At 47.0% G+C, this 576,716-nt stretch overlaps 4 protein-coding genes and 1 long non-coding RNA gene across 11 annotated transcripts; 4 read left to right on the top strand and 1 right to left on the bottom strand.

Moving 5' to 3' along the window:
- The first annotated feature begins 40,860 nt into the window (after positions 1 to 40,860).
- On the top strand, positions 40,861 to 153,448 carry LOC144944459 (glutamate receptor ionotropic, NMDA 2C-like). Of its 4 annotated transcripts, XR_013639595.1 has the most exons (13): positions 40,861 to 41,373; positions 59,296 to 59,894; positions 76,001 to 76,115; positions 87,607 to 87,815; positions 110,528 to 110,696; positions 116,356 to 116,509; positions 120,458 to 120,583; positions 126,876 to 127,105; positions 129,084 to 129,244; positions 131,506 to 131,771; positions 134,342 to 134,580; positions 149,182 to 150,723; positions 152,332 to 153,448. XR_013639595.1 is itself a non-coding variant. In XM_078872614.1 (12 exons), the coding sequence occupies exons 1-12, from the start codon at positions 40,918 to 40,920 to the stop codon at positions 150,652 to 150,654; spliced, it is 4,188 nt and encodes a 1,395-aa protein (XP_078728740.1). In that variant the 5' UTR covers positions 40,861 to 40,917; the 3' UTR covers positions 150,655 to 153,448. The 4 variants fall into 4 exon arrangements, 3 of the variants coding, with proteins under 3 accessions (XP_078728740.1, XP_078728741.1, XP_078728739.1); XM_078872614.1 differs by having other exon boundaries at positions 110,528 to 110,687; positions 149,182 to 153,448; XM_078872615.1 differs by having other exon boundaries at positions 131,506 to 131,693; positions 149,182 to 153,448.
- A 60,138-nt stretch (positions 153,449 to 213,586) lies between these two features.
- Positions 213,587 to 219,416, top strand: LOC144944458 (uncharacterized). Of its 2 annotated transcripts, XR_013639594.1 has the most exons (4): positions 213,587 to 213,880; positions 214,909 to 215,039; positions 219,001 to 219,073; positions 219,361 to 219,398. It is a non-coding gene; the product is annotated as an uncharacterized LOC144944458 (long non-coding RNA). The 2 variants fall into 2 exon arrangements; XR_013639593.1 differs by lacking the exon at positions 219,001 to 219,073 and having other exon boundaries at positions 219,361 to 219,416.
- A 36,686-nt stretch (positions 219,417 to 256,102) lies between these two features.
- Positions 256,103 to 504,154, bottom strand: SLC38A12 (solute carrier family 38 member 12). 2 transcript variants are annotated; one of them, XM_078872611.1, is made up of 11 exons: positions 503,927 to 504,154; positions 499,957 to 500,108; positions 496,110 to 496,231; positions 493,432 to 493,516; positions 453,455 to 453,593; positions 451,650 to 451,742; positions 446,960 to 447,059; positions 425,975 to 426,071; positions 362,372 to 362,465; positions 267,201 to 267,622; positions 256,103 to 258,211 (listed from the first exon to the last, which is right to left on the bottom strand). In XM_078872611.1, exons 2-11 carry the CDS (start codon positions 499,999 to 500,001, stop codon positions 257,873 to 257,875), a joined length of 1,536 nt encoding a protein of 511 aa, XP_078728737.1. In that variant the 5' UTR covers positions 500,002 to 500,108; positions 503,927 to 504,154; the 3' UTR covers positions 256,103 to 257,872. The 2 variants fall into 2 exon arrangements, with proteins under 2 accessions (XP_078728737.1, XP_078728736.1); XM_078872610.1 differs by having other exon boundaries at positions 499,957 to 500,031.
- A 365-nt stretch (positions 504,155 to 504,519) lies between these two features.
- Positions 504,520 to 513,486, top strand: NAT9 (N-acetyltransferase 9). 2 transcript variants are annotated; one of them, XM_078872609.1, is made up of 6 exons: positions 504,520 to 504,828; positions 506,631 to 506,740; positions 508,649 to 508,720; positions 511,035 to 511,094; positions 511,730 to 511,824; positions 512,605 to 513,486. In XM_078872609.1, the coding sequence occupies exons 1-6, from the start codon at positions 504,752 to 504,754 to the stop codon at positions 512,737 to 512,739; spliced, it is 549 nt and encodes a 182-aa protein (XP_078728735.1). In that variant the 5' UTR covers positions 504,520 to 504,751; the 3' UTR covers positions 512,740 to 513,486. The 2 variants fall into 2 exon arrangements, with proteins under 2 accessions (XP_078728735.1, XP_078728734.1); XM_078872608.1 differs by having other exon boundaries at positions 508,649 to 508,789; positions 512,605 to 513,478.
- Positions 513,487 to 518,641: 5,155 nt separating this feature from the next.
- Positions 518,642 to 559,353, top strand: LOC144944643 (putative flavin-containing monoamine oxidase A). The gene is made up of 13 exons (XM_078872996.1): positions 518,642 to 518,723; positions 522,947 to 523,128; positions 524,569 to 524,656; positions 525,566 to 525,746; positions 528,337 to 528,451; positions 529,433 to 529,590; positions 538,908 to 538,997; positions 542,922 to 543,009; positions 545,742 to 545,842; positions 548,440 to 548,598; positions 550,881 to 550,967; positions 552,511 to 552,611; positions 558,746 to 559,353. The coding sequence occupies exons 2-13, from the start codon at positions 522,981 to 522,983 to the stop codon at positions 559,125 to 559,127; spliced, it is 1,698 nt and encodes a 565-aa protein (XP_078729122.1). The 5' UTR covers positions 518,642 to 518,723; positions 522,947 to 522,980; the 3' UTR covers positions 559,128 to 559,353.
- The last annotated feature ends 17,363 nt before the right edge of the window (positions 559,354 to 576,716 follow it).

The raw sequence follows: 576,716 nt of genomic DNA, 5'->3' as shown, positions 1-576,716 counted from the left end.
CTCAAGTACAGAAAGTATATGGCACAAAGTCAAAGATCCCCCCATGCAGCCTGAACAGGCGGCTGAGGGAAGTGCTGTTAGCGAGCAGCACCTATGAAGGCCGAACAGCACACGAGGGGGTGGGTGGCCAGCACGGGGCCAGGCTGCCTTCGTCTCCCCAGTGGCGATGATTTACACATCGCACTCGGGCTGAGTCGACCTAGGGGAGGCCCACGACTGATTCAGACAATCGTCACTGGTGTTGGCCGTGAGCGCGAATCGAACTCGGGTCTCACCATCATGTAACAATTGTTTTGTCCTTTAAAGTTTGAAAAAAAGAACGCAATTTCGAGATCGACAAATTGTCGTTTGATCGGCAGGCGACAGCACCACGCGCTCTGTGCGGGGCGCGGTGGCTGCTCTCATCTGGAGCGCGACCCGGGCGGGCGGTGTTCTGACAGTCGCGTTCCTGCTCACAATCAACACCGCCCTGTGAGTGCACAGGATCCGTCACGCGCAGCCATTGACAACAACAACAACGATACGTACATCGCATCCTAAACGTATTGAGCGAACAAATTGTAAATGTGCACAATGTCATCTTCAACAAGACGCACACGATGGACAACTTCGTGCCCGGCGCCTTACTGAGAATGTCGAGCTGGGCTCCACCTCGCAAGGCTTGTTGGGTCTCACCGTGAGAACACGGCCCTTGCATGCATTTGTTGTCCAATAGGAATGTTTGCTATCAATCTGAGACCTTTTACGTGAAACAAAGAAGTAAACACCCGCCGCTTATTTGAACCAAAATAAGTTTGACTGTCACCGCTGCATCGAGATCCGATCGCGGGCTGGCGCTCCACGTAGATTGTCGGCACGTCGCACGGTCGTGAGATTTGGTGGGTTACATGGAAAGGGGGGCCTTCATCCAGCAGTGGATTTTACCGAGGCTGCGACTGCTGCTGCTGCTGATGATGAAGAAGTCTCAAGAACCCATATTCGTGCGATGCCTGTTCCTGGTGTTGGCGATGCTGTAGCAGCACAACGTGAGAAAGATCCCCTCTTCGATCGCGGGACATTCACACAATTCGGCACGGCCGATGTGTCGTCACTGCGATAGTCGGCAACGTCAGCACGTCGCTGTGTTGTTCCAACGGCGGCTTGGAGTGGTTGGGGTGGAGGGAGAGACCCCCCCCCCACCAACTGGAAGCACGTGTTTTGTTGGCGTGCACAGCGCGCGTTACAAAGTAAACAAGCAAACAAGCCTTGATTTAATTGGCGTGTTCTCTCCCTTCGGTGTGCGTGCAGCTGAAACCGTGATTAGTGATTGATTGCGCGCAAAGTCTGCACGTGCGTGGAATTCCACGCCGGTTGGAATTCATTCTCAAGTCGTCGTCGTTGCCGTTGTTGTGTTCATTCAACGCGTCCCAGGTCTCTCAAAATCCAATTCCTTGTGCCAATTAAGGCCGATGTGGTGCCATTGGTGGCACAATTCTCCTGCCGATGCGAGTGGCTCGCCGGTTCGGTACCATCCTCGAGCAGAGCAGTCACAACACACGGCTGTGGACGTTTCTCAAGTCCCTTCGGCAGCCCGTGTGTCCACGCAGCAGGATGAGCAGCAGCAGCAGGTTGAGCGGGAACACCACGGCGAGTTGACCCGCAGCGGTGGGGTCAAGTGTGGGTACTCTCACGCGTCGCAGAGCGCCTGGCAAACGTGGAAGAGTAGACCAAATACTGGCTCGGGCTCCCCCTAGTGGGTGCCCTTCTGACAGCAGTGGCGCCAGTGAGCCATCACAGGGCTGCGCCTTCGCCTGTATGTTAAATAGAAGTAATTTGACAAGTCAATCGATGGCAAACGAATTCAGACGTCCTTACAAACCCACAATAAACCTACTCGGGAATACGATACACGTGTTTACGCTTCTTCTCATATTTATCCTCATAAACAACTTAGATGCAGGGAAACAAATGTTTCTTTGAAATTAAATGGATTCAAACCGATTGTAATAATAGTAATATATAATTATAAATCACAGCCCTATGTCAATCCACTGCTGGATGAAAGGCACTCCCTGGGGGTTGTTTGACCATACTTCACTTTTCTGGTCAGTTAAAGTTGGCAAATAGGTTTGCCGTGACGAGTTCTCATCGAACTGATCGAACTCATCGATCTCGCCATTGATATCAGCTGTGGCCTGGATTCGAACTCAAGTTCCGCTTACCACCGTGCCACCACTTCTGTAATCAGGACGCTACTTGAAGGACAATGCGTGAACCATCGTTCACGGCACAGCGCGTGGCTGTTACAGATACACCGCAACGATTTGGATACAGCAATGAAAGTTACTCAACTTACACGACCACGTATACTCGAATAAGCAATATTATTTTGCCCGTGACAAGGTGATTAAGCCGGCAAGATGGAATAAATGATGGGAACGGTACACGGATTGTGTCAAGACGACGTTGAAGACCGCATCGATGTTGTGTGGGAGGGGGAGCGGTGGCGCAGCTGTTGGCACACTCCTCTGCGAACCCGGTCGGCTCCCCAATCGGGTCAACGTCAGTGGCGAGGAGTGATGCCTGGACCAGTCCCGGGTTCCCCTTCACCAACCCGCATTGACCTGCGTGGTGAAGTATGGTCAAACAACTCCCATGACAAAGTCAAAAGTCGAATTGATTTCCAGCTGAGTCCGTGCTGGATATTCCACATTCCTATGCCAGGGGTGATTGTATCCATGACATGACAACCAATATGACCACTGTTGACTTCCACACAATGGTACCCAGTTTATCGATCCGGGAGGGACGATGGGGTGATGGGCTGAGCCAACCACAACCCACAATTTGAACTCGGCAATCTTAATGTCGCGAGTCGCGCGCTCGACCGCTGAGCCACCAGGCCTGACAGCACGAACACAGGCCTGCACATTAGTACCAGTACTATTACCAGTAGTATTACTATTACTAGTATCAGTACTATTACTATTATTGAACAAACCGTGTGGTGTTTGTCACGTGAGTGGGCCCTTGTGTGCCGGGTGACCTGGCCCAAAGTTGTAGGCCCGACCTCAGATACTACATCTCGACATTCTGTCCACGTGGGTGCCTAACGATGCCAATTAGCCCCCTCTGCTCAGCTGGGAGAAATTCCCCGCTTTAAAGAGATGCAGCCCAATTCTTAGTACGTCCATGCTGGTGATGACGTTTCAACAACCATTTTACCAGAAAGTGAGGCTTCAAATTAAACACCTACCCCATCCTTGCTGTGCAAGCGGCAGCAGCAGCAGCACTGTTGTGAGAAATGGACTTCAACTTCACACAGGAGTGTAACAGGGATTCGCTTGACGCCTTCTGCTCCCCTCGCCCAACAGCTCTATTCCCTGGCACGAGTGTTTGGTAGCGCAGGATGGGAATTCGTACCATCGACTCTGCCGGCTGTTTTCACGCCGCCTGCATCCGCAGGGGACGCTTCAACGATGGCCACGTGTGACAGAGAGCTGCAGAATTGTAACCGTATGATGGAATGTACTCATTCTTCTAAAATTACCTACCATTACATTTTGTATCATTTATTGTTCTTTTTCAAAATGTTATGAGAACTGTGCCATCAGCAACATATCACATGCATCCATGTTTATATTCTTAGGGTTTTTCGGTAAAGTCACGTAGGTAAAAAATTTAAATTAATAAAAGTAAAATAAAAATACAATAAAAATCACGACGTTTCGGAGGCAACACAAGCTTCCGTCTTCAGGTGGAACCGTCACAGCACGATAGCTGTATCAAGTGAGAGAAATTCCAAGAAACAGTATTTGTATATATACTGGTTGAGGGTGGGAGGATCCATGTTTGCCAAATTTTGAAATAACCTGCAAATTACTCAATTGTGATCACACAATCGCCTCCTACAGGCAGCCTAAAGCCCAAGGCGACTCTCGCAAATGAGACGCATCCTGGTCTCTTGAGTTCTCACCACGTGGTGAAACGGTTCGCAGAAGTACATGTCATAGAAGTGCTGCTGAAATTCCTTTCATTGCTTCTGTTAACATTGCCTCTGTTAAACACTGATTAGGGCGCCCACTTCCATTGCCTCTGTTAACATTGCCTCTGTTAACATTGCCTCTGTTAACATTGCCTCTGTTAACATTGCCTCTGTTAAACACTGATTAGGGCGCCCACTTCCATTGCCTCTGTTAACATTGCCTCTGTTAACATTGCCTCTGTTAACATTGCCTCTGTTAACATTACCTCTGTTAACATTGCCTCTGTTAACATTGCCTCTGTTAACATTGCCTCTGTTAACATTGCCTCTGTTAACATTGCCTCTGTTAACATTGCCTCTGTTAACATTGCCTCGCCTCTGTTAACATTGCCTCTGTTAACATTGCCTCTGTTAACATTGCCTCTGTTAACATTGCCTCTGTTAACATTGCCTCTGTAAACATTGCCTCTGTTAACATTGCCTCTGTTAACATTGCCTCTGTTAACATTGCCTCGCCTCTGTTAACATTGCCTCTGTTAACATTGCCTCTGTTAACATTGCCTCTGTTAACATTGCCTCTGTTAACATTGCCTCTGTTAACATTGCCTCTGTTAACATTGCCTCTGTTAACATTGCCTCTGTTAACATTGCCTCGCCTCTGTTAACATTGCCTCTGTTAACATTGCCTCTGTTAACATTGCCTCTGTTAACATTGCCTCTGTTAACATTGCCTCTGTTAAACACTGATTAGGGCGCGCACTTTCATTGCCTCTGTTAAACACTGATTAGGGCGCCCACTTTCCCACCAACTCTGCTACAGAGAGAAATGTTTATCGAATGGCGGTCAAACCACTATTGCAATTGTCACAGCTGGTATTTAACCATATTTTAATAAAAAAAAGTGGTGGTGGCGGAGGTGGTGGTGGAGGTGGTGGTGGTGGAGGTGGTGAAGGTGGTGGAGGTGGTGGTGGTGGAGGTGGTGGTGGTGGTGGTGGAGGTGGTGGTGGTGGAGGTGGTGAAGGTGGTGGTGGTGAAGGTGGTGGAGGTGGTGGTGGTGGAGGTGGTGGTGGTGGTGGAGGTGGTGGTGGTGGAGGTGGTGGTGGAGATGGTGGTGGTGGTGGTGGTGGTGGAGGTGGTGGTGGTGGTGGAGGTGGTGGTGGTGGTGGAGGTGGTGGTGGTGGAGGTGGTGGTGGTGGAGGTGGTGGTGGTGGAGGTGGTGGTGGTGGTGGTGGTGGAGGTGGTGGTGGTGGAGGTGGTGGTGGTGGTGGTGGTGGAGGTGGTGGAGGTGGAGGAGGCTGAATGGCGACGGATAACGAGAAAGGACGGACAGTGACGCTGTCACAGCGACCTGAGTGTGGCTTCAGGCGACGGTATCTCTACAGTTTTTCGTTCACTCAATTTGTCTGCATTTAATATTGGCACACAATCTGCACTCAGTTTTCCATAAATCTTAACACGACGCAATTCTAACACCATTCTACACGTGTACAGTTAATGTAAAAATTCGTTTGAATTAATTAAGTGATGAAATTCCTGGTAATGTCTTTCAATGTCATATTCTCCATTGACTGCCACGCACATATAAAGTGCACGTGCGACTGCTTGAACACCATTATTTACAAACAACAGATAATGAACATCGCCATTTGCTGGATTAATTTAAATTTAGGCAACTGAAAGACCGATTGGGAAGTGGGCCCACATCATTTACGTCCAGCGGATTGATTTCACATCTCCCGACGAGCGGACGCCCTTGCTTTGTTAAATCTCGAGCGGATGTGATGGAACGTTCGAAAAATGTATGTCTTGTCAGCGACATTGGCGACAAAATAAACACACCGTGAGCCCAAAGCGAATGAGCTTCCGCTACCCGTGTTTTTGCGCACTCGGTACGAGGTCACATCGATCACGGGCAAGGCGCACGACGCAACGGAATTGACATTCAATTATCGACTTAACAGAACGACTTTAAAAATCAGACGGGGCAATTACGCGACGCGATAGGATCTAGCCCGTCATACGCGCGCAATGTCAGCTTGAAGTGGGCCGCAGTCGACGTGGGGAGGAGGAGGGGGGTGAGGGGGCCACGGGTTGGAACAACTCGAAAACTTCGCCGGCGCGTCTCTGTCAAAGTCTGAGAAGGGCGTTCGTCAGCCGGGATAGCGTCCTCGCATCCTTCACGCTCTTGCAGCAGCAGCGGCGGCCGCCGCCGTCTCTCTTGAGCGGCGCATTTGCGTGGACGCTTAAAAATAGCCGCGTTAGCAATGCCCGAAAATGAACTGCACTCGCCCGCGGTGATTCCCGCGGCCAGATGATAATCTTTGTGTGAACTGTCCACTGCCCTGGCACCGGATCCGCCCGTGACTCGCGCTGCCGCCGTTTGAGCAGCGAGGCACCGCTGGATGGACACCTGCCCCGTGGTGCCGTCGCCATCCCTCGCGATTCCTGAAAATCCACCGTGCATCTCGCTGCTGCTGCTGCTGCCGCTGCTGCCAATGGTCTTGCTCCGTCTCCAGAGCGCACGCGCACTCTCAGACACGTCTTACGTCCTTTGCATGTTGTCTTTGTGCACGATATTACCTCTGGCATCATTACCAATTACTGAATAGTACTATGGAATGTGATCATAAGTGCATGGATATATATCAAATATATTATTAGAAAAAATACATTTGTTCCAATTGGAAGAGCCAACGGGGGTTTAAGGGCTTGGGTTTATGCCGTACGAACATGAACGGTATTTGACTGAGAAGCCCAGGTTTGTGAAGGTGATGCTGCCGGATTGATAGAGCTGAACTCCAACACGTGGGTCAAGAGTTCATTTTTGGGCGATCACGTGCGCGGACTGAGCAAGGAATGAAGAGCTGGAGAAAGTCACGCTCGCAATCACGCAGGGAGCGAAAGACGAAAGCACCGATCGGAGAGCGCACACAAGTTAGGGACGTGAAGCGGGTGCAGGCATGAATGATCAAATAGAGCAAGTCCAGATCTATAAGTATCTTGGGGTCATATTTGATTCAAAACTGAATTTTTTAAATCACGTTGATTATATTGGCATGAAGACAAAATAAAAAAAATGTTTTTTTCTATCCATACTCTTTGGTTCTTTCGGTAGAGTCACGTAGGTACGAAATACAATAAATCACGACGTTTCGGGCGCAACAGAAGCATCCGTCATCAGGTGGAAAAGTATGGTCTGCTGCTGAGGCAGACTGCTTTTAAAAGGTTTGAAATGGGTGTAGCCCAAGGGTCATAAAGAAGTGGCCGGGGCTCGTGACCCTTGGGCTACACCCATTTCAAACCTTTTACAACAGTCTGCCTCAGCAGCAGACCACGCCTTCCCGCCTGATGACGGACGCTGGTGTTGCGCACGAAACGTCGTGATTTATTTATTTCATACCTACGTGACTTTACCGAAAGAACCAAAGAGTATGGTTTCCTGCAGTCACGAAAGCTTCAAATCAAGATTTCTGTATCGACACAAGCATTGCTTCCCCACTTTGTTTCGTTTGGAATTGATACAAGCTCCATACTTCCTCTACTTGATTACTGTAACATCGTAGAAAATCAGCCCCCAGTACTGGGGGGGAGAGAGGCTGGGTGGAGAGATGGTGGTGGGGGTGGGGAGAGGCTGGGTGTAGGGGTGGTGAGAGAGGCTGGGTATAGGGGTGGTGGGGGGGGGGGCTGGGCGTAGGGGTGGTGGGGGTGGGGGGGAGAGGCTGGGTGTAGGGGTGGTGGTGGTGGGGGGAGAGGCTGGGTGTTGGGGTGGTGGTGGGGGAGAGGCTGGGTGTAAGGGTGGTGGGGTGGGGGGAGAGGGGCTGGGTGTAGGGGTGGTGGGGGGAGAGGTTGGGTGTAGGGGTGGTGGGGTGGGGGTAGTGAGGTGGGATCTGTCAGGCTGCGGGGTACAAGGAAGACTGCCCACGGACTCGAGCTCGAGACGACCTCCAGACTGCAGCTGCTGGCGAAGTCTGCTGTGACGTTCGGCCTCGTAGGCCATCAGTCCTGGCAGGGCCCTCCATTAAAGATCAGTCAAGGGAAGTGAGAGGCCACGCGTCATCCGATGGTCAATTAATAATGTGGATGAGTGCGTGCAATGTGGACGCGCTCCTGAACAGTGGCACAAGGAAGAGCCTCTCCGCGTGCGATCGCGCCGAGCTGAGTGGGTGCCTCGGGCTTTTTGCTGGAAAAATTATCTGGCGAGGAATTCTTTAATGATGAGGCGATGTCACAAGTCAGCTAGGGGTGGCCTGAGACAACAGAAGCGTTCACGTCCGATTGTTTAATCGGGTCGCAACCGCGTGTGATGTGGAGCGAAACGTCGGACATCGTGCCGAGCAGCACGCGGCACGGCCCCAATCACATGGGAGGGCCGTGCAGGCAGAGAGGTTCCCCTCCGTGACATTGCCACGGGCAGCCTCTCAGCATCGCAGAGCCGCAGCAGAGGGGCGCGTGGATGCTGCGCGCCTGTTTCAGCAGCCGTGCCCCGATCGGCATTTGCGTTGCAACGAAGTCGAAGGGCACCTCGAAGTGTCTCTCGTGTCCAGCCAGGCGCTGTGTGTTGTCTCCAACGTTGGCAGCACTCAGCCCAGCGCTGGCAAACCCACGTTGTGATGGCAGAGGCCAGTCTCTCCATCCGCTCGTCAGCGTTCGTAGAGAACAAGTTCACATCAAAGGTCAGTTTGGTCTAAGTGCAAGCGGCACCGCGGTATTTATTCGGCGTGTCTCCCTCGTCAAGAAAGGTGGCCAAATGAGTTCTGTCTCGTTTTTAGTCCTAATTGGTTGACAGTCGGTGCAATGCCAAAGTGAAAAAAGACCACTTCAGAATCACGCTAATGCATTATTACCCACACATCTTGGATGCCGCCATGGAGTAATGGTGAGCACACGTGACTTGGAATTCAGACGGCTTCGTCGGCGGTTCGATTCGTTAAAAGGGGAAATTCGCCGCGGGGCCTTGCGCAAGAGAGAGAGAGAGCTCCCCCACACGCGGCGCTTGGATGGTGGAATTGAAATCAGGGAGGAGGGGGGGGCATTGTGCTCCAGGCCTCCAGGAGCCTTTGCTGCTCGCTGGGCAGGTGGCAATTGAGTTATTAAGAGGGGTCCTCTCCTCGCTACGTGCTCCTACGAGAGCTCGCGCTGTACTTCAGAGTTATCAGGAGCATCACCGCCTGCATTTGTAATCACCCCGTGCAATTACAGCTGTCTCCCCCCTTCTCCAGAGGAAAACAACAACAACAATGCAATGCTCGTGCACTTGGCGATAGAGTCACGTGATGAGGACCCTTTAATGTTCACCAACTCCAGACTGGAGTTGTACTGGTAGGAACCTCCTGGTTACACCAGCCCACAGGGGATTATTGTGTCCGTCCGTCGTGCAGGGAGAGGTTGGGTGGGCTGGGTGGGGAGGGTGGGGCCTGGTGGGGAGGGGCTGGGTGGGGAGGGACTGGGTGGGGAGGGTGGGGCTGGGTGGGGGGTGGGAGGGGTGGGGCTGGGTGGGGAGGGGCTGGTCACCCCGTGGTGCCCTTATAAAACTCAACGTTTAACCTACTCACGCCGGCTTGTGCCCGCCCTCACAGTCGGGCATATTTGCGGAATACATCACGCCGCCGTTGACCCTGGCCATTGACCGAGCAACCCAACGTTCCCACCAGCTCCCTCCGCAGGAATGTGTTTATTTTCTGGTTGCCTCAATCCAGTTCTGTGAGTCGTATTCCATTCCATTGATTCAGACGGATGTTAGATTACGCTCACACACAATAATAATCACAATATTTTAATGTGGAAAGAGTTTGGAAAAGAATATGACTTTCTTATCCACGTTTAATATATGTCTACATGTATTTTTATAACGTTCCCCGACCCGCGGGCTTACGGAAATGAGCTGCAGATTACATATGGAACGATTTAGCTTCACATTCGCCTATCATATTCCGAGCAATACAATATAAAATATGCATGTCTCTTAAAGTTAAGTAATGGCTTTCAATTTACTTAACGCGGTTCAGTCTGACCTTCACTTCGACCTCAGAATTGTCGTTTGGTTAAAATTTATTAAAGCTGCTCAATACAATCAGAGAAGTTAAGTCCATTTGAAAGTTAAACATTCAGAACACTCATGAACTGAATTGATCAGTATGTTTTACTACTTCCCACTGCTCACCGTTCGTAGGTTATCACCACCATCAAGCACATCTGTCTGCACAAACAAACCTGTGTACTTACGCTTCAGAAGTGTCACCCTGCGTGAAGAGCGACACTTGAGTGGCGAGGCTCGTTGACCACATTGCGGCTTGGGTTGGTGGTCTCGTCGATACTATAGAAAAATAAACTTTTTTTAATTTACCAGGTAAGGCCCATTGAGCTATGTAGCTCTTTTTCAGACGTGACCTGCTCATCACAAATGATAGCTCAACGAATGTGGCGTATCGTGTGGTAATTTATAGCAGCCAAATATTCTAAACGCACGTTGATTTTAAACGTTGAGATAAAAAACCGGAGGACCCGGAGAAAAATCCACTGGACCATTGGGAAAATATGCGAACTCCAAATATACAGCAGGCGTCAGGGTCAGGATCAGGATCGATCCCACGACGTCCTGCATACCAGGCGAGGTAGTTAACATCTCTCCACCACGGTGCCCAATCCAGGCTTCCTGTGAAGCATCGCTTGGAGCAAGAGTAACGGGCACGTGACGGGAACAACGTCTGAGCGACGGAGAGAGAACGACAGAACCAGACAGCGGAGAGCCACGGGAGAAGTAGCAGCAGCAGTGGGAGATGGCGGGAGGGCCGGCCCGGCACGGCGAGACGACATCACGGCAGAGTTCGGAGGTCACTACTGGGCAGGAGCGGCCAAGGAATTGTGGGAAATGGTGCAGACTTTAGCCAGCAGTCAGACGTTAGAGGCTGACAGCAGCGAATTGTATGAATCATGATAATGTATGCGTATCTGTGTATGTTGAACTTCTATCGCACCGTACGTAGCCAAACGTTCTAATCGGAGGTGCGGTACGTATCATATTACACCTACGCCTGAATATGTAAGTCTCACAAAGATACATTTAACAAAAAAACAGCTGGGGTTCAGATACACACACACACACAAACCTACGATGCTTAAGGACAGAGCTGCATCAGATGATATACGGTCTGCAGATGCAACCAGCAATTATTAATGCCACGGTTGTGAGGAGCGGCGTTCAGAGGATGGTGGGGTGGGGGGTGGTGGTGGGGGGATGGTGGAGAGGGGGGATGGTGGGGAGGGGGGGGGACATGTTTGCATTTAAGCAGCAGAGAGATGCAGGGTCGCGTTTGGTCGCCTGCGTGCGCAGTGCAAACAGGAGCCCTCTCCCTCCCGCAAGAAGCCCCGGCGTATTTCCCCTGTGTGCCTGTCGGTTAGTAGCAAAACGCCGTGTGAAACATTGCAGGTCCCGTGGGCTCATTTTGGCGCAGGAGGACGCGCACCCCTCACTTCCCACGCGAACAGCGGCGACATCCAAGAGGGGACCTCGACTTTACCGCTGCTGACAACAATGGCAGGACACTTCACCGCTGACCGGCTTCGTAAAATCAGCACCCGCACTGACACCTTGAGAGGGGGATAATGCCCCACAGAAGAAATGAACAGCAGTAAAAACAGAATTATGCTGTATGCAAGACAGGTCATCTCCCTGTCAAAACCAACTGTACGCACGCATGCCTAGTCTGCTACAAAAACCACGCATTATTGATGTATTGTGCCAGGTAAGGATTACTGAGTTGTGGAGCTCTTTTTCAGAAGCGACCTGGCCACAAATGATAGCTCGGCCAAGTGGCTTGTCACGTGGACAATTACAGCAGTAACCGAACACTCTTAGCGAAATTTTCAATTAAATTTTCAATATTCAACTCCAAAGGCTCCATTTAGTCCAGGATGTTAGTTTCACTCCGAGTGTGTCAGCTGCGCTTTAGAAGAAGCGAGACGATGGTCGTAGCTTAGTACAGTTGTAAAAATTAACCCGTAAAAACAAAGTTTTTCACTATAAATCCTTTATATGCGTGGCGGCTAGAGTCCTCTCGTCCTCTGGATTGAGATGGCTGCCACCTATGGGTCAGATGATTGCCTGCCACCATTAAACAATTGGTAATTAAATCTAATTTATTTTTTCCTAAAAAGTGTAAAATTTTGGGACAACGAGTCTGTGTGCAAAATGTCAGCTCGATTGGATCACGGGAAGTGGGTTAAAAAACGACCGAAAGATTTGCACGGTCGTAAGCGCGCAAGCAAGCAAGCAAGTGAACTTAATATAAAGGATTTAAAAATACTTGACTTCACCAAACTGCACCTTCATAGCCCTCTAAGTCACTTTAACGCATAGGCTTTCGCGACCAATATTATCCATAGTAGAGGTTTTTGTAGGTTAGATCCCGTAATTATAAATGTGTCGTTAAACCCACCACCACCCGACACAGACAATTATTAAGGTTTGTCACGTAGACAAAACATGCCAACGAATTGCCATGTTATATTTACGCGATGTAACCCAAAACAACTATATTATGGAGCCCTTTAACTACTAAGACATTTGTGATATCTATGCGTAGGCATCGGCGTAGGAGTACAAATGAAAATAAAACGCAATTTTTCCTTTTGTAATGCGGGCGTAAGCGACCTTCCGGATGTGACGTCACGGGGGGTGGAGTCATGTGACGTGGGGGGAAGGTTCGGGTCCTTCAGCGGGTAAACCGGAAGGGGAAGGCAGTCGGGGTGTGAGCGGAAAAGAGTGAGGCCACGCGGGCGAGTGTGGAGAGGGGGGGGCGCCGACGGCCATCGGGAGCCAACCCCGAAGATAAGAGGAAGCTGCGGAGTGGTGTGCAGCTGCAGAGGAGACAGCCAGAAGGGCTGCGTGTTAGAGGCAGCGGTGTGGCTGCCAGGAGGAGCTGCGGAGAGAGAGAGAGAGAGGGCTGCGTGTTAGAGGCAGCGGTGTGGCTGCCAGGAGGAGCTGCGGAGAGAGAGAGAGACAGCAAGAGGCTGTCAGAGCTGCGGAGGGAGAGGAGTTGCAGCGAGTACAGCCAAGGGGGGCTGTGTGAGAGAAACAGCAGCGGAGCTGCTGTTGTGGATCGGGCCGACATTGGAGTCAGCACCGTGGAGAAGCTACAGAGTAAAGACAGCCGTGTGGGTGTACAGCACGAACCGAATAAAGGACACTGAGCCAGACATCGTGGTCCAGTCGTTTATTACACTGGTGTCGGAAGTGCAACGGCATGTCGAAACAAGTGAGGAAGAAAGTTAATCCGGCGCCTGCATCGGCTTCTTCGTCCGACGACGACGAACTCCCTCCAACCTCGGATCCTGTTGGGGTGGTGGAGGAGAGCCCGGCTGAGGCGACCACGGGAACGGGAGTGGAGGATGTTGGCGCGGTGGCGGGTCCGTCAACATCATCAGACGCGGATCGACGATGGCAAGCGATGGCGGTACAACTGGAGGCACTTAAGGACGTCCTGGCGCATCTATGCCATCTCGTCGCGCCAGGGACGATGGATGATGCAATTGGTGCTCCGCGGGCCGCCACGTTGCCTGTCCTGCCGCCGCCATTGCCCACGCGGCAAGAGGCCGCCATTTTGCGCGCTCCGTGGCGCCAAACCGCCATCTTGGCCACGCCGCGGGCCGACGCCATTTTGAATTTGCCATCACAACCACCACCATTGGAAGACGGCGGGAAGAGGAGTCGGAGTCGCCACCTTACAACGGTTAAAGAATTTTCCGTCGGTGGGGACTGGAGCGCGTTCGCCTGCCGCTTCTTGGCGGCGGTACGCACAGCAAGATGGACCGATGCGGAGGCTTTGGAGGTGTTGCCGACTCTCCTGGACGACGAATCTGTCCGATTCTTCCGTTCCATAACGACCGATAAGAAGGCAACTTTACGTGGTGTTTTTCAAGAAATGGCCGATGCTTATGAGCCACCAGATGATGCGCATCGGCGATTCGCTCAACGACAACGAGCACCAGAGGAGTCGCCCGTGGCGTTCAGGGGTGCGGTGCTGGAGCTGGCCATGGCAGCTTATCCGGAGACGCCACAGGACCTGCTCGAGCCTCTCATATTAGGGAAAATGTTGGAGCTGTCTCGGGATCTAGGGATCCCCATGCCTGTGTGTGGGCATGAGAAGCTAACTTCCCGGACGGCTGCTAAGTGTCTCGATGCGCAATTCAACCTCCGTTGCTGGAAACAAGTGACGGCGTGGACGGGGGGGCCCGTCAAAGAAGGGGATGCGCTGGGGTGGAACCCTGCGCAGGCTGTCTATGTTCCGGATGACCGGGGCCCTCAACAACTGACGGCCGCCTCCGCTCCATGGACGGGACGCGGCGGGCCGAGACCGCGCGCGGCGCTACCAGAACGGGGCCGTCAGGAGGCGAGGCCTGCGCTTCGGCGCAACGAGGCCGAATGTTTCCGCTGCGGGCGTAGGGACCACTACGCCAGAGACTGCTGGGCCCGCTTCCCGGCTCCGCCGCAGCAGGAGGCCTCGGCACCGGTCAAGTCGGCTAAAGATCCTCCGAAACAGGCATGTCGGCACGCACCAGACACTCGGCAAGGCTTTACACCTCACCCATCACCGTCGTTGCGCCATCCTAACGTTGTGGTTAAAGCATGCCCTTCGACGGGGCCTTGTCGCTCGGTCACGCAATGGCGCAAGTTGGCACGGAGAGTCGTCGCGGCCGCTACGGGCTCGTCCACTGTACCGGGGTCTATACAAGGGGTGGACGTACGCATTTTGGTCGACTCCGGCGCGTCTGCGACTATTATTTCGGATGTCATTTTTCATCTGTTGGGCATCCCGCCGGGGGCTGTGCGTCCGGTTTATGGGTCGTGCGTCGCCGCGAACGGGGGTAGCATGGGTATCGTGGGTCAGGTGGATGCTAAGATATCTATTGGGGATGTGTCGGCCTCGGGTGTTGTGTTGATATCGAGATCTTTGGCGGTTCCTTGTTTGTTAGGCACCGATTTTTTGGCTAAGATGCCCATTTTGATCAAAATCAATGAGAATTGTATTGAACTGCCGGGGGGCCGTCAAATCTCGTTTCTGCCGTCGCCCTGGGGGCGACCTGCTTCGGCCGTACAAGTGCAGGCGCTGTCCGTCGCATCTGTGGACATCCCACCTGGTACACAGATGCTTATACCCTTGCGGTATCGGAAGCCCCTGCCTGATCGGCTAGGAGCAGTAGGGGTCTTGTTGTCACCGTCCGCCGCGATAACAACCGGGTTGGCGTTAGTGGGGGCACAGACCATCGTCCGGCCGGATCAATTACCGTTTTTACAGGTGCTTAATGCGGGGGGAGAAAACGTCCGTGTCCCGGCCGGTACGGTTGTGGCACATGCCACTACGGCGTTTGCGACCCATGATTGTCCACATAGCCGGGGAGTTGTTGCTGGGGTTTCCGAGCCAAGGAGTTCGGATGATCGTTGGGTTGCTCATTTATGTGACGAAAATTCTTCCCTGTCCATGGAGCAACGTGGTGCGCTGCGTAAATTGTTGTTGACATATTCCGATGTGTTCAGCTCCGATGATTTGGATTTGGGCCGCACTTCGTTGCTTTACCATCACATTGAGACGGGCGATGCTGCCCCTATTCGATTAAATTCGCATCGGATGAGTCCTGCGGAGCGAGAACACGTACGGGGGGCAGTGGAAGACATGTTGGCTGCGGACATTATATCGCCATCTAACAGCCCATGGGGCGCTCCAGTCGTCTTGGTTAAGAAGAAGGATGGCAAATTGCGATTTTGTGTTGATTTCCGCAAATTGAATAAGATATCGGTGGCAGATGCGTACCCCCTGCCGCGTATGGATGACTCCCTCGACGCATTGTCGGGGGCTAAGTTCTTTTCCACACTGGACCTCTCTTCGGGATTTTGGCAGCTTCCCCTTGACGAGTCCTCACGGGAGAAAACCGCATTCCGTACGCCGCAGGGGTTATTTCAATTCAACTGTCTCCCGATGGGATTGAATGCGGCCCCTGCTACATTTCAAAGATTGATGGAGCTCGTTTTGACGGGGTTGCAGTGGGAGACATGTCTTATATATTTGGACGATATCATTGTCTTCAGCCGCACATTTGATGAACATTTGACGCGGCTGGAGACAGTGTTCACGAGGATGCGTTCTGCCAAATTGAAATTCAAACCAAAGAAATGTCACCTACTGCAACGGTCCATCCGCTATTTGGGGCACATTGTGAGTGCTGAGGGAGTGTCCACGGATCCGGAAAAGACGGCGTGTGTCCGGGATTGGCCGACTCCGGCCACCGTGGGGGATGTTCGGCGGTTTTTGGGATTTGCCTCGTATTACCGAAGATTTGTGCCGGGTTTTGCGACGATTGCGAGGCCCTTGCATCTCCTTACGGGTAAAGGACGGAAGTTTGTTTGGGGACAGCCGGAGGAGGCGGCCTTTCGGAGTCTGCGTGATCTATTGGCCACGGCCCCAACATTGGATTATCCCGATTTCGATCACCCATTCATTCTTGATACGGACGCGAGTGACACAGGTATTGGGGCGGTGTTATCACAGTCTAAAGGGGGTGTAGAGCGTGTCGTGGCGTATGGTAGCCGAGTCTTGTCTCCTGCGGAAACCCGCTACTGTGTCACTCGCAGAGAACTATTGGCGGTTGTTTTTTTCCTACGGCAATTTCGACCATACCTCTACGGTCGTTCTTTTATTGTGCGTACGGATCATGCGGCCTTGCAATATGCCCTTAAAATTGACCAGCCATCCGGACAGTTGGCACGTTGGTTGGACACGCTACAGGAATTTTCCTTCCAAATTCAACATCGGAAGGGAGTGCGCCATGCGAACGCTGACGCACTTTCCAGATTACCGCGGCGCGCCCCTTGTAAATGTGAGTCGGGGACGCATAGGTGTTCGCCGATTCCAAACCCCCCTCAGCCGCTTACGTTGGCCGTCGAGAAGTCGGACACTCCGATGGAACCGGGACCGGCTGACGGGGTTTTGAATCTGCCGCGGTCTGTCTGGATCCGGGAACAGATGATGGATGAGTCATTGGTGTCCTTGCGGAAGCGGTCTGCTAAGGACAATGGGAGTCCGAGTACGGCTGTGGGGCCGCAAACCACTCTCCGAGATGGTCTGCTTATGTGGCGGGAGGGGTTCCAGGAACGTTGGCGCCTGGTGGTACCAACGTCCTTGCGATTCGAGTTGATTAGAACCCTCCATTGTGACACTCTCTTACATTTAGGGGTGCAGAAGACCTTGTTGACGTTGCAACGTCATTATTTTTGGCACGGCATGGCGACAGATGTCGTAGGGCACGTGCGCGCGTGCCCTGCGTGTGCACGACGTAAGCCGCCGAAACATCCTTACGTGCCGCCTCTCCAGTCGATTCAGGTGTCTCGAGTCAATGAATTGGTGGCACTGGACATATTGGGACCTTTTCCACCATCGGCGAGGGGTAATAAATATTTGCTGGTAGGGGTTGAGTACCTCTCCCGTTGGCCGATGGCCTGGCCGTTGCCCGATCAGTCGGCCGCGGCCATTACCGACGCCTTTTTGTTTGGGTATATTATGGATAAGGGGGCGCCTGAGAGACTCCTCACGGACCAGGGCAGGAATTTCTCTTCTAAATTATTGGCGGAAGTGTGCGCGGGCCTTGGGACTAAGAAAGTACGGACATCCCCATACCATCCGCAGACGGATGGTATGGTTGAACGGCTGAACAGGACATTGTCTGCCATGCTTTGCCATACCGTGAGTGAACAACAATGAGATTGGGATCTGCACATCCCCGGGGTGCTTTCGGCGTACAGGATGACGCCGCATGCGGCTACAGGATATTCGCCGTTTTACCTTATGTATGGTCGGGAAAACGTGCCGCCGGTGGATGTGCAATTGGGAACTGGGGTGAAGGGACCTCGTAAACCACTTCCTGAATACATTCAGGACACGGTTCGCCGAGTCACGGAGGCGCGGGAGAATGCCCGCGTGGCTACGGCCAAAGCCCAGGCCCGGAACGAGCGATATGCGCGACGGTCTGAGGGGGAGTGCCCTTGGAAGGTTGGGGACCTAGCCTGGCTTCATTGTCCACAGGTACGTCCGGGGACCTCGCCGAAATTGCACAAACCCTGGCATGGTCCCGTACGCCTCATTGCGGTTCCCAACCCACAGTCAGCACGCGTCCAGATTGGGTCTCGTCGCTGGGTTGTGCATACGTCGCGCTTGAAACCATATGTTGCTCCCTTACATGATGCGTCATCCCCCAATGTTGCCTTGCCGGGGTCTGTTGCTGCTGACTCTCCCCTGCCTGCGTCCATTGATCTTGCTAGAGCGCCTGTCGTACCTGTTCCAGACAGGCCGGCCGTGACATTGCGGGGAACGAGGGGCCCTGCTCGGAGGACGCCTGCCAGGTCTGCGGGACCTTCGCGCCCTGCAGCCCTTCCGACCCAGCTGCGGGCACGGTCACAGGACAAGCCCAAGACTAACTCTTTAGAGACACGGGACGGCGGTGGACTTCCAGCTGCGACAGGGGGATTACCCCCTGTCATTCCTCGACTTTCATCGCGTTCCTGTTCTGCGAGTGGGCCGCCGACCGTCCGGGACGGGCCGGCGACCCGCACACGTTCCAAATCGCTTACGTTTCGTTGATTGTTGTTGTCTTGTTATTTTTTTCTTACAGTTGTATTTATTGCATGCTTTTTGTACGTTCGTTGATGTTAATTGCGTTCTTGTTGTTGTTCTTGCTGTTACATTGTATGCTTAGTGTCCTTTAGGGGGGGAAGCTCGGTTCGCCGCATTACGATTTGCTATTGGTCAGCCGAGGTCGGCTGGGATTTTTCTACGGGGGAGGGTGGTGTAATGCGGGCGTAAGCGACCTTCCGGATGTGACGTCACGGGGGGTGGAGTCATGTGACGTGGGGGGAAGGTTCGGGTCCTTAAGCGGGTAAACCGGAAGGGGAAGGCAGTCGGGGTGTGAGCGGAAAAGAGTGAGGCCACGCGGGCGAGTGTGGAGAGGGGGGGGCGCCGACGGCCATCGGGAGCCAACCCCGAAGATAAGAGGAAGCTGCGGAGTGGTGTGCAGCTGCAGAGGAGACAGCCAGAAGGGCTGCGTGTTAGAGGCAGCGGTGTGGCTGCCAGGAGGAGCTGCGGAGAGAGAGAGAGAGAGGGCTGCGTGTTAGAGGCAGCGGTGTGGCTGCCAGGAGGAGCTGCGGAGAGAGAGAGAGACAGCAAGAGGCTGTCAGAGCTGCGGAGGGAGAGGAGTTGCAGCGAGTACAGCCAAGGGGGGCTGTGTGAGAGAAACAGCAGCGGAGCTGCTGTTGTGGATCGGGCCGACATTGGAGTCAGCACCGTGGAGAAGCTACAGAGTAAAGACAGCCGTGTGGGTGTACAGCACGAACCGAATAAAGGACACTGAGCCAGACATCGTGGTCCAGTCGTTTATTACACTGGTGTCGGAAGTGCAACGGCATGTCGAAACAAGTGAGGAAGAAAGTTAATCCGGCGCCTGCATCGGCTTCTTCGTCCGACGACGACGAACTCCCTCCAACCTCGGATCCTGTTGGGGTGGTGGAGGAGAGCCCGGCTGAGGCGACCACGGGAACGGGAGTGGAGGATGTTGGCGCGGTGGCGGGTCCGTCAACATCATCAGACGCGGATCGACGATGGCAAGCGATGGCGGTACAACTGGAGGCACTTAAGGACGTCCTGGCGCATCTATGCCATCTCGTCGCGCCAGGGACGATGGATGATGCAATTGGTGCTCCGCGGGCCGCCACGTTGCCTGTCCTGCCGCCGCCATTGCCCACGCGGCAAGAGGCCGCCATTTTGCGCGCTCCGTGGCGCCAAACCGCCATCTTGGCCACGCCGCGGGCCGACGCCATTTTGAATTTGCCATCACAACCACCACCATTGGAAGACGGCGGGAAGAGGAGTCGGAGTCGCCACCTTACAACGGTTAAAGAATTTTCCGTCGGTGGGGACTGGAGCGCGTTCGCCTGCCGCTTCTTGGCGGCGGTACGCACAGCAAGATGGACCGATGCGGAGGCTTTGGAGGTGTTGCCGACTCTCCTGGACGACGAATCTGTCCGATTCTTCCGTTCCATAACGACCGATAAGAAGGCAACTTTACGTGGTGTTTTTCAAGAAATGGCCGATGCTTATGAGCCACCAGATGATGCGCATCGGCGATTCGCTCAACGACAACGAGCACCAGAGGAGTCGCCCGTGGCGTTCAGGGGTGCGGTGCTGGAGCTGGCCATGGCAGCTTATCCGGAGACGCCACAGGACCTGCTCGAGCCTCTCATATTAGGGAAAATGTTGGAGCTGTCTCGGGATCTAGGGATCCCCATGCCTGTGTGTGGGCATGAGAAGCTAACTTCCCGGACGGCTGCTAAGTGTCTCGATGCGCAATTCAACCTCCGTCGCTGGAAACAAGTGACGGCGTGGACGGGGGGGCCCGTCAAAGAAGGGGATGCGCTGGGGTGGAACCCTGCGCAGGCTGTCTATGTTCCGGATGACCGGGGCCCTCAACAACTGACGGCCGCCTCCGCTCCATGGACGGGACGCGGCGGGCCGAGACCGCGCGCGGCGCTACCAGAACGGGGCCGTCAGGAGGCGAGGCCTGCGCTTCGGCGCAACGAGGCCGAATGTTTCCGCTGCGGGCGTAGGGACCACTACGCCAGAGACTGCTGGGCCCGCTTCCCGGCTCCGCCGCAGCAGGAGGCCTCGGCACCGGTCAAGTCGGCTAAAGATCCTCCGAAACAGGCATGTCGGCACGCACCAGACACTCGGCAAGGCTTTACACCTCACCCATCACCGTCGTTGCGCCATCCTAACGTTGTGGTTAAAGCATGCCCTTCGACGGGGCCTTGTCGCTCGGTCACGCAATGGCGCAAGTTGGCACGGAGAGTCGTCGCGGCCGCTACGGGCTCGTCCACTGTACCGGGGTCTATACAAGGGGTGGACGTACGCATTTTGGTCGACTCCGGCGCGTCTGCGACTATTATTTCGGATGTCATTTTTCATCTGTTGGGCATCCCGCCGGGGGCTGTGCGTCCGGTTTATGGGTCGTGCGTCGCCGCGAACGGGGGTAGCATGGGTATCGTGGGTCAGGTGGATGCTAAGATATCTATTGGGGATGTGTCGGCCTCGGGTGTTGTGTTGATATCGAGATCTTTGGCGGTTCCTTGTTTGTTAGGCACCGATTTTTTGGCTAAGATGCCCATTTTGATCAAAATCAATGAGAATTGTATTGAACTGCCGGGGGGCCGTCAAATCTCGTTTCTGCCGTCGCCCTGGGGGCGACCTGCTTCGGCCGTACAAGTGCAGGCGCTGTCCGTCGCATCTGTGGACATCCCACCTGGTACACAGATGCTTATACCCTTGCGGTATCGGAAGCCCCTGCCTGATCGGCTAGGAGCAGTAGGGGTCTTGTTGTCACCGTCCGCCGCGATAACAACCGGGTTGGCGTTAGTGGGGGCACAGACCATCGTCCGGCCGGATCAATTACCGTTTTTACAGGTGCTTAATGCGGGGGGAGAAAACGTCCGTGTCCCGGCCGGTACGGTTGTGGCACATGCCACTACGGCGTTTGCGACCCATGATTGTCCACATAGCCGGGGAGTTGTTGCTGGGGTTTCCGAGCCAAGGAGTTCGGATGATCGTTGGGTTGCTCATTTATGTGACGAAAATTCTTCCCTGTCCATGGAGCAACGTGGTGCGCTGCGTAAATTGTTGTTGACATATTCCGATGTGTTCAGCTCCGATGATTTGGATTTGGGCCGCACTTCGTTGCTTTACCATCACATTGAGACGGGCGATGCTGCCCCTATTCGATTAAATTCGCATCGGATGAGTCCTGCGGAGCGAGAACACGTACGGGGGGCAGTGGAAGACATGTTGGCTGCGGACATTATATCGCCATCTAACAGCCCATGGGGCGCTCCAGTCGTCTTGGTTAAGAAGAAGGATGGCAAATTGCGATTTTGTGTTGATTTCCGCAAATTGAATAAGATATCGGTGGCAGATGCGTACCCCCTGCCGCGTATGGATGACTCCCTCGACGCATTGTCGGGGGCTAAGTTCTTTTCCACACTGGACCTCTCTTCGGGATTTTGGCAGCTTCCCCTTGACGAGTCCTCACGGGAGAAAACCGCATTCCGTACGCCGCAGGGGTTATTTCAATTCAACTGTCTCCCGATGGGATTGAATGCGGCCCCTGCTACATTTCAAAGATTGATGGAGCTCGTTTTGACGGGGTTGCAGTGGGAGACATGTCTTATATATTTGGACGATATCATTGTCTTCAGCCGCACATTTGATGAACATTTGACGCGGCTGGAGACAGTGTTCACGAGGATGCGTTCTGCCAAATTGAAATTCAAACCAAAGAAATGTCACCTACTGCAACGGTCCATCCGCTATTTGGGGCACATTGTGAGTGCTGAGGGAGTGTCCACGGATCCGGAAAAGACGGCGTGTGTCCGGGATTGGCCGACTCCGGCCACCGTGGGGGATGTTCGGCGGTTTTTGGGATTTGCCTCGTATTACCGAAGATTTGTGCCGGGTTTTGCGACGATTGCGAGGCCCTTGCATCTCCTTACGGGTAAAGGACGGAAGTTTGTTTGGGGACAGCCGGAGGAGGCGGCCTTTCGGAGTCTGCGTGATCTATTGGCCACGGCCCCAACATTGGATTATCCCGATTTCGATCACCCATTCATTCTTGATACGGACGCGAGTGACACAGGTATTGGGGCGGTGTTATCACAGTCTAAAGGGGGTGTAGAGCGTGTCGTGGCGTATGGTAGCCGAGTCTTGTCTCCTGCGGAAACCCGCTACTGTGTCACTCGCAGAGAACTATTGGCGGTTGTTTTTTTCCTACGGCAATTTTGACCATACCTCTACGGTCGTTCTTTTATTGTGCGTACGGATCATGCGGCCTTGCAATATGCCCTTAAAATTGACCAGCCATCCGGACAGTTGGCACGTTGGTTGGACACGCTACAGGAATTTTCCTTCCAAATTCAACATCGGAAGGGAGTGCGCCATGCGAACGCTGACGCACTTTCCAGATTACCGCGGCGCGCCCCTTGTAAATGTGAGTCGGGGACGCATAGGTGTTCGCCGATTCCAAACCCCCCTCAGCCGCTTACGTTGGCCGTCGAGAAGTCGGACACTCCGATGGAACCGGGACCGGCTGACGGGGTTTTGAATCTGCCGCGGTCTGTCTGGATCCGGGAACAGATGATGGATGAGTCATTGGTGTCCTTGCGGAAGCGGTCTGCTAAGGACAATGGGAGTCCGAGTACGGCTGTGGGGCCGCAAACCGCTCTCCGAGATGGTCTGCTTATGTGGCGGGAGGGGTTCCAGGAACGTTGGCGCCTGGTGGTACCAACGTCCTTGCGATTCGAGTTGATTAGAACCCTCCATTGTGACACTCTCTTACATTTAGGGGTGCAGAAGACCTTGTTGACGTTGCAACGTCATTATTTTTGGCACGGCATGGCGACAGATGTCGTAGGGCACGTGCGCGCGTGCCCTGCGTGTGCACGACGTAAGCCGCCGAAACATCCTTACGTGCCGCCTCTCCAGTCGATTCAGGTGTCTCGAGTCAATGAATTGGTGGCACTGGACATATTGGGACCTTTTCCACCATCGGCGAGGGGTAATAAATATTTGCTGGTAGGGGTTGAGTACCTCTCCCGTTGGCCGATGGCCTGGCCGTTGCCCGATCAGTCGGCCGCGGCCATTACCGACGCCTTTTTGTTTGGGTATATTATGGATAAGGGGGCGCCTGAGAGACTCCTCACGGACCAGGGCAGGAATTTCTCTTCTAAATTATTGGCGGAAGTGTGCGCGGGCCTTGGGACTAAGAAAGTACGGACATCCCCATTCCATCCGCAGACGGATGGTATGGTTGAACGGCTGAACAGGACATTGTCTGCCATGCTTTGCCATACCGTGAGTGAACAACAATCAGATTGGGATCTGCACATCCCCGGGGTGCTTTCGGCGTACAGGATGACGCCGCATGCGGCTACAGGATATTCGCCGTTTTACCTTATGTATGGTCGGGAAAACGTGCCGCCGGTGGATGTGCAATTGGGAACTGGGGTGAAGGGACCTCGTAAACCACTTCCTGAATACATTCAGGACACGGTTCGCCGAGTCACGGAGGCGCGGGAGAATGCCCGCGTGGCTACGGCCAAAGCCCAGGCCCGGAACGAGCGATATGCGCGACGGTCTGAGGGGGAGTGCCCTTGGAAGGTTGGGGACCTAGCCTGGCTTCATTGTCCACAGGTACGTCCGGGGACCTCGCCGAAATTGCACAAACCCTGGCATGGTCCCGTACGCCTCATTGCGGTTCCCAACCCACAGTCAGCACGCGTCCAGATTGGGTCTCGTCGCTGGGTTGTGCATACGTCGCGCTTGAAACCATATGTTGCTCCCTTACATGATGCGTCATCCCCCAATGTTGCCTTGCCGGGGTCTGTTGCTGCTGACTCTCCCCTGCCTGCGTCCATTGATCTTGCTAGAGCGCCTGTCGTACCTGTTCCAGACAGGCCGGCCGTGACATTGCGGGGAACGAGGGGCCCTGCTCGGAGGACGCCTGCCAGGTCTGCGGGACCTTCGCGCCCTGCAGCCCTTCCGACCCAGCTGCGGGCACGGTCACAGGACAAGCCCAAGACTAACTCTTTAGAGACACGGGACGGCGGTGGACTTCCAGCTGCGACAGGGGGATTACCCCCTGTCATTCCTCGACTTTCATCGCGTTCCTGTTCTGCGAGTGGGCCGCCGACCGTCCGGGACGGGCCGGCGACCCGCACACGTTCCAAATCGCTTACGTTTCGTTGATTGTTGTTGTCTTGTTATTTTTTTCTTACAGTTGTATTTATTGCATGCTTTTTGTACGTTCGTTGATGTTAATTGCGTTCTTGTTGTTGTTCTTGCTGTTACATTGTATGCTTAGTGTCCTTTAGGGGGGGAAGCTCGGTTCGCCGCATTACGATTTGCTATTGGTCAGCCGAGGTCGGCTGGGATTTTTCTACGGGGGAGGGTGGTGTAATGCGGGCGTAAGCGACCTTCCGGATGTGACGTCACGGGGGGTGGAGTCATGTGACGTGGGGGGAAGGTTCGGGTCCTTAAGCGGGTAAACCGGAAGGGGAAGGCAGTCGGGGTGTGAGCGGAAAAGAGTGAGGCCACGCGGGCGAGTGTGGAGAGGGGGGGGCGCCGACGGCCATCGGGAGCCAACCCCGAAGATAAGAGGAAGCTGCGGAGTGGTGTGCAGCTGCAGAGGAGACAGCCAGAAGGGCTGCGTGTTAGAGGCAGCGGTGTGGCTGCCAGGAGGAGCTGCGGAGAGAGAGAGAGAGAGGGCTGCGTGTTAGAGGCAGCGGTGTGGCTGCCAGGAGGAGCTGCGGAGAGAGAGAGAGACAGCAAGAGGCTGTCAGAGCTGCGGAGGGAGAGGAGTTGCAGCGAGTACAGCCAAGGGGGGCTGTGTGAGAGAAACAGCAGCGGAGCTGCTGTTGTGGATCGGGCCGACATTGGAGTCAGCACCGTGGAGAAGCTACAGAGTAAAGACAGCCGTGTGGGTGTACAGCACGAACCGAATAAAGGACACTGAGCCAGACATCGTGGTCCAGTCGTTTATTACACTTTGATACTTAAAGTAATTTTCTCAAGCGGCAGGGCATTTTTAATAAAAAAAAATGTCAGGGCCACTGTTGAATATAAAATAAATGAAGGTGATACATTCAGAAACGAGTGGCCATGACTTTTTCTGCAGGTTCAAATGTGTTTCGACACATGATGAATTAGAATAATTCTTCAACGGGGCACGGCCTTGTCGGGGCGAAGGGGTTTGAGGGCTTTGAAGACCCGAGAGACACGTGGTCGCATGGAGTGTCTCCAGCTACGGGATAGAAGCACCCACATCACCAACGCGCACTCACCAGCCTGGTGAGGGATGGGTCAACCCCTCTGCTATGACCGGCTCACTTGAACCAGAGCCCCCCCCCCCAACCAGTCCCGCGTGGGGCTGGAGCCACCGGCCGTGGGTGCAGGCTCTGGTTGGTGAAGAAGCAGAGTCAGCTGACGGGTGGCTGGGTACGAACAGGGCGCATCGTGGATCTGAGCACCGCTACGTACACCACACGCGGACTCTGCCCAGCCAATAGAACCCCGGTCGATTTGGAGACGGAATGGGCGGAAATAAATTGTGACGTCGTTGGGATCAGTGAGGTGAGAAGGAAAGGGGAGAACCCACGAGCTCTGAACAATTGCCACCTACCCCGTTGTAGAGGGAGACTGGATCGCAGTTATGCGGGGAGCGAGATTCTCCATCTGTCAGGGAATCGGACGCAGAGTTTTTTCGGTTCGAGAATTCATTTGACAATTGCCCAGCTCATTCAGATTTGTGTTTTAATATTAAAGCATTGTTTATACAAGCTACAGATTACACTGTGTCACCAAAAAAAATGTTCATGGGTAGTAAGCGTTATTTCTTAATTGGTTGGGCCTCAAAAGTAAACAAAAAATGGCGATTATTCCCCACAAACTTTGCGTTTGTGACCAGGACAGTGACATTTAGACATTTACCTATTTTGAATGAGAAAACGCGGTGTGCATTTGTGTCATTCCTTTGCGTAAAGTCCTGGTCACAAAAACAGAGTTTGTGGGGAATAATAGCCATTTTCTATACTTTTTATGCATAACAAATAAAAAAGAATAACACTACCCAGGGACAAAAATCGTGTTACATAGTGTGATAGTTTTATTTAAGCGTATGCTCCAACAGCAGGAAGCCATGATGAGGAAGAATGAAACCTAACGCATGAGGAAATTACCCAACCGCTGAACGAAAATGTAGCGAGATATGACATCGTAATGGGGCGGCCTTAGTGCACAGGAATGTTAAAGGTGCAGAAAAGAGAAGGAGATTGTAATGTTGGCATCGAAGTGAACAACGAGAGAGGTGAACACCTACTTCGATAAGGGGTCTTTTTTGCCAGTATCAAAATATAAGAAGAGATTTTACTCTTTCTGGCAAAAAAACAGGAGTTGTGTCAAGATGTTCAAACACCAAACAGAAACCTTTTGCAAGAAATCATGTCACTGAATTAACCACAGATACTTGTGGTGAACATGCAAACAAAAAGCACGCTCTAGTAGTATGTGATGATGCAATGTCTTTGACACGGATTGGTCCACACCAGAGACAGCTTTATTTAGAGCCTCGTCTCAAACAGTGTTAGACCAGAGGACGCCAAAAGGCGACCAGCACAGAGACAATGCCACTGTCAGGGCATTGAGAGCTCGGGGCGAGCAGCTAGATCATGGGATACCTTGTTTTGCCAGTATAAAAGTGTAACAAATAATAATCGGTTTTACCCATTAAATGATGCATGCCTAAACATGATTTAATATACATATATCTTGATGTAAAGATAATGGTTTAATACCGGAAACAAGGTATCCCACGATGTCGCTGCTCCCCCCGAGAGCTCTCAATGCCTTGGCAGTGGCGTGGTCTCTGTGCTGGTCGCCTTTTGGCGTCCTCTGGTCTAACACCGCTTGAGACGAGGCTCTCAAGAAAGCTGCCTCTGGTGTGGATCACTCAGTGTCAAAGACAATGCATCATCACATACTACTAGAGCGTGCTTTTGTTTGCATGTTCACCACAAGTATGAGTGGTTAGAGCAGACATGACTCCTTGCAAAAGGTTTATGTTTGGTGTTTTAACATCTTAACACAACTGTTTTATTTCCCGAAAGGGTAAAATCCATTCTTATACCTATTTCGAATTCGCAGCAAGCGCAGATATTAAGACAATGAAGACAATTTATTAAAAGAATAACTCGAGAAAATGGTTATGGAGAAGCCCATACGGTGAGAATAACGAGTGCCTTGATTCTAAGACAGACCCCACGTTGTCTGTGGTGTTTCTGTTCTCAACCACTACACTACCGCTCCCCACAGCACACACAGATACACACAGTACACACAGATACACACAGATACACACATGGGGAGCGGTAGTGCAGCGTTTAGCGTGCTGCGCTATGAACCCGGAGACACGGGTTCGATTCCTGCTTATGGCCAACACCAGTGACGATTATCTGAACCGGTCCTGGGCATCCCCTAGGTCGACTCAGCCTGAAATGAGTCTTTGTGTGCGCGTGTGTGGTAGTGGGCCCAGGTAAAACCACGTGGCAGACAGTCGGAGCCATTCCCTGTACACTTTGGAGATGTCCTCCGGCTCCCATATTATTTAACATCTATTTCGACCACGTAGTTCGTGAAGTCTTCAATAGCTGTACCGGAGGGAAATTTCCATCTGGTACAAATACAATGGGAGGCTGATCGATGCCCGAGTGCGGTCAAGGAATGGCTCCCTATTGCTCAACCATGGCCACCCACCCACTCGTGTGCCGTTCTGGCCTTCATAGGTACTCGCTGACAGCACTTGCCCCAAAAGTCTGTTCAGGCTATATAGGGGGCCTTCGTCTTTGTGTGTGTCTCGTAAGCGCTACACTGCGCTACGAGTCCGGCATCCCGAGTTCGATTGCCGCTCACGGCCACCGACATCAATGACGATTATCTGAACCGGTCCTAGGCCTCCCCTAGGTTGACTCAGCCTTAAATGAGTACCTGGTGCGATGTGAAAATATCGTCACTGCGGGAGACAAAGGCGACCGTGTCGTGCTTCATCGGTGCTCGCTTACAGAACTTGCCCCAACAGTCTGTTAAGGCTACACGGGGGATCTTTGTCTTTGCGTGTGAAGGGGCAGCGAAGCCATCGGCGTGGAGTCGTGGCGTGTTAGAGACTTGGGTCATTTGTATGCGCCGTGTCGCGCAAGATTGTGGAGCAATTGGACAAGGGGGGCGGAGTGCGGGGGGCGGGGTGGTGGAGGTGGTGGGGGTGGTGGTGGTAGCTGTGGTGGTGGTGGTGTTGGCTGTGGTGGTGGTGGTCGTGGCTGTGGTGGTGGTGGTCGTGGTGGTGGTTGTGGTGGCTGTGGTGGTGGCGGTGGTTGTGGTGGTGGTTGTGGCTGTGGTGGTGGTTGTGGCGGTGGTGGTGGTGGTTGTGGTGGTTGTTGTGAAGGTGGTTGTTGTAGTGGTGGTTGTTGTGGTGGTGGCTGTGGTGGTGGTGGTTGTGGTGGTGCTCCGTGTGTATCCTCTGTGTGGCCTCGCTGCTCGCTCCCGCGTTGCGTGCGTACGGGCGGCGTCACAGACAATGACAAATAGCCCCCGAATAGCCTTAGCAGACTGTTGGGGCAAGTGCTGTCAGGGAGCATCGATGGAGGCCGGAAACGGCGCACGAGAGCGTGTACACACACACACACGTGTACACACACACACACGTGTACACACACACACACGTGTACACACACACACGTGTATACACACGTGTACACACACACACGTGTACACACACACACGTGTATACACACACGTGTACACACACACACACGTGTACACACACACACACGTGTACACACACACACGTGTATACACACGTGTACACACACACACGTGTACACACACACACGTGTATACACACACGTGTACACACACACACACACGTGTACACACACACACACACGTGTACACACACACACGTGTATACACACGTGTACACACACACACACACGTGTACACACACACACGTGTATACACACACGTGTACACACACACACGTGTACACACCCCCACACGTGTACACACACACAACACGTGTACACACACACATACACGTGTACACACACACACGTGTACACACACACACACGTGTGCACACGTGTACACACACACAACACGTGTACACACACACATACACGTGTACACACACACACGAGTACACACACACACGTGTACACACACGTGTGCACACACACGTGTACGCACGCGCGCTCGGCCACGTGATGAGAGCGACTGAGTGCCCATTCCCCTCGGCGTGAGTTCACGGCAGTTCACAGAGCACCGCTGCGATCCGCCGCGATGGGGACGCACGTGCATGAGGGATGGTGCGGGTCAACGACACCACGTGCACAGTGAGTGAAGTAAGTGGACATGGGCAAGACTCGTTAGCACGATCGGCTACGTGCGGTGCGAAAGAAGTTCAACGTACATACACACACACAATGGCCGATGGTCAAGAATAACGATGGAGTGGCAGCCGAGGAATGGAACGTATCCGACCTGGCGTACAATGTGGAGATGGAGCAATGAACCAGTTCTTGTGCAGGAGCTAGGTGGACTACTAGCTCGCAGGGCCGTGAGAAGTGGCAGCAGCGGGTCAGGGAGGCCTCCATCCAGCAGTGGATCGACCGTGGCTGATGATGACGACGACGATCCCAAACTCGAGCCGCCAAAATCGCGACTCTGATCCCTGCGCAGGATGCTTCAAGGCATTTGCATTCGAATCGCGTGGACGAGGCCGCCTTTGTGCCGCCCGCTGGAACTATCTTCCCGTGATGGACATCGCCACGACAGAACCTCCGATTCCCGACCTGTTAGGATGCACACAGACCGGACGTCTCGTGCCCGCCGTGTCGTCTGTCCATGCCCTGCCGACATCAACATGTCGAGTGTCCCGCAGAGCTCTGCAATCCACAACGAGTGGAACATTCGAGAGAAGTAGCAAGCGCTTACATTGAACGCAATGTAAACTCGGGCCTCTATGACAAATGCACATGTTCGTTTGCGAGATCACTTGTTTAGTAAAGGTACCAGGTGAAGGTGCAGCCCTGCAATAGCTTGTTTATTTCCACCGCTGTCAGAAGGGTCTCCACTAACCATCGAACAAAGGCGGTGGTCACCACATCGCGTTCCAGATGCCGTCTGGAACGTTCTTCCTTCCGATATGAAGAAGCCACCTGCAGCTCTGTACGATGGAAAACTCATTTCTTTAGAACTGCTTCTTGTGTTTAGTTGGTTGTCCTTCCTCTGGAGGAAACGGACCCCTGTAAAATCCCACGTTAGTCACATACCTTGAAAGAGTTATATAAAACCGTGATTGTGAATCTCAATGTGTCAGAGTAGGAGAGAGAGGGGATCATTGCCCGTGATATCTGGCAGTTTGCCAACATTGATTCAAGCAAACTCGACTCTGTCGTGGGGCTGTATTTACTGTACTTTAATTCTCCACAACGATGTTAATGATTGTTTCGTGAATCTCAAGGGGCCTTTGATCTGGTTAGTGCACGAGACACTTTACACGTGTCGTGTGTAGGTAGATGTGGGGAGCTGTAGCGTGCTGATTATCGCACTGTTACGATCACACATCAATTGTTAACCATACACAACATCGATGCCAATTGGTATGCCAATTGGCATCTTATCCTGAAACAAGCCGAGCCTACGTTGATTCAGCACAAAGTAAATATTTGGCATTGCGTTGCCAACACGAGCGTTGGCGAGACGAAGGTGGCCAGGTGTGTGTGTGCAGTGTTGCTGTTCACACATAGCGCGTGTCGTGATGGCTCTCAATAGGTGCTCGCTAACATGACTTGTCCCAGCAGTCTATGAGGCTGAAGCGAGGAGTCTTTGCTCCGTGTGTGTAACACGAGGTGTCCTAAACTCGAGTTCATGGGCGCCACGGTCGCGATATGTGAACTATACGGGAGGTCGTGGGTTCGATCCCGACCCTGACGCCTGCTGTATGTTTATGATCTGCATGTTCTCCCCGTGGTCGAGTGGATTTTCTCCGGGTCCTCGGATGTTTTTCTCCACATGTAGAAACATGCATCTAGAGCATGTCTGCTATGAATGTCCACGTGATAAGCCATTTCGTTAAGCTTTCATTTGTTACCAGGTCGCTTCTAAAAAAGAGGTATTTAAAACACGCATTTCCACATCTAAATGTATTCTCCGTTCCAATACAAAGTAAATCACAACAGGCGTCTCGTGATTGCTACACAACAACAAACAACAACCGCCTTTTCGCCACGAAGTGTCGGGGATGTCACCACGGCGCTTGTGCCGGGCGAGGTGGACCTTGGGACCACGTGGAGTGTCGAAATCTCGCTGGGCAGGAGGTCACGGGATAGAGCCTGGTGCCCATGTCTGACTGATAGAGGTCACTGTCACATTGCTAGGCACGTCTCTCACACACAGGATCTTTACATTTGAATCGGCACTCTCAATGTTGCACGTAGTGGCTTACAATGATGTCGTGTCTTTCCGACAGCTCTGTTCTTCACCTGAGGACGGCTGCTTGCGTTGTGGCCGAAACGTCGTGATAATTTAATTGTATTATGTTTTATTTTATTTGTATTATTTTATTATTATTTCCCTTCTACGTGACTTTACCGAAAGAACCAAGAAAATGATGTCGTCTGTACCACATTTGACCTGACAACGAGGAGGGGGGGAAGGCATAGTGGGGGGTGGGCGATGCTGAGTTGACCCGCCTCCACTGGAAGTCTGATTTTCACAAAGAGCTTCATAGCTCATCAGATTCGTCCACTATAAATATTCTGCTTCTGACTGCTGCTGATGTGCAGGAATAACGTCGTCCGCGTGCTCCACGTGGGGGCGCTGTGGCGCGTGGGTTCGAGCTCGTGGCTGGTGCCGTGGCGTGGAGCTCCACGCTGGGGCCTCTCGAGAGGTGACGAAGACTCACGGAACCAGCAGCGCGAGTCGCGGCCACGAGTCACTTCACCTGGCTCAGCAATAAGACAAAAACGAAGGAAATAAATGAAAAATAAAAGCGCAGTGACGACACAAAGAGGGAAATCAAAACAAAAATAACTGTCAAAAGATAATTAAAACAACATTGAACAAACACAAATAAACGATTTACGTTATATTTTAAATGGTAAACCTTTAGCGTAAATGGGCTCAGGAAGATTATTTTCAGCTGCTCATAGTACATTTAGCAGATCAAGTTAAACAACCATACTGCAGTTCCCACTGACAAGAGTGACCTTGGAGATGATTGGTCTGTTCGTAGAGGCGATGATTGCTCCGTATAATCTCCAATCGCAAAGAACGTGGGTTCGAACCCCTGCTTAAGGGATGCTGATTGTAATATCAGTCGTAGATAATGCGTGCTGTACGTACCGATATATGAATGCAACGGGAAAAAGTAGCTGTTGATAATGCAAACTAAGTCAGTTGCATTTCTAAAATTTTTATTCCATGTCCATGGTGACTTAGCTGTGTGTTGGGAGTTGCTGGAGATATTGAATACCTCGCCTGGTATACAGGAGGTCGTGGGTTCGATCCCGTCCCTGACGCCTGCTGCTGTATATTTGGAGTTTGCGTGTTCTCCCCGTGGTCGCGTGGATTTTTCCCCACCACATTTCAGAATCAACATCGCACGTTTCGAATATTTGGCTGCTCTACATTTCCAGGTGACGACGAGCCACTTTGTTGCCAGGCCGCTTCTGGAAAAGAGCGATATAGCTCAATGCGCCCTACCTGATAAAATACAATTTTTAAAAAAAAGTTAAGTTTAGTAATGTCCTTGCCCGATATGCTAAGCGTGGCAGGGTGGGGGAGACTTCACCCCAACGCTGCCCCCACCAACACCATGGGTGCCGCCTTTGGTGACGCGGCCTTCACTCTGTATACGTTCCACTCAAATTCTTCTCAACCAGTGTCTCTCCGCTTTGGAGCTCCGCGGGATACCCCCGTCCTCCGTGTCTGTGCGGTCCGCGTGAGGACGTATGTATGTTGCACTTCTTTCGCACCGTACGCAGCCAACCGCGCTAATCGGAGGTGCGGGGGAATGACAACTAAGCAGTTCTAAATAAATGCGTGTTCCATAGAGATGATTTAAAAGGGCGTAGCTCCAGTGGCTTCCTAATATCGGGAGGGAGAGAGTTCCAGACGGCGGCAGAAGCGCTTCTGAAAGCGCCACGCGATGCAGTGGCCACCTTTGTTCGATGGCAGCAGACGAAAGCCGCTTCTGCTGCGAGGATGACTGTGCACGGTGCGGACCTCCGATGTTTTCCCGCACCTCCGATTAGCGCGGTGGGATACGTACGGTGCGAAAGAAGTTCAACACACATACATGCACGCAATGTGCACGCGCTGTTCCGCATCTGAGCTGTCACCGCTCCCACAGGGAGCGGGAGCTGCTCTGCGCACCGCATGCTGATGACTCGCTGTAGCCTTTAAACACACGCGGTCTCTCCTCCCCAGCCCTCTCTCCCCCTGGAATACAAAGACAAATAACCGAGCCGTATGCATAGCCTCACGTCGACTGTCGGGGCGATTGCTGTTAGCGAGCGGCTATTACGGCGAGGAATGGTGCACGAGAGCGCTGACAGGTGACCACCACGCCCGGGCAGCCCACCTTTAACCCCCCGCCCCCCCCCCCCAAAAGTTGCTGTTTTACCCAGCACACCAGGTACTATTTTAAGGGCTGAGTCGACCTAGGGGAGGCACAGCATCTGTTGCGATACCACTTGAAGCTGCAGTTGTTTTAGTTGTGTTTCTAATGCGGTGTGTGTCTATGTATGTAGCGATGTGATTTAGAAAACTTTGTCAATCCACTGCTGGATGACGACCTCTCATGCGCCACATCAGTGGGCCTCACCTCGTGAAGTGAATAAATAGTCAAGACTAAAATGGGTGTTATTGAACCATACTTCCGCTCACGGCAACATCAGCGACAATTGTCTGAACCGATCCTGGGCCTCCCCTTCGTCGACTCAATCTCAATTGAGTACCTGGTGCGGTGTGTAGTAATGATCATCGCCACGAGGAAGACAAAGGCAGCCGGGCGTAGTGCTGGCGACCCACCCCATCGCGAGCTGTTAGCCGTGCCGGCTCGCGGCACTTGTCCCAACAATCTGTGCAGGCTATAAGGGGAATCTGTATCTTTGTCATAGGGGTGATCAGTTCAGATATCAGTCGCCACCAATTCTATCCGTGGCCGGTAATCGGACTCAGGTCGTTGGTATTTACATCGCAGTGCGCTCACCACTACGCCACTGCTTCCCCACCACACACACAGCGATCATACCGAGCAAGGGAAGGAAGTCTCTCTCGTGCTGTCGTTCACATTTCGTTCCCCAGCCCCACTCTGCCCCTCGCTGTCTCTCTCCTGGCCGCGTGTCATTTTCATTCCCGGACCTCGCGCCCGCTGCCTCCCTCCCTCTCTCTCTCCGGCCTTATCGTCACAGCTGCTATTCGTTCTCTCTTCCCCAAGAAACGCGGTGGTGGCACGAATAAATTACCGGCGGCACTAATTCCAAGCGGCGCCGTGGACTGCAGTCAATAAACACGCCACAAGTGGCGATAAATCGCGTGTATACTTGGCGGTTTCTGCACGAGGAGACAAATGAAAGGAAACGTCACCCGGATGACAGAACCCGAGGATGAGCACGCGGCACCTCCGCATGCCGAGTAATTTTATATTGGGAGGGCAGCTTCAATTGTGTGTGTGTAAATGATCCAGATCGAGTGGGTCTCATTTGCCATTGGCTGTGGTGGTGCGCGCACGTGTGTGTCAATCCCCACTCGCGGCCAACACCACTGATGATTATATTCCCTGAAGCGGGTCCTGGGCCTCCCTTCAGGTCGACTCAGACTCATATGAGTACGACGCCTGCTGCGATGTGTAAACATCGCCACGCGGGAGACAGAGGCTACGCGGGAGGTTTAATCCGCAGCTCCTCTGTCCACCCAGCGCTGGACGAAGACTTCCCCACGCTGCGTCGCTCGTCCATCCACGCGGGGGGCTGAGTGCAGCCACGCTGGACAGCGCGGGTTCGCGATGTGAGCGGCAGAGACCGCTTCAGATATCACTCACCGCGAGTCTGAGCAGCCGTGGCCGGGAATCGAACTCCGGCCACACCAGGTGGACCGGGTAGAGCGCAGTGCGCTCACCGGCGCCCCACCGCTCTCGAGAGGTGCCCGTGACTGATGACGTCCTTCTGGCTCGCACCGCACAGAGCTGCAAAGCGAGTCGGAGACTGTTTTTCTGACATACATTTTTAATAATTAACGTAGAGTTATTTGTCAATCGATTTGTGGATGGAGACCTATTATTATTTTGTTTAAACCAGGTAAGGCCCACTGAGCTATGCTGCTCGTTAAAGAAGCCACCTGGCCACAAATGATAGCTCGACGAAGTGGCTTATCACGTGGAAGTGTATGGCGGCCAAAGACTCTAAACGCGTGGCGATGTTGATTCTAAATGTGGAGGGAAAAACCCGGAGGTCCCGGAGAAAAATCCACGCCACCACGGGGAGAGAGACACGCGCAGACTCCAAATATAACGGCGTTGGTGATGGTGATCGAACCCACAGCCTACTGTATGCCAGGCGAGGAAGTTAACATCTCATGGCCACCGTGGCGACCCCACGGGGAGCGGTCGCCCATACTTGACCACAGCTGGTCACTGCGCGCTTATCAAGGGAGATTGGGAGGTGGGGGGAGATCAGCGCCGGTTCGTCCAACGACTCGCCACTGATGTTGGCCGTGGCCTGGCATCGAACTCAGCCCGTGTGATTCATCTCGCGGTTGTTTCAGCAGAGTTTAATTAATTTTGCGTCCATGCAGCAAACACGCGAGGTTTCTAACCATCATGTTACGGAGAGGAACCTAGCGATTTGACGTTTCGGTTCAGTGGCCTTTGTAAGGAACAATCCACACGTGCCGTAGCCATAGCACACGCTCGATCGCATTCGGCAGCATATCTACACTGTCACACACAGGCACCCCAGTACACAAGGCATGCACAGCACTCACGCCTCAGTCTGGCTCAACTTGCGTGTCCCTGTTATGATACAGTATACATCCATATACTGTCGGCGCTTGGAGAGCGTCAAGCTGAGCCGAATTGAGCTGCTCTGGAGAGAGTCTGCTGTCAGTCCATCCCGCACCTGTCTGCCTGTGTGTGTCTGCCTGTGTGTGAATGCCTGTGTGTGTCTGCCCGTGTGTGAATGCCTGTGTGTGTCTGCCTGTGTGTCTGCCCGTGTGTGGCTGCCTGTGTGTGTATGCCTGTGTGTGGCTGCCTGTGTGTGTCTGCCTGTGTGTGTCTGCATGTGTGTGTCTGCCTGTAAGTCTGCCTGCGCGTGTCTGCCTGTGTGTGTCTGCCTGTAGGAGGAGCGGTAGCGTCGTGGTTAGCGCACCGCGCTACGAACCCGGCGCCCTGAGTTCGACTGAGCCTCACAAGAGTAGCTGGTGTGGTGCCTAAACATTAGCACTGGGGAGACAAAGGCGGCCAGGCGTGGTTCTAGCCACCCATCCTCTCGTATGCAGTTCCCGCCTAAATAGGTGCTCGCTAATAGCACTTGCCCCAACAATCTGTTAATGGCATTCGGGGAAGCTGAATCTGTGTCTTTATGTGTGTCCTGCACACGGCAGGTGTGCAGGACACGTGTCTGCCCGTACACGTGTCCTGCCTATACACGTGTCTGCCTGTACACGTGTCTGCCTGTACACGTATCTGCCTGTACACGTGTCTGCCCGTACACGTGTCTGTCTGTACACGTGTCTGTCTGTACACGTGTCTGCCTGTACACGTGTCTGCCTGTACACGTGTCTGCCCGTACACGTGTCTGTCCGTACACGTGTCTGTCTGTACACGTGTTTGCCTGTACACGTGTCTGCCCGTACACGTGTCTGCCTGTACACGTGTCTGCCTGTACACGTGTCTGCCCGTACACGTATCTGCCTGTACACGTGGCTGGCTGTACACGTGTCTGTCTGGACACGTGTCTGTCTGTACACGTGTCTGCCTGTACACGTGTCTGCCTGTACACGTGTCTGTCTGGACACGTGTCTGCCTGTACACATGTCTGCCCGTACACGTGTCTGCCCGTACACGTGTCTGCCTGTACACGTGTCTGCCTGTACACGTGTCTGCCTGTACACGTGTCTGCCTATTCGACATTCGTTCGCTCCACGAGGCAGTGCGGAGCGTGTCTGTTTATGCGTGTCCGAGCTCAAGCTGAGCGGGTTGTTTTACATGCACCGGCAGCAGCATAAACATTTAAATCATTCAGGCCGACCACGTCCATCTATCCATCCACCCAGCCATCCATGTAGCCGTACACCCATCCAGCTATACATGACATCCGTATAGACAACAATCCATTTGACTCAGCTGTCCATCCATCCAGTTATCCAGAAAGATATCCAGCTATCCATCCGTTCGTACAGCCATCCGGCCTTTAATCCATCTATTTAGCAAGCTATCCAGCCATCCATCAAGACTATCTAGTCAGCTATCCAGCCAGTCATTCATCCGTAGAGCTATCAAGCCATTGCATCTATCCATCTCGCTATCCAGTCAGCTGTCCATCCCTCCGTCCGTCTGTCCAGGCATCCATCCATCCATCCCATCCTTCCAGCTATTCATCCGTCAAGCTGGCTGGCCATCCAGCCCCACTCAAGTCTACCGCACAGAGGCCACCTCCTGCAAAAACCCAGGGAGGGCGTTCCGAACATCCCCGCGTGTCGGCGCCCTGAGCCTGCGTGGATCGCGGAGCGAATTTGCGCGGAGCAGCGACTGCAGCATCAGCAGCAGCAGAGCTCCCAGCCACGCGCGCGCACGCACGCCGCGTGTGCGTGCCGCCAGTCTGTCTCGCTCCGTGTCTATCTCCCCGTCCGTCTGTCTCCCTGTCTGTCTCCCTGTCTGTCTGTCTGCTCGCCCGCGCCGCGAGCTGGGGCCTAGGGGGGTGGGGAGCGAAGGAAGCTGCCAAGGAAGGATGCCGGGACGGCTTGTGAGCTGGCTAGAGACGTGATCCTGCTGTGTTTGGGTTCGTCTCGCCGGAGCCGGGAGGAGGAAGTGGGGGAGCTGCTTGCGCGTCTTTGCGAGGTTGGAAATCGTCGCTCTGTGCCTGGAGACGGAGTCGCGAGCGAAGTTGGATTAGCGAGGGGTGAGACGCGCTCGGGACTTGTTAGAATCGGGTCCGGTAAGACGCACGGAGTGTGCCCCACGTCGTGCCTTGCGGAGCGCGCGCGCGTTGTCATCAGTTGAGCGCAATCTTTGCTTCGCATTGACCAACGTCGCGTCGTTGTGTGAGTGTGTGTGTCATTCATCGGCTTCCCATCATTAATATCACGGCCGCTGTGTAAATAGGCAAAGCTATAAATATAGGATTCGGTATTGACACATCTATATATTTTTTTTAAAGATACAAGAAGCACGCCTCTCTTTCTCTCGCCTAGCGGTTGCTTCCTTGCGCACACGAAACGTCTATTTTTTGAAAACGTCGGTCGCGTCTAAGCGCACGCCCACACGCGAGTCGGTGCGAAGCTTCGCCACCACGAGTCGCGATCGCTTGGATGCACCCCGCATCGCATCCGAGCCACGGCACCACCGCTCTACCCAGGCCACGCTCGGCGCGCTCCGGTTTGGCGCAAAGCGGATTTGCCGCATTACTGAGAACCGATTTACAAATAATTCTCCAGCCTCGCGCAAGGAACAGCGCTCGTGGGTGGGGGAGCCGCGGGCTTGCTTGTGCGAGGCGAGACGACGCGCCACAAATAGCGATGCCCCTGCTCATGATGCTCATGATGCTGATGATGCTGATGATGCTGATGAGGATGAAAGCGTTGCGCTCTTTAGAATGGCACCGGGAAGCCGGCGTGCAGCAATCCGTAATCGCCACAACTTATTAATGTGCGCAGGACACTTCATGATTTTGCGTCAAAGTTGGCACCGTCCAAATGCGCCACCGTTTATTTATCGGAAGTAAACATAAAAAAACATACTGATATACACAAGCACATATGTATATATTGATACGTCCTAAATCAGCGAGTGCGTCCACCCTCATGTGGCAAAGGTGGGACACACGCGCACACATCCGTGTACCGCTGTAAGGGAATATCAAGAGTAGGAGGCATGCGAGAGGAGGGGGTGGCGTGCGTGCGAGGAGGAGGAGGAGGTGTCGCGGGGAGTAGAATCTGTGCGCGGCGGTGCCGTGCAAGCGCCGCTCTGTGAGTGCGTGACGCTCGCTACGGGAGGCCGTGGTAGCGCACATGAGACGAGGGAGGTGGGGAGGCTGGTGAGCTGTGGGGGGGGGGTGGACCACGTCTGTAGGGAGACCAACAGCGGCCGCGGCGGCCGGGGTCGGAGCGCAAACCAAGCCCGTGCGCGAGCGCGCCATGCGGCACGCGACTCGACGCTGCTGCACGAGTTGTCGGCAGTGCGTCGCGGCAGCCTCGGCGACGCTTAGTCCGGCTCGCGGCTCGCAACGGCTTCGCCGCCACCAACGCGGCTACCACCATCACCACCAACAGCAGCACCACCAGCAGCAGTACCACCGCCAGCAGCATCAGCGGTGTTACCGGCTCGCGAAGAGCGAAGAAGACTCTTTAATCATCATCATCACCGCGCCAGCTGCTTGCCACGTCGTCTAGACGAGTCGCGTGGCGCAAACCCGCCTCGTCAGCATCGCCATCGTCTCCTCCTCCTCGTCAGAGGAGGAGAGGAGGGCACAGAAGGACAGCCGGTGGCGGCGGCGGCGGTGGTGGTGGTGGCTGCGCAGGGCTGGGTGACAAGACCCGGGCTGGCTCGTGGGATTCTTGAAGTCGAGTGCGGTTACATCTACAGCTGCTACTGCTACAGCAGCTACATCTACAGCTGCTACAACTGCTACAGCAGCTTTAGCTGCTGCTGCTGCGCCGGTGGTGGTAGTGAAGTAGCTGGCAGGGCTGGTGGGGCCGCGTGCTGGTGATGGAACGGACTGGGTAGGTGGTTGAGGTTGGGAGAGGACCGAGGTTGGTGGTGGAAGAGGTCGTGGTGGGTGTTCGGGGTTTTGCTACGGGTGGTGGTGGAAGAGGAGGTGGTGGTGGAGGAGGAGGTGGTGGTGGTGGGGCCGAGTGAAGGGGGTGTGGGGGTGAGAGAGGTGGGGGAGGAGTGGAGGTTTGGGGGTCGGGGTGGAGGCGGGTGGGCGGCCTGCGGGTTCGGTGGTGGTGGTGGGGGGGTGGTGGGGGGTGGTGGGTGGTGGTGGGGAGGGGGCGAACCGGAGTGACGTTACCGAATTATGCCGCTCGCCAACGCGGACTAAAATGTGGGGGCTCGTGGTTGCTCACTGGCTCCGACTCTGCCTGCTCACGGCGGTCCACCTTGGCCGGTGCGCCGCGGCACCCGGAGACCGGCACCAGCACCAGCAGCAGCAGCAGCACGCCGCCTCCTCCTCCTATCCGATGCTCAACATCGGCGTGGTGTACCAGGGCACGTCGAGCCAGCTGGCCGAGATGAAGGGCGTGCTGAGCAACCCGCGCTTCCTCGGCTACCCCATCGACGTGAACGTGGTGGTGACCACGGGCATCGGAGACACGAACCCCCGGGACGTGCTCACACAGGTGTGCGACGTGCTGTCCAGCCTCAAGACGCACGGGGTCGTCTTCGGCGACGAGACGGGCGCCGCCGCACTCGCGCACATCCTCGACTTCATCTCGTCGCAGACGCGGGTGCCCATCATCGGGATCCGCGGCGGCTCGGCGGTCGTGATGACCAAGAAGGTGGGTTGGGTTGGGGGGCGCTGACGCTGTGCGAGTGTGGGGGGTGCTCGCGGAGGGAGATTTGAGAGGAGCGGGAAGCGCGCTCCGTGACTCCGCTACGAACCCCCCGGCGACCAACACGAGCCGCCGTTGTCTGGACCGGTCCTGGGACTCCCCCCAAGGTCGACTCGGCCTCAAATGAGTAGCTGGTGCGGTGTGTAGTAAACATCGCCGCTAGGGAGACAAAGGCGGCCGGGCGTGGTGCTGCCCACGCAAACCCCTAGTGTGCCGTGCCGGCCTTCATAGGTGCTACTCGCTAACAGCACTTGCCCAACAGTCTGTTAAAGGCTACACGGGGGATCTTTGTCCTTGCTCGCACATGTCTCACTCGGGATGATGATGATGCTGATGACACATACACTGCCCCTGCTGCTGCTGTTGCTGCGGGGATGTTATGATTGTAGTACTGGTAAGACTGCTATTATCGCTGACTGCTACAGGAGTGTGATGTAATTCTGCCGATACAGGACTGGTGCATTGCTATGCAAGCTAGCATCAATACGGTTGCCACTTTACAATGTGATGTTCACGCGAGTACCGTAGTGCTACTTGCAGGAAGAGTGCTGCTGGTAACGACAGGGCGAGCGCGTTGCTTCCTTAGTCCTGCTACTGACACAACACTCGAGCTATCGCGACAACTGGGCGACGCTATCACTGTGATCGTGTCGCCATTCCTAGTTGCTGTCGTAGTTCTTAGGACGTAGCGGTGCCGAGATGTTAACTACCTCGCCCGCTACACAGGAGCCTGTGGGTTCAATCCCGACGCCTCGATGTTTGGAGATGAAGTGCCTCTCTCTCTTTCCCCGTGGCCGCGTGGATTTGTATCGGAGTTCTCCGGTTTCCCCCTCCACATTTAGAATCAACGTCACGCGTTTAGAGCATTTGCCTGCTGCTGCTGTCAATGTCCGCGTGATAATCCACTCGGCTGGACTATCGTTGAGCCCGGGATGCTTCTGAAAAGGAGCTGTACAGCCCGATGGCCCTGAACTGGTAAAATAAAATATATATTTAGAGTTGTTTATATATATATACAATTACTGCCAATGGGATCATTGCTATGTGTTACTAATACGAGACTGCTCACGACAGCAGCAAGTGTATGAGTATTACGACCACACTTCCTGCCACTGCTGCGTCTACCACGCCGCTACTGCCGATCTCGACCAGTGCACGACGAGGTTTAATGCGAATTGACTGCGGCCCTCAGTGATTGCCATGACCACAATGACATCGTGATGCTACTGCTGAAGAACTACTACCACAGGACTACGATATGACTAGTCCTAGTACAGTAATATCACTACAGTAGTAGCACGATAGTTCGCTACGACTGCGACTGTATGTGTAGCAGAGGTGCTCCTGCTGCTACAGGCCCTGTGCTACAGCTGATGAACTCCTACTATCATAGGGCTCTATACTACTTCTAGCCGAGCGCAATACTATTACTACGCTACGCTCCCAAATCAGTATGACTTCCATAATAGTACTATTTGTCTATGACAGTGCTGCTATCGCCAAAGCAAGAGGTTCTACTTTTTAACTACGACTATCATAACATCAATACCACCACAGTAATAATACCATACTACTCCTAGCATAGTACCAGTTGCTTGCTGAAGCACGGTACAACTAGTACGTACACTACAACTACCACTACTACTATTACTTAATACTCTATCGCAGCTCCTACAGTATGATAGGTATGACTACAACCACGTGGTATGGTCACTCAGAGTCAGGTGACAAAGGGGAGTTTACGAGTTCACATCCCTGGCAGTGGCCAACTCGGCTTCATCATCCTCTCTGGGGGTCGATAAAATAGGTACCATTATGCGTGCCGTCAACAGTGGCTGTCCTCTGGCTAGGCGAGAGCTTCACCACCACCACCACCACAGCGATTCGACAAGAATATCACCAATCGACGAATGGGTGCAGGGTCGTTGCACCTTCGGAGTGAATGGGCCACCGGGTGTGGCCACGTGCACCGGGGGCTTCGCTCTCGGGGCTGCGCGAGCGCCGCGTGTGACGTTGCGGCCCCTCGATTGATTTCATTCACGGACGAACTGTCACCGGGCACGCCAGAGACAATATATAAGAACGTAGAATAACAATAATAGCCGTGATAACAAAGCACCTGACGTGATATCATTCCCAACAGGAGTCTCCCAACAGGAGCTCTCATGGAGGCTGTCTTGCCCTTGGCAATCGATGTAAATCATTCACAGAGCGCCGCTCAGTGAACCGATGCATTGCGAGTGCGAGAGAGAAATCCGATCTGGAAATAAGTTTCTTTTTTTTTATATAAAGAAATTTAATTCATGAGCTAACACCAAGACACCAGACGTGGAATAAATAAATGTTACTCATACAACCATCACACACCTGAAACTACCTACTGCGTCCCTAGCACTGTGCCACAGAGCAGCGAGCGTGCTACGCGTGGTGCATGATGAGTAGCTGTCTCTGTTGCACACGCAGACTGGAGGCTTGATGAGTGTGTCCCGGACTCAGAATCCCATTGCGGTACGGACACTTGCTTCGTCTTTCCTAATCTCGCAGTGTAAATCAAATGCAGCTTCGTAAAGCAAGGCGCGTGTGTCTGTGTGTGTGTCTGTCTGTGTGTGTCTGTATGTGTGTCTGTCTATGTGTGTCTGTGTGTGTGTGTCTGTGTGTGTCTGTGTGTGTGTCTGTGTGTGTGTGTCTGTCTATGTGTGTGTGTCTGTGTGTGTGTCTGTGTGTGTGTCTGTGTGTGTGTCTGTGTGTGTCTGTGTGTGTGTCTGTCTATGTGTGTCTGTGTGTGTGTATGTGTGTCTGTGTCTGTGTGTGCGCGCGGCACAATGAGACGGACCACCTCAGGAAGTGAGCTTCTTCTCCAGTGTATGGCCGCGTGTGCAAGCAGCCGCCTCGCCTGCAGCCATTTGTAAATCCACTGCTGGACTGAGTCCCACTCGGTGTGCGTGTGGGTTGGGGAGCTGGTGGGGGTTGCTTCACCGCGTATTCACCACGCGGTTCAGTCACCGCAGGTTACTAAAGGCGTACGGAGCCCCCCCCCCATCACTTGCCACTAAAAGTTCGCAGTGGTCACAAGTCAAACTCAGGCCGCTGGGTATCAACCCATCATGGGCCCTATTTAAGGGTGTGTTGTGCTGTCACTGGCGGTAAGAGAGAAATTGAATTCAAATCAGCCACCGAGTCAGGGCCCAGTGGCTTTTCTCCCACTGGGGCATTCAATTAAAGCTGCTTGACCAGCTCCAAGAACGTGGCAATTTCCTGCACGACGTCCCTCTACGAGCGCATATCAACACATCTCACGCCACCTTCATTAACGCCACCTTTCTACAAGCTATACACAGCGCACAGAGCTTCCCTACAAGTGCCATCGCCTCGAACGTGAGCCCATTGTACAGATACATCGTTGCCTGCTGTCATTATAGCAGATGCCGAGGAGGCAAACCCGTATTAGGAAATAAATCAATCAATAATCACCCACCGGGTCTCACACCTCGTCGTGAGTTCGAACGGCGCTCCCGGCTCTCGTGGGCGAGGAGCGGTCGCAGCGGGAGCCGACGCAGGGGGCAGCGATCCGAGTTAAAGGCGGCGGGACAAACGGGAGCGGATTATCGTCATCGATTAAACGGGAACGAGGAGTCGGTTGCGAGGTCGTTAGTTTGTCTGTCTGTATGCTGAACTTAATTCGCACCGGACGCAGCCAACCGTGCTGATCGGAGGTGCAAATGAATAGGATTGGCGGAGAGTCGTGGAAAGTTCCAGAAAGGATGGGGAAGAGAATAGACGACGGAGTCATTCCCCGACGTGTGACGATCTGTGCGGAAGACGTAAGAAAGGAAGAGCAAGTTGAAGACTCGCCCGAGCTGGAGCTCCTCAACGTGTATTCGCATGGCCAGGGGAGGTTGGCGCCTCGCGCTACGGACCCAGCCACCAGAGTGTGAGGCCCGGCCACGGTTCACACCAGAGGCGAGTGGCACTCAAACTCGCCCTGCGTGACCCCCCTACACCAACCATCGACCCGTGTGGCCGGACAACCACTGTGACCGACACAGCATGGGGGAGACCCTCACTCAGCAGTGGAATGATAAACGTGTTGAAAATTACGAAGTATTCCATGATTGTTCTTATTAAGAGGAGCCACTGAGAAATGGTTGCAGCAGGGACTCAGTGCATCCTTTTATCCACATTGTCTGTGGATAAGAGTAACCCGGAAGCATTTAAATTCGTCCAATTGTTCACATTTTCACAGATCAGAGAAGACATTTGGCAAATGCATCCTATGTATGTGTATCTGTGGATAGCTGTGTGTAAGAGGAGTTTTTTCTATTTTCAATCGTGCCCTGTATGAATGTGGGGCACTTAGGTCAGTGTCAAGATCCCCATCTCCAAATGTGTGCGAGTCATAGGTGGCCCGGAGATCAGAGGGCTGAGTCGGCAATGCTGAGATCCCGAGTTTAAATCTGGACAGCGCACGTGATAGAACTGGATTGCCAAGTGCAGCGAGTTGACAGTTGCAACCAGTACACAAATTATTGATGGCCAAGAGAAAAAAATCCGGTGTTGCACTTTATTTAGATAAGCTCCAGCTCTGAGAACGAACATCATTCACTTGACTGTCATGGGATGAAAATGACTCAGTAACAGAGCATGTGGGGGAGGTGCTGCCCCCTAGTGTGCAGACGATGTCACTTGAAAGGGATCTCAGAAGTAGTTCTGCAAAATCTGCTTCCACGGACTGTTCTTTAACACAGAGGGGTTAGTTTGTGCTTTGAGAGTTCCGAGTGGCTTCTTCTCAGTCGCAATAGAATAAGGGAACAAGACAACCCGAAGTGTCACAAGGCCCAGGGATCACACCTCCATCGTGGAAGGATCAAGGCTCTGGAGCACCCGAGCGATGGACGTGCATCTTGCTGCTACTCTATAGGGCGTTGGGAGACAATGCAAGGCATTTCTGTTCACACAAGTTGTCGATTAAAGGGTGAGTGGGAAATTAGTGTTGTTATTATATAGTTTACTTTACCTACTCTAAGGCTCATGAGGATATAAGTGCCATAAAAAATTGAACTTTAAAAAGGTAATTTCCATTCCAATTTCCTTTCTACAGCAATGCCCGATTGCATAAACCACCAGAAGTTAGATTTTCTCCTTAAATTACAATGCTCTTAATAACCAACTGAGGATAAGTTGCACTTGAGGTGTTATTTTTTTCAGCTGCCCACAGATGAGTAATTGGTTCTCCATTCACAACTATGCATCGTTTAAATAAACAAAAAATGAACCAGGAAAAACAAACGCATAGGACAAAAACTATGGTCTGCCGAACAACGTAATAATACATAATTTTAATCCATCCATTCGCCGTACCATCGAACGTTTTCCAGCAGCATTCGTTTAATGAGGCAACCCTGGTTAGGTGTGGTTTTAATGAGTCACATAAGCAGAGTGTGTGGCCTGTCACAACCATTCCGCTGGGTTTTTTGCCGGATTTTAAGAGGCCTCCATGAGCAGACAGACACAGCAGCCGCCGTCGCCTTTCACGGCACGCTCACCGCCGCTCTCCGCCAATCACCGCACTCGCTGCCGTGCCAGCCAGCACTGAGGCAGATTACACTATGTAGCACGATGTTTGTCCCTGGGTAGTGTTATTTTTTAACTGCTCATGCCTAAAAGTATAGAAACAACGGCTATTGTTGTTCCCCACAAACTTTGCTTTTGTGACCAGGACTTTATGTGAAAGAATTACACAAATGCACACCACGTTTTCTCAAACTATTGCATAGTGTTATTAATGGAGTGGATTATTAACATGGCTTTTGTGTCCTAGTCACAAAAGCAAAGTTTGTGGGGAATAAGAATAGCCGTTTTCTGTACTTTTGTGGCATAGGCAATAAGAAAATAACCCTTACTACCCGGGGACAATTTTGTTGTTTTGTTACACAGTGTTACGAGTGGATGAAGTGAATCGAGCATGATGACTACCCACCAAAGGCTAAAGAGGGACTGACCATGACGTAACAAAATGTACCATTTTGAATGAAGACTTATTTATATAAGTCTTATTTATATAAGGCTTCATTTAGTATCGTTATCGGAGACTTGCATTGTGCTGAGGAAGACCAAGCATGACAATTTAAAAATTTACCGAGTCCACTTAGAATACCAATATGTTGTGTTTGCTGTCAACTAAACCAAGATAATATACGAATGAAATCCACAGACTAAGACTTGACTAAAGTTTCACAGGTCGCCATTGTCGACTAGACGACTATCCTAACATTAAAACTAAATGCTGACTGAAGTATTTGATTGTGCCCAGCCACCTATATATGTCTGCAAACACAAACACGTGTTTGTGGGAACTTAAGCGAACAACACGAATGGTTGTCGGTTTCCTCGAAGTTAACATGCTTACAGGTGGCCGTGATGTACGTTCAGTTCTGCTCGTCCATTATCTTGCATTGGGATCTGTGGATGAAATGTGCCTTACAAATGTGAATGATCTTTTAATTTAAAGTATAACATTACACTGGTTGTAGGCTATTAAACTATTTAAATTAAATAAACTATGTTTTTTATTTCACCAGGTAAGACCGACTAAGCAATAAGCTCTCTTTAGAAAGCGATCTGGCCACAAAGGATAGCTCAACAAAGTGGCTTATCATGTGGACATTTATAGCAGCCAACTAATCTAAACGCATGTTTCTAAATGTGTGTGTGGGGGGGGGTGCAGAGAAAAATCAACTCAAACACGGGGATAGAGAGACACGCAAATTCCAAATATACAACAGGCGTCAGGGTCAGGATTGAACTGACGACCTCCTGTATACCAGGCGAGGTAGTAAACATCCTTGCCACCGTAGCGAGATATTAATTGCTGTCGTCATGTTAAGGTGTTGTCACAGAATCTGTGCGGATCTAAAGTGTCAACACGTATCCAGGCGTGGCTGGGTTGTAGAGCACTTGTCTCCCGAGTTCACACCAAATACTTGCTATCCATTGTTTTTTATGTTTTCAGCTAATTAGTAATAAGTGTTTATACAAGTGGGGGGAAACCAAAGCACATGGAGTAGAAAGCCCGTGCACGCAAGGGGCACCACTACATCCCCGTAGAGATGGAAACAGATGGCGATTAGTCCACTTGCTGCAGTGACTCCTCCTGGCAAGCCGGGGTATGGCACGTAATGGAGAGACTGGTCCCTGTCACAGGAATTTGGAATGTTGTACCTCTGGAACATGGCACTGCCCCATTTCTAGTTGAGCAATGGCAATGGCTGGTCAACTCAGAGACACGTATTCCTATAATGATTGCTGTCTGCCCGTATATTTCATTGCACCGCATGCGACCATACAAATTAAATAAGGTAGCATCATTATTTACTGCCATTTATTCATCCACTGTTGGATGAAGGCCTCCCCGTGCCATATCTGTTGTCATGGAGGGTTGTTTGACCATACGTCACCATGCTGGTCGGTGCCGGATGGTGACTCAAGTGGACTACAACACGGTTCAGACATCAGTTGCCACTGCTGTGAGTCGTGGTCGGGAATCGCACTCGGGTGGACGTGCACACAGCGCAGCGCATCGACCACTGCGCCATTGCTTCAAATCACCATACAAATTGCAGGGTAAATAAACACCCCCAACGTTAGAGGCACCGGTCGTAGCAATCGAATTGGCGATTAAATGCACAGTCCTCACTGCCCATTGGAACACTCTGTGCATTTCATCCCTTTGGATTTTTTGGTATCACTCTGGCAAGCACATTGGGCAGCCTGTAGCCTTTAATGGGTTGTAGCGGCTAAATATGATATAAACCTTGAAATGCTGTACCCAGCATCAACTCCATGCCGAATTCCAATAAGCTTTCAGCTGTGTGGTGTGGTGTGAAGGTGGATATCGTGGGAGAGGAGTGGGGGAACTGCGGGCGCTGGGGGAGGGGAGGGGGTGGGGGTGTTGCTGGGGTTCAACGTGGACCGTCAGAGCCCTTCCTTGCTCATCGAGTCAATAAAGATAAAGATCCCCCGTGTAGCCTTAACAGACTGCTGAGACAAGTGCTGTTAGCGAGCACATAAGAAGGCCGGCACGACACATGAGGGGGTGGGTGGCCAGCACCACGTCCGGCCGCCTTTGTCTTCCCAGTGACGATGCTCACACGGAACAAACGCACGTGTGCACATGCGCAGACACCCACGCGTACACTAAGGCGCGCGTGGGTGCACGCACGGTCAGTCGCACTCCATGTGCACATGAGCACCCACGTGACAGCACATGTCCCCGCAGCTACACGTGCATACGTGATTGCGCAACACACGCGTGCGTGCACACAAACACATGCAGGTGTGTACATTCATTTGTACACGTTCCATGCGCACGCATTTATATATTCCCGTCTATGGACATGCATTCTTGCACACACACACACACATGCACGCCTTCACACCCGCACACAAACATGTGTGTACGTACGTGCACATCAACATACATAAAGACAAAGATCCCCCGTATAGGCTTCATACAACTATTGGGAAAATATATGTTTGCGAGCACATGTGAAAGCCAGCAGGGGACACGAGGGGTGGGTGACCAACACCACGCCCGGCCGCCTTTGTCTCGCGAGTGGCGATGTTTACACGCCTCACCAGGTACTAATTTGAGGCTGAGTCGACCTAGCGGAGGCCCAGGACCGGTTCAGATAATGGTCACTGCTATTGGCCATGAGCAGGAATCGAATTTGGGTCGACGGGATTCACAGCGCGCTCCATGCACACAGAGACACATTCTCGGCACGTGCACGCGCACACACGAGAGGGGGGCCAGCAGCTGGTCCGTGCTGGTGCCACTGGCGCTGCATGCCGTGTGTCAGACAGAGCACCTGCCTGTGTTGTCACCCCCCCCCCGAGCCACGACTTGAGTCATTTATCCCCGCGGAGGCTCGCGGTGACCGCATGCAAAGCGCCACAGGTCTCCACAATGCGCTCGCCTCCCGTAATTTGCTTGGTTATTTTTTTTTTCCGAAATTTAATTTAAATATTCATTAGTAGTTGCATATGAGATAATTATTCCATGAATCAGTTTACCGTGTGCATATCAATTATGCTCCAAGCACGCACGCACACACGTGCATATGCATGCACACACGCGAGCTTGCACGCCCATGCCCCTTGCAGTATAATGCAAGCATTGTGAGTCCATGGGTGATTTTTCTCAATCTGAATAGAATCTCTCTGCCCTCTCTCTCTTGTCGAGTGCGCAGTAGATACAGATAGCCACTGCGCAAAAAACATTCCCATTTTCCTACCACATTAGCGGAGCGTGAAATGTTATTACGCAGACCATTATACGATTAGATACACCTTGAAATGCATAACTTTCATACCATTTGATTCAGCTCCAATAACGATGTATACGCTCCAATTAGAGCGTACGCAGCAGTAGTATATTCATATTATTACCTGGTTGTCAATGAAACTGTGAGGCAGTAGATGAAACTCTATATTCCTATGGTAGGAATCCGGCTTGTATCCGTGGCATAACTTCCAGTGACTTCCCACAGATTTGTACTTCATTTGCACACCAAAGAGACGTGATGTGCTGAATTGAGCCACATCCGTGATTTGAATACACGAGTGGTCGTACGAATGTTGGCGTGGAATAATGGTGAGCAAATTGTACTTGTGATACAGAGGTTTCCGGTTCGATCTCCCAGCATTGAAATCACCATCTCTTCCGAGAAGTGGAAGAGTAGGCCAAAACCCCTCTCGAGGGGCTCCCCAAAGCTTCCCTGCAGTGGAGGCCCTTCAGCTAAGAAGCTCTTGAAACCCGATTGAAGAGTTTCTTAGCCCACAGGGCAATTCTAAATACACTGTTTAAACTCTTTGGTTCTTTCGGTAAAGTCACGTAGAAAATCAAATCAAATAATAATAGAATACGACGTTTCGGTTGCAAGCAACCATCATCAGGTAAGAATGAATGATGAAACACAGACACAGAAACAACATAGGCAGACACACATGCAGAGAGAGGCTCACAAAAAGGTTTGTCTCGCTCGGTGTGTCCTTGTGTGTGTCTCTCTCTGCATGTGTGTCTGTCTATGTTGTTTCCGTGTCTGTTTCATCAAACTTACCTGATGATGGTTGCTTGTGTTGCAACCGAAACGTCGTATTCTATTATTATTTGATTTGATTTTCTACGTGACTTTACCGAAAGAACCAAAGAGTAATTCCTGCCGTCACGAAAGCTTCGAATCTAATTTTGTTGAAACTCGTGAAACTGTTCTGCCAGTTGTGGCAGTAGCAAGCAATTGCAGGGCTGACCATTTACCTGTTTACCTTGTGGCACTCGCGGGCACGCCGCCGTCGAGCCCGAGTGAATGGACTCTCGCCTGATTAAACACGGGACGTCAATCGATTGATTTGCTATTCCGCCATCGCGGCCACCGTTAGGTGCGCAAGAGCGCGCGTGCTGGGGAAGGCGCGAGGCGCAGCCGCTTGGCCAGCCCATCTCGCCGTCGCCACCCCCCCCCCCCCCCAACAGGTTGCGGCAGCCTCCGCAGCTCATTATATGAATGCGAAGCGCCTCCGTACGTTGACCCTCGGCGCAGGGTCACCTGCTGTCGCGCGGACCCGCAGCGTTGCGACTGCCGCCGTCGGCTGTCCCGCATTCATCAGCGGCCCGTCCCGCGCGTGGCGGAAGGGAGCAAAGCGCGGCGCATTGCAGCGCTCGATTCGCGGTCGGATCGACGTGTCGGGCTCCGAGTCCAAATCCCCGGTCGGCGGCCCGGCTGGCCCATCTCACCTCCTCTGGCGTGAGTGAGACGAGCGTCGCCTTGAGCGCGTTTCACCGTTCTGGCTGTCGCCGTGCAGAGGAATGTGCCACCTGTAGCACGGGCTCAGGGCCTCCGCTGGAGTTGAGCGGCACCCCAATGCTGATATTACGTGAGCAGGAAGACACTGACTTTGCGCAATTGTAGTGTGTGTGTGTGATGTGTATTCATATATAACCTCAACACGGCGTTTGGGGCAAGTTATGTTAGCGAGCACCCATTATGGTCAGCACGGCAAACGAGGGAGTGGGTGGCCAGCACCACGCCTACTCACTGCACCAGGTCATATGCAAAGACAAAGGTCCCCCGTATAGCATCATCAAACCGTTGGGGCAAGTGCTGTTAGCGAGCACCGATGGAATATGCACACACTATCACATACACACATGTTCATAGCTAATGCATTTAGTGGGAAGCAATGGTGCAGTGGTTGGCACACAGTGCCATGAGCACAATTTCTGGTCAGGGCTAATATCGGTGGCCAGCCAGATCTGAACCGGTCCTGGGCGCCCACTTCAGCGGCCCATGGTGGAGCATGTTGAAACAGGCCCCATCACTGAGCAGCACATTGAGAATGGGTTGTTCATTATTTTATTAGAAATTCTTATGCATACAGGCAATCAGGGCTCACTTACTCATATACATTGTAATGGTGGAGGGGTAGATAGCCTGGTATACAGACGGTCGTGGGTTCGATCCCGACCCTGACGCCTGCTGTATATTTGGAGTTTGCGTGTCTCTCTACCTATGGTGGCGTGGTAAAGTAAAACATAAAATGTAGCATAAACATCGTCGACGGCATGTTAATAACGACACAACATTCTAAACATTCACATTTTAAACAACGGGCCCCGAATGTGTGTGGCTTGGAGGTTCATTTAATTAAATCAATGGACTGACGGTCTTCAGTGTAGACTACAGCCTTCAGTCTCACGCGGAATACTTCAGAGAAGGATATGACCCCCAACATCAGTGAACCGAGTCATTCGCCTCCCGTGGAGATAAAACGTCCACTGCGGGTCACTAACGAGATGCGTGCATGATTCTAAACACGACACTGCGATACTGCGCGTGCACGCCATGCTATTGTAGTTTGTAAACATGGGAAAAGACAGAGAAACACATTTAGCAGTCTAGTGACTTCTGGGCCAATCATTGTTTGTGAGGCCCTATTAGGTGTGGCACAAGATCGAGGCGTTGACTGTGTGCCAGATCCAATAAGCATCCACAATTGTATCCATAGCGAGGCTGTTCAATAAAATATAGAGTATTACACCAGTAACTTATTTTAGGCCGAGTAAATCTAGGGGATGCCCGGTCACTGGGATGATCTGACGTACTCGCTAATGAACTACTGCTCACCTCAGGCCTACAGCGCTAATACACAATCGGTTCTGCATTGTAACTGAGATGACTTTGTATCTTTATGAACTTTTGCTCATTTTACAGGATATCTGCCATGATTCTGTGTCAGCACTAATTGAGTTGACAAACATGAATGTAAAGTAACGCTGCCTTTGCAGCATGGTACCTCACCGCGTTTGGACACGCTAATGATGAGTCCCCATAGTGTAAAGGTAATCCCTCTCCATATATTAGGCACACAGAGGCACATGGCAGGAACATTTACTGAAGAGTCCTCTTTAGCACAAACCGGTGTCCAGCTTGTACCACTTCTTCCAGCGCACGGCGAGTAGGCGTCAGCTGTACGTGAGACTTCAGTGTGTGAGCCGCGTAGTAATAGCTGGGGGAGTAGCGCGACTAACGCCGCCCAGTCCCCCGCGATGCGCACTCGTTGGCGACGTCCTCCGTCGTGTGGCCGGGGCGGCTGCAGGCCCTGCACCGTGCGCCAACTTCAGTGCCCCACGTGTGGGAGAGGCGAGCGCAGCGGTGGTGGCGGTGGTGGCGAGCGAGCGAGCGGTCGCCCTTCTAAAGCGGTCGGTGGAGCCACCGGCACCGCCAGAGTGAACTTGACAGGACGAGGCGGAGCAGCAGCGGCGAGGCCCTCTACGAGGCTGCGGTGGTCAGGGACCTCGGCACAACTCCCCGGCGCTCCCCAGTTGACCCCCGGTTCATCCAGTTGTCTCGCGCGGCGGTCCCAGGTTGGTTTCCAGGATCTCACACGAATCCGTGGAGGGTCGATAAGCTGGTCGTGGTCTAACGAGAGGTCCTATGCTTCCGCGGGTTATTCCCAGTTGGCTTGACATTGCTGCATCACGCCAGAAGGTTTGCTGCCGTGATGTTGGCCACAGAACGTGCAGCCACTCAGTGGGAGTGCATGTAAGTGGACTCGCTGTTGCTCGGAGGACGCTGTCGATCTGGACGTCCAATTTCTAAGGGTGGCTTGCTTGATGCCCAGACTGGCGCGAAGTACTCATGGCTGGAGAACACGAGCGGGAGACTTTCTGGTGGCGGCCCCTCAAAGTTGTGACAGCCAGATGTTGAATTAGGTGCCCCTCTGCTTTCTGGGCGGTTTTGATTTCCCATCGCAGCCCCTTCGGTTGGCAAAATTCTCACAACGTTGTGCACGTGGTCTAAAATGACCAAATCGCCGCACGTAAGCCGTTCCCTTTCGAGCTGGCGGCCTGGAAACGGCCCGAGAGCTTTCCCACGACGCCGCGGGCGCGTTGTGGAATCCACGCGACCCCCACCCCCCAGTGGCAGTAGCAGCAGCAGCGTGGAGCTGCGTGGAGCTGCCGGGTCGCGATGGGCCACACGGAGGCGCTGCGGTCGCCATGAGCAAGATGGCCGGAGTGGACTTGTCTGCCTGAGCCTCCACAGCCCTGATTAATGACAACAATTTCGAGGGGACGAGGCACCGGAACGATCTCGAGACTCACCGACAGATCACGCGCCGCTGTGTGAGAACAGCTGCCACGTCAGTCAGCTACAATTCTGACTTGCCAAACCACTGCCTCCACTCTCCTCTGTACATTTGCCGAGATTCCAGCCATGCTCCGGCTGCCGCCCGCAGCCTCAGCGGCGGTGTCTCCTTCCACTCCCACCCGGCAGTCGCCTGACCCACTTCCCGGCATCGCATTCGAACGCTCTCCGGTTGTCCCCGTGCGCAGGATGCAATCTGCCATAAATCTGGGTAGCCTTAACGCCCACTCGCCAGAAACGTAATCGCAGCTCTCTGCTAGAAACAGCGCTCCCACCTCTTGTGTTTAACTGTGCACGCGGAGATGCGCACTGCCTACGCGAAAGCGCTCCGCCTTTATCCAGACCAGCAAGCTCCAAAGTGACTGAACGTGTGGCCGTTTTTGTCCTTGAGGCCACAAACTCGAGAGAGGTCAAACGTGGCCGTCCCTCCAGCATGCCCCGGTGACGCAGAGACACAAACCGTCCCTCACATCTGTAAGATGACGAGGAAGAAAGGGTCCCCACAAGGCGCGCATCAGCCACCTTGGTTCCCGACGTAGCGCTGAACGATTTGGGGGAAATTTCAAATTGCGATTTCTCTGACAGATATTGCGATTGCGATTTGATTTGCGATTCAAATTTTTAAGTGAAGCTTCAGTTCAATATTCACTGTGTAATAGATTTAAAACATGTGATGGAGCATTACCACATGATACCATCAAAATATGAACTGCTCTATATATTCTAATGCAAGGATGAGAACTTCAAAGATATGAATTGCTTCCAACATGCATTTTTTTTATTTTAAATATTGAAATAGAACAATCAAACATAGACTAATTGTTAAGTTAAATAAATTAAGTTATATTCATAAAAAATATATAAAAATCCAATTACAAAGTAATAGGACTTTTCAAATCGCAAAAAAATCGCAGCCTTTGCGATTTGCTAATCGCATTGCGATTTCGATTTGAAATCGATAAATCGTGCAGCCCTCGGGCGTAGGGCGCGAGCGGCGTCCAGAGCGGTGCAGGTCGCGCGGCACAAGAGGCGCCTGTGGGGAGGGGAGTCTCCACTCGCGTGTTGCCGCGTAACAGACGGCTTCATCATCAACAACATCAACAACATCGACAATTGTTATTGTTAGCGCTCTCGGGCAGGCCCTCGTGCGTGCACACCTGCCTGGACACCCGCGTCTCGAGTCTTGGTGAAGACGCCAAGGCCCCTCTTGTCAACCCTCTGCCGGGTTGAAGATCGTCCCACGCCGTGCGCTCGTGTCGGATTAATTTGACGTTTTATTTATTTGTCGCCATCGCTTCCGATGTTTGACGAGAACGAACACAGCACCACCTCCGTGACTTGCTCGACGGTCATTGCAGTGAGTCCTTATTCACATGTATGTTGTACTGGTGATCTTTAATTGGGCGTTCAAGTAACAACAAGCAGCGCCTTCTCGGGCCTTCATCAATGGGCATTGCAGAAAAGATAAATAGCGTAATGAGCAAAGTCAATCTGTTTGTGTTTAGTCAACACAGTTTAGTTTGCGTCTTTCTGGGGGATTGAATGAAGAGAGGGAGGCATCACTTCTTAAAAAGTCAGTTCCAAGAGAGCGAATCTGTTTGCTATTGTACGTGCCCTAGGGTTTGCTATTATACGTGCCCTAGGGTTTGCTATTGTACGTGCCGTAGGGTTTGCTATTGTACGTGCCATAAGGTTTGCTATTGTACGTGCAGTAGGCCATGTATTCTTACATATAACTTGCAGGCCTTATGTCAGTCCACTGCTGGATGAAGTCGTTCGTACGCCGTGTCTGTCATTGAGGTTGTTTGACCATACTTCACCATACTGGTCAGTCTGGGTGGGTTAGCGAGTGGGGAGGGGGGGGGCAACGCAGGTCCAAATATCACTGCTGATGTGAGCCGTGGCTGGGACTCAGACTCAGGTGAGCGGGGTTATCGCGCAGTGCACCAACCTGTGCCACTCCTCAAGCAGTCACACAAACACTCGCGTGGGTGAAGTGCACGATTTGACATAAACGCCGCTCCTTACCCTGCTATACGCAATACAGCAGTTTTGTGCAGCACAGTACACATTTCATAATTTACACTCTCAAACATAAACCATTCGTTTTTCAAACATTGCCGTGTTGTTTAAGCGATTATAATGAATACAGCTTGCATGGTGGGGACAACGGCAGTGGTGGTGGTGATGGTGCTGACGGAATCGATGGAATGATAGTGCGTGGCAGCTGTAGCAGCGTCACCGTTCATATCGCACGACCTACTGTGCTCGACTCCTATTCGGCAGGACGTGAGTTCACATCCCGGATGGGGGTTGACGAAGGGTCATCATCCCTCCAGAGTCGATGATATCTCTTCCACTTTGTGAGACGTCAACGAATGTAGTCCCCCCCCCCCCCGTCATGACCACGTGGAAATTCCAACATTGGCTCACGTCCGTCAATGGAACGTGAGCGGGTTGGTCACCTTCACATTCTCAACAGTCGTATTAAAAATAACAATGCGTATTCAAACATTATTTCAGTCATCGCATCCGCTTGATTGCTGCTCTTATCCCATCGTGCATTCCTGTGCCATCAGCCTTCGCTTCCACCCTCCCAAGCGTGGGCAGCGTATTATCAACGAGCCCATCGCCACGACAGGATCCAGCTCCGTGTGTCGCTCCGACGGAGCAGAATGGAACTCATTAAATATCCCAGACCCGCATCGCTACAGCGCCGTTGGTGCCGGTGCACGGACATTTCATTTAAACTTCCAATTTCGCGAAGGGGCATTGGTGGGGTTTTTTTTCCTCCTATTTTCTTCCCAGAGCCCTCGTACACACCACTCGGCCTCCCCCACCCCGCCTCGACGAGACGCCCGCTGCAGTGAGAGGCAGGGCTGGCATAAAGCTCCTGTCAAATCCAGCCCCAACGGGGGGGCCTTGGTCGTAAGGTGAGGGCCCCCCAGAGGCATTAGGCTTTCAGGGTGATAAGCAGCGTTGCTATTATTATCGATTAGGAGTGCAGAACCTGAGGTGTATTGTCAGCAATATATATATAATGCCATATCACCTATTGCAAGCGAGCATGTTTAATATGCTATAGGAAACAGTACTTTAGTAAGATTCTATTTCGTGTGACGGCCACATCACAGTTGAGGCATGTTTATGTGACTGGTGTTCGTGACCCAAAACAAAGTTTGTAATCCTTTTAAATTACCAGAGTAGTACTAATGGCAGAGGTTTTGGAAAGTTATTCTTGTTGGCGGCAGACCAGAGTATTGATTTTGTGCTGTTATAAAAAAAGTCTGAATAATGCTCGAGCTTATACAAATGATTATCATCTCAGTTGAGGTTCCTCAGCTAGTAGCAGTAATTCCGCAATATTATGATGAGGACCAGTGTAGCCACATGGCAACTATCATTGACTTTTTACAAAATGACACTACATATTTTTTTTATAAACTCTGCAGAGATGCTGATGACGAGCTGAGTTGGCTTCTGGCCAGGATTGGAAGTCACAGCCTCCAACATAACAATGAGGCGCTTTGCTACAGATCTCCAAAGATGGAAATAACAATAATAAAGAGGTCATCGTGGCTAATGCAATTGATGCTGCTTTGTCTTGCAACCACTTCTTTCTGATAGATCTTGCAGTTGTTGCAAAGTTGATCTTCGACTCCCAAGATTCTGCTCATAGTTTCCCATGATCTGGCTTCAGGTCTTCCCCTTGGCTGTGGTTCACCACCCTCTGGGTGCTTTTCCACTGCCTCCCTTTGTAAATTATATTCCTAGAGTCATAACAAGCCAATGATGTTGCGGCAGTGGGTGTAATGGTCGGCACGCTGGGCTTGCAATCCAGAGCTCACCGGTTCCTTTGGCGCTCCTGGTGCGGCAGCTGAATCGATGGGGCAACTCCCTTAAATCCTCCACCGCCTCCATCCACCGAGCGATATAGATGGGTACATAGCAGTTTGTCGAATGGCAGTTCACATGTGGCGTTGAAAAGTCTGGGTGCTCCCAACGTTCCCAAGACATCTGGTCAGCATGGAAGAGTATGCCAAACATCCTCTTGAGCTCCCTGTAGCAGAGTTCCTTCCACCAGCAGTGGCACGGGCAAGCAGTTGCAGATCTGCACCTTTACCAGCATCTAATAATAAGACTCACCCCACCCCTCTGTGCCTGGCAGGAGGAGGAGTCCATCTTCCTGCAGTTCGGCGCCACGGTGCAGCAGCAGTCGCGCGTCATCATGCGCATCATGGAGGAGTACGACTGGAACAGCTTCTCCATCATCACGACGCACTACGCGGGCTACCAGGACTTCATCCACCACCTGCACGTCACGGTGGAGAACAGCTTCGTGGGCTGGGAGCTCGAGTCCATCCTCACGCTGGACATGTCCGAGGACGACAGCGACATCAAGACCAAGGCGCTGCTGCGCAAGGTGCAGACGCAGGTCATCGTGCTCTACTGCAGCAAGGCGGAGGCCGTGCACCTGTTCGGCCTCGCCGAGAACGTGGCCCTCACGGGCTTCGGCTACGTGTGGATCGTGCCGGGCCTGCGTCCCAGCGCCTCCAGCGAGGTGCCGACGCAGTTCCCCGTGGGCCTGCTCACCATCACGTACGACGGCTGGCAGAGCAACCTGCCGCACCGCGCCATGGAGGGGGTGGCCGTGATCGCCATGGCCGCGTTCAACATGTTCACCGACCTGGGATACGTCCCCGACAGCAAGCTGACGTGTGACGACACCACGGTGGTCAACGCCAGCGTGTGGGAGACGTACTACGCGTGAGTACGCGCGAGCGCTCGGCGTGGCGACAGTGACGCCTGTTGCCGCGGTGGAAAGGTCGCGAAGCTTCGCGGGAAATAGTTATAGAAGGGTCCTGCCACTGAATATCATGTAAATTAAAACTATTAAACGATAAACTATTTTTTATTTACCAGGTAAGGCCCACTGAGCTGTATCGCTTTTTTCAGAAGCGACCTGGCCACAAATGATAGCTCAACAAAGTGGCTTATCACGTGTAAATGTATAGCTGCCAAATACTCTTAATGCATGCTTCTAAATGTGGAGGGAAAAACTGGAGGACCCAGAGAAAAACCCACGCGACCACGGGGAGAACATGCAAACTCAAATTTACAGGCTTGAGGGTCGGGCTCCAACCCACGCCTCCTGTATACCAGGCGAGGTAGTGAACATCTCATCATCGCAGCGCCCTGTGATTGGCGTGTCGTTTTCTATCGTGGACAAATACAAGGAGTTGGCCAACTCTGATCGAGCTGACAATGTGATATTTGCTCGACCTAGTGGGCAATTGCGACAGCAACTTCCAATCAGATTGTAAGCAGAGGTCGCACGGCTACCCGTGGTTGTGTGCTCTGTTGACCAATCATATTTCACCAAACACTTTCATTTTAAGCAAATTATGTTTCCATTGGCTATACATAATTCCATCACTGTAATTTGCTCTACAAAAATATTCGCAGTTGCTCACAGTGATTACTTTGCCCGTGACGATTTCCCTAAGCCCTATGCTAATATGCTAAAATTCAAGTTCTTGTTTCATCCTTTATGCACCTGGGAAATTCAGTGATTGGTGAAGATTGTAAAAGAACGACAGTACTTTTAGAAGTCTTGATGGTTGTATTCCTACAGACACCTGCTCATCTCTCCTCTCTCTGGTGTGACCGCTGCACGTCCTGTGAGAGGTGGCGTGAATGTTGAAGAGCCTGTGCAGTCGCTGATAGGCAATATATGTTTGGTAATTTTGTAATCTAAATCATACAGTTTTAAATCATACGCCAACAATTTCGAATATGCATCAATGTATGTTGAACTTCTTTTGCACAGTACGTAGCCAACCGTGCTAATTGGAGGGGCAGGGAAGGACAACAAAAGGAATGAATAGGAGTATTGTATTGTCTTCTGTCGGTCCACTGCGAGAATGACAATGTCCCCATGCTGTGTCAGTCAAAGGGGTTGGTTGACCATACTTGAGCACAATAGTGAGGGAGGCGGGATGGGGCAGGACGACTGGTAAAGATGTCACTCGCCACCGCTGTTAGCCTTGGCTCGAAGTTCAACTCAGGTGGCCGGGAACGCAGCACACTGCACTCACCACTGTTGCACCACGTCAACCCAGTGATATGATACCTGTCCTGATGCACAAAGGGTACTCATATTGTCTGTGGCCTAGCGCAGAAGCAAATTAAAGCACCACTCCTTTAAAAAGCCAACCTTGGACTTTGTGATCTCTCTCCAGCTTACGAGAGTCCTGGTTCATCCTTGCCTTGGAAACATACAGAATGAATCTCAGTAGACGTTTGCTTTGTCAAATTAAGTGCATTGGGATTAATTCAAAGGAATCTATTTTTTTTGTTCGGTGATTTTTTTTCCTATCACGACAAACAGTGCCCTCTAAGCGAACGATGCCATTTGAGGAAGCGCTCTCAACAATGCCGACGGTGCCGACAAACACCGCTGCATGTGATACCGTTTACATACACCAGTCGACTCCAGCCAAGGGAGCCCTGTTAATTGTTCGCATGATAGCCGTCGAGACACGGCAATCAGTTACACGTGCAATATGATTCACAATAAAGGTTTTTTTTTGGGGTTCTATCGCATAAATATAAATGTGTGTTTAACCCACCACCGCCCGGCACAGCCAATTGGTAAGGATTATTGCGACTCAAAATATGTAGGACAACTGCTGGGAGACCCAGACTTAGCTAAATACTCGGGATTAGCTGAATACTCGTGATTAGCTAAGGCGGCTCGCAGCGCATCCGCGGATTTCTCCTGGCCGTGACTCAACGCCGGGCGCGCTCACGAGGGGGGAGGGGCATTGGAGGTGCAGCACCGTCACCCGGCCACCGTGCTCTCAATGCAATCACTGTATTTGGTGAAAGGCGTGGGGGGTTGAATGGTGGCTGTCGGGGCGTGCTTGTACGAGAGGCATGGAGGCAGCGGCGGGTTTTTGTTACCGCAGCACCACGCCACTTGATCTGCATGCTGCACGCCGTTGTGAAGCTCCAAGCGTAGTCACCCTCATCATCCGCATCATTGTTCATCGCCATCACGATGGAATTTCTCATGGAATATTTTCGGGGTCGCCCAACCCTACTGACCCCCTCCCTCCACCGCTTTCCACCCATGAAAAGAAGGGAAGTGTTTTCCGGAGCTCAGCCCCCGGATAGCTCCAGTGGAGATTAAGCCCTGCTCATAGGCGTCGTCTTCATCATCATCATGATCACGATCCATCACAGGGAGGCACTCATCCAGCACGAGTTCGTGACACCAGGCGTGGGTCGCATCACAGCTGATTCGCAATCAGCGGCGTCTCGCGGTGTTTTTTCTCGACCCCCCCCCGATCCACCATTTAAATCGAGGTGCGGCAAATCATAGCGCGCGTGCACGTGTGGATGCATCACGCGGCACGGTCGCCTGGATACTGCGTCGGCGTGAGGAGCATGCACAAGTGGCACTTGAAGTGCCGACCACTGCGCGTCACGCCACCGTCTTGCGGTGGTTTTCATTTTGTTCCCTCCGCACGACTTACTGATGCTGCTCGCTTCTGCATTATAATGCTCAAATGTGATTCCGTCCAGTGCATATTAAGCATTTGCAGCGAACTGCCGGGATCCAGACACCATACACACAGATAGTTTTCTGCCTTTCTCAATCCGCTAATGGATGCAGGCCGCCCCATACAATGTCGGCTCGTGGCATGGGTGGCGTTTCGCCATACTTCACCACGCCGGTCGCCGTGCATTGGTGAATGGGGGAGGGCAGGACGAGTTCTACTATCACTGGCCACTGATGTGAGTTGTGGCCAGGCATTGAACTCAAGGTCGTTGGGTTCACAGAGCAGCACGCTAACGCTAACCAATGTTGCTACCGTCTCACCCGTAGATGTACGGGGGGGGGGGGATACTCACAGGCATGGCGTGGACGATGGTCGAATTTGGACAGCAGCATCTTTTGTCGTGCTTTTCTCGTACATTTCCCTCTCGCTAAGATTTTCTCACGATGTTCGGCAAAGCAAATGCTACGTAATGAAATGACCCCAATTGCCCATGGGGCAATTAAGCAAAGTCGCACGTCGCTTTAAGCATGATGTCACGAGCGTGGTGATTGTTCTGTTAAATATGCCGCAGTTGGTTCAGGAGACGTTGCCGAATGTCGATGCACAGCAGGCCCACAACAAAGCTCGTGCTTTGGAAGACGGCTGAATGTGCCGACAAAGCACCGTTCTCTTCGCTTGCCACTGCGTGCCCCACCGACTCGAGTGGCCTGGAAATGAGGGCATCTCAAGTATGCCCAACACCTTATTTAACGGCCTAGGATTGACGGCAATTGTGCATTAACATTTCAAGATTTATGGTGTGAAGAATAAAACTCACATTTCACACAGCTAGTCTCGGTGGAGTTGGAGACATGTTGACTCGATAGATTCAGATGCCCCTCCATCGTTTTTATTGCACTTATTGTATTTTTTCTCGCTTTGCAATTATTTAAATAACGGAGGAAAGCAAGACTTACCTTGATGATGATGAACGAATGACATCTGGGTAGTTCACTGCACACCTGGCATCAGTCGAAATTGCTTTTCAATGCTGCAAGTGCTGTCGATAAATCATGAATACAGGTATTTAAATAGCGTCAATGTTTCTAAAGCAGCACGGTTGTTCAAATCTCACTCCAAACGTATCATTTCCTTGAGCTACAAAATAATTTACTTTACATATGAAATAGCAAATATACTGTATATTCATAGCAGGAAGCAGTGGCACAGTCGCTACATCACTCGGCTATAAGCCTCTAGCAAACTCAGCATGGTTCCAGGCCAGGTCTAAGATATGGCAAGTGAGATCTCAACCACCACTTCACTGACCAGGGTAGTGAAGTATTGTCTAACAACCCCGTGACCTTTACCCAGCAATGTATTGACACAGGGCTGGGAAGTATTATAATAACTATTATTATTATTATTGTGTACACGTAGACCCTCAATTGAAAGATTGTGAGTTCGAGTCCCATTCAGGATTCACTCAGCCCGTCGCACCTCTCATCATCATCGTCATCGCCATCATCAGTCCCTTACCCACAGGGGTCATTGTGGTACAAGTCAGGCTTTGGCAATCAAATTCTCTCCCCCGCTCGCGGTCGTTTGCAATCTGCCCAGCATCTGAAGCTGGTCTCCCCTTGCACTGATGAAATAAATATAACCTTGTTGGAAGTCAACAGTGATTTCCAATGGAGAGGCTGGCCGCTCACCATAGGAAAGTGGAATTTCCACTCCTGACTCAGGGCCATTAATGGAAGATGCGCCATCGTCACGACGCTTATTGAAGCGGGGGGGGGGGGGGGCGACATAACTAGAGTACAGTGTTAATTTATGATAAATTATCTCGAAACGTAACAAGGGTGGTGGTGATGGTGGTGGTGCACGGTTTAAATCGCTCAGTTCTCGACGGCTTGAAAGTACAGGTGAAGTTAATTATACAAACGGCATTGTTCAATGTATTCTCTTGCTACAAATATTTTAGTAATCACGTGGGTGCTGTAACGCCTTAATGCTCGAAGCGTAGTGTTCTTGAGGACGAGAACTGGTAATTATGAGAGTCGATTGCTAAACAAATCAACATGAATGTATTTTTAAAAAGTCTCTGCCCCACCAGAGACGTGGACTGACTTGGCTCCTTCCCCAAGATCAGGGAGCGGTGCTCGGCCTAAGCAAACGAAGCAGAGGCTTAGGCCCCAGATTCATAAACACTGAGGGATCTGCCAAATATCAGTTCAAATATAATCAAAAAACAATTCACAGAAATGCATAGTTCATCTTTCTGATCTCTATCATGGGACCTTTATTGCCAGATCAAAAATATAATAATTGGTATTACCCCCTTCTGGCAATAAAACAGTATTCTTGGGGTCTTTCGTTAAAGCCACGTAGATAGGGTCAAAGAAAATAACAAAAACTACGGTCGACCACTTGTGTTGCGATCGAAACGTCGACGTTTTTTGTTATTTTCTTTGAACCCATCTACGTGACTTTACCGAAAGACCCAAAGAATATGAATTCCTGCAGTCACGAATGCTTTAAGTCAAGAATAAAACAGCTGTGTTAAGATGTTACAACACCAAACAGAAACCTTTTCCAAGGATTCATGTCATGTCCAGGAATCAGACACGATTCCTTGCAAACTGGTTTCTGCTTGGCGTTTTAACATCTTGACACCAGTTTTATTGCCAGGAAGGGTAAACCAATTCTTATACTCTGATCTCTATCTGTTCTTTATATCTCTTCTCATCTCAGCACACACCGGTCTTGTCGACGGTTCTCTCGTTTCGCTACATCACTCGACTCATCCCAAATCCTTCTCTTCTCCGCCTGTCTCTCATTTGACGACATCTCCGTCTCATCTTTTTCTCTCTTCTCTCATCGTATTGCACCTTGTCCACAACTATGTCCTCACCATACCCCCCACGAGTTCATCAATTGAAAGTGGGGCACGCCCAACAATAATTCTACGTGTGTATGTTGAACTTCTTTCGCACCATACGTAGCCAACCCTGCCAATCAGAGGTGCCGGGAATGAACAACAAACTAAACGCAAACATCGCTTCTAAAGAAATAGGTTTTTAAAAATCAAAATTAAAAGTGCATAGCACCACTGGATTCGTAATATGGGAAGGAAGAGCATTGCAGACGGCCACAGGAGCGCATTCCCCAATGGGGCCCACAGGACCGCTGCCCACACATGACGGCAATTGTTGGGTCACGTGTGCCCATCAGCCCCGAGCCCACAGTGCGAATCGCTGGCCGCTGTCTAAGCGCACATACTCCGTTTATTATACATGCACTGAATTATCCCACTGGTGCGCATTCAAGATTTGAAAAATGGGCAGCTGTCACTCCTGGGATTTCGAACCAGCAGTCATAATGAAATGGCTGCCATCCACTCTGGAATATTGCGGTGCAGTATTCCCAAGCATCATATGAAACGATGCTATATTCATATATATTTTTTTGCGCGCGAAATATATTACGTAATTTTTTGAAACTTATTCTGTCCACTCGTGGCTTAAAGCCAGGGAGAGAGGAAAGAGTTTTGTCTAGCAGTCGAGCAGAATGTTGTTAATGACTGTGATGAATCTCCGAAGCTTTCTTCAGGGACTCTTGTTTTAAATGCCGGGTATAAACATACACAGCGGTCTGCTGAATGTGCAATACGGGCCGCTTTGTTGTTTCAGCACTGCGGTAGAATCGGTCCTTCTTTGGCTTTCAAGGTGCGTGCCTTGGTGGTGCAAACCCAATGAGGTCAAAGTGAAAGTGATGTTCGGCTCAACGAGCATCGAGGCATTGGTGCTCATCTCTTGTTTACAGCTCGAAGTCAGCAGTGGTAATTCCACATTCATATGGCGGGGGGGGGGGCAGTCTCCTTCTCCCTCTTCCTATTGGCTGATGATGTCGATGCAGAGCAACAACGACAATGTCGCGTTCAGGTGGTCGAGCCGGATAACCGCGTCGGGAGTCGTGCATCGCTGCGGTGTCTCCTTCGTAGTTGCGGATCGATCATTGCGTCCTTAGACATTGGACAGTCTGTTTTGGAATGTAGGTTTTTTTTGGGTGCGATCGCGTAAGTATATAAATGTGTCGTTAAACCCGCCACCACCCGACACAGCCAACTAGTAAGGGTTGTCACGTAAACAGATCGTGCCAATTCGTTACTAGTACAGCACACCGGTGTGTCGGAGAGCGAATCTACAACATTTACAATCTGATGACCAGAGTCGCTCACTGGAGAGGTTTATATTTGTGCATCAGGTATCCGCATCTGCCATGATTTGTGCAGCGGATGCGGTTTAGGGTGGACCGTGAGCTTCGGGGAAGATCACACCCCGGGATGTTCTGCGTTGGGTCTTTCACAACGTGGCGGTGTTTGTCTTTGAGTTTTTTTTAACTCCGTTCAGCTTTCCCAGCTTCGTTCGGGGTTGAACTCGCGTTGTTGAAGGTTATGCGAATGGGTCCAAGAAGGGCTTTCTTGACTTCACTGTTGACTTCCCCGCAAGATGGTACATATTTTATTGACCCCCAGAGGGATGATGGCCAAGTCTGTAACCCAGTGATGAATGCTTATAGAGTATGTATGTGCCTGCCATAAGCCGTTGTTGACAGATCACGTGGAGATGAAACCATTGTGTGTGAGACTCCCGTTGGAAGGGTGCAGCACAGCAAGAAGGTTTCTGACGTGTGCATGTGGAGTCGGAGTGTTTGCCATGCTCTTGTCTTCCCACAATTATTATGGATCCTGGAGGGATGATGGTCTTCGCCAAAGCTCAACTGGGGATTGAACTTGCGAGCTTCTGATTGGTAGTCGAGTCGTGTGCTCTGACCACGGTGCCACCACTCACGATGAAGCGTGGCGATTTGCCATGCGGGTAATTACTCAGCGAGCAAACACAAGCACATGACAATGAGAGACTTGGTCAAGCAGCGTCGGCAGTGTTGGGCAGGACACATGATGGCTCAGAAGGATGATGTCTGATGGATGAGACTGGTGATGGAACGGAAGCCGGACATCATATGGGTTGTGGCATCACGAGACCATGCGGGATGGTGACGGCAGTGGAGAAGCCTTCATTGAGCAGTGGATAGAACATGGCCACTGATGATGATGTTTGTATTGAAGTAAAATTGCTCTTCTCTGGGAAACCGAGCATTTGCTGGGAGTCAGTCGTATTCTCGACGGTTCACTCCCATCCCACTCAGAACACGTGCACTGTCCTGCAATGGGTGATGCTGAGAAACGACATCACATTTGAATCGCAGCTGATTGGGCGATGGTAGATGCACCATTGTGAGCGGCTTTAGAGGATCACCGCACAATCTCCAGCAGCAGCAGCAGCGCTCGGGCCCTATTTACATCACGCCAACATGGGCAGATGCTTGTTCACAAGAGTCCGAACGTGACGACAACAACAAAAAATACAAAAAACCCGATGGGAGTGCAAAGTATTCGAAAAGCAAGCAAAAAAAGTCACTTCCAAAAAAAGGCTTCGTCATTCTCAGCAGGTGCGGGCGACGCGGAGCCTCTCACCGTGCGCGACTCAATCCCGAGCCGCGCCGAGCCGGCCCGGTCGCTTTCCCGGGAATTTGGCGAACTAAAACCGGCGGCAAATACGGACGCACGCCGGCTAACCGTCTCTCGCAGGACGGTCGTGACCATGAACATTTTTTTTTCCGACAAAACAGACCCGCCACCTTATTTGCGTTTTCGGCACGTGACAAATGCGCTGCGCGATGACCTAAATAACCACCCGTGTTTTGCCGCATTCCTTTCACGGCAGTGAAGGGGGGCTGGCCGAGGCTTCCTTTTCATACGGGGCACGATTTAACCTTGCAGAGTGGGGGCTCTGCACGACAGTGCAACACAATGCAACACAATTGCATGACAATGCAACACAATGCGGATTCACAGAGCGACTCATTTGATCATTTACATTATTTTGCTGCTCCATATTTTCACATGATGAGCCATTTCGTTGAGTCCCTTGGGAACAATAAGCTACTTGCTCACTGGTGAGATAAAAAAAAAACATTGTTTAGTTTCAATTGCATATTTTCCCTATACTTTGCACACCTATTGTGTTGTTGTGTCGTTTGTTGTTGTAACGTCCTGACCCGGTGCCCCTTTCTGGACAATCTGTGAGAAAAAGAGCTTCATAGCTCATCGGATTCCTGCTGCAGTGTGAATAAAGACCCCGCTGCTGCTGATTGGCTCGCATACGAGGCGGGCTCTTGGCACGGCGCCGGCCGCTCGCGAGGGCGCCGCCGGGAGCGCTCCATCGCCCCCCCCCCGATGTCCGTGCACGCGTCAAGTTTGCGGCACATTGATTGGTGGCGCGGGCAAGAGCGAGAGGAAATAAAGAAAGACCCCCCCCTCCCACAGGGTTTGCCGCGTCAAACCCGATAAATACGTGCGCGATAAATAATGTGACCGTTGTTCTTTTTGGGGAGGCCTATAATTGATACCCGCTGTGGCTATGATCAGTGACTTGTGGACATGGGGCTTTGTTAGGCCACGCGAGGTGGGCGAGGGCTTCTGGTATTTGTATCGCGATGCCAGACGCGCTGGTCGGGCCCCTGGCGGTGGCCTCGGATCAGGGTGGTCACGGGAAGATTTGAACCGCGGGACACATTTATTGCACAAGGTCGTGAAAATCGGTCAAACTTGTGGCGATGTAATCCAATATGAGATGAGGCGCTGGGGTCAAACCCCCTGGCCAGCTCTGCATAATGCCTCGTTACGCCGCGCAACTGAGTGCCCATTAAACAACGCGTCGGCTCTGTCGGCATTCGACCGACTGACGGATATTAAGGTCGCCGCCGATTTAGTGGAAATCTGCGCGAGTGAAAATGCACTCGGGATTTCATAGCTGTGGTTTAGGGGGTTCACACGTACACACACACACACAGGGGGTTCACACACACACAGGGGGTTCACACGCACACACACACAGGGGGTTCACACGCACACACACACAGGGGGTTCACACGCACACACACATGGGACAACCTCCGAGTGTGTTCGTGTGTTCCTCTACCCTCCCAGCTCGCTCTCCAGACTTCCGCTGCCTGACGCCGCTGCCAAACGCTTTGCTGGTACCAGATTTAGAGAGCGGCGAGGTAATGGACTTCTTAATGGTTGTGTTACTGGGTTATCATTATAATCATCCTGTCATTAATATATCGCTACGGATAAAAATGGAGCTGAAGAGAGTCGCATGGGTCAAAGTGTCATGTATGATCGCTGTCTTCGGCGTGTTGCTTGTGCTGCTGCTTGGAGGCCATGAGTGTGAGCATGCAGATGATGAGGATGGTGGTAATTATGTCGCTGCTGCTGCTTCTGATTATGATGAAGATTCCACTGCGAGTGCTGCTGATGATGTTGATGCTGTTGATTGCGGTAATAATGCTGCTGCTGCTTCTTTTAATGTTGCCGCTGATGATTGAAGCATGTTCTACGAGGACCTGGTGGTTATTAAGCTGCTGCCGATGATGATGAAAAGGGGTTTTATTCGACCATTATCTCTGGTTATTACAGTTAGCGGCAAAGCGTGTTAATGCCAAGTCGAAGCCATGCATCACACGTTGTGAAATGTGAATTATCTGTGGGTCCCGTTTGAAATAACTGACCGGTCACTGCAGTAAAATTGCACGTCACATAATGACATTTAAAATGACTGCGTTTGATCAGTCAAACGCAAGGACAATAAGTGAGGTAATTACAGTTCCTGTGCTGGTTGTGCCGGTGTACCGACAGAGCCGGATCACATTCATGTGTAAGGAGAATGTGTTGAGGTTTTGTGTTTTGTTTTGTTTGAGGAGCGTTTCTTGCCTGGCACAGGTCACGGCATGCGGACGTCAGTTCAGTGCGTTTCATGGTTCGGAATGCCAGGCCCGAACCACCTCCGCGTTTAATCGTTCATTGACGAGAGAACGCATTTGTATCTTTGTTTATTTCGAGAAAAAAACAACCGAGTCTTTTCGACGAGATGACCGACACCGGGTGAAGCGGTGGTACCGTGGGTAGCCGGCTGAGCGGTGGACCTGGCGACCACGAGTTCGATCCCTGGCTATGACGAACATTCACGGCAAGTGATGTATGAGTAGGTCCTGGTCATCACATAGAATTAGAATATATATTGATATTGGATGAATCCGATGAGCTATGATGCTCTTTTTCACAGATGTCCAGTAGGGACACGGGGTAAGAATGTTACAACAACAAACAGCACAACAACACGATAGGAGTACAAAGTACAATGAAGGTAAACAAATCACCCAAACGAATAAAAAGTTAACTAAACCATCCCCATCCTACCAGGCAAAGCCCACTGAGGTATTACATTATTTTTCAGAAGCGACCTGGCCACAAATGATAGCTCAACAAAGTGTCTTATCATTGCATCAGTCTGGTAAAGTATGGTCAAACAACCCCTGTGACTGGCATAGCATGGGAGGCATTGATCCAGATTGACAGATGCTTGTAAGTTGTTATTATGGCTACTGCATCTTAGCGGATGGTCCTCTTGGCAGAGTTCTCAACTCAAAATCATGAAGTTGTAAGTTTAATTCTTGGTGCTATTGTCCAACGGACAGACTGGATACCAGTTCCTCGAAAAGTCGAATTTTTTTACCGCTGACCAGAACTGCCAATGGATATGTGTGCTTCTGCAGTGCTCGTTGGAGCAGGGCGTCAGTGGGTTTGAAGTGTGTGGTGAAGCGACGACATTCTTCCAGGGGAGTTATTCAGGAGTGCCTTGAGATGTCGCCGGGTCGTCTTACCGGTGCTTCTATCACTTTGAACTGACAGTCATTTTCACCTAATACATCAGTTGGTTCGAAGTAGGGTATCATTTTTAAGACCATGAAGCCATCTCAAACACCCATTTGCTCTGGCACCGTGAGACGTACTGCATGGGAGGCGAGGTATACGTAATGATAATGACGATAATGATGACTACGTCAGTGTAAAATGAGGAACTAAATCGCCATTGAGGGTTCTATCCAATTGGCCAGAGCTTGGTGCACTAAGCGGCTAAGCAATGTCATTGCCAAGCACTGTAGCTGCGTTTGCAGACGAATGCTGCTTGCCAGCGTTTCGAGCGGTACTGCCGAACGCAGACTGCTACGGCTCTTGTATGTTTACGGTACGAATGCTGCTTGCCAGCGTTTCGAGCGGTACTGCCGAACGCAGACTACTACGGCTCTTGTATGTTCACGGTGCGAATGCTGCTTGCCAGCGTTTCGAGCGGTACTGCCGAACGCTGACTACTACGGCTCTTGTATGTTCACGGTGCGAATGTTGAGCCGTCTCTTGTTGCTGGGTTGGCCTGCACCGTACAATCGCCCTGTCGCCCGCCATGTGGCCACGTGGCAGAGTGACTGAACATCCATCAGAGGGCTGCGCGCTAAGATTCTGGTAGTGGAATGACTCGGCCCACACATCCCTCCTGGTTCAGTGAAATGATTCGGACAATTTGGGACGTTAATTGTGATGGTCTAAAAGAGAAACTGGATCCCGGCCATGGGAACGTGAAATGTCCAGCACTGGGTCAGCGACACCAATGCAGATGAACCTGGCCCCAATAGGCAGTTGAAAAGAGAGGCCCTTACCTTTGTAAGAGTACGTCTCTTGGTGAGAGAGTACAACACAATACCTTTATACACAAAATGCACAGAAAGTCTATCGGGTCAATTGAAAGAACGCTCTGCGATTGAAATGGGCCACGTCCTTGTTTTGAGCGTAGAATTGTTTCCATTTGGCAGCCTTTAAAACGGCAATTGCAGATTTTAACCAAACGTCTGAATTTATTTCATTATTTAGAATGTTATGAAGGCAGGAATAACAGTAGCGAAATGAGAACTCTCCATCAAGCCGCGACATCAGCGGAGCAATCTCTCAAAGGCCGAAGACGATGATGAACAGTTATTAAAGCTCATCTGTCACTCAGGAGAGATGTACATCGCAATCACCGTTTAGCGCATTCCAATATCACCGACGCCGCTGATCAGGACTGAATGTGCAGATGCACGCAACCGCAGCGCAGAAAAAGCACCTGGCAGGCATTGTTGTATTTCCGGCTCTAAGAAATTGCAGGAACACTTTACGCGACCATTAACATTGAGATGAGCGAAATCAATAACGTCGCATGTCCCCCCGCCGTCGGCAACACGTTTCATGGCCATCCACCGCTCACAAAGGGTTGCTGACACTACAAATGCTGCCTTTCAAAGCTCGCGGGCGTCTTGTTCTTGCTGGGGACACCTTAGTGATGTCACTCTTAATGCTGAGGCAGCAGCAGCAGCAGGAGCAACATATATATAATTATATATACACAGGAAAAAACAATGCCAAACCTCTCAAAGTGATTGCGTGGTGTTCTCTTGAAGCCACCTTGTGAGCCCCGCTCGGAGCGCTGACTCCGCGTCTGCAGAGCGGCGTCAGCGCTCAAAGTGGCCGCCGCGTTGGTCTCTTGCCGAGGCGCCGGGATGGCACCACGAGTTCTGTCGCAATCCGGCGCTCTGCTGCTGCTGCTGCTGGTGGTGGGGGTCACACAGACACATTGCAGGGCTTACGTATAAGGCTGCTATGTAAAATCAATCAATTAATTGGCAGCAATGCGTTCATGCATTGCTGCCAATGTCGCTGTCTGCTGGCCACGAGAGAGTCTCAGGACAGATATTCTTAGGTTTTTTCGGTAAAGTCACGTAGGTAAAAAACATTAAAAAGTAAAATAAAATAAAAAATAAAAAATCACGACGTTTTGGAGGCAACACAAGCTTCCGTCTTCAGGTGGTACCGTCACAGCCACGACAGCTGTATCAAGTAAATGAGAGATTGCAGTAGCTACCACTCCGTTTATATAATGGTTGGAGAAGATCGTGGTGCAAGGGGCGCATACTTATTATTAATATGGTAAGGTGAGGCTTGAGACTAAGAATAGACTGCATAACAAAGGCTGAGCCTTTGTTGTGGAGAGGTGCGGTTTGTGACTCAACCTGTGGCAGGGATACCACCACTAAACATGGTAAAACTGTAATAGTTGTCTGTCAAATAAGATTGGCAAATAAGTGTAGTTAAATCTGTTTTGCATGGTTAATCACATACTTCCAATGATTACCTAGTTTGTAACCGTCATCACGGTTGAAATTATGTCTGTGTTTGTATATTTGTATGGCTTCGTGCACAAACCTTTGATGGTAGCCAGAAGGCTTGCAGAGAACCTTGGTCTCGGAAAATACAATTTCATGAGAGCCCACCGAGTTGTAGCAATGATCGGCAACGGCCGAAGAATCAGTTCTGCCGTGTTTCAGATCTGACTTGTGCTCGCGGACACGATCAGAAACATGACGTTTCGTTTCTCCAATGTAGCAATCACCACAAATGCAACTCAATTGTAGACTCCAGGATACTGTAAGTCAGGAACGACATCCTTCACAGACAGAGTTTGTGCAGTTTTGCTACTGACTTATCCTCCATCGAAGAATCGCAGACTACAATAGGTTCACTCTATGGCCCACGGTTTGGGCTGCACGGCCAGTCAGAGGCCAGTAGCTGTGTCTCTACTTCATGAGGGACATGTGCGCAGCGGCCTCCTGTCGATGTTCCGATGCGGCTGATGGTTGCACCATCACCACCACCAGCGGTGTCTTCGAGGAGGAATGTCGAGGCCAGGAGGTTGCGACGTGCAGGTCTCGGATGAGGCGTTTTTTTCTGAACGTTTACGTTCCACTGTCCGGCAGAATTCTTCCGGATCTGGGTTATTTAAATATATCAATTAACCAATCAGTTACTTAATTGATTGGTTTAAGGGGTGTGGTGGCACGAGGGCTAGCAAGGGTGAGCAACTGGTCCTGGTGACGTCACAACCGGTCCTGGAGACGTCACAACTGGTCCAGGTGACGTCACAACCGGTCCTGGTGATGCCACAACTGGTCCTGGTGACGTCACAACTGGTCCTGGTGACGTCAAAACTGGTTCTGGTGACGTCACAACTGGTCCTGGTGATGTCTCAACCGCTACTCCTGCTGCCTCCCCCCCCCTACTCCTCACTCCCCAACTCACACTGACCGGTGTGGTGAAGTATGGTTAAACAACCTCCATAGAAAGCAAGTGGGAGCCTTGGTCCAGCAGTGGTCAAAGGACTATGGATGCGGCTTTGGTTTCCTTGAAAAAGCGAATGATGTCCATCACGGAATTGGACTTCCCTAACTGAGGCCCTGTGAGGCTTTCCTGGATAAATAACGGATTCGTGTGTTTTTCTACTCAGGGTCAAAGTCTCCCAGCTTTGTAATGTGAATATCTGCAGTCATCTCCATCTGAGACATTTAAAACATGTGTTGACCCTTGTGTGTGGAATTTGTTTATTTCCACTAACGGTAGACAGTAGAGTTATGCTTTATTCAATTATTGTTGCTGCATTCAACAATTGATGTATTAATCAATTATGTCAATGGCCGTCAGTTGTAGCTCTCATATGCAGCTTAGCATCTGTGCCCATATTTAAAGTTGGACTCAAGACATGTTGCTGTTGTGAATGTTACTTAACCTGACGTGTTTTTGCATGAGATTCAAATCACATTGCCTCCCAGCCCAAAATGTGTCTCGCAGAACAAAATGACTGGACTGTTTATCCGAGCCAGAGGTGGAAATTCCACATTTCTTTGATGGGGACGAGTCGCTTTGTTTTGGTAATCACTATTGACTCATCATATATAAGGAGCACGTGATTTGCTGATCCTGTGGTGGCCGTGGTACACGAGCACAACCAATGTGCCATGAAGAAGGGCCATTGCCAGAAACTTTGCCTATTCCATATTTTCCCTTCTAAGGCCACCGTGCTGTTGACAATCGTGGCACATTTTTTAATATGCTACGTGGAAAGGTAGAGGCGCAGCCCTGAAATTGCTGACGGTGGAAGTGCCTCCACGAAAGGGATCTTCCGATCTTCCGAGCTCCCCTCTAGGATGGCATTCCGCCGATTTGTCCACGCTGGCCAGACGTCTTGGAAGAGGTGGGAGTGCCGAAACGTCCCCCACCACACGTGACCTGCCGGTCGACAAACGGCGGCAACCCATGGATACAGCACTCCGCTTGCCAGGCAGAGGACGGGGTGATTTACCGGGAGCGCTTTAGGAAACTTGCACCGTAGTTTAAAACTGCCACGCCGGGAGATCGAATCGAAGTGGCAGCCTCCAGAATTGCGAGCGCAGTGCGGCGCTAACCATCACACGCCACGGGCCACATCCCACTCGTCTATGCGTAGCGCCAAACAAAAAGAATGCCATTAACAGTGCCGTGCCGCCGTGTCGTTGCAGATACCTCCACAACATCACGTGGAAAGGCAGGGACCTCTCCTTCAACAGCGACGGCTACCTGCAGAAGCCTTCGATGACGGTCATGGTGCTCAACAACGGCCGCGTGTGGGAGAAGGTAGCGACTGCACGGGGCCAGCGGGCCACCGGGGGACATTTCTCGATTTCACTTCGTTTAACTTTTAAAGTAATTTTGCGATAGAATGCCTTCGCCATCTGTGTTGTGGCTTTCTGCTGGAGAGTCCCGGCTTTGGTGCCAGCGTTGTCAGTGTCCCAGGGCTGACAGATGGCTATTCAATGCCTTGGCTTCTCTGAAGCGCATGTTTACCAACTTAGCCTTGCCCACGCAACGATCTGTTTCTGATATTGTGTGTGTGTGGCAGAGAGAGATGAGGTAAATAAGTTTTGGGAAGATAATGCTGTGAAATAAAAGGAAAAACTGATTCCAAAGTTAAGCCGATTTTGATCATACTGAGGGCTTGGCCTGTGTGCTGTGTGGATTGTATTTTCTTGCAATTTCTGTATAGCTCAGTGGGGGTTACCTGGTCAAATAAACATCGTTTAGTTTCTCATATGACTGTTCATGTTAGTCAATCATGGTTGATGTGTGTTAGTGGCCATTAATCATGTTGTACGGGGATGCACGCTGGAGAGATGCTCATTTGAAGCGGTGGGAACTGACTACTCCATTTTGCGAGCCATCATTCAGCCAGAGCTGCATCGGAAGCACTCCCATGGAGGAGCGAAGCACAAAACACAGACAGACTCTTTGGTTCTTTCGGTAAAGTCACGTAAGTCACGTACGTGACTTTACCGAAAGAACCAAAGAGTATGGATTCCTGCAGTCACGAACGCTTAAAATCAAGATCACAAAACACAGGTCGTCCACTCACTGCTGTGCTCATTCACCGCGCTCTTGGGCCACGCGGCTGCTGCAGTCAGGTGGCTGCTTGGCTCACGGAGTGCAATCGCCGATAAGCTCCTGGCAGTCGGGATTTTACCGAAGCAATTAGAAGAGAAGCTTCTGGCCTTTGGACACAGGTAGCACGGCGGATGCTCAGCATTTCGCTGCAGGACAGTGTAAGCGACGTCGTGGGAGTTATAAATGAAACGTGGCCGGAAAGTGTCTTGTATTTAAATCAGGAAGATGAGGGTCATGTGATTTGTGGGTCACATGTTCAGGATGGAGGAGGTCGGGTCAAAGAAACGGGCGTGGTAGTGGAACCCATCGGTCGTCAGCCAAAGGGAAGGCCAAAAGCCAGATGGTGGTGTTGGTGATATCACACCTTGACGGGCAGGTTTCAACTGTACTGTAGCATTGGGATCTAGCAGGAGAGAGGAACGACGGCGAGGTGTGGTGGCGTCAGCAACTCTGTCCGTGATGACCTCTCGATCTCAAACATCCTCGTGGCACTAGTTAACAGTTCCACTGGCAGCCTCGTCTTGAATAGCTTGTCCCGTGCACAGCAGGGTAGGCCAATAACATTGTGCATTCTCCTTGAGATAATGTGCTCTCAGTTGAAAAAACAGCAGGAAACTGAAACTTTCGACCTCTAGGTTATCGTGCTGTCTGCGGGCTAATGGCGAGCCCTTGTTCCGTTTTCTCACAGCAGACAGCAGAAAAGAGCACGGTAATGGAAATGTAATCGAATATGAGAAGTGGGAACGTGGCGCACGGAGGAAGGACTGAAACACGTTAGAGGAAATTCACATTCAGCTGGCAAAGGCCCACGGTTGGTTGCGTAACATATCTCAAGTGAGCTGTTCCCTTAGCTTTGCAATGCAGAACCAGCGGGAATTCAGGGAAAACATTCACTCGATAAATTTCTACGCAAACTCGCCACTGGCGTCCAAATAGTTGAAAAATCTACGGAAGCAATGAAGTCAGCATTTTTCATGGAAATCTATTTGTGTAAATTAAGAAACTTAATTCGGAAATTAACGAACAAATTAGGAAGATAATTTTAGAAAGACAAAAGTTGCACGCATCTCTTTCTCCAATGTTGAAAATCTTACAAAGAAAGGTGAATCAGAATTAGTTTGACATTTAGGGGCAGCTTTCTCACCAGCTTCTGCCCTCTGCTGCAGTGGCCACTGCCTGTGAGGCGAGAAGCCTGAACGTCCCGTGTTCACGCTCAGAGACGAGCGTCTGAATGGGCACGCGCCACGTCGCCTGTCCTTGGGCCGTCAGCAGACTCACGATGTGGAGCGACGCTCTCGAGCTCGGCACTCGGCGCTGCGTGCTCCCCCAGTGGGCCCCATCTTTACACCGGCTGTTGTGCGGCCTGTGGCCACATCGTGCCGAGCGGCTTCCACATTGCACCCCCTCTGCTTCCTGCGAATGGCGATGTCTCGCTTGCGAACAACACGAAGCTACTCAAACCGTACATTGGGGGAGGGGAGGGGCAGTCGGCTATAGAATAACAACGGCATTGTTTTAATATTTTCGCAACAAAGACATTCGAACCGATGGTAGTCATTCAATGCCTATTGTAGTCATTCCTACTGGACGTCAGTGACCTACCGGACATCTGTGAGAAAGAGCTTCACAGCTCATCGGATTCCTCCTGCTGTCTAAATAAAGATTCAGATTCAATGACAACTTCCTTTTAGAGATTTCCTTGAAATGCAAAGGCAGTGAACTCCATTGATTGAATAACAAACAAAAACCCCCACAAGGGACGCTTGATAGGGGCTGTGGCATGGAGAGGACCCTTTGGAAGCCTGCGTCTGCCGCGGTGTCCACGAGAATCCGACAACAGCCCCTGCACAGCGTCTCTGCGAGAGTGCAGCCTGCGACGTGAACGCCGACAGTGCACGCATCCAGCACGCATCCAGCACGCATCCAGCACGCATCCAGCTCGCATCCAGCACGCATCCAGCTCGCATCCAGCACGCATCCAGCTCACATCCAGCTCGCATCCAGCTCGCATCCAGCTCACATCCAGCTCACATCCAGCACTCGCATCCAGCACGCATCCAGCTCGCATCCAGCACGCATCCAGCTCGCATCCAGCACGCATCCAGCTCGCATCCAGCACGCATCCAGCTCGCATCCAGCACGCATCCAGCTCGCATCCAGCTCACATCCAGCTCACATCCAGCTCGCATCCAGCTCACATCCAGCACGCATCCAGCTCGCATCCAGCACGCATCCAGCTCGCATCCAGCATGCATCCAGCTCGCATCCAGCACGCATCCAGCTCGCATCCAGCTCACATCCAGCTCACATCCAGCTCGCATCCAGCTCGCATCCAGCACGCATCCAGCTCGCATCCAGCACGCATCCAGCTCGCATCCAGCACGCATCCAGCTCGCATCCAGCTCGCATCCAGCACGCATCCAGCACGCATCCAGCACGCATCCAGCACGCATCCAGCTCGCATCCAGCTCACATCCAGCTCGCATCCAGCACGCATCCAGCACGCATCCAGCTCACATCCAGCTCACATCCAGCTCGCATCCAGCTCGCATCCAGCACGCATCCAGCTCGCATCCAGCACGCATCCAGCTCACATCCAGCTCGCATCCAGCTCGCATCCAGCACGCATCCAGCTCGCATCCAGCTCGCATCCAGCTCGCATCCAGCACGCATCCAGCATGCATCCAGCTCACATCCAGCTCACATCCAGCTCGCATCCAGCTCGCATCCAGCACGCATCCAGCTCGCATCCAGCTCGCATCCAGCACGCATCCAGCACGCATCCAGCTCGCATCCAGCTCGCATCCAGCTCGCATCCAGCACGCATCCAGCTCACATCCAGCTCGCATCCAGCTCACATCCAGCTCGCATCCAGCACGCATCCAGCACGCATCCAGCTCGCATCCAGCTCGCATCCAGCTCGCATCCAGCACGCATCCAGCTCGCATCCAGCTCGCATCCAGCTCGCATCCAGCACGCATCCAGCACGCATCCAGCACGCATCCAGCTCTCATCCAGCTCGCATCCAGCACGCATCCAGCACGCATCCAGCTCGCATCCAGCACGCATCCAGCACGCATCCAGCTCGCATCCAGCTCGCATCCAGCTCGCATCCAGCATGCATCCAGCTCACATCCAGCACGCATCCAGCTCGCATCCAGCTCGCATCCAGCTCGCATCCAGCACGCATCCAGCTCGCATCCAGCTCGCATCCAGCTCGCATCCAGCACTCGCATCCAGCACGCATCCAGCACGCATCCAGCTCGCATCCAGCTCGCATCCAGCCCGCATCCAGCTCGCATCCAGCTCGCATCCAGCACTCGCATCCAGCACTCGCATCCAGCACTCGCATCCAGCACGCATCCAGCACGCATCCAGCTCGCATCCAGCACTCGCATCCAGCACTCGCATCCAGCTCGCATCCAGCACGCATCCAGCACTCGCATCCAGCACTCGCATCCAGCCCGCATCCAGCTCGCATCCAGCTCGCATCCAGCACTCGCATCCAGCTCGCATCCAGCTCGCATCCAGCACTCGCATCCAGCACTCGCATCCAGCTCGCATCCAGCACTCGCATCCAGCACTCGCATCCAGCTCGCATCCAGCTCGCATCCAGCACTCGCATCCAGCTCGCATCCAGCTCGCATCCAGCACTCGCATCCAGCACTCGCATCCAGCTCGCATCCAGCACGCATCCAGCACTCGCATCCAGCACTCGCATCCAGCCCGCATCCAGCTCGCATCCAGCACTCGCATCCAGCTCGCATCCAGCACGCATCCAGCACTCGCATCCAGCACTCGCATCCAGCACTCGCATCCAGCTCGCATCCAGCACGCATCCAGCACTCGCATCCAGCACTCGCATCCAGCCCGCATCCAGCTCGCATCCAGCTCGCATCCAGCACTCGCATCCAGCACTCGCATCCAGCTCGCATCCAGCTCGCATCCAGCTCGCATCCAGCACTCGCATCCAGCACTCGCATCCAGCTCGCATCCAGCTCGCATCCAGCTCGCATCCAGCACTCGCATCCAGCACTCGCATCCAGCTCGCATCCAGCACGCATCCAGCACTCGCATCCAGCACTCGCATCCAGCTCGCATCCAGCACGCATCCAGCACTCGCATCCAGCACTCGCATCCAACCCGCATCCAGCTCGCATCCAGCACTCGCATCCAGCACTCGCATCCAGCACTCGCATCCAGCTCGCATCCAGCACGCATCCAGCACTCGCATCCAGCACTCGCATCCAGCTCGCATCCAGCACGCATCCAGCACTCGCATCCAGCACTCGCATCCAGCCCGCATCCAGCTCGCATCCAGCACTCGCATCCAGCACGCATCCAGCTCGCATCCAGCACTCGCATCCAGCACTCGCATCCAGCTCGCATCCAGCTCGCATCCAGCACTCGCATCCAGCACTCGCATCCAGCCCGCATCCAGCTCGCATCCAGCTCGCATCCAGCACTCGCATCCAGCCCGCATCCAGCTCGCATCCAGCACTCGCATCCAGCACTCGCATCCAGCTCGCATCCAGCTCGCATCCAGCACTCGCATCCAGCACTCGCATCCAGCCGGACGGCAGGAGGGTGGCCCGCTCGCCTCGTCCCCGACACGAGGATTTCGGATACCCGTTAAGAGTTTTTTGGGGAATGTCCCAGACTCGTGGCGTGGCTTGTGTTGCCCTGTGTCAGGAGCGTGCTGCCTATGGCAGATGAATCATTGTACGGGGGGGACTGTAGTCAAGGCCCAATGTCTCACTGCGTTATTTTCCAGCTTAGCTTGGAGTCGGGTTTGTCGGCGTAGAGCACTACCACTACAGCACAAGGTATCCCTAGCCAGAATAATCCTTCATTATTATTATTGTACCATTATATTCCTATCGGTGTCTAAGTATAACGAGGACAAATTACGGTGAGATGGATACGGCGGGTTAAAATCATTCCTGGGACGTGTTCCGGACTGTTCTGACTGAAAATAAGTAATGAATGCTGATAGGACACAGAAGGTCAAAACCGGTCCAGATTGCTTGCTTATACAGATTCTGCTGCGTAATATTATTCGTCCTCAAAGACATTCGACCGATCGACTAAAATATATTTATATTCATGAGGAGACAGATTTGAATCTTGCTCTATATGTGTTGCTTCATGTATATAGGTTCGGTAAAGCAACAAACCTGATGCATATATTTTTAAAAAGTGCAGCCTCTTTGCCTCGGCACTTGATGTAGAAATGATGTGTAGATGTGGTGAGTGAAGGCGCCTACAGAGGAATGGACCCGTCAGATGTGGCAGAGCACGGCTTTGGAAGTCGCGGCAGTAGTTTTGTGCAGACTGCAGCTTGTGTACAAAGTTCAATCGTAATATTCCACGTGAGAAACTTTAGTTTGGGTTTTTTTTCCATACAATTCACAGCAAGGTCAAGTTTTGGGTCTAGGGAATTCATCACTGACGCATCTCTGGAATATGTGGTAGGAAACAGTGAGGTCTGAACCATGACACTAAACCGAGGAAGAATAAACTTCTGAGCGCATCATACATGTTTATATAAATACTAGCCTTTTTTTGCCCGTCCAAGGACGGGCGTATTTCAGTAGATCTGAAACTTGCAAGCGAAAATCAGACCGCGACGTGATATTCATTGCATCAATTCGTGTGCACAAACCTATTTCATTTTAAGGTTATAATCCCTTGTTCATCACGACGTCCTTTTAACTTTGATGTCTTAACAGCGTGACAGAGATCACGTGACGTGAGGGTTCTGCCTTTGTAGTGAGGTTTGTAAGTTGACGCCGAGGAGGGGCGCCTCGCCCCCGCCCCCCCATGTGGAGTGACGTCACCTGCTAATTATTATTATGGGGGGGGGGGGGTGTCCATTTGGAAGACGTCATCTCTTCATGATTATTAATGTGGGGGGCTGTTCGATGTGGAGTGACGTCACCTGTTCATGATTATTAATGTGGGGGGCTGTTCGATGTGGAGTGACGTCACCTGTTCATGAGTATTAATGAGGGAGGGCTGGCCGACGTGGAGTGATGTCATGCACGGGACACACAGACATTATTGATAGTAGTAAATGTATTATTTCTATTTGTCCAAAAATAATAATAAAATAACAGCAACCTAACTCATACAACAGAGGTTTGTTTTTACGTGATACTGCTTTGGCAGTGGTGCGCAAGCATAAAAAAAACATTCGTTAAATAACATTGCCCGAAAATAAAATATATAAAATAGGAGAAATTGTGGGAAAAGGCCCTTCTTCATAGCAGACAGCTCGGAAATATACAATAAATACGTGAAACGCACACCATGTGGACACAGCCAGCAACATGAAATGTAAAATTAGCGGGATGTCCATGAATTTAGTTTCAGGCATTGATAATATCACAAAATCCACTCAGAGCCCCGGACGCCATGGAGTGTGAGAGGGAAACCGAGGCAAGAGATTGCATCAAGAGCGATCGAGTGAAATGTGAATATGGCCAGAGCAGGCGAGGGGTGCACGGAGAAAGGTGGACGCCTTTCTAATGAACAGAGGTGGGACAAAGTCATTGTTATGCAAGTCCAAGTCGAGTCGCAAGTCATCAAATTCATGACTCGAGTCTGACTCGAGTCCAAGTCACATGACTCGAGTCCACATCTCATAGGTGGGACAAAGTCATTGTTATGCAAGTCCAAGTCGAGTCGCAAGTCATCAAATTCATGACTCGAGTCTGACTCGAGTCCAAGTCACATGACTCGAGTCCACACCTCTGCTAATGAATGATCAACGACAGGCCTTTGCCAGTCGACACACCGGTTAGAGACAGACGCAGGCCTCTCTGCTCCGCAGGAGAGTGCCGCTGGGAGGGCCCCGCTGAGTGGACGGTGCTCCGAACCTTTGTCAGTCAAGAAGGAGCATGAGGCAATCCACGAATAAACATTACTTCTATTTCGATTTAAAGGTTCTTTCGTGACTGCAGGGATTCATATTCTTGGTTCTTTCGGTGAAGTCACGTAGAAGAGAAATAATAAAATAATATTAATATTAAACAATAAATATAAAACATTTTTTTTCAAAAAAAAATTATGTGGATTTCACACCTGATGATGATTGCTTGTGTTGCAGTCAAAAGAACCAAGAATATGAACATCACTTCGTTAATGAAACTCCTAGGCTTTATTGTAGGCAAGGTGTGTCAATATGGCATCTTGGGGACTGCGATGGCTCAGCCATGCGGTCTGATGCATCAATGCAGTGACATCACTGCAAGGATATGACCGAGTGCTCTGCAGGAATTTAGAGTCTGTCAGAGAGCTGTGACTCGTCCTCGGCGTGCATCCACAAGTGAATAGCTATGTAGTTTAGGAATGAACCTTACTTTAATGAGGGATATTGCAAAACCCGAAATCCATCAATGGCCTTTGCAAAATACACGCAATAAATGATGGTCATTTGAATGCCATGCCCCGTCTCTTCAAATACAAGACAAACATTACCGAGTGCACAAAAGTCATAAAAGAGCAATCGCATAAAGAATGTCAGATAACCTTCCATGAAATTACCTGAACATCTGCAAGAACATTAAGAAAAAAAAGAAAAAACAAGAGAGGCCACTGCCGATTGAACCGACACGTGGACTGCCAAGGGGTTCGCGAGACACATTCCAGAAATTATCGCCCTCATTCACAAGTCAATATGCTTAGCCTCCAGAACGGGAATAGCAACCGTGCGGAAGGGGCTGGGAGACTTGGCGTGACTCGAAGCCAAGCCGTTAGCCACGACGACCGGACACCCATCGCTGTTTAGCAGGCGGCACGTGCGCTCACGACGCCGCGCGGGCGGCGTGGACTGCCGGGCGAGCAGCCTGGTCCCCGGGAATGTGGCGACTCTCGCTCGGTGCCTTGCTGGCTGGCGGGAGGAGGATGTGTCCTCCTGTGTCACAGAGGCATCGTCTGTCGTGGATGCAATTTCAGGGACCGCGTGTCAGTTGTCAGTCGCGCATGAGCACAAGCTAAACATTATTGACGTGTTATGTTAACGCCGTCTTATGAGATGTTAACTTAGTTGTGAACGTGTTGGGCAATGGCCATCCGTGGCACTAAAGAAGGCCCAATGTCTCAAATACGGCTCCCCATAAAATCAAGGCGACAGTACAAAATTGCTATCCTGTGGCACGGGGCTCTCTTTCAAGGTCTTCCCACCGATGATGACTTTTCACGGTGTAGCCTCACGCTGTTCGTCCTCCCAAAGGGAATGCCCTCGGAAAAGCGATGGACGATCATGCTTTGGCCGCGGTGGAGGGAGCGAGGGGATGGGGTGGCTTTTAGCGCATCACCGCAAAGCAGAACAAATCCCACGCGGGGCGCTGTCGACGGAACAGCGACGTCATTGTCCGAGCACTGACTTTTTACGACTCGTTCATTTAGTGCGAATGGGTTACATTTAAAAAGTAAGTCATCTGAAGTTTACAAGGGTTTCACGGTTTTGAAAGTCAATGCCATTGAACAGCAATGCCGGCTGATTTTGATCAGACAGATATTTGCTTTTTTCGCATGCAATGTTTTGTTTGTAAGGGGTGGTAGATTATTATTTTTCTTGTTAATGGGCATCCAGTGCACTCCTGGAAGCATCTGTCCAACTGGTGTCACAACTCGAGCAACTTGGGAAGTCAGGGAAATGCCGCTCTTTTCACCAACTCCCAGTTGTCCACCATCACGTGAGGCTGGGTCAACCCTAGGTGTAGATACCATAAAGGGGTTGTTAACCCATCGCTCTCCGATGTGTTCTGGTTGTGCCCCCCGTTGCTTTCGGCATGATGTCCGATGTCAGGCATCAATGCCACGTGGCTGGCACGAAACGTCGGACGTCGTGCCAGCAACACGCGGAGAGCTGCACAGCGCTACCGCGAAAACCTCCGCAGTGGTTAAGTCATCGTTGCTACATCGATTCACAATGGTTCATGTGTCCATATCGCTCCTACCACGGGCGCTGTTCCCGTGAACTTCACTCGTGAATTGCTCCACCCCACTCTGAGCACTCCATCTACAACGCCGCCTTAGTCCCACCGTGCTCAACCACCGCACCGCAGGTCACGACGCAGCTGCTTACATTTCCTAACGCTCTCCCATCGCCTCTTTTCCAAATGTCTCTACAACAACCTCGCTCAATTCGAGAAATGTGTTACACTCTGATCTCTTACAACGTTAAAAATGCCGTTGGTTTCTGGCCGCTTCACGTGTTGGGCTTGTGGGCCTCTGCTCAGCGACTGGATCGTTTTTTTGTTTAAACTGCCAATGTACATCATGTCCCACGTTATTCTGAAGTTGATGACAATGTGACTGGCGGTCGGAGTAATTCCTTTGTCACTTGTGCCTCACTGTGAAATGCAGTTCCTTAATATTTTAATGAAACATTTTGGCCGCCACCTCTCACCTCTCTTTCGTTCATCCTCCTACAAATGCCGTTTGAAAATGAGGAGGTAAGGAGGGGGGAATCAAGGCACGAGGGGCGAGGGGGTGGCGGTGGCGGTGGTCACAACGCGCGCGTGGAGTCACTGCCACCTGACGTACACGTAGGCACGCCGGCGAAAAGGCTGCGCGCGGAGATGCGTTTTTTGCTGTTTGCAATTAAGTGGCTTCCAGCGCGGCTTGCAGGAGAATAACAAGGAGTGCTGTTAACAGTGGGGCATCAGCTCGCTTGCGGGGCATCACAAATCCTCCGTGCCACTGCTGCGAGTCCACCGCCGGCAGCGGCAATGAAACAGTCGCTTTGAAGTTCCTGTGCTGGGCTCCTTCTGCGGCATCGCAGGTTTTCTGGCCACTGCCCACGTGACCTGCCGTGCGGTCGTCTGCAGGCTCACGGCGCCGCCGGCTGCCTGTGCGCTGTGAAATGTGAGCGCGTCCTCGGCGAGCGTTCGGCAACGATCGACTCGAGCCACAATGTGCGCTCGGTCAAAACGTCGGGGGTGGAACTCTTTTCTGTTCGTGGCCCTGAGCCGGTGATGGGACTTTAGCACTCCTGCGGCATAGCTCAGCTGCTGTTGATTTGTGTTTTAACGTTCGTGGGAACGTGTTTCAGTATCAGTGAAGGGACGATCGCCACTTCAACTTGCCCTGCCGCAGCACCACGCGAGCATTCACCTTCATTTGTGAACATTCCGAACTTACTCCCAAGTGTGGTTTCTCCCGTCACGTATTTTAATGCTTCCTGTCAATCATAAACGAGTCTCAAACAATGTCACATTGAAGTTGAACCACCCAACGTCTTTCGTAATGCGCACTAATTTGATAGTGGAGTGGTGGCCCAATGTCTAGCATACTGCACTAATAACCCGGTGATTAGAGTTTGATTCCCAACCTACCTCGAACCGGTCGTGTGACCCACGCTGACAGCGCAGTGTGGTCAGTAACCCCCATGTAGCGGTACGCATGGTGGGTCGCCCATCTCGTGAGCACTGTCCAGGCTCAACCTTAGCGAGCTTCCAAAATCTTATGAGATGGGGCTCCCGTGACCATCGACAACGGACTTCGAGAACGTTGCAGAGTATCTTCAGTTCAGCACCGCTGCCACCGCGTACGTGGGAAGGCAACACTGGCGCCTCGCTCTCGCACAACTTTCGGTTCTCGACTTAAAGGTGGAGTGGGCAGACACTCGATGTGCACGTGCGCCACTGACGCTTCGACGCTTTGGCCAACGCCGCAGGTCGGGAAGTGGGAGGGCGACGCGCTCACGCTCAAGTACTCCATCTGGCCGCGCTACGGCACGCGGCCGCCCCCCGGCGTGGAGGACCGCCACCTGAGCGTCGTGACGCTCGAGGAGAAGCCCTTCGTCATCGTGGAGGACGTGGACCCCATGGCCGGCACGTGTCTGCGCAACACCGTGCCCTGTCGCCAGCAGATCATCACCCTGGGGTAAGGAGGAAGCTCTGTGCGCCGCTCGCCGTGGGTCTCCGCGGTCGCCGCGGGCACGGGTTGCGCCGTGCGGTGTTCGGCACGGTGTCCGACGGTTTGCTCCACGTGCCGGAAGCTTCTTCCAGGAACATGGTGCGTGGAACAAAATACGCAGTCCAACGCACGAACACATCGGACAACGGTACAAATATTTTGTGTTCAGCCAGCGGCAATACCGTGGCTACGGTTCGGGGAGGTCGCATTCCCCTGCCTTGGGTTTACCGGTCTCGGCTAATGCATGCAGGTTGATTAATACATAGAGGAGGTGAAATGCAGAGGCACTTTGTAGGAAAATACGAGCGCTGGGCTCCGACTAGATCAGCTGATCACTTCAGTAAAAATGTCCTTGCTGTGGTTGTCACCCGTGATGATGATTGCTTGTATTGCAATCGAAACGTCGTGATTTATTTATTTCTATTTTATTTATTTATTTATTATTTGTTCACCTACGTGACTTTACCGAAAGAACCAAAGAGTATAGATCAGCTGTCCGAGGAGCTACAGGGACTGCGGTGCGCCCGTGTTCTGTTAGAGAAAGCGCTGACGATGAAGCTGCCGCGGCCGTCACATCGCAGTGACTCCACGTTCACTCCACGTTGACTCCACGCGTAGCCCGAGACTGGCACACCCAGCAGGGTGACGTTCTGAGCCTCCTCAACGTGAGCAGTCACGAGGCAGCGCACACACTCACATCCTCGTTGGTGCACAGCGGTGGCACGATGGCTTTGCACACTGCGCTATGAACCTGGCAGGCTGAGTTGGACTCCCGTTGGCGAGTGATATATGAGCAAGTGGAGTAAAAACTAAATCCCGGTAGTTTAACACGTAGGCTTTCGCGACCAATATTGTTCATAATCAACGATTTTTGGGTTTAGATCGCGTTATTTATAAATGTGTCGTAACCCTCCACCACCCGACATGGCCAATCAGTAAAAAAAGTGTCACGTTGACAAAAGACAAATAGTTCACTGCTTTAGCCCACCGGTGTGTTGTGTTAAATCCCGGTAACTAGCATGTCCGTGGGGAGACACACATCCAGCAGTGGATTGACAAAGGGCTGTTGTTGGGCGAGATGCAGCATTGGTGGAGCGTTGCTCGCGAGAGCGATAGTAACCGCAGTGCTGTCCTGTGATGTGTGTCACAATCTGTTATTGAGATTGCCCTTGGCATACAGCTCCGCTGTGTAAGCAGAGAGCGATGTATTGATTCAGCGATTACGGTTGATTGTTTACACTCACGATGCAGGCATTAAATCGCAAGCGTGAAAATAGTTTAGTTTGTATTTGTACGTGTTGTATGAAGGGGGCAGCGAGCGGCAGTGGATGTGGTGAGCACATTGTACCGTCGACCCAGCATTCTGAGTTTGATTTCCGGCCATAGCTTACAAGCGTTGTATATAATCGGGCGATGTAAAACTGCTCTTCATGCATCCCAAAAATCTTGAGTCAATTAACAGCTCCCAATTTGTGACAATTCCTTAATAAAGTGCGAGGTGAGGAGCGAATCGAACGAGTGCATTCCGCAGTGCAAATTTTCACGAGCGCTGAGCTCAGTGATATCAGGGCCTCCTGCTGAAGGGCGTGCCCTGCAGACGACTAATGAGCCACTCATTTTCCAGGCGGAATTTTCTTTAAACCCCCGTCGACATCGCATACCGCCACCACCTGCACCACCTCCCACGGTCCACTCTCCCCCGCCCGGCGTCGCTTGCCATGACCGCCACGGCGACCAGGCGGGCGGTACGGGGTGCCGGGGGAAGGACGAGTCACCCGCTGAGTTATCACCCACGTGGGACCCACGTGGGGCTCTGGTGGACGGTGAGCAGCAGCAGCAGCAGCAGCTGGACTGGGTGCGGGCGGCGGACAGATGCTGCTCGATTCGCGTTCATCAACAAGCATAACGCCCGCCTCATCCGGGTTTTGAACAAGCCGCAACCGCCATCCCACTACCGCGCCGATTAATTCCGTGGCTAATTGCCCGCTATCTGCGCAGCGTGACGCTGTTGGGCATCTGTCGGCCCCGTGTGAACAGCGGCGCGGAGAACGCCCGGCCGGCCGGGCAGAACGTGGCATGGCCTGGGACGCTCTCCGACGTTCCATGCCGGAACCGCCGAGCAGCACAAACAAAAGCGGCGATCGCAGCCGCCGCGGTGTCCGCGGCACATCTGCGACGCCGCTTCGGGAAGCTAATAAGCGTGACCGCAGACGGTGTGCGGCAGCATGGCACTGGTTTTACCTTGACGATTCTTCTTTGTTTTGCCGTACAAGCAACTTTCATATTCCTACCCCGGTGAAGGACTCGTATCACAATGACGTCCGACGCGCACTGATCTGCAATAGGCTCCCCGCCGTGGGCTCATTTCAGGCTCAGTAAACCTAGGGGAGTTCCTAATCGGCTACTTGGATTAAGTGAAATGAACGTGGGGGCGGGCAGCTGACTGTGTGGTCATTGTATGGCGAGTACACCGAGCGCAGGCCCCGCAGGGCAGAGGTCACCGGGGACATCGATTTCTCGGTGGCGGCAGTTGAAAATATGGCAGGCACCTCGACGATTTCCCTTCGCCTCTGTCCACCCAGGAGTATTAATGGGTACGCCAGAGTTAGTCAATCACAAGACGTGTGTGGCAGAGTAAAGTGTGTGGTGTATTTCCACCCCTTCCAAGACGTCTGGCCAGCAATGGAAGAGTAGACCAAATACCCTCTCTCGATCTCCCCCTGTTGGAGCGGGGGTCAACTGGAGACCACTGGCGAACGCCGGGGAGTTGTGTCGAGGTCCCTGACCACCGCAGCCTCGTAGAGGGCCTCGCCGCTGCTGCTCCGCCTCGTCCTGTCAAGTTCACTCTGGCGGTGCCGGTGGCTCCACCGACCGCTTCAGAAGAGCGACCGCTCACTCGCTCGCTCGCCACCGCCGCCATCGCCGCCGCTGCGCTCGCCTTTCCCACACGTGGGGCACTGAAGTTGGCGCACGGTGCAGGGCCTGCAGCCGCCCCGGCCACACGACGGAGGACGTCGCCAACAAGCGCCCTCTTCTTCTCCGCCTGCTCCCCAGGGGACTGGACAGCGTTAGAAGACGAGTCAATAAGACAGGTGTTAAGATCTTCAAACATCTTTTCATCACCTTGATACTGCAAAAAAGAGTCCCATGGATGGACAGTATTGGTCGCGCTACTCCCGAAGCTATCACATGGCTCACAAACTTAAACCTGAATGCATAATTTACAGCTACTTCCATACGATAGAAGAAGAAATCCATGATTCAATAGATGTATTCTAAGCATCAGAATCTAGTTTAACCTATAAATCCATGCATCATTACATGCCTACAACACGTGATTAAATCGTGGCTTCCTACCCTCGCAGCCCATCAGTATTCGGCGTAGCCATGTCACTGGACACATATTTGGTCGCCCATTATGCACACAACCTGTTCTTGAAATGCTGGACTATCACCTGATGTAAAATTACATTACAGGATAGAATGCATTATGGAATGTGGAAATTCTCCCAATGTTTATTTTAGAAGGGAGATTAAATTGATTTGTCTTGAATGCTAAACAAAAAATCCACAAGCACATCATCATCAGCCAATCCACTGCTGGATGAAGGCCTCACCCAACGCTACGCCATTTCTCGCGATGCCGCGATGCAACAGTCGATCTCTCTCCTGCACACGAGCCGATTTCATCGCTGCCCTCTTCACGATGGACGTATGTCCCTTGCTCGTTCGCCGCTGCCCTGGCTTGCCACACGCCATGAGTCTCCACCACCGGCCGTCATTCCTTCCAGCAAAGGCAGCCTTCCCGTGCCCACTTTACCTAATCGTCAATACGATGTCTCTAGCTTGCATTTGTTCTACAATCCACGACGTCTCTCTTGCTTCCCGTCAATGCAATTCCAAGCGTGCACATCTCCGCGCTTCTCTGTTGCACTCTCTGTCGACTAGTATAGCATTTTATTTGCCAGTGACCCTGTTTCTGTTGCATGCGTTGTTGACTTTTCATTTTGATCTACTTCACTTTTCATCCAAAAGCACTCCAGCCCCGCTCTTTCATCCGCCTCTTTATTTCCATATTCTCATCCCAGTCCGCCTTCAAATAACTCGACTCGGTATACTCTTGCTGCTGTTGTTGTTGTTGCTGTCAGCCAGTAACTTCCCACTGCTGTCCAAGTCTCCCCCATGCTCTAGAAACATCCCCTCATTAATTTCCCACGGCTGCTCAAAATTCCGCAGAACCACCACGGCGAGCCGGAATGACGGTGAGGGGAGGGGAATGCCGCGGTTTGACGAGGCAATATGCAGATCCAGAGTCGCATGCGGCCCTTCAAGGACTGACTCGTGACGATATTCATCAAGCACCACCATCTCGTATGCACCACACAGCGTATTGTGGCTCTGGAAATATTACGTTTTTTTTTACAGATTTAGAAAAAAATGTCTCTTTTTGTTATTTTGGTTGCCAACTCCTGGACGAGCTGAAATGTCTGAATAGCCACGATTTAATAAATATATAAACAATACAAGACACGTGTGTGTTGTGGAGAAAAGTGACACCTTGAGACGTCTCCTCGCGTTAGCCCTGGTCTCAGAACCGTAGCGTTCTTAAATTTGAGAGAACGCTTGCAACTCCATCGGGCGTTTCCCACTGCAGAGGCATCTTGCTGTGATATTTCCATCACTGCACACACGTGTGCTATACAGTTTGTGGACGTATATATGTAATGTACACGTGTGAGTGTGCAGACCAGCAAGATGTGTCTTCATTTTCTTTCTTTTTTACCAAGTGCGGATTGCTGCGGTGTGGCCGGATATGCCAGGCTTTATTGTTTTGCATTGTCTGGCCAGATAGGCCAGGAAAGGCCAGGTTTTATTGTATTGTATTGTCTGACAAGATAGGCCAGGTTTTATTATATTGTCTATCCGTACAGGCCAGGATAGGCCAGGAAAGGCCAGGTTTTATTGTCTAGTACTGTACTCTACGAGTTATTCCTCCTAACCCCCCACAGCCCCCACAAACTAAACTTTGTATATTACCAGGTGAGGCCCACTGAGCTACATAGCTCTTTTTTCAGAAGTGACCTGGCCATAGATGATAACAGCTCAACGAAGTGGCTTATCATCACATGGAAATGTATAGCAGCCAAATATCCTAAACGCGTGACGTTGATTCTAAATGTGGAGGGGAAAACCCGGAGGACCCCAAGACAAATCCACGCGACCACGGGGAGAAAGACGCAAACTCCAAATACAGTATAGAGGCTTCAGGGTTGGGATCGAACACACAACCTCCTGCATAGCAGGCGAGGCAGTTAACATCTCACCACCGTGGCACCCCATGCCCCCACCCTCCATGCCCCCACCCCCTCTCCCCCATGCCCCCACCCCCCTCTCCACCTTGCCCCCACCCTCCATGCCCCCACCCCCTCTCCCCCATGCCCCCACCCTCCATGCCCCCACCCTTGTCTCCACCTTGCCCCCACCCTCCATGCCCCCACCCTCCATGCCCCCACCCTCCATGCCCCCACCCCCTCTCCACCCTGTCCCCACCCTCCATGCCCCCACCCCCTCGCCCCCATGCCCCCACCCCCCTCTCCACCTTGCCCCCACCCTCCATGCCCCCACCCCCTCTCCCCCATGCCCCCACCCTCCATGCCCCCACCCTTGTCTCCACCTTGCCCCCACCCTCCATGCCCCCACCCTCCATGCCCCCACCCTCCATGCCCCCACCCCCTCTCCCCCATGCCCCCACCCTCCATGCCCCCACCCCCTCTCCACCCTGTCCCCACCCTCCATGCCCCCACCCCCTCTCCCCCATGCCCCCACCCTCCATGCCCCCACCCCCTCTCCCCCATGCCCCCACCCTCCATGCCCCCACCCCCTCTCCACCCTGTCCGTCCTCAGAAAAAAACGCGACGTTGCCCCATTTAGCCCCCAGATTGAATGGGCTCGCGCACTCAGCGCTGCCAACCGGAGGTGCTCTCTCATCCCACCTACTTTGTTTAATTATCTACTGCGGCGCATCACTCCCAATACACTTACTCCGTGGCCTCTAGCAAAAATAATGATGGGATGGTGCGAGCGGGATAGTGTTCCACAGGGCCCAATAAGGCCCATCTGGCCACACGGTTTGCTGCCAGATAAGGAACCGATGCGGGAAATCCACGTGCAGAGTCGACGACGCTCATCATTCTTTTCTGTTATGTCTTACATCATTTATCGTCAAACTGGTACCGATATCTTAAAGAGATGGTCCTTGCCCATAACATCTGGCAGTTAACCGGCATTGCTTCATGTAAGCCTGACAGTTTGCTTGTACTGAATAATGCTGCTGAAATGATGCACTCCCAGAAGGCAGCGGGAGGAACGGGTTGTGTAAAAAAACTGTTTTTACGTGGAGGAGACCTTTTGTCTGTTTATCTATTTTTTGTTCTCGGCATTAACGATGTCAATTATTACTTTGTGTCATGCAGAGGCACACATCGCCCGTTTAGCCTTGCACACTGCTCTGGTGAGAGCTGTTAGTGGGCACCGAATACAGGGACGATGGCACCGACTACCAGGGCGTGGTGCAATAGAACCGCCTCCAGCCACCTTCGTCTCCCCCGTGATACCGTGGACACGGTGCATGAAGTATGAATTTAAGTCTGAGTTGACATAAAGGAAGCCCAGACCAGGTTTACATATAATTTAGAACATAATCCCATACAAATCTTGATTTTTTTTATCTTCTAAATGTGACCTATTTCAAGATGCTGTGGTTAAGAGGGGGACAAAATGTTGATGGGAATGTGTTTTGTGAGAGATAGGACTAAGTAGTAGAATGCTATCAGACAAGGAAGGAAATAAGACCGCATTGTAAAGATGCCAATGAAAGCATTTCATGGAAAAAGAGACGCAGAGTCGTTGGCAGAAGAGGAAGAAGAGGAGAGGACAACCCTAAGCCTGGAATTGAGAATGCAAATTGTCCCAGCCGCGCAGACAGCCAGACGAAAGTAGTTGCCGACATTGAGGGCAGCTACAGAGAAGGAATGAGCTCCAATTGAGTGGCGGTCGACTGGGGTTTTTTACAGAAGGCCTCGGTTATTGGAATAGAACAGGCGTAAAGGGGAGTAGAGTGAGTCGAAAGAGATGAGGCTGGCAGGGATGAGTCCATTGAGGGTTCAGAATGTAAGGTAAAGTGAACATATTTTGCACCGTGCATAGGCAAGCGTGCTAATCGGAGGTGTGGGAGAAGGACAACAAACTAAACCAGTGGTTCTTAACCTTCACTGCAGCCTGCACGCCAGGTGAATAACCACTGAACTAAATACACACGCACACACACGCACGCGTCGAACACTCGCCACTCTGATCCTTGCAACTCGCCAAGTTGATTCCGACTTGCCTCCTGCGGGGTCCCCGAATGATGATGATCTTGTAGTTGATGCAGGATTGACTTGGGGATCAGGGTGATGGGGTCTCACACACAGGTGTGTTGAACGTCTTTCACACCAACCGTGAGATGTCAGGCGGTGACGTTCTGGATGAGGGGTCTGGTGGTGACGTTTGCCTCCTCAGTGATGATGTTTATGCCCCACACCAGGTACTCGTTTGAGGCTGAGTCGACCTAGCGGATGCCCAGGACTGGTTCAGATAATCTTCACTGGTTAGCGGGAATCAAACTCGGGTTGTCGGGTTCGTAGCACAGTGAAGGGAGCGGTAGTGGAGTGGTGGCCATCTTGCGGTATAAGCCGGGCGAGAGTCCAGTCCCGGGCCCATGGTCGAGTGGTATATCACAACTGGTCCTGGGCCTCGCCTGTCCGAATGTCTGCTTCGGGGTTTAAAATCAGCATTTGGCGTGGCACTGCCCACACAACCCTCTTGTGTGCCAGGTATAATCGGTGTTCTTAAACAGCAGTTGCCCCAACAGTCAATAAATATGTATGGGGGCTCGTTGCCCTTTGTTTTGTTGCATAGGGGTGTCAATAACAACCATTGCATAGAAACCTTTTTTCATAAAGATGGCACATTACCTTTATCGTACAATAGAGCCCCATAATCTCATTGTTCTTTTTTTATTATTTCAAGAGCATTGGTGGCACGTTACCTCAGGCATGGAAGTGCGGACAACTAAAACACCGAGGCTGCTCCTATAAAAGCCTCGCATGGGATCTTGAAAATCCACAAGCAGATGGCCCACTGGCTTAACATCCCCCTCAGAGGACGGAACATCATTTTTGAAAATCTGCCCGACATAATACAGCGACGGCAGGCGGGCGGGCGGGCGGGCGGGCGGGGAGAAAAGTCTAGGCAGAGGCACAAATTGGCAGCGGTTGACGTCACGTGGAGCAAGCGAGGCACCTTTGAGTTGGGCCTTTCATACCCGGCACCTTGGCCCCGTGACATTCGCACCGCGACCCCTCTACTGACCCGGCGTTGAACCTTAAAGCCGAGGCGCTTGCGCTGTGCGGCGACGAGCAGCGGTGTAAAGGCTGTGGCGGACACGTAATTGGATTGAATAATCAATTTATTTTCCCTATGCGTATTGGCAGGCCATGGATCTTCTCGGGCAAAATCGCGCGCGTGTTATTCGGCGACACGACGGCAGTGAGCCGGACGAGAGGCGGCGCGGCCGCCCGGGTCGTGGTGCGCTCCCGTGAACCCTGAGCCGGACGGTTTTTTTTCTTCCGCTTTCCAAAACTTAATTTCAGGCCCCAGTGCCATCAGTCACTGTTTCTGCACTGTGGGGCAATGGGTTGGGTTTTTTTGGTGGCGCTATAGGATTCTCTCGTGTGCAGCTGCCTTGGTGGTGGTGTCAATGGGTAGTACACTGGACCTGCGCTCCAAAGGTCTCCGGCTTGATTCCGTTTCTCCCAACATGGCAGCTGAAACAATGGGGCATCCAATCCAGAGCCCGCCCGCCTCTATCCACCCAGCAGTCTTAATGGGTACATTACAGTGAGTCGATCACCGGATGGCGTGTGGTGGGGTAAGCTTTAGGAACTCTCAGACTTTACCCCCACGTCTGGCAAACGTTGAAGAGTAGGCCAAACAAAACACGCTCTAGAAGGACTCTCCAGTGAGGCCCTTCAACCAGCAGTGGAGTGAGCATTGCACTTGCAGGGCTGCATCACACCCACCCCAGGGATTCTATGCACAAACAGTGCTGGGAAGCACCCAGAGAGAACGCGCCGGGTGGTATGCGTCAGGGAGGGAAGACCCAAGAGCTGATTCCCGTACCAACGGAGGGATCTGGCGAGTCTGCATGCAGCAGTCAGGCTCCCAGGAGTACTGTATTAGTGGCTTTTGCAATAATGCCCTTTGATGGCATGCATGCGAAACACTGAAACATTTTCAGAGATTGGGGATCAGGCCAAGGTTGGACTGACATCACTGCCTACGAAGGAATGTTACGGTTGAGAATTTTGTTTTATAAAAAATATACTCGTGGAAAGAGCACTTTGTTATATTCAGCTCCTGAAGAAGCAACCCACCACGTGGAGCGTAACGTAGGCCATCAAACTGAACGATGCACCGTCGAGCCGGGAAACACGTCGGGTAACTTTTGTTTTTATCGTGGTGTTAGATTGGGAGAGAAGCAACTTAATTCCTCGTTATGAAATTGCAAACAAATGGACGAGTTTTACCAAAACGGAGAAAGAAAACGTTGAATTCTGAGAGTTTCCACTTACAATGTAGCAATGGTCATTGTTCCCTGGGGTGGAGCAGCGGCGTGCTGCTTTGCTCTTGACGCGACGAAGCCAGCGACGTGAACTTTGAGTTTTCTCCACGACCCACATCAGCGACGAGTGACGCATGAACTGTCCCAAGCTGCCCCTCGGTGTCATGAAGTGCAGTTCCAACAACCCTCGCCAACGATTTCTCGTGAGGGAAGCCTTTAGCCAGCCAGTATATTGACAAAAGGTTTAAGTTAATTTTGATTTGTTACGTGGACGGTCCCAATTAGCGAGTTTGCTGGCGACTCTGTGAGCGTGGTCGATGGTGCGTGAGCGTCAACAGAACCAAGGCCTCAACATCGCAGAGAGCGAGTTGCAGGCTCCTTCATGAATATGGCACAACTAGCACACGGTTGGAGATTATATATGCATCAAATGTGTGTAGATGCCCACTTTAATTGAAATGTTGTACGTTACAGCAGCCAGGTTTATTTATCTGCAATGTTGGAAAACCATCATTCGCCTTGGCCAGGTCGCCAGATGACGTAAGCGTAGCATCCAAATACCTGACCTATAAGACCGCGTCCCCACACTTGCTTTAAACAATGTACAACACGTTTTCTTCTCATATTTAAACGAATTATTTACGTTGGCAATGGTGCATAAGCACAATTCACACAAAATAATAATATTTATAAATGGCATTGTGTCGCCTGAGAAGATAAAATATAAATGATAGGTAACGTTTCGGGCAATATCCCTCATTCACAGCGAATAGAGAAGCCAGAGAGAGAGAGAAAGTGGATAATCGGAGTTGGAGTCTGCACTCGTTTACACCATGGGACCTGATAATAATTAAATGTCTTTCAAATGTGTTTTTTTATGATGAACAGTTTAAAAAAAAAATATGCGTATGAATAGTGTCCAATTGGTAGCAGTTTAGTAACAGACAAACGCTTTCAATAATCACAAAGTAGAATTACTAAATAAACGAATTAATATTAAAATCGAACTAATAAAATGTCGCTGGCACATTGCATTGTGGGAATATTTGTTCTTGTGAGAAACAGACACAATACCCCATAGCAATTAATATTTTGGCCCAATAACCATTTCAACATAGAGGTTTATATAAGAGGTTTCTTTTCTCTCCAATGATGGTATGCCATGCGGCAGGGGTTGGGCTGTCGAGTGCATAACAATCAATGTTGCAGTTTTCTAATTTTTTTCTCTTTAACCTCAGGTATTCATTTATAATCGCCCCCTGGGAGCCCGTCCATGTATAATATTGTTATTGATAAAGTGGTGAAATTTGGCTCAGTCAATGATCGGATGTCACACGATCACATCTCCGAGCAAAACTGGAATCCCAATTTTTCTCAGGAAACATGCAATATTCTTTAAAAGGGCATTGCACACAAACTTTAAACCCAATTTCATCAGGAATTCATCCAACAATGCATCGTTTGGTGCTCTCGGGATCACGCCATATCGCAAGGCATTAATATAATGAAGTCGTCGAATTTTTCTGAGACAGGATATTACTGGCTTTTTAGATAGAAAATATGCCTCCTTCCCATATTAGTATCTTCACATTTAAAAAATAAATTTTACACATCCTATCAGCCACACGGCCTTCTGGGAATACATTTTTTCAGCAGCATTGGTTTGATTCTAGCAAACAAAGACCTTTATTTTTTATGTTGAGAGATGAATGTATGCAGGAGATATATCGTCTGCTTATTTATTTGGAAGAGTGACCCTGGAGCATTTGCAACGTCGGCACACTATGGCCTGCTCTTGCGAATTACATTAGGCGGCCTTTAACATCCACTTTGAAGCGGGTAGTATATTTTTTTATTATGGTTGCTATGCCCACAGTAATAATTGGGGCGACCGCTCGATTCGAACCATAAACCAATGTAGAAATTGGCGAATGCGCTACGGCTGGATCATGTCACCACCAGGGTAAGCTAGCATGTATTTATCTTCAAGGAAATTGTGGCTCCGTGGAGAATTGATGATTTTCTCAGAAAACTAAAGGGTCTATGATTATTACTTGCACCTATAATCAACTCGGCTTACGGGAGGATAGATACGTGCTCGATAATTATCGATGGACTCTACCACTTACCTTGGAGGGGGTGTGTTGGTGACTTCAAAAGGGCCCTTCCGTGACTCACACTGATGGATGGGCCGTGTAGGTTAGCAGCAAGACAGACATCTGCCAAAGCTGATTTCCCTGTTGCTCTAAATTCACGCTCAAAAGCGTCTCTCTGCACACGTAGCAGGAGCAGCACATGAAAATAATGTGATTTGTGAAGTGTTCTTTATTGCCATGTAATGAAGGCCTCTTGGCAGAAAGGCTTGCGAGGTTATTGCCAATAAAAGGGAATGACGTGGCAATCGCAAGAGTAATGAAGGCGGCCCTGTGACTGTCCTGAGTAGGATTTCTTGTGCCTCTGTCTTCTAGAAGAGTGTCCACTCGGAAACATGTGAATCACTGCCCTCATAACCACTGCAGTGGCGAATGCGCTATAGAACTGGCGGCCCGAGTTTGAGTCCCATCACAGCTAAGGTCAGTAACAAATGAAATCCAGATCAGTCCTAGGCCTCACCCCCACCACCGACCAGTATGGTAAAATAAACCACGTGACTGACACGGCGTGTGGAAGTCTTCATCTAGGAGTGGATGGATAAATTGCTGTCAAATATTATTATTATTTATTGAATTAGTGTATGGTTATCAAAGCATGAGCAATTATTAATTAGTCCTGCTTTCCTCACCTCATATCCGTCATTGCAATACCTTGTTTGGCAATTCAATAACACTAAAACGAGGACAGGAGGGAGGCTCATCACGGACAGTGCTGTTGATGCCACCATCACACACCGCCATCGTTTCCTTCCTTCTGCCAGATCCCATCGCTGTTGTGAAGTCAATACTCAACCGCAAACGTCGGTTCTGACACTATTCCATCGTCTGGCTATATAATGAAAAAACATTTTAAGATATGCTGTGCAATGTTGAAGAGTTTTGTCGTGTTTAACAAATACAAAATACAAATTACGAATTTGTATCTGTTAAACAAAACAGCCTACGATATACTTGTACACAGACACACACGTGGTTACTTTCCTCGGCCAGGTTGCTCAACGCATTTGTCAATGCCATTGAACTTGAAAAGAAAAGTATAAAATGAGGTGATTTTCCGACAATGCTCGTTCTTCATAGCACACATGAAGGAGGGCTACTGCCCGAAACGTCAACCATTATATATTTATAATTTTAAGGCCACAGTCTTGTTGACAAATATGTTGTGTTTTTTGTGTGTTATTTGTGCTTGTGCACCACTGCCAACGCAGTCGCGCAATCACCAACATAATTTGTCTGTCAGCTTGATATGAACGTATAATAACGTCAAAAAATGTCTTCCGTCATCCATTGTATCGTCACTGCCGGGCGAAGGCCACCCCACGCCACAGATCGGCAGTGCCAGTCGGTCTCTCTCCGCACGCCCACTCATCACACTCTCCTGGACGGTCAATGTGACGTCTCTGATTTGCATTCTTTCCATGATTCCCTGTCTCTCAGCGTAATGGTGAGGGGTGCCATCGCGACACGCTTCTTTGTGCATTTGTCAACTTTTGCCAGGTATGACGTATGGACTATAACAACAGCAAGAAATTGACGGCTGGAAGGGAAATTTAAATCTAAAGAGCACACAAACCGAATTGAACTACTACTCAATTCGGAAGAGGAATCATTCGACGAAATAGTTAATATTTTATATTAATGTGAAAGTAAATGTATCAACTGAATTATTGGCAGCAAGCTCTGAGGTTAAGCCATGTCCATGTTGTGTTGCAGTCCATGTAATGTGCGCGTGTGTGCGTGTGGATTACGCTCTTCCCAGACTATTGAACTGCATTGTGATGAGGGTCACTCATGACAAACGTCTGCGTCGGATTATGAATGCGTGTCTGCGCTTGCACCTTTGACAAATTAATTAATGAGCCTGCAAAACTGAAATGACATTACAACGCCCCCATATCAAACCACTGGGATACATACTAATAAAGCTTGCACCACCAAGTTCATTCGACTGGACCAAACCGGAGGATGAGCCAGCGACCGCAGCGAGGGTTAATAACGTGCGTTTGTATTAACCGCATGCTGCCGCAGTTACATAATGGATATTACCTCGTCTGGTCAACATGGAAGAGTAGGCCAAATACCCTGAACAAGGGCTCTGCAAGCTCCGTCTTGTGGAGGCCCTTCCGCCAACCGTGGCGTGAGCAAGGAGTTGCCCGGCTGCGGCTTTACCTTCTCTTATTACAGGTCACGTGGGCCGATGTCAAGCGGCCCATGTGACTTGAATGAAGTGATCTTTGGCGCTGCTGCTGATATTTATACATTTTGTTACTGACATCCACAACGGAGTGACTGATTATTTGGCGCTGCGCTCAGCACTTCACTTGTAAACACCGGCGCATCGGCAAATCCAGTCCCGGGCCCTCGCACCGTGAGGTCTCCATCGCCACTGCTCAATGATCGGAGAAGGCACCACTTTCACCGGATCCGATGAGGTTCTGCGTCCCGATTGTATTTCTCTTGAAACCGCCATCTCCACCCTCCTTTGTTGCACGCGGCAAATGGCTCTCAGGGCGAAGTGATGGCGTGACGGGGGTGACCAGAAGCGCGTGACCCTGCCGTGGCCCCTTGTCCGCAAGGAGGCACGTGGCATGGGAGCTCCCCGGTATGCCTTGGGTGCCATCGCCGAAATTCGATTCTCTACATGAGACGGCTACATTTGTCTAACAGACTTCAGGGTGAAGGTCAAGATGTCATCCTGGTTGATGCCATTGATGCCACGAAAGCTCACCGTAACTTCCTTCTGGCAGATCCCGCAACTGTTGAATCATTTGACACGTGACCTTTAAGGTCCGCTCCCATAGAGTCTGGCCAGTTGGCTCGGCGGTTCGAGCGAGTGACTCGCAATCATCAGGTTGCGTGTTCAAATACTGGTTGTGGGTTTACTCAGCCTATCATACCTCCGAGGTCAATAACATGAGTACCACTGCGTGGGCAAGTCAACAGTGCTTGTCCTAAAAAATGACTCACCCCTGCAAAAGGGATGTGTCAGCTCCCCCACTGGGGTTATGAACAGAATGTGAGCAGCGCTTCAATGCGCATTTGAAAGTGAACCACTTGGTTTGAACGAACGGACCAAGCACCGCCACGACACGGCTTTAGGTCTTCCATTTGTTCCGTAGGACCACTCAAACTTGCTGTCTTGTGAGAATGCCCTCCTCCACCATGCACACCATAAACTATAAAACTCATTTTACTTTACCAGGTAAGGCCCACTGTGCTATATAGATCCTTTTCAGAAGCGACCTGGCCACAAATGACAGCTCAACAAAAGCGGCTTATCATGTGGACATTTATAGCAGCCAAATACTCTAAAAGCATGTTTTTAAATTTGGAGGGAAAAACTGGAGGACCTGGAGAAAGATGCACGTGACCATGGGGAGAAAATGCAAACTCAAATAAGCAGGCGTCTGTGTCGGGATCGAACCATGACCTCCTGCATACCAGTCAAGGGAATTAACATCTCCTAGCCATCGCAGCTTCTCATGTTAACCATGGCTGGGAATCGAACTCTGGGAGTGTGCTGTCCTGGTTACAAAGCAAAGTTTGTGGGGAATAATAGGTATTTTATGTACTTTTGAGGCATAAGCAATTAGGAAATAACACTTACTACCCAGGAACAAAAAAACATTTGTTGCACAGTGTATAATAAATTAGTGCTCCTCTTCCAGGTAATTACGTAGCTAATCCAATGTGCCCCTGCTGGGGCTACGTGTGTATGTAGATTACACCAGTAAATAGTCACAATTAAACCAGGCGAAGTTTGCACACGAGTAAAATACCAAATCTGATCGCGTCCACGTTCATATGTGCTCATCTATTTGTGATAGTGAATATGTACACAGCGTATGCCACATTATCTTGTGAAAAACACAGAAGGAAGACGTTTTAATACAAGAATTATAGGCTGTACAATTTAAGAGGGCTTGTGTCTAAATATATACATGTATATGATTAGCTTACGCCTTGTGTCTACATATATATTGTTACATATATGGTTATCTAAGCAGACACGTTTCATCGTGATGTTGATTGGGACAATTAGGAAAAGTTGAACGCAATTCAATCTCAGTGACAGCTGAAAAATATTCCTCGTCTTGAGAATAATTCTCTCCCCCGACTCTCCGATACAAATACATCCACAATCGCCTCCTGGAATAATCCCTCTTCATTAAACACTTGCGTGGGTGCCTCCCTTGCAGTGATGAAAACCCCTTCAACAGTTTGTGGATATTTAAACAACAACAACAACAAAACTATGATAATATGATGCGCCAAATAGAAGCTACTTAGTTGTGTAACTTTATGTCAAATGATGAAAGGTAGTTCTGGATAGCATTTGTCTGCGTAAACCACGTGTTCCACCTCCATGTGGCGATGGCTCTTTCCGAGCTCTCTCCGAGCTTACATTGACATGCTAATCTCTAACATTGACATGCTAATCTCTAACATTGACATGCTCATCTCTCACAATGCAACGGCCACCCCCACAGCTTCGTTTCTCAAGATTTACCCGACCTTACATTTACATGCAAATTTCATCTCTAGCCCCGCCCACTGCACCCATCCCAAACCTTTATAGCTCCTTACCTTAGCAGCGCTCCAGCCATATATTAGTTTTCCTGCTTCAGCAGCTCTCACCTGATGACGATTGTTTGTGTTGCAACACGTCGATGGACTAAACATTTTAAGAATACATATTTAATACAAGTAAGGTGTTTATGCTTTCCATACCAAAGTGACTTTAATTCAAAATACATCTATGATCTTAACAAAATTCAAGCGTGACATTGTTTAGGCAGCTTGTTGATGCCTCACTGAGTCTCAGTGGGACTCTCCTCAGTATATATACACACACACACAAAACAAACGTATGCATTTAAAATGAGATGTGCATACGCAAGACGACGGGCTGCCTTGAACACGAACGGGAAGAAGTAAAAGCGTCCTCTGTGCAGAGTGGAACGAGAGGCGCCGACTCCCACACCGAAGTGGCACATTGTATCCGTCTGGACGGATGTGGCAAACCTGCCACTGCGCCTGCCCTGCCAGGGCACGGCGTGATTCCAGCAAATGAATGCCGACGAAACACAGCAGCTTGAGCTGCAAGCGCTACGTGGTGGTCACGTCCACTTGACGTGACCCAGCCCTCCCCCTTCCCCCCACAGACAGAGATTCAACTGGGGAGCGATCCGCGTGCCGCAGTTTGAATCAATTCTCTGACGTCTAACTTGACCGTTGTTTGTATTTGGATTGTCAGCCAACACCGGTTACAACTCCAAGTGCACCTATTGTTCTCTTTTAGCCCCGCCCCCCCCCAACACGTTCCATTCATTGGCTACCACATTCAGATAAGCCCCTCCCCCCCTCCCCCTTAACTTGTATTTAAGAGCTTGTCTCTTGGAATTTTGTCTCACTTGATACAGTAAATGTAGCTGTGACGGTCCCACCTGATGACGGAGACATGTGTTGCCTCCGAAACGTCGTAATTTATCATTTTATTTCTATTATTATTTCTATTATTTATTTTTACCTACTTGACTTTACCAAAAAACCTAAGAGTATGAATCGTTGCAGTCACGAAAGCTTCAAATCTAGAATCACATTCCTCTCTTTCAATGCTACCGTTGTGTCCGTCCCAATCGCCTAAAATGTGTTGTTTGCCTGACGTTTGTCCACGTCAGTAATAGATTCGTACGCGCAGTCTGATGCATGTACCGTGAGCGTGATGAGTTATTTCAACCAATCGATGCAGCGATTGTGATCAAGTCCGGGATCAGGCGTGAGTCACTCCACTCCTGCTGAAGAAGGCCCTTGCCACTTCCATGCGGCCTGTGGACGTAATTTGGACCACGCTTCTGTGGGTTTGTGAAGTTGGGGGGAGCATAGACACTAGGGCATACAAGTACAGTACAACAAGTGGTTAGCGCAGTGCGCTGTGACCCCAGCCAATTCGCAGACACAGCTGACATCAGTGGTGACCGCTGAACCGATCCGGGTCACCTGCTACTCCAACCCGCAGTGACCAGCACGGTGAATTATGGACCCAACAACTCCCATAACATGACATGGGGGTGCATCCATCCAGCAGTGGATTGACGACGAGCCGCACGTTATTTCAATTTCATGATGAAACCAACTGAAGTGCGGCAATGTCAACAATCCCAAGTGCAGCTCTCCGGGCTGGGCTCCGTGTTGATCATTTCTTCTCTCAAGCTGTCGCCACGCACGACTGACTGCGCGGTGATGGGGGTGCATTGAAGCGGTGGCGACCACAAACGACACCCGGGGTTGTGTTTGGTGGCCATTCGTGGGAGGGCCCAGCGTGTTTTGACACGCTGGGCGGCAGTGGAGGTGGCCGCAGAGCTTCACGCTCACCGCTGCCCTTTGTGAAAGACTCAACGCAGGAGATCCCTGGGTTTAGATCTTCCACGAAGCTCATGGTCCACTCAAAACGGCATCCTTACAAACCATGGCAGTAGATGCGCATAGCTGATGCACAAATGGAGAAGTAAAACCTCTCCAGTAGTACTGTGCGACGGCGGTCATCCAGAACAGACTTTACAACACGTACCGAGCAAATGCCCGATCCACAAATACGAAGGAGACATCACGGTGAACGACTGCGCTACTCCTGACGCTGCTGCCCGGCTCGGCCACCTGAACGCGGAGCTCGCAGTTTGTTGCTCTGCATCGACATCAGCAGCCGTACGCTGCTCCTAGACACAGCAGCAACGCATTCCCGTACGCTGCTCCTAGACACAGCAGCAACGCATTCCCGTACGCTGCTCCTAGACACAGCAGCAACGCATTCCCGTACGCTGGTCCTAGACACAGCAGCAACGCATTCCCGTACGCTGCTCCTAGACACAGCAGCAACGCATTCCCGTACGCTGCTCCTAGACACAGCAGTAACGCATTCCCGTACGCTGGTCCTAGACACAGCAGCATTCCCGGGTGAAGAGCAGCCGAGGCAGCTGCTCGCAGGGAGCCACTGAGCAACGTCGCTACCCGCCTACGGACTCAAGGAAGCCCCCAAGTGCGGCCGCATGTCTCCCTCTCGTCTGTCCCAGCGGCGTGCGTTCGACCGTGGCGCGCACACGCGGGGAGTGAAAACAAACGCGCTCCGCCCGGCCTCTCGCGCTCTCGAGGTGCTAAGTGATGAATATTGATTGGCGGCCGAATAACTTTACCGAGACTTGTGACACGCCGCTCCGTTTGTTTTTGTCGTCGCTCTTTTATGCGCGCCTACAGTTTGTTTATATGTCCTGACGCATTCGTGATTCACGTTCAACCTTGATTCGTCACATGGGAAATATGAAATGTAGACTGCTTCTCCAATTGCCTTTTACCTGCAAGGCACAGAGAAGAGATGTTATACTCTATGGTTCTTTCGGTAAAGTCACGTAAATAGAAAAAATAATTAAACACAACACAAGCAGCCGTCTTCAGGTGAGAATCATTATCTGCTGTTGTGGCTTTATATCGAGACTCCATCAGGTGTGCCTTCTTGTCTCGCAGTCTGTTTAACGATCTCACAGTTGTGTGGAAGCCCTCCCCGTAGAGGTGGTTCAATCTTGATTTGAAGCTTTCGTGACTGCAGGAATCCATACTCTGTTGTTCTTTCAGTAAAGTCACGTAGATGTTATAACCTGCTCCATGAAAGCACAACCAAAGTATGTTGTAAGTTTGTGTACGGCTCTTTTCAATTCACTCGTCATCGGTAGCCGCGAGCCTTGACAACTTTATATCGGCGTCACTGATGCGGCAGCGGTGTAGCGATCGTGGGGGGCAGGCAGGGGGTGCCTTGCCCCCCCCCCCTCCCGGGTGGCCAAAGCTGCGAGTTGGGGCCCCGTTGACAACCACCGTGAGATTTGTTTTCAACACCAGTGCGAGGAAGTTCTACACAACACAATTGTGTTCAAGGGGTTTGCCTTGGCAAGTCCCCGCAGGAACTTCTTCGCGTGTGCAGCCCGACGTGTATGACGCTCAGCACGACGTGTATGACGCTCAGCATGACGTGTATGACGCTCAGCATGACGTGTATGACGCTCAGCATGACGTGTATGACGCTCAGCACGACGTGTATGACGCTCAGCACGACGTGTATGACGCTCAGCATGACGTGTATGACGCTCAGCATGACGTGTATGACGCTCAGCATGACGTGTATGACGCTCAGCATGACGTGTATGACGCTCAACACGACGTGTATGACGCTCAGCATGACGTGTATGACGCTCAACACGACGTGTATGACGCTCAGCATGACGTGTATGACGCTCAGCATGACGTGTATGACGCTCAGCATGACGTGTATGACGCTCAACACGACGTGTATGACGCTCAGCATGACGTGTATGACGCTCAGCATGACGTGTATGACGCTCAGCATGACGTGTATGACGCTCAGCATGACGTGTATGACGCTCAGCACGACGTGTATGACGCTCAGCATGACGTGTATGACGCTCAGCATGACGTGTATGACGCTCAACACGACGTGTATGACGCTCAGCATGACGTGTATGACGCTCAGCATGACGTGTATGACGCTCAGCATGACGTGTATGACGCTCAGCATGACGTGTATGACGCTCAGCATGACGTGTATGACGCTCAGCACGACGTGTATGACGCTCAACACGACGTGTATGACGCTCAACACGACGTGTATGACGCTCAGCATGACGTGTATGACGCTCAGCATGACGTGTATGACGCTCAGCATGACGTGTATGACGCTCAACACGACGTGTATGACGCTCAGCATGACGTGTATGACGCTCAGCATGACGTGTATGACGCTCAGCATGACGTGTATGACGCTCAGCATTACGTGTATGACGCTCAACACGACGTGTATGACGCTCAGCGCGACGTGTATGACGCTCAGCATGACGTGTATGACGCTCAGCATGACGTGTATGACGCTCAGCACGACGTGTATGACGCTCAGCACGACGTGTATGACGCTCAGCATGACGTGTATGACGCTCAGCATGACGTGTATGACGCTCAGCACGACGTGTATGATGCTCAGCACGACGTGTATGACGCTCAGCATGACGTGTATGACGCTCAGCATGACGTGTATGACGCTCAGCATGACGTGTATGACGCTCAACACGACGTGTATGACGCTCAGCATGACGTGTATGACGCTCAACATGACGTGTATGACGCTCAGCACGACGTGTATGACGCTCAGCATGACGTGTATGACGCTCAGCCCGACGTGTATGACGCTCAGCACGACGTGTATGACGCTCAGCATGACGTGTATGACGCTCAGCATGACGTGTATGACGCTCAGCACGACGTGTATGACGCTCAGCACGACGTGTATGACGCTCAGCATGACGTGTATGACGCTCAGCATGACGTGTATGACGCTCAGCACGACGTGTATGACGCTCAGCATGACGTGTATGACGCTCAGCATGACGTGTATGACGCTCAGCATGACGTGTATGACGCTCAGCACGACGTGTATGACGCTCAGCATGACGTGTATGACGCTCAGCCCGACGTGTATGACGCTCAGCACGACGTGTATGACGCTCAGCATGACGTGTATGACGCTCAGCATGACGTGTATGACGCTGAGCATGACGTGTATGACGCTGAGCATGACGTGTATGACGCTCAGCACGACGTGTATGACGCTCAGCATGACGTGTATGACGCTCAGCACGACGTGTATGACGCTGAGCATGACGTGTATGACGCTGAGCATGACGTGTATGACGCTCAGCACGACGTGTATGACGCTCAGCACGACGTGTATGACGCTCAGCACGACGTATATGACGCTGAGCATGACGTGTATGACGCTGAGCATGACGTGTATGACGCTCAGCACGACGTGTATGACGCTCAGCACGACGTGTATGACGCTCAACACGACGTGTATGACGCTCAGCACGACGTGTATGACGCTCAGCACGACGTGTATGACGCTGAGCATGACGTGTATGACGCTCAGCACGACGTGTATGACGCTCAGCGCGACGTGTATGACGCTCAGCATGACGTGTATGACGCTCAGCGCAACGTGTATGACGCTCAGCATGACGTGTATGACGCTGAGCATGACGTGTATGACGCTCAGCACAACGTGTATGACGCTCAGCACGACGTGTATGACGCTGAGCATGACGTGTATGACGCTCAGCACGACGTGTATGACGCTCAACACGACGTGTATGACGCTCAGCACAACGTGTATGACGCTCAACACGACGTGTATGACGCTCAGCACAACGTGTATGACGCTCAGCGCGACGTGTATGACGCGCAGCACGACGTGTATGACGCGCAGCACGACGTGTATGACGCTCAGCACAACGTGTATGACGCTCAGCGCGACGTGTATGACGCGCAGCACGACGTGTATGACGCGCAGCACAACGTGTATGACGCTCAGCGCGACGTGTATGACGCTCAGCGCGACGTGTATGACGCGCAGCACGACGTGTATGACGCTCAGCACAACGTGTATGACGCTCAGCGCGACGTGTATGACGCGCAGCACGACGTGTATGACGCGCAGCACAACGTGTATGACGCTCAGCGCGACGTGTATGACGCTCAGCGCGACGTGTATGACGCGCAGCACGACGTGTATGACGCTCAGCCTGAACGTGCTTTGTATTTCTACTCGGGATTGCTTCTCGGGGCTCAAAGAAATATTCTGTGACTCGAGTGCATAAAACCCTTAAGAATTATACGAGCATTCTGGAGCGTGTAATTGTGCGTACGCTGCAGGCATAATTTAAATGTAAATGTGGCACGAGTCGTTTTTTACCTTCCCTTACTTCTGCATTTTCTGGTCTCCCCCCCCTCCTCTCTTCTCTTTGCAGGAATCATTCTGAGAGCAACTCATTTGTGAAAAAATGCTGCAAGGGATTCTGCATCGACATTCTGAAAAAACTGTCAAAAACTATTAAATTTACCTTCGATCTTTACCTCGTGACAAATGGGAAGCACGGGAAGAAAGTTCGAGGTGTGTGGAATGGAATGGTAGGCGAGGTAATGTTTGACGGAGAACATCTCTCTTTGGCCTCATTGTCCTGACCCCCTCCCCGCCTGTCCCACGCTTCCTCTTGTGCCGTGCCACGAAGGGGTTCGTCTCCCCCCCACCCACACGACCGCGATGGGACAGATCTGTCCATTCACAAATCTACCATTCACAAATCTGCCATTCACAAATCTGCCATTCACAAATCTGCCATTCACAAATCTGTCAATTCACAAATGTATGCACGTGTATGCGTGTTGAACTTCCTTTGCACCGTACGTAGCCAACCATGCTAATGGAGGTGTAAAATGTATCCCCACACCTGATTACTCCACGGAGAACGTGGAGAATGCACTAACACAGCAAAGAGACCAATACCCCACGTATAGCCCACATGGCCTGTTGGCGAAAGTGATGTTAGCGAGCACCTATGAGGACCGCCATAGCGGATTTGAGGGTGGTGTGGCCAGCACCACGCCTGGCCACCTTTGTCTCCAGGGAGCTGACGTTTACACGCTCTACCAGATACTCAATTAAGGCCGTGTCTGCCTAGGAGAGGCCCAGGACCGGATAAGATATTTGCCAATATTCGTGAGCAGTGATCAAACTCAGTTTGTCAGGTTCATAGTACAGTGTGTGAACCACAATGCCACCACTCCCCTTATACACGCACACGCGCGAGCATGCACATAGCCACACACACACGAACAAAGACGTAGATCCCCCATCTAGTCGAATGGACTCTAAGCACAAGCGAGCACATACTGAGGCCACCATGGCATATGAGGACACTGTCTGGTCAGCACAACACTCTTCCGCATTTGTCGCTCCAGTACTGATGTTCAAACTGCACCAGGTATATATTCAAGGCTGAGTCCACCTAGGGGAGGCTTAGTAGAGGTTCAGATAGTCGCAGTTGCCAGCGGTGTTCCGTATTGCCAGGAATTGAGGCATGGTCACAATCATGGTCGCACGATGCGTGAACCATTGCTGCACCACACAACACAGACAAAGATCCCCCATGTAGCCTTGACAGACTTTTGGGTCAAGTGCTGTTAGTGACCACCTATGAAGGCCGGCATGGCACACGTGGGGGTGGGTGGCCAGCACCACACCCGGCTGAACTTTGTCTCCCAGTGACGATGTTTACTACACACCGCACCAGGAACTCATTTGATGCTGAATCGATCTAGGGGAGGCCCAGGACCAGTTCAGAGAATCGTCACTGCTGTTGGCCGTGAGCGGGAATCGACCTCAGTCGCCGGGTTCGTAGCGCAGCGCACTAACCGCTCCACTACCGCTCCCCACACACACGCGCACACACAAGCACCTATACATAATTATAATTACACAAGCCCATGCACATACACACACACACATCCACCTATAACTGTGTATGTACGTAGACGAATATACACTTAAACTAAAAACACTTCAATGAGGTGAAAGTGCAATTGTGGGGCGTACTTAGCTCCAGAATGTCCTTATTGGCAAGTGATTGTTTCAAGTGGCAGGTGGCTATTAAAGAGGCACACGAAGGTTGGGGCTAAACACCGCTATAGAGTGAAACGCAGGCAGAAAATTACCTCGTTGTGTTATTTAATGCTCTCCGGGCAATGGCACAAGTGTATAATCAAAAAGCCCTTCGATGAATGATTCTATCATGCAGAATAATCACATCCTTGTTTGGACATCCCTTGCCATCTTCCCCATAGGTTTATTTTAATTACTCAATTGGGATTACACGGAGCAATCATCGTTCCCGCCCCAACTGGCAGACTGATGACCACTTGCAGGCTGATGTCCTGTGCTGCGTAGGGACAGCTGCCATTTGGCGGGCCCCTGGCCAAACAAAAAAACATCTCATTTGGTTATGGGTGCAATGCATATGCAAGTCTCATTAGCAGTATATTTTAATGAACACCTCATTCGAGAACCAACAATCACACCTCCTGGATTTGCCATTCCTCCTCGAAGACACGGGTGGTGTCACCATCGACCACATCGGAACATTGGCGGCAGGCCCATGCGCACATCTCCTTCGTTCATGAAAGAATACAGCCACAGCAGTGCGACTGTGGCCATGCAACCCGAACTATGGATCATGTCGTAATACACAGTGGCCTGAGCTCCTTCAACAGACGAGAAATGGCAAAACTCCACAAACCCTCTGCTGAAGCCCTCGTGCCGTGGCTCACAGACCTCGACACTGACATTTAGCTCCTGAATCATACTGCTGTCATCATGCGCAAGAATAGAATAGTATAATTTAAATATGCGATGCATGATTCACAGCGAAAGGTAGATTTTGCCATGCGCGCAGGCTAACTCATGGTGGTGCCATGTGGCGTCCAAGTGCCGCTGTGGTGGGCGGGAGTGCTGGCTGCGTCAAGTATTTTTGCACCTCCTGCGTGTGTCGCCTCAATTGCCGGTGAACTGCCACCAATTACGCCCCCTCATCATTGGCGGCTCCTTCTTGTCTTCGATGAATTGTTCAAAATTCACAGAAGGGAAACTGGTGCCTTGCAAGGCGATGGACCGCAGGCCGAGCGGTCAACGCGCCAGTTCCATGATGGCACGCAACAAAGAGTGGCCGGGGACACAGAAGTGCCGGCGTCAATACCCCAACACGTTGTCATCGCTAATCATACACCGTGTAACGAAAACGTTCTTTTTTTTGTTCCTGTGTAGTAAGTGCTATTTCCTAATTGTTTATGCCTCAAACGTATAGAAAATGGCTATGATTCCCCACAAACTTTGCTTTGTGACCAGGACAGTGATATTTTGAAATGTACTTATTTTCAATGAAAAAAACGTGGTGTGCATTTGTGTCTTTCGTTCACATAAAGTCCTGGTCACAAAAGCAAAGTTCGTGGGGGAATCATATCTATTTTCTATACTTTTGAGGCATAAGCAATTAGAAAATAACACTTAGTACCCAGGAACAAAACTCGTGTTACATCGTGTTATGATTCATCACCTTCCAGTAGAGGGGTTTTCTCTACGACAGCTGACCGCACAGCCGGCTTGGATTATAATCCCCCGCATGACATGCTGCGTTCTGAATTAAACATCCCACATCTCCAGTATGCAACTGTACAACACACGCGAGCCGTCGCGTGAGACTGCTGGTAGCTTAGTATTTGGCTTAGAGTATACTACGCGGCTCCGTTGGCGTAGGGAGAGTTAATTGAACTCCACTGGCTTTCACTGCAGCTCGGAGCGCTGTGTGGATGTGCGTAATGCCACTCTGCATTCGAGACTTTGTTCGTCGTCGGCAGCAGCAGCAGCTACCATGCTCAATCCACTAGCAGGTGAAGGCTGTCGCAATCCCTCTCCACGGCCCCGCAACCTAACACATCCGTCTTGCCCCTGCACACGAGCAGTGGCTAGGAGATGTTAACTACCTCGCCTGGTATGCAGGAGGTCGTGGGTTCAATCCCAACCCTGTATATTTGGAATTTGCATTTTGTCCCCGTGGACGTGTGGATTTCTCTCCAGGTCCTCCGGTTTTTCCCTCCACATTAAAATAAGAGTATTTTACTGCTATAAATTGCCACATGATTGTCCACTTCATTGAGCTATAATTTGTGATAGCCAGGTCGCTTTTAAAAAAGAGCTACATAGCTCAGTGGACCTTACCTGGTAAAATAAAAAAAGTAGTTTCGTTTTTCACTTTACTGATTTTTTTGGTTTGCTTCTGGAAAACCTTTTTTTTACAGTTTTAGAAACAGGCACTCTGTGAATGGCAATTAGCGCGACGAAACACGCTGCAGGCGTTGGACAATCTGCACTTTGAGAACAAACAATCGCTCAAACATTCTTAAAGGGACATATTTAAAGCTGCTCGATTGTATTCGGTGGATGTATGTACATAGACGCGTTAACATCGTTGCAGTCTGTGCAAGGCAAATTGCATTCGTGTGCCCGAGAACAATCTGCAAAGACATTTGAGCAGCACTGCACACGTGCACTACATCAAGGTGCTGATGGAAGAGCAGTCCTGCCTTCTGGCTTTATCGCCCTGTCAAGTCTTCTGTATGCGAGTCGTTTAAGATTTAGAAGTAATAACAAAAACCATCAAACACCCGTGACCTTCCACAGTGCAGGACTAAGATGCAGAGTTTTAAAAGTAGACCATTAAAGCACATTTAGCACTTGATTAATGCCGCGAGAAAAACTAGACATGCTTTGCTTTTTGGGCCAAATCTATCATGACGATAACTTACACTGTAACATTACTATTGGAGCCAATTTGTTTATTTAATTGTAAGAACTAAATATTTGCCGAGTTGCTGAAACTGTATGGATCGTTAACAAAATTGGCCTATATTTATAAAATATAACATTGGTATCATTTATTATGAACGATGAACGTACATCATTTACAGATCTGTGTCGGTCTGCACCTGGATGAACGCCTGCTCACGTTGTGTCAGTCGTGATGGTTGTGAAGATGGAGGGGTCCCAGGACCAGTTTGTATATAAATCACAGTCGCTGAGCACAGGCACCAAAAGTCCCAAAATGCCAAGCGCCCAGCAACAATCAGCGGGTTGTAATGGATGAGAGTGGATAATATGTTTCTTGACTTGAGAAACGTCATGAAACTTGGCAGAAGAGATGATGGGAAGGGAATTCCAAGGTCGAGCAGCGAGTGGGTAGGTGAGTGGGTGGTTAGGTGAGTGGGTGGTTAGGTGGGTGCGTGGTTAGGTGAGTGGGTGGTTAGGTGAGTGGGTGGTTAGGTGAGTGGGTGGTGAGGTGAGTGGGTGGTGAGGTGAGTGGGTGGGTGGGTGAGTGGGTGGGTGGGTGAGTGGGTGGTTATGTGAGTGGGTGGGTGGGTGAGTGGGTGGTTATGTGAGTGGGTGGTTATGTGAGTGGGTGGGTGGGTGAGTGGGTGGTTAGGTGAATGGGTGTTTAGGTGAGTGAAGGAGTAAGTGTTGTCGTGATGTTGGCGTACTGGTTAGCGCGCTACGCTACAAACCCGGCAACCCGGGTTCGATTCCCCGCCCATGGTCAACACCGGTGACAATTAACTGAACCGGTCCTGGGCCTCCCCTCGATCGACTCAGCCTCAACTGAGTACCGCGTACGGTGTGTAAACATCGCCACTGGGGAGACAAAGGTGATCGTGTGCAGTGCCGGCCTTCATAGGTACTCGCTGTAACAGCCCGTTAAGCTTACACGGGGGATCTTTGTCTTTCATTGAGACCTGCGCTCTGGTGGGTGAACTTCAGTGTGGATGAGACGACGCACTCAGTGTGGTCGACCGAGTGCTTAGCATGCGTAGAGGTCGTTCACGGGAAGAGAGGAACCGTGGCAGGGAATTGCGCTCAGGTCACTGGGCTCCTGATGCAGTGTGTTCACCACCGCCACGCCACTTTATCCCTCGTAGTATTGCCAGATTCGTATGCACATTAACATCTGAACTCGTCTGCAGTTATGTTAACACATTTCTCCTGTACGCCACACCTTCCTTCAAGGAATTGGTCATACATCCCAATGCAGCAAGAGCCTTGAGAGTAACTGAGCCTTTTCTTTGTTTGGCTACATGAAGGGCATTATTTATTAACGTTATAATCAAGTGGCCTTACCTAACCACCACTGGGCCTGCGTGTGTGTGTGTGTGTAACGCACGTGAAGCGATTTGCTGTTTACTTTTCTCTTCCCAGGTGGTGTACAAGCGCGCAGACCTGGCCATGGGCTCGCTGACCATAAATGAGGAACGCTTGGAGGTGATCGATTTCTCCGTGCCCTTCGTGGAGACGGGCATCAGTGTGATGGTGTCCAAAGGGAATGGGACCGTCTCCCTCTCCGCCTTCCTGGGTAAGGCGCTCGGCAGACAATCCCCGCGCTTACACCACCGGCATCAGATCAGAACACGGTTTAACCCCCCCCTACCCACGTGACTTGTCACGGAGCCTCTCTCCGGGTTCGTTCATCCCTTCGGTCCAAATGTAAATGTTCATTACACTCCGCACGTGCCTGATGATTGGTAAACATGCAAGAATCATAACCTTACACCATTGGAACCTCATTTGGCAGTAAAAAAAATTATGATAATAGTTTTTTTACCCTTTTATCTGGCAACAAAACTGACACCTTTTTTTACAAGGAGTCATGTTTGCATAGACCACAATACCTGCAGTCATAATGCAAATAAAAAATATAACTCTGATAATGTATGCACTGTCCTTGAAGTTGATTGGTCCACACCCGAGACAGCTTTCCTTAGAGCCTAGTCTCACATGGTGTTGGACCAGATGCGCCTTTTGGCGTCATCAATCACGTGACCACCCCTAGCCCCCTCTTGGGGCCCCTCTGTCAACTTAACCGGTCACGGGTCAAGCAGAGTGCCATGGCCTCACATAACCTCATCCTTCGGCCGGCACCCACAAACCCTGTCCTGTAGGGGCTGGCACTGCACGCCAAGCGTGTCGCCATCCAGCGCTGTCACTCAGCGCTCACCGGGCCCCTCTAGGGCCGGCACTGCACCCAACATTTTTCGATGCAAAGCTTTCGTGACTGCAGGGATTCATCTTCTTGGTTCTTTCGGTAAAGTCAAGTTACGTGACTTTACCGAAAGAACCAAGAAGATGCACCCAGCATGTTAACATCCAGCGACGTCACTACGCAAACATAACGCCACGCCGCAGTAGTCCCTCAATACAATGGGACATTGACGTTGAACTGTCAACACTCATGTTGCGCTAGAGATCTTCTGCACGTGTGTCCTCGAAGTGACCGCGAACAGCACTTAACGCAACAGTCGAGTAAAGGCTACACGGGCATCTCTGTCTTTGTCCCAAGTAACATAGAGACAAAGAGAGCATCGATTCAAAATTAGGCAGCGATGTGTTGTCCTCTGAGGCCAGCAGCTATATTCACAACTTGAACATCGATTTATCGTTTCTACTCAATATCCGTATGAATGGCGATGTCTCGATTTATATTTGAGAGGAAGATCTTGATTTCACACTCGTACGTCGAGCGTGTCATGATGTGGATTTGTGAGAGGTGGCCACTCTGTGTTCCTCCAGCACTTGTGCCAGCACACAGCGTGTGCATGTACGTGTCTATGTACGTAGAACTTCTTTCGCACCGTACGTAGTCAACCGTGAAGAATGGATGTGTGGGGTAAGGACAACAAACTCAACACAAAAAGCAGTTTTAAAGAAATTAGTTTTCAATCCAGATTTAAAATTGCATCGCTCCAGTGGCTTCCTAATATCGGACGGAAGAGCATTCCAGACGGCCGCAGAGGCGCATCTGAAAGCCCGCGAGGCGGTCACCGCCGTTGTTCGACGTTTAGCCAAAAGCCGCCGCTGCGAGAACGACCGAAGCTTGCGTGGTTTATGCTCCTTGATAAGAGAGCGTGCACCTGGGCGCAGCAAGGGGGCGCGGTAGGGTAGCGGTTAGAGCGCTGCGTTACAAACCCAACGACCGGAGTTCGATTCCCGCTTACGGCCAACACCGCTGATGATTATTTAGAACCGGTCCTGGGCCTCCCCGTTGGTCGACTCGCCACGAGTGAGACAAAGGCGGCCGGGCGTGATGGTGGCCTTCCTGTGTGCCATGCCGGCCTTCATAGGTGGTTGCAAACAGCACTCACCTCAACAGTGTTGTCAGGCTGTCTTTGCTGTCAGCAAGCGGTACAAGTTTCAAGCACACACCACTGGTGACAATGAAGGTGACACGTGTGGTGATGTGAAATTGAAGCGGCTGATCGTGGTGGTGGCGGCACAGTAATCACATTCACGGTGACTGTTGGGCATCTTTGATTAGGCTGGTCACTGCTGATACGACCTCTGACTCATCTGTTGCTTATGACGATGTGCATTGGATTGTAGAAGTCAAATAATTGATACACTTGAAAATGTAGCTGCTGAAAATGGTGGCAGTAAAATCAATTATTAGATATCTTTATATTTATGATGTTGGGAATAATTTCGCTGTTGTTGATGCTGCTGCTATCGATGCTAACGCTGAAGATGTGGTAGACGTGAGTTCACCTTGCAATAGATTGATAAACAGAAGCGATGATGATGCTGCTGCTGATGATGATGACATTGGTGGCAAGTACACTGAGACTGCCAGTAGCAACGAGTCGCTGCACCTTGCCAAAATAAACTACTGAATGAATAATCTTTAACATCTTTAACATGTTTGAGCCCAGTGATTGCCATGTTACTCTGATCCTGGGGGACAAACAGACATCTATAAAATGTTAAAAACACATCACGGACAGACGTACGTACTCTAGCCGTGTTTCACAAAATATATACACTTTGAATCCCATAAAAAATGTAGTTTAATTTAAGTCCACCGAATGCACAGCACTTTTTGACATTGCGGGAGCATTGTGAACATCTCCCCACGCATCAGCACGTGCGGCTGAGCACGTCCTTAAACTCGAGTGGTCTACAAGAGCGCACACGTCCGTGACTCGATTAAAGTTGTCATCAGCCACGCTTCATCCACTGCCCGACGAACGCCTCCCTCCCCAAGTCGTTGCCAACCACCGTAATCCTGCGATATCGCAATCCACCTCACTCTGCACATTCACCGATGTCATCACTCCGTCTCCACAGTGGTGGTCAGCTGTTGTGGTTCTGTCCTCGCCTTTGGCTGCTGATCTGTCGCCAGTCTTGTCCATCGTGCACGAATGTGACTGATTGAAAACTCAGTCCCCCGCACCTCCAATTAGCATGGTTGGCTATGTACGGTGCGAAAGAAGTTCAAGGTATATGCTGAATGAACACCTCCCCATGCTGTGGGGTTCTTGGGGTTTACTGACCATACTTCACTGCGCTGGTCAGTGCGGGTTGGTTAGCCGTGGCCAGGTACAATTATTAGCGTGAAGCACTGCGTTCTACCCCTCAGGACCTTGATCAATATTCATGGAAATGTCATTGCTTAGTTGAGATATATATATTCTCTAATCTGCTAAATTGGTCCAGTACATTTAATAAGCCAATGTCCTTGTCCACCATTGCCTGGTTTTAATTGCAAAACTATATCGATGCAAATCAAAAGAACTCACCTAATGGAAATTAATCAGCGATGTATATGCACATATTAACATGGATATGCTTTGTATGAGCCCTATGTAATGCTGCTAGTCGGATTATTTATAACTAATTTGGTGCCGTACGATACACACGGTGACTCTGTAATTCCTTCTAAGCAGTCCTAAACCTCTTTGCCCCCTTAGTTAAGATTTGATGAAAATAAAAATCCCATGCGCACAGCGGAATTCCATTACACTCGAGTGTGAAGAAGAACGTGCCCTAAATGATTTCTATTGAACCATATTTCAATTAGGATAATTGTGTACAGTATACTGCTCAGATTTCCCATCATTATTCCAAAGGAGTAGTTTCGGAAGCCGCCTGGCGCATATATTATTGTTACGTCACGTGCTTCGTGCGCGCACATCATCGTTACGTTAAGATTTACACAACAATACTTGCAAAAAGAACACGAGCTTGGATCGTATTTGGTGTCGTGGATGAACATGCGGAACAAGAAGTAGCGGGAGTTTGCAGAATCGACGACAACTGAAGCAACAGAATAGGGCGGTGACAGAACTGGCTGCAATTAAACACAATTATAATAATAGCAGCTCTAATATAGCCTAGCCGTGGAATGGATGAAAAAACTGTGGCATGACTAAACCTGCATTTCGCTTTCACCGGCGGTATTTCTGTCCGTTGTCCTCCTGAGCCAATTAACCTCACAGCGCCCCGCATTCATCTGCGCCTTGCCTTGCAGAGCCGTACAGTGCCGCCGTCTGGGTGATGATGTTCGTCCTCTGTCTATCCGTGGTGGCCATCGCTGTGTTCGTCTTCGAGTACATCAGCCCCAAGGGCTACAACCGCAACCTGGCCACCGGATCAGGTACGCGACGTGTGGATGGACTCTTTATCGCTTAATTGTGTCTGCTCCGACTGCTGCGAACATTTCCAAGTGTGAACTTTCAACGCACTTTGATGTCACGAAGGAATTGCCCGGGCCATGGCGAGTGTAGATGCACGGCAGTGAATAAAGACACACTTCCCCGCACGACGTCTTTGCTCTCCCCGTGCTCGCAGGCGTTGAGTCACGTCGCGTGCGAGCAGTGGCGGATATTCTCTAGATGGCCGCTGGGGCCACGTGATCAAAATGAAGAAAACAAAAAACCCTTGACGGGAACTCACCTGCACATTATTTTACAGATTACTTGGTGACGCTGCTTTGGCAGTGGTGCACAAGCACAATTAACAACAAAAACTCAACACATTCGTGAATAACATTGCCTCGAAATAAATACTATATATAAATAGGTGACATTTCAGGCAATGGCCCTTCGTAGCAAATAAATAGAGAGGCCAGATTTAAATGAATAATCAGAGTTGACGACTGAACTTGTTCACACCATGGGGCTTGACGAGAACTAAATTTCTTTAAAAACATCTGATGACCAGTTTTTGACAATGGCCCTTTTCATAGCTCATAATAAACATTATAAACTATACTAACCTCCACCCCCACCTCACCCTGCAGGCCTCCGTGCCGCACAAATATACCGGAGCTTCTCTGAGAAAAGAGTTTCACGGCTCGTCGGATTCCTCCACTCTAAATAAAGGCCAAGATTCCGATTGTGGTATATTTACCAGCCGGCCGCCGCTGAGCGTGAGTCTGGCGCCGAGAAGTGGAATGCGGATCCACGCTCGGCACATCAGAAGTGGGCACACAGCAGTGGGTACACAGCAGTGGGCGCACAGCAGTGGGCACATTGAAGTGGGCACAGCAGCAGCAGTGGGTACACAGCAGTGGGTACATTGAAGTGGGCACATCAGCAGTGTGCACACAGCAGTGGGCACATTGAAGTGGGCACAGCAGCAGCAGTGGCCACACATCAGCAGTGGGTACACAGCAGTGGGCACATCAGCAGCAGTGGGCACAGCAGTGGGCACATCAGCAGCAGTGGCCACACATCAGCAGTGGGTACACAGCAGTGGGTACACAGCAGTGGGTACATTGAAGTGGGTACATTGAAGTGGGCACACGAGAGATTTTGCTTCCCCGATGAAAATCGCGTTTTCTACCGCCGGCTCGGGTCGATTTCCCGAGTCGAGCTTCGCGTGTTATCTGCGGCGTGACTTCGAGAGTTTTGCGCCAGTTACGTGCAAAGTTACATTCCTCTCTTCTTGTTCCACCTCCGGTTAAAGCCAAGCAGCAGCAGCTGTAATGATCATTGCATTTACTGCACGCTTCCTCCGACTAAAGTTGTGAGCAGATTTTCTCCTGCCACTCGATACATTCTGGTGGACGGCTTAACGGCCGGTTCTTGTTTCCTCCCCGTGCTATGCAAATGAGCTACTGTGCATTTGGCAGATTCAGACATTGTGCCTGGCGGGAAAGTAGAATTTTTTCTGATCCTTTCTTTAATTTGGCCATTTGGGGTGGGCGTAGGGGGGGTGTGCGTGACTCAGGCCGGCCTTGAGCTGACTTGGCTGACCTGGCTGGCTGGAGCTGACTTCTTGTAACGTCACAGCATCAGGGGGCCCGCTGCCGTGGTGTAAATGGGTCAGCACGCTGCACTCGCGATTCAGACGGCACCAGTTTGACGCTCTCTTCCGGCGGGGCAGTTGAAGCGATTCCCGAGGCCACGTGTCACACCGAGCTGGATTCGTGAGAGCGCCGCAGTCAGTCGATGGGCAGGTCACGTGCGTTGGGGTCAAGTGTGAGTCAACATGGAAGAGTAGACCTAGTTCTCTCTGTAGATTTCGCCATTGTGGAGGCCTATCTGCCAACAGTGAGCAGGCAATTTGCCGGGCTGTACCTTTACATTTTATGACGAGGGTATTTGTGTGAAGAGGAACACGCGGACGCATGGGTCCAGGCAATGTGCACATCTGGTAGCACTGCTGCCAAGTGCTCGACTCACGTCCACATGGTCGTCAGTACACAACCCCATCAGGGATAGACTCGATGCATCGTCTCTTTGGAATCGGTGAAATTAGTGTCGTGTGTCCTCTGCAAACTGGCCGCTGTCGATCTGTGGGCTGCGTGTAGCGGGGCAAAGCGTGGGGACTCCCTCTTCTTACACTACGCCTGGCCAGTAGCAGAAGGGCGTTAGAGCAGCTCACAACTTCTTGCTTGCACCGTGTGTGGCAAACGACGGCTTAATCAGGCTCTGCTGTAAGCACTTGCGAATGCAAATCGGCCGGCCCACAAGCCGATTAATGGAGCCTCTCGGCCGTTAATAAACGCTGGTGTGCATGCGAGGCATGGTCGAATAATTGCAAGTACGATGGATAAAAGTAGGCACGGAGACAAGGTGATTATTTTACTTCTCAATACGGTGACGAGTAACGGTGGCGCACTAATTATAGCCCTCTATGTCAGTGTGCGATGACGATCAGGGCTTCAAAGTAATTCACTCCGAGCCACCTCATTAAGAAACTATGCAATGCAATGTAAAATCTCGACATGGAACTCACGTGGTTCACGCAAGGATCCTCGAGCAATTATTTTTCAACTACGAAGAAGGGTCATTCCGAAAATCCTGTCCCCGAATTTGTAGGAGATTGTATTCTAGAGACTTTTATCCCAAATTGTATCCAGGTTGCACCACTGACATCGTATTATGAGATGGAGGCACCCATTCAGCAATCCCGCAGAGCAAACAGAGCATCACCCTGTGTGAGAGACACCTCATTAAGGATGATGCACATTTTTTTCTTTAACCAGGTATAGGCCCACTGAGTTATACAGCTCTTTTCAGAAGCTACCTGGCCACGAACAATATCTCAGTGCAGTGGCTTGTCATCACGTGGAAACTATTTCTGGCAGGCAAATACTCTAAACGCGTGGTGACGTTGATTCTCAATGTGGAGGGGGGCACCGGAGGACCCCAAGAAACATCCACGCGACAACGCGGAGAGACACGCAAACTACACATTTACAGCAGGGTTCGAGATCGAACCTCAGCGCTCCTGCATACCAGGAGAGGTAGTGAACATCTCGCCACCGTGGCAGGTTTTGTGCAATCATTGGTGGCGAGACTGAGACGATCAACTCTCAAGTGACGTGAGTTGAGACCATCAACTGCACTGGAGAATCCGCTTGCACCGTAGGCAGTTGCCCTGTTTCGAATCCAGGTGCTCAGCGGTGCTACCTAAGTGCGCTGACCTCTTGAGCCGCGGCAGTCATTTCGTGATTGACATTATTACTATGATTTGTCATATGAAGAGTAAGCATCAGCAAGTGGGGGGGGGGGTTGGTGAGATACACTGGTTTTGTAGCTTGCGACGACAGTCCACAGTCCTCGCGTGCTGAAAAACAGCCCATCACGAGCGGTGCAATTCACACGTAACGCGCCCTGAGGAATTCATAACGGGAAGAAAAAACGCCTCTTAAGAATATGTCTGCAGTGTTCATACCCCCTTCCCGAACGATCTCTGTCCTGAGCAAATCGCTCTCTCCACTCGCGTTGGTTTCATCAACCCCAGGGCGCTCTGGCCCAATGTCCTGCGTCGCCTCGGCCCTCGTGAATTTCCCCGAATCACCGATCGCCCTCAGTCACCGCCTGAGCCAGCCGTACGTTACGTCAGTCAAGCTGAAGGCTTCAATCAAAACGATTAATTATCATTACGGGGACATTTTACCCTGTCATGTGTTAATGTGTTTTTAACCAGGCCCACTGCCTTTTTCCTGAGGAATATACATGATTTAAAAGCGATTAAACAGTTTCAGATAAGTAATATTGGTCAAAACGTGTTTTCCCACACGATTACACTTATTACATTTATCACATTTTTTACTTTCTTAAGAAAAACTTGTGATGCATTAATACATTCTTTCTTCCATTAAACACAGCAGGACCGCACAAACTCAATACGAGAAGTCAAATGCAGCCTACAAACTCGCACGGCTTTTTTTCATCATGAAAAATATTAAAAGTAATTTTTACTCTTCATTTTTTTAAAACACGTTATGGATTACTTTTCCTTCTTTTGAGCGCTGCACTTTGGAACGGTACTCCATAAAGCAGTGGTCACACAGGAGGCCAGCGCTCACAAAATTCCCATTTCTTTCTAGCTTTGACGACAACATAAATTGCAGAATCGTAGAATAACAACTGACTCATTTTTCATAACGTGCTGATTGATGTACAAGTGCTTCGGGGTGGTACGTACAATACTCAACGACTACGCTTTCCTTTTCATCAATTTCACTGTAATCCCCGTGGTTTGTCTCCCTGCACATTCCAAAAATGGCCATTTAAAGCAGCGATACATATTTTACCTAATGATACAGCCATAAATATACACAAACGTCGATTCCACTTCTACAATGGAACGCTCTTCAATAGCGATCCACACAATTTATGGACACGAGTAAATATTGACGAAGATATCTGAAGAGTCCATCTCAAAAGAGCCCAGGTGTTAAGCAGCAGGCACTGTGCGCGGTGTTTCATTGCTATAAAAGCCCTTGTAGCCTTTGTGACATTTGGCACATACGTTACCCACACAAGTAATCATTGCAATGGCCGGTAAAGAAAGAGTCACACGCAATCCACGGGAAAGAGGTTTGATTCACAGCTAAGGGGGTTGAAACGGAAGAGTAAGCAACCTCATCGACCCTTGCCTCTCTCCACATGTCAGTGACACAGGAAGCCTTACATAAATACATACTTAGATTGGTAGAGGACAGGTAAAGGTGCAGCCCTGCAATAGCTTGCTCACAGCACTGCTGGCAGAAGCGCTTCTACCAGAGGGACCTTGAGAGGGTACGTGGCCTACTCTTCCACGCTCATCAGATGTCTTGGAAGAGGTGGGGGCACCCACACCTCTACCCCACCACACGCAACCTGCGGCGAGTTTCACGTTGCCGACAAGAGGGTGGGGGAACCTAAGGAGCTGGCACCGTTGGTTCAACTGCCGCCCCTGGAGATCAAATCGAACCAAGTGACCTCTGGATTGCAAGTCCAGCGTGCTGACCGTTACACCACGGAGGCAATCCAAATTATGGGTACAGCCCAACCGATGGAATGCATTGCAGTGTGCGAGGCAGCCGGGGTTAGCGAGCACGTGAGCGCTGTGTAAGGCGCGGCTTTGTGGACGTCGTCCAACCATTGAGCCGGCACGGATTGTAGCAATTCTTTTGACCCTCACTCTCAGATATCACTCGTCACTGCCGTCAGCCTTGGTCGGGAATCGAAGGTTGCCGGGCTTGTAGCGTGGGGTGCTAACCACTGGGCCACACCGCTCAACCCCCTCGCACAATAAACGAAGCCTTAAATTTCATCAATGGCAGTTTTTTAATTGAAAAAACATTGCTGCAGTGACTCATATTCGCGCTATTACTGCTTGTGTTTATCTTTTTCCACAGGGAAAGACTGCTACCGTCAATTGTGCCTCAATGTACTCGAGTCTGTATATCGATTGGTTCATTAACTGCAAGGCCCACTGCTATGCATACATATCCTCAGGGCAGATGATATGAACTCGTCGTAACTTCATGGCAAATACAATCTATTAGCTTTTAAAAAATATCCACTTAAATCACTATCCGCGTAAAGTTATTCGCAAACAGTGGCTGGCGGGATGCTGCCTGCGGCTTCACGGTTTATCGGCGCGCTGGACTTTGTGATCCAGAGCTCGCTGATTTCCATTCGTTCTCCCGGCGCGGCAGGTGAAACACAACGGCAAAAGCCTCTGCAACAGCAATGCCTCTGTCCAGCCAGCAGAAGCAACGGCTGCGCCACCATCGTGGTCCATTGCCAAGTGGCACGTGGCGGTCTTTGAGGCTGGGTCTACATTCACTGCAGAGGCAATCTCTAGCTCTTATAGCAGAGGCCCTTCTTCCAGCATTGGCATGAGCAGGGAATTGCAGGGCTGCACCTCTAAATATGTTTGTACCTTTCATAGACAGGGTTAGCTGGTAAAAATAAAAAGCATGATCTTGTATGCACTGCATGAATGAACTTAAGCTGACACTGAGAGCTGGATTCACGGACTGGTGAAGAACGTTCCTTTCACCGACTCTTCTGGCATTTTAGCCGTATTGTAAAAAACACGTGAATCTGGTCCACGGTCACAAATAATGAGAGAGAAAGAGCTCCCAGTAAATACGTGAAGTTGCTGCCAAACAACCATTACAATGTCGCCTTCTCGCCGTGTGCTCTTTGTTTTCGTAGCGCCTGACGGACCGACTTTTACGATCGGAAAATGCATCTGGCTGCTGTGGGCTCTGGTGTTCAACAACTCGGTGCCGGTCGAAAACCCACGGGGAACCTCGAGCAAAATCATGGTGCTCGTCTGGGCCTTCTTTGCCGTGATCTTCCTGGCGAGCTACACAGCCAACCTAGCAGCCTTCATGATCCAGGAGGAGTACATAGACCAGGTGTCCGGCCTGAGCGACAAGAAGGTGACAGCCCTCCCCTCCTCCCCCAGCAGCAGCAGCAGCAGGCCGCTCGCCTAGCGGGGGCCCTGCACACACAGACACAACACACACAACACACACAACACACACACACAAGACACACAACCCACACACAACACACACAACACACAGACACAGACACAACACACACACACACAACACACACACAACACACACACAACACACAGACACAACACACACAACACACAGACACACACAACACACACACACACAACACACACACAACACACAGACACAACACACACAACACACACAACACACAGACACAACACACAGACACAACACACACACAACACACAGACACAACACCCACAACACACAAAAACAACACACAGACACAACACACACAACACACAGACACAACAGACACAACACACACAGACACAACACACACAACACACACAACACACAGACACAACACACACAACACACACAACACACACAACACACAGACACAACACGTAGACACAACACACACAACACACAGACACAACACGTAGACACAATACACAGACACAACACGTAGACACAACACACACAACACACAGACACAACACGTAGACACAACACAGCACATGCCCACCCGAACTGTTCCTCGTAGTCTCTCCTCTTGCTTCTCTTCTCGCTCTGCCCGACTTTATAATTCCATCCCATCGTCACGTCGCCCAAGGTCGTATAACTTTGCTCAATTCAATGAACCTATGAACTCTTACCTGTTAGACTTCCAAGAGTGCCGTGTGTCACTGTTGCGACGAGACTATCTCGGCGTCTTCAGTTCTCACCCCGATTCCACAAAAATGAACGCGACATTTGCAACGTTCTGGATGCTTTGCCGTTGGGCCGACGTTCAGCAGCGGTGATAAAAAATTTTTATAAAAATAATAATGACAGATGTGGGATGTCATACGCATACCACCTCCTTCACATGTAACACTCGCAATCCAGTGAAGAGCAAATTTCAAATTTGTGCTAAAAGATTAACGGAAAGGCGAGAGTGGCAGCGCGAAATGATGTGGCAACAAAAGCTCCCGTCGGCACGACGGGAGTAATCCACTGTGAGCGGTGACACCTGGTAAAACACGGGTGTTTAAATGTTTTAACGGGTATGAACAAGCAGCTGGTGAAACGTGTGTAGGATATGTGGTTTTATTCCTGTTAACAAGCGTGTCCTTCGGCACAATGTCTGACATCTTCGACGTGGTTCAGTTCCTGAAGTAGAGAAACGTCAGGCATCGTGCCGACGCGAGGACACGCGGCACGACCAGGAAACACCTCCGAGAGAGGCGTACGGCACAGCCGCACACCCCAGCCAGTAGCGTGTCAATGTTGTCAGATGTTTCGTAGCGGAAACGTCGGCGGGTCTCAGCACGAACGCCACGCTTTGACGCATCACTGAGAACAATCGTGTGCTAACTAAGGAACTCTTTCAATATATATTTTTTATCCATGTTTAATTTTAATTGCAAATGCACGTAGCTTGTCACCTGCAAATGGTCTGCCAGTGTCGTTGAAGAGATTACACGACGTACGGAGAAAGTGCAAATGCGTGTTTCCTCTGGGACGAATGTCGAATTGAATGACCCCTCCGACGTGTCTCCGCCTCGTACGCCTGAACGGGCTCCTGGCTGAGCCGGGAGCCCGTTCAGGAAGCGAAACGTCTGACATGGTGCCGAACTGAGCACGGTACAACCCGGAAACAGACGGAGGATGCGCACAGCGCTGCAACCGTGAAAACATCCCGAATATTGTTGTGTTAATTCGTTAAACATAACACCATCAGTTGTTTTGCTTATTGCGACAAAATAACCTAATTACCACACCAACACATTAACTAATGTTACGATTGTATGTTGCTTGTTTGTGTATTATGAATTGTGGATCTCTGCGTGTGCTCTATTCACGTATCTGTGTCTTTGTTGTTTCTTGTTGGGTGTGGGATTAGTTCCAGAAGCCCAATGAGCAAAACACACCGCTTCGCTTTGGAACCGTTCCCAATGGAAGCACCGAGAGGAATATTCGGAACAATTATCCAGAAATGCACAACTACATGTCCCGCTACAACCAAAAATCAGTGGAGGATGCACTTGAGAGTCTCAAGACAGGGTAAGGCATAATCTGGGTTCTCTAATCCCTTATTCAATTGCAAAGGGGGGATTTAGCCAAATAAAATATTTATTTTCACCTTAACGCAGTGCTCTTTATTTGTTAATTGTATTCATTTGCAGCTCGCTTTTTTCTTTCAAAAAATCCATATGCTTGCTGAAAACTATTACATTCACTGAAGAGGCAGGCTTATTCACGACGCGTTGCTTTAGAATCTAATTGGAATCAAACAGTTTTTTTTGTACGAGCCGATTATAAAAAAAAAACGTTCTGCCCATTTGCTATCGTTGCCCTGCACCAGTGTCCACGTGCAAAGAGGGGGGACGGTGAACGCGTAGCGGCGAGTGGCCACGCAGTCACCGTGGCTGCTGCCGCTGCTGCTGCTGCTGCCGCCGCTGCGGCCGCCGCTGCCGCCGCCGCCGCCGCCGCTGCCGCCGCTGCCGCCGCTGCTGCTGCCGCCGCTGCTGCCGCCGCTGCTGCCGCCGCTGCTGCCGCCGCCGCTGCCGCCGCCGCTCCCGCCGCCGCTGCCGCCGCCGCCGCCGCCGCCGCCGCCGCCGCTGCTGCCGCTGCCGCCGCTGCGGCCGCCGCTGCCGCCGCTGCTGCCGCCGCTGCCGCCGCTGCTGCCGCCGCCGCCGCCGCCGCCGCTGCCGCTGCTGCTGCTGCCGCTGCTGCTGCTGCTGCTGCTGCCGCCGCCGCTGCTGCTGCTGCTGCTGCCGCTGCACCATGGGCCTTTGACGAGGCAGAATGCCGAGCAAATGCAGCCAGCACTTCCACAGTTTTAATCGCCATAGCCACCCAACTTAAATAACACAGATGAGTCAGACTAATTATGTATATTGTAATTGTTCCTGCTGCAGCCGATATTTAGAGGTTAGTTAATTTGTAGCAGCAATTACATTATTTTCTGTGTCCCAATATATACTATCACATTGTTGACGTTTTGGCCAGCTTTTTTACACGATTCCTTTAAATGTCAATACTTCATTGGAGGGCCATCTTTAGTTAACTGTGCAATCTCAATTCTCCCCTCGTCGGTGAGAATTTCATGAAATATTTGTTGTATTTCTGATTCCAAATGGATAAAAACCTCCACGATCTCTCACTGCTCAAATGCCTCGTTCAAGCGTCGGCCAGTTGCTCGCCTTCAGCCCCCCAGTTCACGATTTGAGCTCGCAGCGCTCAGCTGCTCGCTTGCGAGACGCTTTGACTTTGGAAAGGAGAAAAGAGACATTCAATGGAGCCTCCTCGCAAGTGGACGGTGTCTCACCCAGTCCTGAGCTTAGCCTGAGGGCCCACACGTACATTTGAAACGGAGGTTTTATTATAGAATAGTTTTAGAATAAAGTCGAGGGACACCGAAAAACACTGCACTGGGTAATGAAATTAATCAGATATTTATAACAACAAAAAATTCATAGGACTAAGATTAATAGCAAACAGTTTTAAATTTGGCATCTTTCATGGAATCCTATGAATGCATTATATCAGTCATGGCAAAAATAAGCCGACATTATCTTGCCAAAATATGAATTGTTTTTCTGTTCATTACATCGATAATAACTTCATAAAACGGTGACCCATCTGCGGTAATTGTTTTAATTAGTGCAATGCTTTCAAGGAATTGTCCTCTCCTATTACTTGTAGTTGCTGGTAGCTGAGTGCTCTCTGAATTAGGATTTGTTTTGGATGGTCGATTATCACACTGGGTGCTATATTGGCTAATGCACCAGACTTGCAATCCAGCAGTTGGGCAGAATTCTTACTAAGTGGGCACGCCAGTAAAGTAGATCGACAGGTCGCGTGCGGTGGGGTCAAGAGTCGGTACTTCCACCTCTCCCAAGACGTCTGTCCAGTGTGGTGGAAGAGTAGACCAAAATACCCTCGACAGGGGCAATCTAGAGCCCACTCGAGTGGAGACCCTTCTGCCAGCAGTGGCATTAGCCAAAAATTGCAGGACCGCGGCTTTACCTCTTTACCAAAGCGGTATTTACGTGGCAAGTCAGAGCGTGCCCTTTCTTGAATCAATATCGAGTCTTACGCTCAGGGCACATCAATGGGTACTCCCTCTAGTGGAGACCCATCCGCCAGCCGTGGCCAGAGCAAGCAGTTGCAGGACCGCCCCTTCGTCTTCATTGCTTCTCAACTCTGATCGCCGATCTCGATCGAGTGAGGGATCTCCTTTTCGGGCGGTGTCCTGACGCCGCGTCTCTCATCGCCCCCCCTCCCCCCGTCTCCTTCACTCGGCCGCGGCTGCGGGCCAGGAAACTGGACGCATTCATCTACGACGCCGCCGTACTCAACTACATGGCGGGCAAGGACGAGGGCTGCAAGCTGGTGACCATCGGCAGCGGCAAGGTGTTCGCCACCTCGGGCTACGGCATCGGGCTGCAGAAGGCGTCCAAGTGGAAGAAGCACATTGACCTGGCCCTGCTTCAGTTCATGGGCGACGGTAACACAAGCGCAGTGCGGCAACGGCACATAGGGTTGCCACCTGGCCCGGTTTTCCCAGGATCGTCCTCTTGTCGAGGTAGATGTCCTGTGGAATCTGTCATTCTTCCTGGGACACTAACAGTCCCGGGTTTTTTTGCCATTTGCATAATAATAATAATAATAATACTACACCACACAAGATGATACATTTGCCTGTAGTTCTTCCCTCTTCCAGTTTTGTGAGATATTCCTCTTCTTCTTCCCATGATATGTCCGTTCTTTTAGAACCTCAGAGGTGGCAACCCTAATGGCTCATGGCACGTGACAGTGTCTCTTTGGATTCTGTCTCATTCAGAATTAGACCAATGTTTCTTATACAATGGAAGCCACGGTCGATTCCAGAAAAGGCGCGTTGAAGAAAACGTCATCGCAGATGATAAACTTGCATTGAGAGGGATATTCATCCTCCTTCATCTGCAGCAGACCAGTGCCAATTCTTGGTTAGCGGCTGAGAAAGGCAACAAAGTCTGCCTCGGGGTTTCCAGTCTCAGGTGCTCACGCGTTGCAGCTGGATTACTTGAAAATTGGAACACCAAGGCAACGCGTGGTGCTTGCGGCAGTGGTCACAATGATGCTCCTGCTGCTGCTGCTGCACTGGTGCTGGGATACCAGAGCAGCAGATGGGCTGTGAGTGCTCGTCTGGTGGAGACAGCGCTGAGGGCAAAGCCACTGCCAGCACATTCCAGTTTCTCTCAGTGGGCCTCTTTGCGAGTTTATGATGCTCTGTGCGAGTTAGTGGGTCTCTATGGGAGGCTATGAGTCTGTGCAAGTTAGTGGGTCTCTATGCAAGTCTATCATTCTCTATGCAAGTTAGTGGGTCTCTATGCAAGTCTATCATTCTCTATGCAAGTTAGTGGGTCACTATGCAAGTCTATGATTTTCTGTGCGAGTTAGTGGGTCTCTATGCAAGTCTATCATTCTCTGTGCAAGTTAGTGGGTCTCTATGCAAGTCTATCATTCTCTGTGCAAGTTAGTGGGTCTCTATGCAAGTCTATGATTTTCTGTGCGAGTTAGTGGGTCTCTATGCAAGTCTATCATTCTCTATGCAAGTTAGTGGGTCTCTATGCAAGTCTATGATTTTCTGTGCGAGTTAGTGGGTCTCTATGCAAGTCTATCATTCTCTATGCAAGTTAGTGGGTCTCTATGCAAGTCTATGATTTTCTGTGCGAGTTAGTGGGTCTCTATGCAAGTCTATCATTCTCTGTGCAAGTTAGTGCTATGGGTCTCGCTTATGAAAAGAGCAATGGTGACGAAGCCCACGACCAGCACATTCAAGTTTCTCAATGAATCCACCTGCACACTTTGTCACCTGAGACTAGAAAACCCAAAGCGAATTTGCTGCCTCCTCAACCTGGCAGAGATGTTGCAAATAAATCAACAAGGAAATGAATTCTTAGCATTCGAACTCACGAAATCCATCTCTATGCGAGTCACCCAAAGGCAGCAGCACCTGTTCGCAGGATGACCCACCACGGTAGCACACGTGTGATAGACACGGGGGTTAGCAGTGCTGCAGCGGTCACTGCTCTGCACCATGAACCCGAGTTTGAATCCCGGCCACAGCCAGCATCATTGGCGAGTGATATCTGAACCGGCCCTGGGCCGCCATGTCCCCGCACCTTCACCAACCAACGCCGACTCGTGCGGTGAAGTATGGTCAAACAATTTCTTCATCGTTGGCCATACATGGGACATAAGAGCTTTAAATGATTATGTTATGTGTGTGTAGATACGGAGTGCACCGCTAACACTGCGGGAGCTCTATGAGTGCCACTCACGTGTGCGATGAACAACTGGGAAATTAATTAGGGATAATAATGCGCAGTCTAACAGCACGGTTCCAACCCTTGGAACAGACCCACAAGTGGCCCTCGTGCTGCGGAGTTCACGCGGCTCTTTCTTCGTGGGTGCGCATGCTCTTGCAATCAATTAGGTATTCGTCGCGCGTTACATTCGTTAACACCACGAGGGTGGGTCCTTTATTAATGCCGCCTTCGACAAGGCCGGGGGTCTCGTGAATCATACTGCGTGTGCCAAGGGTTGTTCGGCGGACAATATAACGTTTAACCCCGTTGTTAACTTCTTGAACTAAAGAGAGATTTCAGATGTTAATGATGTAGATGCGAACAAATACATAACGATGACGTTGGAAGAACAGGCATCGCTGTGAACACTTTTTAGCAAAAAAATCCAAATATATACAAAATGGCTGTGGTTTAGTCCGTTTTGACACCAAATATTCACAGAATTTGCCCTTCCACCAGTGCCTAAATCCGACTGAATGTGCTTATTCGTAGGTTGTACACAGCTCGTAATCAATACCAAAGTTCTGAAGTTCTGTGGCTGACTGATTAGCTGACTCACTATTGTAATCATGTAAATTATTGTAACATTGATGGTCCGAGAGTGTGCCTGCCGGAGGAAGTCGAGCGACGGAATTAGCTCGTGTGCAGGCGCCAAGTGGATCGTGGTGGCGGCTTGGGAAGGGGCCTTCATCCAGCAGTGGATTTATCATGCCTGACGACGATGATTATGAGCGTGACGATAACGGTGATGAAACGGACCGATGGGCTCCATGCACGTTTGCGCTTTGCTCCGGTCGCGCAGACGAAATCGACGAGCTGGAGAACATCTGGCTGGCCGGCATCTGCAAGAAGGAGAAGAACGAGGTGATGAGCAGCAAGCTGGACGTGGACAACATGGCGGGCGTCTTCTACATGCTGGTGGTGGCCGTGGGCCTCAGCCTACTGGTGTTTGGGGCCGAGCATCTGTTCTACCGCCGCTTTGGCCGCTCAAAGGCGCGAGCCTCCTTCGAGACGCCACGCTTCCTGCTGGCCATCAGCCGGGTAAGGGGCACGACTTTTTAAACACCTTCTCCTCGGCTGACTGGGCGCGAGCGTTCCGAGCGTGGCAGAATCCGCGTGATCGGTGCGCAAGCTTCCTCCTCACGCGACGTCGTTGTCCGTGCCCGCCAAGCGAAACGTTTCCCATGGCTCGGACAATTTACTCGGAGTACTGCGGCGGTGAAGGCAGATGATCTCCCTTGCTCGAGCGAGCCATGGGACGGCACTCATCTCCATCGGCGGCCCCAAAGTCCGCGTGGGAAGTGTTACATTCCCGTGGTGTCGACCGATTTGTCTCGGCAGGAAAGCCACTATGGTGTCGAAGCGCTGCCAGCTGACTTGGATGTCAGACTGCTGAGCTCGTACCACTGAGATCCTGACTAACAATCCAGGGAGGCAATTGCTATTAAATCCGGTTCTCAAGTGTGGCGAGTTTATAGTCTCGTCGCAGTCACCAAAGGCTGCACAAAAATAAGCCTTACATTAAATTGTTTTTGCACTTATTATTGGCTAAATACCAGCTCTTAGAATTAAAATATCGATGTTATTGTCACGTGACGAAGATTACTCTCTGTGGGTGGGTGGGAAAGCGCTGCCCACGACCGCGTGGACCAGAGGTGACTTGAAGGGATCTCAGAGGTCGCGTTGCGATATCCACTCTGGTGGAGAGCTCTCTCACAGCATGGGCTGCACCGCTACATGTTTGTTTCGTGGCATGATGCCAACAGCACAATCCAGATACAATTAGGGATACAAATTATATGAATAATAACATATTTAAATAAGATGGAATCTATTTGGACTGCAGCATGGGAAATATCCACGAAGAGAGGGCCTTCCATTGTTCGTGTTCCCAAGATGCTGTGGGCATGTCAACATGCCTCACCTTTACATGTATAATTTCACAACGTTCATGCAGCTGCAGCACCTAACCTACTGAATTTTAAATGCTGGCAGGATGCTACTATGCATTTAAAGTGCCTGTTTTAGCACACGTGACTTCTCTATCATTTGGATGTGTGATGCGATGAGTGATATAGTATATATATTTATATTTACAAGCCTGTCATTGGTCAAACCAACACTTTTTTTTCTGCCTCTGGTCCAAAGACTTAACAGACTGTTGGGGCAAATTCTGTTAGTGAACACCTATGAAGGCTGGCACAACACACACCCGGCCGCCTTTGTCTTCCCATTGCTGATGTTTACACATTGCACCAGGTACTCATTTAAGGCTCGGTCGACCTAGGGAAGGCCCTGGACCGGTTTAGATATTTGTCACTTTTGTTGGTCGTAAGCGGGAATCAAACTCGAGTTTCGGAGTTCTGAGCGCAGCGTGCTAACAGCCACGCGACCGCTTTCTACTTCACCCCCCCCCCACATACTCCCCGACAACAGCAAGCCGTCATTCACCACTAAGTGGCGGTGACATCACCACGGCGCTTGTGCCAGGCTAGGTGCACTCCGAGGCCACGTAAAGTGTCGAAAGCACGCTGGCAGGTCACGGAACAGACCCAGATGCCATGGGTTGGCTGACGTAGATGACTGGGAGATGCACCAGCGAGTGTACACACTCCCCACGCACACACGCACACACACACACGTGCTCGGACTGCCACAGCTGCGCATGTCTGTGGTGGGGCGTTGGCAGATTGTCGCCAGTGTTCGATATTGGGAAGCCACTGTAGCTACAGTGTATGTAGCTACACTGTATGTAGCTACAGTGTATGTAGTTGTAAATGTGGATTGAAAACTAATTTCTTCGTTACTGCTTTTTATGTTCAGTTTGTTGTCCTTCCCCCGCATCTCCAATTAGCACGGTCGGCCACGTACGGTGCGGAAGAAGTTCAGCATACGTTGTTGAACCTCACATCCTCTGCGTGTATTTTCCGATATCGTGCTGTCGCTCCAATTGGAGTTTGTTTGTGGGAAAGGGGTTTGTGATGTCGGGTCTCTTCAGCGTCACAATACCTCAACTCAAAGCAGCACTGGGGCTGCACTTGCGGAGGTGCTGGGCTTACTCGGCAACACATCGCTGTGCTGAACTAGTAGCGAATTGGCACGTTTTGTTCACGTGACAAACCCCTGACTAATTGGCTGCGTCGGGTTAGTGGCAGGTTTAACGACACATTTCTACTTACACGATCTCACCCAAAAACATCGATTAAGGGCTGTGCTCGTCTCACATTCGAGGCCCCCCGGAGCCAGTGGTGGAAATTCCACATTCCTATGGCGGTTTTCTCCATAAGGTTGAGTGCCCCCCCCGCTCGATTGCGAGATGAACTTTGCACCTCGTTGTTACCTGGTGACAAGCATGGAACCTCATGGACGAGCTCTGTACAGGCACATGTGGAGGTCTAAGCAGGATACACAGAAGGCTTTTGTTGTTGAGAATATTGAAACTGCATTCCTTGCTTTGCCCGTAGGCTATGACAACAACAACAACAACAAACGTTACATTTTCAGAAGGCTGCAGAAAAGGAGGACAAGAAGCAGCATGAATAGTGTATCACTGTGATGCTTAACGATGTCACTTCTGAAATCAAAGCATCTTCCATCACCTTCAACTGCCATCACCACCTCATAGCCGTGGCAGCTCCAGTCTCGAGGTGGCTGGTAGGTGCATCGGCAGAATGCTGGTTCAGCCGCAAATTATCTGCAGCTGGATCGTGTGGGCCTGAGGGTACCATCGAGATTCCGCTCCCAAGAGACGTGGTTTGAGGCACGTCATGTCCAGCGGTTTCTCTCCAAGGCTCAAGGTGATGAAAGGAAAGGACACGATGAGGTGTCAGTCTGACTCGGGGGGAGCAATCTTCGGCCGTGTAAAATCCTACTGGGTCAGTGACACTGACAGACCGGCAATGAATCCACGGTTCTAACCCGGGATTAGACCAGGTTTTCAAGTGCAGCAAGTTGATGGTTTCAACCTGGTAGCCAAAAGCTGCGCCAAGGCACCCACAGTAGACATGCGATTTTTATTCGGGCCGGCCCTGAAGGATGAATTTCCATGGAATAAAGCAGAATGAAGGGCACATAAAGCATCTTAAGGTCACCCTGGTCTATGAGGTAATGCCGCCACACCTTCCGTCTGCTCGATCCCATCGGTGAAAAGTTGGCACTTAACCTTCAAAGCATGCTTATCGAGCCTCCCACCATCTGGCATCAGCCCTTCTCCTTAGTCACCAACCTCTGGGTGCTGATTCCAATTGCATGTCTCAGTAACACACGTGTGCCACCCCACACACGCGTGTGCCACCCCACACACGCGTGTGCCACCCCACACACACGTGTGCCACCCCACACACGCGTGTGCCACCCAATGTAACCTGCTCTTCCTGATCACACTCCCTCGCCACGTTCCATTACAAACTTCCAATTTGCTTACCCGATCTTTTGCATGAGAGGTACCTGAAGTCACCTACTCTGAGGCGTGACGTGCACGCCTTCCAGTCGCGATGCACGGGACGATCATCTCGCTCCGTGCAGAGGCTTCGATGCCGCGGCTCGGCATCCAGCGAAAATGAAATTTATAAATAAATCAAGGATCCATCACCGTTACACGCTGTCACCATCCTTGCCAAGTTGCGCTTTACTCTCTCATTAAAGAGGCAGGCTGTTGCCGGCCGTGGCTCGCGATCCAGACTGCGGCCCACACCGCAACGAGAACTTTTATCTGTTTACGTCAAGTCAGCACTTTAAATCCCAAGGCAGTAATGCCTGGCGCATTCTAAAACGTTCTTTATTGATTTCAATTACGTTGTTTCTCTCCGCAAATTACTTTCAAGGTATAAAACATTTATTGGGGGTTAAGAAAAAGAGAATCCATGTCTTTTTATGGGTGGTGTTTCGAAAGTAATCGTAGGTTTTAGAAAGAAAAAAAAAGATTATGAATGTGTGGTGCAATATATCGAAAAAGTTAGATAACGTTCTAATAATAATCCATGTACAATGTGTACATAAACTATTCTGCCAGGACGTAGAATGTATCAGTCGCGGCCACTAGGCTATGAATTAACATCACAGTCAGGGGGCGACTCTGCCCATCACCCCCCACAAGATTCATCAAACGAGTACTGATTAGTGACAGATCACTTGGCGCATCAGCAGTGGTGCACGAGCACAAAGAACAACAAACACGCGCAGACATGCGGCAGCAACAACAACACTGTGGCCTGACAAGGGAAGACAAGAAATCGGCAACGTTCCAGCCAATGGACCTTCCTCTAATTGCGATGAAGTCAACGATAGTAGTCCTTATCAGAGGGTATCTCTCCACTCTGGGAATATAAAACTTCCACTGCTAAGCGCGAGACGACACCTACCTCTTGTTCATGTGAGCAGTGGGACACTTACGAATAATAGTACCAACTCTCTACGGACGTGATAAACAGTGAAAGCATCTAGGAGTCTCAAGACTATATTTGAAGGTAATATTTGGGCCAACACTACTTGAGCATATTGGCACAAGGGGGAAAGTGCCAACAAGTGACGAAATGTTCAGTGGACACCTACGGCCGATCTGCCCATGGATCGTGATGATGATGTTTGGTGGAAATTCCGAGCGTTTGGCTTCATGTGGGAAGGAAACCAGAAAACCCGGAGAAGACCAACCATGCATGTGCGGGGGCAACACTCGACGCTGGCTATTCCTGGCCACCTCACAGCCCCACAAGTGGCATGCCACGGCCGTCTCCCATCCAAATACGAACCAGACTCAGCCTGCTTAGCTTATGCAGATACGACAAGATTGGGTGAATTGTGGGTGATCTGATTGGAGGCTTAGATTTGAAACTTGAGAGGCTGACTCTCAAAACTGGTGTCATTTGTGCACGGATTTTGACTGAGTATGGATTTGGGCCGAGCGCTCCGCAAATTGGTTAATTTCCTTCAAGTTGACAATTCGTTTCGCAAACGATTCGATACATTTCGCGACGCTGTATCGCGAAGAAGCAGCCCCGTCGCTAACCCACCGCATCGTTCATTGTATCCGTCCCCTCTGCCCTGCAAGCGCACGCGTCGAGGTGGCTGCTGGGAAGCGAGCGGCACTTCGGTGGCGGCTCGAAGTGCTCACTCCGTGTGACGCGGCTCGCGTTGGCACGGCGTGAGCGCTTCGTGCACCCTCCTTGTCACAGCGGCACCGCGACTTCTCTCCCCACCCCCTCCCCCCCCAGTAATGTTGTTGTGAGCGTAATTAATTCATCGACGGCGCTGACTGACTTGTACCTAAACAGCGCTCTCTCATCGTGACAGACTGCCTCGTGTTTTTATCGTGCCTTGCGTCGCCTGGCGTGTGGCGCTTTGTTTTGACGGGTAATTGAGAGTGCACAATAGGGCCGTTATGTGGCTGCATGTATTGCAAATGACTGCAGGAAGCCTCATGACATCCTACGTCGTGAGCAGACAACAACAACAACAACGACGACGGCTTTAATCACGCCGGCGATACCATACTTGTGTTCACTCCCCATCCGGCCTGCCTTGCCCAGTTAAACGATCGTGTTTGTTACATACAATGTAATACATTCTTCAATCATTTAATTTATATCTGGATTCACAGAGGGGAAAACCTGCTGAGCTGCGGCCATCTCCTTCGCAGGCGATACCCGCGTAATTACGGACAAAAACAAGGGGCTATCAGGAATAATTTCCTCTGTAATTTGGTTTCACTTTCTTTTAAATTGTGGGATTTGAGTAAACATGCTTTCACAGAAGCGACGGTGCAGTTGTGAAGGTCCCCTTGTTTTACCGGCCAGTGGTTCAGCAATCATGTTGCGATCTTCGCCAGGACCCGGGACCCCCTCCCCCCCTGCCCCCCCCCCCACCTCGGGAAAGCGAATGATCCAAGAAACGATGGCCGAATTCTGAGCTCACTTTCTACAAATCCCAGTCTCAAATGCACATGCTCAATAAATAAAATAACTGGTCAGTGCTGGGATCGTGTCTGATGGACCCATGCACGCCAGCTGCTGCTGCTGCTGTGTGAGCGGCAGTGCGGTGGTGGTGTGCCCACCGCGCTCTGAAGCTGGCGGGCCGAGTTCAATTCCCGTGCATGATCAACAACAATGGTGCTAGGCCTCCTCTCAGCCTTCAATGAGTTCAATCAGTTCCTGGTGCGGCGTGTACACATCAGGGCTTAAGGGACACAGGCGGCCGGGCGTGGTGTTGGCCACCAACCCTATCGTGTGCCATGCAAGGTCTTCATAGATGCTACTCACTAACAGCACTTGCCCCAACAGTCTGTTGAGGCTATACTGGGATCTTTGTCTGTGTCTTTGCACGTCAAATTGTTATATGGGCGATTTTTTGTTATAGAATACATGGAGAAGTGTTTATTTTTGTTTTGGATAGCTGAAACTAAGCGATAACTTTACCTCCAATAGACATTGGCTTCAGATGTATCCATCGCATTAGCATCTCACATTAAATATGCAATTCCTGTTGCGTAATTCAACTGCTCGAAGAAACAGAAGTACAAAGGAAAGGCTTCGACAATGAAGTATAAATTAGAAAGATGGCAACAGTTAAAAAAACATCAAAAATGTTCTTTCAAAACTTTAACTTTTTTTACATTTTGGTTCTTGTAAATATAAAAGTAAAAATAATATACTAATTTTAAAGTAATTTTCGAGCATTAAGGAGTATACTTTTAGACCTTCTGAGTGACCAGACTTCAAAACGTTTTACTGGTAGGAACCTCCTGGTTACACCAGCCCACAGGGGATTATTGTGTCCGTCGTGCGGGGAGGGGCTGGGTGGGGAGGAAGGGGCTGGGTGTGGAGGGGAGGGTGGGGAGGGGCTGGGTGGGGAGGGTGGGGAGGGGCTGGGTGGGGAGGGGAGGGTGAGGAGGGGCTGGGTGGGGAGGGGCTGGTCACCCCGTGGTGCCCTTATAAAACTCAACGTTTAAGCTACTCACGCCGGCTTGTGCCCGCCCTCACAGTCGGGCATATTTGCGGAATACACCACGCCGCCGTTGACCCTGGCCATTGACCGAGCAACCCAACGTTCCTACCAGCTCCCTCCGCAGGAATGTGTCAATTAACAACGGTATGAAAGTAACATGAACAATGGACAAGTCCTTGTCAATCCACTGCTGGATGAAATGCTCACCATACCGTGTGGGCCATGTGGGCTGTGCGCGACCGTGCTGGTTGGTGAAGGGGTGAGCAGCAGCAGGAGGAGGACTGATGCAGATATCACGTGTCACTGATGTTAGCCGTGGCCAGGGAACCAGACTCACATTGCCGGCTGCATGGCATGGTGTGCTAACCACGGCACTACCACTCCACGCCATAACTGGGATAAAACATATACTATCATTTTTCACAGCATTAAAAACGATTAAATAATTGTAATATCCTTTCCCTCAGATTGGCAGCAAAATGGGCAACTTTGCCTCATTTCACGTTGCGCGCATGTTTAACCTGCTGTCATTCTGATTGCTATCACATTCCCGCGTCACTTTTAATATCTGGGATTTATAGCCACTGTTGGAAAGCTTTAAATAAGTTTCACCTCACCTTTTAAGCCGAGGATATTACAGCACAATTAATCTACCATCTGTCAAACGTCGATCAATGAAACGCAACAGGGTTCCGAGCGTTAATCCATCCCGGAATGGGTCTTTCTGCCTCTGCGACAATTATTTTTAAATGATGTATGAAGTACTGGCGATTCATGGCTGCGGGCTTAGGAAGTAATAAAGTCCGCCTCGGGTTTTCGCCGTCTCAGGTGCTAAGGTGCGCAGGTGAACTCATTGATAGTTGGAGCACAGAGGCAGTCCTCCCACTGGGAGTCTGCGTCAGCTGCGAGCGCCCGCCTGGTGGAGGAACCGTCGATGATGAAGCCGCAGCCAGCGCATTCATGGTTCATGGACTCACCTTGCATGCGTCACCTGGAACACCCGAGGTGGCCTCTGCAGCCTTTTCAACCTGGAGCCACCAAGAAGCGCTGGTATCAAGGGACACCTTCGTATGGACCAAAGTATCATGTCTGAATGATGGGGCAGTGGCACAGTGGTTTGAATTACTGTGCTATGCGCCCGCGTGGCCCGAGTTCCATTCCTGGCCATGGCGAACGTAAAGAAGTGATACCTGAACTGGTCCAAATGCTGGGGATTTCTTCAGGAACTGAATTGGTGTGAAACGTCGGACATCATTCCGAAGAACACGCGGTGTGACTCGCAGACACTGCGGAGGGCTGTACGACGCAGCACAAAAATTAGCTCATTATTCATTGCATTCAATCAATTCTCAATGATCAAATCATTACGTTTCATGGGTGTGTATGTATCACGATGTACACAACAATGGTGCCAGATCTCTGTTGGCTCACGAGAGTGAAGTAAAAGTTACGCACAGATCGAATCCGGGCGGTTGTCGACATTTAGTTTTGCTTGTCCCCGATGAGAACGTCACGTTTGGTGGCGTTGCCGTAGAGGCAGAGAAAATTGAGCTGTCAAATGGAAATGTTTTATTAGGCAATAATTACTGAGGACAACCAAATTATTGGTGTAGAAGGCAGATAAAACAGCGAGGATATATATATTATGGAGGATATATATGTTTAAAATTAAATACTAGGTGTGTAGTGGAGATAAATATAACAAATCAAAAAACTTTGAGCCGTGCACTGAAAAAAGTTGTTTAATTTTCCCATGCAACTAACATGCAGCATGTATGAATGCTAATGCTGAAATGTAAACCTTATTAACAAAGGAATACATTCGCAACACGTCTGCCGCAATGCAAAATACTGCAAATAACACCCTCCCATTGGCTGTCGTCACACAGTGGTGTAACGGTCAGCACCCTCCCTCCCATTGGCTGTCGTCTCAGTGGTGCAGCGGTCAGCACCCTCCCATTGGCTGTCGTGGCAGTGGTGAGCACCCTCCCATTGGCTGTCGTCACAGTGGTGTAGCGGTCAGCACCCTCCCATTGGCTGTCGTCTCAGTGGTGTAGCGGTCAGCACCCTCCCATTGGCTGTCGTCACAGTGGTGTAGCGGTCAGCACTCCGCACTCGCAACCCCGAGGTCGCCGGTTCGAGCCCCTGGTGTGGCGGTTGCAACAACCGACAATTTTGTTACCCCCCAACTCCCCCCGCATCTGTCCACAGTTAGTCGATCGGCAGGTCTCATGCAATCTGTGCCAGCATGGATGAGTAGGCCAAAATCCCCTCAAGAAGGGGGGCCCTCTCTAACCCTTTAGTGGAGGCCCTTCCACTATCAGTGGTGTGAGCAGGAAATTGGAGGGCTGCACCTTTGCCACCATGCCAACAACCGCTGAGGAAGATCGGATGGAGAAGCAAGCGTATTAATTGGGCAGGGTATGACTACAATGATTGCAGATGAAGAAAGTAAAGAAACGTTATAACACAATCGTTAAACTATCATTAGAAGTGAAATTTATTTATAGTTCAACGTGGCACATGATATGAATTCAAATGTATAATCACGAAGTCAATATCTCAATTAAAAAGTTTCGATTGAAAATGTCAAGCTCTATATATCTTGCCCATAGCTTGGGAAGGTCTTTATTCAGCAGTGGATAGATCATGGCTGCTGGTGGCGGTGATCGCATGAAGGTATCTGATGCACTTTAAATAACTGCAATGGTGCAAAATTTGCTTAAGTTTTAAGCATTTTTTTAATTCAGTTTTACATATAAATTGTCTCCCATGTATAAATGCTAAAGTTTTGAGGATACGTTTGGTTTACTGAAAATGGGAATTTCGCGTTTGTTTTGTAGGTATGTGAGCTCTTCAAAAATGTATTTAAATGAGCAGCTGAAGCGTTCAAAAGATATAGTTCTTGTCTGTAGTCTGCATTTGCATTACAAAACAGTCCGTGCACTTTGCGTAATAACTCTGCTATGGTACGCAATTAACAGTGGTCTAAAATGGCTGCTGTACCGTAAACAATATTTGTTAATGATTTTACAATCTGATTATTATATTATTTTACTTTGGCGTATAATTCAGAGGGGAATAACGAGATGAACATTTTACAAATTCATTTCAACTTCCTTCAGATCCAAGATAAACATTATGCATGAATAAACAAAATATCAGCGGCGGTGTTAATAGTGGTGCATAAGCAAACGTGAGCATATGCAAAATACAAATCATTCTCAGCTCTTTGCTGATGCATTGCTTGATGATGGTCTCCCCACACCGTGCCAGTCGTGGGAGTTGCCTGGACCATACTTCATCTTGCTGGTCTTAGCAGAACCAGTTACGATAAAACACCACTAACGTTTGCCATGTTCAGGAATCAAACTCAGGCCACCAAGATCACATCGCGGTGTGCTAATCACTTGTGCCACTTATCCTGCCTGTCAAGTCCATGATTTGTTGACCGTTATGTTCCACATTTGATATTGTTAAAAGATACGTAACACCGGCGTTATCTGAATTACGTTCATCAATGTCAAGGGAATTAGGAGGTTATGGAATAATAGGATACACCTTATGACTGCAGATTAAACATTTTTGTGTGAATTTTAAGTCGGCTTAACAAAAGCAATTGCAGCTAGCAATGTACCACTGTGTCAGAGAACAGTCCCAGAACATGACATCACGGAACTATTGTTGATGTTACATCAGTAGACCTCTTCATCCACGCTTAGGACACATGGTAATGCCCCTTAGAGATATTTGCAAACAAGCACTGTCAAGCGATAAACCGCTTGCTTTCATGAGCCTCATTGAGGCAGGCTTTGAGCGTCAGCTCAGAAAAGCAAGGCCGTTCATCGACACCTCCTCAGCATAAGATACCATACGGCGAGAAGGTCTCCTGCAAAAGCTTGCGACAGCTGTGCCTTGCTGTCCGATAACAGACTCGTCGCAGAAACGACGGGCAACCGATGGTTCAGCGATCACGTTGGTGAAGCTGCCAGAAGCCCACGAAGATTGAACAATGAACTAGCCAGCATCCAACGTGAGGCTGCGACGACCCGGGAGTACGGAAATATTATGGACAACATCGCTTGGCTGCACCAACAACACCTAAAAGAACCCCCACGCCATCGGCTGAAATCCAGGAAACCTTTCTGGATGCGCGCCTCCGATCTAGCAGCCGGAAAAAAATAACCATCGGCACTCGCTGGACAGGATCGTGGGCGGCCATGAATGTAGCAACAACGCAACCTTCACTGAGCAGCCGACTGTGAAGGCAGCGGGCCTCTCTTCACTGAGCAGCCGACTGTGAAGGCAGCGGGCCTCTCTTCACTGAGCAGCCGACTGTGAAGGCAGCGGGCCTCTCTTCACTGAGCAGCCGACTGTGAAGGCAGCGGGCCTCTCTTCACTGAGCAGCCGACTGTGAAGGCAGCGGGCCTCTCTTCACTGAGCAGCCGACTGTGAAGGCAGCGGGCCTCTCTTCACTGAGCAGCCGACTGTGAAGGCAGCGGGCCTCTCTTCACTGAGCAGCCGACTGTGAAGGCAGCGGGCCTCTCTTCACTGAGCAGCCGACTGTGAAGGCAGCGGGCCTCTCTTCACTGAGCAGCCGACTGTGAAGGCAGCGGCCCTCTCTTCACTGAGCAGCCGACTGTGAAGGCAGCGGGCCTCTCTTCACTGAGCAGCCGACTGTGAAGGCAGCGGGCCTCTCTTCACTGAGCACCCGACTGTGAAGGCAGCGGGCCTCTCTTCACTGAGCAGCCGACTGTGAAGGCAGCGGGCCTCTCTTCACTGAGCAGCCGACTGTGAAGGCAGCGGGCCTCTCTTCACTGAGCAGCCGACTGTGAAGGCAGCGGGCCTCTCTTCACTGAGCAGCCGACTGTGAAGGCAGCGGCCCTCTCTTCACTGAGCAGCCGACTGTGAAGGCAGCGGGCCTCTCTTCACTGAGCAGCCGACTGTGAAGGCAGCGGGCCTCTCTTCACTGAGCAGCCGACTGTGAAGGCAGCGGGCCTCTCTTCACTGAGCAGCCGACTGTGAAGGCAGCGGGCCTCTCTTCACTGAGCAGCCGACTGTGAAGGCAGCGGGCCTCTCTTCACTGAGCAGCCGACTGTGAAGGCAGCGGGCCTCTCTTCACTGAGCAGCCGACTGTGAAGGCAGCGGGCCTCTCTTCACTGAGCAGCCGACTGTGAAGGCAGCGGGCCTCTCTTCACTGAGCAGCCGACTGTGAAGGCAGCGGGCCTCTCTTCACTGAGCAGCCGACTGTGAAGGCAGCGGGCCTCTCTTCACTGAGCAGCCGACTGTGAAGGCAGCAGGCCTCTCTTCACTGAGCAGCCGACTGTGAAGGCAGCGGGCCTCTCTCTTCCACCAACACCGCGGAGCTCGCTGACCCGTGCTGCTCGAACGCAACATGGGAGAAGCATGTCCACCTTTCACAAAGGGAAGGTCAAATAATTCCCAAGCCATGACGAGTGAATTTTGAACCTCCAAACGCACCACCGACGAATGCCCCATCCATGCACATCCTGGCGCTGTCGCTGCGATCCACACGGGTCCACAGCCTCCTCGGATGAGTTGAACAAACTTAGTATTCAACTCGAACACGCTTCGACACTGCCATACGAAATAAGAAGTGAAACCCCAAATTGAATGTAATGGGTTTTTGTCGTCATGTGTGACCGCATCTATCTTTATCCCTGAAGAGCAAGAGGGCACCAAGGAAACTGATTGACAACATCAATGAGTGGAGCAATCTCGAAACAGAAGAATTATTTGGAAGCGCAGAGGACAGAAAACTCGGGGAATCCATCACTGCTGACCACTTACCAAGAATAGCCATTGCGATTAATCTAAAACTGGGCTTCGACACGTGGAATCGCTTCACTTGAGCACGTGTTTTAATCGCGGCAGCTGAAACTGGTTTTGAACCCAGAACCTGAGCACTGCCGACTGACTACTCTGATCTCTGAGCCAGCCGGCCAACTCCACGATTACGATTATTTTACATTCACGAATACATGCAGCAAGTTGTGAGCATTGCAACGTCAGTTCACATCTGGTCGTACAACCAAACAATGTATCTCGTGACGATCGTGAACGCGTGCACGCTTGACGACAAGTGCAACATATTTGGCGTGGCAAAGGGCAGTCTATAATAAAGGGGCGATCCAAATGAAAACAGCACTTACGGTAATGCCCCTGCAGCTGCGATACAGACAGAATTGCTTCTGGGCCCAGTCGCAGAGCGTTATCACTGACGATATCAGATGAACTTAAAAAAAAAGTTATTCATTCACATTTTTCTCAAATGTGCAGTTTTGAAGGCTGCCGCCTTTTTTATTATCCAAATTTAACCCGAGAGATAAATAATCAGGGCGGCAATCGACACTTTGTGATCTGCCACTATAATGCCAACCCTAAGTGCTCCTCCATAGGTTATCTCGACTCGTTCAATCCCTCCTCCGCCTCGGGGTGCCGCCAGAATCGCTGGGGGAGCCCGCAGACGGCACGCGAGCAAATAAAACACACGGCACGCGGTTTGATTCGTATCAGTGTGATCTTGCACGGGGGGGGGGTGGAAGTAGCTGTGGGATCATAGCGCGCCTACCCAGGCTCTGCCAAAGCGATTCAAGGTTTGGGTACAAAGAAAGGAAGGCGTTGGACTGTCATGAGAGCAATCTGAAGGGCATTTAATCCTCCAACAAGCAGATGAGGGTTTGTCTGGAACGAGCTATGATGTTTGGATTCATTCGTAGTTTTCTACAGAAGACATTTTCCACTTCCAGTTTGGATCACCCTTTGTTTGTATTGGTGTGGGGACCGGGTGGCTCTGGTTGTCACGCCCCTTTGTCAACGGTTTTACTTCACGTGACTCCTGTGTTTGTCGTGGTCAAATCTTGTCATCAACATTTAGTCAACTTCCCATTGTCCAATCAATTCCACATTTTGCACACGAACTCAGATCCGGTGACAATGCATGCCGGTATCAAACTCGGAATCAATTAATTCGCTACTTTAAAGCAATTCACATTTTGTATGGACGCTTTATTATTTATATATATTTGTGGAGGTCAAAAGCGCCGCGGTCCCTAAACTCTCGAATCGCCTGCTCCGCGTGAACCAATTACGGAAGTAATCAATTAATTCAAGTAAGCGTTGATGTGGGAGCAGGCGCAGCATCATTGACGTACTTCTCGACCGTGAGTTAAACGAAGTTGTTAATAAAACCGTTGTTTTTTTTTTACTTTTTTTAAGGAGTTTATTTAATGTCAGTTCAACGTGGCTCTCTTTACCCAAGAAAAGCCTCACTGTGTCTCGTGACTCTCTTTCACGAGAGTTCTGCCCTGCCATATTTGGCAGTGAGAGGCCATGTCATCCTAAAACAGGAAGTTGTAGGTAATTTTACAAATGTGACAAATTTGGACCATGATGCCTCTCCTGCCATCTCCACATAGCCAACTTCCACAGGTTTGGGACTTTCACAAAACCTCGTGATCCGCCAACTGAACGTGGTTCACCGCTTTGTTCATCTGACACGATCCACCACCCCTCGCCGCCCCGGGGAAGCGGCGGTAGCAGAGTAGACGAGTCTTTGTTCACACATCAGTTTCTCCCACCCTCCGCACAGACCACCTCAACTCCAACCCGAGACTCGCCCCCCTCGTGCGTGACCTCACCACCCGCTGCCCGCCTCACCGAATGTCTCTTCTCCACCTCCAGGGCATCTACAGCTGCCTCTACGGCGTGGAGATGGTGGAGGAGCGGCGCTACTACCTGCCCCCGCCCCAGGGCGCGCGCCCGGAGGAGCCCCGCGCGCGGCGCCTGTTCGGGGCGGCGCGCGGCGTCTTCCGCGGCAGGCGCGAGCGCGGCGGGGGCCAGGGGGGGGCCCCCGACGCCGACCGGGGCCCCCCGTCGTGCGCGCAGAACCCCCTGCTGCACCCGGCGGCGACGGACGCCGCCCAGCGGCAGGTCGTGAGCTTCGCCGAGGCGGCCCGCGGCGACGCGGTGAGCGCCGTGTGCGCCGGGGCGCCGCGGGGGCGGCCGCGGTTCGCCGCGCCGCTCCCCCCCGTCGGCCGCCCGTACTTCTTCTCCACCGGCCAGCCCGCGGTCGCCGCCGCGGCCGCCACGGCCGGCGCCGCGGCCGACGCGCTGCCCTACGGGCTGGGCTCCGGCGTGCGCCAGCAGCTCAGCTGGGAGACGGACGGGGAGAGCTGGCTCTACGCGAGCGAAAAGAGCGGGGAGGGATGCGCGGGCGGTGCTCCCGCGATACCCGGTTGCGGCGGAGAAGGCGGCGGGGCCGTGGCCACCGGCGCGACCTCGCCGAGCGGCGGCGGCGGCGGTAGCTGCCAGAGCACCCCGTGGAGGTGCGCGCTGCACAGCACGTACGACATGCTGCCCCCGCAGGCCCACAAGTCCAAGAGGGCAGCCCCGAGCCGCGCGGCGTCGCCGTCCCCGCCGCCCGCGCGGCCGCCGCTGGGCCCGCCGCGCTACGCGGGGCCCGGCAGCGCCGACGTGGACCTCATCCCGCACGAGAGTGGCGGCGGCGGTAGCCAGGAGACGCCGCCCTCGTGCTGCTCCGGCGTCCCGCCGCCCGCCCCGCCGCCGCCGCGCCGCCCGGGACACTGCCGCCGACCTCTCGGCCGCACGAGGGGCATGACGATCGACGACGACGACCCAGCCGGCGCGGACGAAGACGACGACGGGGACGACGGGGGCGGAGGGGGGTGCGGCGACGACGACGACGAAGCCACCTCCGAGCGGGGCTCCTGCGCCGCCGCCGCCTCGGACGACCGCTTCGGAGGCTCCCCCGGCGCCGGCGGGAGGAGAGGCGGCTTCCACGACGGGGGGCGGGAGGAGGCGCACGCCGAGCGGTGCCCCTACTGGGCGCAGGCGGCCGCTCGCCTCGGCGGGCAGAAGGCCGCGTCGCGCTCCATGGTGTGCCTGGAGCGCTGCCGCGGGCGCTCCGCGGAGACGGGCAGCTTCGGGTCGTCGGGGCCGCCCGTGTGTCCCCGCACGCCCGAGGCCAAAGGCTCGGCCAGAAGTCAGGGGGGCCCGGCGAAGGGCCGCCGGAGGGACGGCAAGGGCTCCGCCCTGTCCACGAAGCACCACACGCTGCCCATGTCGTTTCTGTCCAAGAGGTCGGACTTCAAGTACGCGCACGCGCACCTCTCGGGCTACGAGTCAGAGGTGTGAGCGCCGAGGGCGCCAGTGGCCGTCGGCAGCTCGAGGAGGAAGAAGAAGAAGGAGCAGCAGCACGTGACTGTGAGGGACGATGAGATCTATTTTTTAAATGTAGCTGACGAGGCGTCCATGTGCCAGCTACAAAGTCTTATAATCTCGGTTTAGTTGCAATCGCAGTTTTCTACTTCTGGCAATTAGAGATTTTTTGCTATGCAAACAAATAGTGTAAATATTTACGGCTTAAAACTGCTCGAAGCGCGATCGTCAAGCGAAGGGCCGTGGACTCTGGAGAGCCGTGCAGTCGCTGTGCCAATTCAACGAGAGATGGATTGCTTCTCTTTGATATGATGTATTTTGTTCGGTCCACGTAGGTAACACATTGCTTTAATCCCACCGGTACCGATGAGTCATGAAGAGTGATGCAAAAAACGTTGTAAAAAACATCCTCTCATAGGGAAAAAAAAGAAATTGAGGTTTTCTGTAGATGCATCAACACACGTGGCTTCATAAAGAGTTTGACGGTGTAAGTCATGTTGAAAAATAACACTTTGGAGACCTTTATATTCAGTAAAATCCCATAATGGCAAATCTGGATACAGTGTCCTGTTATATGTCCTGTTATAACGAGCACCACGAGCCAGAAATGTGCATTGCTGAATATAGCGCGTGTCCGCAAAGGTATCGTCTGTTATTAAAGAATTACAGACAGCGGGTTGAACCGTGTGGTTGAAATGCTGGCTCCGTATTCGCTGTACACACTCGTGGGTTTTTGTTATACCAAACACTTTGAGTGATCTTGTTTATCATTACATTAGAAAACGTCACGGCTCAGACGTTGGCAAACGCCCTGGGAACTCTCTCTGACCCCGACGTGATGCCCGGCGGCCACGTGGAGGTTTAGAGGGGCCAGAATCTTACGATGAAATCTTCAAACGAGCAGCTGTCTAATTGTAAATTCTTTAATAGCAAAGGAATGCTACAGAATGGACACCCGTCGCCCCCATACACAGAGGCAATGGGACTTCACCTCTCCTTATCTTTCACCCTTTATAAGTATGCGTTGTCTTAGACACATGCACGCACACACGTACATATATATACACGCGCTTTGCAATTTCCAGATCACCTAACCACCTCAAATCCATGACCTAAACCAGCCCAGGACCGTGCCAGCCAAGGGCATGCGGACGTGTACAAGCGCTGCCACAGCATTTACACTCGCGGTGGTGTTTCAATATGCCTCGGTAAAGAAGAAGAAGCATTTGCCGTTATAACAGGACCTCACTCATGTTCCTGACACTGGGACAATTCGGACACCGTTACTCACTCAAAGCCTTCCTTTCCTCTGTCCAGCCGTTATAATGAGGTTCTACTGTGTGTATGTATGCATATTTGTGTATGTACGTATATTATATATACTTATGTACAGTGACATATTTCCGCCCTCCCCATCCCCCCATGGTTAGCACCTGTTTTTTGCATAAAGTTACCACGTTATAATTACAGGAAGTAAATCATATCAGGTTGCACTCCTCTTTATGTGGCAAAAATAAACGAAACCAACTTGAGGGGCAGCGGTGACGCTGTCGCCCGATGTGCAGCGGAAAGGATGTAACCAAATCTAGCCAAAGGTCACCAAAGGTAGCCACCGTCAAATGATGAACGAATTGCTGCTAATTGTCATTTCAGCCTCGCCAAACGCCACTCGTGAGCGCCGACTGACTGCGCGACGCTGCGAGCGAACGCGCCGCCATGCTTGGCTCCGCAAACCGAGTGCCACTGGAGCGCTGTGAGCCCGATGTGTCGTTGCTCCCTGTACGACTGGTCGCGTGGCGAGCCGCCCGCAGGTGGAACGTGTCCTGGACGCCACCGGAGCGCTGCCTTTTTGTTTTTTTGCCGCTGCCCGCCACGGTTCTGTAGGCGTGCGACTTTGAACGTGGACCGACGCCTCTCACTGCGTTTTCTTCAAGACGACGGAGATGTATTTATTTATTTATCTATTTATTAGGCGGTAAAATAAGGATACTTTCTTTTTTTCTCTCTCGAGAAATACTTTCCTTGCAGAAATTTTACGTGCAAAAACCCATCACGTTATATACTCAATTTATAAAACACGCACACGCACATGGGCGCGCGTGAAAGAAAGAGGTCAACAACAACATTATTACTGCCCGTTGCGTGCGTGTGTGCAAATGTAGTCATTGTTGGAGCAGCACTCAAAGTACGTTCCGTTGTTCCGTTGACGCCACATAAAACCAGCCCGCCACCTCATTAACCACAATCATTTCGCGACACAGAGAGCCCGCGTGGGCTTCTTCCATGCGGTGTGTAAACGCGCGACTCGCGGGCAGGCAACTGCGGAGCGCAACAAGGCGGATCGGGAGCGATTGGCCAAATCCAACACGACGCAACTGCCGTTTTAACGATCCTGAAAAAAAATATTTACACGGACGTGGGGTTTTAACCACCGATACGTGGAAAACGATGGGAATATCCTTGGGAAATAATGCCGGAGGTTCGCACGGCCTGTGAGCACCACGCAGCCCTCACGCCGGATGACCACAGGCAGAACATGGGCCTCACCGTAGCGCACATTCACTGCGTTGTGGGGTTTTTGTTTGTGTTGCTGTTTTCGTTGCTTTTAGCATAGTTTGCCTCTGTTTATTTTTTTTATCTGTTTCCGTGTCCATTCGCTGACGCATTAAGCTGTTCTAGTTTTAGTTGTAAAGTTGCTAATGTGTTGTGTGAATTCCATCAGTTTGCATTTGAGCTATTTTAAAGTTTTTACGAGATGAATAAAGATTCTAAATTAGTGTTTGCCGCTTTGCTTTTTTTCAACAGTTTTACTTCACTTGACTCCTGTGTTGGTCGTGGTCAAATCTTGTCATCAACATTTAGTCGATTTCCCGTTGTCCAATCAATTCCACATGTTGCACACGAACTCAGATCCGGTGACAATGCATGCCTCTATCAAACTCGGCATCAATTAATTCGCTACTTTAAAGCAATTTACATTTCGTATGGACGCCTTATTATTTATATATATATATTTGTGTAGGTCAAAAACGCCGCGGTCCCTGAACTCTCCAATCGCCTGCTCCGTGTGAACGACTTCCGGAAGTAACTAATTCCAGTCAGCGTTGATGTGGAAGCAGGCGACGCATCATTGACATACTTCTCGACCGTGAGTTAAACGAAGTTGTTAATAAAACCGTTGTTTAAAATAAAAATTAAGGAGTTTACTAAACATTAAACACGTGCAAAATTAGATACGTGCAAAATGACCACAATGGCATGATGCAGACAGATGTGGCAGAGAGGACCGGACAGACACAATCAGTGACCAGGACAACGAATGAAGCGAGAGCTGGGACAAAAGTCGCGAGAAATTGTTGAGGATTGGTTTTGAAGTTAATGCCAAATTGCCCCAAAAAATAATGCTTCGCTGAGAATGATTAACATGTGTTATCTCTCTACCATAATGCACGTCCTGCCTGAATATTTATCGATTACCAACATCACCGCTGCGTTCATAACTTAAAAAGGCAGAGCTGTTTCAGATAACACATTTGTCAATAACACTGTGGCCTTTAAATTAAAACAAAATATATCATCGGTGACGTTTCCGGCTGTGGCCCTTATTCATAGCACATAAATGAAGTGCAATTGCCCCTATTGTATAAGTTTAATTTGAAGGCCACGGTGTTAGAGACAAATATGTGGAGCTGTGTTCGTTAAACACCACTACCAATGCAGCAGCATCACCAAATCATGTTTCAGATCATTACGGCCTTTCCTCCAACCAGAGAAGGGAGATAAAAAAACAAAAGTCGGTAGCTCAATGTTCACGGAGCATGTTTGTTACATGTGGCTTCAAATACATGAAATTGTGGAGAAGAAAACTTCGGTCTAATAGCTACTGGCATCTTACTTTACCTCTCCCCAAGCCAATCGCCTGATTTTGTCATTTATGTTTTAGTTACGAAACTGTGGCAAAGATGAACGTGATAGAGCGTTCATCATTTCTTTCTGTAACATTTCCAACAGTCTAATGAAAACACTAATTTTAATACGTACATGCACACACTACCTGAAATTATTAAGGCTACGGTTTTTAATGTCTTAATATTGGCCTCTGCCAGTATAGATCTACGCATGATAACCTTCTAAACTGTGACACTTTCAAATGTCAACAGAGGGAAAGCTGCATCGAGATAGGTCAGCATTGACATTTAATGTACCGGGGGGGGGGGGGTGAGCAGATTTGGCAGGCGGTCGGGCCGACACTCCCGCCGCTTTGCTCGTCGACCAGCCCCCTGGGAACACAAACACTCGTTGCCTTAGAACCGCCTTTTGTGTTCAGTTTGTTGTCCTTCCCTCGCACCTCCGATTAGCACAGATGGCTACGTGCGGTGCGAAGGGAGTTCAACACGAACAACAGAATACACAACATGCGTACACGACACGTACAAAGTGCCCTGTCTGATCGCCCTGTGCTGTATCACGATGGCCGCGCTGGGGTGACACGATGGCGAGACCCCGACCCTGACGCCTGTATATTGGAAGTGCGCGTATCTCTGTTCCCCGTGTGTCGCGTGGGTTTTTATCTGGGTCCTCCGGTTTTTACCTCTACATTTAGAATCAACATCACACGTTTAGGGGAATGTGGCTGCTCTAAATGTCCACATGGTAAGCAAAAAGTTGAGCTATCATTTGTGATGGCCCGGTCGCATCTGAAAAAGAGCCACATCGCTCAGTGGGCCTTGACGTGGTAATTTTGTTTTTAAATAAAGTTTAGTTTCGTTTAACCAGCCTCGACCCCGATGTCGGCTGCATCTCGGGGGACGCTGGCCATGGTTGTGGCGCCCCGGCGCTGCGTCGCGAAGCCGTGGGGGGCTGGCAGGGGAGGGCGGAGTGGGGGGGCTGGCAGGGGAGGGTGGAGTGGGGGGGGCTGGCAGGGGAGGGTGGAGTGGGGGGGGGGGGCTGGCAGGGGAGGGTGGAGTGGGGGGGGGCTGGCAGGGGAGGGCGGAGTAGGGGGGGGCTGGCAGGGGAGGGCGGAGCGGGGGGGGGCTGGCAGGGGAGGGCGGAGTGGGGGGGGGCTGGCAGGGGGCGGCGGAGTGGGGGGGGGGCTGGCAGGGGAGGGCGGAGCGGGGGGGTGGGCTGGCAGGGGAGGTCAGAGCTGTGGGGGGGGGGGGCTGGCAGGGGAGGGCGAAAGGGGGGGGGCTGGTAGGGGAGGTTGAAGCGGGGGGGGGGGGCTGGGAGGGGAGGTCGGAGTGGGGGGGGGCTGGGAGGGGAGGGCGGAGCGGGGGGGGGGGCTGTAGGAGGCTTGGCGTCTCTCTACTCATTCCCCTGGGGCAATCACCTTCGATACGGCACCGGCCCGAGCATTGCGAGATAAATCAAATGCATGCATTTCACATCTGATTTCGCCGGCAATATTACATTTATTGGCGTTTCTTGCCATGAAACAGAGCCTCTCCGCACATTCTGGAAAGGCTAATAAATCTTGCTGCAGGTCACACAAGACTAAGGCCATTGAAAACACAAGCCTTGATTCCCGGGACCACATTTTTACTTATTTTTTTATAAACTGCATTCACAGCTGCTTTCAGTCACAACAGGGAGGCACTTTGAAGTGCTTGTTAGTGTCTATTTAGCTATGCGCATCAATTTATACCATGCCTTGAAATAAGATGTTGAAACTACTTATAAAGAAAGCCAAGTCACTCTCTGCACGGATCCATGTTAAACGTTAACAACATGATTTTACAAAGTACATCATCCTGTTTTACATCGAGTTGTAGGAGTGAAAATGACATTTTATTTAAAGCCCATATGTGTGAATGGCGGAGTGGTGGCACAATGTTTGCACACTGCTTCATGATGCAGGTGACCTGAGTTTGATACCTGGCGATAGACCAACATCGGTGGAGCGTCACCTGACCTCTGAGTCTCCCCCCCCCCCCCTCCTCCTTACACATTTGGTCAAATAACTCCCATTGCCGAGATGGCACGGAGAGGCCTTCATCCAGCAGTGGATCAACAAAGTTGCGAATGCATCATTGTGTTCGTTCTACGAGAAAAGTGGCGCTTGGGCATGGCACGTTGCTGGAGGGTCACAAATGGTGACGACATCAGCTTGTGTGCAGGTGCTCAATGAATTACTGGACATCTGTGGAAAATAGCTTGAGAGCTCATTGGATTGTTGCAGTATACATAAATATTCTGATTCTGGATTGTCACATCGTAGAACTGTGCAAGGTGGCTTGGGGGAGACCTTCATCCAGCAGTGGATTGATGATGGCTGATGATGTGTTGCAGCGGCTTTTGGCTGGCCATCGAATGAAGGCAGTCACGGCTTCGCGTGCTTTCAGATGCTCTTCTGTGGCCAACTGGAATGCTCTTCCTTCCGATATTAGGAAGCCACTGGAGCTAGGCACTTTTAAGTAATCTAGATGAAAACGTATTTCTTTAGAACTGCTTCTTGTGTTTGGTTTGTTGTCCTTCACCCGCACTTACGATTAGCAAGGTTGGCTACGTACAGTGCGAAATAAGTTTAACATACATACGATAAAACATTGAAATTATTTTCACCCAAATTTAATTCGCTCTGACCCTTCGAACGTTGCTGAAGCTCATTCCCGAAAACAAAATGATTAATAGTGCGAAGTCCCAAAAGTTACCCTGCATGTGACTGAGAAGAGTGGCCGTAATTGCAGCCGGCGTGTTCGCACGCCTAGGCAAAACTTGTGATTTAAAAAACGGCGCTTAATTGCGCATTTCTGAGAATGCTCAATTACGCGTTTGTGGTGGAAACATGCAGCAGGGTAGCACGGAGCCACGGACATTATTACTCCAAGGCCAAGAATTTCTCTCGATCGCTGCCACACGGATGGCTTTGTGTGTTTCGTTTTCGTCTCGTCGCACGTGCACGCAGGAAAGCCTCCCCGTCCAGAGTGCCGGGCTCACCCGGATCCCCATGAACGAGAAGCACTCATGTGATAAATTCCACCACCACTAGGGCAGTGACCTTTTGAGATACAAAAAAATACCAGGACATACCATGGGATAGAATGCACTACATGTAAACTGCATTGTCTTGAGCGGCGTACTCAAACACGAATGGAAAAGAAAACAGAACTTTGAATTATCCTGGGAAGACTTTCGTATTTCCCAGGACGGTTGCCTCAAAAGGAGGACAATTCTGGAACAAAAACTCGGCCAGGTGGCAATCGCAGCCACCGACTCACAGCTCTCTCTTTCTTAAGCCGTGTGGATGAGTAAGCGGTTTCCTCTGTGCCTCATTCCCGCACGTGCCCGCAGAACTGGCTAGCCTTGAGAAAATAAGCGCACGAAACATTCTCCCAAGAGGTGTTTTTGCACAGCCATTTGTGACGGTCGAGAGACAGTGAAATCTGCTACACATGAACACTCGGTTTCATCTTATTCTGGGAATGCCTGGAATTGTAACCCGAGATATTAGAAGCGCTGGTCCAGTGATTTAACAGGGGCACGGTATTATCCCCATGGACAATCTTAGTCTGCTTGATGACAACCTTTGCGGGTTTCATTTTAGTCATTAAAAACTATCCGCAGAGACGTGCAAACTGCAAGGGAGTTTACACGACAACCACCGACAATCGTCATCAACCAAGACCTCAACAATGTACCTCACCGCCGACCGACTCAAGTCCCGATCCCCCTTCTGGGACTGCACTGTCGCCATCCTGGAAGATCACCCAGAGCCGGAAAAACGCTGGCGAACAGAGTGGAACAAGGCGGATGTCCAGAATAAAAACCTCAGTCGAGAACAAAACCATTGCACCTCCTGGCTATGACATTCCTCCCCAGGGAAGGCCTTAGTGGAACCATCAACTGCATCAGAACATCAACAGGCCTATGCGCACATCTCCTTCATAAATGTCAATGTAAAGACAAGCCACAGTAGTGAGATTGTGGCTATGCACCCTGTCATGTAACAAACCACTGCAGTTTGCACTCCTTCAACAGAGGAAGAACTAAACGACACCAACTCTCTCCTGAAGCCCTCTCGCCATGGTGAGCAAACCTCGACATTGGCATTTCGCTCTTGAACATAATGACATTCGCAAAAATATAATTTAGTGATTAGCTTAGTCCAGTCGACTAAGACAGTAATACATGTAGTCCATGATGAGTTATTAAATTCTGGAGTGAGGGATCCACAATCCCCCCCTCCCCTCGCAATATGATGAGGTCAGGCAATCAGTGACCTCAGTGAATATATATATTTTATTTTTCTACATCGATAGTCAGTTAGCACGTATGGCCTCTAATACCATTGCTAAATTATCTCGGTCTGCTTCTTCATTCGGGCTTGTTAATTGTGTTTCGTCACGGTCGGCAGTCACGCCTCTCGGTGTTTGGTGGGGCGACGGTCGCAGTCACGGCCACGCTTGACGATCTTTGTACACTCGTGGCCATCGCTGACCAACAGAAGAAACACTTCGTTGACGAATATTGTCGTCGCTAATATCATTGAAAACCCGACCTCGCTCGAGATGGGCCCACGGACCTCCGCCGTGCTGTTTATTTGTGCGTTAGCGAGGAAGCAACGGATTCATAATTAATGTCTCGGTCAGATCGCGTGAATGCGCGTGTCGTAAGTGTGTGCCGTAATCCCTCCTCTACCCAACGCAGCCAGATAATTAAGTTGTCAAGTGATGAACAAACGTGCCAATTTATTACCGCTTCAGTTGCCACAATTCTGGCAACTGCCTGATGTTGCTCGTTGTGACGTGATGCGTCATTACTCAGTTGCTAAATGTGAGATTGCTCTCCAACACACCGGTGGTGATGCTGAAGCAATCATACATCGGCACGTTTGTTCATCACGTGACAACTTTATTAATTGGTTGTGTCGGATGGAGGAGGGTTTACTACATACCTCCGATTTTCACGGTTGGCGACGTACTGTGCGAAAGAAGTTCAACATATGTACATTTTACCAGCGCGCTCTGACACAAAATACAATTATGAATCATAATATTGGTCGTGTAAGCAACTCTCCACATACCCAACAAAATCGTGGCAGAATGTTTTCTTGAGTATATCCACTGTAACATCAGCGTGCACCTTCCATGCACACCCGTGTCGCAGTTGTCTTCTTCGCAATATTCATTATGAAGCTGGCTTTTAACAAAATGCGAAAAATCTCATTTAGCCTTTGCCAATATGTGGCAGTCACTTAGATTTATTTGTTTGGTTCTAAATGTGTAGAGGGGCGTAGAGAGGCAGGAAGGCGACGCGTGGCTGGGGTTAGCGAGTTGTTATTTTTCAAGGGTTGTGAAATCAAATCCAACATATGGGCAGAATTAACATGCAATGTGACAAATGATTACTTTCTTGTGTTTTCTTTGAAAGGAAAATATAAATGACGGCATTAATATTTAATCAGTTTTCTCATTCTGCCATAAATAATGTATGGTTATGTAATCTTTTTTTTCATATTCAGCAATATTATGCATGTTTTATTCATTTTGGGATGGAATGATATATTTCTATAAATGGAAAACTGTTTGTGAGACAGCGTAACAGTCAGTAAAAAAAACTCTCAAATACTGTGCAGTACATATTTAAAAGATTAGCAAATGTTTATTTTACCATGCATGCATCAAGATTACAATATTTCACGTACAGACTTCAGGTTTTTTTATTTAACAAATCAGCTGAATTGACATTGATTACCAGGATATTCATGAAATAATGAATGCAAAAAGTCGTCCAAAAAACACTTTAGAAAATATTAAATGCATACACATTAATTACACAAAAAAATCATGAATCGAATTAAAATTAGTTGTTTAAGCAAACGCTACTTTACTTGTTTTAACATACGTTTAACAGAAAAAAATATAAACTCAGTATTGCATATTAAACATGTTCGTCGTGTTCTTGGCGATCTTTGTAACAGATAGAATGGAAGTGAGTGGTGGCGCGGTGGTTAGCGCACTGCGCTATTATCCGGCGACCTGAGTTCGATTCTCGGTCACGGCGGCCATTGCCGGCGCAGTGACATCCGAACCGGTCTTGGACTGTCCTCCTTCACCCACCTCCACTGACAAGGATCTGGTGAGTATCAGCCATGCAGCCCTCTTGACGAACACGCCTTGGGGGGCTTGCATTAAACAGTGAATTGACAAAGGGCTGTATTTTATTATTCATTATCATTTTATGGTCACGGATATTAATCGATAGGTGTATGCTCTCCATTAGTATGTATTTGTATTATTATTTTATGGTAGCAGATAGCAATCGATAGGTTTATGCACCGCACTCAGCCTCAGAGCACTTTGAGAATAATTCTCAGCCATATCCGTTTGTGAACAAACCACCGATTGACCGTGGGAAGGAATTTCCCCAATCGCGCCCCCATCTCCCGTGGTCCGGCCACGCCGTCTCTGCTGTCGCCTGGCGCCTCAACTCTACCGATGGTCACTCCCACAGACCACCGTCTCCTCCGCTCCGTCCCAACCTCTGCAGCCCTCCGCTTCTCCCCTCAACGTTCGCGCTCCGTGGGGTCACCTCCGACTCCGCCGGGCCTGCCGCTAACCTCTCCTTTCCCCACCTCGTACCCTGCCCTCACCTCCGCTCCCGCAATCCTTTATTTCACAAGCTCGCACCGGCCCGCACTTAATCGCCTCTGCACCTCATCACAAAGCGCTGCCCCCTCGAGCATATCCCTCCATGCTACCGCTGTCATGCAGCAGCGGTAGCATGGCCCTGGATGCCCTCTCGTCGGGGAAAAGAAAGACGACAAAACAAATAACCCCAGGCCGTGCCAATGCCTGCAGCAAAGGTCTGTAGCACTTTTACGGTCTGCACAGTGGCCCACAGAACAGTGCGGCTTACTTGATTGAAACAGCACCACCGGGGTTTTTGTTTTATGAATTTGCAACAACTAGTTTGCAATAATGGGTCAGTGCGTAGGCCACGGCGCAGATTCAACCTCTGTCACACGAGCTGGTTGTAAGCATCGAAGTGCCCCACACCATCACAATTCACAACTTTGGGCAGCGCGAGTGTTGGATGTTTGATGTTGCAGAGTCCAAATTGGGCATAATTGCACCGATTACCCATCACTGCTGTGCGACAGGTCGAGGCGACTGCACGTGCATAGCAATTTGTTTCTCTCTTGCAGCTGGGAAAACAAATGGGTGTGAAATATTGCGATGTCAGATGCTGTTACATGCACAGGTGGACATTTAAATGCGTATAAAAACAAAGGGTGTGTGGCATAACCAAACCCTCCAGGCGATGTGCCCGATCTCGTCAGAGCTCAGAAACTAAAAGAAACCTGAGCCTGCGGTGTACGCGGTTGTTGTTGTTGTTGTTGTTTCAAGATTTTGCCGCGAGGTGGCCAGATTGTGGCAGTGCCACAACGGATTCTTGAATCTATCTGTATTACCCCCCGTTGCATTGGATGGGCCCAGTGAGGCTGTCCCGGATAAACAAAGAATATGAATATTAATCGAACAAAGCAGCTCAGTTTAAACTTTACACAGTCATGCACGCGTCTCAACAGTATGCATGTCACGATTTAGATCCAAAGCAATACTTACACGTTGCAAATTTACCGACATTAACACATCGCTGGTAGAAATGTATTACACTTTCATTATTTACTGAGTTGGTCGCATTGGCTGCATTAGTTTTGCACACATTGCATATAACATGGAACAATCCCCAAATATTCAGAGGCGTAGATGAGGAATCTGTTGAATCGCTGATATTTAATATAATTTCATGGAGTGGCAGCGCACGTTATAAGGCGAGCTTAAAGGAACATTGCCTTCTCTGGATAAAATGCTTCCCATTTTCAGGTCTATTGTTATCCCTTCCAAAGAACAATTTGACGTGCAAAGACACAGACAAAGATCCCCGTATAGCCTTAAGAGACTGTTGGGGCAAGTGCTGCTAGCTAACACCTATCAAAGCTGGCTTGGCACACGAGGGGGTGGGTGGCCAGCACCACGCCCGACCGCCTTTGTCTCCTCAGTGGCGATGTTTACACACCGCACCAGGTACTCACTTGAGGCTGAGTCGACCTAGGCGAGGCCCACGACCAGTTCAGATATCATCGCTAGTGTTGACAATGAGTGGGAATGTAACTAGGGTTGCCGGGTTAGTAGCGCAGTGCGCTCACCGCTACACTACCGCTCCCATAATTTGACGTGTGCACAACAACAACAACAACAACCGCCATTCGCCACTAAGTGGCGGTGACGTCACCACGACGCTTGTGCCAGGCCACGTGAAGTGTCGAACGCCCGCTGGCAGGAGGTCACGGGGCAGACCCAGGTGCCACGGGTCGACTGACCGAGATGACCGAGATGACTGGCTGATGCACCACCTGTGCCCCCTACTGTGCCAACTTGCTGTGCTTTAGCCACCCGGCGCTCCGCTCGTTGTTGTGAGCGTCGCTCCTCCGCCCTCCGTTGTTGTTGGAGGGCGACTGCCTCCAACTGCCCAGTAGCGTCCTTCACGAGCCTCCTCCACTGAGGCCGATCTTGACACCGCTGGTACCAGTCATCGGCAAGTCCACTCAGCTCCACGTCCTCCTGTACCACATCACTCCATCTCTTCTCTAGCCCGTGCCGCGCCCGTTTAGCCCCCTCGATCCGGCCGAACGTGTGCACACGCACACACACACACACGCCACTATGTGGCGGTAACGTCACCACGACGCTTGTGCCAGGCCACGTGCACCTTGAGGCCACGTGAAGTGTCGAACGCCCGCTGGCAGGAGGTCACGGGGCAGACCCAGGTGCCACGGGTGGACTGACTGAGATGACCAAGATGACACACGAGATGACACGCACACACACACGCACACTGTGTGGAATGTCTCCGTTGCTCAAATCGGGACTGGGGTCGTGTCATTCTCAGTTGGCAGCCATGAATGTGGAAATTCCACATTCCCACAGCAAGGGGCCAGTCTGTCCCGTTTGGTCAAGAATAACGACGGAATGACGACCCTGGCATATGAAGCATGTGCCTGCCAAAGAGGGCCCAGGCGCCGTGCAGCTGATGAAATCAGCTCGTGTGCAGGTGCCACGTGAATTATAAATGGCAGGATTGTGAGAGACGGCGACAGCTTGGGAAGCCTTCATCCCGCAGTGGATTGATCATGGCTGACGACGATGACAATGACTCAAATGAAATGGAGAGATATGTATACACTACTGTATATATATCAAAACAGCTGCAAAGTGATGATATTTTATACCTAAAAATACAATGTTTGTCTTTATCAGCCCATGGTGCTGTGGCTTCCCGGGTAGAACACGACTCAACACTCAGAGCGGAGTATCTCTTCACGCTGTGAATGCGGTCCCTGCTCAGCCGGGGAGACTCGAGGCGTGTGTCGGTCGGTGACGGTATCGACCCCACCGAGCGAGCGCTTCCCTGGGGTAGTAATAACGTCGTGGCCCCTCACGCGAGTCGCCGTCTCTCGTGTCAGGGCCCAGCAATGGCCGCGGTGAGGAGGAGCAGGAGGCGAACCCGTCCAGGGCTCGCCTCGCACGACGGTGCGATGTACAAATACAAAGGCCCCCCCCCCGTGTAGCCTGCACAGACTGTTGGGGCAAGTGCTGTTCGCGAGTCGTACCGATGAAGGCCGGCACGGTACGCGGGGAGCAGCACCACGACTCATTTGAGGCTGAGTCGACCTAGAGGAGGCTCAGGACCGGTTTAGATAATTATGTGCGGGAACTCAGGTCGCCGGGTTCGTAGCGCAGCGGCGCTAACCACTACGCCACCGCCACACACACACACAAAGCACTATTATCGTTTGATATACAAATTGTCGGCAGTAGTCAGAGGCGGCGAGACAAAATGAAAGATGAGCACTATTGTGCGATGGGCGTCGCAGCCTCCCTCTCATTCGCGCGCCCTGGCCGAGCGGAATGCACGGCAGACAGCAGCGACTTGCCTCGTTACTCATTCTGTTCAGCGCTTTACATTTATTTTACGTTTTTTTTGTTAACATTGACTGCGCTACCCCACCCACCCCCCATCTTGCATTTTGGTTTGAACCCGCCTTTAAACAAGGTCACGCGGCAGGGTTGGCACGCACACGTGAGCTGCCGTGTGCTACTGTTGTGCACTCTCGGACGGGGGGTTTTGTTTGCTGGGTTCCTTTGTTTAGTTAAATCTCTCACGCAGCGAGAGGCGGTCGGATGGCTCAGAGGTCAGAGCGCTGGGCCGGCTCCGCTGAGACCCTGACATTCGAATGTGGGCAGCCAATCAACGGCGATTGAACCGCGTTCTCGAATGCTTAGCAGGTCAATGGGTCTCATCCCAAGTGGTCAACGACTCCACCAAAGAAGACTCGTGCCGGATTACAGGCGTCCATATTCACCGCCGCCCAACGTGAGCGGATTTAACGCAGCGCTCCGTGAGAGTTCCAAACGGAGTCTCCGTCTCTTGGCACGATGCTGCCGAAAGCACAACTGGAGCCGAACACAGACAGGCGTTTTTATATTTTTGTATTCACATTGAAGCGAGGTGGGCCCGTCTACTGTCGCTGCTGCATCGGGATTTTTGCTTCTTCAGTTCCAACAGAACCCCTTTGGGAGTGCTCCACCTCGTGCCGGCGAAAGTCGAAGCCAACCAACAGTGTCTCGACGTTGAGATGACCATTGAGTCAAAGAGCGATCGTGAGCGGCGTGAAAACTGCACCTTGTAATTATCTCTGAGTTATATCTCCAGATGTGGGCGTCACGTGATGAAACGAAGTATCCAATTGGATCTCCAAGCACAGCGGTGCAACCTGTCATCGTAGAGAACGGCCCACGGAAGTGAACATTACAGAGCTACCTCCGAGATCCTTTCAGGTGACCTCTCGCCCACTTCGTAGAGAGCAGTACGTTTCCATTCATACAAATGGAACATTCCCATTGCATTAATTGTTATCATTGCGACTGTGAAGTGAAGGTGGTCGAGACTCACGATAGCGGCAGCCACAGGAGGGAACATGTCTGAGAGAATATCCACTGCAGAGGCCTGGCGATTACATCAGCTGTAGAGCTGGGGGTAGCTTCGCGAGACCTTCACACAGCGGTGGATGGATCAAGGCTGGTGATGATTATGATGATGGACAAAATGTTACGTCTGATAATAACTTAGTTCCACATCTGGCATTGTTCTTCTGCAGGTCAGAGCACTTGACTCACTATTGCAAGGTGACAAGTTGAAATTCCAGACGATGATGATGATGATGATTATAATGACGGTTGGGCTCAGTCTCTCCATGGGATGATATTCGACTTACTAATTTCATCAACCCTGGAACAAATCATGTATCTGACCCTAGCCTGATGTATGAACGAGAGACGTTCTGATTGAAAGTCAAAGCACTCTCACCCAGAGCCACCGCGGCTATTGTTGTGGATGAACGCAGCAGATTGAATACAGCTCAGCCATTCTCGTACTCGCCACCTGCCGTCTTCATCATCATCAGCAGCCATCTGATGTATTAGTAGTAGTATGTACAATGTTTATAGCAGCAGTATTAGTAGTAGTATGTACAATGTTTGCAGCAATATTAGACCCACCCCCCAGTATTATGTGAGAGTAGTGAAAGGCTGGAACGTAAAAGGGGGGGGGGGGTTGTGGCCTCTGACGAGTCTCGTGTTTAACCGTCAGCAGCGATCCTCTTGCTCGCAATCCCCGGCAAGAAGGAACTGGGAACATGTTCACAGCATCGCTGGCATCGTGTTAACGAGTGAGATTTTCCCGTTTCAAGCGAGAGACGAGTTATTTCTCGAGTTGCCAGCACCGGCATTCTTCTGCAATATTGGCACGAACACAAGGCGATGAAAACGATGCAGAGAAGTAATATTGCATTTTGCCATTACATTTCTTAGATTTAAAAAAGCTTAGACGACAAAAATAAAATAGTTTTTTTTATTCTAAACACATTCTCAACTTTATATTTTGGCTATTATGCTTTTTTGTCTGCAGAGCTGTGCCCATGTTAATACATTGAGGGACATTTAGCAGCTGTGGTTCGGTAGTCAAAACCAGAATACACATTTTAAGGCTAGGCGAGTGATCCAAATGCTAAAAAAATGTAAATTCCTTGTAAAATCTAAGAACGTTATTAACCGGCAGAGTCGTTCAACAGTAAAGTGAGCGGGTCGTAACCAGCAAGCTGGCAAGTTCAATCCATGGTTTGGAGTCGACTTGGCCCAACATCCCTCCCCCATTGATACAAATGAGATGACTTCACCTTGTGTCATCAGTAGTTGGCCTATGGATAGACTCGCCTACGCCGTGAGAATGTGTAATTTTCATCCTGGCTGAGGGCTGTAAATTGGAGATGAGCCCCAATGCATATATGAGCAGGAACTCACTTTGAGGCTATACACAAACAATCCCTGACATGTTCAGCTTTCCAAAGGGACTCCCTCCACCCTGCTCACGTTCTCCTGATTACATCGTGATCATCCCAATCCGCATTCAACAACTATCCGAGCTACACACATTTTACTCTGTTTTCAGGTCGTGTTCCTTAACATTAGTGGTGTTCATCGTAAACAACAGTGATGTTTAGATTCATACTTTTATTTATAGCATGCATTATGATTATTATTATTTAATATGATAAATGACAAATGTTATGTAAAAAGTGCATGTTCTTACTTAGTACATTTATTTGACCCGTATCCATTGGTCATAATTGTCCAGATCAAGAGAGCAGACACTACTGCTGGTCGCGAAAGCCGACGTGTTAAACTCACTACTGCTGATGTCACAACATTTTGCCATCGCTTCCTCCATTCTGTCTAATCTGGCCGTTGTGCAGTCGATGCCCGAATGCAACGTCGGCTCTGAGAGACTCTTCATCATCACCGCCGCCACCGCCACCGTCTGGCTTGAGGCCTTCCCCTTCACCGCCGACCTCTCGCTGCCACTTCAATGTCCGCCTCGGCCCTTTGCCCTCCTCCACTCTGCACCCTTTTACATCGCAATACTTAAATGTACAGCACTTTCTTTTTAACATTCTAATCCCAACCTCCAAGTTCCTTACCCTATCCTGCTCTCTATCCTGCACACGTGTCCCACCCATCATAACCTCATCTCCCTGCTTTTGTCTGCAATCCTTTCTTGCCATTTTCTATTTCAAACTTTCAAGTTGTTGAGGTATATTCATTGATGTTGCTCGCTAAATATTTTTTTCTGATATACATTTTGTTCCATAAAAGGAACACACTTTTATTCGTGCACAAAAGGCTTTGAAAAGTACACGCTTGGAATTACACCGAGAGACAGAGAGAGGAGCACATGCATCAGGAACATAGCAATTCAGAGATGTCACAGTAATCATTAAGAAAAGCCAACAAATTATTTGGTGATGCCGCTGCGTTGACAGTGATGAACAAGCACAGATAACAAAACAATTAAACACATTCGTTATACAACTGCTTTCATAACTAAAAACATGCAAGCCGTTTCAGATAATTGAAAACACTCAACACATTCCTAAAATAATACTGTGGCTTTCAAATGTTTTATTTAATAGGCGACGTTTCGGGAAATGACTCTTTTTCATGGCACGTACGCCTGGGTACGAGAAGTGATGACAACTGATGGATGAGCTGATGGCGGAATGACAGAATGCACCCGGAAGAGCGACGACCACGGAGATGGAGTGATGAAATCCGCTCACGTGCAGCAGTGCCATGGGTTGTGGCATCACCACAGGACCTTGTGGGATGGCAGCACCGCAAGGCCTTCGTCTAGCAGTGGATGGTCAACACATCTCATATTGATGATCACGATATCAGGTCCATTCACTGTACAGTATATGATTTGGAAAATAATGATTTGGAAGCACAAAATTTGCTAAAATATTAAATCTTATGTTTACCTTATTAGCCCTTGTAGATTTTCATGATGATACCGAGCTTAGATAATGCTGTTCCCTCATTCTTAAACTGTAATGCTGTCGCCAACACATGTACAATAAAGTGTGAATACATAAACAGTTTAAGAATGTACATGTAATTATAATTGGAAAGATATTTTAATTAAAACAAACCATATGTTTACGCGCTTTTAATATTGAAGAAATATTGAAAGCGCAGTGAAATACAAATAGATTTAAGATGTGAGATTAGGTGTGATTTATTTCACTGTTGTTCCCTTTGCGCCACCATCAGCACCACCACCATCAGCACCACCACCATCAGCACCACCACCATCAGCACCACGACACAAACCGTTCAGATCTCTCCCCAAGCAGCCCTTTGCGCCACCCTGTAGGATGTGTGCTTCGTAGCAATGCGGCAGAAATCCTAAAATCCGCGACTCAAATATCAGTGAGTCCCTCTTATTCCCAGATTATTTGCGGTTCGTGATTCCTCTCATAATTATCCACGGCACACCCACGGTGCAGTGAAAACGCGGCTGTACATACATTGAACTTCTTTCGCACCATACATAGCCAACCCCGCTAATCGGAGGTGCTTCTGTAGTGTCTTTGCAAATGCTCCCCAAGGCTGGATTATGGACTGGGCCTGGGACTGCCCGGGGGTCTCCAGGCCTCAGGCCAGGCGCGGTGCGTGGCCCAGGACTTCCAAAGAAAGTTGAACGCCGGGCCCTCAGTGCGCAAAGTGCAAGCTGACCGCGAGGCCTCTTGCTGTTTAAAACGTGAGCTCACCACTAGGGCCACCAGGCCCCTCGGTGCAAACAGTGCATGCTTAAAACGAGAGCCTCTCGGAGAGTACAGTGCTTCTGTACAACTGAGCCACTGGTTGGCATGCTGCAATATGCTGTGACATGATACAATATTCACCAACAAGTCAGTTCATTCTGCATAACATGGCAGATTGAAGGGCGTCATATTATAGCAAGCCGTTCGTTATTTGACTAACCGTAACTAGCTATCCCTTTATTTTAGCTAGCTGACCATTTTCCCTAGCTAGCTGCCCATATGATTCAGCTTGTTAACAGAAATTAGTTCGCTAGCTGCCATTTTTGCCAGCTAGCTGCCCTTACAACCAAATTAGCTGCAGTAAAAAGCCAGCTAGTGAGACCGAGGGCTTGTCGTTTGTTGAGAGCTTAGTTAGCCGTTGACAAATCAATCATTAAAAATACACCGCGGTTTTTTGAAACATTAAAAAATATGCCAAAAGCTATATTTTTTCTTATACTAACGCATATATAAGAGACCCAATCCATACTTAAAGATGAAGGAAAACCCCATTCATTTTTTTCCATAGACCGTCTGTTTTTAGATCCACGGAAGTAGACAGTGCTCACGTTGACATGCAAATCGTCGACAGCTCTTGCGAGGTCTTTTTCCCCTCCCCATCGATGAGGTGTGGCCTACGTGCATAGTCTTCACCAAGTAATTTCACTGACTTATCAGACACCATTGTTGGTTGTTCAGCCAATGAAATTGTTTTTTCTTTTTCATTTCAAGCAACATTATTCTCTCTGTGTCAGGCAGGTGCATAGGACATTTCTTGGTAGGAAAAGCCACAGACAGATGTCTGTTTTATTGCTTGGTACGCCACAGTAAATAAATTCAGCTACTTTTTTAATCTTTTTCGAAAACAATAATTTTTTTAAAGGCTGAGAATAGGTTTTCCCCTTTTTTCTGGCAACAAAACAGGTGTTAAGATGTTAAAACACCAAACTGAAACCTTTTACAAGGAATCATGCCTGCATTAACCACAATACTTGTGGTCAGAATGCAAACAAAAAACATACTCTGATAATATATGCATTGTCTTTGAAACTGATTGGTCCACAGCAGAGACAGCAAACGGTGTTAGACCAGAGGACGCCTTTTGGCGACCTCTGGTCTTTTGGCTACAGGCCCACCTGAAACAAAAAAAACCCTCTGATAGAGTATGTGCCTTGCGCAGCGCATTCACTTAACTTAGTTGGTGTTAACACCTTAGACGGCAGTAGCCCAGAGGCTGACGAGTTTTTTTACATGTTGCAGTCACTGTACACATTTTGCTCTTCATCCACATACAGATGGTCAGACTGACATTAAAATTTGCTGTCCAGTACTCGGTGGAGTGCCCGGGCAAAGTCAACCAAGGCACTGTGGAGAAATTACACCCACATTAGAGAGGCCTTCGGTGGTATGTGCAATGATGATAATGAGAAAAGAGATACTCGAATTGAGGCCACTGGACTATGTGCTAAATTGGACGCCTTAGAGATGGTGTTCATGGCACATTTCTGGGACGTCATACTTGACAGGTTCCACCCTACAAGCATGCACCTACACAAAAGTGACATTGACATGTCTGTAGCAGCACAGCTTTTGACTTCGTAGAGGGATTTTGTGGCGGGACAGCGAGACCAGTGTGAGGCTCTTGAAAGGGCAGCCTTCAATGTGACGGGTGTCTCTCAGTCATCTGAGCACGATCTGCAGCGAAAGAGGAAACACAAAACATTTGCAGATGAGAGCTCAGAGGGGAGGGAGAAGTTAAAAATAGAAACATTTTATGTGGTCATTGATAAGCTCACTCGCTTGGACGCTTCCAAGCATTTGACCAGTCTCTTCCAGAGTTCTGTTGATGTCAGATCAGGTGTCTAACAGTCGTGTCATGGTAGAAGAGGTTAATGCACTCTCCGCTGCATATCCATCAGACCTGGACATTAACTTTGCCAACGAACTCATACAATTAAAGTCTTTCGTGTCTGACTGAGGGTGAAAAGTGCCCAACTAAATTGCTTGAGACGTTGCAAACAGTTCATCTGCAGTCAGTGTTCCCCAGTGTCTTCGTGGCACGTCGGATTTGTCTAACTTTGCCAGTGACAAACTGCCAGGGTAAGCGTATATTTCCCCTTTTAGGCAGAACAAAAAATGAGCTGCGGAGGAGCATGCGCCAAACACGTCTCAGCTCATTGTCACTTATGTCAATAGTCAGACCTTGTCAGGAGGAAGGCAAGAAAGGCACCAATATAGGAAAGCGGGGGGGTGGGGCCTCCAAAAGACATGATGCCAGGGGGCCTCACGGGACCATGATCCGGCCCTGCTACTCCCAGAATTAAATTTCAAAATGTACCCGCTCATCTCCGGCACACAAAGGGACAGTAAACAATGGACAACCCCGAATCGCCGATCTCTCCCGAACAAAGGGCTGTTAGCTACTCACGCCGATACCCACCACCGGGGACGCTTGCTCTGCGACCGGCCAATGCACAGAGTTGATGGTCCAGCTCACCCCCGCCTCGTCTCTCCTCAACAGAAGGGCTCGCGCTGCGTACACGCCGGTAACGATCATCAGGGACGCCAGGCTGGCGGTCGCCAATATATAACTCGCAGAAAATATTGCCACCCGCATTACATGAGGGGTGGGTGGGGTGAGGTCAATGGGACCACTTCCTACTCATCTGAATGGGGGCAGCGGGAGGAGGGGTGGAAGGTGTTTCGCTGGAGAGTTGAAAGGGAGAGGAAGAGCAAGGCAGGGGATCCGGGCTTTTTCCTCAGGCAACTCTCTATGCATGCTTTGATCTGTTCAATGAACACCCAAAATGAACCACCCACACGCCTGAGATTTTACAATTATACGGACCACACAACCCACAATCCTTAGAGGCAAGCAGGGCTAACACGGAGCTGCAGGAGCGGAGCTGCAGAAAATCGTGGAGGTAACATTTTAAATGTACATATTTAGCAATATTTATGTTTTTGTTTAACATCTGCATGTTATTTTTTGTGATAATAATTGATCAACCGATCAATTGGGAACCAAACGGACTGCAGAATCCCAGTGCAGCCATTGCCGAGATGTGTGAACAACGGGTTAATCCTCTCCCCATACGGAAGCTTCTAAAAAGACAATTTTTTTCACGTCTTCCGTGGGCATCTCAATGATTTATGAAGGGAACACCAGCAGCTCCTCGGACGGCATCTGTAGCATGAGCAACGTGACGAAGTGGCTGAACATGCTGCACATTTGTAACACGCCGTCTTTGCTAACTCAATGCCACTTCTAATTCATGACCGGCGGCAGCGGTGGAAAATAATGTTGTGATGCACAACTCGAACGGTTTTGAAAGGCGAGCGCTGAAACTTGTTTGGTTAACCAAAAACGTCGTGTTTGCGCGAAGCGTTGGCATTTGCAAAATGGAGTACTATACATTAAGTGAGCGGAATTAATCGGCGTGGGGCACAGTGTTGGACCGATGTCTGAGACACGAGGAGGCATGCAATGCTCTGGAGCTGAGACGATGCGTCTAGGTCTAGGAAGTTGACTCGGTGTCTAAGCGTTATCGTATAATAGACCACTTCTTTTGTGGGCGATTACTCGGGGACTTTCAATAATAATGGCGGCTGTTCTTACAAACCAAACTCAACGCGTCACGGATGACGATATTGCCTGTGACGTTTCCATGCCCCGCCCATCACTTCCCATCCATTACTAATACACACTTTTGTTGACCTTGCCGTGTGGTCTGTTCATATTCTTTGGAATCTTTGACGCTTTAATATCTTCGGATTTACGAAGCCTAATGAGCTGAATTTTCTACACATTCGTCTCGCAAGAAAATTCAATATTTCAAGGTTCTGCCGATTCTGGCCTATTCGTGTTTTGGCTTCATCCTAATAATCAATCCTCGTTCACTTTACCCCCCCCCCCCCCCCCCTTTTTTTTAAATTTTGAATGATCGAGCCCAGCTTCGAGGACAAACGTCTCGTCCAATCAGAGCACCCGCTGTTGGGGAGCCTCTGACCAATGAGAGGGGCGCTCTTACAACGCGCTCGCAATGGCGCCGGAGCGGCCGCTGTGATTCTCTCGGCGCGAGACCAACACGGTAATACTACTACTACAGGTGCTAACATATTTACATAGTTATAATCTTAATAAGCAGCATTATTGCTTGCTTTGCAAAGCAACATGCTTATGCTGAAGTTGAGCGAGCAGTTGAGAACCGTGATCATGATTTACAATTAATTCCCGTAATGTTATTCCTATTTTGTTTGACGAAATGTTCTAATTGTGATTGTTGATATAAATGCTTTAATTTAAAGTGCTAAATCTGTGCACGTTGAAGACGTCCATATGCACGGATTGTTATAGCATTGCAGTCTGTGTGTCTTAGCGTATTTCATACTGCACAGTACATCATTGTCGCAAACACGGCAATGAAAAACACCTTACACGTGTCGTGTTGTTCTAAGTGTCATTTCACGACTTTGCTAAGCGGCATGATCGTTATTCTAATTGTAATAGCCGTGGTGCGTGCTATCGACCTTTCATTTCGTAGACTTGTGTAGCAATGCGCATGCTTTCATTTGTTGTCTGAACAAGGGTCATTGTCAACTCTACAGGGTCATACAAATGAGGTAAAAACAAGATTTTCAATGCACACTTTTATTTGCACTCTAAAAGTACAAAAACAATTAGTTTGACGGCAGAATTAATCATATTTGATGTTCTGAATAAACGTGGGTGGCTTGCATAAAGACAATTAAACATTTTAATCAGCACATCAAAAGTCACGGTAGAAATAAAATAAAATAAATCACGACGTTTCTAACGCAACACAAGCGCCCGTCTTCAGGTGAAACCCGCGACAGCCGCGATGTCTGCTGCTCGCGGGCACAAGCCGGCGTGAGTAGGTGAAACGTTGAGTTTTATAAGGGCACCACGGGGTGACCAGCCCCTCCTCACCCAGCCCCTCCTCACCCTCCACTCCCCACCCTCCCCTCTCCACCCAGCCCCATCCCTCCCATTTTCGGATGCACGACGGACAGACGGACACATGTGGGCTGGTGGAACCAAGTGGTTCCTACCAACATGATGTGTGTAACTTGGGAATGTGTTTCTCTTTCGTCTCCGTCTCTCAGTGTCATTTCAAGTCTACTTTCTACACTTTTCAGCTTTTGTTCCATTGCCTGTCAAAGGTAAACACTGGCACGAACGAAAAAGTACGAGTGGAGAGAGGAGGAGGAAGAGGATGAATCATGATCTTATGCCACTCCCTTTACAGTTGCTTGGAATCTAAACAAAATATTTAACTTCGGGTTTAATTTGAAATGAAATGTAGAAACAATACATAATTTTACCAACACATGTAGGTAAACCGCATTTTAATGGTCTTACAATGCATTAATATTTGAGCGATTCTTGTGAAGCACAATGCTTCACCGGGCATTGTTAATTGAACCTGCTTCACTGGAAACACGGATCTGAAATGTATTTTCAATCATACATTTTGATAAGTTCCTTTCAAACTAATGTTTCTTCTACATGCAAGATTTAAAATTCAACAAAAGAATGGTATAATCGCTGACTGTTTCTCATGAAAAATCTGACCACTGCTTTAGCCAATGGATCATGTAGTCCGTATTTCACAAATGCCTGAGTAAAAGCCCATCACGAGTGTTCTGTAAAGCTATAAATACATGGCAAACAATTCAATGCGTTCAGCAAGCAGTTCATGCTGACTGCATCAACTTTTCTACTGGCAAAAGGTCCCATGATACATCAACAACATTTGAGTCTTTCAAACAAGTCAGGTGGGCTATGCCACCCGCCTGCGACCCAGCGCCTTGCCAGTAAGGGTTGGCGGATCACGCAGATTTGTTAAACTCCAGAAGCAAGTGTGGTGCGAGATGTTAGTCCAGCATATTTATTCAACTATTCACTCTTTTTATTTTACCAGGTAAGGCCAACTGAGCTATGTAGCTCTTTATCAGAAGCAACCTGGCCACTTTTTATTCATATGGTAAGGTGAGGCTTAAGAGGGCGAGCCTTTGTTAAGCCTCACCTTACCATATGAATAAAAAGTGTGCTGTACTTGGCCCTTCCCCCCTCTCCAACCATTATAGAAACGGAGTGGTAGCTCCTGCAATCTCTCATTTACTTGATACAGCTGTCGTGGCTGTGACGGTTCCACCTGAAGACGGAAGCTTGTGTTGCCTCCGAAACGTCGTGATTTTTATTTTATTTAACTTTTATTAATTTTAATGTTTTACCTACGTGACTTTACCGAAAAAACCTAAGAATATGAATCCTTGCAGTCACGAAAGCTTCAAATCTAGAATAGTGTCCACAACTGTATCATTGATCCCCAGTGCTTGTTCTTATCTCAACTTGGCAGGACATGCGAAACAACTTCTACATCTGGGCATCCCTTGCCCCATGCACTGCTGAGATGGATATCCGTGCTTTCATCACACCTCGCCTTCACTTCTCTCACTCCTCTAAGGTCTCCTCAAATATATATAACCTCAGAACTTCAAATAATGCAAAAATGCTGCTAGTATATTTAATTAAAGGCACCCCAACGCAAAAAGTCCTTCCACTAGCTTCCATTTCAATAGTGGACCAGCAAAAAATTCACCGGCTGTCAGGTTTAAGATCCTCCACAGACTCCTGGTCGTTTTTCCCCTCTCATCTTACTCGATTTCATTCCACTCACTCTCTACTCTACTCCAGTCAAAACTCTGCTGCACGGCCTCTTTTTATCTGGAATGATCTCACCCTTTCCACCTGCAGTGATGGCGACATCCCTCTCAGATGTTGTTCAGCATGATGTCGGACGTTTATCTCCACGTTTTTGGTGCTTCATCAACATTCTGGGAGTTTCTTCCTCAGCATTTTTCCTGAAGAAGCTTCAAGCACGTGGAGAGAAACGTCGGACTTTGTGCTGAAAAGCACACGAGGCAAAGCCAAAAACACATCGCAGTGCTGTGCAGCAACACAATCGCGGAGACGCAACAATGGTGGTGCTCCTGGCCCTGGTCAAATCGTAACAGTCTCCTCTTCTCCCCTGCTACACCTTTCTTATGAATCAAAGAAGAGAACATTTATTCTCATATTTACCAAACTGCTCTCATTCTCTTAGCCTTCTACGACTCACCTGCTTCCCTCAGAAATAAATAACTTTCGCCCTTAATGCACATGTATCCCTCGTCTTGTGCATTGAAACACATTCCAAAGCAAAAGTGCCATGTATTGTAATACAAATATATCCAAACAATAATACGTGGTAGAAATGTATATATTTTGTAATGCATAGGAATTTCCTACTCGGGGATTGTATTTTAAACCACCAATTCTCAAATGCATAAAATGCATTTGAGTTTCATGAAGCCAAATGACTCGCAACTCTTCTTGAGGGATTCAGGCTCTCGAGCCAACGCTGCTCGCTTACTCTGCCACTCTACACGCTCCGTGTCATTCTAGAGGGCAACTAGATGTTAGGTTGAGCCAACTCAATTTTAATCTGCGTGCCCTAGTGGGCAAGTGAGTAAAACTAATGTGTGCGATGCTCCAGCACTGGTGGCAACGTTTCCAGATTGGTGCGTCTTTATTTTAGGCGTGGCCACTGGGACCCATTACGGCTGCCTCATAATGGGATTAGCAATCAAGGGCTGCGGCCTCTTAACTGTGGTCAAGCTGCGATTAGCACGGTTGGCTACGTACGGTGTGAAAGAACGTCTACATACATAGAGGCACTTCTCAACAATGTGAACCCAGAGCCAGCATCCCCATGCCTCCAGGGCCTCATAGGAGGTCAATCATGTGTCATTAGCTGTTGTATAGGCCATTGTGCACTAGCATCATGGTCTAAAGCAGCCAAATTTTAAAATGATAAAGAAAATTACTCAATTTGGATTAGACCCAGTCGCAATCGTCACCCCCTACTGGCAGAATAATGCCCCAGGTTACTCTTACAAATAAGAGCATCCTGGTTTATTGAGCTGTCACCTAGTTTAACAAAAAAAATGTACATGGACGTGTAGCAGAGTTTGGTGGCACAAAGTGAAAAATAATTGCGAACACTACTGTGCCCATTCTCAAATGAGCATGGACAGTTCTCATCTCGTGATGGCGATTCCGAGCCAGCGGTGGAATTTCCCCATTATAACAATCACTGGTCCGACTCCCCACAAAATTGTACGCAATTTTTTAAACCCCATAATGGGATGATGGGCTGAGCCGATTGTCAACCGGGATTTTAGATCATAGCCTTCTGATTTTGAGTTGCACACCTCGCCACAGTGCTGCCTGGACAGAGACCATGAATAGGAGGCCATCTGTGTGTCGCCTCTCTTGCCGCAGCCTTCGCCGATAATGTGTTGCAGCTCAACCATCAATACGAGTTTGCGCTGCCGCTAGAGACGAGAGGACCCAGGCGTCATCTGTTTTGTTATGGTCAAGATGGATCCCGAAGGACTCTTCATTAGCCCAGCGTGTACCCGCCTCGTGACGAAATGTGGCCTTAGCATTTAACCTGTGTCTTGCCCCAGATTTCTCTGACTAAACACGAAGCGGTTGAGAAATTAACATAGAGAAGCAACACAGACTTGACGTACCACAGACAACGCTGTTAATATGGCGTTTATACAATTAACGAAATTGCCGAGCCAATAAGCAGATGGTAAAATAAATAAATGCTCAACGAATTATAGGAGTCGCTGCCAGCCGTAATTTAATACACAAAGATCATTGCACTACGTGGCACTGGGAGAAATTATACTTTTGTACAAAGGGTCCCTAACCCTTTGGCTCCTCCACAAGTCAACATCAGAGAGATGTTTTGAAAAAGTGGAATATTTTCTATTTATGGGCCAATGAGTCATAAACGCCGAGACAAGGAAGAGTTGTTTTCATTATCAAGATCGATTTGTTCATTTGTTGCAGTGTTAACACAATTTTTTTACGAGCTAATCAAAATGGTAATGACTTGCCACTGCCATGCGACTGGCATGGCAGTAGTATGAGGTCGTGGCAGTTGTTGTTGGATACCAGTCTTGTCATGGAAACAGATTTCATTGTTCTGTCGGTAGCATTCCTTCCCCCCCTAACCTCTGTATCACGCTCTCCCTCGTTTCGCCCGCCTACTATTAGTGTACAAGGGTGCACTGACAATCTCATCACCTATCCAGCCTTCAAGTGCTTGTTTATCAACTCAAACAGCCTGGATGATTATCAGCACACTTCACTTTGGTTTACTGTGGCCAATGTAATATAAAATGTAATATTGTGTTTACAGAATGTGTCCGTGTCCGGTGGGAAGCATCATCGCGTGCTTTGCTTGCTCAAGGTTTGCTCCGTGTTATTCTTCTCGTTTCATTTATGATTACCATGCCACCTCCCGGGCGTTCAAAACAATCAGGACATTTCCTAAAAAAGTTCAATGATCTGCTTAAATGAACATCATTCATGTACAGCTTTACGGTGGCGATCTTGACTACCGTTCCTGGTGTCCAGATAGTTGTGGGTTCGATCCCGGCCCTGACGCCTGCTGCATATTGGGAGTTTGTCCCGTGGTCGCGTTTATTTTTTCTCCGGGTCCTCCAGTTTTTTGTCTCCACATTTAGAATCAACATGTGTTTAGAGTATTTAGCTGCTTGAAATGTCCACGTGATGATAAGCCACTTCGTTGAGCTATCATTTGTGGCCAGGTCACTTCTGAAAAATACCTATATAGCTCAGTGGGCCTTACCTGGTAAAATAAAAATAGTTTAGTTAAAATTTCCGAGCTGGTGGTTGGAATTTTACATTCCTCTAATAGCACTATTTGTGCAAAAAACTGCAATACATAGTGCTTTACAGGCATGAACAATAAAAGTGAAATTGTACGCAATATAAAATGACGTAACAAATTTCTCAAAAGACATAAAATAACATATTCTTGGTTCTTTCGGTAAAGTCATGTAGATAAAAAATACAAATAATAGTATTTATAAATTATTTTTCATTTATTTATTTTCATATTTATTTTATATCTACGTGACTTTACCGACAGAACCAAGAATATTCATTCCTGCAGTCACGAAAGTTTCAAGTCAACGTAAAATAACACATTAAGAAAATCCTAATTCAAAGCCAGTTTAAAAAGAGTTAGATTTTCGATTTATTTCAAAAGTGCTTAATGATTCTGAAGCCCTCAGATCCCCTGACAGGGCTGTCCCACAGGCGATGACCGCGTACACTAGAAGCCGCTTCTCCCTAGGTTTTGGTCCTGGCCTTTGGGACGACTGAAAGACCAATAACGTCGGATAATGGGGTGCGCCAACCCCGAACCAGGAGTCGAACTTGCAACCTTGTGATTGCGAGCCACTCGCCGTCCTGCTGAGCAACCGTTTGTCATTGGAAGAAGAATATCGCCCTAATGCTGGATGATGAGAGACCCAGGTATTGATGAGTTGCCTAGAGTGGTGTCTTACAGTTTTACGCAAATGACCAAAACTTGGCGTTTGAATTTCTCATGGATTTTTGTAAAAATATTACATTTTACTGGGCAGCTCCAACAAAAAAGAACAGGAAATGTGAAAATATTATTTTAAGGGCCTCTCATATCTTGTCCCCTCAAGATATTTCACGGAGTGCACTGCTCTCTCCCCGTTCACGCTGTGTCGCTTGCCGAGCAAACAGAGCAATGCAATTTCACACCTCTGCAGCCTTCCCAACAGTGTCGTTGTCTCCAGGGGCACGGCTTCGGGACAGGAGAATGTGAGAAGCCACACGGCAGGCGATGTGCACATAGTTGCAGGTGTGCGAGTCCTCTGCACGGCGCTTCGCCAAATGTTTGTCAGGATCAGCACCCACACAACAACTGCTGCCCAACCCTATTTGGCGGGCCATTGTGGTTATCTACCTCACCAGGCGATTCGATCCTGACTCTGATGCCTGTATATTTAAAGTTTGCGTGTCTCTCTCCCTGTGGTCGCGTGGATTTTTCTCCGCGTTTTTCGGTTTTTCCCTCCACATTTATAAACATGCTACAGATTCTTCTCCACCTGAAGAAGACCGCTTGTGTGGCAATCGAAACGTCGTGGGGTTTTTTTGCTTTAAATTTTTATTTTTGTTTTCTATCTCTGTGACTTTAACGAAAGAACCAAGAATATGAATTCCTGCAGTCATGAAAGTTTTAAGTCTAAATTAGGTTACAGAGGTTGTCTGCAATACATTTCCACATGATAAGCCACTTCGTTTGAACTATTATTTGTGAACATGTCCCTTCTGAAAAAGAGCTATATACCTCAATGGGCCTTTTAATTTAAATACAATTTTTTAAATTGTATTTTATTTTTATTTTCTATCTACGTGACTTTACCGAAAGAACCAAGAATATAAAAATAGTTTGTAGTTGTTTTTTAATCGTTTATTTTCCTGTTCCTGCTCTCACGCTCACTCATCCTCCTCCTCAATCCAACTCCAGGGGGGTGTAGAGATAAAAGGCTATTTTAGCCTCCTGGCCAGATGTCTCAGAAGAGGCTGCAGTCCCTCCACTCGACTCCACCGCACGCGGCCTGCCGACTGACGAGCTGCGGTGTCCCCAGCTATAACGCCGGATGGACAGAGGCGGCGAGATTTGTGCTCGTACTTAAATGCGGTATAACAGCATTGCAGTGATCAGAGTGGTCAGTGCACTGTGCCCTGTTCCCATTAATCTTGATCCAATACCTAACGACACACAACACCAGTGGAAAATAGTGTATGAGCCTGGTTTGAGCCTCCCCTAGGTCAACTCAGCCTAAACTTAGTATTCTCCCTTAATTGATGGATATGTAAAGATTAAGGAGCTGTGGATGGTGTTGGCTGCCATGCCAACCTTAATGTGCAATCCCTAACAGTGCTTTCTTCAGCATTTGACAAGGTTAAACAGCAGACTTCAGTTTTTTATTGTCCATGTGTAAATACTTTTGATATAAATGCATTTCACAGCTTATAAGCATTATACATGCTGAGCACATTTGTGCTCAATCTATTATGCTAATTATTATCATAATTTAATGAATGTAAGATTGAACAATAAATTAACCAGCTGCATTGCCAGTGGTGCACACTCAAAGTTGTACATAGACTGTGCCACGTTCGCGATGCACACTATCTTGTGATACATATTATGTGTGACGGGCAAGAGCTCTCCAATGGATTTTCATGTTGTTCCCCGAGTTCAGCACTGGATCTGATGTTTCGCTCCATGTCACGGGAGATTCTTTCCCAGCATCCCTCCTCAAAAATCCCCCAGCACATGCATCGAAACGTTGGACATCGTGCAGAATAAATTGTATAATCCAAAAAGCACGCCACGGAAGCGTACAACGCAGCCATGAACACCTACGGGGTTACAAAAGAGGGGGGCAACCTGGGCAATGGGCGTAAATGCAAGCGCAGACAAAAGCAGGCAGTTTCAGACAAACTCCTTTCCTCTGCAAGGGGGATGCTTAGTCCAGCAACGTTGCCGTGGATGGTTGTGTAGCCACATGTCACCCCACCATGAGTCGACCCTCCAGTCAACTTACGTAGACAAATGCTGAACGACGCAGCGTGTCGAGGGTTCGTTTGCCTTGACCCATGCTGGCTGCCGTGTGTTTCGTGCGTCACGTTTACATGCCAACAAACACTGCACGCTCTTTGTGTTGCTCGCGAGCGTGGCATTTGCGTATGACTGATGGGCATAAGAGCATTTCCCCAGGGTGAGATGGTTCGCGTGGCCCAAGTGTGGTTGAATGGGGTTCATGCAATACAATGTGGATTGCAGAGTGTCAAACTGCAATCGCAGCTCAAGATTGCCGGACAAAAATCAAGACAGACATATTGCATCACGAGAAATAAATGGAGGTATTTGTATCTTTAAAATGTTTGCAATTCCACTAGCACCGTCGATGGGTGACTGTCAGTCATGGGCAGAGGATAAAGGGGAGTTACTGAGTGGAGTAGAACCAGGGAGAGACTGCCACGAGGGTGGACAATGGGAGGGAATTCCAGACCTCTGTGTGGGGCCTACCATGGGGCCTATCATGGGCTCTCACTCCATGAAATTTGCAGACTCGTGCTGAAGTTACCAGAAATTGTGTAACCCCGTAGGTTTTCATGGCTGTGTTGTCCGCCTCTGTGGCGTGCTTTTTGGGTTGTACCGCGTGTTGTTCTGCACGATGTCCAACGTTTCGCTGCATGTGCTTCGGGCTTTTTCAGGAGGGATGCTGGGAAAGAGGCTCCCAGTATATGGCAAGCGCTGGTAATTTGTGTACGTGCTGCAGTTGCACAAATTTAATAATGTCAGAGCTGAAGCTCCATATGAATTGTATTTCAAAATATGTGAATTTGATTAAATATTGTCAAAATACTTTTAAAATCCAAAGAAAACATGTAAAACAGTGTAAATGTGGATTTCATATCTGCAACTGTAGTTGCATTTGGATACAATTAGGGTTGTTATTATTATTATTGCTCGGTTAAAAAAAACCCGCCTGCTTTTTACGTAACTCTCAGCTTGACGTTAATGATCAGAGTTTGAGTGAATGCGATAATCAAAGATTGTTGGGTTCACTACACTTCTCCTGGCAGCTCGGAGGAATAACTTTCGCTCCTTTCTTGAGTGGGAATAAAGAACTGACATTATTCACATTTTTTTCCAGTATCACTTGACGTGCTTTAATCAGCTCACTTTTTCATCTTGTGAAGCGTGTAACCGGGGAAAGAGTTTCAGTCCTCACGTTCACCTCCAGCGTCATCACGATGCGTCAAAGAGAAGTGAAGATCCACACAGTTGTACATCCCACACTCGTGTTCTTCGCGACCTTTTGCGTGGAAAGGTGAGAGACAACTTTCCTGGGCGAAATGTCTTATTTCAGGCCCAACGCCGCCACTGCTGCTTCTTATGTTGTCAGGTTTGCATTTACACATCGCCGGGTATGGAGGAGGTTGTGGGTTCCATCTCGGCCCTGGCGCCTGCTGTATGTTTGGAGTCTGCGTGTCTCCCTCCCCGTGGTCGCATATATTTTTCTCTGGGTCCTATTTCCCTCCACATTTAAAAACGTGTGTTTAGATTATTTGGCTGTCATACATTTCTACGTGACGAGCCACTTCGTTGAGCTATCATTTGTGGCCAGGTGGCTTTAAACGAGTCACATAGCTCAGTGGGGCCTTACGTGGTCAAATACAAAGTTTATATTTTAGTTTGCGATTGTGCTGTACAGCTGTCAAATAAGTATTTGGGTTGTACGCTGTGTTGTGTGGCATGATGTCTGGCTTGTCGATCCACGTGCTGGAAGCTTCTTTAAACTTGAATTCCCAAACTTCATTTTACACGAGATTGTAATTGACGACAGCCCGGCCAAAAGTAATAACGCACAGCCACCTCTGCCGTCGATCACGAGGCCGCTACAGGAATGTCCCAGACCTGCGCGCAAGGCAAGTGCCCCGGCGCTTCTTCTTCCAAGTCTGGTGTTCACGCAGCAAGGCTGGCTCTGCCCTATTTGGGCTCACTGATTGTGTGCAGCCATTCGTCGGCGACTGTCAGAATCCACACGTTGTAAATTAATGAAACTTATCTGCGGTAAGGTGTTGGCAGCTTCCAGGCAAATGTTCAAGGACTCCCATGGGAAGTCATTAGTTCACTCGGTACAATGTCGTAGTGCAGTCGACAAAATGTTTTATTGTACACACACATAAGCTGTATGAGTGGCACAGTGGTAAGAATCCACAGTTTATAATCGGGAGGTCAAGAGTTCAAATCGTGGTCAAGTGTCACCTCAGTCCATCGTGCTTCCAGGGCTAATACAATTAGCACCACTTTGTGGAAAGTCGCCGGTTGTCCTGCAGACTGTCTCCTGCACGTAGGAATGTCGAGTTTTTTGGGAGTTTTTGGATTTACACTACTAGCTAAGGTCTGCCAAATTGAAAATGTTAACACTGCAGGCTCGCTCGAGAAGCGGACACAAATCGAATGTGGATGATACGCGCGTGTGCAGGTGTGTGTGTGTGTGTTCACGCCGTTTCAGGACACTTGTGTCCCGGCCCCTTGTCTCCCCCCAGGATGTTCGTTACCTTTCCCCTCCCCATATGAATCTTCATGCCTCCGCACGTGGTCCCCACTTGGGTGGGCCAGCAAGCCCAATTCCCCCCCTCTGTAAGGTGCTGCCACGCCGAAATCGGGTTGCTGATCGCGGAGTTTCTGTATTGTACCGGGCTCGCGTTGTGTTGCAATCTAAAATAAGGCCCAAAAAAAGCCACTTCTGCTCTGCCACGTAAGTTACACAGAAATGCGCAGCGTCTTCGAACACCCGGTAAACAACTATGCAGGGAAGCTATTGCAGAACCACATCTACTATTCAAGGGACCGTGAAGATACGAAAACATTTCAGATTCATCTCTTTAATTAGGAGCAAAGTTGTATTTTTATTTCTCTTTTTCTCCTCCTTTACCAAACCGCCATTCGCCACTAAGTGGCGGCGACGTCACCACGACGCTTGTGCCAGGCTATGTGCACCTTGAGGCCACGTGAAGTGTCGAACACCCGCTGGCAGGAGGCCACGGTGCAGACCCAGGTGCTACGGGTCAACTGAATGAGATGACTGGCACATGCACCACCTGTGCCCCCTACTGTGCCAACTTGTTGTGCTTTAGCCACCCGGCACTCTGCTCGTTGTTGTAAGCGTCGCTCCTCCGCCCTCTGTTGTTGATGGAGGGCGACTGCCTCCAACTGCCCAGTAGCGTCCTTCACGAGCCTCCTTCCACAGAGGCCGATCTTGACACCGCTCAGCTCCACGTCCTCCTGTACCACATCACTCTATCTCCTCTCTAGCCCGTGCCGCGCCCGTTTAGCCCCTTCGATCCGGCCGAACAAAAGCTGTTTGGGCATGCGGTGATTGGGCATGCGGGATACATGGCCCAGCCAACGCAGCCTTGCCTGCGGAGGAGATCTTTCGAGGAGTTGTGAGCTCCCCACGCAATCCAGCCTGGTTAAACCCAGAATTGATCGTAGGCAGGCCAGCCTAAATGTTCCATTAGGGGGGGTCCACGTTTCTCAAGCGGAGAGAAGGGAGGGAATGACTGTGGCCGAGAAGACCCGGAGCTTCGTGCGGAGCAACAGACCAGGTAGTTTCCACACAGCGTTACGCAACCGATGAAAAGAAAATGCCGCTCGACTGATTCGGAGTGAAACCTCTGCTGTTAAACTGGAGCCGGTCATGAGCACACTGCCCAGGTATGGACGCACGCGCACACGCACACACACACACACACGCACTCACACGCACTCACACACGCCGGCAAGTCCAGGGGCCAGGCGAATCACAACAGCAGCCCAAACGTTCTCCCGGGAGACAGCCGACAATTGACGCAATTAATAGAGTCGTGTTCCGTGACACATGCCAGGCTTAACCTGATGGCTTCTCTCTGTCTGATGTCAACGGTAATGCTTTGCAGATCTGTGCAATGGGCAGCTGGATTTATATGTATCGACTCAATTTAGGAAGTTGCTCTTTTGGGATAAGGTGACACGCGCTAAAAAAAATTTGCTTGTCGTTTTTGTGTTTTTATTCAAGTCAGTGGGACAATTGAACATTGTAATCGCGCAAGAGGCTGCACACTTGGGGCACGGATGATAATCGTCTGTGCCAAAAATTGTCTCTAATTTATTTCGTGCAATATTTTAAAGGGTCGTTTCAGTGGTGTGATCATACTTCTGCAGATGACTAAGTTACGCGAGAAAGACAATGCCGGTGAACCGGGTTGAGTCTTAACGAAGGTATCAATGTCGCGTAAGAATTGCAGTCAAACTGTGCCGAGCTCATGGCCTCTCTGTCTCTCCCCAGAGAGATGTGCACAGTCGGAGTTCCTCCATCTAAATCTCGACTTTCAGCTTTCGTGACTGCAGGAATTCATACGTGACTTTACCGAAAAACCCAAATAATATTCTCTAATTTATTTACATCAATGTTGCTTGGGATACCGTGGGGTAATCGTTTGCACACTAACGCCAGTTCAATCTGCATCGCACGCTTTAAGGTGCGCTTTTCGCGGCCTTCGCGGCCTTCTGTGCATTTTTATTTATAAATTGAAAACTCATTTCCTTCGAAGTGCTTTTTGTGCCTCGTTTGTTGTCCTTCCCCCTCACCTCCGATGAGCATGGCTGGCTACGTACGGTGCAAAAGACGTTCACCTTACATACAAATATTTAATTGAAATTCAACCACCAATGGGGGGGGGGGGAGGGAAAAAATGTCCTCACAAATTAAATGTTTACATGACATTTTGAAAGGACTTAACACCTACGCAGAGCATCCGGTATACATAACATTTTCATAATTGCTCGGTGCGAGCAGGAACAAAAGCCATCACTCAATCTACTCTCGTGCAAGATGCACTCACGGATACTACTGCTCTGCGAGAAAAGTTACCTTTTTTTGCGTCACATTTCATTGCTCTGGCATCTTCACAAATGAACATAAATCTGGCGTCCACGTCTGGGGGCGTGGGAGAACAGATTAAGGGGGGAAATGTCACGGGGAATCCCATTTGAGCAAGAAAGCACTTGGATTCTTGTTTTACTTGTGATGCATCAGAATTAAAAACAAAATAATGAGTTAACAATAGATGTGAAATATTCAAATGTTTAAAAAATATTGGAATCTCACCAAAAGAACATGCAGCAAAATAATTCCATTACTTTGCAGATCTAAACGGCTTAGCTGCACGCCTTTTATTATTTTTTTATTATCAAGTAAATATCGCCACTCATTACAATGATGATACCGCAGCAGGCCGGTGTTACATGTTATTACCCAGCGGAGAAGCCAGAGAAAACACCAAATATGAAGACACACGCACCAGCCGGTATCTTTATTGCTTTCTGCACGTGTGTGTTCATATAATGAATATTGACATGAATAAGACAAACAAAAATTACGACCTGTACGTCGAGGGGATATTCAGCCTACTAATACCCATGGCAGTCGCAGAAACATTCCATATTGCGACAATCCCATAAGTAATTTGTGCTGTGGGATGCCACTCGTTTTGCGATAGAGCCCAGCTAAGCACATATGCTGTTATATACCGAGGACACAATTTTTTTTCACAGAGCTCACTGCCGCAAATTGAATTTCATGTTGCAGACGGAGCGCCTGTTTGTGCCTCGCGCACAAAGTGAGAGCGGGTATAAATGATGCCGTCAACAGTTCTCAGTAGTTAACGCAATAGCGGTGGAGTTAAAGCGACGTTGAAGGCAGGAGAAAGAGTATACAGTGGAAATGTGTGTGCGGTCGCTTTTGTGCTAAAACATTACCCGCCGAGTTTATTTTTTTCTCTTCTGCAGAATCCCATGGAGCGCTTTTGTCGGAGTATCCAGCCGGGTGGCACTGCACTTAGAACGCTTCGCTCACTTGGGCGGGAGACGGATACCATCCGAAAGGACCTCATCGATTTGCAGGGGATTTTATCTCAAAACACCAGGATAAATATAAACCCCCTCCTGGCTATTGAACAGTGCCACGGGCTCCTTTGTGTGCACAAAGCGGATGGAAGAAGCTGGGGTTTGATGCCTCATCTGACAAACGACACCGCGCCTGCTTCAGCAGAGTAACCCCGATCACGGGGCCGGCTCACCCCGCTTTAGCCCCAGCCAAGACCGGGCATCCAATTCCACAAAGCTGCACACGAGCAATGTGCCATTTATTTGGTCATCACTCATCCGAGGAGCGCTGACCAGACCTGACTTTGCTTAACTTGAGGGGTCGGACGAGGTCAAGTTGCAGATTTTTATAACAACGCCGCATGTCCACAGCCCTTGAGGCGTCTCCTCGAGAAGACTCGGAACGTGCACCCAGCGTGGCAACACTTGACGCTCCATCTCTCGTCGAGCGCACGTATGCACATGCGTGCATACGTGCGTGTGTACGTGCGTGCGTACGTACGTGCGTGTGTACGTACGTGCGTGCGTACGTGCGTGTGTACGTGCGTGTGTACGTACATACGTGCGTGCGTACGTGCGTGTGTACGTACGTGCGTGTGTACGTGCGTGTGTACGTGCGTGCATACGTGCGTGTGTACGTACATACGTACGTGCGTACGTGCGTGTGTACGTGCGTGCGTACGTGCGTGTGTACGTGCGTGCATACGTGCGTGCATACGTGCGTGCGTGCATACGTGCGTGTGTACGTGCGTGCATACGTGCGTGTGTACGTACATACGTGCGTGTGTACGTGCGTGCGTACGTGCGTGCGTACGTGCGTGTGTACGTGCGTGCATACGTGCGTGCATACGTACGTGCGTGCGTGCATACGTGCGTGCGTACGTGCGTGCATGCGTACATGCGTGTCCCCTGTCGAGCGATATGCGTACGCTGTGGCGAGAGATGTGAGCCGAGTGAAAAATCTCCAATTTAGAGCAGGTGCTCGTGAAGAGACGACATTGGTCAGGGTTTATAGAGGGGCGAGTGCGAGTGACACGGCATCAGTAATCGCGGCCAGACATAACGCTGGCGTACACACGTGGACGGCCGTGTGCGCCAGGAGTCGTCGGGAGTTCAAGGTGATGTAGAAAACTGCGGGAATCCCATCGCCAATTCCCGTCGTCGGAACTCACAGTCGGGCGTAGGGAATTGTTCTGTACCCGCGGTGCTGCGCTGATAATGCCACTTTTGTAACGCCCCCGGATATCTCTAAGCTAAACACACAAATGTGTTCTAGTCTGGCTGGCAGACTGCTCGGCACCTGCAGCATAAATACAGTTCAGCTGTACGCATTCCGAAACGCACGCGCACACAATTTTACCTCTGTTTACAATTTCTAATTTTAATATTTGAAAAAATGAACACGTCGTTTTAATCATGTTTTTGTGTAATTCCTCACACCTTTAAGTGCACTAAAACGGAGCGGTGAGGGCGTGTGGGCCCACGCGAGCAAACTGAAGGGTATTGCGCATCTGTTCTCAGGAGTTGAGGTCGTTAAACTGTATATGTAATGTGTTACTGGGCTTGCTGTTGCCATATCCACATGTGTATATAAGAGATATGGCAACAGCGGGGGTTTGTGGTTCTGCCACTGAGGTGGCAGATTGCATTTCCATAGCCAAGTCAAACCGCGACTCCTTCCAGTTATGCCACGGGCCATTGTCAAGCTGTGCCGTGCGCTGCGGAGCGGATGTCTCAGACGGCGTTGCGTCATCTGCAAGACAGGGCCTTGCTTATTGGCGCCTCTGTCGAAAATGTTAAAATTAACCAACACTGGCACATGAGAAGAATGTAAACTCGGCAGTCTGTTCCGGTATGTCTGTTCCACGATGATAAGCCTTTATGTTGGGAAATGGGTTCACTAATTGCCTAAATTGCCAAAAGGAATTAATTGGCATGCAGATGGTTCAGTGTTTATTTTTGTGTCTGTGTGTGCGCGCGTGTGGCTTAGCTGTGTGAAGCAGCGGTCCCTTGGTGTGTGTCCTGCCCTGTGAACCCAGTGACCCACGTTTAATTAACAGCCATGCATAAGTGTTGTTATGAATTGGCAAGTGGTAAGTGAACTTGTCCTGCAGCCAAGGTCTCCTGGCAAACCTCAAACTAACCTCGACTCAACGGGAGGTCCCTCCTTCTCTGATGCTGCCCATGGGCCCCACGTTGGCGAGATGTGAACTACACCGTGTGGTGTCCAGGAGGGCGTGGGTTCGAGATCCTGACTCTCACGCCTGTGTATTTGGAGCTTGTGTCTCTCTGCCCGTGGTCGCTTGGATTTTCTCCGGGTTCTCCTGTTTTTCCCTCCATATTTAGAAAAATACGTTTAGAGTATTTGGCTGCTATAAACTTCCACATGATATGGCACTTCGATGAGCTATTATTTGTGATAGCCGAATAGCTTATAAAATAGCTATATACCTCAGTTGGCCTTACCTGGTAAAATACAAAATTAATATAGTTTGAAGTTAACTCAAATTCCCCCCCCCCCGCCCGCCCCTCCCATCGATCCGTGCTGCCGACTCTTTGCCCGTGTTCAAGTCCAGGCTAAAAACCTTCAGATTTTCCTCTGTGTGACATCTATAAAGTGTTTCTAATCATACCTAACTCTTTATTTCAATCATACCTAACTTTAAAATGCAAGTACCTCTTTGTTGTCGCTATAATGCACATTAGCTGCTTTTGTACGATATATTGAGATCCAGTTGCATTTGGATGAGAGATGTAAATCCAAATTGCATTGTTGTCGCATTGTCTTTGGCCCTCCTTTAGGATGACTCCACCTTCAACGAGGGCCTGATGTGATGTGTGAACACCGCAGCATCGGTGCCGCCCACCACCAACCCCGTGCATGCTCCACCAGCCTGAATCAGCAGAGTGCCTCATTACTTCGGTAGCCCGGCTCTCGTCTCGACGGACAAGAGCCTGTGACTCATCGCTACAGCGATGCCACGCTCGCACTGCTTATTCATATTTTCCGGTCATCCAACTGAACATAACACACGTTGATCTGCTACCAAATCCACATCTGCTACCTCTGTAATGGAAGGCTGATCAAAGCACAGGTTTGCAGTTTACAAATGGCTCCCTATTTTACAACGTGATCACATGTGCTTTTATTCTGGGATGTCAACCTCATCAAAATAAAAACACCTTCCCTCCATTTTCCATCAAAGGAGGAGGGGTGGCAGTGGATAGTCTGGCTTTGTTTCTGGCCCTGAAATGCCGCGGCTCCTCCCAAGTGTCTGCAGAGATCTCTGAATCGGGCACGCAGGGATTATCATTTCATTCACTTGAGTAATGACATCTCGCAGCTGCCAGACTTGCCAATCTGCGTGAAACTTCTGAGTCTTCGTTGTCACAGCGAGGCCCTCCCTCCTCTCTGCTCGTGATGCGTGACCCACTTACAAGAGGATTTACGCAAGCTGCAAAAAGACGTGTGCGGATGCAATGCCTGCTGGAGACACCTTTGTCGGATCATGAGATACAATTACAGGTAACGGGGACCAGCCAGATAATTTTAGGTCCATGATAATTCCCCGACACCTCAAAGTAATTTCATGAATTATCACGATTCTGGGTTAGAACCTGAATCAATAATCGATGACATTTGTTTCGCTTGTTCTGTACATTTCTATTTATGCCTCATACGTTCTGTTCCATTTGCTCTATATATTTCCATTAGCCGTAAGGTAAGGTTTCCTTGCAATATGCATAACTCGTTAATAATCAATGTTTGCACATGATTCAACACAATTATCATGAGCTTTAGAATACATTTTAAATGAATGCATGCCTAAATGGTACAACATGCGTTATCATTATTAACAATTCACAGCTCTTTGTCGATCCACTGCTGGCTGAAGCCCGGCCGTGTCGGTCACTGGCTCTGTCTGGTCAAACTTCACGTCGGTCACTGGCTCTGTCTGGTCAAACTTCACGTCGGTCACTGGCTCTGTCTGGTCAAACTTCACGTCGGTCACTGGCTCTGTCTGGTCAAACTTCACGTTGGTCACTGGCTCTGTTTGGTCAAACTTCACGTTGGTCACTGGCTCTGTCTGGTCAAACTTCACGTTGGTCACTGGCTCTGTCTGGTCAAACTTCACGTTGGTCACTGGCTCTGTCTGGTCAAACTTCACGTTGGTCACTGGCTCTGTCTGGTCAAACTTCACGTTGGTCACTGGCTCTGTCTGGTCAAACTTCACGTTGGTCACTGGCTCTGTCTGGTCAAACTTCACGTCGGTCACTGGCTCTGTCTGGTCAAACTTCACGTCGGTCACTGGCTCTGTCTGGTCAAACTTCACGTCGGTCACTGGCTCTGTCTGGTCAAACTTCACGTTGGTCACTGGCTCTGTCTGGTCAAACTTCACGTCGGTCACTGGCTCTGTCTGGTCAAACTTCACGTTGGTCACTGGCTCTGTCTGGTCAAACTTCACGTCGGTCACTGGCTCTGTCTGGTCAAACTTCACGTCGGTCACTGGCTCTGTCTGGTCAAACTTCACGTTGGTCACTGGCTCTGTCTGGTCAAACTTCACGTCGGTCACTGGCTCTGTCTGGTCAAACTTCACGTCGGTCACTGGCTCTGTCTGGTCAAACTTCACGTCGGTCACTGGCTCTGTCTGGTCAAACTTCACGTTGGTCACTGGCTCTGTCTGGTCAAACTTCACGTCGGTCACTGGCTCTGTCTGGTCAAACTTCACGTTGGTCACTGGCTCTGTCTGGTCAAACTTCACGTCGGTCACTGGCTCTGTCTGGTCAAACTTCACGTCGGTCACTGGCTCTGTCTGGTCAAACTTCACGTTGGTCAGTGGGCTGGCGAGAGCGGAGCAGGGTGGGGGCACCGTGTCTGATACTCTTCGGTTGTTTTCGGTAAAGTCAATGACGCGGCCAGGAATCACACCCGAGCCTTCGACCTCTTGGAGCAATGCCCCAACCACTGTGCTACCGCCACTCCCCCCCACCCACCCACCCCAAGACGCACATGTTCCCTTAAACAGGCAACGTTGCCATGCATTGGCCATCGCCTGGACGCAGAGCTAACGAGCAGGTCTTGGACAGGCAGGTGGGAGGGCCACTGCTCGCTCGAGCAGCGGTGGCAAACCAGCGTCTCGCAAGGGACGTGCGGCTCTTTAATCCACCCACGTGCAGCTATCGGCATAACGTAGAGCACACGGTCATAGCAAAGAATAATGAATATCTCCCGTGCTGTGCCGCAAACTCGATATATACACACACACACACACATGTATACACTTGCCTCTTTGCAGACCTCACGGCGACTTTTAGGCTCTTGGTCTGCTACAGGTTGGCCACCCCTGCGCTGCACACACCAGAACGACGGTGATGAACGATTGGGACACAAGGAGACTTGGAGCCAAGCAGACTTGCTTGTGGCTGACGCGGGCAGTGTCCTGGCGGATGCTCGCAGAAGACGCCGGTGATTAGCTTCAGCAGCTCAGCTCCAACATGCTGAGCGCAGGGCAGGACAAACAACAACAAAATGACAACAACAACAAACACTCAGTTGGTGCAGACAACAGTCCCCGTCATTCACAAACCTAAAACACATAGGTTGTGTATCTTGACCATGTCAGCGAGCTTTCGTCACTCCGTGTGGCTTCAGGAATATGAAGGGTCGTCGTTGTTTTGTAGCCACCACTTCAGTGCTGCCGTTGTTGGACATCGAGTGCGATATTCCGGGCTCTGCTGGAATTTCATAATAGGTGGACCTGATGAACGTAACCACGCGAGGCCGATTCACAGCGGTGAAAAGAAAGGGTCAAGTAATTCAAAGTGTTTAGATGGCGTTTAAGGAGTTGAATGGAATGAGGGACAGGGCTGGCGTCGGCGGGTGGCGCTGACGTCAAGAGGTCAATCATCTTGGACGCCGGAGGTCAAGGGGCAACAACCTATGGGCAATTGCAGCCCCTGCTGTCGGAACGTTGACTCGAATTAAAATATCAGCTCCAGTCATGGCTTGGAGCAGTTGCTCAGCAGAGCTGCTGTTTAATGGGGTCCCAGTCATGGCATTAAGGCGCAGTAAATGTGTGGTACGCAAATGACATTCGAATGTAATATTTACCAAGCCGGCAACAATTCATTGAGGGAGCCTCCATTTTGTTAGGTTGTTGGACTGGGCAAAGAAATGTGGTGCCCGAAAAAATAAAAAGACAGACGCACGTGCAGACAGACTAGGTACGTGCGATCTGACACCCACACAGGTGTTCCAACACCCGCGTGCACGCGTGCAAATCCCACTGGTAGACACCATAACGTTTTAAAAGCCAAATGTATTTATCCCCACCCACTTCGCTTATAACCCTTGGGCTACACCCATCTCAAACCTTTATAACACCCTTGCCTCAGCAGCGCTCCCGCTATATTTTTTAACCTGATGATGATTGCTTGTGTTGCGCTCGAAACGTCGTGATATTTTATTATTTTTTATAATTTTTTTTCATCTACGTGGCTTTACCGAAAGACCCAAAGAATATGATTATGTAAAAAAAAATATTTGTAAGTGCCAACCTTGCTCAAACACTAGGTATTGGTATTTCTAAGCGGTGTTGTAAGTTGCATAACACGTCTTTTGGGATTTTTGCAGTTTACATGAAAATGTGTGAAGTGTTTCCAGACACGTGAACAGAAGGACACATTTCCCTGGGAGAGCAGCGCACGGCCCGGTAGCAGACTGCGTGTGCCATGTGCATTGCCCAATATTGTCTCCCTCAGGAGTGACTAACCGTCCCCCCTAGGAACCCATCCAGGGTATTACGAGGTTATATCGGTTCCACCTGAACTCCCTCTTGTGCTCACAAAACAACCCAAACCCTAACAAGTATCCCAAACCGGAATAATTGTTCGTTGGTGAGAACAAATATTTGTTCCCATTGGCAAAACAAATGTATTCGGGGGTGCAAATAGTCACTCATACCAGCTAATAGAGCTCCAACATCCCCCGCCATTCTATCCCATGATACCAGAAGCCTGTGGCGGTTGTTTGCTGGAAACTCTTCCAACAATGATTTTGTAAATACGTTCTGAAACATTTGACTAATAAAACAAATATCGCGTCACTCATTGCGGCACGAGTAGATGTCTTCCTGCCAGCATGTCGCGGGATGAGAATTACACATTCTGGGTTGAAAATCTATTCTGGGCAGCTTAGAAATATTGGTGCATTTTGCACTTGTGTTGCGACTCTTGGAATTATGGTGTTAACATGCAGCCTTGGCAAACAGCCACGGCGGATTTGCTTACATTGCTATTTCATTTAATAGGAGCAGTCACTGGCAGTCTTTTGAAAGATCCATGGCTGCCACCCAACAAAGGGAATTTTGTTGTCCAAAATAAACATTTATCCTTCGGACCACAGACTGCTTCACGTCCCTCGTCGACATTGAAGCTAGGTTGTGACAACATGCATCCCAATGTAGCATTTGCAGTTCACGGTCACTTTGTCAATCCAATGAGGCCTTCAGTACTCCCCGTGCTTCTCATGACGCCCGTTTGACGACTCCCACCACGCTGCTGCTCAGACTGCTTTGTTGATATTAGCCGTGGTTGGGATATTAACTCAGGTCACCAGGGGTTCGTCACGCAGCGAGTGAATAACGGCACCACTACTCCATCCCGTAAAACATATTAATTCATAAAACGATGTAAAATATAACCACAGACATGTATTAGCCACAGGCAAACACACACATACTCTGCACATCATGGACACGTGCTGCTCCACACTCGTGCTGCACGTCCATAGAGGCGTTAGGCACGTGACAATTCGGCATCTCGATATGTCCAAAAATTGTCACGATCCAGAGTCACGATTCGATTCCAGAATGTAGTGGGCTTTTTGTCTTTGGTCTCATGTTTCCATCTCGTTTGTATTGTTTTTATATTTTCCTGGCTTAATTTGGACAGTTTTATCGTGTTATTATCCTAAACGTAATAATAAGAATATGTTTTCCGTGCGGTGTTCGTAAAGAAAGGTTGATTATATCGCGCTCGTGATTCTGTGAGCGCATCGTCGAGTGTAAAGCACGGAACCCCTCTGGCAGTAGCAGTGGCAGTGCGAGTCGGCCAATGGCAAGGCTGCACCTTTGCCTTGACCCGAGATTATTTGCGACTTGACCCCCCCCGCCCCCCATCACTCATTAAACACGCACGCACGACCTGAATCACCAACAACGAGGTCATACATTCGGGAAAAACCATCAAACACAACCGTCCGGGCCCTATTCATCAAACGGATGGTGTCTCACGGAACGCTGGCCTCGTGGTGGAGACAATGCTCACCTTGACTCGCGTGACCCGGGGACTCTCTGGGAATGGGAAGGGGCTGCCCTGATGAATGTCCACGGAGGGTTGGCGTGAGGAGGGACAACAAAAAAGGGTGAAAGTGAAAGCTAAAGGTGCAGCCACTTGTCTCGTGACACTGCTGGCGGAAGGGAATTCACTCCAGACGGAGCTGAAGGTCACCCCTCTGGAGGGTATTTGGCCTCCTCTTCCACAATGGCGAGATCTCGTGGAAGAGGTGGCAGTGCCCACATTCTACACCAGCGCACGAAACCTGCCGACTCTGATGTGGCCATTTATACCATTTGGTGGACAGCTGGAGGTGGAGGCGGGGGGGGGGGCGAATTGAAGAAACTTGCACCCACATTGATTCCGCTGCAATTCTGGTAGATCGAATCAAACTTTGGATTGCAAGTCCAGTGTGCTAACCGTGATGGCACCACGGCAACATCCATCAACTAAAAGTGGTCAGCCTCACTGTGCACACACGTGTCGGCACTCGCACTCAGCTTGCCCAGATTACGGGTGATCCCTGCCATGCGATGCACACACGCAGATTCATTTGGACATGCTCAGTGGTGACGTTTGGCCAAGCTGGACACGTCGTGACTAGTCCGCACACTGTGACTAGTACACACACACAATGTGACTGCTACACACACACACAATGTGACTGCTACACACACACACAATGTGACTGCTACACACACACGTGTGCTGCTTGATCAGCGTCCACTTTACACCACGCGGGTCTTACTACAGCCACAAGAGACACATTTACATATATGTATGCAATAAGACTTGCAATTATCAGAAAATGGCATTGAATATAAAACCACTGAAATGTAACACTGTAAAACGAATCCAAGCAAAAAGGAGAATCTGAATTATTTTCGGATATTTTCATCGTCCTTTTGTCAATGAACTGCTGGATGAGGGCTTCTCATGCCATGCTGGTCACGGAGGGGCTATTCGACCATACTTCACCACGCTGGTCAGTATCGGTTTGTGTATGAAAACAATAAATGGCATCGCTTTGTTAATCCACTGTTAGATGAAGGCCTCCCCGCACCGCATTGGTCAGGATGATTGACCATACTTCACCCATGCTGGTCAGTGCAGGTTGATGAAGGAGGGGGCCCAGGGCCAGTGCTGATATTAGCTGCCACTGACGTCGGTGCCGAGATGTTGACTGCCTCGCCTGGTCTACACGGAGTAGTCGTTGTGGTGTCGAGATGTTAACTACCTCGCCTGGTCTACACGGAGTAGTCGATTCGATCCCGACCCGGACGCCTGCTGCTGTATATTTGGAGTCTGCAGTTCTCTCTGTCTCCCTGTGGTCACGTGGATTTTTCTCCGGGTCCTCCGGTTTACTTCCCCTTCACATTTAGAAACGTGCATTTAGAGTATCTGGCTGCAATACTTCTCCACGTGATAAGCCACTTCGTCGAGCAATCATCTTTGGCCAGGTCGCTTCCGAAATAGAGCTACATAGCTCAGTGGGCCTTCCCTGGTAACATAACAAATAGTTCAGTCGAGTTTCCCGTGGCCAAGGAATTTACTGAGGTCACCGGGTTCACAGCGCAGATGCACGAACCACTCACCAGTACTCCACCCCATAGTGGATATCGAACTAAAATAGGGAAGACCCATACACAAAAACAATTTTGTTAAATTAAGACAACAGTCAACAGGTGGCACATTGGTAACAAATACAGTGACCTATAATAACCACCTCGATAATGTCATGATCGTCACCATCACCACATGCTCATTGCAGGCTTAACATTATTCAGTTCAAAATCTGGAGGCAAGTCATCTCACACCGGCATGTAATTCAACAAGAAGTAATCTGTGTGAGTCTCCCTTCTGACAACGCTGATGTATAAACATACATATGTAACTCAAGCTTTCCAGGTGCCCTGCCTTCACGTTGTTTCTGGTTTTACAGACCGAGGTAATCCACCTCTTAGTGATTCCTGGGACAAAGTCCTTCCCACGTAAGTCAATGATTACATCCTGATGTGTTGAAATAAGCGCTGTCTGATCGGATCCCATTTTACTTACCACGTGGGGATTACATTTAAAATCTAAAAGCTTGCGAAAGGTGAAAAACCAGTTAGGTTTTTTTTATCACCCTTTCAAAACTATGGTTACTGCTCAGCGTGCTTGAGAAAGTAACACATTCATCTTGATGAAAGAGCTTCTGTCTAGAGCAATGGTAATATTGAACAGGAAACTCTTTAAAATACACGGTTACTTGCCAGGTACACGGTTACTTGCAGAGCTCGTGTTATACAGGATGTTGGTTGCCACGATGGCCGACATTTCTCTCCGCATACTGGGAATCTATTCGGGAACCTAATTCACATCATCAGCCATGGTCAATCCACTGCTAGATGAAGGCCTCCCCAAGCTGCTACAATCTCTTCACAACCCTGCGATGTAATCGTTCACCCAGCACCTGCACAAGAATGCACACACTGAGTTCAAACTGACAAGAAGTGCTCATAGGTGGCTTCATTAAACAACCGCAATGCAGTTCAGTTCACTTCCCGAAGAAAGCTTCCAACAGCACGTGGAGCGGAACGTCGGACGTTGTCCCGAACAGCACGTGGTATGGCCCGAATCCGCGCCGGCGAGGTGCGCAGCACAACGAACCCCTGGGCAGTCGTCGTAGTCGTGGTTAAACACGTTGCTGAACATCTGATCAATGACCGGTTAAACATAAAACAAATACTTTCATATCCACGAACGTACACATTTTATGACAGATTCACATTCATTCATTAAAATGTGTCGATTGATGAAAGCGCATTTCCTATGCGTGGCCACGTAGCTGGGTTATGACCCCACGAAGATTTAATTTCATCCTGGACCCGTCTCGCTCACGAGCCCAGTGCTCCTGCTGCAAGCGATGTACGGATGTTGAACTTCCTTCTCGCCGTACGTTGCCGATTGTGCTCAGCGGAGGTGCGGGGGAAGTACGACGAACTTTAGAGAGGGTCTTGCTGAATTCTTTCTCGATGGCTGCATTCCCATTGCAAGTTGTTTGTCCAATAAATGTCTGTGATCACCATCATCTGTGTATTCAATCTCCGGTCTGGCTTCACCTATTTTCATATTTCTCCTTTCCCTCAACACGTCTTTTGTGATTTCAGAAAATATCTCTATGCTTATAACCCATCCCCCTACTTTCAATGCACTATCCATTGCCATGATGACAATTATCATCAGCCATGATCAGTCCGCTGCTGGATGAAGGCCTGAAGCCTGCGCTGTAACAATCCACGTGGCACCTGCACACGAGCTTTATTCCATCGCTCCATCTCCTCCCAGATGCGTTCCATTTTTTGGCTGCCACTCCATCATTATTCTTGTCCATCCATCATCCTGTCCTACCGTGACGCATGCTGCCCAAGCCTCACTTATTTATCAAAACGGTTTGGATATCGTTAAGATAATTATGCGTATACTCGCCTTTTGCCCGTCCAAGGACGGGTGTATTGCAGCAAATCTGAAACTTACAAGCGAAGAGCAGAGCGCGACGTGATATTCATTGCATCAATGCGTGTGCAATTTGTCAGGGCGCGGTGACATAGACCTATTTCATTTTAAGGTTATAATCCCTTGTTCATCACGACGTCCCTATTACTTTGATGTCTCAACAGCGTGACGGAGATCACGTGACGTGAGGGTTCTGACTTTGTAGTGAGGGTTGTCAGTTAACGCCGAGGAGGGGGGAGGAGGCGCCTCGCCCCCCCCCCCCATGTGGAGTGACGTCACCCGCTAATTATTATTAATGGTGGGGGGGGGGGGTCCATGTGGAGGACGTCACCTGTTCATGATTATTAATTAGGGGGGCTGGTCGACGTGGAGTGACGTCAGGAGCGATGCACACAGGCATTGTGAGTTTTTTTATACTGTACTTGTATTTTTTTTCTATCTCCGTGACTTTACCGAAAGAATCACAGAATATGAATTCCTGCAGTCACGAAAGTTTTAAGTCAAAATTCTTGGCTCATTATAGTAAATAATAATAATGGTGGGGGTTCCATTTGGAGGACGTCACCCGCTCATGATTAATAATGAGGAGGGGCGGGGGGGTGTCCATTTGGAGGACGTCACCTGCTCATGAATATTAATGTAGATGTGGAGTGACGTCACGAGCGTTAAGGACATTCCTGGGTGATTATAGTAAGTATTGATTAAAAACACGTGAAAGCACAATCCACACCGTTTTAACTGGCATAATGATACGCTGAGGTGACCCCGACCATGAATTGAGCTTGCAACCTTATAATTGTGAGTCAATCGCTGTAACTACTGTGGCATCTAGATTACCTCATGCTATGTTAATAAGTGCATAGATACAGCCATAACACTTGAGTCAGAAACGTGGACACTGGCAAAGAATATGGAAACATCAAAATGGAGCAGAATGCTGACAGGTGCTGTGTAGAGAAGCCTGCTTGGGATGAGACACCGTGACACAGAGAGAGGAACACGAGGATCAGGGAACAAAACACAAATTAGAGAAACATCAAATTGGCTGTTGTGTGGCCTTGGGCAGGGCACGTCACTGGCGTGGATGATGGCTGATGGAAGAGACTCGTGAAGGAATGAACTTGCCCGGGAAGGCAGCCCACGGTGCTTTGATGTTGTAGGCAAATTGCGAGAACAAATCTGCTTATTATTAGTTGTTATTTATTGCCATTTTTATATTGTGCCGCTGTTCCCTTAAGCCTCCGAGCACCTTACGTATATTATATCATATAAGAGTAACAACCTATGTCCCTGCGGCATTTTATAAAAGAGGTTTCCCGCAGTGCATAAGCGAGAGAGAATTGTTTATATTTGGATTGCCACTCATGAGGTACAAAAAAAAACCCAGAACGTTTCATGTGAAAAATAAATCTCATAATGCCGGAAGTGGAGAACTACCTGCAAATGCATTTTCTTGAGCGTTGCGTTATTCAGCAACTGACAATAACCAGGACTTGTATTGGCCTAGGAAGACTGACACATTTAAAAGGACAGCTGCCTCAGACAGTGGACAATCCTGGAAAATACTCACACAGCTGGCAATCCTAATTACAGGCACTGCATGCAATGGGACCAAGAGGTCATTTTGTGGCTTGAAGTTTAATTCCTGGAGACAAGGGATCAGTCCACAAAAACTCGGTAAAAATCACGGACACATTTCCCACCATACCACCCAAAGAAGCGCGCTAAATCTGACAGAATTACGGAACTCCACTCGGGCTGTCATGACGCTCACTAATTAACGGAGCACGGAGCACTGCTGTGCTGGGGTCCACGTCCGCGGTGATTAAAGCACAATCGATATCTGTCGCTTGGACACAAAGGCTCGCAAGTGGCACTAGGAACGTAGATTTCATAGATTTCATCTTGGATTCAACAACGGTTCCCCATTCACAGCCACTCCTGGCCGGGAGCAGGTTTGTCCACGTCTCCATGTGTGTGTTGTGATACAGTCGAAGCTGGATCGCGATTGTTATATAAGCACACGACTTTGGATATGAGCACATATGGCCTTGACACAATGGGTGTGCTTGTATTCCACTCACGACCGCTCCCACAGCGCCCGCTCCACAGCTCACAGCGATGATCCAGTCCCTCGGAGGTAGGGTTCCCAGTAAGCATGCCAACGTTGGCTCTCTGTTGCCCAAACGTTTCGCATCCAGGACCAGTTTACATGTCACTCTTCATCGCGCTAAGCCTTGTCCGGGTATCACACTCAGGCAGTCAGACTCACCGTGCACTTCACTCGTCGCAGCTCCCGTGCTGCGCGCCAATTGCGATCACTGTGACTATAAACCCGCCAATGTTGACGACAAGCCTTGGCTCACATGCTGAGTAAGTCCACAATATTTACCAGATACCACGGCCTTCCTTGCGTGGGCTCGCACCCCACCCCACTGTTTATACTCTGCATGATGAAGCCTGAGCAGGATTGAAAAAAATCGATAATGCTTTGCGTGATTAATTAATTATATGTTGCCCTAATAGAGTCTATGCCATATTCATTACGCATGTAAAATATACCCGGTGTCTTGATACGTATCTATCGTAATTCATTTTGTCGTTCTTTTTTCATCATTATTTAACAATAATGTGTTATATATATACCGTATACATACTGTGCCATTGTTTAATTCACTTTGATCCTGAGCTGAATAAATTATCTGATTTGGTGATTATTCTGAAAGGTGGTGCAGAAAAATATGATGATGGTTGTACTACAATTTGTTGTTTTATACTTAGTATATTGGTATCAGCTATGTGCTGGATAATTCTAAACATAACAAGAAGAGTTGTGGTCCAGTGGTTAACACATTGGGTTCTTATATCTGGTGACCTGGGTTCAGTTCCTGGATCACAGGATACCATCATGAGTTGAAGTGGGTATCTCTCCTGGTCCCACCCCGGTCTTCACCAATATCGTGAAGTACAGAACCGTACTCCCTCGTTATTCGCGAGGGATACATTCCAGAGAGGCTTGTGAATAGCACATTTCACGCATAATTATATTGGCCTGCAGAAACCTACATATATATTTTTTATGAATTAGCTTAAATAATTACTTACATAAGCTCTTAAAATGTTAATACCAACACAAAACATGGTTATAATAAACATAACTTAAATATGAAAGCATAAAATAACTTATAAATTAACTTACTTTTATCTAATTACTTTCTCACATCCCTTTATCTTTCATCACTTTGTCTCATCAATGTTATTCTCTGTGTTTCGATGCAGTCGTGTAGAGTTCTGGATGCGAATCGCGGATAGCCAAAATCACGTATAGCAAGTTCGTGAATAATGAGAGAATACTGTAAGGTCAAACATACCCAGAGCGGCCGATATGCAATGGGTTGACCAATAACAATCTAACAAAAATAAACCCTGAATCTATTCTCGATTACAATTGCCACCACAAAGAGAAAACAAGTGAATGAGCTGACTGGGGCGGGAGTGTGAATCGGTGGAGATGTTCGGTGTTTTACAATCGAGCTGCACCACCACACACTGGAGCTCAAAATCGCTCGGTTGCCATTGTTGCAAACCGCGTCACTTCAGTCCATGTGCACCCGCTATGTCACGATCAGTAGCCATCACTCAACGTCCTCAGCGCCCCTGCGTCAGCGCACGCAGCCGCCACTGTGGACGCAGAGTGCACCGCCAATGAAAGTGAGCTTCCCACTCCCATTGGGGCTGGCAGAAGCCTTCTATGAATGAAGAGGTGCAGCTATTGCGTGACCCATCCCATCCATTATTATTTTCCTCCGGATACACTTCTGATTCATAGCTATTTGCCCAGGTGATGATATACCAGTGCAATTCATGTGCAAAGCTCCCATGAATCAAACTTTGTCGGCGAGGTATTTATAAAGCTGATTCTTGCAGCGTCTGCAGAGTGCGGCTCCAGCATTCACTGAACTCCGCGGTGTTCCGCGTGGTCGCATTCGCCCGTGGAGTGATCACTGAGGGACGCAGAGGAGGTTTTCTCACTTTTCAGATGCAGAATAGGACATGACCATTGCATGAATTTCGTCATCGTGTGGCTTAGTACGAACATCAGACTCGACACAATACCTGAAACAATTTAAACATCGTCAAAATTGTCCAATTCACTCTCATCTTGTAACTGCACCGAATCTTATTTTCTTTGAGAGAGGCAAACGCGAAGCAATGGAAGCCACACAAAGACGCGTCTTTTCTGTGACGCATTAAACCAATGCAATTTCAGATGTTAAAGCGAGGAGAGTTCTCGTCATTCGGGGTTTACCTTCCGCACCCAGTGATGGAATGTGCAGCGCTATGCGCGGAAATTAAATTTGTAACAAACGCCCCCCCCCCTCAAAGACAAAGACCCCCCGTGTAGTCTTAACAGACTGTTGGGGCAAGTGCTGGTAGCGAGCACCTACGAAGGCCGGCACGGTAACCGAGAGGGTGGGTGTCCAGCCCAATGCCGACCGCCTTTGTCTCCCCAGTGGCGATGTTTACACACTGCACCAGGTACTCATTTGAGGCTGAGTCGACCTAGGGGAGGCCCAGTACCGGTTCAGATCATCGTCACCGGTGTTAGCCGTGAGCGGGAATCGAACCCGGGTGGCCGGGGTTCGTAGCGCAGCGTAGCGCTCACCGCTGCCCCCCCCCCACACCTCCCTGCCCCCATCCCCCACCTCCCGGCCCCCAACCCCCACCTCCCTGCCCCCACCCGGGCCCCCCTCTCACACTGGGGATGCCGCCACTTTGGACACCCGTCAATGAGTGTGGCCCGGCTCCCGTTCTGTTTGCTTGCTCGAATGTCGGTCTCAGCCTCGACAGCAGCTCCCCTCCCCTCGCCTCCCTCCCGACAGTGGTCCAGAGCGACTTCGCGCGCAGTGCGTCGATTTACGGCACCACGCTGTAAACATTCATGCATAGGTAGCCAAGACGAGCGGTTTGGGAGAAAAGGAAACCCGACAGAATTAAACCCCTCCTCCACCTCCACTCCGCTCCTCCATACGTTTGAGAATATCTCTATGGCAAGAGCGTCAACATCAATTGTCGTGATAATAATGATGTATGTACGTGGAACTTCTTTCGCACCGTGCGTAGCCTTCCGTGCTCACCGGAGGTGCGTGGGAGGACAACAAACTAAACACCCACAGCAGTTGTAGAGAAATTAGTTTTCAATTGAGATGAAGGACATGCACTTCAACTTAGGACAATTTCTTACTCATGCCACTGCTAGCGGAAGGGTCTCCACTATGGCGAGCTCTCTCGAACCTCTTGAGGGAATGTGGCTAACCCTTCTTGCTCTTCACGTTACTTGAAACGCTTCAAGTTAATGAATACAGTGCCCTTCATCGAGAAAAAGCATCACTGAGTTGCAAAGGCTCTTTCATCAGGGTGTTCCTGCTTCGGGGTGTTTGGCCAATTCCACTCATGAGCACCCAGAGACAATCTACACACATAAGGGGATAACCCTCTCAAAGCTCCGCACAGATCCATCTGCTTGGATCGTCTTCTTTATTAAGCACAGCAGATTATTCATCAGTTCCTGAATTAGCCCCCAGCACGTGGAGCGAAACGTCGGACATCGCGCCGAGAAACACGCGGCACAACACGAAAACGCATTTCGGCGGCGTGCGGCAAACAGCCGCGCAAGTTGGCGACGGGGGGGACGCGGACGGGGCCAGCCACGCAACGTGGCAAGCGTCGGGCCCAAGGGAAGCCCTCCCAGCTCCTCCGTCACTCGCTCCCTGCTGCCTCCCTCCTGCCGTTGCAAGCGGGGGGAGGGGGGGTTACATGCGGCGCCCTGGCCCCAACTTGCCCCAAGGCCTCTAGCACAGCTGGACGGGGGGGGGCTGCGGATTATTTGGTTGGAAGCCGAAGCGTGGCCCCTCGTGCCTCGTGCCGTACCCGAGAGCGTCGCGATTTGGAGAGGATAATAGTGCAGCACCTTCCGTCTGCCTGCCTCGACACGATCAAGACCCCACCACCCACGCTCTTGGCAAGCCTGCGCTATTGTGCGCCGGTGTCACAGCCAAATTAATCACACATCCACGAGCGATACCCAATCCCTGTGCCTCTTATACACAAATAAGGCAACATAGTAAACACAAGAGGCCTCTTGAACAAAAAAAACAGTAGTCTTCAAGTAGATGGGAGCTTTTCAGCGCAATAATATTGTAACAGCTGATGTGACCATAATCATTGTAAATCAGCTTTTTGGATAAAACAATAGACCCATTTGTCACAATTTGTGTCATGTCAAGCCCATCGAATAATACATAATCTTACGAAACTCAAAGAAAACAGAGCCTTGAAATATGCTAATTTCAGTGCGACTGTTCTGCCTTGTGTTTACAGTGCAAATAAACGTTAGTGTCTTATCGCAATGCTTTGTTTAAGGCATTCGCTTTCGCAAACAAATACGATGCATAATGTTCAAAATAAACACATTCTTAGAGGCTTGCTGGCCTCACTTACTATGCATGGCTGTGAAACCAACGGTCCCGGAGATGCTGGCATGTTGCTAGAGTGCAGTCCTGGGCCCTGAGGCCACATCAAACACCTTCACTCGGCCCTGGGGGTGCGGCCTTGATCTCAGAACCTGACTTCGAGGCATCGACCTTGGCACTGGCATCTCACTAAACCAGTGTTCTTCACACCACCAGTGTGAGGGCCCCCACACTGCCTGCTGCCAGGGATTTACTTTCGTGTCTTGTCGGGGGCCGCACTGAAGGCCACCAGGGGCTGACAGTGGCCCGCGGGCCTAGCAATGAGGAACACTGGACTAAACTAAACTTTTTATTTTACCTGGTAAGGCCCACTGAGCTACTTTGTTCTTTTTCAGAAGTAACCTGGCCACAAATAATAGCTCAATAACAAGTGGCTTATCGTGTGGAAATGTATAGAAGCCAAACACTCTAAACGCACGTTTCTAAATGTGGAGGGGAAAACCGGAGGAACCGGAGAAAAATCCACGGAACCACAGGGAGAGAGACACGCAAACACCAAATATACAGCAGCAGGCGTCAGGGTCGGGATCGTACCCACGTCCTCCGGTATATCAGGCGAGGGAGTTAACATCTCCTAGCCACCGAGATCAGTCGAGAGGAACCAGCCGTATCAGGCCTTAACTGGCTTTGACACCTGCCCCAACCTAAAAGGCCCCAGACTTGACCTTGGCCTCAGCCTTGTGACTTTTTCCCTCAAAGCTGGCCGTGACTTCGTGGATCCCAGTCTTGAATCCAATAGTTGAGATGCAGCATTCACATTCATGTGTGAACACAGCCTCTGTACCTGTGGCAGCGCGCCCTTGGGTATTATATTCTAATCCAGTTCTGATCAGAACTTAATCTGTATTGGCTGCTACATCCTTACAGGATTGTAAGCAATCTCACAATCGCTGAAAATGATCCCATACACATGTAGAGAGCGGTGGGTGTTAAACAAGTCCTAAAGCCAGTAGAGTGTGTGATCTGCAATATGCATCGTGCACATGGTGTGCATCGGTAAACGCTACATACAAAACGTTTAACAATGCGGAGACACAATAAAATTGGTTTGAGATCCCTGTTTGAGGTGTTTAAATAGCAAAGGGAACCGTTGATGGAGAAACTCAGCTTCCGTAGATCTTTTTCATGCATTTAAGTGTGGCTGATAAAAATTTGAATACAATAAATTGAGTTTTGTAATTTTAGCAGCCAAGGTTAAATATCAAACGCAATTTTTAATAGCTACCATAATCCATTTTTTTTTTACTTGAAAATAAAAATTGAGTTAGGTGTATGTTTGATGACATTTTGTCTGCGGCTTTTGGTTAAGAATGTGACTAGTCATACGAAAAAAATCCCCCCCTTAATAAGGGTGCGTGATGAATTGCATTAGCAGGGCCGTGTTGAGTTTACATGCGGTTGACTTCACGGCTCATTTCTGTATTGTGTCTGGGCAAAATGTGGCTTCGACTTTATTGCAATAATTAGCATTGTGGGTGTCTTGACCTAAGACTTACACGTAGGTCAGCAGGGAATGGCAGCCAAGCAGCAAGGAGCCACGGAGAGGTCCCAGCAGATTGCTCGCGTCTGTAGCTGCCGACGCGAGCTGCATTTTTAACAGACGCAGGGATATTTCATTGTCTTGTACCGTCGTGTTTTGTTGTTACCTTAGCACCTTCTCAACAATGATTTACTCCCCGGTGTGTGCCCTCTTCCGTGAAACGATGAACACAGACTGTTAACAAAGCAGCGGCATTGTTACGGGGAACTGAAAGGCTTTGAGACATACGTGCGCAATACGTGAATAACGTCTCGCTAGCTGAAAGGTCTTTTGATATTTCAATCAGTGCGATTTTAGTAAACATTGCATGTGCGGTGCTTGCCCATCGCACTCAGCTACATCGCATTTCCAGTGCTTGCCACTAAATGACAGAGATAGCAGTGCCCTTGCACAACTGGTCATTAGAAAGGCAGTTCATTTGTGTTATACTGCAGCTTAAAGTCACATTTATTTTTGGTTAACCATTTCTGGCACAAATATGCCATTACATCATGAAACATGAAAACATTTCGATACAGTTACAAAGTAATCATTTTATGCAAGTTGTGTCTGTGAGTTAGTTGTTGTAGGCTGGCGTATGCTTTCAGTTGTGACTTGAATGCAGTGACGGAGTTGAGCGTTGATGTTGCCTTGACGAGGTTGTTCCACTTGTCACTGACATCCTCAGAGCACGAGGAGTGAACCACACGCGCGCCTCTCTTCTTCGATTGCGCAAAGGTGCCAGGGCACCTCCGTGGTTGACCGCGCGATATAATTACCGTCCAACAGCAACAATCTGCAATAAAATACTGCACACCGGCCACCAGGGTTATTCCCCATTCAGTGTGTAATCATTTTGCTAAAATCACACTGACATATTACAGATTAAAATAGTCTGTACGAAAATAGCCTTCACTTTTAAATACCTCATCCATATGAGGCACAGTCTGCGGAATATGATTTTAAAAATGCATATTTTGTGTTGCAAGATAATATTAAAGTTGGTCTCGTGTGTTAGTAAAATCTCATCATTAGAACGTGTCTCTACTGTAACAAAACAACTTTGATTGATAGAGCGTCAACGTGTAACCACATCTCAAGGCACATTATGGGGAAATGAGGCATACATATAAACAACACAATACCCTATAGACCAGTATGAATCAAATGCATTACATATGCACATATCAAGTAACAAAAAGTGTAACAAACCGCCCTGCATACAAACATACATTTATTTATACGCTGTGTAATGTTATTATTATACAGTGCATAAATAAAGTGAATAAAAAACATAAACTAACAGGGATTTAAAAGAATCGAAGCCCTGCCTGTGGCTTGACTTGGCTGTATCACGACACTGACCCACTTGTGATCTCATTGCCGAGTCTCCAATGAGGTCCGTAATTAATGATCGTCCATAAGAGGGGTTTTTTGTGATAGATCGTGTAAATAGATAAATGTGTCGTTCAACCCGCCACCACCCGACACAGCAAACTAGTAAAGGTTGTCACGTAAACAGAACGTGCCAATTCGTCACGAGTACAGCACTAACCCGTGTGATGGAGAGCCAAGCCACAACATTTACAATCTAAGTACGACGTTTCGCCAATAATTACAACTAGCTTCATCAGGCGACAGCCAGTGAAGAAGTCCACCTGTTCCTTCCTTAAATAGAGGCGTAGGTGTGGTGACGTCACTTGTGTGCTCTTCTGGCGCGAAGTGGGGGGGGGGGTTAATTAATTAATAAAATGACAATGGGTATCCAAATCTTGACTTAAAGCTTTCATGACTGCAGGAATTAATATTCTTAGGTCTATCGGTGAAGTCACGTAGATAGGTTAAAATATATATTTTTTTATTTTCTTTGAACCTATCTACGTGACTTTACCGACAAAACCCAGGAATATAATGAGTATCCATTGCCGGTTGGGTTATTTATATGGTAATCAGCGTACATTATGCATGTGCATTATGCAAGCCTATTCTTTTACTTCCTGTCGATTGTGTGTACTATAATATCCGTACCTACGGTAATCCCTATTGAAGTATGGTGACCTGTATAGGCATGCATTTAAACAATTAATGATCATGCATTCATGTTGCAACCGCGTGATTATCGTGCACAGGGAGACAGATGAGCGCAGCGAGCCCCTTGTCCTGCAAAATCTGCAGCATAGACCGCTGGGTTGTGGTCACTAAACTCCCTTGAGCGGTTAAATTTCTATAAAAAAAAATTGATAAAAAATAAAATAATTCTCACGACGTTGCGGCCACAACGCAAGCAGCCGTCCTCAGGTGTGCTTCACCTGAGGACGGCTGCTTGTTATGTTTTATTTTTATTATTTCTCTTCTACGTGACTTTTACCGAAAGAACCAAGAAGATGAATCCCTTGAGCGGTGTTTCTCAGTCACACTTGCGGGTTTGCTCAGCCTCCACTGCGCCCTGTTTGCCCGACAGTGCAGGCCCCACCACGTGGAGCTGGCGGGGCCGGGGTGGGGCTGCAGGGGCTGCCGTGCTGCGCCGCGACCAATGGGGAGGGGCGGGAGAGGCGGGGACGGGATCGGCCACCGGACGGCACCGGGAGTCTGCTTCTTCCCAGCTTGTGAGCAGCGAAGTTCTTTCCTCTCCGATGATTCCCACAGCGCCGTGGCGCGCCTGGGACTTCGCTGCGGCACGCCGGCAGCACAGCGCTGCCATAGACCACTGTCGATGTTGCCATTCGAGCGTGCGAGGACCAACAGACGCTGCCTCTCACGGAGGATACGTTGTGCAACTCGGTTGCATCCAATTTAATCGCCTGTTATGTGGACGTCTTTGCAACCAGTTGCGATAAATTGCACAGTCAATTTCAGTGGCGATGTGGCCAGCGATTTGTCCGCGATGTGTTGTTTCAACACATTCGCAACCTTATGATCGGTCGCATTCAGTGCCCTGTTGATTTGTACATCATTGTAACCGTTCATTTGCAGCGCTTCTTTAATATGTTGATGGCGGGTTTTAACGACACATTTATATATTTACGCAATCTAACCCAAACAATTCCCTGACTCAGATGCGTGGTGGGTAAGTGGTGGTGGTGGGTGATGAGTGGTGGTGGGTAAATGGTGGTGGGTGAGTGGTAGTGGTGGTGGGTGGGTGGTGATGGTAGTGGGTGAGTGGTAGTGGTGGTGGGTGGGTGGTGGTGGTGATGGTAGTGGGGTGGAGCGACTGCGAAGGGCGGTGTCACCATTAACAGGATAAAATGTTTCCGCGACCGAATTAATGATGCATTGTTTAATGTTTTAGGCCCATATATGAAGTAATTGGGCATGGATTTGCCCATATAAGGAATACTGCAATGTGCATCGACGGATTTGTAATGATTCAATGCTCGATTAATTGGGAATCGAGCGATTCGGATTCATGTTATCCTGTTACAGCGCAACTCCCCACTCGTGTGGAACGCAGTCACGGCCCATTCCATTGTACGATTTCGAGAGTGATCCCGGAAAAGAAGTTTCCAAAGCTGATCACTCAGCTGTGCACCTGGCCTTAGACGCAGGATCATCAGAGCCACCAGGCACAAGCTGGCAGGTAGAACTCAGTGCAAGATTCAACTTTCATTGATCTGACTTATTTTCAATCACACGCGGAGTGAATCTATCTGGGAGGAGCATTGCACGTTGTCCCCTCATACGTGTGGGTATGAGGCCAAACACGATTACATGTGAAATGACTCGAACGACCAACTACGAGGAGCCTCTTCTATTCAGACACAGTAACAACACTAGCCGGCCTTCGTGCTTGGTCTTGAAGCCCTTCCCTCGAAGGTCGCCTCCCCTCGTGCTCTCCAATTGTATATCCCTCGAACGACGACCCAGAGGCGACCGTGAGGAACCGTCGCCTCTGGGTTCCGCTCCGTTTCCCGCCTATTCCTATTCAAACATTTTCCTCCAATCGCTTCAAAAACCTGCCTGCCGAACAACCACCAGGGATGCCTCTTTCCGCCAATCGGAGACCTTGTCCTACTTGTGAATAACCGTGAGACTGAACATTGGCTTGAAGTGAGTACTTGTTAATTTCAGTCATTACAAATGGAATTAGCCGAATATCCCAAATGCCAGACCCTCCTGAGTAGATGATTGGCTTCGAGTTGTACCGTGTATTGTTCAGCATCACATCCGGCATTAAGAACATGTTCACCATTTATCTTTGTTCTTAAGATAACGTAGTCCTCTTTTGACGTTTTCGACCGGCTCCCAAATTCCTGCAGCAGCTCAAGCACGTACCGAGACTTGCTGTTTGTATCACGACTTATGAAAGCACGATTGTAACTCAGCTCTGCACTTTACATCATCTGTACCGTCGCAGGACGCCAGCTTAACAGCTTCATTGGGCCCTACCCACTGACATAAATAAAATGTACATTTCACTTCAACTCAGTCCCCGAAGAAGCTCCCGTCACGTGGAGCAACACCCGCAGTGCAACAACAACATCGGAGAGCTGCCCAGGAAAAGTGCAGCGTTGACCCAACGCGACAAACTACGCAGCAGCAGCAGTAGAAGTAATAATTCCCATTGTTCAAAAGTGCTACCGCTCTTGAGAGCTATCGTGATTTTTTCTCCAGTAGACAGATCCTTTTTGTGCAAAAGTTGATTAATTAGATTGGAACTTTATCATGTGACACATGATTATATAGTAACTTACCACACCAATTTGTACAGAGTAACTTTATGATTATTATACCACCCGAAGAAATGATTGTGCAAATCGAATAACCATCGTGTCTCAAGTTTCCAACATTGTTTGACCACGCCTTGTCTTGACTCTTGAGGTTTGCCAATCTGTAAATGAGAAGCAAACTGTTTATCCGTACATTTGAAGGGCATTATAATTATTATCACAGAGTCTTGCGTTAGGATGTTTGGCCAATTACATGAATGGCTGTTTGTCTTGCGGGAGTCAGCCGGGGAACCGGGAGCGAACCCACCCCGCGCGGACACGTGGGGAAGGCACACGGTGCGAGTGCGGGTTCGGGTCTCGGTGGTGTGCATGTGTGCACTGGAATCCCAGCTACCTGGGTTCAATTCCTGCACTTGCACCTTGCAGGTATGTTTGAAACTTAAGTTGGCCTGGGCCGTCCGTAGGTTGACTCGGCATAAAAGGTTTAAATCATCCAATGGTGCTGTAAGCAACGACGAGACAATGGCCCGTTGTGTCCACACCGCTGCCTTCTAATTCCACGTCACCAGCAGTGCCGGTGTGTACGCGTTCGGATGCTTACACGCCGGCACATTTGGCAAAGCAAAATAAATCCAATATGAATGTAACAATTTGTATAACCAGCAGTGATACGAAACATGGAAATTGAGGCTTCCTTGACACTAACCGTGTTGGTCTGTGATTTTATCTCTTAAAAAACGCGACAAAACGCAATGTGGGAATTGAATTCCTGACAACGTGTTAGCAACTCCAGAAGCCCTGACAGGGGCTGACGTGCATATGGCGCATACGACAATATCCCATCTGCTAACTCATTATGACCTAGATACCATCCTCCCAGCGTTTAGCTTTCAAAGGCATCGTATCCGATGAGTTCTCGGTGTTTTTCCTGCCATCGTCCACAATTTGCTGGCTGTCGACATGAATCTGGTCGGAATCGTCAACACGTGTCAGGGATTATGCTTAAACGCCCCCCCCCCCAAACCGCTGGTGTGTGTGTGTTGCCCGGGCAACGCCAGGAAGACCAAATTAAGTTTACAGCTGAAAAACTGCAAAGTCAGTGCGATGGATTGGAGACGACGCGCAAGGTAATATCGCGCCTTGCCTCTGGGTGGATGTGTGCCATGTCGTGACACAGAGTCACAGGCGAGCAGGCGCGGCGTCGTCGGGGGGAGAGAGAGAGACGCTTGGACTGCACCCAACGCAGGCGGACACCCCTCGGTGGTGTCCGCCTGTCTGCCCGCAAGCGTGCAGATAGATGCCTTCATCTGAGAGCCATCGCTTGCAATCTGATAGCCGTTGGATAGATCGAACCTGGCAGCGCGCAACGATTTCGGGCGTGCGGAGAGGCGAGCGTCGAAGTGTCCCAGCAGCTTCGTGTGGCAGCCGCCCGCGGAGAAGCAACGCGAGCTGAGGGCCACGCGGCCGGCTCCTCGTCGCCACCGCCCCGAGCCCCGTGCCGACTCAAGGTGCCCTCACTCCTCCAAGAGTTTCCCTTCAAATGCATCTCACTGCCTTCTCGGCAGCGAACGAGCGGCTTGTCCCGTGAGAGTCGCCGCTGAGACAGATGCCTCTTGGGTAAAGTGGAAATAGATGACTGAATACTCTTGATTTCGATTTAAAGCTTTCGTGACTGCAGGGATTCATCTTCTTGGTTATTTTGGTAAAGTCACGTAGAATGGAAATAGTAAAATAATAAAAATAAAAAATAAAATAATTCTCACGACGTTTCGGCCCCAACGTAAGCAGCCGTCCTCAGGTGGAGAACAGGTCTGTCAAGAATACCCAGGACGGCTGCTTGCGTTGTGGCCGAAACGTCGTGAGAATTATTTTATTATGTTTTAATTTTATTATTTCCCTTCTACGTGACTTTACCGAAAGAACCAAGAAGATGAATACTCTTGCTTGGTTGGCCATCGCCTCCTCTTCGCACGAATACGTTGGGGGGGGGGGGAACGACCGTCAGTCGCAGTGCTGATAAGGATTTTGACAAAAATCTGGGCTGGGTCGATGCGTGAAAATACACTAAGGCACCCCAATCGAGTTTCGAGGTTACAGTGAACATCATCGCACACAATGACCACGTGCACTTTAAAGCAAAGATTCGGCGGTGCGTCTTGTAATCCAGCAACTGCATGTGTGCACGTGACCAGGTATGTATTCAACGTTAGTTGACACCGCGCACACGCATTGGGTGTGTCGGACTGCCCGCGGCGTCCTTTAATCCAGAGAATACGGTAAATTATTTGTTGCAGAATGAGGAATACGGTAAATTATTTGTGTATAAAGAAGAATACGGTTTTTTTGTTGCTGTGCAGAATGAGGAAAATGCAATTCGTAACTGTGCACACAATGTAGCGGTGCTGGGCTTGAGAGTGTGAGGTGGAGTTCGGAGCTCGAGTGTTCGTGTCTGTTCCACTCTCAATGGGTATTCCAAAGCTTTCTTTGTCTGAGGCACGAAGTGGCTTCTGTCTCTGTCTGTATTACGAGTTGCCAGGTTGCTTCTGTCTCAAAGTCTCCTCGTCACCGCCGCAGCACCGACGAGCCGACAGCTGGACCAGAGGAGATCCGACGTCACGTGGAGAACGCTGCCAGACGGGCTCGCTGACATGCAGCAGCAGCAGCACGGTACAGTCTCGCACTTCTCACAGATACTTAATAGACCCCACGGAGACTTGGTGGATTTAATTATGATCATGCGCTTCATGAAACTTGCACAATAACACGTGTAAAAAAGTGTTAAAATTCCATTATAATAACACAATATTTAGCCTACTGTCAAATCATATATGAAGCGGATATAACAGTTGTAAAAGAGAAAAACAAACATGCCTGTCGTATGATTATGATACGGGGCTCAAACCATGCCATTGTGAGTGGCATAACAAATAAGCAGCACTGGGAATGATCAGCGAAACTTTAAGATCAAATAAAAAATATATGACCAAATATACATCCACGGATTCTAATAAACTTTCAACTCAACTCTCATTCACTGAAATAAGAGTTCTACAAACAAACATGTAGATCATCTGCCTATCATACAGATTCAATATTCTTCTTTTTACTTGCAGACAAATTCACGTAGCAATTTATTAACATTGATTTATAATTGTGTTTTTAATACGCAGTAATTGTATCGACCAAGTGTCAAGGACAGATTTAATGGAACCACATTTCACAATAAAAATAAATCCTTTGCAGTACAATTTTATTTGCTCCGTATATGTTTTCCAATGAAATCATACAATTGTTTATATCCACTGCTGGATGATGGCCTCTCCACGCTCTTGTCTGGGCAGGTGGAGGTTGGACATACTTCACCACGCTGGTCAATTCAGCTTCGTGAGGAGTTGGAGGGGGTGGGAGGCAGAACCAGTTCAGGATAAATAAATACGTCTCCAGGATTAGATATCAGTCACCCACCACTGTTCAGGAATCAAACTCAGGTCACCGGGTTCGTAGCGCAGTGCCCCAATCACTGTGCCCACCGTTACTGCACCCAGACCATGGGACTTTAATGAGCTATAAAAAAAATACTACACTTTTATTTAATTATCTAAATACAGTATTTATTTTTGTAACTGCACGTGAAATGCTAAATAAAGTTTTGATAACTGCGCGTGTCAAATTACACAAATACGTTCATCTTTTGAGTTTTGTTTTGCTACAAATTCCTCCCTGAGGCTTAATCATTTTGTTTTAATTCCAAATTAATATTCATTTCCAAGAAGTGCCTCAACCTATCAATATTTATACAGCGAATGGGCATTCCGTTGGTGAGCTCGTTAAAAGGAGAGGGAGTCGTTTTATTTTAAGCATGCGCTTGTGTGAACTGTTAGCATACTTTAATTTAGCAGAATTTTCAATGACACAAGCTTCTCTGGGTACGCGCCCGAGAAGACAACCACAGACAGCATCGGCGGAGCTCAGAGATGGGGCCTCGTGTGGCAGCGAGATGGAGCGCAGCATCGCACGACCGTGATCGACAGCCATGGCAGAGGGGGGCCTTCATCCAGCAGTGGACAGACCGTGGCTGCTGCTGCTGATGATGTTGATCACCATCAGATTATACAGGGCGAAATTATGCCAATCCAACAGGCTATTTGTACACTGTATGTTGAACTTCTTTTGCACCATACGTAGCCAACAGTGCTTATCAGAGGTGCGGGGGAAGGACAGTAAACTAAAGACAAAGCAGTTCTAAAGAAACGAGTTTCCACTCCACATGATTTAAAAGTGCATAGCTCCAGTGGCTTCATCATTTTGTAAGGAAGAGCGTTCCAGACGGCCACATAAGCGCATCTGAAAGTGCGCGATGCAGTGACCACCGTGTTTGTTTGATAGCCATCCGAAAGCCGCTGCGAGGATGACCAGAGTTCGCGTGATGGATTATGCTCCTTGGCGAGATCAGCTCTTGTGGTTGATTTGTGGCGAGCACTTTGTGAGCAATGCCTCTGACCTTATAAAAGAAGAGATCCGCGTGGTAGAAATGCACGGATTATTTTTTCGTCTCGGAGGAAATTAATTTTGCATTTACTTTGACGTTACTTCGACACCAAATTGTGTTAAGGGAAGGAGTGGAGGCACAGTCGTTATAACACCGCACTATGAACCTGGAGATCAGAGTTAGATTCTAGCCATTGTTTTTATCAATGGTGAGGGATAACTGAACCGGTGCTTGCTGCCTGGCACTTCACTAAGCCGCACTGACGAGCCGTGAGTCTCCTCACAACACAGCGAGAGGAAGCGATAATGCATTAGTTTAATGAAAACATCTGTAGATTATTATATTGCATGTATAGCAGGAGATCCGGGGATTCAATCCTGATGCGTTTATATTTGGAGTTTGCGTGTTCTCCCTGTGGTCACGTGGATTTTTTCTCTGAATCCTCCGGATTTTACCTCCACATGCATTCAGATTATTTAGCTGCTGTAAATGTCCACATGATAAGCCATTGTGTTGAGCTATCATTTGTAGCCAGGTCGCTTCTTAAAAATAAGTTAATACCTCAGTGGGCTTTGCCTGGTAGGATGGGGATGGTTTAGTTGTATTTGTATACTAGCTTGTATGTCCGTCCAAGGACGGGTGTATATTACAGTAAATCTGAAATATTCAATAGAAAAATAGTTCAGCTCATGATTCTAGATTTGAAGTTTTCGTGACTGCAAGGATCCATACTCTTTGTTTTTTCGGTAAAGTCACGTAGGTGAAAAGAAAACAAATTAAATCACGACGTTTCGGAGGCAACACAAGCTTCCGTCTTCAGGTGGAACCGTCACAGCAAAATTACTGTGCTCGTAAGAGGTCACGGTTCCACCTGAAGACGGAAGCTTGTGTTGCCTCCGAAACGTCGTGATTTAATTTATTTGTTTTCTTTTAACCTACGTGACTTTACCGAAAAAACCAAAGAGTACAGCTCATGATTATTAATGAAAGGGGGGTTGCCCCATGTGGAGTGACGTCACCCGCTAATGGTTATTGGGAAGGGGTGCGGCATGTGGAGTGACGTTACCCGCTCATGATGATTAATGAAGGGGGGGGGCTCATGTGGAGTGACGTCACGCGCAGGACACACAGACATTATTGGCTCATTATCTTCTTAATTGTTGGATGATTTGTTTACCTTTCTTGTACTTTGCACTCCTACCGTGTCTTTGTACTGTTTGTTGTTGGACCATTCGAACCCACCCCACTGGATATCTGTGAAAATTTGCTTTATAGCTCATCGGATTACTCGAGGATAAATAAATATTCTGATTATGAAATATTCTGATTCTGATATGATTCATAGAGGTCCATTTCCCTATTCTTTGTCAAATTCTCTGCTGCTCAAGCGAGCGTAGGATGGCCATCATTTACTTTGGCTACCCTGGGACAGCGATGGGAATTCCACACTCCCACAACGGGGGCTAAATAATTGTAGGACCACGTTTATGTTCCTCAAACATTGTAGTCCTTTCTGGGCAACTTCTAACGATTTTGCTTTCCACATCAAAACAGGAAATCAGTTCCCCATCCATGCCTTCATACAATTACTTGTGCGCTGTGCCGTCCGACCGGCCGATCAGAGGCAAACATTTCCCCTCAGTGCTGAAATAATGTAAATGTGTATGCCAACGTATAAAGGAATGCTTTAAAGTGCTCGTAAGAAGTCACAAGAGCAGCTTATATTGTGGCAGAACCATCGAACGAATTTGCCAAGTAATTTAACACGATCTATCCACAAGCTTTAAATAAGCGCAGTACAATGTATTTATATAAATATGGCCTTTGGCTAGCCATCAAACAAAGACAGCCACTTCATCGCGTGTTTCCAGGTGTGCTTCTATCTTCTGAAATGAGGAAGCCAGAGGAGCTATGCACTTTCAAATCTATATTGAAAACCCATTTCTTTAGAATTGCACCTCCGATGAGCACAGTTGGCTACGTACGGTGCGAAAGAAGTTCAACATACATCATATGGGTTCCTTAACAGTGGTGCCACGTACACACAGCTTGAGCAAGAAGGCCGACACAACTGCTTGCTCATGAGCACGTGTGCATGTGTATGTAGTGTGTGTTGAACTTCTTTCGCACCGCACGTAGACAACCGTCCTCATCGGAGGTGCGGAGAAGGAATTTATTTCTGGAGAAGAAAAGGCACATCTCGTCTACCAGTGTAGGAAACACGTAATCATCATTGAGTGCCACTTTGGAGAATATAGATAAGAAAATGAATAAGCAGACAGAATGCTTCCTTTCCATAGTTGCCTCCCCACATGCATGATTTTTTTACATCCCATTGGCCGCACAACCTTCTGGGAGCACATCTTCTAAGCAGCAGTCATTTAATTCAAGCAAATTCTGGACCTGTTTCCACATTCACTGTCTCATCAGCACAGTCATGGTTTCTTAAACCATCTAAATGTAAATGAGCAAATTTTACTTTCTAAAATTGTCCCACAGCGCCCCACCAGATATCCGCCATGATGCTGCGACGGTCCGTGAACAGCACCCATCAGAAGTCGACCCAAACCGGATCTGAAGAACATCCCGCATCCACGAAATAGCGTCGACCAATTAGTGGGCTTCAGGTAACGTGCTCCACAAGCACCTGATCAGCAAGCCCACCACCACCACCACCACACTACATTCTACATTGTAAGGTCGTGCTCATTACACACAAAGTGCTTGCCACAAATGAGCCACAAAACCTCGCTGATCTTGTCAGGGAGCATAAAGCATCACGTGAACTCCAGTCATCCTCGCAGTGACTTTTGGCTGGCCATCGAAGATAGTCACTGCATCGCGCGCTTTCAGATGCGCTTCTGCAGCCGTCTGGAACGCTCTTCATTTCAATATTAGGAAGCCACTGGAGCTACGCATTTTTCAATCTAAATTGAGAAGTAATTTGTCTTGAACTGCTTTTTGTGTTTAGTTTTTTGTCATTCCCCCGCACCTCCGATTAGCACAGTTGGCCATGTAGAGTGTGAAAGAAGTTCATCATACGTACACTGCCCGGGTTTCATATTCCACGGAAACAATAGGCAGCGCTTAACCAGGTCTGCACAAACCACAGAAGATGTCCAACACCTGGTGCACAAATAGACAATACAAAAAAACTCTTTCCTTTGTGTGACCGTGGCTACAAACACCAAACCATAGAGGCATGTAACTTCACACTGCCCTAAATATTAAATGGCATGTTGTGCATCTGTAATTGACCAACTCTCAGACAAAGTAATTTAATGGCTAAATCACTGAAAACTGAATATCTAAAAGTTGCTCGACATTGGCCGTACGGAACCATCATCGGCACGTTTACGTGCGGGCGAGACGGGATGGAGGAACTCAGCATTCGCCCAACAACGACTCCTCGACTGTTCCACAAGCAGTGAAGTACGTTCTCCAATTATTGCTCCATCGCCAAGAGACAAATCGCCACTTCAGGAGGGAATGCATCGCACACATATCAAAACGTTTGCTTCGTTCGTGGCTAATCGTCATGCTGCGGAGAACACGGCACGCCTACGACATTGAACCTATTTGGAGGTCGCATACGTGGCCTGGGCTACGGCAGCCGTGATCGCATTCACCAAACTCAGCCAAGCATCGCTCAAGAAGGGCGCTTTCGGCTGTCTTGGCAGAGGAAATATTATTGTGTGCACAAGTGCACGCACTGCTAGGGATGAGAATTTACAGAGACAATTGGCAAGGGCATTAGGATTAAGGGTGAGAAGAAGGATTGAAAAGAAATATGCACTAATTAACAAGCTACACACGCACGCATACAAAACACCGATTTATCCTGTGGACTGCTGGGACAAGTACCATTAGCTCAGCGAGCACATGTTGTGACTGGCGGGGCACAGAGGCGTCCGGGTCGCGCAGAAGTCAGAGCACTGAGCTTGAGCCACTATGAACCTGGGTTCGAATTCAGGTTTTAGCCACTGCCTGTGACTAAGCCGGCTCCTCAAGTGAAGTGAGTTGATGCTCTAGGTCAAGTCACCAAGGACAGCACACCAATATAAAAATATAACTTTGAGTTTTATTTGACATTTAATTCCAGCTATGAGAATATAACAAAATCAAATATGTGTAGTGACATATAATGGGTCACTACGGCGTCTAGAGCCATCTACCGACAGAGAGAAGAGTTGCGTGTGTAGTAGCCCTCTCTGCCAGCAGAGTACACGATGTCATGGAAGAGGTCTCTAGGGGAGCATGGTTCTGGGGGCTGGCAGAGTAGGGGGCATTTGAGGACGTAGTAGCCCAATTGGCTGGCAAGGGCACGTGATAGGGCAAGGTGAGGATGTAGGCCAAAGGTGACAGAGGGGACACGTGGTGTAGGGCCCAGAACCTTCATGGGTTGTTCCAGAAGGGGGCGTGCCCGAGGGCGGAGCAGGGCCACGCCGAGGGGCATAAAAGGGGAGTCCCGGGGCCGTATCGGGGCTGTCTGCTGGAATGGAACCCGCCGTGGTACGTCTTCTCCTCGGTCTCAGGTCTTCATGCTTGGCATTGTGGGTCAGGCAGTGTGCCACTGACCTGACCCATTTATATAGTTACCCCGTGGTGGTTACCGGTTATGTAGTTACCCCGTTGTGGTTACTGGTTAAGTAGTTACCCCGTTGTGGTCGTAGAATGCAACTGTTGCCTCCTGAATGAGTGTGTCTCTCAAGTGAACCCACTACACTTGAATAGAATTGGATTGACTCTGTCACGGTCTCGTAGCAGAGTGTGTGTGGCAGGGCGCCCCCGCTGCTTGGAGGTTAAAGCAGCCAAGTTCTGTGAAAACATCTCTTCCGCGACCATTCCATGACATGGGGCACGCTGCTGTGAGAAAATCTCGCGACGGATTCCTCAACTCATGACTTAACACCGATGGGGGGGGGGGGCTGTGCCCGGCCAGGAAGCGCAAGGGACTGAGGGACATGTCGAAGAGGTAGGAAAGTGAAGAGAGCCAAGATAAAAGCACAGCTGGCCTCCTCGGGCGCCACCGGCGTTGTTGACTTCGCCCTCTTTCCCTGTGTCCTACAGCTGGACCTGTCGCTCAACAAATCAAACTCGAGCCACGTGCGGAGCTGTAATATGACAAGTGGCAATATTAATCACTGCGGCGCCTAATCCGTTGTCTTCTGAGATGGACGAATGTTGACTTAGTGTAACCTAACTTGTTAAAATAAAATATACGTTAAAAAAAATTCCAATATCTTCTCAGGTCGGCGGAGGTTAGGTAGAGGAGAGGGCGAGGCGACAGCGTGGGAGGGGCCGTGGCCGCAGAGCTGCGAGGGGCTCTTTCAGCCTCGGCACCGCAACGCGAGCGCTGCTGGGTCCCTCCCGCACCGCCACGGCTCCAGTCTCACAAGTCGTGGGGGCGCAGCGTCAAATGAAACCCACGCAGGCACGGCGCGCGCGCAATGCGCACGCTAATGACGATACGCACACTCGCTGCTTTAGAGTCGTAAACATCGAGGAGGGGGGGGAAACAAAGTTGTAAAGAACACAAAGGCTGCAGCATGTCAAAGTCGCCGACACAACGCGTATGTGCAATGCTGTCGCGATGGGAAGTACACCGATACAAATCTCGACCCTTAAGGCAAAACCTTTTTGCTGAAATAAATCCTGAGAAACAAACCGCCCGAGCTGTCTTCCATCGCCTATGCGGTGGTGGCCTTCGCCAAACTCGTCACGCGCCTTGCTCCGTCACGCGACGTTCTCCACTCGTGCTGCAGGCAAAGCGTCGCAGACGCGCGCGATGGTGTCAAAAATCAGATTCAATCATTTACTTCTTTAAGCTGCGTGGAAATGCCTTCATTACACATTCATACATTCATAATGTGTGCGGAACGTAATGTTGCCAAGATATGCCCCTAATCCCCAAGTCGGGTGACAGATAAAGCGACGCAGCATGCGATGTTGCTGTGACTTGACATTAAATGCGGTGGTTTATTTCGTACGAAATGCAACTGGCAGCACGGATATGAATGCTGATATATATGCAGAATGTGTGTTTATTTAAGTGTGTGTTTATGTGTGTGTATATATGCAGAATGTGTGTTTGTTTAAGTGTGTTTGTGTATATATACACATCTCTGTATAATTTATATGTGACAATGTCAACATCAGCCCTCCGTAGACAACGTTGGCTCAGCATATACATATTGTGGAATAATCTATAATCTACGGGTTTTTATATATATATAGCTGCATGAGATGGAGCAATGGTTGGCACACTGCACTATGACCCCAATCCACACTAACCAGCATGGTGAAGTATGGTCGAACAACCCACATGATCAACATGGTATTTATCCAATTGGGGAATCATTAATGGCAGTAAATGACTGATCATACATTTTTTATTGGATATCTTTTCCATTGCAATGATAGGCCAGATGGCGCGTGTGTATGGCCACATCTCTAAGTCGTCTGGCCAGGTGGTGCTCTGCAAGTCGCCAGTTAACATCTCAGTTGGTGGCCACCTCAGCCAATCAGCCCTCTGGGGGTCAACACAACGTTGAAACAAGTCAACAGAGCGGTTGTCCCATTTGGAGGCTGGCCATCACCAACAAATGGATCGGCCAACGCTTGATTGTACACTAAAGCGACATTTCCAGGTTCACTGACAAGCAATGCTTTTCAGCCCAGGCACGGCCCTGGAACGTCTAGCATCAGCAGCCGGGCACCGATCCAAGTCCCCACACTTCACGAGCCATGCAGCGCCATGTACCTATCCCCTCCTCGTTCAGTCATTGTGCCCTCTCGCAGAGAGAGGTGCAATCTTTATTTTGCTTACTGTATGTCAATATACTTTTTGGGTTTCTGTATATAGCAACACCCCGTTTTACCGTCGGGGATGTGTTCCTGAAAGGTTCGGCGACGGATATCGAAACGACGTCAATCGAAGCGATTTAGAGGGTAGGTGGTGGTGTAGGGGAAGGCTTAGAGGCGACGGATACGAGAAAGGGGCTTGGGGAGCGGGTCCCTATAGGCTGGTGATCAAGGGGACACTTCGAGCCACATGCTGGGAAACCACAGCGAGAGGTTGGAGGTGGGGTGTGGACCTAAACTGGCAGAGGGAAGGCAGCAATGGCAGGTCGTGGTGAGCTCGACAGCATGACACTTCCCTGCACCATTGATCAGCACGGTTGGATATGTGTGGTGTGAAAGAAGTTCAACATATATACCACGTGATGATCTCGTTATCTATTGAATAAATGAGTGTGATTGTTAATGCATTGCTACGTTCGTAAATCAAATTTGGCCATGATCACACATCACATCCCATACGGCTAAACACCCTCAACAAAATATCGAGCGTTCACTTCATCAACGAGCATAATAGGAGAGTGAACATTTTTGATTACCAAGAACAAATAATGAAATAATCGTACCAACTTTTTTTTGCAAAAAACCAACAATTAACTGACAACACAAACGGACTGTGATGACGACCGCGAAATGCTGTCGAGTGTTAATCGAAGTGGCCGAATGTGAACTACCTTGCCTTGTGTACAGGAGTTCGTGGGTTCTATCCCGACCCCGAAGCCTGCTGTAAATGTGGAGTCTGCATGTCTCTCTCCCTGTCGCCTGCGTGGATTTTTCTCCGAGTCCTCCGGTTTTCCCTCCCCATTTAGAATCAACATCACACGTGGAGGCTGCTATCCACATGATAAGCCACTGCGTTGAGCTATCAATTGTGACCAGGTCGCTTCTGAAAAATACCTATATAGCTCAGTGGGCTTTGCCTGGTAAATGAAACCGTTAGGTTTGTTTTTATTCTGATGATCGTTTAAAGCTCTTTGGAAGAACGTCATCAACCAGGTGGGGTGTTGACTGTTTTGTTGGCCGACTCTCTGTGTTGTATTGCATTATATTTCCAAGTTTACTATGTTTGTTTTCTCATTCATTTGTACCTGATGATGGCTGCTTGTGTTGCAATCGAAACGTCGTATTCTATTATATTTAATTTACAAAAAAATTCTACGTGACTTTACCGAAAGAACCAAAGAATAAATCCTGCAGTCACGAAAGCTTCGAATCTAGTTTAAAGTTCGTTTAACATTGACGGCTCGCTCAGGTGGCCGTGACACCAACAGACGATGGCCGACTGCTGCCGTGGCTGCTCTCGTCGTTGTTGTCAGATTCTCAATCGGTTCGCTTCAGTCGGGAAAGAACGACGACGCCACTGGCAAAACAAGACGTGGATAATGTGAACATGTGACCGCTCTGGATAAACTACGACAACAAATCCAGGCCGGGAGGGCGTCGTGTAGCCGGTGGCGCTGCTGGCCGCGTTTGCTTCGTGTGCAACCCGCCTGGTGGAGTCTCCGCACCGTGAACTCAACAGGGGCGAGGAGAGTCGGGGTTTGTGATCCCCCCACTTCGGCGGCGGCAGGGATGCCGCTGGTGGCACGCCATGGTGGCGGGATCGCCTGGTATGCAGGAGACCCGTCGTCTCTTTGGAGTTCGCGAGCCCCTCTCCCCGTGGTGGTCGCGTGGAGTTGTTTTGTCCGTCTTCTCCGGTTTCGCTCTCCACATCGAGAAACGTGCGGTTAGATGATTTGCCCGTTGCTGTACATCCCCGCGTATGATGATGATGATATAAGGCACTCCGATGAGCTATCATGCGTGGCCAGGTCACCTCTGACAACGATCTGTACAGCTCAGTGGGCTTTAATTGTAAATAAATAAACCACTTCGGTGTGCAGATGATTGGCCTGCAACCACCATCACAAGGGTAGAAGTGCACAACACCACAGCGCACTTGTACAACAGCCCCGTCATCACGGACGACGATCCTCGGCCAGGGGAATTAAATAATACTGCAACCCTTTGTGATATTTACGTGCAGACAAGGTGTGGACCAGACCCAATTGCGAATTCCAAATTTATGCACGGGACAGACAGACGGATGAACAGACAGACACATGAATTCACGCGTGCACACACACACACGCGTGCACACACACACGTGCACACACACACGTGCACACACACACACGCGTGCACACACACACACACACGTGCACAGACACGCGTGCACACACACACACGCGTGCACACACACGCACACACACACACGCGTGCACACACACACGCACACACACACACGCGTGCACACACACACGTGCACACACACGCGTGCACACACACGCGTGCACACACACGCGTGCACACACACACGTGCACACACACGCGTGCACACACACACACACATGCACAGACACGTGTGCACACACACACACGCGTGCACACACACACGCACACACACACACGCGTGCACACACACATGCACAGACACGCGTGCACACACACACACGCGTGCACACACACACGCACACACACACACGTGCACACACACGCGCGTGCACACGCACACACGCGTGCACACACACACACGCGCAGACGCAGGCCGACGCAGACTCGGCTCATCAATGAATAAACGGTTCCCGCAGCGGCGCGGTATATTAAACACCATTCCCCATATTTCCACATAATAGGCAGGGACCCTCTGACAAGACCTGGCCACTTTCCTAACGCCGACCCACCGTGAATGCAAAAGACGTGTTAGCGTGTGTGTGTATCTGTGTGTGCGTGTGTGTGTGCGTGTGTGTGCGTGTGTGTGTGCGTGTGTGTGCGTGTGTGTGTATCTGTGTGTGTGTGTGCGTGTGTGTGTATCTGTGTGTGCGTGTGTGTGTATCTGTGTGTGCGTGTGTGTGTGCGTGTGTGTGTATCTGTGTGTGCGTGTGTGTGTGCGTGTGTGTGTATCTGTGTGTGCGTGTGTGTGTGCGTGTGTGTGTATCTGTGTGTGTATCTGTGTGTGCGTGTGTGTGTATCTGTGTGTGCGTGTGTGTGTATCTGTGTGTGCGTGTGTGTGTATCTGTGTGTGCGTGTGTGTGTGCGTGTGTGTATCTATGTGTATCTGTGTGTGCGTGCGTGTGTGTGTCTTTGTGTGTGTGTGTGCGTGCGTGTCTGCGTGTGTGTGCGTGCGTGTGCGTGTGTGTGGCCAGCGGTCGCAAAGCACGGGCTGAGCGAGCCAAGGAAATGAGATAACCAGGAGCTATCGCGTTATCTCATTTACGTTTTGCATTTTTAATGAACACAATTCCTGCATTTGTTCATTACTTTTTTTGCGCACAAAAGTACCCTGGGTCAACACCTCCTGGGATGAGTATCCCGGTGGGGACACCCCCTAAGTCGACTTAGCATGAAATGAGCGATAAACTGAGGACTCCCAACGTTACCAACGAGCTCCGTTATTCGTAAGCACTTTCAAATAAGTGTGTTTGCATTTTGGGATTTTTATTTGGAAATAATGAAAAAGGTCATCGTGACGTTGGTGTTAGTTACCCACTTCTTCTTCACAAGGTTCTGCTGCGAACCTAACGATGAACTATCAGAGTTCTCAATGGAAAGGCCATCTTTTACATCCCAAATCCTACACTACATTGCAATTCCAAATCATAAAATGCATTGTCATTCCAAATCATAAAATACATTTCCATCCCAAATTCTACTCGCGTTTTATTGCACGGCCGTCACACAACTGGCATCTAATTTTTCGAATAGCAGGACCCCCCCCCACCTCCAATAACATTTCATATTCAAACACACGCACTCCGACAAGGATGACAATAACTCACTAACTTTACACTGTAAGTGATATACGAACCTACGACTGTGCCTCCCCTTGATTCACTCAGCCCTAAATTAAAATATCGTGCGGCATGTAAACATTAGCAGGGTGGAGACAAAGGGAGCCAGGCATGATGACCACCCCTTTGTTTCGCTTTTATTCCAGACTGTTGGGCCAAGTGATGTTATCGAGCCCCGATAAAGGACAGCGCATGAGGGCGTGGTGTGGCCGGTACCATTCCCATCCAGACTGTGGTCGGACCCACACCAGCTACTCATTGAAGGCGAAGTAGAAAAAAAGGAGTCTCAGAAGTGGTTCAGATTCCACTCATCGGTGATGTTCCCTATGGCCAGGAATCAAACTCAGTGGTCAGGTCCTGTCGTGGCGCACTAACCACTGCGCCACCACTCTCTCCACATACACATGTGTTTGGAGACACATTTTACACGACATGCAAGTCAGGACGCTGCTTGCGTGCCACGCAGCTCAAAGGCCAACCCGTGATGAGAGCACAAGTCACGCGCAGCAGGGGAAGCACCATGGCAGGGCAGTGCCGCGTGACGTCAGCCGTGCCGTCACCTGCGGTCATTACCCGCCCCACGTAAAACACAACCTTGACAATGTCACATTCAGGCACGATGCATTCTTCCCCGACTCCAAATATCTGTGGAAAGCAGAACCAACACATGCAAATACATAAAACGGCTTGGTTGTTAAATATACGTTAAGGGATGTTGATATATATTGCATTTTCTAAATGACTCCCTCACAAATCGTGACTTAAAGCTTTCGTGACTGCAGGAATTCATTTTCTTTGGGTCTTTCGGTAAAGTCACGTAGATAGGTTCAAATTAATGAAAATAAAATAAACAAAAAAACACGACGTTTCGATCACAACACAAGTGGTCGTCATCAGGAGGAATACAGAGGGGGGGGACGACGACCGCTTGTGTTGTGATCGAAACGTCGTAGTTTTTTGTTCATTTTATTTTTATTAATTAGAACCTATCTACTTGACTTACCGAAAGACCCAAAGAATATGACTCCCTCACATTTTGTTTTAAATGTCTGCTTAAATTAAACACCCCGCCCAAAAACAACTAGTGGGCCGATTTCTATCATGTATTTGAAAGAGTTAATTTGCGCTGTGTTGGTTTAATCAGGAGCTGACCGATGCTTTGTGAGTGGTTGTGCAAGGCTCTTAATGAAACATTCTCAAGAGCTCCCTTGAATATTATTTGTGGAAAACGTATTCCAGATGATCAATATGTTGCTGCTTTGTTGTTAATATTTTGTACACGCACTCGATAGAAATTACATCAACACTTTTTGTTGACAGAGTAAATAATGAATGGTTAGCTGCAGAAAAACATAATTATAATAATATACAAAGCATTCACAATTTTTTGCAAACAGATGTTACGTACTTGTTTGGCTTCACAAAATCAATTAAGAAAGGTTGGAACAACACATGAATTCACAGAATACAATTGATTCATTAGTTTCAGCTCACGACGCATGCATTGAACTGGATGCGAAAAACTCACTGTTTTTAGAGTTTTTGTAAATATTGGATGTAATTGATGACAATTACCTTTGCAAGTTAGTCGAGGTGCTACTGTTCACCGCATCATAAGCAAATATATATATACATATATATTCTTGAATCACGACCCTGAATAATATAAAAAAGAGAGTTTACATTTGGTATTCATACCAGCGCTGTGTCCCACAGACGGGTGTGTTCTACCAGTAGGAGGCAATGTTGCCGCACGGTTTTACCCAATTAAGTGAAATTCGCTTAATTTTCAAACGTGCCAAATCTGGGGGTGGGGGCCTGGGGGGCGGGGCGAGGAAGAGCGAATCATTCCACCGCTCAGAACCACGGAATTGAATGTGGTCGCTGCATTCTCTTCAAACGTGATGCGACTGCACCGAACTCGTTACGTTCCATTCGCCGCCTCGACCCGCACGCAGTCGGACGGGCGGGAGAGAGAGGGGCAGGAAAAATATCCGCTCGCGGATCTTGCATGCGTGCAGCGCATCTCACGGCCATGCCGCGTATTTACTAAAACTGGAAAAACGAACAAATAAATAACTGACCTGGGACACGCTCCCAAAAATCTGCGCTCGCATTTACACTCCGGTGCAGTGAATTGCGAATGCACAAAGGCGCTGGGCTGGCCGGCCGTGAAGCAATCATCGGATGGAAGAGCGGGAGGTTATTTTCTTGAGCAGGAATGGGGGCCGCATCGATGGTTCCGTGATGTTAGCACCTATTTTCACCACTAATTCAAGATTATTTAGGGGGTAGCTGCCGTGTCCGCCCTTGTGCCTTAGATAAATTCATGAATGAGCCGGCAAACCTGAATGAACATGACAGCAGGCCCATATTAAAGCACCGAGTTGCATATTAAAACAAAGCTTCCACCATGGAGTGCGTTCTTCTGAGCCCAGCCTGAGGACGAGCAAGGTGACCCCAGAGAGGATTGATGACACGCGGCTACAACTCTGCTCACGTGCTGCCACGGTGGTGTGAGGAGGCAGCAGCGCGCCAGACTCGCACTCTGGAGGACGCCGGTTCGCCCTCCTGGCGCGGCAGTCGACACCACGGGAAAGCCCAAAGCCTCTCCCCAATCGGCGATATCACTGGGAACGCCACGAAATCGTCGAACGGCAGGCCGCGTGCGGTGCCGTAAATTGTCTGGCCCGTCTCCCGAGACGTCGGCGTTGAGGCTAAATACTCCCCCGAGATGTTCCCCCCCGTTGAGGTCCTTCCGCGAGCGGCGGTGTGAGCGAGTTCCCGTCGAGTGGCGCTTTCTCCACGGCTGGGTATTCACGGAGTGTTTTAGCCGCTGACCAGCACACAGGCACACACATTCACCCACGGGGTAGGCACTGGTTGGTCTGGTCGCCGTATCGGAGAGGACGCGTGCCGCTGGCTTCAGGGAGTGCGGGTTTGAACCCCTCCCCAGCGCCTGATGACCGATGACCGATGACCAGCACACACCGAGCAATGTCCAGGAGCCTCGTGAAACAAATCGCCGAGAATGCAACCCCGCTCCGAATCTCTTGGCCTGGGCGCTGCCGAGATGAGCGCCACCACACGGGGCCGGTTGTGACGGGCTGCCCCGGGGCGACATGGCGGGCAGCAGAGAGAGGAGTTGTTGTGTTGTCTCGAGGGGAGAGGAGTTGTTGTGTTGTCTCGAGGGGAGAGGAGTTGTTGTGTTGTCTCGAGGGGAGAGGAGTTGTTGTGTTGTCTCGAGGGGAGAGGAGTTGTTGTGTTGTCTCGAGGGGAGAGGAGTTGTTGTGTTGTCTCGAGGGGAGAGGAGTTGTTGTGTTGTCTCGAGGAGAGAGGAGTTGTTGTGTTGTCTCGAGGAGAGAGGAGTTGTTGTGTTGTCTCGAGGAGAGAGGAGTTGTTGTGTTGTCTCGAGGAGAGAGGAGTTGTTGTGTTGTCTCGAGGGGAGAGGAGTTGTTGTGTTGTCTCGAGGAGAGAGGAGTTGTTGTGTTGTCTCGAGGGGAGAGGAGTTGTTGTGTTGTCTCGAGGGGAGAGGAGTTGTTGTGTTGTCTCGAGGGGAGAGGAGTTGTTGTGTTGTCTCGAGGGGAGAGGAGTTGTTGTGTTGTCTCGAGGGGAGAGGAGTTGTTGTGTTGTCTCGAGGAGAGAGGAGTTGTTGTGCTGTCTCGAGGGGAGAGGAGTTGTTGTGTTGTCTCGAGGAGAGAGGAGTTGTTGTGTTGTCTCGAGGGGAGAGGAGTTGTTGTGTTGTCTCGAGGAGAGAGGAGTTGTTGTGCTGTCTCGAGGGGAGAGGAGTTGTTGTGTTGTCTCGAGGAGAGAGGAGTTGTGTTGTCTCGAGGGGAGAGGAGTTGTTGTGTTGTCTCGAGGGGAGAGGAGTTGTTGTGTTGTCTCGAGGAGAGAGGAGTTGTGTTGTCTCGAGGAGAGAGGAGTTGTTGTGTTGTCTCGAGGAGAGAGGAGTTGTTGTGTTGTCTCGAGGGGAGAGGAGTTGTTGTGTTGTCTCGAGGAGAGAGGAGTTGTTGTGCTGTCTCGAGGGGAGAGGAGTTGTTGTGTTGTCTCGAGGAGAGAGGAGTTGTTGTGTTGTCTCGAGGAGAGAGGAGTTGTTGTGTTGTCTCGAGGAGAGAGGAGTTGTTGTGTTGTCTCGAGGAGAGAGGAGTTGTTGTGTTGTCTCGAGGAGAGAGGAGTTGTGTTGTCTCGAGGGGAGAGGAGTTGTTGTGTTGTCTCGAGGAGAGAGGAGTTGTTGTGTTGTCTCGAGGAGAGAGGAGTTGTTGTGCTGTCTCGAGGGGAGAGGAGTTGTTGTGTTGTCTCGAGGAGAGAGGAGTTGTTGTGTTGTCTCGAGGGGAGAGGAGTTGTTGTGTTGTCTCGAGGGGAGAGGAGTTGTTGTGTTGTCTCGAGGAGAGAGGAGTTGTTGTGCTGTCTCGAGGGGAGAGGAGTTGTTGTGTTGTCTCGAGGGGAGAGGAGTTGTTGTGTTGTCTCGAGGAGAGAGGAGTTGTTGTGCTGTCTCGAGGGGAGAGGAGTTGTTGTGTTGTCTCGAGGAGAGAGGAGTTGTTGTGTTGTCTCGAGGAGAGAGGAGTTGTTGTGTTGTCTCGAGGAGAGAGGAGTTGTTGTGTTGTCTCGAGGAGAGAGGAGTTGTTGTGTTGTCTCGAGGAGAGAGGAGTTGTTGTGCTGTCTCGAGGGGAGAGGAGTTGTTGTGTTGTCTCGAGGGGAGAGGAGTTGTTGTGTTGTCTCGAGGAGAGAGGAGTTGTGTTGTCTCGAGGAGAGAGGAGTTGTGTTGTCTCGAGGAGAGAGGAGTTGTTGTGTTGTCTCGAGGGGAGAGGAGTTGTTGTGTTGTCTCGAGGGGAGAGGAGTTGTTGTGTTGTCTCGAGGAGAGAGGAGTTGTGTTGTCTCGAGGGGAGAGGAGTTGTTGTGCTGTCTCGAGGGGAGAGGAGTTGTGTTGTCTCGAGGAGAGAGGAGTTGTGTTGTCTCGAGGAGAGAGGAGTTGTTGTGTTGTCTCGAGGAGAGAGGAGTTGTTGTGCTGTCTCGAGGGGAGAGGAGTTGTTGTGTTGTCTCGAGGAGAGAGGAGTTGTTGTGTTGTCTCGAGGGGAGAGGAGTTGTTGTGTTGTCTCGAGGGGAGAAGAGTTGTTGTGTTGTCTCGAGGAGAGAGGAGTTGTGTTGTCTCGAGGGGAGAGGGGTGTAGCACAATCACAGTGTTGCACGCTTTGATGGTCGACTCAGGTATCCTCCCGCATTCCACCCGCTCGTGTACCACGTTGATGAGACATCGCCATGCGGGAGCCTCCTGAAACAAGAGCCTCGAGACGCAGTGAAGAGGCTTCCCTGGGTTAACATGATTTGGAACTTCGATCCTTACCTGTGTATCGATAGTTCAATGTTCATGTGCTGTTTTGCTGACGTGCTGTGTCGTGTTATCTTGGTGTGGTCAGGGACCCTTTTGATTGATGCCTTGCCCAAGCTTGATACATCGGACTTATATAATGAACATGTATTGGTATTTACTGTATTTATATTTAGTGACTTTCTTACCTTTTTCTCATTTTCGGCACTCCTATCGTGTGTTTGTATTGTTTGTTATTGTAACTTGCTTACTGGACATCTGTGAAAGAGCTTCATAGTTCATCGGATTTTTCCTGCATTCTAAATACAGATTCTGATTATGAAACGAACGGCATGATTACGATCACGTTTAAGTGTTTTAGCTACGGCTGATGTTCGACGTAGCGGTGGGGGTATCCGTGCAGTTCGCAGGTTCCTCAACAAATCGTCGATGCAGTGTCCGTAAATGAATACGACTTTTTGTGTGCAAATGCAACAATTATCCTTCTGTAGATTGATTGTCTGTTTCAAGACGCGGCGCTTGCAGGTGGCGTTTCAGCAAGCGTTTGGGCGGCTTAAGCACAGCTCTCGGCTAACATTCAATCAATATCCATTCTAAACACGTCTCCAGGATCGCATTAAAACGCTGTTATTGCACCAACCCAGGGCATAGCAACTGGTTTATTAAGAGGCCGCGAGGAGGGGGTGAACCCCTCCGAGAGCCGCGTACACGGGAGCCTCGGGGTGCGTGACATTGTTGGATTTCCATGGCGACGTTTGATTTGCCTCGTGGCTCGCGAGCCGTCGAGCCGCACGGGCCGCCCAGAGGGAGGAGGCGCGCAGGGACGAGTGCTCGGCGCGCCCAGTCACACACCCACTCACCGCACGGAACAGCCGTGGGTCGCACGGACCTCGTTGAGTCCTTTCCCGAATCGGCGTGGGGCTCGCGGGCGCCCGAGGTACGAACATTCCCGTGTCGGCCACGGACCAGCGGAGTCTGCGGTCTTCACTTGGGGCGGAAGGGAGCAAAGCTGCGGGTTGAGTGGAGTCCGTTGCGTGGCGTCCCACTGCCAATCCGCGGTGAGACGTCGCCATGAATGAATTCTCCAACAGTCCACAACTGGTGCTCTCATATTCGTCATTTGTACCAGAGATTGACGGTTTGAAGTAGTTAATGGTCCCGACAAAATGAACCTGTCAAATACATTTCTCGTCCAAGTACAAATCAAAAGTCAAAGTGTCTACCTGCTCACGGAGCGGTGCTCTTCAAATGTTGGTGTTCCTGAGCCATTTGTGGATATTAAACGTTCGTGTTGCAGGTGTCAGTGAGGGAGAATTAAACGACATACTGGAAGTACTCAACGCGCGGCACTCCCACTAGAACGCGTTTTCGGTAGAACGCGGTTCCTCCATTTTGCAAAACACTTGGCACAATGCGGAACGCGCCTCCTTATAACGCCTCACAACGCCCCGTTATAACGCGGTTCATGAGCGGTCGATGACGAACTTCTGCCTCGAGCTGCGAGGCTGAGTCCAGTGATTGGGTACCTGGCGGTGCATCCTCCTCGTCTCGGTGTCTTTCCCCGCCATGGGAGTGACTGCACGAGGATTGTGCAGAGCAAATGAGATTCCGTACTCTATTGTAGTTCAGTCCTGTAGTGTTGTGATTCTTCTCTTAACGTTGTCACTGAACGCGGCACTTTTTAGGAAGATATCTACTACCTCGTTAAATGAGGAATTACTCTCCTGCATTTGTGTTTGCAGCCTTTAAAAAGTGCGTGTAATGATGTAGTTTAGTCACTCGATTTTTTTAAAGTCACAAAAATAACAGTCGAGTCTTACATTTTGAGTAACACAATACATTACCTGTACGGTACAGTAAGTTTGAAGACGTATTACGACGGAAGTGTGAATACTATTTCACGCGCACTGGGGTATCAGGGCTGGCGCATGAGTGTCTGTCTTTGCTGCAACACGAACCCCGTGTCCTGCCATTGATTCCTGGCAACAGCAAAAGCGTCAGCGGTGAGCGGAGCCACAACCAGTCCTGCCCCTCCCCCACACCCTTCACCACTGCCCAGTGTGGTGAAGTATGGTCAAACAACACCCAGGACCTGCACGGCTTCGTCCAGCAGTGTGGTGTGACACGTGCCAGCGCCCTGGCAATGGCTGACCATGCTATGGCTCGCAATGAAATCTGTCATGGCAGTATACTGTGTATGCATGTCGACATTGTTTAGCACCATACATAGCCAGCCGTGCTCATCGGAGATGAGGGGGAAGGACAACAAACTTTAAACTATTAACTAACATATAACACGGATGTGCCTGTAGACCACTGCACCACACTTACGTATCCAACGTTAGTCCTGGGCCATGTATCATCATTACCCCTGGGCAAGGCGAGCGGCACACACGCAGACATAGACTCAGCAGCAGACACAGCAGCAGCAGACACAGCAGCAGCAGACACAACAACAACCACAATTCACCACTAAGTGGCGGTGACGTCACCACGACGCTTGTACCAGGCTATGTGCACCTTGAGGCCACGTAAAGTGTCGAACACCCGCTGGTAGGTCACGGGGCAGACCCAGGTGCCACGGGTCGACTGACTGAGATGACCGAGATGACTGGCTGATGCACCACCTGTGCCCCCTACTGTGCCAACTTACTGTGCCAACTTGCTGTGCTTTAGCCACCCGGCGCTCCGCTCGTTGTTGTGAGCGTCACTCCTCAGCTCTCCGTTGTTGTTGGAGGGCGACTTCCTCCAACTGCCCAGTAGCATCCTTCACGAGCCTCCTCCACAGAGGCCGATCTTGACACCGCTGGTACCAGTCATCGGCAAGTCCACTCAGCTCCACGTCCTCCTGTACCACATCACTCCATCTCTTCTCTAGCTGCTTACAAACACTTTGTGTTCCGCCGTGGCAGGCAGATAATATAATCAGCGCAGACGGACCATGCTGTTGCCAGATCAGGTTAAGAGTGAAGCTTCTGCTCAGCTCTTATGAGTACGGCACCACAGAGCTTGCAAACGAAACAGCAGCAGCAGCAGTCATTGGCTATCTACTACTGGATAAAGACCTCCCCATGCTGCAGCCATCCCGTCACGGTCGTGTGATGCCACGACCAATCGAGCTTCTGCACCTAGGCCGATCTCATCGTTCCATCTCCACGGCAGTCGCCCTCTTGGCGGAATTCCCTCCTTGGCTGCAATTCTCTCACTAGTTTCTGTTCGTCCACCATCTTCCCTTCACGCCACAATGCACCCTGCCCAAGGCCATGAGCTTTCCCGAAACATGTCGTGCCATGTTCATGATGTGTGTCCGTTCCCTGACCCATCTATTCCTCATCTATTCCTCGTTCTCTTTTCGTGCAATAATTAACCTTATGGCGGGACCCCGGGGTCCCGAACAAACAGAAGTCAAAATCGTAATTAATATATTTTTGGCGACTCCGTCCCACCGCGCACACAAACGCCGTGACCCACCTGGCGCAGATCGGTCTGTTGTCGTCCAAGCGCAGCGGCGAGGACGAATGCGCAGAAGAAACAAAACGTTGATTAGCGCATCGGGTAGAGCTCGTCGAGAGGAATAGATTGCCGTGTCGTTCGCCTTTAACAGACATATAATGACGTCGCAACGCAGTTTGTGCGAGAGTCGGGGGCTTATGGGACCCCGGGGTCCCGCCATGAGCTTCAATTATTGACTGATTAGTTTAATTGAGTTCAAATACTTTACAATCAGGGTACAACGTTGTCTGGGCATTTTCCTGATTGTAATTGGAAGCAATAGTCATGAAAAAATCATAAAAGCTCGAGAAGAATAGCACCAATAATAACATAATAGCACATTAAAAATTTGTACACCTAATACAATAAATGATTAACTCTTTAAAAAAAAGACTGGCGCTCCCAAAATAAATTAATCATGTTTTCACATCAACAAAAGATTCGCAAATAATAATAAAAAATAGCGGACAATACCGTGATTCTAATTAAGATTAAATGGATTTCCATTCACGTGTAAAGCGGCGTGGCTCAGCGTGATGCTCGTGCCGCGGCGAGGAGCGATCGGGCCCGATCGCTCTGCCCGGCCCACGACTCAGACGGCGCTGCGAGGCGATTTGAGAAACGCCGCGAAATCGGTGGCTCCTTGAGCAGCGCTCGGTGTGGCCACAAAAAAACGCATTTTGGAATTACAGCGGCGCACCTTCTCAATTAACTAGTAATACAAATAATTGCACTCAGCGGTGTCAGCATTATCTTGGAGTTTTTATCCTCCCCCCCCTCTCCAACAAAATGCAAAATTCACTCGGAGCTTACACAATGGTGGCAGCTCAGGGAGCTGCAGTGGTGCGACGTCTTTCGTTTGACTGACGACGACATTCCAACAAAACCCTTCCCGAAACAAAAGCTGCACAGGGTGAAATGTCACCTTTTTAAAACGGACTCTGGACAATCCCCATACCTTCTATTTATACTGATTATATTTTCTCTCGTTCTAGCTTCCCCCCCCCCCGCACACTCTTCATTAACCAGGACTGACCAGTGTGGTGAAGTATGGTCAAATAACTCCCAAGACTGACATCAGCGCTGTTTGGGGCAGGTGACGGCACCAGACGGGTGGCGGTGGAGACGTAACGGGCAGGAGTGGCGGCCAACTGAGAAAACAGCTCCCAGCGAGATGGGGGAGCAAGGAAATCAGCTTCCACGTGCAGCAGCGAGATGTGGCACTGATGCGCCGTGAGACCAGGTGAGGTGGCGGCGTCTTGGGGGAGGCTTCCATCCCGCAGTGGATTGCTCATTTCTGATGATGATGACGATGATGACACCAAGTGTAGAGACGACCGTGGGAAGGAGACCGGCTTCCCCTAGACACCACTCGGGAAAGCAGCCGTCGCCCGGGGACTCTGAGTCGTCGTTGACGACTCATTCCTCTGACTGGGGCGGATCCCACGAGGCCCCCTGCTAAATGGAACTATCCAGGGACGTCCGCTGGAGTTTTGATTTACGTAGTCCAACATAGGCAGCAAGTCAAAACACCCCCATTCTTCATCCGTACGTCTGCACGTCACGGTAAGTTGAACTTTCTTCGCACCGTACGTGGCCAACCGATCCGAGGCCGCGAGCGAGCGGGCGGGCGGCGTCCTCGCTCGACTCGCGACTCTGGAAGTGCGCAGCCCTCGACATCCCACGCCGTGCGAGTCGCTGCGCACACGGCCATCTGTGTGGCACTGCGGGTTCACTCACGCGACGTCAACACGCCGTTTACGGCGATCGATACCGCAGTCAACAATCATCCACGCTCAGACAGCGTGGTCGGCTCCATTGGACATCCCGAGGAAACTCGCGGACATTCGACATTCATATGGCCGAGGATCCGTGTACCCAGAGGACAGCCACTGCCAGCTTCCTATAAAGTGGTGCTCAGTTTTGCTGCACCGCAAGGGCCACGGGCTGAGACAACCACAACCAGGATTTAAACTGACACATCGGCTTGTTGTGAGTGACACGACCCAGAACAGGACACAATGGCCATACGCGAACGCAAATTCACATTGTGAACAACAGATTCTCGTGGTAGACCAAAACATTGCTTGATTAATAGTTCCAATCACGTTCTTCCCCCCCCCCCCCCATTTAGGACTATCAGTGCTGTGTACAGTGTGATGAACATTAATAGAGTATATTACTCAGTGCAAAAACACATCCAAATGGAATAACCCAATTCTACCCAGAATGAAACCTTCCAACTAATGCCGTGGCCTATGTATCTTCCTCACAATTTCAATTAAAATACGATTAGAACAAACGTGCATTTGCAATCCAGCCTGCATTGATGTCACCGTCCCATCCTCCATCTCCGAGTTGATTCGATGCGTTCTTGTGATCGCGGCCGCTTATAGCGGGCCCACCACGGTGGCTAGCAGATGTTAACTACCTCGCCTAGTATGCAGGAGGTCGTGGGTTTGATCCCGACCCTTATTCCTGCTGTGTATTTGGAGTTTGCATTCTCTCCCCGTGGTCGCGTGGATTTTTCCTCCGGGTCTTCCGGTTTTGCCCTCCAAATTGGGAACCAACATCACGCGTTTAGAGTATTGTATTTGGCTGCGATACATTTCCACGTGATAAACCACTTCGTTGAAATATAAATTATGACCAGGTCGCTTCTGAAAAGGATCTATATAGCTCATTGTGCCTTACCTGGTGAAATGAAAATAGTTTTTTTAGCATTGTGAAATGCACGTGGATGAATCACTCAGCATTCAAACACTCTGCATCGATTTCCAAATGCGGTGTCTCATCAACAGGTAAGTTTTCTTTAACTAACGCCGGATAACTACCAGCATGTTAGAGGTAAGGGACTCGTTTTAGGCTATGGGTCCTAGTTCATCGCACAATGGTATAATACAATGTAATCACACAATGGTATGACACAATGTAATCACACAATGGTATAACACAATGTAATCACACAATGGTATACCACAATGTAATCACACAATGGTATAACACAATGTAATTACACAATGGTATAACACAATGTAATCACACAATGGTATGACACAATGTAATCACACAATGGTATAACACAATGTAATCACACAATGGTATACCACAATGTAATCACACAATGGTATAACACAATGTAATTACACAATGGTATAACACAATGTAATCACACAATGGTATAACACAATGTAATCACACGTATCGCTCTGGAGAAGATACGTAACAAGAGATAAGCAGACAATACGTTCCCTTCATGTCTCTCTCTCTATACAAAATAAATAAAGTATATCTTACACTACGATCAGCCACGCGTATTGAGTGACATTCATCTTACCTTCCGTCACAAGCCAAAACACATTATAAACTATTTAAGTTATTTTCAGTCGATTAGCAGTTCCGTTTTTTATTCCATTACGGTAGCATGATAATTATTATTTGACGGTAATTTGCATTAATGATACAAGACTCGTTCATTCAATCAAACGTGTTCAAATCTGTATGTGTGATCTTTGGCTTTCCATGTTGATAATTAAATCACTCGGCTGCTTGAGGACGTGTCTCATTACTTTACTTATGTAACAATTATTGAAATGAGCTTTCGGAAAGTAAATTCAGCTATAAATAAATCAAAATCACTACCAATGAGATGTATTTAAAAAAAGTTCAGCTTTTAAAGATAATGTTAACAAATTACACAGAATGGTGAATTTAATCGTTATTGCGACGTTTGTTTATATGTTGAACTTCTTTCACACCGTACGTAGCCAGCCGTGCTAAGCGGAGGTGCTTCACCACGGTATTGCTTCAGATATCACTCCCGTCTCAGAACACGCAACTCAGGTTGCCTGTTCAGAGTTCAAACAACCCACCACTGATCCACCCAAAACATTGAATATGAAGTGCGCATTTTTATTTAGGTTTTTTTGTATTGCAACTTTTAGGAAACACTTCCTTTTTGTGTTTGACAAAGCGTGTGATGCACATCAAGAGGTGTGCACTTGGCGACAAGGGGGAGACTCGGCTTGGGAACAAAGCTCGGCATCTCCCACGTGCGCTGTCGACGGCCCATTTTTGGGATCAGGTGGTCTGCCTTCGAATGTCACCGTGACATCCTGCACTGGTCTCCCCATTTGACGACCTCATCCCACACCCGCCGCCTGGGCCTATTCGGGCGCGCAGCTCGTCTCCAACAAGCAACGATCCCGGATCACCTGCTGCGGTTGAGCGTCACAATCGGATCCGGAACAAACCCCCGACCGCACGTGCGATCGCCAACGCGGGCGACCACGGTCAAGCCGGTGCTGCTCACGGATCACTGCGCTCGACGATGCGGACACGAAGCTTGTCCAGGAGGCCTGGCTCGGGGCATTGCATTGCGACACCAGGAGGAGCATTCGAAACGGCCCCTTGATGGCCGAGCGACTTTGACTATTTGTGAAAAGCGTGTCCACGACCATGCGACTGTGCCGCGCGTAGCGTGTTGTTCAAGGTGGGAATGTTCGTGCATCTTGTGGCAATCGTGAGTGTCTACATGTGGGAGGAGACCGGAGCAGCTGCAACAAACCCCACGTGTGTGAGGGAGCAACACTCTATCCCACACAGATGGAAAACACAGACTACGCATTTACTGCACCGCCTTCTCCTGGCAAGCCGCGGTGCACTGCGCCTCGATGCCCGCAGGAAAAACATTTCACAACATTTGTACGATCCACCAACTCTCGCCTCCGCAGTGCTGGATTGCAGGCGTTGCTTAGCCACCGCCACTTCTCTTAGCGATGCTGCCGTGGTGCAACGGTTAGCACACTGGACTTGCAATACAGAGGTCACCGGTTCAAACCCCTGATGCGGCAGTTGAAACAACGGTCAAATGTGTCACATGTGTAGTGACATATAATCGGTCACGTAGCAGCATAGCGCTGGCTGCTGGCAGGGAAGGGGATCTGCAGCTTGCAGCAGCCCTGACTGAGAGCAGGCCACGTGATACACCAGAGAGGGATCGTGGGGAAAGGTTACGGAAGGGACACGTCGAGAACCCGCTGGTAGGTTCCAGAAGGGGGGCGTGGCCGGGGGCGGAGCCAGGCCACGCTGACAGTATAAGAGGGGCCCTGGTAGGGGACCTCGGGGCTGTCGTTTGGAGTGGGATCCCCGTCGCCTTCGACGCTGTCGTCTTCACCTGAGATTGCGCTGCTAGACGGTAGTTGGCTGTCTCGGTTCAGCGCCGTCATTGTTTGACGGCTAGTGTTGTGAATAGGCGAGCAAATTACGTAGAGTTGTGTATAAACGAGAGTGTGTGCCAGCGTAGGGTGTGTATTGTGCAAAGGTTGCTCGATTTAATAAAATAACTGCCTCCAAGAACTTGCGTCTCCAAGTCAGTCACTACACGTCCCCACGATTGCCCTTCCGGCAGCATAATTGGGTAGACCGCAGTCAGTCAAACGGCAGGTCGGGTCTGGCCAACATGGAAGAGTAGGCCAACATAACTACCAGAGGGGCCGTCTCTCAAACTCACTTTTGTGGAGGCCCTTTGGCCAGCAGTGGCGTGAGTGAGCAATTGCAGGGCTGCACCTTTCATCTTTTGATATAAATGTGTTCATGACGTTTTTGGAACAAACTTTGAAGCCTTTTAATTTATCTCCCGCCCTCATAATAATAATGCAATTTAGTTCAGCAGTAACAGTACAAAGAGACTTAATTTGGTTTCACCACTCACAAATGAATAATCAAAAAAACAACTTCTCTCCACTCACAGGGCAAACTGAAACTTCATAAAGAGCTATAGTGGGTGAAAGCCTATAATTGGCCTAACATCTTACGGTAAATGCACAATTCTAAAGAAGAATTATTAATGACACACAAATGGGCAGGCTTAATTTGCTAAACATGAATGTTCATTCAAATTGGCCTCATGTTTCAGACTGCCAATTTCGACTTTATAGCAGCAATTAACAAAATTACTTCAATAATATATTTAAAAAATTGTAAGTGTACCCATTTATTATCTTCGGTTAACGGACACAAATCTTGATGAAGTAAATGTGGATAAGTTTGATCACTTCCACAGCGTACTTAAAAAAAATGTATATTCGCAATCCCACTTACCCCCTCAAAGTCCCAGCTGACAAGCAAGGCACGGCCCATTAAGGAGCGCCAAACAAGAACTGCTTAAACCATCCAGGAGATTTCTGACTGCGACCGCTAACCCTGTTACATTTGCACATTTTAATGAACGTACAATATAAAACATATTAACCAAGAGCTTAGAGCTATGAGTGGCAGAACATATTTGTTTTGTGTTACGTGTGCATGTTTTGTGTTACGTGTGCATGTTTTGTGTTACGTGTGCATGTTGAAACTTCTGTGAGGGGGGGGGGGAATTTGCGTAGACGAGTTTTGCAAGGGTCGATGAAAGGATCGCCTCTCCTCGTTGTCGTTGTTGCTAAAGCTCGAGAAGACACCGCTGGTAAAACAGCCGCGGCGTGATAAGTCATCATCAAGTTGCTCCAGAAGGCCGTGACGCGACCCACACACACACACGGAGACGGGGCAGCCTTGACACCGCCGCTCGCGGATTACAATGGACAACCGACGGCAGGACGAAACCCACTTTTCGATAACAACACAAAGAAAAGCTTTAAAGCTTATTTATGACACATGTGCAGTTTAATAAAAGCCGCCACGCTCGCACGAGCGTAAGCAATAACCATGCAGGGATCCGTGTATTGTGGCTTTTATTTAAGGCAGGGCCGCCTCCCTAGATCTGCCTTCGATACGGACTGGGGATCCACCCAGGGCGTCGTTGAGGAGGGCGATAAAACCCGAGGCGTTCTTGAGGCCACGACTGCGCCGTGCATCCAAATGCACGCCACCATTTTCGTGACTGCGTTGGGGAGAGCTTGCGTTTGGGTCCCGTCTTTAATGTCCCAGTCTTGTTTCATTCCAATTCCGCTTCGGAAGACATCTCACAAGTAGAAGAAGAATACTGCTGCATTGCCCACGATTTGAGACCGGTCCGTACAAAAGAGACATAGCAGAGGCTTACTTGTGACATCCCCTTAAGAGACGTCTTCGCCACGCTAACGGGCAGCGCTTCCCCACACGCCATGCTACTGAGAGAAGTGTTCATCGCAAGGGGATGAAAGAATGATATTTTATTCTTTTTTTATATTTATTTTTATTGACGCAATGTGTGATACGTCGTGTTGTGATGCACGTACCCACCGTCAGCACAAGCCAAACCGGTTATGAAAAGCAGGGGATAGAAAGATGGGGAACGGGCTCGCTGCCCCAGAAAAAAATAAGTTTATTCTTAAATCTGTGATTCAGCCCAATGCAATCCAGTACAAGGTTGAGACTAACAACTTACGACATTTGAGATAATTTGAGCACCCAGACTCCGAACTCAAGAGGTGCCAAGCTCCGTGCTCTGTCTTGGCCACCACCAACTGAACAGGAGCTTCCGATGTTTGCCCAAATGAACACGCACTGCTGCATCTGACTGAAATGTATTCCACGCGACTGTAATTTAGAAGTATTCAAGCGATCAGACGCGTGTGATGAGAAGTTGCATGCATTCAATTATACAGCTAAATGGACATATCCTGAGTGCCACAGAACAATTGTCCTACTTATCAAGCACCGGAATGAATAATTACAATGAAACTCACTGCTGGATGAAAGGTCAAACAACTCCCGTGTCATGCTCGACACGAAGGACCGTACCTCGCCGTGCTTGCCAGTGCAAGTCGAGGAGACACAGGAGCGCTCTGGCTATCGCTCACCATCTCGACGATAGCGGTGGACGCAACTTGAACTCGACTCGCCGGATTGGGAGCGACATCGCGATACATACTGAGCTCCGTGATCTCGATCATCCATCGCATATCCATCCCCAACCCTCGCAGCGAGGCGATGGGACAATCCGTGAAGCTCCTGCAGCCCAACCAACCTCGTCACTCCACCGCGGCAGTGGATGCAACCTTGGGCACGTGTCCTCCTTTGGAAGCCGACTTCATTGTCAAGTCTCCACCAATGGCCGCTATCCCTTCGAGCGACGTGTCCTGCATTTGTTCGCTGATCCACGCGTGGTTCTTCTCGTCTCGACGGGATTGTCTGCGCACTTTCAGCTCGTTGTTTCCTCTATTTATATCGCATCGAGCAAAGACGGTGGTTTACTGCGCATCGCGGGCTTTCAGATGCGCTTATGTGGCCGTCTGGAACGCTCTTCCGATATTAAGAAGCCGATGAAGCTTTGGACTTTCAAGTTATCTAGATTGAAAACTAATGTCTTACGAACCGCTTTTTGTGTTTAGTTTGTTGTCCTTCCCCCACAATGCTGATTATCGCGGTTGGCTGCGGACGCTGCGAAAGAAGTTCAACATGCACACATTTGTCGATGTCAATATTTCTGAGTCTCGTGTCAAAGCAGGGAATGCACGCCGTATGATTTAAATGAAATAATAATACTTCTTGAGGCACATTGGTATGATAATTCATTTGATTAATTATCAAATGACATGCCGTTTAAATTCAGACAATTTGCATGAAGCAAGTCAAGCACACTAGGATGACAATTCCCAGCCGTTTATAAATTACTGCACTTATTTCGTGAACGCTTTCAAGTGCCATGTTTTTTGCTGAGGATACATCATTTGCCGAGCGTCAGGGTTAGAACTCTCGTACAGCAGTGCACTGCCCCATGGTTGGCAATGGACCGTGGCAGGAGTCACGTCTCCTCCAGAGGCCACTTCGCCACGCCCTCCTCCAGACACCATTGTCCATCACGTGACATTCGAAGAAACATATTCTTTTTATTCTCAGACCTGTAATTTAGCCAAATTAAATGTTAAACCAGGTTGACACTATTGTTTGCTGAGAGTAGATGTCTGTGATTGCTGCCCCTTCTCGCCAAGCCCGTGTAGGGAGGCGACTGGAGCAATCAGCTAATGGAAGCCGAGAGAGTCAATTCAAGAATGTGCCTCTCGCTGCTTTAAACAACAACTTTCCTGGCGCTGGAAGCTGCCTACCTGGACTGCCAAAACAAACCCATGAGTATTTCACGTTGAATAAACTGCCCAACGTGGTGCCAGCCAGCTGCATTAAAGTGTACTCGATATTAAGACCGCTTGTTCGCATTTGGCCTTTCAGGGAGGCTAACAATGCAATATAACATGGGCGCCACGGTGGCGAGATGTTAACTACCTCGCCTAGTATACAACAGGTCGTGGGTCTGATCCCGAACCTGACGCCTCTTGTACATTTCGAGTTTTCGTGTCTTTCCCCGTGGTCGCGTGAATTTTTCTCCGGGCCCTCGGGTTTTCCCTCCACATACAATTAGAAACATGCGTTTCGAGCATTTGGCTGCTGCTATAACATTTCCAACGTGATGAGCCACTTCGTGTTGAGCTATCATTTGTGAGGGCCAGGTCGCTTCTGAAAAGAGCTACACAGCTCAGTGGACCTTACCTGGTAAAATAAAAAAAATGAAAATAAAAATGTTGTGGTCGACAGCCAAGCCAATACCAACACTTCCATTCACCAGGAGTGCATCTACTCGGCCCTCACTTCCTATTTTTGGATTTGAAGCAGCCGATCTCAACAGCGGTTCGCTGGCGAGGCCTCCAACACAGCTCAGTAGCTCAAGTTGGAGAGCAAACATCCAGTATCCATTATTGTTGGCGTGGCATTTCAAATGCAAGCACAGTCCACCTAAAATGTTCAGACTGTATGAGGCGCGGGCGTGATAAAAAGTGGGTCACGGGAGTAATCATGACCAATGTGTGGTGCCTTTTGTTGGTAGCTTCCTCCAACTTCAGTAGAAATCAGATGTTATGTTCCGGTACCATGTTTATGCAAATCCAGGATTCAATATTTATTTGGCAATGACGGTAAAAAAACCGAGCCAGATATTTCCAAAATTGCGCTCGGGATAATGCAACATTTATTTGAATTGGTGTAGGCACGGGCTCCGCAACTGCACGTGTAGACACTTTAAAGGCCATCTTATTACGCGTTTAAACTGCATAATAATATAAAACTTTCACGTAATCGCCTTCTCAACCACAGTATTAAAATTCAAGAACAATATCTTTCATATGTGATATGAAAAGCCACGATATTTTAAGATCAACCACTTACATACATGCAAAATTTCGTATCAGAAGGCCCCGAAAAAATAAAAATATATTCTCACTCGAACAGCAAGAACAAATTTAAAGCCCTATTACAGCACTGGCTATTTTGCCAAACACTATGAAACCTCATTGGGCATGCCACTTAAAGTGGTCATATTAGTAACCTTGAGAGAGGCTCGGGCATTTTAAACGGCACTTTTTTTTTCCTTAATACGGCTCAGCGACAAGGGAATTTAGGAGGAGTCCTTGAATAAGAGGACCCTCGACTGACAGGAGTGATTCTCGCGCGTCTGCGCCGTGGCCACATCACAAGTCGGTTCAGCGCCATTGACCGCGCATCTTTATTAAAGAGGCGCGTCAATATTGAAATGAGGAGGGTTATCGATGCCGAAACCCATATGTCAGTAATAATGGGGAACCGAAGTCTTTCTCCGGACCTAAATAAATTACCTCCACTCCCTACGTCTTTCAACGCATGCATCCAAACATCAAATTAACACTGCACGAGGCGGACGCTGCGCTCCGCCAAAGGCATCGACGCCGTCCAAGGAGGCTGCCTGGTGAGGGCCGCGAAAGGCTCCGGACGCCGATTGTGAAGCCCACGTCTCACACGCCGGTACCCATTCACGTGCTCCATGGTGCTTGGGGGGGGGTCAGGAGCGGTGGCGTAGCGGTTAGCGCGCTGCGCTACGGACCCGGGGACCCGAGTTCGCTTTCTGCTCATGGCCAACACCGGTGACGATTATCTGAACAGGTCCTGGGCCTCCCCTAGGTCGACTCAGCCTCAAATGAGTACCTGGTGCGGTGTGCAAATATTGCCAATAGGCAGACAAAGGCGGTCGGGCGTGGGGCTGGCCATACCCACCCTCTCGTGTGCCGTGCCGGACTTCATAGGTGCTCGCTAACAGCACTTGCCCCTACAGTCTGCTAAGGCTACAAGGGGGATCTTTTTTGCGGGGAAAAGCACATTTATAGAGCAGTTTTACTCGAAGCGAAATGAGGTTTGCACTCTGGGAAAATGTTGCCATCGAAATAAAAGTGCTTTTTCAGCCATTAGATGTAGCGCATTTACAGCTAGTTCCCAGACGCGTTAATTTCATTAATAACTTAAAAGCAAAACAATCGAATCGTGACCACATTGGCAAAGAGCGTCTTCGCAGTCTTTCCAATTGGAGGTGCCGTATCACCGTCCTGTCGCGATGTGGATTGATGCTGGCGCTGCGAGCCAGCTGCTTTGTAATTAGACGCATTATTGGATAACAGAACTCCATGAATCTGGGATGTGACATCTAAGACCCTCGGAATAACTGCTTTTTCACAATTGATAATATGGTGGCCCTGGGTGGAGAGGCAGCGCCTCCACAGCAGGGCCAAGGACTAGAGAAACATAAATCAAAGAGCAATAATCATGATAATATAGGTTCTCAGATATCACCTTGTATGGTTCGATACACATAATATAAAAATGCCAATAGTTTTGATAAACCTCAGTCTCTATAAAGGTTATTGCTCTGCATCGGCTTTCCAAGGCTGACTGTGAAGTGTGTACGCCTCTTTACAAATATAACGTCGCCTTTGGTGGGGCCAATGAATGTGGGTCGTTGTCATCAGCCATGGGAGTGAATGGGCAACATACACAACAGTAATCAGGTCAACAGGAAGCAGGTCACTCATTGTTTTCGCAGGGTACTTGTAAACTTAATGAATCAATACTAATTGCGCCGGAGCATATTGTAAATCATCTGCATAATACAATCATTAATATTTGACTACATATACATACAGTATCGATACCACACATGTATACGATTTGCTAGAAAGTTAATTTGAACTTCCACGTGAAACATCTGTATATATAAATATATATAAAGCGTTAAGTGTGTAATTAAACATGTACAGTAGCATCTGAAGCTAATGAATTAACCATCATACATTTAAACAATCATGTTGTGTGATGTTGTGCTAGAAGCTCATACTTTGGGGCTAGACTTCGTAGGTTGAGCGTTGCTGAAATTATTAATCCATTAAGTTGATCAATCGATTGCAAACAACATATATATTAAATGTATACCAGAGCGCAGGTCAAAGCCATTTCTTTACTGCGTCCATCCTCGACTTGGGACTTCCCCTCCATCGTCTCTTCTTGCAAATTCTTACAACCTTACTCAAGGCGTGCAATGACGACTTCAGGAGTGCGGGTTGTTTCTCGCAACTTGACATTTTGAGCCTTTGCTCAGCAACCGTGATGAAAATGACATTTTTGTTATTTTAATTTTATTAAAATATATAATCATAATAATCACATTTTTAAATTGCACCTGCTGTGCATCCTAAGTGTTGTGCTGATTGAGTGGTGACCACGACGACGATGATGTATTCAATCCCTAACCACACTTCCGGTCTGATGACATGTATTTATGCAAATTATAAGCACATTTACTGCAAAAACATGAAATAAAATGCCCATTATTTTGTTCTTCCGCAGCCTACACTTGCGACTTGAGTTGAAGACGTCTGATGAATGAGGCCAGGCCTTCGAGGTAGAGGGGAGGATGAAGAATTGTCACGTGTGCAGGAAGATCTGTGTTCAGTCCACAGGTGGCTGGGAATCGAACCCAAGCAGCCGGTTTCACCATGCAGCCTGCCAACCACTGCCCCCACTACTCCACCCCAAGGAAGATTAATTACGTGTAGGAATGCACCCGTCTTTGTAAGTCCACTGCTGGATGAGGTGCATCCCCATAACATATCGATCATGCGGGTTGTTTGTCCATACATCATAGCCATACCTCACCACATGTGTCAGTGCACGTTGGTGAAGAATGAAGATTATGGCACTGCCTCTCAAAGAGCTGCCATTATCGATACAAGCCACCACTTACATCGCCTCTCTCCGTACCTACTGGACCATGATGAAAACCAACCGAAGGAAAAGCCCTGCTCCCATTTCTTTCGGGAAGTCATAACGGCACCAGCTGCTGACATGAGCGGCTTTGGCACCTTGACCCAAGACAGACACGATCTTTAAAATACTGGCCCCAGATTACATTTGCAGCCCCGCTAAAAATAATTGCTCCGGTGCAGCAGGCACTTGCCAGGCATTGCACACAATTCACCTAGCGCCTCCGTGAACTCCAGAATCTGAATGATTCAATCTTTTGCTCGTTAAATTTTAGATGTGGGTGGAGGAGATCCAGGCGTTAAACGCCACTTTTCTCAGTATGGACGAGCTTTAGAGAGTTCTCTCTGCAACTACATCGATGCACGACGACAATTGCTCAGTTTGCAAAACCAGACTTAGCCAGGTCACAGCAGATTGAAGACCATTAACCCTTTTGCAAAAGTAAAAAAGAAGCAGTCTCTCTGGCATCACAAATATCATGGGAGCAGTGCTAATGTCCTTCCACTGGGGCCCTTGGCTCGTGACACCAATTCCACATTCACATTGAAGAGACCGATGTACACATAGAAACATCACTGTTGATTTATTTACAGGTGGTAGCTACTTTACGTGGCGTTTATTCTGCTAAGTGGTGGTCCAGTGGTTAGCGCGCTGTACTGTGAACCCGGCGACCTGAGTACGATTCTCGGCCATTGCTATCATTTGTGAGGAGCGATGGGCTAAACTAGTCCTGACCCCTCCCCTTCATTAACCAGCACGAACCATCCCTGGTGAAGCATGGTCCCCCCCCCCCCCCCACATGACTAACAACAGTGGATTGGCACGGGAGCTGTTGAGATTAAGGTTATGGCCTTGCACACAGCAGGCTACCTTGTGAACAATGTCACAAGTTCTTTGATGTCTGCTCGACAGCACAAATTGCTGGGTGGCTACAAAATATATCAACATCCATGCAAATGAGCATGTGGCTTGCGTGCTAACCACTGGCCTATCCAGTCAATAACCACATTGGCAAATGCATTCTGATGGCATTTGGAGAAGCCAGATATATATTGTTTACACATTTCTGACAAACTGTTAAACAAACATTATTGAGCAATGTGAAATATATTTTGTGTGGCTATGCAATTACCATAGCACACAGCAATGTTATTCTGATTACACTATGTAACACACTTTGTGTTCCTGGGTATTAAGTGTTATTTTCTAAATTTCGATTTAAAGCTTTCGTGACTGCAGGGATTCATCTTCTTGGTTCTTTCGGTAAAGTCACGTAGAAGGGAAATAATAAAATAATAAAACATAATAAAATACAATTCTCACGACGTTTCGGCCACAACGCAAGCAGCCGTCCTCAGGTGAAGAACAGACGCTGTCTTTCCGACAGACCTGTTCTTCATCTGAGGACGGCTGCTTGCGTTGTGGCCGAAACGTCGTGAGAATTGTATTTTATTATGTTTTATTTTTATTATTTTATTATTTCCCTTCTACGTGACTTTACCGAAAGAACCAAGAAGATGTTATTTCCTAATTGCTTACGCCTCAAAAGTACAGAAAATGGCTATTATTCCCCACAAATTTTGCTTTGTAACCAGGACAGTGACATTTTGAAATGTACCTATTTTCAATGAGAAAACGGGCGAATTTGTGTCTTTCTGTTCACAGAAAGTCAGAAAAATAAAACATATGAATAAAAATAAACATGTATTTATACTAAAGTAGTCCAAAAATGACTACAAAAGATTTAGAAGAGTAATTTTTCGAGTTTGTTCCTCCCCACAGAGAACTCAGTCCGCTGTGGCCAGTCCCGCCTGTGGTAGTGCGCCTTGGTGTCTAAATCTTTTGTAGTAAATTTTGTATTACTTTAGTATAAATACATGTTCATTTTGATTCATGTTGGTTTTGTCTGTCTTTATGTGAACGAAAAGACACAAATTCGCCCATTTTATCATTGAAAATAGGTACATTTCAAAATATCACTGTCCTGGTTACAAAGCAAATTTTGTTGGGAATAATAGCCATCTTCTGTACTTTTGAGGCATAAGCAATTAGGAAATAACACTTCCTACCCAGAAACAAAAAAAACAATTGTTACAGTGTTAATTCTCTTTTCTTTCATATTATTTCACAGCAGTTTTTTTTACGCGTCCATTAAAAAACGACAAACTTTAATACTTAAGAGATGTAATTGAATTTGGCGTAAACTATGCTGCCACGCCATTCACGTTTCAATAAATGAGCGCGCACAGTGGTTAATATCAGGAGGAATACTGTTACAAGGGAGCTTGACATTCAGGACGTCAATGAAGCAGCTAAGGCAGCCAATTTCAAAGCACCGATGTAGGTCTTTGTTTGCTTCGTTAATGCCTTTAATTAGCTACAGACGACTTTTGCCTTACGGGCGGCACGGAACAATGGGGCAGGGGTAACCTCAGCGTGCAGGTGAAATTATAAAAGTGCCCCGGGGCCTTCAGCATGAAAGTGAAGTCGTCTCGCGACAGCCTCCACCCCCACGATGCCACCACAGAGTTGGCGCCCCTCACCCTCCTGCCCTGCAAGCAGCAGCAGCAGCACCCACGGTCACCGGCTTGGTAAAGGCATCTCAACAATCACGGACTTGGTAACTGGAAGGGCGTTGGGGGGGGGGCGAAGGCGGCGTGGAACGACACGGCTCGTGCCGTGGGGGGGGACACACGTCGCGTCCCGTGGGGGGGGGGGGGGGGGCGACACGGCGCGTGCCGTGGGGGGGGGGGGGGGGCGAGGGCGGCGTGGAACGACACGGCTCGTGCCGTGGGGGGGGGCGACACGGCTCGTGCCGTGGGGGGGGGGGGGCGACACGTCGCGTCCCGTGGGGGGGGGGGGGGGCGACACGTCGCGTCCCGTGGGGGGGGGGGGGGGGCGACACGTCGCGTCCCGTGGGGGGGGGGGCGACACGGCACGTGCCGTGGGGGGGGGGGGGGGCGACACGTCGCGTCCCGTGGGGGGGGGGGGGCGACACGTCGCGTCCCGTGGGGGGGGGGGCGACACGGCACGTGCCGTGGGGGGGGGGGGTGACACGGCGCGTGCCGTGGGGGGGGTGGAAGCTTTCCCCTCTCCGCACGTGGGCGCTTCACGAGGGGTGGCGTGAGCCCCGCACGCCGCGCCAGGAGGCGGTGTCACCGCTCGCCGGCCGCGCCGCTCTTCGTGAGCGCGAGTGGCTGCGAGACGCCGCACTTCGTGAGCGCCCGCTGAGCTGTCGCCCCCCCCCCCCTCCCCCCGCCGTTTTGCTCACAAAGTGCACAAGTCGCTGTCAAAATACTACCGACGCAATGGTTCGAATACAACATCAAAGAGCTCGTGTCAAAGCACCGAGCATAACACGAAATAAGCAACGTGTCTCCCCTTGAAATACCTATCGCAATACCATATACCAAGCGCGGAGGTTGTGTAATCATACTTGACCACTCTGGTGAGTTGCGGGCATTAAATGAGAGGGGCCCAGGACCCATGAGATCTCACTCCGTACCGAGGTCGACCATGGCTGCCAATCCACCCCTGGTCACCGTGGTCATAGTGCAGTGCACCTCACCACCCCACTGCGCTGCTATTTTAACCATCCAGGAATCATTACCAGTGCATGTTTTAATTCACGGCATTCATGTGTAACGGTGGCAAACGAACACTGGTAAAAGGCCCTCGCACACAGCCAGACATAGACACAGACATAGAGAGACTGAGATCCACCCACAGACAGAGATCCACCCACAGACACAGACAGACTGAGATCCACCCACAGACACAGAGACACTGAGATCCACACACACACACAGAGACACTGAGATCCACACACAGACACAGAGAAAATGAGATCCACCCACAGACACAGACAGACTGAGATCCACCCACAGACACAGACAGACTGAGATCCACCCACAGACACAGACACAGAGAGACTGAGATCCACCCATAGACACAGACAGACTGAGATCCACCCACAGACACAGAGACACTGAGATCCACACACAGACACAGAGACACTGAGATCCACACACAGACACAGAGAGAATGAGATCCACCCACAGACACAGACAGAGATCCACCCACAGACACAGAGAGAATGAGATCTACTCACAGACACAGACAGACTGAGATCCACCCACAGACACAGAGACACTGAGATCCACCCACAGACACAGACAGACTGAGATCCACCCACAGACACAGACAGACTGAGATCCGCCCACAGACAGAGAGAGACTGAGATCCACCCATAGACACAGACACAGAGACACTGAGATCCACCCACAGACACAAACAGACTGAGATCCACCCACAGACACAGAGACACTGAGATCCACCCACAGACACATACAGACTGAGATCCACCCACAGACAGAGAGAGACTGAGATCCACCCATAGACACAGACACAGAGAGACTAAGATCCACCCATAGACACAGAGAGACTGAGATCCACCCATAGACACAGACAGACTGAGATCCACCCATAGACACAGACAGACTGAGATCCACCCACAGACACAGACAGACTGAGTTCCACCCACAGACACAGAGAGACTGAGATCCACCCACAGACACAGACAGACTGAGATCCACCCACAGACACAGACAGACTGAGATCCACCCATAGACACAGAGAGACTGAAATCCACCCATAGACACAGACAGACTGAGATCCACCCACAGACACAGACAGACTGAGATCCACCCACAGACACAGACAGACTGAGATCCACCCACAGACACAGACAGACTGAGATCCACCCACAGACACAGACAGACTGAGATCCACCCACAGACACAGACAGACTGAGATCCACCCACAGACACAGACAGACTGAGATCCACCCATAGACACAGAGAGACTGAGTTCCACCCACAGACACAGAGAGACTGAGATCCACCCACAGACACAGACAGACTGAGATCCACCCACAGACACAGACAGACTGAGATCCACCCACAGGCACAGACAGACTGAAATCCACCCACAGACACAGACACAGACAGACTGAGATCCACCCACAGACACAGACAGACTGAGATCCACCCACAGGCACAGACACAGAGAGACTGAGATCCAGACCCAGAAAGACTGAGATCCACCCACAGACACAGACAGACTGAAATCCACCCACAGACACAGACACAGACAGACTGAGATCCACCCACAGACACGGAGAGACTGAGATCCACCTGGGCACAGCGGTGACGTGGGCAAGCGCCAATGAAGGCCGGCGAGGAGCGCAAGGGGGCGGCGTGGTCAGCGTGGTCAGCGCCACGACATTCAGAATCTTTATTTAGACTGCAGGAGGAATCCGATGAGCTATAAAGCTCTTTTTTTTACAGATGTCCTGTCGGGGTGGGTGATAACGTTACAAACAATACAAAACACATCAGGGGTGCAGGGTAGAGGAAAGGTAAGCAAATCGCAAAAATATATACAAATAAAACTAAACTATTTTACCAGGGAGAGACCACTGAGTTATTCGATTTTTTTTCAGAAGCAACCTGGCCACAAATGATAGCGCGACGAAGTGACTTACCACGCGGAAGTTCCACATCGCACAGCCCAGGCGCTGTGCGATGTCCACACCACACTCCAGATGCGCATTTTAAAGCCGGGTCCATCGAAAGGAGACCCGCACCAGGATGGCACTGACAGCACCACTGACATTCACAGCCAAGGGTATACATCCAAGTTGGCAGCATGGTAGCAGAAGCAGATGAAGTAGTGCACCATGGCTGCCAGCACGCCCACAGATACACGCAAGTGCATCAGGCATTGCTGACGATTAGGTCAAGACAATGGCAGACGGCAGGGTAAATCAATGACGGGCGAACAGACATCAGGGTCTATTCCACAACATGTCGTCTACACAGAAACGTTACATATACACGACTAATTAGGCATCAAGGCCAATTTATATAGATTGCCCTCTGTACAATATTATTGAAGGAATAAAAAAATATATAATGTAAGCACTAATGGACTACCATTGACAATGTAGTGGTCATTATTATCCCCAATTAAAACGAAATCTCCCTTTCATCTCTCCTCACCACCCAACCCCAGAACCCCTCAACTCCTTTCTTGAGCCAAGTCACTCATTTCTGGCTGAGCGCACACTGGCGTGGCTCAAATTGATTGCAGGCACTGGGTGATTCTGGGAGGCACTCAATACCGCCTTCCGTAATCAACACACACACGGTTTGCGCCCTCGCAAAGAATGCACATGATTTACAATATGTATGCGTTCAGTGTGCGTTAATGAGGATAGAAATTGTATTATCTGAACATCTGTTGCCATTTAATTTCACCGTCTAGTGGTGCGTGCAAATGCAGGAAATATGCCACATGCAGTGATGTCATAAAGAACCAAGGCTTGCTTCGTTACGAAAGTTAAACCAACTTTGGGCAAGTCAATTCAGAATAAAACGTTTTAATTTCAAGCGGAACCTGTTGCATGCCCAGAAATTGACCAATGCAAGTGTGGCCAGGTAGGATCTGTGAGAGATAAGCCACAATCCTTAGCCCACTGTGACTTATTAAATGCAACAATTGCGGGAAAAATTAATAAAAACAAGTTTGAGAACAGGCAATTGATATCACAGACTTATACGTTTCAGACATTTTATGAACGTACGGATTGCTAATGCACTGCGTTTGTAGTAAGGCGAATAGCACTTTTCCAATGGGCAATTAATTACATTGCAGCACAGTGCACGGTAAACAGAGGCTGCTTCATTTAAGAGTAAAAAAACGTGGCTCATAGCGCACTTCTCTAATCCCATTGCATCTCCCCTAACGAGATAAACAAAAGCAGCCCCTATTCCCTGCACTTTGCATAAGCGCCTTTATATATATAGGCAAACGATAGCTTAGCTTCTCACTCGAGGATTCCTCAATCTATCTGGCTACATTAACATGCAGTGGAGATCACAGGCTACAATAAATTAAGCGCATAAACAGCAATCTTTAAGCGACCGAGTGTTAATTTTTGGCTAATGGTGTTGCGGATGTGCTTACATGGGTGAAACACCCCAGGACAAAAACACTTTCCTGCGCAAATAAGGACAGTCTCTTACCGAACGCGCCGAGCGCAGAGAATACAAAGAGGGGTGGAAATGAAAGGCCCATATCACGACAAGCACAGCTTGCCCCACTCTTGAAGATGCTTTGTTTTGTGCACGGCGGAAACTATTTGGGCCAGTGTTTCTTTCCAAGGACAGCGATGCGTTATGTTCGTGAACGGATTTAAGCACACATGCGGGAGTGCTTGGAACACCGGAAGGAATTGAATGTGCGGCGCGTGAATGTGAAAGGTGCCACACTACGAGCAGGAAGACGTCGCCCACAGGCCCCGGCTGGGGCCGGAGACGGTCGTCGCCAGGGTCGTGGTTGTGCAGAGGAAACGCTGCGCGTCTTTAGGTGGTTGTTGTGAAAAAGACATTTGTTCGGGTGAATGTTCACTTTTTTATTGTATTCTTTACAAAGATTACGCCCAATTGATTTGGACTCAAAACAACTGATTTTACGACCTCGTTTAATTTCTAATCAATTTAAACCAGTTTCAGTTCAGTTAAATTGACTTATAATCAAATCGACCTGCCTCAATCAATTAAAGTTTTGCCCAATTAACGCGACTTGTTGATTATTGCAAATTCCTTCAGGGGTAGCACATAGCCAAGCCAAGTGAGATATGTTTGTTCAGATCCTTGCTTAACACAAACATTTTAATACAACACTGTGAACTCTTTCGTTTTACAGAACGCATTTTATTTCCAAAGGCACTGGTACATCCCATCAGATGGGACCATAGTATTTATCTTTTAGTTATCCACATGTGGTCTCTGAATATACGAAGCCATGCATTGGTGACAGGCAGAGAGACACGTTCTCTCTTGTCAGAAAGTGTAATATTTCAATACGATCAGGTTCGTGTATAGGTGCACACACGTACACACAGATATCAACCACAGACGTAATTGTTGAAATTTCACAAGCAGAATTGCACGTTTCACCAACCACGAGTGTGTATGGAGCTCAACTGGTGACTGGTTTCGAGGAGCTACTGAAGGATCCACCGATGACTTTTAAGTGAAACGAGACACACTGACGCCTCCGCATTACAACAAGGCTGAGTAAGGCCAATGATTGCAAAGTGCATGGCACAAGCCTTTTCTTACCTGAAATTTTCAAACGACATTATACCCACGCACACCCTGCGTCGCAAGAACTGTTCCTTTTGGTGCTAAATCACTGAAAACCTTCAAATGGAACCCCCCCCCCCCCCAACAAAAACCGAGAGGCAGCCATCTACAAAACATGACAAATTTTCTTCCCTAACGCAGCAAACAAGTGTGTGCTATTTTATCCCATCACCTCCTCCGTATTGCACCCCTCTCCTCTTAAACCTTATCTTCGTCAACCACCTTTCGGTGGCGGCCGGGCCCGCCCAGCCCGCTCAGCGCCGCCCGTCGTTGATGATGATGTTGGCCGTGACGAACACGATGCAGGAGGCGGCCCAGCCCAGGATGAAGTAGGCCCAGAGGCGGTGGCGAAAGGGCGAGAGGTGGGTGCTCTGCCCGCCGCGGCCCGGCAGGATGGCCGCCACGTGCCGGCGCGAGGACAGGGCCAGGAAGGCGGGCGTCACGTACTGGATGCCGGTGCCGGCGTACGCGCCCGTCACGCCCACCAGCCACTCGAGGTCGTGCGTGAGGAAGGCGATGACCACGGGCGGCAGCACGGCGGCCAGCGGGAACACCACGCACTCCACCAGCCAGGGGTACGTCGTGCCGTCGCGCTTCACACGTCACGAGCACAGCGACCGCGCACAGGTCAACGGGCCGCTCGCGCTTCACCGAAGGCACGGTGCAATGCGATGGCGATTACTCATCGCCGTGTGAGATCGCTGCCGCGACGTCACGTTTTGGCGCGCTGCGCTCGCGATCCAGAGGTCTCCGGCAGCTGCAACAATGGAGTAAGTTTCTTAAATCGCTCCGACTCTGTCCACGCCGGTGTATAAATATAGCTACTCGATTGGTAGGTGGGGTAAAGACGTGAGAGAGTAGGCCAAAATAACCTATGGAGAGGTTTTCTTGAACTTCCTCTCGTGGAGGCCCTTCAGCCGGCAGTGGCGTAAGCAGGCAGTTGCAGGGCTGCACCTTAGCTTGCTGATAGCCCCCTGTCAATCCATTGCCGGATGTTGGCCTTGTCAGTCGTAGGAGGCTTCTTTCGCTATCCGTGCCGGTCAGTGCGAGTTGATGAAAGGGGGCCCAGAAGTAGATCAGACATCACTCACCACTCGCTGTCGTTAGCCGTGGCTTGGGAATTTGAACTGGGGCCACGGCAACACCTCCACAGCGATAATTAATCACATGCAGAAACATCATGCCACGATATCATATACAGTAAGTGTCTTCAAGAAACATTTTGCCAGGCAATGCCAGGGGGGGCAGCGAGCGAGGATGAGAGAAAGTGTGCGTGCAAAGGCATTCGGTGTGGACACGAGCGGTTGAGCAGTCACATGCAGTGACACCTAAACGGTCATCACGGACAATCGCACAGTAAAAACAAATTAGGCAAAGATGTAACATCTGATGAGGTTCAATCTTCTCGTCTGTCATAATCAATACAAGTAACCGAGCACAGATTTTTCAACCGGTTCGCATCATTTGTACTCAACAGTGACGTGTCAATGATTGATCACGTTGCACGCAATTCTCCATGCGCGAGTCTTGCACGCCTGAACAGTGAAACGGGAACAATAATGCTGAGTTCAACTGCACAACGAGACAGCGAATTTTTACCCCTACTTAGTACCGGACACAATGCAGCCAATGCCTCGTCAAGTGATGGTCCGTGGCAGAGATGAGTTTTGCAATCGCAGCGCCGTACAATAATGATCAGTAATTTAGCGCGTGTGGTATTCGTGCCACTCTGATAGCACAGGGCTATCACGAAGGCGCTTTGTTTCACCGACAGATTATAGTGCGCCAGTCGGGGGTGACATTGCCACGTGTAATCCCAATTGAGTAATCTGCGGAGTAATTTTTAAAATTCGGTAAATGTGGACCACTACGCCAGCACGCAATGGCCGAGGCATTACGTCAAAGGGATCTCTAACAACCACTGTGAATCAGACGGCATGTAGTGCTTTTACGGTTAATACAGCCGCAGTAATAACCAGGGTGGCCTGCCAGAGTTGAACCACGAGCGGCAACCGCGCTACCGCTAGCTGGGCCACGTCACCGGCCCAGCGTCACACGAGGGAGGTGTAGGCCGAGAGCGAGATCCAGCTCACCTTGCCGCTCGTTGAGCACGGCGCCCGAGATGAAGCCTCAAGGCGATGCTGCGTGATTAAGGACGGTGCCAAGAAATATGGCCCGAAGTTTTGGGCCATTTGGTCCAATTTGGGCGAAATGTCAATGAGCACCCTCCGTAACTGGAAGAGTGCACAAATTAACTCTCAGACGCTGTGGGTTTCTGGCCTCTCTTCAGTAGCCGAGTATTTTTGATCGAGCTGGTCCCACTTTAGCCAGTGTAAAAAGTGCGCGTGACATTTTTCGTTTAAAGTTTATGACCTTGGAATTGATCACGGTCTGCTGGAGTTTTTATACAGGTTGCTAGCAATGTTGGATTTATTAACAATCCGTGAGAATAGGTTTTCCCCTTTTTTCTGGCAACAAAACAGGTGTTAAGATGTTAAAACACCAAACTAAACCTTTTACGAGGAATCATGTCTGCATTAACCACAATGCTTGTGGTCAGAATGAAAAAAAAAACGCACTCTGATGATATATCTATTGTCTTTGATAATGATTGGTCCAAAAAAGAGACAGCTTTCTTTTGAGCCTAGTCTCAAAACGGTGTTTGACCAGAGGACGCCAAAAGGCGTACAGCACAAAGACAACGCACTATCAGAGTAATGAGGGCTCGGGGTGAGCATCTACATCATTGATAGGTTTTCCCCTGTTATGTTGCCAGAAAAAAGGGGAAAACCTATTCTCATATTTTGGTACTGGCAAAGGAGGCCTCATGATATTAACAATCCGTCGATTGAATGATTTTAAAAAATCAACACATTCATCAATTTAACTGCACCAATGGCCCGTCTTTGCGTCAAAAAACACCTACGATGTATTTTTTCATTATTGGTCGTGTTATTGATTAATGTGCAGTCTTTTGTTTAATTGTGCTTGTGCATCACTGCCAATGCAGCGTCAAGAACTAACGTGTCAATTAATATTGATTGTTGAGGTCGACAATGAATACATAAGAAACATTTGTATTAATTCAAAGTACATCAAAATTATATTCCGTTGGATTTAGAATAATGGAGCAAACATAACGGGACGAACAGATAAAACTAAGAACAACACAAAAATGGGAGGTAAAATAATTGATACTTGAATAGAAATTTTGCATGAATCACGACGATTTATCAAATTGCAGAGGGAAAGGAATGGGATGGATCGATATCCCGTGGTGGCGATGCTCCACCATGGCAACTTTATGGAAATTGTTGCCGACAAATAGCAACAACAGCACATTGCCCAGGAGCGACAGTGGCAACTTGGCGGGAAACTGAATGGAGTTCTCTCCCGCCAATCACATTAACGTGGAGCTGAAATTAATCTGCTGAAGCGGATCAGAGCACCATCCTGCTTATCAGGACTCATCTCTCCACACAATCACACAAAACCCCATCTTCACAACCACCATACTGTTACAGCACCTCATCATCTCTCGACAAACAACACGGTCTCTCTACACCACCATGCCACACCACCACACCATCTCTCAACACACCACACCACCACACCACCACCAGCACTCTCTCCACATCAGCACGGTACACCATCTCTCTACACCACCACCACCCCATCTCTCTACACCACCACCACCACCCAATCTCTCTACACCACCACCACCACCACCCCATCTCTCTACACCACCACCACCATCTCTCTACACCACCACCACCACCCCATCTCTCTACACCACCACCACCATCTCTCTACACCACCACCACCACCACCCCATCTCTCTACACCACCACCACCCAATCTCTCTACACCACCACCACCCCATCTCTCTACACCACCACCACCACCCAATCTCTCTACACCACCACCACCACCACCCCATCTCTCTACACCACCACCACCATCTCTCTACACCACCACCACCACCACCCCATCTCTCTACACCACCACCCCATCTCTCTACACCACCACCACCCAATCTCTCTACACCACCACCACCACCACCACCCCATCTCTCTACACCACCACCACCATCTCTCTACACCACCACCACCACCACCCCATCTCTCTACACCACCACCACCATCTCTCTACACCACCACCACCACCACCCCATCTCTCTACACCACCACCACCATCTCTCTACACCACCACCACCACCACCCCATCTCTCTACACCACCACCACCCCATCTCTCTACACCACCACCACCCCATCTCTCTACACCACCACCACCCCATCTCTCTACACCACCACCACCATCTCTCTACACCACCACCACCACCCCATCTCTCTACACCACCACCACCCCATCTCTCTACACCACCACCACCATCTCTCTACACCACCACCACCCCATCTCTCTACACCACCACCACCACCACCAAATCTCTCTACACCACCACCACCACCCCATCTCTCTACACCACCACCATCTCTCTACACCACCACCACCCCATCTCTCTACACCACCACCCCATCTCTCTACACCACCACCACCCAATCTCTCTACACCACCACCACCACCACCCCATCTCTCTACACCACCACCACCATCTCTCTACACCACCACCACCATCTCTCTACACCACCACCACCCAATCTCTCTACACCACCACCACCACCACCACCCCATCTCTCTACACCACCACCACCATCTCTCTACACCACCACCACCATCTCTCTACACCACCACCACCACCACCCCATCTCTCTACACCACCACCACCACCACCCCATCTCTCTACACCACCACCACCCCATCTCTCTACACCACCACCACCCCATCTCTCTACACCACCACCACCATCTCTCTACACCACCACCACCCCATCTCTCTACACCACCACCACCATATCTCTACACCACCACCACCCCATCTCTCTACACCACCACCACCCCATCTCTCTACACCACCACCACCATCTCTCTACACCAACACCACCACCACCCCATCTCTCTACACCACCACCACCACCACCCCATCTCTCTACACCACCACCACCACCACCCCATCTCTCTACACCACCACCACCCCATCTCTCTACACCACCACCACCCCATCTCTCTACACCACCACCACCCCATCTCTCTACACCACCACCACCACCACCATCTCTCTACACCACCACCACCCCATCTCTCTACACCACCACCACCACCACCACCATCTCTCTACACCACCACCACCCCATCTCTCTACACCACCACCATCTCTCTACACCACCACCACCACCACCCCATCTCTCTACACCACCACCACCACCACCCCATCTCTCTACACCACCACCACCACCCCATCTCTCTACACCACCACCCCATCTCTCTACACCACCACCACCCCATCTCTCTACACCACCACCCCATCTCTCTACACCACCACCACCACCACCCCATCTCTCTACACCACCACCACCACCACCCCATCTCTCTACACCACCACCACCACCACCCCATCTCTCTACACCACCACCACCACCCCATCTCTCTACACCACCACCCCATCTCTCTACACCACCACCACCACCCCATCTCTCTACACCACCACCACCACCCCATCTCTCTACACCATCACCACCACCCCATCTCTCTACACCACCACCACCCCATCTCTCTACACCACCACCACCACCCCATCTCTCTACACCACCACCACCACCCCATCTCTCTACACCACCACCACCACCCCATCTCTCTACACCACCACCCCATATCTCTACACCACCACCACCACCCCATCTCTCTACACCACCACCATCACCACCCCATCTCTCTACACCACCACCACCACCACCCCATCTCTCTACACCACCACCACCACCCCATCTCTCTACACCACCACCACCACCCCATCTCTCTACACCACCACCACCACCATCTCTCTACACCACCACCACCCCATCTCTCTACACCACCACCACCCCATCTCTCTACACCACCACCACCATCTCTCTACACCACCACCACCACCACCCCATCTCTCTACACCACCACCACCCCATCTCTCTACACCACCACCACCACCCCATCTCTCTACACCACCACACCACCACCCCATCTCTCTACACCACCACCACCCCATCTCTCTACACCACCACCCCATATCTCTACACCACCACCACCACCACCCCATCTCTCTACACCACCACCATCACCACCCCATCTCTCTACACCACCACCACCACCACCCCATCTCTCTACACCACCACCACCACCCCATCTCTCTACACCACCACCCCATCTCTCTACACCACCACCACCACCCCATCTCTCTACACCACCACCACCACCCCATCTCTCTACACCACCACCCCATCTCTCTACACCACCACCACCACCCCATCTCTCTACACCACCACCACCACCCCATCTCTCTACACCACCACCACCACCCCATCTCTCTACACCACCACCACCACCCCATCTCTCTACACCACCACCACCACCCCATCTCTCTACACCATCACCACCACCCCATCTCTCTACACCACCACCACCCCAAGTAACTCTCCATCCCCCGTCACCCGGACAGGCGTTGGGAAGTCACCGTCGGTGATTCTTGGGTCTGCTTCGCGGACGCCTAAAACCAAACTGGCCCCACGCTTTGTTCACGAAATACCAATGCCCTGCAATCCACAAGTGCCGTTGTCTTCTAAACAATGAATACGTGATAAAACCATTGCGTGTCATGTATAGTAACATACCCCGATGCATGAAACCCTAAAACAATTAGCCTGTTCAGCAATGACGATGAAGCCATCGCAGTCATGGATTGTGACACCACCAAGGATTCGTTGATTACGTGCGTCAGTTTGTGTTGGGAAAATGTGTAAATTGCACGTACGGTGCCCTAATATACTGTATCTACAGTATGCATATTAACATGGGACAATCTCCTGTTTGTATAGTGCATGTGCCAATGTCCTGTTAACTACATTTCCCCTCCGTAATAACGTTTTTTGGGTCAGATGGCGTACAAATAAATGTGTCGTTAGTTACACGATATAACCCAAAAAACCTTCATTGTGAATAATATTGGCCGTGAAAGCCTACGTGTTCAATTTGCCATGACGTTTCCCAAATTGAACATTGCAAGATGCCTTCGTGTACACATGAACGGCAGCGAACCTGTGCATTAATGGGCATTCTTAACACTTTGTAAAATGCAGGTTATTGCGAATATATATTTTCAAATTGCAACAGATTCACAAAAAATCAGTGTTGAAGGAATTTGTTTGCCGGAGATATAAGTTCTGTTTTGGAATTCGAGGTTTTTAAGGAAATCCAGAGGTCAACATTTAGATTCACTCTCCCAGCGAGGCAGTTTCAATAAGAGACAATCTTTTAATATGACGCCACATCTGTGTGCCCACCCAGCAGTATAGATGGGAACACACCACAGGCGACTGGCAGCTTGCGTGCGGTGGCGTAACTCGTGGATACTCCCACTTCTGGCACGATGTCTGACCAGTAGGAAGAGTAGGCCACATTCACTCGAGAGGGGCTCTCCTGGGCTCCCTCTGGTGGACGCCCTTGCGCCAGCAATGCCGTGCGTGCGTGCGTAGTCGCAGGGCTGCAGAACTTTTACCTTTACCGAAGATCGCAACATTTAGAAGAATGTGTGGATGGAAGCTGCTATACGCAGACGGCAAGGCCAACAAATACCCGCCTCTGAAGCAGGGCCTCCCCCTTGGCAAGAGCATGAGGAGACAATGCCCTCAAGTCCTAAGTATACTCATTTGGGCTCTGAGAACAAGAGAACCAACCAGATGAGAAGTGGAGAGTACGAGTTTTCTAGAAAGTAAGGGAAGCATGCTCTGCTGCTGCCTTGCACTGGAGATTCGTCACGCTGTCTGAATACACGGACACCCGACGTGAGGCTTGATTTGGTTAAGAGTTCTTCTCGGAATTGCAGCGCTAAAAAAAAAGTCCATAAATGAACAACATCTCATCGCTCACTCACTGGCAATGATGAACAAGCCTCCGCGAAATAAGAGAGTAACAAACAAAGAGGTGGCGCTGTGGTTGGAGGCCTCTCTGCTGCACGTGATTATAATGAGATCAGCAGAGCTTAATGATCTAGTCTAGCAGAAGGAAATGTGGGGGGGGGGGGGATCCACAAAATCTATAACCTTACCGTTCGTGATGATTTGTCTTTTATCAGAAAACTGACTGTACACTCCGTCTGTGTTGCCAAGCAGATGAGGGAATTATCAATATGAAAATGTATTCCTTTTGTGTACCGAAGGTTCATAACCATGACTATCTCGTTCATTTTGTAAAATTAAATGCAAATTTGATTTGACAGCTTCAAAATACACCGAGTGAAAACAGAAAATCATCCTGGCAACAGCACCACACACATCGAGCCATACATAATGATTGCTGTGAGCTTCATAAAGATATTCAATGATTTTTCCCAAGCAACAAGTGCCCTAAAAAACGAGTCTGCAGCAGCAGAATAACTAACTTGCCTATTTCATGCATTAGCACAAGTTTAACTCGTAGGCTTTCGCAACCAATATCATCCATAATAGAGTTTTTTTGGGATTAGATCGCGTAAATATATAAATGTGTCGTTAAACCCGCCACCCACCCGACACAGCCAACTAGTAAGGGTTGTCACATAAACAGAGCGTGGCCAATTCGTCACTAGTACAGCACTAACCGGTGTGATGGAGAGCAAAGCCACAACATTTACAATCTAAATACGACGTTTCGCCAGTAATTACAACTAGCTTCATCAGGCAACAGCCGGATTTAAGGAACGATATAAGGAGGGGGTGATATGATAGCGATGTTGATTCCAATTCAGTAAATTTTGAATAATTTTTAAAATGCGGTAAGTGTTTGACCATGATGCCAGCACTCAATGACTTTACAGGATCTTTGTGGAGCAAGCAGCGTGCATTTGTTTGGTTAACACACCCACTGTTCCCGCACCTCCGATTAGTATGGTTGACTACGTATGGTGAGAAAGAAGTTAAACATACATACGGCATTAATCAGGGCAGCCGAAGGATTCAAACCCTGAACCTCTGCAACAAGCTGCTAATGCCCGACTGTTGGTAAATTCTTAAATTGGTAACCTATTACTGTATATTGACACTTTTCATCTACCCATGTTCTGTGAAACTAAACCTCAATAATGACTGTAGATATATTTAATATTTGAAAACACGTCACAAATGCACAATATAACTTGAACTCCAGTACTTAGAATTCTTGGCCTTTATGCTAAACCTTAAAAATGAATGTCTCGGACATCAACAACAACAGTCAGAACAAATGGGCACAAACAGTAACAAGATTAAAATGAACTCTGGGGTAGAACTGAATATTTCATTTCTGATCGCATATAAACTCAAAAACTTACCAGAAGAATGAAAACCAATATGAGATGTCAGGACAGTAAAGTCTTACCGACAAAAACTCACAAATCATTCAAATCCATCGACCGATTTATAACGTTTCCGTGACTGGACCGGATAACGCCTCGGATGGTCAGAGTGCCCTCTCACTCACCAGGAAGATGGAGCGCAGGTTGTTGCGGAGCGTGACGGCGATAATGGGAAAGTTGGTGCTGATGGTAAACACCGGGAAGAGGCCCAGGAAGTAGCGGACCCCGATCGGCGCGGAGGGGTCGGCCAGGAAGTTGAGGGTGTAGAGGTCCTGCAGCGCGCCCGTGGGGTACGCGAACACGGCCGTGAACGCCAGCAGGCTGTAGAAGGCCAGCACCAGGGCGTAGGCCGAGAGCGTCACGCAGCCCAGGCGCCGCTTGTCGGACACGGGCGTGAGCAGCGACGGCAGCGAGTGCTGGCACATGAACGAGTAGATGCACACCCCGAAGAGGTTCGGCACGCCGCTCAGAGTCCCGATGGCCGGGTGGCCCTGCGCCTCGCCCTTGCTAATGTGCAGGATCGCCAGCACGATCATCATGATGAAAGCTGCAGGGACAGATGGGCAACATGGGGCGAGTGGTGGAGGGCAGGGGATGGCGGCAGGGGATGAGAGGCGATGAGGATGGCAGTGGCAACCAGTGAGACGTTGGAAAGCAATCTAACTTTTAAGCAAGGCAGAAGTATCGCGCAGAGAGATTCTGTAATGCTTTCTACGATGTGTTGTCCTTGTAGCACTGGTTTATCATCTCCAGGTTTTAGGATACGTTTGATCAATGTGTCTGTTTTTTGTAGAGTAAGTCTCAAACAGCAACACAGCTTGATAGAAAAAGCTTTGGGCATATTGGATCAGCCATACGAGAGTTATCATGACCCCGTTACATATAGATGGGGAGAGTTAAAGCATAAAATAAGTCGACACTAGTTGGGAGAACATTAATAAAACGTGAACTTAAATGATCAACTGTTGACTGCTCACACAGAACAGCTTTATAATGAAGCAGATCCTTCACAATCCAGGAGAAAATACCGCCTTGTATATATTGTTCCTCATGATACCGGAACCATTGCAAAAATCTACAATTTCGCGTAAAAAAGCTAAAATCTCTATTCATAGGGGTGCGCAAACAGAGATGCATTCCTTCTGTCGATGCCACTGTGGGGGAAACCCAACGATAGTCAAGAGTGAAGTGCCGTACGTGCGTGTTAAAACTAAAATTAGCGCTTTCACATTATCACTGCACATTTACATCTACCGTGCAGATTTTGCAAGACATGCCAAGAGTGAAAAAAATGGAAATGAACAAAAGCAATTATGCTTTGCAGCCGTTAAATGTGAAGAAAACAATCACGACTGTACGATACCCCATGCCTGTGCAGAAGACGGTGTCACGTTTATTTTTTGCAAGACAGAATCGTGCCTTATTGATCCAATTGTTCATTTATAGGACAGATCAGAGGTGAAGTAAACACGCACTGAAGGAGGATGAAACTACTGTCTGGTAACCTTCCCCTGCGCTCGTTTCCCCCGCCAGCCAACAGTGAAACCTGCGGTGAGGTCCGTGCACAACGCGCCCGGCCACACAAAGGCTTTGTGTGGCCGTGCGCACAATCTGTTGTTGCCCGACAGCAGGCGCATGCTGAGACCGAAGGTGATAATGGGGTAATTTAATAATTAAGAAAGTCAAACATCAAAAAGGTCAAGGTTGCAACAGTTGACAGCGCTACACTCACAACATTGCTTCTTGCATTTCTAGAACCTCACGAAAGAAGCAATACACATTAATTAGTAACAGGTAGTAATTAATAAGTAACACAGAGCTGTTCCCTTCTGGGCATTCAACAAATCATAGCACGAATGGGCAAAACTGTAATACAATGAAGCTTTTGTTTAGACATGGTTCTGTTTTCTCTTGACCCTGGTTTGGAAGGTTATATGCAAAGTGGAAAACGTGATCACCAGAATGATGGGGGTTGCTAAATAAATATTATGGCCAGTTCGATGCAGTGATTCAGTGCAAAAGTAATGAATTGAGATGAATGTGTACAAGGTTGGAACACTCCAGGACGTGTGATTGCTTGCACAGGTTTATTTGTGATGTTTATCCCAAATGGGCCAAACGCCCCGCACATTTCGCGGGGATAATGTACTTGTCCGCCCAATTTACTCGCTTATTTATTAATGTAATTCGAAAAGGCAGCTGCTCCACGTATAAATAATATCTACCTCCTGGATCCAAAACTTTACGGGACTATTATTCGAGTCAACCTTGAACGATCCAAAATGACAAACAATTGCATCTGCAGACAATTGTGCCTTTAAAGGATAGCATTACTTTTTTCTCCTTCCTATAAATCAACACTCTGCAAAAACACATAAAAGGCGACCTTTAAAAAGCACCTGGCCATTTCCCTGTTTTGCGAGTTCCCGCTGATTGCAGAGCAATCTAATTCACAGTCACTGCAGCCCCATTTGCGCGCTGCACCTAAGCCACTCAAATGGTTTTTATTATTTCTATTTATTTGTTTAGGCTTTCATTTGTAAAAGCTTGGGTTACTGCATACATTTTCACTGAGGCAAATGCTGTTTTCGCAGTCCAGAAAGGCCAGGCATAATGGTATTTTCTAATCATGGATATTTCCATAATATTATTGATAGTAGATGTGGTTGATAGTAGAGGAGCCTTTACTAAACCTGGCTTCCTCATGCGGTTGATTGGCTTTTAAATTTCCATTGTTCTCTTCCCGATGATGTTGGTGGAACAATTGATAATAGTTAACATTCCCTAGAAAGGTTAAGAGTTGTGCCACTCTTTAAGTGCAATTTTAACAATGTATTTGAATCGCAGAACGGTTGAGGAATCATTCCACGAGTGAGATTTTTCAATTCTAAACATTTGGTAAAATCGAAATATAGTGAATACATAAAAGTAGTGTCAGACAAGGGGGAAAGCTTTCGCCAAAGTTGATCAGAGTAACATTCGTGCATAGACCATGGTGGCTGTTGAAACTCCACGCTGAAACCAGATTCTCCCCAAATGTGTATCCCAACAGTACCATACACAACAAGAGTTGTATTCCAGCAGTGCCATACACAACAAGAGTTGCGACGTGGACAAACCGGCCCCCACCATGGGACATCGGTGCACAAGAGCTGCATAGCTCATCGGATTTCTCCTGCAGTCTAGATAAAGATTCTGAGTAGAAGTTGTGTTACTATACACATGCATGTATGCTACTGAGTGTTGCCCTTCTGTGTTGTTTCAAAGTCATGTTCAAGAGTGTCCCTGCTCAAACGAGCAATGAGGTGGTGCTCATCTCTGTTGGTGGCCCTAACTCAGCGGTGGAAATTCCACAAAGTGGTATTTTCATTGTATTGACCCAGAAAGTCCAAGTCAATCACCAATGAATGACTCTGACCACTGTGCCAACTGGCTGCATTGCTTATGTTCAGTAAATACTATTTTTATTTTATTTTACAAAGGATGAACACTGATACTTAAGCACTATATCTATTTGAAAATGTACATTTTAAAACACTCCAACTAACTGTACTGTGATCTGGGTCGCATAGCAAATCCACAACCCTTAATAAATCCACTGCCCGATAAAGGCCTTTCCAAGCCATGCTGATCATGGGGATTACTTTGCCATACCTCACTGTGCTAGTCAGTGTGGGTTGGTGAATTGCGATCTGGGATTACAATGGTACAAACATGCACTTTGTAATCTGCGATCAAATGCATTCCAACGACATAAAGAGGCCAAGAAAGACTGTTGTTAGTTGAGACTTAAATCTTTCAAAGACACTAGACTACGATGCTGATAGCACATATTACAATACACTCACTCTTCATTGAATTTATACTGCAACTCCTCGCAAACAGAATCAGAATCTTTATTCAAATTGGAGGAATCAGATGAGCTATTAAGCTCTTTTTCACAGATGTCCAGTAAGGGTGGGTGAGCAACGTCAACCAAAACCTCGATGTCGTTGCATGTGGCATTGCCACATTTCCATTCCACTGCGCACCGGTTCAGGTCGGACTGCGTGGTGCTTTAGATCAATAGGAAACCTTTAAGAAGCTGCAATGTTCAAATAATAATAATAATGATCACGCCTATGAGTTCACCTGCATTATTTAATGAGAGCAAACGCACAATGGACCAGAGCTTCGCTACGTCTCCTGGACAATAACATTTGATTTAAATTGAACTGTGAAATCAGCGCCTTCAACGACCCGGCCACCTCAATCTTCAAGCCAGACGACCTTGACGCAATCCTAACCGTTCATCGTGAGGCCCGTAATACCATGGGGTTATCCATGAACTTAACTAGTTGCAAATGTGTCAATTTTCTTCTGGGGGAAAAAAAAACTTTGGTGAGACGGAACATTTTGCAGTTAAACCGAGCAGCATTGAACATCGGTAATGGTTTTAACAGCAGGGTTCTTGGAGAGGTTATGAGGTGACATATTTGATTCAATGCTACATTAGCTTTGCTCTTTAAATTACTTTGTTGTTATGGCTGCCGGAACACAAACAAGACAAAGGCTCCAAGATGACAGCGCACGGCTGGCTCTGCTCTAATGCTGGTGCCTCGGCAGCGCTGCAGAACAAGGGCAATCCGAGCACACGGTTGTTCTGCAATAGCCGTGATGGTGGTCATTCATCCGAGACGTGTAAGGGTCCAACAAAGCAGATGTCCATCCTGGCAATGGTGTAACATAGGCCTGCCAACAATGCTTTGCATCCTGCTATAATAACACGCATATGCTTACAAATAGTATTTCTTACAAATATATTATCATTAAACATTTTTAGTTTTCAGTATATTTATACTGAAAGAGTTTGCGTGTCCTATTTATGAGAATTATTCTTTTTGGTATACCTAACGATGATTTCTTAATGATTACAAATTAAATTAGTCAAGATTGTAATTAGGACTTAGCAGAATCACCATTCGTTATTCCTTCACCTAATTACCGCCTATTATCAATCTACTGTTGAAGGCCTCCCCATGCCTTCACCTAGCACCTGCACGTGAACCTATTTCATCACACCATCTCCAATGACGAAACGAAAACTTTCCTTTTTATTAAATGCATGTTTCTAAACGTGGAGGGAAAAACTGGAGGACACACAAAAGCCATGCGATCACAGGGAGAGAGACATGCAAACTCCAAATATACAGTCATCAAGGTCGGGACCGAACCCACAACCTCCTGTATACCAGGCGAGGTAGTTAACATCTCATAGCCACCGTGGCCTCCAATTTTGCCTTAAATTGCCTTCTGCACACCGTAAAATGCCATTCAGATAGTAGCAGGCCACACATCCCAAGGACGGACCTACAGAATAAATGAAAAATACTCAACACATTCATGAAAAACACCGTGGCCTTAAAAGTAAAAGTAGAGATTACACAAATTGACCTCGGAAAAAAATAGCAAAGTCGTCATCACACAGCGGCATAATAATCTTGCAGTCTTATTTTTATAATTAATATTATTATTATTTTAATAGACATATGAGAACCCATTGGTTGCAGGAATCTGAGTGGAATTGGGAACTTTATTGGGTGGTCTTTATTCAGATTTTTATCACATCAAATTTTCTCCAGACGTGACAAGAAAAAAACAAGGTGTGGTAATCAGAGCTGCAGTTATCTAATTAATGAATGAATTACACCCTTAGTGTGTTCAGCTTTTAATGTGGCAATGTTGCTGCCTCTGGCTATATTTAGGCGTTTTGTTAAATAGCTATAAAGGATAAAAAAAATGTAAATTGCATTCTGAAAGACTAACAGTTTAGTGCGGCAGAAAAAAAATCACAATTATCTCTGTGATTTATGATCACCTTAAAAGCTGCGTTTAATCGCATTTTGTCTGCATTCATCTCCTGCCGTGGGCACGAACTATGCTCTTTGTACTGTGAGCCATGTCGCTGTCCATTATTAAAAACACTCATCTTTTCTCCACGACTGCAACGTTCCGAATTGACTCTCCGATCTGAGCCAACCAGACATTTCGCTCAATCGTTCGTGTGTCCTCACTTTCCAGGAACCAGCCGACTCCTTTGCCGGTATCTGGCCCATGTCACGGCCAAGCAGTGGTCACTGTGAGCGACTTGCTGGTTTCATGAGTAAAATAGAAGCCTGTTGGGTGAGGCCGAAGAAATGCATTGGGTCAACTCGTTGCATGTTTCTTGCGGTTTCTTTCACAGCAATGTCCCCCCCCCATGTAAATCCTATAAGTCTATGACATTAGCTGACATCACAAAGCGAGCAGCGAAGTAACAAGCCGAAATGTGATGCACATTGACAATGGTTTTTTTTCGCTCCTAGACCCGCTGAAAATAGCTTTGCTTCATTGCATTCACATCACCGATCACCTGCAAGACAGGTGCTGACAGCACACGATGGGGAGGAAACATCCCACAATGCACGGGGGCCTCTGGCGATCATCTTTGTAAGATTTAGAATCAAGTAGGACATGCTTTGGGCCCGCGGACAGTGGAACAAAAGAGGTGTCTACGCGTCACGGCAGCGGGAGATTATCATTCACTATGCGTGCCACTTATATCGCAGACTGTGTGCTCCTTTGCACTGGCATCAATTTTTTCCGCTCCTAAAAATATACAAATAAATATTAATTGCAAGTGCACATCACAGTTGCGTAATTTTAAAACACTGCATAAACGTGACAGCAAATAGCCAGGAATCAAAACAATCTTTCATTTTAAGGTCTACATTACTGTAGCACAAGAAAATCGAATGCCACGGTAAGCACCGTCATACACGGACAGTTTTTCACACACAAGCATCGTATGTGCATAATGCAGCAGTGCTTAATTGGCAAGATAAATAAAACATGTTCCATCTACTGCTGTTTGCATGGCATCAGGAAGATTGCTCTATGTATGAACAGGATACGAAAATGTTTCATACACTGATTTACAAAACACAAATACCGGGATGAATGAACATCGCTCTGTTGTTGATGGACCCATTTTATATCATTGTCAAAATTTCTAAACTTAAGACGTTTATGCGATTTAAAAGTGGAGCCAAAGTATCCCACTATTTACACGAGCAAAGGGGCAGCACTTATTTCTGTAGCCAACCCTGAGCCTCTGGCGGAAATTCCACATTCATATGACAGGGTCCAGTTTATTCTTAAGAGATCACTCTTGACTTCCCAGAATGTGGAACTTGATTTCTTAACCCCCATGGGATGAGCTGTCTCATCGATCTCAGATCAGGATTCGAAATTGCGACCTTTTAAATTGCGAGCCCAGCGCTCTCTTCAAATCGCCGCGATTCTAACGAGAATTTATGAATGTAAATGCAAGATAGGATTTTCATTCAATTAGGGAACAGCGGGCACAGGTTCTCAGACTAATATTCCAGATTAATTTGTAAATGAGGTAAGGATGGAATCCACACGTGTGCTCCTTGGTAAACAACACTGGGATAAGGCAGGACAGGAAGAACAGTTGCTTCGAGGCCGTGACTTATGCTAAACACTGTTTACTCACCATGGATTGAGGTTAGAAACCTCTCGCAGCATAAAAAAAAATCTAACCTTAATTGCTCACCATAACAACAGTGAGCGGAGACGAAGAGCAATTAAGAAACTGGTCTTCTCATACAGCGCTGTGTACAGAGGAACATTGTATTGCTCATAGACGTGAGAAACTGCTCCGAGTAGTTTGGGGTGACTTGTGTTGTAAGCCAGACGAGTTGCAGAGGGTTGAAGATGATGATGATGACTTGTGGTTGCTTGTTCTAATACGGTTGAATGTTGATACCTAAGCCGTTGGACTGAGCAATACTTGAGTGTTCTCAGCTGGGGATTGTATCCAGTCTGAGAACCATTACCGATTTTGGGGCAGCCATCCAGCAGACAAAAAGAGACGTGCCGAGAGGGATTCCGGTGAAAATGTAAACACATTAATTCTGGCCCCTGTACCATATATTTTTATATAGATTTTAAACTTCACACAATTCCGGAAGAGCTTTAACAACACCTACACAAATGGTCCAACATGCACGAGGTACTGTATAAGCATGCTACATCTACCTGCTATTATCGATATAAAATACAGTATAATAATGTACATCCGTTTACAAGTCCATTCCTGGATACAGGCCTCCCCACGTCAAGTCCGCCCTGTGGGCTGTTTGACCACACTTCCTCACACTGGTCTGCACGATTTGGTGAAGGGGGGAGACTGCTTCAGATATCACTCCCCACTGATGTTAGCCGCGCTTGGGACTAACTCGGCAACGATGCACAAACGTTCATTATAAACAAAGATAAAGATCCTCCATATAGCTTTAACAGACTGTTGGGGCAAGTGATGTTAGCGAGCACCTATGAAGGCCAACACAACACACGAGGGGGTGGGTGGCCAGCACCACAACCGGCCACCTTTGTCTCCCCAGTGGCGATGTTTACACAGCACAAGGTATTCATCTGAGGCTGAGTCGACCTAGGGGAGGCCCAAGAATGGGTCAGATAATCGTCACTGGTGTTGGCCGTGAGTGGCAATTGAACTTGGGTCATCAGGTTCGTAGCGCAGCACGCTAACCACTATGCCACCGCTCCCCACACATTTTATAAACATACGAATATGATATGTATAATTCAGTAAAAGAACACATTTCACGATTGGGCTAAGAAATAATAAAAGCTGACAGATTTATACAATGCCAAGTCTCCAGTATATTTTGTCTCTGACACCACGGTGAACGTTGTTGCGCTCTTTGGCAGACAGAGCACAGAGCCAATCACCTGCTCGCGTTTCTGCCCACATGGGACTTCTTAAGCAATCAGGAATAGTGCGGCATAAAGGGACAAATGTATCAATATGATTTTTTATAACGGGGGCATTTGATTAATTTAGATGCCCCATGTGGCTACAAAATCATTAAATATCATTGGCTGCACTTCTACTCCAAAGGGCTTTAAGTAGCTGTCTTAAGTGACAGTCCATCAAGAGTAATTCAAATTCAAAGCTATACGCTCACTTGCATTCACAGGCACGATATTGCGCATATATCAAATTTATATAAGCCATCAAAACTCTTAGGCAAGAACATCTGGTGCAGTTTTAAAACAGAATTGATCCGGCGTTTATCTCCATTTAGGTCACTTCAACTTAAAACGCAATGAGAGCTGTTGCCTGCCCAGCACTGCCGAGAAAGGAGCGAACATTTAGGGGCCCCTCCCCCCAGGTGCGTGACGTCACGCACCTGGGGGGAGAAGGGGTCAGACATTTGTGACGATGTGTGACGATGGGGGGGGGGGGGTTGAGAAATGTGACGTCACATCAAAATGCGCCACTTTAAATAAATATAGACAACACGTTCTACTTAATTAAATAGACTGTTTAATAAATGTTTTCTCCTACAACATCAGAGTGCAGCGCCACATTAAGTACGCACTACAATGACAATAGTTTAAAGCAATTCGAAGCATGTTTTATTTTCAAAATGGAAATATGGTTTGGGGGGGGGGGTCAGAGCTTTGTGACATCATATTTGAGGGGGGGTCTGACTTTTTGTGACGCCGTGTGACGAGGGGGGGGGGTCGAAAATCGAGTGACGCAATTTATGGACGGCCCCTTAGCATGTATCACGCGAAGGGATCGAGGCACCGGTTACTCGTGCCACTCGTTTTTACACATTTCTTATGAAGGCCTCCTCACTGCACTTGTAAGATAAAACTATTTGCAAAATAAAATTAACCATCTCTTTAATTGGGCAGCAAAAATATGCCACTGCATTTGTAGTGGTACACACGCAAATAATAACAAGAATACAAAAACAGCAAATGCATCAATACAATTGTTGCCTTAAAAGTAAAACTATAATCAGTGGCGTTTCAAGCAATGGCCTTTCTTCATAGATAAAGCATTGACAAATATAGTTAATTTCAGGAGAGGTAAAGTGTTTGCAAACAAGCTCACAGCAAACCAAACTGCCTGTTGAGCCACATGCAACTCAGATCCCTGCAGCCACAATGACACAAGCCCCTCCTGCTGCCTATTCAGACCCAGTGTGGGCAGAGGCGCTTGCTGATGGCTGCGGCGACGGGAATTCGGAGACCTTCAACGTGCGAGGCCACCAATCTACAAACACGGGACAAGTCTTCGTGACCGAGACGACACAATGCTTTGATTATGCGGCACCAACAAAGTGAATCCTGTGTTACTCTGAATGAGTCTGCCAAATTGTTCATTTTTATAACGTTAAATTAATGTGTGTAGGCAGGAACCTACAAGCCTAAGCAATGAAGGACAATGACTTTGTAATAATTTGACTGTCTCGATCGAGCTTTGCAAACCTGTCTGGTTTCCATAGCGAGTGGGCTTAAACGTCACCGCCACGCACCATCACGCGCGCTGGACTGCAGTCTCTTTTACATTAACCGCAACAAAATTCATAACTCATTCACTTGACGTTGTTTCCATCTAAGGCCGTAAAGGTGAAGAGAAGTCGTATTCAATTGAAATGCAGCATGCAGGATCAAAATGTTACTGTGGCAAGCAACCCAATTAAACACGCAACAAAGAGGCCTCGAATGGCTCCTTCATTTGTATTTCCTTTTCTATCTCTTCTTCTTCTTCGAGAAAAAATAATCAAGTGACAAGATAATTACACCTCATCTTCTTCGTCACATTCATAATAGGCCTGTTCACAGGCGAGCCTCGAAGTGGGACAGAGGTGAGGGTTTCATGCCAGGCAGCCAGCGGCAGCAGACGACACACACAACCGCACGGCCACAAGTACATTTTGGGTAATTTCGCTGGAAGCTATTTGCATCTTGAGACCACGGCACAAACACAGAATCAGCCTGTTGTTTTCAAGCGGCAGCAGAAGAGTGTTAATGTCGACACAGCAGCACGCGGCAAGGTCTGTTCATTCCTGCAGAGGTTGCTGGGCGGCCGTGGATATTTAACAGTGGCTGTGCAACAAACGGGCTGGCCCCTGCCGCAGGAATGTGGAATTTATACCAATGGCTAAGGGCCAACAATGGAGGTGAACATTATCCCATGCTCGTATCAGCATTGACACATTTTGACTTTTGATTGTGTGAATTATGACGCTTGTGGCGATAAAACCGTGAACCCTGGGGGCCTCCGTGGCTCTGTGTGGAGTTTGTCATGTTTCGCCTCTGTGCTTTGCCCTCACAACTACCTCCTGTGAATACATTCCAGCCAATTGCACGACTCACAATTATTCCAATGGGATGTTTTTCCACAGTAAATATATTTTTAAACAGGATGCATGGCAGTGGTGGCAATGGTATCGTGGCCTTATTGTCCCTCCCCTCCGGCTTATTCTTTGATTTAGCGATTGATGATGAATGTTGAAGCAAAGCGAACGTCACCTGCAGCATGCAAAGCGGCGCTTCATTAGGGGTGCACTATTGCGTCCACACCGAAGCTCACGCCACAGATGTGGTGTGGATGTGTGCGGCGTTCAGGTGCAATGGCAACATTGCACCCGCGGTGAGAAACAATTGTCTAAGAGCTACATTCATGAATAAGGCTACTTTGAATTTATTCCACATGCTTTAAGAACATATATCGGTATGCAACACACAATTAAATTAAATCGTGCAATATTTTAAATGTAAGCACCCCTCCTCGTGTTTTATGATCGTATTTTAAGGCAACCGCTGCAATAAACATGCACATTCAAAGTATATCACAATACTCAGTTCTATACCGCACAATGCTTGCAACTCTTCAGCTTTATGTACGGTAGAACATATATTGCAGAGAGGTCTTATACCAAAAGGAATGTATAACAATGTGTTTATTTGCCCAGTGAGACTTCAGGCAGCCTCAAAGACCTACTTTGTGCTGTTAACATTTTTTTCCAATTTTGCCAAACTTCCAAAGAAATTCTGAAACAATTTTATTTTCTTTCCGTGCACAGATTACGGGGACGGCTCTTCTCCTCCCCCTTCTATTATGCCGTAACACTTAGAAATTCCAGCATGTCGCCTTCTCCCATAATTTGTCGTGCAAATAACCCCTTCCGACTTCAAGGGGCGTTATTTCACACGCGAGAGGACACATCGTCTCACGGCAGTGGGGTGGCTCACGGCAGTGAGGTGGCTCACGGCAGAGTGGGGTGGCTCATGCCGTGGCTCACGCCACATTGTGCTTCGCTCGCGCGTCCGCACAATGATTACTGCCGTCAAGTGGACGTGCCGACAGCTGTTCGCCCCGGTTACCGTTGTTTTTCTTTTTAATTCTGACAAGAGCCCAGCGGCACAGAGTGCGAGCGCTAAAAAGGGGAGAGGGCACGTAAACGCCAAGGGGCTGAAACGTATCACTCATCACGGGATGGGGGTAAAGGGACTGCCAGCGGGAGTAAGGCGTTTGTATAAGGGGAAGGGGAGGCAATGGGAAAGAGTGAGGGGGGCAGGCAGGGGGAAGTGGGCAAAAACAAGGTCCACCAAATAAAGTAACCTCCACGCGTCAAGTGAACTTATCGTCGATATGAATCCCGCAGAGCAATGGCTAACCTCGTGTCTATCCGTGGGGTGGTAACTGGAACGCCCGTGCCCTCCCCCTCGACCTCCCACCACGCTGGATTCACAAAGAACGGGGGACAACACCTCTCCCGTACAACTTGTCGCAAGGGAAATGTAAGTGTGTGTGTGTTGGGCTTATTTCGCACCGTACGTAGCCAGCCGTGCCAGTGGGGTCCTAGTGACCTGGGGCGTCCGTCCCAAACGCTGTCCGCGCTCCCAGCCTCCGAGGACGGCGTTTTAGACAGTTCCAAATGGTCTGTGTGCGGACCGTCTGCCCTTGGCCTTGGAATCAACTCAAAGACAAATTCAGGAAGCGGTCTCGACGTGTGTTACTTTCCCAGGCGATGGGGAAGAGCTACCCAAGATATACAAGTACCGGTGGTGAGGAGCAATGGTGTGTTGCCTGAGCAGCAGATGTGCAATGCATCCCAGCTCCATTCCCTTTCATGAATCGTCACGAATCAGGATTGCAATTGGATTTAAAACGTCATCGCGTCTCAGTGTATTGCCTCGTTCATTGCATTAGCCCAAAGATAACACGAACATCTAATTTCCTTGAATTACTAAAAATATAAATCCTGACATACACGATTCGATGCATGAGATATGCATGTGAGAATTGACCTGAATCGATTTAAATTGATGACTCCTTCCAAGCCTGTTGTCCTACGTGAATTTAAAACCTCCTTTTTATCCTTCATGGGCTCATCTTTTCAATATCTCTGCTCTTAGTTGATTGAACAAAAATAACCAGTAAAATATTATACCGATTTTTTACAATAGTCGACAAATAGTTTCACTGTGTGGCAGCGTGGCACAGTGGTGACACGTGTGCCTCACAATGATGACACGTGTGCCTCACAGCCCTCCCGTGTGGATTGTGTTTGGTTGTTCTCCCCCTGTGTACTGCATGGGTTCTCCAGTTTCCTCCCAGAGCGCAAAAAAACAACGTTTTGGCCAAACAACCAAATGCTGAAAAGTTACTAGCAAATGACTTAATTGGGATTACACAAAGCACCGTTGGACCCTATTGTAACATTGTGGTGGGGGCCCTCTTGAAAGGGAGTGTTGAGACACAGCGAGGCTTTCCTGGAAAAAGGTGCCGAATAAAGTGTTGGAATTATCTACACAGCAATATCGTTCCAAATCAATGTTGGTCTATGGCAGCCCGGCACACTGAGGCGTAACGTGGCACGAGGTTGGATTAGAACTCGTGACCTCCAGTGAGTAAGGGTAACACTCAAATCAACTGAGTGGTTCTCCTGTAAATTACGGCATATTGAAATGAAGAAATTTGATTATAAATCACACACACTGCATAAAAAAGGATGCATTTGAAAAATACAAGTATTTTCATTTATTCAAACCAAATGAACCTGACCCTGAACAAACAAATGCATGCAGAGCGAGGTAGCCACAAGGCTGACTGTGATGAAGGGCTCACAGGGCTTTCTGTTAAAGCCAGAGAATGGCCTCCAGAGATCCTGCTTAATGCAAGGCAGCTTCAATAAAGCACAGCATTTAGATTCAATCCGTGTACGACACTGTCATTATCAGTGTCCGCATCTGTACAATGCTACGGAGCTACATACGGGGAACGAAGATTTTCGATCTACATTCGGCAAAGCTTTACCTACCCACAGGAACACAATGGCAACTCCACAGTTCGTTTTATTGCATCTTTTGCTTCAGCGCCTCCTGCGTCGTAGTCTCATTCTAAGTACAGTACCGTGGACACAATCGGCGAGCAATGCATAAAGACAGCTGGCTCGTGGGTTACGGTAACGGGTCCACCAAGACACAAGTCGGCCAAACTATGGCTCTCACTCAAACTACCGCAGGGATAGGGCACTTACCGATGGCGTGCGGTGCACCAGCGGGATGTGCTTAGCCAGCCTGACTGCTGACGAGCAACAGATGGATGAAACGAGTCCAGAGTTTGTTGTGCTGAACAAGAATCGATAAACTAAAATTATTATAATTTTATCTGCAGATAATTTATGTATGTCAAACTAATTTTGTACCGTACGTAGCCAACCGTGCTAATCGAAGGTGATGGAAGATTACTTATTTAATGTATTGTTCTCACTGCTTGGCCACTGCATATTTATGAAATGTTCAAAAAGCAGCTTGTGGTATAGGCTGGCTGGCATATGTCATCACTACATCTGAGTGATCACAAACCACATTTGAGTCTTAAAATGTATTTCAAAATACCAGGCAGGCCACAACACAATGACAGCAAGAAGAGTTGCGGTGGCATCCCAGTCAATGTGTGATGAAGTGATTTACCCGTCACCTCGGATCACAGCGATGCAGTGGCGAAACAAGCACGTTTCAGACCTTTCAGAGTGTGAAGTGCCCTCAAAGTTGTTGGTGAAGCAACACATTTATTCTGCCAACAGCATGCCAAACACACGAACTCGTTTCAGTCCTCAAATGTGGTGCCAAAGATGATTTCCGCGAAATGAATTTCAAGTCCGTGTCATCCCGATAAAGCATCCCTGTGTCTGCATTAAAAGAAACGTGCGGTTGGAGTTGGCAGACAGACAACCACAAGGGCCATCTTGGTTGTGTGGGCTTCTTAAAATTGATTAAGAGTGCTGTACCAGTAGAGTCCCTTGCACAGTGAGCTTCCCACATTGCAGACATAATTCCGGCCTCTTGGAGGCCATTTACTCATCGATGCTGATTAGATGGGTTGAAAACGCAGGCGTCATAACACTTTACTCCACCACGAACTCTCTGCTAACTTACTACATGAACGTAACTCGTTTTTTGTTGCCACTGTGCGGACAGAGGCTATGGTCGATTGAGGTACCTGTCCCAAGGGTTTAAAAGCAATCTGACTCAGAATCAATCCGAATTCTCTGGATCGGTTTTCTGGCACGTCCACTCCGTGAGAGCATGGATGTTGAGCCAGGTGGATATGCTTCAGAGGTAAATGCATATTTTATTCGAGCGAGACTTGTCGCATATCTGGGTACGCAGCAACAATAATGAATATTTTAGTTTAATTTGTACAAACGTTGTAAGATAAACACTAACATAACCAAGCAGCCACGCTAAGAACACGGGTCTACTGCTTTTACACCAAGGTGATAAAAAGCATCCATCTCCCACCCACCATGGAGCGCACTTGAGACATGAGAGGAACCCACACTCATGGACACTTGTACACGTGGCCTCTACGGTCCCAAGAAACATTGAGAGGACTTCCCTTTAATCATGAGGCTACACAAATCTATATTCTTCTTTGTGTGTCCAAAATATCCATGCTGTTAAGGATACATTAAATATCACTGGTATTTAACAGAACGCGGAATCCATCCGTAAATAACCCATTTAAAACCCTCCTCACGTCCGCGACGCTCAGGCCCAGTGTCACGAGGACGCACAGCGTGCTCCCTGTGACAGATTCCCACCCCAGCCAGCACGTGGTGCACCTCATAGCCCTCCCGTATTGGCGCCTCCCCCTACCATTTCCTCTCTTCCCATCCCTTACATTACTTACATAAATCTCAGCTCAGCCAACCCTATGCAACCCAATAACGATCATTGTTGGCATTTCCGACGCATGTACCATGCATGTACCATGCGTCGGAAATGTGAATAAAGAGAATCTTAAACGAGGATAAATATCAGTGGCATGGTGGCGAGGTAGCCACCGGTTGACTGTGGTTGAATATTCCAGGGTGGCTGTCAAAATCTCGCCCCGCGAAACCCTTGCAGTGGCCACCAGAGAGTAGCGGGACCCAGTTATATTTATCCTCAAGTGAAAATCAAACCCAAAGCCCCAGCCCAGCGGTGCAAAGGCTGAATTTGGGTAGGCGAATTCAAGGGCTGTTAAGGCCCTCTGAGCCATCCGGCAGCGGCCCCCAGTGCGTTCTCAGTTTTTAAGCTCGACGCTGGCAAAGAGCCCATATGTTCACAACAACACCTCTCCCGTACAACGCGAAGCTTGCATTTATGATGGGAATTTTATTTTTAAAGAGCTGATTCGTTTAATTGCATTTTTTGTGTTTTTTTTTTTAAATGCGTGAAAGTAAAACAACAACAAAAAACAAGTGAATGTAATTGCAGATATCGAAGTAACAATTAAGCGAAGGACATGCCGTGCATTATTTAGCTACAAAACTGAAAACATTTTATTGGCGGGAGAAAAAATAGTGCAGATTATCGGAACAAAATGATATTTGGCAATCTAACACATAGTGTTCCTTGCTGACTCAAAAGACAATATGAAAAATTCAGTGGGGAATAGAACACTGAAATTGGTTACTGTGTGTTAGTGTTTTTTGAAATGGGAGTTGTCATGAGTTATAAATTACATTAGGGCAGGCTGAAGGAATTCGGTGGGACACACAGGTATTACTTTATCAAAGCCACGTGCAGCATTTTAAAATGTCACAGTGTCAGCCCTTACAGATCACAGCCAAAATCATCCCACTGAGCGACGTGATTTTTTTACAGTATTTTCCAATAAAAGACCGCCATACTCAGAGACTCATAACATGTGCACAGGCACGGAAACAAGAATTTGTGTTCGTAAAATGCAAACATTGATGGTTGCTATCTTCTTGGTTCTTTCGGTAAAGTCTTTACCGAAAGAACCAAGAACCAAGAAGATGAATCCCTGCAGTCACGAAAGCTTTAAATCGAAATTGATGTTCGCTAGTTACACTGGTAGCAACATCATACTTTTGTACAATGTCTTATATTTAGAATGTTACATATATAGATTCCCATTTAGCCGTAATAGATTGTTGGGCAAAGTGCTGTTAGCGAGCACCTATGAAGGTCAGCGTTGAATACGAGAGGGTGGGTGGCCAGCACCATACCCGACCGCCTTTGTCTACCCAGTAGTGATGTTTACACACTGCAGAGGTACTCATTTGAGTCTGAACTGACATAGGGGAGGCCCAGCACCAGTTCAGATAATCGTCACTGGTATTGGCCGTGAGCGGGAACCGAATCCGGGTCGCCAGGTTCGTAGCGCAACGCAGCTGGACGCTGCACCACCGCTCCCCACACAAACAGGACCACGTGCACGACAATGCCGGCAGCACTTATGAATATATAAAGATCTACAATTTTATTTCCCCTCGCAGAGAAGTTTGTTGTTCACAAACACCTGTGAAGGCTGCCAAGGCAAACATGGAGTAAGGGGGTAGAGTGTGGCCAGAACCACATAAAAATTCCATGAATCTACCCTTCCAGATGTTAACACACGGCACTACACCAGCCCTCGCGGGTGCTAACGGCACGCATCATTGCCAAGGATCAACCCGAGTGCAGTGTGCAAGCCACTCTGGCATTAGTCCACTCCAGAATACAAATAGGAAAGCTTCGTTGAACGCGCGGGGGTTACGTTCCTGGAAAATGGCGTTGGGCAAAACCGCGCTTGACAAATGATAGACCTGACAGGGAAAATAGCGTTGCATACCTGGGTCCGAAATCGTCACCCCCTTCCACTTTGTCTAATTCTACAAGATCTCCACCCTTGTAATTGTACTCGTAATTTCTTCAGTGTGTGTGGACACCTTATTTTTAAATTCCACCTCAACACAAACCCGCCGTCTCCATTGCCACTCTTCCTCACCGCGGCACTCAGGCTCAACGCTCAGGGCCCTGACGCTAAATTTCCAGCCCAACGCTCGCCCCTGAAACTGTCACTTGATCGTGAATGATTCGCCATCGAGGCGTCAGTATGAATAACATCAATAATCAGTGGGCGGCTCGATGCGTGCTGAAAATGTGTGAACGTTTGCGTTGTGCGTGAGTGTATTGAGTACAGTGCGTGTTACATTGTCACAAAAAACACATACATGGTAAAAACATCTTTCTCACCGTCGATTTATTCATGCCAGATTGGCTTCCAACGGATGCAGGCCTCTCACCTCTCGCAACCCTTGGAAACAATATAAGCAACGTCAACCCGCGTATAGCCGAAACATCACCCCCGTGTTCCGGAAAACCGTGCATAGCCGAAACACGTGCTCGGGAGAGGTTCCCCTGTACACAGAGACACGTGAACACACACAAAGGTACGAACACATGCACATGCATTATACGTACGTGTGCACATATATGCTTGCGTTCACAAAACCACAGGCAGGCACAGATATTTAGACACACGTAACGACAGCCGCTATTTGACGCTAATTGGCGGTGACATCACCACAGCACTTGTACTAGGCTAGGCCCACCTCAGACACATACGCACACATATACATAAACTGAGACACATGCATACGGTTTTTGCATCTATGCTGCGAAACCAATTCCTATAGTGAGAGATGTTACTGGTAGGAACCACCTGGTTCCACCAGCCCACAGGGGATTATTGTGTCCGTCCGTCCGTCGTGCATCCAAAAATGGGAGGGGTGGGGCTGGGTGGGGTGGGGAGGGTGGAGAGGGGCTGGGTGGGGAGGGTGGGGCTGGGTGGGGGGTGGGAGGGGTGGGGCTGGGTGGGGAGGGGCTGGTCACCCCGTGGTGCCCTTAAAAACTCAACGTTAAACCTACTCACGCCGGCTTGTGCCCGCCCTCACAGTCGGCCATATTTGCGGAATACACCACGTCGCCGTTGACCCTGGCCATTGACCGAGCTACCCAACGTTCCTCCCAGCTCCCTCCGCAGGAATGTGTTTTAATGATCTCTCAAGAGGAAGGCCCCCGTGTCACTGCCCTTTGGTGGCATCACGATGACAAGTTTGCTGCACCGCTACTCTTCCCTGCTTGAGCGTGTCAGCTCACCGGTGACGAACGTTGCGTTCCCGTGCCAAATCACCGGTGACGGCTGGCAGGGCCTTGCCACCGTGCCGCGCCGAGAGTCCAGAAGAGAGGGCCGTGATGCACGCATTGTTCACGTAGGGTTCCCCTTGCCCACCACCTATTGGTGTGCGGCCGAGCCGAGCCCATAAAACGTGCTGTGCAAGAGAAGTCAAACTTTCCGCTGAGGTGGTAACGAGGGGTGTGAACTCAAGGGCCATCACGCGAAGTCCGGTCATCGTCGCAGCGGCTTTTGGCTAGCTATCGGACAGAGACGGTCACTGGAATGCTCTTCCTTCCAATAACAGGAAGTCACTGGAGCTATGCACTTCAAAATCGATATTGAAAATTCCTTTCTTTGAAACTACTTTGTGTTTAGTTTGTTGTCTTTCCCACGCACTTCCAATGAGCACGGTTGGCTACGTACGGTGCGAAAGAAGTTCAACATATATACATACAAGGGCTGCAGTTCCACTGGCACAGTAATCATTATGAAGGAGTTGGTCAAATGCTCCCAAAGCAGAACCCTCAAGAATAGAGAGTCTTGAGTAAGTCTCGGAGCACAGTGGTTAGAGTGAACAACCACAATTATAATGATGCAACGTGAAATACCAGTCCTGGGGGAAATCAACTTATCCTATCATATTCCTGGTGTCAATAATGTAAAGAGCACATTATGGGAAACAAACAGTGGCTAACCTACAGAGACAGTGGCACTTGGTACGAGAACGTGGAATTTACACCAATGGCTTGCAGCCAACAAAGCCCGTTTGAGCGAGGAGACCCTTTCACTCGATTCATCCGGTGAAGCGAACCCCGGGTGCCCAACTCGGCTCAGCTACCTCGTATGTCTCACTGGACATTTAACAGCTACAAATTTCCCTTTTAACTGGAGCTTGGAAAGAAAAAAAATCGTTGGGCCAAAGCACGGGACAATAAAACATTTTACCTGTGTTGGTGAATTAATGCTGATAAGCAGTTTATGAGCCTGCCAGAAATGTCGCGCGCGTGGGAATTTCGATGATCTCAGCACATCCGCAAGACAACTTCACAGGCATAAAAGTTGCTAAATTTGTGGTGGCACTTTTGTTTCTGGATCGAACACGTGTCTGAATGTTGGCAACTGATCGATGGTCGAAAGCGGAATGCGATTGATCAGTCAGCGGAAGTGCACTTTCATTTTTTTATTCAACAAGCAGCTGCATTATTGGGGGCAATGCTCAAAGAAAGAAAAATGCTGCCCGTGTAAAAACCTGGGATGAGAGGTGCACATGGTATCATCCTTATGGCTGGCAGAATATACATGCAAGCGTGGCTTCAAAATTAACCAGTCTGGCCAAGTATACAATTACTGGATCCGACTGCACAAATTAAATGTACGCTCAGAAGTGGGCATCCAAAGAGTACATCCGGCATGCATGTGTACAAACTGTGCTGGTACACAACATAAAACAAATGTGTTCAAAATATTATATATATAAAAAAAATTTACATTATTTTCCAAAATGTATGCAGTAAGCTGTGTTGGTTCGTTTCAAAATCAAAATACAGGCAGTCCTCGACTTACGAACGGGTTACGCTCCTGAGATCCATTCTTAAGTCGAATTGTTTGTATCTCAGAACTCAATATTTAATTGTATATTTGGTGAATGTTGTAAAATGTGTTCAAGAAAACATTTAAGGATTGTTAAACTCACAAGAAAGACTGTAAATTTAATAAGGTAATAAATACAGTACATTAAAAAAAACATTAAATTAAGTACAATTAAAAAGAAAAAAATCGGCTTTATTTACACTCATCTTGAGTCACGATGCTGGCTTGCTTGCCGGAAGGGGCATTTCTAGGAGAGAGAGAGAGGATCGCTCCGCCGAACAAAATCGTTCCGCGGTTCTGTTCGCAAGTCGGATGGTTAAAAGAAAAACATCTTATGGTAGTTTGTTTGTAAGCGCTGATGTTCGTAAGTTGGACATTCGTATCTTGGGGCCTGCCTGTAGAAGTACCCTATCTGATCTCTTAACTAGAGACGAGAGATATTAAGGTGGAGGTGTACGCTGGATATGTTGCTCGACACGCCATTACATTGTCTCCACCCCGACCCTTGCCAAACAGGTTGGAGGATATCAAAGTGCCTACACTTGGTTCAACTGTGGTCCTTTACATTTTCTGGCCTAATTAACTTACTACTGGCTTAAATGCCTTGCCTACTGACAATTTGTGAAAACGATGAGTATATTTTTAACACACGTCTGGTAAAGGGCAACATGTGAATTAACAATATTAATATAATCATAATTTAAACTTGTAACGTGCACGGTATTCGCTCACTCATGTAGCGAGAGAACGACTCGGAGGCACGAGAAACCAGAGACAGGCGGTAAGGCAGCAACGCGATGAGCCGCCACGAAAAAATGCCCAAGCTCTGTGGTTCTCTATGCATTCAGGTGTTTTCGGCCAATTAACGAGCGTTTACATGCAAGAGGAAACTAGAGCACCCGTAGAAAACCCACTCGTACGGATGGGAAACACTCTACTTCCATACAAATGGAACAGGTGGAGTCCAAAATTTTGCTGTACTGCATTCTCCTAGCGAGCCAGGGTATGACACCTCAATAAATGTTACGTCTCGGGTGCCAATAAACAAGACTAATAATTGGGAACGCACCCACGTGGAAATTCACGCAATATAAACCTCGGCTATGCTGGGATGTGTCCCCCCCCCCAATATTAAAATATGTTCAAAATGTCCCCCCCAATATATTGCTATAAACAAATTTTTTTTTTATTCTATGCTATGTAAATAAAACATTTTTGCTAAACCCTGGCCACAATATCTGGACTTGTCTTCATATAACAATGCATAGATTTCTGTTTATATGATTGTGGTTATGGTTGTACTTTAACACATTCCTGCGGAGGGAGCTGGTAGGAACGTTGGGTTGCTCGGTCAATGGCCAGGGTCAATGGCGGCGTGGTGTATTCCGCAAATATGCCCGACTGTGAGGGCGGGCACAAGCCGGCGTGAGTCGGTTAAACGTTGAGTTTTATAAGGGCACCACGGGGTGACCAGCCCCATACACCCAGCCCCACCCCTCCCACCCCCCACCCAGCCCCACCCTCCCCACCCAGCCCCTCCCCACCTTCCCCACCCTCCCCACCCCACCCAGCCCCACCCCTCCCATATTTGGATGCACGACGGACGGACACAATAATCCCCTGTGGGCTGGTGGAACCAGGTGGTTCCTACCAGTAAAAATCCCTCACCTCTGTCATTACATACAATGAAACAAGAAAAGGTAAAAAAGAAAAAAACAGCAATGTAATACAATACACTATTTGACATTATTGTAAAGAAAAGTCCATCCCATGTGTAAGTGAATTTTGGCAGGAAATTTGTTTTCAAATTTTTCTTTTTTTCTGGAGGGGGCCTAGACCCTCGGGAAGATTTGGTCCCCCAATGTTGACTCCATGGCTACGGCCTTGACGTGCACGTTGAGGCCACGTGAAGTGTCGAACGCCCACTGGCACGAGGTCACGGGGCAGAACCAGATGCCAAGGGTCGACTGACTGAGATGACCAAGATGACTGGCTGATGCACCACCTGTCCCCCTACTGTGCCAACTTGCTGTGCTTTAGCCACCCGGCGCTCCGCTCGTTGTTGTGAGCGTCGCTCCTCCGCCCTCCGTTGTTGCTGGAGGGCGACTGCCTCCAACTGCCCAGTAGCAGCGTCCTTCACGAGCCTCCTCCATAGAGGCCGATCTTGACACCGCTGGTACCAGTCATCGGCAAGTCCACTCAGCTCCACGTCCTCCTGTACCACATCACTCCATCTCTTCTCCAGCCCGTGCCGCGCCCGTTTAGCCCCCTCGATCCGGCCGAACAAAAGCTGTTCAGGCATGCGGTGGCTGGGCATGCTGGCTACGTCACGCCTCCCTGCCCCCACCCAGCCCCCCACCCACCCAGCCACCACCCTGCCCCCACCCACCCAGCCCCCACCCAGCCCCCACCCTGCCCCCACCCTGCCCCCACCCTGCCCCCATCCACCCAGCCCTCACCCTGCCCCCACCCTGCCCCCACCCTGCCCCCACCCACCCACCCAGCCCCCACCCAGCCCCCACCCACCCTGCCCCCACCTCACGCCGTGTATCCACGCAACGGCGTGGGCAGGCCGGGAGGGACAGACAGACGCCGTTCAAAGGACGTGCAGACCGCGAGTTGAATACAAAATAAAAAAAACGGGCCGTAATTAAAAAGGCAATAATGAATTTATGCCTTCAGCTGACTGTGATTTAAAAATCACAGTTTCTCCTCGCCCCCACCCCACCCACCCCCTTCGTTTGCACGGCAAAGAGGCATTGTTCATATTGCCGTCGGGAAATCATTAAGATTGTACGTTCGCTACCGTTTTTAATCTTGACTTTCAACGATGTAAAATTCCGCTCCTCCATCGGTCCCAGAAATGTGTGGTGTGAAGAAAAAAGCCTCTGTTGAACTCGAGATTTGCCCATCGCATCAGCAACGCGTCATAAAAGCCATATAACATGTAATCTCATTGAAATAATAAACATAGGGGAAATATGGTACAAATAATGAACCAAAATTCTGCATAAAACTAAATTTTTTTGCCATATTCCTTGTAAACCCAATTATTATTGAAGCTTCCTTGTTTTGCTGTGGTTTAGATATAAAAGTAAGTGCTTTCCTTTAAATACATCAAACCGTGTGCATTTCCAGCCCTTCATTCAATCCATTGCTGGAAAATGGCCTCCCAATGCCAAGCGGGCTATGGGGATTATTTGACCAGATTTCGCCATTCTGGTCAGTGCAGGTTGGTGGTGTGAAGGTGGGGGCTACATGCATGTTGGGGCACTGCAAATTGCTGGACAGCCCTCTGCTGCCCTTGAAGTTGCCCCGCAGAAGCCTATAATAGCACCCGTTTAATCCAGAGCAGTCTCCCATCGAACCACTATCCCAGGCTAAACCAGCTTAGCTTCAGAGATCCAACTAACTGGGCACATGCCAGGTGACTTCGGACATAGGCGGGCTAAAGACAGCACGGTGTGCCAAAGGAGAGCTGGGGGCAAACGGACGGATATACATTCTGTAGAAAGAACAATCGGTTGTGCAACAGAAGCAAAATAGGTTACTGTTTGACAATTATTAAAGGGCCTTTTCATGGAGCAACATTTACAACGGGTTTTGAGGACATTGTGTGGGTGTGTGCGCTGTGTGTGTGTGTCACATAACCCTCCTGCCTAGGTTAACTCAGACTGAAATTCGTGTCTGCTGCAGCCTGTGAACACAGGAATGCGCCATTCCCAAATATCTTCAAATGGCACCGTGCCTGGTGTGGCGGTGACTGCTGGTTAAAGTTCTTGTTTTGCGCAATATGATTTTTTCTCTCTCTTCCCATCATAAAAATAACACTTAAAAGTAGTTTCATAGAGCCACCAAAGCCGCTGACATATTAAAGAGCAGATGGCACAATTAATTTGCGAGAACGTTTTGTTGCAATATTGCAGGCGTTTTGTAGCTGCTTTGTATTGAAAGCACACGCTTCGTTTCAGACAGCAGAACAGATAGCATGTGACCTGTGCACAAAATGATATCATGCGAGCAAATAAACCACAATAAACAGCTGAATATAGGGGAAATAGTATGGGGATTTTTTGCACGGACAGTGTGTCTATCGGAAACTGAGGCTGGTAGTATATTATTTATTAAACATTAAATTATGCACAGTCCTTGATAAAGCAGATCAATCATCCTCACTATTATTAAATCATACTTTTTACAAACACATGCAGAGAATGCATTGGCTGTGGCATGCACGAAAAAATACGAAACTCATCACCTCCATCACAAACATCGGCTTGGAATGTGCTTTTAGGGTTATGAAGCAGTGTTAATGAAGAAGGTGGGGTGGGTTTACCAAGTCCAATAATTTTAACAGTTTAAAATATTATTCGTTTTTATCGTGGTGTTCGTTGTGGGCCACTTGGGACTCTGCTCCGTCACAATATGGACATATATTTTATAGACAACAGTTTCAGATATCTTTTGAAATGACACGGTAACAAACGATCGTTAGCAGTCGCCGCGCAAAATATTCACAACCGCACTCCGATGGCAAAGCATTGTTACTGTACACGCGGCGTCGCCACAGCAGGGATGGGGCATCTCAGGACCCGTGGGCTGGACGCAGTCCATCTCTCAATGTCAAACAATAAGCGAACGCATGCAACACTTGGCGTGTCGCTTTCTCCACGAGAATACAGATGATGGTTCGCCATAGCGAGGAGGTGTGTTTCTCAACTCCACGGCAGCCCCCTCAGCTTTTGGGGGTAGGGGGCTGTATATGCCACTCCCACCCAGCTGACAGCTCAGAAATTCCCTTAGACTCCCTTAGAAATTCATATAATCAAATATAAAAATATTGGTGAGGCCGTTTGTCAAAAGTGGTTGTCCCACCTGATGACGGACGCTGGTGTTGCGCCCGAAACGTCGTGATTTGTTTTATTTTATTTCTAACTACGTGCGTCCACTCCAGATGGAAGCGGATCGCTTCGTCAAGCCTCTAGCACGTTTAACATTTGTGTTTAATGTTAATCATTGTCTAGGGTCATGCCCCCCCCCCCCCACCTGAGTTTTGCTATTCTGTCCCCTTTAAACAAGCTCATGCTTCAGGGTTACTCCACAATCTGCCTTTTTTTTCCTGATTATCAATCTTTTGCATTCACATAAAAATAAAGCCACTGCACCCCGAATGACGCACCTAATGACTAGTAATCGCGGAAAGTTGTGCTGGTGGGGGAGGAGGGGGTCACGAGCACCGCAATTGAGAACCGCTGGCGATGAGAACCACAGTGAGCGGAGCCCTGTGTACAAGAGGCACACTGCTGTGGTCGCCACTCATCAACCACCATCAGCTATGGGCAACCACACCCAAGCCGCCGCCACCATCTCTCAAGACGCTGCGACGTGCACGCCTGGAATTCCACCGCGGTGCACGTGGCTGTGCACAACATTTGAGCGGGCCGGGGGAGTGGAGGGGTGAATAGGTAGCAGGGGAGGGGTAGGGAAGTTCAAAGGTGTCTGGTTAATGCCACTCTCTTGGCACAGGAATCAAAAAGCACGTGGCTAGTTGAAGTAAGTTTCACTTTAATTATTACCTTGAACTCCATTAGCCACACCATTGGAGAAGAACATTTCAATAAAGATACAGAGCAGTGAGCACTGTGTTCCCAAGCATCCCTCCTTTCTTACTGCAAAGGGAGGCAGAATTGACCGGATTGGAGACACGCAAAGTAGGGCTCTTGTATTTATGTTGAACGTCATTCACATCGTATGGAGCTCTTAGTCCAACAGGGCTAACAGCTGAGCCTGGAGAATGACTGGGGAACAAATGTGACTTCCCCTAGAGAGGTTTACGTTGCGCACGGTGCAACGGCGCAACACAGCCCTTGCGTTGTGGGGCACGAGTGGTCGGCACAGCGTCAGATATGCAGCTCCACTCGCTGGAAGCCTCATGGCATCCCGTTAACACTCTTAACCGGCACAAGAAGAGGTAAAGAATCCACATAGAAAGGGTCATATATCTTGTAGGGCAATAAGCAAGGTCAGACAGCAATGATGTTGAGGCTTGTAGTTATAGCAGTGGTACAATGTGGTTAAATGAGTATGCGACTGGTAATGTTAATGGAGAAGAAAGGACGATTTGTTAAACAAGGAAGGATAATCATGCAGATGCATAGATTATCCAACACTTTGCAATAAGCGCACTGCTTGCCATAACTTGGATGAGAAGCAGAGACATAAACAAATGAAGTGGAACAAAAATGTAAAAGTCTTGGAGAGGCGCATGCTTGGAATGACCCTGGGGCAGAATGCGACACGTGGATTAGAGAAGGGATCACGGCCGGTTGTCGAATGAATGGGGGAGTGAAGATGTGCCAACCACAGAGACGGAGAACTTAGCATTTGCAGGTGCCACGTGAACCACGAGAGATGGTGGCAGCTTGAGGAGGCCTCCATCCAGCAGTGGATTGACCATGGCTGATGATGGATATGCTACCTCCTGAGCCATAAGAGATGACGTCATATGACACGTGATATAATGACGTCATTCATTACATAGGCAAGAAGAGGTTCATACATAACACTATCTAACACGATTTGCGTTCCTGGTTAGTAAGTGTTATTTTCTAATTGCTTATGCTTCAAAATAATAGAGAATGGCTATTATTCCCGCAAACTTTGCTTTTGTTACCAGGACTTTATGTGAAGGAATGACACAAATGCACACCACGTTTTCTCTTTGAAAACAGGTAAATTTCAAAATATCACTGTCCTGGTCACAAAAGCAAAGTTTGTGGGGAATAAGAGCCATTTTTCTGTACTTTTGAGGCATAAGCAATTAGGAAATAACACTTCCTACCCAGGAACAATTTTTTTTTTTATTACACAGTGTATAATTACATCATCCGCACCTCCGATTAGCACGGTTGGCTACGTACGGTGTAAAACAAGGTCAACATAGATACATCGCAAAGGATGCATTGCTGTGGCGTGTAATGTCATCATTACCTTGGCTGAAAAGGCTCATCTATTTAGCGTTGGGTTTTTTGTCATTAAGTTTTGGCCTTGAAACAACTTCGGCCGTATTCAAGAAGGGCAGCCTCATACAGCAATACCATTTAATACTCAAATGTAATTTATATTGGAGCATCTTTGCAAGAGTTACTGACAGATGGACAGAGCAAATTAATTAATTCATGCTCCAGACCTCGATTGGAAAGCACTAAAAAGGACCCTGCTTTTCTGGGGCACACACTTTGAGTTGCACCTTTGATGGGCCTTCACAATAAGAATGCCGGCCAACCACGAGGTTCACTTCATTCTTCTCAAGTGTTGGCTGCCTCTTGTCTTGTTCAAGGTTTTTCGGCAAAGGGGGATAGAATAAAATGTGTTGTGAATAACATATTGCGTTTCAGAAACTGAGAAAATATCCAAAAGTGTTTAACTATAAGCCGGACTCTTCATGAATGATTGAATGTATTATTGACTGGGTGTGCAATCGTATGATGTTTTTAACATGTTGTTATAAAAGTATGCAATTTTTGTTGAGCATACAGTGGAGAAACAGCCAAATAACATACATTCAGCTTCTAATTGAGAAATAAGCAAATAAATACGTACAATATCAGATACAATTACTTAAAATGAGTGTTGCATTGAATATTTGCCATACAAAGAACCAGAAACACATTCCTGCGGAGGGAGCTGGTAAAAACGTTGGGTTACTCGGTCAATGGCCAGGGTCAACGGCGGCGTGGTGTATTCCACAAATATGCCCGACTGTGAGGGCGGGCACAAGCCGGCGTGAGTAGGTTAAACGTTGAGTTTTATAATGACACCACGGGGTGACCAGCCCCTCCCCACCCAGCCCCACCCCTCCCACCCAGCCCCTCCCCACCCAGCCCCTCCCCACCCAGCCCTTCCCCACCCTCCCCTCTCCACCCAGCCCCACCCCTGCACGACAGACGGACGGACATAATAATCCCCTGTGGGCTGGTGGAACCAGGAGGTTCCTACCAGTATTAACTTTATGACGTGAACATTTGCTAAGCCCAAATGCTGAATAGTAGCACCTTTAGTGGCCGCACAGGTGACGACCGTAGTTATTTATTTATTATTTTACGTGGTAAGGCCCACGGAGCTATAAAGCTCTTTTCCAGACGCATACTGTCCACAAATGATAGCTTATCAAGTGGACAAATATTCCCAAATACGTCGTCACTTCATTAATACCTAATACCTGATTTGCATCGCCTCAGGCCACACTTACGCCGCTGACGTCATCGTCCGCCCTGCCTCGTGTCCGTCGCCTCGCAGCCTTCGCCTCCACCCGTCCCAACATCGCTCTGATTGACGGCGCTTCGATATTCGTCACCGCACCCTTGAGGAACGCATCCCCGATGTGAACCAGGCCTTGCTGTATATACGAATCCACAATCAGTGATTCTTACACAGGATTGTATTCTTGTATCGCGGGCTTGGGAATTCATATTATTCAATTAACCACCGCACATTTCCACCACTCTCACGTGGCTGGTATATATACATTCCCCCTGCCTATGACAAGAGTGCTGCTTTCAATCAAATACATATTCCCCCCACCGTTCCTATGGCGTTGAGATGCTGACGCATTTAGATGCTATGGAATTCCAAATGCGTTGTTGTATTTTAGATTCAGAAAACAAACTAATAAGACACCGTGTTGACTTGCCTCATATGCCGCTGGGCTGAGTTCTGCTAGTGGGATGGGTGGTATGGTGACGGCCTTCCCGCACTACCATCCTGGAAATGCACTTAACCAGTGGAAACCAACTTCATCAATCTGGTGTGGGTCTCCCCTACCTCCACTCGGCATAAAATGAGCAGCTGGAGTGGAATGCTAAATACCCTGGGGACAATACCCTGCCAACGAGCTGTTTCATCTCAGGCGAATCATCCAGGTGAACTATTTCAATACAACAATAAACGTGGTGTCAGCCATACCCACACAGTCATGTGCTGTGTATCTTTCAAGAAGTGTCCTTTCTTATGGTATAGTGTATAATCACACAGTTTATGTACATATCGGTTTTTTAATACCCATAACTATTAACGTTGAAAGTATAGCGGTGGCATTTTCCCACATGCGCCTGTGTACTTATCTACAAACACGTTAACAGTCCTGCCTCCTCGATGTTGGTGCACTGGAGAGGAGATACAGACAATCCACCGGTGCTGCCTCCTACCCACGTAGTCTACGACAAGAAAAACCGACAAAAAAGTTCGTGTATTTACATCTCTCAACCCACGTTTTGCATCGAACTAATTTTCCATACCAGGGAACAACATGAAGTGATTATTCATTTTATAAAGAGAAGATTATGCAATCATCCCCGCAATCCAGGCCTTGTGTTTGTGGTCACACACAGCAAAGCACCCACAACGTTGTATTTAAAGTGCAGGGGAAGAAGGGCATCTTATAACCAGAGAATATGGTAACTCTCGGCTGAAAAGCACGTTTGTCATTTCCTACACAAGAAGTGAACAATTAAGTGTGGAGGTGATCCGAAGCTGTCGACGCTCGCTCACTTCTCCACCTTCCTTGTGCTCGCTCACGAAGCTGTGGTACGGCCAGCACGTGACCTTCCAGGCTTGCACTTCACAACGCTACAGATGGAAATCACTCCTGATGCGTGCCAGCTGCTTTACATTTCTACCGTTTTCTTTTTTCCTCTTCTGAGCATGCTTGTTTTTTTATAGACTCAGTAAAACAGCCATTCGTCTCAAATGAGCTGCCTACAAGAGAACAATCAGTGTCCGTGACTTAGCTTTAGCTATTACTGTAATTAGGTCAGCAGTCACGCATCATGGCCAAATAACTGGATATCAATACAGACTTTAAGTTAATATTTCACAAACAAGCCGGCCGAGCTACGATGTAGCATTCCAAGCAAGAATGATCAGCAGTTCCTCTATCCAAGTAAAACTATCCATCTCTATGCAGAACGCTGATCAAACGGGTCCGCATGCGACCTCCAAACATAACATTTCCCAGAACAAGTCCACGGATACTGCTTTGACACAACACGGGGAGGCAGAGCGAAGTAGCCCTTCAAAGGCAGGGATGTGAGAGGCACTCATCGATAGCCAGGGCACACGCAGGGGATGTTTCTGCGGTCAAACGAACTGCAGACTTAGAAAGGGGCTCACCCTATTTCTCTCTTGTGCATACGACGAGTTTGTTCTTCCAAGACACAGGGCACACACTGTCGGCTGACGTGGCGTCTGCATTCGTCAGATGCACGTCAATATTCAGCTTGCGCAGGGAAACAGATTGGCATTTTTTTTTTTCAAAACAAACTGCCTCGTTGCGGTGCAGTGCACCTCAACGGTCCGCTTAATGGGTGGCGGCGCATGGGGGATTGGGCTGGATGTCTTTGCTGTCCGCCTGGCACCTGGTTCGTGCCAGAGACTCGCAGCTACATGCGCTTTACATTGCGTAGAGAGTACGCCTGGGATTGCTCGACTCCTCGAGTGCGCCGCGTCAACAATGAACCTTTATTAGGTTGGTTGACAAATCTCACGAGTCAATCAATGTATCGGGAGCAGGCTCTGCTCTCTCAGTGGTTTCAACGTCATGATATTTATTACAAGCCAATCAATCGCTCGGATCCCCATGTCGACCAACCAACATGCATGTTGGCCGGTTTACAATTGAATGGGTGAATAGGCTACGTGTGTGGTAGGTGCATTAAAACAGCCTGGCCTTAGGATCTCACGAGGCATTACGGGCCTCTGTGCCCTTTTTGTATTTGATGAATGTTTCAATGGAAGTAGAACCTAGCCACATTGCTTTAATTACAAGTAACAGTTGCATTATTCATCTTTTGACAGATTCATGGCATTTGTTGAGCACAACAAAAGCCCACTGAGATGTATTATCTACCTTGCAAGGGACACTTAAGTGGAAACAAAGTTACACAAAGACAGTTGTTACATTTTAGTTAATTAATATTCTGCTGGAAAATAATTGAAAAAACGGATATTGGGTAATATTATCGACACAGATGACAGATGATGTCAAATGGTATTTTGTGACCACTGTCTATGAGAAGCCACACTTCAACGATTCAATCATGGACATTATTGGGCAGCTGCAGCAAGAATCAACTCTGCATCGCCTGCAGAGTGACTCGCTGGCAGACCCTGTGTCAACTGACTATTCAGTAGCTCAGAGTGACAGTCAGCGTATCTCCCTGCTGAAACAAGTACTGGGTGCTGCTCACGCCCATTGGCAGCCATTAAGCCACTGCTAAATATTCCACATTCCCAGCAAATCATGGGCAATATCACATCCGTCTCAGAGGCACAGGCTGGCTGTCTATCACTCAAGGTTGTTCATTCAAGATTTTAGGTGAAAGTCGCGCTCATCATTGTAGAGACAGATGGTGCATCCCTCCAGTGCAACAACTAAAACTACCCCTGGCCATGTACCCAACAATTGATTACATCAGGCATGACACTGAATAGTAGCAGTAGTGGCAGCATTTATTTTCTGTCACGCCGCACATGTATAACTGTGAGCGTGTTTTGCTTTTAATAGGGGGACCATAAAATAAAAAAAATCCAGACACGGTCATACAACGGCAGGAGGTGAGTACTGTCTTTTTTAAGGGGACACAAATGCATGCAGAAGTCATAGTAAAGGTTTGAAAAATGCAGGAGAGAAGTTTTTTTACTTAAATTTTGATTTAATTATGTAATTCTAGAGATATGAATGTAAACAAAACAACAAGGATGCTGCAACATTCTTACTGGCATCATGAGACCTCCTTTGCCAGTACCAAAATATGAGAATAGGTTTTCCCCTTTTTTCTGGCAACAAAACAGGTGTTAAGATGTTAAAACACCAAACTGAAACCTTTGACAAGGAATCATGTCTTGTGGTCAGAATGCAAACAAAAAAAGCGTCTTCTGGTCTAACACCGTTTTGAGACGAGGCTCAAAAGAAAGCTGCTCTGATGTGGACCAATCAGTTTAAAAGACAATGCATCTATTATCAGAGTACGTTTTTTGTTTGCATTCTGACCACAATTATTGTGGTTAATGCAGACATGATTCCTTGTAAAAGATTTCAGTTTGGTGTTTTAACATCTTAACACCTGTTTTGTGGCCAGAAAAAAAGGGGAAAACGTATTCTAATATTCTTATTGGCAGTTAAAGAAATCCCATTTGTGACCTTTTCAATTATGCAAAACTTGACATTTTAATTATTGTTAAAGACAAAAAATTCCCAAGAAATTTACGAGCAATTAATCTCTTGCAAAGTTACGGTGCTTAGTCCACAAATTGAAACAATAACTGGCAATCTAAACCGTTCTGCTGCATGGTTTAACAACCGGCTCTATATCATATGAAGATTCTCTAATTTGCTAAGTTGTTGAAGCTATGTGCTGTATGCATTCAGGAGTCATACAATGTTTGTAATTTATTGAATAACCTCAACACAAGTAAAACAAAATAATAAAATATCAAGTAATGATTCGCTATGGAAATGTGTGTTGGTCAATTATTGGCCCAAAGTCCAGACAAATCGAAATGCATGGTTAACTAGAAATTGCATGCTGTTCGTAATGCAACACAAACTAATGTCACAACACGTTTATTCACAAGGCAATCATGAAATAAATAGGACAGCTTTAACATTTACACCTTTGGTCACACAGACATGTAAAGCAATACTGACTACACATTCTCAATCCATGACCATAAATAGGTTCCATCAAGAAAAGATAACGAGAGTGATCATGTTCGAATATGTACCAATTATTTATAGACTGAAAATAAAAAAGTGTATGTCTCCAAAGTGGAACGAACACAGCGTTGGCGGATCCCAGTGTCTCATGAGGAAGGCCGCTCTCATCTCCCACAAAGTGATACTCAATTTATCATCTCCGCAGCAGTGATGGGCAACACAGACCACCGTTGGGATATGAAACAACGTGGCCTTTGAATGCAAGTCTAATACTCTAGGTGAAATCTCGTATGTTGGTGATTCATATCCCTACCAAAACCTGTCTGAAATGTCACAGTGTTCATTCACTGAGAGGCAGTGATGGGCAACCCTGACGAGTTCGTGGGCCACGTGAGTGGCCCTCCTCCACCCCAGTGGGCCACGTCGTGCGTGTGCACTCAACATGACCCCACGCGTCACTCGAGACACACTGAGGCCACCAGGAAGGGCCCCATGGGACGTGTGCGGCCCGCAGGCCACAGGTTTTCCACCACTACTCGAAGGCTTCTTTAGGCTCCCTTTCGACCTCTCTCTTCACCTTACCTTCACCTTACCTGCAGACGGAGTCTCATTTCTCTATTACTAAACCCTGACATATCAGTCCCACACCTGGCAAACAACCACCACTCTTTCGCTACAAAGATAAAGATCCCCATATAGCATTAACAAACTGTAGGGACAAGTGCTGTTAGCGAGCACCTACAGTATGAAGGCCAGCACGGCACACGATAGGATGGGTGGCCAGCACCACGCTCGGCCGCCTTTGTCTCCCGAGTGGCGATGTTTACACATCGCACCAAGGTACTCATTTGAGGCTGAGTCGACCAATGGGAGACCCAGGACCGGTTAAGATATCAGTCATCCTGATATTAGTCATGACAGGAAATCGAACTCAAGCTCAAAGAGCTACGCGTTAAGCGCTGCTCCACCACTGCACACATACACAAAGGTGGACACACGGACACACTCACACACAAAGACACACAACGGTGCACAATATACCGAGGAATACATTCGCACGCACACACACACACACCGTCACAGATTCACAAAACACATCGAAAGAAATATTCTATTTTGTATTTTCCTACAAGGCAGTGTTGCTGATTTGTCAAAAAACAGCCAAATTACAGGCACCATAATAAAGCCACGGTACAGAGTGATGTGAAGGTTGTCCTGACCATACATCGGCCTCTCGCTGCGCATAAATTAGGCGATGCTCCGTCGTGTGCGTTGCCCGCGCTGTGTTCGGCGTGACAAAGAGAACGTTCATTCTTTGTGCATGCCAAGTGTGCGCACAGTCCAGCCTTTTTTGTCCTTTCACAAACAACCTTGTCCATATATTGACGCAGTAATTGACTTGGCTTGTATTTTATTGCTCATCGTTACAATTTAGGCATCGAAATGCCAAAGAGACGCTGCTTTTAGAGAGTAGCAAGCCAGTCAGGCTCGAGTATTGATGGAGCCTTGATTTGTTTGTATGCATCATGCAAATATGTCTTTCTCTCTATTCTTTTAGTTACTCTCTCTATAGAGTATGTTATACATCTGCGATCACCTATTTGAACAAAACAATTGTAAAAAGCAACTTGGAACATTTGCAATTATAAAATGCCAGAATGTTTCAAGAGGTTCAAAATGAATTTAATGGGGGCACTTATCTCTGAGAGCAGTATCTACTTTCTGTATATATCACAAGATATTTTGTTATTTTACATATATTTATTTTGATTTCAAACTAGAAACTAAGAAGCTTTATTATAGAAGACGATTAACTTGATTTCAAATGAGGATATGTAAGTCCATCACATTACCTATTTATCCGCACATGAGCAGACAGCATCAACATTTTTGTCTTATTTTACCTTTCGTGAGAAAAGCAATGAAAACTGCTCAACGGGCTAGACTAAGAGAGACGTCTGTACCTTGGTGAAGGAGACTTGTGTTTATACCCAATGCAGCCGTCCACCGATTGTTATTCATAGCAACCATTGGACGGCGACATCGACTTAAAACAACAAAAATTAACCCACCGCGGCGTTTAGAATTCGCCCTGCGCTTGGGAAATTTGTCAGCAGCGGCTTTGCGAGCAGGAGCAGACTGGCTAGTACATTGCCGCTAGCCACAACTGGACAGCGCGCATGCCTGTATGCCGGCCGGGAACTCAAACAGATTAAGTGAGTTCTTATTGTGTGCGAAGGTCTGGCTAGTACATTGCCGCTAGCCACAACCGGACAGCACGCATGCCTGTATGCCGGCCGGGAACTCAAACAGATTAAGTGAGTTCTTATTGTGTGCGAAGGTCCGAATCAAAATAAATCTTATTAATTTTTGTCCTCGGATCAGGATTTCTTTTACATGCACAATGGATGCTCTCTCAAAGCAGCACAGTGTGTACCGCACACAGTGCTGCTCCCTCCCTCCCTCCCTCACAAAGGCGACCTCAGCCGAGAAGGCGCCTCTGCTATCGTTGTCCAGTCACCAAGGCAGGAGCAGGGCAGCATGATTTATCCGCTGCCGCGGCGTGGGTGTCCCGCAGTAGATTAACAGAATTCATAGAGGAATGGATGAATACATGAATAGACCTCTGTATGGTCCCACGGTGCAGAAATTCGAGAATGCAAGTGTGAAATAAGTAAATAACTAAATAAATATATGTGTGCCTTTCTGTACAAACGAGCATGGGATGACACAGATACCCGTTAGTTGACTTGAGCCAGAGGTGGAAATTCCACTATCCTATGGCAGGAGCTAGTCCATTCATAAGTTAACCACTGTGGGCTTCCCACCAAAATGGTATGTATTTTATCGACCCTGGAAAGATGATGCACTGAGTCAACCTCAAATGGTATTTTAACTCGCAACTTGCATGCAGTCATCTACAGTGTCACCAACATTTAAGTCTAATGATGGAAATTCCGGGTGTTTACTAAAACCATTCCCAACATCATTGCTTGCATGCCTCTCGTGGGAAAATGGGGAGAGAAAGTTTATCAATAACGATGTATGGGGTATAGCGGCGGTACAGTGGTTGTTGCACTGCGATTAGCACCGTTGACTAAGTGAGGTGCAAACCTCCTACGCATTCCACAAGTAGTACTAATCGCATATCGGCATTTTCCATAAATATGCTAAATTCCTCCTGATATGCAAATTATTTTGTCAAGGCGCTCTTCGCCCCCTCCATCCCAGCTTAAATAGTCGCTCCAAGCCTGGGGCTTGTCATTCAGACTCTGTCTCCTCGACAGACCTGTTCTCCACCTGAGGACGGCTGCTTGCATTGTGGCCGAAACGTCGTGAGAATTATTTTATTATGTTTTATTTTATTATTTCCATTCTACGTGACTTTACCGAAAGAACCAAGAAGACAGTATGGTTATGTGAGGTCAAACAAGGCCTCCCATGGGCTGCAGAGCAAGGCCTTCATTAAGCAGTGGATTGTCAAAAGAATGCAAACAATTATCACTATTTAAAATGGAGTGGAAGATGGCAGCAGCCTTCACGTGGCCCACTCTGTTCAAGTGAAAAATGTACGACGAATGCCGTCAACGTGGCGACCGACCATCGATCATTGAGCTCCTGGTCTCCAGAGTAACAAGGCACCGTTTAAAATAACGCATACAAAATACAAAAGTCAAAGTTATTTATTGCTCAAATGAGCACTGAGGCAGTGCTCATCTTCCCGTTTACAGCACTGACCCAGTGATGGAAATTCCACATTCCCATGGCCCAGGGCGAGTCTCTCCAAGGGACAGCTCCTGTTGCCTTGCACACAAAGTGCTTCTCGATCATACGCGCAACGGTTCACACTGTCCAGTCTGCACAGCATCATGACTCATAGCCACGAGGCCAAACTACAATGTATAAACATTCAGGTAATCCTGACATGCAGTATTGTTAGGAGATCAAATAAATACATATTTAAATTAATAACAACATTGCAGCACAGATACATTGGGGAGGAAAACAGTCGAGGAATCTTGGCTGTTAAGAGGTTACATGATTATCAATATTTCAGAGCAGCATCAAAAGTCTGAAGCGAGATGTACTATTCGACCAAGATCCGTCAATATGCTCAGCACAGATGGCTGGATTTAGTCCTGGAGAGAAAACGCGGTGATAGATTGCATTTGCTGTGTGTGTGGCCAACGCAGCATGGGCATTACTTTAACTTACACCATGGGTGTCAGCTGCCAAGCTGATAGACAGCTGGCACATAAACGCGGCATCATTTCACGCCTTTCGAGTGGCTCAGTGGGCTGAAGCACATCCGCAATCCAACACAAAGACAAAGATCCCCCATATAGCCTGAACAGACTGTTGGTGCAAGTGCTGTTAGTGAGCACCTATGAAGGCTGGCACGGCACACGAGGGGGTGGGTGGCCAATACCACGCCCGGCCGCCTTTGTCTCCCCAGTGGTGATGTTTACACACCACACCAGGTACTCATTTTAGGCTGAATCGACCAATCGGAGGGCCATGACCACTTCAGAAAACCATCACTGTTGTTGGCCGTGAGTGGAAAACGAACTTGTCTCTCTGGGTTTAAAGTGCAGCGTCCTAACCGCTGCACTACCGGCAGTCCCACACACACACATGTACAGACAAACACCAACCGGAGAACCGCTCAAATACTAAACTAATTAGCAATATTCTTTGGGTCTGTCGGTAAAGTCACGTAGATAGAAAAAATTGAAGTAAAAATAAATAAATACAACTACGACGTTTCGATCACTACACAAGCGATCGCCATAAGGAGGAAAAAGGGGGGAAGGCCACTAAAGGCAAGTTATTTTAAAGGTTTAAAAAATGGGCGGGGCACCAGCGTCCTGGTATCAGAACGAAGTGGGCGGGGCATAAGTACCCTGTGGCCAGAGAGCACCATGGTGAGGTACGATAAGTTCCAAGAAGGACACGGAAGGTGACAGGAAAGAAACATCACAACCAGTTGTGACTTAAAGTGGTTGATGACGTCCTTCCAATGATTGCTGAGTTTGTACCCATCCTCTCGGTTGAAATTGTGTCTGTATATATGGATGGCTTCATGAACGAATCTTTGTTGATAGCCAGTGGGCTTGCAAAGTACCTTCGTCTTAGAGAAATCAATTTCGTGTGAGCCCACCGCATTAAAACAATGATCAGACACGGCAGAAGTATTGGTCCTACCGTGTTTCAGATCTGCCTTATGCTCACGAACACAGTCCGAGACATGTCGCTTATTTTCCCCAATGTAACTGCTGCCGCAGACACAGCTTAGTAATAGGTTTTTACCCTTTCAACTGGTACAAAAACTGACACCTTTATACAAGGCATCATGTTTGCAATAACCACAAGCAGTCGAAATGCAAACAAAAAGAAACAACTCAGTTGATTATTTTTGTTTGCATTTTGACTGCTTGTGTTGTGGTTATTGCAAACATGATGCCTTGTATAAAGGTGTCAGTTTTTGTACCAGTTGAAAGGGTGAAAACCTATTACTATATTTTGCCACTGGTAAAGGAGGTCTCATAGTGTAAATGCTTACCCCGAGCTCCAAATACTCTGATAGTGCGCTGTCTTTGAGTTGTATGCCTTTTGGCGTCATTTGGTCCAACACCAATGGAGACTAGGCTCTAAGAAAAGCTGTCTCGGGTGTGGACCAATCAACTTCAAGGACAGTGCATATCATTATCATCATCAGAGTTGTTTCTTTTGTTTGCATTTTGACTGCTTGTGTTGTGGTTATTGCAAACATGATGCCTTGTATAAAGGTGTCAGTTTTTGTACCAGTTGAAAGGGTGAAAACCTATTACTATATTTTGCCACTGGTAAAGGAGGTCTCATAGTGTAAATGCTTACCCCGAGCTCTCAATACTCTGATAGTGCACTGTCTTTGAGTTGTACGCCTTTTGGCGTCATCTGGTCCAACACCAATGGAGACTAGGCTCTAAAAAAAGCTGTCTCGGGTGTGGACCAATCAACTTCAAGGACAGTGGATATCATTATCATCATCAGAGTTGTTTCTTTTGTTTGCATTTTGACTGCTTGTGTTATGGTTATTGCAAACATGATGCCTTGTATAAAGGTGTCAGTTTTTGTACCAGTTGAAAGGGTAAAAACCTATTACTATATTTTGCCACTGGTAAAGAAGGTCTCATAGACCCAGATTAGTTTGTAGACGCCGGGATATTGCATGTGACTTTACCGAAAGATCCAAAGAATAAAAATTCCTGCAGTCACGAAAGTTATAAGTCAAATTTTTTTCACGTAGATAGGTTAAAAATAATAATAATAATAAAAAAACAAAAAAACATAATCAACTTTCAAATATTAGAACAACTGTGATTGCATTGTCCAATCTCACAAATTCCTGCCTTCCTTGTTCGTTGCATGCACTTAATAAAGAGTTCTGGAATGAATAGCCACCGGGAAAGACAACCAAGTCAGGTCAAGTACAGGAAACTACAATATTACGGACACGTGACCAGGAAGAATGATGACCGACTGTGATGGATGATGATGGAAGGATCACTCAAAGGGGCTCAGGGAAGAGGAAGACCGGCATCTGACTGGACATCAAACATCAAACACCAGACGTGATGGAAGCTATCTCAGTTGGAAGACACAGCGATGGACAGAGCAGAAGTGGAGAGACATCTGCCTGGAGATTCCAGTGATGGAAACGCTCGTCAAGGAGCAAAAACCATCACGCGAGCTCCGGTTGTCATCCTCACAGCTTTGGGCGAACCATCGAATAAAGACGGTCACTGCATCACGTGCATTCGATGCGCTTCTACGGCCGCTCAGAACGCTCTTCCATCCGATATCAGGAAGCCACTGGAGCAATGCACTTTTAAATTTAGACTGAAAACTCATTTCTTGAAGACGTATTTTTGTGTTTAGTTTGTTGTCCTTCCCCCGCACCTCCGAGTAGCGCGGTTGTCAATGTACAGTGCGAAAGAGGTTCAACATACACACATACACATGGCCCCCAATGACCCAAAAGGCCAAACGACTATCAGAAGAGGAGAAGCTCAAAAGCACGGTGCCGCAACCAGCTTGCGACGTCCAGCCGACCAATCAACCATGGTGCCCAGCGGCATGCGGACATTCGGCCAAACTCCGATTGCGCTGCACCCAACACGATTCCAAACGCGCGGAGCCTCGCCGGGCGACACGCGGAGTTTGAATTTACAGCCGAGTTGACGGCGGGTGCACCCAGCAATTTAGCGGCAGGGAAATTGATTGGGTTTGCCGAAGCGCCTTGAACTGCAGGCGTCCCACGCTTTTCATATTTTCGCTCATTCGCACGTTCTATACTTTATACTTACATACACGGTGGGAGGGGGGGGCTAGGTTCCCAGGGTGAGTAAATAATAATCCTGTTTGTCCAACAAAATCCTCAATGAATCTCAAGATTGTTCTTCGTGAGGATATTGCTTAGGATATTTGACCGATTCCTATTGTGAGCATTTTAGTTTAAGCACGGAAGGAAACGGGGGGGCCTGAAGGACACGATCCTGCTGAGAGCATGCAATGGTACTTCGACTGTGCTGGCATCTCAACTGCCCCTCTCTGGCATACAGCATTCGACAGCTCTTTCGCTGGTCTACAAATAATCCTATATGTGCACGTGCCCCCGTGTTTGTACGGCATCTTGAAACGCGGTTACATTAAGATGCCTCATGAATCCACATTGCACTGTAATTGTATTGCTGTATTGTGACCATCAATCTCTGTACACAGAGCCTGTCAAAGACCTACTTACTCTACCGTCTCCTGTAGAAACCCCACTGTGGGCATATCACGCAGCTTCCAACTCTGTGTGATCCACCGACCCCACTTTCCAATTGGCTGACCCGTGAGTGTGGTCGATTAAAAATAGCTTCAGTGAAGATTTCCCTCAGTTTACATTGATTTCATAATGGGAACTAAGGGATGTTTTACCCGCACTTAAGTTGTCTTTTACAACCACAACGCCCCTGGACTCTTGCTCGTCCTACCAGCATGACCCTCTCAAGCAACAAGCATTAATTATGAGCATGCACAGCTGCTTTTGATGTGTCTTCATTAATTTATATATTTGTATTACAGCCTATACCATCTGGATGGGGAAGCCTCAGTCAGCCGATAAAGGCCTGGCGCGATCGATCACGTCATGTAATCTACCGAACAGAAGCTGGCATCCAGGGTTAGGGCATAACAAATGTTCTAACATTATCACCATCCATTACGCCGCCCACAGTTTATCACAGCGGGGGGCTCTTACTGCGCAATACGCGCACAGCTCAGCGTCTAAAATGAAGGGGGGGGGAGCTCTTAAGAGCATAAAATCCACGGCGGTGGGCATGACAATCTGTGGCGGCCTGCGAAGCTGCGTCCGTGGCTTTAATCATTCGGCTCGAAGTGTGCACCGTGAGGCAAGTTTGACACGAGCAATTGGTGCTAAGCACAGCGCAGCGCCATGACAATTTGTTATCGTGCTGAAAATTCTACACGTGTGCTTTGAAGCTTACGGAGGGGGGCGTTCGAATTTAGCATCCAGGGCACTAGCCGTAGAGCGACATGCCAGCGACACGCCAGAGACACACCAGCCGTAGGGCGACACGCCAACGACACGCCAGAGACACACCAGCCGTAGGGCGACACGCCAGCGACACGCCAGCAACACGCCAGCCGTAGCGCGACACGCCAGCCATAGAACGACACGCCAGCGACCCGCCAGCCGTAGCGCGACACGCCAGCGACACGCCAGAGACACGCTAGCGACACGCCAGAGACACGCCAGCCGTAGAGCGACACGCCAGCCATAGAGCGACACGCCAGCGACACGCCAGCCGTAGCGTGACACGCCAGCGACACGCCAGAGACACGCTAGCGACACGCCAGAGACACGCCAGCCGTAGAGCGACACGCTTTATCGATCCAAAGGAAGCACAGAGAAGTTGGAGAGGGTCGGGGGTGGGGGCGTGGAAATCATTCTTTGCCCATATTCTCCAGATTATAAGACGCTCTGGAAAGTAAGACGCACGTCAAATTTGTGCCCAGTGTCAAAAAAGTGAAACAAATCTTGTCACGAGACAATGGCAAGACAAAGATCCCCCGTATAACCTTAACAGACTGTTGGGGCAAGTGCTGTTAGCGGGCACCTATGAAGGCCGGAACAGCCCACAAGGGGGTGGGTGGCCAGCACGACGCCCGACCGCCTTTGTCTCCTTAGTGGCGATGTTTACACACCGCACCAATACTCATTTGAGGCTGAGTCGACCTAGGGGAGGCCCAGGACCGGTTCAGATAATCGTCGCTGGTGTTGGCCGTGAGCAGGAAGCAAACTCAGGTTGCCGGGTTAGTAGCACAGCGCACTAACTGCTGCACTGGCGCTTACACATGTCGTGGCATCGCGGGATGTCACTGTGCAGTGCCGGCCCTAGAGGGGCTCGGTAAGCGCTGAGTGATAGCGCTGGATGGCGCCACGCTTGGCGTGCAGTGCCAGCCCCTACAGGACAGGGTGTGGGAGTGCCGGCTGTAGGAATTAGGTCATTAAAGGCCATGGCACTCTGGTTGACCCGGAAGGACACGTGACCGGTTAAGTCTACAAAGGGGCCCCAAGTGGGGGCTAGGGGTGGTCACGTGGTCAGGGTCCAGATCCTGTTCGAGGATTCTGGAAGGTGGTCGTGGCCAAGGGCGGAGCCGGCCACGCCGCAGAGGATACAAGCCAGAGGGGCCGGCGTTGTTGTTCATCCTGAAGAAACCTTCGTCTACGTCCTACGTCCTACCGAGTCTCCAACACGTGGACCTGGACCTGAGCTGTGGTCCCGGTCCGTAGTAGCTAGTTAGGTTGTAATTAGTGCAGATAGCCTGGTGGTCACCACCATAGGTCGTTATTCTGTTAAGGGGAAAGTTACCCCGTGTGTTGGTGTTAAATAAATGTGTTGCCTCCAAGTGTAAGTCTGCGACTCAGTTGAACTCACTACACACACACGCGCACACTACACACACTACACTCACACTACACACATACGCACGTGCACCTATTGGATTATAAGATGTGTGGCCCTATAATCCAGAGAATACGGTAGTTGCACCACCTTCAGTGTGGTTCAGCGCCCATCATTTATTAAATGTGCTGTATTTAACGACTTTGGCATGTGTCACATTAATGGAATGCGATATGATATTTATGGAATTGAATGTTAATGTTTATAAAAATTTCACCGTGGAAAAAGTAATCATGTAGTCGATCAATCAATGCAGGTCATTTTTTTAATTTGTTAAAGTTCATATTACAGTATATATGACAAAATGGAGAAATTTGCTTAACAGGAACATGGTCTGCACTCCCTGATGTTGAGAGATGAGAATACGAGGTCAAGGTGCAGCCCCGCAATTGCTTGTTCACACCACTGCTGGTAGAAGGGCCTCCATAAGACATAAAAAAATAAAGTAAAAAATGATCATCCAAAAATATTTACGTTAAAATTATTCGACGTACTGATGTTGGACAGATTGCAATGGTTGAGATAAGGCATAACACATCTTGCTGGATCGGCGAGAAGGTCAAAGGTCAAAGGTAAAACAGATCACAATCGGACGAGAGCGTCAAATCTTGCAGGCGGCCCGTGATGCGCAGGTCGCCCCGCGACTGCTTTCTACGTGGCTCAGAAACTACTGGCAGTCGGGTGACTGTTCCCCGATAGTGTAGAGGGGCGCCCTTTTCACTTACGCACGCTGACCCCTTCGCAAATCACGCTCACCTGGAGCGAAAGCAGCACTCTCACTCCCGACTGTGGACACAGCGACACTTGCAAAGAGACGATGGACTTCCAAGTGCGCTATGGAATATAACAACCCCGTGGGAAATTTAAAGACCACAGTGCTTTTGACAACAACCCATCGCTGCAAGCAATTAAACTGCTCACATCTGACACTTGAAAGAGGCAGAAGTGTGGCATTGATCAAATAAAGTTTTGCGGTAAATCATTTAGGAGCGTTTGTAGTTTAAATGACGGAAAGTCTGCAATTTCCACATTTCATACATTTTTAAAGAATGTCTAAATTCGCTTTCAAACTAACGCACGAACCGTGCTTTATCCACAAACATTTTCCACTTGAAGGTGTTGGGGGTTTTTCTCTTCATATTTGCTAAACTGTCTTGCAGAAATAAATGTTGCCTTGGGCAGATCAAAGTTACGCGTAAAAATATATTTGTAAGAGATGAAGAAATAACTCTTTAAACCATTTGTTTCCAGTTATAACGGCGCAGTGGTGAACGTACTGCACTGTGAACCCAAGCGACCCGAGTTCGATTCCAAGCCGTGGATAACATCGCTGGTTCGTGATGTCTGAACCAGTAGCGGCTGCTACCTTTCACTCGACCACACTGGCCAGCGCGGTGAAGTATGGTCAATGAACTCCGATGACCGACAAAGCGTGGCGAGGCTTTCATCCAGCAGTTGCTTTAAACAGGGCTGTGAATTATAGTTGCTTTAGGGTGTCTGTGGACAGAAACAAAACATTACAAATATCCACTTAGAGGTATTTACAATCACTAACTCAGCAAGCCGGGGTCTCCCTAATGTAATTAGCTAATGCTGATTATCATTACCTCTGCCTCAGGAAAACATCTGACTGTGAAAATACAGCACCACGCTTTTGCTACAGCGCACGAGAAGAAACCAAACAGCGAATTATCTCCAGGAGGTCAACGCGTCTCTGCTCGGAAAAAACAACGTGACGACATGATTTCTGAGGAGGCTCTCCGATCCAGTGGTGTAAACTCCACCTTCCTAAGGCAGGTTCGGTCTCTCTCTCTCTCCTGGACGTGGCAGCGGGTGTTGTATCGACCCGGGGGGACGTGAGGCTGCGATAACGTCTGCCCAGGACATGAACTCCCAATCTTGCGAATGCAAGTCAGGCGCTCTTGACGCAGTGGTTACCCGGCCGGATTAAACTTGACAGAAAAAACTACAATTTGACGTTCTCTGTGTGCGACAGAGAAGCAACTTAGCTGCTTAGGAAAATCATTCGATCTGTCCAGAGGCCATGAACTCCGTGGGGAGAAGAGCAGCGGTGGGGTATGTGGTGAGTGGAGAAACGTTGGGCAACTTGGGAGGCGTGTGCCCATGGCAGGGAACGTCGCCCACGAGCTTTGAGAGTGGTTGTCACGAGATCCTAAACGCGATCGAACCCAAAAAAAGCCTGAATTATGGAACGAGATTCTTCCATAAAATTTCACGATTCAGGGTCAAGATTTGATTCAAGGAATCGATTGTTTCATGAACAGTGCGGTGAATGGTAGCACTTATCGTGGCCACAAGGGTGACATGTACCGTTGAGATGCAGCATTTACTTATATAAACACACATAAGAACGATTCTTATGCATACGATTCAACGCATGATCTTGAGAACCGATATCAGCCAATGGATCAATGCACCGTTACACATCCACTATATTTTATCAGTAATTGCAAAACCCCCACAAACCCTAAACTTGTGATGATTTCCCTTTCCTTAAAACAGTTCTGAAAGCAAGACAGACGTAGTATGAGGAAACCTAAGCAGGCGTAGAACTGGGTCTTCTATGCACACATGACGAGTGAGTTACTCCTCAGCACACCGTCGTTGATTTCATGCACTAACCTCTCACTAAAGCAGCCAATGTGATCACCCCAATGATGATTTACAAGCCCGCAGTGCTGCACTTAAGCCCAAAAGACAACAGAAACACTTACGACAACATCCACTTGAGAAAACAGGCTCGCAATGAAACCAACCAGCTCACAATATAACTGCTCCAATGCTTCCCAAAAACACAATGCAACGATTATTTTCAGCATTAGAAAATGTGCATTTTATGAACTGCTGATGTATTAAATTAATGACGTCGTCTGGCTCATTGCACCATCAACACAGCTAACCTGCGTTCGATTCCCATCCATGGCGAACATTGGCAGTGAGTGATCTCTGAACCGATCCTGGTAGCAACCTGCGCTTACCAATTTAGGTGAAGTATGGTCGAACAACCCCGCGTGACTAACACGGCATAGGGGGTCCTTCGTCCAGCAGTGTATTGGCACAAGAGGTGTAGATGATTACTATTACGCAGTATTATTGTTATCATCAATAGCAGTTGACAATATATATGACGATCAATACCGGTGGACATTATTTTTAGTAAAAACTCAAAACCCATAATATACCGGCACTTAAAAGAATACGATTGCTGGGTACTGGCTCAATAATGACAAACGAGCATGATTACCCAGAGCCTCAGTACCTGCTATAACCTTCAGAGTCATGCTTATTATGAACGACCAATGATTCCCTTTTTTTACAAGCTGCATAAACCAGTCCAGTAATTGTGCCGTCAAATAAAACTAATCGCAATTCTATACGCAAAGGCAATATGCAGCAACTTCTGAGTGGCGTGTCACATTTTGTACGTGTGTATGTATGTTGAACTCTTTTGCGCCGTGCATAGCCAAGCGTGCTCATGAGAGGTGTTTTACTCTTTGTCTCCCGAGTGGCAATGTTTATAGACCGCACCAGGTACTCATTTTGAGTTAACCTCGTGGAGGCCCAAGGCCAGTTCAGATAATCGTCACTGGTGTTGGTCATGAGCGAGAATCGAACTCGGGTAACCGAGTTCGTAGCGCAGCATGCTAACCGCTACAAAGACAAAGATCTCCCATATAGCCTTAACAGACTGTCGGGGCAAGTGCTGTTAGGGAGCACCTACGAAGGCCAGCACGCCACACGAGGGGGTGGTGGCCAGCACCACGCCTTGCTGCCTTCGTGGCGACATTAACACACCGCACCTGGTACTCATTTTTATACAAACTGCATCAAACTGCATTGCACACGCGCATGAGACCAAATAACCTGAATGCACTCAAACTCATCGGACCTCGGAAGCTCAGCTGGCTTCTAGCCTGGTTGAGTCCCGGTATGGATGACCGCCAGGGCTTGCCAGGTGTTGTGGGCAAGGGACTGCAAGTTTCCTCCCACATGCAAATAGCGCAAACACCCCCACGCAGAATCCTCCTCCTCAGAGATTCTAAAACTCACCGAGGCTTCTCTGGGTGAATAACTCGAATTAGAATGAAAGCAGCATACCGAGGAGCCTCAACGAGCTAATTTCAATGGGTGCATTTTACTTGCCTTGAGATATGGTGTGGAAACATAAGACTCTTGACTAAGTGGAACGAAAGCTGAAAAGTGCACAACGAAGCATGGGAAGAAACGTGCCTGCAGGAGATTACGCTGACAGACGGAAACAAACACAAGGCTCAGAGAACAAATGCAAACTAGGAGACGTAATTTTGACAATTAAGGGACATCACACTGACCATTAGAAAAAGTAAGGGGACTGAAACAGGACATCACCAGAATGGGTGATGGGCAATGGATGAGAGTGGTGATGGAACGGCAGCCGAAGGAGGTAACACATCGGCTACTAGGGAGATGGAAGGATGATGTTGGTTCAAGTGTCTTTTGCCACCACAGGACCTGTCCACGAAGTTAAAGATATGGAGAGGCCTTCATCCAGCAGTGGATATATAACGGCCAAAAATTACGATGAACTTAAAACATCTTTAAAGCGTTCACGCACATATATAAATAAGACTATCTCTTGGGAGCACAGAGTATTGAACTTGTTAACTACTTTCCAAAAACCCTTGAAAAGCGCTCACCCTGCCACCTCATTTTACTAAAGCTCAAGTCAACACTGCCAAGGTTAAACTATAAACAAACAGTAACTCAATGAGATTAAATTTCGACTTAAAACTGTCGTGACTGCAGGAATTAATATTCTTTGGTTCTTTCGGTAAAGTCACGTAGATTGAAAAATAATAATAATAAAAGTAAATAAAAAAATACGACGATTCGATCACAACACAAGCGATCGTCTTGAGGAGGAAAAAAAGACGATGGCTTGTGTTGTGATCGAAACGTCGTAATTTGTATTGATGATTTTAGTTACTTTTATTTTTTTTTCTATCTACGTGACTTTTCCGAAAGAACCAACGAATATCAATGAGATTAATAACTGTGTGGGTGGTTTTTTTTATTGCACACAGTGGCCAAATAAACAAGGTTGTGTCTCGCCAAACGCAGCTTGATGTGCACATGGCGCTGTGGTTTTACAAGGCAAGTGGGATGAGTGAAACATCCCTGTGTAGCCACAAACTCCGGTGCATTGAGCCAACAATGCAGCCACCCTGGGGGGTTTAAATCCAGGCCCTGGCGCAAGGACGAAACGATGGTTCTTATTCGTCAATGGCTGCACGCTAAAATACAACATGGAATAACATTGAAACATAATTTACTACGTTCCTGGCATCATACATTTTAACATATCAAAGCATCTGATTTTACAATCAACGTTGCCCGATTTAACACTTTCACACGTGAAAACAAAAATTTGGTCTCTTCTGAAACATTGTATTTTGTAGAGGTTTCACAATAAGATGTAAAATAATTGTATACAGGCCAGCTCTAAGTGACTGAGATGTTAGCGAATCACGATTGACTGGGCAGGAAGAAACACCATCTACTGCTGAGGAACAGAGGCCTGTTGAAGTGACTCTAGGAGTAGCTTTGTGATATCTTCCAGGAGTAACTGTTAAGAACATTTATTCACTTCGTGGGACTCTGACAGCACAGTTAGAGAGAGGCTACAAAGTCCAAATTTGCAGCATTCTTTGTTGAGTTCTAAAATAATCTCCTGTAATACATTTTCCTGGGTTATTTTAATTGGTGATACTCATCCAAAATATACCATCATTTGTTAAATAATTCATAAAAGCGATCACGATTTGCTAAATACAAGGATGTGCATAGCCTAATGCAACAACTCCACAATTATCAACGGTCATGGGCAATCCACTGCTGCTGCCACCTCTCATAATCCTGCGATGCAAGAATCCACTCAGCACTTGCACACAAACCGATTTCACGACTCCATCTCCTGAGCGGCCATCCTCTCAGACGCGTTCCATTCCTTGGCTGCCACTCCGTTATTATTCTTGACCATCGGCGATCGTCCCTTCTAGCAACGTGTCCCGATAATGTCCTTAACCTGTCTGTGTGCTCTCTGATCCATGTGTCCCTCTTGACGTCTCTTAGTGTCATTTTCTGCGTCATTTTCAGTTTTCTTTCTACATTTTCACCACCATGACAATGGGAGTAGCGGATTTTCAGACGGCCACTTATGATTATCATAGTGATGAGGATGCGTAATGGAAGGTTTTGTCAGGACAATATTCATTATATATTTAAAAAATTAAGTACAATTGTATCAGCACTACTCTTATTGAGTAGGGCTATCACGAAGGTGCTTGCGTTTTCACAGATGCATATAGTCTGCCAGGAGGTGAGCGATGTTGCTATGTGTAATCCCAATTGCGCAATTTGAAGGAAATTTTTCAAATTTGACATATGTTGACCATGGCGCCAGTGCAAGATGACCAGCTGGTTGCCAATGATGACCGCGGGATCGTCAACGTCCACCGTTGACGATCCCGACGGCAACTCGTTTCATGGGCGGTCTGCAGGATGGGACACACTAGCGCTGGGCCACGCTAGCACTGGGCTGCGTCACCGCCACAAACTGCGCTGACTGCACTGACTGCCGGTGAGTGCTGGTGACGGAAAAGGAATAACAAAAAGACGTGGTGTCATAAAAAAAAATCTGGGAAAAGACTGACGACACCAAAGCAATGAGCTCTGGGACTTGGTATGAGGCTCTGATTTCTCTCAGGTCTGAGTAGTGGGGGTCAGCACTTACCCCTTCCCGCGCTTGCACACAACCTCATGAAAGGGAAATTCAAAATCTAACTGTGCCAAAGTCCTGCATTCTGAATGGCATGGCCGTGCGTGCATTACATTTTTTAAAAGCTCTCACGGGTCCTTTGATACACTCACAACGATCAACTTTTGAGCACAATGTATCACCGCAAACACTATCAAGGGATGTCCAATCTAAGTTGCGTTAGTCTGGACAGAGGCGTAGTAATAAGTATCAGAAAAGTGCATCATTGATTCTTTTGGGATGTACAAAAGCAAAAACAATAAGCATATCAGCAATGCAAGCACTTCTGCTGGTGTATTTTCCAAGTGGTAAATTACAGTTTTTGTTTTGCTAAAATGACTGTTCAATGGGGTTTATGAAGAGAGTCAATTTATTTGAAGTGTATTAAACATACATTCATGAGCAAAATCCTAATAATATATTTACATGTACCAGACTTGTCTGATAAGCCCGGTGTTAATGGACTTGCTTCGAAGGCACTTTCCAATTGGGCAATTAATGTAGCCTTTTCCACTTCACAACGGCATGGGGCACTATTGTTTATTACTGCTCATGCATTCTGAAGCGGAATACTGGAGACTGTATATTTGATATATCACGAGAGCTGACCATTGTGTGCAGTGCGAGAGGCCATAAGCTTATCAGCAAACCAAAATATGACAACTTGACATTACATTCCTCGTATTCCGTCTACGGTAAAGTCCCTTTTGCTGGGCTAAGAAGGCTCCCTCGTTGCCAAAAATGTATGCAATGAAAATAATTGGTTCACAGACAGCACTAGTAAAGAATGTACACAACAGTGTCAGCACCGCACACACATGCTCAAGGCATTTACTGGGTGGCGTAGAACCTCGTTGTTTTGGCGCAGTATTTATCTCGCTTTCCCGTTCTTGGCGGAGGGACCTGGGAGTGCACCCGTACTATGCCACGCCGTGAGCACCCTGCCCTTGAACTAATGCAGCGTGGCCGCTTTGTCTTTGTTGGACACGTGCACAGCCCCACGCAACTGGACACACACGCAAACGTAATTAAAATAACCCTGCATGTGGTACGGTCTAACACATGCCGCGCCGCAAGTCACTGGGTGAACAATCTGAACCCTGTCTTAAACCTTCACTGCATCATCTCAATGCACAGGCCCACTGGGTGTCCAGAGGAATAAAGTGGAAGTCCACTTTGGCCCGATGTTAAAATTCAGCTGCCACTTTCCTGTATTCCATGTGGCAGGCATTGGAGTCTTCTCACCGCTGCGTGCAGTGTACAAGTAACCTCAAGTCAATTAAATCCACAACGGTCAAAAAGCCACATGCCAACCCTAACGACCTACACTTCTTCAAAATGCTAATTTAGCGCAAACATAGCTCAGCATGCACACCACAACACACAACACGACGCAGTTTAAACCGACTTATGGCAAGGATTATTTGTATTTTAAACTGTTCTTTTTACTAAAAATTTTAAATTCCTCAGCCACCTATAACTTTTAAAGATTATACTTCACATGCACACAAACAAGCACAAAGACACCATGAACATTGATATGACATAAAAGAAAATTGGCAAGCAAAGAGTTTAGCTTGTGGCATTGACAAGACATGTAATTTGCAAATACATTTTATAAATAGTAATAATAACGTTTAAGCCGTGTCGATCCACTGCTAAATGAAAGCCAGGACTGGCGGGGGTTCAGGGCTGGGCCTTGCACCACCAAACGTCTCATTGCCGCCCCCCCCCCCACCAAGTTCACTCTCCTTCACCATATATCACTGCTACGGTGCCCCCCACACAACTACTCTCCTGCCCGAATCCGAGAGGAGCTGCAGCAGAGTCTGATGAAGGTCTGCCTGGGCCGTGTCGGTCATTGGGGTTGTTTGATCAACCTCAGCACCAGTGGTCTCGATATATATATCACTCAAACTTGAAATGGAAGAATACGCAGCACTGGAGTACTACATTGAGGGAGTCTAAATCACTGCATTTTGACATGATACCATTGTTCCATAGCTTTCATTTTATTCCAACGGATTAAAGATATGATCTTGAGGTTCGATAGCATCTGTGGTGTTGGCTGTGATAACCTCAAACCGCATGTTTAAGGCACTGTTTATTTTGGGAATGCTTTCCCAATATTATATTGTATTAGCTACCACTAATTTTGATGAGACATTTGATTAGATACCACTAATTCAAAGAGATATGTGAGGAACAAACTTGCTCTACTGCTTAGGACAGGCACCCTGCTGCAGGTGGTTATTTCGCTCACGTGATCTCAACATGATCCACCAACCCCTACCTCCAAATCGACGAGTTACAGAGGAATGGTGGCAGTACATCCAGACACGAGGCAAGGCTCACAGCGTTCTTGTCTATCCAAGTGAAGTTGTGCACCTCCTCTGGCACAGTAGTACATCCTAGCAGCCAGAGCACTTGAGCTCATATATCCCACAGTTAATACGTCAATTACGCTACCGATTATCGGTTTAGTTACTCGACTGATCGGGTAAGATTCAAATAGTTAGGGGAAAAAAGTCTCAACTCTGCTCTGTTGTGTGCCGCTGGACGGGAGGTGATGGGCGGGGCTTGATGACATAAATTACATCATCATCCGTGTCGTTGCAGGGGTGTCCGACATTTTCCAAGAGGCCCGAGTGATCGTTCACAAATAAAGGAGTCCATCAGAATAGTTTTTTTGTCGTCGATTAATCAACTTAATTGACTAATCGTCCCGGCTCTGCGCACCATTGCTGCGAGATCTGCTGCTGAACACGGGGCTCAAGGGGGAGAGCGCCCCCTGCTGCCCAGCGCGAATGCGCCGCTGCTCACTCGCAAGACGAGCGGTGGCTCTGCCCTGGCGGGAGCTGCCAACGCAGCCGTGCGCCTGCGGCGGCGGCGTGTGTCGCCACGTGCGGAGGAAGATGCCCGGCACAGCGAGAGAGAGAGGGAGGCGCGCGTGCGTTTCGCTGCTCCCCGTCACTCTGGAAGGCACGGTACGTGCAGTACCACCATCGTCAACACCGTGATTCCAGCCGAGACAAAAATGTTGAATGGCCAATGACTTTTCCATTTTGGGGGGGGGGGGGGGACAAACAAATATGCAGGGAAATGTTTCAGTGCAAACAAAAGTGAGGGCAGTTTAGCTGCGGAAATGAGAGTGGTAAAACAGACTTTAACACAAAACACCTCGTGTGAAGCGCAGTCACTCAGTATGAATGCCTCCGTCTCATACCTCGTGTTATTAAATGCTTTGTGGGGAACGGTGTACTTTGTGCGGCTCGGAGCATGTGCACACAGCCCGTATTGTGAATATTATTATTTGCTACAAATTCAAGAGCACTTTTGTGGGACTGTCTCTGCATTGGGTTAACCCTCTAGTTGAGCGTTTTACCATCATCATTGCATTTCTTATCGGCTGCTATTGATACAGCACACACAGTAAACAGGCATGGTGTACACTTTGTTGCTACCTTGAATATGAAATGGTGATATGTTTGTGGTCTTATGCATAGAAAAAGACACGAACTTTAGAAATTCCGACCTTAGGAAAATCAGCTGCATACGTGACCTCTAATACTCTAAACTCTTGCCATTAAATAATAATGGCCACTGCATTCCACACATCCTTTATGATTGATCTGCAGCACACATTTTTGCGGCGCAGAACTATAATTGAGCAACGTGGTTATGGTATCAAAATTCCACGCTCCATAATAAGCAACAGGTTTGACCGCTCTGGCACACAAAAAAAGACATTTTAGCAGTGCTTAAAGACGGCACCTCGATCGCAAGGACAGGTAGGCAAAGGTTAAACAACCCACCCTCCGTAATTACAGCCTGCCACTTCAAAACCCTTCCCAAATATTTCATAATGGAGGGCCCTTAGCTTTTTTTGCTAATTAGCGTCCGGCCTTGATCGATCCGCCCATCCATCGGCAATTGGCAGGGATCTGGCAAACGGCAGCGCGGCGGCGGCGGTTCCAGCAGGCCCCGGTGCTCACAGCCGCGCGCGAGCCGGCAAAGGCCCCGTTGCTGACAGCCGCGTGCGCACCGCCGTTGCCGGTCCCCGTCCGGGCAGAAAGGGCACGCGGCTGACGGTTGCGGGAGGGTCAAGTCCACGACCATCATGCGGTGCTGCTGCCCCTGCGCACCGCACCTTAGAATCCAAATTTCTCCCCTTTGTTGGGAATTGTCACTCAAAAGTCGTTGCAGATGATGACGAAAAATGGGCTTCATGAGCGTACATAAATAAAGAACGTGCTCAAAAGAGCACGTCTGCCAAAGAGATGGAGCGATGAAGTCAGTTCGAATTGAATTGTGGGTAAATGTTTGCATTGCGTGATCGTTAGAGATGCCTGCGGCTTTAAGAGGGGCCTTCATCCTGCAGCGGATTGACCATCATATCAATTTACCGTTCAAAGGAGCAACTGGGTATGCTCATCAACATTGGCAGTCCACAGATAATGGGAGGAAATTCCACATTCCCATGACAAGAACTAGTCTCGTCATAGTCAGACCATTGTTGACGTCCCACAAAGTGGTATTCATTTGAATGGCCGCAAAGGATGACAGGCTGTAACGACCAGTGCCATTCTGATGGCGACACATGTATTGCATGACGATGATAAAAAGGAAATGTATTCAGCTTGGTTTAACATAATAAAACATCGCTCTGCAAAATCGACAAATATGCCCAGACATGAGGGTATAGCAATGTAATAATTTGTTGATTAATTATTATCGACTCAATCTCATGATACATATATACAATTGCGTGTATAAAAATCTATGTTTATCAATGCCTATGTCGAATGTAATGAATTATCGTAACCCCTGCAGCTGCTGGAGCACATTCTTTTTCGTTTGCTGCAAAGATTCACGGTTCGAGCCCAGTGGCCGCCCCATTTAATACTGCGAGAGTGGAAGATGGCAGCAGACTTCACGCGGCCCACTCTGCTAAATGAGAAATCACGACGAATGCCATTAACGCGGCGACCGAACATCGATCATCGACCTCCCGGTCTCCAGAGCAACAGCACAGGCCATGCCAGTGGCCCTCGTCAGGGCCAAACATGACATCATCGTCATTGCTCTGCATCTGCATCAGCCATACAAAAGAATACCGTAAAAATATCCGCCATCTGCCTAATTGATGTTTAAAGTGTAGACCGTTGTGTGCCGGGGTCATGGTAAAAATGTTTGCCAAACTACGCATACATTGCCCAGTTGGAATATGCTTGCGAAAACGTAGCCAGGACTCTTCAGACAAAACAAGTCATGAGGCTCAGTAAAGCTTTCCTGGTTAAACAAGCATCACAATCCCCGCAACTTTATGAACAAAAATATATTACTTCCTAAATTGAATCCTGACCCCAAAATCATGACAATTCATGAAATAGTCATTACCTCACAGGAACATATATAATTTGTGCACGGGTTTCAACGAGACAAATATAACCTGACAACTTGTTCCACGTGCATGACAAGTCAACTGCCTAACCTGATATACTTACCGTGGGTTCGATCCCGATCCTGACACATTTGGAGTTTGCATCTTCTCCCTGTGGTCGTGTGGATTTTTCTCTGGGTCCTCTGGTTGTTTTTAATCCAAGTGTAAAAACGTGCATTTACAGTATTTGGCTTGTATAAATATCCACGTGATAAGACACTTTATTGAGCTATCATTTGTGGCCAGGTAGCTTCTGAAATATAGCTATATAGCTCAGTGAGCCTTACCTGGTAAGATAAAAAATTGTTGAGTTAAGTAAGACTACGTGTTAAAAATCCTACGTGTTAAACTTAGTAAGACTGTAGTTTCGGAGTTAGCACCGCTTTCAATTGTGCAACGGCGAACAGTGGTACAATCCGTCTACATTCGCAGCAGGGATAGGCAGTTGATGTCACCAGGTCGGCGTAGGTCACCGGACCTGTGCAGCCGCACTGATGCCGCACAATGCGCTAATGCGGCGGTAATGGAGGCAAAGCCAGCCACCTATTTAATAGCAACTGCAACCTACCACATATTTTCGCTCATTACCAGATCATCTCTTAACCCCCTTCCAGCACACAACCTCTGCTGCATCGAGAAAGCAGAGGGCACACAAAGCTGCTCTCCTCCCTGTCTTTCTCTCTCCCGTGCGCGTGTGTGTGTGCTACTCTGTGAGCCGTCCAGTGACCTCACGTGATGAAAGGCAGAGCTGCGAGTGTGTGTGCCACCCCGTGTCAAGAAAAAATAAATAAATCACAGTTATTCTTTGGAGGGGTAGTTGTCTATGTTTATTTGCTTAAAATGTATTCATATTATTGAGCGATTGCCGAGTTAAGGACACGACGTGATATTAATGGTGAGCGAGTTTAATGATACCCCGACTGAGCGTGAGTCACCTGGCAATAGCTGATATCAAAGCAATCGATAGAGATATGCATTTAAGTTTCACCAGCTTTCTTATACAGCAGAAACTGGATATAAGCATAGCCCTTGGGAGCAGAAAGAGATGTGCTTATATCCAAAGTAGTGTTCTTGTGTAAGAGATGTATTCCCCCACCTGTTACCAGTAAAAGTAAGATGTGTTTCTACATCACTTTGTTATATTAGGTAGTCTTATATTGCCCTCTTCCAAGACGTCTGACAAGCTAGGAAAGAGTAGGCCAAATACTCTCTAGAGGGGCTCTCTGGTGTCCTCCAAGTGGAAGTCCTTCCTCCGGCAGTGGTGTGAGTAAGCGAATGCACGGCCGTGCCTTTACCATCTTCATATCCAGCTTCTACTGCGGCAGATTTACATCGCTGCGATCCTTAATGAGCTACAGAGCCCGCCTACGGGGTGGCGAGGGTGAATACCAGAAGCGGAGGATGCCCACCGCTCCACCGACACTGCACCACATGCACCTGCAACAAGCCGGGCTGTCCCCCTGCTGCAGTTGAAACTCGCCTCCTCGAAATCGGCCTCGCGACAATAAACTGGAAACTCTCGTTTGGAACGTTTCGGCGCAACCCGCGTGTCATTCGATCCTCACTACCCTTCCTGAGAGCGCGACATTCTCATTCGCCGGCGCTTGACACGATGTTCTGAATGTATGGCACGCTTTTACATTTGCGTGGAACTGCGCTGCGCCAGTGAACGTCTCTCTGTTGGCCTGCCCAAGCCCACATTTCCGAACAGAGGAATCAACATCTCGGTTTGAAATGGTTCCCTGATCCACGCCCCCACCCCCTTCTATGTCTCTCCATGTCATCTTGAGCGTACGTCCCTTTTGTGCTTTCCAGATTTCGTTAAATTGTCTTTGATATTAAATAGAAACAAAGCAAAAAGAATGCTCGTGACGACAATGTTAAAGCAAATGTACAAACTGAATATATGCTTATAACATACGCACCTCCGATTAGCATGGCTGGCTACGTACCGTGCGAAAGATGTTCAACATACATACATCTGGAAGTGCCGTATAATAATGGTATTTCTAATAACATTATTACTATTATATTGTCATAATCAAAATTTTATTTTACAAAAAAATCACTTATTTCTCCGGGAAAGCCACACTAAGTCGTAGGACGCTTTTTTTCCTGCTTTGCGTTTTTATTTTGTTTTCAGCCAGTTAATGAGTGTTCATGCAAGTGGGAGGAAACAGGAGCATGTGCACAAAGGGGCTCTATCCCCGTACAGGTCACCATTGACTTTCTCATCAAGGAGATATTTACTGCAGAGGTCTGTGGTGCAATTCAGAGTGCGAATTCAAACGCTCTTCACGTTAGCACACTGCCACCATCTCCCAAATTATTCGGGGACTGTGAGCTCTTGAGAATGGCAGATCAGACTGACTAATAGCACCCTGGGACATGAACTGTCCGGTGGAGACAGCCATTGACAAACAGGTCTCTGGGCACTTTCGCATTTTCTCAGTGTGCTGATTCTAATTACCAGAAAATCTGCCAATGGCCCAAACGTTGCGAGACACACAGGCAAACAAATACAACGTGCAACGGTAAGTTTGTGTGGGTGTGTTTATGCTTGTGGGGAGTGGTAATTAAAGCGGTTAGTGCGCTGCGCTACGAACCCAGCGACCGCAGTTCGAGTACCACTGACGACCAACACCAGCGATGATTATCAGAACTGGTCCTGTGCCTCCCCTAGATCAACTCAGACTCAAATTAGTACCTGGTGCGATGCATAAACATCACCACAAGGGCGAGAAAGGCGGCCGGGTGTGGTGCCAACCACCCACTCCTCAGTGTGCCGTGCCGGCCTTCATAGGTGCTCGCGAACAGCACCTGCCCTAACAGTCCATTATGGCTGTAGGGGGTTCTGTGTTTGTATGTGGTTGTATCGCAATGGTATAGTCGAACACTGCTAGAGTCTAGGCTGTGAAAGTTCAATTCTCGGCAGTGTACATCAGTGCGGATTCGTGTAGGCCTCTAGGTTGACTCGGCCATATTCTGCAGGTGTATCAATAGCCACACTGGCAACACAAAGTTGCCCAGGCAAGCCTGGTGTGACGACTACCCCTCAAAGGCTGTCTCTACCAATAATAGGTGCCCGCAAACAACGTTCCACACCCACCAGTCCAGCTGGAGCAAGAGAAGACAATGTCTCCTTGTGAATGCGTAGCCATGCATGGATGTGTTCGTGTATGAATTGTAACGCTCTCATTTTAACTCAATTTGTTACGGCAAATATTTGAGCCGTTAACCTTTTGAGATAAAGCAGCAAGGATGTTATCGCAGGGTAGTTGCACAGGTATATAAATTATGCAGCCTGTAACAGTGGGCTGAGTGCCGCCTTTGCATTGCTCAAGAGTGGATAGGTGACAGAATGGCCTGGGTTGAGCATTCTCTGTTGCACTGGAACAGTCACTAAGTTGGGATGAAACGCAATTAGCACAGGGGACTGGGTTGCAGTGGATTTGATAGCCGAATGTTTAATTTTGAAATCTGTTTTATTTTCTCATTTGCAATTGAAATTGGATTGCTAAGAGTGACATTTGCATTGTGCACACGGTGGCACCTTTATTTTTGAACGGTGTGGTTTTTATATAAATATAAACAATGATAAACGTAAGCACATTACAGTTGATTTCCATCAAACCTGCTCGAAGCCGTAAACGGAAAACATGTACAATAGAATTAACATTTGTATTCTTGGAATTATAATGACACATTTCACTTGATTCTAAAAATTCCCCAATGAACAAAAACGGCTTCACAAAAACGCAAATGTTTCTATACGCATTGTCAACACAGCTGATAGCCGAGAGAGAGAGAGAGTGGATATATTTGTCACTGTGGTCCGTGCACGTCATAGTGATTGTCGCTCTTCCTTGCTTCGATGATGAATTGAGATGAAATCACGTGCTCCCGTCTGCTTTCCGCACACGTGACCGAACATTCACTGCAACATCCACCAGCAGCTGCAGTGAACAAGGATGGGTCTGCTGTAATTCCAAAGGAGTAGATGCCGCCACTCCTTGCATGCGTCATAAGCACGCTACTTTTAGTGTTCATATGAAGACTCCACAGACAACCGCATGCACCGACACAAACTCACATTGACGCGAAACTGTATGGGGAGCAGTGACGTAGCTGTCAGCGCTACAGGCTACATCTTCAAACACCCAGGTTCGACTCCAGGCATTGCACAATTGGCAGTGTAATCTGGTATCCTATACCGACCTTGACCTGCCCTATAGCTTGACTCAGCCCAAGTTAAAATGCCGCAGTGCGTCAACAAAGGTGACCAGTCGTGGTGCTGGCCAAACCGACTTGTCATTGGCTGTGCTGGCCTGAGACGGTGTTCATCAATACAATGTTCTCCCTAAGTAAAAGTAGCCACATAGAGAATCCTTCCAAAGGGTCTAATCCACGTATGTGTATTTAGAAAGCGTGTGTATGTGTGTAACATATGTCTGTACAGAAAAGTAAGAAAAGTCACGTAACGTCATTAAATAATTAAGTGGTATAGCTCATCCAAGGAATGAACTTTTTTTGTGAGAGTTGTGATAATACGCAAATCACAGCCAACCAGGTCGCCACGTGAGTGTAGCCAAGTCTTGGGGGAAAGAGGATCATTTGATAACCTTTCAAGCCACGTCCCACACCTGGCTGTTGTCAGATTAGTTTCCGGCAACACGTGTTGTCACGTAACAGCAGCACCCCCCCCCCCGTGCGGACACTGAAACCCCCAGAGCAGAGAGGGGGTGGCACCTCCAGGATCGTGCCGCGGGGGCCGTGTGGCTCCACCGCCACGGGTGGTCAGGCGACCGCACCACGTGCCGCTGCCGCGCAAACGTATTGGCACTTGCGCTGGACGGCTCTCTCCGACGCGTAATTCGGGGTCGGTACCGCGCGTCGTTCGCCACGACGTCCGACGTTTCAGAAGCCGTTCACCTCCTGCGTGAGATCCCGAGCACGTGCGGGGCAAAATGCCGGCCCGTCGTTTAACACGACGCGCGCTAACGACCCGAAACCCACACGCCCCTCTGCAGAGTGCGATGTTGATGCTGATGATGATGATTAGCCCATTTTTCGTCACAAGTCAAGATGTGTGCAGAGGCACACACGCACTCTGGCCACCCTCATTACTGCTCGACCAGTGGAGACTCAAGCTGCTGGATTTGTATTGGCTGCTAACGCTGCACCCGCACTTTGCTAATGGTGTGCATGGGGCCTCCATACAGACGGAGCCCCGTGCCAAGATTCGGGGGGAGCTCGAAGCAAAACAGCAGCTCCTCCATTCACCGGCTGCACGTGACGCTAATGGGTTTAGATCAGCGCCTGGACGGCCCTCCTCTAAATGGAAAGGCTCACGTGCATTGAAAGGGAACTATGATACGACATCCATGGGATTTGTGGACTGTGATGTGAACATGCGAAGCTTAATGGTCGAATAAATACAGCAAATGACAAGTGATGCTGAAAGTTTGGACAACAACTGTATGTTACATTTAAGGGCCGAAATTGTACTAAATGCAAATAAATTATATCATCTGCATGGTGGATTTGACATTGATAGGTCATCTAAGCAATACAAATTCAAGTGATATGATAGTGGCACTGCTCTAACGGGTGTAGAGCAGCTCTCAAAGAGTTGGTGGTGAAAACCTCCACATTCCTAAAGCACCAGGTCGTCTCTCATACGATGACCAATCACGTCTTCACACAAAGTGGTACTCATTCAATATCTCGGAAGCGCGATGGCCTTTCTCTCCCCTCCCCCGCCCGCCATCCCAAGTGGGAGCTGAGCACACAGCATTCTTATTTGGGGTCAAGAGATGTGCCACATTAACGCTCAGCCATATTGGGCGATTATTTCATCATAAACCTTGAAAGTAGTGAGTGTTTTGGGGCAGGGTGGGGAGGGCAGTGGCACAGCTGTTAGCACATCGCACTATGGAACCCGGCCACCACAGTTCGATTCCCGCTCACGGCCAACGCCAGCGACAATAATCTGAACCGGTCCTGGGCACCCCCATGGTCAACTCGGCCTTAAACGAGTACCTACTGTGATATATAAACATCGTCAAAGACCAAGTTCCCCCGTATAGCCTTAACAGACTGTTGGGGCAAGTGCTGTTGGCGAGCACCTATGAAAGCCGGCACGGCACACAAGGGGGTGGGAGGACAGCACCACAACCGACGGCCTTTGTCTGCACCGTAGCAATGTTTTTTACACACCGCACCAGATACTCATTTGAGGCTGAGTCGGCCTAGGGGCGGCCCGGGACCGGTTCAGATAATCGCCACTGGTGTTGGCTTGGCCTTGAGCGGGAATCGTAGAGCAGCACGATCACCGCTACACGACCGCTCCCCACGGACGCACGCACGCACACAGCCCCTGGTCGGTGCATGCCGTTCATTGCTAGTTGGCGATTAGATTCCTAGCGCCACACGACATTTGTGCGAAGAATCATCAACGCTCTGATATTAAACAGCGGCGCGTTCCTACACAGGAGCAGCAGAAAGGACATCTGTGAGCCGACTTCATAGCCCAAAATCCCCAAACTCTTACATTAATTATGCACCAGTAGCTTGTCTGTAAGTAATAACTCCCCCCCCCCCCCCCCCAATTGTAAGCATTACCCGAGGTCTCACTTGCAATGATGAGTCTCAATGGGCTCTTCCACACTTAAAGGACAATCATGTTGTTCTACACAAGCAGGATGACGGAAATTACACAGAGGCTCATTATGTAGTTAATACTCATCATACACAGACCTACGGCTCATGTGTGTATGTACCTTGCACGTGAACCTGTGGCTTCATACACGGTGAAGTTTGTTACAATGTCCCCACAATGTGCGTCTTCCCGTATGTAACATTATATTTTAAATTCCCCGATTGGCTAGATATTACAGCCAATGTTCCTTGATGTAGTGTTTCCATTCATCTGACATTCAATTTGAATGGACGCCTGAAAACAGAGAGTGCCAAGGTTCCACCGTAGCAGTACTTTTAGCTTAGCACAACCGCTCTCGAAACATAGTGGCCGTCCTGCATCGAGAAACTCTCTACGCATTCCTCTATAACGCATGCTTTGAAGCACTATTGTCGGAACAAGATTAGTTGTTGTTGTTTTGTGCACCGCTGCCAATGCAGCAGCATCACCACATAGCTTGCATACAGTATGGATTTAGTTTCACATGACACATTAATACCCAACACATTAATACCCAACACATTAATATCCAACACATTAATACCCAACACATTAATATGCAATACATTAATACGCGTCACAGCGACAATGCCGACATGTAGGCGTGTAAGCACTGCATACACAATGAACGGTATCAATTCATACGTAGCGTTTAAATGAAATGACGTTGCCTATAATCTTTCAATATACTCCCCACTTTATATTTTATTCAATCTAACAAACGCTCCATCTGCTCACCATAATTCCCAGGACAATAAAACGCGGGCGTACCGAGAAACAGGAATTCTGAAAAACACACCGTCCTTTCATTTTCATCAAACTCCCTGGGCTGTGCTGAATGGATCTGCAAACGCAAAGTTACTGAACAGGGACACGCATTGCTAAAGGTGTTGCTTCATCTCTGCACTAAAAGATCCACGGCGCGAGATAAATACAGCGTGAGCACCTTGTGGTCATATCACACTACACGCGTTTAATTCACTTCAAGGTTTACCTCGTGAGTGAGTTCTACCAGCACTCCGCAGTCCGGTGTAATCACGTACAGGTCACCCAGTGAGCAAGTCACACACACGCCAAACTCATTTCAATCGCGGCTGTTGAGCAACGGCTTTCACGCCAAATTCGCGGACGGGGAGACAAAAATCCACCCAAGAATCGCGGCGCAGTCACCGGCGGCGTTGCTCGCTCGGGTCCCCGGACCCGGGCGAGCAACACCGCCCTCCCGCCGTGATGGCGCACACGCACGCACGCACGCACCACGCACGCACGCGTTAGCTCGGTAACCGCGTGCGCCTGCACGCCTCGAACCCATTCCCCAATTCATCGGCTCACGAGTAGAAAATTCACCGCTGTGATAGCGGCCGTGCTTGTAGTGTTATCCTGCTAGGAGATAACACAGGGAGACATTTTCGATGTTTACAGTGCACCATGCTGGCCTTGACGGGTGCTTGCTACAGCACTTCCGAAGGGTCTATAAGCCTACACGTGGAATCGTTATCTCTATCTGTGTGCACACAGAGTACTCAATACCTTCACTGAAGGAATGGTGGCTGGGGGACGAGATTGGCGACATAAATGGCGCCAAAGGAATTAAAACACCCGAGAAGATGGCCAATGCTGAGATGGTGTCATGAGCTCACGAGGAATGGTTTTCAACAGTGCATAGACCAAGGCTGATCATTGCCTATCAGCACCGTTGTCGTGAGATTATTAATCGATTTGGAACGTCTGCAAGGCAGTACACCCCGTTGGATGAGATTTTTCACAGGACTTCTAAAAACCCTTCAAACGGCATCTTTGACCTGTCCACAGTAGGGGTCATGCTTTCCCAAAAACTGCTATTAGACCGTTGCATTACAGTCAAAGTGACACGTTTGAGTGGAATAACAAATGTAATATGAAGGGCGGTACTATTTGGCGACATCACTGATGGTGCCTCGGGTGAGATCACCGACTCACCACAGGAGCCTCAGGACCCGGCTCTAGCGCGAGCGGCTGCCCATATTTGAACCCAGTGAATCAGCTGTGCTCCGACCTCCGAACCACTGCCAGAACACAAGTTTAATGTAGCCACGATATTTTAAGATAAAATCCAGGATCTTGTTCGCTCAACTTGTTGTCCGGCCCATCTGACAACACGTGTGTGTATGGGGAGGTGCACACAGATATATATATAATGCATACCTGCATACATCTTTAAACGTGGTATTTGTATGCACTGTGTATTCATGAAAGTGCAATAGACATGCATGTGTAGAATTGTGTCAGTTATTTTTACGTATAAACACCATTCATTATAACATTAAACGTCTACAGTACATGTCATGCTACACATGTGTTTGTGTGATGCACCGTATGCAAGCGTAAGACAGTGTCAACAAATCGATATTTATTCACACACACGCAATGTGCGCGAGCCCGTTCAATGCAACTCTGCCACATTACCATCGCGCAAAATCCGGTCATACATGCAGCACATGCAGCAGCAGCAGCAGCGGCAGCAGCGGCAGCGTTTGGTTGGCCATCGAACAAAGGCGGTCTCACCCCATCGCGTGCTTTCTTTCAGACGCGCTTCTACGGCCGTTCAGAAGGCTCTTCCTTCCAATATCAGGAAGCCACTGGAGCTATGCACTTTTAAATATAAATTGAAAACTCATTTCTTTAGAACGGACTTTTGTTTTTAGTTTGTTGTCATTCCCCCTTACCTCCGATTAGCTGGGTGGGCTACGTACGGTGCCAAAAAATGCAACATCCATACATAGATTACCAAACAACAACACGCCAATTATTCATTCAGACGTGGTTTAAAACGACTCTGCGACAAGTTTGAGGTCGTGCCATGCTGCCGCCGAAACAGACTGTAAATATCCGTGAAGCAAGGCATAAAAAGACGCGATAACACAGTAAATAATCCATGTTACAATTAACGACTCATTCCTTCCCCGAGTCAAGTGTCTGGAAAGCGTTACATAAAAGTGACATAACACAGTGAATAACACGAGCCGGGATAATGGAAACGTTGAGAGTGAGAGGGCGGCCCTCAGACTCGACTGGTTGCCGTACACACGCTTGGCAGGCAATTTTATTTTTTATTTTCCCCAATGAGCAGTGCGGTCAAAGTGATTGATATAATCAGCTTTACCAGTGCAAGTGTTATAATAAGGTTAACAAGTGTTATTAGATTAACTCGATTAGACTGAATGATTAGCATATACTGTTTAATCACGGCTACCATGATAACGTGTTTTTCTTTAACCAGTGGAACCGATCATTGCCTGAAATCAGTACCATTAGCATAATCGCCTTAACCATCAACATCTTGATGAGCTATAGAGGCACAATCACCTTCATCGAAGCCATCGGGCACCGTGCACCCTGACCTGCGTGCGTGCATCACCAAGCCAAGTGATTGGATCAAGACGGCCCCTTCGGCACAGAGCGCCAATTCGGTATCGCAGAGAGGGCTCTGGTGGCTTCCACTGACGACAGCGTAGCTGCCCCCCTTTAGCAGCGGCACACTCGGGGGCACAGAATCCCCCCACCCCGCACACCGGCGGTGCACGTGAACGTGCTCCGGCTTCATTGTGCCCGGCGTGGCCATGTTGTGTCCAGGCAGCTGGGTGCCCTCGGAGGTCAGAGCGATGAGCTGGCACCACAGAGATCCGGGGGTTTTAATCCTGAAAGCCGCCTGTGATTAAACTGGGTTCTCAAGGGGGTCTAGAGTCAGTTGATGGTCTCGGACCGCCAGTCCTGTTAACCGATGACTGCACAAAAAAGCACCACATTATATCCGGGTGTTGCATTAGATATGGATAACATTCAGCTTTAAGAAAATAAAAACCCATCAGTTTTCGACTGTTGTGTGACAATCTAGTGGTAGAGTGAATGGGAAAGCGCGCCGCCTTCTGCGTGAAGGATTTAAACAACGGCCACTCGAAGGAAATTTCGGGAGAAGTGCAGTGAAAGATATCATCGTCTGTGGTCATTCTCTTGCCAGATGGGGCACACTGCCCCTGTGAAGATATCCAAATGGATTCCCCACGTTGTGGTGACACGGTACCGCTAACACAACAGGAATAAGTTGTGGGGGGTGGAAAAGGACAAAAAAAAACGAAAGGTGCCTTGTTATTATTTAATGCCGTCTCTATTTGAAGTGCCCGGCATCGCTGTGTCCAGCCACTGCGATGTTTTATTCAAGCGGTGCACGGCCCCCACTGAATTGAAGAGGCCGCACAAGGGACAGCGGCCTTCTCTACGTAGCCTGGTTTTCCAGAAATAATAATCACGCTTTCATTTATTCCTTTCAACAAGATAAAGGTCGTTAGAATCCCAACATTAATCATTTATACCTCGGCACCTTCACGTGCTACAAATACACACCTACAGTCCATGAATAGAAATAATGGGGGGGGGGGGTGAAGAAGCTTCGTATTTAGTGGTTGTCAAGTTTAATGTAATTAAAATAAATATATGTACTTTGGTCTCAGTGAGTCTCAAATCTCAAGAAGGCTTTCAACATCCCAATTTGGACACTGCAATTGCGATGTTTGGCCAATGTCTTATAATGTGGGAGACAGCTTGAGTACCCAGAGAATGCCTACGCAGATGAATCCAGCAGAGAGTATCCAGCCAGGACGCTCAGCTGCAGAGCTCGCTGCTCACAATCGGAAGGTTGTTAAAAGCCTGATTGAGGATACACTAAGCCCATCAGCCTCAATAACATTCGTCTAACTTTGGGCACAAGTCAACAGTCGTTGTGCTATGGAGAGTCACGCCACCACCATAAGAATGTAGAATTTACACCACTGACTCAGGGCTGTGAACAGGAAATGACCACTATCTCAATGCTCATTCGAGCAGGAACTCACTTTGACTTTGAGATACGAATGATGTGATACAAACCATTATTTAAAATATGTATCGGCAATAATTACTGATCTTTGACCTGTAATTCATTCTCATCTAAATGATTGACTGGACTGCAGTTTATTTGTTCCATTTCACCCCTCCAAACCTTGTGAAGACAACCTTCCCATTCCCGACTCTTTGGGTCTCTCGGTAAAGTCACGTAGATAGAAAAATAATAAAATAAAATCACGACATTTCGATCTCAACACGAGAGCAATCGTCTTCAGGTGAAAAAATACAGCAGGCGGACTGCTGATGCAGGAAGACACGCGTATGCATTCCTGCAGTCACGAAAGCTTTAAGTCAAGATTCCGATTCCCTGTCAACCATCCTCTTCCGAGGCTTTCAAAATCCCAATGGCTTCTACTTTTCACATTCACATTATTTATGAATGTACATTTAACTTGCACCACACAACCGAGGAAACCAGAGCAAGTGCAAGGCAGACTCATCAGGGTTACGCCGAGCCTGCTGTTAACATTCACTCCTCACTCGAAGACATTCAAGGGGCTGCGCTTCACATCACAAACACCGGACCTTTGAGGTTATCAAAAGAGCATCATAAATTTATGAAACAGGGAAAACACTATTCACGCTAACTGGCGCATCCATGACGGCACGCAGCCATGTCACTCCGAATCTCCGGCTCTCAAAACTCACGGCATATTCCCCTCCTCCGTTCGCGGTTCCTTTTTCGACGGCGTCCACGGACAAAGCGGTGCGCTGTTCAGCCACTCCTGAAGCCGGCTGATTGAAACCTGCCTCTGTGCCACGAGACAAGGGAGGCTAAGCGCCATCTCCTAACAAGCGAAGAAGAATTCACTTCGTCACGGTTCAGCGCCACAGCACCGAAGGGGGGTGGGGGGGGGAGAAGCGCCGCTCCGAGGAGCGCCGAGAAAAAGAAAAACGGCGATGTAACGTGGGACGCCCGAGGTCGTTACGGCGATATAATTGCGCGTCAGCGCACGCATTCTCTGAGAACAGTAGATTAAGGGTTGCACGGCTCCGCAAGCAACCTCTTGCTACCATCAGACCACAGCGTGGTGAGCTCACGCCCCCACTTAACCCCCTCATCGTGCCACTACATCAAAGTAATTGCAATGGCATAAAAGCTGGAAAGCCAAGGGTTTCAGTTGTATGTATGTTGAACGTCTTTCGCGCCGTACGTAGCCAACGGCGCTAATCGAACTTGTGAGAGATGCTTCATTCCGTACTTGGACTTTTGCTTTGTTTTACACCACTATTTTGTTCCGAGTAAGCAATGCCTTGTTTTTTAAATTGTGAATGAAGACGGGGTACAACATTCACTAAGAGACCCCGCCGCGGTGCAATGGGCATCAGCGCACTCGACTTGCAGTCTCCCGGCACGGCAGCTGAAATGATGATGCTGCGAGATTCTGAAATCCCACCTCGAGGCCTGTCGCACCCAGGAGTACATGCTGACATCTGGGTCATGCCACAGTTCGTCGATCAGCATGTCGCGTGGTGGTGTTAAATGTGGGTACTCCTCTCTTCCAAGATGTCTGACCAGCGTCGAACATTCGGACCAAAACACCGTCAAGAGCTCCTTCCAGTGGAGGCCCTTCTGGCAGAAGCGGCGTGAGCAGGCAATTGCGGGGCTGCACCTACACCTTTTTACAATGTTTATATAAATTAAATAAAAAGCAATTTTACATAAGATGAGTGCAATTTAGGAAACAAAAAAAGAAATACATTGAATGACCTGTCATAATGTTGTCATAATAAATTGTGTTAAGTGGAAGGAAAAAACGCCTCCCTCACGCAGGGTTCCCTTTTCTAAGCATGCCCGTTGCAAGATCACGGTCGTCTCAGCGTGCGCGGGATTTACGTGGAGCTCGCTTGCGACGGGATGCACAATTATTATGCATTGCTTTTATTGTGGGTGTGGTGAACTTTTCAAACAATTACTATTCATCACCAGCTGGGCCCCGTGTTAATTGCTTGCTAGGAGGTACAAGTTACATTAATTACGATACCACAGAGAGGTCCCGATTATAATAATGTGACTGCAAACAAAGATGTACGGGGAGGGGGAAGGAGTAGGGTGACGTTTGCAACACACATGAGGTCGCACTCATTACACACGAAGTGCTTGCCAAAAATGTCACCGCAATACCTCGTCAAGGAGCATAAACTATCAGATGCGCTTCAGCGGACGTCTGGAACGCTCTTCTTCCTTCTAGTATTAGGAAGCCACCGGAGCTATGCACCTTCAAATCATCGAGATTGAAAACAAATTTCTTTAGAACTGCTTTTCGTGTTTAGCTTGTTGTCCTTCCCCCCCGTATCCCCCGAGAGCACGGTTGGCTACGTACGGTGCGAAAGACGTTCAACATACATACGATCTTTAAGCCGTGTTGCAGGAGATCATTACATCATCACGTCGTGGTCACTCAGAACAGAACCATAGGACGCAACAACTCCACGCATAACTCACAAATATGAAGGAGGCTTCATTAAAGCAGCGATGCACTACGCTACTCCTGACGAAATAGTCTGGCTCAACCACCCTCAATGTAAAATCAAAGTTGTTGCTCAACATCAACGTCAGCCATTCGTAGATCACGAGCGATCGTGAAAGCCTGGGGAAGGTCTTCGTCCAGCAGTGGATCGGTCGTGGCTGATGACGATGGATTTCTAAGCAGGTTCAGTGCATACATTTTACCCCACTCAGTTTTAGTATGCCTACATTTTTTAAATAGACTCTGGCAATGCAAACATTGCAAACATTTATATAAGGTAATACATTAAGGTGAGTACAAACATTGCATGTTAGCAATGTTTGTATGAGCACTAAGCATGTGGTTTCAAAGAGAACCAAGGGGGCAGGGGTAAAAATAGTTGGAAGTGGAAGATAATCAAACAAACGCACCAAGTGCTGGATCCTCGGCAAGAAGTAGAGCACAGCATGTGTGGGGGATAGTACATGCTAGGCTTGGTCACCGACTTTTCAAGGTGTTTTTGAAAACAATATTTGCCTGTCGCACAGGCAACGCAGCGGCAGTGCGGCAACGTAAGTCGCAGCTCTCCAAGTCGCGGCTCTGCAAGTCGCAGCTCTGCAAGTCGCGGCTCTGCAAGTCGCAGCTCTCCAAGTCGCGGCTCTGCAAGTCGCGGAGAGAGAGAGCCGTGCGGCCGTTTAGCCCGAAGCCGGTGTGGTATATAAGCAAGCCGCCCTGCTGTTGGACAGCAAATCTCATCAGCACGTGGCCTCTGGGGATTTTAAATGCCTCGACGACGAACGTGGGTCATTCCCTGAGCAATGATGGATGGGAAGACACATACATCAGGCTGTCCTGGGAGGAAGGTCAGAGCGATTTAATGTGATAAACGATTTGGGTGAAAATGGGAAAAAATCATGACCACTGAGCAAGTCGAGGCTCACAATTCACAAGTCCTTCTGGTGTCACGAAACTTAATTATTTGAAAACCTTTTTAAGTAAGGTCCCGTATTTCACTTTGCAGTATTTTGTGTGTATCATTTACGGTCGCTTGTTCGAATTACGTCTTGAAAAGTTAATTGCCGCTGGACAAAAAAAAAACTTCACCAAACGTGGCAAATATTTTTCTGACTGCCAACAAAAAAGAACATTTCAACATCCTTTACCAAGATTTCAGCTGCGATTTATTGCATATTTGAATGAAATAATGTTTGTTGAACTGGGGGCAACCAACAGCAATACCCTTGGGTTGCAATAATTCACATTTTTACCATTTCCGTTTCAGTTCTGTGTCACTCTCGCATAATGCATCTTGAACACGGCCTATCTTTTGAATCTATAATGGAATGACCCCTTGCCGTCACTAGTACCACAATGCAAATGATACGATGCACCTCAGCCATAAATCCAAGCAGGACACTGCACCAAACGAAAGGAATGAAGCAAAAGCAGATGATTGAACGACTGCATACGGGAACTCAAGGATGGATACGCGGGTGGTGCGAAGAGGGTATGATTGCATTGGACAGGATGGATTAAATATAAAGTATATGGCAAGCCTCGCCTGCGATTTTATTGCAAATTCACAATAGCCGAGATGCGATAGCGCTGTAGGCAGTAAGATAGCTTTCATTGCAGGTGACACACAACAGCATCGTGACCTGGGCTGCCTGCCTCCAAGGAACCGTAATCTCAAAAGATATTTAATTGGTCTCAGGGTTCCATCATAGCGACACTCACCAAGGTTGACTCTGCTTGAACTGTGTACCGCAGATAGAGAATGACTCACGCTGGTCGCTTAAGTGTTGGTTTGGGGAAGAGAGGCTCACTTGGAGCACGTGCCAGCACAACATTTCAAGAGGTATGGTTTCCTTACAGGGAACGGTTCATTTGAGGTCATGTGAAATCTGATCTACTCTTCCCTCGTCCTCCGTGCTAACCATATTTTGCAAAGGGAGCCAAGGTTAATGCAATGAATGTGAGTTGCAAGCAAAACTATTCATTATTCAAATAACTGCACTGCTGAGAGCTGACCTCTGTTTATGTAAACAGGCGCCTCGTGGGAAAAAACCACGCTCGCAATTACAGCCTGCAAAATGGAATATGAGCAAACATGTGAATTGCATGCATGTCATATTTCAACACGCGAGCAGCGCTGTTATTTATATGAACTCACCGTATGCATTTCCATTTTAAAGAACCCAATAAATAGAAGGGGGGAAGCCAAAGAAAAAGCCACAACTCAATCACATTTGATCTTGCTTCCGATTAGATGCGGGTCGCACAGAGTGAATATTTGAAATTTCACATCTCCACCATGCCACCACCACCAGCAGCACCCACCCAAGCCCCCCCCCACGCACATTCACAACAAAAACCCACACACTCGCTCACGGGTAACAGGTGGCCATACATCAAGCGTATGGAGATTTACTCGAGATTTGTCCACAAAGGCCCTGCCATCCAAGCTGCAGTTTTGATAACACGGCAAACATCGCTTGACGCTTGCTGAAGTACGGGACGACGAACGGAATGAGATTACGAGCATTATTTTAGTGAAAGACCTCAGTGGTGTGGAGGGCAGACTAGCTCCACACTAACACGAGGGAGGCTTTCGTTGTGCGAGCCTAAACAAAAGACAAAGGTCCCCCGTGTAGCCTTAACAGACTTCTTTGGCAAGTGCTGTTAGTGAGCATCTATAAAGGCCGCATGGCGCACGAAATGGCGGGTGGCCAGCACCACGCCCGGACTCATTTGAAGCTGAGTTAACCTAGGGGAGGCCCGAAACCGGTTCAGATAAATCGTCACTGGTTTTAGATGCGAGAGGGAATCAACCTCAAGTCACGGGGTCCGTAGTGCAGTGTGCGAGCCGCTGCGCTGCCGAGCCTAGACACGTGCACACACACAAGCGACTGCACACAGAGGCAGCTCTGCCAAACCTCGGAACACATTCATCTTGTTTGCTCTTCATCGCTCTGAAATTGACAGTAGAAAAAAGCACTTAATACCGTGGTGTGTGCATGTATATATGTGTGTGCGTGTTAGTACTGTTTAGAATACTATTATGGTGGGTAGCGGCAGTGTCGCTGTTAGCGGGCTGCACTACAAACCCAGCGACCCGAGTTTGATTCCTGCTCACGGCCAACACCAGTGGCGGTTATCTGAACTGGTCCTGGGCCTCCCCTAGGTCGACTCAGCCTCAATTGGAAACCTAGTGCGATGTGTAAAAACATTTCCACTCGGGAGACAAAGGCGGCTGGGGCGTGGTGCTGGCCACCCACCCCCTCGTGTTCCGTGCCGACCTTCATAGGTGCTTGCTAACAGCACTTGCCCCAACAGTCTGTTTAGGCTATACTGGGGGATCTTTGTCTTTGTGTGTGCATACTGTTTATAACACAGTTATGGTCGCATTGGGTTCACATTCTCCGGTTATATAACTGGCTGTTATGCACAAGAGTGACACGTCGTGTCTGAAGCTGTCCTGAACCTCCCCTGAACCTCCCTTTCGCCCACTCAGCCTGAAATGAACACCGAGTGTCACGGTAGTGACCACCACTCGTGACGAGGCTGTCTGGGTGTGGTGCTCGCCACGCCACCCCCTTCCATGAGCCACGTCAGCCTGAATGGGACCTCACGAAAGAGAACTTGGGCCTAAAAAGAGGTTCAACGTGTCCCCGTAGCGTTCCCTCCCAGATGACAATACCTGAACTTATTTAGCCTTTTTGGGTATCATCACCCAAAGCATGGCCTCAGTAGAACAATCTGATAGGGAAAGACGTGTGCATGAATACCATGGTCCCCATTCTAGAGGAAAGAAACAAAGGAGAAGAAAGCCCTCAAATAATTCCATGCTGCCTCTGTGAGCTATGGGAAGTAACACGAATGAAAGTTTATAATGCAGCATGACATATATAAAAACACACCAGCTGACTTGGGCAGCACACTGCACACGAAGAGATGGAGAGTGATTGACAAAGCCAGTGATGGAATGGCAGTCAAGAGCGCAAATATCCACCAGGGTGGTGACCAGGCAAGACATGGAGTGATGAAACAAGTGCACATGTGGGAGCAAGATGGATTAGGGATACTCCCAACAGTATGATATTCGCATAAGCACAAGGTAACCTTCTTACAACAGTGGCTTGGAAATGCTACCGCTACGATCGTGACGATGAGTGCGAGTGTGTGTAGATATGGGAAGCGGTGACTTAGCGGTTCACGTTGACTGTGCTACGATGTTGGTACCCCAAGTTCAATCTCTGCCCATGGTCAAGGTCAGATGATATTGTGAAAATAATATTGATGTGGGCCTCCCCTAGGATGACTCAGCCTCCAGAAAGCACCTTGTGTGGCGAGTCAAAGTCATCATTCCAGCTTTTGTGTGCTGTGCAGGATTTTTTGTTTTTTAACAGCACCTGCCCTGACAGGCTGTGTAAGCTAAATTGATGTATTATGTTGAACTTCTTTCACACCGTACGTCGCAAACCGTGCTCATCGGACGTGTGGGGAGGAGGACAACAAAGTAAACACAAAAAGTAAAAAGAATGAGTTTGAAATGGGGCATCTTTGTTCGTGTGTGCTTGTATACATAGTCGACATATTTATACATCAAATATTTTAATTACCCCCTGCAGGCAATATAAAATCACATTTCTGCACCCAGAATGCAATTTACCAATTTCATTTTTGAATCCGTTAATGTGCTCTATTTAATTGCATCTGACGGGGGTGGACGCCTTTGGCCACGAATGGGGCACGGTTAAGAGGGCCCCCCCCCCCAAGTTGACGGCAAATCAGAACCGTCACCGTATCTTTTGAACCCATTAAAAACGGCCGTCAAAAAAAAGCCGTGGTCTCTTGGCGCCCAGGGAACAATCGAGACTCCCACGGCACCCGCTGTCGATAAACGCGCACGGGATGGAGTGCAACGTTCAATGAAAATTGGACCTCAAATTCCAGTTCTCGAAACATCAGGAATCGTTTAATGGATGAAAGCAGTTTCACAACAGCAGATAATTGTTCAACTCGCTTTAATTTAATTTGAGGCGGCCTGCGAAACAACAATGCCCCTGGTGACAAACCGGCCGTTAAGCGCCGAGTCGGTGGATGCTTCCCACAATGCAAAGGCAGCACGCTCAAAAAAACAGTGGACTCAGCAGATTCCTCATGATGATTATTGTGTCTAGGGCTTATTAAACTATTTGAACAAAGGCCAAGCTATTGTCGTGGGTTCACGTTACGTGACACTCTGAGGATGGGGCATCTTTGATGGATTACCCAGAGCCCCTCGTAGACATGAAAGGAGTCCGGAAAAAACAGAGGTTGAGGTTCAAAGCCTTGCCGACTCTTGCACAGAACCACGGAGCTCGCTCAAATAGTTGCTTACGTCTCGAACCTGTTAAGTACAATTCATGAGTTTATTCTTTTGTTGCTATTGTGAATCTTTTTAGCACGGCAATTGAGATTGAGCGTTTTGGAGGTGATACGCTGCCGCTGCGGAGCGCACACACAGGGCACACGGAGAGCACATGGAGAGCACACGCAGTGCTCATGAAGAGGGCATGGAGTGCACACTGAGAGTACACGGAGTGCACACACAGAGCACACGGCATGCTCATGGAGAGCACACACAGTGCTCATGAAGAGGGCATGGAGTGCACACGGAGTGCACACAGAGCACACGGAGTGCACACGGAGAGCACACGGAGTGCACATGGAGAGCAAACGGAGCGCTCATGAAGAGCGCACAGTCAGGAGAATCCTGCTTGAGAAGTTTGGCTATTTCATTTCTGAGCATTGTTGCACGTGGCCAAAAACTGCAATGCTTAAAGAAGCCCCCTGAATCACGAATACACACAAACTATTCAAGCTACATGGAGACAGGAGTGTAAAAAACCGACTTGCTGCACTCCTTCCAATAGATACATCGTGACCCTGTGGACGACTGCTTCAGGGTCAGCTGCCCACTGGCAAAGGTTGCTTTCCCTTTCCTTCCTTCCTTCCGTCTCTCTCGTTCGTCAGCTTCGGAGGCAAACGCTTCTCCTGGAAGCATCCCACGGCCTGACGGAGGATGTGGCGTCACCGAGGGCGGCCGATGGCTCGCTCCTCCCCGCGTGCGATGTCCACGTCACTTTTCCTGACATACGCTTTCAGGACCGCAGCCGGCAATTATGCCTTCGCACACGGCCCCTGTCTTCAAATTGCCCAGTAAAGCAGGCTCTTGAGTACTCCGTCTCTGGTGAGATTTAACTGAGTGCGCGAACATCCAAAGGAACAATAAAACAACCTTGCATGCTCCACACGGCACTTGGGCCACCGTGAGGAGTGACTGTTGGCGTGATGTCAGCAGCGGTCGTTAAACTTGCCAGCTTACCAAATCGCCTGAGGTGCTACACATTGTGAGTGCACCAGGCACGCTGTTCACATAATCTAGCATTAAACAGAAACATGTTCACAGCCATAATCAACTGTTTGGGGTTGCTGTGATGAGAAGGGAGATATGGGGGATATACGAATTAGGTGCTGTTTGTTTGAATCCCAAGACTTAATGGTCCATAATTAATCGTGGCATTCGCCAAGGAATTCCTGCACCGATGATGAGTGCAGGAGTACGATTAGTGATGCGTTTCGTGCTGTGAGATACGTTGGAGCAAGTATTACTCGTGTCAATCAGGCAGGCAGAATCCTTAGTAAAGACGACATGTGTTGGTGGTGCTGTGATGGCAGTGGTGCGCAAGCACAGTTAACAAACACATTTAACCGATTCATAACTAACAATACCTGGAAGTAAAATATATATATAATTATTGACATTTGGACAATAGCGTTCAGTCATAGCACATGAACAGAGAAGCCAGAGGGATAGTGTTCATGAGAGCTGGAGACGACACTTAACACCATGGAAACTGATGAGAATGACATTAAAAAAAAATTCTTAATTTGCAGTTTTTAGAAAGGCACATGAATAGTTACTTAACTAATAGTTGCTAAAGAGTACCAGACGACCCTTTAAACAAGAAAAACATATTACTAAACAAATGTGCTTTTAATAAAAGTAAAATGATAAAATGTTGCCGTCACAATGCATTGTGGGATGATTCTTGTCAGGATAAACGAGGGGCAATCCGCATGTCTGTGCATTTCGGGGCTCAAACGACCCCATCACTGCATTGAATAACTAAGAACATGTTTTTTATGCTTGCTGACAACAATTAACTTACAACCACATCTCTTATGCAGGGATGCTAGTGGAGAAGATGAACAATTGTTTCGTGCTTTTAATTTAATACTTTCTAAAATAAATTTTGCTCCATTATTTTTTAGCATTTGACGAGCAGCCCCAGATAGGCTTTGCCCTGTAAAAAATATAGTTTATATTTATTGTATCAGCGATTTTGTTACCTTTCCTATACTTTGCACTCCGATCGTGTTTTTGTATTGTTTGTTGTAACTTTATGACCTGCCCCAACTGAACATCTGTGACTGGTGTCTGCCATATTAATGTGGAATTTGGAATTTCCACCGCGAGCGCAAGGGGACACTTTTCATGATGACCCAAGTTCTTGTCACCACTCTGTTATCATGAATGCTGTACACCCCAGCAGCATTCTTTACAACAGATGCACTGACAAAGAAGTATTAACAGTGGCGGGCCGAGTATTTTACACCGAGGCCTTCAGCTCTATCCTCCCGCAATTAAACCGCCTTCGAATAACCTCACCATGACACTAGGGCTATAGGCTGTTGTCATTCGACGTAACCACCCCATATTCACAGTGACAGTAACATTTATCGAGTGGAATAAAGTGATTTAACACGAGGCTCAACACCTATGAGAGTTTCAATACACTAATTGCAGAGACGTGAATACATGGTGACTGGAACCCATCAAAGATGTACCACTATTACGCAGTATGACAGGATGCTGCATCACAAATAGACATTGCATAGCCCAAATCAATGTCATTACCAATGAAACAAGAACAAACTGACAACAACCAGTCACATTTACTCATACGACCACCAAGCAAGCAAAAATGACATAAAACACAAAGAACACAATCAGGATTCAACAGGCTTCCTCACAGATTACAGCCAAACTGCTGGGCCTAAACGCACATGCCACCACGCACACTCAAAGGCACAGTCAGGCCGCTGGATCTGAATATCATTCACACCAGCAGCAACGATCTAAAGCAGCAATAATAAATAGCTAGTCACAGGCCTGGCGCCAGGATGAAGGCTGTCTGTCTATCGATCTCCTCCACAAATCGCAGGCATTCCCAGCAATACCATTTGCAATGTTCCTTCGACGCTGTAAGCCAGGTGTTGCTCGATTGAAAGTGCCGCACAAACCTTTTCCATGGCTGGGACAGGGCTGCTGCGAGCTGCGGGGTTGGTCGACCCTTCCTCACAATTTCCAGTTTTTCTTGAAAGGTCCTTCTCAAAAAAGGCTTTGCCAGTAATTCCGCCACCAAATCCATTCATTCTCCTCCTTCAGCCATTGTGTTAAAAACAACAGGACTAAGTAAAAATCTAAACAAAAATCTAAAGCACTACATCTAAAAATCTAAACGTCACGAAAGAAAGTTTAAATACATATTAGATGATGCTACGTTACGTGCTAGCTAGTTTTACTTCAGTTAGCTAACTGGCCCTCCTCCGATCACGCCACACGAACAAGGCTAACGCAGGCGGCTAGGCCAGCTAGAAGGCTCCGGCGTGTCAAAGAATATGCCCAACATGGCAAACTCGAGATCTGATTGGTTAAAGAATATGACGATCAACAACATCGTCCCCATTTGCTTCAACAGCAGAGGGGATTCACTCGAAATTCGGAAGGCCTCAGGGTAAATTTTTCACCCAGAGGGCGGAGACAGCACAGGTGGAAAATCTGATTGGATAAAAACTCTAATTTATATGAGCTGCACTGGAAGCAGCGCAGCTGAGGGAGAGAGTAAAGACCGATGGGAACGAACTTTGTAATATACATATAGCATTAATGAAAATAATATTAAATTATAAAAAATTAAATTTTCTGATTCTGACAATCTCTAGGCCAGCAGAGAAGGCCTTGCTGGCCCTGATGGCCCGCCTCTGAGTATTAAGTGAAATTAGTTTCTGAAAAACTCAATTTTATACGGAGGCTTTCACGACCAATGCTACAAATCACAATTTATTTCTTTTTGGTGAGATGGTTGTGTTCTGTATAGTGTTAATCTTTTACTATAACCCTCCACCACCTGACAGAGCTAATCAAATCAAATTGTCACGTGGGAAAATACGCCAATTGATTTGGCTTATCAGCAAAACGCGTATGTCAAATGTTGCTTGGCCATTTCCACATTACGGTTTCGCTGATAAACCAAATCAATCGTCACCCTTCCCCACATGACAACTTGATTTGATTGGCTCTGTCAGGTGGTGCAGGGTTAGATTTGAAAGCGAACCTTGAATTTCTGGATAAACTCTGCCGAAAAACATTGACATCATTCTTTTTGTGCAGAATTCCTTCACCATTGCCACCCTAAATCGCATCCACTGCACTAACCATCCAGAACAGACCATACACCATATAACGACACAATGCCCAATGCACAAATACGAAGGAGGCATCATCACAGCGACACACTCCGCTGCTCCTGACGCAGTTATCTGGCTTGACCAACCTGAATGTGAAATTGTATTTGTGGCTCCGCATCTACATCAGCAGCCAGACGAAAAGAGAAGACCATTGTCATCATCCCCGGGCAGGTATTTACAATGAACACCATACCACCTGCTCACAAGCCACAGCAACAAGGAATCGAATCATTGTCTCTGGTTAGATTCTGATTGTGTGTGTGCGTGCGTGTCCCATGCAGCCAGCTGATTAACCAAATGAACAGTCACTGGAGAATCCTTCATTTCTGCAGACGAAGTTGGCGTCTCGGCATCACGAGCCATCTGTCATTGCTCCAGCATGCCCCACGCTGGGTGGGGGGGAGGCACAGACAGCATCAACGTGCTAAATAAACATCCCCACATTTTCTGCCACATCAACCCAATCTGGTATAAATTGATGAAAGACAGGAAAGACATCACATTAATCGCCAGAGATCCCGTCCCGTTGTTCTTCTCGTGTCAACTAGCTACAGATAATGATACCTGCAGCTGAAACACAGACAAGCCGTGAGCAACTGATTTTAAAACGATCACCCTTGAGGTCTTAATTAACTTATGACAATAAACAAAGCCTCAACAGAAAGCTACCGAATGGCTAAATAACATCGGTATCCACATGCAACGTTGCTGACGTCACCTTTTGCCATACGAAAAAAAGACGAGTAAACCAATTAAAAGAATCATCTCACGTAACTACCATCATGAGTCAAGAGTTAATCCACTGCTGGATGAAGCCATCACCACCTCTCACCACCTATCGCCCTGCTCTTGAACCGATTTCATCGCTCCACCTCCTCCGTGGGTGTCCTCTCAGACGCGCTCCAATCCTCGGCTACCACTTGTCTTGACCATTGTCCATCACCCCATTGCAATACAAATTATTATAATATTACACACACAGTAAACATCGATTCCTGCGTTGGGAGCGGAGCCTCGATAGAACAAACATCGTCGACTTCGACAGAGTGGAATGCAGTCGACTGAGCCTGGAGATACGGATTTGCCAAGTCGACCGTCGGCTGGGAGCCGAACTCGCAACTTGCCGATTGTCAGCCGAGCAGCACTCTACCGCATCAGACGCTTGGTAATCGAGGCGTAAGGGCTTGGCGTGAACTTCCAACACACGGTGATTTCGGAGCGTCGGCGCGCGTTATTTCTACAGCGTGGAGCAAAACCGTGGAGGGCAAACAAAATGAAATGAATTGTTGATAATGCCTCAATCGGATTCCTCATTGAGCAATGTCCAGCCATTGAGATTGATTCCATTGTAAATCTACACTTGTTGTCCCGAGGCCGGAATGGAAATCCAATGGCTCCACTTTGAGATTGTGTGTGAATGCAACAGCACCCTGTTAGGTTGTGAATAGAAAAGAAGCCACTGATTGACTGATTATTATGTTTATGTTTATAGCACATTGCTCTCCATTTACACAAATGTATGTAAAACAGCTCAAGCACCCCATAAATCACGCTACTTACGCATTGCCACCCCATGCGGACGCTGCTCCGTCGCACCTCTGATTAGCACTGTCGGTGACGTACGGTGCAAAAAAGTGAAACGTAAATACACATCTATAATGCAGGTTTTTTCGTGTTAGATCGCGTAAATATAAATGCATCATTAAATCCGCCACCACTCGACACAGCCAATTAGTAAGGTTTGTCACGTAAACAGAATATGCTAATTCGTTACTAGTACAGCACCACACCGGTGTGTTGGAGAGTAAATCCACAACATTTACAATCTGAGTGCGACGTTTCACCAGTAATTTCAACTAGCATCATCAGGCGACAGCCAGATTTGTGGAGATATCATCCTGTTTCGTTCCTTAAACAGAGGGATAGATGTGATGGCGTCACTTGTACAGACAGACATCATGCAGCCAACTTCGGATCTCTCTCTCTCCTGCTCTTCCCTCTCATGCCAAACATCTTTGGCCCATTCATTCCTTCTCCCCTTCCTCCCTTTCCTACCAGGCCTCCCTTCCTTCTTTAATTCTTCCTGCTGTTCATCTTTGAGCCGTGCGCTCCTCCGTGTGTGTCTTGGGGTCTTCCGTCCCTGCATCCCTTCCCTTCCCACTCACCTTGCCACCCCTGTCTGCTGCCCTTTGGCACAACTGACTCTAATCCCCTTCTCCTGGCGTGCCACAGGTGAAAAGAAAAGTTACTTTTTCTAATTAACAAACAAAAAAAGATACAGCTCAATTATAACAAAGACGATCGGGTTTTTAAACGCTGAGGCTCGCAGCAGAAATGGCACCACAATGTGCCACCAGGAAGAGGCGAGGCAGATGTTGTCAGTAACAATAAAAGGCAAGACAGACGAGTAAAAAGAGACAACTAAATAATACACAAAGGAACAACACGATTATAAAACCAACACACACACGCTGAGAGAGAGGACATGTACTCCGTGCAAGAACAAGTCGTGCACGTTACAGTCGTTCCCTGTGGTTTGATGCTTTTATGCACAACAGAGGAAAACACTTGGTCGAGACAGCGCTTCTATTGCTGGGAAGAGTATTGCTTGTCATTAAAAAGCAAACATAATAGAGATGCTAGAGACATTTGCACAGTGACGTGATCATGCATTGCACAACTACTAGCAAGAGTGGTCAAAGTTCAGGTCTGATTCTGCGAGCAGGTCACTGTTGCATGCAGCCAATTATGAAGAGGAATGTGTTAATGTGATGCTCCATTAGCATACACATTTTGTAAACTGTACAAATGTGCAAATGTCATCATTGCTCACGTTCAAATACTCCTTACATCGAGGAAGAAAAATCGTGCATACGCGTGGACTACGCAACTTTTGAAAGACACTCCACCAATACACTCCACCAAAACCTGTTGTTTTGTGAATGTGCACCGAAGCTGTGTGTCCTGAGCTACCTGATGCTATTTAGAAAGCTCCGATAGGACATCCCACAACGAAAGCCTTCCCGAAAAAGTGTCGCAATTCAGGAAGGGTTCTTCGGCGTGGTAAAAAAACGATACAGTATTTAATTTTATTTGAAATATGGTTGTGGCTGAGGGGGGAGCGAGGCGATGGGGCATTTGCATTGCTGTCGTCACTGAATGGTGACACGAGGAGCACGTGCGTTCAAGTTCAAGTTGATTTTGTTAAACCAGGTCAGGACTCAAGTGATCAGGATAAAAGTCTCAATTGCAAGAGTGACCTGGGACACCAAATTGACAGAAGCAAAACAAGCAGAGTACGGCAATCAAGCAAATAGAAATAAGGTCAAAAACAACTGAGTCACATGACAAATAACAAAAATATTGCACGGAAATAACTGAATGTTAAAAAAGAAATTCACGGTATCGTAAGTTAGCTCGGGTTGATTATTTTCCACTCATCATGGTACAATTTAAGTCAAAAACCATGAAGCACAAATCGTCGGGTATTGTACTAATAATTTGTGAACAGACCAAGAGATTTCTGCCATTTAAACATCAACAATGGGAAATCAGCAAAAGGGGCAAAGGTGCTTACACCTGGGGAAATAACAGTGAAAAATGCTTGAAGCAGAGCAACTTGAATGAATGAAATAGCAAGCGCATTCCTCAAACATTTCACTTCATTGGGAGCTAAATCATGTATCCAGGTAATGAATGATTCATGTGAAGCCTTATAATAAATAACATTCTGTATAAGGGAGTGTGAGTTGGATGCATTGCGGATGTGGGTAGACCCTAATGTATGTGTTGGAAGGCAATACTTCACAGAGAAAAGCATTTCAAAAATATATACCGTGTTCATTCATACATGAATATTTATATACACACATATACACTCTGCACATAAACAACTTATCGCTGGCAATGCTTCTGCATCACGACAACCCACGATGGCGGTATGCTGTTATAACCCTGTGCGTTTCACCCGCCAATTAAATGCTGGTTATATATTTTTTTCCCACGCTCAAAGAGTTTCTTATCTCTATTGGTGGAAATTCCACATTCATATGATGAGGCCAGCATCACCATAGGACAGTGCTCTTCACTAACTTTCAGAGGGGGGCCGCTTTCACTGATAAAACATCATCAGTGTGAGGACCGCCACACATTTGAAACCATTAGAATTTGATATCAGCACGATGATGATGGAGGGGGGGGGGTGTTTTCACATTTGTGTCTTGTCGGAGGCCGCACGTCAGGGGCCGCACTAAAGGCCACCGGGGGCCTTGCCATGAAAAACGCTGTCATAGGACAACCACAGTAAACTTGGCAGACAGTAATATTCGTTCAATCCACCACCAAGGATTGATCGTGCCTGCAATGACCTCCGTATGGGATTTGAACTCAAAACCGTCTAATTGCGAGATGGATTCGTTACCACAGCACCACCTGGCCAGATCGTTTTAGAGTGTAAATGTGAAACGTTTAAGGAGCCCAATTCATGTCCTGGGCAAATGGTTCCCTTGAATCCAATTCCTAGACATGGCGTGCCGACGTATTCCTCAATAACAGGGTGGCACCTCACAAAAGCCAATGCATTGGGGGACATTTAGTCAAGACGATTGTTGTTGGCTTCTTGTACATATATTGAATAAATGAGGCCATTCTCATCTTGTGGCTGAACTTGGGATGGGCAACATTGTGATATATTTATAGTAAAAAAAAAATCATATACATATTTTTCTATCCCTTTGTCAATTCACTGCTGGATGAAGCCCCCCCCCCACCACACCATGTCAGTCATGGGGGTTGAGTCACCATATTTCACCAGACTGCTCGTCACTGCAGGTTGGAAACGTGGGGGACCAAGAACCGATTCAGATATCACTCGCCACCGAAGTTAGCCATGGTCAGGAATCCAACTCGGGCTACGGGGTTCAAAGCGCAGCGAGATAACCACCGCACCACTACTCCCCCACCCCCCGCCCCATCCCGGCTTAACATGAATACGGATTAATCTAAAACTGGTGCGCATTCACCAGCGTCATTTATCATGCTCGCTGAAACAAAATGCATTTTCAGCCTGGTCCATCTCCCTCAAGCCCTTCCACTCGGGAGGAGAGGGACGACATGAAATGCACTCTTGAAATGACACAGCAGCTGCTCAAAGTGAGAAAAGGGCAGACCGTGTGCCAGATCACCGGCATTTATCAGAATATTCTCGATTTGGCATAAACGCTGTCCGTTCATTGAGGCTACATTTACAGAAGTCGTTTGAAATAAAATGAAGTTAAGACTGAAGCTAAGTATGCGATTCCTGACATACAGCACTACCCAAGGGTAATTTCCATAGCTCCCGAATAAATTAACAATCAGAATATCACGTGTGATATTTTTGCGTGCTCCAATGATAATGATTTTCATCAGACATTTTTTTGGTTGAAGGAAAGATGAAAATGAAAGTACAAATGCTATAGCTCTTATCTTTTGGATATACAGCTATAGGTTGTTTTGGACTGTCTGACCCGTGAGCTTAGAGCTTTAATGAGGAAAAAAAATAGTTTAAAATCAGGTCAGGAACTCCATCATCGTGCTTTAGTGATGTGTCTACATTGACAACACAGTCAAGGTCGTGGTTGCTATAGTAGCGGGCTGTGCTTTGAAGCCAGCGATCCGAGTTAGATTCCTGGCTAAGGTGAACATCAGCGTAAAGTGAGATCAGAATTGATTCCTCCCTCACCACCTTCACAAACCCACATTGACGAGCCTGGTAGAGTACGATGAAAATCCATTTGTGGATTGGGAATCGACGATTTCCTCATACACTTCATCATGAAAGTGCTGTAGTGGGTCTCACCACGACTTCATTATTGTTCTCATCAACGAAGCTTTAAATTATTGCAGAGCACAAGACACACAACTTAGGTCAGTATCTCGAGAAGTGTGTTTTTGTCTTGTGTATTCCGAAAATAAGGAGTCACGTTTGTAAAATGATGGCCCTTAAGAATCATAATCTTGATTTAGACTGGAGGAATCCTATGAGCTATTAAGCTTTTTTTATACAGATGTCCCGTCTGGGCGGGTGGGCAAGTTACGACAACCAGCAATACAAAAACACGACAGGAGTGAAAAATAGAGAAAAATGTAAGGAAGTCAATAAATATAAACAAATACATTATCTAAGTAAGATTTATCGAGCTTGAGCAAGGCAGCAAGAACAACAAAACAGTCCCAGACCACACCAAGATAAAACAAAGTCCCTCAATAAAATGACACATTAACATTGAACTATTGATACACAGATAGGGATCAAAGTTACAAATCACATTTGCAAATGTGACTGTATCCAGCACGAATCTTCTGCTTCAGGATATTCATTCGTCCAGGAGCGCTTAATTCTATGATGATAAATAAATACGTATTTTTTTTATCCATGAAAGCCTCGCTGAGTCTCAGACTTCTCTCAGGTAACCACTTGAGGTCTTTGGCCAATGCCCCATTGAGAATTCACTGTGGCTGCAGAGAACCCACCACACACACACACGAGGGGACAGCCCTCAACACCTCGCCAGCCGCCTCGGAGGCCTGCAGGCGTGCATCGCACGCACACACACACACACAGGTGACGATCCACAAATGTAATTGTAAGGGATGCGCGTGGATGAAGAACATCCTTTTGGGCACTTTCAAAGTGGAACAACCAAAATGGGCCTATCACTCTGCAATATGTTCTCGAAATTCAAATTAGGGCACTGAGCCACAAATGAGGCCATTCGCCGAACTTTACACTTGGCTCAATGGCCCACTTAGTCTCGGCATTTGCCTGCAAAACCCCAAACAATTGCCGCGAAAGTAAACCTCTGCGCGTGAAAATGCTCCGACAAAGGGAAGACATAACACCAAACACGGGGGAGGGGGGGGCTCGTGCCACAGTCCTCTCCCGGGGTGTTCAATGTCATTTTGCTCATTTCAATGCAGAACCACTCCCCCTCCCTCTCTCTCTTGCAAAGACGAAACGGCATTGTCAGCTCAAGAGTGCGTGGTGGTGGATTTTGAAAGAGAAGAAGTTTTTTTTTTATGTAACGCTTTATATTTCTCTGAACAAAGCTATTTATATTATTTGTAGTTTTAAACCAGTGTCTGAAGCAGTAGTCATGCATACCTGCCACAGTTTGTTGTGTGTGCAGGTCATAAAGTGCGTGTACTTGCGCATGTGTGACTATTGTGTGACTATTGTGTGACTAACTCACTCACCAAAAAAATATGCAAACATGCCACGTAAACTGACTGAATTAAACGATATTGACACACGGATGGCCTTAATAATGTTCGATTAATTGTATATGAAGGTTTCTTAATGCAATTTAAATGTATTTGCCGTGTTACATTCTTCAAGTAGATTTACATTGCTGCACGAACTGCAGTTAGCACAGAAGACAGAAACGAACATTGTAAATGACAAACAACTTTCGTGGGAAATGGCATAATTTATTTATTTCAGTCACAACAGCGTGAATGAAGCAAGAGAGCGTTCATTATTGCACTCTCTATACAAGGATATTTATTCTCGGTCTACATACCAAGTTATGGTCCCATATCTGTTATTAAACTGAGGGTTACATTTTGACTTAAAGCTTTCGTGACTGCAGGAATTCATATTCTTTGGGTTTTTTAGTAAAGTCCCGTAGATGGGTTCACATTAATAAAAATAAAATAAACAAAGACCAACGACGTGTCGATCGTCATTCTCCTCGTCAGGAGGATGACGATCGATTGTTTAATGATCGGAACGTCGTAGTTTTTTGTTTATTTTATTTGTATTAATTTGAACCCATCTACGTGACTTTACCGAAAGACCCAAAGACTATAAACTGAGGGTTTATTTGTACAAAATACAATTTGCTACCATTCTCTACTTATGTAAGAATACAGAAACCCAGACATTTAAATATACATTTGTATTCAACTTTGAGCTGGTATCCGTGCCTCTGAGCGGCTTTCAAAGTTTTGTCTGTATGCAAAACTGTCCGTATACTATGATTGCCATTCCTACATATCAAATCCAATAAAATGTCAAGTCACGTTGGAATACGAACTGAAAACATCTCTCCAGCGTCACCCTTCGGTGTGTCTAAAAGATATGTCTCTCTGCTGAAGTGAGTGTTGAGCAGCGCTCATCTTCATTCGTGGCCCTGAGTCAGTGGTGGATATTCCCCTTTCCCATGGCAGGATCTGGACTCTCGATCAGACATCCACAGGCTTAGCAGTTCACAGAATTACCCTCTCAACCAAGAATCAGGACCACTAAGCACAACATCACGTTGTTAGGTGGCGGTGCAGCCCTGACATTGCTCACCTTACTGCTCATCGGAGGACCTCCACGAGGAGGGAGCTCTCACGGAGCTCCTCCCGGGGCTATTTTTGCATCTTCTTCCAACCTTGCAAAATGTCTCCAAAGGGATTCGAGTACCCACACTTTACACCACCACATGTGACCTATCGACTGACTGTGGTGTAACCCATTCATTCTGCGAGGTTCACAGAGGCAGGAGGAGGATTTTATAAATGTGCACCGTTGGTTTAGCTGCCATGCCAGGAGATGGAACCAGCGACCTCTGGCTCAAGCGAATGCGCACCCACTCATTTTGTAAACTGTTCCCAGGTGTTTTGGACGAAGCCCAAGCTGTTAAAATAAAGCCGCAAGGAGTTGACATGTTGCAGGCAACGTACTGCTATTGAAATATAAATCACTTTAGAAAATGGAACACCGCCGATATCTTGTCTTATTTGTTAAACAACAACCCACAGCCCCTTGGTGATTAATTACCAAGTTGCTGAATAACCAGTCCCAATACCACAGTCAGGTTGGTTTTTGTTTCGGCAGCATGACAGAGCCATGTGGTGAGGCAGGATTCCTGAGAGTCCAGCTATAACTTTTATTATTTCATCGACCTAATGCATCCATTAGCGGGGTCACCAAATGTATATATTAAATGCACCGATTGAAGCATTTGTATATCGATCACTGCCGAGAATAACCACGTATTGTAGTTGATTTACACTGTTTCGAATATAGCCCCTTAACAATGCAATGTTTAAATTACAATTTCAATTTTATAAACAGTTCTGAGACTAAACATTTTGCTTTTCTTATTTTTGGGATGCTCCGTGAATTATTGTTGAAGCTGGAAAGAGTAACCATTAAGAAGAGCAAACATTATGCTGAGAAAGATAGCCGTCTTAAAAAGAAAGACACAGCTTTATGCAAATTACACTAACATTTAAACGTGAATATGGCTACTGCAAGTGCTGGCAGTTTAAATGATTCATTTTCACGTGTCAGATCTGCAAAAGCTGCGGATCTAGCAAAAGGCAGGAAGCATTCCCAAGGTTCAAGTGACATCAAAGCCAGTGGCAATGATGACCTCTTGAACTTGATGTATACGTGCAGAATAAGTAAATGCTAAATAAATGGCATGGCTAAATTGACACGTAGAGATGAGATTTGACATCGTTACAAATGAAACGTCGTATCCAATTGCTAACTTGGGTTGTGAGAACTGTTGCTCAACTTATCAGTGAGCTGAAACGATGATAATAATAATAATAGGCGCATTAAACCCTCGTACACGTGACAATTATATTGTTTGGCTGTCTGGTGGTGTAATTGGATCACTACGTGGCCTAACTCCAAAATCAATTATGAATCATAAATAACATAGTTTACTCGTAGACAAATACTGCTCAATCTTTCAGCCAATATGTGTCTTCAAGATAGTCATTAGGCATTCATCAGCATGAGAGAGAGAGAGAGGTGAAGCCCACAGAAGGACTAATTAGTGTCATACACATAAACATGCACACATGCTACAGATATACTATAGGCCAGGGCTGTCTCAACTGTGGCCCATGGGCCAAATCAACCCGGGAGCTCATTTAATCTGGCAGCAGGCATCGATGGAAGGCACTATCAAAGGTGGCCTGCTGCTGCTACTGCAGCACTGCCACGGAAATAATAAACTACATAATTTCACACGTTTGTGTGAAATTATTAATGACACATGCACAGAAATGTGTGAAATAGTTTATTGTTATGAAAAATAATTAATCGCACGCTGGTGCGATATAATTAATGGAATGTTCCTAGTCTCCATAAGGGACTCTGGAGGGAAGTGATGTGGGAGGGGTGGGGTTCGTTGGGGAGTCGTGGTTGGTGGGGGTGCGGGCACACGGAGTGAATACTTTGGCTGCGAGTGTTGTGCTCATGCTCTGTATCTCGCTACACCCCTCGCGCCTGATTACATCTTTATCCTAGCTCTCTTTCATCCTCGCTTACAAATTAAACACCTTTCTTCTCTCTCTCTCTCTCATATCTCCTGTGAATACGCCCCCTATTTTACCTCTCACCCCCTATCTCTTTCATAGCTCTCTTATGAATATAGCGGCTGCCTACTCCATCTCTCATATCTCCTATCTCTCATGAATACATCTCGATTCCATCTCGCGTTTCCTAGCTCTCTCTCTCTTCTGAACACATCGTTATCCTGTGCGACTCGAAAATCTCCCACAGCCCTTATGAATACATCTCTTATATTTATATCTTCATGTATTCTATCTACGTGGCCTATGGCCATCAGCATGTCGATCAAGTCGGTCCTTGATACAAAAACAAAGTATGGGCAACCCCGCAGTAAATAGCCAAAACCTTTCAAGCAAAGTATATTCAAAGTGTGCATGCACTAACCCTTAACATTTAAGAGAAGAGCAATGCGATGATATATATACATATGACGGATGGGTAACAATGCGAGTCTGAATACTTTAATCCTTAGAATGTCTCTGAAAATGTCTGGTCCATGAATTCCGAATTGGCTGAAAGGAGAGAGACTTATTATTTCAAAGGCTCTTCGTGAGACACAGAAGTAATGGTGCCGAGGAGAGGAGGACAGCCTTTCATGTGGAGGGCCATATGCACGTAATGATGAAAGATTAACAATGCATTTCTCTAAAAGGAAATGCACTGACCAACTGGTAAATTATATTAACACTTCACATGACGGCAAAGAGCCCGGCTTTGGAAGAATAGTGCTTTCTGCAAAACTTCGTAATGGGAACCATAACTTTATCACTCTCTGCATATTTCGAACAAAAATAGTTTGTCAATCATTGCATGTTGCGATGGGTGTACTACAAGAAAAAATGGATACAAAAAGCTACTTTGTATGGTATTGATGCACAGTGGGGTCGAACAAATGTGCCAGGCTGGGCACGAAAAACAGCCTTGCGCCAAGAGCTCTGCACAGCGAGGAGTGTGCACTCTGCCCTGCGAACAAAAGCGGGTGGCTGGCTCATGGGACAATGCTGATGTCACAACACTCTGAGCCAGCACCACTGAGACCTGTGTTCTAATCCAAAGAGCCATCTGTGCTTAAACCAGACTCAAGTGTAGTTCATTTGATGGTCTCAGTCCAGTCACTAAGTCGTGGCATAACAGCAATGCCCTTAGTTCATCCATCAAAGCCTCATTTAGTGTCAACTCTTGTTCAAGAGCATTCTGCATTGGGAGGTTTGGCCAATTCCATCGTGGGTAGCTACTCAGAATTCAACCCCATTTCTCAGCAGTACCGCCTCTTTGCTATCAGCCCTGAACTGTCCGGCCACCTTTACTTAACCAATAATAAGAGTTGTTGATTTACATAATTGTTCTTCCACATATGTGTTTAATCGTAGTGGTGTACATTCACTTTTAAGCTCACAATACACACATCTAGTCGTGTGTAAAAATAAATGTTTTCAAGTTTGTGTGATGATGTGTCGTACGTAATACGTTCACGATCACATGACCCAATACGATTCAAATGTTAATATTTCCTCACATCTTACATGTGGAATGCAAAGTGTCTTGACAAGCACCCGAGAGCGCCACTCACCTCTGACGGTAGCCCCTCAGCCAGCAGTGGAGACATTCCAGCAGTGGAGACATTCCAGCATTCCCATGGCAAATACCACTTTGCCCACACAGCAACCACTTTCTACTTCCCACTAAGTGGTCCTCATTTTATCGAGTGACAGGATGGGTCATATTCTTGGTTCTTTCGCTAAAGTCACGTGACTTTACCGAAAGAACCAAGAATATCAATTCCTGCAGTCACGAAAGTTGTAAGTCTGATAGGATGGGGTCAATTCCCCAGAACGTGGGAGAGACCTCGTAACCACCAATCCATTACACACGCACCACGTTAACCCTTGCCACCAGGACAAATACCAGAAATAACACTGAACGTGAGATGGACATTTAACTGCGTAAAACACATGCTTTTTGCAAGAACTGGATATTTTCATCCTACACAACACTCATCTGCATTGACCTCCGTGAGGCAAAGCGGAGCAGACAATTCTACCGTGGCACACACGTGGGACAAATCAAACTGCGTGAAGGATGAATGAGACGCGTTTACTACATTCAGAGCACGTCTTGTGGTGAGCAATAAAGCTCAAGTTCCTCCAAAGATGTGGCCATAATCAATAATCGGCAGAGAAGCGGGAGCCCGAGTCTGTGTGGATCACACTTCACAGTTCAACGTTACTGACTGGATTTTTGCTTTTTATGATATTTTTAGCTATATTTTTAGCTATATTTTTAGCTATATTTTTAGCTGCTATATTAAAAAATAAATAATTTACATTTTCATCCGGTTCCCTCTTCTTTGAACAAGTACATACATAGACAACTAGCAGGCTTGGCTAAGTACAGTGCAAAAGAAGTTCAACATAGATACATACATGTAAAGCATGAACCGATACTGTTTGGATTGTGACCTATGTAACGATGATTGTAACCGTGATCTGTACCATCACAGGATGCCCATGAAAGAGAGCCTCACAGCGTATTGGGCCCTTCCTGCTGAGATAAATAACATTTATCGAAAAGATAAAATTCCGATCAACAACATATATTTGGTGCAACTGTTAGAAAAAACAGAAACTCAAGAACAGAGAAAATACAATGAGTTATGCCCTACAAATATACGTGTACATTCTTCAACATTGGAACAAGGAAATTCTATGTTTTACTCCTATACAATGCGCTGGGAAGCATTTAAATGATACATAAATTAAAATTATATTCTATGAATTACATTAGACTTGGAATAAATTACACTGGCCACCAAGTCGGGTTACGTGAAGCAGGAAGAACAAGTGTCGTGCTAAGCAGCTATCAGTCGTTTCATTACAGACATAATATGAAGTCAGAAAAGACACGAAGAATGGTTTAATTATGTTTTGACAACCAATTACTCTGGATTACCATGCAATCATTTTCAAAAAATAAATTGGGGAAAAAAATGTCCACGAAAATTATTAATTTTTATTAAATCACTATTATTAGTTCCTTTTCTACATAAAACAAGCCCATTCGTAAAGTATGTTGACACAATGCTCCCCGGGAGAGTTTGGAAGCACGTGTTCTATCGAATACATATTCCAGTTGACTTTGATAGTTAGCTTAGTTTGTGTTTGTATTATTATATTCTGTTGCTGGCTGGGTGACCTCATGTTTAGTAATGTCACCCCAATTGTGGGGTCCGCAGGGTCGAAGGCAACCTGAGACCTCATCATATTATGCACGACGCAGGCGGCAGCAAATATGAATCATGAACAGTGGGTGGTGAACCGTGTGGACAAAGAGAGAACGTGTTCACCAAAGCGGGTGAACGTGTCGCGGCCAAGTTTTGAATAATAATAATAATAACCACAGACTCATAACTGCTGTAAACTGCCCCTTCCTGTGCCAAGCTGGTACGGTATTCCGTACAGAGCCAGAAATGGCAGAGGAAAACAGCACGCGTCGTCAGTGATGACGATGACGAAAGTTTTTCACGACCGTTTACGTATTTTTCTCTCGTGGGTGGCACTCCGGCACACGCGGCTCCCTGCACAGCGGCGCACCCTGCGTGGGAGCCCCCCCGACTCATTGCCCGCACGCTGCGCCACTCTTGCTAACGGATGTGGCAGCAGTAAAGTTCACACTGCGGTGAGCGGAGGAGGGGACCGCACACGTACACTCGTTTATTTTTTGGGTAAACGGGGGAAAACAAAAAACTTCAAGGGTCGCCAATGAAACGACCAAAAAGGAAAAGTCCGTCGCTCGTGGGGAGTTGTTCACAGCGACTCGGAATAAAACATTTGCCATCTCACGCCAGAGAGAAAGGGCATTTTGATGAGGCTCGCAAAGAAACACCCTGAATACGATGACTTTTCTCTTCATATTTCATAAAGCAGATGAGTGGTGTGGGTGTAAATGAGACGAGTGTATGTGCATGTATACACAAACATACACAGTGCGGTGGTGGTTGCGTACACTAGGATTGGTAGTTCACTTCAAGATAGGAACACTGCAAACTAGAAAAATTCTATTGTAATCTCTGCACTAAATGTGTCTCCAGTTATAAGCAAACAGAAAAACACAAGTACCAACAAGGCTGAAGAAAGGCGAGTTGTTCAAAGTTCCATAAACATTTAAGTACATTGACGAATACATTATTTGAGATAACAATAAGACATTTCACATCCTTGCATCAATCCCCTCGTGAGTGAAGCCCTCCCCATGCTGTGTTGGTCATGGGCATTGCTTGACCATACTTCACCACACTGGTCAATTTGAGTTCGTGAAAAGGTTGGGGGCAGGTTGGGGTCTAGGAATAATTCAGATAAGACTCGCCACTGATGTTAGCCGTGGCAATTACAAATACTTCATTGCAAATGATCACGCTAATTTAGATTTCCTATGTGTCTATTAACTAAAATTGTGTGAATGTCTTAAATTATTTCCTGGAAAGTTTATACAAAATAGCTGCTCTCAAGTGTCGCAAAAGTTTAATGAAACCTCTTAATAAGCTTATTTCACCAAAAGATGTGTAAATGACTTGACATCAATTAAATTAATGAGATCACGAATGATTGATCAATCAAAAAAGCTGTGAACCTAAACGTTACAAGAGCAAAAATATGATAGTCTTTGGTTCCTTGATAGAAGAAAAAATAATAAACAAAATAAAATAATAAAAGTGAGTGTACTGGCAGTCTATAATGTAGAATGTAGCCTGGTAGACTGTAGCCTGGTTTTTAAGCTGGTGAGCGTACTGGCAGTCTATAATGTAGACTTATTCTGGTTCTTTCAGTAAAAAATACAAAAACCACGACGTTTCGATTGCAACACAAGCGGTCGACCGCTTGTGTTGTGATGGAAACGTCGTGGTTTTTGTGTTTTTTTCTACCAGGCTACAGTCTACATCATAGACTGCCAGTATGCTCAATTTTATTATTTTTCTATCTCTGTGACTTTACCGAAAGAACCAAAGAATATGAATTCCTGCAGTCACGGAAGTTTTAAGTCAAAAACAAAAATATTACCTTTTGCCTTTCTGTTAAATGTTTACTCATTACAACTACAAAGCAGTGAGAGATACACCAAATGCTGCTCTTCTTCTTGATAATACAATAGCAAAGCAATGGAAAAGATTTCAAGAATTAAACTAATATCCCTTACAGCGGACTAGAGATAAAGTTTTTCAGCCCCGAATTGGTGGACTGGTTTATCTGATGCTTTTGTTACATTTCCACATTAAAACCCTGGATGCACTCACAGACGGTACTCACGCAACGGAGGGCCAAGAATTAAGCATACGAATAAAAGCACACGTCTTAAATATCCACAGGATGTGTCGTGCCGACACAGGTAGCCGATGCTTACCGATCCACCTCATTAGCGTCGTGAGGATCTGCAGGTACTTTGTCTTTTGCACGTTGAAAAAGGTGAATGGGCCCAGGAGGAGGAGAAAGGCTGCCTGTGGTGAAAACAACACACACAGCGAGCTCAGTAAAACCCCCTAATTAGGCAGTCATTAACTCTTTTTCATTTTGCCCACCGGCATACCTTGCACCATCCACTAACGCTGAACATATACAACACAAGCATTCCATTCAACGCAAGGGCTGTGCAATAACAGTCGGCACATTTTCCTTCCAAGTGACCCAGTGTTCTACAAAGCCAGAACCTGCTCCCATCCCACCAGATTGGACACGCCAACAGAGCAAGCACAAACACAGAGCTGCAGGATTTGAAATTTTTTACTTGTCCCTGCAAGCAGCGGAGGGTTAAACACACTGAACCGGGCTGAGGCAAACACGTTTGGTTGAACAGAGCGACATTAATTGGACAAAGCCACTTTGGGCTTTGTTTTTTTCTTGTTTCAGGAGGTGTCGGAGCTGTCCGCTGACTCCCCATGCCAAACCTCGTGCCATCATCCCACTGCCCCCGCCCCCCCAACCTGGGCTGTGCAAATTAACATGGAGGGCAGAGCACACCAAATAAACGCATGCGGGCGGTCGTTTTTAGCATGATTAGGTTTGCCGATTTCCCCCGGCACGGCGGGTACGGGTCAAAGTGGCGTGTGTGCGTGATGGGCTGGTGTTGTCACGTGCCGTAGTGCGTGTGCGTACGTGCGTGTGCGTGTACGTGCGTGTGTGCGTGTGTGTGCGTGCGTGTGCGTGCGTGTGTGCTCCTATGTGCGCAGCGGTATTGTAGTGGTTACCGCGCTGCGATCCGAACCCGGCAACCCGAGTTCAATTCCTGCTCACTGCCACCAACAGCAGTGACGATTATCTGAACTGGTCCTGGGCCTCCCCGAGGTCAACTCAGCCTAAACTGAGTAACGGATGCGGTGTGTAAACGTCGCCACTAGTGAGACCAAGGCGACCGGGCGTGGTGTTGGCCACCCACCCCTCGTGTGTTCAGGCTATCCAGGGGATCCAGCGGTAAAGGTGCCGCCTTGTAATCGCTTGCTCACTGCAATTGCTGGCAGACGAGCCTGCCTCTACGATGGTGTTCTTGCCCACTCTTCCACGCTGACAAGTCTTGGAAGGGATGGGAGTCACCCCCACTTTACCCCCGTGTTCAACTTCATTCGCACCGTACTAATCGGAGCTGTAGGGGAAGGACAATAAACTAAACACAAAAAGCAGTGATAATTGTGCACCACAACATGTATGCATACATTATCAGAGTTATGTTTTTTGTTTGCATTATGACTGCACGCAAATCACATCGTACTGATAATGTATGCATACATTATCAGAGTTATGTTTTTTGTTTGCATTATGACTGCAGGTATTGTGGTCTATGCAAACATGACTCCTCGTAAAAAAAGGTGTCAGCTTTGTTGCCAGATAAAAGGGTAAAAACCCAATTATCATATTTTTTACTGGCAAATGAGGTACCAATGGGACAAAAAGCAGTTTTAACGAAATTAGTTTTCAATCGCGATTTAACAGTGCATAGCTACAATGGCTTCCTAATAGTTGGGTGGACAGAAGGGGTGGGGGGTAAGAGATTTGCACCATTGTTTCAACTGCCCGTGGGCTAACCAGAGCACCACAACATGTAGCAGAGTGGAGAGTGATACACACTCGCAGAATCTCACCCACCAATATAATTGCGCAGTTCAAAATAATTTTATCTAAAGACCATTGTTCGTATCATTTAGATAGCAACACACGACTTACAACGTTAACATTAGTAAACAAATGCACGATGTAATTTGCGTGACAGTAATTTTTATCACCACGAACATTAATATTACGCAACTATCAACACCTCTAAAGATGCCATCGCATTGTCGTCATCAATACATAATTCAAAACAAAATTGTATAGCACTTTGTAAAAACATTGCTATAATGTGGGACCTTTCTTTCCAGTATTCAAATATTACAACAGCTTCTACCCTTCCCGGCAATAAAACAATTGTGTCAAGATGTCAAACCACCAAGCAGGATGCTTAGTCAAGGAGTCCTGTCTGCATCAACCACACACACAGCACTTGGGTGTACTTGTTTGGTGTTTGAACATCTTGACACAGCTGTTTTATTAGAGACCAATCAGTTTCAGAGACAGTGCATCAAAGACTACCAGAGCGTGTCTTGTGTTTGCATGTTCACAACAAGTGCTGTGTGTGTGTTGATGCAGTGACAGGACTCATTGACTAAGGATCCTGTTTGGTGTTTTAACATCTTGACAAAGCTGTTTTATTGCCAGACAGGGTAAAACCTATTGTCGTAAAAACATTGCCGGATTAAGGATTTCTAAAGCTGTGGTGGTCAACGCAGTTTGTTTAACCATACTTCCCCACACTGGTCAGTGTCGGCCGGTGACGAGGGGAGGGGGAGGATCCACTGGATCAGATGTAACTCTCCACTGATATGAGCTGCTGTGACTGTCGCCAGGAATTCATCTCAGCTCGCTGGCGTCATAAGCACAATGTGCTAACCACTACACCACCGTTCCCCACCCATCATCACAAATAACAATTATCAACGTTATGAAAAAAACATGAATCAACCAACACGATTACAAAGCAGAGCACCATTGTCGTTCTTTCATAAAATATGCAAGCCGCTCTGAGCTTGTGTACAAAGATATATGGCAATATATCAAATGCACAAAACGAATTCAGAATAAAAGTTGCGGTTTGCTTGATTTAATTTGACCGTTAACATTATCAGCTCACACCCACTCGGACAAATGAGCCTGAGCACATCTTTGCAATCGTTCACGCATCATTAGCGGCAGTGTGTCTGGAAGCCCGGCCATATTCCTTGCACCGCGGTCCCCCAAGACCTTTGCTGGGATCTCGTAGTCGAGAGCTCCATTGTGCTAATGGCTCCACTGTATCCACATAGCCATACACAAGACAGACGTGCTGACAGATACGCAGACAGTTACGATTTGAAATCTAAGTGGTGGCACCGTGGTTAGAGCCGTGAATACGGCGACCGGCGTTCGATTCCTGACCATGTTTAAGATCAGCGGTGAGTGATATATGAAGTGGCAGTCGGGGCACAGAGACCACCCCACCATCATTTAGCAACTCACACGGACCAGTGTGGTAAAGTATGGTCCAACAACCCCCGTATGACTGGCATGGTGGGGAGAGGCCCTGAAGATGTGGTTACATTTGGATCCAATTTGAATCCAAATTGGATTCTACACACAAAGATCACCCATACATCATGATACACAATCAGGGCAAGTGCTGTCCGTGAACAGCAGGCCACACGAGGTGGCGATGTGGCCAGAACAAAGTCCAGCTACTTCTGTCTTGCCAATGCTGATGTTTCACACCGTACCAGGTTGACCTAGGAGGCACACGGAGATATCACTTCCTGCTAATGTCATATATATATGTCCACGCAAGCACACACACAGGAGGACACAAGAAGGAAGTGTTGTAGCAAAATAGAGCACAAAGACTACTGCCAACACACTATAAACATTTCTTCAAATAACTCCAGCAAAAAAAAAAGAAACCATTCAGCTACAGGTAGGTAGCATGACATACAGCTGGGAGAACATGTGAACATGTGAACATGTGAACATGTGCAGAGAGAGAGACAGAGAGCAAGTGCACTGGCAGGCAGGCAGGCTGAGAAACTGGCAGGCTCATTGAAGCAAGCAGGTCAAATAGTGAGTAGAGTTAATGCATGTGCAATTAACTTGAAGCAAGCTTTCAAGAGAACGGTATACGTTCATATGCGATAATTCAAATTGGTTGGCTTGATGGATACGCAAAAGCAAACAGTCTATCAGTAAAGTTAAGCTGAATTGTATGGCTGTAGCCGTCCTCTGCTGAACATAAGCAACAAGTATGCTTGAGGCGAACAAAGCTATCACAATGATCTTACTGAATATACACACCTCTCTATGCTGGAGATTTGGTGTCTCACATCCAACACACAGCACAAATGATCATTAGCTGGATGTGCAATTAAAAATGCCAAAACCTGCGGTGCGGTGAGGTGGTTCAGAGGTCACAGCACGTAGCCAGCAGCTGCTGACCTCCTGGGTTACAAAGATGGTAGCCACCTGTGATTGAAGCGGTTTTAAAGCACTGAAGGTTGATGGTCTCCATCCAGTCGCCAATGACTGTACAAGAAAACGACGATGTGAACGTACACTCTGCACCGATGATGGCCGATGGTGAACAACAGTGATGGAGTGGCAGCTATGAAAAAGAACGCGGCCTACAGGATGTCTGCCGAGGAGACGGCAGCGATTAAATCGGTTCATGCGCAGCTGCTCGGTGATGACCTGATTCCGATAAATTCCAGATGTGAGGATAAAAAAATTATTGGTTTGATTGTCGTGCGACAATGTCATCGCAAGAGTGTTTGGGAGTGAAGGATTAGAAGGCGACTTGAACGACTTTCTGGAAGAAGTCCTCCGAAAAAATAACTTCCAGGGTCCCTTCTGTGACACACGGAGCACCGCAGTGGTCTGCCTTCTTTGTGCATGGATTCGTCTCTTGACTTGAATCAATTGTGGGAAAGCATACAAAATATATGATACAACTGTGCAATCAATACTTTTATCAGGATTCTTTATTTCTACCCTGAACCCGATGAATTCTCACTCGTGATAAAATATTCAAAACTATCCAAGCCTTCTTACATTGCCAGAAACATATTAACGGCCTCCTCCATATAGAGGCCGGAATGCCTAAACCCACAGAAGAACGAGAGACTGTGACCCTTCAAAGGTTGACTTGTAGATGAGAAACCATATTAAGAAATAACCACAAACGTGAGAAATAGTAAAAAAATGATAAGAATGAGAAATGTAATAAAAAATCACAAGTTTATAAAGATGCATACTGTATATGCATATTCAATTCTGTTAATTATTTTCATGAAATAAATGCACCAATAGGAAAGTCCAGATGGCTTGGGGAGGTCTTCATCCAGCAGTGGATTGACCACATCTGGAGGCGATGATGAAGGAAGAGCTTTTGTGAAATGAGCATAAAAGTCTTTAAAAAACACCTCCGCCTAATAAAATAAATCAGAGTGGGAGTTTAAATAATTTACACTTACTAGAGAAACCTCTTGCTCATCCGCCATCTGTGCCTCTCTCCACCTGCTCTCCGAGCTTGCCTTGCATAACATCTAAGAAATGTTCCCACAACACTCTCCGCTATTTGACGGTTTCATAATGCCGGCATCACCACTCTCTCTCTCTCTCTCCAGTTCCTCTGAAGCCACTCGGGAGGTCTGCAAACGAACGTCCGTGAAGCACACAGGTGAGTGGGCAGATTGGCCGTAATGAGCGCCTGTTAGTGAGGAGCGGGTGTTGAAGAACACAACTCCCTCTCCGCAAAAACCTGACAGAGTCTTGACGGACAGATGAGATTTCCAGGCAGTTCAATGGAACAGATGCTTTGGGGATTGGTTAACGGTGCACTAAGCCAGCCACGTAAAACACATCATACACTGGGTGCCAGAGCTTGTGCCACATAGTACATAACTGGATAGCCAACGGACATGAGTGCACATGCTTGTGAACCAGGCAAACGGTCGGAGTGGGTGAACTTGCAATAGAAGTTTAATATTCGAGCCACCGAGTACGGATGCAAAGCCATGTGTAGGTTTCAATGTTTAAAATTTAAGGTTGAAAATTCAATTTGTCAGGTGGGCTGCATTGGTCATTTATTCCTCTAGGATCAATATAAATTATGACCACTTTGTGATAATTCAGCAGCTGCATGTATGTATGTATGATGAACTTCATTCGCACCGTATGTAGCCAACCGTGCTAATCAGAGGTGCGGGAGAAGGACAACAAACTAAACGGACAAAGTAGTTTTGATTTAAAGCTTTCGTGACTGCAGAGATTCAAATTCTTGGTTCTTTCGGTAAAGTCACGTAGAAGGAAAATAAAATAATAAAAATATAAAACAATCAAATTCTCACGACGTTTCGACTGCAACACAAGCAATCATCATCAGGTGTGAAAAACACATTGCTTGTGCTGCAGTCGAAACGTCGTGAGAATTTGATTGTTTTATATTCATATTATTTTATTGTTTCCCTTCTACGTGACTTTACCGAAAGAACCAATAATAAGACAAAGTAGTTATAAAGAAATTAGTTTTAAATCTAGATTTATAAAATGGTAAGCTCCAGTGGCTTCCTAATATCGGAAGGAAGAGCGTTCCAGGCGGCCACAAAAGCGCATCTGAAAGCGCCGCGCGTTGCGGCGGCCGTCTTTGTTCGATGTCCAGCCAAAAGCCGCTGCTGCGAGGATGACCGGAGTTTGTGTGATGGTTTAGACTCCTTGACAAGATCGGCAAGATATTGTAGTGCATTCGTGTTAATGAGTTATTTTTTTCTAATGAAGAGCTGGAATTTTCCACAGGCATATTGAATTTCTAGCACTGGCTCAGGTCCACAGAAAGAGTTAAGCATCAGAAAATGTTCGTTTGAGTTGGGCGACTCTTTGAATTTTTTCTGTTTCAGAAATTCATGAACTGGAATAAAAACAAGCTGCAAACATTTAAATCTGTTCATAGTTCGGAATATTAATGAGCAGGCGGCTTGAATCGCACCAATCAGCCACAACAATGCACAGAGTGCATTCTTAGTGCCCTCATTGAATCCCAGGTTATTAAAAAAAAGCATAGACTTGAAATGTAGAAATGCACTCGATTATATAACTTATTTTTTATTCTAGGCACGCTGCCATAAAAAGGCACAGGTTGATATGTGTAGGTCACGGTATAAAAAAATGAATGTGAGGATGTGCCCATATCTACTTCACGTCATTGCACACGCGTAACGAGAAACAACATAAACATTTCATCAAGTGCAAAAATAGTGGAACTCGTTTAAAGGTTTGTAATGTACGTGCTGAACATTTAGCCACTCATACAATACGCATTCCCATTAATGTTTTGCAAAAGCCTTCAAATAAAAATCTAATGCTGTCGAAAAAACTGCAGAATTCATTAAATATCAGTTTAAATGTAATGGCACATAACGACTGTGCACAGCATGGACAACAATATAACCATGGCGAGCTATGGAGAGTGAAACGATGATGATGATGATGGCGAAACGTGCAATGTTTTATAACTCATTTTACTTGCAGCTTTTGCCTTAAATGTCAAGACGCCCCAACCTAGTATCGAAACAAGCTGGACCATCATCTCAGAGCTAGACACAGAGGATTGCTGCGTGACACACACTGAGATTAGACTAAACGGTGCTGCCAAGCCAAGCAAAAATAAAAAAATAACGTTGCTCTGATCTTCCTCTTTTGTCCTTTTCCCCATATTTAATTCAAAACGCGCGACTGATCTCATGCCGTGAAACCCCACGCAACAGAATGGCCTGACGGAATAACATATCATTACAAGTGTTAAACATCAGGCCCGTTGGTAATGATGCTTTTCATTCTGAAGATAATTCTTCCAGAAGCATTCCAACCTATTCTCGTCTCTTACAAGGTTCACTGTACAAATACATTTATTATTGATCGTGCAATATTAATCCATCAGATAAAGATGCGTTTATCAACTTCTTTCTTGCCAGTGAGGTGTTCAAAACCTTAATGCACTCATGGCAGTTATTTGGCCAGGAGTTGACAGTTTTATTCCTATAGCTGGCCGAGAAGTTAATTGGAACACTGTTATAAGGCAGACAAGTAAAACACCTATTACTTTGACTCATAAGTAAAGACTTTGTCTCACTGACATAACCAAAATATTTCATGTGAAAATTACTTGCCATCATAACGGTTTTTTAGTTAACAAATTATATTCAGAAAGGCACCCAAGAGTTTCAAGTATTTTTAAGCAATTTCTGGTGAATGGTAGAGAAATCATTCAAAGATGAGACAGTAACACTCAAAATCCCAACAGATATGGCTTAAGGTTGAAAACTATATTTTGGGGTTGTGTAAAGATGCGTGGCATAAACCCTTCTCCACCCAACAAAGCGTATTAATAAGTGTCACAGGAATCAAATGTGCCAAATATATCAGTGCATCAGCAGCGCTACCGGTGCTATTGTTGAAGAGCGATCTCACAAACATTGACACGGGGTAAGGCACCTCACTGGAGATTACATACAGCATTGTTCTCATGCTGTTCACAGGAGCTCTGATCTCCAGCCAAAGTACTTCCCTCATCCACGACCCAACTCCCCGCTCGCCCCCCGAAAAAAAACCCACTTGTGAATCATAATATTGGTCGTGAAAGCCTATGAATAAAAGATACGGCTTAAACCTATTTTCTGCACTGCCTACTAACAATAGATGCTTCAACTCTGAAAGCTGGTGTCTCCAAAGAGTGTAGTCCAAAGCCCGGCACCACCACACCTGGCACAATTAAGACATTTAACACGGAGGAGGCTTTCGCGACCAGTATTATTAATGACAAAGGTTTTTGGGTTTGATCGCAAAAATATAAATGTGTCGTGAACCCAGTACGAGCCGTATAACCATACGGTGAACTGAGAGGCACACAGTGATGACGTCACCTTGCTCTATTGAAGACCAGAAGCAGGAAGACTTCTTCACAATTCCGGCAAAATCGCCTGATGAAGCTGGCTGTAATCACCAGCAAAATGTCAAACTCGAAATGTTAATGTTGTGGGTTTATTCTCCAACACACAACCGTTGTGCTGGAGGAATAACTCATTGGTACGAGTTAGTCACGTAGGTAGAAATAAAATAAAACAAATCACGATGTTTTGACCGCTTGTGTTGCGATCGAAGCGTCGTGATTTATTTTATTTTATTTCTACTCTACGTGACTTTACCGAAAGAACCAAAGAGTATGGATTCCTGCAGTCACGAAAGCTTCAAATCAAGATTGACACATTTATATTTCCGCGATCTAACCTAAACATGGGATCGGGGTGCGGCGATGCACAGAGCTAGAGGTTGGCAATGATTATTGAACTAAACGATGCAAGCGTCGAATTGCCTATCTAAGAATTGATGTTCGTGTGTGTAGCTTGCAAGGGGGACATTTGCCTCCCTCCAGCCACCAGAGACTGCTACATTCAACGCGATCTAAAATGATAGATTATTTACTTGATTTCAACAATTTTTTGAACTGCGAGGGCTTGCAATGTTTTACCTCTATGATGTAGCAGCGACAACAACAGATCATGCATCTCAATGTGCTCTCAAAACGCTAACAAAAGGACAATGATTAGATTCACGGATTGATTCATTGACCATGTCTTCAAGCCATTTCAGTGTCAAATGTAACAGGAAACAGAGCCATCAGTCGTGCTAAGAGCAATGTACATTTCATTGTACATTCTGCATTCAAATTTCAGTGAATATATATACGCTTAACTGCCACTGCATAAAAGCTTTGGCCGATCTAATAAAACCATTTTTTTATTCTATGAAATATTGCGCATGTGGTAGCACCTTAATTTCCTTGGAGGCAAACCAAAGTGTTATTTATTTTGGTTTAAAAAAAAATTTACAATGTACATCCACTTGCACACACACCACACACAAAACACAAATGTCTGTTCATGAGCACCTATTAAGGCCGGCACGGCGCACGAGGCTACCTGTGTCTCCCGAGTGGCGATGTTTACACACTGTACCAGGTACTCATGTAAGGCTGAGATAATCGTCACTGGCACTGCATGCTAACCACTACACGACCACACACACACACATACATACATATAAACACACATGCATGTGCTCGCATACATGCACATATAAACATAAGCACACACCTATACACACACGCATGCACGCATACATTTATTGCAGACACACAAATGTGTATGCAAACACATAAACACTCGCGAGCACGCGCACAAAGACACACGCAACTATTAATATTCACAGGCACATACGAACATGCATACACAAACACACACACACCAGGTGATATTAATAAATGTGCTCTCCTTCCAAGATTCATTGAAAAGGTAATAACTTTAACCATTCCCTCCTCCACGTTGGATGATTTCCATGACTCCATCCTCTTGGGTGTGCTGCAGTAACATTGAGAATGACAACAAATGTCTGCCAGACTATGACCGCACTGACAACTGGAGGATGGGGCGAAGAAAGTGGCAAGAAATAATTAATTAATGACACAATTCACTGCCAAGGTCCTCAGAGCTGAGTGCAATGGGGTCAAGGTGAACCCACCCAACCCCCAGGTGAACCCTCCCAACCCCCAGGTGAACCCTCCCAGGTGAACCCTCCCAACCCCCAGGTGAACCCTCCCAACCCCAAGGTGAACCCTCCCAACCCCCAGGTGAACCCTCCCAACCCACAAGGTGAACCCTCCCAACCCCCAGGTGAACCCTCCCAACCCCCAGGTGAACCCTCCCAACCCACAAGGTGAACCCTCCCAACCCGCAAGGTGAACCCTCCCCAGGTGAACCCTCCCAACCCCCAGGTGAACCCTCCCAACCACAAGGTGAACCCTCCCAACCCCACGGTGAACCCTCCCAACCCCCAGGTGAAATGCAAATCAATTTATAACAGTTTTGACATGCGTTTTTCTGGATTTTGTTGTTGTTATTCTGTCTCTCACTGTTCAAATAAACCTACCATTAAAATTATAGACTGATCATTTCTTTGTCAGTGGGCAAACGTACAAAATCAGCAGGGGATCAAATACTTTTTTCCCTCACTGTATATTCTAGCCTGAGACATGTTTTATTGCACTGTTTTGCATGGATCCCAGGTCTCCATTGCAAGAGATCTGTCTCAGTGGGCTATCGCCTGGTTATAAGTAACATTCATACAGAGATAGACCCGGGGTAGGCAACATGCGGCACCGGAGCCGCATGCGGTGGCTCTATGAGGACTGCTGCTTCGTGACGTTGTTTGTCAAGGACCACCACCGTCTCCGGTTCACGACGTGCATTGTGGCTCTTAACTATTGGGTTTTTTCCCGAATTCGAAAAAAAAAGGTTCTTCTTGTTGTTTTGGTGACTGACCCTTGCATTAGAGCAGTAATGTTTTGGGAACCGTATTAATAAGAACAATGCCCTGTGGCAAATCGTAAATAAAGCTGAGCGGATGTGTGCCTTCAAGGCGGCAATCGTTTCTCAAGAAGAGTCTCCCGGCAGAGACATTTATCATTGCTAATGCGAGTGGCGTGAAACGTGGGTTCGATTCCAGCCTCGAAAAAAACGACATTTGCAACGATTTCAATCGGTCCTGTTTGAACCAGAGAGGGCGCTTGCAAGGGTCAAACGTACATATTATGTCGAACTTCTTTCGCACCGTACGTATCCTACCGTGAACACGCTTGCAGAAGTTCTGCATAACTGTGTGAGGCCCTGAAACCCCTGCACTCAACCCAGACATAAGTCAAATGCACGTGCATATCATGAGACGCAATGTATGACTTGATTGACGTCGTCAACTACAACCACGCCAGTCAACGATGAAAATGGCATGACAGCTTCTGACTCTGCACTTTGAGCAAAATGCAACAGCATACATTCTTACAAGTTAATTAAAATGTGATTGAAGTCCACTGAGGTTTTATGAGAGTATATATAAAAAGGACGTGTAATTCTGTCTTCAGTTTAAAAAGAACAGGTGTGCGGTATAGTGATGATTTTTTTCAAGTAATAATATCGATTCTTCAGCTCCCAATACATTTATCAAATTTCGTGCGCAAAAATCAATGTTTTTCAATTTGTATACATTGTACGTAAAGAGTTAATGTAATTTCTCCAGTCGCTAGAGGCTGTTAACTTTTGCCACAATGTTAAAAGAGGTATCCGTTCTTTAATCGAATCATGGCAATTCAATGAATTGCAAGATGGGTGAATCATCAGACCCATCATATATAATACAAATTTCAACAAGTAGGGCAGCTCAACTGCAAAATCAGCAGATTAGAGCATCAAGGGCACAAGTTCCAGCCTTTAACATGTAACATCACACTCGGAACATGCTGCACAAAGCAGCCAGCTAACTCACTATCCTGCCTATGCATCCAGACAAACTAAATAGCAACCTTTGGTGTAGAATTCATCCATTACAAGATGCAATATATATTTCAAAAGCCAGAAGGAAAAATTCCACAGCCAGAGGTGGCAAAAAAACTCCTTTTCTCGTTTATCCCAAGTTTTACATAAATGCTGGAGGCAGGGTTGTAAACTTGCAGTCGGAGGGCTGCGAATGAGGCTGGGAAATTCCCTTAAATGCATCTCAACCACATTAACCCTTCTGCTGACAATGGCTCAAAGCCATCGAGGAAGCTGGTGCACACTGCAGAGACCTGCGCTTGTTTTTCCTTGAGCTTTAAAGTGCCACGCAGCTAAGGTGCAGCCCAGCACGAGCCTTGATCCTGGGTGGAACAAGTGAAATCCGAGGCTGGCGCTCCCCATTTTCTTAAATCACCTGCCGCTTCAATCTATGAGCACAGCAGCTGTCAAAACGCAACCGTGCCACCATCACAATGATTAATCATCTCTGAGCGATGTAGTAACGGAAGAACCATTTTCACTCCTTCCTCTGAAAATTACAGCACTGCTTTGTGGCTCCAATTACTCGGATTAGAGCCCTCGTGAGGCAACTTGATATGCTGGAATGAAGCCTTAACCGTTTGGTGCACGGCTCGTCCATCACAGTGGATAAGGTCGCAAGTTGGATTTGCTTCTAGGCAGGTGAGAACTCAAGAGACCAGGAGAGAGTCTCACTTGCAAGTGCGATCTGCGTCACGAATATGACATGGTACTGTTAATTCACAAAAAACCAGCAGCAAAACGCACGCGCACACACGCGTGCACACGCACACAAACGCGTGCACACGCCCGCAAGGAATTGGTTACACAAACATGAGGGCCACCTCGCTATGCTTGGAAACGTCCCCGCACTGCTTTATTAAACGTGGCAGTTAGGAAAATTGCAACAATGGAGGACGCGAAAGGGTTAAAGGTTGAAGGCAGGGCTCAAATACACCTTGATCATTGCCAGCGCAGATGGCAGCGGCGCACACAGGCCTAATCCGACACATTGCGCACAATACACGCGCGGCGTGCTCGTGCGCTGGCTGTCCGGTGCCTCTTTGTGCTCTCACTATTTTAATTCCAGTAATCATGCTGCTGTGCCCAGCCACGCATGCAATGTTAATGATCTCTATCTGCTATCGGCTTTGCTTATTACATGGTTAACGCCACAGATGGTCCGTGGTGTTAAGTTAATTTCACATTTGCCATTCACTTTTGCACTCGCGTCTCACTGGCAGCTCTCACAGTGTCAAGTTGGCAACGTTTCTAATTGTTCGGGCCTGCAGAGAGCGGAGGCCACGTGACAAACCAGGCTATCGAAACGCACGGCTGGCTAGCACAGAGCGCCAATGCCCATTTAACCCTTTCCCGTTCCGATGGCGTACGTGTGCATACTCAACCGAGGCTCCCACAAGGCCATGCGGGAGGGCGTGTGGCACAGTTGGCGCAAACTATCATCAAGTGCGGTCGTGTCACTACAGTTCTCTGCGGTGAGTACGACGTCTTTAAAAACAACGGCGCTACGCCTCTCGAAGTAAAACTAGCGTTGAGGCGCCTGCTGGTTTCAAGTCCACAGGTGGACGGGACACCCACTCTGCGACTTGCAGACGTCTTGCAACGGGAAAGAGTCAAGAGCACGGAGGCTGAGACCTTGGGTTTAAATACAGTGAGCCGCCAGACTAATAACAACCAAGGTTACCAAGTATATAACATTGATGTCTCAGAGAGATTTTCCACTTCTTACCTATAAAAGGCATTCTTTGTCTGTCTGTCTGTGGCCGAAACTTGTGAAGGATTTGGTTCGCAAACCGTGAGGGGTTCACGTTTTAAAAAAGTAGCCAGGTACCACGCCATAAGCCCGTGCTGAGCCAGCCAGATTCCGATTTCGCGTCCGTCACCTTTAAAGTAATTTAATTAGCGATTTAGTGGTGTTTCCGTTTATTGATTTATTTATAACATAGGGCGTGCTCGACCAGACCAATCACACGCGTTCGGTGGGGGTGAGGGGGGAATTATCTTTCGTGTGGACACTGCGTAAGGTAACACACACAGATTTACAGCTCCCTTCAAACATTTATTACCATGACTGTTTACTTATTACAAATCGCCTTTTATAGGTAAAAAGATTTAATGACAGGGATGAACCAATGTTGATGAAGAAAAGCCTTTTTCTGTACTCTTGAGGCATAAGCAGCAGTGACGTGCGGTGAGGTCAAATGGCTGGGGAGGCACTGGCTCGTGTCAGGGGCAACGCCAGGTACTTCCCGCCAGTGAAATAAAAAATAAAATACTCAAACATCCTCAACCAGTAGATGCTTCCGTGGTCTAATGGTCAGCCCACCGGACCTCCAGTAGGCGCTGGTTTCAATCCACAGGTCGCTGGAGGTTCCACCTCTAGCCAGCGTTTACCTGGGTTCACCAAAGTTAGTTGATGTGCACGTTGCGTGTGGGGTACAGTGTGGATACTCTCACCTCTTCCAAGACGTCTGGCCAGCGGCAAGCGTAGAAAGGGCCCTAGAGTCGTCTCTAGTGGAGGCTCTTCTGCTAGGAGTGGCGTGAACAAGCAATTGCAGGGCTGCACCTTTATCCTACATACGTATCATCTGTTTGATAAAGCATCTGTAGGGGTTTCCTGTGTAAATAATGAATTAATAAATGTACGAGGAGAGACGACTTATACAGGAAATGTGACACACCAGCTTATCAGATGGGCGGCTGTATAATTTCCTGATAAAGTCAACGTTAACTCCCTGCTCAAACATCGGAGTTCATCTCCTGTCCGCAGCTCCAGCCAGCGGTGGAAATTCCACATTCCCAGCGAGGTTCTTGCCTTCCGTGGACGACCACTGCCGACTTCCTGTGAGTTGTGGAACCCGACCGCTGTGCAGGGATAATCGGCTGCTCGATACGTTAAATGAAAGCACGTAAAGAGTTTCAATATAAATACTTTAAGAACAAATATAAAATATATGAAATATGAAAATAAGATATGTTTTAAAAAAATGAACATTAAAATTACTCCTCAATTGCAAACGAAATATAGATAGACTTCCATACCAATTGAGTGACCAATCATTGCAATTGTTAGAGCATTATCGATTAAGACTGGTTAGATTAAAAAAGCTTCCCAAAAATCGAAACAAAAGTACTTTCAAACACTCCACTGAGGCCTTGAGCAACTAAATATACAGCTTTGCTTAAGCGAAATACCGTTTGTGCTCTGGGAAATAAATAATAGTAAAGAATTGACTTATTATGCAACCGTTAATGTGTAAGATGTGTTTATATGGAATATTGCATATCGCGGTAATATGCAGTTTGGAGTAAAAATGATGATGGTGATGATGGAAATTGTTAAAATTTACATACGGAATGACACTACTAATGTATGCAAATTGCACTTGGGGATGATGCAAGCCACAAAACGCTTTCAGAGAAATGTGATACTGTTAAAGCCATTTGGCACCGACCATAAACGATAAATTTACATCCAACTTTTGTTAACAAGTGAACTGGATGGAGTTTAACATAGTGCTCAGGATTTATTTATATAATGAGTCGGACAATGAGCACACCAAGGAATAATAAAGCAGAAGGGACCACCTTTCTCACAACTATTGAAGGGACAAAGCATTGAAGTGCCACTCGTCCTGCCATCATGTACACATGTACGTTGAACTTCTTTCGCACCGTACGTAGCCAACGGTGCTAATCGGAGGTGCGGGGAAAGGACAAACTGAACAAAAAAAGAGTTTTCGATTTAGATAATTTAAAAGTGCACAATCTACAGTGGCTTCCTAATATCGGAAGGAAGAGTGTTCCAGATGGCTGCAGAAGCGAATCTGAAAGAGTGCAATGCAGTGACCATCTTTGTGCGATGGTTGGTCAAATGCCACTGTTGCGAGAATAACCGGCGTTCGCGTGATGGTTTATGCTCCTTGGTGGTACGTAGGTACGGGGTGGACGAGGTTGGTTAATTTCCAGCTCACACCTAGATGGTCAGTCACACGCTTGCCCCTTTCTACGTACATCATCGATCACACTGGCCTGGACACGCACGCTTACACGGGAGGCCCGTACTTTTACGTGACTCCAAATAGCAAATAAACGCGCGCGGTCGGTGGGGGCAGTGGTGGCACCACCGTCTGTGGCCGTCCATCTGTCACAACGCGTGCGCGATGTTAACACGACGTATTTCCGAGGCGTGTGCAACAGTGACGCGCAAAACCGACGCTCGCACAGGATGAATTTCTCTCCCCTATTCTGTCACTTACGAGCGACTTGTTAAAAAAAAAAAATTTCAGATTTACTCCGCTGACGATTCAAAGCAGGCCGTTCCGATTCTGAAGTGTACCCGACGTTTAAGTTTACACGCGCACCCGTTCCCGCCCTGCATGCGAAGGGACTGGCTCCTCTTACGACAGCTGGCACGTGGCAGCTTGCGCGGGTCCTTGCTTTGACATCGGCGGATTGAAGGCATGGTTCAATGAGTGAGTCACACTCCGGTAAAATGGTCATGAAGTTGAGTTTCCCATTGCTTACAGGCGGGAAATATGAACGTAAATTTTGACTTTTTTTTATTCCGTTTGCTGGTGTAAAATCGACACCGTGGCACAGCTGCAATACAGAGGGCAGCCTCATGTCCAGGGTGAAATGTAATGTTCAGGTGACGTTCGCAAAGCTCTGTAGACCAGGGTTATTACGAGAAGCTGCTGCCCCGGTCGCCCAGAGGAGATCCGACACTCGGCAGGCCGATTTTATTGGCAGATTTTGGTCACGACGCTCGCATATGAGGGTGCTGTGGGACACTGCACGTAAACAAGTAGTCTGACATGCACACACAAAAATAGGAGAATCCTTGACAAATCCATGCCTCTGAGGACAAGGCACTTACTGATAATGGACCCGTGGCAAGCTACACTACAAGGACCATCTGATAGGGGCACAAAGCTGCAATCCTCAGTTGTAAAGGCAAATGCAAGTTCGCGATACACAAAACGTGTATCACTGTGTCTTATGCAATGGTCCTACCACTTGGATATTTCAGGAGGGCCCGATTTTTAGCAGCACTGGCCGCCAGGGATTGTAACCACGTGTCATTTCCACCGATTGAAAGACATTCTTACGCTCACGATACGTGCATCGAATGTAATGTTTCCAATCGTGCACGTTGTTTGTGATGTGTTCACATGATCCCCACAGCCACCAGAGGCACGACATTCACCACCAACAGCTATTCGCGTCATTCTCGCGCCCAAGACGTGACTGACGAACGACTCAGAGCACAGTTGTCTTAGCCTAGGGCAGTGGTTCTCAACTTTGTTTAGCAACTTGTTCAATTTTGTTTCAACCGAGCGCCCCCTTGCCTGACCCAACGTGGTTCTGAGAAATAATAGTATGAATAATGAACATCGATATTTTAACAAATTGTCAATTTTGTGAGGTATCCTAACTAGCTAGTAACTGCATGCCTGATGTAATGTGTCCGCGTTTGCTGGTTACTCTTGGAAACCACATTGTGTATGATCAATGAGTTTAGCAAGGTATTTTATATAGTTCTAGGTTACCATATGGATTAAAACGTTATCGTAGTTATTTTATATTGGCAGATTCATACCTGATTATTCACCAACGACTCCCATGTATGATATAACTTCACACATTTATAAATCACCTCACGTACCCCCAGGGGCCCGCGTACCCCTGGTTGAGAGCTCCTGGCCTCCGAGACACCCTGATGCCAGCTATCCCTGTGGCACAGGGTATTGGCAGCCTCAGTCTGCCCGCAGGGGGCAATGAATTGCATCGCAATCCTCTGCATTAGAAGTGGGGGGGGTGATTTGTGACAAGCCGTCTTGCCACTGGAGTTTACGGATCAATTCCACCGGCGCTAATGTAGACAATAAGCACCCGGGTGACATTCAAGCAACCCAAAGTGATGTTTATATTTTTTTATACACTATCAACAACGAAATTGGATTTTATAATCTGTGGCCAAGGAACATGCACAGAGCACGAGCTGGTACTGAAAAAGTGCAACTTTACGAAATTCTGGCATGGGGTCTCAGTCCCTCAGAGGGTGTAAGACCCCTGAAGCGACCTGTACCCGTGGAATATGAGTTTGATTCCAGCTCGAGGCAGAATGATTGAACTATAAATTCCCAACTGGAAGGGTTGTGGCGGAGTTAATCCCCCACACTGCGGCTTCACATCGTGGAACGGCAGACTCCCACACCCGCTGACGGGAGGTATAAACTGTCCCTGAACTGCGACGCCGGCACTTAGTTTGGCACTTTTAGCGTGCAGGGGCCTGCGCAAAGGATGAGCAATGCCGACTCTCCAGACGGCGAGACGCTCTGAGGCGGTACGAATCTGCGGTGCAACCTGCTCGTTGTTTCGACGCCGTGCCGTACCGTTGCGCAGTCCAGCAGCGGTAGCTCCCGCTCCTAACTACGCGTGCGTCAAGTATCTTACGAATTAAACGGCACAGAGTGATGCAAGACTTGTTTACGAGACGAGCAATTAACGTGGAGCTCCAGGAATAATAGCTGCGGCCTTTTGTTTATGGCCACATGATCACCATGCATGACAGCTGTTACTGATAATATAACCTTATCATGAAGAACGTGTTTGTAAAAAACAATTACTTCATTCAGTTTTCATAGCAGCTGAACGTCCTAACTCCCTAATTATTCTTGTTAAAATTTCGAACTTTTTTTTCATAGTTTTTTTTTAAACCTCCCACTCACATACTTAATTCCAAACAAAACTACAATTGACAGATAAAAACATATCAATTTTGTCAGGTATCACTTATTTCATTTAAGGCTAACCGTGAGAAATTAAAAACTGCCAATAACAATGCGACTGATACGCAAGCGGCAAATGTGTGAGGGATGCTTTCTAAGCACTTGCCGACACTGATTCTGCCACCAAGAGTAAAACTCATTTTGAGCTGATGATTTTGAAGATTGTCCAAAATAATTTGCACACGCAGCAAATTTTGCAGATGGCTCCATAACCCAGGGAACTTAGTACCCTGGCCAAAATAACAAAACGAGTTTCTCCATGCATGCACTTGTAGGCTACTCAGCGTAAATTGAGGCATCACCATTCCAGGGTAAAACAGCAGCGTGTCTGTTTTGTACAAAGCCAAGAAATGCTACTGAGCCCAAACATAATTTGAGGCAAGGAGATTTCATCTGAGACTTGCATCCATTATCTAGGTGGTTCCCAGCGCTCAATTCGCTATCACCTTCAGGTGTCATTAAACTCACAACAAATCTGCCACCATGCAGTAAGGTCCCGCATTTCGCCAGCGAGCGGTCGAAGATTTAGGTGACCGATTTCATTTTCATACCCCGAGCAGTAATTTTTAGTGCCCCGATTGGGCTGCAAGTGTGTTTCTTTGCTTTGCGGCAGCAGCCTGTCATTTATAGTGCCGAACATCTAGTGGCTAATAGTCTGGCACTTGGCTCATCTAAAGAAAACACAAAGTTATTCCGAAATAAACTAACGTGTAAAAAAAACAATAAAGAAAGTAAACTGGAAGTGGGGAGGAGGTAAAGTGATGAGTCAGGTGGTAATGCATATTGAGTGCTGCTGTGAGGACGACACTGTCCCACTTGCTTAAGGGAGGAGGCAGTTTACATATTAGAGTCCATGCTGCCTCTTCTCTGAGTGTCAAGAGATTTTTTAAGTTCAAAATTTACAACCACTCCATTTTAGCTGCCCCCCCCCCGCCCACTCAAGGAGACGGTGTGTTCTAGTTGTTGCCAACGACAACCTGGCCACCATCAGCCAAGACCTCGTCGACATACCTCACCGCCAACTCAAGCCCCGATCTCCCCTCTGGGAATGCACTGTCAGCATCCTACAATCTGAACCCTCTCCAGAATGCCACCGGCGGACAGAGGCGTTGGCATCTTGCTCCTCGACATGTTGTTGTCGTTGTTGCTGCCACGCACAAGAATAGAGGCAGGCACTTCCGCAAGCAGTGGCGTGAGCAAGACATTCCTGGGATGCACCTGAAATATTTGACATTGCTTTGTATGTTGCGTGTTTTATACAAATACTGAATGGAACACGCAAACGCACAGACAAGCACATGCTCCTCCACATGTAATAGGTTGTAGGGGGGAGGTGTGTTAGACAATGGCAATTAAAATAATACAACTTTCATTTCATATCGTGTCATTCATGCAAATAGCATCCCAGAACGCAGTACATTAATTATATCTCAGGACCAAATCCCATATACAGCCACGACCAAGCCAATGAAAATCCTGCGACTAAGCAAAGTCAAAAATAAATAAACAAATTAAGAAATGGTACCAAAACACACAGTACAAACAACAACTTGGCGTCCATGGGAATGGCTGGGCCTCTACAATACGTTCCCATGGGATGCATGCATGTATGTAGAACTTCTTTCGCACCCCCGTACGTAGCCCACCAGGCTAATGGGAGATGCGGGATGCTGCAGTGTGCTAAAGAACAAATTTACGTTCACACTTTTAATATCTTATTCTCAAAACCCTTGGTAAGTGCATACTTTTAACATTTTTAAATGTTGCTTTGCATTAATATGAGAATTAGAAAAAAATGTAACGGGTTAGCAGAAACAGGCCAGGTTTTACCCAGTGTAATATATCCATGGACGGGACATAATAGGTTTTTGTATTTTACGATGCCCTATTATTGTTTTGTTTTGACAAATAGCGCATCCCCATTTCATGTAAAGAGACACCATCCCTTCAGGGTACTTTGTATCATGAGCTGGCATGCAAGGTTTGAATTAACGAATGTGATATCGGCACACCCCGTAGGCAACTGCTTATGTGGCATTACCAAAATTATTCTTGAAACAGCAGACACCACGCTATTTGCATAGATATTAAATTAACATTTACAGTAAAGCCCGCTGACAATGACAGGGATCGGTGACTCACTGAGTCGCCCATCCTCTCTCTCCCTCTATCACTGATCTTGTGACCACCAGCCTCATCCCTCACTGCCTACCCATCTCATATCCCTGAACAACATCAGCTTCACATGCCCCCATCTCTTCTGGCACCGCTCCCCTACATGTTGTTACGTTGCTGTTCTAAGAGGAATTGTGGTAGTCGTGAAGCTGCCCCACCGATACTGTCCCCCAGCCACCACCTCTGCTGCTGCTGCTGTTTGCACTTACCAGCGCTGTGCCTGCAGGAGGGGGTTGCGGTCTAAATGGAAAGAGGTGTGGCCTAGTAAATAAGGGGCGGGTCCTAAAAGGAAAGGCACAGAGCAGAGAGAGACTGAAGGCCTCATTCCAAAGGGGAGGGGTTCAAGGCCAACTAATCTCTCAAAGCAGGAGGCCCAGGCCTAACGAGGAAGGGGCAGGGCCTACATTGGTTGAATTTCCTTGTTGATTCATGGTAATAAATCTATAGAAACAAATACGTGCAAGCAGGCATCATGCTTATAGTGCCGCAAATGCAGCCACAGGCTGACTATTCTCTCAAGATTGCTGCTTGCCCTGGTACCCAACACACATGCTTACCCTGGTACCTGACAAACACTATTGTACATAGGAGCAAACATGCAAAACGATACGTATATAGACATAAATAAATATAAACGGTCTCTAATCGAGGCCACAATACTCCTGCGCCCGCATGACAATAAACATTAATTCATGTATTTCATATTCTTAGGTCTTTCGGTAAACTCACGTACATTGGTTCAAAGAAAATAATAAAAAAATAACAAACAAAAACTACGACGTTTCGATCGCAACACAAGCAATCGTCATCAGAAAAACAAAAAAAGCGGGAAAGCTGCTGAGGCAGGATGTTTTTTTAAGTCAATAAACATGTATTTGTTCGTTAACTCTGAGCTGATCAAGCGATATTGGCCCACAGAGCCAATATGGTACAGCACGTCGTATAAACAAACACCAGTGACCACAAGGTAGAAGTGAAACGCACCTGGCTGGGACCGCCACCTCAACAGTGGTTGAAATGTAGCAAAACGAAATACGGCACGCGCATGTGGCACACACAAGTATAAATATGTTTTGCCTTGAGTTTTATTCCATGGAGTCCATATTTTAGGTTGTATAAAGGAAATGAGATGGCAGAGGTGATAGTGTTCAAGGTCAAATTGAATGATGTATTGATATTTATTTGACTACTTCCCAGGCATCTACACTGATGCATGTGTGCTCATATGCTTGCACACATACACACAATCGTACACAGAAGATTCAGTAGATTTGTAGATATTAGGGATTCTTTCAGATTTCAAATATTTGCATGTCCAATCTTCAGGCTCAATGAAGGATTTTATTTTGTATTTTCACAATTAAATGTATTTAATGTTAATAACGTTTGAATCATGTATATGCTAACTTAAATTTCCGAATAATGAAAGAAAACTTAAATTGTTTATACTGTAACGACTTCAGCAAAAGTAACGTCATGTATCGGGAAAATTACGTGAAGTGATGGAACTTTGGGCGGAATAAGCACAGAACTAACAAATTATGACCGAATTTTCAAAAACATCAACAACAATTTGAATCACGAAAAAATGTAGGCCTGCTATTCAGATTCTTTGAAGTAACCTGAAAAGTGGGAATAGTTCCCTTTTACATGTACTCCATCCTCCTTGACCAGCTCCATCATTTTTGAGAGTCACCAACATTGATGATGAATATCCAGCACACTTGTCTTAGAGTCCCACCCCTCCCTCTCAAAGCGCTCCTTATACGTCTCCATAGAAGGACTGTCTTCCTCTAAAGAAACCGCTGCCTTATCGTGTCTCGTAAGATTCCGTCCTTGGTCCACTGCTCTACTCGACATACCTCCTCCCCCTTGGCACAAGCAACTCAAGCATCAATGAAGCCAATCATCTGTGTGCTGACGACACCGAGCTCTACATCGCCACCGACTCCATCACCCCATCTCACCTTGAACTGGTTCTTCCTTCCTCTGGATAACTGTTGCGACAACTAAGCACTCCTCATCCGCAAAAAGTCCACTCCCCATAAGACTCCACTTCGATGAAGGCCTCCCCCCAAACCATGTACGCATTTTGAACTTGTCGCACCGTACGCACATATATTGTCGGTTATCATTGCTTTTATTGTTGCATAAGGTGTTGCATTTCTTTTATGCCTTCTAGCTTTTCATCGCGTTACGTGGAATATAGGTATGTATGTTGAACTTCTTTCGAACAGTACGTAACCAACCCTGCTAAGCGGGGATGTGGAGATAGAATGAAAAGTATTGCTGCGACAAGTTGATAACATTAACATCATTAGTATGTTAAATAAATAAATTGCCAGCCATGGGGGTTGTTTGGCCATTTTTCACCATACTGGTCAATGCGGGTTGGGGAAGGGTGAAGCGAAGGGAGTAGATTACAACCGGTACAAATATATCACTCTCCGCTGATGTTCGCCATGGCCGGAAATTTCACTCAGGTCGGCTTCATCACACAGATATGCTAAGCTGCTTGGAAGTGCAGCCAAGACAATTCAGATGAATAACATTTTACACAATGTTTCTGATGTTCATCTTACCTATAAGTTAACCATTCATTGTAAACACGAGAAGGTTGCAGAGACAAACTGATGCATTCAACTCAACACTGCAGGACATCTAAGTGGTACGGCTTACGTAAGATGGGACACGGTGAACGTGGAAACCATTCTTCAAAACGATGTGAGGGGGGAAGGGAGGTGGGGGGCTGCTGCTTTTGTAACAAAGAAACTGATTGATGTTGAACATTCAGCCCGTGAGTGACAACTCCAGCTTCATATATAAGTGACTATCTGCGCTGTCAAGCGCTGCCATTTCTCCATGCCCATCCATTTGCTTATTTGACTGTCACCGCATCCAAACTTTATAACCGCAATAACTTGCGAGGCTGCACTAAATTACGGGTAAAACGTTGCACTTGTGAGACATCTAATGAGGCGCGGAGATGTGCGAGCAGTTTTGATCACATTGGTGTTTAAATGGTAAAAAGAGGGCAAATGTTTACAGCAACATCACAAAATGTCTTTTGCATGCAACTGCAGCTGATAGGCTGGTAAGTGGGGGTGCTCTCCTTGGCACCAAATGCAGCTGGATAATTCTGACCGTATGTTCGTACAGGTTTCTACTACAGACAAAACCACACGCACACAAATATACACACTTAACGAGTAAGCACTACACCTCAGATGTAATTAACGAAGCAAGGCGCATGCATATGTGAGCTATAACAATCTACAAAAAAAACACTCCGTAAATTTTACTCAACCGTTCAAGTAAACTTTCACACACATCACGTACTATATTTCTACTTGGTTTGTGACTTCACGGAACATTAAGCAATTGCTTTCAAAATAGATTTATTTAACTTTCTATACCGTTCGTCACAGCTTTCTTTGTCGTGGTTATCAATATTTTAAATTTCAATTAAATAAACAAAATAGATATCTCTGTGAAAATACATAACGTGAGCATGCAGCAGCAGTTAATGAGATGGGGAATTGCAAGTGCAGTTTTAATGCAAATTTTAATTGTGGCTTTGCTCTTTATAGAACACTTGAAGATTGCATTCAAATGAGATTGTGTGCTTGGCTTTGGGTAGAATTATAATGTCAATTGTGGCCAATATCTCTAGCAAACAGCACTTTCTTAATAAAGTTGTAAATAATTATAATATGAATCAGCAGCATTATTACCCTTTTATATTGGTAATGCCTTTTTGAACAGTAATTGTGTTAAGATATCATTCTCCCATGCATCAAGGACAATAACATTGGTCCTATATCATAGTCAACACGTGAATACTTAGAATTCAATGTGGCAATAGCCATTGCATGATGAATACATTTTAGTTTGACCTCAATATGAAGTGATGACGATTTATTCTACATTTACCCCAAATGGCTTTGTGTTCAAGACGTGATTGCAAGTCATTGCACTTATTAGTGTATGTGCACACACATACGTATGTATGCATTGCTTTGTGCTTACAACCGAATTGTAAGATGAGAGTCAAGACCAAATTGTCTCCTAGGTCAATCAAGCAACACAACAATGCGTATATCCACATTCTTTGATTTAATCTCGCCCGATCTTCATGACTATCTATTCAGCCCATCTTGTAAAAGGACGAACATCACCCATCACTGATGTTAACAGTGGCCAAGAATCGAACTCGGGTGGCCTAGTTTGTAGGGCACTACGCGAACCACGGTGCCACCGCTCCCCAGAACAACTACCACAACAGCCACCATCCGCCTCGAAGAGACGGGGACAACACCACAGCGCTTGTGCCAGACGAGGTGCACTTTCAGGTGACGTGAAGTGACGGTGGGTTGCCAGCAGGAGGTTACAAGACAGACCCAGGTGATATGGGCTAACCGCTTGAGATGGTTGGCAGATGGCCGCTCCAAAGACAAAAATCCCCCCTATAGCCTGAACAGACTTTAAGAGAAAGTGCTGGTTCGCAAGCACTTCTGAAGGCCAGCATGGCATACGAGGGGGTGGGTGGCCAACACCACGCCCGGCCACCTTTGTCTCCCAAGTGGCGATGTTTACACACTGCACCAGGCACTCATTTGAGGCTGAGTCGACCTAGGGGAAGCCCAGGGTCGGATCAGCTAATTGTCACTGGTGGTGGCTATGAGCGAGAGTTGAACCCGGTTCATAGCGCAGTGCGCTAACTGCTATACCACCCCTCCCACAAACACAAACATACATATACAAACACAGCGATCTGTATTCACATGTTGCTAACAATGTGCATCCGACACGCGGACATCCAATTAACGCAGCGGTTCTGGCGGCGGCGACGGGGGTCACGCGGCAAACGCGCGCGTAATTAACGGCGCGGTATTGGAGGCGCGCGACACGCAAAGTGGCGCGGAAACGAGTGAGACGCATTCCGCCGTGGAACAAAGCGTGCATGTGGAACAAAGCGTGCATGCGGCCCGCGGCACGCGGCCAGCTCGGGCCATGGGCTGCCCGAGCTCAAGCCGAGCGCGGGGACGTCGCGCTGCTGGAGGTCTGGCAGATCAGGTGCAGACGCTACTCCCAGGAGCGTGCTCCCATGGAGCAAAGGTACATTGCATGAGCAGGATACATTTCCCTCGTGCTTGGGAGGCATGAGAGAGAGAAGCCACTTAAGTTGGGATGGTGTAGAAATACGGGCAAGAGGAGTAAAACAAATTGTCACACGAGACGGAAATTAAATAGAGGAATTTTATAAACTGCTTTAATGAGTTGTTATTTTAGCTTCATCAATTATTGAGCTGTAAAATCACTCTTAAAATTACTGTAAGAAGACAATTACACACAGGTGAAATTTAAATAACCACTCTATTTGGATTCGCCAAACTTTCCAAGCAACGGCCATCCTAAAAGAAACAGTGAAACTTGGATAAATAAAGGAGCATTACCATAGAAAGTGAGTTGTGTTGGAAGTATCCTTTTTACAGATCAGTACTTCAAACCATCAAAGGAACAATGCCATTAATCCTCCTGTTAGGTAAAACCAATTTCACAGCGTGAGAATAAATCCAAACTCCATGAATGAGCCGCCACCTTCTGTTATCGTGAAGATTTAATGCCAAGCCATTTCACCCGCTCACTGCTGCAAGCCCCTCTCCTCGTCGACAGCCAACAGCATATGTAATCAGCAGCACGATGGACGAGGCACGTGACGACAGATCGATGCAATCGATTCAACTAGATTCTTGTGCTTCTGATATATTCATGGAACACAATAAAGCATGCTTCTGGGTGCTGCAGAGGCACAAAATGCCAGGCTCAGATCTGCTTATTTAATGAAATTTTCAGCTTTTGCAGTGCTCAAAAGTATAATTTATCATCTCATGCCACAATATGATGAGTTTCACACAATACAAACAAGACAGTAGCAATGAGGGGGAAAAAATTATCAATTCTCAAAATGAATCAAGACCCTGGATAGGGGCAGGGGGTGCAGGCAGGGGGGGGTGTACATATAAAATATGCTTACAATTGCCTGATTTACATTAGCGCATTAAAATGCTGAACAGGCATTTTTGCACATCTCTTAATCCATTAAATCGTTACGATAATTTACGGAAGCAAAACGGAAACAAGGCAACCCCAAAACAAGAAGCTGGTTAGTTCGTGAAGTTACAGCAAATCAGCATCAAGCAGAAAGAAAATCTGATACATTTTTTATTGTTAATGCCAACTGAATTCACGTAGCGAGGGAAGGAGAGAAAAAAATTCACTAAAACTGCAAAAATCACTTATTCTTTTGACTTTTACAACTGCTGAAGCGATTTAAATTTTGCCGCTGGCATTCCAAAAAAAACATTGTCGCTCACCACCAGGATATTTTGTCCAATTTTTCCTTGGCTGCGTCTGTGTCAAGAAAGGGCATTATCGGGTGATCGTTTCAACATATTCCGTCTTCATCCACCTGCCACTATGCTAGAGAAACCCAGGGCCTCAGCAGAAGCTGCACGAATGCAGTGAAACGCTGTGTGCTCGTAGCAAGCAGCGGGGAGACCTTAAATCCATCCCAATCGGGGGCGCAACACGTAGCCACACGAGTGGCGTGCACATCGCGAAATTCACTTTGAGGTCGGTTCCTATTCAAGTCAAGTACTACGGGCTTGAACATGTTATACGTATTCAAAAAGAAGCGCATGTTCTTGTACAATAAAAAGGAATTGATAGAAATGCCATCAAATAACATTCAATATTGTGTGTATGTTGAACTTCTTTCGCTCTGTACGTAGCCAACCTGGTTAATCGGAGGTGCAGGAAAAGAATGAAAAGTACTGCTGCGACAAACTGATAACATTCAAATGATCAGTATGTTCAATAAATTCATTCCTAGAACCTGTGCAAACTCGCCAATAAAACAAAATGTCCCACAATATAATTATAACGTATGTAAAAAAAGCAAAAGACTATTATTTGAGCAGCATAAACTGCTCAGGAACGTGCTGTTCGTAAGTGTCTGTGAAGGCCGACACGGCGCACCAATGGGTGGTGTGGTGGGACCCAGAGCTTCATTTCTTTCTGGTTATGGTGTTAGCACGAACCACAGTCATTTCAGGCTAACCTAGGAGAGCTTCAGGCCATGTTCAAATATGTTTGCCACTGATGTTGTGCATCACCAGGATCTGATTCATATTCCACCACTCCCCATATTCAAAGCAAGTGCAAGTGTACACAGAGACAAAGATCCCCTGTATAAGCCTGACGGTCTGTTGGGGTGAGTACTCTTAGCAAGAATCTATTAAGGATGGAGCGGCACATGCGTGGGTGATGCGGGCAGCCCAACGTCCAGCTGCTTTTGACTCCCCAAGTGCATTAACAAAGTGCACCAGGCGCTGTTTTAAGGATGAATTGACCGACGATGGGAGGCCTGGAACCAGTTCACATGTCAGACAACACTGACATTAGCGAGGAGCGCCAATCCATCTCAGCTCGCTGTGTTTTGCAGTGGAATGCTCTAACCACTATGCCACGTCTCCCCACACAAGTTTATAACACAACAACCACCATTCGCAACTAAGTGGCGGTGACGTCACCAAGCACTTGTGCCAGGCTAGGTGAACATTGAGGCCAAGTGAGGTGTCAAGGGCTTGCTGACAGAAGGTCACGAGGCAGAACCAGGTGTTATGGGTTAACTGTCTAAGATGATTGGCAGATACAAAGACAAAGATTAACTGTATAGCCTTAAATACTATTTCGGCTAATGATGTTATCGAGCACCTATAAAGGCCGGCACAGCACACGAGGGGGTGGGTGGCCAACACCACGCCCGGCCACCGTTTTCTCCCAAGTGGCAATGTTTATACACCGTACCAGGTACTCATTTGAGGCTGAGTCGACCTAGGGGAGGTCCAGGACCAGTTCAGATGAACACAAATAGAACATCCGAGTTTTCTTATGCGAGCCATTTTAATTTGATCTGAATTTCACAACCACTTAAGAAGTACTCGTGCCAGCTGAACTAAAACAGAACCAAACATTTTTCTTGTTTGAACGCTTATTAGTTCACAGCAATTATACCGATACATCCATAGACATATAAAGAACATTCATTTCTCGAACTCCAACTGTGCCTTGACAATCGTATATCAAATGTACACTATACAATGCTCCTCATTAGGCAGATAAACATACGTTCGTTTTAAATAGCTATTCAATTTTCACTGGAAGCCAACAAGCTGTGGTTTTTAATCGCTCATATTTTGCAAGGTATATAAATATGCAGACAGAGAGTAAATTTGACACCAAAAATCAAGCAAATGTCATTTACATTCCACAAATGAGTTCAATGGTTCATTGATATTTTATAATGATTGTTAAATAACACATTGTCAAACGCAACATGCAGAACATGCAGAATGACTCTCCGAACATAAACTAAAGAGGATGAAGAGGATATTTCGAATACACCATCAACTAGAAGGCATCTGACCGTCAGGTCTCAGAAGCCAGGGTTTGGGCCTGGAAAGCAGCTAGGATGGTGCGACCACCATGCACACGGAACAGGTGGAGTTGTGGGCAGCAGAGGAGGCAGTGCAGTACAATCCATTGTTGTGCACCTCCCCAAACTCCACCAACCCACACTGACCAGCACGGTGAAGTATGGTCAAATATCCATCATGGTTCACAATGCATGGGGAGGTCCTTATCCAGCAGTGGCTTGACAACATGCAATGTTCTTGTTACATCTTCAATACATTGTCATGTGCGCCAAGCTTCAGGTCTTTTGGTCGGCAGTTTCGTAGAGCCGCTGTGACAGTGTGCCACCCTGCGCCCAGTCACACTCTCGCTCCTCTTCCCTTCTTGCGCCCCTTCACTGGTACAAACTCCGACTGCACTTACAGCAAACATCTTCACTATAACAGCCTGCTTCCATTCCTCCCTTAGAACAAGCGCCATCTCTTCTCCCTATCACATCCTGCTGCTACTCCCTGCCCAGCTACAGCCCAGGCCTACCCCAAACCCCTACCTCTACCGCCACTACCCCAACCTCTATCACTACCCCTCTATCAGTACCTAATATCCCAAACCGCTACCCCTATCACTACCCTTACTCCAACCCGTCCTTAACCACTCCCACCTGGCCTCCTAACCGTTACCATAAATACACCACCACTTTTAATAAGCCCACTCTTTATTTCAACCACTATCATCTTGTGTACCATTTTATAATTACTGAAAGGCGCCAGTTTTACCTGGAGGGATGTTATCGTTGCAAAGGGAAATTAGCGAATCAGTACCGAACATCGATTATGGCGCTCAACCAACTTGTATAACATCCTGCGTGTGAAAAATCACGTGGCTTTGTATATTGTTGACAGCAGATTGGAAGCGGTTTGGGGAAGCCCTCATCCAACAGTGGAATGACCATGGCTGATGATGACGGGGATTGCCACAGGACCGGTGTGAGTAGCCACTGTTATACAACCCACGGTGGTGACCTTGGCTGTTCAGGAACAGTCAGATTTTGGCTGTTCTGACAGAGATTCTCAGCATCTCTGTATGGGGACAAACGCGTTCGGGATACAAGCCACCGCATACGTTGCATTCGTCGCACATGTTGTATCCTAACCCTTCTTCCAAACTTGATATTTTTATATATTATCATCATTGATATATAATGAATGAAAACACCCCAAAAAGCAGCAAACTGCAAAACACCAGGTGTTGTTAAGTAATGAACTGGAGGAGGGCTAGGATGACAGAATTTGCAACCTTGCTTCAAGGAAGGAGGGGGCCTGATGAACGGGCATATGTCACCCGTGCAGGCGGCAGAGACAGTGGGAGAGTCAGCCAGACATAATTAAGGCAAAAAGCCAACCATCCTGCATGGTTTTAAGGAATTAAATTATTAAATCCAGGGTGAGTGGTCAAATGAAGTGGGTCAGCAACGCTGTGTGCACAGGGGAGGGAGCTGATTAACAACCCTGCCCGGCTGAACCGTGAGGGGGCCTTTGACCTGAAATTAAGAATAACACTCCCAGAGCAGAAGGTTGGATGACCACAGTGAGACGAATAAGAGCGTTGTATATCAAGGATGCAGACTCAGCTGAATAACAAGGCTGCGGAGGTCACCAAAAGTTCGTGTTCGCCTAGTTAAGTCGAAAAGCTCAATTATTCTGTATTGCTATTAAAGCAACGTTAAAATCAGAATTTAACAACAGGGTAGGCTAAAGTTATTGATATTCACACCCACTCCAATTAAACCAGGCCACAAGTTACGCCTACTGAACCATCACCATCATTAAGTCAATATGAAATGTTATTTCCATACTTTAAAATACAACTCGACCCAAAGCATATGACAATCAGAACCTTCCTAAGTCAAAATTGAATCGCACCCAGACAGGAGCGAATAGTCGATATAAGGTTGAAGAGGGAAGGAAATTAAGAGCACGGCGAACTGCAAACGTAAGCGAAAAGCCGGGAACAACACACAGCCAGCAACAGCGAGTCGGGCTTCGACAGGCCATAAAGTAGGAATGACAACTCCCGGGGTCAGGGGACATCAGAAAAAGCAAGCAGACAAAAACCAGAACTGACTCCAAGGTACAACCGCCCTCACCTACAAGGAGTGACGGAAATTAATGAGGCCTTGAGTTAACGGCGTCAGCTGGACAGCAACAACAACGGCGAGCAGAGACAGAGTGAGGCAAAAACCTGCGAGGCTATGAAATGCAACTTCATGTCAGTGAAGCCTGACCAACAAGTTAAGTTAAAGACATCACAATACATAATATCGTACATAACATCAATGTTAACGCTATTCACCGTCAACTATATTCCGCTTATATAACCATGCAGACACCAAGGAATACGAATTCCTAGGATCAAGAAACTTACCCCTTAACCTAAGATATCGGAAATAAATTAATAATAATAAGCCTATGCATGAAAGACAAAAGTAAAACTTATGAAAAGCCAGGATAGCGGGATAAATCACCACCAGGTCGAAATAAAGTACATAATAAAGAGCGATGTTAAACCCAGGGTCGGAGAGAAAGGGAGATCCCGGCCGTCTTTGTATCCCCGCAGCACGGGATATGAGTGTGTATACGCTCGGGGAAACACCTCCACTTGAGTCAAGCACCACGATGGGAAATGACAGACCTTAGGTTAAATACAGAATCATAACTGGGAAATGGTAAGGGACAAATGTTAATTTAAAACTTTTTAACCATGTCTGTGTGCGTCTGTGAGGGTCGGAGGGAGTGTGCCCCTCCCTCCAGGTCGTGCAACACGGACAGACCCGCCTGTGAGACGATTTGTAACGTCTGTGTTTTGGTTCATGAAGGAGGCCAGACAAGAGATAATATTGCACCCAGACAGAGAGACGACTTCGAGGCAATTTGTAACATCTGATTGTTTGCTCATGGATTTTATGGAGGGAGTATGACAACGGAAAATACCATGGGTGATGCACACAAGGACACACGGACGTACGGACACACACATGAACACACCTACACACGGACAGATCCTGACACAGTAAATCAAAAGAAAACCCCGCCTTGTGGGCAGGACCCAAAGGGATTTTTCGGCATAAAAGAAAGGACCCTGAGCATTGGAAACCAGTTGGACCAGGAGAGTCAACTCATCACGAGGGCGACCAACGGGTCGACTCATGAGCGAGCTCGACCGGAAGGGTCGGCTCGACTCATCAGCCGAGTTCGACCAGGAGTCAACTCATCACGAGTTCGACCAGTGGGTCGGCTCCGGAGCGAGCTCGACCGAGCGGGTCGGCTCGACTCATCTTCAGCTCGACCGAGCGGGTCGACTCAAGGGCGAGCTGCGACTAACGGGTCGGCTCGACTCTTCAGCTTCTGGGACTCAGCCGAGTTCAGACGGCTCTCGGGGCTCGACTCAAGCGGCTCCCCATCTCCTCTGCAGGCGGGCAAGACCCGCTTGACAGCTCAACTCGGCCGCGACAGCCAACCTCTGCCGAGTCGGCGGTTTCCCTGCTGCCGCGAGAATCGCGGTTTGGCGACGACGCTGCGAGCGAGCTGTGGGCGCCACCTACCGACCGGGTTCCGAACTACGACAGCGTATCAACAGGCATCCAACCAATTCCCCACGGCGACAGAGGAGCGACTAATACGTATGACGCGCACCGCCCCCTCACCACACGACCACCAGGCGTTGTTTGACATAAAGAACCGACTCCGAACACTGACTATTGAAGACAACTCTTACCACTCAAACCCACTCGAACCCATAAGCCATCCGTGGCTGTGAAGAAAAACTCGAGACTGAGTGATGGCCATCCGTCATTTGTAAGAGTATTATCTTTAATATTTAGTGGACTGTACTCTTAATCGCATAAATTCCCAACAGATCCATCAATACGAATTGATTCTTGGCACCTCCTTCCGCCGAGCCACTCTGTTGTCAGATAACCTGCGATGTATCTGTTGAGATTGGTGCCTTTAAGAATAATAACTGTTTTGATTGTGTTTTATCGCCGTATAATCTTTCAAGTATCTTTCATTCATTAACGTTAAGGTTTTCTTAGCATAGTATTTGCATGTTTTAACGACTCTCTCCCACTAACAACCATCGCGTTACGCGGGATCCATGTGCCGTTGTCAAGTGAAATCAGACAATCATTGATGATACTGTATTGATGCCGTGTTGACGTTCCGGGATTGAGAGTTCGCATACTATATCATAGTCGAAGTTGAATTAGTAATAAATTGATTAATACAGAAGTGGTTGTGTGATTCTTTCCTGAAGTCTATGCATAAGATCTGCTTCTGCGTTGAGATCTGAACTTGGTGACCTTAATAAACACACTAACACATACTCAGTAAATGTTAAAGCGATAACGGGGCGAACCGGGGACCTAAATAAGCGAGAATGAGACGAACCTAGACAACGATGCCGAGTTAATCTAAGTTAATCTTGTATACTTACACCACACCTGCATAACTGCATACGATTAATTGCCTTATTCCGATCGATAACCCACCCTCGTCACCGAGGCGGGGTCTGGTTATCATAACGACTTGCATTATCATAATTACACCCACTCGCATAATTACTACAATTACCTCTCGAATTGGCATAATTAAATGTGCGTAATTACATGGATTAAAGTATGTCCGGATAATTACACCTTTGGCCAAATTTCGATTGATTATTATTATTTTCACTGAATATTCATAACCCACATATACAACATAATAATTTCACCCACGCACGCATACAACACATCAAAATTTTCACACCCAACATATACAACATAATGGGGGCGTCGCCCGGGATTTCTCGCAGACAGTTTATGCATGAATTCAGGAACGAATCACTGTTGTGTTAATCAAAGTGTTGTGAACTGACGTTGCCTTGTGATTGTAAACGGGCGTAAAACAAAACAAAACGCGCTCTGAAGGGAAATACCAGAGTAGCAGAGTATAACAAAGACAGCTGGGCTGAAATTATTTGCTCGAGTTGAACTGACGCATCCTGTGATACAATTGTGTATAAGTACTCTGAAAAGGAATGTCAAAGTAACTCCTGCCACTTGAGATGATAGGATTAAGAATAATTTTTGAATGGGTGACGGGGTATGGGGAACTTGTGTTAAAACGTAACGACCAATCTGTTACAAAGCAGTACAGTCAGAGAGACATATGGGGAGGGAGCTGTATCGATAACACGAACACACCTCGGGGGAAACTAATTGACTGGATAAAATGTAACAGAGGCGAACACGATGCAAAAGCTGCAGAGAAGGCAGGACAGGACTCATTCCTCCTCACACAGGCATACAGTCAGGGATGGTGGAATAAAGGAAAATTTGGAAAGGAAACAGGAGAGAAATCGTCTCTAATAAACGAGGGAAAATGTCCTCACACCATCGTAAGGGAGGAGAAATCAGGGCTCGCGACACCAGCGAAACTCACAGACGTGTATCCACAGAATAAATATGGAAGTAACATTAAATCACACTCATTCGAGAGAAGGGAGGGAGAGATACATATGCAAACAAAAACATGTGAGATTGACAACTTCACAGATAGAGGGAAGCAAAATGTTAAAGTAAAGTTGACAGGACGGGCTCCGCTAAGGGCAGAGGCAAAAACTGAAGGGAAATGGCAACACGAGCGACACAGCATTGGGCGTGCACACAGAAAATGCACACCGCTTAATCACGCCCCACGCAGAACAGATAAAAGTGACAGATTGCCTGATGATAACTTGTTTGATGATGACGCTGACGGCGATCAACTTTCGGAATACTTTTTCAACAGTAAAACCCTTAAATTGATGGACAAGGCTCTAGTCAGAATTCCCGATTTTGACCCCCACAATAAGTCCATGGATATCCACACACATATCGCAACAGTGGAAGAGGAGGCAATGATTAGAGGGTTGATGAGACGGGATGAAAAAGCGAGTTTGTTGAAACGAAGCTTAAATAAAGGTTCTATTCCATGGGTAAAGTCACTACCACACAAGGTTAGAAATGATTTTAAACAACTGAGCCTGGCAGTGATTCGGAAGTTTGGAGAATATTCGACACTCACTGAGGGGTTTTATGCTGTAAAATCGATGACCCAGGGCATGGACCAAGATCCACGTGACTACCTCGTACAATTTAAAAGAGCGTATTACGCAGGCGATGTGAATCAATACCACGAAGGAGATAAAATGTTCAAAATTATGTTTTTTGAATCCTTGAGCCCAGAGATTACAGAAAGGGTGAGAATGGTTTTGAATCCAGAAACCGCATCCTTACGCCGCATAGAGAGCAAGGCGTACATGGCGTGGTTATACAGAGCTAAGAATCATAATTCGGATCCAGAACACAGGGAGAGGGATAAAGAACCCAGCCTCTCAGAGAGGAATAAAAATCACCGAGCAGTCCCGCAATGCAGGACGGAGCAAGGGCGCACGCACACGTGGCAAAATAACCCAGAGAGAGGTTGGCACGAGAATGAGAGCGGCATAAAGCCGAACATTCAGAGGAATCGCAGGAGGGGGAGGTTCGGAACAGAACCATATCAACACCCCATGCCACGACACACACGAGGCCAAAATTACGCACAGAGATGGCAAGATAACGACCTAGCGGGGAGGTGTTACACAGACCGCGGAGGTATGGATGCGAACATTCAGAGGAATCGCAGGATGGGAGGTCAAAAACAATTGATCCAATTCCGACCAATTCCTCCACCGGCTATACCAGGAGGGAATAGAGGAATAACACAGGATGCGGTCCAAAGACATGATAAACGACCCACAGTGAGCGCGAGCGAGCGGCCAACACGCGCCCCACCCGCCGAGGTATTAAACCCTGAGCTCAAAGGGGAATACAGGCAGAGTACAAGTGACCGGGCGGGCAGAAACGTGGACAGTACTCCCGTAAATGACGCGCGGATCGAATACAAGGACAGGGTTGCATTGAAGCGTGATCGGACAGTACAAAAACCGACAGCAGGGACACGCCCTGAGGAGCGCAGGCATGAGCCTTTGAATGGAAAATATCCAAGGGAAACCAAAATTTATGTGGGTCGGAGTGCTAAAATGGAGACGAATGTCCATGACGTATCGGGAATGGTGTTGGAATCCAACACACTCGTAAAAACAAAGAGGGCAACATTACGAGGGACAGAATTAAATCGACACACTGACTCGGCAAATGTGCATGTAATCGCAGAGAGAGCGAATGCCAGTGATGACGGAGTAGAGAAGTTGGTTGTGTGCGCGAATTCTGATTATGTGCAGCACAATTTTACACCCCACACTCCCACGACGCGAGAGAGTGAGAGGGGAAATTACAAAAACGAACCGGAAAACCGTGATCGAATGATCAAAGTGATAAGTGGTAAACCAGACACTCAGAACTTGGTAAAAAGATTGCCAGGATGTAACAGGAGGGAAATAACGCAAAAATGCGTTCGAAACCGCTACATAGCGTTTCCCAGGATTTAACAAAAACAGGGAAAAATTAATATCCGTCGGAGTTATGAGGGATGAGAACCATGTAACTGGTGATATCGATGTTCAAGTTTTGTGGTATTTTTTTTTTGGATATTTCAAATGTAATCTTGTTAAGATTGTGATACATGCGCGCTTTGGAAGCAATGCGTTATGGATTAGTACCGATGTTTAACGTGGTGGTTTATTTTTTTTGCTTATTTCAAAAGTAACCATGTTACGATTGTGATACATAGGGGCGCGTCGTAAAAAATAACCGCCGAGAGTGAGGGCGGCTTATAGATTCATAACACAAAGAAAGGGGCATTTACGTGGTTTGAAAATTCGCCAGTGGCCAAATCGACCCCTGATAATTATTCAAACGGCCGGATTGTTGTGTCTATTTTTTTTTAATTAAGAACAATTCAAAAAAATATAATAATATTTTTAAATTTATATATATACCTTTTTTTAATTAATTAATGAAAACAACTCACTTCTCCTCACAAGAACACCAGGAATCCATGAAACATGGAGGGCGGTTAAAATGTTGAGAGTTCGGTCACAAAGAGGTCATGGACATCCAAATGGACAAAAGATGTATGGACTAGCCTCCCAAGACATCTAGAGATACAGATAAGGGCAGAATAAATAACGGTTGAAACTTCGCGTTTTCTTAACGTTTTCCGTACCGAAAAGTAGAAACTTAACAAAGATAATTAACCAACAAACAATACTTTTTTATTATTATATGTTTCCTACCTATACGACCTTCCAAAAAAAATAAAAATAAAAACTAAAGAGTACGAATTCCAGAAAGCTTAAGTGAAAACATAATAACGCTTAACCTTAGGACATAAAAATTAACTCAGAATAAAACACCAATCTCTGGGGAACTAAACTAATGGGCATATCACACTACGATAATGTGTAACATGTTTTCCAGGAAATGGCAGCCCTCCTGCTCACGCTCCTGCTAACGTACCTTGCCAAGCTAGATAGAGCCAAGGCCTGATGATGCCACCCAAGAATAACCGTAAAAACTATATTTTTAACGATATCTCCTATAACACGTAGTCAATAGAATAATTTCTCCCTCCCTTATCGTTTTACCTTCCTTTAGAATTTTTTTTTTCTCTTGTCACATATGACCATGTAAGTTGTGACACGTACGCGCGCGTTGTAAGGAAATAGCAGCAAAACTTGAGGACAATCGATGGTTCATGATGGAAGAAGGGTATACATTTTTTTAAAAATAACCCGTGGCCATTTGACCACTGGCCATTTTTAAAAGGGCGGAATGTTGTATCCTAACCCTTCTTCCAAACTTGATATTTTTATATATTATCATCATTGATATATAATGAATGAAAACACCCCAAAAAGCAGCAAACTGCAAAACACCAGGTGTTGTTAAGTAATGAACTGGAGGAGGGCTAGGATGACAGAATTTGCAACCTTGCTTCAAGGAAGGAGGGGGCCTGATGAACGGGCATATGTCACCCGTGCAGGCGGCAGAGACAGTGGGAGAGTCAGCCAGACATAATTAAGGCAAAAAGCCAACCATCCTGCATGGTTTTAAGGAATTAAATTATTAAATCCAGGGTGAGTGGTCAAATGAAGTGGGTCAGCAACGCTGTGTGCACAGGGGAGGGAGCTGATTAACAACCCTGCCCGGCTGAACCGTGAGGGGGCCTTTGACCTGAAATTAAGAATAACACTCCCAGAGCAGAAGGTTGGATGACCACAGTGAGACGAATAAGAGCGTTGTATATCAAGGATGCAGACTCAGCTGAATAACAAGGCTGCGGAGGTCACCAAAAGTTCGTGTTCGCCTAGTTAAGTCGAAAAGCTCAATTATTCTGTATTGCTATTAAAGCAACGTTAAAATCAGAATTTAACAACAGGGTAGGCTAAAGTTATTGATATTCACACCCACTCCAATTAAACCAGGCCACAAGTTACGCCTACTGAACCATCACCATCATTAAGTCAATATGAAATGTTATTTCCATACTTTAAAATACAACTCGACCCAAAGCATATGACAATCAGAACCTTCCTAAGTCAAAATTGAATCGCACCCAGACAGGAGCGAATAGTCGATATAAGGTTGAAGAGGGAAGGAAATTAAGAGCACGGCGAACTGCAAACGTAAGCGAAAAGCCGGGAACAACACACAGCCAGCAACAGCGAGTCGGGCTTCGACAGGCCATAAAGTAGGAATGACAACTCCCGGGGTCAGGGGACATCAGAAAAAGCAAGCAGACAAAAACCAGAACTGACTCCAAGGTACAACCGCCCTCACCTACAAGGAGTGACGGAAATTAATGAGGCCTTGAGTTAACGGCGTCAGCTGGACAGCAACAACAACGGCGAGCAGAGACAGAGTGAGGCAAAAACCTGCGAGGCTATGAAATGCAACTTCATGTCAGTGAAGCCTGACCAACAAGTTAAGTTAAAGACATCACAATACATAATATCGTACATAACATCAATGTTAACGCTATTCACCGTCAACTATATTCCGCTTATATAACCATGCAGACACCAAGGAATACGAATTCCTAGGATCAAGAAACTTACCCCTTAACCTAAGATATCGGAAATAAATTAATAATAATAAGCCTATGCATGAAAGACAAAAGTAAAACTTATGAAAAGCCAGGATAGCGGGATAAATCACCACCAGGTCGAAATAAAGTACATAATAAAGAGCGATGTTAAACCCAGGGTCGGAGAGAAAGGGAGATCCCGGCCGTCTTTGTATCCCCGCAGCACGGGATATGAGTGTGTATACGCTCGGGGAAACACCTCCACTTGAGTCAAGCACCACGATGGGAAATGACAGACCTTAGGTTAAATACAGAATCATAACTGGGAAATGGTAAGGGACAAATGTTAATTTAAAACTTTTTAACCATGTCTGTGTGCGTCTGTGAGGGTCGGAGGGAGTGTGCCCCTCCCTCCAGGTCGTGCAACACGGACAGACCCGCCTGTGAGACGATTTGTAACGTCTGTGTTTTGGTTCATGAAGGAGGCCAGACAAGAGATAATATTGCACCCAGACAGAGAGACGACTTCGAGGCAATTTGTAACATCTGATTGTTTGCTCATGGATTTTATGGAGGGAGTATGACAACGGAAAATACCATGGGTGATGCACACAAGGACACACGGACGTACGGACACACACATGAACACACCTACACACGGACAGATCCTGACACAGTAAATCAAAAGAAAACCCCGCCTTGTGGGCAGGACCCAAAGGGATTTTTCGGCATAAAAGAAAGGACCCTGAGCATTGGAAACCAGTTGGACCAGGAGAGTCAACTCATCACGAGGGCGACCAACGGGTCGACTCATGAGCGAGCTCGACCGGAAGGGTCGGCTCGACTCATCAGCCGAGTTCGACCAGGAGTCAACTCATCACGAGTTCGACCAGTGGGTCGGCTCCGGAGCGAGCTCGACCGAGCGGGTCGGCTCGACTCATCTTCAGCTCGACCGAGCGGGTCGACTCAAGGGCGAGCTGCGACTAACGGGTCGGCTCGACTCTTCAGCTTCTGGGACTCAGCCGAGTTCAGACGGCTCTCGGGGCTCGACTCAAGCGGCTCCCCATCTCCTCTGCAGGCGGGCAAGACCCGCTTGACAGCTCAACTCGGCCGCGACAGCCAACCTCTGCCGAGTCGGCGGTTTCCCTGCTGCCGCGAGAATCGCGGTTTGGCGACGACGCTGCGAGCGAGCTGTGGGCGCCACCTACCGACCGGGTTCCGAACTACGACAGCGTATCAACAGGCATCCAACCAATTCCCCACGGCGACAGAGGAGCGACTAATACGTATGACGCGCACCGCCCCCTCACCACACGACCACCAGGCGTTGTTTGACATAAAGAACCGACTCCGAACACTGACTATTGAAGACAACTCTTACCACTCAAACCCACTCGAACCCATAAGCCATCCGTGGCTGTGAAGAAAAACTCGAGACTGAGTGATGGCCATCCGTCATTTGTAAGAGTATTATCTTTAATATTTAGTGGACTGTACTCTTAATCGCATAAATTCCCAACAGATCCATCAATACGAATTGATTCTTGGCACCTCCTTCCGCCGAGCCACTCTGTTGTCAGATAACCTGCGATGTATCTGTTGAGATTGGTGCCTTTAAGAATAATAACTGTTTTGATTGTGTTTTATCGCCGTATAATCTTTCAAGTATCTTTCATTCATTAACGTTAAGGTTTTCTTAGCATAGTATTTGCATGTTTTAACGACTCTCTCCCACTAACAACCATCGCGTTACGCGGGATCCATGTGCCGTTGTCAAGTGAAATCAGACAATCATTGATGATACTGTATTGATGCCGTGTTGACGTTCCGGGATTGAGAGTTCGCATACTATATCATAGTCGAAGTTGAATTAGTAATAAATTGATTAATACAGAAGTGGTTGTGTGATTCTTTCCTGAAGTCTATGCATAAGATCTGCTTCTGCGTTGAGATCTGAACTTGGTGACCTTAATAAACACACTAACACATACTCAGTAAATGTTAAAGCGATAACGGGGCGAACCGGGGACCTAAATAAGCGAGAATGAGACGAACCTAGACAACGATGCCGAGTTAATCTAAGTTAATCTTGTATACTTACACCACACCTGCATAACTGCATACGATTAATTGCCTTATTCCGATCGATAACCCACCCTCGTCACCGAGGCGGGGTCTGGTTATCATAACGACTTGCATTATCATAATTACACCCACTCGCATAATTACTACAATTACCTCTCGAATTGGCATAATTAAATGTGCGTAATTACATGGATTAAAGTATGTCCGGATAATTACACCTTTGGCCAAATTTCGATTGATTATTATTATTTTCACTGAATATTCATAACCCACATATACAACATAATAATTTCACCCACGCACGCATACAACACATCAAAATTTTCACACCCAACATATACAACACACATCAGCTGCAAAGTTCTGAAACGTGAGTGATGACATAAGTTGTTTATATCAAGGCGCAATTACCTACACTTAGACAAAAGGCATTAAAAACCTGCAATTTAATTCACACTAATGTACATATAATGAGTTGTAACCCATCTTCCAATGCATTAAAATTAAAAGCACCATTTCTGAAAGTAACACCTATTGCATTTGATTTATTTCCATTAATCTGCAGCACATGCAGAGAAATGGTGTACCAACACAACCACAACATATCCAGAGCCTAGAGTACACCTCCCCACATCAATGATTTGGCTATAGCCAAAGAAATGTTATTTTTCTTTTCCCTCCAGTTTAGCTGATAAAATCATAAATAATTATCTATAATCACCCATAAATGTCTGTCCGTCCCGCGCGTGACGTCACTCCACATGAGGCCCACCCCCCTGCGTGACGTCACTCCACACGAGGCCCACCCCCCCTCATTAATATTCAAAAATGGGTGGATTTTTAGACGAACGCAGAGGAAGTCTAGCTGAATTAAATAATGTATTACACAAAGTCGCATCAAATATGACGTTTATTTACAGAAAGTGACGGTAACAAATAAATCTACACAACACAGTGCTACATCCGTGCGTGACGTCACTGCAAAAAAGTCCCCCCCCCCCTTCATTAATATTCATGCCCGCGTGTAAATTTACACTAACGCACAAGGTTACACACTCCACATGCCACACCCCTCCCCTCATTAATAATCATGAGCGGGTGACGTCACTCCACATGCTGCACCCCTCCACAATAATCATGAGCGGGTAACGTCATTCCACATGCTGCACCCCTCCACAATAACCATTAGCGGGTGACGTCACTCCATTTGGGGCAACTCCCCCCTCATTAATAATCATAAGCTGAACAATTTTTCTATTGAATATTTCAGATTTACTGTAATATACACCCGTCCTTGGACGGGCAAACAAGCGAGTGGAGTTATATAACAGATGCTATCAAGTTACCTCACAAAAATCCCTCCACTTTCTCATTGCACTTTCAGAAAACCACGAGTAATCAGTCTTTGGGGATTGTTATGAGACGCGTAAAAATGATTTACAAGAAAGCCATAAAAGAGACTGGGGCAGAGAGGTTTACAGCAGCAGCAGCAGCAGCCTGTAAAAACATCCACAAGCTCTCTGCTCAATATTACCACACCCACTCCTTCTCTAGTCGCCTCCCACTGCTCAATCAAAACGCTGAGTGCTAACTGATGTTTTTTTTACTTTTTCCCAATTGTATGCTAATTGTATAATCTGCGTTCTGTCATGAGACAAATAACCTGTTCGGATTTCTCCTAGAGCAGTCCAACCTTTTTTTATATCAGAGAATGGCCCACTGAAGCAGATATCATGGACATAAATCCGAGATGTCTTCCAGCGACCCCTGGTCCACACAGCAGGTGTGTGGGCAGCACTCACCAACTCGATCTGCCATTGAGAATGAAGCCCGTCGCGTGAAACTAATCATTTTCTTTATTTTCAAAGGTAGAATTTAACCAAATAAAGAGCGCGATGCGAGTACACAGCTGCTAAACAAGTCAAGGTGTCAAGCAAGCATAGCCAGGTGGTACTCACCTTCATTTATGGCACTAAGCCCGAGGCGAAAAATGTCATATTCCTCTGGTAGTAGATAGTCACCCCACAGAGTGGTATCATATCTATGGGACCCTTTTTGCCGGCATCAAGATAATACAGGAGGTTTTAAGATGTTCAAACAACAAATAAGACACCTATTACAAGCCATCTGCATTCATCACACATGCTTGTGGTAAAACATGCAAACACACATGCTTTGATAATAATGCACGCATTGTCCTTGAAATCGATTTCCTACACCAGAGACAGCCTCCTTGATGGCCTTGTCCCACCGGTGTTAGACCACGGAACGCCAAAAGACGGACAGCACACAGGCAACGCAAATATGAAAGCATCCATAGCTCGGGTTGAGCAGTTCTATTTATGGAATCCTTTTTGTGACAGGTGTATATTTGGTGTTGTAACATCTTAACACCTGTATTATTGCTACTTTCAATTTTATGGATCACGAAAAAAAGAGGCGATAAGGTGAACACCTGAACGGGGCGGTAACTTGAGCCAGAAGGACTGAGACGATGAAGCAAATTGCTGGACTAAAACTGCTCATCGACCACTGTCACTGAGGTCAGTGACATCTGCCCCTTTAAACAAGATGGCCGAGCTCGACATCCTGGTTCCTGAATCCAGGGAACCCTCTGTAGGCCACGTCTAGCTGGACGTAAACGTTCCCAGCCAAGACAACGGTAATGTCTTACAAAGGAACGCATGTGGCCAGTAACTTGTACAAAATAATACTTTTAACTAATTGAAATAAATGTCTTATAATTCGGTGAAAGGAGCGGCCCTTGGAGTGTCTTGCTGATGCCATTACTGCAACAAAGTACTTTGCTGGAGAACGCTCGGAAGGATACGTGGCCTAGTCTTTCATGTTGGCCAGAGGTCTCGGAGAAATGTTTTACCACCCAACAAGGGATATTTAATTCATAGTAATGTGACACATATTGATTTATTGCTAAAGTTTTATTTTATCGGGCAAAGTTATTGGACATTAATGTACAATTAAGAAATGTGAATTAGTCAAAGATTAATTAATTTAATAACTCTTCTCCGCATAGCCAGAATGAACCAGGATAAAAATTTTCAAGACAATTAATCACAATGGGTTCATATCTGATTACATAAGGGCCACTATATCGTATTATCGCCGCAGTGCTTGGCACACTGGGCTCGCAATCCAGAGGTCACCGGTTCCATCTCTCGGGGTCCAGCGGTTGAAACGCGGAGCAAGGTTGTTAAATCCTTTCCTCCTCCATCCACCCAGAAGTGGACGGTGGAGGTCACGTGTTGTGAGATAAAGTTTACACGACTGCGCAGAAACTATTTTATCTTGTTTAGATTTGTATAGCGCCTTATTCCAAGGCGTATTACAACAATTATAAAATTGCACATAAGATGATACTGGTTGATATCAAATGTGGGGTTATTAAAAGTGGTAGTGTAGTGATGGTGACAGGAGAACAGGTGGGAGTGGTTGAGGGGTTAGGGGTAGTGATAGGGGTTGGGGTAGTGATAGGGGTAGTGATAGTAGTGATAGGGGTAGTGATAGGGGTAGTGAAAGGGTAGTGATAGGAGTTGGGGCCGTGATAGGGGTAGTGATAGGGGTAGTGATAGGGGTAGTGATAGGGCTAGTGATAGGGGTCGAGATAGGGGTTGGGGTCGTGATAGGGGTAGTGATAGGGGTAGTGATAGGGGTTGGGGTAGTGATAGGGGTAGTGATAGGGGTAGTGATAGGGGTTTGGGTAGTGATCGGGGTAGTGATAGGGGTAGTGAAAGGGCTAGTGATAGGGCTAGTGATAGGGGTCGAGATAGGGGTTGGGGTCGTGATAGGGGTAGTGATAGGGGTAGTGATAGGGGTTGGGGTAGTGATAGGGGTAGTGATAGGGGTAGTGATAGGGGTTTGGGTAGTGATAGGGGTAGTGATAGGGGTAGTGATAGGGCTAGTGATAGGGCTAGTGATAGGGGTCGAGATAGGGGTTGGGGTCGTGATAGGGGTAGTGATAGGGGTAGTGATAGGGGTTGGGGTAGTGATAGGGGTAGTGATAGGGGTAGTGATAGGGGTTTGGGTAGTGTTCGGGGTAGTGATAGGGGTAGTGATAGGGGTAGTGATAGGGGCCGTGATAGGGGATGGGGTGGTTATAGGGGTTGGGGTAGGGGCAGGAAGTGGCAGTAGCAGCAGGATAATAACGTTGGGCTAGGGAGAAGAGACGGAGATTGTTTTAAGGGAGTAGCGGAAGCTGCAGGTTGCTAGAGTGAAGATGATTGTTTGACGTGCAGTGGGAGTTGGTTCCAGTGAAGGGGTGCAAGAAGGGAAGAGGAGCGAGACTGGCGCAGGCTGACGGAGGCACAGAGAGGGACGGTAGAGACTGGGGGCGGAGGCCAGGCGTCACCTGTACACAGGTGTGGGCTCTCCCTCACCTGTAATTTCACTGGCCTCTCGATGTTCACCGTACGCTTGCTACAATTACATGTTTAAAATAACATGTCATATGTTGTGCCATGTTTATTGAAGGAGAGGCCTGGACGTTATTATTACAGTTATATAAAATAAAATCTATTACACCAATATGTAAACCATTGCTATAAGGGTGGCTATTAAAACACAACGACGGTGTTCTTACATAACCTAACGCAATGGCTGAGAACAAACAACAATCAAATCCCAGCGAGCCGCTATGCGGTTTTTTAATTAAGAATTCGAAGAACCCAGCGCATAAAAAAAACTATATCTCTGCCTACCTAACATGAATGACAATCCCCAAAGCCTTCACCAATATTTTTTGCTCAAAAAAAGATACAAATGTTAAATATTCCAGCATAATCATTCAGGGATATGGTAAATCGAGGTAATATTAATTCGTTATATCGTATTTGTTTGTTTTATCATCTGCTGTAGTTGTAAGTGCGGTTACATAATCTAACTTCAATTTCAATAAATAAGCATTGACAGGACACACAGTAAGGATTTGCAAAAACAGCTCATGTAATGACGACACAAAGCACACGTGTGGGTGTGTTCGTCTTTGTGGGGAGCGGTGGTGCCGTGGTTCGCGAGCTGCGCGACGAACCCTGCAACCCGAGTTTGATTCCCACACAAAGCCAACACCAGTGACGATTATCTAAATCGGTCCTGGGCCTCCCCTAGGTCGACTCAGCCTCAAGTGAGTACCTGGTGTGATGTTTAAACATCGCCACTGGGGAGACAAATGCGGCCGGATGTGGTGCTGGCCACCCAACCCCGTGTGCCGTGCCGGCCTTCATAGGTGCTCACGAACAGCACTTCCCCCAACAGTCTGTTAAGGCTATGTGGGGGATCTTTGTGCATGAATTTCTATACCAACACCCGCCACTCGCCATTCGCCACTAAGTAACGATGACATCACCATGGCGCCTGTGCCTGGCCAGGTACACTTTGAGGCCACGTGAAGTGTCCGAAGGCTCGCTTACAGGAGGTCACGGGACAGACCCAGGTGCTATGGGTTGAGTGATTGATATACTGGCAGATGCACCAGCTGTGTCCCCTACTGTGCCAACTTGTTGAATTTTAGCTGCCCAGCGCTCCGCTCGTTATGGTCAACTGCAGCATGAATATACACACACACAAAGCCATGGGAAGTGCAGTCACACACTCCCCCACGAAGCAACCAACCTCAGTTCCATTCCCACCAATGGACAACATCAGTGGTCAGTGATGTTAAAACCACTTTCCCGGATTTTTCTAGGTTAATTCAGCCTGTAATTAGCATCTGGTGCATTGTGTAAACACGAGCACTGGGAAGAGACATACGGCCTGGTGTGGTTCTGGCCACAACACCATCTTGTGCGTCCTGCCAGCATCCAATTGGTTCCCTGCAAACAGCAGTTGCCCCAACAGCCTATGGAAGCTATATGGGGCGTGTGCTGTTTCATTCAGACGCTGTCGCCTCGACAGACCTGGTTTTCACCTGGGGACGGCTACTTGCGTTGTGGCCGAAACGTCGTGAGAATAATTTTATTATGTTTTATTTTAATTATTTTATTACTTCCCTTCTACGTGACTTTACCGAAAGAACCAAGAAGATACAGTATATGGGGCATGTTTGTTTTTTATATACACAAACACCCTATGAATACTGCATTCATTTAATGAAGAGAAGCCGAAATATCTATGCATTGGCAATAACACAATTAAAGGGAACAGTACGTTTTTCTCTAAATAGAAAACATTGAAGGAATAAACCAATGGCCCTTCAATTAATAAATATTAGTCATTCAGAGCACTTGTCAGTCTACTGCTGGATGGAGGCCTCCTCCTTCCGGGTCAGTCATAGGGTGTGTTTGACCATACTTCACCACAATGGTCAGTGTTGCTGAGCGAAGTGGCGATGGTGGCTCTGGCTTGGAATCAGACTGAGCTCGTGTTTCTGTAGCACAGCCAACAGAGTGCCTGAAGCTTTCCTTCAGGTTGTGCAGCACATCCCCTCTGTGTATAGGACATCGTCCTCAACAAGATCCACGGGAAAATAGCCAGGAGATGTCCACTGCACATTTCATCGCTTGTTTTCACTTTCCTCTTATCTCGTGCCAAGATGCTCAAGGAGTGCACATCTTTCTGACACCAATCTCTTGTGTTGTCAAGCCATGTGACGGCAATGTACAAACATGCTCACAGATAAAGTTTGCCACTGTATTATACGACGGATAAACAATAACCTGCTTAGCCTTTGGCGCGTGTCTGTAATCCACACATATGCCATGAAACTGCTTTCCTGTAGGCATTGAAGTTCCCTGGCTCATCACAAGAGGGCAGTACTGCAAGTGGATTCATTATTAATCTACATCGATGTCCATTTGTACAATGACAGAACGTTGCCCCCTTGCTCGTTAATGAGTTTCTCCAGGTACTCCGCACTCCGCTTTCCTCTGCCATGTATAGCCACTCGCTCACGGAGTTGGCCACTCATCCCGATTTAGGGCCAAAGAGCTTGGGCAATTGTTGGTAGCGGTTTCCCACACCTCTTAATCAAAGGGAAACTGTGTGCATTACACAATTGTAACTTTAACCCTCTCGGCAAAAAATGTGTGTGCCCTATGAAGATTAAAAGTCAGGGCCGACAGTTAACCTTAAAGAGTCCACAGCACACATGTTTAACGACACTTGCGATTCACGGATGTCGTGGCAGAATCGGTCTCAATGCATACATCTCTGTTATCGAGGAAAAAGATCATCTGTTCCACGAATGCAACGTGCCATCAATTAGTCAACAAAGCAAAACAATCAATGCATTTTTTTAAGAAACAGAAGAAATTTGCATAAATGACAAATAAAAGTAATTTCCCCATCGATTACAACTTATAACACACAGATAATAAATACTTTAAAAAATGTAAAAACTTAAATATTTTTAAATGCACCCCAGACATAACCTTAAAGCCATTAATATGAGTGAGTGTTTTTTTTTCTGGCCGATACATTACCATTCAATTGATATGACTGTGCTCATTAAGCAGCGCGTGGGTTTGAGTTAGCATAATAATGCTCAAATACTAAAATTCCATAAGTGGATAAAAATGGATGTTGTAGCAAGGCAACACTTACATTACGTGCTAAAACACACCGAGAAGTTCCCAATAAAAACACAATATGCACAAAGGGTGTTATCATAAGTGGCGTGCCTTCACAAACTTATGATGTAATACCACGGCACCCAGAGCACTCCAGTGTCAATACATCTTGCTGTGCGGTCAATTAATTTCAAACTCGACTTTGCAGTTAAATGTGAAAAGCTCGCCCAACGGACTGGCTGGCCTGCTGTGTTGTTTCCCCAAGGTGACATGAGAAAGACGGGTCATCAATCTCACTCAAGCGGATGTCCACAATGGAGATGGACACTAATTGCCTTAAGCCTGGAGGCCCCATGGCTTGGCACCAAGAATGTGTCCCTGTGCCACCTGTGCTTGTTCAATAAACAAGGGAGCAGGCCAAGACCAACACGCGCCGAGACTCCCAGGGACGTGCGGATGAAGGGGGCGAGCACGCGTAATAAAATGACAAAAATATTTCACGCAAATATTAACCCTTTAAAAATGTGTTCACACGTTAATTTATAGCGGAATGAAAATGAAAAAGGCACGGAACTTCCCGCTCCATTTCGCTAATTATTTTTCTAATCGGAAAGCTCCAGCTGCAGTCTCAAAAACTATTAACATGTGCATGTGACAGAGACAAATGAAAGGAAACTAAGTAACAATTACAGGCTTTAAATCCAAATTCTGCGTTATGACGACAAAATGTTGTTGTTGTTAATTCCCATGCATGGAGGTGTAATTTGATGGCGCCGGATCAACAGGTTAATTGTTGAAGTTAAGGAAACGCACGCCAGCCGGAACAAAGCTTACGCGGCAAGCAGAAGCGTCCACGTGCACAGCAAGTCGCTGGGAGGCACAACACCGCTCAGCAACCACGGTAAATCACAGAAAAATGTGACGGCCCCGGTCGATTTAGAGTTTGGAGCAAGTTGGGCGGAAATAACGGCAAGCGACAAACTGCAAACAAGGGTGCGAGCGCTGCCCCTATTTGTATGCGGGGTAGCATCTTGGACGGCTTACACAGGACCGCTAGCAGGGTGCGCCTCCCGAGATTAAATAACATTTTGAAGAAGACTGCCCCGGAATGTAAACGTGGTGCATTAACCAGTGCATACATATGCATGCGTACTACAGACAGAGCCGCTCCGTGAGAACTTCCCATACATATGATAATTTGAACTTCAAAGCGGGGATAAAGAACCCAACGGTAGAGTGCGCCATAAAAAAAATGTGGTTTTCAGCTCAAGGTCCTCAATTTCAGCATCTATACCAAATGACATACTATGCATTAAAAGTTATCTGAATATGGGCAATTTGTGGCATTTCAGCAAATACAGATTAAACAAAAAAATAACAACAGAGTGAATTTCAAATTATATTTTACAAGGATGGGATACGTTACAAGCTGGAATCCTGCTGTGTGCATAAAATGTACATGAATGTCTCTGAAAATGTCATCGCAAGTGTTGGAGTAGCCATGGCAAAGGAGGTCATGTGACCAGTGATATTAATTGGGGACAGTGAGTCAATCACAAGACATCTCAGCACATCATGTTGGAAAACCTCAAGAATGTATTCCCAGATTGCTTCATTAAACGCGTCTTCCCTGTGCAAAATTAGACCAGTCTGAATAGAACAAATGAAAGCCCATTTCCAAGAAAAATGGCTATTTAAAATTTGATAGATGAATGCTTCCTGATTCACGTACATTTCCGGATACCACTTGTACAAATGGGGCACTGCGGTGGCAAACATTATCTCCCTCGCCTGGATACGCAGGATTTCAATCTCTAACCCAGACGATGCCAGTATATTTGTAGTTTTCTCCGGGCCCTCCAGTTTTGCCCTCCACTTAAAAAAATATGCATTTAGATCATTTGGCTGCTGCTATGAATCCCTTGAGTGGTGATATCAGCCCCTTCGATGAGCCATCGTGTGGTCAGGTCGCCTATGAAAAATAACAACTAGCTCAGTGGGCTTTACCTGGTAAATAAAATTTAAAAAAATTAAGAATTATGGTATGAAAGGTAAAAGATGTGCAGCCCTACAATGACCTGCTTGCATCACTGTTGGCAGAAGGGGCTCCACGAAAGGGGGGCTCAAAAGAGACCCTCTCTGGAGCCTGTGGTAAAACACTTGAAAAAATATGCAATTGACTCTTTTTTTGCTGATCTTGTAAAGTACATGAATCACTTGAATTAGTCACGAGAAGCATTGGCACATCAGCCATCTATACTTCAGGGATTCATTTAAGCAAGAAGAAGAGCGGCAATAATGCATATCATTAAAAAGGTATTTTGTTCCCTGCCAAATTCATGATAAATGTTGCAAATGCCACTTAGGGATGCCACTGCCATAATTGGGCCCTCTGATAGTCGACACTCTTCTCGCAATGGTCATGAATTCTGCATTTTCCAACAACAATGGCTGAGGCAGGGCATGAGGTGGAGCGGGGAGGGGGGTATATGCCCGGCACATTCTGCAGCGGTGTTTGACAAAACCTACTGAATGAGAATCTCCAACAACAATATAAACAACAAAAATTGCTGAAAAAAAGCACCGGGCGACCACAAATCAATCTCATGCGTGCAGAGCGGTGGCCGTGCGACGCGCAGTCTTCAGCGGCGTCTGAATCACGATAAACAAACAGGGCGGACTCCCCAGAGGTTTCCACACCAAACCTCCCACACGTGGGCACAGAATCAATTACCGCAGGGGAGCATTGCACTTGTTTTTCCTTACAGCGGAGAGCTGCCTCGCCGCGCAGCAACGCTGCTGAAAATGGCTCTGGTCAAAACGTTTGCTGCAAAAAGACGTTAAAGTCCCATTGAGAGCAGGTAGTAAAAGAGTGGGCAGTAAATTCCCAAATTAAGCTCACTGCAAAATTTGGGATGGGGTGGTGCAGTGGTGCTCTGCACAATGCAATTATGAAACCTGATAACATCAGTGGCGAGTGATATATGAATCGATCCGAGACCTCGCCCTTTACTAACCTGCACTAGCCAGTGCGGTGAAGTATGGCCCAACAACCCCGATGATCAACACGGTACGGGGAGGAGGTCCTCATTCAGCAGTGGCAGCTTGTCCCACAAAGGGATGTAAAAGTTAAATTATTGCTGTTTATTAACAAATTATCAAACATGAAAACATAATACATTTACAGGGAACCATCACATAGTGCACGCATTAGGAGAGAATGCTCCCGCCATAATAATGTGGAATTTTCACCACTGGTTCAGTGTAGGAAAAGGAAATTAGCACTGCCCATGTAAGCAGGAAGATGTTCTATGCTTGATAGAAAAACACAAGACTTACGGCACATGAAGAGGGATTGCTACCATTAGCTCGGAGCCTCCTAGCAGAATAGCAGATGGTGCGAATCAAATTGAACAATAAATCAATCAAACGCCTTTATCTTAAAGTAGGTAAATTTCAATTTGGAACTTATGCAGTGAAGAGCAGATTAACATTCTACAGATGGCTTCAACCATTTAAAATGAAACACTTATATTGCAACATCGACTATTAGCTGTACACTGCATCAACAAAGTATAATGAGCATTATATATATTATGCAAACTGGTTTCGTGTGCATGTTTACATGGTATTAATAGTGATGTTTTTCAAGTTAAATTGTTTGAAAAGGTTTGAACAACGGTGATCTCCATGGGTCAAGTTTAAGTATATCCCTGCTCAAACAATCACAGGGGGCAGTACTCGTGTGTCTGCTGGCACCCTTGATCCAGGGGTGGGAATCACACGATCCCACTGTGTGGGACAACCACTGCTGATCACACGTGGTAAGGGGTGAAACGTTAAACATCCTTTGATTGAGTTCTTTTATCAATAGTAATACTTATTTCAAATTTTAATACGCCACACAATATTCGCTCACCGTCTGGCTGCTCCAAGAGAGAGAACGACTTCAGAGGCGCAAGTAGGAACCACAGACTAGCAAGAACAGCAGTCAGATGGCGAACCCGTGCCCAATTCCTCCTCAAAGCTCTGCAGTCCTCTCTATATGAAGGCGTTATCAGCCGATGAACGAGTGTTGTTTACACGTGGGAGGAACTTAGAGCACCCGCAGTACATCCAAGCGTGTGGTGCAGCAACACCGTACCCATACAGATGGAACAAGTGAAGTCCACGTTTGCTTTAACGCCTCTTCCTGACAAGCCAGGGTATGTCACCCCAACGCTCACGGGAATGGAATTTTACAACATTTCTTGTGTGATCCACCAACACGCGCCTCCACAGCGCTGGATTACAGGCCACGTGTACCACCGCTGCCCGGCTAAAGGCTGTATCCATGTAGTCTCAACTGCATAACCAGTCCAAGTAGTGGTAAACGCTGGGAGAGGGGAGAGTGGAACAAATATGAATCTGTAAACACTCATGAAATGGCCGAAAACATCTTACTATATATGGCATCAAAGAGCTTGGGCAATCACAATCATCATTTAGACTGCAGGAGGAGGAATCCGATGAGCTATGAAGCTCTTTCTCACAGATGCTCAGTGGGTAATTGTCAGTCGAGCGCAGTTCCTCCTTGTGCCTCATGAGCCACCCTCTCTTCAGGAGTGAGCCAATATGCCATGCGCGTTACAAGTTCTTACAATCATTTGAGGTAGTGAGCGTGCGGCGAATGTGGCTGCATTGATGCTTTCAAAATCCCATAGCAAAATTCTGATTTCAGATTTACACATTTTTAAATACAAGTATGGAACTATGTCTCGGCTAATTGAAATGGTATGCTGATTTACCTTGTCTTCCTACTGACTATAGTGATATCACCTGATGCCATGTTACCCCACTTTGTGCAGGAAAACCACCGAAGTAAGTGAATGCAAGTGAAGTCATTTCCTATGAAATTACATTTCCAGACCAATCCTGGCAACAAAATTAGGACCATCTGAAATGTCGCATGTCGGTGATATTTGGATTTTTAGGATTGATCCATAAATCAGGAGCACATCTCTAACACTTACATACATATCACGTGATTAGATGCCATAAACATCTTTTTAAATAACACCAACAGAAGGTAAGAAAGATAAATAAATAAAAAGCATCAATTTGCTGGCAGAAAGGCAGTGTGATCTGCTCAATGGTGGAATGTTGATGACTCTGGATTGATGGAACTAGAATTACAGTCCAATTGCTCGTGCCGCAAAGAAGGAGCCGAAACAAGGTGTTGTTCTCCTGCAGAGAGGAGTGACCCGTCTAGTTACAGGGCGATCTCCACCGTGGCTTCCAGATAGCCTCAGATGCTGCTCAGGTTACAGAACAGCAACCATATAATCAACTGGGCACATTTCTAAAAGTGTAAATATCGTTGCTCTGTCTTCACACACGGCATTGACTTTGTAATATGAACAAAACCTCAAACCTTTCCTATTTTCCCGTAGGATGAAAAGAAGAAAACAAAATAATTGTGTTCTGATGTCAACACAAACAAGCTCCTGGAAAACATCACCGATTAAAGGAAAGATCCACCCTGGAACTCGGGCAGAGATAAGACGAAACCCCAGGTGCACTCAGGTGCACTCAGGTGCCAAAAAGCCCGCGTGAAAAGGACACAAATTATCCTGCCGCATGCACAGCTAGTGGCCAACCCTCATTTACTTTTTGGAAACCTCAGTTCGGGTTCACTCCTTTAATCAACGCACAGCTCATTAACTGGGAGATGGTTGGTGGCTCTGTCTCAAAGTTGTGTACAAGGAGAGCTTGTACTTGTATTGATTCTGCTACAAACACGTACAACATTTGTTTTCATCCTGCGCGGGTGCATCCTTGTCACCATGACGCTGTGCGCGTGGTAAATTACACCCAACGTGTACGTAATGTGGTCACAGGGAAGCACGGGGGTTCTTGCCACGTGCAATTTATCGACGGGGGCACTGGTGGTGCACCGCTGTTCAAAAGGACCTCTGGCTTGCTACTTTTTTATTTATAACCTGACTTTTACAACGACATAATCGACAAAACGCAACTGTGTGCACATCACACGTACAGACCTTTAACAACAAAGCTGCTATATACTTCCCACTGTTTACATCAGTGTTCTGTAGTCACTCTACACACGTTCAACTCCCTTGGTTGTCCCCAGATATTATGTTGCTGTTTGTTGAGATGGTCACAAACTACCCGAGAAATACCATGTTTAATCTCCATGCTGTCAATTATCTCCGAGATAATTCTGTAGACCGTAATAACGAGAGGTCTACACAAGAGCAATATATGTTAGCATAAAATGACACTGTAGACAAGCACAATTGCATGAATTTTTTTACTTTTAATTTGGTAATGCCTCACACATGACGTTAAATGCACTCACTTCATAATATATAAATTATTTAGTGTTGACGCTGCTGCTGTGTTGGCAGCGGTGCACAAACACAATTAAGAATAAAACGTAGCACATTCGTCAAGAACACTGTGGCCTCGAAAGGCCTCGAAAGAAAAAGTATGTAACAGGTGACGTTTCGGGCAACGGCCCTTCATCATTGCAGAATCTTCCCTGCCTGTGGCTGGACCATGGTTTGCAATAACAGAAAATTAGGCTCTTGGGACAAACGTAGAGACTCCCACACTACCCAAATGAAAAGCCACAAATGGGCTGACTCAATCAATAAGCCATGTCCACGGCAGCACGCAAGCCTCACATCGAACAGAGGCTCATTAATTGGGCAATTAGCAGCAAAGCTGTGCATCTTCCCCAGTTATTGCCCTGCCGCGTATTCCTGACAGCTTCAAATGTGCCTTTGCTTTTACATAATCACAGTACATCGTACAATAAAATGTCAAACTCTTTTTGTTGTTGTTGTTGCATGTGCTAGTCCATTACATGATTATCTCCTGACCGTGTGAGAGATAGTGTTTATTCTTAGTGCCAGTGTTTCCTCGGACGACACGGTGTGTACGCACGGAAGCCTATGTGGGGAGTGGTGGTGCGGTGGTTTGCACGCTGTGCTTTGCACCTGGTGAGCGAGGTTTACTTCCCAACGGCAGCTGATGCCCGTGGTATGCGTTGTCGAAACTTGTACCTGTTGCCAAGTAAAACATTAGAAGACAAAGGCGTGCGCTATGCTGGCCTTAATAAATGCTCACAACAAGCGCCCAACAATCTGTTTAGGGATCCGTGTCATTTGTGTGTGTGAGCATGCGTGGGCACGTGTGTGTGTGTGCATCAGTCAACCCATGGTACCTGGGTCTGTCCCGTGACCTCCTGTCAGTGAGCCTTGACACTTCACGTGGCCTGAGAGTGCACCTGGCCTGGCACAAGCGCCGTGGTGACGTCACCATCACTTCGTGGCGAATGGTGGTGGTTGTTGTCTATCGTTCAAAGTCATAGCTGCTGCTGCTGTCGAAACCAGTCTATTATGGAATATGCAGTGTGCGAACCTGTCTCAAACAATAAACATTCAATTGGTGAATTCTTGTTTATTTTGGCAAAAACATCTTAAGTTGAGAGAGTGCATCTACAAGTGAAGCTGTCTTTCCGACAGACCTGTTCTTCACCTGAGGACGGCTGCTTGCGTTGTGGCCGAAACGTCGTGAGAATTTTATTTTATTATGTTTTATTATTATTATATTATTTCCCTTCTACGTGACTTTACCAAAAAAACCAAGAAGATGAATCCCTGCAGTCACGAAAGCTTTAAATCAAAAAGTGAACCTTTATTTCTATTTTCAGATGAATATATAAAAAACACGCCGACTACTGGCTGGAATTTTCCCAGGTAGCCCTTGCAAAAGAGGCAATGCTGTTTCAATTGTCTCAACGGGTTTATTTAATCTCCTGGTTAAATAAATGATGGAAAAACAACTATTTGGGGTTTAATGCAGATGCCAATGGAATACATCTGGTATTTCTGTTAATGTCACACAAAGCGTGTCAAAACTGGTATATTATAATGATAACATCCCAGGGTTGTAAGAGGTGGCGCTGGGTTAGGGAGACCTTCATCCAGCAGCGGATTGACAATTTCTAATGATCACATACACAATCCAGTGTCTCACGGTTCAAATAACTCGTGGTTGAAATTCCCCATTCCCAAGGCAGGGACCCGCCTGTCGACTTCCGAAGCTGTGATTTGTATTGCACCCAAGTGCAGTGACGTCAAGGGTGTCACTACGGTGATGGTGCCAGGCACTGTCGTCAGAGTGCTGCTGTGCGTCTGGAACCTCTCTCTGGGGCCAGAGTGAGTGCGCCATGTGCGCGGGCCCGAGGGGGCACAGTCCTGGTGATGGCCTGAGAGAGGGCACATGGTAGTCTGAGTGAACCCAAGAGGGCACGTGACCGGGACAGGGTGGTGAGGGGGGCCCGAGGGGGGCTTGAGGGACACGTGATGCTCGGTCGAGATCCTTCGGGAAAGATCCCGAAGGGGGCGTGGCCAAAGGCGGAGCGAGGCCACGCCCACGAGCATCAAGGGGCGGTCCCGGGAGCGTTCTTGGCTGTTCTCTGGAATCTACCCTCGGCGCTGCGTCTCTCCGACCTTCGGTCTTCGCTCGGCATCGTGGGTCAGTCAGAGAATGTTACTGGCTGACCCGGTTATGTAGTAACTCTGTTGGGGTCTAGTGTAGTGAGTGTACATTATGTAGTTAGCCCTGTTGGGGCTGTGTAATAAGCGCGTTGCCTCAAAGTCAAGTGTGTGCCTCCGTAATCAACACTACACAAGTACAATGCACGTGTCTATAATGTGCAGTAATTATATTAAAAGCATCAATGGCATTGTTGTTCCTAAAACGTGAGACGAAGCAGTTGCTTATCACAGTCAGCCTGAGGAACAGCTTGCACCCTTGGGGCAGCTCCTTGGTGAAACGAGCTGCTGAGGGTGGCTACAACATTTTACAAAATTACCGGCGACCTAACGCACGTGCATCTGGCAATGTCAGTCAAATGCGTGCGCTCTGTGACCTGCGCCCTCCCGCTACACTTTGACTTCCGTCTTCTGCACATTCAATGAGGGACGCGCATAATGGGGATGCCTGCATACATATTTACGCGAGCGACATACATCATCTATTCCACTCTCCCAATGGCTCAGTGGTAGCACGTTGCAGAGGTTTCAGAGTTTGAATCCAGCGGCCGCCCTGATTATCACTGCGGTGTGTAGAGTAATAATAATGTGCTTCACAGTGCATGTTAAATGTCCCTTGTTGTCATTCGCTAGCGTCGGCCATTGTGTGCAGGCTCATGGTCCATATTTGGCAATTTAGAGAATTACCCGCAAATTACTCACTTGGGATTGTACGTATGTGTGTATGCACGTTGAACTTCTTTCGCACCGTATGTAGCCAACCGTGCTAATCGGAGGTGTGGGAAAAAGACAACAAACTAAAACACAAAAAAACGTACCAATCATCGACCCCCTAATGGCTGACTAATGCCCTGGTTACCCTAAAAGCTCATGGTAGGTTCTCTGTGGTCTCTTGGGCTGAGGTCTCACAAAGACTGCATTGATACAAGGTTCTGTGGCAGTGGTCAAACATGGACACACATGAACGTACACGCATACCCGTGAACACAACATACCAGAGGTGGGACAAAGTCATTGTTATGCAAGTCCAAGTCGAGTCGCAAGTCATCAAATTCATGACTCGAGTCTGACTCGAGTCCAAGTCACATGACTCGAGTCCACACCTCTGCAACATACACACACAAATGTGGGCATGCACGCACACGAAAGCAATCAAGCCACATACATACACACAAAGACAAAATCACAAATATCCGCCCTATGCAGACTGTTGGGGCAAGTGCTGTTAGCGAGCACCTATGAAGGCTGGCATGGCACACAAGGGGGTGGGTGGCCAGCACCATGCTTGGCCACCTTTGTATTTACAGTGGTGATTTTTACACACCCACCAGGTACTCATTTTGAGGCTAAGTCGACCTAGCGGAGGCCCAGGACTGGTTCAGATAATCATCACTGGTGTTGGCCATGAGTGAGAATGGAACTCAGGACGCCTGGTTCGTAGCATTCCAACCGCTGCACCACCGTTTCCAACCATGCGTGAGCACATGCACACTCACGCACGCACACAAATACACATGTATGATTGTGTGAACACACACACAAACTTGCACACACAAAATAAAATGCGCATGTGTGCGCGCTGGAACATTACGCACTAATGAGTACATTGAACCACACATACGTGTGAGCACATGCACGTACATATGCACGCAAACACACTTACGCTGCAAATGACTGCCTCACTCTACAAACTATGCCCACTATTTCTGCACAGCCTCTTGAGATGTGGTCACCTTTCGACACGGCTATATAAATCCAAATTGTATTGCATTGTGTTGCGTTCTCCATAAATGTCAATGATCATTCTCCTACCGAGGATATTTCAGCTAATATCCCAAGCCCTGTGAACAAACAGTACTTGCAGCTCCATGGTCAGAGTCGGGAGGGTAAAATACATTTCGGTACGCCCGAGCAGACTCAGCAACTCAATCAAGTGAGCCAGGTGCGTGTACAACAGTTTGCACATGGGTGCATGGCTTTACCAATGTTTCTGGTGACCTATACCACACGCAGTAACAAGGCCGTAATAACACTTCTGTTTCCCTGTACCGAGTGTGCAGACTTTCCGTTATTGTATGCAGTGCAGAACCGCGGTCGGGTCCAAAAGGCGTGAGTAATGCAATGTTCTTTTGCACAGAGCCGTGCGATTGACATTATCAATTGGGCGAGTTTTGCTCAATTTGAGCTGCTTTCGTGTTGCACCAAAGGAATGAGATATTATTCAGGAGTCATTTCTGTTATTTCACATACATCAGCGGTGCCCAAGCACAGATCCGAGAGTGATCATCTCGCTTTTAAAGCAGACGCCAAACACATCGTTAGTTTTCAGGGTCAGTGAAGCTAAACAAAAGCACAAAGTCAGGGGGTCATTTGGCAAAAAGCAACAACATGTATTGCGTTTTACATTTAGCCCAGAGCGTGCTTCATATCAGAGCAATTTGCTATCGGGGGCTTGTAGTCTTTTGGGACAAACACCGATTTGTGAAGAGCCCTTATGGTAATGACACAAGCCTGTTCTTTTTTTTCTACAAATTAACACAACAGAGATTTCATTAAAATGTATCTGCGATGCATTTACAGTACTATCGGCCAAGAACCTATGCACTGCTCGATGAAGACCTCCCCAAGTTTTTTCCATCTCTCAGGATCTTCAACAATCCACCTGATTCCTGCACAGGATCATCAGCTCCCAGTGGTTCCATATCCACGGTGCACATTACACGCCGGGTGCGTTCCCTCCTTTGGCTGCCACTTCATCGGTGTCGAGACGTTAACTACCTCGCCTCGTATACAGGAGGTCGTGGGTTCTATCCCGACCCTAACACCTGCTGTATATTTGGGGTTTGCACTTGGTCGCGTTGATTTTTCTCCGGGTCCTCTGGTTTTTCCCGCCACATTTCTAAACACGTGCTTACAGTATTTGGCTGCTATAAAATTCCACATGATAAGCCACTTCATTTCTATATAGCTCAGTGGACCAATCAGTTTCAAAGACAATGCATATACTATCAGAGCATGTTTTTTTGTTTGCATGTTCACCACAAGTATTATGGTTAATGTAGACATGATTCCTTGCAAAAGGTTTCCGTTTGGTGTTTTAACATCTTAACACAACTGTTTTATTGCCAGAAAGGGTAAAACCTATTTTCATATCAGTGGGCCTTGCCTGGTAAAATTAAACGTTTAGATTAGTTAGTTTCAACTATCGACCACATCATCCATTTTAGCCCCAAGCCCACCAAGTAATTGTTCTTTGCAGTGAAAACGAACGATGTCTTTAATAACCTAATACACTCTCTAATCCATGTGTTTGATTGTCTCTAGCAGGTAATATGCAATCGTAAAAAAACACCCTATTGTGTAGGCTGGTTGCAACATAGAAGAAGAACTGATGACACAGGCAGTGATGAGGAGGAAACTGCCACTATTTGGGCACATGCAGGATGGACAACCAGAAGAAAATTAAAAGCGAGTTGCTGTTGTTGTTGTAGTTGGGAAAATGGAAGGAACTGGAAAGAGAGGAAGACCTCACAGAGAATGGTTGACGAGGACGACGACGTAAGAGGTTGGTGCCAGCAAGATGTGGAACTACTTCGGCATATTAGCGCAAGACAGAGGTAAGTGGAAACAAGAAACAACATGTGCAGTGGACACCAACTCAAGGCTATCTTGCCCATGGATCGTGATGATGATGTGGTTTAGGCACCTTGGTATTTTCATTATCAAGATCGGTTTTCCAATCGTACTTCAACGTGCTCTCACCCAGCGTTTTAGTGAATATTATGAGTTCCAGTCGACCTTCATTTGCTGCCCTACGTATATAGACTGTGGTATGCATGTGTGTTGTATCATTGTCTGTCCATTTGTTGAGCAAACTTGTTGTACATGATGTTATCTTTGCTTGTGTAATGGCAGGGTGACACCTGTCGGCCTGAAGGGGTAATTGCGGTTATGGGGGTATTGTGTAATGCCTTATTATAAGGGGGGCGTATCTGGGGTAAAAGTGAAAGGCGGAGTTAGTCCAGAGGCTCCAGGAACCTGCTCGAAGGTTCTGGAAGGGGGCGTGGCCAGAGGCGGGGCTTGGCCGCACCAGGGCGCATATAAGGGGGGCCGAACCAGAGGTTCGGGTGCTGTTGTTGCGGGTCTTGGGTCCTGGCTGCGTCGCTGCTCCGTCATCTCTTCGTCTCCGACCACGTGGCCGGTCTCCTGCAAGACCCTCTCCGTCACAGTCGCTGCGCTAGTCGGACAGCTAGCGTAGCGTATGCCGGAGATGGGCTGTGTGTTAGGGTCGCCTACGTCTGGCTGCGTTAGGTAACGTATAGCCCCGTGTGCTCTTAATAAACAAGAAGCCTTCTACTCGACGCGTCTCGGAAGTCGCTCACTACACTCGTAATAATCTGCAACTTTGTAGTCTTCCGTAATATATTCAGCAATCATCTCATGCAATGTCAATTCATTCAATGTCAAAATACCATTGTGCCTCCCCCGTGCAGACAATGAAAAGAGATTTGAATCGGTGGAATCCGGTGCAATCATTTAAGCCATCAAAAAACGAAGGTCTAAAGAGTAATAATTATAAAACAGAAGTAAAGTTATTCCAAGAAAGCCAAAGTTACACTGAGATTGAATGCAGAAAGCATAAGTAACAAAACACATGTCAGAAAGGGAGTGAAGCAAGAAGACGCATGCTCGCTGTGATCATTTACAGCCAAATTTAAATGTTTCCACAAACTTTGATTGGAGAAACAAAGGCATAAACGGAAGAAGAGACATTAACATCTCCCTTGTGCATGATGGCATACTTCTGTACAATAGCACTCATGATATACGCAACACACTTTGCAATCACACATAATTTGAATAATAAATGTGAAGAGAGTCCGTTTTTAAATGTAAAAAGTATGAATATTACAAATGTGTTTTTTTATTACAACAGGATTCCTTCGCAATTAGTAGGAGTCTTAATCAGACCGGAGCACAGTGGCTCGACACCAGGAGCACGTAAGGTGGCATTGCACGCGTCAGCACAATTGTTCAATGTAGGTAATTTGTGCAAATACGAGCAGTTAGTCCATGTAAAGGAAATTAAGTCCGAAGATGTCATCAGTCGTTGCTAAGTCAGCCATTATTTGATGTTGTGGAACAAGGGTGCTGTGTTCCAGAAACATTAAGGACAGGCTATGTATGTACGGGGAACTTCTTTCGCACCGTACGTAACCAACCGCACGAATCGGAGGCTACATATGAGCATACATGTGCTTCAGTGGAGTTACGTGGAGCTACGTTTTCTGACGTCCTATCGCAGAACAATGTGTACTTTTTGCTACAAAAAGTGGCATTCTAAACGTGTGCAACTGCTAGAATAGCTTGCATCTGAAAATGAAGAGTTAAGTTGTTCTTTTAGGATATGCTTCCAATGCCTATGATGCAATCGTTATCCTGATAACACTCTTGTTAGAGTGGGACAGGATGAGTAAACACGCACAAATTATAAGCTAAATCCGTTAAACTCACCTTGGGCTCGTGAAAATACTGAAATCATGTAAATGAAGACAGTGATTCCTGAATGCGTATTCCTTCCGCATGATCCCTGTGCGTTGTCCAGAAGAGGCATCGACTCAATGGGTGCGACTCACAAGTTGGGGAGAGGTGCCAATATTGCCTGGCAGATCGCCCTACGGATTTTCCCATGAGCTCCGTCAAAGCGGAGCGATGCATGCACCAGCCTTACAACATGGCCCTCCGCCAACATGCAACTTCCCACCCACATCTGTCTCTCCATGGTCATGCGAGCAATGAGGCATCACTCACCAGGAAAATGCGATAGGCGTTCCCACGTGTGATGGTGCCCCAACAGGGATCCGAGTCGAGGACTTTGCTTGATACGTTTGTGCGAGACAGGTTTCCACTACACAAGACAAAGTTAAAGGTCAGACACACGGCACCTTAATACTAAAACTCACATTCAATTATTCAATTACTCAAACTAGCAATCTATTGTTGAAATCAGCAATGCGGGTGGCACTCCACTCCACTGGCAGCCCTGAGCCGGTGGTGGAGATTCCACATTTCTATGGCGGGGGCCAGTCTCTTCACCGAATAACCACGGCAATGCTGATCTTATTCATCACGTGTCCACACATGATACATGACAGAGTGCAGCACAACTCATGTAGATAACAGGAGGGATATCACACGTGATTCTGCACCCATCATCTTCTGGGGCCACTGGCACGGCTCCCTGCAAGAGTTCAAAATGGGCATTGCTTTAACTCATACGACGACACCGATAGCACCATTGGAATGTACCCAGAAAGAATGACAGCTGCGTTCTAGTGATGTAGAGCTGTGGTAGTATTAGGCTCAGAATTTCTAGATTGCTAGACATTCACACCGCTTGATACAATACATACTGTTCTGCAAATACATACTAGTCAGCATCTGCCTGGCCTTCAATAAAAGGTTCCAGGATTTAATAACACGACTGTAATGAAGATTGATATAAACACAAGTTCAATTATGTATTGTTAATTGAACAATACATAACAATTTGAATGGGTTAATCTGAAAAAAAAAATTATTTTGAAAAAGCCAGTGTCTCCCAGGACATGAAGGCATGAAGTGGCATTGGTTGGTTTCCACTGGCACCCCTAAGTCATCGGTGTAACCATCCCATCCCCACCCACACACTCATCTTGAGCACTAAAGTTAAAATATTCAGCCAAAATATGTGAATTAGCACACTTCATATGGATGTCTCAAACACGGTGTGAGCGACTGTTCAAAGCTGCACTCACTGAAAGACTTTGAGCCACTCAAAGAGAAAGTGATTCATCACTGTTTAGTGCTGTCACCACAAATAACACTGTGTAACAAAAAAAAAAGTTGTTCCTGGGTAGGAAGTGTTATTTCCTAATTGCTTATTCCTCAAAAGTACAGAAGATGGCTATTATTCCCCACAAACTTTGCTTTTGTGACCAGGACAGTGATATTTTGAAATCTACCTCTTTTCAATGAGAAAACGTGGTGTGCATTTGTGTCATTAATTCAAATAAAGTGCTGGTCACATTTTCTATACATTTTAGGCATAAGCAATAAAAAAATAACACTTACTACCCAGGGAAAAAAATCGTGTTACATAGTGTAATCAATGCTCTTATCCGACAGCTCATTTCTAGGAACTAAACTTTTCATTACGCCCAAGTTTCTTTATCGGAAGACAACTTCAATTAGGCACGCGGCAAGCGCGCACCTCAGTCGCCTCGCCCTCCCAGCGCCCCCCCCCCACCGCCTCGCCTCCCCCCCCACCGCCCCGCCCCCCAAAACGACAAAGATCCCAAAGTGGCGATGGTTACACACTGCACCACATACTCACGTGAGGCTGAGTCGACCTAGGGGAGGCCCAGGATCCATTTAAATAATCGTCATCGGCTTTGGTCGTGAGCGGGAATCAAACTTGGGTTGCCTGGTCCGTAGCAGAGGTCGCAAACGGGTTTTGATTCCTTACCCGTACCCGTACCCGGCCGCACCAGGGTCGCAAATGAGTACCCGTACCCGGCCGGGTACGGGTACTCGTTCCCTACCCGTACCCTACCCGAAATGAGTGACAAACGGTTACTCACCAGTGACTCACGGCCTACCCGTACCCGTACCCGGCCGGGTACGGGTAGCCGGGTATCGGGTAGGGTACGGGTATCGGGTACCCGATTGCGACCTCTGGTCCGTAGCCCAGCACGCTCACCGGTACACTACTCTCCCACAATACATGATCAAACAACGCCCCATGAATAACATGGCATAGGGAGGGAGGCTTGCATCCAGCATTCGAGAGATGAGATTTTTTAAATTTTACATTCAAAACCCGATGATCATTCCATGAAGAAAAGTGGGAGAAGCGCTATTAATTCAGCTGAACATCTCCTGTGATATTTTAAAAATTGTGGGTTCTTTGGAACTCAACCATTATTTTTCTCCCACTTGAGTTGAAGAGCCAACAAACAACGTTGATGGCCAGGGGTTGTGTATTTTATGAGATGGGAACAGAGCAGTTTATACCAGAATCCCGTGCTCAAGGCTGCTTGATTGTCCTGGGGCCAGGCATAGCAACCAATGGTTGTATTTACACCGCTGGCTATATTTCACGCGAAAACGTTGATACATTGGCCTCACAGGGCATCTGAATCTGATACGGAGCCAAGCAAGGGCAAGAGGAGGGGGCTAATGACGCGTTTGTACTGGTTGTTGTTGTAACGTTCTGACCCGCCTCTACTGGACACCTGTGAAAAAGAGATTTATAGCTCACGGATTCATTCAGTATAAACATTCCGATTCTAATTCTGAATTATTGGACGCGACGTCACTCAGAATGCAACGTGAACACAATGACGGCCCGTCACCGACATGCATCTCGACTCGTTCACCGCATGTGCGGCTGGTGGCCTGGTTTGGCTTCTGCAGCGGAAAAACAACTTGATGCCTCCCCCGAGTTGTGGCGGGCTGGATTAGCTCAGCGGCAGCAGCGTAGCTCGGCTCACAGAGTGGCAACGAGGAGTCCAATGCACGCCTGCTTACTAGCCCCAACCTTTATCTTCTTCTTTACCATGATACAGAAGCCAACCAATCATGCCATTCTAACTTAGCAAATTTTGAAACACGTAATAAACCAGGCTATGCGTTAATTGTGTGTTAACCGACTTTCTGTGTTGTATTACATCACATTTCGATAATTTACTAGGTTATTTAATTTTCGTGTGCTTGTCTCCTAATTTTCTGGCTTGCCTCCCGTGCCGCGTTTGTCCTAATTTTCAGGTTTGCCTCCCGTGCCGCGTCTATCATTTCACTTACAATAGGAGTACGTTGGCGTGCACCCATTGATCTCCCCGCCCTCTCCCTCCCCCCGTCCCCTCCCCCTCCTCTCTATATTTAAGGGACCGTCACAGAAACGACCATCTCTTTGTGCCGATTTGTGTCCTCTCTCTGTGTGCCGTTGTGATGTCTGTCTGCTTGTATGTCTGTCTATAGTTTTCTAGTTAGATTTTTGTTGCTCACACAGCCGATTTGTGTCCTCTCTCTGTGTGCCGTTGTGATGTCTGTCTGCTTGTATGTCTGTCTATAGTTTTCTAGTTAGATATTTGTTGCTCACACTTAAAATTCTAACTTAGCAAATTTTGAAACACGTAGTCAACCAGGCCATGCGTTAATTGTGTGTTAACCGACTCTCTGTGTTGTATTACATCACATTTCAATATTTTACTAGGTTATTTAATTTTCGTGTGCCTGTATACTCCTCTCTATGTGTGCCGTTGTGATGTCTGTCTGCTTGTATGTCGGTCTATAGTTTTCTAGTTAGATTTTTGTTGCTATTTTCTTTTATGCCTGATGATGATTGCTTGTGTTGCAATCGAAACGTCGTAATGTGTTGTTTTATTTTGATTTATTATTTTATTTTTAGACGTGACTTAACCGAAAAGAACCAAAGAATAATTCCTGCAGTCACGAAAGCTCCCAAATTAAGAATGCCACTCTATACTTTGGAAACAGATCCTCATAGAAGGAATAATATTTCAAGCCTATTACCAGCTGGAATGGAAATTGGACTTGTTGCATGGTCAATATCAACATGAGTGTTGTTCTTGTTACATCCATGATTTAACTAAGCGGTTAAATAAACCCACTGAGACGCATGGTCTCTTTTGAGATATTTCTTGCATCTTATTTAAAATGTATCTTACTGAAATCGTAAGTGCTATTAAAATCTTATGGTTTAATTGCTATCGATGCTGAATGCTTCCATCGCATTGTTGGAGTTGTATGTTTCTGTAGCTGGATGTTATTTAACTGTATTACATGTTAACGTTATAGCTTTGCTTGACCCTGGTCTCAATTGAAAAAAGAGTTTGTCTCAACTGGCTGTCGCTATGATCAGCAGCCATTGTCAATGCACTGCTGAACAATGATAATCATGATTCGTTTTTAAGAAAAGCCCTTTACACCCAGAAATCTCAGAGCACTTTACATGCGACAAGGGAATTACGTCAGATCTCATCTCAACACATTTGAAAGGACACTCCCAGTAGCAGCCCGTCCCTGTGTGGCACAAGGTAACTCAGCATTTGACCTGCAATCGGGCATTTGTCTGCCGGCAGGAGGCAATTATTGTGATGTGTAATCTTAATTGAGTAACTTGCGGCTGTTTTACGGAATTTGGCAAATTTGGACCATGACGCTGGCACACACAGGCCTACTCGTTTCAAATGCCATCAGGGTATTTTAACGTCCACTTCGAAGCAGACGGCACGTATTTCACAGTTAATTCACCTGCGAAATTAACCATGGCAGTCTCTGCCGGATTCAAGCTGTGAACCTCTGCGACGAGCGGCAAACGCGCTCTCCCTGGGTCGCGTCATCACCCCAATCAAAGCCTCCCCAAGGCCATCACCAGCTCTCACGACGGTCTTGCTCACAACAATCCATCCGGTCCTCCAAGGTGGATGTCTTCTCTAGTGTCACCCCCCCCCCCCCCCCTTTGGCTACCACTTCATCATTCATCTCAACCATCGGCCATTCTACCTTCGAGTGGTGTGCTCATGGGCAACTCCGCTTACCTTTATTAGAGTCACTGTGATGTCTCAAACTTGTGGGTGTTCTCTACCCCATGTGTTCCTCCTCTCCCTCTCATATTACTTGCCAAGACATATGGTCCAAAAAACATGGACATTGGCAAATAAAATGGAACAAAAGCTGAAAAGTCAAAAAAATAAGTGTGGAGAGATGCATGCTTGGAATCACAATGGGTTCCCACCTGGCTGTAAAGTACACCAATAAATAAATGAACACAATGTCTCTTACTGGTATGCTGCACTTGAGAGATACATTCTTGGAGGTTGGAGTCGAGGATGTATTTGACAAGTGCAGGATGTAGTGAAAACAGCTAAAAAGCCAAGCGAGACGTGGCGAGCTTGCCATCTACAGACTTCGGTGCCACTCGTACACGGCACGGTTGTTTACGTACAGACAGACAGACATACGCGGAACACGAGCTGTGCGAGATTTAGAATACCACCAAGCTAATGCTACATCATTGAAATTTGAATGAATGTGAAGACATTTTCCATGAAAGATGTAATAATGAACACCAAGGTGGAGCTCAACGTGTCCTCTTTTGCCAGCAGCCATGAGGCATTGCACCCACGTCTCAAATGCGCGTCAGGGCAGTGGTCCTCAGAGTGCAGTCCCCGGCCCCCCGACGGTCCACCACGCTGCTCCAGTGGGACGCGGGGCTATGATGCGGGTTGATCCGGAAATAATGACATGTTGCCTCGGACATTAAATCATATTTTGCTTATGATATTTCATTAAAAAATTAAGTTAGGTAAACCACCCTGATTAAACTACCCTACCCCTAAGGTCTAAATGCTCCCCTAAAAAACATCAAAGCTTCGTTGAAAATAAAAAAAAATGTTCGGGTAATATGAATCATGTAGTACGAGTGGTATTTAGAGAGAGAAGTGAATGTGCCTTGTCACCAGGGCTGGGGGCTGGCTGGGCCTGAGTGGTCCGCAAGCCAAAAACAGTTTGACAAACCTTGCATTGGGGCGTGGCCATTCAAAGAGAGCGCTAAAAGACCAACGTCAAAGTGCGGATCAAATTCCAACCAGAAATTTGCGCAACAATGTAACCTCTACGTGAGGCTGTGTTTGACACGTTCAAAAGTAACTTCAAATGCGTGTCACTGATCAGAGACGAAGATAGTAATTCGTGTGAAGTGGATGAGTCATGTTGGAACTTTAATTGGCCTTATAATGTAGTTAATTAATCACATGAAGCAAATTGGAGCGACGCATCTTCATGACAAGTGAATGGGAAAGTTGAACCATTCCACACTGCAATTTTAAGAATATTACTATTACATTATAAATAACCATTTAAAAATGCATTGCTTCAGTATTAACATATAATGAATGGCACAAACTTAAAATTATTGAAAAAGTCCTCAAGCATAGTGAGATGATAGACTCTGCTTAGTTACCAATGACTGCACAAAAACATCATTCATTTGCTTTTCACAGTTTATTTTGGCTAAAACTTTGCTCTGCGAATTAAAAATATCAGTTTGACAATCGTGTGACAAACATTACTCTGTATCAAGCATAAGGGATAACTTTACAGGGTCTCAGAAGCAGTTCTCTCACGTGGGGTTGCACTGCCTTGCCAGAGTTCCTGATGCATGTCGTCTAACGCCACGATGCCGAGAGCAGGCTAACGATAACACTGCGGGGAAATACATTGTTACTTCTGCATAAATCATTATCACGAAGGTAGTGATGCTCCAAATGGGTGAACCATATTATCAGTTACACCCACTTTCCTCTGCCAGACGAGCCAAAATCAAACGGTGAAACTCTGGCCTCACAAGATACATGAATCTGGCTCAGGGCCAAATAGGGCAGGGTCGGGGATAATCGATGCATTCATTGCAAGCTACGAAAGGGGCATGGTTCGGGTTCTGCATTGAAAAAAAACCTGGCCCCTCCTCTCCTGAGCCATGCTGTGCTGGCTTTGCATGACACCAGAGTCAAGTGCTTTCATCCTCGCAGCGGCTTTTGGCTAGCCAAAGACGGTCACTGCATCGCGCGCTTTCAGATGCGCTTCTGCGACCGTCTGGAACGCTCTTCATTCTGATATTAGGAAGCCACTGGAGCTATGCACGTTTAAATAATCGAGAATGAAAACTACTTTCTTCATAACTGATTTTTGTGTTTAGTTTGTTGTCCTTCCCCCGCACCTCCGATTGGCAAGGTTGGCTACGTACGGTGCGAAAAGGGGTTCAACATACGTACGATAACATGAATGGGGATATGGCTGCCCGTCAAGAGTTTTCAACGGAGAGGGATGGTTTTGCAGGCCCGTGCTCAGTGGGGTCTACAAGACGTAACCCCCCCCCCCCAAGGAGAAGACAGTGTAAGGATTTGGCCCTCAGCAATGCGTCGCGGTGGAAAGGGGCAGCTGGGCTCAACAGCACAGAGAGGGTCAAACCGTGACGGTAAAGGGTATATCGGGCTTTCAGAAAACTGCCAATGCCATTTAAAAATGTGCAGAATGCAATGGGTTTATTTATTTGGTTGTTTTTTTTTCATGTTTAAAATTGTTGTGCTAAATTACTTTTTGTGGAATGGTTTAACATGTCTACAAAATAAAAGAATATATAATTTTGCCTAGCGGGTCAGGTGTCACCACTGAATTTCAGTGATTTTTCTCATATTCTTCCCAACATAAGAAATATAAACTATACCACCTTCTATCATCCTGTATTACGTATTGATTATTTCAACACTAATACAGTCATACGTTATCCTACAGTCAAAAACTACCTTTCAGTAATTACTCTGATAGTTTTCATTGACAAATGTTCTGCTCTATCTAAAAACACATAAATCCTCAATCAGCAGCAATAATCACATTAATAAGCTCGGAACACTGGACACTTGACCACACCAAATCAGTATGCATGCACTCTTGTCTTCATGTGCTGCATCTGCTGGGTTGCAACGTGAATTAAACACTCAACTCACAATCAGAGGATTGAGCTCAAATCCGTATTGGAGGTCATCTGACCCTATCAGCCCTCCAGAGCAGAGGAAAAAAAAGTACCACTCTTAGAGAAGTCAAGAGTGGTCATAGTGTACAGTGACTGGCTCCCACCATGGCAATGTGGAATTTCCACCATCGACTTAGGGCTACCAAAAGAGGTGAGCACTGTCCCATTGCACAAAGGAGCAGGGAGAGAATCGTATCTGGAGTGCTGAGCCTTAACCACGACGTGGACTGACAACGTTCTGCTTATAGAAGACTATGCTGACAGTGCTACCAGACCAGGTATAACACATACAGTTTAAGCTACAGATAAGCACAACTTACATCAGCACAGATCTGATATAAGCAACACATGCTCACATGACACTGGTGAGGGAAAGGCGAAGGCAAATGTCTTTATAACAAGCACACTCCAGATATAAGAGCACGTGCACACTCTTCCAAGTGGCATGCCGAAATCTCACTAATAATCTACAGGTTCCCGTGGCTCTATGCGGGTTCGGTTTGTGCGACTTTGTGTATATGCAGATAACCTATTTCTACTTAAAATTCGCTATGCAGTATGCAGTTTGTATTCACTCATATGCGGCTATGCAGTCAGAGGAGGGACCACATTGTGTGTGCGTGCACCATATGTGCTACACGGTAGGCAGCTGTCTCCTCGTGCAGTGCATTGTGGTTAGGGTGACCGTGCCGCCCATGCTACACGATTTTGCTTGGTGCGCCCTTTTCTTGGAACGCACCTTCCGCATAAAGCGAGGGAATCCTGTGTGTGCCTTGCTATGGAGGGGTCCAGATTAACATCGGAGTTAAGTGCTCCGATGCAGGAGCATAGCGTCCCCTGAATTGTATTGGCCCCCACTGGTTATAGAGCAGTGTTCTTCATGTCAAGGCCTAAAGGCCACTAGCAGCCCCTGGTGGCCTTTAGTGTGGCCCCCTGACGTGAGGCCACCGACAATACACAAGATGTACAAACACTGCTGGCAGCAGGTGGTGTGGCGGCCCTCACACCGGCGATGTGCCCCCCCCACCCCCTTTGAATATTAGTGAAGAACACGATTACAGACAGTGGCACGTTACGCAGTACCAGACCAGTCCTCCCCTGTCCCCTCTTCTACTCAGGCTCTTCCCAGAGGTGAACCTGGAACTGTATCAAATACCCAGCTCCCCGCTTCACACCCTAACCCAGCCCCTTCGGCCAGCACTCAGGTGATGGAGATGGATAGGGGCAGCCCGATAAACATGAGGACATCACGCCCACTTTCATCAGTCCCTATTTCACGGTCATTCAAATAAGACTATTTTATTAGTGCGAGTAAATTACCTAATTACTCAATAACACAAACGTTCTGAGCTTGCACGGTAAAATATTACTACAGAATGAACTAGCTAATCTCGTGAAATCATAAAAAAGAGCTGTATTTTTGTAAAACGAGTAAACATTTAACTTTTTAGGATATCACAGTTTGAATGAATGTACGTTGAACTTCTTTCACGCCATAGGTAGCCAGCCGTGCTAATCAGAGGTGCGATTAGCACGGTCGGAGTTTAGCCTGCAGACTACACAGAGGCAAGTGCCCGTGTAAGAGCACCTTGTAGGACTGGTGCAGCACATGCCACGCAGTGTGGGGCCAGACTCCCCCACACATCTGCTCCCCTTCGTCTCCCCCAGCACGGAAAGGCAGACAAGGCGCCGCAGTCATTTTGAATGCCGAGTCGTCATAAAAGTGGCCCACGTCGTTTAATACAGCGTGCTTCAAAACAATGTTAACACTTACATGGGACTATCGTTTGTAATGGAAAAAGAACGGATGATGCTGCACTATAACATGATAACAAATGTGTGTTAGTAGCTTCAAAAAGTCAAGGAGTCTCCACTTGTTCGCCATCGTTGTCAACGCGTAGCCTGGAATCTTCTTCAGGTGGTCTCCAGAGCCCAGAGGCACATTTATTGTGGTGATGTTGCAAATTCTCAGTAGTGTTAAAACATTTTTGAAGCACCCTGTATAATTTACCACGAATGTGCACGGCCAAAAATCGAACCCAGGTTGCAAGAATTGCAGCACAAGGCACTGACGCGCAAATCCACTGATCCATAATAACCAACATACGCATCCTCTCTCTCTCACTCCTGATGACGCACGCATTATCTTATCTTCTTTGCATGATGTTAAATGCACAACCGGAGTAGTGCAAGGGTTAAAATACACTTTTTCACTAATGCATTAACTCACAATGGCATTACAAGCGCAGCAATTTCTATGCTCTATTAGCCTAACAAACAAAGTAATCTGGAACCAGACCAGCCGTGGCAACATTGATGACAAATTGCTTGAAATGGGGGTGGGGTTTTAGAGCTGGCATTTTCCAGTCCTTTTGCTTAGGCGGTAAACATTGACATGCAGGTCACTGGCTGTGCTGCCAAAGGCACGCCAAGCCGATGGGCACGTGGTTTGATTAAAGTGGCCAGAAGCAGTGTGGGGCAGGCCGCGACAGTCAGAGCTGCATGGCGGCCAGTGAGCTCGCCATGCACGCCGACGTATCGAGCGACGGTGTGCGTGAGAGTGGCACCGGTTTGATATGCTGCCATGACAATTATTTATTTGCCCAGGAAAGCCTTGGTGAGTTGTTAAGCCTCTTGTTTTCAGTAATAGTGCAGCTTCATATTATTTGCTCATTTTCATTCATAAGTATTTTTGAACATCATCGGATACCTACCCTGAGAAAAACAATGCACATGAGAGATGCAGACCAAAAACTCCGTACAAAATCGGGCAACAGTCTACCTCGTGTACTGCCTTCCTCATCAGGTGCACTTCAGAATCAGAATCTTGATTTAGACTGGAGGAATCCGAAGAGCTATGAAGCTCTATTTCACGTCCAGTATGGGCGGGTGAGCAAGTTACAACAACAGTACAAAAAGACGATAGGAGTGAAAAATAGAGAAAATGGTAAGAAAGTTACAAAATATAAATAAATAAAGTTTTTTTGGGGGGGATTATATAAGTCCGATTTTTATAAACAAAATATAAGCTTGGGCAAGGCAGTAAAACAACGAAAACAGTCCCAGAGCACACCAAGACAACACACAAATCCTTCAATAGAATGGCACATGAACATTGAACTATCGACATGGAGGTAAGGGTCAAGTGGCCATTGCAGGGGAGAAATTTCACTTCAATGGCTCACCACGTGTACTTAAAAAGCACACTGGATTAAATTGATGAAGCATTGCCCGGCAGGATACGCACATTGCGATCGGCCATGGACCGCACCAACAGGAAGGCCCAAGCTGTTCCCTCCTCAACGCCCCTGTACCAAGTGATCAGTATTCCGTGGGTTAAAACGCAATTTTCAACTGCCTCTGCAACAGTTGCAATAATCTTGAAAGTGTCAAGGTTGTTGTGTGATCTGGCACTCAGGTGTAATCTGGCAGTGCAGAGATTACACGTTCCTGGACCTCTTCAGGCTGGTTCAGCGCTAAATCTAAAGCAAAAACACTTTCAGGCTTAGACCTATGGAGCGCATGAATGGCTCAGAAAGCTGGAGATTAAAACAATTACACCTGGATCAACAATAACAGCAAACAATCATGTGGACCAATATGACAGAGTGAAACGTAATGCACATGGAACAAGTGTCCCAAAGATATTGAATCACTCCACCAACCACTCCGAGGCGCAGGGGAATGGTAAGTTTAAGATCACGTTGCTTTAAATGTTTTCTTTAAATCCGTAAGTGAAACTTGACTACGCATCAAAAGCTCACCAGACAGGTTAATGGGACAATTATTCTAATAATGGCTAAACTAATATTAGGATAGAGCACACAACAATATAAAGATAATAAATGCACGCTCATAATCAAAGTGGAAGATAATGAAAACACGTTCATAACAATTAACCGTGCCTCCACAAAGGCATGCTTCTGGATCGATAACCGAAATGGAAAACAGTCAATATAAATCACATTTCATCAACACCGTCAGCTTTTTAAGTCTCTCTATTTACATCGTGAGCAAGGGGAAATGTTTGACATGTTTGGCATTAAGATCAAATTCTGCCGTGTGGACAGACAGCCTAGGGGTGGTAACACGCTTGCCGCTGAAGCATTAAGATTGTTGGGACTGAGCAGGTGAGAACCTACTGGCACTGAGTACAACTGCAGGGCACTGTCTTCTTTAGATTGGATGATGTTAACCCTTTCCCGTTCCTAGATGTCTGCAAGTCGTAGGGTGGGTGTCCCATTCACCGCTGAATCTCGGAACGTGCAATCAGCTCAGTTTTAATTTTATTTAGAGAGGCAAAGCGCCGTTGTTTTTAAAGACATTGCACTCAACGCAGAGAACTGGAGTGACACGACCGCACTCTATGAAAGCTGGTGCCAAACTTGGCCACACGCCCTCCCGCATGAAATTGTGTCAGCCTCGATACCGATAAAGTTCATTTATTTTAGTTTTCTGGTTCCGTTCCATTTATTCCGATTCCGTCATCGGAAAGGAATCAGAAATAAAAATTGATGACCTGCAAATACGTCATCGGAACGGGAAAGGGTTAAGGGGCACGCCTGCCAAACATTAACATCTAGAAGAGATATCAGAGCACCAGGCGTGGTTACAAAACTCACAAGGATACCTGCCAGGGACAATTACGAAACAACATCTCACACAAGAGAAGTTTAAAATGTCTACATAGGGATGGAAGCCATATAGGAGTTTACATAAATTAACTATTGAAAATAAATGTTTGATGCAGTGCAAACAATAAAAAGAAAGGAACTTGTCAAAATTCATTTCGAGTCATAAGAGTGTGTTCGTATGAAAAACACATCATTAATTTACTACGATTCTCAATTATATTATATTCCACGCTCCTTAACAAGCGAACAACGTAAGTGAATTACAATCGTAGTCAGTGCTCTAAAGTGCCGTCGCGTCTGCATCTGATTGAAGGCTTAGGTCGACAACTTGGCACGTTCTCAAGGTCTATGCAATTATGGGGATGAAAACAAAAATGTAAACTTCAAACTTTACGCAACTTTTGCTGAACATGAAACTGACATAACCCAGAAAATCTGGGCAGATTAAAACCTACGTAAATTGAACATCATTGTTCTACAAAATTGGGCAGCCTGCTTATGTCAATAAATCTTGCATATAAATCCATTTGCAAAAACATGTTTACGGTTACAATGGACATGTAAATGTATTATTTCTGAACAGTATTTGTCCTATGAGGAGGATGGCTTGTTATTTACTCTTCTGACATCAGTGGCAAGTGGTGACCAGTTTGGTGAAGTATAGTCAAACAAAGTCATGGCTCCATCGCCAAAAGGCATGGGGAGGAGGCCGTTATCAGTATTGCTGTATTGAAATTGTGATAACGGTGCCATATGATTTGATGACATTTTTATTCTGAACAGAAAGCAGTGCATCACCCCACTGACCTCTGGAAGATGCAATTCCCAGTTACCCACACTAGGTAGTGGATCTTCTCACACACCCTGCTACGGAGAGTACAATTTCAAAGCTTTCATTTTTAAATGTTTATGCAGTCGCTTGTGGTTGGCTTGAAAGACTTTCTGACTGCAGATTTTATTAGTGACATTCCATTATTTGGTTTGTATTCATATATATTGTCCATAAAAACACATTTTAATGTTAACATTTTTTTTAATGCTACATTAATACCTCTTGTAATTAAATGCAATTTTAATATTTCAGTTTTGTCCATCCATATAACCATAATCTATTATTCATTTCATCAATTCATTCAATGAAACATAACTAGTCTGTTCTCCTTCCCCCGCACCTCCGATGAGTGTGAAAAAAGTTCAATGTACAGTACACACAAGGCCATTGTGAACCCCAAAAACTAATATGTGCATCTTCTTGGTTCTTTCGGTAAAGTTACGTAGAAGGGAAGTAATAAAATAATAAAAATAAAACATAATAAAATAAAATAATTCTCACGACGTTTCGGCTACAACGCAAGCAGCCGTCTTCAGAAATAATATGTGCAGTCAACGTTATACTGTGCATAAAAATTAAGAGGGTAGAGTGGAAATTTCTAAACAATGCAGTCTCCCTTTTATTTTCATCAAAAATTGTCAAGCCATGCCAGTTGTTTACCATTAATCAACAATTCAATTCACGTCTCAGACCATTATAGTTACACATCCTCAGCCATTACAGCTAATGGATCAATGGCATACCACATTGCAGCACTAAGAACGGGGGGGGGGGGTCTGGCTCTTGGTGAGATGAAAGGAGGCACCCTCTGCGAACTGCTGCCCTCCAGTGGCCTCTGCCGAACAGTGTTTACAGTGACTTGTGTGCATTTATGTGGCAGAAATTCAGACGGACAACATCGTCCATCTCAGTCTTCCCAAATCCCAACATGAGCCACATTGTAAACACCGGCGAAACGATGAATTAAACATGCAGACTGTCCGGCAGTCAGGTCTTTGACTTACCAGGAGATTGCGGGGGATATGAAGGATTAAGTGATGATTGGCTGCTGATGTTTACAGGAGGGACCTGTGATGGAGGTTTTTCCCGACCATCCGGGTTTTACTGTATTATTATAGTTCAGGTACTCCAGTGACATCTGTTGTGTAACTGTTATGAATGCTACAATTGCATCGTTGGAATGCATTGAGAACCAATGATTATCGAAGCATTACTGAACAAGTGTTGAACGGGTTGAACAGTTCGGCAACACAATTAAAAACTGTAAATGATCGTTTTCTTATTTTAAATGGTGCGCAAACTTGTAACCTTTTCAAGTGTTAAACTACTTAAGTCCTTTATTAAAATGACACATCAAAAGGCTGCACTCAAAATGTTCTGCAGAATGCGAGGTTATGCAACCGAAGTGTCTGGTGTAACAACATGTCCGCTAAACTTACATCACCTGCTGTCACTTCTATTCACTACCAAGCTAAGGTACGTCAGGGCCAAGCACAATCTTGTAGAACCTGCACCAAAAATTTTTAACATGCCCCCTTTTTTAAATAAATGTTGAAACCTTTCAGAAATTGCAGGCATACCATTATGCAAACTTAAATCTATTCATTTGGATATGTAATTAGATCGGTGTTTCCATCCAGTCATCAAAATATAGCCAATAGAAATTTATGCAATGCAGAGACATTTTAAAATATAAATCAATGTTGAGCATATCAAGGCCTTCTAACTAATCAACTTTGGTTTCCCCGTGTCAGTTTAATTAACCTCTAATGAATTCGTGATTCATTAATTTATTGTTAAGGTAAGTGTCGCTAAAAACCCTTGATGGTTCAGGCAGGTGACAGCCCAGTGATGTGAAGATACTCGATGCCAAGTGGGGCTCTTGTGGCCTGGGGAATAGAAGTGAATGTGTCCAAAGAATGGAAAACGCTGCAAGATAAAATATAATGGACACAGAATATAAAAATTCCAAGGTGCAGATAAAGCTTTTCGGGAACAAACCACACACTAAACAACTCAGGGACTATTACAGGGACTATCCTGGCATTTAGTGTGCTGTATCATGTCAAAAGTTTCACTTTGAAAAATTAAACATAGTCATCAAATGTAATAAAAGCGCATTTAAAATTATGTACTGAATGAAAGTATGATTACCAATACTTAAAAATTACTGCATATGTATTTAACTTGAATTAAATTGTACATGGACCGCTTTTTTTATACATTTCCTCTCTACAGTGGGTCGTGGAGGTTTTTGACCATACTTCACCACGCTGGTCAGTATATGATGACAGTCATTATATAAACCAATTCGAAAGTATTTAAAAATAACGATTAAGAAACTATTAAGGTACTTAAGCTGCAAGGTTGGGCTCAAGGTAAATATGAATGCCACAGCAAAATTACAAAAATGTAAAGCCTGAACATTCGTCTTGTGGAATGTGTGGGCAGCTTTAAGTCGTCATAAGTTCTCTATTCTCAGGCCTGTGTGGGCCTTTATTCAATGCCCGTGGTCAAGACAGGTGGCCATCGCCATGAGTTCAGGATCTATCCCCACCGCTCGTGTCGTTGTGCCATGGAAGACTCCCATTCTTTAGTTTTCATTCTCCCATTCTTTTGACCCAGGTTCGATTTGCGGGTGGCGCAGATTTATTTTATTTGGCTACGTACAGTGTACAAGAAGTTCGTCATACATACGTACAACAATGATGTGCTTGTGCATTCATTGACCCATGTGTTTGTTAGTTTGCCTTTCTTATCCTCATTTGTTAACTAATAACTGCAATTTTAAATACTGAAAAACATATTATCATGTACTTCTCATTTACATCACACTTACAAACAATAACCGTAAAGTATGCTCAAGCATACAGTTCCTATCTTGAGCCATAATTACGGTACTAAGAATATGAATAACAAAACAAATACCTCAACAACTTCGAAAATAAGTTCACTCAATTAAAACGGAGATTGTAAATTACTAAAAATTACATGACCGACATGCACACTCGCACATGCAAAATCATTCTTCCCTTGATTTTCCACATTTCTTTGATTAAAGAAAAACAAATTGTAATTCAATTAATTTGGCTGATTCACTGTAATTTTAATTAATGACATTATCTTTCCTGGAAAATGTGTAATTGTGATTAAATACTCTCTGCCACGATTAACCCCAGGGCTTGAATTTGAGGACACTCATGGTGCGTTTGCTCCACAATGCAAACGCCCTGCTGCTAAACATTGATTTAATTGAACTGTTCCACAAACATCTGCGAGGGGGTGGCACTGTGGCTTCTCAAAGGGGAAGACGAAGTCGAATGTACGACAAGGCAACGCTGCAATCCATTGTTCGCTCATCGATGCACATGAAGATAAAATATGTATCTACTCATCCATTTGTGTCACATGCAACACAGATTAGCGCAGCGTCAATACGCAAAGGTTTGACTGATGGCGATTTCATTGCAGGTCCAAGCTCCTCAACCTCCACTTTACTTTTTAACGGATTTTCAATAATATCAAATCATTAACTGTTAGTACCAATTAAAACCTTTCATCAAACTCCCCCCCCCACCCATTATATTCCAATCTCGTGATCCGCATCATGTCACGGGACGAATACATCTACATCCACAACTCTGGCTGCTAACAGTGTATCTTGTGTCTGAATAATGCCTCGAAATATATATTTATTTTATTCGGCAATGCTGGAAACATACAGAATTCAGTAAAACCAAATTTAGCCTCATGGCGTTTGTATGGACTCATTGGTGGACTGGACTAAGACCCTCAATGCATTACACCTTTTGAGAACCTGAATTAATCATGCTTCTTTGCCTGTATTTCATACCAAGATCTCAGCTGTGTCAGCTCGGTGATCTGGCACGGCATCAGCACTATGGGCTACCCAGCCACCTCACTTGCGAATTGAATTTATGGGACCCACAAACCATTGCGTGGCTCTTACACGACGCACGTCAAATGCTTTCTCGTCTCCTGTGATGGAACTTGGCAATCGAATGGCAATCCACTCTCGAGCAAAGGTGTCGGAAAATAACTGCATGTCCAATGGTATTGTTAGCCTCACACAAGTATACTAATACTATATAAAGAGAAGCCATATATCTATGATAGTTTTTTTAGTTAGATTTCGTAAATATAAATGTGTCGTTAAACCCGCCACCACCCGACAGTCAACTAGTAAGGTTTGTCACATAAAAAAAAAGATGCCAATTAGTTACCAGTTCAGCACACCACCGTGTGTTGGAGAGTAAACCCACAACACACCGGTTTAATGACACATTTATACTCATGCGATCTAACCGAAAACACCTCTATTATGAATATTGGTCACGAAAGCTGAAGTGTTAAACAGCAATATGTTTGTTTTCTAAGCAGTGAACTCCCAAATTAAAAGTTGATATAGCACACTGGATTTAATATGAATCTTAACATAAAAAAATACGCCGGCAAGGCAACGTGATGTCATAAACCAAGAGTCTTGTCACTGCATATAACATTTGTTTGTGGTGACAACAGTGCATTGTTTCAGTAAGGAAATAATGTATCACAAAAGTCGGCAGTGGTTAGTTGGGTCATGATGCGGCTGCAGAGAAATGTACCCTTGTTAGACTGCTGCTTAATCCAGAATCGTTAAATTACATTTGTCAAGAAAGAAAATGTAATTTCATACATATCAGGAGTGGGGAAAACAAACACAACACAAGCCCATTTAGCCAAGTTGCAGATGCAATTCACCTACACTGGAGGAGGTGAACGATGAAAATTCCACACTGCTATGGAAAAGACCATGGGATGGCCGCTATTGACTACACACAAAGTATCACTCATTGTATTGACCCCAGAGGAATTATGGGTTGAGTCAACGACCCCTGGCCAGGATTTTAACTCTCAAACTTCCACTGTAACCACAGTACCATATGATGAATGACACATCTTTAATTGTAAAACAAGTGTAAAAACGTACGCATACATTTAAATGATGTTAACAAATAATTAAATACATCAGACAAATACGAACAATGACAAGATGGTGCTGAAGCTTTTTCAATCTCAGCCTCTTTCCCGCAGGCAACATCACTGAGAATGTTATTTATCCATGGTTTAGGTGGGGAATTGTGTGTTCTGAATATCTGGCCAGCATAATGTCCACATGAAATTGGAGGCATCTTGGCCTGACAGCCATCACCCTCTATTCCCACGCCATTCTCTCCGAGCAACAAAATTCTTGCCACGACGTGTCACGTCTCCCTTCCTCCTCCTCCTCCCCTTTTTGAATAATCCAAAACCTATATTAATTAGCAGGCTGTGTATGTTCATGTTCACAAGCTCCGATTTTAAATGCAACAGTTGAATTAATATATCATTATAGGATGAATGGATAGCCTTGCTTTTAATGCACTTGTCACAGAGCAAGCACATTTGAAGGGTTCAGCATTTATACCCAACCTCATGCTGTAATCCCAAAGGGACATTTATTAATGAACCTCAACGTTCCCCAATAACAGATGCTACAGAATCGCATGAGCCAGTCTCATGCCCCAGTCTTGTCCGCTGCAGGCACTGAACATTCCTGAAAATGGCGTTCCTGTTCAAGCAAATTCGTCACGCCAAAATGTATTTCAGATAATATAAATGTAAACCGTCAGAGCCCCCAATCATCCGGCCTCAAATACGGGAGTGGCAGAGCTCTATGCCTAGAGATCATGCGCAGCAGACCTGTGCACTGTGAAACGTGACGAAAATGCCAATCCGCACACCGGCTGCAAATCCATTATGTAGGAACGTCAAAAAGCATGAGTAAATTAACGAAATAATGTGGGCAACCGCGTGGGTCGGTGTGCCAAACCACGATATCAGATTACTTCGCCTGGAACCTGCAGGTCAAAATTTGCACTGGATTCCAGGGAGAATTGCTCGGAACACACTCCAGATGCAGTTGATATGGAAAGGGAGCTTGGTTAATGGTCTCGATCCCAGCGCCCTGTGGACGTTAATATACTGCCCATGTGCCTTCCACGCTGGTGGTTTATGCAAAAAAAAAATCTGCCTAATCTGGAAAAGCCTAATTTATTAACTATGAAATTACTATAAAATTGATAGGCAGTCACTCTCCCTAGGTATGCTTTAATTGGGTGGTTTGAGAATGTAGAAGAGACCTTTATCCAAATGTAATTGTGTTATAACCTTGTCTTTTTTATAACCAACATTTAAACGGCTTTCTGTTCATATATCTTGGCTATTTTTTGCTTCTGGCATTAACGAGTTGAAATATTTTCAAATGTTCTCAACTCATTTTTTATAACACTGTGCATGCAGGTTTCCCATCATAACACAAGGAAACCCAGTTGCACTGGTTTCAGATGCCATAGATGCGCTAATGGAAATCAGTAATTAAACCAGTTCAAACGTTCCATCATAAAGGAATGCTTCTCGTCAAGATTAATCTCATTTATCAATTCAGAAAACCTTCACTGAGTCAAGATTATTTTTAGGAGGATGGTAAATTGGGATGTCCGACCGATTTCGGTTTCGGGAGCGCTTTGCTTGTGGAAGAAAACGAAAACACAAAAAGGAAACTCACAGATGCAATAAAACTCCAAAGTATGCACAGATGGTTTTATAAATCCACTGCTATCTCCCAGCAGGTGCTGAATTATCACAACTCTAAGTGATCCAGAAATACTTACCTCAAAGCAATGGATTACAGGCGTGCAACCAAATGAAAGGGTTATTTCTCTTTCAGTAAATTATAACAAGTTGCTGCATATGCTTTTACAATATAGACAAAACACACTAATTTCGCACAAGCAAACCACCTTGACACAAATACACAACGACACAATGAACATGCTCATACCTGCTATGCACTGACCAATATTTACATTATTTAGATTTAACAACACACAAAGGTGAGCTGCTCACAAACAACAGGAAGGCATGACTCCCATCCATACGTCTTGCATGCATGTAATATGACCACCACGTTGCACGTATAATGCTCTCAGTCTTGTCTAATAATTTCCAGTCCGATTCAATCTTCTTCGAGTAACCTCAAGAAACTCTAACGGTGACAAAACCATCTCGCCTGCGTCATCCTCGTCGCCTGTCATCCTCAGCTGGACACCCTCGCCTCCCTCCGCTGGCTTCCATCATCGGCAGCATGGTCAGCTACATCGTCTGCTGCCTGTGCCACTGCAATCTTCCCCCGTGTCTCTCTTCACTCTCCTGTCTCCCTGTACTACAGCTCTCATCGTAGAACTCTCTGCAACAGCAGCGGCACTCGCAACCTCCTCCTCTCTACACCAAGGACCAGGACCATCACTGCTGAGTGTCGTTTCTCCATGCCAACCCCCGCCGTCCCGAACGCCATCATCCCGTTGCTGCACATTCGCAGCGGCATTAAATCTACACCGACTTTTAAGAGACACTTGAAGGCCACACTTCTATCGCCTGGCTTTCGAGCGACACTCAATTTGACTTCATGAGTCAGAGTCACGGTCATATATCTTCGTGAAATATTGTGCGCGTAAAAATTTGCAATATTATTGTTTCCAGCCAGTACGCATTTTCCTGTTATGGGTTTTCCCATCATTTACAGAAAGCGTAGGATTTTAACTCGTGCTACGATTTCTATGAACTCCCGCTATGCATTCAGCCAGTAGGAATCAGAGTGTCCACCCTTCTACGTGTCGTGTACGTCTACCTACCATGCGACGAAGGCCAGCGAGTGTGGGACGGCGGCGGCGTAAATGGCCAGGTCTCCGTACAGGTAGATGACAATGCACAGGTAGAACAGGTGCAGGCCCACTGGGAGACAATGAAACAAAAGGGAGGGACGGCAACACAAGGACACACACGTAAATTTACGCACATATAGACAAATACACAGACACAAAGCTATACCATCACACTCACACACAAATAACAACAGCCACCATTCACCACAAAGTGGCAGTGATGTCACCACGGCACCTGTGCCAGGCCAGATGCACTTTGAGGCCGTGAGAATTGTCGAAGGCTTGCTGACAGGAAGTCATGGGACAAATCCGGATGCCATGGGTTGACTGACTGAGATGACTAACAGATGCACCAGCTGTGCCCCCCACTGTGCCAACTTAGTGCATTTTAGCCGCCCAGCGCTCTGCTCGTTATTTTGAGCGTTGCTCCTTTGCCCTCTGTTGTTGTTAGAAGGCGACTGCCTCCAACTGCCCAGGAGCATCCTTCACGAGCCTCGTCCATACACACATATAAACGCGTATACGACAGACGCACACAAAAACCATTCCCTATTGAGCAAATGCTGTAAGCGGGCATCTATTGAGGCCGGCACAGCGCATGAGGGGATGGTTTGGCCAGTCCCATACCTGACCACCTTTGTATTCTCAGTGCTGATGTTTAGACACTGCATTAGGTATTCATTTGAGGCTGAGTCGACCTAAGGAAGCATTAGAACTTCTTCAGTTCTTCGCCACTAAAGTCAGCCATGACTGGGAATTGAACTCAGGTTGGCAGGTTCCACCTCACCCCCCCCACCCCCCACACACACGGACATACTCAGACACACACACAACAATCAGATCCAGCGACATGCACACAGGGGCAGACAGGCACAGACAATACGGCCGGCTACAAACTCTACACGTGGGTAAAGAGATCTTTCGAGCGAGCCCGCCCGCGTTAAACTCGACAAATCTGAACTGGCAGTCGTCCTGCATTTGTTTCGTTCCCTGCGCGGCATTCAGGAGCCTGCCAGGCTGTAAAGCAAGAGCGGACGCGGGGACTGTGAAAACAGAAAGTGAATTGAGGTATCCATCACGCGGTAATCAATATCTCCACTACCTGTTGGCTGCATTTGGTCAAATTGTATGGCCAATATGCCCCTCTGTCAATCCGATGAATGCTTTTGTAGAGACACTTTCTCCATACTGGAGGCTTAAAAGCCAAATCTAAAGCCGGCAGTGGGGAGCACTACAGGAACGTTCTCCGACTGCATTTGCAGCATATTTACGTCGAGAGAAATTTACGTTTCCGATCACCTGGCGGTATCTATTAATAACCCAGCTTTAAACGACACACTCGCTAAAAATCTCTTTTAAGACGGGATACAGAATGGCGTACTCTTAAAATCAATAAAAAAGCTCTAATGTAGTAAAGCATTGTAAGTTAACTAGAAGCATACGTTGGTTTTGTGTATAAAAATGTACTGTGTATTATGTCTATGTAGACACTGTGCATGGTGTCCATACAGTTATCATCCATAATCATTATTACTACTATGCGGAGTAGAATGTTGGGGCAAAGTGTATGCCACAGACACTGAAAATTTTCCTTGATCATCCAATGGCTGGAACAGAAGCATTCAAAACAATCACAACCTGAGATTGTTGGTTAACACCTGGTACTCTAAAATATCGATGCATGTTACCAATGTCATATTAGACATATGGAAGGATTAGTGAGATGAAAACCACACGTTAAAAACATCAAAGTATGAAGCGTGTGTATGTGTGTGTGTAAGATTTTATGGACGTAGTTCAAATTGCTATCTAATTATAACGCTTTAATAATGTATGATAATTTTATTGACAGCCTATAAATAAAAAATCAAGGGAAAAATCACCTGCAAACTACAATAAATACAAAACACATTAGAAGGGGGATAATGGAGCAGGCTGAGGGATTTTACAGGAACCTCATAAAGTGCAAGAATGATGGATGAATGGGCGGCCATGATTCCCTGTGCTGCTTTGCATTGCGAATCACTGCTGCTGATGGTAATGTCACAACAATATTAACATTCCAACAACGTTTGCAACTTGAGTCGTATACGTATGTGTGTGTATACTCTTTGGTTCTTTCGGTAAAGTCACGTAGTTAGAAATAAAATAACTACGTGACTTTACTAAAAGAACCAAAGAGTATGGATTCCTGCAGTCATGAAAGCTTCAAATCATGTGTGTGTATGTGAAACTTTGTTCGTACCATTCGCAGCCAACTGCGATAATTGGTTGTGTGGGGGAAGGACAACAACTCAACACAACAACAAGCAGTTGTTAATGCCTCTTACTGGCATCGGTGTGCACGATGCGAACACAACAATATTTTTTTTAAACTTCGATATGAAAAACACACACTCGATGATGATACTATAATTACAATGTTACCTGGAATGGTGACCCCAATATTAACTACTTAACACAGCATAATCATTAGCGTCACTGTGGAAAATATAAAATAAAAACTGAACACGCAGCAGACAATACGTCTCCTTCAGATATCCGTCTCCACATAAAAAATAGTCACACGGTCTTCTGGGAGCGCATCATTTCAGCACCATTGGGTCAAGACAAGCAAGCGTAGGACCGGTTTTGACATACAGTGTCATCGGCAGTCAGGCTTGCTTGAACCACTGCTGTTGAATTGCCAATCCTGGAGGAAAGGGCCCTCTGCCTCTCTCTCAACATGAGACTCCAACGCTCTAGAGCCCTTCTCGGAGGGAATTTGGCCTACTCTTCCATTCACATAATGGAAGAGATGTAGGAGTCAAGCATCGTAGAACAACACCACTGACACAGCGTAGGGAGGCCTTCATCCAGCAGTGGATTGACAAAGGGGTGTAAACTAAACCAAACTAGGCGTTACAGGCAATTAGCCTATTATCACTCCAAAACTCAAGCAGCTTAGTTCCAATTCCATTCTGATGTACTATCCCATGTTGGCCTAACACGTCACCATTCATCATACTTGATGCCTATTGTGCTATAAACGCTTTTAAACGCAAAAAATATATAATGCTTGAGCATTGCATTGAAGGTACACTGCTCTCCCATCATAAACTACTCTAACATCATCCGGTACGGCCTCAGTTGATAAACACAATGCCTAAGCCTCATCCTAACTAGAATAATCCACTCACTTACTGCAACAAACCTGGAAACACACTGTACAAATGTATTTCTAATGAGAATCCCGACACCTGCTTGAAGTTGCTCAGCTCTTCTGCTCGCCATACAAAAATATCTACTCATCTCCCGTTGACTTACCGGAATCTATCCGTCTTACTTGGCTGATCCTAAAAATCTCTACGATATACAATTTAAGCTCACCGTCTAGCATGTTTGGTTTAGCTGCTCAAATTTCAATGACATTCCCATGTTTGGACCTTAATCCAAAAAATCCTTTTATATCTCCTACCTTCGTTGCAGTAATTCTTACTATCACCCAACAATGATTCCTCAGCTGGTGAGACAGGGTCCACTTCACAATGTTTCTTCTACAGCCGCCATGACAACCGAGTGGACTGCACAGGTCAATCCAGTCAATGTCTGAGCCAAGACGGAACATTGTAGCGGAGCGCTGCCGTACTAGCTAGTTTTTCTACATTCGGGCATACTGCAATCTAAGACCAAGCGCCTCTTTCAGCCACCACATTCAGATGGATTCTACAGATGACGCTGCTGCCCAAGTCCCATGAAGAGAACATGGGGGGAGGAGGAGGGGGAGTGTTTAAGGTTTGTATGCTAGTTTTAGCGAATTATGCAAGGCCGGTGCTGCATTGGCACAGCACTTACTGGCCCGGAGAAGCCACACGCTGACCCAACACCAGTTTAACGCCGAATTAACGTTAATTACTCAAGCCGGGTATTCCGGCAACGTGCCACTGGTCGTCATGGCAATGTTCCGATTGCACACCGATGACACGCTGATTCAACTCATCGGTTACGCTGTGGCAGAGCAGCTGGCCCTGATGGCAGCGTGCTCATATATGCCGATCGCTTGCTAATAAAGTAATTATTGCAGGTTTATTATTATAGAAAATAGTTGTAATAATAGGCCTACAGTATTGTGATAATCCCAGGACAATAAAGGAGACATATTTATTCTTAAAGATTATTATTATTCCAAAAGTAACCCGAGTTGGATTCCCATGACGAGTGATATCGAAACCAGTCTAAGCTCCCACATTCAGAAACTATACTGAGCAATGTGGTAAAGTATGGTAACGTATGGTAACGTATGGTAATACGACTCCCACAACTGCCACAGCGTGGGGAGGGCTCCATCCAGCAGTGGATGGGAAAAGGTCTATAAATTATAGATTATTTCATATATATTTTGCTTGAGACTAATTGGATCATCAAAAGGAAGAACAGCATATACTGGATACTAACAAGATCAAATCTCCACGAGATCCATTCAAAATGACATTGGTCACATTTTAGATCAATTCCTCTTTATAAATCAGCAGAAACTGTTCTCCAAATTGAAATGCTTACATTGCTCTCTTAGTTATGTCACCACTCCACAGGTGGGACGTGATGGGTTAATTAACTGCCCTCTGGTCACTGCTGACTGCTAAAAGAGTTAAAGACATGTCCCGTGCAATAATGCGTGTACCTTTGTTGAAGAATATGGAGGCCATCTGACCCATCTCGGCACGCTGTGTGATATCAAACAGATCGGGCCTCCGTAAGGTCGGACTTTCCGTTTCTGCGCGACAGAACAATAAGCACACACAGCACTTTAAAGGCATGGAGCAAAACGCCAACGAAAAATGTCAATGGAGCTACAAAAACTACCAAGGGTGGTTCATGAGTAAAAGTCATCACACCTCTGATTAGCACAGTCGGCTACATACAGTGCGAAAGAAGTTCAACATACATACAGTAGTAGGGACAGTGCTCGGTTCAGGTTGGCTCGTTAAGTTAAGCTTAGGGGGATAGTTCTTAACACTCAATAAGGAAAAGAGGTAGAGGCCTGGCCTGCATACGCTGCTCGAAGGGACGAGCGCCAGCGGTTAATACCGACGATGGCATGGCAGCCCAAGGAGGGAACATGGATTGCTACTTCACAGGACCATGATAAGTTGAGATGGCTTGAGGAGGCCTTCATCCAGAATTTGATTGACAAAGAGCTGTACATTTATTTTTACAAAGTGTATATTGTATAAGATGCATAGAAAAATGTATGTTTTCATATAGACAATGAAAATGTGTGAATGATAAATACATATTGTTTTATGATAAAATTAATCAAAACTAGCAACTAAAAATAAGACCTTGATATGATAAGGTTGCATATAAAAAACACATATCTGCTATAATTTCGGATGTGATATCAACAATTAACATACTAATTTTATAAAAATGTGTCTCTGAACACATTTTCTACAAGCATAAATGACAAAACATCCCAACTTAAGCATTTGGCTTTGCCAGGTGATGCAAAGATACAATTAGTCTGTGGGTTCGCATTCACCGATGACACTTTACGATCGCTTGAGCGCACACAGCAGATACAATCATGTGAAACTCTCACACACCAATAGGCTGTTCAATTTAATGCCTTAATTTCTGTTCAAGTCAGCCTTTAATAGCTTCTGTATATCAATTAGTCTTTAGCACTTTTACCCACCGCATTAAACTGCAAGCAGCGCGCAAAGCACCGAGTGGACTGAGAAAGTAACATTGACTTTGCAATTTACAACGTGAAACATTCTATTAAACAGACCTGGTCAAGCGCCGACTGGCCAGGTTTTATCACCGCAGAAGCAAGACCGCACCAAAAGAAAATCACGCACAATCAACTGTAATTAAACGAATTACCAACAACACTCAAAAACAGCAATAAGATGAACAACTTGGGGTTTAAGATTTACACGCACTACGCATTACAAACTCGATATACATTGTGTAAAACCCATCATCGATATCATACAAATGATAGATATAGATTTGATTTCTTACAATAAAAAGAAGCCTTCTACCAAAGAGCATTTAACAACTGTCACTGACTTGGGTTTTTACAAGAATATAACTTCAAACCGAGCAAAACTCTTAAAAAGGATTTTTTTTATCTCACAGAAGCCATTTTTTCCAAAGTCCTCTGGTACATGTCTAAAGCACTGGCTGACATGGCCATGACACTATTTTCTGATGATATGCATTCACAAATTGTTCCGTTTAATGCGCATCAAATTAACAAATAGTATCTATATATGCTATAAGTTGTTGTATATTCGGCGGTGGAGCAGTGGCGCAATGGTTAGCACATTGCACGCTGAACGTGTCAGCCTACATTTCAAGTAAGCCAGCAGAAAACAACCCAATCGGCAGAGCACAGTGCTGGCCTGGCCAGCAGAAAAGCGGTATAAGTGTGTGAGACAGGGGAGAGGAATTGGGTGGGGAGGGCGGGGGCCTCACCAGGGCTAAGCAGAGGTCGTCTCTCGGCCCGGCCTCCGAAGCGGTCCTCCCTGTTCAGGCTCGTGCCACTGCTACCCGTGGAGCTCATCACCTCGGGGCTGCCCGGCCGCTCCGATTCCTCTGAGTCAGAGTCATCGTGCTGCAAGAAAACCACGAAGAAAAATCACGCGTTCACATTAATAATGTAGTACTTTCCAACATGCGTTTGTTCTCGGAAATACATAATGATTAATATTCCAGAATCCGACAGATAGTTGTTGGGGCAAATGCATTTGCATTTTTGCAAAGGGAATTTTTTTTCTCTGGTTTGGGTCTCCCAAGTATTGGGCAGTCCTTTCATCCATGTGGTCGGTTTTCTCTTGGGCCAGTTCCTGACAGCAAGAAAACTTTGTAGTAAAGTTTGGTTCGTGTGGGATCATCTTCACGAGAGTTATAGTCATGACATTACAAACAGATGGACAAGACAGACGAACAGAGCTCATGTATAAAGGCTTTCAACCGTAGTTGTAAAGCGTTAAAAATATATGTATAATTACAGCTGGGATATTCCATGCTTTAAATAACACATTACTGTACCAATGAAAATATTTGATTATATATTTGACTATTCAGATAACATGCTGGATGAACTTAGGACCTGCACACATGCAAATTTCATCGCTCCATCTTCTCAGTCGCGTTCCATTCCTTGAATGCCATTCTGTCATTCTTGACCATGGGCTATCTCTTCTCGCTAGGTTATCATCATTTCTACCTAAGTGACTTTACCGAAACGAACTAAAGAGTATCATCGTCCCAAGTATTGAACAAATGGAACAGGAAGGCGATGGCTTCATGAATTTCATCAACATAATGACAACGTTGGGAGTTCTCACTGAATGCCAGCAGATCTCAGATGCGATGCATGTGTCATTAGAAAAGTAATTTTATCTAGTATTTGATCAGATGTCTTTATTATCTGCAGAAAAATATATAAGGATTTGGGAACTTGTCACCAAATATCGTTGGAAACTTTTTCTGCCCAAACACATAAATGAGACACCAAGGCTCATTTGCGAGCAGAGCACCGACTCACTTTCCTATGCTTCCACAATGCCAGCAAATCGCTCGTTCCTGTCACTTCCCATCACAGCAGGTGATGTGGTTTAGTTGTCTCTTCATTCAAGAGTTTGGAACTGCCACTGAATGCCATAAAAATGTACTGCACTAAAGTGTAAACTTTTATTACTCGGATTAGTTTTTTTATGCAACTGAAGGTTTCGGTGAACAATGTCTGCGCGACATTTGTGCAGAAATGTATTTGAAGTCACACCGATGCTTCATCGCTTACTTTGAAGCGACTTCTACGGATACGTTTGTTCGTGTCATTAAGGCTCCCTAAACTTTATTTGATTCGTGCACAGAAATGTCGGCCATGCCAGAAGCTTGTAAACTGCCTCTGGTAAGAAATCATTGAAAGTGCCTGCACAGAGTGCTTTAGAAACCTTCGCATCGAGGAACGCGTCACATACTCCTTGGTTCTTTTGGTAAAGTCACGTAGATAGAAATATAATAGATCGCGACGTTTCGATGGCAACACAAGCAACCGTCATCGGGTGACACAAGCACAGCAGCAGGAGAGCTGCAGCAGCAGAACTCCTGCTGCTGTGTTTGTCTCACCCGATGAAGGTTGCTTGTGTTGCCATCGAAACGTCGCGATCTATTATATTTGTACCTACGTGACTTTACCAAAAGAACCAAAGATTATGGATTCCTGCAGTCACGAAAACTTAAAATCAAGACGTGTCACATGTTCCATGACGAATCCCAGTTTGGTTACGCAATGCAAGTTTAAAGCAAAATGTGAAAATAAAAGAATAAATAAATGTAACTAAAGAGGCACATTCACACACATCAAACACCATCTCAGCATTACAACCTCATACAAGATGGATTCGGAGGCCTGTCACTGGGGGGAAACAAGCCAACGGCTCGGAAGGATTTGAAAGACTACATGTGTAACAAGTGACTTCAATTGAGATCCAACACGCTCTACATTACTGCTATTGCAAAATGCTGTAAAGGGGAGGGGCGGCTTCACCATTTTATTGACATCCCGCCTCCATTTGCATGCTGAAAGCAGCATGGTTTTTCGTGTAATTTTTTTACCAAACGAAAGCAGATTTTCTTGTCAGACACAACATTACCCCGTTGGGTCTATTTGTACAAAGGAAAACATCTTCAATAACGATAGCCATCAAGAATACACGTGATTTATTATTTATTTGCTTTATTTTTTTACCAGGAGAAGCCTCCCCGAGTCTCAACACTTTTAAAAGAGAGGGTTCTGATGAGTTTTTGCAGAAGGGAGCGATTTTTCTAAGTTCAATCCAAATTGAATAATTTGCAGGTAATGTTTTAGCATTGAGATGTATTGCAAATGCCAGTTTTATTGTAAGGAAAATTGCCATGGGTAAAAACAGAACCTGGGGGAAACCCATGCAGAACAGGAGAACATACAGACTCCACGCAGAAAGGACCCTCAGTTGGGAATCGAACCAAGAAACTGTTCTTGTGAAGCACAAACGCATCACCACCGAGCCACACTGACACCCAATTAAGACAAATACTTGAGAAAGGACATCCAAGTCATTTTTGATCATAACAGTTTAAACCACACCACTCATGGAAACTCCTCTACACACTTCTGTCTATATAAACAAATCGTTTTCTTCAAATCTTCAAAGCGAAACAGATTCGGAGCATTCACCAGAGCTTTGTGGCGATGTTAAGGTGCATCGCTATGAAGCACCCACATTGTTACAGCACCCTTCTATTGAACGCGCAAATCATTATTTTCGATGACGACTTGGCACTGGACATGTCATATAAAAAGCAAGGGTATGAAGCAGCACCAGCAGTTGACAGCAGCAGTATGTGAAAGTGCCAGCATGCCCCTACCCCATTCGCCCCTGAGAGAGTGTTATCCGACCCCAGGGATGTAGAGTTTATTGAAACACATGGCATAGACAGGTTACAAATACAAAACGTTGGTAATAATCATTGTACTTTGCATTGTGTCTACACCGGTGTCATTTCCCATACATGCCCTCTGTGTGTACTTGAATCGTTCGTTCAGTAAAATACTTTTGGGGGGAAAAAAGAGTGGCACTACTTGGATCCCACAACAGTAGCAGCTGGCAGCAGCTGCCCCACAGCCCTGACGTTCACAACTGTCCGGGCGCACACGGGTCAACGGCTCACGTCGCACGCGGTAGCGGTAGTCCGCCAGGAGCGGAGGATCCACGCGCTGGCCGCGTTACCTACCGCGACGCTTTCACATCAATCAAGGCCACGTGGCCTTTTCTCGCGCACCCCCTGCTCCAACACGTCGCCGTGTTTAACTCTTACCCCGCAATGGCTGGCTTGACAGCAAACATTGCGGTGCACGGCCGTGGCCTTGCTTTACTACTTTAACGCGATCAATGTCATTGTTGATGGCTCCGCTTTTGGACCCCCAGGGGAATTTTTCGCGCCTGACCTACCGTTCAGGCCGTGAATATTTGTGCACTTGCTGTTGTGCATGCGTGATGCAAGAAGCTGATGGGATATACATTTATGCCTTACGCATGTATGTATATTGAGCTTGTTTTGCACCGTACATAGCCAACCAAACTAATCAGAGGAACGGGCAATTTAAACAAGCATTCGGCAGTGCTCTTGTCTATCCGTGGGCCGAAGCCAGTGGTGGAAATTCCACATTCCCTTAGTTTAAAAAATTATATTGTGAATAGAATGAACAATGTTGACTTCACACAAATTGGTTTTATTTTATCAACCACAATGGAATGATGGGCTGAGACAGCCACTGACAACATTTTGATTGTCAATCAGGTATTATTACAAACAATACTGCATGGTTGGCTACCTTTGTGCGGTGCGAAATAAGTTCAATGTACATGCATGATAAGTGTAGCACCAAGTTTTTATTAACACCGTCTGTTAGTTAAAATGAAAATATATTGCAAAAAAATCATACCATCCTTTCGGCCAGATGCCCTTTTTCAGCATACATTTGTTTAAAGTTTCCTATTATTTTAGTACCTTTGACATATAAGCAGTATCATTTTATAATAGACGTTGAGGATACACCGGTGGATTTATAAACACTGTTTATACAAAACTGCTGTGCCAATGTAATACCACAATAGAAGGTGAAATGTTGAAGCCAAACAATGGATTCCGAGACTCGATATGACGTTCATAGAGTGGAGGTAGGTCTTGAGTGTGCTTTTATCAAGTGGGAGTCAAAACTGCATGTGGAGTGAGTGATTTCAGAGACACTATTTAGGAGGCAACAGCGTTTATTCTATAATTACGTAACACCGTTACACACGGGACTAAATACACCTATCTCTCACTCTTGTTACACATAGGACCATAATACACCTATTCTTCTTGTATGCGGGATAACTATAACCGGGTCAGATTAGCCAGCGTGCTGTCTGACCCACGATGTCATAGATGTAGCACTTGGGTTCCACTTCACCTGCAGACAGCCCCGATATACGATCGGAGCTCCCCTTTTATCCTTCTCGGCGTGGCTCCACCCTCGGCCGCGCCCACCTCTGGAATATTCCCGACGGTTCCAGGCTACACCGCATCTGTTCCCTCTCTGGCTCCGCCCTTAACCACGCCCCCTTTCTGGAACTCTCCAGACGTTTCTCAGCTACTCTTCCCGTGTCCCCTCGTTCACCTTTGGCCCACTGGTACTGCACGGTGTGTTAGCCTCTGCGCCCATTACTATGGCACTTGGCGCTACGCGCCGTAGTGATCCATTACACTGCACATGCATAGGGAGTATGGTAAACCTCACTGTGCGCTTAAAATTGAGAGTTAATCCATCACACACATGCGTGTTCTCGAGACACTGGTTTCCTCCAGCATGCAAAAAAACAACTCATTAAGGAATTGGACAAAAATATCCTTGCTACGTTTCCTTACTATTTTGGATAGCTTAATAGGAATAATGTTATATTGTCACCGAAACTCAATAATCTTTTCAGGAAGGGTCATGCATCGAAAACCAGAAAATCCACTGAAAATTCACACATACACTGAAAAGTTCTGAACAAATGGGGTTCACAAACCAATTTGCTGTACTGCCATCTCCTGGGAACCTTCAAGCGTAACAGATACACACAATCCTCTAACCTTGGCGTCCAAAGTGCCGGATCACTGGCATGCGGATATCATCCCAGACAGACAAAACAAACAGCTAGGACTTCCATTCACTCCTCATCACACCACTGTGAGAAGGTGAGATTGCAAAGCGAAGGTAGGTATATTGAATGGTTTTGAGTACAAGAGCGATGTCACACATGATGTACAGGCAGTTTGGAAAGCATTGAATGGACTAAAGGGCCGGTGTAATAGGTTGCCTTTCATTGTGGACACTAAGGATGCCTTGCATAACAATACAAGTGCTGAACTTCTAAGTATTATAGCTTATGGGCAATAAAACGAACCTCCAGATTACACAGCAGAAAAACAAACACTGCAGCTATACATCTTCTTAGTTGAAGGCAGTCACAGTGCACAATGATAATGCATTGACTCCTCATTAGTACACGTTACATTAAAGCTTTGTGTGTGCTAGCCGAGTAATGTGACTTATTGTACCGTTGACCTATTGACAAACAAATCATAATTTACAACGTAACCTTTAATTGGTGTATAAACAACCTGGTTGCCATTTTCTAGAATGTGGATGTTTACAAACAGCTGGATCCACGAGGATGCACACAGTGGCCTCGAAGGTGAATGTGGGTGATTGATTAATGTTCACCAACAACTCGTGCACATTATTTGAGAATATTTGGCCCTGGGAGTAATGAGGTTAACAATAACAAAACATTTGAGAACACAAAGGGTGCAGGTCATGTAAGAAAAATTGTTTTCAAATTTCACTCCATCACACATTTTACAAACTTTGCAGCAAAACGCTTTGCTCTAAACCCGACATAAATGCTTTATTTAATTAATGTAATGTCACAGCATGTTCCCTGTGTGCCTACCTGTGAAATACACGGCTCCTGCATATTTGGAAGCACTATTTGTATGGAGTAGGTCTCACGTGGGTGGTCCCTGGTGGTCTGAAATCTATACGGCTACGGTCTTGTTTGAGCAAATTTTCATGAGGACCACTTAAAACTACCACAACGAAGCAAAATGTCCCAGTGTGCATCTGTAGTGGTGGTGGTGACGCGCGCCGACAGTGAGAGATCACGGGGCGGCGCGGGGTGCGTGGTTGTGCGCGCTGACACAAGGTGGGAAATAGGATCGTGGGCAGCGCGCGGTGATTGGTCAACTGGGGTGGGTGCTCTCAGCGACGTCCGCATGAGGGACTATAAAGGGGGACGCGCGGGAGCACTCGGGGAGTGGTTAACCAGTGGAAGATCGAAGACGGAGTTGAAGAGGTAGGGCCCTGAGACCCCTAGTTCCGCTGTCCTTGTAAGGGCCGGGACCCTGTGTGGCTCGGAGGCGAGACTGTGGGACCCGTGGTCTGACGTCCATGTGGGACGAGGCTGTGGGACCCAGAGTCGAGACGGACACCCCAGCCGGGTGGGTTCCGAGAAGCTACGGGGCGTAAGAGCCCGTGTGGGTGTAGCCAGGGGAACCCCGTGGGTTAGGCTGCAGATTAGCCACCCGTGTAATATAAGTTGGTGTAAATAGAGAGTGTGCTACCCGTAAGGTCGTCTCCCGCCAAGTTACTACATTACACATCTAAAATATTCAGTGTTACAATTAAACATTTCACAGTTCATTGCATTAGTCATACATCACCTTCCAAAATCATCAAACTTTCAATATCGTTAGTAAGCGCATTCATCACGATTTAATGTCCTTTTAGCAGTCACCTTAGTTTCAAGGTATGTTTTTTTTATTTCTACAGAAAGATCAACTGAAATAATCTTGGTTGGCGTGATTGCGTAGTGCGTGTTATCAGATCAATTTTGCTTTACACAAAAACAGTTCAAGTTCATCTTGTCTGAAAAGTGCACAGAGTTGCATCAAGCGTTGACATCCCATTCAGTGGGTCTAACAGTTGACTAAATGTGACTATTGGATGTAATAAGCCCTTTGATGATAAAAGGCTTCAGAAGATAAAGGGCCTAGATCGTAAGTGCAACCTGCATTCCTGCAAATGTATTTATGTGGAATGACAATTGCTGCTTTAAAAATGTATATCATGCCACATGTGCAGACACATACATGGGTCGTGAAACCGAACCTAGCCCACATGGCACTTCTTTGTCGTGTGGCTGCTGATGTAGATGCAGAGCAACAACTACAATCTCACATTAACAGTGGCCAAGCCAGACAGCAGCGTCAGGAGTAGTGGAGTGTATTGCTGCGATGTCTACGTCGTATTTGTGGAGCAGGCATTGTCGTGATATGGTGTATGGCCTGTTCTGGATGACCACAGTCGCACACTGGGGAGTTTTTAACTTTAAACTTCTAGATCAGGTATCCCGCATCTGCAATGGTTTTTGTGGATGCGGTTTAGAGTGGGCCATGAGCTTCATGCAAGATCAAAACCAGGGATATTCTGCATTGGGTCTTTCACAAGGTGTTTGTTTGTGAGTTCTTTTGAACTCCATTCAGTTTTCCAACCTTCATTGGGGTTGAATTCATATTAAATCTCGACTTAAAGCTTTCGTGACTGCAGGAATTCAAATTCTTTGGGTTTTTCAGTAAAGTCACGTAGATAGAAAAAAAAAATATCACTACGTTTTGATCGCAACACAAACAATCGTCATCAGGAGAAAAAATATATCACTTGATGACGCTTGCTTGTGTTGCGATAGAAACGTAGAGATATTTATTATTATTTTTCTATCTACGTGACTTTACTGAAAGACCCAAAGAATATGAATTCATATTGTTTAAAGTTAAGCACATGGGTCTAAAAGGGCTTGTGTAACTTCAAGCAATGATGAGGGACGTTAGTGAGGTCCTGATGAATGGGAAGGTGACTTTTTTCCTCCATTCATGAAACTTTCCAGAGGGTTGCAGTGCCATGGATGGGTGGGGAGAGAGATATGTTAGCACGGGCAGCTATGCTGGCATTGAACCAGCATGCGTTGTCTGTGAAGATATTTGCTATACAAGTAGTTAGTGGAGATCAATATCTGCATTAAGGCTAGGTTATGTGTTGGTTCAGAGCCTCCAGATGAGTCTTGCTTGTCTGCAGTAGAACAACTCAGTCAAGCTGGATAACAGGCCACAAATTGTCACATCCAAGAGGCTGTGGAGCAGTAGTTTAGACATTAGTGCGCCACGTTACTAAACAATCGACCCGAGTTCGATTCCCACAGCCAACACCAGTGACGATTATCTGAACTGTGTACATTGCAGACCTTCATAGATGCTACCTAAGAGCGCTTGTCCCTACTATATGAGGGATCTTTGTCTTTGTGCTGTGAATTTAAAATGTTTGGCGACTGGTTTTAGTGAGATCAGCAATGGTGACACTTTCACGAATCTGCCTGCCAGCCTCTTCCGAGTTTCACCAATGCACATGGCAGGACAGTTTCTACACGATACGCGGTCAACACGTTGATTGTTTTCTGGGCGAACTCGCGTCTCCAATATTTCCTTAGCCTCAGCACAAAGGTGGGACACCAATAATACGTGTGCAAGCTTTGCAGCCGCTGAGGTGGCAAGGTCTTGTTGCCGGTCTGCTGCCGATGATGGAAGACACGTTTCCAATGACAGAATACTGACTGAAGGGGGTAAAAAGAAACGAGTAAAGAGATCTAAACAAGCGAGGAAAGCTCCACGAACAATAGCCCCACAATGCGTTTGGCACGGCCTTGCCCCTCGTGCCAAGGCTCTCAAATCCATTCTGCCAAAAAGTCCGTTGGGGACTAGCAAAGAAAAATGTACACCCTAAAAAATGCTGAGAGCACGGTGCCCGAAGGTATTGTACGAGGGAGCAGTTTAAGTCCACGAGTTAGCGGCTCGCTGATAAATCACTCTTGCCAGTCTGGCAACAGGGAAAGAACCTGCATGTTCCAGGGGCACAATAAAAAAAAAACTGCTTCAAGGCCACAGTTCAAGCCGATTGTAATTTGTCAAAGTTTAGTTTGTTTGTGTACGTGATTTCTCTTCAGTTTTTATTGTGAACAATTCTGATTACACCTACAAACTTATGTCAAAGTAAACATATGCACTTTTTTTTACAAGATAAAGAGCATGGTTTGAGGTGGTGATGTCCTACTGGATACCTGTGAAAGAGCTTCATAGCTCATCGGATTCCTCCAGTATGAATACATATTCTGATTCTGATTTGATGACATTTCCAAAGCAAGGATCAGTGTCTCCGTAACAGAACAACACTTTTAACGCACCCTGTATGTTTCACAACGAAGCCACCTTCATGTGAACATTTTAGTCAACACTAGAAAATATTGACATGTAGCTCTCAGGGTCATACTGTGTGCTGTTCGGCACAATGTCAGACGTTTCACTCCAACTGCTGGGAGCTTCTTCAGGAACTTTCCCAAACGTCAGCTGTAGTGCCGAACGACACGTGGTAAAACCCGAAAACATCCGCAATACTATTGACGTGTGTTCGGAAGCTAATGTTCTAATTAAATGACATGGATTTATTGTCCCTTCCTCGTTGCACAGCGAACGGCCAGACTCATGGCGAAGTGCGGAACGGGGACCTGACCGCACGGGATTGGCAACGCGTCGATGTTATTGACCAAGGAGAAAATTAAGAGCTTCTGATGACGGCGCCGAACAGACGTGACTTCGACCCGGCCGTGAGGTCACCAGGTCAAGCAGCAGCCGTGACCGAGCCGACGTCACGCCCCAATCTCGCAAGAGCCGAATGACAGCGTCGCCTTGGTCCAGCTGTGACATCTTTACCGATCTAATTACCGCTGCGCAATAAGACATCAGAGAAATGTTATATTTTTACTCGCCTTTTGCCCGTCTAAGGACGGGTTTATTTCAGTCAATCTGAAACTTGCAAGCGAAAAGCAGACCGCGACGTGATATTCATTGCATCCACTCGTGTGCAATTTGTAAGGCCGCGGTGACACAGACATATTTCATTTAAAGGTTATAATCCCTTGTTCATGACGTCCTTATCATTTGTGGCCAGGTCGTGAGCTATCATTTGTGGCCAGGTCGTTTCTGAAAAATAGCTAAATAGCTTAGAAAGCCTTACTCGGTAAAATAGTTGCTGGTGACTTCTCACGAAGGTAGTGCAACATGTTTGGGTGCCGGGTAGATGATGGGTTCGGTCAATTCCCAACTCGAATTTCAACACGTGGACCTTCTGACTGCAAGATAGCAGTGCTCCAACGAGCCATCTGGCTGCACGCAAGTATGAAACAGGCACAGACAGAGACCTCGGCAAGCATCATGTTACGTGCTTGCTCAAACTCTCCGAACCTAGCGTGCACGGGCATTTCGAGATCATTTCGCTTTGGAGACGTGTACGGGCTGCTCTTACCATGCCGGTAGCATCACGTAACATGTCTGGACGAGTAACAGATGGCCTCTCTCGTCAGCGATGGTTGCGTTTATGCAGGGAGGCAGCCTTGGCACGAGCGGCTGAGGCAAGGAGGGGCATGTGACTGTGCAGGAACATAGCTCATTGATCTGGCGATGGCTCCACTGCTTAATGCTTTCCAACTCGAGTTGAAAGTATTAATGCACTCGCATTGTTGGTCTGTCCGTAACAAGGGGTCACGATAACACTCGTTAAGATGATTTAAAACATACGGTAAAGTGGTGTTGCAATCAGGGTCACACCGTAGAGAAAACTGTCCAAATTGATCAAAGGGTCATTCAAAACTTTGAGACATAAACCATGCTAAAGGACCGTTTTCAAATAAGCAAACACATTTTGCCCCAACTGCCACCCGTCAGCTTCTGTACTGCTAATGAAATACTTTGGAGGACAAACACATGTTGAAAAACGTTACATAATCCATACACGTGTTTTAGTTTCCTTCAGTTGCAAGAAGGCCCTAACTTTCTAGTCTCAAGACTGTTGCGTGGAGGTTAGATTTGGGATGTATGGGTCCTTCCTTGAGGAGCAGTTTTTATCGAATTTCCATACATGAGCCAGGCAGCCTATCAACTTCGGAAAAGTTCAGTATCTGCCACATTGCATCTTAATGCACAATAATGATCTGTCTGCTTTTAGAAACGGGCAGCACGACTGCTCAGGTTATCACGTTTCACCTTCCTCCCCGATTCAATGAATTATCAGATTTCAAATCAGCATTTGATACAATAATTGATCCTTATTTTCATCACATTTCATAGTTTCTTGACTAATCTTTCTCTTTTGTCTTGTTTTCCGCGTTTCAATGTTTTCATCTCGTCTGCTCGGATTTAGCCGAAGTATACATGTTACTATTTTCATATATCATAACTAATGGACTTCACAATTCAATGCCCACATCACGACCACAACAATTTACTCAAAATTGATTTGTCACATTGTCATATTATGGGACCGTGAGAGGTGGTGATGGCTGGGGCAGGCCTTCATCCAGCAATGGATTGATCATGGCTCATGAAGAGAAGATGAAGAACTGCTAGATGCTGAGGTTGGAGCAGTCAGGGTAGCCTGTGTATGTAGGTAGAACTACTCTCGCACCATACGCAGCCGACAGTGCTAATCGCAGGTGCGGGGGGAAGGACAACAAACTAAAACACAAAAAGCAATAATAAAGAAATCAGTTTCCAATCAACAAAACTCAACGTGGTCTGTGGCTGCCCTTTCCGCATCCACACACTTGCAGCGTGCTGCCGAGCCATCACACTTCACTTTGCAACGTGCGTGGCGAATGACGGGCATATTCTGTGCCGTTCATGCTGTGCCTGCGCTTACCGACGCGTCGTCGCAGGGCGCGGGTTTAGCGCCTCACGGCACGGCACGCGACGTGCCGTGCCATGGCTGGACGAGCGCGGCCCAGGCAACACCTCCAAGAGAGATCACCGCTACCTGACCTCAATTTCACCGCGCCGTCAGAAGCAAAGCACACGACGACACCGTGGTGAAGGGGACAGAGGGTGGGGCCTGGGGTGCGCAGGTTTACGCCTCCCACCCGTTTCGTCTTCTCCGCCGGCTTTCATTTTTAAAGCAATGGTACGGGGGAAATTGGGCTTGGAGCACAAAGTTGGGCGATTTGTTTTACGGTGAGCAAGTTCCATGATTTCAACTGGGTGAAACATCGTTTAGGCAACATGTCCCATTAGCAAGGGAAACCTGTGGGAAATATATATGCATATAATTACAGCCCCCTAGTATTCCACTTTATAATGAATGCCTCACCATGTCATTCCGGTCATGCAGGGGAGTGTTTGACTGTACCTGACCGTACTTCATCACGCCAGTCAGTGTTGGTTGGTTGGTGATCGGGGGGGGCCTCATGACCGGTTCACCACTGATTTTAACTGTGGTGAAGAATCGAACTCAGGTTGCTGGGTTTATAGCAGAGTGAATTAACCACTGCACCAATGCTGCTTCACTACAGGAATACATATATACAGATCTATTAATATATATACTGACTATTAATATAGACAGATCATTGTGATGGTGGGTGAAAGCAAGAAAATATCCAGCGAACTCAAAAAAATGACAAAATGTTCTGAAAAATGTGCAAGAAAAAAAGAATGTAAATTAATTCATAAAAATTATATTCCCGGACTAAATACAGAAAAAATCCCACCGTGCAAAACGTAATTTGATCACAGCCACAACAAAAACCAATGTCAATGTTTACCTTCATTTCAACTGATACATATATACAGTACACCGTATGTTCATGTCCAATGATTAAAAATCCAATGTATTACATGAAGTTTGATTGAGGTAACTGCGGTAATAGGCATAATCCTCGCTGTTTCTGCGGCCTTTGTTCTTCTGCGGCAGTCTGGAACGCTCTTCCAGCCAATATCAGGCAGCCACTAGAGCTTGCACTTTCAAATCTCGATTGAAACCTCATTTCTTTATAACTGCTTTCAGCGCTTAGTTTGTTGTCATTACCTGTACCTGCGATTAACACGGTTGTATACGTACAGTGCGAAAGAAGTCCAACATACATGTACACGTGCACTCGTGAGATAAAACAACAACAAATCTGTAAAATACAGTATCTCAACGTGCTAAGAAGCGAACAGGAGAATGTGAATTCAACAGCACATGGCAGAACCATTAGAAACAATCACACCCAAGACACTGGCCAGCAGCTGCGGCTCTCTCGTATCGCCATGCAATGCGTGTCGCCCATGCCATGGTGGACAAGCATAGGCGTAGAGCTGAGTCAGTGTGTGTGTGGGCACCACTGTGGCAAGATGTTAACTACCTCGCCTGGTATAGATATAGGGGTCGTGGGTTCGATCCCGATCCGAACGCCTGTTGTATATTTGGAGTTTGCATGTTCTCCCCCTGGTCACGTCGTTTTTTTCCGGGTCCCCCGGGATTTCTCTCCCACATTTTAAAACGTGCGTTTACAGCATTTGACTGCTATACATTTCCCCACAATAAGCCACTTTGTTGAGCTATCATTTGTGGCCAGGTCACTTCTGAAAAAGAGCAAATAGCTCAGTGGGCTTTATCTGGTGAAATAAAAATAGTTTAAATAGTAGTTTGAGTGTGTGTAGCTTTATTTTGGAGCGGTAGTGTAGCGGTTAGCGCACTGCACCAAGAACCTGGCGACCAAAGTTCGATTCCCACTCGCGGCCAACAGCATAAACGATGATATGAACCAGTCCTGGGCCTTCCCTCAGCCGCAAATTAGGGTGATAAAGGTGGCCAGGTCACCCACTCCATCGTGCGCATGCCATTCTTCATAGGTGCTCACTAACAGCACTTGCCCCAACAGTCTGTAAAGGCTAAATGGGGGATCTTTGTTTTTGTATAGTAGCTTTATCAACTCGTCAAATTGTTGTCGAATTATAATTCTTTAATTATAGATTATACCATTAGGGATAGAAAAAAAATTTGTTTTCATTATTTGATAAGAGGACTGAAACCCTACAGAAGCTCACCCTTGCTGGTGCTTTTCTTCCATCACGTGTGAATTAAATAACATGTCACACAGCACGCAAACACTGAAGGTGCCTTTGATAGGGTGAAACCATCGCATTCTGTACAACCCGTGTGCAGTCACACCAACAATCTCGGTGCTCTGTAATCAGTGTGTTTGTGTGAGGACGGAGGGGGGGGTGCTTGAGAGTCGTACCTGGTGCGGTGTGTCAACATCATCGCCACTCGGCAGACAAATGCGGGTTGGGGGCATGGTGCGAGCCACCCACCCCCTGGCATGCCACGCAGGCCTCCGTAGGGGCATTCTAACAGCACTTGTCCATACAGTATTTTAAGACTATATGGGAGATCTTTGTGTGTGCTTGAGGAGAGACAGTGGAGTGTCTCACTGCGCTACAAACCCCTGAGGCCGAATTCTAAACCCAGCAATGCTAGCTAACAAATCTCAACTGGCCCCGGTCCTCCCCTAGGTACACTCGTCCTTAAACGAGTACCTTGTGCGATGTGTAAACATCAGCACTGGTAAAACACAGGTGGACGTGCTGCCCACACCCCCTCGCTCTCCACGCCAGCCTTGAGAGACGCTGAATTACAGAAATTTCCCCAACAGTCTGGGTTGGTTCGTCATGGGCGGGGGAGGGCCAAGACCAATATCTACAAAAGGGGGACATTTGTTCTTGTAGTCATGTAAACAATGAATGAATGCACTTGTTTTATGGGTGATTTGTATAGATCCATATTTGTGCGCGAGCGTACACACACACACACACACAGCTGCAGGTGTACATGCAGACAAGAGTACGTAGGGACGAGGTTGTGTGCAAGTGAGAGGGGAGCCGTGGTGGTGTCGTCTCCCTCGCCTGGTGCACAGGAGGTCGTTGATTCCATCCTGACCCTGACGATGCCTGTTGTATATGTGGAGTTTGCAAGCTCTCTCCCCATGGTGGTCGCATGGATTTTTCTCTGGGTACTCTGGTTTTGCCCTCCACATTTATAAACATGTCTTTACTAGCCTTTTGCCCATCCAAGGACGGGTGTATTGCAGTAAATCTGAAACTTGCAAGCGAAAAGCAGACCACGACGTGATATTCATTGCATCAATGCGTGTGCAATTTGTAAGGGCCGCGGTGACAGAGACCTATTTCATTTTAAGGTTATAATCCCTTGTTCATCACGACGTCCTTTTTACTTTTATGTCTCAACAGCGTGACGGAGATCGCATGCTGTGAGGGTTCTGCCTTTGTCGTGAGGGTTGTAAGTTGACGCCGAGGAGGGGGGAGGAGGCGCCTCGCCCCCCATGTGGAGTGACGTCACCTGCTAATTATTATTAATGGTGGGGGGTGTCCGTTTGGATGACGTCACCTGTTCATGATTATTAATGAGGGGGGCTGTTCGATGGAGTGACGTCACCTGCTCATGATTATTAATGAGGGGGGTTTCTCCATGCAGTGACGTCACCCACTCATCATTATGAATGAGGGGAGCTGTTCGATGTGGAGTGACGTCACTTGCTCATGATTATTAGTGAGTGGGAGTGCTCCCTATTGAGTGACATCACCTGCTCACGAATATTAATGAGGGAAGATGGTCGATGTGGAGTGACGTCACGAGCATTAAGGACATTCCTGGGTGATTATAGTAGGTATGTTTATTTGGCCGTTTCTATAAATTCCCCACGTGTGATGATGATATAAGACACTTGGATAAGCTATCATGCGTGGTCCAGGTCACCTCTGAAAAATCACAAATAGCTCAGTGGGCTTTCCTTGGTAAATAAAACTGTTTAGTTTCAAGAGTAAACTCATAATACCGTGTACTTGTTTTCTAAACCAAACGAAAGTTCACGAAAAATGTCATCTTTTGTTTGAGTACAGACAGCTAGAAAATCACATGCTCAGGACTGCTTGTGCTGACATCCGATCAACTTTTGGGAATTTGACTTGTGATTGCTGGGCACTGCAAGCAGACTGCGGAATACTCAAAGATTGGAAATCATGCCAAAATGCCATGACATTGCATCTAAGTGACCAAAGCAATCACCCGGCAACATATTTCTTTCCACAATAGCATTTGATTGGCTTCAAAATAAATAAGAGATATTTTTTATCACCTAACGTTCTTGCACTCAATCTTGATTTGAAGCTTTCGTGACTGCAGGAATCCATACTCTTTGGTTATTTCGGTAAAGTCACATCGTGATCTATTTTATTTTGTTCTTGCACTCGTTGACCAGGGTCTTGTATCACCATCACACGGCTCTGTAGTTATCCCAAAATACGTTGTAGAGACAGAGCACCTGGATTAGACACCAGACAAACAGAGCTCAGCACAAGTCAAATGAGCTTTGCACAGTGCTGATGTACAGTCCACGTTAATATGACGGGTTATCCCAAAGGACAACGACTGTTAACTCCCACATGTGGAATGCATTTAATTGATCTAAAAAGGATGATAGAAAAATATGGTTTGAACTCGCAACCTCATGATTGCAAATCTAATTCTTTTGCCACGGTACCACCTGTCAAGCTGACAACGACAAGTGAATCTGCAATGATAATAATAATATGCTTGCCAAAGACTGGCTGGGAAAATGTGCATCTGTGCAGGTAAAAAAAAATAGAAATATTCATGGGTCACTCTTGTAAATGAGACTGTCCTGGTCTCTTTATTTCTCAACTGGTTCAACAAACTAAGCTTGAACTTGTAACTTGAACAATTGCATTTAATGTGTGCCGAGTATTGGGGGAAGTTGCACGCTGAAGGGATGGACTGTCCATGGCTTCTGGGGACCCATCAGCAATGAGCGATGCTGAACATGTCAAGCATTCCACACCAACATGAGTTGCAATCCTGGCACAATAAATATGACGTACAGAGCTGTTGGCGTGCGCGTAAATGCCTGGCCCCGAGATCAAAACTATGCAGCCCAGTACACTGCTCCTACAGCATATTTAGCGGGTAATCTGCCAACCTTCAGAGTGAGTTACTGACCCCTGAAAAATATTTCAATTTAAACGCAAGTTTTTTTTTATTTAAAAGCCGTATGTATAAGAGACAGATTCGCTAACATTAAAGCGTGCATCTCTTCTAAAGTAATAGCCCAGCATGGCCCTTGCTACAGATTCATATTAAATTTGCCAGCAACCAACGGAGACTTGGCACAAATTAATGTTTGTACCAACAGCAATATCTTCATTGGATAGTTTCAAATGAAATATAACAATCATGTTTGGACATGTTAATTGTCTTCCTGAATTGCAATACCAGAAAGATGAATTAAATTAATTTCAAAAACACACTTTTGTAATCCTATGTTGATCACTTCAACTTGTTTACAAGGCAAAACTAGAGCAAAACATAATTTTCTTGTCACAACACAAGCCGGTTAGTAATCTGCATTGTAAAAATAATGCACTGCAAAAAAATATCCATACATATCGTGGAGTGATTATTTGAATACTACATTAATTAACCGTGATAAAATACACACGGCAGTAATAGTACCGTCCAATTTAGAAAACATTCTGCCTCTAAGCATTGAAATGACAGAATCTCGCAATCCACTTGTGGAGGATCATGGGAGATGGCAGCGATATCCCCATGCACTGCAGGCGAATTTTGAATAAGGTGACCCCAAGAAAAACCTCCAGCCAAGCAACACCAAGATCCTTTGCTATCATCTTGGAGAGAAAAGTGTCTGTAGGGGTGGAAAAAACATTTCAAAAAATACTTTAGGCGATGATGAGTCTAGATGAGAGCGACGATAAATCGACAGACGAGCGCTGTGGCAGGCAGCCAGATGGACAGTTCAGCGCCGCAGGTTTTATTTAGGTGGCGACTTTGGATGGGAGGAAAGCCTGGGGAGGTGCTCTCCGGGTATAAAATCCTATTAAGGCTCAATTGATCAGACTTAGATTTGAACCTGCCTCCTCGGGAATACAGCACAGCATGATAATCACTACCCTGCCAACCCACCCTGCTTTCTTTGTAGAACATATATAGCAGACATATTGTGCAAGGGGACAGAGGATCTCATTTTCAGCTTACCTATACAAATTGGATGGTTCCAACTGGACAAATGCATTTTTTAAAATACGTGGTTGAATGTAAACTTAACTGCTGCAAGATAGTAAAACAAGATGGGATGGTTTAACTGCGTGGTATTAATACATTAGTTGTGTTTATGAATGGAAGTATCCTGCAAGAAAAAACATAACCCTTCAATATATATCGCCTCTCTGTCTAATTATTACAATTTTTCAGCCACATTAATGGTGTTATATTATTTAAATCGTTAATGTCTTTCAACTTTTGAATGTGGCCAATAAAGATTTCACACATGAGCATAAAATAATTATCTACATGTATTTCATTGTAAATGTTAACTTTCACTTTACAGGACCATTTTTCAGCATGTTATGCAACGCTTCAGCCTTGTGTCTATACAGTGGCGAATAAAAGTGCCCATGTGACATGCTTAGAATATCAACTAGACGCAATGCTAATAAATTACTTTGGCCGAGGCCTGCATCCAGTGCAGATGATGCTACAGATATCCGATGAAGGCAACTGATAGGGAAATAGAACAAGACAGCAAAGTTACCCCCAGCGAGGGTGAAATTGCAGGGGGTGAATTAACCCGAGCCACGAGGCTGCTACACATTAGGAAAAGCGTTGGAAACGTTTATACAAAGAAACAACGAAATGACTGGTATGACAACAGCAAGCCGCTACCATTCCCTAGCTACTCACTTCCTAAGCGAGCGAAGAAACGATGGCCAGGCTTCATCACAAGAAAGAGATGCGTAGCTGCAGCATTGCATTGTCATCACTTTCAATGGCACATGCTGCAAACACATACTTGTACAAAAAAGAACCCTGCCATGCTGTTAAAGAGATAAACGGTGTGGCATTCTCATGCCGCGAACCTCCAAATGTAGGGCCGTAATTTCTTGTTGTCTGTTTACGTTTCAATGGAACGGGACAGAATCGAGTCACGTAAGAATTTACAGAAGGCAGCAAAGTACGCACACATACGGTCAATCAAACATCTCCAATCATGACGATTGGGTGACATCAGGATGCGGGTTTACACATAACCTCCCCGACTCACGAATCACGCAAAAATGTTGGCTGCACCCAGCCGCTGTGCATCGAATCATGAGTTAGAGAGGAAAAAGTCGGGGGACACATCCGCGACATTCACATACAACCCTTACCCAATACGTGAGCTCCATCAGGGTCATCTCCTAGAAGACGAATAAACGATTTGGCGTGCACAATAATAACGCAATACGGTCACGTGTGCGAAATGTAATGAATCCCCTGGCTCGTGAACAGGTTATGAGTAAGTGACATCGGTTCATTCTGTGATGCTCCAAAGTTCAAGTTCACAAAATGTGTCCTGGTGTTTTGCTAACTTTTAAATATTGCTACACGATTCATCTTAAATGCGTTATAACTTTAGTGACACATCTATGGCAGAGAGCCAAGGAATAGAAAACCTCAGAATTAAAAGCACACTGCAGGGGTTCACAAATATTGCTGCTCCAAGCGTTTCTCGCTGACGACTCACAAGCACTGCAGTGTTTAAGACAGCTGTTACCATATCGATGTGTCACGAGTTATTCAGGAGGGTCCTGTTTTTGGAATGTTTGGCCAGTTAATGTGAGTATTTCTGCGTACGTGAGAGAAAACCTACAGCACCCATACTCAATAACTCACAAGCATAGGTTAGTCACCCAAATTCTGTACTGCCATCTACAGGCCACCTTGTGGCTCTGAAAGTGAGTGTCTCAGCATTCACCACAGTATATAAAAAAGACAAATCTTAGGTTACATCGCAACGATTCAATGCATTATGGGGAGGAAGCAGCAGAGATCTTACTATTTCCCCCCGCCTATAGCCGACTGCTTCTCTGTAAGTTAATACGCACCGTTTCTGTACAGCGCCTTGAGATGCAGACATTTATATGCAATATAATTCCAAATTGTGGACATACTTTATTCTGTTTCATAGCGAGGCAGTCAAGTAATTGACAGAGGAAAAAGAAAAGTCTTCAGCCTGCACAGGGAGTTGACAGTGCAGATGGCTGGGGGAAGGGATGTTCCAGTCTATAAAGAAGGTGGCGGGGGGCGCGTGGGGGGCGCGTGGGGGGCGCGTGGGGGGCGCGTGGGGGGCGCGTGGGGGGCGCGTGGGGGGCGCGTGGGGGGCGCGTGGGGGGCGCGTGGGGGGCGCGCAGCAGAGGAGGAGTGACTTCTCGTTAGCTACGCTTTAAACTCACTTCAGGCAATTCTAGATGGACAATATGTACACATCCAGCTTCTGCAGGAGCTACTTGTTTTCTTATTTTTCAATCGCATGTCTGTTTAAACTTTAATCATGTAGCTTTAGTGAAAGGAACCGCATCTGGCCATGTGAGTGGTTGTGGTGAGCGAAGTTGGACTGGCACGGGTGCTCGCCTCATCGCGCCGGAAGCCACGCTCCCTGCAAGGAAGCCCCGAGAGATTAAGGGGACAGAGTGGACCCCCGAGGTTTGAACCCCATTGTTGCAGCGCTGCAGCCCATGCCACCCACCGCTATCATGGCAGGCAAGCGCGATTTAAAGAGGTTTTTGTTCTCGATTTCCCAGAAAGAAAGAAAAAAATCACATCAAAACCAGACATGGGTGAAATGTGTTTTACCAGAGAAATGAAATCGATGGAATTTGTTGTCACTCACGTTTGCCGAGAACACTCGGAGGGAAGCACCGGACCGATTTAACCAAACGCGCCGCGAATGCTTAACGGAGACGTGCGCACTCCATGAAATTGTGCAATGAAGCCACAATCTACAAACTTATTTTTTAATTGAGCAATGTGTCTGTTATAACTCTAATACAATGCGATATGTAGTACGCACAATATAACACAGCAGCAGCAATATAGATGACGTAAGTCATTCTGAAACAGGATAATTAAAAATAATGAAAGGCGAGGTTTTTTTTGTTACCGAGATGAAAGGAAGACTTTTATGTACTGGAACAGTTGGATAGGATTTCGTGTTACAAGTTTGGGTAATGGTTGGCAATGCTTTAGAAATGTAATTCACCAGAATGTGAACAGACAAATGCTGATAGGCCTTTTGAAGATGGACGATACGAGATGTTGACAACTAATTAATACATTTACCTGTTATTTTATACATAATTTCACAAAAGCAGCCACTTGATAACTGATATTAAGCATTACATAAATGTATTTCGCAAGCGGCTAATTAAATGTTGGACTATTATGTATTAATTGTTTGTTTAATTACGATTTTCCCGATTAGCCAAATTAATACAAGAATGTATACTCTCGAAAGACCTCAGAACATATTTTGAAGTAACAATCGACTACAGGCCGGGACCCTCACCAGGACAAGCGGATTGAGAAACGAACGAAACAAACAAACCTACTACATCAAAACAGGTAGTGTTGTTGAATCACAATCAGGTTGCAAGTTCAAATCGAAGTCAAGGCTCCGCTCAGCTCATAATTTCTCCAAGTTCATAAAATAATTATCACATTGTGAGACATCAATAGTGTATAGAGTGGCTCCGGTGATAGCAGTGAGGGTTTTACAGCAATAGCTGTGGACCATCAATGCAGATGAGCATCAGCCTACGTTTGAGCAGGAGAGTCACCAATAAGTGAGTGTTGTATTTTTTGGTAAATTTGGGCTGTAACACCACAAATAAATATTACTATTCACTATTTGTATTTTACCAGCTAAGGCCCACTGAGCTGTACATCTCCTTTTCAGAAGCGACCTGGCCCCTACTGATAGCTCAACACAGCGTCTTATCTCATTTGAATTTATAGCAGCCATATACTCTTAACGCATGCGTATAAATGTGGAGGGAAAAACCAGAGGACCCGAATAAAAATCCACACGACCACGGGGAGAACATGCAAACTCCAAATATAAAAGGTGGCAGAGTCAGGATCTAACTCACGACCTGCTGTATACCAGGCAAGGTAGTTAACAACTCGCCACCGAGATGTTAACTACCTTGCCTGGTATACACCGACCTGTTAACGGTGAAATTTAAACAGATGAACCCTTTTTAACACGTAGGCTTTCGCAACCAATATCATCCATAAGAGGTTTTTGGGTTAGATCGTGCAAATGTATAAATGTGTCGTTTTAACGACACATTTATTTCTTTAAGCGATCTAACCCAAAAACCTCTATTATGGAAGATGAACTCATACAATTGTTATCCCACCCATAACATATGTAACATTTGTAACTGCCACAGTGAATACCAAATCCATCACAAGTACAGAAATGGCTTTCACCACCAAAAACAGATTCTATCATGAACAACTTCCTAGACGTTCAATGTAGTTTTGCTCAAGCAATTGGTTCATTCATATATTATTCAACACTAAACATAACAGAAACATGACACTTAATCTGAGAAGAGCTTGATCTCGTACACTCCCCACTATTTGTAAATGCATTCCTTTTTGTGACGATTACAGAAAAAGTGGACAAAAGACTTCTACCCAACATTGTTTCCATGTACCCAGAACGGTGATTCCAAGTTAGATAATCTATTGTGCTCCCTTTCACTGCAAAGCTTAAAGCTTTCATGAGCATTAAGATCATAACAGACTGTTATTATTAACAAATAATTGGTTTGAAAAGAGAAATATGAAATGTGCCATCACTAACCTTAATCATATATTTGCGTCGAGTTATACGGTATTTCAGTAACATTGATATCCCACCCATAACATCGCGACGATTGCTTGTGTTGCGATCGAAACATCGTGATTTTTTTTTCTACCTACGTGACTTTACCGGAAGACCCAAAGAGTATGAATTCCTGCAGTCACGAAAGCTTTAAGTCATGATTTAACATTGATATTGTACAATTAATTACAAAAACAATTATCAGCTTTTCATTTGGTAACGGAAAAAAATTAAGTGTCAAATGTAAGTGCTTTAATTATAAAACATCATACCGATGTCAACAGGAGTAAAAACTACAATTGTTTACTTTGTATGGTACAGAATTTAAATTTGTGGGAACCCAAATTTGAATGAATGCATTGTTACAGAAACCTGTACCAAATCACTATGCGGCCATGCGGATCTGAAACAGACACCATGAATAAACTGGATTATAAATCGGCTCGGCGATAGGTTTTCAGTTACTCTTGTATTTAAAAGCACTCACGTCTGCCCAGGATGGTGCCAAAGCTTTCTCCGACAATGATTTAACCTGAAATATGTGCAATCCGAATTAGCGGTCAGCAGTTTGCAACATCCGCAAGACTTTTACTGTTCTTTCATCAATGCCAAGATGAATCCGTGCTCTGTGTGGTGATCGGAAATAAGCCAGCTGCTTCTATTTCATGGCACAGTAAGCACAGCTGTACTCACGACATGTTTGGTAAATTTGCACAAGAAATCCATTCGCGTATTGCCCATCTACCTCTTTATCGTGCGCAAGTTAATTCACACTGAACATTTCTGAAGCCTTTCATGATAACGTTTCGGTTTTTTTTACTATAAACGCCCTTTGCCTCTGCTGATGAGCCACGATGTGGAAACCGGAGCAGAGTTTGCTCGTCTTAAAACAATGCCCTTTAAATGATGCACTCCCAGAAGGCTGTGCGGCTGAAGGGTTGTGTAAGAAATACTTTTTTTTAAATCCTTATGGATGTGTGAAGGAGACATTTACCTCACATCTAGTTTGCCTTATAATGTAGTAGATGAGGATGGTAAACGTGCAAATGTAAGACAATAAAAGCCAAACTAAGGACAACGTCATGACAAAAATTAACAGAACAGTTATTTTGGGTGTGACAAATTAAACAACAAAAATATATTATTAAACATTCGATTAGATGCATGTACGATGAGCTTGAAAATAACTTAAAAGTATTTTGTAAGCCGTGAAAACCCGGTATTTGCCTACGGCACGCGTTGCCCCAGCTAGCAACAGCGGAGAGAGAGGAAGTCAGTACAGGTTGGTAAGGAGAAGGACCCAAGAACTGATGTTGGCTGTTCAAGTTTCAAGTTCAGTTGTGATCCAGGTGTAGTGGCATAGTGTAGTAGCATAGCGCTGGCTGCTGGCAGGAAAGGGGATCTGCGGCGTACGGCAGCCCTGACGTCAGCAGGCCACGTGACACACCAGAGGGAGATCTAGGGGGGAAAAGTCACAGAAGGGGCACACCAAGAACCCGCAGGAGGTCTCAGTGTAAATGCTTACCCCGACCTCTCAATACTCTGATAGTGCGCTGTTTTTGAGTTGTACGCCTTATGGTGTCATCTGGTCCAACACAAATGGAGACTAGGCTCTAAGAAAAGATGTCTCGGGTGTGGACCAATCAACTTCAAGGACAGTGCATATCACTATCATTATCAGTTTGTTTCTTTTTGTTTGCATTTTGACTGCTTGTGTTGTGGTTATTGCAAACATGATGCTTTGTATAAAGGTGTCAGTTTTTGTACCAGTTGAAGGGGTAAAAACCTATTACTATAACCCGCTGGTAGGTTCTCCTCATCATCTTCATCATTTTCCTCATCGTCTTCATCATTGTCCTCATCGTCTTCATCATTCTCCTCATCGTCTTCATCATTCTCCTCATCGTCTTCACCATTCTCCTCATCGTCTTCACCATTCTCCTCATCGTCTTCACCATTCTCCTCATCGTCTTCACCATTCTCCTCATCGTCTTCACCATTCTACTCATCGTCTTCACCATTCTCCTCATTGTCTTCATCATTCTCCTCATCGTCTTCACCATTCTCCTCATCGTCTTCACCATTCTCCTCATCGTCTTCATCATTCTCCTCATCGTCTTCACCATTCTCCTCATCATCTTCACCATTCTCCTCATCGTCTTGACCATTCTCCTCATCATCTTCACCATTCTCCTCATCGTCTTCATCATTCTCCTCATCATCTTCACCATTCTCCTCATCGTCTTCACCATTCTCCTCATCGTCTTCACCATTCTCCTCATCGTCTTCACCATTCTCCTCATCATCTTCACCATTCTCCTCATCGTCTTGACCATTCTCCTCATCATCTTCACCATTCTCCTCATCGTCTTCATCATTCTCCTCATCATCTTCACCATTCTCCTCATCGTCTTCACCATTCTCCTCAGTCTTCACCATTCTCCTCATCGTCTTCACCATTCTCCTCATCATCTTCACCATTCTCCTCATCGTCTTCACCATTCTCCTCATCGTCTTCACCATTCTCCTCATCGTCTTCACCATTCTCCTCATCGTCTTCACCATTCTCCTCATCGTCTTCACCATTCTCCTCATCGTCTTCATCATTCTCCTCATCGTCTTCATCATTCTCCTCATCGTCTTCATCATTCTCCTCATCGTCTTCATCATTCTCCTCATTGTCTTCTCCATTCTCCTCATCGTCTTCACCATTCTCCTCATCGTCTTCACCATTCTCCTCATCATCTTCACCATTCTCCTCATCGTCTTCACCATTCTCCTCATCGTCTTCACCATTCTCCTCATCGTCTTCACCATTCTCCTCATCGTCTTCACCATTCTCCTCATCGTCTTCACCATTCTCCTCATCGTCTTCATCATTCTCCTCATCGTCTTCATCATTCTCCTCATCGTCTTCATCATTCTCCTCATCGTCTTCATCATTCTCCTCATTGTCTTCTCCATTCTCCTCATCGTCTTCACCATTCTCCTCATCGTCTTCATCATTCTCCTCATCATCTTCACCATTCTCCTCATCGTCTTCATCATTCTCCTCGTCTTCACCATTCTCCTCATCGTCTTCACCATTCTCCTCATCGTCTTCACCATTCTCCTCATCGTCTTCACCATTCTCCTCATCGTCTTCACCATTCTCCTCATCGTCTTCACCATTCTCCTCATCGTCTTCATCATTCTCCTCATCGTCTTCATCATTCTCCTCATCGTCTTCATCATTCTCCTCATCGTCTTCATCATTCTCCTCATCGTCTTCACCATTCTCCTCATCGTCTTCACCATTCTCCTCATCGTCTTCACCATTCTCCTCATCGTCTTCACCATTCTCCTCATCGTCTTCACCATTCTCCTCATCGTCTTCACCATTCTCCTCATCGTCTTCATCATTCTCATCGTCTTCACCATTCTCATCGTCTTCACCATTCTCCTCATCGTCTTCACCATTCTCCTCATCATTAACACAACTGACGTGCTTGCGTCCGGGGATGGAATTCCTTTCCAGCTCAGACCCCGCCTGCTTGCCCTTCACCACATCTATAACGTCTTGTTGTAACAGCTCTCTCGCTGTGTTCCTCCTGGTTCAGCAGTTCCACTGCTAGATTATTTTTCCGCCTGAGGACGACTGCTTGTGTTGCAATCGAAACGTCGTGATATTTATTTTTTCTACCTACGTGACTTTACCGAAAGAACCAAAGAGTATGGATTCCTGCAGTCACGAAAGCTTCAAATAAAATATCACACAAAAATAAATTAACGTAAAAAAAAAAATTCCTCGTTGCCTAAGTTGACTTGGGTAGATTAATTTCAGACTGATCATAGTACATTTACAAGTAAATGCCTGCGAAGTCAACTCGAGTCACCGGGTTCAGAGCGCAGTGAGCCAACGACTGTGCCAACACTCCAACCCAATGATCATGTTACCCCCCAAGTGGTATTGTGAAAGTATACTGTTATATTGTTTAATAAGTACTGTGGACAAAAATGGTACGCATGGGGGCCTTATTTTACTTATTGTACAGGGCAGAATGCCGCAGTGTGTGTGTGTGTTAAATAATCTCGTGGCTTAATCTGACAATCTTCTTCTTTAGTGCTGCCTAACGGCGTGTGCGACTTCACGATGATATTGGTCCCGGTCTAGCACGGCGTGTAGAGTTTGTGCTGTTGTTAATTGTAGCCATGTTTTGATGTTACTGAGCCATGTCGTTTTTGGCCGTCCTGGTCGTTTTTTCCCTTCGATTTTTCCTTCCAGGATTTGCTTTAATAGCTGGTATTTGTGGTCGTTTCGGGCAATGTGGCCTAGGTAGTAACATTTCCTGCTAATGATGGTCTTCAGCAGTTGCCTGTCAGTGCCCATATCTTGCAGAACTTGTGTATTGGTGGTTTTGGCTGTCCATGGGATTTTCAGCATTCTTCGATACAGCCACATCTCGAAAGCTTCGAGCCTTTTTGTTGCTGTTGTTGTCAGTGTCCACGTCTCTACTCCGTACAGCAAAATTGACCAGATGTAGCATTTCAGTGTGCGCAGTTTCAGTGATGTACTCAAGTTGCGGTCTGCAAGGAGTGTTTTCCATTTAATAAATGCTTGCCTTGCTTGTTCAATTCTGCTCTTGATTTCGACTTCATGGTTCAACTGATCGTCAATGATTACACCAAGGTATTTAAATCGGTGTACTTGTTCCAATTTTTCGCTGCCAAGCTTGATTGTTATTTCGCTTGTAGTTCGGCTGACCTTCATAACCTTTGTTTTCTTTTTATTAATTCGTAAGCCCCATATTTTACTCTCTGTGGCAACCTCGTCCAAGATTTGTTGTAGGTCTTGTTCCGAATCGGCCAGCAGTGCAGTGTCGTCGGCATACCTGATGTTGTTGATGTATTGTCCATTGACTTTAATACCAATGTTTTTATCTGCTAGTGTTCGATCAAAAATCTGCTCCGAGTAGATGTTGAAAAGACTGGGTGAAAGTGGGCAGCCTTGTCGTACACCTTTTTGTATTGGTGTTGGGTCTGTCAATTCGTTGTCATATCGGAGTTGGGCTGTTTGCTTCCAATTAGGAGCAATGATGAAGTTGATGTCGTTTTTATCTAGTCCCAGTTGTTTTAATAGAGCTGCTAGTCGGTCGTGGTCGACTGAGTCAAAGGCTTTCTCGTAATCTATGAAGCAGATGTACACTTCTTTCTGATGTTCGTAGCATCGCTGTAGTAGTATCTGTAGACAGAAGATTGCTTCTCTTGTGCCTAGTCCTTTGCAGAAGCCAAACTGTGTGTTCTTCAATGCATTTTCGCATGTGGAGCGTATGCGCTGTTGGATCACCTTCAGGAAGACTTTCAGCACGTGGCTCATCAAGCTTATCAGTCTGTAGTCCTCGCATTTCCGGCTTGTTGCTTTCTTTGGTATGGCCACAAAGATGGATTGTAGCCAGTCGGATGGAATTTTATTGCCATTGTATATTTGATTGTACCAATTAGTCAGTTGTCGTATGTTGTTACTGTCTAATAGTTTGAGCAATTCTACATGGATTGTGTCGGGCCCGCACGCTTTGCCTGACTTAGCTGTTTTGATTGCATGTTCTACTTCTGATGTTAAAATGTGTAGAGCGTCTTTTGACATCTGTTGGTCTTTTTCTGCAGGTGTTCTCATGGCGCCATAGAGCTTGTGTATATAGTTTGTCCAGGTGTCCATTTTTTCTTGTTTATTTAGGATTGGTTGGTTGTTGTCCGCATACAAGGTAGCTGTTGGGGCTGATCTGTAGATGTTACCAGCTTCTTTGAGCTTCTTGTGCAGAGTAAAATTGTCATGTTTTTTAATTAGTTCTTCAATCTCGGCGCATTGTTCTTCCATCCACTTTTCTTTTGCCTGTCGGATTGCTTCTCTGATCTTCTGTTGCATTTGTTTGTACTTCTCCAAGTTGTTGTTTTTGTACATTCTTCGTTGGCTCATTAGATCGAGAATACAATGTGTCATCCATCGTTGTTTCTTTTTCGGTGGCTGATGTCCCAGCATGACTTGTTGTTTCTGTGATGCATTGTTTGAACGAGCGCCAGTACTCCTGAACATCTGCTGTTTCTGTTATTATTGAGCGGATGCTATTGTTGAGATGTTGCTGTACTTGTCTTTTATCGGCGCTGTTCTTCAGTTTCTCCAGGTCTGCTCGTCTCGTCTTTGTACATTGTATTGATCGCAATTTGAGTCTTATTGTAGCTGTTACTGGGTTATGATCTGACGATATATCGGCTCCAGGGTAGATTTTTGCTGTAATCACACTGGACTTAAACCTGATGTTAATTAGGATATAATCGATTTGGTTCCTGACGATGTTGTTGTCGGAGTCTTGCGGCGAGGTCCACGTGTACAGTCGTCGAGGTGGTAATTGGAACCACGTGTTAGCAATACTGAAACGTTCTTCTTGGCAGAATTGAACCAGTCTGTCGCCTCGTTCATTCCTTGTTCCTAGTCCGTGTTCTCCGACAATGTTCTGCATTCGACCATGGCCAACCTTGGCGTTGAAATCGCCGAGGATTATAGTGATGTCTTGCTTCTTCAGCGGCTTCAGCGTGTTGGTTAGTTGCTCATAGAACGATTCGATTTGATGATCTTGTTTATCTGCTGTTGGAGCATAAACCTGTAGAATGTTCACGTTGACTTTGTTGCCTGCTAATTGTAGTAGTGCTATTCGTTCTGATACTGGGGTAAAGTTGTTGACTTTATTCGCTAATTTCTTGTGTACTATAAAGGCGACACCGTATGTTTGTTTGGTGTTTTCTTCTCCTCCGGAGCAGAAGATGTGGTGTTCGCTCGATATAAACTTTTTTGTTCCAGGCCATTTAGTTTCGCTTAGACTGATTATGTTGATTTTAAGTCGATCCATTTCTTCTATGACATTGGCTAGTTTTCCTGCTTGAAGTAAACTTCTAACGTTCCAAGTTGCTACTTTGAAAGGGTTCTTTGACACAAGCTCGGAGATTCTTAGCACCCCTGTCCTATTTAAAGGACGCCGATACTCAGGGCCTTTGTTGATTTTGCTTGTCATCATTGAAGTTTTCAAGGGAGAAATAATCCAAGTAGTTTCCCGTTGCTTTCTTGGATCACCATTTATTTGAAAAGGTCATGTGGGGACCTTTCGAAACGGGTTTTGTCTGACGTCTCCACTGAAGTCTTCCCGCCTTGGGTGACCCTTCTGAGAGCACTAGGCTCTCGACGGTATAGCGATCAGCTTCTCAGACGTACACAAACTCTCTCGCCGCGTTAAGGCACCGCTTCTCGAGAGACAATACGAGAGGGCAATTATGAAGAATCAATTTGAACGGAGGTGTTTGCACAGTGTATTTTAGTAGGTGAATACACACAACTTAATCTAATGTAATTTATGTTTTGACAGTGATAAATGTGCTATAAAAGGTCTGTTTGCTTCATCGCATGGCCCCAATGAGTCCCCAAATACAAAGTTCAACTGCCTCAATTAAAGTCCCTTCGATTTGTTGCTCTTCACTGGCACATGATCAAAAACAACAAGGGCATATTCCTCCACACAAATAGCACAATGAGCTCACGTGTGCATTTGAACAGCTTTATATATATCCAAGAATGTTCTCAAGTTACAGCAGAACATCTGGGAAAAGCCCACTGCCACAAGCATGACAGAGATGATGGGTGGAGTCCTTCATCCAACACTGGAAGGATCATGGCACATGATGTATGCATGTCGACAAGTGGCTCTGCATATATGAACGGCATACATCGGTGGCTGGATATCGAAGTGTTAAATGTTGATTATCAAGACAACTATCATGGTTGAATTCCTAAGAATGCTTGAAACTTCTGAGGGTAATTAACAAACCATGTAATCTGATGTACATTGGTCTTAAAGTCATCAAAGCTCAGCAACACAGTTCACAAGATTAGATCTCCAAGTGCTGATGTCACAGCCTAAATAAAAATTGGAACATTACTCACAATAACATCATGAGAAAAGCAGTGCTCCCCCCCAACCCCGTGTAAGATAAGCTATTCACAACCACCTTTCAAAAGTGATAATAAATGTCAATAGTAAATAATATTTACGAAATATTTAATGTGTGCCCATAAACACGTGTAACAACATGCCTCCAAAATAACCCTCACACATACTGAATCGTACCAGCAATGCATCCAATATTTTTATAAGAAATGTACAGTATTCCCCCGTTATTCGGCAGGGATATGTTCCGGAGATGCTCATGAACATCAAATTTCACGGATAATGATTTTGGCCTTCGAATATCGTACAAGCAAGGTCTGCAGATGCTTCTATAGGTTCGAGAATTTATCCCTCCCCATCTCTCTCATCTCTCTATCCGTCAACACTTTACCTCTCGTCACTTTATCGCATCACATTCTCTCTCATAGCTTTCTCTCTCTCTCGATGCAGTCGCGTAGAGTTCCAAATGCGATTCGCGGATAGCCAATGTCATGAAAAGCAAGTTCGTCAATGACGAGAGATATCATCCGCGAAATTTTCTATTCAGGGAGAATCTCCGGAACGTATCCCTCACAAACAACGAGGGAATACTGTACTGCAGTATGATTGGTTTCTCATGATGCAGTGCTTATTATGAAAGGATGGCAATCACGTGTTTGCTAGATCAAACATTAGGGGAAGGCAAGCAAATGTCACCACTCATAACACTAATTCTTTGTGCAGAGATAACACTTAACTTTACACTAAGTATTGTACTTCACTTTTGCACTTGACTTTTTACAATAAGTTAGTAATGTGCGGTTCATGATACAACAGTGACTTCTCAATCGTAAACACGAAAGATTATATTGGTTATCTATAGTATTTCTGTTATATGTGAAATGCAACATTGGATTGATTGGTTTTCCCTCCCCATGATGCTATCAGAATGATGTCGTGAGAAAAAAAAGAATACCCACAACCCAAGTAGTGCAACCAACGCCCCAGTGTCAGAGAACACCCCCTGCAAGATGAAATCACAGAAGTAATTCTGAAGTCCTTTCAAAAGAGCCTTATCAACACTAGGTGCCACATACGTTTATACGTCCTACGATTTGTTCACAAGCAGCAATTATTCGAAGTGCTAACAGACACTTAATACAAGCGAGTACTCCACAAAACGGAAAGCTCTGCAGTCATTACATCTGCACATGAAGTTTAATTCATTGTGGGTTTGAAGTATCAGATTTTTAGAAGCTTTTTTAGTCATCTGAAGTGACTCCAACATTGCAACGGCTGGCGGTGAAAGTTATTTAATATTACAATTCGGAGTGGAACGATGCTTTCAGCATTGAATATCAATTATAATGCTCACATTTTATGCGTCGAATCGCACGTGTTAGAATTATATATGAGGATCGATTTGTATACGTGGTGTGTAATATGTTCACGTGTGCCCTGCAATTATTCGAGGAGCTATTTTTTCCACAAGCTATTGAGACCCACAAGGTTGAAAACCGATGCAAAAGCTCGCTTGTCTAAACACATGCAGCTCAATAATATTGATCTGGAAAGCCTATAGGCCAATGGTAAAAACACTTTTTTTTACGTGTGAAAACAAATTGAGGAAGTCGGTTTAATGAATTACCCATAATGCTCTCAAAAAAAGAAGAACACTTTTTTTTGACGAAATAATTGATTCCTGAATGAAACCGTGACTCCAACTCGGAACTCATCAAATTGCCAGAGGTGCAGGCGAGGTTGGGGTGGTAAAGGGGGGAGGTGGGGGAGAGCGAATCATCCAAACCCCAATTATTTAATTGTTCGGTTATATCACCACCCGCACTGACCTGCGTGGTGAAGTATGATCAAATAACCCCACGACACACACGGCTTGGAGGAGACCTTAAACTCCTTCAGCGGTGGATTGACAAATAGTCTGTACGCTGTCCATGTAAAGTTATTCACGGTTGTGAGGGTGTCACTACCGATGCACGGAAATGGTGTTTTATAGTCTAGCAAGTGACACAAATTCATTTCAAGGTGAACGTCTGAAAGCATGCTCATTAGAACACCCTCATGCCCCCCCCCGCCACCCACCAGCTTCCAGAAGACAGCTCTGCCGCCATCTCGGGTTCGGCAATGATTGACACATCATGGCCACTTTGATTAACTCTGTTGTGCAAGTCCAAGTACTGCCCGTGATGATCAATCGAAGGCAGCCGCACGCAATTAACAGCACCAAATTAAAGTGTCAAGGCAAGCGGCATAACTAATTGTCTTTTGGCCCAAATCCAGAAGCTCAAATATTGTCATATAAATTTTAATATTGACACCATCTCCTAGCCTGTATTCATTACAATGATTAACCACGTCAGCTGCAGTAAAGTCGAAACCAATAATTCCCAGTAGCGTTGTCAATCCACGACTGGACAAAGGCCTCCCTGATGCCACGTCGGTCATATCGAGGTTGGTTGACCATAATTCACCAGGAAAGATCAGTTCAGATATTATTCACCATTCATGTTAGCCATGGTTGAGAATCGAACTCAAGATCATAGAGAAGTGCGTTTAACACTGGGCCAATTTTTGAGCCCACTTGCCCCTCCCCTCGCCACTAAGGTCTGTACACTTAAACATTAGAATTCAGTAAAATGTAAATTTTATACGAACACTTTTTCTTCCAATATTATTAACGATAAAGTATTTTGGGTTGGATGGCATAAATGTAAATGTGTCGTACACACACCTCCCTCCGACACAGCCAATTACGTTTACGCGATCCAACTCAAAACACTTTTATCACGAAATATATAAATTGCCGATATGGCAATAGGTAAAGACATTATCCCATTTAAAAACTGCAAGCAATTGTCCAAGAATAAAAACCCGGCACAGGTACAATTGCAAAATGGCAAATTTGGATTTGTAGGTAGTGCAGCGTCACACAATAACCACAAGCAGTCATTCTAATCATCACCACATACTTATAGCACAATTTGACAAGTGAAAGAAATGGCTGATAGTATAGTATAACAAAAAAGCTTTTACCTTGTGTTTTTTTTCATGTGTATGCCATTCCATTCTCCTACATACCCATTTATATTGACTAGCCTCACTTTGCATTCTTCTAAAATGCAGCTCATCCCAATAGTGACAAACAGATTGATCAGCATGATAATTGGTTCTTTACCCTTCTATCTGGCAACAAAACTGACACCTTTTTACAAGGAGTCATGTTTGCATAGACCGCAATACCTGCAGACATAATACAAACAAAGAACATAACTCAGCTTTCCTTAGAGCCTAGACTAGGCTCTAAGGAAAGCTGTCTCGGGTGTGGATCAATCAACTTTAAGGACAGTGCACATTATCAGAGTTATGTTCTTTGTTTGTATTATGACTGCAGGTATTGCGGTCTATGCAAACATGACTCCTTGTAAAAAGGTGTCAGTTTTGTTGCCAGATAGAAGGGTAAAGAACCAATTATCATATTTTTACTGGCAAATGAGGTTCCCATAGAGATTGATCAGCAGTTAAGGGTTTAATTTTCTGAACAGCGTGTGAAGACTCGTGTTGACATCTTACATTTCCCTCCTGTTTGTAGCACCACCACCACCCCACTGCATGTGTTTGTACGACAGAGTGATTATCGCACCGATGCAGTGATTAACATACCGCGTAATGAACTCGGCAATCCGAGCTCAAGTCTCAACCAAGATTCAAAAAAGTGGGAAGTGATATTTGAACTGGTCCTGAATCGTTCCATCAGCACTGCATATGTGGGATGAGATGGCCTTAGTCCAAAAGTGGCATGACAAGGTCTATAAATGAATGTTATTATTACTTTATTTTAAGGTTAATATATATTTACATTGGTGGCGAGATGTTAACTACTTCGCCTGGTATACAGGAGGTCGTGGGTTCGATCTGGACCCTGATTCCTGTATATTTGGAGTTTGCATTTAATACATTTCCACATCTCTATTCATACGAGTACAAACTAATTGATAACGGGTCCCATGTCATCATCACTAGGTAATGCAGAATTAGCCCCTGAAACCAGAAAACAGAATCTGGGATGAATAATGCCACTTGATTTATTACTTGCACAACTCAGGAGGAAGGTACCCTCTAAAAGGACAGGATATTTATCAGCCTATGCTCACAATGTATCTTTCCACCAGGCAGCTCAAGACAGGGAAGAACATCCAGCCGACTTCCCGGTAGTCATCAAAACGTGACATTACAGAATCCAAAATAACCCATCTTATACCCATTTGCCCTCATCGTTTACAGTCTGTGGATGTAGGAGGGGCCATGTTGAGGTTAATTTGTAGCTAATTAAAGGGGCTCCAGGTGGTGTGGGCAGGTGGTATGGTGGGAGGTAGGAAGCCCTAAATGGGATGATGCTGATGCCTCAATTTGCAGGGAGGGCATGAGCGATGAGAAATTAACAGCGACGAGTTAAACAAGGTTGTTGCTTGTATTTGTGTAGATGTGCCGTATGTCGCAATCATGTCACATTTTCTAAAGTTTACAAATTGCATAGCCACGGCGGTACGCTATTCATTGCACAATGTAGCTGAAAAAATATGGTCCGGGGGTAAAACGTTCTGAATAATTGTGTTTATAGGGCTCACTGAAGCAGCACAGTTTACAGGTGCAAAGACTGGTGAGACACATTCCAGGATAGAGGGCTGTGTTTTATTGTGTACAGACAAAAGCCATTCTCCCACACGAAAAATAATTGATGATTCAAAATAGATTTTTGCGTCAGATCACGCGAGTAAAATGTGTCTTAAACCATCCTCCAGCCAACGCAGCCAATTAATCAAGTGGCTATGTGGAAAAAAAAATACCAATGTTTTCCAATGCTTCAGCACTACCGGTTTGTTGGGGAGCACTCCACAACATTTAACAATTGAGTTTGACATTTTGCTGGTCGTTACAACCAGCATCATCAGGCAATTGCCAGAACTCAAAAATCGATCATGAATCATAGGATCAGGGAATCGTGTCTAATTTGTGAACCTTGCAGACCCACTGGCCTGCAAGGTGGCCAGGAGATCGGTAGTACGAAATAATAGTTTGAATAATCTGTGCTGGTCTATCTGTATTATCCCCTCTCTCTGGGTCCTCACAATTTCTTCCCACATATGAAATATTAAAGAATAAAAATTGCCAAACATCCAAATGCAGGACCCTCCTGAAGACAGATATTAAGACTGCTGGATAAATAAAGTACCAGTGAAAAAATTATAAAAGCAGAGACCAAAATTAAATCACAGAGGTAATTTTAGCACTGCTTATACCCAAGTGTTTTTCTGGTGGCACACACGCAGATTACACAGCTGCATTACATGAGCAGATTAGAAGTTTTCATCACTCAATATAGTGTCAGGAAATGAGATTGTGCAGAAATTTAATGGGGACATGGTTTGCTCGGTGTGTTTAATTAAAATATGACTTAGGTTAGTGGTTTTTATACACCGCCTCCCTTAAAGTGCAATATCATTTGTGAGCCCATCTGTCGGCCTAGACTAAACTGGCAGTGCAAAAACCTTATAATGCTGAACCTACATTGTGCTAACAATGCTGCGAGAGTTGGTTCATTTTTGTTGTCGCGGTTTTTAATTGGCACGTAAAGCAACAAAAGATGCGCGGGTTCAGTTTTTTATAATCCAGCAGGATGGCTGTTGGATGGATGAGACTGGTGAGGAAGTCCATCAAAGGGTGACCAGTGCTGGGATGGAGCGATGGAATCGGTTCACGTGCAGGGCCGAGATGGACTGTGACATGGACAAACACTGGCCGACGATGATTACGAACTTACGATATTGTATATTGACAGTGTATTGTGATACCAAGCCCATATTTAAATCACAGACTTGAACTGTAACACAGAGAGCAAAAATATATATAAAACACGCAGACTAGAATATGATTAAATGTTAGATGTAATGGCCAGAGGTCAGTATTGCTAGACAAATTAGAGTTACAATGCGTGTTAAACATTTCCGTGCCGTCACACATGTATAAAATATATTTAAGTACTGTATTGCGTTCACGTTGCCATGATGACCCAAAGTGACCTCAATTCAGCCAATCGCAGCGCTCTTGAATGTGCACCGACAAGAAAGAAGATTTGAACAAAGTCGTGTATTGCAGAACAATATGCAACTTCTTTTCCCCAAGTGCTGCAGCCTATTACATATGGACCAAAACATACATTAACATTGCTCTTATCAGCAAATTTGCAAGTCATGCTGTTTAACTTTGGCTTAAAACATTTTTAGGATTCTTCGGGTTCACCGTTATACAGTAGCTCAAGTGCCAGCGGACCAGGTGATAACACCTTTAGGATCCTTACAGGTCAGGGTTACGACCCAAGGATCCTTACAGGTCAGGGTTAACACCCAAGGATCATTACAGGTCAGGGTTTAACACCTAAGGGACAGCAGTGTGCCAGTTTCCAGAGCAACTTAGCTGTAGGTACACCGGCTATTCCGTTCCATGATCAGTATGCAACGGGCAACTTTAAAAATGGGCATAACTCGAGGTTCAATGGAATATTTTTCTCATTAATTTCGACTTTCAGTGCACTCTATTGATTAAACGGACATGTAATGAGGTTTACGAAGAAAACACCCATTACATGTTTAATAAAGCTCGTTGAGGCAACTTCTGGAATCCAGCTTTTCCTTCACGCTGCTGACAGGCAGCGTGAGAGGGACAGACAGAGAGAGAGACACACTGACACGTGGCAACCCGGAGCCCCGCTCCCGCGTGGCCCCCTTCCTCTGTTCGTTCCCGTTCTGACCACGTGTCGTTCGTCTCCACCCAATCCTGGTTAGCCTCCATGGAATATTCCAGGCCCCCTCGTAAGCTGCCGGGACCACGCCCCTGACTCATCTCCCCATTGGCTGTGGCCAAAGCCAGCAGAACCAATCCCCTACTTACAGCTGTCACCTTTCCATTACGTCAGGGCCACGCCCCTAGGCTTCCCCCCATTGGCTATAAACCAGGACCGGCAGAGCCAATCATCATGACGAGTTGTGATATGTCTTTGAGCTGGATATATTACATTATTACACATGTAAAAGCACTGTAAATGCTTTTTTTTACAAGTAATGACTGCAAAAGCAGACCTTCCACAGAGATATTATATGCATTCCACAATGTGCTTAATCATATAATTATCATACAACTTAAAGAAGGTCCCTATGTTGTGGAAATGAAAGATTGAGTATGGCGATGCGTCCTTTGTGTTGACGTCAGGAAGTAGTCCAAGACTCCATGTAAGATGGGATCATGCACAGCCATAACTGACAAACACCGCACCACTTGAGAAGGATGACACCAGTTATCCCCGTGTGAAGTGTCAAAACTCATCCTGCACACCCCCACCGCCATCCTAAGCGCTACGGGATCCTCACAGTGATTAACGAATCATAATCGATGAGTGTTATGTTGCCACCAGGAAGACAGCTGGCAAGTGTGAAGCTCAGCAGAGCTAAGCAGCACCGGCGTAAACGGAGCTGCACTTGCAGTCTGTGGTAAAACTCTGATAAGACATGGACTGCACAGGCACTATAATGCTGATATTTCAGTAAAAATTATGGTGACAAAGATGTTAAGTCTTTGCAATTTTTGAAATTGGTTCCATTCTTGTCTCAAATCAATTTTCTGCTAATCTCAACAGAAGGAGGCAGTGAATGTTTACACCACCGCCACCGTATACTGAATAGTGAGTGCCCATGCGCAAGCCTTCTCTTCCAATCCCACTTTAATTTCTAAAATCACTTTCAGTGTATTATCAGCACACTGCACCACCCAACCCAGTGAGATCCTGTTTTTTGTCCCAATGCTGTGGTGACTGCGGGTCTCTGCCTAGGTCAGTGCAGCCAGTAATGAGTCAATGATACTAGAAGCACAGCGATGCTTAAGTATACCAGGAGGTGTATTGGACAACAGGACACAAGCAGAGCCAAAACAAAACAAGAAAAGGGTTCATGGACCGCATCTGTCTCTGGTGATCATCCGTGACTTATCAAGACTTACTTTCATCACGGGTCTAAAATTGTATAAATAGCTCATTTCACCCAGAGTAATAGATGAATTATCCCCAACTCCATCGTTTCATGATGGAAATTTTAAAATGCTCTATCTGTCTCTAACCCTCTGCTCTGTCCTGTTCTTTCGTCCTCTGTTCACAGGCAAATTCCTTTCACTTTATCGAGTTACTTTGATGAAAGGTGGCTTCATGAAATTAGACACAGTTTAATGTTGGTCAAAGTGTCCAGGTCAAATGCAATTTTAATATTCCACCGTAAATTAAAGGGGATTTAAAAGCTCTTTGCCATAGAAACAGAGCTATTCTCTCTTTGAACTCCCAGTTCTAACCCAAGAGACATCACATTCTGAATAATCCTCTGCTTTTTAATTTCTTTATTTTCATTCTGTCACTTGGCAACACTGGAACAAATAAACAATGAGGTTACTGTATTACCAATCCATTTGCGAAGACTGCATTGTACTCTCGTATTCTTTCAAAATGTAAAGGGACATTGACCATATTTGTGCACGGGTCTCTCAACCACACTACTAGGCCAAGATTGTAATTAGTGCGGTGCATCATCACAAATAAGACTTACAGTAGCATTTTAACAGCGACTGCATATTCATCCATTCATTTGCTAGCTGTAAAACAAAATTGCTTTTCATGAGTATGGCAATCAATGCATTTGGGGTTTCACTATTTTCCTACTCCAACCTGAATCAACTGATATGGGTCAGGGCTTTATAATGTGGTGAACCACCAAAGAGGAATCTGGCCACGTCGCATTCTGACTCGGTTTGCTAGACTTGCTATCAGAGGCTGCAAATTCAAATTCCATTAAATGCACAATTTAGCCCATCATTGCGCTGGGGTAAATAAAATGTCTTCCAATTTGTGGAAAATAAACTGTGGTTGTCCTGTGAAGTGAAAGGCACTTGTCATAACAATGTGGAACTTGAACCAGTGACTCAGGGCATTAAATAGATAAATTAACGTAACCTCATGCTCAATTGAGCAGGAACTCCATTTGACCGGCTCACATGGTCAGATTGAGAACTCGACAAAACAGCGCTAAATCATATTGTCATGGCGATTTTTTTTATCATTTGTGCTCTTGGCTTCAATAAAAAAAACGTTGCGAAGAAAAATTAACTTTTTTTTAAATATGCCCACCTCCTTCTTCTCCTCGCTGCTCTTCCAGCGGATGTGCGCGTTTGCTGCCGCCATGGCTTCAACAACAAACGTCGTGGTCACGAAGCTTTGAAGACAAACAAACATGCAATTTGTATTAGGACTGCATAGGTCTTCGCAGTTGTGCTGTACAGCTCTCCAAATGTGTTTCCAGATTGTACCGTGTGCTGTTCCGCACGATGTCCGACATTTTGCTCCATGTTCTGTGAGCTTCTTCAGGAACGTAATCCCGACAGGTTTTACCGAATTCATTTCCTGATGAAGCTCCTAGCACGTGGAGCCAAATGTTGGATATCATTCCAAACAATGTGCGCTACAACCCAAAAAATGTATCAAGGAACTATGTAATCAGAATTATCATTATAATATTGCATGGTGTGTTTAGGAAATAACCTCTTTTAAAAGGGTACTGGTTTGGTGAACTAATAGAAATTAATGCCTCAGTCTTTGGAAACACTGCTGACCCTATTTGATCCATTCATTCCCAAAAGGCTAAACAATACAAACAGTAATTAAAACCCCTTAACAAGGTAAACAGCAATTTAAACGTATCCAACATAAAAAGTAATGGACTGCACTAATCCCAAAACAAGTATATTTCCAATGGGGCCATGCTAATTGTTAATGAGATTTCAAACTCATTTTTTTTTTCTTCAATGCCAAGCGTCTTACTCAATCTTACATACATTGCCTATTTTTGACCGTTAGTATAAGTGTTGTTTGCGAGCGACTCTTAATTCTGGAACGGTACATTGGTTCTGGGCCAGCAATGGCATTCACACAAGATTCCACACACAACTCCTCCATCCCACCACTTGCCCTGGTATTCCATTGTCATCAGGATTAGGAGTCACGATTCTATTCAATATTCAATCATATTTAATATATTATTGTAATGCGTGTATCGTATTGTTTGGTCTCATTTGTTCCATTATCCGACAGGTGACATGCATGAGCACAGAATAAGTGAGGCAAGGGCAGGACACATTGCAAGAAGATGAGATGACCAATGGATGAAACTGGTGATGGAATGGCAGCCAAATGAGAGAATGTGTCCAAGAGAATGACCCCTGTTGAGATGGAGTGATGAGATCAGCCCATGCATATGATGGATTGTGGCATCACACGACCGAGACAGATGCTGACACTAAAAAAGGCCTTCATCCAGGAGTGACTTGACAATGGCTAATAGTTATGAAGGCATAAAAAATAATTAATTAAATATTCTTAGATGCAAACCTTTGTGGATAGACTGATTATAAGAATAAACTTAATTGATGAATCAACGTATGCCTCACACACGCATTTAGGCTGAGCTGTCTAAGGCCTGGCTAGATAGAAGAAACACTTCTCCACCAACGTGCATGCACACGCACACACACAACACACATTGATTTGCAGTGTTTTTTCCAAGATAAATGGTCCTTAAAGGCAGAAAACACTGCAATAAAAGCAGCATGTAAAATCTCATGCAATGTTAACTTAACTCTCAAGCCAGCATGGCAAGAAAAAGCAAACCTATGAGTGTGATAGTCTTATGAAGCACCGTTAACCCAAATAAAACCCGTGGATGAAATACATTTAATAAGATTTCACAAAGTGTCCCTCAATTCCCCACTGCAAAATGCATTCCGGTTCAATTGCTTTATGGATTGGCATGAGTTTTATTTACAAAATTGTGTCGCATTAAATGCATTCTTAATGGTTGCGTGAATTTTATATGGTTAACCCATTTTTGTTCATGACAATGAAAGTAATTATCAATTCTCACTGAAGGACCAAGAGGCCTAGATGCCTCCTGTTACAGACATTACATGCAAATTGTAAAATAAATACACATACGACTTCAGAGTGCATGATTTATGAAAACAGCAAATGATTGGCTTATTAGCACAAACATTATATCAATGAGCAGCTCAATTACTCTAAACTTTTTGCAGACTTAACTTCTTCCTTTTGGAGTAGTTTACCTGAATAGAATGGTTGAATTCCCCATTGACTAGCTAATGAAAAGTTTGCAAGGTAAGGTCAAAAGTCCAATTAACAGGATCGCAACCGTCAGCTGAAATGGAGAGCTGCCGAGTTATTAACTGTTTAATAAACCGGGTAAGACTGTCCACAAAAAAACTAATTTGCAAAGCATCTTTACTTCGCACTACAGTGAGAGTAGCAGAATAATAACAAAATCGTACTGTGCAAGTTAGCGGAAATAAGAATGTATGGAATTGTCGTTGATGACTGGTGGCACATGTTCCACCTGTACTTCCCACTACGGCACCAGATTCCTACGCAAACAAAGAAAAGGCAAAGATCCCCCCCACCCCCCCATATAGCCTTAACATACTTTTTGGGGCAAGTGCTGTGAGCAAGCACCTATTTAGGCCGGTATGGCACACGACGGGGTAGGTGGCCAACACCACGCCCAACCGTCTTTGTTTCCCAACTGCTGATGTTTACACACTGCAGCAGGTACTTATTTAAGGCTGAACCGAGCAGCTCAGACTTCTGCCACTGTTATTGCTACACTACCGCTCCCCACCACACACCCAAACAACAACAGTCGTCATTTGCCACTTAGTGGTGGTGATGTCATCACAGTGCCTGTGTCAGGACGAACATATTAACACTCAAAATACACATACACGGCCATTGATAGATACCTCATGAAGGCGAGGAGGATGAGGAGGAAGAGGCTGACGAGCCAACCAGCCATGCCAAAGGCCTTGGGCATCGTGAGTGCTCCAGTCCCCACGATCAGGTTAAACATGTACACCAGCCCCACCTGGTGGCATACAGACACAACGTAAAGGATCGTCCATCTAACCTCATGATGATGACGACTGCCGTGAGTCCAAATGGAATGGATAGCAAATGGGTTTGAATAGGACTGGTGGGACCAATCCTGGCTACGCAACATTTCCCACGCTTAGAACAGACCATGGACTGAGTCTTGTGTTGCATCTTTAGTCAGGTGTTGTTTATGGAGTCTCTTCTACTTGCTATCCTCCATGCATCGGATTCAAAAGTTGCCATAACAGCCTCGCATACCACATGGGCAAGTACTTTAAGGGAGCACCTACTAAAGCCCACGTGGCACACAAAAGGGTGGTGTAGCCAGAACCATCCTTGGCCCTCATTGTCTCTCCAGTGTTAATATTTACAAATCGTGGCAGGTACTTCTATAGGGCTGAGTCAACCTTGCCACTGATGTTACACGTGGTTGAAAATCGAACCCAGGTTTCCAGGATCGTAGTGCACCACAGCAGCACAGATTTGTGCACAAACCCAATGAGGTAATCTATCTATGGAAACACACAAAGACAGGTGACATAACAGCAAGTATAACTACATAGCATGCAAATAGATTCAAGAGTGCACGTGTAATAAACTACTGCACAAATGAATAAATAAATACTTTAGTACAATATATGCATGCAATAGCTCACACAGGTTATATAAAGTCACACCATCATTTAAATTTATAATGAATAAAAATTATTAGCGCGTAACGTATAGAGGCTTCAGAAAAGCATTACTCCAGGTCAGCGATCCCTGAAACGCTCAATTCATAAAGCAACTATAACCAACTCAAGAGCTGCAATGTTATTGGAGCACAAAATTGACCCATTGATTTTGTTAATGCAATTTTCCAAGCAAAGAATAATGGCAAAATTAGATTTTAGATGAACCCCGATTTCTATCCAAACTGTGGGAATTAGTCTTCTCCCCATTTGTCTAAATAGTTATATTATGTAGATTTAACCCATACCATTCTGAAGACGATAATGTGATGTGACATTAAATTTTGCCAAATGAGGACCTCTGCTTAAAATGTGTTTATAATGAGCCTTACACATATACAATTCAAGCACTGAGTGCTAATATTCATAATAAAGGTTTTTGGGTTAGATCGTGTTATTTATAAATGTGTCGCAACCCTCCACCACCCGACACAGCCAATCAGTAAAAAAATGTGTCACGTTGACAAAAGACAAATATTTATACTCTTAGGTTTTTTCGGTAAAGTCACGTAGGAAAAAATAAATAATAAAATAATAGAAATCATAATAGCAATAAAAGAGTGATTCATTATTTTATTTCAATTATTATTTCTATTATTGTATTATTTCTTTTTGCCTACATGACTTTACCGAAAAAACCTAAGAGTATGAATCCTTGCAGTCACGAAAGCTTCAAATCTAGACAAATATTTCACTACTTTAGCCTACCGGTGTGTTGAAGAGTGGATCCATAACATTTACAATTTGAGTAGTACGACGTTTCGCTGGAAATTACATCCAGCATCTTCAGGCGATTTGCCAGAATAGTGAAGCCATCCACCTGCTTCCGGTCTGAAATCGTGACGGATGACGTCATCATTGTTGAACCCCATCAAGATTCGCGATCAGAGGCGGAGGTGGGGGTGTATGCAATTATGCAATAGATCAGTAATCAGCCAATTAGCATGTGACTCACCTGTAAGGAATTGCAATGTCATCTCCGCTCATCACTTACAAGTTAAAATCCCACACAGATATCAGCTCAGCTCATCACTAACGCGTTCAAATCCCACGCAGATATCATTGCCTCTTCAGGGTCAACAATGCGAGGACCATTTTCGGAGGAAGTTAATAGTGGTAATTGTATGGATCGCCTGGCCTTTACCCCAACAAAGATGGAATTTCCACCACTGGCTAATAGCCAAGAAAGGAGAGTGTGTGAGTACCACCCAATTCCTTATTTGAACAGGAAAAACACATTTCACTGAAATGTCACTTTCCATCACTACTAACAGAGTGAAATTTCATGTACTTGCAGGTAGTAGTGTTTAAACTTCAGATATGAGTTGTGCTGTTGTTTCATGTTTAAATGTATTCACATTCTATACAATGAAGTTAAAGTTTGTTTATAATAATTTAAACACCTAGTGTGACAGCAGCCAAATAATCACAGGGCTTCTGTGCCAGTCAGGGTAATATTATTAATGTTTGAATTTATATAGCATCTAAGTACACCACAACTCAAGTCTATTATCATTGACTATTTGACACTGGTGGAATATTGCCCATAAAATAAGTCGGAAACAAAATGTAATAACTATTCAGTACTCAAGAGACACAATGTCTTGACCCATGAATAAAGATGCTGACAAGTGCAAATTACTCTTTACTATTGCAAGGGCAAACATGACACCAGCAGTCAAGTTAACAACAGTACCTGGTGTTGTCACAAGCCAAAAGGTTAGTGTCCCCATGTTGAAAGCAGTAAAGGGGCACTTGCTCATCAACACTGTCAGCCCTTGGCAAGTACAGGAAATTCCCACCAAAGTGTAAATCGTTGTATCGATGAAGGAGAGATGTTAGGCCGAGTCAACCTTAAAATTAGATTGAGGGTTGACTCAAGCAATCTTCAAACTGCACCCACCCAGATTGATGCCTTAATAGCACAGAGCGATACAGATAGTTCAACTCTATCTCTTATCAGCAGATGCAACCAAATTGTACAGATTTACATGGATTTAATTACATATCACTGGTGACCATTTACCCATGAGCAATGTATTAACACTACTGTTGCCAATGTTCTCACTAAACAATAGCAAATATAGTGATTTAACAGGCATATTGTATACACCACCAGGAAAATATAGAAACTCAATAGACAGACAGAAATCCATCTCTCAATGATATTTTTTAAAAAGGTAATGTTTCAGTCGCACTGACTACTAGCCCTTCAGAAACAATGTTTTCCAGTAGCATGTGTTTTCGCAGCAAAGTCTGTAATGGTCTCATTGAGATCATGTATAAGAGTGTATTATTACTGTATATTTAAACTTAAACTGCCAAAACAAACCAAGAAAAAAATAACTGCCAATTCTCATATATTGGCAAACATAATTACCATTGTCACTAACAACGGTGACCATCAGACTTATGCGAATTTCTTTGGTATGAATTTTTGGAATTGTCCATTAAAAGTTTGCATTTGCCAAGTATAAACAATGCACATGGGTGACAACGCAGCCAGAGATAAGAATAATAATGATTGTTTTGGCCAATGTAATTTGCGAATATTTTTTTACCACATTTAAAGTCCTATTCTCAAACATGTATTATTATTTTGTAGGAAGCATGCAGAGTTAACTAAACTCAGCTATTTTTTATTTTACCAGGTAAGGCCCATTGAGCTATTTCGCTCTTTATAAGAAGTGGCATGGTCACAAATTAAAGCTCAACAAAGTGGCTTATCACGTGAAAATTTATAGCAGCCAAATAGTCTAAACACATGTTTATAAATGTGGAGGGAAAAACCGGAGGGCCTAGTGAAAAATCCATGCGACCACGGGAAAAACACGCAAACTCCAAATATACAGGCATCGGGGTCAGGATTGAACCCAAAACCTCCTGTATACCAGGCGAGGTAGTCAACTTCTCGCCACCGCAGGTACGGTGACGAGATTTCAGGTGCACGCTTTGAGCTAAACTGCACTCGTGATGCCATACTCACAAAAGGTGAGTAGAGTTCTCCCGTATCGGTGATGTCACCAGCCATGGCGGATGAGTTTGAAGTGCTTCCAAGTGTCTGTCAACAACGCACCAAGCCACGCATGCACGTAACTTAAGAGAAAATCAGAACTTCTTCAGAGCACAGAGAGTGACCTGCAAGAAAGAAAAACACAATAGCACAATGCAGAGGTGTGTCAACCTGGGTCATAAACACAGCAAAAGGGGAACAACACTGGGCAGATTTACATCTATGAATGACTCAAGAGAAATATGCAGCAGTATATCCAGTAGGCGCTTTAATGCCTTTAGGGTACTGTACTTTTCTCTTAGTCTGTTGTTTCAAAAAGAAGAGTTCACAGCTTAAGAGCAAAACCTCTTCGAGCTATTTTAAGCAATTGGGCACAGGTCTATAAGGAAATGACGAGAGAAATCTGTACTGTTTTTAAGCAGGTAAGATAAACATCAGATAAACATCAAACTCCACGGGCAGAAATCTCGTAGGTGTCCACTGCTATTTTTTGCAACTTGTTTCCACTTCCCTCTATCCTGTACCAACATGCTGAGCCCATGCACATCTCGCTGGCACCAATCTATCATGTCATCCAGCCATTCTCGACAGGGTCTTCTTCCACTTCGCCTCCATTATTCCCATCATTCCAGTTTTTATTTTCCTGTTGTTCTCCATTCTGCATGTGCCCAAACAAGCTCAGTTTCCTTCTCATTACCACTTGCATCAAGTGTCATGTTATGTTCAGCCTTTTCTCACTTCTACATTTGTCACCCTTTGTGTCCAACTAAGATGTCGTATCCTTCTAAAGCAGTGCATTTCAAATGCCAGTATTTTGTCCTCGTCAATATTTTTTAGTGTCCAAGTTTCGCAGGCATACAAAGCTGTGCTGAAAACGCATGTTTTTAAGATGCTCAGCTTGTTTTTTTTTAGCTAATTTGCTTGCTTCTGTATATGTTGTTAAATCCTGCCATGAAGCCTTTTGCCTTCGCGATCCTTGCTCTTATCATGTCCTTCATACAGTCATTGTCCCAGGTCAATATGCTTCCCAAGGAGACACATTTTGTACATTCTCTATCTGTTGGTTTCCTGTCATTATTTCATTCTCAATGCGTTTGCTTCCAAACCCCATCGTCTTTGTCTTTTCCACATTGATCCTCAGTCCTGCATTCGTTGCTGAATTATTCAGTGTATGAACACTTTCTGCAACAATTTGCATTTTTCCTCTATCAAATCTATATCGTCTGCAAATCTTAAATTATTGATATGTTCACCATGTATCGGTATTCCTGTTCCATCGTCTTAGATGCAATCCATCTCCCTTTCCAAGTATGTAACAAAGGTGTTTGGTGATATTGCATCTCCTTGTCTTGTCCCTATGGTCGTTGTGAACCATTCTCCTATTTCCTGTCCAATCTTTACTGCTGACTTTGATCTTTCACCGTTATCCTGCACAATCTGCGTACATCTTTTTCCTATTCTATATAAATTGAACGTCGCCTACGTTATGGCATGCTTAGTTGAATCAAAGGCGTTTTGATTTGAATACTTAATATTCGAATAAACATCTGTATTCGAATATAAGCCCTGAGGGATGATATATTCATACCAACAGAAGGAAATAAGGAACAGAAAACATCTAAACAATAAAAAGAAAAAAACTATACGTACACTACTTTAACATAAATTACCAACAAATTAGCAGTTGTTTTCTTCGTATATGAGCGGTTATTGAAAATGTACCATAGTTATAATCTCGATGTTACATTTTTTCTCCATTGGGAAATGAGTGAAATGTTGATACTTTACACAAATCTGTTGCATAAAAAGGAATATAAGAGCCAACAGGAGTATATGGGCCTCAATACAGTCACTGCCATTCTCATTCCAAAAGACAAAGATCCCCCTTTAGACTTGACAGACCGTTGGGGGCAAGTCTTGTTAGTGAGCACCGATGAAGGCCAGCACAACACACGATGGAGTGGGTGGCCAGAACCACGCCCGACCACCTTTGTCTCCCCAGTGGCAAGGTTTACACACTGCACCAGGTACTCATATGTGGGTGAGTCGACCTCGGGGAAGCCCAGGACCAGTTTAGATAATCGTCACTAGTGTTGACCGCGAGCGGGAATCCAACTCGGGCTATCGAATTCGCGCTAACTGCTGCACCAGCCCAATACCAATACCCGCCATTTGCCACCAAGTTACGTCACCATGGCGCCTGTGCCAGGTCAGGTGCACTTTGATGCCACGTGAAGTGTCGAAGGCTCGCTGACAGGATGTCTCAGGACAGCCCCAGGTGCCATGGTTTGGCTGACTGAGATGACCGGTAGATGCATCAGCTCTACCCCCTACTGTGCCAACATGCTGCATTTTAGCCGCAAGGCGCTCTGCTCGTTGTTGTGAGCGTCGCTCCACTGCCCTCCGTTGTTGCTGGAGGGTGACTGCCTCCAACTGCCCAGTAGCGTCCTTCACGAGCCTCCTCCATAGAGGCTGATCTTGACACCGCTGGTACCATTCATCGGCAAGTCCACTCTACTCTACATCCTCCCGTACCGCATCAGTCCATCTCTTCTCCAGCCCATGTCGTGCCCGTTTAGCCCCCTCTATGCGGACAAACAGAAGCTGCTTGGGCATGCGGGCTACATGACCCAGCCCTCAACCACCTTCACCTGCAAACCTTTCTCAGGTCTTCAAACCTCATGCCTTATTGTTTCTCACATTCTCATATTGTATTCCTCGGTGCCGTAAGGAGACACATCAGTGGGAACCATCCATCCCATCTGAGGATCACACATAGTACAGTACATAGATGCATTGACATACACAAAAAAAAAATCAGGCCCTTAATGGCAAGAGCTTCAACTCAGCAGAGTAAACGCTCTCCTGATGACGAGGTGAATTTCCTTGTATCATCAGCCTTGTATGAAGACTACGTATTCATGAGTTATGTTTTTTGTTGCCAACCAGGGCAAATGAACAAATGTATCCAGCATATACAAAATATATTGTTATACATGTGTAGTACACATGTATGTATGCATGTTTAACTTATTTTGCACCCAACCATGCTAATCGGAGGTGCGGGGAAGGACACCAAACTAAGCGCAAAAAATCAGTCCAGTTGGTTGTCCTTCCCCAGCATCGATGCTCCTACTCCTATGCTCCCCTCTTTCACCAACCTACACGGGGACAAGCGTGGGTCAATAACCCTCATTGACAGCCATGGCATGGCGACCCTCAATCCTGCAGTGGACTCACAAAGGACCGTGCGTGGTACCTGTATTTAAAAAAACACATCCCATTGGCATGTTGTGTTGTATTAGCAGAATCCTGGAGCTTTATCGATGCTCCTCTTGTAATGAGATACATTTCAACAGAGGTGCGCAACCACAATACTTGACTGTACAATTAATTCGTTGTATTTAATCGGTTAACGATTATGAAGTTATAATAACATGCATGGAATTGAGTGTTGCATGGAATAGGTTCACGTGACACATGCCGAGCCACGGGAGGCCGTTACCCGCACCACAAATGTTAATAAATTACCGTTTTAATTGTGTGGGGGGCACCGTGAAACATCTCCGAGTTTAGTTTAACCAAACTCTGAGATGGGTCACGACACGTGTTGGATCTCCACCTTTCTTCATGGGCCACGAAACTGCCACCCGAAGCGCTCATCTCTCTCGGCGGCCGCGAGCCAGCAGTGGTAATTCCACATTCCCATGGCAGGGGTGAGATCCACCAGTATCAATATGTACCCGACGTCTTCATTAACGGTTAGTAAACCAAACCCATCATCCCTCACGCCTAGGTGGCCGATAAAACACAGTACAACTTGTGGAAGGTCAGCAGTGGTCGTTCGACAATCTGGCTCGTACACAGGAACGTGGAATGTCCACCACTGGTTCACAATGCATGTAAACCAGTGCACGGTGTGTACCACACGCACACTCCTCACCGAATATCACGCTGGCTGGTCGCCGTGGGAACGCGTCGCCACGGTAGCCGGTTGCCCTGGTAACTAGTCGCCCCGGTAACCGGTTGCCCTGGTAACCCGCTGCCCGAGGTAACCGGGTAACCCTCACGCAGCCTCCCGCTTTGAACACCGCCCCGCTTCCCGGTATTGTCACGTGGCGGGTGCTCCGGCGGTCACGTGACTTACAACGTGGGGTGGGGGCGACGACTTCATCACGTGACCGGGCTGCCGGGCGGACGAGTCCGCGCAGTCAGTCACGTGAGCCTGAGCCGCTATTTTAGGGGCGGGGCTTTAAACGCGGTTGGGGGCGGAACCCAATGTTGAAGGGGCGGGGTCCGTTGGGCTGGGCTACCATGGGTGGACGGGGTTAATCGCTGTGGGCGGAGCTATATGGTTAAGTAGGCGGGGCTAACATGGGTGGACGGGGTTAATCGCTGTGGGCGGAGCTATATGGTTAAGTAGGCGGGGCTAACATGGGTGGACGGGGTTAATCGCTGTGGGCGGAGCTATATGGTTAAATGGGCGGGGCTAATGTGGGTGGGCGGAGCTGTCTGTTGAAACAGAAGGGGGCGAAACCCAGACAAGTGGGACGGGACGATCGTGTGAATGGGCCTTAGCGATTTTAAGTTCCGCGGAGTCAGATTTTCGTTCCGGGCACCACGAATGTTCACGTCCGGGGGATAACGCGTCACGCAGCGCTTCTCCTCCCCAGGCGGCCTTGAGTGGCGCGCCGCTCTCGGTTGACCTGCGGGGAGCGGGCGGGTTTGCCGGGCGGGTTTCTCGGGCGGGTGAAGGCGACGAGACGAGATGCGAGTGAACGCCAACACGCTGCTCGAGGGCCGCCACGTGGTGATGGTCCCCTACGAGAGGGAGCACGTCCCGCGGTACGATGCCGTTGCCTTGGCCTGGAGCCCGCGTGTCAAGCGGGGTTGGCAGGCAGCACACGGCGGGGTGGTGAATGCCACGAGTGGCTGTACTGTTATGCGTCATGGATAGTCACCCACCACCATTCGTTCGTGAGCCCAGACCACATTTGATTTGTCCATAACACCTGAGGGAGCAGATCTTTAGCGGTTCCAATGTACGTGATTCAGTGAATTGTGGTAACCATCTGAAATGAGTGGGTTATCAAATAATTCACAACCATCCATATAAATCGACAATTGTTGAAATCTTTATATGGTACCAATGTCAGTCTGCCTACCGACGTATTTTGTGGGCAGTCGACTATGAGCTTGAAAGTATTTACTGTTTTATCATATTTATATAATCCTATTTATTTAATTCCCAAGATTGTTTTTCCAATACGATATTCTCCGGCAAAACACTGGTCAGATCCGTCCCTCGGGTGCGGCGAATCGGGGCGACTGCCCCGGGCCCCGCGCTTTGGGGGGCACCGCGCCTCCACGTCACGGTGTCGGATGTAATACTTCCCGTTTCGTTTGAAGGGGCCGGCGGGGGGCCCCACATGCCCTCGATCGACAGCCTTGACTGTTACTAGAACATTTTTTCTCATAGAAAAAGCGACTACGATGTCTTTAGTGTCATTGATAATATAATTGGAATCTGAAGATGAAATGCTTCAAGAAAATTTTTGTTAGCATATCCCACCCGAGATGGTACCGGACAGGCAATTTTCGAGGGCGCAATCAATCAAAAGACCATTGGGGCACGTGTTGACAGGACGCGATGTCGCCCCCTTTTTTACACCGGAGTGCTGCTGCGATGGGGCCTCGTGTGAGACTTGATTTGACTTGATTGCTTAATTGAGCCATTATCCATAATTTAAGTAATAGCTTTAGCTATGGTTTGTGAGATAGTTTGAACACTTTCTATTGTGCCCGAATTGCGTCGTGCTTTTTATTCATAATAGCGCCATTTGATTTGAATGCATTGTTTGTAATTGTGTCACCTTTGTGTTCCAGTTTAGCATTAGCTTTCAGATCACTTTTATTTTCTAAACTGCCTTTTTATATTATTAAAGGCATTATTAGCCTTGTATATTTTATACCAGATTAATCAAGTGAAATAACTTGCAATATTTAAACGTATTCAATTCATTGCGTTATGCATAGCTATGTGTTTGCCCTAATTTAGTACATGTGCCCTTGTTCATGTGTTGTTTAACTTTTCGTCGCAAATACCATTGCCCTGGTATAATACTTATGCTTGTTTACTCAGGAAATCCTCACCGAGTCTCAAGACTTATTCAGAAGGGGACTGTCAAATTTTCGTTGGCAATGTTGCTATGTTGTGATACCAATTAGCATATTTTAGCATTGTGTTGTATTTGACCCATGCAGTGTTTTTAAGTTATGGCAGGATCTTGGAGGGAACCCATGGAGAATAGTGAGAAAACATAAGTCCACAGAAAGGCGCCCAAGTCCGGAATCGAACCCAGGCCCTTTTTTGCTGCGAGACACAAGTGCAACCGCTGCGCCATCTGCCGCCCTCTTGTCAATCGTAATCATTATTCTGATGCTGGTTGAATATGTAAACGTTGAAGGAACCGTTAGTCAATCAGGGTTATGGTGGAGCAAAGGTGGCAATCAAATTTCCACTTGTAGTGTCAACACATTTCATAATGTACTTGCTCATCGGCTGTGCAGTGTGAATTGTTACAACAGGAGGGTAAAGGAGCAAGCGTGTCTGTGTGTTCACATGTGCGCCCTGTGTGTGTGTGCAGCTACCACACGTGGATGCAGAGCGCTGAGCTACAGAAACTCACCGCCTCGGAGCCGCTGAGCCTGGAGCAGGAGTTTGCCATGCAGCGCAGCTGGAGGGAGGACCCAGACAGTGCGAACGCATTTACTCACAGCCATACACGCGCGCACATGAGCACACGTACCTGCACGCACACGCACTGATATATGCACTTACATGTGGACAAGGACATGAGATCATTCACATGCCTGCACACACACAAAGACAAAGATCACCCGTATCGCCTCTAATAGATTTGTTGGGTCAAGTGCTTTTAGCGAGCACCTATGGACGCTTTGTCTCCCCAATAGCGATGCTTACACACCACACTAGGTACTCATTTGAGGCTGAGTCGACCAAGAACAGTTCAGATAATCATCACTGGTGTTGATCGTGAGCAGGAATTGAACTCAGGTGGCCAAGTTCATGGCAGAGTGCTAACCGCTATACTACCACATCCCAACTCAGACATACAAGTGTAGTGTCGTCGTGCGTCTCTTCGCATCTGCTATACATGTAATTGTAGCATTCCCCCGTACACGCACACATGCATGCACACCAACAACAACAACCACCATTCGCCACTAAGTGGCGGTGACAACACCACGACGCTTGTGCCAGGCTATGTACACGTTGAGACCACGTAAAGTGTTGAACGCCCGCTGGCAGGAGGTCACGGGGCAGACCCAGGTGCCACGGGTCGACTGGCTGATGCACCACCTGTGCCCCCTACTGTGCCAACTTGCTGTGCTTTCGCCATCTTGCGCTCCGCTCATTGTTGTGAGCGTCGCTCCTCCGCCCTCCGTTGTTGTTGGAGGGCGACTGCCTCCAACTGCCCAGTAACGTCCTTCACAAGCCTTCTCCACAGAGGCCGATCTTGACACCGCTGGTACCAGTCATCGGCCAAGTCCACTCAGCTCTACATCCTGTACCACATGACTCATCTCTTCTCTAGCCCGTGCCATGCCCGTTTAGCCCCCTCGATCCGGCCGAACAAAAGCTGTTTCGGCATGCGGTGGCTGGGCATGCGGGCTAAATGACCCAGCCAACGCAGCCTTGCCTGCCCCAGGAGCTCACCGATGGGTCTTTGTCCAGATCTTTCAAGGATTTGTGAGCTCACACAATCCAGCCTTGTTAAACCCAGGATGGATCGTAGGCAGGCCGGCTTAAATGTTTCTAACCGGCGAAGATGTTCTATTTGGGGGAGTCCCCGTTTCGCAAGCGGAGAGAAGGGAGGGAATGGCTGTAGCCGAGAAGACCTGAAGCTTCGTGCGGAGCGACAGACCAGGTAGCTTCCACACAGCGTTATGCAACCCATGAAAAGATAATGCCGCTCGACTCAGAGTGAGACCTCTGCTGTCAACTGTCAATGAAGCCTACGTGTTAAACTGTCAAGGAAATCGCCAAAGAGGCCAAGTGAAACCCTACTGACAATTATTCTTGAGACTCGGTGAGTCTTTCAATTGGTCCTTTGCAGACTGAAGCTAATGCATTGCCAGCTCAATGCCGTGCTTAACTTGGGAAAGAAAGACCAATGCTCGGGCTTCAATAACTCGTTAAAGCCTCAAGGAACTATTGCTTGATAATGTCCATAATGCCAAGACGACCAAACACCACGGAGTCAATTGGAGCCAGGGATATTCTGGTACTTATGATGGCAATTGTAACAGTTTCAGTAACATTGCCAGCAGATAACTGTGCCACAAGGCAGCAAAAGAATTGTGCCAAAAAATAATAAACTCTGCAAGGAACTAAAGAAGTTTGTGGTTTTATTGGTCGAAGTTAAGGACTTATTTATTTTATTGCAAGCAACGATTCACCAGCAGGCTCGGGACACTCTAAAGAGTTATTGACCCGACGCCTAAAATTAAACAACCGCAGATTCGAAATGGTACCTGGTACGGCCTTGAAAACTGCCCTCCTCTCTCCCGTTGCCACATTCCATTGTGTGCCACCCTCCCGGAGGGACCCTTACAATTGACGGCGTGTTTGTGTTGGCAGAGTGCACGTTCATTGTACTGGAGCGGGCGGCTTGGGATCGCGAACCATGCTCGGAGGAGACCTGCATGGCCGGTGATGTTAACCTCTTCCTGACCGACCCCGGTGACCACTCGTTGGCCGAAGTAGAGATCATGATTGCCGGTGTGTTCTCCGACTGGGACCCACACTAGATCATCCCAGGCCAACAATTCTGCCCTTGCAGCATTTTGCCAAAATGTCTTTAGCTGATACATGGCCATTTATCATAAGTTCAGCGCCTGGTCTAGGTCAACTCGGCCCATCACGTGTTTAATTTGATGTCCATCCCCCATACCTCCAGTTAGCATGGTTGGCTACGTATGGTGCGAATGAAGTTCAACATCCATAATCTCTAGAAGGTTGATAAAATGAGAACCATGTTGTTGCAAGGCAACAGTGGTCAGCCTATATAAATACTGGCCCTGTTATGGGAATGGGGAATTTCCTCCCCAGGCTCAAATTTGACTTTATGAAGAATGCCACCCCAGAGCTCATTTGACCCTTTGTTGTAATTTCGTTTATGCTCACGGTTACTTTTGTCAATAACAACTTTTAATTGCTTTATCTTGCGTTATATTTTCCCTCTACAGTTGTAAAAGTTCTCCCGTTCAGTGATAAATAATATTTTAACAGTCAATGCTTAACTGTCAGTTTCCCAGGTCTCCATGAAAAAGGGTTACTGTGTCTCAGTAGCTTGTCATTACATTTTACGCAGACAAGGAAGATAAGGTTTCAACCCAAATGGGAGAAATGTTTGGCACACAGACATCATACATATCTGCTTTTGTTAATGTTATACACATTTCATGAAGCTGCTCAAGTCCAGCCCTGTCCAATTCTGTTGAATGTTAATTTTAGGACAGTATTCTTTGACCTGCACAAGCCTAGTTTTTACAGACGTGTACTGGTCACTCAGTTCTCAACCCCCTTGCAATGCTTTGCGATCCGCTTATGAGGCATTTTTAGAGACAACCTCACAAATCCTCCCCTTTATGCATTATTAAATTAAGTGGCGTTTCTTCCATTCTATTACAAATCTCTCAACGTGATACACGACACTGTCATTTGACTTTCATATCCAGTGTCACCGTAAAAATGGCCTGACACCAGTCTGCCACATAAATCAGACACGGATTGAAAAGCACTGGAATTGACTGCCAACCCTGTGGTCCAGGACCTCCTGATCCAGTGCTGACAGTTCTGCATCTAATTTATAAGGCAGCCTGTTTTATTTTCCACAAAATGCCTACCTAATCCACAAAAAGCATTGCACCAGATTTAAATTCACTTTTTATGTAATCCTTGCTGCATAATGGAGAATAAATATGTTATCTCGCCTTCCAAGGCTGACTTGAAGGCAGACGGTGCAATGCTTCATGCTAAGTGCATTTCTGTGCCACATTCGGCGAATGCTTTTAACCACTCGTGACATAAAAACATTCCACTGGAAGCCAGATTGTTTTTGCAATTTACTTAATGCACACCCACCATGTATGCCACGCAAGTAAGTTTTAGCATTTCATAAATGTACAAAAGCATTTGCCATTGGTTGTTTAACCAACACATTATGCTTTTGATATGAACCAGTTTGTGGATGTTCTTTCAATGCTGTCAATTATCATTTCTTGGAAATTTTTCCATTTGTATCTCACCTACAGGGATTAAATCTGTCCTACATGTTAGTAAATAATAATGTACAGCTCTTTGTCAATCCACTGCTGAATTAACCCCATCCCCACACTTTGCCCATTGTGGGGGATTTTTGGCCATACTTAAATGTATTGATCGATATGGGTTAGTGAAGCAGGGGCCACAAGCAAGTTTAATTATCACTCTCTATCAATGTTAGCAAGTGGCAATGTGGTCAGACTTACAATTGGAAGGTCGTGAGTTAAAATATTTGTTGGGAATCCATCCTACAATCTCTCAAAGGTCAGTAAAACATGTACTATTTTTGGGGGGAAGTCAATAGTGGACATGCCATGGACAGACTTGCCCTTTCCATGGGAATGTGGAATTGCCACTACTGGCTCAGAGCTACCAAGGTATATTTTCACTACCCTCTTGTTGGTTTCAACAGAAAGACACTCGGTGTGTCTGAATAGTACATAGCCTAATATGAAGTGCCAAGCTCGTTTATAAATCCACGTTTTTTATTTTTTATTGCCATCATGCCCCATATATCATCCTGAATTGATGGTGGAAATTCCACATTCCTGTGGCAGAGACTAGTTTCTAGGGAAACCACTTGACTTCCCACAAAGTGTCACAACATATATCCACCATAGAGGGATGATGGGCTAAGTTTACCCCTTAGAGGAAATCTGTGGATGCTAATTGACTGTCCATGCTTGCCTATGATTTACAGAGCCAACTTGCAGAGGAAAAGGCCTGGGAAGGGAGGCAACACTTATTATGATGCAATATGGCAAGTATATTATATTGGATTATTAAATGTTATACTATTACATTTCAAGAATCTCATTAAGTTAGAAAAAAACAAAGATAGGCATTAATATTTAATGCCATTTAACAACCGCTCATAAAATACCTTGATAATGAGCCTTTGCCCTATCCTTGACGTGCAATTAAAATTTATCATAACAATTACCTAGGAAGTTTGTGTAGTTATATGCTGGCTTAGCAAGCAGTGGAAAACCGCGTGATGTAAATGTAAAAGCTTGCTTTTTTAACTTTGTCTAAAATTGTGATTCATTAATTCATTGGAAGAATTAGCTTAAATGTAACCCTATGACTATTAACCAGAATTACAAGGTGCTACCAAATGTTGCCAATTGTATATATGAATATAGATATGTTATATGCATTTTGTGCTTCCACACATTTCTAGTAGCTTCGCTTTATGAACAATGTGATTGATACTCTTTTTAAGATCACTAACAATGTGTAATTAAAATGTGGAACGCCATAAAACCTAACAATAATAACGTCTAATTAAAAGTAGCTTCATGAGTTTTCTTGCTTAAAAGTGTCACACCAAGATTAATTTAAATTTCATTCTAGATTTTTTTTCTAATGTGTCAATTTTGTATTTAATATCAGGTTTGCAGAATTTGGGGATAAAAACCTGCCAAGCCAAAATAGGAATGGACAATGTGGTCAGCATATCCATGTTTAAAAAGATGAATTTCAAGGAGGTAAGGTGTGAATTGGTTTACATCAGACACTCTTCTTTGACAAAGATAAACAGGGGAAATTGTTAAATTCAAGTGATTTGTTCGAAGATAGTGGTTTGTGAGTCAATGCTACTTGACTTGAAGTGGAAAAACACACTTGTAAGTACAACTCGTCAACCAGGTTTGTGATTCAACTTGGTGGCTCTTTGCTCAAATGACCATTGGGAGTATTTTGAATTGCAACCCTGAGCCAGTGGTGGGAAATTCCACATTCCCATGACAGGCACCACTATTTAAGACACGAATGAAGATAAGCACTGCCCTACTGTGTTTTACTTATGCATGGATGGCAGAGAAGACAGCATTCTAGACTACAAGGGCAGCAAGGAAGAAAGAGTGATCTTCCACTGAGCAAAGGGTTGCTATAGAGTGCCTCAATTGCTGCAGTATAATGTTTTGAGGAGGATACAGTGAAATGAGAGGGGAGAGAGGTAGGCAGGGATATGTCCGTGGAGGGTCTTTATGAAATACGACTATTTTGTTGGTTGAGTAGGGAGACACTTAAGACTTGTCTCGTACAATATCCCCAGAGTGATTATATTTATCATTGTATGAACCTCCAATAGTTAATGAACTAAACAGACCATTGCACAGTGTTTGAATGGATAGCCTCTCAACTGAGCTAAGCATCTGCTACAGTATGTTACATTTTGTGACTGCATGATAAAAACATCCTACAAATATAACTGGTAGTGATGGTGGTGATGATTATGATGATATACTGGCCTCACTTCCACACAGGTATCCAGGAGCAATGTCTTTCAGGAGGTCACGTTACAGCTGTCGATGGATGCCGATAGCTCCGCATGGCTCACTGAACAGACGGCACATGTCGTACAGAGAGACTATGCTCACCCAGCGTGCTGCCAAGATTGACATTGTGTGGTTTCCTCATTCCTCCTCTTTAAATAGCCAGTTTTGATTACGTAATCACATATCCGATTACCACGGTTGGCTACGTATGGTACAAAAGAAGTTCAACATAACGAAGCTCATTCCAACTCGTTCTACAAGATTGTCAAGGTTATCCCCCCGCCCGGCCCCAACAGACAACATAATAACTGGAAACTGCTGTTGGAATCCTGATTACACTGCCTCCATGGGGAAATGCCATCGTGTGTCATCCTGGAATAAAATCCACCTTCCATCTGCTACAGCACATGATTGATATTTTTAAATGCCTTGTAATCGCAATATTTCACGAGGTTTTGAGTGGTTTGATAAAATGTTGCCCCACGTGGAAGAATAACTGTACTCTTTGGTTCTTTCGGTAAAGTCACGTAGGTAGAAAAATAATAGATCACGACCTTTCGATCGCAACACGACGATTATGATTGCGTCGTGTTGCGATCGAAACGTCGTGATCTATGATTTTTCTATCTGCGTGACTTTACCGAAAGAACCAAATAGTATGGATTCCTGCAGTCACGAAAGCTTCAAATCAAGACGGAAGAATAACTGTATTTGTGTTTTATATACACAGAATTCCTCGTGTTTTAAGTTGCGGTATAAACAATGCTCCCCAGCATTAAAGTCCAGAGTGAAGACCGCGTACGACTAACTTAACGTGTCCTCATTCGTTCGTTTACCATGTTGCTGCTTCATTGTAATATTTAACCCTGAATACACCACCCAAAAAAGAAGCCCCTCCCATATTTGCACATTATCTTTAAATGCACTCATAGATGTTTTTAGTTAAAATGTTATATAATTATGCATATTCCGACAGTAACCAATTATCTATCTTATTTAATAATACACGAAGATAATATAAAAAACACCAAACAATCCTTATTCAATGAATCCTGTCTGCATTAACCACAAGTACTTGTGGTGAACATGCAAACAAAATAAATGCTCTGATAATATATTAATTGACTTTGAAACTGATTGGTCCACACCAGAGACGGCTTTATTTTGAGCCTGTTCACCTTGGGGTGCGACAGGGATGTCCTCTGGATCCCACATTATTTAACATCCATTTCGACCACGTACGTGAAGCTTTCGATGACTGTACCGGAGGAATTTAAATCTGATACAGATACAATGGGAGGCTGATCCGATGCCTGAGTGGGGTCAAGGGATGGCTCCCTGTTGGTCAACCACGTTATCTATACCGATGATCTGGTGATTGCTGCTCACTCAGAGGAGTTGGAGGTGCTGCTGCTGAACCTGTAGCGTGCCATGAAGAAGTGCGCTTAAACATCAGCCCCACCAAAACAAACCACCAGCCTGTGTATTTTGTGCCATCAGACACTCCACCCGCAACAACTCTCAGTTGGTGATGGGGCAGTTGTGGAGAGCGAGTTTCCCATGCCTGGGCAGTGTACTCATGACCGGCAGACCTCACTCCGAATCAGTTGAGCGGCATATTTTCATTGGCTGCGCAATGCTATGTGGAAGCTGCCTGGTCTGTCGCTTCACACGGAGTTTCAGGTCTTCTCAGCCACGGTCATGACCCCCCTAATTAAACATTTGCTGGTTAGAAACATTTAGACTGGCCTGCCTACGATCTATCCTGGGTTTAAAAAGGCTGAATTTTGTGAGGAGCTCACAAATCCTTGAAAGATCTGGGCAAAGTCCCATCGGTGAGCTCCGGCAGGCAAGGCTGCGTTGGCTGGGTCATGTAGCCTGCATGCCCAGCCACCGCATGCCTCAACAGTGTTTTGTTCGGCCAGATAGAGGGGGCTAAACGGGCGTGGCACGGGCTAGAGAAGAGATGGAGTGATGTGGTACCAAAGGATGTGGAGCTGAGTGGACTTTCTGATGACTGGTACCAGCGGCGTCAAGGTCGGCCCTTCTGGAGGAGGCTCGTGAAGGATGCTACTCGGCAGTTGGAGGAAGTCGCCCTCCAACAACGAGGGTAGAGGAGCGACGCTCACAACAATGAGCGGAGCGCCGGGTGGCTAAGGTGGTGCATCATTCAGTCAGTCGACCCATGGCACCTTGGTCTTTCCCGTGGGCGTTCGACACTCCACGTGGCCTTAACGTGCACATAGCCTGGCACAAGCGCCATGGTGACGTCACCGCCACTTAGTGGCGAATGGCGACTGTTATTTGTTTTGTCTGTGTCAGGAGCGGTAATGTAGCAGTTACTAACCTGGTGACCCGAGTTCGATTCCCCCTCGCCCAAACCCAGCGACAATTATCTAAACCGAGGTCGCCTCCCCGAGGTCAACTCAGCCTAAAATAAGTACCTGGTGTGTATAAACCTCGCCACTAGGGAGACAAAGGCGGTGAGGCGTGCTGCTGGCCACCCACCCTCTTCTGTGCCGTGCCGGCCTTCATTAGGTGCTACTCGCTAATATCACAAAGCTCTGCCCCCCCCCCCGCCAAACCATATTTCCATTTTGAAAATAAAACATGCTTCAAATCACTTTAAACTATTGTCATTGTAGTGCGTATTTAATGTGGCGCTGCACTCTGACAAATGTCTGACCCCCCTCCCCCCATAGGTGCGTGACGTCATGTATGGACGGCCCCTTGCCCCAACAGTCTGTTAAGGCTACATGGGAGATCTTTGTGTCAAAGTGAGTGTGCATAAACAGTTTTGACGATTATCCCCGAGGACCTAAGTCGACTTAGCCTCAAATGCGTACCTGGTGCAGTGTGTAAACAAAGCCACTGGGGAGACAAAGGCGGCTAGGCGTGGTGCTGGCCACTCACCCCCTTGTGTGCCGTTCCGGCCTTCAGATGTGCTGCTCACTAACAGCACTTTCCCCAACAGTCTGTTAAGGCTATACGGGGGGTCTTTGAGTGCGTGTGAAATTATAACAGTTTACTGATAAATAGCGCTCTGCTCATCATAAAATCCTCGCGGAAGTTCCACGGATTTCTGCCAGTCAAATGTTAATGTACATTAGCGCAGATGATGCACGTAACAGTCATTGTATCATTAAAATGTAAATCGTAGCTTGCATTTTGCCAAAGTGGGTCGCTTGTGAATTACACTTAGTTTTCTGATGAGCGGACCACTGAACACCTCTGATTAGCACGCTTGGCTAAGTGCGGTGTGAAAGAAGTTAAACATACGTACAGCTATTGTCCGTGCCAACATTCCAAAAATCATACATTTAAACATGGCAATGGACAGAGAAGTTGAACGTCACTGTCATCTGACAGGGCATGCAATGACCTCATCCCACCCGACAAAGGCTGCACTAATAAATCACATCCTGCACCTTTCACGATGAACAAGTCATATGAACCAAATGGGGTGATAGGTGAAACATCGAGCAGGGGATGAGCACACCCATTCGACGCACAGCTGACTGGTATGTCTTCATTGCATGGAATTTCGAGAGTGGTTCATGCCACCCGGAAAATACGTCATTAAAAATGTCTGCTTTGTGACAGAGATTACCTTTCGGAAATGTACACAAATATTCTTGGGTCTTTCGGTAAAGTCACGTAGCTAGGTTGAAAGAAAATAACAAAATATAACAAAAAACTACGACGTCTCAATCGCAACACAAGCGGTCGTCTTCAGGAAAAGGGGGGTTAGCTTCCAAGGCAAACTGTTTATGAGGGTTTGAAATGGGCGTAGCCCAAATGTCAGCAGCCGACGGTGGTTGGTTTTCCACCAATAAAAGGGCTGCCAGGTGAAAATTTGCATGTTAAAGAGCTATCACCCCAACCATTGGGAAAGAACCATCTGAGGACCCAATCAAAACCATCACCCTTGCCATACAGACAGACAGTGTCCCATTGAGCCATCTGGTCTCTTTTCGATTAAAACATCCAAGAATGGTAAGTTGCCATCCTTTTCCACCTCCATGGTGAATTTGATGGCTGAGTGTATGGAATTGATGTGGTTGAGGAATTTGTTCAGAGCTGGTCGGCCATGTGGCCACATGGCTCACCGGGAATTTGTTCAAAGCTGAGGACCCAATCATCTTGAGGACCCAGTCAAAACCATCACCTTGCCATACATAGCAGGGGTCACTAAAAAGGTTTCCAAAATCATAAGCAAACACAAGATCCAGGTTCGATTTAACACAGTACATAAAATTCGTGATCTGGTCCCATCTGTGAAGGATGTGATCCCTGACATGCAATACCCCGTCGTCTACAAACTAAGCTGTGTCTGCGGCAGTAGTTACATTGGGGAAACTAAGCGACATGTCTCGGACCGTGTTCGTGAACATAAGGCAGATCTGAAACTCGGTAGGACCAATACCTCGGCCGTGGCTGATCATTGTTTTAATGCAGTGGGCTCACACGAAATTGATTTCTCTAAGACGAAGGTGCTTTGCAAACCCACTGGCTATCAACAAAGATTATTTCATGAAGCCATCCATATATTTCGACAGACAAATTTTCAACCGTGAAGATGGGTACAAACTGAGCAATCATTGGAAGGACGTTCTCAACCAGTTTGTCATTATTGGCTGTGATGTTCCCATCCTACCACCTTCCGATGTTAGTTGTGCTTTACGCCCATTTCAAACATGCGCTTTCACAGGGTTCACACGAGCACAGTCACTTTGCGCGCCGACCCCTTGGTTGCGGCTCTGCGATCTCCCATTAACAAGCAAATTTTAACCTGGCAGCCCACTCCACCAATACCCACACCACCAACACCTCACACCATCAATACCCACACCACCAATACCCACCCCACCAATACCCAACACCACCAACACCCCACACCACCAACCCCTACAACCACCAATACCCACAACCACCAATACCCACAACCACCAATACCCACAACCACCAATACCCACAACCACCAATACCCACAACCACCAATACCCACAACCACCAATACCCACAACCACCAATACCCACAACCACCAATACCCACAACCACCAATACCCACAACCACCAATACACACACCAGCCCAAACCGTGTCAGGGTGAGTGGGCGGCGCCTAAACAGAAAAGGCGGAGCCTGAAGAAGAGGAGGAGGAGGGGGTAGGGTCTAGAGATGTAGGGGCGGGGCTTTAACAGAAGAAGAGGGGGTAGGGTCTAGAGATGTAGGGGCGGGGCCTTAGCGGCAGTGGGTGTGGCCTGGTGAATGAGAGGCGGGGCTAATGAGTAAGGGGCGGGGTTTATAGAGGAAAACAGGCGGGGCTTGGAGGTTTAACTTCCCTCCAGATTGCAGGTTAAACACGACACGCAGCACATTTTGCTGCAGTCAGTGCCAGACAAACTCGTGCCATTGGTCGCTCTCCACCCAACCTCGCATCTACAGGTTCGTATTTCTGACTTGTGTCGATCATGCTCAGACAACGTATATAACATCACATACTCATCAATTATTAGGAATGCACTTCCCATGCACTGCACCATGTCACCAAAATGTGGTATTTGAGATCATTACTCAGTAAAGGAAGTGATTGCAGACAAAAAAATAAGATTTTTAAAAACAGAGCTTAGCCACGGTCTACGTAATTGTGTGTCGTCATTGGTCATTATCAATGCACGTGCATTTCACCGCATTCACGAGCCATTTGTGATTTAATAAAACCCGAAGTCTCCAGATATTCGCAGGATGTCTCTGCTTGCGATTGTTGAACCAATAGCCGAGGCAAGCAGGACGCATGCAATGCACTGACAGCTGCAGTGTTGAAACCCGTGTCATGCTGGCCAGTGGCTATGCTGACATGCTCGTTGTGGGTGTCATGTTTGGCTCGTGGTGTGGATGCCGATTGATGGACTTTGCCTCCTCGTGGTCTCAGGGCACAAGCGGCCAGTGTCCACTGGGGCCCTCCCCCAGTGTCCACTGGGCCCCCCCCCCCCCCAGTGTCCACTGGCCACTCCACGTGAAGCCCATTGCATCCTTGCAGATCGTCGCTTTGCCACCGCGGTTGGCTTCAAGCACCGTGCCTTGTCAGAGAGAAAGCTGCCCAAGGTGAGTTCGAGAGACGCTGGGATGATAGATACACTCGCCGTGGGGAATGTACTCTAGGTGTGCATGTTGCTACTCTCACAGGTAGCTGGGTCAATGCGAAATTGAACCCGTTGCGCACCATACACACTGTGTATCGTGAACTTAACGCGTTTGGCTTTATTAACGTTTGCACGTGTTTCTACAACGGCAGTGGCTTTCAAAGTATTTACTTAGACATGGAGGAATCCAATGAGCGATGAGGATCTTTGTTACAGATGTCCAGAAGGGGCGGCTCGGCAAGTCTGCATCGCGCTGTTGAATATCCCAACACATTTATAGTTTTCATTTGCTACTTGGATATCTTTATAATGTGATGGAACCGCTCCAATTGTGCAAACAAACTTACTAGTTACAATAAAAAACGAACAAAGCTTCCGTGCAAATCATCAGCACATTCTACCAGTGTAACACAAGATTCTACTTTGCCTACTTTGCTTGTGTTTTTACGGCATTGATAGACTTGACAATTTGACGATGTATTATGATTGGATATTGAGGACCTGCTACAATTTACCCGTCCTCAATACAAATTAACATCTAATTTATATTCATTGATCGCCTTCAACGCAAGGCGCTTGACATAGCTTACAAAGCGGCGTCACAACTCTCCCAGACGGCAGGGGCGGAGTCACAGCGATGGAGGGATGAGTGATAGCTGTCGAGGCTACCTCGGGATCACGAAGGGGTCGGGGAGGGGCAGGGAGGAGTGGAGGGGCGAGGAGGATGATGGGCAAGAGGGAAATCCGCGAGTTCTTGTTCACGTGCGGACCAAGTGACACTTTGTACACGACTTAGTCGATACTGATGAATGCATGTCCCCATTGACAGAGGCCGTTTGAAGGCCTCTCGAAGTTGAACGATGCATTGATTAATATCGAGGCTTAGGCTCACGGTAGCCACGAGTGACCGCTACATTCACAATACTGTAGAGCGAACGTACAGGCCCTTTGTCAATCCTCTGCTGGATGAAGAACTCCCCCGTGCCGTGTCGGTCATGTGTGTTGTGTTTTTGACCATACCCCACCAAAGTGGGGAGTGCAGGTTATGTGGGGGGTGGAGGGGGGATCAAGAACCACTCTGGCCACTGATGTTATCCGTGGCCGCGAATCAAGATCAAGTCACCACCATGAATCACGACAATTCACAGAATCACCAGGGTGGCGAATCATTACGCCTGAAGTTTAAATCCTTGGATAATATATGCGGAGCAAACAGGACCGGGTTGGTTACCAGTGGCGTAATTGTTATTGCGCTCACGCAATGCATTCCAGCTTTGTCATCACAAGAGCTGTCTTCTGCCTTGTGCTGTTTGCGTTGCCAGCGCACTCCCACGTGCACACCAAGGGTGGCTCTGTCGTTTGAGTCTTTCACTTCACTTCATTCCCGCACCGAGCACGGAACGGCCTCGTGACCTCAGTAGGACTTTGGAATCGTTTGCGCTCTGGATCAGGTGCACAGTCCGGATCAGATTAGCTTTACACGCGTAAATAAAATAAAAAATTATCCACGTGAAAGCCAGCGAGAGCCAACTAAGGTACAGTGTCCCTTTAGCCATAGAGACACGAACAACCAAACGAAAGAAACGTGTGGATATGGCATAATTCTGGTTGGAATAAAAACAATCCGTTACAAAAGGAAGACTTTCTTAATTGAACGATTGAAACATATTTAGTTGTACATATGATGCAGGAACATTTTAAATCACTTCATAAGGCTCTACACGTCGTAACATCTTGACAGGAGATGGCCCATATACTTCACTTGCAACCAAAAATTCACAAGTTCAAATTCTGGTCGGAGAACTATTCAGCCCATAAGTGTTCAATATAAAATGCTTACTGATGGAAAGTCAACAACGGTTATTCAATGGAGACACTGAACCCTTTGGCAGGAATCGCATTCCAATAGGGATGAGCAGTACAGAACTGCTGAATGAGCTGGAGACACAGCCAGAAATTAAACTTGTCCACTCCGTGAAACTGTCTCGATGGCAGTCACATCGATCTCTTGGCTGCCCAGCGACCTATGAGAGCACAACAAGACAAATATCCCCCTCGTAGCCTCTAACAGACTGTTGGTGTGAGCGCTGTTAGCGAGCACCTATGAAGGCTGGTACGGCCCACGAAGGGGTGGGTGGCCAGCACCACGCGTAGCGGCCTTTGTCTCCCCAATGGCGATGTTTACACACCGCACCAAGTACTCCATTTCATGCTGAGTCGACCTAGGGGAAGTCAAGGACCAGTTCAGATTATCGTCACTGCAGTTGGTCATGAGCGGGAATCAAACTCGGGAGATCGGGTTCGTAGCGCAGCACGCTAACAGTTGCACTATTGATGGGACATGCACAAGCGCAAATACAAGGGGCCTGTTTTATTAAGGCCATTTCTGTAGCAAGCAAGGACTTCTAAAGATAGCCCGCTCAGCGCCTGCACGGGCGAGATAACAGAAGGAGAGCACATAGCAAAACATTGTGCACATTGCCCCATATTATGACTCCTATGTTGGGTGTAACATTTGAGACTCGCAGATCCTATGGGTAATATCACGGCCTCATTTCCAAGGTTCACTGCTTCGGTCTCAACCTCCTCTGATATGCAGTGCCACATTGTTGACTGCTTGTAAATGTTAATGGTTCTCAAAGTGTTATTATGTATAGGAAGGGTAGGCCATCATTACCAAATTAATAATCTGCGACGTGTAATGCATTCCCGTATAAAGTATCCGAAGTGAAATAAATGGCTATGGCTTTAGCAAGGGCACAAAGATAATAAAGGTGAATTATTTTCATGGCACAGTTTAGCCAATCTTTCTCTGTATACTTTGGGTTATATGCAAGTGTGGTATGCACATAAGGTGTATTTAAAAAGTATTCAAGATGGGGCCACTTAATTATTAACACTAATGGCACCATTACTAACCCTTTAGTTCAATAATTCAATTCAGTAAATATAAAGCAGAGTGCTGATAATAGAGAACTCATTAAATTTTCATTGAAATAAAAAAAATATACCCAATACAAGTCCACTATATTTCCCAATGTATATTTGCTCTTAGCTCTCCTTTGCAAACAGGATGTCCATCTCAGAAGCTTTTCCTCACTGAATAAAAGGGGCAAAGAACTGCGTGTAAGCAGAGATATCCAATTTTGAGCTATTAGCATGAAGAAGAAAAACAATCTTTCCAGTTTTTTCCCCTGCATTCTTGAGCGGGCTACATTTGCCCACAGGGGCAGACATATTGTGCGTTTGGATAAATCGGACAGCCATAAGCACACCCCTGCTGAACTTTAGTAATATACCAAAGAGACCAGAGGTTGAAGACATTTGATGCAAGCAGGAGACTCGATGGCTGAACCCCCTGGTATGCACGCCGGTCGCCAGCCAGTAACACCGTGCTGCTTCCAGGACAGTGCGGCAGTGATGGATGGTGATGTCACTGATCGATTAAAGGTATTGATTTATCTATCGACTGGCTGAATGGTGATTTATGTTAGACATTAGCGAAAGCAGCAAAAAAACACAAATATTTACGTTTCCAGTCCCCTTTGATTTCCCATATTCGGAGGTATCTTTACCTGAGTTTGAACGAAATTGCAGCGCTTGAGGGGACAGTGTGTGTGCTTTCTCAAAAGCATTCCTACAATTGAAAGCTGCCTATGGCTTATTAATATGGATTAAATATACTTCACCAGCGATGATGTAATGCACAACAGAGCATAAATCCATAGGCAAAGCATTGTACAACTGGAAAAGACTGAAATTTTGAAAAATAAGCTTAAATATGATGTTTCCCCACTAGCAAATTATATAATAGGATTTATGACAGCCCTTTGTTATTCTTCTGCTGGGAAAAGGCATCTACAGTCTGTGTCGGTCATGAGGGCTGTTTGGCTGCATTTCACCACCATATTCAGTGTGGGTTGGCGAAAGGTGACCCATGACTGGTTTAGATATCTCTCTTCACCATTTCCAGGAACCCAGGTTGAGTTGACTCCTGACGGGGATTTTAACTTGCTGCCTTCCAATTACGAGTCCAGCACTACGTTGAGTTGACCCCTAACCAGGACTTCAACTTGCGACCTTCCAAATTACGAGTCGAACACTCTCCCGATACACAATTTAAAACACCTTTACATTTTTTGCTGATACAGAAACGTGTTAACCGAATTAATCTGAACGTGGCAGGTGCTGGAGTGCAGAGGTCTGAAGAGGTGATACCATGGCTCACTTGAAGGCAGAATCAGAACACGGGGCAGAAATGAGCACCGATGTGGTGGTGGTCGGCGCTGGCATCTCTGGCTTGACTGCTGCATACCGCCTGTTGCAGACGGACCCAGCACTGGGCGTGATTGTGCTCGAGGGGAAAGGTACACATTTGGAATGTGTGAATGTATGTTGAACTTCTTTCGCACCGTACGTTGCCAACCGTGTAAAATGGAGGTGCAGGGTAAAGACAACAATTTAAACACAAAAAGCAGTTCTAAATAGGTGAGTTTTCAATCTAGATTTCAAAGTTATTAGCTCCAATTGCTTCCTAATATCGGAACGAAGTGTGCTCCAGAAGGCCGAAGAAGGGAATCTGAATGAGTTTTTAATTTATCGATTGTTCAAATATTGGCCTTTATTGCAGTTCAATTTTTTTATTTGTTTCATATTTCCGTATTTAAATGTATTACAATTTAATGCCTTTCTTTGTTTACTTATTTTAATAATTGAAAATTTTGATCATTGAGTTAAAAAAAATACTTAAAGTTACATTAGTAAAACAAGAAATTTACGTGTTATATTTGAATAAATATAAGTAAAAGTGACATGTCAAAGTAACGTCATACAATGTCAGTTTTGGCGCAATGTAAACAACGTTTCTTTCAGTGACATCACTTTTTTGGATTAATCTGAGTAACAATGGAAATTCGGATTATCCCAAAAAAATGTAAGACCTGGGTTCAGATTTTTCAGATTAAGCCATGAATCTAGAACACATCCCTAGTAAACATGCATTTTACAGTTGCAGATTCTCAAACATCAACTCTACAATCTTGGCATTTCCTGCAAACTCTGGTTGGTCCAAACCCTCCCATCCATCCACCGACCCATCTACACCACCCCCCTTGACTTGAGATGCAGGGCTCGGCTGCAGCTGAGCACAGGTTCAGGGATCCCCAGTAGTGGCTCCTCAATTCAATTATTTGAATTGGCAAGATGGAATAACTTGTGTGTGTGTGTATGTGCAATAGAAATATATGGCTGTCATGAGCCATGCGATGTCTCACCTTGAACATAGGACCCTTCAATGAGTGGGGCATGCCCCCCAGTTTTTCAAAATTACTGTGCCTCTTGGGCCATCAACTCCCATAGATGGGCGAGTGAGAAAATGGTCTAGAAATGTGGAATCCACCCTGGGGAATAACATTACATTTCTCTGTGTGTTTGAGTCCATGTGCCTCAGCATACGCGTGCCTGTGCATACATACTGGATGTGACTGGTGGTGGTGAAGTGGGGAGCACTAGTGGCTCAGTTTTATTGCGCTCTACTGCGAATCTGGTTACCTGAGTTTGATTGCTGTTCACGGCCAACACCAGTGATAGCGATTATCGAAATCGACTCTGGGCCTCCCCGAGGTCAACTGAGCAGTTTGTAAACATCGTCACTCGGGAGACAAATGCGGCCGGGCATGGTGCTGGCCATCCACCCCCTTGTGTGCTATGCCGGCCTTCAAAGGTGCTCGCCAACAACACTTGCCCCAACCGTTTGTTAAGGCTATACAGGGGATATTTGTCTTTATTTGTGTACATATGAACACCAGAGCGGGTGGGAGGACGCACAGTGGCAACTCGGCTGAAGTCTGCATCAGGGCAAGACACGTGGGACCTCGGCGGACAGTGGGTCGGCAGGTGCAGTCTGCACTACCTTCCCCACATGTTGCAAATATGGCACGGGATGCAAATAGACGTTAGCCTACGTGTTAAACAGCCTACGTGTTAAACAGCCTACGTGTTAAACAGCCTACGTGTTAAACAGCCTACGTGTTAAACAGCCTACGTGTTAAACAGCCTACGTGTTAAACAGCCTACGTGTTAAACAGCCTAAGTGTTAAACAGCCTACGTGTTAAACAGCCTACGTGTTAAACAGCCTACGTGTTAAACAGCCTACGTGTTAAACAGCCTACGTGTTAAACAGCCTAAGTGTTAAACAGCCTACGTGGTAAACAGCCTACGTGTTAAACAGCCTAAGTGTTAAACAGCCTATGTGTTAAACAACCTACGTGTTAAACAGCCTACGTGTTAAACAGCCTACGTGTTAAACAGCCTACGTGTTAAACAGCCTACGTGTTAAGTGTTAAATAGACGTTGGGTCGCAATAGAACCTGAGACTTGCTCCACGTGTCAAGAGTGCGCGTACGAGTTGGTGGGTGTGTCGTTAGTATGCCGTGTCCACTCGCAATAACTTGGTCGCAAAGTCTCAACCCGGTTCGGTTGTTATTGGCTAAAATTACGACTACTTTGTGGGAAATCAACAATGGTTCTATCGAGTAGACCCGTAATCACTCACATTAATATATATTCTGACACGATGCCATGCATTGAATTGTGCAAGAACATTAACATTATTTTCAGTTCATGCAAACTTCGTTTTGCCTGACACATTTTAGATATACGGTATTATCACAAAGCCTAAACGGGTTTATTCATTATTTAAGATGCATGTTTTTCTATTTAGACCTACCATTTCCCTTGCAGCCCCTTAACACAATGTATGTACGTACGTTGAATTTGTTTGGCACCTGCCTCTGGGTCCTCAGCACCCAACGGCACGTGATGGGTCTCCTCAAAGAGCTCGGCCTGGACGTGTACCCACAATACACCCACGGTACCAAGGTGTGTCAGCTGGGCGGCGCGAACGCCAAAATCGGCACCTACTCATCCAGCATCCCCAGCCTGTCCCTGCTGGCGCTCGTGGACCTGCAGCTCTTCATGTGGAAGGTACTCCGCTGGCTCGGTCCCCGCACACTACCTTTGTGAAGCGTATAACGTTCGTGACATGACTCTGTCATGTGTTGTCTAGGCGAGGTCAAACACAGGCACCGTGATATGTATCTGGACACCAAGAAGTGAATCTTTTAAATGTCATGGAAAGTTACGTGTGTTAATTTATGCCGAGGAGGCATTCACGTGTAGGAGTGAAGCGTTTGCTCACTGGCTGTTGCATTGTGCTGTGAACCTGGTGAGCCTGAGTTTGACTAATGGCCACTGCAAGCGCCAGTGATGAGTAATATCTGAAACAGTTCAGGCCTCCCCGGCCCTCTTCACCGGCGAGCACTAACCAACGTGGTGAAGTATGGTTAATTAAAACCCATGATCTACACGTCCTGGGGAGGTGTGATATATGTACTGGCGCTTACCACAGAAATGTGGAATTTCAGTCACTTTCTCAACACCTACCTATCAGTTGTTTGAGTTTAAAGAGGTGGGGCCAGTAATTGTATGATTGCGGCATATCTCAGGGCTGCGAATGCATTTGACCACCTACCTAAGCAAAGAGACGCTTTGACCTTTGACTTTCACACGTGTGATGCCCTCGCCACGGTAACGTGGAATGTAAACCCAACAGTTTAGGGCCGTCGTTGCAGATGATCACCGGCTCTACGCGCCGTTGAGCGGTGACACACTGACTTCACGGGGCTCTAAGACGTACCGAACAGACCACAGCTTTACACTATGGGAACCTCATTTGCCAGTAAAAATATGATAATTGGTTCTTTACCCTTCTATCTGGCAACAAAACTGACACCTTTTTACAAGGAGTCATGTTTGCATAGACCGCAATACCTGCAGTCATAATACAAACAAAAGAACATAACTCTGATAACAGTGCACATTATCAGAGTTATGTTCTTTTGTTTGTATTATGACTGCAGGTATTGCGGTCTATGCAAACATGACTCCTTGTAAAAAGGTGTCAGTTTTGTTGCCAGATAGAAGGGTAAAGAACCAATTATCAGACCACAGCTTTGTTTAATCTCACGAGAGGTAGATGTTTAAAAATACGGCTGGGCCTGTGACGTGCACGGGAGGGCAAGTGCACAGCAGCGGCTTTGCTGTGTGGAGGCTGCAGCTGTCAAGACACTATCGGTGCTTGCCATCTGTTTTCCAGCGCGGGTTCTTGAGCGTTGAGCACCCCCTGGTGATGAGAACCTCGTAACGTCCCCGCTGAGCGCACCCCACGCGCGTTAAATTTCCCCAACGGTCTCCGCACGATGCTTGGGGAATTCTGCGAATTAACCACAGCGCTTGATTTAATCAACGCTGCCATTAAATTAAGCATCCTTGGTAAGGGGGGGGGTTTCTGCAGCACATGAGGAACGTATAATTATTTACAGCCTTGCAACAGAGGAACATTACGCTCGCATGTCATTAAAGTGTCAGTGTTGTGCTTCTAAACAAGCTTTGATGGTTCTTCATTACACTTTCTGCCAATAAATGTAAATGTAAAATCAGAAGGCAACAAACATACCAAGCCAGTCAATGATCCTACTTCACCACTCTACTCAGTGGGAGTTGGCGAAGGCGGCGGGGCCATTTCCAATTCAGATGATTAAGTGCCATTGATGACAGCCGTGGCTGGGAATCGAACCTGGGTAGCCGGGTTCCTGCAGTGTGCTAGCCGCTACGTAACAGATCCATACCAGCGAAAGGATATATCACAAAATAATGCTCAAAATCAACGTGTGTGCCCACTCAATCGACAAGTGAGATGTTGCTCATTTCCAATGGTGTCCCTGATCCAGTGACTAAAATGTCACATTCCCATTGGAAAACTACCATGAACCTCCCATTGACTTGAACACACACCAGGATACGACTTAAAACAACTTAATCAGCAGCAGCTATTATCTATCCACTGCTGGATGTCGGCCTCCCCAAGACCAACGTCATCTCTCACAGTCTTACGATGTATCAAATAATCCATCACACCTGTACGCGAGATGATTTCACATTTCCATCTGCGCAGTGGGCATACTCTCTGATGTATTTCCTCCTTCGGCCATATACCTACTCTAATCACCCAGGGATGTCTGTCCTTAACGCTCGTGACGTCACTCCACATCGACCAGCCGCCCTCCTTAATATTCATGAGCAGGTGACGTCCTCCAAATGGACACCCCCCCCCCCCCATTCATAATAATTAGCGGGTGACGTCACTCCACATGGGGGGCGGAGGCACCTCCTCCCCCCTCCTCGGCGTCAACTTACAACTCTCACGACAAAGGCAGAACCCTCACGTCACGCGATCTCCGTCACGTTGTTGAGACATCGAAGTAAAAAGGACGTCGTGATGAACAAGGGATTATAACCTTAAAATGAAATAGGTCTGTGTCACCGCACCCTTACAAAGTTCACACGCATTGATGCAATGAATATCACGTCGCGGTCTGCTTTTCGATTGCAAGTTTCAGATTTACTGCAATTCACCCGTCCTTGGACGGGCAAAAGGCTAGTAATATAATATTCATCAAATAAATGTGAAGAATATTGAAAGCGCCCTTGGCAATGTCCACCCTGGAAACTGCAGATAGACCGGCTGTGCCAAACAGTGCCCGCAGCCAACCCAGCAGCATGCCCCCTGGCAGCCCAGCTTGACAGCATGACCATGGAGACATTCAAACAGCAGAACCTCTGGACCCAAGGTATGAGAGTATAAAGTGTCTACCTGTGCAGTGGGGAGCACAGGTGGTGTCTCATGCCATTCATCTCGGTGTTTTTTTCCATACCATCTCGAACTGTCCCATGACTTGCCAGCAATGCCCCTGACACTTCGCGTGGCTTCAAAGTGAGCCTAGTTTCGTACGATCTCTGTGTAGACAATATCACCACCACTTAGTGGTGAATGACAGTTGTTGTAAGCGTTTTCCCTCAGAATTGAACCAGATCAAAATGAGTGAAAACATTAACTTAAATGCCTGTTTTTTTGTGCAGTTGTGGCTAACTGGGCTTAGGCCATGAGAGCCAGTTGCTGGTGCCTGGCTTCACACCCAGGAGTTTAGCAGTGCTGGCTCATTGCTGCAACAATTGCTAACTCCTAGGGCAGCAAGCTCCAGGATTCAACTCAGAACCTCAGTGGTGGCCCAGTGACTCTAACACAGCCAAGCCATTAAAACAATATATATAAGGAGACCGTATGTCTCCTTCATATATCTGTAAGCTAGTTGTAATTACTGGCGAAACGTTGTACTCAGATTGTAAATGTTGTGGCTTGGCTCTCCAACACACCAGTGTGCTGTACTAGTGACGAATTGGCACGCTCTGTTTACGTGACAACCCTTACTAGTTGGCTGTGTCGGCTCGTGGCGGGTTTAACGACACATTTATATATTTACGCGGTCTAACCCAAAAACCTCTATTACAGACAGATATATGAAGGAGACCTAAAAATATATTACCCACACAACCCATTGGCCAATTGGCTATGTGGGAAATACATTCCTTTCTTACGAGGAGAGACATTTTAATGAAATATTGTTTGCTTATCTTTTTACAGTATTCACATTTGCCACAATTACACCATTGATTATTTCAAGCCATTATAAGCTGGCTGGACTACCTTGCCACCCCTATTATTGTTACATAAAACTGCTACTACTAATAACCGCTTCTGCCGCCCCACGCAGCTGCTAAGGATGCAGTGGACGTGGCATGCAAGAACAACTTTGGGCTCGAGTGCTCACAGGTGTCGTGCCTCTACTACCTGAGCTACGCGGCCGCAGCCGGGGGATTCCTGCCTCTAATAGAGGCCTCGGTGGGGTCGGCACAGGAGTTCAAAGTCAAGGTACCCTTCACCAAAATATTCAACCAGCTCCACAGCCGTATTGCCGCCACCTTGTTTAATTTTTTTTCATTTAAAGCCAAACCTTTGTTATATGAAAATGCTGGTGGATAATGTTTGCGTGTATGTTGAACTTATTTTGCACCATACATAGCCAGCTGTGCTAATATTTATTTGGAAAGTCATTAGGCAATCGATTTTTACATGTGGAGGCACAAGAGATGTATTAGGTAACACGCTGACTTGACATGTAAATAGACCGCAGAGCTTTATGGGAAAAATCCCACAATGTTTGATGGAAAATACCATACAAGTTCTGTTTTTAGCCAGACACTCTTTTGGCCCAAAGACCCTGTAATCAGGTACTGGTCACATTGCAGCAGACTGAGCTGTCAAAGAAAATCAACATGTTCAAAGACTGTTCTTTCTTTCTTTCTTTTGTGGAATATCTGCCAACTTTCACAGCTGAGATAAACATTTATCAGGAAAGACTGACAACTGTGAAGACTAGCGGAACGCCTGCTGCACCAGATGCTGAGCAGCTGGTGGATGGCATTGATTCGACACACGCTTTGGCATGGGCAGGGGTCGGCAACCAGCGGCTCCAGAGCCGCATGCGGCTCTTTAAGGACTGTTTTGCGACGTTATTGATTAAGGACCACCTTCTCGTATTCACATGCACTGTAGCTCTTGCAATCGTTTTTTTACTGAATTGGAAAAAAATTACTTCTTGTTATTTTGGTTGCCGACCCCTGCCCATGGGAGTTTTCTGCGGCCGGGTTTATCGCGCGTCAACTCGGCTACTCTTACACTCTTTGGCATCCCCAACGTTTCTCGCCTCCAAACTCCAGACAATCCTTAGCCATTCCTGAATATGGAGACCACTACAGCCCAACACTCCATTCTCACCGCAGACTCCCAAATCTGTTCAGGATCAATGTCAATAATGCACTCAATGTCTTTAAGATTCTCCAAGGACTTGCCCCTGTCTACCTCGCAAATAACTGAACTCCACTCCACGCACTCTCCACACCTGTAATGAAGGCTTCCCAATGAAGCCCCCAGTCAACTATTGCTCAATACTTTAACAAAAGAGATCAATCCACGTCTCCCCTGCTGCCTCCAACCATTCCTGCTGCCTGCTCCCTGCACCAGTTCAAGTCCAGGCTGAAAACTTTCCTATTCTCCTCTGCCGACAACGACTGCCTCTTCTCTGAATACAATGTCAATGTACAACGCGATTATGCTCCATTTCCCCCCGTGAAATGCATCACGCTATTTTACTTCCAGCGCCTTGAGAGGCTGTTGCATTTAGATGCTCTATAAATCCAGGCATTGTACTGGTTTGTAGGTGCAAGCCTCTTGTGAGCGTGTCGCACATTGGCTGCAAGGACATATCTGTGTACCGGATAAACTAAACTCTTTAAACTAAACTGATGTCATTTTAGCATGTAAGGCCCACTGAGCTTGAAAGCTCTTTTTCAGAAGCAACCTGACCACAAATGATAGCACAACGAATTGGCTAATCACGTGGACATTTACAGCAGTCAAATACTCTAAACGAATGTTTCTAAATGCGGAGGGAAAATTCGGAGGACATCCGGAGAAACATCCATGGGACCACGGGGAGAACGTGCAAACTCCAGATATAGAGGCATGGTCAGGCTCGGGATTGAACCAACGACCTATATACCAGGCAAGGTAGTTGACATTTTGCCGGATGTACTCATACACTGGATAACTCTTGACACAGCCTCCGTTTAACGTGGGGTTAGGACTCAACTCTATACCAGACTGGATCTTACCACTCACGGAGCTTACATCAAGTAACAACCCATCAAAACGTGACAAATGACGGTGGAAATTTCTCACGATCAATGACACTGACAAATCAATACATTTGAGGCGTTGTATTTGATATAAATATATAAAGAATATATTTGCCATGTACATTTCTATTTTTCTGTCTTGCCCAGCACCAACTGAATCTGTTTTTTGTGCAAATTTGTATGATTCAACAAATTATTGTCTACATTCGCTTATTTAACTGAATAAATAATAAGCATGCAACGATGTATCAATTACAATTATCAATACAGTTTGATGTGTACACTCACGAAACATTAATTTAATCATTCGTGTGGGAATAATTTATTTACATTTATGCAATTGGTATGTTAATGTTACATTTAGGCTAATGGAGCAAGCAGAACTGCAGAAACGGGAAAAAACGAGACAAAAACGAATTGATTCTTGAATTGGATCGTGACCCCAAATTGTGCCAACTAATGGAATCGCCGAGCTGGCTGGGGGAGGGGTGTGGGCGGCGAGAGTCATTACATGGCTACTGAACACACGAGTAATTAACTCGCTGTTGTGAATTAAAATGAAAAATTCATGTCTCTTGGCAAAACTTCAAGACCATCTTCTTATATACTGCATTATGCAAATATACACCATTCATCATGGACGCTACTCTGCATTTATGATGCGTTGCCCTTATTGGAATGGATAAGGCATCATCATACTTCAGATACGTTCTTTTCCGCAGCCATGAACATATTTCCCAAAACGATAAACAAACGTTAGGAAAAATGATACATTGATGCAGTGAAACAGATGCTTACATTTGTCAAGCCATTCTTGACAACATAATTACATTACAGTAGTGGTTAGGGTAATATCTGCTTACTTACATGCCTTGCTCTCAAAGACAGCGAGCCTCCTCTATGGCTTTGCTAATGTTGCTATAAGAGTCAGACCTATGCTTCCGCACAAATTAACGATTGCTTCTGTCAAAGTGGCACTGGATGAGTCATCAGCACTGCAGTGTTGATGGCTGACAGCAACAAGCAGTGCGACACACATGAGACGAGTAATGAGTCATTCATTCATAGCGCTTCTAAGGCTCATGATGCATGCATCGAATAGCATGCAATTATCTTCAATTGCCCTAAATCTCACTCGAAGAATTTCCTTGGTCTTCATGGTCAGAATAAGCGAGATGGAATAGATGAGACAGTAAAATTGAGGCAGGATAGACAAGGTATGGAATGGCTAACCACGCAAGGATGCTATGAATTGTCAACTCAATGTCACTATTTAAAATGTCTTTAATCAATCAGACCATAGCATCTCGAGTGACTACAGCGGTCACGTAATCCTGCTGCATGCAACACACACAAATCCTAAATAATCGATTCCCACGACACACGATTCGACGCGTGGAATATAAATGAAAGAATACATTTTTATTGATCTATTGTTACATTCATAGGATAAGCAAGTAAATAATAAACATACGCGCAGACGATGCACATGAGACAATATAAGTGAGACAAAAATGGACTTTTTTCTTTTAGTAATGACAATTAATGAAATCACAGGGGAAGTGAATCTCAACATGGTTGCTTCGACGTTGCCATTGTTCCGACATCGCCACAGCGATAGAGTTTTTTTTTTTATGTCCAAGAGCTAACCAAATTCATCATTTAAGTTTATATTAGTTGTTGCACGGATGACCCCATTTAGCCAGTTGCATCTATTTTACAAGCGAGATCCGTGGTGCGTGAGCAGAGCAACACAACAAGGACAAGAACATCAGTCTACAGAGAATGAGTAGCGGGTGCTACGCCAATGTGTTGTTAGATAGAGACTTCCCCATGCAATTTGCCATGTTCCTTAGTGTGCGTTGGTGATTCAAATATCAATCGCCACTGATGTTGGCTTTGGCTGGGAATCAAACTTCGTTTTCTGGGTTCATTGCGCAGTATTTCCTGAGTAATACAGGTCAAATATTCACTCTTTATCCAAGCAAACAAGCTTAGGGCCTATCAATTAAGTGGATATGTACGTATGTATTTCCACTCAAGACCAAGATCAATCTGCATATGCATCTCATTCTATAAAATGTATGTTTTTTTCAATAATGCACTTGCATTGAGTGAATGAAAAAAAATTCGAAACATTTATAATGGAGTACATTTCCGGCTTCTAAGTGAAACAACGCCAGTGAGGATATGCGAGGGCTGCCTGCAGATAAATTGAAGGCAGAGAATAAGGAATGACAGTGGCTGCTACATTATAAACCCGTCTACAAGAGGACTTCGGGCTTCCGAGTCTGGTCCGCTGCGTGTGCCGAAGTCACGTCTCTGTACGATGACGATGTGTGACCGGGGCCTTGTCTCGTGTGGCTTCCAGGCAGTGAAATTCATTGAAATCACACCTTAAGCGGCTTTTGGCTGGCCATCAAACAATGATGGTCACATCATCGTGCAGCGCTTTCAGATGTACTTCTGCGGCCGTCTGGAATGCGCTTCCGATATTAGGAAGCCACTGGAGCTATGCACTTTTAAATCTAAATTGAAAACTAATTTCTTTTGAACTGCTTTTTGTGTTTAGTTTGTTGTCCTTCCCCACACCTCCGATTAGCATGGTTGCCTACGGATGGTGCAAAGAAAGTTCAACATACATATGTAGTGTATTAATCTGTCACCGGTCCCTTGTACGGGGCAAGAACGGATCCCCCGGGAACCCCAGGGACCACTTGAAGACGGCCCAACGGGCGCGATCTCTCCTGGAACGACGATGGAGGGGAAGAGGAAATTGGTGAAGGTTGTCCCGTCCACCCTGGCCCGCCTGTGGGTGGCACCGCTGGTAACTCCATGGGCATCAGGGCCTGGGATCCTGCAGATGGAGGAACAGAGTCTCGCAGAGGCGCAAAACTCCATGATCGTAAGTCCGGGCCCATCAGACACATCAAATACCCGGCTTTCAGATATTGGAGATGAAACGACCTCATAAGGTGGAAAATATGCACATACCAACGCCTACGACCAACCTGGATCCATACACACTGCGGCCTCCTAACCTCAATCACCTCCACTGGGCCCTGCCATAGCCTATACAATTTAGGAGCCATGCCCACTGGCACCTGGAGGCAATGCAGCCATGCCCTCTCCCCAACTTTCCACGGTTTTCCCGATTCTTTAAGTGCCGCCAGTTGCTCATTCGCGGCTTGCCACTTGGCCGAATTTCCACGCGACGCCTTCTCCTCTGTCGTCAATAGTTTAAGGGTGAGGCTCATAAGTCCCAGCACAGCGACACTCTTCTTACGTGGTTCAATATTTAACTGGGCTTCCATGGGTGGGGGGGTCATTTTCCCTCCCGTACCTCAAAAAGAACGGGGAGAATCCGGTAGAGGCATGAGGGGCCATCCTGTAAGCTGCAAGAACACCTGGAACATGCAGGTCCCAATCGGACTGTGCCCCGTTAACCTGTTGGCACAGCATGGACGTAAGAATCCTGTGTAGGAGCTCTACCATTCCATCTGTCTGGGGATGGTAGGGCCAAGTCCGAATTTTATTTGTACAAAATAAATTGCATACCTCCTGCAACAATTTCGACGAAAAATTTCGACCTTGGTCCTAAGGAGACGTTTCGGGCCCCCCTTATCTCGCACATAACCATACAAAAACGCGTCGGTAATGAACGCCGCCGATTGATCCATCAGGGGCCATGCCACCGGCTACCATGACAGGTATTCTACCCCTACCAGCAAAAATGTATTATCCCCCTCGAAGTGGTGGAAAATGGCCCCAGGATGTCGAGGGCAACGAGCTCGTTTACACGGGACACCCCAATAGACAACGATGGTTGGGCCAGCCTCGGCGGGGGCTTTCGACGAGCACTTTCCACACAGCCCTTCAATACATTGTGGACATCTTCTGACATTCCGGGCCAAAAGAAGTCGCGCTTCAAAGTAGATAACATTTTCTGGACCCCTAGGTGCATCGATCGCACATGGACAGCTCACGTTACTCTACCCCACAGAGCAGTTGGCACAACAATACAGTACCGCTGTACCTCCGTATCCCATTGCATACGTAGCCCATCTCGGAAGACCGCGGGAGACACACCCCCCTGGACCCTTCCTACCGTTCGTCACATCAACGCGGCACCGTATTTTCCATAAGGAGGCGTCCTCCACCTGAAGGCGCCCCCACTCCTCGTGTGCAAGGCCAATAGTATTATCATACGCCACCTTCTCTACGGGTGGCGGAGTGTCCACCGACGCTACAATGGCACACGGTTCTCCCGCAACCAATGGATCCATCCACAAGTCATCCGACACCACTTCCCGTTCAACCCTGGCCACGACCCGAGTGGCCTCATCATCGGTCTCTACACAACACGCAGTCATCGCGTGAGCCAAAACTGTACCCGCCTGTATAACCGAAGTACCCAGTCCAGCATTCAACACCTGAAGGAAGGGCTCCTGATCTGCCCTCATGATCGTCTGTGCCACGATTAAAGCAAGACCACGAACCGCTCTATTCGAAGGGGTTAAAAGAACCCCACCCTCAGTAATTTCTTGATCGAGCCGCTTCCGCAGCCGCAAGGGTACAAGCATCTGTGCACCCGGGGGAATCCGAACAGTTTCAAGCACCAGGGCCTGAACCACAGCGTTAGCCATATGCAACCTAGAAGGGGACATCAAAAATCCCAACCGATGCCCCGATGGTAACTCAACACACCCCTAGTCAATCAAAAGCTTGAGGGGCATCCTCCTCAAAAATCAATCCCCAATAAACAAGGCATCGCGAATGAACTTGAAACTAACACCGGGCCCGTCCTTTCACAAGCCCCAATCCGTATTGACGCAACAATTTTGCCCACAATACCTAAGCTCCCGCCATTAGCGGCGACACATGGACTACTCACAGGACCATGGCAACCCACCATCAAATAAACTCTGAAATAATGGTGGCGGATGCCCCTGTATCTATGAGCACCCGCACCTCAACACTCTGCACAAACCCTCTTACCGTGGACGATCCCGCTCCCGCCGCCATGACCCGGTGTGCCAGTGCGTCCCACTGCCCAGACCCCCGTGGCCAATTATCACTTGCTAATGTATAATTCCCACGCCCCATATCAATATGAGGGCTAATGGCGTGCGCACCCGACACAAACTGCGACGAAGATGCATGCGGTGACTGTGTCGGCCGGGTGTGTGATACATCGCGACCGTTGAGCCCGGAGCAGCAGATGTTGGCAGGGAGGAGGATGGCGAAGGTGGGAAGAACTGCCCCGGATCAGTGCGACATCCCTTAGAGATGTGGCCTGCAGAAGAAAATGACGGGGGCTCTCCATGGCAGAGGGTAGAACCCGCTCCGCTGGTCCCACCGTCGTTCTGCGCCGACCCTCCCGCGCGGACACCAAGATATTGAAGCGCAGCCCAACAGGGCTCTTGGTACCCCTGGCCGCCCTCCCCTCCCAGGAATCCTGCACAGCCCGCCACCCCGACTCACCGTTGCAGGTTGCAGTGGGCCTGGATACACCGGGCCACCTTAATTGAAACAGATCGTCCTCCTCCGTGGCCGGTAGACAAACGTTTATTTCTCGGGCCAACGACAACAATTTCTCCAACACCAAAGAGTCCAGCCCTTCTCGCTCCATCTTTGGGTATGCAGCCTGCGCCAGCGACATAAAGGCTCTGCGGAAGGCGAGGGGTGTCTCTGCCTGGCATTGGACGGGGGATCAAAGATCGCCGCCATCTGGGCGTAAGCATGCTGCAGCATCACCTTATCTGTCGAAAGAATGGCGTAGAACACTGCCAAGGCGTCGTCGTCCAGGGTGGTAGGCAGAGCCCACAGCGCCTCCGTGTCGGACCACCTCGCCAGCTCATGAGTAGCGGCAAAGTGCCGCTTGAAGGCCTCCAAGTCAACCCCCGCAGCCGAAAATTATTTCAGGAATAGCAACTGCTGCGTGAGGGGAGGCACCCCCGAATGAGATGTCGTCGGATGTTTAAATTCGGCAGGTCCCAACATCCGCCTGCTTGACACTTTGGTGGCCAAACATGGCACGCCACACCCAACTGCAGCCTCTTCCTCGACCAGTCGCTCAACCAGTGCTCCCACTTTGGAGAGCAGGTCCGTAACGCGCACACTGTGCGCACGCCGTCCTTTGTTAGTCGGCGGCAACGCGGAGTCGTCACTCCTCGCATGCTGCCCTGCCAGAATAGCCTCTTTGGGAACCCTGGTTGCCGGGGCTGTCCGGAAACCTCCCTCACCACCGCCCTCTTCACCTGAGAACCCGACGGTAGGAGCCTTTCTTTTCGCCTTCATCAACATCTATTCCCCTTATCCCCAGAGTTGAAGGGGAAAAAAAAACAAAAAATCCCTAACAACCCAACCAAAAAGTTTTTATTCATGATCACTCCTGACACCAAACGTAGTATATCAATCTGGACACACTAAAAGTTGGAGGCACATCCTTTTTTCCGTTCCATATAGTCACAGGGGATATCTACCCACGCTCCGTACGCTACCCGAACAGCGATGCTGAGGATGTGAAGACGTGGACGACGGCAGCACGAGTTCCATTCCCAGACAACAGCAGCCCCAACTGAGTGTCAGAGCCTCCCTTTTATCCTCCCCAGCATGGCCTGGCTCTGCCCTCGGCCACGCCCCCTCTGGATCCCACCAGGAGGTTCCAGGCTCTGCCCATGTGTCTCACTGGCAGACCGGGCTATGATACCCATAGTCCTCCTCTCTTCGAGCATCCCATGCCACACTCTAGTGACTCATTCTATGTCACTACACATACATAAAGATGTGCTTATTTTTATGGGATTTTTCTATTTCGTGAGGAATTTATTTTGGGGTTGGATCTGATTGGTCCGAGTGCCTGCGTGCGTCTGTGTGTTTTGTACAGCACCTTGTGACCTCCGGGTGAGAGGTGCTTTCGAAGTGTCAATCATGATTTTATATTATTATTCTGTTACAACTTCAGTCATGCCATCCTCTGCATGGTCTTAAGTCAGGCCTGAGAAGATGTGTATTTTATAAGTATTTTTTTAAATGAGCATTTGGTGATTGACGTATGATTAATATTTCAGCGTGGTATGATGATGTATGATGTATAACCTGCTTGTAAGGCTTATACAAACGAATGCGTGATAAATGTTTGAATGCTGCATGGATGTGGTGTGATAATGTGTGATATATTCTGTCGTCATATTATAAGGCTTATGAGAAGATGAAGTGTGGTAAACGGTTAACGCTTAATGTTACATTTTTGAGTGGAGAATTATGATGGCTTATTGAAGTGGTTTTTAGATTGGAAGAGCAATATGAATGCATGTTTTGTCATCATAACTTTTGGAGGGACACAACTGAACATTTGTTTATCTAAGTTCTGTTCCAACAATTATTTGCTTTTGTTCGGCAAACTTGTTGTATCGCATGCACCCGCTACCGGCACCTGTCGCATGCAGAGAGGAAGGGATCTCTGTGTGTTTGTGTTCGTGGGAGCAGGGTGGGGCTTTTCAGCTGTCCAGTCTGCTTGCCAAGAGGATTGGTCACGGCAAGATCATCCTTGGGGATGCAGTGACTCACATCACGCAGGTAAATGTCGCACCCCTTCCCAAGAGTTCGACTCGTTTCCCTGCTGAAATGAGCAATCAGGCGGGATCATTTATGTTGGCACCCTTGAACCATTGGTGGAAATTCCACATTCCCAAGACTTGGATCATTATATCCATAGGATGACCACTGCTGACTTCCAACAAAGTGGTACTTGTTTTTTTTTTTATCAACCTCAGAGAGGTGATGGGCTAAGTCGACCAGGGATTCAACTGATAGTTTTCGATTGAGTCAGGCGCTCAAAGCACGAAGACACCTGGAACACTATCTCTTATGTGCATGACATAAAATTCGCGAGGCCAACACAATCATACTCATTAAAGTAAATTTATTAACCATGACTCACTTTCAGGATGTCGTTGCTTATGGTGTTTGGCCATTTCATTTTGGATAATTTTGTGCGTGGAAAGAACTGAAATACTAAAAAGAAGAAAATACTCAGGCAATACGAGTGGAGAACACACTCAGTGCATCCTGATAGGTCAGTGACCTACTTGCTGGACTGCCTTCATACAGGCACCTCACTGCCCCGGCAGACAGGTGCCTCATGCACTTGACGATCAAAGTGCTATTCTCCAGCCCCACCTCCCTCTCCGCTATATTAATTACGCGATAATAACAGGGGAAACAAAACGCACGCTAAATTCGTTATCATTAATCATGATTAGCATTAATCTTGCGATTGCAAATACTTGCCTTGCGCATTTCACTGTAAGCCAGATTATAATCAATAAGCCAGGCTTTTATACGACAGACAGAGCACACTACGAGGAGCCTACACTTGACTCGTTTTTGTCGATATGCCAAGATCTTTAGCGTGAGAGAAACGGGCACATGGGAGAAGTGCTCAGTGATAATATTAATTCCTCTCTCAAGGCCAATTGTTTAAAACTGTGGCTGAGCCTGACCAGAAATAGACCCCATCGGGCACACTGCCTGGCATTTGTTTTGTATTGTTATTTTTCAATGTAACAAGAGCCTGGTACAAGGCACAGGCAGGAGGTACAAAAACTCCCCAGGCTAAAGCCCCAATTCAGTGATCCTGGGTCCAAAGATGGGAATGAGATTGGGCTCCCTGCCGAACACACTTGGGGACTACGAGCGGGAGTGGCCGGTTTTTATTTGGGGAGGGGAAGATAAAGGAAGAGGGACAAAGGTAGCGGAGCCTACGCACGCCAAGTGAACTTAACGTCAGCAAAAGTTCCACGGGCCAGTGATGAACTCCTCCTGTCTATGCCCAGAGGGGGAGGGGTGGTACCCCAAGCGCCCGTCACCTCCCGCGACCTCCCTGCAAGCGCACCTCACGATTAGGCCTCGGCAAGGTAAAGTAATGTACCCTTTTTACCGGGTAAAAGGGTAAAGGTGTCGACCATGCCAAGGGGTAAGGTAAAGGGTAGGGTAAAGGTAGCGCGGAGTTCTCAAACTGATCAAGTCGACCAACGCTGAACTGCGCGAGTCGCTCATCAATATCAGGCACAGCAAGGTCGTTCGGCAGTCGTACTACCACGGTGCTGAGATCGCCAAGCTCGTCAGCAAGGAGCCGACGCACCAGGACTCCCTGACCAGGTTGAATTCGACGTTTGACATGGGCGACGATGCCATCAAGAAGCGTGTCCCATTGGATATTATCATGGCGTGCTTCCAGGATGTGATCAGCGTCGGTGCTTTCTCTGAACTGCAGTGGGCAAACATCGAGGGCGTGACAGCATGACCTCGTTGTCAGCGGACCACAAGTCGACATTGGATCTCGTGCCGGTGACGATGGAGGACCTCATCCGTCATTGCGATCGCTGTGAAGCCGCACTTAGAGCGGCTTCACCACGATGAGTCCTTGACCGTGACAGGGATGAAGGCCGAGCTGGTGCAGTACCGCGACTTCCTGGTTCAGGAACTCGCCATTGTGGCACCCTACTTGAATCCACAGCTGCCGAAAACGACAGACCAAGACGAACTGGCTACACTGAAGGTCATGATCCATTCTGTCCTGCAGCATCGCTACTCAGACGTGCTCGCGATCACGACTTTGGCAGTCGTTGCCCATATGCAGGAGGGGGCGTTGTTCAGCACCCTGTTCAGCAACGTCGGCAACTTCATTGACGACGGCGATGAAGTCGATCGTGTTCTGAGCATGGGCGTCACGACCGCCAGCGCCTTCATCGACGTAATGCAGTGGTGGTCTCTCCGCAAAAAGCTGCTCCCTGCCCACTACAAGATGGCCTGCGACTACTTGGGAGCGCCGGCGACGTCAACTCCCTGCAAACGCGCTAATAGCAGAGCCGGGCGGTGGTTCACTGAGCCGGGCGGGAGTTCACGTGCGTTCGCCAGTCGCTGTCATCGACGCTCTTCATCCAGTCCATGTGCTTGCGCTCGTGGATCACGGACGGCTGCCTGAAGGTCCTCGTCTAACTGGGCCAGAGCGGCTCAAGGTCTTATTGCCCGTAATTCGTCCGAGCACGACGGCAATGACGAACTTGATCAGGTTGTTGATGAGATCGTCATTTACCAAGACGACTAGGACGAGGAGATTATGGAGGACGGTGTCGTCGACAGCCTCAACGCCCAATTGGAGAGTATTCTATACGAATAAAGCGCTCTACCTCGCATTTACCTGTTATAAACCTTTTTCATGTGTAGTATCCCAGTAATTACCCTGTAATCGGGTAATTTGTATGGGGTAAGGGTAAAAGGTAGGGTAAAGGTAGACTCGTTTTTATCTTTTACCTTACCTTGCCGCGGACTACTCACGATAGGCTCCGTGGGAACAGGGACTGCCTCTGGCTTCGAACTCCCGCTCCCTGCCTTTAAGCTTGTGGCTTTGAATGTTCCGTTTCCACAAAGACTTAAAGGGTGCCATGCCACAGCTTCCACAAGAGAGGCCCACGATCTCTACAATTTGCCAGAATGGCCTACCCAGCCACAATGTGTGCTGGAATCACTGCCTGGCATATTAACGGCTCGACGTGCCGCGTATCACCAGCGCTGGCTGCACGGCCACTCCTCGCTGTGTAAACCCCACACCAGGTGGCAGTGCTTACTGCCGCATTGAACACCCGCTGATTCAAAAGCGTGTTCCTGAAATCGAGTCTGAATTTAAAAACATCAATTCGTTTTCACGTTAATTTAACACAGAAATTAGGTGGTTTGTAGGATTTTGTTGAAAATTGGTGAACGTTAATAGCCGGGGTGTGGAGGAGGTGTTAGTCGTTAATTGTCCAAACGACAGTCATTGCAGTATTTGATGATAAACATGAATACCTGTGGGGATAGTGTACTAGTGGTGCATGCATTGTGCTATGAACCGGGGGACTTGAGTTTGATTCCTGGCCACAGCTGACATTAGTGGACAGTGATATGAGCTAACCCCTGGCACCCCCTACACACCAACTTGGACTAATCTGTGAAGTCAAGTATGGCCAAACAACTCCCATTGAATTGAAACGCAATGCCAATTGTGTGAATTCATAGAATGGTGATGGTGGTGCATTGTTACATGGCTCAGTTATGCATCAGAAATGTTTATAGTGCAATCAAGAGTTGCATTTATATAACTGTGGGAGAGCCCATTGAGGACAATGCATCTGTTTCGATAGAGAGATGAGGATAAAAGCAATGATGTAGAGTGAATAAGTCGTCTCATTGCAGAACAATGTAGCAAAGTTTTGGCAGAGGTCTTTGAGTAATTTTGCACCAAACCGAGCCCTGCCTTTATCAAAATGAGACCACACAAACTCTTGTCTCAACCTAACATCAAAACCAACTAATTTGCAACAAACCGATCTGCATTCTCCCTATTTGTGGTAATTTTCGCACCTCCGATTAGCGCGGTTGGCTATGTAAGGTGCGAAAGAAGTGCAACATACATACAATTAATGACAAATGCGACTGCCCGATGTGTATGGGACACAGACGGACGATGGCGTTGAGTTGCGGACTGGGTCCCATCGCAAGCTCAGCTGCCAGAGAGTAATCGTCACGTGCCCCACGCACCTTGCCGGTAAGTGGCGCGACTGCTGAGCGACGGCAAACTCACACGAGCGCAAGAACATATCAGGGCGAAATCCGTCTCTCCGTCCGTCTAGCGACAGTTCACATGTTTATTAAAACTACAAATGCCCCACACCCATCGCAGTGAAACTTACCGCACAGCTTATTCATTGCATTGCCCAGATCTGTATGGATTTTTGGCAATATTGGCAACAAAATGCCTTTAAAAAAGGTGTTCTATTTTCAGAAAGGAGATAATTGCCTCATGCCGGTAACCAGCGTGACGAGCACACGAGCGTTAGAATGCAAGCGCGCGGTTGTAAGCTCGTGCCTAATGTGCGCGCATGTTTATGTGTGTGCTCGCATATTTCTTTGTACAGTCGAATGCATTAACAACACAGAGGTGCCTTTAATGCACCGGCTTGCCTGCTTCTTTATTACTCTGCCCAGTGACTGGGGTATACTCTTAAGGGAAATAAAAATGTCCTTTTTCAAACCATGCCAATATATAATATAAAAAAGATAGTACCAGAATTGTACTTTATGTATGTAAAGAAACTGTACATGTATATTGAATATGTGTGCATACCTGGGAAATAGTCACCCATATCAGAAATGTAGCATTATATACACATACACCGATTCTTCAACTCATTTGTAGGCATCGCACTGGTGTCACATGACCCTCTCCTCAAGAGGCGACCGAGTACGATGCTGGCCAGGGCTGCGTGCATCTTCGAGGAGATTGTTAAAGGGGCCGTCCATAAATGACGTCACGCGATTTGGGACGATTTTTGACCCCCCCCCCCTTCGTCACACGGCGTCACAAAAAGTCTGACCCCCCTCAAATATGACGTCACAAAGCTCTGCCCCCCCCCCCCACTTTAAAAATAAAACATGCTTCAAATCGCTTTAAACTATTGTCATTGTAGTGCATATTTAATTTGGCGCTGCACTCTGATGTTGTAGGAGAAAACATTTATTAAAACGTCTATTTAATTAAGTAGAACGTGTTGTCTATATGTAAAGTTGCGCATTGTGATGTGACGTCACCCCCCCCCCCCCTCGTCACACATCGTCACAAATGTCTGCCCCCCCCCCCCCAGGTGCGTTACGTCATTTATGGACGGCCCCAAAGGGTTAAATCGGTGTGTTGATCAAATAATCGATGGGAGGCATGTAGGGGCTTTTAAGTCAATTGTTCTATCTGTAATTTACTATATTTTTTGTAGGGTACATATAAATGGATCACCCTCGTAATTTAATTTCTCAGTAAAATGAGTACCGTTTTGTAGAAGCCAAAAGTAGTAGTCCCATAAACTCACTGGTTCCTGCCATGGGAATGTGGAATTATCAGCACTGACAAAGTGCAAGCAATGAGCATTGTCAGCTCCCCTTTGTTCATACGAGCAGGGAACAGACATTGGCTTGACCTTTAAACACCTACGCTATGTAAATAGCACACTCAAGGGCACAAAACACGCTCTGAGCACCGACATATGAATAGTATGTGTCACTCTGTGGGCACGTGAGTGTATGTATGTTCGCAAATGCATGTGGGCACGTGTGTGTACAAATCTGTGCGTCTGGGTATGTGCACCGGTGCATGTGTATATGCACGTGCGGCACGTGTGTGCACGTGTGTGTATATGTGTGTTGTGTGTGTATGTGTATTGTGTGTACACGTGTGTATGTGTGTGTATGTGTATTGTGTGTACACGTGTGTATGTGTGTGTATGTGTGTTGTGTGTGCACGTGTGTATGTGTGTGTATGTGTGTTGTGTGTGCACGTGTGTATGTGTGTGTATGTGTGTTGTGTGTGCACGTGTGTATGTGTGTGTATGTGTGTTGTGTGTGCACGTGTGTATGTGTGTGTATGTGTGTTGTGTGTGGGGAGTGGCAGTACAGGAGCGTGAGTCGCTTCTTGTGATATGATCCTGGCGGCCAGAATTTCACTTCCGACTCACAGCCAACATCAGTAGCAAATATCTGAACCGGTCCTGTCGTGGGCCTTCCCTAAGTCGACTCAGCCTCAAATAATTACTGGGTGGTGTGTGTATTGTTTTAGTAATTTCTAGAAAGGTTTAGTTTTGCCCGATTTTTTTATATAGTATAGAGTTATCCTTAAAATTTGAATCTATATTGTATTATGATTGTTATTTGGATCTAACATCAAAATGGGATTTTTTGCACATTTTTGTACGCAGCATAAACAAATGGTGCTTTTTCTGGAAGATTTTATTGTTTTTCGAGGGGATGTTTCAATTTGCATACAGTACATTTTAAATGTATCTTGTAATTTTATTTTTTGTTGCGGTTGCACCCGAATCAAGAGCCGAATGGCTCACATGGGTTATTCCAAATAAATGAAACTGAAACTGTGTAAAAATCAGCACTGGGGAGATGAAATCGGTCAGGCGTGGTGCTGGCCCCACCACCCCCTTTGTGCGCGATAGCAGCGTCAAGAGGTTGTCACTAACAGTGGTCAACACCAGTGACGATTATCTGACCCGGTCCTGATCCTCCCCTAACTCGACTCAGCCTCAAATGAGTACCTGGTGTGGTGTAAACATCGCCACTCAGGAGACAAAGACGGCCGTGCGAGGTGCTGGCCACCCACCCCCTCGTGTGCCGTGCTGGCCATCATAGGTGCTCGCTAAAAGCACCTGCCACAAAGTCTGTTAAGGCTATATGGGGGATCTTTGTCTTCTCTATGCGTGTGCACATTTACCACCCTCCCAGCTAAGATCCACTATGAGCCAGCACTTCCTGCGGACAGGGAGCGTCTCACACAGAATATGCCCGTGGGACATCTCATCAAGTTCATAGTCACCTACCCAACGGTGAGACAGAGATAATGCGTTGCCATTACAGCAGAGCACGGCTGCACATCCACAGGGCGCCTGTTGCCCACAGCCAGGAAAGATGTTTAAGACTTAATGGCCGTCGCTTTGCAGCGTAGTCCATAAATCAAAACCTCGTTAAAGGAAGACATTTTTATTGCGGTTTGGTTAAGTGGCTCGCATCCGAGTATTTTCTTACCGAAAATTGTATTGGAGAAATAAAGGCATGAACATAAATGCAGAAAATATTAACAACCATTTCATGTTCTGATATGCCACGGTCATTATAACTGCCAATTAAATTTATTTCAGCAAATACCTTAAGATGTTAATAAAGATGGCAAATTTGGGCCCATGATGAATCTGAGAAAAACGAAGGTGATGCACAAAATACATTTTGTAAAACAAATGAATGTTTGTTTGGAGGACACAATTGGAAAACGCATCAGGGTTTGCATATAGCTGAGTGAAGCGTTGAAGGTGGACTGCAATCAAAATGATTTTCAAAATTGATCATGAAACATACCAATGTGCCCAAAGAGGAAGGTTTGCAATCAGTGCATATCACCTGCTATAAACATATGGATTGGCAACATGGACACTGACAGAGAAAATGGAAAAATAAGCTCTGAAAGCAGGATGTGCTGGCACAGAGCTCTGCGCACTTTAGAGATTGTTTTTCCACATATGCACAGAATGACACTGACAGACATAAAGGGAAATACATCGAGAACGAATGCACTTTAGAGACATCATATTAACTGTTCAGAAAAGTGGACTTGGACAGGAGAAAGTGCTTGAATGGATCGTGGCCAATAGTCAAAACTGACGACATGAATGGCTGACAAAGGAGGGGACATCAGAATCAGAATATTTATTTACACTGGAGGAATCTGATGAGCTATAACGCTCTTGTTCACAGTTCAAAACGTTACAACAACAAACAATATAAAATACGATAGGAGTGCAAAGTTTTGGAAAGGGAAACAAATCACTTTTAAAATATATACAAATACAACTAAATTATGTTTATCTTACCAGGTAAGGCCCACTGACCTAATGGATTATTTCTCAGGAACAACCTGGCCACAAATGTTAGATCAACGAAGTGGCTTATCATGTGGAAAATTATAGCAAAATAATCCCAACGCATGGAGATAGAACAATGAGATCAGCTCATCTGCAGGACTTAGATGAAATGTTGCGTCAGGTGACTGTGGGGGATGACGACAATGGGGGAGGCCTTCATTTGGCAGTAGAGAGATCGTGACTGAAGAAGGAGGACAGAGGGGGATATTGCTACAGATATGTTGTGCTATGTCCCCACAACCACTGGGAAGTGAGCTGGCCCAGTTCATAAACTGAGAAAGTGGGCCTTACTGGGCTGACCTGACTTGGGTGTGGGGCCTTCTAGCACATTTATGAAAGCTCCCAGAACAGACGGAACATCACGAGGTCATCGCGGGAAAAGAGGGAAGTGCGGTTTGTGGCATCTTTTGGGGTGGTCAATTTTGTGTAAATGTAAAAAATCATAAATATTCACTAGCCATTCTGTAACCTAACCCAAGCATACATTCTCTTGTTAAATTTTAAAGGAATGGGTATAATTTTATGTACATTATATTTGTTAAATGTTAAAGGAATGGGTATAATTTTATGTACATTATATTTGTTAAATTTTAAAGGAATGGGTATAATTTTATGTACATTATATTTGTTAAATTTTAAAGGAATGGGTATAATTTTATGTACATTATATTTGTTAAATTTTAAAGGAATGGGTATAATTTGATGTACATTATATTTGTTAAATTTTAAAGGAATGGGTATAATTTTATGTACATTATATTTGTAAATTTTTTAAGGAATGGGTATAATTTTATGTACATTATATTTGTTAAATTTTAAAGGAATGGGTATAATTTTATGAGCATTATATTGTTTCCATGACCACTTTCCTCCAGCTATAGGGGGAAAGGGCAGAGGGACGGACAGATTTGAAGCTCATAATATCATCGGCATGTTACCTGTACTTACTTTGCATGAATATTAAATAATCGTCACGCAATATTTGACGTGTGTATGATTAGAGCGTTGCATCATTCCTGACGGATAGGGCAGTGGTCCGCAAGCAACGGCTCACAAATACTAAATATGTAAACCGAAGCCTGACTTGCGCGAGAGTGAAAACGATATTGCACGAGAGGTGAGCGCAAGACATATTTAGCACTACAACTCCACCATGCTCCATCGTGCACATGCATCGCTTGTGATCACCTGCCTGGTCTCAAGTCGGGGGAGCAGCAGCATCGTGGTTAGCACACTGTGCTCGAACCCGGCGACTCAAATTCGACTCCCGCTCACGGTTAACAGCAGTGACGATTATCTGAACCGATCCAGGGCCTCCCCTAGGTTGACTCAGCTTCAAATGGGTACTTGGTGTGGTGTGTAAACATCGCCACTTTGGAGACAAAGGCCGCCAGGTGTGGTGTTGGCCACCCCCACCCCCTCAAGTGACGTGCTGGCCCCAACAGTGTGTTGAGGCTATCCGGGGGATTTGTCTCCGGTCCTCTTCACTTCGCCCTCGCATGCGCCAGGCGTTCTGGCGTGAGGCTGGCTACTCCGGGGAGATCGTGTGCAACGGCGGTGGTGGCAGCCCTCTGAGCGTGACGTACGACGCCACGACCTCGCACGGCAATGCCGCCCTCGTGGGATTCATCGCGGGCAGCCAGGCTGGGCATTGGACGGTCAAGACGGTGAGAAGGGCACAACCAGACCCATGTCCGTTTAGAGCAGTGTTATTCACATTTTTAGAGGGGGGGCGGCCACTTTCGCCAAAAAGACTTCACCAGTGTGAGGGCCACCACACCGCCTGCTGCCAGGGGTGTCTTCACATTTGTCTACTGTCAGCGGTCGCACGTCAGGGGCCACACAAAAGGCCACCACCAGAGACCGCCATTGGCCTGCGGGCCTCGCAAAGAAGACCGCTGGTTTAGAGTATTTGTCTGCTATACATTTCCACCTGAACCACTTCGTTGAGCTATCATTTGTAGCCAGGTCGCTTAAAAAAAGAGTTGAGTTCATGTCCTCCAGTCCCTAAAGCCTGAGCCACAGAATGTGAGGGTGTTTTCAGCTGTGGCCCGTGAGCCACAGCGTGTGTTGCCGAATTCACGATTTTGTCGCTAGATCTAGCGGCTTTTTTTGGTTTCCCCCCGTGATGTTTCCAAAGCAACGGATCTATCCACTTTCACAGTGGAGGATGTTAAAACAGATTTGGGAGCCGTTCCAAGAATGTGTTATGGATCCTGTAACAGTTTAATAATAGAAATTAAACTTGTCAAACGCCCTTCATCGAGGATCTCAATGCACTGTACAAGACAGCAGAAAACACTCAGCATAAAAATAACTCAGGAAACTTACAACAAATTAATAATAAATGCTAACATCCATTTTCTTAATTAAGTTGATAGTTGAATAAATGGAAGTGTATAAATACATTTTAAGACATGTTTTAAAATTGTCCACAAGTGCAGAGATGTGCGTATTACTTGATACATTTCCTCGTGACATTTTTGATGACTTTGGAAGATCTATCTATCGACATCTAGGGACTTTCTTAGATTCGTTTGGTGACTTTCCACTCGAATGAGTTGGTGACGCTGCTGCCATCTCCCCCAGGAACCGGGGAACCGTTCACGACGTGACGTACTTATCATACTCGGCGTGATCAGCTGCGTTACCCGGGGGAATCGTCCTCAATCATCAATATGGGTTTATGTCGTTTAACGGTAATGGCTGTTGGTTGATGTCCCCATTTTGATTCCCTCGAGAAGTGGAATAACCTTCCACTACACTAATTGGGCTGAGTGAGGAGGAGAAGAGTTTGTTCGGATTAGTGCTTTGTCTGTGTGGGCACTGTCGCCTTGCCCGCAACTGGATATACATCGACGCTGCGGCACAGTGCTGTAGGAAGGGCCAGCTTTTGAATGACGAGGTAAACTAAGAGCCTGTCTCATTAAGTAACAAAGGCTAAACACCACGCTTTTAATAATAATACATAAGGATTAAAAGTGTCTCCCTGCTGAAAACAAGGGCTCGTCTCTGTTGGTGGTCTTGATCCAGTGGTGGAAATTCCATATTCCTATGGTTAGGGCCATTAACCACCATCACTACTGACTTCCCACAAAATGGTGCCTATTTTATAGACCTTGGAGAAATGATGGGTCAAATCAACATCGCAAACAGGATTCGGACTTATAATCTTCCTGTCTGCCACAGAAGCACATTCCTGCATGAGTTACGTGTCAATATTTTAGTTGTTTTAAATATGTTAACTTCAGCAGCTTGTATTTGTTTATTTTTTGCACAAATTCTTGCTTGTACTGGAATATTTGCACCCAGCCTACATAGTGTTTGTGTCATTGGTATTTTATTCCAGATTTGTCTTTCAAAAGTGAATTATTGTCCCACTGGATTTTCATTTGACAAAATGATAATCATCAAAAGAAAATACTTATTAAGCACAATAATTTGTTTGTGCCTTTTGTAAATTTGTCTAAAATGTAATTAATTTATTAGAAAATGTGTTTACTGTCCTTTTTATATAAAAAATAGCAACTAAATTATAGCATTAAAACAAACTGGCCTTGTCGAACTGCATTAAGAATACATGACGCATAATCAAAAGGTTGAGAGTTCAAATCCCGATCGTGGACAAATTAATCTCATTCCCTATGCCGTCCATATGATTATAGTACCACTATGTGGGTAATTATTAGTGGCCATGCAGTGAGACTATTCTTTGCCATGGGAAAGGAGGAATTTCAGTCCTTTGGCTAAGGGTCAGCAATACAGATGGGTACCATCCCACTCTCACTTGAGCTTGTACGTGCTGTGAATTCACTTTCACATGGCTTTTGAATTCTGTCAAAAATGTTAAACGAGCCAAAAAAAATCTAATTCTCTTTAAAGACATCATGCTGGTTCCTTCATTGGCTTAAAAGTAGCTGTGAATTGGGGTCTCTTTGTGCCACGTCAGCTTGAAGAAAGGCGGGAGGCCGTAATCAAAAGCCTCGTGAAATTCCTCGGAGGAAAGGCTGCCGGATATCTGGAATACGCCGAGAAGGTAATGTGGAAAACTCTCCCCAAGACTGATGTGTCTCTTTGCCGCTGCTGCCTTCAGCGTTCACCATAAAAGCCTTCCCTCCCTGTGCCATCGTTCGCTCTCCTTCCCCTCTCATCTCAGCTATGTTTTTTCGCGTGACACTCATTTTCTTTAAAAGCATCAGTTGTGTCCTACTTGCCATTTGCATGCATTTGCTGCTGTCCCAACTGGCCCAGGACTCAGTGCCACACTCAAAATATAAATGTCAGATATTTGTGTACACATACTACATTGCCCGTGTGTCCACTGATTAATTTGTTAAAATATAATCTTTCTCTTGCGATGTGGTGTGCGTAAGAATCGATCATTTAAGATGTATTCAAAATGTACGCATGTGCAAGTGGTACAGTTAGGGTAACGGAGCAAACTGACTGTACGAGACAGAAAACATTTACTAATGGAACGGTAAGAAGACAAATAATGATATGTTTCTTAAATTTAAGAGCAAAATCAGATCTTGGCAATATATCGAATCGCTGGCTCGTGCCACGCATATAATGCAATGCTACTGCATGGTACATAATTATAAGGGCAGATGCACATTAATGTTGGAGGTAAAAATATATTCTGGAATTTTTGCAGCCCTTAACCTACAGCGTAGTGCTGGAAAAAATCAATGTCACTCTTCCCTCCCATCGAGTACTCAATTCATGCTTCCTTGCACTCATCATAACCTTGCTGAAAGATACTTGTCTTCCTCTGAATGATGGCTTGCAATACATTTATATATTTAATTACATATTCCTTTTCAAATACATATTGAACGTATTGTATTATTGCTGTCATTAAAATGTGTTACATTTCGTACGTGTGTTATTCACACCTCTGAAAATAAAACCTGATTAACGCTCACTTGGTAAAAGTATTTACAGATTATATAATTATATATATTAATTATATGTTCGCTGAAATATCATAACACTGGCAGTGTAGGTTGGTGAAGGTGGGAATTATATACATGGGAGCTCAGATATACAGGCTAACAATTGATTATGCTGCACTGCCCACTGCAACCCACTTTGTAGCCACGCACAGCCGATGACAACCTGTTATTTGCATGTCGGCAGCCCACACTGGACATGTGAAAAAGAGCATTATAGCTAATCGGATTCCTCCAGTGTAAATAAAGATTATGATTTTAATCAACCAGGCTACAAACCCTGCTTCGCTTATGGCATCCGGCTGGATATTGGATGCACTCTGGGTGTTTTAGCCATACGCGGTCAAGATCACTCGCGGTGCCACATGTAACGCCAAGCCCACTCAGCCACGACTCTGTCGTCAGGCAGCTTTCAGCAGGCCATCGTAGGCGTTCCTAGACCGCCAAGTCCACCGATCATCTCTCATTGCCACGGGACGGGCGCTGCGAACCGCAAAATTGTAGAAACGATGAGTTTGTATCCTCGACTTGTCTGCACAAGTTTGTATCTGCAGAGGCAGAAGGCGACGCCGAGTGCAATAACGTCTCTCCCGGGATGTCTCGTTGTGCTTTCCACTTTGGTAGGACTGGAGCAGAGAGCCATACAGCACAGGATGTCCCGTGAATGTGATGGTTCCTGGGATGATAACATACTACCACTCGGCACTCCGGAGGCCGTTTCACAGGTTTGTATTTATGTTACTATTTACATGTGTACCTTTACACGATTATTATTCCCAAGGCAGCAAAGGAAGCAAGACTCGTTCTGCTTTGGTTAAGAGTTATCATTGACATTTTTTTTATTTTATACCAGTGTGTGCTATTGGCAATTTTGAATAAGATTAGCAGTCTAACAGCACCTTGTGTCAGAGAACATCTTCAAGAATGTAACATCATAGAACTAGTTCTGAAGTCACTTTCAAGGATCTCAAATGCACACTTCTACCTGCCCTGCACAGTGTGTTGTTCCATGCAAAACTGAAGGACTTCAGTTCGCGGAGATACATATAATTTAGCAAAACACGTTCACATATTGGTGACCAGGCTGAGACCATCAGCTCACTATACTCAGGAACCCAATATAATCGCATATTGGTTGAAGGTTACAAAGCATTTCATCAGACTGGGATGAAACTGGAAACAAAAGACAGATTGGCTTCAAAACTGAGTCAATCACACATTCATCAAAGCTGACCAATCAGCTTTCAGATCTGAGTCCTCCAAAAGAGCTCAAAACATGGCAGCCAGTCCGGTTCAAGCACATGATTGAGGCCTCATTTTTACAAACGTCTTACTTGTGTCGTGGGTTCACTTGAGAGACACACTGATTCAGGAGGCAATGCCATTTATTCTACAACCACCACGGGGTAACTACACAAACGGGTCAGGTCCGTCGGCACACTGCCTGACTCACGATGCCGAGCACGGAGACCGAAGAGAAGACGTAGCACAGTGGGTTCCATTCTAGCAAACAGCTCCGATGCAGCCCCAGGACCCCCCTTATAGGCCCCTCAGCGTGACCCCGCTCCACCCTCGGACACACCCCCATCCAGAACCTTCTAGTAGGTTCTGGATTGCCTTCCACGTGTCCCCTGCCTGGCTCCGCCCTCGGCCCTGCCCCCTTCTGGAACTCACTAGAAGGTTCTGGGCCCTCCAACACGTGTCACGTGCCCCTTCTGTCACCTTTAGCCTACATCCCATCACATACCCCTGCCAGCCAATCGGGCTACTACGTCCTCAATTGCCCCTTACTCTGCCAGCCCCAGAGACCTATTCCATGACATCATCTACTCTGCTGGCAGAGGGCCACTATACCCACAATTCATCTCTCTGTCGGTAGATGGCGCTAGGCGCCATAGTGACCCATTATGTCACTACACTTGGAAGGAGCCAGCCAATGGCGTTCAGTGAATTGGTCACATCCTTGGTATTGTATTTTCTCAAAAGTGGCAGCACATTTTGCATACTGCAATTTTGCTGAGCAGGAGTTATCTAGGATTAAAATGATTTAAATGCTGATAAACTCGTCACGATTCCATTATTGTGTCATCTTCATATTGAACGAGGCACTCCCGATAACAGATCTACCGCTTTCACTCCTTTGTCCTTGTAATGTGGCTTGATATAAATGTATTGTGTCTGGTCTTGGACTGATTTACAAAGTAAGTCAGCCGTGCTACAATTATATCGGTGTCATCAGGACAATGGAAAGGTGTTGCTTTTAGACAATATTTCCCATAACCATAATTTTGAAAAATAAAGAAACACATAAACAAGCAAATGCAGCTAGGTTAATGTTGATATAAAATGATAACACAATGATAAGATACGATAAGCAATTGCGAATATAAGCAACGGTGAATGAGGGATCACATATACGTTTTAGTGATGCGTCCTAGTTTCAGAGAATATATAAGGGAAGTTTTTAATCATTGAAAATGTTTATTTTTGCGCTGACATGCTTTGAAATAAAAAGCATTGTGCCTTTTGACTGGAAGACCCAGCAGAATGTAAGCCAGTAAAACCCACCGTTATATATTGTTATATGCATATCTCTCTATATTTTTATATATATAAACACCCCTGAAGTGGCATGAGTAATTCCTGATTGGGCAAGCAAAAGAGTCAGGTTCAGAGCCGTATTTTTGTAAATAAAATTGTGATTTTAAAATAGGTATTTGAGTGAAGCCATAAGAAATGTATGCACATAATTGCCTCTTATTCAGGACATTTAAGCTGGGCTATCCAATTAAGTAATTGACCACTTCACCGATTATCGGTTCAATGACTCAACTACTTGTAATTGACTAAGACGAAAATATTTGGGGGGGAAAAGGTCTCAGCTCTGTTCCCACGTGTGTTGCTATGTGGGAGGTGATGGGTGGGGATGAGCGGGGATTGATGCCATCGTCGGCTTAATCCGCCGCGTGGAGGTGAACGTGGCTGTGGGACATTTCCCACCTTCAGGAAGCGAGACTTCGGTTTGGTCACCAAAGAAGTCGATTACCATTTTCAGTCAATGACTCGACTAATTGGCCGAGCTCTTCATGACATCACAGTGCATCGAACCTCTACTTATAAAAGCCGACGATGCATCTAGATACGGTCAAATCTGTTATCAAGTGGTGAGACTTGAACCTTCAAATCCATGCAAACTGGCCAAGAGTTGAGATTACTAACATTTGAAATCACTAACCAAATGATGAGATTACTAAGAGCTGAGATCACTAACCAAGAGCTGAGATCACTAACCAAGAGATGAGATCCCTAGGAGCTGAGATCACTAGAATATCCCTCCATGCTTAAACGGTGAGTGAGCCAGGCGATGCCTTCGGGAGTATCCTGGTGAATATCTGAATGATCGAGGCAGGCGGTAGTAGCCTTGCCATGTGGTCCATGGCGTGAGATTTGTGATTGCAGTCACATTTGTCCATTGGTTTGAGAGGCAGCTGCATCTGCAATGTGATGTTCTGCATACTCACAAATGTTTATACCTACCTACAATTTACAGTGGATTTTCTTCTCATTGAGAGAAAATTCACAAGGCAATTATTTGTAAAAAGCGCTGTAGATTACTGGAATAATCTCCCTGCAAGTGATGCGTATCAAATTAACTCATTTTAAAAGCCGCTGGATGGTGTCTCACTAATATGTTGAGAACAATCAAGGATATTAGTCGTGGAAAATTAGAGACTTCTCCGGACAGAATCACAATTAATCAAGTTGCCATAGACAGTAGTTAATATGCTTCTTGAATTGAGCAAGGGTGTTATACGAACTTGTAACAAATAGACGATGGGAAGGAATTACAAAGTTGAGCAGTGCCTGGGAAGAAGTAAAGAGAAAAAGTATAACCAGTAAAAACAAAGTTTTTCACTATAAATCCTTTATATGCGTGGCGGCTTGAGTCCTCTCGTACTCTAGCTTGAGATGGCTGCCACCTATGGGTCAGATGATTGCATTGCACCATTAAGCAATTGGTAATTAAATATAATATTTTTGTCCTAAAAATGTAAAATTTTGGAAAAAAAATTTCACGAACATTAATTGTCACGCACAACGAGTCTGTGTGGAAAATGTCAGCTCGATTGGATCACGGGAAGTGGGTTAAAAAACGACCGAAAGGTTTGCACGGTCGTAAGCAAGCAAGCAAGCACGCAAGCAAGCGAACTTAATATAAAGGACTAGCAGAAGTACCCGGCGTTGCCCGGGTGAAAAATATATTTCTCAATAACCTTACATATATACACAGATGGGCTGCTACCCCTGCCCCCCCCCCCCCCAGCCACGATCTCCTCGGCCGCTGTGCAGTAATATGTATGGCCTATAGTGTGGTGGGGTGTCGAGGCCTAGTACCGTGCAGAGCCTCCGACCTCGCCTAAATTGCCCACCCGACTGAGGCTGGGTACTGGGGCCGTTACCCCCCCCCCCCCCGCGCTACAATAATACTGTCTAATCGCTATAATTGTATTATCTACCGACCCTATAACAGTAATTGCACACATTGGGGTGGGGGGGGGAGTGAAGAGGACGTGAAACTTTGATGAATTTACCTCAGAGTCGCGTGTTAATGCGTGCGCATATTTTTAACGGGAATTAAAAATGGCGTCCACCCCGCAGCGAATGCGTCGCTACCCGTTGCCAGGGGCAACCGCCGTGGAAAACCAAACGGACCAATCGTGTCTCGCAAATCCCTCACATTTCGTCCAATGAAACTGCGTATGGTCCGGCGACACACAGACAGACAGACACACACACAGACAGACAGATTTGCGATTTTATATATATTCTTAGGTTTTTTCGGTAAAGTCAAGTAGGTAAAACATCAAAATTAATGAAAATAAAATAAAAACAAAAATCACGACGTTTCGGAGGCAACACAAGTCTCCGTCATCAGGTGGGACCGTCACAGCCGAATTAGCTGCATCAAGTGAGGCAATGATTCAAGAAGTAATCCCTTATAAGCAAGTTGAAGGGGGGAGGAGAGGGGGGGGGGGTAGCTCATCAGAATGTGGTAGCCAATGAATGGAACGTATAGACTAGCAGAAGTACCCGGCGTTGCCCGGGTGAAAAATATATTTCTTAATAACCTTACATATATACACAGATTTAAAAAGTGCATTTACCTCAAATGTGTTGATTAATTTTTCGATTTTGCTTCGTGTGGACATCACTGTGCTGAGTCATATCCTGGGCACATGTAATGTACTAATACAGCCTGCTATACTCATAACTGCAATATGATAGAAACATTATGTATATGGATGCTGCTGTGGGGTAATGGTTAGCAGCTCATTAGATTTGAAATCCAGGCCGTCAGTTCGGTCCCCCGGCGCGGCAGTTGACACGATCACACCTCCCCCCCCACCCCCCGTCTCTGCGACACCCAGCAGTGTCCATTGGCAGTTGACCGGCAGGTTCGCATGTGGTGGGGTGAATTATGGGTATTCCCACCTCTACATGAGAAGGGCCAATGCCTTTTATATCTTGTTATGCTATTAGGCAGTGTTGAAAGCAAACATGGAGTTATTCATATTTGTACTTATGCAATGCAGTGCCTTAACTTACTTGTGATGACTGTGAAAAGTGGAACACATCTGTAAGCCGTGGATTTAGAGGTTGGGTTGATGGATCACACTGAGATCATTGTGGGACATATCTACTTCCAGATGCATCCAGGCGAACGTGGGGGGGGGGGGGCAGTAGAGCAAGTAGGTAGTTGACATTCAAGTGCAGTTTTATCATTCTTCTTTTAGATCGCATTGTGCTTTTCCCGGAATTCCCGTTTCCTTCCCACAGGAGAATTCTCCGGAAAAAGTGTTTAGACACAGTGGGGCCTCCTGGAAAAACACAGAGATCAAAATAATAATGTGGTGTTGTGATTATCGGACACGACTCAGTCCCAAAAGATTGCAAACGTTCAAATGTGGCTTCTATAGCAACAAGGCTGACCCCTGCTTAGGGCCTATCATGGAGATGAGTATGATTGTGTTGAACTTCTTACACACGGTACCTAGCCAACTTTGCTAATCGGAAATGAGTGCAGATCTCAAGCGCTCGTTTACATCATGGATAATTAATTCGACTTTGAATTTTGACCATCGTCATCAAGGCTGAAATTTTTACTGAATGTTTTCTGGGTGGCTGGTAGACTGGAGGAGACACATGACTCGTAACCACAGCTTCAGTGAGGGATGGACGGCTGGTTGTGCTGTGGTTGTGCCGGGCGCGGAAATATTTTCTGGGCCGCCAACCCAGACAGACCTGTCTTATGTTAAGCCCCGTTCGTAATACGTACTGATGGTGACATTGTCATTATCTTCACCATATGATACCAATTGTAGCAATGGTGGTTGCTACCAATACTCGATTGCCCTAGACTAGCCCCATAGCTTAAACAAATGTTGGTATAATATTTACTTAAGGAGTGAGAGTTGGGATGCATAATAGACAAAATAACTCATTCTGTTAATTGTTTAACGTTCGTTTCGAGTTTGTTTAACATTGACAGTCGTGGCTCGTCCGAGTATTTGGCATGCGCCCTCTTTAACAAGGTCGTGCGCAGGAGATGATGTCCATGGAGTCCGTTGGACTCAGCCCCCCTCTTTAAAGGTTTGGAGCTGGCGGGGTGTGGTCAATTATAGCAGGAGCTCAGCCCCGGGCATCTCTGGATAAAATTAAGCCCTGGCCACCCGACAGGGTTGCCCCGGACTGTACTCGGCAACCCCACTAACGGTCCCACGTCGTGAGTGAGTCTGCTGCATAAATGACACACAACGGCACACGACGTGGATGTCAAACGCTGAGCCTGAATGACCAGGATCCACTGGGCGGGCACGGAGACGGCGACCGAGTGGTGCGGCTTCATGAGCGGCGCGGTGCAGTCGGGCGCTCGCGCGGCCCGCGAAACCCTCCGGGTCCTGCGTCCCTCCCTGCTGGTGGCCTTCGACGACGCCGAGTTCGAGTCGCCCGACCCGCGACCCGCAGGCGCCGGGGTGCCGCCGCACGGCGGGGCCGGCGCGTCGCCGTGCCGCGCCCGACGCCGCTACCGCCGCTGGCTGTGCCTGGGGGCCGCGTTGGTGGCTGCGACGGCTGCCGCCTTCTGTCACGTGAGGGGTCGAGGTGGCAGCCTCCGAGAATTGTTATCCGCGGTGCCTTTCCGAAAAATCCCTGCCGTGGCCGGGTTGTCTCGATTTTCATAAAATATATTTGTGGGGGGTGTTTTTTTCTTCTCCCCCAAATCTTTTTATAATTGTGCTGTTGGTATGGTATCACAAATCGAAGTAGTCATGTGTTGCTCTCGCAGAGCAGTACACCCATTTGTATTAGAGAACAGCCCCGCAGAAGCGGATATCACAGAGCTAGCTTTGAGATCCCTTCAAGTAACATCTGGTCCACCCTCGCAATATGAGAGTAATGTTTGTTGCGCGATAGTCACGCTAATGTTTTAGTTTTCAGAGCTGGAATTTAGCCAAATTCCGTGCAAAACCAAATTGTGTGGGATGTTTTTTTATACTGGAATGAGTATAATTGAGAAATGAAGACATTGCATACAGAATACCAGGGATGGGAAAGAGAGGTAACGGGAAGGCTCTAACACTAACATGCACGGTTTACCTTTGAGTACTATTATACACTCTTAGTCCATTCTCCGGCTCTCCGAATCACTTAACAGTGCTTGGGATGCCAGTTATTCCCACATTCATGGAGCCTCATATCCAATGCAAATTCTGTTAATTGCTGTGTGTTATGTCAAACAATCATTGCTTTTAAGAAAAGTCAAGCAAACTAATTATAGATGTTGCATTTTAAAAAAATTATATCATGTGATGCATGGAATTAAGCCTGGAAAAAGTCCCATGTGAATATATCACTCAAATGTGATCGAGCGTGAAATTGATTGGATAGCATATTTCGCTATGAAATATGATGTCTTCAGTGAAATTGGCTCAATTATACACCATACACAGTGGTTGTGTAAATGAACACGGTACATGATTTAATATGCGATAAGATGGAAGGTTAATAAACGTCAATGGCTGTCAAATGCAGTTACATGGTGACAGCCGTCTCAGCGTGGATTCTGTGTCACGTGCACGCATCCCCCTGTTATGAATAATTAAATCACAGCCTTGAAAATTGGCACACTTTAACGAAGGCCGAATGGGCCTGTTTTAAAAGCAAGGTTTAAAATGTGCCAAATATACACAGTCGTATGAAACGAAACAGTGGTGCAGCAGTATGTGCACCGCACTGTGAACTTGTTGACCCAAGTTCAATTCCCAGCCACAACTAATATCAGTGGCGAATGATCTAAACGTGTGCTGGGCACCTCCCTATACTCAAGCAGCATTTTGGTTTAGTCAAAAAACCCCATGACCGACACGGAATGGGGAGATAGACAGTAAGTCAACCTCTTGGAAGCACGTTCTAAAACAACAAACTTTGACGTAATTGGAATGACGATTGCTTGTGTTGCTTGTGTTGCGATCTAAACGTAGTTTTGTTTTTTTAACCTATCTTCGTGACTTTACCGAAAGACCCAAGAAGATGAATTTCTGCAGTCACAAAAGCTTTAAGTCAAGAATTGTAATAGTTTACATATAATTATTTTACCTAACAATAACAGGTACATTATGAATGCAGCGTCCATTAAAGTTGCAATTAATTGTCAAGCTCGTCTTATTGCTCGATTCATTGTCATGCGCAAATGTTTTGTTTGCACTGCTGTCCTGCGGTCAGTGTGGAGTGATATGGCATTACAAGAACACACGTGACGGTGGCTTTAGTCAAAAATAAGGAGGTGACTTGGGCATCTTAGCGAACTACCATTGTGCTCAAGTGCTCAGCCAGCACCACTGAGGTTCAGAATTTGGGATCCGTGTAACCACTTGAGAAAGGTATTTTTACGTGGGCCAAATTTGACTCAATTAAGTCTTTTGTAAGGGTATAAAATGCAACCGTGTGAAAATTTAGAACTAAATACAGCATGAATAGGACAATGTACAAAACTAAACTAGAGCTGTACGAAATATTTGTCCAACAATTTAAAATATAAACGCAAACATCAATAAATAACTCAATGTGAAAATCTCAGCATTTAGTCCAGAAGTAAAGACATATAAAGCATTTCAAACCCCCCATGTATGTTGTCCACATTAAGAATGTAAAGGCTTATTAAAGATTACTTTAAATTGAATAGTTTTGAAGTCTATATTGCACTCTGACCAGATCACAACAAGTATTCACGTTTCATATAAGGTACTGTAACGTTGTGTGTTTGCACGCGGGCATTTAAAACAGGTAGAATCTGGCACACGCAAGTCACCAAATGCAATGGCGGTAAGCGAAATGCAGAATGTGCCATTTCAATCTTCCCTATATATTGTATTTACTGATGGTAGCCTCTGAATTGTAAAAATAACTGCCTCAATTGAAGTACGGTCTACACACTACACACAAATGCTCTCGTCTTAATTTCAAGTGCCAGAAGGTTACGCACCGATGGTTAGATCAAGACAAAAAGTGCAAAGGGTGTAAATATAACTAGAATTCTTCTTTCTGGAAGCTGTTGCTGTGACAGTAACTACCCGGCTATACATTTACCAGCCTCTCCCGAGATGCAACCCCTTGGGTTCAACACATCAGGCAAGGAGGTTGCTCTATTCAGAAATGCATCTTTCATCCGGCCTTCTCCTATGAGTGGTCAAGTTGTTTTGGAGTGCCAGCTTGCACAAATAATAAATATACTTCAACTGCTCCAAGGGGGGACGCATATTACATTTCATGCACAGCTCTCTGGAGCTTTTAACCAAACCTGGAAGCAATGTGTCGAAAGATCTTCTTTGCCTGGTAAGTGAAAAAACAGTACCCCGAGACTGGGGCGTTTTAAATCGGTAAAAATAAATGTCTCCAAATCAATGCAAATCGTAGCTCTTTATCAAGATGCATTAGGTGTTACCTATCGGTGAAATAATTAATCAATTAACAATTCTTACGTTCATAAACATGCAATGAACACGGTATCGTGTGTGAGAATCGGTGTTTTTATATATATATCATCACTACGGTGAAGGATGGAATTGGCAGGCCTTCATCCAGCAGTGGATGTAAATTGACTAATATACTTCAAGTTAGGTTAAAGTGAGTCCTTCTAGACACGAAGGGCTGCCCATTCATCGGTGTTCAAAAATAATCTGTTCTTCAATCCAAACTGTGACAATGGCGGTAATTTAATTGTGAGGCAACATCACCCACCCCACACGGAGCATTCCTCCAGTTCCTGTGGATTTATAGCACTGTACAGTATTTGTATCTTCCGGAGAAAAAAAACATCCACTGTTTTACAAATTTCTGCACGTTTATTCTGCATACAGAATATAAAATGATACAGGGATGTGATCATGAACAAGCACTCTCATTTATGCAATGCAGGACGAGCAGTCCTCGACTTACGAATGGGTTCCGTTCGTCGGTGTGAGTGTTTGTAAGTTGAGGACTGCTGATCCAGTAAAGTACTTAAACCTTTCTTTATCAATTCACTTCTGCAATGCTTCTCAAATTTTTGAATTTCACGGCACACTTTAGAACCCAAAATTCACCGTGGGCCTGAGTGAATAGGTGGAAATGCGTTGTGGCCGAAAGAATTCACAATCCTTGGCTGATACGGTGCTTCTAGGGAGCAAGGAAATCAAGTGGCGCTTCCAAAACCCTTGGCAAAAAATTGCTGAAATGCATGTCTCCGTGCCTGCGTGCAAGTGTCACCGTGTGTTTCCACGTCTGCGCAACTGGGGTAGTTGAGAGTGGCAGGCGTGCGGAGTTGATGGCTGCCAAACCGCGCCGTGACCAATGGAGAGGAGGTGGGGGGAGGTGGTGGCTGGATCGGCCACTGAACAGCACGGAGGGGAGTTCGTCTGTCCGAACTTGCGAGCAGTGAGGTATACCGCGGCACGCCTGGTGTACCGCACTGCACTACTACACGAATGCCTCCCCCCACCCTATGCTATGTCGGTCGTGAGGGTTGTTTAACCATGCTTCACCATGCTTGGTCAGTGCGGATTGAAGGGGAAGTGGTGCAAGGCCTGGTCCAGATAGGGGCGCCACAGGAGCGAGATCTTCACTCCCTCGCCCGACCCTGACGCCTTTTGTATATTTGAAGTTTGCATGTCTCCCCGTGGCAGCTTAGATTTTTTTCCAGGTCCTCAGGTTTTACCGTCCACATTTAGAAACATGCGTTTCGATTATTTGGCTGCTATACATTTCCACATGATAAGCCACTTCGTTGAGCTATATCATTTGTGGCCTGGCCGCTTCTGAAAAAGAGCTATATTGCTCAGTGGGCCTTAAGTGGTAAAATAAAAAATATATGTTTTATCACTCGCCACTGATGTTAGCTGTGGCATGGACTTGAGACAAGATTGCTGGATTATCACCGTTGCTCGCCCACCGTAAAGTAATACAGTGCAGTCGTCGAAATATAATTGTGGCGTTGCTGGGTCCCAGCACAGGACAGAGTTCAGTTCTAAATCGGAGCGTGTCGGTGACCAACATATGAAGAATTGCAATAGAGATTGTACATTTTATATATTCCGTGTACTGTGTTGTGACATGGGTTTTGCAGAACTCGGGGAGTATTTTTCTCAATCTGCAATTCATAGGACATTTAAACAAACACTCTCACATTTTCAAGGTCAATTTACTATGTTTTTTGTTCAAAACGGCCCGGTCCTTCGTTTCGAAAAGCAAACGCAAACCAGATGGTTAACGTCAACATCAAATACACACACGCGACCGTTCTGTGACAACAACACATACAGTGCATCTAAAACACACACACACACACGAGTCAATAAGAAGAGAATGGCTGTCCCCCCATCAGAACATTCACATGGACCACAGGAATTGAAATCAATCGTAATTGATTTGGAATCGACTAAAAGTCTTCCCCTTGATAGACGCGCGGCTGCACATTTTGTACGTGACCTCTCGACCTCTGAAACCTCAAATGAACTACACTGCCGTTGCCATGGCAACTGATGCACTGCGGTGTGTTCCACGAAGTCCAAGGGTTAAGAGTGAGACGAGATTAATGTACTTACACAAGAAGAACACCTCAACGCCTCCGTCAATAACACCGTGGCTTTACAATGGAAACAAATATAAAATATGACGTTTTGGACAATGGTCCTTCTTCATAGGACATAAATCACGGATGCGTTTACATTAATTATAAATAATGTACGTGCAATGAATGAGGGTCATTGCCCGAAACGTTGCCTATTATATATTTTACTGTGAATTGTAGATGTTTCCTTTTAAAGCCACAGTGTTATTGACGAATGTGTTGAGTTTTTTTGTTATTTGTGTTTGTGCACCACTGCCAATGTTGTATCACCAAAGAAAGTGTTGAATGTACGGATACAGTACTTTACTGTGCTCGGTTCGTGGTAATGTGCAGAAATAAATATCCCCTTCGCGACCAGACATTACATTTTATACACATACATCCTTCCCAGACTATGCTACCGTTTCAGGGGGGAAATATGACTGTACCTCACCACTCCGGTGATCGCGTGTTCGTGAACATATCCACCTGACACGGGGAACGACGGCTTGGGGAGCCATTCGTCCAGCAGTGGATGGACCATGGCTACGGATGATTCATGCAGACCATGACGTATCTCTTCCCAACATGGCCTGCGCAAAGATGTTTTCCTTCATATGCACGCTATGTATCAATGATTATAAAAACGGATGCCACTAGACATTTTCATTGTCGTACGTATATTTTTACACAATATGCTCACAAGCCTGTTTCATGCATTTCCCATATATATTCATTTTAATCATCATAAAGCGGTTACGGGATGGAGCTCGTATGGTGTGCTTTGTTGCCAAGGTCAAAGGTTTTGCTCAGTGCTCCATCCATAACCCTTCTGCATGCCTTCTCTGGGCGGCTGATATATCGGACGGCCGCAGGCTAAGAGTTTCCACATTTTTCAGAGCAATTTACCATTTTTATGGAGCAGCCATGACCCGCAGGGCATTTTGCAGAATCTCGCACCGTCGCATTCACCACAGAAGTTCGATACAGTTGCGTAACGTACCGCGTGGACAGGCCCATTAATTGACCCTCACCGATTTGGCGAAAGTTGAGCCCATGCACATTCATTATGGTTGTGCCACAAGCGGGAATCCAAGTGGGTGGAGGGGCGGTGGGGCAGAGGGGTGGTGGGGGGGGGGGTATTTTCAAAATCAGTTCCTGAAGAAGCTTTCAGCACTGGGGGTGCAGCGTCGGACATTATTCCAAATAGCACGCGGCGCGACCCAAAATCGCACCAGAGAGCAAAGCAGCCCAACACAACCGTGAAAGCGTGCGCAGCTCACACATGCTGCACGCACGGCAAATAGCCATGTGACACAAATACATATCCAGTACAGACCCAGCAGGCAGATATTAGCATAGAAGATACGGTATCGTGGAATGTTTGCGATTACTATTTTTACCTGAGTATTATTTTTATTCTAGTTTTATGGGACACAAAATGAACCTACCCCAGCCCACTGATAAAAGGTATTCTCGTGTGAATTGTGAGATCGTTCATTCCAAGACTCAGACCTTGGCTCAAAACTATCGCAGACGCAAGGTCGGCGTGTCGTTGAGGGCATATGGTCTCTCGACGCAGCGATTTCACAAAGCTTCCTGCAGCTTGTTCTGACACGGCTTTCACCTACTCAGCAGCTTTTCCTTTTAATCACGTGTGGTGGTAGAATACCCTTGTGGTCAGTCTAGAACGCTTGCTGTTGGTATAATGATTATCTTAAACTCGCAATTTGCCCGTCCAAGGACGGGTGTATTGCAGTCAGTCTGAAACTTGCAAGCGAAAAGCAGACCGCGACGTGATATTCATTGCATCAATTCGTGTGCAATTAGTAAGGGCGCGGTGACACAGACCTATTTCATTTTAAGGTTATAATCCCTTTGATGTCTCAACAACAGCGTGACGGAGACCACGTGATGTGAGGGTTCTGCCTTTGTCGTGAAGGTTGTGAGTTAACGCCGAGGAGGGGGGAGGAGGCGCCTCGCCCCCCATGTGTAGTGACGTCACCCGCTAATTATTATTAATGGTGGGAGGGGGGGTGTCCGTTTGGATGAGGTCACCTGTTCATGATTATTAATGAGGGGGGCTGGTTGATGTGGAGTGACGTCACGAGCGTTAAGCACACACATTCCTGGGTGATTATAGTGGGTATACTGCACATACTCGGATGCAGGTTGACTGTGGTAGCCATGATGAATGACAATAACGCCAAGGGAGGGATGGTGCATTGTACAGTATGATGATGGAGCAAAGTGCGTGACACTCAATCGCGGGTCATCGCAGTGGTGCCAGTCGGGGGTAGTACAGCAAATAGGTGTTTGGCCTATGTATGTAGAGTTTGAGTCTTGATACCAGACGTGTGGGATTTTCTCAAACTGCTCCAACAGGGACTGACCAAACATCCCAAGCAATATCTGTGTAAACTTAAGACTAAGCACGGCTTTCATAGAAAATAACTCATTTAGGAGTTTCCTGTAAAAACTTGAATGAGCTACATTTCCGTCTTTAACGTCACCAACGCTCGAGTAAATTGCAATGTTCTGTTGATCGCTTTTATTGCATCATCTCTCCACACTTTGATCCCACGATGAAATAAATAATTCACCTTTTACATTCACTTAACCTGCCTACTGTAAGAAATAAGCTTCCTTTTTGGACAATGAGCTTTTGTGATATTTTGTTTCCAGGACACCATCATACGAACAGAAGTCTCAGGTGTGACTTTCAGCAACATCATGGACCGCTCCGGAGCCTAATAACGGGTTTGACGGGCAGCAGGCCAATCCTGCCTCTGTCAGGGTCAATAGTGATCTTCACTTCAAGTCAAAGAGCTTCCCGACTGCAATGAGCAATGGCAATTGAATCGCCCTGATGTCAATTGGCAGCCCCAGAATTGGTGGTGGTAATTTTGCATTGCTATGACAGGGGACCGAGTAGAGTGGTGGTGCTAGTGCTCCGCGCACTCCGCTATAAACCGAGTTGATTAATTTTGATTCCCGGCCTTGGAAAATATTAATGGCGAGTGATATACAGACCAGTTGTGGGCCACCATTCATCAACCCACACTCATAAGCATGGTGAAGTGGCATTATCAAACGCCCATGACCGACATCGCATCCAGTAACGGATCGACAAAGGGACCTGAAGACATTTGGTTGAGCATATCTAGAATAGTGTACAGGTAACTTTATCTTATCCATAATGATGTGTGAGGTGGGGATGGTGGTGCTATTAATGTACAGGTTCACATTATCCACACTTCTCCACAAACTTCTGATATCCATGCAATTATCCACAGGTTAACTAGATAATGGGATGTATTTCCCACCACTCCTTTTTTTTAAAAGACGCAGATAACAGGATGAACTTAGCACTTTAAGGATACCGCTGCTGAGTGACAGTAGATGAGGAGAATTTCCCACCACTTCCAAATTATTATTCGCAAAAATACGAATATATTACGATTAATTTGTTAAAAGTACAGAGATATTACGATTAATTTGTTAAAAGTGCAGAAATATTACGATTAATTTGTTAAAAGTACAGAGATATTACGATTAATTTGTTAAAAGTGCATAAATATTACGATTAATTTGTTAAAAGTACAGAGATATTACGATTAATTTGTTAAAAGTGCAGAGATATTACGATTAATTTGTTAAAAGTGCAGAAATATTACGATTAATTTGTTAATAGTGCAGAGATATTACGATTAATTTGTTAAAAGTGCAGAGATATTACGATTAATTTGTTAAAAGTGCAGAAATATTACGATTAATTTGTTAAAAGTGCAGAGATATTACGATTAATTTGTTAAAAGTGCAGAAATATTACGATTAATTTGTTAATAGTGCAGAGATATTACGATTAATTTGTTAAAAGTGCAGAAATATTACGATTAATTTGTTAATAGTGCAGAGATATTACGATTAATGCGACGCCACTTCCAGGCGACTCCCATTGTTTGTGAAGACCACAAGTAGTATAATCTACCTGCGGATAGCAGCATCTTCTGTGCATTGCTTGAAGTCATTGATAAGACTGTAGTAGGTGTAGCGCATATCAGGGCGTCGGATATAGAAATGTTTCGTTATATACGAAGTGCGTGTGGTAAATTTCTCATGACACTTCAACATGGTTAAACTTCAAATCTAGAATGGTTAAGGGTGTAATGCTTTCATGTCATTGCCCTGTAAATATGCCTCCTTCATATGAACGTTTATTTATAGATTTCACATTGGGAAATGAGCTCTAAAGCAGCTGTATATGCTTTTGCAAATACTGTAGCAGAAACCAAAACAAGCGGGAGAGAGTGCCCAAGCCAACTTTAGTTTGAACAGTTGGACTGGGCATATCTTTCACCCTTACGTAATCGCTTACACAACACTTAATGAATCACGTTCAGTGGACCCGGGAGCAGTCACCGCTGCAGATGGTACCAAGTCATATATAATTGGATTCGGAGTGCCATCGGCATTATAAAAAAACAATCCCCCTGCAAGTCATGAATATAACCCATTGCAGAGCACACTTTGTTGCAAGCTACAAGTAATGACGCAGCGCATACAAATGTACGCATTCTGATTTCGAAGTAAACCGTGCTTGGAATGTTTATTGACAGAAAGGATTGTTGTTTTCTGGAAGTTATAAACTTTATTTTCGCCCAAAAATATTTAATTTCATACATAGCAGTCTCGCACAGTTTTGCTCGCATGCATAATTCACTCTGCCATATATTTGAAGCTATCCCACTACTCGAGGGAGAATTCTTAATCCATTACCAATGTTCGCAACGACTGTAATGAAGTATGCGTCATGGTCAAGTACCCAGGTGCCAGACTCCAGAGTTAGATTCCCGGCCACATCTCACGTCGGTGGCGAGTGACATCCGAACCTCGGTGGCCAAACGCCTTCACCGAGCCGCATTGCGCATTGTGGTGAAGAATGGTCAAACCACCTCCACTGCGAACACATCCTGGGGAGGCTGACATCCAGCAGCAGATTGACAAAGGGCTGTACGTTTTTATTATTACAAATGTAAGTTAATAACCAGCAATTTCTGCAAATGTAAACCGAAGATACTAGTTGAACAAGCATTGATTTAAGAAAAGTTGAAACTCTTATTTCTTTGTCAAATCATTGTTACATGCTCGACATAGAACATTGAGCTTCAAGTATACGGGTAAGGCGAACCATCCATCAGGACAAACGCGACTGTCCAGCCGGGTACACCATCGAAGCCTTTCAAGGACTTGGCATTCACAATGCCCGCACACTTTGTTTCAACTTAAATTTTGTCTTCAGTGAAAGTAATGTGCAAGTTCTAAGTGTCTACAATGGCAATCATATCTACAAAGCACCCATGGGGCAGAAGTACATATTACTAATTCCAGTCAGCTCAGCAGGACTTTGGTAAGCAGACAATGGCACATCTTTACCGATATATTTAGTGTTTTGTTTGTTGTCCTTCCCCCGTACTTCCGATGAGCATGGTTGGCTACATACGGTGTGAAAGAGGTTCAACATACATACATAATAAACTGGATCTGACATATGAATGTGGAATTCTTGCCACTGGCCTAGAACTGCCAGTGGCAACGAGGACGACTCCACATTCATATTGAGTCGGGTGACTTTTTGCCCTCGACTTTTTTTATTTATTCCAAGACTATATATAGATAGACATCAATTGAGTGATGTTAATTTTCAGCCTTTAAATTGGTATGACTTTCCAATTTATGTTTGAACGTTTCCCATAACTCATCATGAATACTATAAAGTCAAACATGCCATGAAAGCATAAAACATGTTCTCTTTGGCTTAAAAATCGGTGAAATCATTAGGACAACATATGAAGACGCAACCCCAAACGTCCATGAAATTCTATTTAAAACAATTTCAGACTGAACGACTCTGCAGGGAAGGTAACAGCGCAGTGTGCATGCTGATTTAAACGCTGGTGGGGGGAAGCGACTGTGCTGCTGGGCTCCAATCCGCCCAGCATCCATCATCATCATTCTTCTGTCACTTAAATTTTCACAAACCCACTTTTGAAAATGCCCTCAAATCTGCCTATTAATCTTCACGAGGGATTTAGTTGAATGTTGCAGCATGGCATTTCGCTTTCAATTTGAAACACCTTTTGTCTCCCATCCTTCGCCTATTATTACCTTCATTATATTAACACACATTTCATACTGGCTTAGAAAGTAAAATGTATATATATTTTTGTTATCACGCAATGATCATACAGTCGATTATACAAACATATTGGAATTGCCATCATACAGGAGTTTGTTCAGTGCCATCTCAATAAAATGCAGAGGCCTGTCTCCAGGCCTTCTTCACCACCATCCATAATGAACGCAGAGGTGAGCCAAAGCCCTTTCTCCAGGGCCCAATTGACTGGGAGTGAGAACTGGCAGCTGTGTGGGACTTGTGGAGTTCAGAGGTATTGTGGGCCCCATTATGGCAATTCCTGGGTGGGGAGCTCCACATGAACGTGCTGGCTTACATCCGAGTGCTTCCTTAGCCTGCACACGATCGAGTAGCTGTGTCTGGGTCAAGGAGTGATTCATTATGATCTCACTCCTGCAAGCTGCACTGATGAGCATTGTCATGCCAGATTCTGGGGAATTAGACCATTTATTATTTTGATGTGGTTGCTGAGGCAGCAACAATGTCCATGTGCTGTATAAATGCAGAGAGAACAGCATGGGGCCATTTAATCATCACCATCATCAGGAGTTTAATCGATAGAGACTATGAGAGCAACATGTTACACGTGAGGGCAGGGAGCACAAGAATTGGCATGACTGAATAGAACTGTGTAGGACTCCTTAGAAGCATGTTGCACTACCAATCACAGTCAAACTTCGAAAAACAATGTAAAACAATTTGGATCAAGTCAATGCATGGTAATACAAATACAACACAGCGTTATGTAGTCCACAATGTACGGACCTTGACAGCAAAGTGAACATATAATATGCATGAGAACATTTTATTACTTATATAAAAAAAAACATACATTCTTAAGCAGCCGATTACATGATATAGGAAGATGGTTTATTTATTATTTATTGGATACTGCGCTGATGCGAAAAATATTAAACATGTGCACCAAATTAATATCTTGCCAGGTGGCACAGCTGTTGAATGTGCAGCTCGTGATTGAAAGGTTCAAGGTTCAAATCTTACTTGGGATGGACAACGCCAATCATCTTTTCGGGGTCAGTAAAATGCTAACCACTTTGTGGGCAAGTCAAAGTGGCATTTTCTACAGGAAAACTCACCCTCGCCATAGCAATGTGGAATTCCCACTGGTTCATGGCTGTGGATTGGAGATGAGTGCTACCCCATATTCACGTGAGTGGGGAAAAACTCTTTTGAATCAAATTGCTTTTACAAATGTTTGTATATGTATATATTCCAAAAACTGGAATCAATAGCAAACTTTACCACGGCAAAATTATGACCTTATCTGTAAAATTTTCAAGTCACATTATGGAGTATTTTTTTTTTTACTATGATTGGATTTTTCTGTTTAAAATACCCACAACTGTTAAATGACGGCACTCTTACATTTACATGCTAATCTCTCACAATACGATGGCCACCTCAAAAGCCTCAGGGCGCTCTCCGATCTTACATTTACATGCAAATACGATCTCTAGCCCCGCCCACTTTCCCTTGGGCTACACACAATACAATGGCCACCTCCACAGCTTTGGTGGCGCCCGACAGCCTAACCTCTCACAAGACAAAGGCCACTGCCCCAGCCTCTGTGGTTGGACCATCTCTAGCTCCACCCACCTACCGAGATGCACCCACCTCAGGCCTATATAAGACCTTGTTGTCTCAGCAGATTTCTCTCTCTCTCTCACCTGAAGACGATTTTGCTTGTGTTGTGATCGAAACGTCGTGATATTTTTATTATTTTTCTATCTACGTGGCCTTACCGAAAGACCCATATAATATGATGGTACAATCCCATCCTGAACGCTTTGTAGGACTTAAACACTTTTATGCTGAGCAGTATGAAACTATTCTGTGACAAACCGCTTCAACATAGCACGTTGCATCTCAGTGTCTACACAGCACAGTAAAAACACTTTAACCAAACCACAGTCACGTTCAATCACGTTGTGGTCATTAGCCAAAAATGCTGTTCCTAACGACTGAATGGCGAAGCTTGTAAAACTTAGGGAGTCATTCGCGAAAGTGCTGACCCTGCATTCCATCACAGAGTGCGGTAAATGAAAGCCATGGTACAAAGACCAATTTTATTCTCTTCATGTCTGTGGGCCTCCTCCCAAGCCTGACCTCAACTGTCACCGAGTCCCCTTTAAACTGCCCAATCTATTTTCATTAGCGGACATCTGTGCCATGAAACTGTCCACTCCTAAGCACCCAGACACTCACGCCGCACCCAGACATCCAACCCTCACGCTCAGACTCCCAATGAAGCGCTGCCTCCGCATTGCCCTGCACTCATCAGCGGTTACATAAGACTCCGTGCACAACTCAAACACCGTTCATGAAAAAAAAAAATCCACCGTTTATATCGTTGTTTCATTGCCCACTACCCACATCGACCATTAATTTTTTTTAGGTATTTTCTAGATTATGCTGATGTTAGTGATGTCATAATCATCATCACCATCATTGTCATCAGCAGCAGCAGCCGCTGGTTTCCACTATTGAAAGTACCATTTATTACCGTGTGAAAGCTATTTGGATTCATATAGCATCGAGTCGAGAGGTAACAGCGCTTCTCAACGCTGCTCAGCTACTCTGTTCATTCTGCTGATGCCAACTCACTGTGCTCAACGAACGTTGCCCACGCGACGTTGCCGTGGCTACCAGAACATTGAATTGCACTCTAATTAAAAAGATTAAAGTCTCGTTCTGTTAGCGTCTTGTGAGGTGTGCTTCCCATCGCTGAGGCTCGACGGGGAGCCGAATTTGAATTCGCCTGTTATGTTGAAGCAAAATGAGTAAAAAGCTGCGTTCTGGTGCCGAGTAGCGATGATCGCATGCAGACACGCTCCGCTCGGAGTTAGTCACCATTCCTCTGACGATTCCATGCGACGAATGAGGTAATTACAGCAAATTAATGTTTTGTATGGAATAACGTGACTGTAGGGGTTAAAAGTGAACACGGCTACCCAAATTCGCTTTCTGGCCATGGCTAACAGGGACTTGCACTGATCCTGGGCGGCCTGGACTGACCAGCATGGTGAAGTATGCCCAAATAAGCCCCCGTGACAGAAATATCGTGGAGATGTCTACGGGATGGCACGGGATTAAAAGTGTCCTGCTGATCTTAGGTTTTTTCGGTAAAGTCACGTAGGTAAAAAACATTAAAAAGTAAAATAAAATGAAATAAAAATCACGACGTTTCGGGGGCAACACAAGCTTCCGTCTCCGAAACGTCGTGATTTTTATTTCATTTTATTTTACTTTTTAATGTGTTTTACCTACGTGACTTTACCGAAAAAACCTAAGATTATGAATCCTTGAAGTCACGAAAGCTTCAAATCTAGTGTCCTCCTGGCCAGAACCCCCCTCCCTTTCCCCTCTGGGTGTAGCCCAGTGCCTGGTACCCTCTCCTGGTACTGCCCCTGTTCACCCTCCTGATTACCCCTCTCTCCTTGTACCCCTTTCTCGTACTCCTCCTGCCATCCCTTCAGCTCACGGGCCCCAGTGCAGTTGCACCGCCTGCACACTGTCGTTGATGGCCATGCCACTGGGAGGCCTTCATCGAGCAGTGAATTTCCAAATGTCGTATTTATTTGTATTACTTTAACGTGATGGTACTTATTGTGGTTTTAATTAATTTTGTTCACTTTTCTGCTCCACGTATCTTATATCTCTTTGTTTCCGACAAGTCTTTGCAGTAAAATAGCTTTGAATGCTTTCTTGCATTTAGTCATTATATAAATAAATACAATTGTACACGTTCCTTGGTTTTCCTGCGACTACGCTGCGCTAAGACTGCAAGGAGCCTTGTTACAATTGCCGACTGCCATATTTATGAATTTAGATTGCCGTCGTACAAATGAAAATGTGGTCTTATAGGCTACATTCATTATACTATATCTTTTTTCTCAGTAAGTTTTACTTCTGGATACGACGGCTGATGCGCATCTTGACCAAAAAACTCAAACTGCTTGCTTTTTTTAAAGGCTCTTAATTTTCTTAAATTTCCTTTGTCTAGTTTTGGCCACTTTACTAGGCAAACCCTAATACTGGTGCATTGTTTGCTTCCATCTTGCATATACATTCTAAATAACGGATTCTCTCACGCGCGCAATTTTACGCGCAGAGTACTTCACGATGAGTGGAGGCTGCACGTGCCACGCCCGGCAGTCGGTGCCCGGGCACGCGACGCGGTCGGCAGGGCACCGTGGGCGGTGGGTAACGTGGCCTTGCTGCAGCAGCGCGTCGCTTGTTGCAGAGATTCCAATTCGAATCCAGTGGCCACCCTAATTATTACCGCAAGTGTAATAGCCATGATTCTAGGTGCCGTCCGCTTCACAGTGCACCTTAGCAATCCTCTGATGTCATTCGCAAGATTAGAGAGTTGTGTGCCGGCGTTAGAGTCAACATTTTCCAAAATTCGAAAATTAACTGCAAATCTGACTGGAGGACCAATGCCCCCAGGCCGCTCTTGCAAATTAGAGTACCCTGACATTCTAGAGTAGTCACCTAGTTTAATAAAATAAACGTCAACCTCACCCATCTCCATTGGTGGTCCCTGAGCTACACCTGCAATGTAGACAGTTTCATGATGCTGTTTATTTCCCACCAAGTGGTACAAAGTGATCGAGAGCTCTAACCGCAGCACCGCCTGGCTGGCTAGCAAATAACCGAGGCATTCCAATGCACACAATTCGTCAATGTCACACTTTAGAGTTTTCCACAGTAGCGGGGATCCTTCCATAATAGCCCGGCCCAATGATCTCAGATGCACGCCAGAGGCAGGGAACACATCGATGGCGCAGAGACATTCATTCGCCGTAGCTTGACGCACCCACGCGGACTCGTCCACACTCCATCCGTAAGCGATCTGATTTCCTCATTTATTCACCCCACAAGTGCAGGAATTCTCCACAGAGCTCTGCAGCAAGGCTGTAATTATAATATATATTGGGGGGACACATCCCCCCCCCCAATAATCAAATTAGCTCAAAATGTCCCCCCCAATATATTGCTATAAAAATATTTGTAGAAATAATAATTGCGATGCTATGTACTTTATGAATCCCTAATCTCTGCCATTACATACAATGAAACAAGAAAAGGTAAAAAAAGAAAAAAACAGAGAAATGTAATACAATACACGATTAGACATTAGTGTAACAAATAAATAAAAGTCCATCCCATGTGTTAGTGCATTTTTTAAATATTTTAGGCAGGAAATGGCAGGAAATTAGTTTTCAAATTTAGATATTTTTTTCTGGGGGGGGACCCCCAGACTCCCTGGAAGATTTGGCCCCCCTCAATGTTGACTCCATGGATATGGCCTTGCTCTGCAGGCACGCGATTTGAAGAGCGACCTTTCCTTAGTTTAGCGATGCAGAGCCTCGGTGGTACCAGAGCTCCATTTGGCCTGTGTCCTGGCACCCAGTGATCATGTTTGAGGAAAGGTGATTCGACTTCTTTAAAGGTCCGTTTAATGGGCCAGATCGTAATTTGCATTTTAACACAAACCCAGCTGAAAACATCACGTTCTGCTTACCTTATCACAACAGTTGTTTATTGTACGGCATATGCCGCACTGAACGATGCTTTTATGTGTTGTTTAATAAGTACTAGATTCAATAACATGTGATGTATAGTTTTGCATTCAGTCGTACCGTATACAATTATTAGTATACATCACACATGGAGATACATGGGCATCAACAAATAATAGAAAAAAGTTTAGTATCGCGTAAAGATGTATGAAGAGGTGCACGATTGGAATTACACTGAGAGACATGAAGAGAAGCACGCGGATCAGAGGCTAAACGCTCGTTAAAGGCACCAAGCTGACTGTTAGGAATAGTAAGTGGGATTGGGTAGGATACGTCGCTAGGAGGAGTAATAGCTGATGATGGAGAGAACCTATTATGTTAAATTTATTTTGCACTGCACGTAGCCAACCCTGCTAATCGGAGGTGCGGGGGAAGGACAAACAAAATAAACACAAAAAGCAATTCTAAAGAAATGGGTTGTCAATCTAGAAGATGTGAAAGTGCAGAGCTCCAGTGGCTTTCTAATGTCGGAAGGAAGAGAAGGAGGGAAGCAGGTCCAAATGGATGCGCACATTTCACTAGAATCAGTGTGGGATTGATTGTGTACCACAGGACTGTGAGGGATGGTGATGGCTTGGGGAGGCCTTTATTTCAACAGTGTATTGGACGAGGTTGATGTCGATATTTATATAAAATGCTAGAAAATGTAAATTATGTTAATATTTGTCATATCTTTAGTTTTAACGTACGGAGGCATTTATGCTCCCGTGGTCTGAGGAGCCAGATAATGGTCACGCTAATGTTTAAGAGAATCAGTCGGCCTTCCATTGCTATGCATGGAAATGATTCCACCGACGGTCACTCCTATCAGAGGGCACCGTGGTGGTGAGATGTTAACTACATCGCCAGGTATGCAGGTGTACATGGGTTCGATCCCGACCCTGAC

The sequence above is a fragment of the Lampetra fluviatilis genome, chromosome 35 (genome assembly GCF_964198595.1).
Source record: "Lampetra fluviatilis chromosome 35, kcLamFluv1.1, whole genome shotgun sequence".
NCBI lineage: Eukaryota > Metazoa > Chordata > Hyperoartia > Petromyzontiformes > Petromyzontidae > Lampetra > Lampetra fluviatilis.
The sequence above is the reverse complement of the archived record's forward strand: the minus strand, read 5'-3'. Positions and strand labels throughout refer to the sequence as shown.

Bases quoted from the DNA above. Each gene is read 5' to 3' on its own strand.
- LOC144944459 (XM_078872613.1), top strand. From the start codon at position 40,918: ATGTGGGGGCTCGTGGTTGCTCACTGGCTCCGACTCTGCCTGCTCACG. The intron at 59,895-76,000 runs GTGAGTACGCGC...GTGTCGTTGCAG, and splicing joins GTGTGGGAGACGTACTACGC to ATACCTCCACAACATCACGT. The intron at 120,584-126,875 runs GTACGCGACGTG...TTGTTTTCGTAG, and splicing joins CAACCTGGCCACCGGATCAG to CGCCTGACGGACCGACTTTT.
- SLC38A12 (XM_078872611.1), bottom strand. From the start codon at position 500,001: ATGGCTGGTGACATCACCGATACGGGAGAACTCTACTCACCTTTT. The intron at 426,072-446,959 runs GTAGGTAGACGT...TGTCTTGTGTAG, and splicing joins TCGCTGGCCTTCGTCGCATG to TGGAAACCTGTCTCGCACAA. The intron at 258,212-267,200 runs GTGAGTGAGAGG...TGACGTGTGAAG, and splicing joins ACCTGCGCTCCATCTTCCTG to CGCGACGGCACGACGTACCC.
- NAT9 (XM_078872608.1), top strand. From the start codon at position 504,752: ATGCGAGTGAACGCCAACACGCTGCTCGAGGGCCGCCACGTGGTGATG. The intron at 511,095-511,729 runs GCAAGTATATTA...ATTTAATATCAG, and splicing joins ACTTATTATGATGCAATATG to GTTTGCAGAATTTGGGGATA. The intron at 511,825-512,604 runs GTAAGGTGTGAA...ACTTCCACACAG, and splicing joins AAAAGATGAATTTCAAGGAG to GTATCCAGGAGCAATGTCTT.
- LOC144944643 (XM_078872996.1), top strand. From the start codon at position 522,981: ATGGCTCACTTGAAGGCAGAATCAGAACACGGGGCAGAAATGAGCACC. The intron at 538,998-542,921 runs GTAAATGTCGCA...TATGGGACACAG, and splicing joins CAGTGACTCACATCACGCAG to ACGGACGATGGCGTTGAGTT. The intron at 550,968-552,510 runs GTAATGTGGAAA...CCACTTTGGTAG, and splicing joins ATCTGGAATACGCCGAGAAG to GACTGGAGCAGAGAGCCATA.